Source organism: Microcaecilia unicolor, chromosome 1 (assembly GCF_901765095.1).
Source record: "Microcaecilia unicolor chromosome 1, aMicUni1.1, whole genome shotgun sequence".
Classification (NCBI taxonomy): Eukaryota; Metazoa; Chordata; class Amphibia; order Gymnophiona; family Siphonopidae; genus Microcaecilia; species Microcaecilia unicolor.
This window is the reverse complement of record NC_044031.1, coordinates 730688438-731265153: the sequence shown is the minus strand read 5'-3', so window position 1 is coordinate 731265153 and position 576716 is coordinate 730688438. Positions and strand designations below refer to the sequence as shown.

The window sequence follows — 576716 nt, the reverse complement described above, 5'->3', positions numbered from 1 at the left end:
GCAATAGAAAATGTCTTCTCAGACGATGTGCTGGTAGCAGGAATGTATAGGATCCCCCGTGCAAATTTTGCCAGTTGTGGCCAGCACGCTTGCTTGTTTTTCCAAAAAAGGAAAACATGATCACCTGCATCACTCGAACATAAATAACTGTCCAATTCATTTACAGTCTTCAAAGTAGAGAATGACATGGGGACAAAGTTTGTCCCCATCCCCATGGGATCTGTCCCCATCCCTGCCCCCTCCCCATCCCCATGAGCTCTGTCCCCATCCCCATCCCCGCGGTTACCGCGGGTCCCTATCACCATATCATTCTCTAGTATCTACTATTTGTGGTATATTAAATAAAGATGAAATGTGAAATATACCTCTTAATCTGGCCAGCAGCTCCAAGTGGTGTACATTATATAAAATCAACAAATAGGGAACATAAAGGAAAAGAACTCCAAATTTCAAAAGGAAAGATTACAATCACACTAGAATCACCAACCCAATAAGATAATAAATAAAATACAGTTGGATGTTAGTCACTTACACCGATGACTGCAAACCAAAGGCTGCTTAGAAAAAATGAGTCTTTAACAGTCTTGTAAATATCTGAAATCTCTGCTCCGAATACAAAGATGGTGGTAAACTGTACCAGGGCATGGGGCCCAAAAAATAAAAAGCTGATTGTCTCGTAGACTGAAAACGAACCTTTTTAGGAGCAGGAAGAAAAAGGCGGTGGGCATTAAGGGACCTCAGGTTCTTGGATGATGTATATGGTATTATAGAGACAGAAAGAAAACAAGGGACGTTAAAGTAATAAGCCTTGTGTGTGAAACAAAGGATTTTAAACTGAATATGATACGTGATCAGAAGCCAGTGCAATTTAATGTAAAGTGGAGTCACATGATCGTATTTTCTGGCATTACACAAACGTTTTGCAGTAGTATTATGAAGTGATTGAAGAGGTTTGAACTGGTGACCAGGTATACCTACTGGGAAAACTAAACAAGCCGGATTACTAAAGATCCCCTATATAATGTCTTTGCTAACAGAATACCTGGGCTCAGTCACACACTTAAAAAGGAAAGTCTATAACTGGACACCTGCATTTATATGTCTCTGGCGTGTGTAAATGTACAGCATACTTGCCCTTACACTTGTGTAGAGGATGGCTGAACTGAACCTGCAACTGAATTTTGTCGCTCAGTTTTGGCCATAACTGTAGCTGGCCACCCCTAATTATTTATTTATTTATTTAATTGCTTTTGTATCCCACATTTTCCCACATTTTTGCGGCTCAGTGTGGCTTTCAATATGATATGAATAATGGAAATACAATTTGTTACAACTTGGTTATGGATTACATTGTGCAGAGTTATGCGAGACAATCGAAGTAGCGTTAAGGAATATAACAATGGAACGTAACATTGAAACATTGGAAGGAGACAGTGGGAAGTTTAAAGGGCAATATTAAGGCACGAAGACATATGGTAAACCTATTTCTGTGAGTAGAGGTATGAGTGATGTGGGATTACGGGGGATGAGAGTTCAGAAGTGGGTGTATGAAGCATTAATTAGCACTGTGACCCCCTCTCTTCCCCACAAACATGAGAACCTCCCCTCCCAGCCCTCCCCTACCACAGAAAAACAGTTCCCTTCCTGGCCTCCCACCACCACTCGTAGGTCCTCCCTCGTCCGGGTCCTATCTTACCAACATTGGTGGTCCAGTGGTGCACACGGGGCAGGAGTTGTCAAAACGGTTGCCATGACTTCAAGTAGCAGTATTGTGGGACTTCTGCCACAAGTCACGGCAGCCATTTTAATATTGGAGCCAGCATGGTTAGGCAATCAACTTCTACCCAAGCGGCTCCAATCTGAAAATGGCTACTGCAACTTCTGGTGACACTCTCATGAGACTGCCACTTCAAGTTGTAGCAGCCTTTTTGACAATGGAGCTGAGGAACAGAAGCAGGTGGGGCTTTTTTCTGCCCCGACTGCACCACTGGACCACCATAACTTGTAAGGTATGCCCTGGGGGTGCCTATCCAGCTTATAATCGAAAGACAAAAAGGCCTATATTGCGACCTAAATCGGGAGATAGGCGTTTATCTCCCAAAAACGAATAACGCGGTATAATCGAAAGCCGAACTTGGACGTTTTCAACTGCACTCCATCGCGGAAGCGTACAAAGTTGACGGGGGCGTGTCGGAGGCGTGGTGAAGGCGGGACTGGGGCGTGGTTATCACCCGAACAGAGATGGGCGCCTTTCGCCGATAATTGAAAAAAAGTATGCGTTTGTAGCTAGAATTTAGGGCACTTTTCCTGGACCCTGTTTTTTCACGAATAAGGCCCCAAAAAGTGCCCTAAATGACCAGATTACCACCAGAGGGAATCGGGGATGACCTCCCCTGACTCCCCCAGTGGTCACTAACCCCCTCCCACCACAAAACATGATGTTTCACAACTTTTTATTTTCACCCTCAAATGTCATACCCACCTCCCTGGCAACAGTATGCAGGTCCCTGGAGCAGTTGTTAGGGGGTGCAGTGGACTTCAGGCAGGTGGACCCAGGCCCATCCCCCCCTACCTGTTACAATTGTGCTGCTCAATGCTTAGTCGTCCAACCCCCCCAAACCCACTGTACCCACATGTAGGTGCCCCCCTTCACCCCTTAGGGCTATAGTAATGGTGTAGACTTGTGGGTGGTGGGTTTTGAGGGGGATTTGGGGGCTCAACACCCAATGGAAGGGTGCTATGCACCTGGGAGCTCTTTTACCTTTTTGTTTTTTTTTTGTAAAAGTGCCCCCTAGGGTGCCCAGTTGGTGTCCTGGCATGTGTGGGGGACCAGTGCACTACGACTCCTGGCCCCTCCCACGAACAAATGCCTTGGATTTATTCGTTTTTGAGCTGGGCGCTTTCATTTTCCATTATCACTGAAAAACAAAAACGCCCAGCTCACAAATTGTCGAATAAAACATGGACGTCTATTTTTTTTGAAAATACGGTTCGGTCCGCCCCTTCACGGACCCGTTCTCGGAGATAAACGCCCATGGAGATAGACGTTTTCGTTCGATTATGCCCCTCCACGGGTAGTGGTAGGGGTTGAGGAGAAGGGCTGCCTTTGTTTGGGGGGGGGGAAGGAAAGAGGAAGAAAGCGGGAATGCAACAATTTCAGGGACACTGAATAGTTTCGGTTTAAGAACATAAGAATAGCCATTTTGGGTCAGACCAAAGGTCCATCCAGCCCAGTATCCTGTTTCTAATAGTGGCCAATCCAGGTCACAAGTACTTGGCAGAAACCCAAATAGTAACAACATTCTATGCTACCAAGCAGCAGCTTCATCCATATCTATTTCAGTAGCAGACCATGGACCTTTCCTCCCGGATCTTGTCCAAACCTTTTTTAAATCCTATATGCTAACCGTGGTTACCATGTCCTCTGGCAATGAGTTCCAGAGCTTAACTATTCTTTGAGTGAATAAAATATTTCCTCCTGTTTGTTTTAAAAGCATTTCCATGTAACTTCATTGAGTGTCCTTTAGTCTTTGTATTTTTTTGAAAGAATAAAAAAAAATCGATTCACTTTTACCCGTTCTACACCACTCAGGATTTTGTAGACCTCAGTCATATCCCTACTTAGCCGTCTCTTTTCCAAGCTGAAGAGCCCTAACCTCTTTAGCCTTTCCTCATATGAAAGGAGTTCCATCACCTTTATCATTATGGTCGCCCTTCTTTAAACCTTTTCTAATTCTGCCATATCTTTTTTTGAGATACACTGACCAGAAATGAACACAATGCTCAAGGTGAGGTTGCACTAGGAAGTGATACAGAGACATTATATTATTTTTGGTCTTATTTTTCATGCCTTTCCTAATAATTCCTAGCATCTTATTTGCTTTTTTAGCTGCCACCGCACACTAGGCATAAGATTTCAGCATATTGTCTACAGTGACACCTAGATCTTTTTGTTTTGGGGGGGGGGGGGGTTGTGTTCCTGTTGCCTCTAGTCTGCTTTCAAGCTCCAGCCCTGATTGTCCGCCTTGCCATTTTTTGTTGAGTTCTTTGTCATGTCTGGATCCAGTTCTTGCCCTGCCTAACCTTGTCTTGCTTTGTCTGAACTCAGTTCTAGCTTTGGTTCCTTGTTTTGCCTTGTTGCTGTCTGGGTTCAGTTCTAGCCCTGTTGTCTTGTTCTCCTTGCATTGTCTGGATCCAGTTCCTGTTTTGCCTGTTTGCCTTGTCCTATTGTGCCATGCCTTGTTTTGTTCAGTCCAGTCCTGTCTGGATCCAGTCCTTGCCTTGTCCTTGTCTTGCCTTTTCTGGACCCACTTTTAGCGTATTTCTGTGTCTTGCCTTGTTTTGCCTGGGTTCCAATTCTAGCCCCTTTGCCTTGCTATCCTTGCCTCATCTGGATCTGGTGGTCCTTGTCTTGTCTTTGGTATCTTGCTATTTCTGCCCTGCTTTGTTTAGCCTTGCCTAGCCCTGTCTTGCCCTGCCTAGTCTTGTCTTGCTTTGTCTGAACTCAGTTCTAGCTTTGGTTCCTTGTTTTGCCTTGTTGCTGTCTGGGTTCAGTTCTAGCCCTGTTGTCTTGTTCTCCTTGCATTGTCTGGATCCAGTTCCTGTTTTGCCTGTTTGCCTTGTCCTATTGTGCCATGCCTTGTTTTGTTCAGTCCAGTCCTGTCTGGATCCAGTCCTTGCCTTGTCCTTGTCTTGCCTTTTCTGGACCCACTTTTAGCGTATTTCTGTGTCTTGCCTTGTTCTGCCTGGGTTCCAATTCTAGCCCCTTTGCCTTGCTATCCTTGCCTCATCTGGATCTGGTGGTCCTTGTCTTGTCTTTGGTATCTTGCTATTTCTGCCCTGCTTTGTTTAGCCTTGCCTAGCCCTGTCTTGCCCTGCCTAGTCTTGTCTTGCTTTGTCTGAACTCAGTTCTAGCTTTGGTTCCTTGTTTTGCCTTGTTGCTGTCTGGGTTCAGTTCTAGCCCTGTTGTCTTGTTCTCCTTGCATTGTCTGGATCCAGTTCCTGTTTTGCCTGTTTGCCTTGTCCTATTGTGCCATGCCTTGTTTTGTTCAGTCCAGTCCTGTCTGGATCCAGTCCTTGCCTTGTCCTTGTCTTGCCTTTTCTGGACCCACTTTTAGCGTAGTTCTGTGTCTTGCCTTGTTCTGCCTGGGTTCCAATTCTAGCCCCTTTGCCTTGCTATCCTTGCCTCATCTGGATCTGGTGGTCCTTGTCTTGTCTTTGGTATCTTGCTATTTCTGCCCTGCTTTGTTTAGCCTTGCCTAGCCCTGTCTTGCCCTGCCTAGTCTTGTCTTGCTTTGTCTGAACTCAGTTCTAGCTTTGGTTCCTTGTTTTGCCTTGTTGCTGTCTGGGTTCAGTTCTAGCCCTGTTGTCTTGTTCTCCTTGCATTGTCTGGATCCAGTTCCTGTTTTGCCTGTTTGCCTTGTCCTATTGTGCCATGCCTTGTTTTGTTCAGTCCAGTCCTTGCCTTGTCCTTGTCTTGCCTTTTCTGGACCCACTTTTAGCGTATTTCTGTGTCTTGCCTTGTTCTGCCTGGGTTCCAATTCTAGCCCCTTTGCCTTGCTATCCTTGCCTCATCTGGATCTGGTGGTCCTTGTCTTATCTTTGGTATCTTGCTATTTCTGCCCTGCTTTGTTTAGCCTTGCCTAGCCCTGTCTTGCCCTGCCTAGTCTTGTCTTGCTTTGTCTGAACTCAGTTCTAGCTTTGGTTCCTTGTTTTGCCTTGTTGCTGTCTGGGTTCAGTTCTAGCCCTGTTGTCTTGTTCTCCTTGCATTGTCTGGATCCAGTTCCTGTTTTGCCTGTTTGCCTTGTCCTATTGTGCCATGCCTTGTTTTGTTCAGTCCAGTCCTGTCTGGATCCAGTCCTTGCCTTGTCCTTGTCTTGCCTTTTCTGGACCCACTTTTAGCGTATTTCTGTGTCTTGCCTTGTTCTGCCTGGGTTCCAATTCTAGCCCCTTTGCCTTGCTATCCTTGCCTCATCTGGATCTGGTGGTCCTTGTCTTGTCTTTGGTATCTTGCTATTTCTGCCCTGCTTTGTTTAGCCTTGCCTAGCCCTGTCTTGCCCTGCCTAGTCTTGTCTTGGTTCTTGTTCTGACTCCTACCCTGTGCCAGCCCAGGGGACTTGTCTGCCGCAACTCTGGCTGAGGTCCAAGGGTTCACCTACCTTGAATTTGTGACTGATGCATGCTGAGGCCCCCTTTTACCTCAGCGGGTAAAACGCATGCATGATCATTTGTGTATGCACTCACTATCAGAAAAAGTGCACACTATTAACAACATTTGTTTTAAAACAAACGAACAACATGAAAATTTTCTGGCTGCCCATTTCTATTTTATTTATTTATTTTATTTATTTATTTATAAAGACATTTGTATCTCGCATTATCCCAAACTGACTTCAGGCTCAATGTGATTTAAAATCCTGACAATTTAGTACATACATATTATAGTTAAATCTTCTGATAAAGGAAAAATGTTGAGTAAATCTATATATGGCCATATGAAACTTTACAAAAATTAGTTTATGAATTATTTTACAATGTTGTATTGTGTAACAAACATCAAATTATAAGGAGTTATACAGGATAAAGTTTGAAACAGTATTTTGCATAAAAGTGGTTATTCCTGTCTTCCATTATCTTGTTGCAGGAATGTTTTGAAAAGAAAAATTTGTAATAATTTCTGAAAGCAACTGTAGTCATGTACAGATCTAATAGCCCCTGGAAGAAGTGTCCACCAATTAGCACATTGATAGGAGAAGTCAGCAGACAGGACTGTTTTGTAAACAACATTTTTACAATTAGGATGATGGAGAATTAAAATGTAATGTAATTTAAATTAATTTAAAGTGAACTACCAATGCAAGCAACTAGTATATTCAAGAAAAAGCAGAGAGTAACCAAAAACTGCCCTAGCGTGAAGTGACACATCACAATACATGATTGCGCCTGACAGAAATTGCCAGAGAAGCTTTGCCAAGTGTTAGCAGGGAATCCAGACATAACAGAGTGTGCCAGCCTAGTGTGATAAGAGGAAGAGACACTGGTGGGAGGACTGCCACGAAATAACAGATTTCACAGTGTCATTGTGCCAGGCAGCAGCGGGAATTACTGAGGCAAGTGCCAGGGAGTAATGGGGGGGGGGGGGGGGGGGGGAGCAAGGAGAACTGTTCTTAGAGAGCTGATACAGAAAGCTACCAATGTACATGATTAATGAGTGTTCTGTGTGCATGTTACTGGCCGCATGATGAAGAAAGGGGTTCACCACGGTAAATATGGGTGCATAGTTTATTAAAATGAATGGTAATTAGGGAATTAGGTATTCCTCCACCATGCATGGAAATAAATAGAAGATTTTACTGCATACACAATGTGAGAAATTCATCGCCAGGTCCAAGGCAGCATAGAAGGATCAGTTGAGAGGGTTAATGCCAGCTTTGGGGATTTACTGCTACAATAACTTTAAAAGACAATGCAATGAGATCTAATTACTAGTATCTGGGGTTAACAGTAGAATAACAAGTTTTAACAGTAGCCCACGTTGATAAGTTTCCCCCAGAGTGTCCAAATTAGAAAAGTTCACACGATGAAAGTAGAATTGTGTGGTTCTGTGGGTATCTATTTTCTTGATATTGTTCAAGTGAGAATTGTCATCCTGGTCTATGTTTTAGAATTAGGAGTTAGAGTCCTTCTTTCTAAAGTTTCAGTAGTGTTCACTGGCCCCTTTTCTAGTCCTGCTCTTGAAGCACATGTTGGGCAGGGAAAGCTTTTCCTGTACTGCATCCAAGAGCTTTTCTAAAGGACTTTGCTTTTCCCATTCAGGTTAATGGAAAGTGTAATATGAGTCTCCTGATGATGTCCTGCTTGTAACTGATGATCGCACCTGCAGAAATGGAGCAGATGAGGAGGGTGACTTGGTGCTCAAGTGACAGGCATGTCATGCCTCCTTAGGAAAGACAGGACAGCACCGAGGACTGCCATGTTCATGCTCTGGACCAGGAGTGCTGAAGGACTTCATGAATCTCCCTGCCACCTGAGTAACGGCTAGAAGAGACACTTCTCTGAGAATTGCTGACACTATAAAAAATGGCTCTATTCCTTGTCCTCTTTTGGTTTCTTCTGCTGGTGAAGCCTCTTTCAAACACAGGTAAGAGATTCCGGCAGTGTTTAGCGGTCTGAATAGTGCATGCATTCTACCTTGCACTGTTAAGGAGAGAGTGAGCGTGCAAGAGCAATGAGAGGAAAGAAGAAATTTCCTTCCTATAAAGGATTTTAAGATTGTCCTGAAAGTACTGTTGATATATGATAACTACATTTTATAGCTGGGTACCACAAAATTAGCCACCCTCCTAAAAAGAACATTGGGAAATATAAGTATGTGAAGGATAGGGAGAATCTCAGAGAGAAGGAAAGGAGGAATCACAGGTCATGTGTGAGGAGATTAAACTTCACAACATCTCCATGTGGCATGATCTCAAGAGTGTTTGCTTAGTGACATTGCTTTTATCCTTTTCTGCAGGTTCATTTGAATGTGATTTTATAGTTGATGGTTTTGCTTTATTTATTATTTTTCTGTGTATTGTGCTTGGTTTTGTTGTATTATTTATTTTATATAATATTATTTTGTTAGCCACTTAGATTTGTAGATGGGTGGGATAAAAGATTTTATAAATCAATCAATCCAGACTGTAATGAGCCGTCCAAAACCTGTAAAGAGTTTACTTTCAATAGCACTAGATTGCTTTCCCTGGTATATTTTGTAATCTTTTCTTTTTCTGTGCGAGAGAAGGGTTGGGAAGCACCTGAATTTGCATTCATGTATGTTCTATTCTCTCTCCTGATAGGCTGTCTACTCAGGAGATTAGCATGCAGATAACCAGAGTATAGAACATCACTGTGAAGACTCAGAACTCTTGAACCAAAATCTTTTTTAATGCAAATTCAAACAAAGGGAAATAACTTACAATTAGAAGTGCTGGACAAGAGTCTCTGCCTTGCAGAACTGGGAATCTGTTCTCTACCTGCTCACCCTGCATATCAGGGGAGACTGTAGTAAATATTGTGAATACTTTTAAACTGGTAAGAACTTGGTTATTTACAGTATCTTGAAAGGGGAGTATGCAACAGGTACAGCAAAGTTAGCTTACAGTTCTTAGAAAACCATGCTGCAAACACACTCTCAACTACAAAAAGGAAAGACAAAGGGCAGGCTGCAGCCCACATACACAGGGACAAGGCCAGCCAATAGGAAAAGTCCCACAATGCATAGGGAACAGGTGCTCAGGAAAAGCCTATCACAAGAGAACTACAATTACATCACTTTGTAGTCTTATCCTACTTAAAGAGCACAAGACACATATAACAAACACTCTGCCTCCGTGAACATGGGGGCAGAATAATGTAATTACCACTTAGATTCTGACATGAAATTGCCTCTTCCATATACATTTGCATTCACATAAAAGTTTGTGTTTTTTCACAGGCCACAACACTAAAGTGAACCCGTACAACTTTAAAGAGATAGTTTCTCTCTGGAAATCTAGACTTGGGAGGAACAGCAGTGCCTCTGGTTTATCTAGGTTTCAGAGAGACTTGAAACAGCATGATGATATACAAACTGTGCTGAGGAATGTGGTGGATGGCCTGCAGTCCCTAAGAATTCTATTCAGGAAGAGACCCACAGTTCCTGTTGGCAGGAAGGATAAAGAGAGCAATAACCATCTCTCTGAATTTCTCTACAACATATCCATACATTTACAGAATGAAGAATCCCAGGAGAAGGTAGAGACATCCTGGGAGAACTTTCTAAACCAGTTGTTCCCAGTCCAGGCAGAGAAATCTCTATCCAATTCAGATATGAGGCTCCAGGACGTTTTGGTATCTCTAAGAGGCAGCCAGAACTGGGGCACTATTTTCAGCTCCATCCAACACATCCTAAAAGTCTTCAGCAAGGAGCAAACAGCAGTGCACTTCATGAGGCAAAACTGGGAGATCCTTAGCAGTATGGTGGACACACTGCTTCAAGCTATCCTCAGCAAGACCCTCGGCCAAGCCAGTACCATGCTGCAAGGAGTCTTTTGCGCCTTAATGGGTCACAATAACTGCAGCTTAAATACAGATTGGCCACAGCTGCTGCTGACGCTCATTGAAGGTACCAACTGGAAGCCAGTTTTTCAATTGCAATCTGGTAGGTCTACTGTGTCAGAGGAAAGGCTGAAGCCCTTGAACATACTACCGGTGGCCTATAAGGATAAACGCCACAATTTTACACACCCGAGTTTAGAGCAAAGCCCCACTGACATGCAAAGTCTTTTTCAGATCCTCTATCGGTCCACAGAGAGAGGCCAAGGCATGGCTGCAGTTGGGTCAGCTAGTGGATCAGAAAATACAGTCTGGGAAGCTTTGGATGGACTCCAGCATAGTTTTCTGAGGCGGCTGGGAAGATCTATCTATGACAATTTCAACAAGAAGGTTTCTCACATGAGAAGCTCACTTCTGAACAGAGTCTCCTCAGTTATCGGCATGCCTTATTCTGACCAAGAAGGGAGATGTTCTGAAGGTAAGCTGGTCTTTATGTACTGACTATCTACAAGGTCAGCGCTGCTTTCTTACAGTTTCTTATGATATATGATCTACATGTGAAGTTTGGAATGGTGGCTTGTTTCCTTCAAAATGATCAAGTTTGAATATGCATTTGTTTAATGAAGCCCACAATCAGATGCAATCCTTCTTTTCTGCTTTCTACAGGAAACCTTCAGCAGCTGTTGTTATGGTAAGTTACAAGAATCAAAAAAAGAATAAGTCCCCAGTAGCCAGAGTTTTGGTTTGTTTATTTTGAAGTTCTTTTGTGGTTAGCACATTTCACTTATTAAATGAAAAGCACCAGAATTAAGCATATTCTCTAAATACCCACCTCTTTATTGCCTCAAAACTTCCTCTTATAATCTTATTCCTTTTTCCCTTTCTTTTTGTTTTGTATGTTTTTCCACTTTATTGGAAGGAATAAAAGTTGTGCATCCTTTGGTTCTGGCTCCATTCCTTGGTTTGTTTGTGTTTTTCATTTCCTTCTCTGACTCCACTCTTTGGGTTTTCATGCTATGTTGATATTTTACAGTATCCATGTGATGCCTGCATGTGATTCTGAAGATCAGTAGCTCCCCTGTTCACTAGATTCATCCCTGTGGGGTAGCTATGTCTTGGAACACTAATATCCTCTTAGGTATGAACTGTAAATCCAGGGCTTGGGGAGTGGTGGAATTCACTTATTGGGTAAGTGGTGGAGAAGCTCAATGCAGCAGTCCTCTCTCCTTCCCAGTCTTCAGCTCAATCCTCAGGTGAGTCCTAGCTTCTTTCCTCTTCACCTGGTTCTCTCCTTTCTTTTTCCCCATGCCCCACCTTAATAATACAAAAATATTCAAGGTTGTTAAAACACATGCGGACTGTGAAATATTGCAGGAAGACCTTAGAAAACTGGAAGACTGGGCATCCAAATGGCAGATGAAATTTAATGTGGACAAATGCAAGGTGATCCGAATCATAGTTACCTGATGCTAGGGTCCACCTTGGAAGTCAGCGCTCAAGAAAAAAATCTGGGTGTCGTTGTAGATAATATGCTGAAATCTGCTCAGTGTGCAGCAGTGGCCAAAAAAGCAAACAGGATGCTAGGAATTATTAGGAAAGGGATGGTGAGTAAGACCGAAAATACTATAATGCCTTTGTATCACTCCATGGTGAGTACTGCATTCAGTTGTGGTCTCTGTATTTCAAAAAAGATATAGCGGAATTAGAAAAGGTTCAAAGAAGAGTGACCAAAATGATAAAGGGGATGGAACTCCTCTCGTATGAGGAAAAGCTAAAGAGGTTAGGGCTGTTCAGCTTGGAAAAGAGATGGGAGATATGATTGAGGTCTACAAAATCCTGAGTGGTGTAGAACGAGTAGAAGTAAATCAATGTTTTACTCTTTCCAAGGTACAAAGACTAGGGGACACTTGAGGAAGTTACATGGAAATACTTTTAAAACAAATTGGAGGAAATATTTATTTCAATCAATGAGTAGTTAAGCTCTGGAACTCTTTGCCAGATGATATGGTAACAGCAGTTAGTGTATCTGGGTTTAAAAAAGGTTTGGACAAATTCCTGGAGGAAAAGTTCATAGTCTGCTATTGAGACAGACATGGGAAGTAACTGCTTACCCTGGGATTTGTAGTATGGAGTGTTGCCATGTGTTAAGATTCTGCTAAGACAAGCAGGGGAATGACTGGGACTCGCTTCTTATTGGCCTGTTAGGGATTGAGCTGACATCTGAGGCAGCAGATGTCAGAAGTCAGATCTATTTAAACCTACCTCTCCCTACAGTCTATGCTTTGGCATGGATTCCTGTCAGCTGAAGCCTGTTTCTCTCTCTCTGTTTGTGCTAGTAGCACACTGTGCTTTTGTGGGAGTTTGCTTTCTCTTCTTGTTGCTTGTAGCTTCTCTGTGTGCTGGTTTTTCCCAGTGTATGCTTGTTTGCTTCCCTAGCTTAGCTGCTTTCCTTGATCACCTTGCTTCCATGCACCTGTGGCTGCTCTGTTTGCTCTGTCTCTTTGTGCTGTTAAGTTCTGGTGGGAACATTGTTTGTGTTTTCCCTTTATTAGCTTTGCTGAGATTTTGGAACCTTTTGGGTTTTGTTTGTTTTTGAATACTATGCTGTTGAACTGCTATGCTTCTTGAGAAATGCTGTGGTGGGAACTACCTTTGGAGGAGCAGTTGACACAAAGGGATTACAATAAAGTATAATGATCTGACCTTGTGGATTGCCATGTACTCTTTAGCAGTGGAGTACAGCACACAGCTCAGCTAAAGGGCAGAGGGATTCAGAGTCTCCTGGTGCAGGAGACTTTTCCAAGAGTCTCCCAGTGGTGGAGACCTTTCAAAACACAGCAGACAAAGAGTTAAAGCAGGCTAAAAGGAAGGGCTGCTTTCAACACTCAAGTCAGGAAGAAGCTGGGCTTTCACTGCAGTCAAAGGTTCATATAAAGCAGTTATGCAAAACAATTCTTCAAACAAAGTAGCTCAAAAAGGGCTCAAACTCCCAGCAGTTCATGTATAGCAGGTATGCAAAGTAATTCTCCAAACACGATAGCTCCAGAAAGGGTTCAAACCCTCCCCATCAATTCATGTCAGCAGTTAGGCAAAACAATTCCCCAAACACAGCAGTTCAGAAAGGGTTCAAACTCCCAAAAGTTCATGTATAGCAGTTATGCCCAAAACCAACACTCCTCCTCTCTCCCTTTCAAAAGAAATCAATCTAGGGAGAGTGGCAAGGGTCCCTCCCCAACTAGGCCAGCATTATACCCTGACCACCACCCGCATGACCCTTCCGTGGTAAACCTGTTCTCTCAGCTCCCCTCGTGGGATAGCCACCTTTCCCCTTCTTCTACCAGGCTCTACTCCCAAGCAGCCCTCTCCTGTTTCACCTCCTTTCCTTCCAGTTTAGTCAGAGCAGCAATCTCCATCGGCTCCTCTTGCTCTAGTTCCTCCCCCTTTTCTTCCCCTTGCCAGTCCATAGGTTCCTCCCCACACCCATTGCTCAGCTGCTCTCCATTTGCTTGATTGGGCAGGTTCAGAACTCCTTCCCTCATCCTGGCTCTCTGGGACAGGTTTTTCCAATGCCCTTCTCCTTGCCCTTCTCCTGACCTACTCAGGGGCTGCTGGGAATTGTAGTCTTTACCTTTTCTCCAATCCCCAGGGGAAAAGACTCCTTCCTTTCTCTACCCAGTCTCCCTCCCTCTCGAGCCTCCTCGTTCCTCCATGTGCCTTCATTCTCCCTCTCACCCTCATATTCCTCACAGTTTGTCTCCTGATTCTTTTGTGCTTTGCTCCTTATCTGATTGGTGTATGTAAAGGCAGCTTTCCCTGTTTGCTTGCTTTTCCCTTTGTCTCTAGTGTCTGTTATTTGACTCTGTGGCACAGCCTTGTGTATTCTTGTGAGTGGACTCCTTTGAACCTTGAGTGCTGAGTGGCACAGTCTTGTGTATTCCTATGTGGGTTCCCTTTATCCTTGAGTGCTGTGTAGCACAGCCTTTGTGTATTCCTATAGGTGGCTTCCCTTTTCCCTTGGGTGCTGTGTGGCACAGCCTAATGTATTTGAGTGCTGTATGGTACAGCCTAGAGTGTTCCTGAGGAGCTTCACTCTTGTAGAGTCTGTGTCCCATTCTGTCCTTGGCATTCCCTTCTCCCCTGTGGGCTTTGCCTTTGCTACCTGTGTTTCGGTGTAGCCTTTGTGTGCATTCTCTTCCCCTGGTCGTAGCCTGTACCTGCCAGCTTTTTGTCTGTCGCCCTTCCCTTGTGTCTCTAGCTAGCACTGTGTGCGTTGCATGTGCTCCAATCCCTTTTGGGACCCCTCGTTGTTCTTTTTCCCTTCCCTAGTGTATGACTCGGTTACAGTTCGGCCGTGAGGCCCGTACACTTGGACTCTGTATGAGTGGGCTCCCATTCGGCCGTGAGGCCCGCCTGAGTGGTCTATCTGCCTTTTCTGGTGGTGCTAGTTGATTGTCCTGAGTGTGCGGGGCTTTGTGGCTGGGGTATTGCTTAGCGCCTGTTTAGTCCACCCTAGGCCTTGGCCAAGGTCCTTCCTAAGCCTCGGCCTAGGCACAAGGGCTCACAAACAGTTTAACACCATGATTTGGGTTTCTGCCAGGTACTTGTGACCTGGCTTGGTCATTATTTGGAAAACAGGATACTGGGCTAGATGGACCATTGCTCTGACCCAGTATGGCTACTGTTATGTTCTTATGATCTATGGACCTGCCCTACCCTCTCCAACTTACATAAGAACATGAGAATAGACCAGATCCCTGGTCCTTCCTCTCTCCTTCATTTTTCACTCACTCCATGCATCCATCTTATTCTGATTCTCCCAACAGAGGTAGCATATTTGGCAGTGGTACCTGTGGCTAGCTCTTGGCTAAGTGGTGCCCTGTGTGGAAACTGAATTTGGGAATGACGTCCTCTCAGTGAAAAAATACTGGCTTCACTCTTGGGACTGTCTCTCTCATATTCCATTGCCTCTACCCCCCTTCCTCTCCCTTTGGGGCTGATTCAGCCAGCAGCTAAACAGGGCTGGTGGTCTGGCACTTCTCTCTCTAGCTGCTGCTAGCTCCTCTCCTTCCTGAGTGGTTTAAATCAAATCTTTGACCTATGTGGAAGAGAAAGAGGCAAGTGACACCATGATCAGTTAGAAGCAAGTCAATACTATTCTGTCTTCTGCCGGCCTAACTGCATGGGGAGGAGTAACAGAGAAAACAGAAGCTTGTCATCTGCTAAGGCCATGATGAGTCTGATACTGTGGTGACTATGTGCTTCAGCTTGTGGCAGAGAGGGGGAAGCCTCCTCTGCAGCACTTTGCTTTGGCCCTGCAGGTTCAGAAAGGGTCCAGTCTGAGTGGACACTAAACTCTTCAGGGCAGTAGAACTGTAAGGATTCCTTTAATACAATCCAGAACACAAGTCAGGGAAGCACAGAATATTAACTCTCTGGTCATTACATTCTTCACCATTGTATCCAGTCTTCATGCTGACAAGAGTTTAGACACTTTATTTTCTTGATCACCTGTGGTTTTTAAGCAAATTACAGATCGCCTTTTATGCTTCTCTACACCGCCTCCTTGGGCTGCACTTCTCCCATCTCCACCCACCTAGGTAGCTCTGCTAGCTCCCATCACCTTAGTGACCCCCAGGAGGTCCTCCAACAGCCTGCTCTGTAGCAGAGGCATCAACTTGGGGGTAAATGTCATGTACATAAATCATAATCAAGAAAAGGGAGCCCTTTTTTTTTATACTTATTTTTGTTTCTAGTTTATCATTTTACGTTTGACTCATGTTACATAAGAACATAATATAACATAAGTGTTGCCATACTGGGACAGACCTAAGGTCCATCAAGCCCAGCATCCTGTTACCAACAGTGGCCAATCCAAGTTACAAATGCCTGGCAAGATTCCAAAATGGTACAATTCACTTTCTGCTGCTTAGCCTAGAAATAAGCAGTGAATTTTCCCCAAGTCCATCCTAATAATGTCTTATGGACTTTTCTTTTAGGAAGATATCCAAACCTTTTCTAAACCTTGCTAAGCGAACTGCTTTTACTACATTCTCTGGCAATGAATTCCAGAGTTATCATATCTCCCCTCAGCCATCTTTTCGCCAAGCAGAAGAGCCCTAGCCGCTTTAGCCTTTCCTCATAGGGAAGTCGTCCCATCCCCTTTATCATTTTTGTCCCCCTTCTCTGTACCTTTTCTAATTCCTCTTTATCTTTTTTGAGATGCGGTGACCAGAACTGCACACAGTATTCGAGGTGCAGTCGCACCATGGAATGATACAAAGGCATTATAACATCCTCATTTTTGTTTTCCATTCCGGTCCTAATAATACCTAACATTCTATTTGATTTCTTAGCTGCCGCCAAACACTGAGGAGAGGGAGTCAACGTATCATCAACAATGACACCTAGATCCCTTTCCTGGTCAATGGCTCCTAATGTGGCACCTTGCATCACACAACTATGGTTTGGGTTCCTCTTTCCCACATGCATCACTTTGCACTTGCTCACATTAAATGCCATCTGCTATTTGGACGCCCAGTCTCCCAGTCTCGTAAGGTCCTCTTGTACTTTTTCACAATCCTCTTGCGATTTAACAACTTTGAATAACTTTGTTTGTCAGCAAATTTAATTACCTCACTAGTTACTTCAATCTCTAGATCATTTATAAATATGTTTAAAAGCAGCAGTCCTAGCACAGACCCCTGGAGAACCCCACTATCTACCCTTCTGCATTGAGAATATTGACCATTTAACCCTACTCGCTGTTTTCTATCTTTTAACCAGTTTTTAATCCACAGTAGGACACTACCCGCTATCCCATGACTCGCCAATTTCCTCTGGAGTCTTTCATGAAATACTTTGTCAAATGCCTTTTGAAAATTCAGGTACTCAGTATCAAATGGCTTACCTTTATCCACATGTTTGGGCAAAAGTTATTAACAAAATTACAGATGTCCAGGTGACACATTTAATTTAATATCAGTTCTTATATTCTGCACTTTCAATCAATAAGATAGTACAGTGGTTTACAGTAAAAACAACATACAAATAAAACAAGGCAAATAATGTGAAAATACAGTATAAAATACCCATAACCCCAAAAATAAATACGTGATAGTCTCCCAGCACAATCATTTTACTCTGTCCCACAGTTGCCCATATGGACCTTAAAAGACCACATCTTCAATAAACATTGAATTGAACAGAATCAGAAACAAATTTCAGATCACCAGAATCTATTTCCATTTTTTCAGACTCTCCATCACTAAGGGGCCTTTTTATGAAGTAGTGGAAGCCTTACTGCCCTGTCATCAAGCGTCAAATCGGTCCTAGGCTTCTGGCTTGTGGTGATTATGTATTTTCTAGTGCAGGGTGCATGCCCGGTGGTAATCAGGCAGCGCCGCATGCTGCCTGGTTACCATCAGCCTACCGCCGGTGCCCCTACTGCCTCCTAAACTGAAGGCGGTAAGGGCTCCCACAGGAAATGGCCAAGTGGCAAGTGTTTAACTTACCACACAGCCATTTCCTTTTTAAAAAGAAACAGCCTTTTACTGATGGCAGTAAAAGTAGGCCTTGGTGCATGAAAAACTCACGCACCAACGCTACTGCAGAGTTTCTTTTATTACCATTTGGTAAAAGGGCACCTAAATATTCTGCCTCATCTGGCACTAATTGTTATTCTTGTTGATAGGCCCAGTAGGGAGGGTGAGAACTGAACAGGCATGGAATACAAAGTGCTCTCTCACCACTAGAAGAAGTCCTTCATGAACCAAGTTGGGGCAGACAAGTAAAGAAGTCTGGGGAAGCTGGCACTGCTATGGCCCATGCTGTACCTCTTTCATGGATTATTTGTTAACGTCAGCTTTCTATACTAGAAATCCAGTCTCTTCCTTAGGAGATAAATTTATTAGCTAGCTCTGCCCACCCACCCCATTCTTGTAATCATTTTATTCTTGTTGTTTAAACTTCAAACTGATTCTTTTATTTATTTAAGGGGTCTTTTACTAAAGATTAACGCTTGTTATCTGGTAACTCCTTAAAAAACCGTCATTGGACCCTACCTGTCCTTTTACAATTATCACCCCATCTCCCTCCTCCCTTTCCTATCTAGGATACTTGAACGTGCTGTTCACCGCCGTTACCTTGACTTTCTTTCATCTCAAGCTATTCTTGATCCAATTCGATCTGGCTTTCGCCCCCTTCATTCAACTGAAACAGTGCTTTCTAAAGTCTCCAATGATCTGTTCCTTGCCAGATCCAAAGGTCTCTATTCTATCCTCATCCTTCTCGATCTATCTGCTGCTTTTGACACTGTTGATCACAGCCTACTCCTTGATACGCTGTCCTCGCTTGGATTTCAGGGCTCTGTTCTTTCCTGGTTTTCTTCTTATCTCTCCCAGTGTACCTTTAGTGTATACTCTAGTGGATCCTCCTCTACTTCTTTTTTTTTTTATTTGTAAGAAGTCTTGTATTGAAAATTCTCATTAGACAGCATACAATGTTTATCGCTCTACACTGGCACGTTTACAATGTAGTCCAGACAAAATGAAAACCAGGTAGTGCAATTTACTGCCACAGTACAACAATTAAATATAAACTGTAGAAACTTCAACTTTTTATTGAAAAATTTTCCCCTGTCCCCCATCTTATCAACAGCCCCCTTCTATTGCTAAATCCTGCCCAATCCCTCCCACCCCCATCTATTTCCCCGCCCTACACAACTGTCTCACTACGTGCCACTCACACTTCTCGTATGTGCCTGCTCTAAACATTACCTATTGCATTAACAAAAAACTGCCATATGTCATGCCACTTGTGCATTTGATGTTTGATCTTCCTCTACTTCTATCCCACTGTCAGTTGGTGTACCTCAGGGATCTGTCCTGGGACCTCTTCTTTTCTCCATCTATACTTCTTCCCTTGATAGTCTGCTCTCATCCCTTGGTTTTCAGTATCATCTTTACGCTGATGACTCCCAGATCTACCTTTCCACACCAGAAATCTCAGCCAAAATCCAGGCCAAAGTATCAGCCTGCCTGTCTGACATTGCTGCCTGGATGTCTCAGCGCCGTCTGAAACTAAACATGACCAAGACTGAGTTTCTTATCTTTCTCCTTAAACCAACCTCTCCTCCTCCCCCATTCTCTATTTCTGTGGATAACACTCTCATCCTTCCTGTCTCATCAGCTCGTAACCTTGGGGTCATCTTCGACTCCTCCCTATCCTTCTATGCACATATTCAGCAGACTGCTAAAACCTGCCGTTTCTTTCTCTATAATATCACCAAAATTCGCCCTTTCCTTTCTGAGCACACTACCAGAACCCTCATCCACACTCTTATCACCTCTCGCTTAGACTATTGCAACTTGCTTCTCACAGGTCTCCCACTTAGCCATCTTTCTCCTCTTCAATCTGTTCAAAATTCGGCTGCACGACTAATATTCTGCCAGTGTCGTTATGCTCATATTAACCCTCTCCTCAGGTCACTTCACTGGCTTCCTATCCATTTCCACATACAGTTCAAACTCCTCTTATTGACCTATAAGTGCATTCACTCTGCAGCTCCTCAGTACCTCTCCACTCTCATCTCTCCCTACATTCCTCCCCGGGAACTCCGTTCACTGGGTAAATCTCTCTTATCTGCACCCTTCTCCTCCACTGCTAACTCCAGACTCTGTTCCTTTTATCTTGCTGCACCATATGCCTGGAATAGACTTCCTGAGCCGGCACGTCAAGCCAGTGGCGTTCCTAGGGGGGCTGACACCCGGGGCGGATCGCCGATGCGCCCCGCCCCCCGGGTGCAGTGCCCCCACGGATGCAGTGTGACCCCCCCGGCAAAAGGACACCCCCCCGTGAAAGAACCCCCCCCCCGGGTGCACGCCGCTGGGGGGGTGCACCGCACGCCTGTCCTTCGGGGCAGAGGGAGCATGGAATGAACGAAGGACAGGCGCGCGCGGCACCCCCCAGTGGCGTGCACCCGGGGCAGACCGCACCCACCGCCCCCCCCCTAGGAACGCCACTGCGTCAAGCTCTATCTCTGGCCGTCTTCAAATCTAAGCTAAAAGCCCACCTTTTTGATGCTGCTTTAAACTCCTAACCCTTATTCACTTGTTCAGAACCCTTATTTTATCATCCTCACTTTAATATTATCTCTTGTTTGTCCTGTTTGTCTGTCCTAATTAGATTGTAAGCTCTGTTGAGCAGGGGCTGTCTCTTCATGTTCAAGTGTACTGCGCTGCGTACGTCTAGTAGCGCTTTAGAAATGATAAGTAGTAGTAGTAGTTAAGGACCCATTTTATTCCTATGGGCCCTGCTGCAGATAACATGCACTAATCTTTTGATAACATGCACTAATCTTTAAGTAAAAGACCCCCTTAGTCTTCATGACCATCTTTCTCTGGTTACCACAAGGTGGTTGACATTAAATTATAATTAAATACAAAAACATAAATATTCTAGACATAAAATGAACAGCAATAAAATAGTAAAATATTTTAATGATCTCACAACATGACATCAATCAATTCAAAAGAAAATCAATGCAGGTAATAACCCATAATAAAAAAAATGGGAAATACCCTCCCCCCCCCCCCCAAAAAAAAACCCACCTGAAACAAGATATAAAATCTCCATAACAAATACATCCAAGAAACTTTAGTCACTCAGCAGATCCCACTAATCTCAGTGGCCTGAGAACTAGTGGAACTGGGTTCAATTCCCATTGCAGTTGCTTGTGACTCTGGGCAAGTCATTTAAACCTCCACTGCCCCAAGTGCAAAATAAGTATCTGTATATAGTATGCAAACAGCTTTGATTGTATCTACAGAAAGGCAGTATATCAAATCATATCTCCTAATTGTGTCATATTTGTTTTATTTTCAATTTAGGGGTATAAAACACAACATCAGATGGAATGTTCAGACTTTGGGTTTCAACTCCAAGAGTTTCTCATCTTCCCATCCAATAATGAGCTGTCAGAAGTCTCCTGGTGATATTAACGCAACTGAAGAGAAGCCACATAGTATTACCAAGAAATCAGATGCAGAAATCTGGGAAGACCCTTGGTTCTCAGCTGAAGTTTTAGAGGCTGCATGCAATGACACCATTCCAGGTTTGCCTGGTGTCTCCAACTTTACTATCTACCTGTACTGTAATCTCTTCAACAGCACAGATCACACTAACCAGCCAGTCCCTGACCTCAAAGTTACCTGCTCTGATGCTGCTTGGTACCTCTCATCAGTTGGAGAGGACTCCATCTGGGTACAAGTTTGCAGTGAGTATTTCCCTACAGAGTTCAATGTTGCCGTATGTAGAAACTCATCCTTTATAAGCCATGGTAGTCACAACCAGTTGTTAATGGAGGAACTCTGCAAAAATGTGTCTAAGTACACTGAAGAGTACAAAGATCCTAAGACCATTAGCACTTGTTCGGAGCCACTTGAAGAGGTACACTTCAATCACGATAACTTCTGGAGTTGTTTTCTTGAAAACAGAACACTTTGGATAGAAAGGTTGTGCAGCAATAAGACCATTAAGACATTCTTAAATCAAAGCAAAACTTGGCTTTCCAAACTGTGTCAATACCATGCGCTTAGTGACTATACATCTAATTTAACCGTTCTTAGGACTATTAGCTTTTGCAATTATAAAGCATGGAGCTCAAATGCATTTAGCAACAGCAGTCTGCTTGAGCAGTGCCGTGGAATAGATAAGAATGGATTTAAGAATATGGTATGTAAGAATAGTTCTTTCTATAAGACCCTGATGGCCTTCCAGCCATGGATAGTGGACTACTGCTCAGATACTTCAGAAGATGAGAAATGCATCCTTCAAAGATTTGTAGACATGCTTCCAGTTTCAGTCAACTTTGACTCATCCCAACTCTGCAAAAGTCCTATCTCTTACCTCCTGGGTGTGGTCTCCCAGATCACTCAATGTGATGACGAGTCACCTAGGTGGTTGCTGAATGTCAGCTACCTTTTGAAGTTTATGGACTCTATCCTTACCTTTTCCAGCTTGGATGCTGTAGGAGAAGAGGCCAGGGAGCAGCTAGCTGAGGCCATACTACTTTCTAGTCTTTTAGACAATGCCTCCTTTTGGGCATCATTTAAGGTGAATTCATCACAGAGTATCCTTCGGACTGTGGGTTGGTACTTGGAGCAGGAACACAATAATTCCAAGAAGAAGGACCTGCTCAGCTGTTTTAGTGTGAGTTCTCTTATTTAGAGCAGCTGCCATAAAATGAATATATAGGATGCAGGTTTAATTATATGTGCAATGCATATAAAACAATACAATGAAACATTAAAAAAAAAATAGAAAATGCAGATGTATAGTTGGGGTACTTTGTGGGTGTGATCCAGAGTCACCACCCAAGTTCTATGTGATTCCCAAATATGGGCATGTTCCTGAGATGCAAGCACAACTTAATTGGCTAATGAGCTGTTAGCCTTCAATAATTGGATTCTAACAACCAACTTTTTATGATAATTGGCACCAATTAGGATTTGCGTGTATATGTGGCTGTGGGTGATTCTATATCGCTGGGTGCCTAAATCCCATAGCGTGCAACCCAAATGGTGGCGTGTCAATGGGAGGGACATGGGCGGGTCAGGGGAGTTCCTAAGAGTTGGATGCAGTGTTATAGAATAATGGGTCTCCGTGCCCAGCTTGGCTGACAGGATTTACACTAGGTTTAGGCAGGCGTAAGAGTAGCACCCAGAATTGGGTGCGGGAATTGGCACTAAGTGCTATTTGATAAAGGGTGCATGCTCTTTATAGAATAGCACTTAGTGATGATCTTTTCCAGTGCCAATTTATGAGCGCCACTTATAGAATTCTCCCCTTAGGGCCAGATTCTATATAAGTTGCCTAAAAAATCTTCACGATAAACATTTCAGGCTAAGTGTATTTTATAAGTGGCACCTAGATTTAGGCACAGTAAATACAATATGCTTAGTTGATATCCCAGTGCCTAAAACTGCGCATCTCCATTTACACTATCAAATAAAGTATTTTAGTGATTTATGATCAATCTGTATACCTGTTTTTTTCTGAAGCCATCTCCACCTTCCCACTGTCGTTTGTTGTGCTGTGTTCTACATGGGATTTCTTTCAGTTTTCTTCTTCTCTTTAGGATTTGTTATACAATCCAGAACACATGGAAGGGAAACATGAGACATTAACTCTCTGATCATTACATTTTTCACTGTAAATTTTTCACTCTTTAGAGAAGCTCAGGTACCTCATCTTCTTGGTCACCTCTGGTTTTTTCAGAAAGTTGGTGGCCAGTCATAGATCAAATTCACTAACCTTTCCTCTTCTAGTATGTTTCTCTTCTCCTTAGTTCATGGGCCCTCTCCTCTATTGGTTCCTCAAGCCCTCCTCCAGGATCTGTAGAGATAACAATCCCCTCCTCCATTATCTTTAGCAGTGGACCTCAGAAAGCAGATGGGCTCATAAGGTACAATGATAGACTTCAGGTAGAATAGGAGCCAGCTCTGTGGGTGCTTGAGCACCCCAAATATTGAGCAAACTCTTATGCGTCAATTGAAAACCAGTCTTTTGTAAATTATCATTGATAGTGATTATTTCAAACGTTGGCTGTATCTTTGACATCAATTCAAGTTGGCATATTGATCCACCCCTAAATCATCAGACTACTGAGGCAGGCACCCACAGCACCGAAATGCAGGTCTGTGTTGAGTCATCTTTAGGTTTTTGTATTGTTATGTTTAATCAATAAATATCCCTATATCAGAGATTGCTCCTTTCTATTTTCGTTCTTTTTTTCTTGCATACTATGCCATACCTTGCATTATTTGAATATTTTAACTGCTGTAACTGTCTACTGCCTATATTTGCGTTATTCATGCTGTACCCCGAAGGCGGTAAGTAAATCCTAATAAATAAATAAATATAAATGAGATACAAATTATGGAAATGTAGGCAAAATGCCTTATTATTATATACATCGAATAACACAACTTGCAGTAAACTCTACAAGCTGCTGTATTCCTGGAAAATGGAACATTCTTAAGCAGGTTGGTGGTAAGTGATCACATCCCAACCCCTGAAAGCACTATTTATCCCCTACAAGGACTCCTAGAAAAAAGAGAGAAACAAATGAGAGAGTTCAAGTATCTCTGTTTGCCAAATTGACTTCCCAAAGCAGCTAAAGTCTAAGGCAATACTTCTTAGGAGTTAACAGTATTTTCTGTTTGTCTGTTGGAGAAGCCTTCTCTTGGAATTCCCTCAAACTGTTTTCCTATCAGCTTACTGCCAGTAAGATTATTTTCTGATTTGGGAATCAACGACTGGTATGATAATTTCTACAGAGGGACAGAGACTCGCTAGAAAGACTTTACAGCGTAATCTGTTCCCTTGGGTAAGGACCCAGTTTGAATCTCAAAAGTTTGTGTGACCATCAGGCTCATTTTCAAAAGAGATAGATGTCCAAAAAATGACATAAGTCAACATTTGGATGTTTATCTCACACAAAAGTCCAAATCAGTATTATCAAAACCTCCTTTTGGGTGTCTTTGAAGTTCATCCAAATCTCAAGGGGGCATGTCAGAGGCATGTTCAAGACAGGACTTGGGTGTTCCTAAGACATGGACATCTTTCAGCAGCAATGGAACAAAACAAAGATGAATGTTTTGAGCTAGACCTGTTTTTTTTAGCTAATAACTGCAGTGGGAATTGAAACCACTTCCCCAGGATCAAAGTCTGCTTCACTAAGCACTAGGCTACTCCTCTACATTACACAAGAGGTGTCTCAAATGACCAGATGACCACTGAAGGGAATCGGGGATCACCTCCCTTTACTCCCCCAAATCGCGAAACATTTCTCCAAACAGCATTTTCAAAAGGAAAAGATAGACTTTTTTTTTGTAGAAAATGACCTTTCTTGTTCTGATTTTGGACGTTTTACAAAACAATATCCAAATTCAGACTTAGATGTCATATCCAAAACTGCCCCTTGTGCATTTGACTTGCCCAAAGTGACAAGGAGCAGTAGTGGGAATTGAACCCATGTTACCAGGATCAAAGCCTGCTACACTAACCATTAAGCCACTCCTCCTCTGTTTTGGATGGCTTGCATTTGGACGTCTTTTGTTAAAAAATGGACCAAGCACAAAAGATAGAAGTTCATCTTTTAAAAAAAAATGACCGGAATTTGGACGTCTGGTTTCTTTCCAAAATGCCCCTCCATGTGAGCTGGGTGGTTATTCATGAAACTTTATTTATATTTATATGGGAAGCAAAATCATTTAACTCCAAATAAGTCTTTCCAGTCCTTCACCAACCTGTAGCTTGTTCAAAGCCAAATTCAGCAGCATATTGTGGGGACAAACAGCAGAGGTGTCCCTGTAAGACCCCTAAACCTACCCTAAGAAACAAGGAAAGAGGAGGAGAGAGTAATTCTCAGCCTAGGGGCAGCCCTCAAGAGAAGGGGAGGATCCTGGGAGATAGAGGCATGCACTCCAGCCCACTAGGGGGGCAGAAGTAGAAGTAGGAGGTTGAGCCAGGATGGGGAGGATTCTGAGCCCATGGACTATGAGTAAACCTCTTTTTAAACAAGATGAAAGCTCAGTAGAGATAGAAGGTAGAGGAGACAAACTGCAAGGAGACTAAAAGAGCAGAAGACCTCAATCTCAGTGGACCTATGGAGTTAAGTTTATGAGCATTATCTTGCTATTTTGATAATTGCTCTGATTCTTTCAAGCTTTGCGTTGCCACTAGCTTTTAGCACATGCTTTCCTCTGATACTACTTGGATATGTTTGTTCGAAGAGATTTCCCCTGAAGCAGCTATATTTTAGCGAAACAGGGTTCCCCTGTCGGGACGTTATGAAAGTTGAGAGAATACCTGTGTAAGGCTGGACATTATAAAGATTTATGGAGATATCGTCATCCAAGATAAGTACTTTTTCCGAGTTTTTGTTAGATTGAAATTGAGTCTCCACACAAGTGTTTGTAAGGGTACAATGGCAGTGTTTTTGTAAAGTTGGTACAGTTGAGTTTCTTTTGAAGACGCATGATTGAAGTGGCTCCCTCATTACATAAAAGGCGTGTCCTTTAAGAACGAGGACGTTCTGATGTTTCTGAGATCTTTTTTTCTCCACTTTTTTCATTATTGCCTGCCAAAGTTACCCACAAACACGCTGAGTATAGGGTAGAATTGCATGATAATTTTTGGTAATTGAAATAACCCATTATTATAGCATTGCCCAATTTGCCAGCTTTCCTAATTTCTGTAAATATTTCTTCATCCATCTGTTTGTTCTGTCCCAGCAGACAGGGGCACAGCCCTACAAGGCTACTCCTTCCCTTCTCACATAGGGAAAGGCAAAAGGGACGTTCAAAGCGGTTTACATAGTATATACAGGTACTTATTTGAACCTGGGGCAATGGAGGTTTAAGTGACTTGCCCAGAGTCACAAGGAGCTTCAGTGGCAATTGAACCCAGTTTCCCAGGATCAAAGTTTGCTGCACTAACCAGTGGGCTACTCCTCCACTCCATAATCCATAATGATCCAACGCTGCTATCTGTTTCATGTGGAATGTTTAGTTTGACTCAATTCCCTCTTTAACATTAAGAGCAACCCACTCTCCAATTTGATCCTCTTTATCATTGCGATACAGTTTGTAACTTGTTAACACAGTGTCCCATTGATTGTCTTCTTTCCACCAAGGCTCTGAAATGCCTATTATATCTACCTCATCATTTAGTGCTATGTACTCTTAACTCTCCCATCTTAATTTTTAGGCTTCTAGCATTTGTATACAGGAATTTCAAATCTTGATTTTTCTTTTGATCTACAAGCTGCTTAGAAGTTGAAGGGGATAATGTGCATCTTTATCCTGCTGTCTCATTAAGCACACCTGGCTTACTTTCAGCATTGTTGAAACCTCTCTACTGGGATTCCCTAAATGTCCTGTTTCAATAGTGTCCTTCAAGGATACTCCACACCAAACCATGTGCTCCTGGGCGACTGTCTGCTTCCCCCTAATTCTAGTCTAAAAGCTGCTCTATCTCCTTTTTAAAAGTTAGTGCCAGCAGCCTGGTTCCATCCTGGTTAAGGTGGAGCCTATCCTTTCGGAACAGTCTTCCAGAATGTTGCCCAGTTCCTAACAAATCTAAGTCCCTCATCCCTGCACCATCGTCTCAACCAAGCATTGAGACCGGAGCTCTGCCTGCCTTTTGGGTCCTGTGCATGGAACGGGGAGCATATTTATGAAAATGCTACTCTGCAGGATCTAGACTTCAGCTTTCTACCTAAGAGCCTAAATTTGGCTTCCAGAACCTCCCTCCCACATTTTCCTATGTCATTGGTACCCACATGTACCAAGACAGCCAACTCCTCCCCAGCACTATCTAAGATCCTGTCTATGTAATGTGTGAGGTCCTCCACCTTTGTATCAGGCAGGCAAATGACCAGGTGATCCTCACGTCCACCAGCCACCCATCTATCTACATGCCTAATGATCGAATTGCCAACTACAACAGGTGTCCTAACCCTTCCGCCTGGGCAGAAGTTCTTGGAGACGTATCCTCAGTGCAAGAGGATAGTGTATCCCCTGGTGGGCAAGTCCTGCCTAATGGAATACTTCCTACTTCACCAGGGTGATGCTGTCCTTCTAGGAGACCTCCCTCCTTCTAGGCAGCACAGGGGTTGCCAGACTGGAGGTGAGACTTCTCTACAATGTCCCTGTAGGTCTACTCTATGTACCTCTCTGTCTCCCTCAGCTCCTCCAAGTGTACTACTGTAGCCTCAAGAGAACGGATCCGTTCTCTGAGAGCTAGGAGCTCTTTGCATCGGGCAAACATATAACCTCTCACCAACTGGGAAATAATCATACATGTGACACTCAATGCAAAAGACTGGGTAGCACCCCTCTCGCTGCTGGAATGCAGTCTCCATCTTAGCATTTTTGAGTTTTTCAATAAGTTAAAACTTGCTAAGGAACGATATGACTCTGCCTCTTCTTTCTTTTGCAGCCTGTGCTTTGGGGTCTAATCCAGGATGAAGAGAATGCCACAGCTGTGGAAGTTCTTCTCCAGGTACTGCTGAGTGACCACCTGCACTATGGAATATGTTTACTAAAGTAGTCACTTGCAGCCGGCTTTAATGTGTGGCAATGGTTAATGTACCAATGACTGCTGTGTGGTTAACTACCATACTGTAAAAGTCCCAATTTAAGTGACTAATGCAGGGGGGAGGGGAGGGGGCAGAATCTGCATCGGATCTTGCGGTACCTGGGTGGAGATTGAGCATGTCCAGCAATGACAGATATAGAACTCTAGATAACTGCGTGATAGCTGCCCCAACTGCTGATAGCACAGCTGCACTTAATGTCACTGTCTATCTGGTACAGTGGCGGCTGCCCGTTAATATTAAAAAAAAAATACTCCAGTGGCCACAATCACCCAGCTCCCCATGAAGCACATCCCCCACTTTGATCCTTTTCCCCTGGTTGATCATGTCCCCTCCAAGCAGATTCCCTCAGTGCAGAATCCCCTTGAGCAGGAACCCCTCCCATCCGGATCCACCTCCCTCCTCCTTGACTGCTCCCCCTATACCCAAGACTTACCTAGGTTCTCACCCTATCTGGGTCTCTTGGGTTGAAAATGGTGCGTATACGACCTCTAGAAGTAATCTTGTGGTACTATTGCTAGGGGTCAATCTGCCAAGCCCATGTAGTAGATGCAAGACAGATGCTGGGCATGCACGCTTATTGCACAGGCTTTTCACTTACCACACCTTAAGTTTTGCACCCCTTACCACACTTTATTAAAAGGCCCCTATGTTTTATTTCAAGCAAATAAAAATCTTTTCTACTTAATGTATACATGGGAGTAAGTCAGAAAATGATGTTACCAACTGATGTAGCCCTCTGGCTGTCTGTCCATGGTTATAAAAAGAAAGGGTACCATAAGGTATTATAAGTTGCCTGGAGATTTTTGGGCAAGCGTCTCATAAATGCTAGTAAATAAATAATCCAATTCTAGAGACCTCAAACAGTAACTTGTGTGGGGACTCCGTATATATGAGTTTAGTCCTAATGTCCCAAACACTTGTTCCTTATCAAACACGCATCGTAAATAATTTGCAAAACCACAATCAGCGTTTAACATAACAGAGCTACTTTCCAGTATTAATTTGAGCATATGGTAGGTTTTTTTTTTTTAGGGATCCTCAGAATGTCCTGCAGCACACACCAAGTGATGTAGTATGCATAGAACTACAGCTTTACTTAAAGTGACTTTTGATCAGCTATTTAAAAAAAAAAACTATTTTGAGGATGAAAGATAAATATATAGAAAGTATCTTTAAAAAAACAAGAAAAAAAAAACAGTGGATCAATGACGATTTGCGCCACACCATTAGTGTAAAGAAATGAGGATCTCAAATGGTGTGTGCTGCAGGACATTCTGAGGATCCATAAAAAAAATGACTGCATGCTCAAATTAATACTGGAAAGTAGCTCTGATATGTTAAACGCTGATTGTGGTTTTGCAAATTATTTATGACTAGTAAAAGAGGCCCGTTTCAGAGCAAATGAAACGGGCGCTAGCAAGGTTTTCGTCGCCAACACCCCCCCTCCCTGGCCAACCCCTTCGTTGTTCTGCCATTGCTCCGCCCCCAACGTCATGACGTTTGACGCGAGGGTGGGGCCCGGAGCGATTCCCCCCCGCCTCCCTCCCTGCCAACCCCTTCGTTGTTCTGCCATTGCTCCGCCCTTGAGGGCGGGGCCCGGAATGATTTTGGTGGCTTCACCACCACGAACCTTCAAACCTTTTTGAAGGAAGTCAGGGCTTGGCTTCACTGACGTCAGTGTCCTCAGAACGTTGAGGGTGAGTTTTATTATAGTAGATATGTTTGATGAGCAAGTTTCAGACAAGTGTTTGGCACATTAGGACTAAACTCATATATACGGAGTACCCACACAAGTTACTGTTTGAGGTTTTGCAAATTATTTACGATGTGTGTTTGATAAGGAAGTTTCAGACAAGTGTTTGACACATTAGGACTGAACTAGTAAATAAATAATAACAGATAAACAAGGTGATACAGAACTGCATTTGTTCAGTGTCACACTGGAAAAAATAACGTTCTGTGGCCTGTGTACTAAAAATATTTCTCCCATTTCGGACTAGACTCTGTAAATGTGAGCGCTGGGTGCCATTTATAGAATAGTTTGTAGCGCCGGGATTCGCACCCAACTTTGGGTACGAGGATTTACACCAACTGAAACCTAGTATAAATCCTCGCACATAAATTAGGCGAGAGATCCGCCAAATTCTATAATAGTGTGTTCATCTTTAGTGAACGCCTCTGACCCACCCATGCTCCTTCCATGGCCACGCCTACTTTCAGTTGCACGCTTTATAAAATAGTGCTTAGTAAGATGCTTGTATAAATCGAATTGTTACCAATTAATGCCAATAATTGGTAGCGCCCAATTATTGGCGCTAATTGACTCGTTACTCAATTAAATTGTGCCTGCAAATTGGGCGTGCACCACGTTATCTGTCCTGTTAACAGTTAATATGTGGTGACTCCTTCTGTGTGAACTGTACAGTACAGTTCCTCCAGTCCCACCCATTTCCATGCCTCCTTCTGGGTTAACTGTTACTGCACACTTACTGCCAGGTTACCGGCTAATACAGCTTAATGAACAGGCCCCAAAGTAAATAAGCAGTAGATAGACATCTGACCCATTCAGTTTATCTCTGCCCACTAACATAGGCAGCTGTGACACCCTCCCTCGAGCCCCTTTGCACTCTGACCCCAAATTAATAAATGACAATACGTACACATTAAAACACATGACTGTCTTTAACATAGATGACCAAAACAAGATACTCAAGCCAAAATGTAAGCTAAGTTACAAATAATGCACCCAATCCACCATCATAAGCAAGACTGATCAATGCTCTATAAGCTGTACCCTGGACGCTCCCACCACGCAGCAAGGTGTGTTCAATCCAGGTGCAGTGAACCCATTTGTACCAAGCCATAGCTTGATGAATTAGTGCTACTCCAGTCACTCAGGCTGGGGTATTCCTGCCCTCCAAGCTGCGACATGAGTAGAATAGGTCTGCCAGTGACTGTTTAAAGTATGTTATGTTATCTCTTTGCTTCCTCCACAGGAGTACCTGCACATGCCTCCAGAGAATTTCCAGAAGCTTTTGATGTCGGCTGAGAATGATGCAGTGAAACAGTTTCTTTCGCTGATGCATCGCACCTGGCACCGTCTCAAGGTGTGTTGTGCAAAGTATGGAAGGAGACCAGGCTTAGAAGAATCTACCTTAGTGTACATTTTATACAAGACTCACTGCCAGGGTTGAAATACACTTAATTAATTAATTAATTAATTAATTAATTAATTAAATCTAATTCTAACCTGTGCTGAAACTAGCCTATAACTTTCTAAACAGTTGTGATACTATTATCTAATATATTTGGAGAAAAACCCTCAGAAACCAAAGTAACATTCTTTGGTTTGAACACGGTTACAAAAAAATTTTCTTTTGTGTCAGTGTTTAGTTTCTATCACTGGGCTAAAAACTCCAACAAAAGTTTTATATATTTTTTTTGTTTGCGTTTAAATTACGACAGTGCTTTTTAAAACAATGTCAGTCTCAAAGTGCAACTTCTGTGCAATCTCTTATTGATTTGAAAATTTTCTTTGGCAAAATTCTTTATCGAAATACAGTAATTACGCCAAGTTCAAGAGAATCAAAGTTTGTTCAAAATAATGACTTATTTAAAACTTGTCTGCAGCCCAGAAGTATAGCCAGGTTTAGTCAGTTTGACGGCACAGGGAGAGCGAGAACAGACTTCCGCGGTGCCGGCGCACATTTTCAGTGCTGCACAACAAAAAAAAAATAGGCGCCAGCAGAACTCTGTTTGGGGGAGTGGCCGCTCCCCTGGCGCCCCACCTAGCTACGCCACTGCTGCAGCCTACTATAAAAACCAAAGCAGAAAGGTCACGTGATGCCACGTTGAAAAGCAAACGTGGGTGAGAAGAGCTCCTAGGCCCTGACCGACCAAACAGCTGCTAAAAAGCGGCAAATTTCGACCTTTATAATCCGAAGAAGATATAAGCCCGCACTAGAGACACGGTGATCGGCGGGGCGACCTCAACTTCAATGGCAGCGAAAACAGCGCGGAAACAAGGAGAGAAACAAAAAGCACTGGAAACCTCCAAAATGGCGGAGACAGAGAGCGGAGGCCCTAGTTCGGTGAGCTCAGCATGGGTCGCGGAGATAATAACAGAAGTGACTCAAGCGTTGAACCAAAATCTTGATCATAAATTTGATAAGATAACGGGTAAATTGGAGGCACTGGATGGTAAAATGGAAGGCCTAAAGGGAGAATTCGCAATGTCGTGCCAAAGAGTGTCCGATTTAGAAGATCAAATGCAACAGATTACGGCAGATAAGGACTCGTTAAAAACTAAAGTGGCAGAATTGGAGTCTAAGCTAGACGATATTGAGAATAGATCCCGGAGAGGAAACCTTCGCCTGGTGGGCCTGCCAGAGACAATCTCGGAAGGAGAGTTGAGGACATTTCTAGAAGATTGGCTCACTAACACTCTCAATCTACAATCAACAGCAGGCCCGCTAAGAATTGAGCGGGCACACAGGCTAGGACCCAAACGTCAAGGAGAATCCCGCCCGAGAATTGTCATAATTAAACTCCTCAATTATGTTCACAAAGTGGATATTCTCAGATCAATTAGAGTAAAGGGATCCCTAACATACGAAAATAGGTCGATCCTTTGCTTTCAAGACTTCTCGGTGAGAGTTTCACTACTGCGACGGGCATATTCGCAGATCTGTTCGGCCATGCATAAGAGGCAGATTCAATTTGCATTGCTATACCCCGCTCGTCTGAAGGTATTCTCCGACGGAAAAGCAACGTTCTTCGAAACTCCGGAGGCAGCTAAAGAATACTTGAACCAGCTGCCACAGTTACAATAAGCACACTGAATTAAACAAACAGGGAAAGAGGAGTAAGAAGAGACAAAATAATATGAGGAGACAAGGAGATGACGGTTGTAATTGGGATGGCTTGGTCTTAATTGGATGTTCAAACCCAACAACAAATCCATTATGTTGTCTATGAAAACACGATTACCTGTTAGAGACTGAGATGCCTGTAAAAAGACAGTTCTCCTTTTGGGTTGCTTTCACACGAAATGGCAGTCTGCTCTTCGGGATCGAGGGATGTTGCTTTCTGTGGAACGAAGATCTGACCAATACAACTACAATACACAGACACCTCGACCTGCGCCAGACCTGATCTGACTGGGGTTTTGATGCAATCAGAAAGAGGAGATTGGGTAAGATACTGTCAACATGGATCCCCGCACTTATGTATCTCAGTGGCCATCTCTTGTGATGGCCAATCGGATAATGAGCAGATTAATATTTGGGACATACCAGTTGCAGCTGATTTATCCTGATTCGTCATAAACTCTGAATAATGACTTATTGAGGGTTCATCTTTAATAAAAGGTATACCTCTAGAGGCAATAACGAACTGATAATAAGAGGGGTGGAATGTAATAATTCAGGAGGGCTTGTGGGATGCTGGAGGGAGAGGTTGCGTGTGTAAGAGTAAGTGGTTATTCCCGAAGTTAAGAACTGTTGCTTTCAGTTGCTGGCAAAATAAACAAAACAAGCAGAGAAAGTTGATTGAATGGCTGTTTAAAGGGCTGTCTCTTAGGAAAAGAAAATGGGTTACATTGCTTTAGAGTTAAATATAATTCACGTTGGAATAGTTATTATATGTATGAGTAGCACAGGGGTGATTAAGGAGGTAATAGGAAACATGGGCTACGATGCCTTAGCGTTAAATATAATTCATGCTAGAACTGTTATATGTATGAATAGAAACACGGGGTAATCAAGGGGGTTAATAGGAAAAACATGGGACATGGTGATATGGGGTCAAATATAATTCATGTTGAAGTTGTTATTATGCACAGGAGAGAACCATGGTAATCAAGGAGGTTAACAGAACGGGAATTGAGCTAGGAAGGAGATAGCTTGGCTGCTTTGGAAGGGAGGGGAGGAGTCTCACTCTTGAGGTGATCTACTAGGAGTAGCCCGTCACAGGCAAGCTGTGGATGGGCAGTCCTCGCAAGAGGATGTATAAGATCACATGGGATACTAGAGGGGGAGGGCAGGGGAGGGAGGGGTTGGGAGGGAAGGGGGAGGAGTTAGATAAAGGGCTAGAGGGAGGGTGTCAGTGGGTAGGAAGGGGGGGAGGGTGGAAGATAGGGTTGACTTCGACTCTGTGCGGTCACACACTGAGATACAAGCAAAAACAAGAGGGGGCGGTCTTTCAACCCCCCAGGGCGATGAGATCTATTAATAGGAACTCCGGGGTGGGGTTGGAGGCTGGGCTGACCCCTCCCACAACAGATAAGATGAAATACCTAAAAGAGAAAGGCTCAGAGGAAGAGGGATGAGCCCGCTAAAATTTATATCATGGAATGTGGGAGGGGTTACGTCCCCGATTAAACGGCAAAAAATTTTACAGCTCTTGAATAGACAAAAGGCCGATGTAGTGTTTCTCCAGGAGACCCACCTGTCATCGGTGGAACATGCCAAATTTAAGAGATGGTGGGTGGGGCAGATACTGGAGGCGCCAGCCCAAAACCGGAAAGCAGGAATGTTAATACTTTTTAGGAAAACCTTGGAGATCCAACCACAGGGCTGCTGGCGGGCGGGAGATGGTAGATTTCTCATAGCAAAAATTAAGATCAACCAACAGGAATTGTTACTTGCAAATGTCTATGCCCCGAATGTCTATGACGGGGCCTTTTTTCAGTCGCTGGTCCATGCAATTAGCAAACATGAGGGTGTTCCAGTAGTTATGGGAGGAGACTTTAATACGGTTCACGACCCCAACCTGGATACATCAACAGGCCGTAGAGCTGAGAAAGGAGTGAGAGCAAGAGGTATATCTATGCTCTGTGAATCTCTGGACTTAATTGACGTGTGGAGATTGTTACATTCTGATGAACGAGATTACACACATATATCAAGGCTCACTCATCTCAAGCGAGGATTGACTACTGGTTGTTGTCTAGAGATCTTTTTTCCATGGTCCGGGAGGCGGGCATAGGCTCTTATGGAGTATCCGACCACGCGTATGTGTGGTGGAATATGCAGACCCAGGGAGGTCCTCAATTTGCCTGGCGGTTCCCCACATATTTAATGCATGATAACAAATTTCGGGAACATATTGCCAAGCAATGGTTGGATTATCAAAATAATAACGCAGCACACAGGAGGGACCCAGTGTTATTTTGGGAAACAGCGAAGGCGGTTTTAAGGGGGGTGATTATAGCCTACACGAGTCATAAGAAAATAATGAGGGATAAAGAGATTATTCGGTTAGAACAGCAGATCAGAGAGGCTCGCAGATATTGGGGAACTCAACCCACGATAGAAAATAGAGAACATGTTCTGGCGTTGCAGTCGGCGTTAAACAGCTTGCTGCACACCCGAGCAATGAAATCCTTACAGTACTATAAATACCAACTTTATCTGCATGGCAACAAACAGGGGAAGATGCTAGCTGGCTTGCTTAAACGCAAACAAGGGAAACAAAAGATATTACAACTTAAAAACCCGGAGGGAGATTTGGTGAGATCGGATAAGGAAATAGCAGCCACTTTTCACCATTACTATCGGGAGTTGTATTCCAACTCACAAACAGATGAGCTAGAAGGTAAACTTTACTTGGAGGGGAGGGACCTGCCAGCTTTAACGATCACACAAAAGTCGGGGCTAAACCAAGAAATCACAGAAGATGAAGTACATAGAGTGATACAACAGGGGTCTTTATTCAAGGCTCCAGGACCAGACGGCTTTCGCTATGAATTTTATAAAATACTGGGTCCTCAGGTAGTGCCCGCTCTGACAGCCCTTTACAATAAATTTGTGGAGAGGGGAGAGCTATCAGATACATTAAGAGCAGTTCAGATGGTAGTGCTACTGAAGCCAGGCCGGGATCCACAACACCCGTCGTCCTATAGACCGATCTCTCTACTGAACGTGGAAGCCAAGATGTTTGCTAAAATTCTGGCTAACAGATTGGCGGTGATATTACCGTCCTTGGTGGAAGAGAGCCAGGTAGGTTTTGTGAGAGGTCGGACTATAGCAAAGAATATGAGAAAAATAATTGCTTCTATGATGTGGGTGGAGAGGAACGAAGCGCCTTCTCTCCTCATAAGTTTTGATGCGGAGAAGGCGTTTGACAGGGTCAATTGGGATTTTCTATTTTCGGTTCTAGAGAGCTATGGGTTTGATGGATTCTGGGTCAAAGCAGTGCGGGCCCTGTACGAGGCTCCAAGAGCAACGGTTTGGGTGAATGGAGTAACCTCAGAGCCCATCAATATTCAACGGGGAACGAGGCAAGGCTGTCCATTGTCGCCATTGCTATTTGTCTTAAGCATCGACCCCCTGATAAGAGAAATAATGTCAAACCCGGATATTACGGGGGTGGCGGTGGGTAGACAAGAGTTTAAGATTTCAGCTTTTGCTGATGATCTCCTAGTCCATCTGACAGAGCCAGAGCGATCTTTACCAGCTTTGATGGATAGCATCGCTGAATTTGGGGATTTCTCAGGATTTAAATTAAACCTTGATAAATCTTTGGCACTACCAACGATTCCCTCGATGCGGCGAAGATGGGTGGGACCGTTTCCCTTAAATTGGGCTTCAAGATATTTTAAATATCTGGGCATTAAACTCCCTTATAAGACTTTCCCGATCCACGATCTAAATGTCTCACATTTGCTGGAATACAGCGAGCAGAGCCTGTCTCGGTGGAAGTTACTCCCGATCTCTTTGAGTGGCCGAATTCAGCTATTCCGTATGATATTATTTCCTAAATGGCTGTATACCTTACAAATACAGTGGTGGAAATAAGTATTTGATCCCTTGCTGATTTTGTAAGTTTGCCCACTGACAAAGACATGAGCAGCCCATAATTGAAGGGTAGGTTATTGGTAACAGTGAGAGATAGCACATCACAAATTAAATCCGGAAAATCACATTGTGGAAAGTATATGAATTTATTTGCATTCTGCAGAGGGAAATAAGTATTTGATCCCCCACCAACCAGTAAGAGATCTGGCCCCTACAGACCAGGTAGATGCTCCAAATCAACTCGTTACCTGCATGACAGACAGCTGTCGGCAATGGTCACCTGTATGAAAGACACCTGTCCACAGACTCAGTGAATCAGTCAGACTCTAACCTCTACAAAATGGCCAAGAGCAAGGAGCTGTCTAAGGATGTCAGGGACAAGATCATACACCTGCACAAGGCTGGAATGGGCTACAAAACCATCAGTAAGACGCTGGGCGAGAAGGAGACAACTGTTGGTGCCATAGTAAGAAAATGGAAGAAGTACAAAATGACTGTCAATCGACAAAGATCTGGGGCTCCACGCAAAATCTCACCTCGTGGGGTATCCTTGATCATGAGGAAGGTTAGAAATCAGCCTACAACTACAAGGGGGGAACTTGTCAATGATCTCAAGGCAGCTGGGACCACTGTCACCACGAAAACCATTGGTAACACATTACGACATAACGGATTGCAATCCTGCAGTGCCCGCAAGGTCCCCCTGCTCCGGAAGGCACATGTGACGGCCCGTCTGAAGTTTGCCAGTGAACACCTGGATGATGCCGAGAGTGATTGGGAGAAGGTGCTGTGGTCAGATGAGACAAAAATTGAGCTCTTTGGCATGAACTCAACTCGCCGTGTTTGGAGGAAGAGAAATGCTGCCTATGACCCAAAGAACACCGTCCCCACTGTCAAGCATGGAGGTGGAAATGTTATGTTTTGGGGGTGTTTCTCTGCTAAGGGCACAGGACTACTTCACCGCATCAATGGGAGAATGGATGGGGCCATGTACCGTACAATTCTGAGTGACAACCTCCTTCCCTCCGCCAGGGCCTTAAAAATGGGTCGTGGCTGGGTCTTCCAGCACGACAATGACCCAAACATACAGCCAAGGCAACAAAGGAGTGGCTCAGGAAGAAGCACATTAGGGTCATGGAGTGGCCTAGCCAGTCACCAGACCTTAATCCCATTGAAAACTTATGGAGGGAGCTGAAGCTGCGAGTTGCCAAGCGACAGCCCAGAACTCTTAATGATTTAGAGATGATCTGCAAAGAGGAGTGGACCAAAATTCCTCCTGACATGTGTGCAAACCTCATCATCAACTACAGAAGACGTCTGACCGCTGTGCTTGCCAACAAGGGTTTTGCCACCAAGTATTAGGTCTTGTTTGCCAGAGGGATTAAATACTTATTTCCCTCTGCAGAATGCAAATAAATTCATATACTTTCCACAATGTGATTTCCGGATTTAATTTGTGATGTGCTATCTCTCACTGTTACCAATAACCTACCCTTCAATTATGGGCTGCTCATGTCTTTGTCAGTGGGCAAACTTACAAAATCAGCAAGGGATCAAATACTTATTTCCACCACTGTATTACCAATCAGACTTTTGAAGAAAAATATCAAGGCTTTGCATAGGCTGATCTCCAAATTCTGCTGGCAAGGGAAAAAACCAAGAACTTTGTTCAGACATTTGACAGGGACATGGCGACAAGGAGGTTTGGGTCTACCAGACATACAAGCATATAATTGGGCATGTTTGCTACGACATCTGGGAGACTGGGTATTGGGGGAACAAATTTATACACCTATACATATGGAACAAGCAGTGCTGGGCAAATGGAGTATTTTTTCAGTGATTCATTGCCCTACTGTGAAAATCCCGGCAGAATTGAGAGGGAATGTTCTGGTGCAGACGATCAGGGCAGCATGGATATACCTGGTGACCTTGCTTGGAGGGAATCCACAACAAACAGATCACATTCCTTTGGTTGGAAATAGGGAATTCCTCCCGGGCAATGATAATATATCTTTTAAACGTTGGGAAAAGACTGGGATACGGTATGTTAAGGACCTGTTAGATGCTGAAGGACGATTACAAACCTGGGAGGTATTGTTGGCGTCGGAGAAAGTAGAATATAGAGATCTGTTCGCATGTAGGCAAGTACAACATTATATTAACAACTTTGATACAGGAAATCTGCAATTCGCCATACGACAGAAGATACTAGATTTCTATGAACCCATTCAGGACCGGGGAATATCGGTGTCAAATTTAAAGGCAGCATTAGAAGTGATACAGCCAAGGCAAGATAAAAGTGAACTGCAAACTAGGTGGAGTCGGGAGTTGGGCATACCAGCCGCATCATTGGATATAGCTCGATTGGTGGGACGTATCCCATCAGGCTCGATCAGTGCAGAGCTCCGGGAATGTAATTTCCGGGTGATACACAGAGCATATCTAACACAGGACCGACTCTTTAAAATAGGAGGGGTAGACTCCCCGACCTGTCCAAAATGTAAGATGGGTATAAACTCCTTTCTACATGCATTTTGGGAGTGCATCCACACTCAGGCTTTCTGGAATGAGGTGACAGCATACTTGGAGGGTTTAGGAGGTAGGCCTCTGAATAGATCAGCAACAGGGTTTTTGTTAGATAAATATGAGGATTTTGGGCCCCAGGATAAGCATTTTAAAATGTTGCTTCGAAAGGCAGGAATGCTGGGGAAATGGGTGGTGTTGGGTGTGTGGACCAGCGACCAAGTCCCATCATACTGGCAATGGAGGAACAGGTTGCATGGCCTGCTTTTGCTAGAATTGCAATATGCTCGGTTGACATTTAAGCGACGGAAGTTATTCCTGGAAATATGGGATGGGTACATCCAGTCCCTGCCTCACAGAGCCCGCAGTCTTGTGTTGAATTCCCTTTCGGGATAACGGCGGAGATACAACTGGGGATATGTTATAACTTCGGAAGTCTGGGACTTACACGCCCTGGGGGGGGGGAGTCGAGATTGACCATGCGCCTAGGACGCACTGAGTCGAGGAGGTGGGAGGGGGGAAGAGGGGGAGGAAGGTTTGGGGGGGGGGAGGGGAGCAAAGAAGAGGTTTGATTTGTGATAAAGGATAACGAACAGGTTAGCGACAAACTGATTTGTGTTAACAACCCATTTGATGGACCGAGGAACAAGGAAGGAGAGGACCCCCGGGGGGGGGGGGGTGGGGAAGGGAAGGAGGGTTCAAAAGGGTAGAGATATTCAGGAATAACAGGGGGAAGGAAGGGGGGGAGGGGTGGAAAAGTGGGGGAAAAAAACCTATTGATGACTGTTTAATGTAAGATAATGTATGAACAACACTTGTACCGTTGTATATTTGGATATTGTTTGGATTGTTCGGTTTCATCACCTTCATCAATAAAAATTGTTGAAACATAAAAACCAAAGCAGCACTTGGCTTTCATTATTCAAGACAGCACTCGTCTTTCATTGTTCTACGGGGCCCGTCTGTTTCACCCCTTACTAGGCTTCTTCAGGAACAACATGCTGTACTTTGCTGCAAGAATAATCTAAAAGATGAATAATTCAATTAATGAAACTTGGCCACATTTTGCAAAGTAAATATATACAACAACTTAACCAACTCACTTGTTCACCTGCTTTCACATTTAAGTTCTCATTTTCAAAATGGTGCTGCAACGTCACACGCCAAACTGAGATGTTTATATATCATCACACGGAAATAACAAAAGAAAGGGAACGAAGTACAAACTAAAGTCCAAACAAGGTCCAGTGTCGCTTTCCCTCCCTCTCCCCCTCCACAAAGTCTGGTGTTGCTTTCCCTCCATACCACCCCTCTCCACAAGGTCTTGTGTCGCTTTCCCTCCATCCCCCTCCCAAGTTCGGTGTCGCTCTCTCAATCTTCCTGCCTCCCCCCCCCCTCCCCACAGGGTCGGTGTCACTCTCCCTCCCTCCATTCCCACAAGGTCCAGTGTTACTCGCTCTCCCACCCACCCCCCGCCGCCACCGGGTCCTGTGTCCCTCCCTCCCCCCTCTGCAAGCTCCAGTACCACTCCTCCACCTCTCCGCTATACTTCCCTGCAGCCTTTCCATCTTCTGGGCTGCCGGCAGCATTAGCAATGTAAGCATGCTGCCTTCATGCACCGGGAAGCCTTCTCTCTGCAGCGAGCGACCTGCCTATGCGGAAACATAAAGTCGCAATAGAGAGAAGGCTTCCGGGTCACACAAAGGCAGCATGTTTACATTGCTAACGCTGCTGGCAGCCCGGAAGATGGAAAGACTGCAGCGGAAGCACAGCGGAGAGGTGGAGGAGTGACACCAGAACTTGCAGGGGGGAGGGAGAGTGTGATACAGGACCCGGTGGTGGCGGCAGTGGGGGGAGGGGAGGGAGAGTGAGCGACACCGGACTTGGAAGGAAGGGAGGGAGGATGGGAAAAGGTAGGTGTCTGTTGTACCGCAGGTGCAGGGGTTATTACCGCTCCTGCGGGACGCGGAAATAACCTCTTTTTGCACCCGCGGTAAAACTTTGAAAAATTTTCCGATTCCTGTCGGTTTTACTGCTGTTTACCACGATTACCCGCTCCCACGGCATTCTCTATTTCAAACTATTTTTCACTCTCCTCTCCTAATCAAGACACACAGTAAGCACACACATATGCATGCACAAACACACACCAGCACACAAACACACATGTACATACAGTCACCTACCAACTTCCCTACCCCCAACACGCACATACATACATTTATATGCAGAAGGGTTGGAAAGAATTCCATGAGACATGCTCTACATGCTTTCCCCATTTGTTTAGGCTGATTTTATCATCCTCACTTTAATATTCCCTTATCTTTATTGTCCTGTTTGTCTGTCCTAATTAGATTGTAAGCTCTGTCGAGCAGGGACTGTCTCTTCATGTTCAAGTGTATAGCGCTGCGTACGTCTAGTAGCGCTATAGAAATGATAAGTAGTAGTAGTAATAGTATTTTGCTGCCACTTTTGATTAACTGTCATTGTTGTATTGGTTAGTGTCAAAAGGCCCCTGAAGAAGGAATTTGCAGAAACACGCCTGATATTTTTTTTAATGAATGTATATTGATGTTATATTTAGATTAATTCATTTTCTGGTATTTGTTTTATGCATTAAGTAATAAACATTTTTGTATTAGAAATTCTATGCATCCTTTTAGCTCTTTTAAGGGTTATTTTTAATATTAATTATCTTTATTGCCAGTTTATCTCATTCATTCCTATTCTTGGTTTGAGTAATTGGTTCTCTGTGTCATAGGGAGAGTCACCTCTTTATTTTGTTTTTTTTACTATTTTGTAGAAAAAGCAAGGTCTTGTTACTTAGGATTCTTTTTCGGCCATGAAGTGTTTATGGTTTTAAGACTGCTTTTTATTTTATATGCATTGCTATTCTATTAAAACTAAAACCAACAATCAAGGAATAAATCCATCCAAAAACCCAGACTATAAATCCAAACTCATGTGGATCTCTGTGCACACCATAAACTAATTACTGGCAATCGCCAGTAATTGAAGTGAAGAGTTTATGGTGTGCACAGTCCCTGATTTGAAATATGTTGGGTTGAGCTAGACATGTGGTGATCATTTCTGCATGACAGCTGGATCAGAATTTACGTGGGATGAAAATTATAATCGACGCCTTACGCTTAGGATGTTAAATTTTCCCATTTCACCTGCTTTGACTCCTCGTGATTTCTTTAAAAAATATTTACAGGAGATCTTGAAGTTTTCTGATGCGGATATTCCACCTTGTAATAAAGTTTACTATTTACCTAGAGTGCAAAAGCAAGGAGAAGATCCTCAACTTCCAGTAATAGATATTCAAAATTTAACTGCACTACTAGAAGATTCTATGATTGAAATAACTTCAAGAGGGACTCTTATAATATCAATGGTCTTTGAACAGGACTTAAATATGATTATGAAAAAATATTTCAAATATTCGTCAGCTTTATTTTGTGGACAGAAAATATGGGTATATCCTGACGTTACTAAGATAACGCAACAGCGACGAAAGCAATTTCTTATACTTAGAGATGAAGTAAAAGCGTTAGGCGCAACATTTACCTTAGCATATCTATGTAAATGCATAATTCGAATGACTGGCACTAAATATGTATTTTTTGAGCCTACTCAGTTGAAGGTTTTTCTGGACGCCAAAAAAATTAACTAACTGAATAAGAACAATGATTGATATCAGCAAATAAGAGTTAAGAGATATAATATCAGGACTATGCCAATTTATGTCAAATTTTGTTCCTTTTTTCCTTCTCTTTTTTTAGAGTGATAATTCTCCTTTAATTTGTTTAGACTCTCCCCCCTCCCCCACTAATGATGGTCTAAGGAAGAGAGATAAGATAAATATATGTGACATGTATGCTTGATTGAAATATATTATATATATGTTTTATTTTCCTCTATAACTCTCTGTATTTCCCTACAAACGTGATTTGTTTGTATGAAATTAAAATTAATAAAAATGATAATAAAAAAAAAAGAATTTACGTGGGATGAGCATTAGAGGATTCTGAGTGGATTAAACATTTATGATAATAAGAAACTGGATTTGCAACACAGGGCTTACTGATCATAAGCCATCATATGGATCAGGGGTTTATCTGAATGTGTGTTGAGGGTTTGATTAAGGGAAATAGAATGATCTCTGGTTATGTACACAGGTTTCTCAGTCAGATGAACGAGCGCTGGAGACTTTAACTTCTTTGCTGATCCAGAAGTTTCCTCGTCTAACTCCACAGCTGTTTGTCGACCTTTCCCAGTTCATTCCATTCATGTCCATCTCTGACATTGTTAGCTTTCCACCTTCACTCCTGGCCAACGAGAGCGTGTGAGTACAGAATGCACTCCTCTGAGGTGTTGAAACAAAATATACAGTGTTTTTCATTCTTCCTGTTTCTTATCTGCTGCTCTAGAATGTGAGAAATAAAAGGGAAATTAACCTTTACCAGCTCACAAAGACTGTCATTGTTTATGCATGTACACATCTCTTCATTGCATCAGGATAAGGAAAGATAATTAAACCTACAGAGTGAATAGGCATTTTAAGTTTTTCTCACAGTTACAGTGGGGGAAATAAGTATTTGATCCCTTGCTGATTTTGTAAGTTTGCCCACTGACAAAGACATGAGCAGCCCATAATTGAAGGGTAGGTTATTGGTAACAGTGAGAGATAGCACATCACAAATTAAATCCGGAAAATCACATTGTGGAAAGTATATGAATTTATTTGCATTCTGCAGAGGGAAATAAGTATTTGATCCCCCACCAACCAGTAAGAGATCTGGCCCCTACAGACCAGGTAGATGCTCCAAATCAACTCGTTACCTGCATGACAGACAGCTGTCGGCAATGGTCACCTGTATGAAAGACACCTGTCCACAGACTCAGTGAATCAGTCAGACTCTAACCTCTACAAAATGGCCAAGAGCAAGGAGCTGTCTAAGGATGTCAGGGACAAGATCATACACCTGCACAAGGCTGGAATGGGCTACAAAACCATCAGTAAGACGCTGGGCGAGAAGGAGACAACTGTTGGTGCCATAGTAAGAAAATGGAAGAAGTACAAAATGACTGTCAATCGACAAAGATCTGGGGCTCCACGCAAAATCTCACCTCGTGGGGTATCCTTGATCATGAGGAAGGTTAGAAATCAGCCTACAACTACAAGGGGGGAACTTGTCAATGATCTCAAGGCAGCTGGGACCACTGTCACCACGAAAACCATTGGTAACACATTACGACATAACGGATTGCAATCCTGCAGTGCCCGCAAGGTCCCACTGCTCCGGAAGGCACATGTGACGGCCCGTCTGAAGTTTGCCAGTGAACACCTGGATGATGCCGAGAGTGTTTGGGAGAAGGTGCTGTGGTCAGATGAGACAAAAATTGAGCTCTTTGGCATGAACTCAACTCGCCGTGTTTGGAGGAAGAGAAATGCTGCCTATGACCCAAAGAACACCGTCCCCACTGTCAAGCATGGAGGTGGAAATGTTATGTTTTGGGGGTGTTTCTCTGCTAAGGGCACAGGACTACTTCACCGCATCAATGGGAGAATGGATGGGGCCATGTACCGTACAATTCTGAGTGACAACCTCCTTCCCTCCGCCAGGGCCTTAAAAATGGGTCGTGGCTGGGTCTTCCAGCACGACAATGACCCAAAACATACAGCCAAGGCAACAAAGGAGTGGCTCAGGAAGAAGCACATTAGGGTCATGGAGTGGCCTAGCCAGTCACCAGACCTTAATCCCATTGAAAACTTATGGAGGGAGCTGAAGCTGCGAGTTGCCAAGCGACAGCCCAGAACTCTTAATGATTTAGAGATGATCTGCAAAGAGGAGTGGACCAAAATTCCTCCTGACATGTGTGCAAACCTCATCATCAACTACAGAAGACGTCTGACCGCTGTGCTTGCCAACAAGGGTTTTGCCACCAAGTATTAGGTCTTGTTTGCCAGAGGGATTAAATACTTATTTCCCTCTGCAGAATGCAAATAAATTCATATACTTTCCACAATGTGATTTTCCGGATTTAATTTGTGATGTGCTATCTCTCACTGTTACCAATAACCTACCCTTCAATTATGGGCTGCTCATGTCTTTGTCAGTGGGCAAACTTACAAAATCAGCAAGGGATCAAATACTTATTTCCCCCACTGTACAAGGTAGCACAAGCTTCTCACTAGGAGTGTCCATCCATTAGTCTGCATTTGGTTAATTAGTACATCTTTAAAAATTTAGTGTGCACTAAATTGATTCACATGTACGTTAACTTATGAATTAAGGGGCGTGTTTAGTAAAGTGTGCTAAGCAGTTAGGGGTAGATTCTATATATAGTGCCTGAAAAATCTACGCTGCAAAAAATATGCTTACGCCAGAAGCGTAGCCAGATTGTGATGTCGGGGGGGAGGGGGGGCGGGGAGCGGGGAGCGGAGAGCCAACTGCATAGGTACTTGTGCGTCCATGCAGGCACAACAGACTGCATGAAAAGTAGGCACTGGTGCTGTAGAAGTCTGTTTAGAGGAGTGGTTGCTCCCCTGGTGATCCACCTAGCTACTACGCCATTGACGTAGGCGTATTCTCTAAAGTCCACCTAAATTTTATAGAATTGGCTTATATTTCCGCACGTTATATATGTAATTACACCGAGCTTCTCTTCACATGATCAAATTTGGTTGTGTCCATTTAGGCCATGGTTTAGGTGGCGTAAATCCCAACGCCTAAATTTGGCGCAGAGCGGGTGTATTCTATAATAATGTGCATAGATTGTAGAAATACCCATTACATTCCTATGGGTGTTTTAGCGTTTACTGCCAGCTAATTTTTACAGCGAGCTAAAAACACTAGTGCAGCTTTGTAAAACACCTTCCATTTGTCCACATTAAATTTCATCTGCCATTTCGACTTCCAGTCTTCCAATTTCCTAAGGTCTTCCTGCAATATTTCACAGTCCATATGTGTTTTAACAACCTTGAATAGTTTTGTATTATCTGCAAATTTGATCCTGTTCACCTGCGACACAATGCAACCAAACACTGTAACGAACATTACCTGACTCGCGTTAACAGTTATATGTAAGCCACATTGAGCCTGCAAAAGGTGGGAAAATGTGGGATGCAAATGTAACAAATAATAAAAGACCCCCCCTGTCCATTAAGGTTCTAATATGTATTAAAGAATATTTAAAATTAAGACTGATGTGAAATGAACCAAAGATATACCTGAAAACTGGAGAACTAGTCTGAAAAAAAACAGGAAATGAGTCAAAACATTTTTATTTTCCACTCTGCAGAGCTGCCTCCATTCTGCACTGGAGAAACTACTTCTAAGGATGGAAGGCTATTTAAGTCTCTGTGCTAAACATATAAACCTTCTGCCCATGAAATTTCAGAGGCACTATGTGGATGGTGCCACTGAAAATTTTCACAGAGCACCCCAGCTCTATTCAGATAGTACCAGAGTGGAGTGAGAGTGAAATGTGGGCATTCTGCCCAGGTATACAGACAGCTCCTATCTGCACAGCTAATTGGTTTAAGTTAGGAAAAAGTCTGTTTACACTTTCCAAAAATACTAGGACTAGGGGGCATGCGATGAAGCTACAATGTAGTAAATTTAAAACGAATCAGAGAAACATTTTCTTCACTCAATGTGTAATTAAACTCTGGAATTCGTTGCCAGAGAATGTGGTAAAGGCGGTTAGCTTAGCGGAGTTTTAAAAAGGTTTGGACGGTTTCTTAAAGGAAAAGTCCATATACCATTATTAAATGGACTTGGGAAAATACACTATTTCTGAGATAAGCAGTATAAAATGTTTTGTACTTTTTTTGGGATCTTGCCAGGTATTTGTGACCTGGATTGGCCACTGTTGGAAACAGGATGCTGGGCTTGATGGACCTTTGGTCTTTCCCAGTATGGCAGTACTTATGTACTTATGTAGTAAAGCTCACCACTATCCCTATAGTCACACTATGCCACTATATGGTTTAAATATTGGCCAGCATATTTGTATTTTTGCCTATATATATATATATAGGAGACCACCATCAGCATTTCTGTGATGAGAGGAAGATATAAGGGGGGAAGTTATCAATGTGGGCTACCATTAAGACATGTTATCTTACCACTAACTAGTGCTATTTAAGCACAGCTTCCATTTTATGCAATGAGACCCAATCACAAATAAACCGGGGTAACAGTAAAATAACCCAGCTTAACAGTCATCTACATTAATAACTTCACCCCTAAACTAATCAATAAAGAAATGCATCTAGAAATCAAAATCACTGCTGTATGTAATAAAAATGAGACAAGTATAGAGCAATCAAGCCATTGTGACATCACTGATGAGGCTGGCTCTTAGGCATTGGTGGAATGAGGCATTATGACATCACAATATTAGCCGTGGTTACCAGAAACTGAAACTCTTCACACTAAGAGTGGGAGTTACATATAGCAGTATTTTCAATTTCTAGAAACATTTCTTTTTGTAGTAATTAAGAAGGGAAGTTATTAATGTGGGTTATTGTTAAGACAGGTTATTTTACTGTTAACCCAGATTATTAGTGACTAACCCCCCCTGTTTACTAAACCATGATAGTGCCTGCCGGGTGCTAATGCCGACACAGCCTATTCACTTTGAATGGGCTGTGTAGGTATTGCAGCGCAGCTTTGTAAACAGAGGGGTAAGTCTCAAATGGGACCTGTGCTATAATAGTTAGTAGTTCCTGGTAGCCACAGCTAATATTATGATGTCATAATGCCTCATTCCACCAATGTCTAAGAGCCAATGTCATCGATGATGTCAAAATGGCTTGACTGTCCTATACTTGGATCACTTTTGTTACCATTAAGATGTTTTATTTTACTACTAGCCGTTAAGCCCGTTAAAACGGGCGAGATTTCCAGCTACCCTCCTCGCCGCCACTCCCTCCCCCCTCCGTGCCAGGCCCTCTGCACTGACCTGACAGCGCCTCTCACCTCCGTGTGAAAGCGCTGCAGGCAGCAGCGGATCGCTCTGCTGCTGCCTGCAGCGCTTCCACACGGAGGTGAAAGGCACTGTCAGGTCAGTGCAGGGGGCCCGATACGGAGGGGGGCGGGAGCAGTGGCGGGGATGGGGGGAGGGTGGAGGTTGGTGCATGCGATGTTCGTTTCCAGGCTCCAGCGGCAGCGTCTGACTCCGTTTCCCTCTCTATTCCACCCTCTGACGTCATCACGTCTTGACGCGAGGGCGGGACAGAGAGGGAAGTCTCTACTGCGCATTTGCAGGTGAGTCGGTCACTTGCCATTTATATGTTTGATTAATGCTATTTAGAACAGGTCCCATTTGAGACTTACCCCCCCCCCCCCCCCCGTTTACTAAGCCGCGTGACTATACCGACAAAGCCCATTCAAAGTGAATGGGCTGTGTCGGCATTAGCGCATGGCAGCCGCTATCATGGTTTAGTAAACAGAGGGATTAGTCACTAATAATTTGGGTATGTAATAAAAGTGAGCCAAGTATAGGACAGTCAAGCCATTGTGACATCACTGATGAGATTGATTTTTAGGCGCTGGTGGAATGAGGCATATGATATCACAATATTAACTGTGGTTATCAGAAACTGAAACTTTGCACACTAAGGGGAGGGGGGAAGTTATCAATGTAGGCTACTGTTAAGTTGTGTTATTTTACCACTAACTCATGCTATTTTGGCACCAGTCCCATTTTAAACAGTGAGACCTAGTTACTAATAACTCGTCTTAACAGTAAGAACATTGATAACTTCCCCTCTAAATAATACAATTTCACAAAGTTTATTGTGCAGCTTTCCGATTTTGTTTAAAATAGTTATTACCTGTTCTATCCTGAGTTCTAGGTGGGGTACAATAAAAACATACATAAATTAAACATTATACAGACAGATGACTGTAATTACTTTTGGCTTCTTTTGACCGGAGTTGGAATTGAATTGGTAACTGTAATTCAGTCTGGCTCCATGTACTAATTGTGCTCTATGTTTTTCTGGTGTAGTTTGGCTGCAATCAGGAGCCAGAGTCAAGAAATGAAGTTCACGCAAAAGCGAGTCTTTGCCAAGCGCCTCCTGCAGGCAAACGGATTTGGGGATGTTCCTTCATGGCCATCGTACTTCCTGAAGTCCATACAGCCTCTGCTGCCTCATCTCCCACTCTGCCACTTCATGCAGCTCACACCAGAGCAGGTCTGCCCACGGATCCTCAAAAGGTTCCCATCATCAATGGATAGACCTTCAGAAAAGTGGTGTGAATCAAGAGGGAGTCTGATCGCAAAGTGCTCATTTTAGGATATGAAAGAATTTCAGTGGACCACTTATATTATCTGTAGTTCAAGATTAGTAATATTTGTTAGGATATTAATACTTGATCCTCTTTCCAAATTCCTTTTTATTGTAGTCTATGGTCAGAGAGATGTTTTCAGTTTCACTCCGCTGTCTTTTAAGGAAGTTCAGGTCAGCACGTTTTTGTATGCCCAAATGTTATCCTTATGTCATTTGAGAAGCTCTTCACGTCTCAACATTGTACTGCTAAATAAGAGGTTCCCAGACCTTTCAAGCGAAGGGGCACATAGGATATTTCAAATACTGAGAGAGCTGGATGAAAGTGGGGAGGCGCCTCTTAGAGAATAGTTTGCTGAGTGTGGGGTAGAGGGGACCCTGTCTGGCCCTTTTGATAATTTCAAAAGCTGGGGAAGGAGGGAGGTTTTTCAGGAGTGTGGCAGATTCCCCTATCCCCCCTTTTCCCAGCATCTCACCTTTGGGGGATGGCAGGTTGTGTGTGTGTTTGTGTGGTGCAATTTATCCCTTTTCAATAGAGAAGGATAAGTCGTGGGGTTTTTCAGGGATCGGTACTGGGACTGCTGCTTTTCAGCACATTTACAAAGGACCTGGAAACAGAAATAATGAGGGAGGTGATCAAATTTGCTATGACAGAAAGTTCTTCAAAGTTGTTAAATCACAAAAGGATTGTGACAAATTTCAAGAGGACCTTAAAAGACTTGGCATCCAAATGACAGATAAAGTTTGACGTGAGCAAGTGCAAAGTGATGCATGTAGGGAAGAGGAACCCAAACCATAGCTACATGATGCAAGGGTCCCTATTAGGAGTCACCACCCAGGAATAGGGTTTAAGTGTCATCATTGTTGATATGTTGGAACCCTTTGCTCAGTGTGCAGTGGTGGCTAAGAAAGCAAATAAAATGTTAGGTATTATTAGGAAGGGAATGGATAGTGTTTGAGAGAAGAGACCAAGCTGGTGTGCATAGCAGCAACTTTCAACACTCCGAATAGCAGCTGAGTATTGCCACTACCTGGATAGTGGCAGCCATTCACTGCAGTACCTGGAAATTCAATGTCAGCCTCTATCTGAGTATTGCCACTGAATATCCAGATATTCATACCTATGGCAGCCGGCATGGGTTCCATATATATTTTGGGTTCCTGGCTGTTTATATCGCTTGTGTGAGTCTATCTGAGGATATTTAGTGGCACTTAAACGGATAGTGCCGCTGAATATCCCTTCTAACTACCCTTGCTTAAACTGGCTAGTTTGTGGGCACTCCAGGGGTGGAGTTAAAGTGACAGACGTTTAGCTGGTTAGCAGCCATTTTCAGTTTGCTAACTGGCTGAAAAACCACAAAGTTAGGCTGTGGGAAGTTAACCGAACACCTGTCTGAATATCGTCTGTTGCCTTGTTAACTTCTGGGCCATGCCCAAATGTGCCAGACCCTCCCTCCCTCCCACCCCCTACAAGTACACAGTCCCCTTCCGATCTCCCTCCCTCCCTCTTACTCCCCATAAGTACACATCCCCCTATTCCGATCCTCCTCCCCCTGGAAGTACACAGCCCTCCTCTTCTGATCACTCCTCCCTTCCTCCCACCCCCTGATGAGGCAAGACCCCAACCCTCCTCTCAGGCAAGAAACCCCTCTCTCACCCCCACCCCCCAACTCCTACCCACCTGTTGATACCCACTTGGTCCCCAAACCCGCCCAAAAAGTTCACACCCCTACCCCCATCAACCCCGCCCCGCCGTCATCGGCCTGCTCAAAACAGCTCCACCCAAAACGTCATCTAACCCCGCCCAAAACGTCACTAGCCCAACCCAAAATGTCACTAGCCCCATCCAAACCGTCACTAGCCCCGCCCCCCCGCAGCCCAAAAAAACGCGGAAAAAACCCCAAAAACAAGCCCAAAAAACCGCGACCCGCTGAAAACCGCCCAATTGGGCGGGAAAACCGCCCACCTGGCAACCGTGGTTACCATAATTTGTCCCCCCCCCAAAAGGAGGACACATGCCTCGCCCCTTTCACGCCCTCGCTCTGCCCCCTGTCACATTTCCCCCTCCCCCCTGTGACACACCTCATCACCCCTCCTCCTAGGTTTACCATTTTGTGTCCTCTGAAAAAGAGGACACATGTCACACCCCTACCCCGCCACGCTTCCTGCCCCGCCACGCCTCCTCCAGATCCTTGTTCTGCCCCTATTTCCCTCACCCGTCACATAGTCCCCTCCCCGCCCCCGTCACATACTCCCCCCCCCCCATCACATACCCCCCCTCTCACTATCTAGCCCTGGTGGTCTAGTGAAGTCTTTTCTTCGGGGCAGAAAAGAGCCCCCTCTTTCCTAACCGGAGCGCTGCCTGCCCTTGCCTGCTGCATCCTCCTCGGTCTCGGCTGGGGATTCAAAATGGCCGCCGAGAGTTGAAGCGGCCTCGACCGAGAAGGATGATGGACAAGGGAGGCAGCGCTCCGGGAAGGAAAGAGGGCGCTCTTTCCTGCCCCGAAGAGAAGACGTCACTAGACCACCAGGGAACTGGGAACATGGTAAGGAAGGGAAGGGGAGGGGGTGGGAGACCAGACTCACGGCGCCGATCGCCCACCGCACGCACATGCGCACCCGCTCCCACGTTTGTCCAGAAATCCGGACGTGCGTGCGGGCAAAATCCGCCGGACGCCCTGGACATGCCCTCAAAAAGAGGACATGTCCGGGGAAATCTGGACGAATGGTAACTCTACCTCCTCCCCTTACATTATTACTGCCCTGGTGGTCTAGTGACTGTCTGGCGTGGCTGCCTGTTCAAAATGGCTGACGTGACTGCAAGTGGCAGCTTGATGGTACTATCCGAGTATAAGAAAACAAACTTGTTCAAAGATTCTGCGCTTAGAGATCTGAATATGTTCTGATATTTTTATCACTTCAAAAAGAAGCTGGAAACTACAGGCTAGTAGGCCTCACGTCGGTTATTGGAAAAGTAATGGAAGCGATGCTGAAGGAAAGGATAGTGAATTTCCTGGAAGACAATAAGTTGCAAGATCCGAGACAACATGGTTTTACCAAAGGGAAATCGTGCCAAACGAATCTCATTGAATTCTTTGACTGGGTGACAGGAGAATTGAATCCTGGACGTGCTATAGACGTAATCTACTTAGATTTCAGCAAAGCTTTTGACATGGTTCCTCACAGGAGGCTCTTAAATAAACTTGACACGCTGAAGATAGGACCCGATGTGGTGAACTGGATTAGGAACTGGTTGATGGACAGACGCCAGAGGGTGGTGGTTAATGGAATTTGCTCGGATGAGGGAAAGGTGAGTAGTGGAGTGCCTCAGGGATCGGTGCTGGGGCTGATTCTGTTCAACATATTTGTGAGTGACATTGCCGAAGGGTTAGAAGGTAAAATTTGCCTTTTTGCGGATGATACTAAGATTTGTAACAGAGTGGACACCCAGGAGGGAATGGAAAACATGAAAAAGGATCTGCAGAAGCTAGAAGAATGGTCTAAGGTTTGGCAATTAAAATTCAATGTGAAGAAATGCAAAGTGATGCACATAAGGAGTAGAAATCCACGGGAGATGTATGTGTTAGGAGGTGAGAGTCTGTTATGTACAGACGGGGAGAGGGATCTTGAGGTGATAGTTTCTGAGGATCTGAAGGTGACGAAACAGTGTGACAAGGCGGTGGCTGTAGGTAGAAGGTTGCTAGGTTATATAGAGAGAGGTGTGACCAGCAGAAGAAAGGAGGTGTTGATGCCCCTGAATGTCGTTGGTGAGGCCCCACCTGGAGTATTGTGTTCAGTTTTGGAGGCCGTATCTTGCTAAGGATGTAAAAAGAATTGAAGCGGTGCAAAGAAAAGCAACAAAAATGGTATGGGATTTGCGTTACAAGACGTATGAGGAGAGACCTGCGGACCTGAACATGTATACCCTAGAGGAAAGGAGAAACAGGGGAGAAATGATACAGATGTTCAAATATTTTAAAGGTATTCATCCGCAAACGAACCTTTTCCATAGATGGGAAGGCAGTAGAACTAGAGGACATGAAATGAGTTTGAAGGGGGGCAGACTCAAGAAAAATGTCAGAAAGTATTTTTTCACAGAGAGAGTGGTGGATACTTGGAATGCCCTCCCGTGGGAGGTGGTGGAGATGTAAACAGTATCGGAATTCAAGAATGCGTGAGATAAACATAAAGGAATCCTGTTCAGAAGGAATGGATCATCAGACGTTTAGTGGAGATTGGGTGGCAAAGCCAGTGGTGGGAGGCGTGGCTAGTGGTTGGGAGGCGGGGCTAGTGCTGGGCAGACTTCTACGGTCTGTGCCCTGAAAATGGCAGATACAAATCAAAGTCAGGTATAAAGTAGCCCATATGAGTTTATCTTGTTGGGCAGACTAGATGGACCTTACAGGTCCTTTTCTGCTGTCATCTACTATGTTACTAAAATGAGCTCTACTAATGCCCAATTGCACAGGTTTGCCAGTATATCTACATCCTAGTCTATAATACAGTATTGTGGTAAAAGCTGTTAGTATAGCAGGGTTTTAAAAGGTTGGGCAAGTTCCTGGAAGAAAAATCCACTATCCTGTCAATGCATTTCTGTTATACCCTATCAATAGAAATCAAACAAAATAAAACATGGAAAAGAAAATAAGATGATACCTTTTTTATTGGACATAACTTAATACATTTCTTGATTAGCTTTCGAAGGTTGCCCTTCTTCGTCAGATCGGAAATAAGCAAATGTGCTAGCTGACAGTGTATATAAGTGAAAACATTCAAGCATTACTATGACAGTCTGACAGGGTGGGAGGATGGGAGTGGGTAGGAAGTATGCATGGGGACATCAAAGCATATCATTGATATTCTAACAGGATGGGTGTGGATAGGTGAGGGGTGGGGTGATTAGAGACATACAGCTTTATGGTTTATAATGGGCTAGGAACCCCAGATCCTTGTTATGTCTTAAGATGGAAGATACCGCATACTGTTCTACCCTGTAATACTTCCCACATATCACCTGACATTGCAGCACTGATGCACCACACAACTCAGACACTGTACATAAGAACTTAAGCTTTGCCATAGTGGGACAGACCAAAGGTCCATCAAGCCCAGTATCCTGTTTCCACCAGTAGCCAATCCAGGTCATTGTACTGAGTTTCTTGTCTACTAGTTGAACAAAATTTCTAATAACATCGAACTATGTGGTATATTATTTTAGGGGGTCTTAGAGGATGGTGTGGACAAATGTGAAGATATAATTAAGGCTTTCCAGGCGAGTCTCCAAAATGTGCTGCATTAGTGATCGTCAATTAGTTCCAGGGTGTATTAGACCTAACAGTGCACTGGTAAAGCAATCATGAGTTTTCATGCAGATCACTAATCACTGTTTATTGTGAATCAGATACGATTACTGGCAGATGGGTGGAAAAATGTTCATTTGGGACTGGCACAAGGACGCTATGTGGCACAAAACTTTATGAACAGGAGTGGTGATATCACGGAAGAACAGATTCACAGGTAAGGAGAATCCTGCTTCATATGTCTGATCACAAGCTCTTTAGACCTAGTCTCAAAGCTCATTGTACTGCATTTAAGACTTGACAACTGTATGTGGGGTTAGAAAATAAGAAAAGACAGTTTTGGGACGCTAGATACTTTTATTTATTTATTTATTTGCTGCATTTGTACCCCACATTTTCCCACCTATTTGCAGGCTCAATGATTGCTTACACTATGTTGTACGAGGTATAATCATAAACAGAGTAAGAGGTATGGTCTAATTTAACATATTACTGTGTAAAAAATTAGGTAGATAGGTCAGTAGAATTATTTACATAACACAAAATAAAACAGGTAAGATATAATGACCAATAGTGATAATGTGATTAACATAATCAAATTAGAAGGGATCAGTATTAGTTGGTTTAGATGTAGAATGGAATCAAGTCATACTTGTCTGTTTAGTATAGTAATACAATCTTAGAAGCGGACATTCACAAAACATTTGTGGTAGCCCCAGCATGTGTGTGTGTTAGTATGCACTGCGGTGACAGATTGACATCACTAAATGCATTATGGGGCAATTGGTGTCCACTTTTAGACAACCTGTTATACAAAGAGGGGGGTATATTCATAGATTGAACTTTAAAATCTGTGAAAGAAGCTTAAATGTCTCTTCAGTGTTGGCAGGACCAACTCAAGGGACTATGGCACCCTGAGCCATCTTTTGCATTGGTGTTCCCCTTCCCCCTCCTACCGCTCTCCCCTGCTGGTGCTAAAGGGTGCCAAAATCCTGAATCCCAGTCTGGCATCTTTCCTCACCTCTTCCCCTCCCCAGTCTGTAGGGGGAAGGGAAGAGAGAGGGAGAGATACTGGACTGGGATTTTGGTGCCCCTTATCACCAAACTCCCTGAGTTGGTGCCTCACCTGGTCCATATATAGGCTGAGTCAGACCTGAGTGTTAGGGAGAGTTTTCTTTTACCTGACCCTAAAATATACGGGAACAGATTCAGTGCCTACCACTATGACCATAGGACATGGAAGAAGGGATTTATTGACTGTACTGTAGAAAAAGAGGATGTAACTGATTAATGGGAGTCTCTATGATACAGGTATGGTACAATAACTATTGAAATGCTGTTTTTAAAATCTGGATAGGCTTGGATATCTAACCTGCTTTCTGAGTTATGAAGACCTTGAGAATCTCCTTCCATTGCATGACCCCTTCGGATTGGTGGTGAAGAAACTTTCAGAATGTATTGCAAATGGAACCCTGAATCCACATGGACGAGTGAGTTATAATCTGGTTCAGAAAGGTGAACAGGCCAGGGAAAAGACTGTTGTGATCAGTACCTGAATTTTATAATGTACAACCTGAATTTAGATTCCTCTGCATGTCTGTTCACTGCCAGTTTTTCCTTTCTCTTGCACTCAGTTACAGCAGAAGTCACTTGCACCTTTGCTAGACACAATCTTTTGGGGGTCCTTTTACTAAGCCGCGAAAGTACTTATCTGTGCCCAACACGCGCCAATTCCGAGTTACTGCCTGGCTGCCGCATAGCCCTTGGCGGTAATTTCATTTTTGGTGCACGTTCGATGCGCGTGTCCCAAAAATAATTTTTATTTTCGGATGCGCACCAGTTACGTGCGCCAAGTGACATTTGAAGTGCGTAGGTCATTACCAGCCGGTTACCACGTGAGACTACCGCTAGGTCAATGGCTGGCGGTATGGTCTCAGACTCAAAATGGACACGCGGCAATTTTCATTTTGCCACACATCCATTTTCAGCAAAAAAAAAAAAAAAAAGGCATTTTTTGCAGTTGTGCTGAAAAATGATTCTGCGCGCACCCAAAACATGCATCTACACTACCGCAGGTCATTTTTCAGCGCACCTTAGTAAAAGGACCCCTTGATTTTGTAGCTGCAATACATCCCTTTAGATTTGTCTAGCCTATGAGTCGGGAAACTGCTTCTTGTGAAGCATTTAAATTTGGTACAAGCTTAGATTGTAAGCCTTCCACCAATAGAAAGCTACCTGTTAAGAAAGGCATGAGCTAAATCCAAATCTTCTACTATATAATGTTTCCTCTGCAAAAGAGAGAAGGTGGAGGAAGGACCTTCTTTTGTCCAAAGAACAGCTGCTTGTTGAGCTCATTAGAGGCCCTCTACAAAGAGCAGTGAGGAGAATGAGACCAATGTCTGAGCTATTGAGAACAGTTTAATCTTTGTCAGGTTCTTGTGCGAAATGTCCATTCTATCTTAGCATATCTGGCTGTTCTGCTTTGATTCCAGCTGGCTTATTCATTAGTGGATTTTCTACAAACCACGAATGTTACTGCTTTTGACTCCAGGGAGCTCAGTGCCTGGAAGGGACTTCTTCCTGAGCTGGGTGTCAGGTTCCTACAGAGACTGTCAGATACTCACGTGAGAGCAATCCTTCCAGAGCTCCAGCCTGCTGACTTAACACCTGCCCAGGTGAGCGCAGATTTATTCACATGTATCCATTGCCTGCATCAGACTACCTGAAGCAACTCACAGCAACAAGGATGTTATACAAAATAACTCACTGTAGCCCACCCATCTAATACAATAAAAGAAAATGCTTCCTAGCCCTCCCACATCCATACACCTCAGGAATAAACTACCACGCACAATGTCCATCCACAGCACTCACCCTCACACAGTTCCAAAAGGTTGCTCCCACAGCTGAGCTTGGACCTATTTACAGAATTGCAGATTGTCCAGTCCGAGTTGCTTGTTCTTGGGTAATTAATTCTAGAAAGTTAATGCAATGATTGAAAAGGCTCTAAGGACCCCTTTTACAAAGGTGCGCTAGCAAGTTTAGCACGCGCTAACCAATATAACCCAATATAACACTATCAAACCCACCATGTGTTAAGCACGCCCCAGTCCCGCCTTTGCTATGCTTCTGACACCCCCCCGTGAACTTTGGTCGTCCCCGCGACGGAAAGCAGTTGAGGACGCCCAAAATCGGCTTTCGATTGTGCCGATTTGGGCGACCCTGGGAGAAGGATGCCCATCTCCCAATTTGTGCTGAAACATGGGCGCCCTTCTCTTTCGAAAATAAACCTGATTGTGTGCAAAAAAACTTTTAAAAAAATTTTTCTAAAAAAGCTTCCACTTAGCTTAAGAGTTGAAAAGCGGGTCTCGATATGATTCATGTTTCGCTGAGGCTGTTTCAAGACACTTGCCAGTGAAGCTCGTAAGTAGTTAACAGTGACAGACGCCACTTAAAACCAAAAACAATCTTTAAATTATTTATAATTTCAAACAAAAAAATTACACGGTACAACCTCACCTGCACTCTTAGGCTGTCAGCTCAGAGGTATGGGCGCTCCGGATAACCAGAAGAGCGGTGACATCTTTTAAGCTTGGAGACTCCGCTGCCCCCGGAAGGAGAAAATGACCCAATGAAAAAAGGGTCAAATATAGAATTTAAAAAGACATTTTCAAGTAAGCCCTCCGTTCTACCTCCCTGTTTAAATCCTCTGGTTCAACCCTGTTCCAAGAATAAATCAAGAACTGTTCACGTCTCCATAATTGTTTAACAAATTTCCACCCCGCCCCCTTTCCATGTAGCTGTCCAGTACAACAAATTTCAAGTCAGCTTCGTATGGTGGGAGTCCTGCCAATATTGTACTAAAGGTGCCTGTATCGAGCCATTGCGAATTTTTAAAGAACTTGGTACTCAGTAGATGAGAGGCTGGCGCAGGTGCAGCTTATACTTCCATGGGAACCCCGCAGGAATTGTTTTCATCCCCATGGGAACCCCGCAGGAATTGTTTTCATCCCCATGGGAACCCCACAGGAATTGCTTCCATTCCTGCAGGAACCCCGTGAACTCCATTCCCATGCAGGTCTCTAATTGGAAGGAAGAGAAAAGGGGGGCAGCTCAGTTGCTGGATGGTTGGGGGGTGCTGACTGATATGTTACAGGGGGGTGCAAGAAACCCTTGCACCGGCCCTGTCCATGTCCTTCCCAGGGCCACCTTGCATTTATGCTGTATGCAGTGGCAGCCCTACCATTAGGCCAACTGAGGCGAGGGCCTCAGGCAGCACAATTCTGAGGTGGCATCACCCCCACCCTTCTTTCCCCAACTCTCTTCCTCAAACTTAACTTTTTTTTCTTGTTTTTTAAAAGGTGGCGGTGACAGTGGTAACAGCAGCAGCAATTCCCATAGGCTGCCCTGCCGCTGGTCCCAGCCCCTTCTTTCTACAGTGGCCCGCCTCTCTGACGTAACTTCCTATTTTCTCGGAGGCGGGCCGCAGTAGAGAGAAGGGGCCAGGATAGACTATGAGAATCACTGCCGCTGTTGCTGTCACCTTTTAAAAATAAACAAGAAAAGAAAAGGTAAATTTGGGAAAGGGGGTTGAGGAAGGAAGGGGGAGATATCAGATCAGGACATGGCATGGTGGGGGGGGGTATTGATGAGGAGCCGGGGCGGCAGCTCATTCCTCGCCTCAGGCGGCAGATTGTCTTGGGTTGCCCCTGGTTGTGTGCCACTTGTGTGCATTGTTATAGAATGGCTCTTAATCACTCTGCTTCACTTTCGCAGGAAAGTGTACACTTATGCACATAAGTGAGAGTGTTTGATATATTTGAACACTCAAATGGTACTTAAATGTGGGTGACCTATTACAGAATTGCCCTTTGAATTTGAAGCAGGTGGATTTCAGCCCTTTTGAAGTTTAGCAAAATCCACAGAGATCTGCACATTTTATCTCTTTCCACCAGGGGCTGTGAGGGCTCTTTCAGCAAAAATTGCCCACCCTAGTCAGCTGAAATATCAGGAATCTGGTGAGAATAAAACTGAGCTCTTTCCACAGCCCCTTTATTTCATGGATGTGTGTCTCTTTTTAAGGGAATGAGGATTACAATCTTGCACTGTGAGGATGTAAGAGTTCAATAAACGGCTAGATTTCTTCATCCTGGTTCCAAAGAATTTTTTGAGGTGCCTTCATTTCGTCCTATTAGACTTGAAATAAGTAGGAAAATGATGTTTAGAGTCTCCTTTCTCTCTTTTCTATCCCTCATTCTCCCACCCTTCCCCTTTTCCAAGCCGATGATTTCTTCCACTTCACCTCCCCCACCCTCATTCCAGCATCTCCTCTCATTGAACCCTTCCCCCCCCCCCCCCGTCCAGCATCTCCTTTCATTGAACCCTTACGCCCCCCCCCCCCCCATCCAGCATCTCCCTCACTTGCCCGGTCTAACTTAAAAATCTTTTTTTCTAAGCAGAGGGTTTCCATTGCAGGAGCGATTCAAACATGCTGCCTTCGGCCTCCTCGGCACTCTCCCTCTACTGCTGTCCATCCCACCCCTGACCTGACACAACTTCCTGTTTCTGCCTGGCAGCAGAGGGAGAGTACCGAGGAGGCTGAAGGCAGCATGTTTGAATTGCTCCCACACCAGAAACCCTCTGTTTAGAAAAAAATGTTTGTTTGTTTTTTAATTAGACCGGGCAGGTGAGGGAGATGCCTGATGGGGGGGGGGGGGGGGGGGGGGGCGGGGTAGAGAGAAGGGGAAGATATGCTGGCCCAGAACACACCATTTCTGGCATCCCCCCCCCCGGTCATGCATACGCTGCTTACATGTTCTGTGGGCCCTATTTAGAGTTATGGGACTGAGATTCTGGAATGAATTGCCTGCATTTTTTCATAATATTACCTCTTTTTCCAGTTTAAAAAAGAGCTCAAAACAAGATTATTTCAAGGAACCCTGTGGTCATGAGACTTATTAGCTGCTGTACTTCCTCAGATTAGCAGGTCGTTTTAGAATTCAGGTTTTTATTTTATTTTATGTTCTTACTGTATGTGAACTTTTGTAAATTATTATGTATGTGTTCTGTAACTTGCCCAGGACTGTGGATAGAATGGGATATAAATTTGTAAAATAAATAAATAAATAAACTAACTCAGCTGTACCTGACAGCCTGGCACTGTGTCAAGCAGGGGTGTATGGCAGCCTGTTGATTTTAGCTTGGTGAATAAAGTGTTGAGGTTTCTTTTAAAAATGCAATGCTTTCCCATCTTTGTCTGCAGGCCTTTCTGCTACTGAGACAGATTGCCTCATGGGAAAATGTAAGTGTTGTCTCAAATGTACCTTTCTTAGCATCATATCTTCATAATAGCACTTTACTCCTCTGTTGTGATGGTGTAGTATTCCTATCACTGTCAGTGGGATTAAATCAGTAAGATGAATTTTTCTAAATTCTATGCCCCGGTTTATAATCTCTGTAGATTAAACCATGGCTTTGCACAGTCTGGACCAATAAACCTAGGTAAGGGTGGAATGATTTGGTAGTTGAAACTGTCTACATTTAGCACTCCTGAAGTGGTGAGCTTGCAGGTGTTGATCTGTCTCCTGCTCTTCTCTGACGTTTCTGCTACAGGTCACAGAAACGGTGATCTGCAGTTTTCACAGCCTGCTGTCTGGCCTCAGTCCTGAAATCCTACAGTCACTTCCTGCTTCAGCCCTAACCAAAGTGTGCCGGTGCCTGCCTGCAGTCCGGTCTCGTCTGTCCTCCGCGCAGAAAGCCACGCTCCTGCGCAGACTTAGGGTAGGATTCTTTCTTCTGAGGCAGCCTTTTCATTTTAGTTTGGATTCTTTTCCTGAAAAGATACTAAGACTGATGTTACTTCTGCATGTCACTAATCCTCAAGAGAAGTCATTTGTTCTCTTTCTTCTTTCATTGGTGGCTCACTTCACATGGCACGCTCAATTTTTGAATGACTTTTTTCCTTTATCAGATACTCATTGGTCAGCAAGGTTCCTGGTCTCCCCAGCTGACCTGTCTTCTTCCATTTGTGCCCCTGAAACTCCTCCCCTTGGATGCACAAAATCTATTGGTCAACATCAGCCAATACAGAGAGCTTCCCTGGGCACCGCAGCAGGTAGACCATCTCTGTGCTTCCAGTTTTACTCTGATTTTATGGCACTTTGTCGTGTGATTAACTTACAGAGGATGGCTGGTATACTGTGAGATAAAATAATGATGAGCAAATAGAATGTTAGGTATTATTAGGAAAGGAATGGAAAACAAGAAGGAGGACATTATAATGCCTTTGTATCTCTTCATGGTGCGACTGTACCTCGAATATTGTGTGCAGTTCTGGTCACCACATCTCAAAAAAGATATGGTGGATTTAGAAAAGGTACAGAGAAGGGTGACGAAAATGATAAAGGGGATGGGATGACTTCCCTATGAGGAAAGGCTAAAGTGACTAGGGCTCTTCAGCTTGGAGACGAGATGGCTGAGGGGAGATATGATAGAGGTCTATAAAATAATGAGTGCAATGGAACAGATAGATGTGAATCGATTGTTTACTCTTTCTAAAAATACTAGGACTAGGGGGCACACAATGAAGCTACAAACTAGTAAATTTAAAACAAATCAGAGAAAATATTTCTTTATTCAACGTGTAATTAAACTCTGGATTTTGTTGCCAGAGAATGTAGTAAAAGCGGTTAGCTTAGCAGGGTTTAAAAAAGGTTTGGCTAGCTTCCTAAAAGAAAACTCTATAAGTCATTATTAAGATGGGGAAAATCCACGGCTTATTTCTAGGATAAGCAGCATAAAATGTATTGTACTGTGCTGGGAACTTGCCAGGTACTTGTGACCTGGATTGTCCACTGCTGGAAACAGGATGCTGGGCTTGATGGACCTTCGGCCTGTCCTAGTATTGCAATATTTATGTACTTATGGTTTATTTGCATTAACTCTCATATGTTGTAACAAAATAAAATTTATCAGTTAGGAAGCATGCTAAAAACTTGGCCACAGTACTGCCTGGTTCCTTTTCCTCTTTGTATATTTGCTCAAGCTGGGTGGGAAATTTCAAGTGAGAAGGTTGTGGGGAGCCAATTGTACTATTAAGATTGAGTAGACAAGGGTCGTCAAGCTGGTCACTCCACCTTGTTGGCTCCTCAGGCCTCACTGGGTTGGGAACTTGGGCCTCAGCAGGAAAGAGAAGAAGCAGAAGGGAAGCAATATCTAGGATCTGTCAGAATGAAATGCAGCATGATCCAGAGAAGAAGCAATGTGTCATAATGATTTAAAAATCCTAATTAATTAATGTATTAAAGCTTCAATCACTTTGATATCTTGAATATTGTTTGCACTGTATTGAATTTATTTATTGGTGTGACTAATAAATTACCAAATTTGATTTTTAAATCATCAGTCATTAATAGCTGGAGGGAGGATCTGTAATAATAAACATGGGAAAGGGAAAGATTGGGGAGAGGGAGTTGACAGATGGAATGCAGGACTGGGGAAGCTGGGGCTAGTAGGTGGCATAAGAGGAGGGAAGATCAAAAGAGGGGAGACAGATGTGTTCCCCAGTTCCAGTCCTGTCATTCCAAGAAGGGTTCAAAGAGAAGCAAATGACTGTGGAGTTGTAGTTAAGAACAGAATGAGGCTAAAATGACAAAGAGGTGAATTAGTCACAGAAAAAGAAGCCATTTCTTACAATCCAGCATAACCCTCTCATTCTGGAATGTACTGGCCTTTGTTTGCTGGATAGTGTCTATCTGGTAGACATCAGATAAGACATACACATTAATCTCTGTAAAGAGACCTTGAAGTAAGTGTGGTAATCCTAGAGGTCACAGGAAGTGGACAACAAGCAAAGCTAAGCAAAGTTTTGTTTTCCTTGCTAATAGATGGAAGCATCTCCAAACCTAGGTTCAGCCTGTGGGCAAATGGCCCCAAGTAGGAAAATGAACTGTTATTTCCATTACTCTTTGACTGGTATTGTGTTAGTCATACAGATATGTGGAGGAGTAGCCTAATGGTTAGTACAGTAGCCTAAGAACCAGGTGAGCTGGGTTCACGTCCCACTGTGGCTTCTGAGAACGCTGGGCAAGTCACTTAACCCTTCATTGTCCCAGGTACAAAAACTTAGGTTGTCAGCCTACTAGGGACAGATCTCTACGGTACCTGTATGTAATATGTAAACTGCTTTGGTTGTACAAGAGTAGGGTGGTATCTCCCGAATCAAACAAACAATGGCCAGGCAGTGTAATGAGCCAGGATGGTTCTGCAGGCTAGACGTTCTCTGCACCCAGCTGTGTCAGTAGTAGCAATTGAAGTGGCATTTCATTCAGCATGATGCTAGTTGCTTTCTTTTTTTTTATTTATTAACTAGTAAAAAAGCCCCGTTTCTGATGCAAATGAAACGGGGGCTAGCAAGGTTTTCTTCAGAGTGTGCATGTGGGAGTGCCCTCTCTCCCTCCCCCCTCCGAGTCCAGTCCTTCAGTGTTGTTTCCTGCTGTTCTGTGTTTGTGTTACAGAGAGAGTGAGGGCATCTCTCTCCCCTCCCCCCTCTGAGTCCTTCACTGGGGATTTCGTGCTGTGCTGTTTTCCTTCACTCATGGGGAAACCGGAAATCTCTGGCGCTTCACACTTCCGGCTGGAGGCTTCAGTGGTGCCTTTTATATATATAGATAAGGTTTTATTGGAATATTGCGAATGAACAAACTGCATACAATAATAATGGAAGTATAAACAGAGAACTCCCATCCCCCACCCCTATCCGCTTTCTGAGTGGAAATGTGGATATAATAAGAACTGGTAGCCAATGACTAAAGACACAATTTTTGATGCAGGCTAGTAGCTCAGTAGTAAGAAGACTGTGAGGTAATGCAACAAATATAGAAGAACTCCAGATTCTATAGGTCACTCAGATTTGGACATGCAGCCCAGGTGTGTGTGCAAACTAGTTATTTATTTAGATTTTGCTCACACCTTTTCCAGTAGTAGCTCAAGATGAGTTACAGTCAGGTACACTGGGCATTTCTCTGTCCCTGGAGGGCTCGTAATCTAAGTTTGTACTTGAGGCAATGGAGGGTTAAGTGACTTGCCCAAGATCACAAGGAGCAGCAGTGGGATTTGAACCAGCCACCTCTGGATTGCACGACCAGTGCTCTAACCCCTAGGCCACTCCTCCACTTGTTAGTCCATTGGGTGCTAACAACCAATTTTTGATGTTAATTGGCACTAATTTGAATTTACATGTGCATCTGCCTTCTTGCTATTCTATAATGCTGGGTGCCCAAAGTGTCTCACGTTCAACCCAAAAAGGGGCGTGGCCATGGGAAAGATATGGGTTGATCAGAGGCATTCCAAATATTTAGATGCAGTGTTATAAAATACCAGAGTTACACACCCAGCTTGCACGTCAGGATATGCACCAAGTTTCAGCTGGTGTGAGGAATCTGCTCTAAGCACTGTTCTGTAAAGCGCTCTCAGCCTGGAATGTCCTTTATAGAATTGCGCTTAGCGTGGATTTTTCCTGGTGCCTACATTTCAGCACTTATTACTGAATCTGGCCCTAGATACACAAAATGAAAAAGAAACCAGCATTAACGCCATACTATGTTGTGGAGTGGTCTAGTGGTTTGAGCACCAGTCTTGACACCAAGGTTGAAATCCTGCTGCTGCTCCTTGTGATCTTGGGCAAGTTACTTAACTCTCCACTGCCTCAGGTACAAAACTAGATTGTGAGCCTGACATGGAAATACGCAGTGTACCTGAATGTAACTCACCTTGAGCTACTACTGAAAAAGGTGTAAGCAAAATCCAAATAATTAAAAATCCTCAATCATCTCTGCTGTCCCTGCTTTTCCCCAGACTACATAAGTCAAGTAACCCTTGCTAGTCTCAGGGCTGGAGGAGTAGCTCCTTTGAAGTACACTTTTGGCACTACTAATTGGCTGGTAGAGTTTGTCAGTATAGCAGCTGCCATCTTCTTTCCCTTTTATAAGCCTCTGCATCCTAGCTCTGCACTGTGCACAGTTGATGTGAACTAGTATTCCCCAGGATGCACTGCACAGTACTGCAGTGTTAAACACAGGATCTGTCCTTTTATCAAACTGTAAGGTTTTGATTAGGGTTACCATATTTTGTCCTCTGAAAAAGAGGACACATGCCACGCCCCCTGCCCTGCCCACACCACATCCCTTTCACATCCTCACCCCACCCTTTCTCACTCTCACCCCACCCCCTGTCACATATTCCCCTCCCCCGGGTCACATAATTCCCCTCCCCTCCCCCCATCATCTCCCCTCCCCCGAGTCATATATTCCCCTCCTCTCCCCCCCCCGTCACCTCCCCTCCCCTTATTTACTATCTACTGCCCTGGTGGTCTAGTGACCTCTTCGGGGCAGGAAAGAGCTCCCTCTTTCCTGCCCGGAGCGCTGCCCTTGCCCTGCATCCTGTTGCTGTGATGGTCTCGGGATTCAAAATGGCTGCCGAGAGTTGAAGTCTCATGAGGCCACTTCAACTCTCAGAGGCCATTTTGAATCCCGAGACCATTACACAACAACAGGATGCAGGGCAAGGGCAGCGCTCCGGGCAGGAAAGAGGGGGCTCCTTCCTGTCCCGAAGAGGTCACTAGACCCCAGGGCAGTAGAAAGTAAGCAAGGGAAGGGGAGGGGAGGCTAGGATAGGATAGGTCTGCCGCCCACCCACCCGTTTGTCCAGAAATCCGGACAAACGGGTGGACTGGCAAAACCCGCCCGGATGCCCAGACATGTCCTCAAAAAGAGGACATGTCTGGGTAAATCCGGATGTATGGTAACCCTAGTTTTGATTTACCTACACGCATAGGGAGACCTGCTTGCTTTGGTGATAAAGAGGTCACTGTGAATAATAGTTGCTTCAGGAGTTTTCTTTACCACCCCGCTACCTCTTTTCTGTCCATAGGCCCAGTTCCTCTGGCGGATGATTCAAATTGGTAGAAATGTTACCAAAGACATGGTCCTGTAAGTTCATTTCATTGAATATTTCTCTCTTGACACAAGAAGTCGTAATGACTGATATGTACTTTGAGAAAGTATTTTTAGTCTGTGAAAGGCTGTGGAGTTTGTAGACATGTTCTCTTCTACGTGATTTGTCCACCTGTGTTAAAAGTATGTAACTGCTTTGGTAGTACCACAGAAAAGCGGTATCCTTACCCTTACATGGGGGGAGGGGAGGTTTCTAAATAAAGCAGCTGTTACCCTTTAGTAGATTGCTGATTGCTGAGTGTGTTTGTTGTGCTGTAGCAGTCCTTACACATGTGTGGATATTTAAATATCTTGCTACCTTTGTTTTGAGCAGAGAGCTGGGAACTCTGGCAGCAGGGATAGACTGTGACACCTTACAGCAATGGACTTTGCTTTCAGATGTTCTCAAAGTTATGAAGCAGCTTTATGGGCTCCAAAAGAATTTACCAAGAAGCCTGGTAAGAAGCACTTTAGTGATCAAGACAGCCTGCTAATGAAACATGGAGGTACAGATTTCTAGACTGTGAAGGTTTATTCCAGGTCTTGGTTAGTAATTGAGGGCTAGCATTCCTTTACTTTGTTTAAGGTTGCTCATGTCTTGAACTTAACAACACCCATGTTACCATCTGTAAGTCACTGAGCCAGATGTGGAAGATCTGGTTTTGTTTTCTAGATCCAGCTTTTGCTTTCTGTCTGGCCATTGAAGAAGATGCTGTGGTGGCCACAGTCGCAGCTTCTAGAGGGAGGGAGTCTCAGCCATTGCAAAAACTAGGCCCAAAAAGATGTGGCTTAATTGATATGTACTGGAGGTCTACATCTGTTTCCTAACTGGGCAGGAGTCTACATCACTAGAGTCATAACTTGACTCTGTTATTCATGGTGTCGGCAGGGATGCCAAAGATTGTGTAAACATACTAAATTACCCCCACCCCAGGACAGCTTAATCATTAGGAAAACTAGGTGTTTGCTGTGAACTGTAGTTTCTGAGGAAGGGGAGGGGTACAAAGAGCAGCTGCAGTCAAAGCAAAATAACAAATCCTGACAGTCAGACAAACTCATAGAACCATAAGCCACAAATTTTATCCACAGGAAAAGTGAACAATTTTCAATTAGCCAATTCACCCAGATAAACAGCAGTCTACCCAGGTGTCAGGTCTCTCGGGGAAATGTGAGCCCTTGGGCCGCTGTCACGGAGGTGGCAGCAGCAGGCAAAACCACCCAACAGGAGACAGGCAACCCTAAGATGGGCTGAAGTAGACAGGATTGGGGTGACTGGCTGGAGCTGAAGAGGAAAGCAACAAGGAATCCAGGAACAACGTCCTACAGCAGGGTTCAGGCTTGAGAAGCAGGATACAGGAGCTACATACAAGCTAAGCTCAAGGGAATGGGAATGACAGATACGCTTGCCAGAGGAAGGGTTAGACTGGAGCTACAGTAGCTAACAGATAGAAAGGAGAGAAATGGCTGCAGCATCAGCCGCTAACCAACCTCAGACAGGGAACAGAGCCACTGCACAGGGATAACAGAAAGGCTAGAAGCCCACAGAGAATAAAATACACAGAAAGGCTGAAAGCCTACAGGTCAGAGAGATACACCCAGAAAGGCTAGAAGCCCACAGAAAGGCTGTAAACCCCCAGGCCGCAGTAATACAGCCAGCAGGCCTGGAAGCCCACAGATAAAAGGGATATACACAGATAGACTGGAGGCCCTCAGAGCAATGGGCACAGAAGAGCTGGAAGCCCACAGAACAATAGACACAGAAGAGCTGAAAGCCCACAGAGCAATAATACCCAGAGCAGGAAAGCAAGAAGCCCACAGGTAAGTAATAGACTAGGCAGAACGCCTATGAGCAATAATACCCTGAGCCAGAAGGCAAGGCCCACAGGTGATAGTAACTAGCAAAGCAGAAGAGCTGGAAGCCCACAAGGAAAGCTAACTGTGCAAACAGCACACTAACCTTGGGACCTAAGGCACTGCGTAGGCATTGGCAATGCAAAGGCCCTGAAGACCAGATCACCAGTTCCTTAAGAAGGCCCTGACAGATGAGGTCACAGGCAAGGAGCATACAGAAGCCCAGAGAGACCTAACCCACACAGGTGTAGTCTATTGAGGTAATTAGTGTCAGGCTGGAAGCAGCCAGCCCACCCAGCCTGAGACAGAGCTACCTCAGGAACAGCCCACTGAAGTACAGAGAGGCCCAATACACACAAGTGTAGAGTAGTGAAGCCATTAGAGCAGCCAGCCCACAGAGACAGAGATAGAGCTAACTCAGGAACAGTATACTGAAGCACAGAGAGGTTAAACCCACACAGGTGCAGTATACTGAGGCAATCAGCGCCATGCTGGAAGCGGCCAGCACCCAGAGACAGAAACAGAGCCAACTCAGAAGTAGACAGAAACCAGCACAGACACTGATTCCCAGAAATAGGGTAAGTCTGAGGGTGGTCACGACCACAGACGTGACACCAGATATATGGCTTTGGGAAGCTGCCCTCGTTTTTATATATATTTCTATTTATTTATTTGTTGCATTTGTATCCCACATTTTCCCACCTTTTTGCAGGCTCAATGTGACTTACATATTACCGTAATCGGCTTTAGCTGATTTCGGTCTGAACAAATACATGGTTTGAATGAATACAAAGTGAATTGTGGTAGAATGAGGTACATGTGAAGTATGTACAAATGGGGAACTTACAGAGGGAGAGGGGAGGAACAGTCAGATAATGTCCAATCACTTGTCTATTAGATTGTAAGCTCTTTGAGCAGGGACTGTCTCTCTTTGTTAAATGTACAGCGCTGCGTAACCCTAGTAGCGCTCTAGAAATGTTAAGTAGTAGTAGTAGTAATTACGAACATTGTGTCGCAAGTGTCCGGTGTTGTCTGTTGGGTCGGTGGGGTAAGCCCTACTGAACAGTTCTGTGTTTAGTACTTTCCGGAAATTAAGGTGGCCAGGAGTAGTTTTTACCTCTTTTGAAATGTGTGTTCCTTTAAAAAAGGTTCCAGAGGAGATCCGACGTCGGTGCCGGGCAAAATGGCAGAGACTATTATAAAGAAAAAAACTACAGAGCATATATTTATTTTATTTATGATATTTATATCCCACATTATCTCAAATAGGACTCCAAGTTCAATTTCACTCACAATATAACAAAAATAAAACTGACAAGGCTTTCTGATTACAAAGAACAAAGTGTGTGTATATATATATATATATATATATATATATATATATAAATACAAAATTACTCATAACAGCATAACATGAAATCCTGATCATATGTTTGTAATACATAGGATAGAATGTGAATATGGACAGAGTTGTTATTGCAAGTTTAGTTAAAGGGTTAGTTATTATTTCTGTTGTTAGAGGTCAATCTTATCAAGTGAGTTTTCAATAGTTTACGAAATATGAGATATTCAGTGTATGACATATGAGAAAGTCTTCAGTGTGACAGAGTTGTTTGGGCAAAGATTTCCATCTGGTTGTACTTTGGTATGAAAATCCAGCATTATGGATAGTTTTATATTTGATTTTATTACATTGAGGAAAGTGTAATACAAGAAAGTCTCTGGATGATTTTTTTAGCATTGCGTGTTAATAGCTCTATAAGATTCTGCATGTAAGATGGGGATGAACCATAAATTATTTGGTGGGTGAATTCACATAATTTGAAAGTAATGCGTGAACTTATAGGTAGCCAGTATAGTTTGAGTAGAAGCAGGGTCGCTTTGGAGTATCAGGTAGCTTTAAGTACAAGACGAGCTGCTGTGTTTTGAGCAGTTTATAATTTTCTGATTAGTGAGGTCATAGACCGCATTGCAGTAATCAAATTTTGATAGCACCAAGGATTGAGATAATGATCTGAAAATTGTGTTTTGAAAATATGGTCTTAATCTTTTTAGTAATGATTTGAATACATTAGACATTAATTTGGATACTTGTGGTTCAAATGAGAGATGTTGATCAATTCTATCTATCTATCTATCTATCTTGATCAACCTCACATTATGTGAAAAGAAAGGTCAGTATTTACCAAGTCTGATGTCCAAGTATACATCTTTACAGGATTGTTATCAGAGGAATGATTCTGAGGTGACAATGATTGTTGTGTTTATTTATCAAAATCTCTGGTATGTGCCTAAGGGCTTGAAAGAAACAGGGGGCAGTGGGGGAGGGGAAAGGAGGCAAAGGACAGAAAGTTTACCTATAGTCTCTAAGACGCTTTAACTGATCCTGGCAGTCCTTCTAGAACAGTGGTGAGGCACATATGCAGTATAGTATTGAAGGAGTGGAACGCCGGATACTACTCGAATACTATGAATACTACTGACCACCAGAACAACCTCATGTTTTGTGCCTACTGATGGACTTATACTTATGGACTCTACCTCTGTTTTTGGCTTCTAGCCATACTTTATTACTGTACTGGACCTTTGTGCCTTACCCAGTTTTATTGTTTACTAATGTAAGACAGAATGCAGGGCTATTAGACATATAGCTTGTAACTGTAACTGTAGTAGCAAGGCGTATACGAGATCAGCTTGCACGTAGGTGCCACATGAATAGGTGGCCTTGGAGGGTGCTAACACCCCCGCCCTGCATCTCTGAGCCGACGAGCCTTATCTCCTGTGCTAGAAAGGAGCATTGTGTGTATGTAGAATAAGCTGCTAAGTTTTGTTTCTCTTGCCAGTATCTTTTCAGTATTATGACGTGTGTATGTACTGAGAACTACAATTATGCACTGTAAGAACTACAACTGTTTACTGCGCATGCCAAATGTGACGTGTAAGGGGCCTAGTGCGCAGGCCCAGTAGGGAAGTATAAATGTAAGTGTCAGGTGATTTGCGACACACAGTGTCCTGAGATTACTCGGTACTGTTCACTTGCTAGCAATAAAGTTGCCTTGTTTGGAACCAAATTTGGACTTTTGTCTTCTGATTTACTAGCCTGTTTCATTGGCGAGCCAGCCAGGAGTGTTATCAAAAGGGAAATCGGATTATATTCTTCCCCTCCCCCACTGCGGTCGGATCGGGTCATCGATCCCCTCCCGAGAAGGTGGTGAGTGGCCACCGCTGATTTCAGCGTCCATCTCCCGGAGGAGGGCCGATCAACTCCGCCTGACTGTAGAGGGGGCTGTGTGGTTCCGGCAAGGCACCTTTTTCTATTTCAGAGAGAAGCGTACGACGGCGCGGCCTGCGACCCCGGCGGACAGGCGAGTATACTCTACGTAGTGACCGGCCCAGTAAGGACCGAAGAAGAGGCGTGATCACCCTCTTTTAGCCAGTGACTAATACGGACTATTGGTATAAGACTAGGTCCCGAAACTCACTAGGCTCCGACGACGAAACCGAGTAGCGAACGGGAGGGTTTCTTGTGGCGTATGAAAGTGTGTGAATGGGCTTGCAGTTCCAGGCCGGGCGACCGCGATCTGGTCAGGCCGAGTGTTGAACCTTCTGTGTCCGGTGGAACGAGACCCCTTACTCCTCCACCACCCCTTTCCCCCTTTTGTCCGTCACCTGTCCTTTGGCACTCAGGTTAGGATGGGCGGGGGTTGGTCCACACCGTTAGATTTAATGACGGAACACTTTAGCGAAGTGTTCGATCCAGATAAGTGTAGCAGGGCCGGGATGATACAGCGATGTCAATTTATGTGGCCAGGGCTAGGGATTGCTAAATGGCCCCCGGGAGGGTCATTTGAGTATGAAAAGGTGGCGGCGGTCATGAATATTGTTATAGTTGAAGGGAACCCAGGCTGCCCAGAGGACATTCCGTACATCCAAGCGTGGTTGGATGTAGTCCGGGATCCGCCGGCTTGGGCCCAACGGAAGGTAGAGAAAGCCGCCCTCATGGTGGTAAAGCAGAGAAAGGGCCGGAAAACTAAACTTAAAGCCCTGCCGACCTATGCCTTCGCTCTCCAAAGCCCGGCAACCGCTGCCGTTCAGAAGGCCGCAGGGACCGCCCCCATACGGCCGACCGCCCCTAGCGTAGAAGCCACTGAGGCCACGCCCCCTGCTACCATTGTTAAGGCAGAAGTTACGCCCAGTACTACCAACACACTTTCTAGAATGAAAACCCCGAAGGAAACCCGAGGGAAAGTTCAGGGTTTGCCCGAAAAGAAGCCTCCAAAGGCCCCGATACTTGCTACGGCGGAAGCGTACGAAGACGATATTGCGCCACCGCCATATGCCCCTATATACCCCGACTTCGCAGGCCTAGCAGAGGGCCCGGATGAAGCCTCCGGGTCAGAGTCGGAGGCCGAAGAGATTTCCCGACCAGCCTCACCTGAACCAACTGGACACACGACTACCCGGAAGAGTAAACGGGTTGTGAAGAACATCACCCGGTTTCCCCAATCAAGTCCGCAAAAGGCCCTCCCTCCCGGCCGTAAAGGGGGGCCCATCAATATATACCCAGTCCGACTATCTACCACCTTTACCCCAAACCCGGCAGAAGAGGGGGGTCAGCCCATTGAATCAACAGTTTATAGCCACGTTCCCTTCTCCAGTGCCGACTTGTACAATTGGAAATTGCATGGGCCATCCTACGACCAGAAACCCGAGCAGTTGGTAGAATTAGTGGAAGGAATTATATACAGCTATAATCCTACGTGGGGAGACCTTAGACAATTAAGCGCCCATATTCTAACCACAGAAGAACGCCGCCTCTTACAACAGAATATGGAGCAAGCTGTCCGGGATGCGAACCCAGCCCATGCCAACATACAGAACCTAATAGAAGCGGAGGCACCCCTCGCTGCCCCTGCGTGGGATTACCGAACTGCTGAAGGCCAGACCCTTATCCGCCGGTATCAGCAGGCGTACCTGGCCGCCTTGAAGAAGGGGAAGCAGAAAGTTACAAATATGGGGAAAATCCACAGTGTAGTCCAACTGAAGGACGAGAGCCCGGGGGACTTCCTTGAACGACTTATGGAGGCATTCAGAAGGCACAGTCCAATTAACCCTGAAGATCCCAAGAACCTCCCAACCGTGGTTATGAGTTTTGTTAGTCAGTCAGCACCGGATATACGAAGAAAACTGCAGAGAACGGAGGGGTTTGAAGGAATGAGCATCAGCCAACTGAAAGCTATAGCTGATCGCGTATTCGGATATCGCGACCAAGAGGAGAAGACGGAGGCCCGGAAGGAATCGACTAGACGGATGCGGGAGAAGGCAGATGTGCTGGCCACGGTACTGGAAGAGCGCCTGCGGTCTAGACCAAGGGGAAAGGGCAGAAGAGGAAGAGGAACAAGATCCCCTATAGGACGTAACCAGTGTGCAAATTGTCGGCAAGAAGGGCACTGGTGGGCTGACTGCCCGGAGGAGCTACGGGACTGCCAGAGAGAGGAAGAACCATGGGACCGCATGAGAGAGGAGGAGACTAACGACCGCACAGGGGGCCCCAGGCGAGGCCGGGGCCGAGGCCGAGGAGGTCGAGGACGGGATGACCAAAGGCAATGGCAGATGGCTGTGGACGCCACTCGGGACAGTACCGCATGAAGAGACCGGGAGGGCAGAGTCCCCACTGACCCTCTGGTGGAAATTCGAGTGGGGACACAGTTAATGAGAGCCTTACTAGACACGGGGGCCCAGCGATCTGTAATCACCACTGCCATAGCCCCGGCCACAAAGGAAACCATACCAATTGTGGGGGCCTCCGGGAAATCCCTTGCAGCGCCCCTCCTCAAGGAACGCCAAGTCCAGATTGGAGGGACGATGGTGTCTCATCAGTTCATACATATCCCCGGATGTCCAGTCCCCTTGATTGGTCGAGACCTACTCTGTAAGCTCCAGGCCACCTTGAAGTTCAAGACCACGGGTGAAGTGGAAGCTAGCTTTGAAGATCGGCCAGTAACACTTGTCTGCCCAGTGAGAGAAGAATGGAGACTACACGTTCCCCCAACTGTAGGGCCCGGTGACTGTCGGTATGACCAGAATACCCCTTTTGCCCAGCAGAGGCGAGCCCTAATGGACGAAGTGCCTAACGTATGGGCAGAAGTGAACTCCGGCGGACTGGCCGTTAATGCTATCCCCATATGGATTGAACTCAAACCAAATGCTCAAGTCGTCAACCAAGGACAATACCACATCCCCTATGCGGCCCGGCATAGTATGCAAATTCACTTACACAAACTCCTCCAACAAGGGGTCCTTAAACCGATCAGATCCGCGTGGAACACCCCATTACTGCCCGTTAAGAAGCCAGGAACATCAGAATACAGACCCGTCCAGGACCTGAGAAAGGTCAACAACCAGGTGGCCGACATAGTTGCTCTCGTACCGAACCCTTACTCCATTCTAGCCCAAGTGCCAGCCCACAGCAAGTGGTATAGTGTCATTGATCTGAAGGACGCCTTCTTCTCCATCCCCCTTGCTGTCGAGAGCCAGAAGTTGTTTGCCTTCACGTGGGAAGACTTACAGACGGGAAATAAGCAGCAGTTTACATGGACCCGGCTCCCTCAGGGGTTCAAGAACTCGCCTACCCTTTTTGGTGACCAACTTGCCCAGGACCTGAAAACGTACCAGGACGAGTACGGGCCGGTCGTCCAATACGTGGATGACCTGTTGGTGGCCCGTGAAACGTACACGGACTGTGCAGAAGCTACCCTTTACCTCTTGAAGACCCTGGAAGCCCAGGGGTACCGAGCAAGCCAGAAAAAGGCCCAGATATGTGAGATCGAAGTCGAATACCTGGGTTTCCGCCTCCGAGAAGGAACCCGAAGGCTCGGTATCCCCCGCACCCAAGCCATCCGCAACCAACCTACCCCTGCAAATAAGAAGGAATTGCGGGCACTCCTCGGAGCCGCTGGATACTGCCGGATCTGGGTCATCAACTTCGCTGTCCTGACCCAAGACTTGTACGCCAAACTGAAAGGACCTGAACTCGAGGGCCAAAATCTCCAGTGGGAGAAACACGAACTGAAAGCCCTTCAGGACCTCAAGGAGGCCCTTGTGGCCCCACCAGCGCTCGGACTGCCAGATGTGACTAAGCCGTTCCACTTGTTCATCGACGAAAAGAAGGGATTGGCACTTGGAGTCCTCACCCAACTGGTCGGCACCTGGCAACGCCCTGTAGCATACCTCTCCAAGGGTATGGACAACGTGGCACGAGGATGGCCGGGCTGCCTCCGAAGCATTGCGGCGGCCTGTCTGTTGATACACGAGGCCAATAAACTCACGTTTGGCCAAACACTTTTTGTGACCACACCCCACGCCATCCGTGGCCTACTCGAGAGTCACGGACCCAGATGGATGACCAACTCCCGATTGGTTAAATACCAAGCCCTCCTGTGCGAGAATCCGGAGGTGCGGATCCTGGACACAACTAACCTTAATCCCGCTACCCTCCTTCCGGCCCCTGACCCACCACTCCACGACTGTGAGGAGGTAATGGCCACAGTGCATTCTAGCAGACCTGACCTCAAGGACCAACCCTGGCAAGGGGGCATCACCCTGTTCACCGATGGAAGCAGCCAAGTAATAGAGGGAAGTCGAAGAGCTGGCTATGCTGTTGTATCTGAGGACCACGTGATCGAGGCTATGGCTCTGCCGCCCGGAACGTCAGCCCAGAAGGCGGAACTGATTGCCCTCACCAAAGCCCTCCTGTGGGCTGAAGGAAAAGTTGTTAACATTTACACCGACTCCAAATACGCCTTCCTCACCCTCCAGGTACACGGAGCCTTGTACAAGGAGAGGGGATTTCTAACAGCTGAGGGGAAAGGACTTGCAAATGCCACGGAGATCTACCAACTACTCGAGTCAGTATGGAAACCGAAGAAGGTGGCTGTGATGCACTGCAGGGCCCACACCGGCCGGCCGGACCCTATTGCCCGCGGTAACCAACGGGCGGATGATGCTGCAAAAAGGGCAAGTCAGCTCCCTTACTCCTCTCATCCTTCTAACCCCGTACTCGTCGTCCAGCTCCCCACAGAGACCCCTATCTATGCCCCACAAGAAACTGAGTGGGCCCGGCAAGAGGGTCTGGAGTCACGCAATGGCTGGTGGATACTACAGGACGGGCGCATATGGATACCCGAAGCCCTGGCCTGGGCAGTGACCAAAGAGGCTCACGACCGCACTCACCTGGGCAGGGACGCTCTAGGGCGCCTACTCGAGAAAACCTACTACATCAACAAACTGTCCCTGTGGACCAAAAATGCTTCCAGTCAATGTGCAACTTGTGCTCGGAACAACCCGAGAACCGGACCCGGTCCTGCGCCAGGGCATGTTCTCCGAGGCACTAGGCCTTTTCACGTTTGCCAGATTGACTTCACGCATATGCCCCCGGCTCGGGGCTACAAGGCCATCCTAGTCGCAGCGTGTATGTACACCGGATGGGTTGAGGCCCAGCCCACCAGAACGGAAATGGCTAAAGAAGTCACCTCCCTACTGATTCATCATATCCTACCCAGATACGGTCTCCCCAAGCAGATAAACTCCGACAACGGGCCTGCCTTTGCCAGTGAAGTAACTCAACAGCTCAGTACCAGACTGGGCCTCGATTGGAAGTTGCATTGTGCCTGGAGACCCCAGAGCAGTGGAGTAGTGGAAAGAGCTAATCGATCCCTGAAGAACCAGCTGGCCAAGCTGTGCCAAGAAGCAAAAGCCAAATGGCCCGACCTACTTCCACTGGCCTTGCTACATCTCAGGTGTACCCCTAAGGCTACCGGCCTTACTCCTTACGAAATGATGTACGCTAGGCCACCACCACTGCCCTCCTTTCCCGACTCCCTGCAGATACAGGGCGAGAATTCCTTAGTGAAACAGATGAGAGCCTTACACGAGGTAGTGCAGGACATTCAGCAATACACTGAGAGGGTAGCTCCCCTGGTTTTTACCAGTCCTATACACCGGTTCAGGATAGGAGAGGAGGTATGGGTAAAAGAGTGGGATGACTCTGACTGTCTGAAACCCAAATGGAAAGGGCCCTCCCTTGTGCTCCTAACGTCCCCAACCGCTGTTAAAATTGCAGGAAACCCAGTGTGGATACATTGGACCCGACTGAAGCCTGCTGCGCCTACTAGCAGCTCCCCGAGGCGTTGGACTGCGCATCAACATCCTGACGCTCCACTACGGCTGACTCTCAGGAAGACGTGAACCGACAGATTCATGCCTGCCCAACAACAGGACCCCAGCTTTTGGACCCACTGTGTCTTCGGCTCTGCGTTTATTGTAGCCATAATCGTGGGCCTTATCATCTTCTTGCTGCAGAGGCTCAGGTACCTCCCACCATATATGTGATGATGCTGAGTTTACTCCTCCTCCTTTGCTCAGTCCCAAGCTATCCTACCACCCTGAGCCAGAATTGCACTGAATGTTTGCGCCTGGTGCGCTATCGTATAGAGGGAGGATATCACCTGGTTACCACCCTCATCCACCAGACGCAGCCCCCAGAAGGCGATTGCAAACTCCTCCCGGCGTGTGCCATCATCACCCCGGATGGCCTCCAACAGTTCCACAGATGCCTCCAAGGCAACCTCACCGTCTGCCATAGCCCCACCAAGCCAAGATATTACAACGTCACCCTCAGTGTAGGACTCCCTGCGTATGTGGCCGGGCCCCCGGGGGTCGAAGGAGATGGCATCCTGTATTACGTCAATTCCACTCGCATCCTTGTTGGCGGTATCCAAACTGTGGCTACACTCACCTTCGACGTTTGCGCCGCCATGGACAAACACCCCTGGTCCCGCAAGTGTGGAAGCCAAAGTTGGCGTCAGGAATATGTGAACGACCACAAATATGTCTGCCCCTTCAGTCCAGACATGAGGTGCTGCTCCCCTTGGGTTTGGCTCCCCTGTGCCGGCGACACTCGAGCCTCGGGCTGGGAACGAGTATGCGCTTATACGGGAGGAGGATATGCCGGATGCGCCGGCCTGGGCGAATTCCGTCGAAGTGCTGGTAACTATGTGTCCCTAGATTGGCCCATCCGAGGCCACGACATGCCCTGGTGAGGGACGTGGGGCCTTGGCATTGACGGCGGAGGAATGGATCCGCTGACGTATATTACTATATATCAGAGCCTTGAGGAGAAGGCACCCACACACTACCAGACCACGGTTGTCGGGTACCAAGATGTATTCGACGAAATTGCTCGCGCTGAAGAGGCAGCGACTAAGTTCCCCATATCCACAGAAGCTCGGAATATGTTCCTCAACTTGGCTGAAAACATCGCTTTTACCCTGGGAATTACCAACTGTTTCGTCTGTGGAGGCACTGATATGGGTGAGCAATGGCCTTGGGAAGCGAAGGAGATCCGGCAGCAAACGTGGGATGCGCTCAACACCACTAACCTTACCTTTCCCCAGCGCCCAAAGCCGTACGAATGGGCCCTGAGAACCAATATCATAGGTACCATCTGCGCTAGTCGAGCGCCATCGAAGCGTTATTCTGTACCCGTGGGAGATTCCGCTTGCACAGGGGTCCTTCAGTTTAACGGCAGTTGACATACCTGGTGGCAGACGGACCGCCTGCCCGCCCCGGAGCCCATCTGGACTGAACCCACCTTGAACGCAACGTGGACACACGGAGGGAATACCTCCCTTAAGTGGGTAGCCCCGGAGGGCTACTACTATATTTGCGGGCGCAGGGCCTATGAACAGCTCCCGGCCCGCTGGTTCGGTACCTGTCTCTTGGGCACAGTCCGACCTAGTTTTTTCCTTCTGCCCCTGCGAGTCGGCGAGACATTGGGCATCCCCCTTTACACGGAAAAGGGGCCTGATAACATTGCCAGACGTAAACGTAAAAGTCCAGATTGGAGACTGGAAAGACAACGAGTGGCCGCCAGAACGTATCATTCATTACTATGGACCGGCCACATGGGCTGAAGATGGTACATACGGGTACCGTACTCCTATCTACATGCTGAATCGCATTATCCGCTTGCAGGCAGTGCTCGAGATCCTTACCAATGATTCGGCCTTTGCCCTCAACATTCTAGCCCGACAGAACACTAAGCTCATTACCGCAGTTTACCAAAATCGCTTGGCTCTTGACTACCTCTTGGCCCAGGAAGGCGGGGTGTGCGGCAAGTTTAACCTCAGTAATTGCTGCTTACAGATTGATGACCAGAGCCAAGTCATCAGCGAGATAACTGACCGGATGGTCAAATTGGCCCACGTCCCCGTCCAAACCTGGAACAGCGCTTGGGATTGGACTTCCTCCCTAACCAGCTGGTTGCCGACCTCCGGGAGCCTAAAGGGCCTCCTCGTTATGGGTGGCCTGTTTTTGCTGTCCTGCCTATTAATTCCTTTGTCTCTTCCCTTAGTTTTCAGGTGTCTCCGCTCCACCATGGAAAGTATCGCTGACCGCCGAGCTGCTGCCCAACTTATGGCTCTCCAGATGTACTCCCCCATTCCCCAGGATGACGAAGCAGACGGAGAAGAACCTTGTGGCTGACGCGGACTTTTGTCCTCCCAAATCAATTTATGAGCCAATACCCTTGTGCCAGCATAAGACCGGCTACAAAGGGGGGGGGGGGGATTCCACTAGGGGCCCTCCGTCTCAACCCCGGCGAAGTAACCAGCGGCTGCGCAAGGGACTAGGGCTCCCTTTTTGCCTCCCTGCTCATGCTTCTTGTCTCTCTCTTCCCTTTCAGGGTTCATGGAGGTGATACTCTCCACCAGATGGATGTTCAAGTATCAAAAGGGGGGAATGAAGGAGTGGAACGCCGGATACTACTCGAATACTATGAATACTACTGACCACCAGAACAACCTCATGTTTTGTGCCTACTGATGGACTTATACTTATGGACTCTACCTCTGTTTTTGGCTTCTAGCCATACTTTATTACTGTACTGGACCTTTGTGCCTTACCCAGTTTTATTGTTTACTAATGTAAGACAGAATGCAGGGCTATTAGACATATAGCTTGTAACTGTAGTAGCAAGGCGTATACGAGATCAGCTTGCACGTAGGTGCCACATGAATAGGTGGCCTTGGAGGGTGCTAACACCCCCGCTCTGCATCTCTGAGCCGACGAGCCTTATCTCCTGTGCTAGAAAGGAGCATTGTGTGTATGTAGAATAAGCTGCTAAGTTTCGTTTCTCTTGCCAGTATCTTTTCAGTATTATGACGTGTGTATGTACTGAGAACTACAATTATGCACTGTAAGAACTACAACTGTTTACTGCGCATGCCAAATGTGACGTGTAAGGGGCCTAGTGCGCAGGCCCAGTAGGGAAGTATAAATGTAAGTGTCAGGTGATTTGCGACACACAGTGTCCTGAGATTACTCGGTACTGTTCACTTGCTAGCAATAAAGTTGCCTTGTTTGGAACCAAATTTGGCCTTTTGTCTTCTGATTTACTAGCCTGTTTCAGTATGAGTGATATGTGCATAACTGCAAGACTTTGTTTTAATAGCTGTCAATCTGGCATACAAAAAAGCCCCATCCTACTCTACTCCATCCTACCCCACTCCGTCCTACCCAAGGCCTAAAAATGTGTTAATGCCAGTGGCAAGGTGAGAAGAAGGCAGAGGGCTTGGAAAGAATTTGCTCATTCTATTCAATTCTGCAATTTCTATTCCACCTCTGTCCTTTGGATTCAAGGTGGATCACAAAAAAGAGTCCCCTAATCTATTTATGGAGAACTTACAACCTATTTCAAGATAATTACTCAAATAGAAACATTTAGCCTATCATTGAAAACAAATGTCTTTAGAGCTTTACGAAACAATAAATAAAAAGAAAAGGATTTCACTCTTAATGGTATTTTGTTCCGAAATTTTTACACTGATAATCAAAAGAATGGTCTAGAATAAATTTATATCGAATTGTATATACTGTGGAGTATTTTAATTGTTAAAAAGTAGAAGTATGAGCTAAAGAACAGTTGTTTGAAAGAAGTTGCATCAGAGAGAGAGAGTTAAAGCATTCATACCAAATAGCTACTTGTAGGTTAAACAAGGTGTTTAGAGATTCTAAGATTTATAGGAAGCCAATGGAGATTTCTCAACAGCAGGGATGCTTTCTCAAATTTACCCAAGCCATAAATCAATCTGTCTGCCGTATTCTGTAATATCTGAATTTAGATGATGTGGCATTGTGGAGGGCACTGCAATAATCAATAATCATAAGTGCATGTATAGCAAACCCAATCAATGTAGGAGTGGCCTAGTGGTTAGAGTGCTGGTCTTGCAATCCAGAGGTGACCAGTTCAAATCTCACTGCTGCTCCTTGTGATCTTGGGCAAATCACTTAACCCTCCATTGCCTCAGGTACAAGCTTAGATTGTGAGCCCTCCTGGGACAGAGAAATATCCAGTGTACCTGAATGTAACTCACCCTGAGCTACTACTGAAAAAGGTGTGAGCAAAATCTAAATTAATAATAAATAAATGTATTTTTATTGACTTACTGAGGGGAAAGAAGGTTTATGCACGTGAATAGTCTGTCTACCCCAAATTTTCAGGATGTTTTGAGGTGGGGGGGGCATGAGTACTTTAACAGGGGTAGGGTTTTTCACATCTATGTATATTCATGCATCCCATAAAGCATTCTCTTTTAGTTTTGGCTGGAACATCTTGTATGAATATTTCAAGTACTATTGTTATATACTAGTGTCTTGCTTATTTATCATGTTCTAAAAAATGATGACATTGTGTTCCTCAGAGAAAGTGTATTGTTGAAGACCTCCAGAGAAGATCTGGGCTACTGGGGGAAAACTTGTCTTGGTTCGGACCAGAATTTGTTACTGACTTACCGTAAGTGCGATACAGTTTCTCGAGTGTTCACTAAGGGGCTGATCTTTTAGTAGCCTGTGTCTGCTGAATATGAAATGGATTTTAGTAAAGTGTATTTTAAATAGATAAATATGTATTTATTTACATAAATAACAATGTGGGTAGTTTCCCTTTGAAAATTGTTATAAGGTGGTGACAGGAAGGCAAAGCATATGTACATAAGAACACAAGCATTGCCATCCAGAGACAGACCGAAGGTCCATCAAGCCCAGTATCCTGTTTCCAACAGCGGCCAATCCAGGTTACAAGTACCTGGCAAGATCCCAGAACAGTAAAACAGATTTTATGCTGCTTATTCTAGAAATAAGCAGTGGATTTTCCCAAGTCCATCTTAATACTGGCTTATGAATTTTTCTTTCAGGAAATTATCCAACCCTTTCTTAAACCTTGCTAAGGTAACTGCTTTTACCACATTCTCTGGCAATGAATTACAGAGTTTAATTACACATTAAGTGAAAAAATATTTTCTCTGGTTTGTTTTAAAATTGACTACGTAGTAGCTTCATTGTGTGCCCCCCTAATCCTAGTATTTTAGGAAAGAGTAAACAAGCAATTCACCTCTACCCATTCCACTCTATCATATCTCCCTCAGCCGCCTTTTCTCCAAGCTGAAGAGCCCTAGCCACTTCAGCCTTTCCTCACAGGGAAGTCATCCAATCCCATTTATCATTTTCGTCGCCCTTCTCTGTACCTTTTCTAATTCCACTGCATCTTTTTTGAAATGTGGTTTCCAGAATTGCACAGAGTGTTAGAGGTATGGTTGCACCATGGAGCGATACAAAGGCATTATAACATTCTCATTTTTGTTTTCCATTCCTTTCCTAATAATACCTAACATTCTATTTGCTTTCTTAGCCGCTGCCACACACTGAGCAGAGGGTTTCAACATATCGGGGCCGCCTAGAGACTGAACTGGGCCCGGGGCAGGGCCACTGCTGCCCCCCCCCCTCCAATCATCGTATACTGCCACCTTCTCCAATCGCTGCCGCCCTCCCATTGCTGCCGCAACGGAATTTAAATACCTTGGCTGGCGGGGATCCCGAGGCCCCGCCAGCAGAAGACGTCTTCCTGCAGTGCTGACTGCTCCTGTAGCTGCTTTTCCTCTCAGGGCATGCTCGGTTTGCGCACCTGAGAGGAAAAGCAGCCGCTCAGCAGTAGGCAGAAGAGCAGCACTGGAGGAAGCTCTGGGTCCTCCCCAGCCTCCAAGGGGGGCCCGGCGCCGGAGTTTTCTCTCTCCTGCTCCTGTCAGGACGCGATCACTCGGGTCCCATCAGGAGCAGGAGAGAAAGAGAGAGACCCCGGCGCCGGGCCCCTCTTACAGGCCCGGGCCTAGGGAATTTTGCCCCCCCCATGCCCCCCTCTCGGCGGCCCTTCAACATATAATCAACGATGATAACTAGATTCCTACCTGGGGGGGGGGGGGGGTTGGCGGGGGAGGCTTAAGCTTTCTTTGAATATCTGTTAGTGAATGGTTCTGAGAGTATAAACCCTCCACTGGATATTCAAAGGAAGCTATGTATTGACTACCCTGGTGGGGGGGGGGGGGGGTGATTTTCCTCCTCCCTGGATTTTTTAGCTGCTGCTGCTACTTTCTTCTGCGCAGAGGCATCTTTCCCTCTGCTCCCTCTCCCTGCCCACGTGGTCTGGCATTCCCCTCCCCCACTCAATCCCCTGTCTACCTTAAAGTTTGTCTCTCTCCATCTTTAGTTGTCACTAGCAGCAGCTATGATCAACATGTGCTGCCCGTAGCCTGCTCCAGGGCCTTCCCTTTGACCCGTTCCACCCCAACAGAAATTAGAAATTATGTTAGAAGGGGTGGGATGGATCAGGGGAAGCCTCTGGAGCAGGCCACAGGCAGTGAATGACGATTGCTGGTGCTGCATAGACAAAGGATCAGACCAGTGGCGTAGGAAGGGGGGGGGGGGCAGTGGGGCGGTCCGCCCCGGGTGCACGCCGCTGGGGGGGGGGGTGTCGTCTCCGTTTGGTTCCTTGCTCCCTCTGCCCCAGAACAGGTTACTTCCTGTTCGGGGGCAGAGAGAGCAAGGAACCAATGGAGCCGACGCAGCTCCCAGCGACGTGGCCTCGGGGGCGGATCGGCCCTCCCGCCCGCCCCTTGCTTCTAAACTAGGTAAGATCGCGCTCCGGGGGAGGGTGCGCGCCAGAGGGGGGGTGCGCGCTGAGGGGGGGCGCCGTGCTGCACCCCGGGGGGGTGCGCAGTGGCGACCCGCCCCGGGTGTCAGCCGCCCTCGCTACGGCACTGGATCAGACAGTACACATATAGCTACTCGAGGTAGGGGCAGATGGAAGGCAGAAGCAGGAGGAGAGGTTGAGGGGGCTGAGGTAAAGAGGCAGAGGAAATGATGCTAGTAGAGGAGTGAAGGGGATGGGGCAGATATTTAGGGAGCAGGAGAGGATGCTGAGAGAGAGGGGAAGGACCTCTGAGGAGATGGGGACCCCTATCCCTCCTGCCACTTCTTATTTGCAAATACTGTGTGCCCAACAGGAGGGTCCAGCTGCACATACCTTGGAAGATAGTAGAGGGGATATGGGTTGCTGTTTAATTTTTTTGCTTATTGTTTCAGCATGTTTTTTGTTTTTGTTGTTTTAATTTGCTTCAGGGTGAAACTTATTAACAGACTCTCCAATGAATCAATAAAGCAGTTTTTGGAACATGTGAGCAGGCACCCCCAGAGTTTCCTAGAGCTCCCGTACCACAAGCAAGCCGCTCTGGCTCGCAGTGCCCTGCTTTCTCTGGTAGGAACATACCAGGTTTTTTTTTTTTGGGGGGGGGGGGGTCTTTTCATTTCCTTCAGTAACAATGCTGGGTCATGCCGAGGTAAATGTCTTTTGACAGCATGCCTGTACTGTTGTTTTTCAGGGGTAGTTGAGAGGGTGTGAAATAGTGTGTGTTGGGGTTATCAGAGGAGAGAAGGGACTGTGGGTTGGGCAGTTGCTGAACAAAACAGGGAAGCCCAGGTGAGGGTTCTTTTCAGGGCCACTCCTTACAGGCTTCCATGTTGACAGATTCGAGAGGGTTATGTGGTATTCACCTCCCCTGCTCCCCTCCTCCAGTTTGGCACCCAGGGTGGTCACATTTTTTGCCCACCCCTCACAACAGCCTTGTATGGGTTGAGAGGTACAGAAAGGGTCGGATGGCTTTAGTTTGGGGTCCTTTTTACTAAGCTGGAGTAAGCGCTAGCATGTGCGTACCACAGCTTAAAAGGGCTTACTGCAGGAGGTCCTGTGGTAAGTCTGAGATTAGTGTGTCCAAACTGCATGCTAAATTTTTTTTTATTTTTATGGCACAGGGAGTGTGTTGGGGGCAGACAGTGGGCATGGCATGCCCGCACTAATCGGCGCACCATGTACTAACTAATTAGTGGATGATTAGCATATGAGCCCTTACTGCCTACAAAATAGTTGTTGGTCAGTGTTCACACGCTAATTTCTTTTAATGGCCACGCGCTAATGACAACATTAGCATGTGAGAGTATAGAAGAAGAAGACGAAGGTCCCTACGTGGTAGTGGCAGGAAACAACAAAGCACCAAGCTGAAGACCCAAGATGGAATCTAACAAAACCTTAATTTTATATGCGTGGCACAAGACTCGATACGGCCGTGTTTTGGCAAAACAGATGCCTGCGTCAGGAGTCTTAAAAAACAATAAACACAATTAAATAAACATGCAGATATATGAAACTAAAAATGGTATACAGAAGAATATTTATATAATGAATCATTTATCTTATTTTGATGACTTGTTTTCATTTACCTTATTTTGATGCAAAGGAAATGAGTTTGGATTAATACATTTTTCTGTACTTTTGGGAATTATGGATTCCTTATATAAGTATTCTTCAATATGCCATTTTTGGTTTCGTAAACCTGTATGTTTGTCTAATTGTGTTCATTGTTTTGTTTTTTTAAGACTCCTGACGCAGGCTTCTGTTTTGCCGCAACACGGCTGTATCGAGTTTTGTTGTGCCACGCATATGAAGTAAAGGTTTTGTTGGATCCCATCTTGGTCCTTTGTTGTTCCTTGCCTGACTACCTCAACATTAGTGTGTGTCCATTAATTTAAAAAAAATAAGGAATCGGCCATTTTACTGCTGCAATTGAAAGTGGCCCTTAGTGCGTGGGACGTGGATGCTCTAAAGCCACTTTTCCCCATAACTTTGTAAAAGGACCCTCTTTATCAGCAAAGCAAAATACTGGTACCTCAAGAAATGTTTCTTCTTTTGTCATAGTGTTTACTCCAGGGGGAATAATTTTAATTTTTCCAAAAAATCTTTCAAACAATTTATAACGGACAGCAGGATGAAGTCATAACTCAAGGTTTATAATGACTGAGATTTTTAAACCAGCACCTCTCTATTCTGCTTTAGGTGTTTGTTTGTTTATTTATTTATTTATTTTGCAGGTGAAAACTCCTTTATCTCCAATGAAGTGTTTGGAAATAATTTTTAAATAGGGCACCAAGGTTCATAGGGCAGTAAGGTACCTGTTTTTAGTCTGTTTTGTAAAGACACTTAGGTGCCTGGGTATCTTGACAAAAAATTACCAGCACACATTCTGAAGAACCCACACCTAGACGGAAGACTGGACATCAAACCTGCCTGAAAGCAGGTATAAATTTACAATTTTACAAGGCCTATTCAGGTTTAATACAGCTCATATGTTTATGGTTATGGCTATGGTTTATTAGATTTGATATACCGCCATGGCTGATTTGCAGATCTCGGCAGTTAACAATAGTCCAAAAAAGAAAGGAACTACAAAATTTGACAGGAAAGAGGATCAAACAAGCACATACAGAAAGAGACAAAGGAGAGACCAGGTATAGGAAACAGAGAGAACGGGAGGGGCAGGGGTGGGAAAAACACAGAGATGAGGGTACTCAACCCCAGGACAAAAATCTAAGTCCCTGTTTTACAAAGCCTGGACTATGTACATGTTAGACTCAAGTGTGTGCAAATGGCCTGGGCGTGTTTTTGGGCTCCGCTAACTCCAGACTCCGCCCTTTCTGCCTCGCTTCACCCTTTGCCTGGAATAGACTTCCTGAACTGACACGTCAGCATTCCTACCCATCTTCAAATCCTTGCTCAAAGCCCATCTTTTTGACTCTGCTTTTGGCACTTAACCTAACCATTACTCCTCTATTCAATACCACTACCAATCTGTCTGTATTATGCATTTGCATACCTTAATTGTCTTTAGCTGTTTAGATCTATTACTACTATAAATCATTTCTATAGCGCTACCAGTCGTATGCAGTGCTTTACAATTGAACATGAAGAAGATAGTCCCTGCTCAAAAGAGCTTACAATCTAAATCAATCTAAATCTATTAGTCTGTCCCTATGAACTCTTGTGTGATCAGATGTACTATGCTGTCCTAATTTGATTGTCTCTGTTATTATGTCCTTTAGATTGTAAGCTCTTTTGAGCAGGGACTGTCTCTCTCTTCATGTTTGACTGTACAGCGCTGCGTAAGTCTGGTAGCGCTTTAGAAATGTTGAGTAGTAGTAGAAAGGACGTAGCAAGTTCATAGGTATTTGGTTCCCTTAAATGTTTATGTCCAAAAAAGATCCGCATTGGGAGTTACACCTACTCTCAAGTACATTTAAGACTTAGGGGCATTTTTACTAAGGGAGCAAATCCCCCTCCCTAATCCCTCCAATAGAGTGCTGCTCAATAGCAACGTCTCTTAGAGGCCCCTCTTATTAAAGCTTGGTGTACGCCAACAGACATTAGCACGCACTAAATGCTGCATGTCCACAGGTCAATTAGTGCACACTAAGATTAATAAGGTTAATAACAGACTATCTGCATTTCAGACGCTCAGTTAAAACTTGGTTATTCCAGAAACACTTTGGCTCAACCTCAGGAAAACTAGCCCCACATCTACACAAGACACGGAAGATGAAACACAAAACCACCTGCTAAACCTAACAGAACAACTCCCACGCAGTGTGTTTTCTCTAGTAAAAAAAGGTGCAGGTGCTCAATTGCCAGGCCAGCCTTCAGGGGTGGGGTGATCACTGAGGGACCCACCCCACAACAGCTGGGCCCCCTGCAACCAGTCACAGAATCTATGACAAGACGGAATTGGTGTGTAGAGCCTGAGCTCTTTCATTAAAACTTGGGGACCATGGGTCAATTTTAGCAGACAGTGGAAAAGGTGCCGGTACTCGTTACCCCCGAGTACCCCCTAAAAAAAAAAAGCCCTGCTCCCACGGAACCTAAACATGACCCAATAAAAATGGCAAAGGGTCTATATTATAGACTATGAGTTCCAAAGACTTTCGTTTCATAGTAAATATGATCTTACATAAACAAGTTAATAAGATGTAATGTAATATTGTTTACTGTATCCGGAACAGTTACACTATGTTATTACTAATTAATGTTAGCTAATCTTTTGATAATGTACTGTTAAATGTAAAGCACTTAGAACTTGTCAGTAAAGTGGGTTATAAATGCCAAATTAAATTAAATTAATGAAGGGGGGGCAGACTCAAGAAAAATGTCAGGAAGTATTTTTTCACAGAGAGAGTTGTGGATACTTGGAATGCCCTCCCGAGGGAGGTGGTGGAGATGAAAACGGTAACGGAATTCAAAAAAGTGTGGGATAAACATAAAGGAATCCTGTTCAGAAGGAATGGATTCTCAAAAGCTTAGCGGAGATTGGGTGGCAGCACTGGTGGTTAGGAGGCGGGGCTAGTGCTAGGCAGACTTCTATGGTCTAGTTCAGGGGCGTAGCCAGCCTTCCGTGGGAGAGGGGTCCGAGCCCGGGGGGAGGGGGCACATTTTAGCCCTCCCCCCGGCGCCGCCCCCCCCCTCCCGCCGCGAACCCGCCGCCGCTGCAGCCTACCTTTACTTTTGCTGGCGGGGGATCCCACTCCCCGCCAGCCGACGTCTTCTTCTTAGTCGCTTCCCGCTCTTCAATTTGTTTGCTGACGTCCTGCACGTTGTACGTGCAGGACGTCAGACTCAGAGAACAGAACTGTTCTCTGAGTCTGACGTCCTGCCGTCAGCAAACAAATTGAAGTGCAGGAAGGACTGAGAAGACGTCGGCTGGCGGGGAGTGGGATCCCCCGCCAGCAAAAGTAAAGGTAGGCGGCGGCGGGGGCGGGTTCGCCGGGAGGGGGGGTCCTGGGGTGAATCTGCGGGGGCCCCGGCCCCCTCAGGCCCCACGTAGCTACGCCACTGGTCTAGTTAGGCCCTGAAAATGGCAGATACAAATCAAGGTCAGGTATACATATAAAGTAGCACATATGAATTTATCTTGTTGAGCAGACTGGATGGACCATACAGGTCTTTTTCTGCCGTCACTTACTATTAGGGTTACCATTTTGTGTCCTCTGAAAAAGAGGACACATGTCACGCCCCCTACCCCGCCCCCGCCACGCCTCATACCCCACCCCCTGCCACGCCCCCTTCGGGTCCTCGTTCCGCCCCTCTATTCCCCGCCCCCCGTCACATGGTTCCCCCCCCCCCCACATACTCCCCCCCTCACTTACTATCTAGCCCTGGTGGTCTAGTAGGGTCTTCTCTTCGGGGCAGGAAAGAGCCCCCTCTTTCCTGCCCGGAGCGCTGCCTGTCCTTGCCTGCTGCATCCTCCTCGGTCTGGCTGGAGATTCAAAATGGCCACCGAGAGTTGAAGTGGCCTCGCGAGAGTTCAACTCTCGGCGGCCATTTTGAATCCCCAGCCAGACCGAGGAGGATGATAGACAGGGGAGGCAGCGCTCCAGGCAGGAAAGAGGGGGCTCTTTCCTGCCTCGAAGACGTCACTAGACCACCAGGGAACATGGTAAGGAAGGGGAGGGGACGGGAGTAGGGTTACCACGGCGCCGATCGCCCGCCCACACGCACGCGCCTGCCCGCACCCGCGCCCACGTTTGTCCAGAAATCCGGACAAACGTGGGTGCAGGCAAAATCCGCCGGATGCCCCGGACATGCCCTCAAAAAGAGGACATGTCCGGGGAAATCCGGACGAATGGTAACCCTACTTACTATGTTACTATGTGTTACTATGTTATGTCCATTAGCATGCACTAAGCTTTAATAAGAGGGCTCCTTAGTAACCAGCTGCTATTGAGCTGCACTCCATTGGACGGATTGGGGGGGGGGGGGGGGGAGAAGAGAAGGGATTTGCTCCCTTAATACCTTGGTGATTTTTGGCCCTTCAAATATAAAACTGGCAAGGTTAACAGGTCACTTTTATAGCATCAGGAATATAACCAGTTATGTTTCTAAGATCGCAAAGGTAACCAGTTATATGGCCAAACATAACTGGTGATCTTTGCGATCTTAGGGCCCCTTTTACAAAGTGGTGGTAAGCCCAACGCAGGCATACCATTCGCTAAAAAGGAAGTACCACCGGGCTACCGCAGCAGCCCAGCAGTACTTCCCAGTGTGCCATCATATCCGGTGCTACAAAAATATATTTATTCTTGTAGTGCCGGTGTGTACCTGGTGGTAATTGGGCATTGCCACGTGCTGCTCGGTTACCGCTGGGTTAGCGCTGGAGCCCTTATCACCGCCTCAATGGGTGGCGGTAAGGGCTCCCCCCCGAAATGGCCACGCGGAAAGTGCTTTACTTGCCACATGGCCATTTCCTGCAGAAAATCAAGACTTACCTTTTACCTGCTGCTGTAAAAGGGGGGGCCTCGGCGTGCATCAAAAACAGGTGCTGACACCAGCACAGGCCACCTTTTGCTGCAGCTTGGTAAAAGGGGCCCTTTTACTAAAGGGCGGTAGGGCTACCGCTGTGTTGGCGGGTAACAAATTGGGCGTACTGCTGAGTTACCACAGGAGCCCAGCAGCAGTCCCGGCCTCTGCCACACACCTAACTCCAGCGCTAGAAAATCCATGTGCTGCCTGGTAGCGCAGGAGCCTAAATGGGTGACAGGAAGGGCTCCCCTGGGAAATGGTCGTGTGGAAAGTGGTTCACTTACCTCAGGTCCATTTCCCTTAAAAAAAAATGTAATTTCTCCTGTGTGGTTCTATGTTAGCAAATTCGTTTCTAAACTACAGGTGAAACATGAGACTCACTGACCTGCACGTCTCAATTCCTACTTCTATGACCTGCCTAAAATGGTGCTGCACATGTGTGCAATATGTGCATAAATCACCACTCTGTCTTAAGCATTCAACTCTGCATGTAAATCAACCTTTATGGGTGAAAATTGTTTATAAAATTACTTTTCACTGTATATCAGTAATAAAGACAGATCTAGTTAAAAACTCAGCCCTACGTATGCTCCCTCTTTTACCCAGACTGCGTTTAACCCTATAGCTCCACTGGGAGATTTCTTGATAGCAAATGTGCGTCCTGATGGAATTATATAGCAGCAAAGCATCACAGAGAATTTCTTTGTAGTAAATCTCTAAGGGGGTCCTTTTATTAAGCTGCAGGAAAAAGGGCCCTGTGGTAGCTGCAGGGGCCATTTTCTCACACTCCAGGGCCCTTTTTACTGCAGCGGGTAAAAACCCCTAAAAAAATGGCCATGCTGTAAGATTACTATTATCGCGTGGCCACGAGAGGGGGGGGAGCACTTACCGCCAGCCATTGAGATGGCGGTAAGGGCTCCCGCAGTAACCCGGCAGTAACTGGGCAGCAGGCAGCGATGCCCAATTACCGCCAGGTTAAATGCCGCACTATAAATACATTTTTTAAATGGCACGCTGGAAATGGCGCACACTCGAGGTAGAACTAGTACCAGTGGCCACATTGGGCCAGCGGTAGTTCCGGGTTAGTTTGCAGTAAGCCTGCGTTGGGCTTACCGACGCTTTGTAAAAGGGTCCCTAGGTGAGCAAAGCGCCTCTGTCAAGCAGGATAGAAACATAATCTCTACTATAATAAAAAGCACCTCCAACGTTCTGAAGCTGACTCCGTGGCTTCACTGAAGTGAAGGGTTCATAAGGTTCGTCAGATTCGTCAGTCTGTCACCGTCTCTCTCGGCCCCGCCCTCGCGTCAAAACGTGATGACGTCGAGGGCGGCAGACCTATCAGAGGCGCGAGGGCGGGGCCGAGAGAGATGGTGACAGACTGACGAATATGACGAACCTTACGAACCCTTCACTGCAGTGAAGCCACGGAGTCAGCTTCACAAAGTTGCAGGTGCGTTTTATTACATTACACAGCTCCCTAATTTTGCAGTTAAACATCGCAGGGTGGCTGGAGGGGGGGGGAAGAGGGGGGCAACGACCCTGGAACTGGGAGGGAGAGAGGGGGGGCAACGACCCTGGAACTGGGTGGGTAGGAGGGAGGGAGGGGGGGCGGACCCTGGAACTGGGAGGGAGGGGGAGAGGGCCCACCCTGGAACTGGGAGGGAGGGGGCCCCTGGCACACATTCTCATTCTCATTCTCACACACACACACTCGCACCCAGTCTCACTCTCTCTGTCACACACACTCACACATTCACTCTCTCTCTCTATCACACACTTATTCTCACACACACTCTGTAAAACAAACACATTCCAAGGAAAACCTTGCTAGCGCCCGTTTCATTTGTGTCAGAAACGGGCCCTTTTTCCTAGTTATAAATAAATGGCTTAAAACTCTGTTCCAGCTATTTTAGGTCATCAGTTATTACCTCATCTTGCTTCGTGGCAGGAACTGTTTTAAAGAAAAAACATACCCCTAAGAGGAAGTGCTGTTTTAAGGAAGAAGTTTTTGAGGTTGTTGTCTTTGTTGAGTATTTGCGTTTTAATCTTAGTTGTAGGTTTGGCTTCTTAGATATAAAAATATGAAATATACATAGTCAGAATATATAGCTGGGATATGCACCTGTTGCCAGTATTAAGCAGAATTTCATTTACAAAAAAAAAAATCTTTATGTTGTCAGAGAGTTCCAGCAGCTGCTGAGATAACAGGGGAGGTGCTGGATCTACTGGGCCCACTGGTCGGGTTCCTGGAGGAGGAAAGTGTAGCCCAGTTCAATAAGGAAAGCTTACGGCTACGACTGGAGGAACTCAAAACGTTCTGCTTTCCAGAGAAATTCACAGAACAGCTTGGGAGGCTGTTAACAGAGGACAACATGCTGGGGTACCATGGTCTTCCTTCTACTGGTTTGTGTGTTGATTTCAACGAAAATGCTTATGGGGTAGGCATGTTTATATGAGAAGTGAGTGAGAGTTATCAGGTCCTTCATATTCCAAATGGTTAAACTAGAAATGTCCCTATGGTGGCTTCCCTGACATGTCTCAGTCACATCTGGCTCTTCTGATGTTATGCTTATTATTCAAATGTCTGCATTGACCCTCTGTGAAAGATGCTCAAGGCAATTCATAAATAAAATAATAGAATAAAAACAATATATATTATAAATAGTTCTCATAAACCCCAAACACTCGGGCAATATGCAAGATCCCAAAATTTTACCCTTAAGCAATCGACAGCCTAACATATGGATATTAATCCAAACCCAGAAATAGATGTAAAGCAGGGTCTTGGGGTTGGGGGGTGGGGGATGTTTTAGTGGCACTCTGCATACATTTCCACAATATTTATTTATTTATTTTACTTGTTGCATTTGTATCCCACATTTTCCCACCTATTTGCAGGCTAAATGTGGCTTACACAGTACAGTAGAGGTGATCGCCAATACCAATATGGTTCCTTCCAATGTATCGCCCCTTTTAGTTTCCCGTTGTTTCCTTTCCAATGTTTCAATGATCTTTTCCATTGTTATATTCCTTAATGATACTTGACTTTGTCTCGCATAACTCCTCATAATGTAATCCATAACTGAGTTGTAACAAACTGTATTTCCAGCTTTCATAACGTATTGTAAGCCACACTGAACCCGCAAAAAGGTGGGAAAATGTGGGATACAAATGCAATAAATAAATAAATAAATACAAAGTGAGGTTATGACAGAGTAATGATCAGTGTGATAGACATATTGGGCTTAAGGAGGAGGGAGAGTTGGGTTATGTCCAGAACGAGCTTTTATATTGTTGTGTTGTGGGGATGAGGCATTTAGGTTGGATCGTTGGGATATGCCTTTTCGAACAGGTTAGTCTTTAGGAGTTTCTGGAAGTTTAGGTGATCGTATGTTGTTTTCATGGCGATTGGTAATGCGTTCCATAGTTGCGTGTTATGTATGAGAAGCTGAATGCGTAGGTTGATTTGTATTTGAGTCCTTTGCAGCTCGGGTGGTGGAGATTTAGATATGTTCGTGTTGATCTAGTTGTGTTTCTGGTTGGTAGGTCTATGAGGTCTGTCATGTATCCCGGGGCATTGCCGCAGATGATTTTATGAACCAGGGTGCAGATTTTGAACACAATACATTCTTTGATTGGGAGCCAGTGTAGTTTTTCTCGTAGAGGTTTGGCGCTTTCAAATCTTTTTTTTTTTTTTTTTTCAAATATAAGCCTGGCTGCTGTGTTTTGAGCAGTTTGGAGTTTCTTAATGATTTGTTCTTTACATCCCGCATAGATTCCATTACAGTAATCTAGATGGCTTAATACCATGGATTGTACCAAGTTGCGAAATATTTCCCTCGGGGAAAAAAGGTTTCACTCGTTTGAGCTTCCACATTGAGTGAAACATTTTCTTTGTGGTAGCTTTCACTTAGGCTCTCTAGTGTAAGATTTTGGTCAATTGTAACTCCGAGAATTTTCAGGCTGTCTGAGATAGGGAGGGTGTAGTCCGGGGTGGTTATGTTGGTGGGTTTGATTGTGTTATATTGGGATGAGACGATGAGACAGTGTGTTTTTTCTGTGTTTAGTTTTAGTTGGAATGCGTTCGCCCATGAGTTCATGATGTTCAAGCTGAGTTTGATTTCTTTGGCGATTTCTTTTAGATCATTTTTATAAGGGATGTACAGTGTGACGTCGTCTGCATATATGAAAGGGTTAAGGCCATGATTGGATAGGGACTTGGCTAGTGGGGGTCATCATTAGGTTGAAAAGGAGCGGCAATAGTGGTGATCCTTGAGGTACTCCGCAGTCTGCTTTCCATGGTAGTGATATGGTCGATTTCGGTTTCACTTGATATGTTCTAGTCATTAGGAAGCCCTTGATCCAGTTAAGTACACTTCCACCAATCCCGACGTATTCTAGGATGTTTAGTAGTATGTTGTGGTTCACCATGTCAAACGCACTGGACATTATTATAAATAAATGAGTCCTGGGGGGGGGGGGGGGGGGAGAGGGAGGGACAAAAGAAATCCCCAAAATTTCCTCCACTCCAAAAGCCAAGTGTGGTCAACTGTGTGTTTTCCTAAGCATCACCTTATCTGGTGCTTTTCCCCAAAATACAAAAGACACGCAACATGGAATCAAAGCAGGAATGAATTGGCTAGGAGGGTACTAGGGAGTGGATGGGGGTCATTGGGCTACTTTATATTTTTGTAATTGTATTTTTCTTGGTGGGTAAATAAATGTTTATAATAATAATGATAATACAGAATAAACAGAAAAGCAGGAATTGTGTAGAAGTCAAAATCCTCCTTAGCACACACATTCACTTCACAGGCAGATCTCCTCTGTTATAGCTGTTTTGCTTCCTTCTCCAGCCTCCACACAGGGCTCAACAACTCCATTCATTGCTCCTCTCTCTTGTGTCATGGGATGGACATCCAGACTCTATGGTCTTTCTCTGAGAAATACTCAAACTTATATACAATTCCAGTCAATCTCAAATACCTGGGCAGTTCTTAAGCTAAGTACTTTAGAGTGCAGATGCTCTGAGGCCTCTTCTCAAAATCCCCAAAAATATACTCTTCCTTGGCACTGTATCTTGGAGTAAGGCATAGAAGAAAATTCTGAAACAGCATAGAAATTCTCAAGACCTTCTCTCTCTCTCTGCTTAGGACCTCTCTAGGTATACCAAAACACTTTTGCCGCTTGAAATCTTTAGGCAGATCTTAGCTGGGTTCCTTCAGACTCCCTGCTGCTTTACAAATGCTGAAACAGTGGTTAGTGTAGCGGACTTTGATCCTGGGGACCTGGGTTCGATTCCCACTGCAGTTCCTTGTGACTCTGGGCAAGTCACTTAACCCTCCATTGCCCCAGCTAAAAATAAGTACATGTATGTATTATGTAAACCGCTTTGAATGTAGTTGAAAAAAATCACAGAAAGGCGGTATATCAAGTCTCATTCCCCCCTCCCCCCCCAAATGTCCACCAAAAATCTCTCCATACCCCTCTAAGCTCTTCCTTACAGACCAGGCCAAGCTGGCCTGAGAAACTCCACTCCTTGTTCAGAAACTAGGCCCCGATGCTCAAAGGTAAACACGGGTGCTAGAAGCCATTAACACCATACTAGTGAACACATTTACCGGTGCAGAACGTTCAGAGGCCTGGAGCATGGAAACAAAAGAGCACGCAGACGAACAACACGAGTAGAATGCTAATGTAGTCAAGCTCATGTTAATGAGATAATTTTGTACTTCTTCCCAATGCTTAGAAAAGAGCACCTGAAACAAAACTACCTTACCAATGCAAAAAATAAAGCCAGGTTAGAGCCGGCATTAGGGTGTTGGAAGAGAAGGAAGGAAACAGAAGGAAGCTTTTTGTGAGAAGAAGAGGACTTCAGCTGGCGGGGGTTGGGGTCCCCCGCCGGCAAAGGCAGGCGACAGCGGGAGGGGGGATCGGGCGGGTCGTCGGCAGGGGGGTCCAAGGCCAAATCTACGGGGGCCCAGCCCCCCCAGGCCCCACGTAGCTACGACACTGGTGTCCACAGGCTTCTTTCTGCTTCCAAAAGCAATCAAAACCGGCAGATTTTGCAGAAGGAATCATGAGAGAAGCATGAGAATCATGGGAAATCTACTCTTCCAACACCCTAATGCCTGTTCCAACCTGGCTTTATTTTTTGCAGGCTTCCTTCTGTTTCTGACGTCCTGCACGTGCAGGATGTCAGAAACAGAAGGAAGGAAGCTTTTTGCGAGAAGAAGAGGACGTCGGCTGGCGGGGGTTGGGGTCCCCCGCCAGCAAAGGTAGGCGATGGCGGGTTGGCAGTGGGAGGGGGGCAAAGTCGGCAATGGCGGGGGGGGGGGGGGGCGGCGGCGGGGGGGGGGGGGGAAGTCGGCAATGGCAGGGGGGTCAGCGGCGCCGGGGGGGGGGGGGGAGGGCTAAAATGTGCCCCCTCACCTCGGGCTCTGGACCCCCCTCCCGCCAAAGTCTGGCTACGCCCCTGGTGGACACCCTTAAGCACTGGTTGTGAGAAACAGCAGACCCAAGCAAAAGCACACGTTGGCGTCTGTTTACTGCATCTAAATGTAAGCATCCAAGCTAAAAAAAAAAAAAAGTAAAACACTTATATTTAGGCCATAGAAAACAGACTCCAATGTGTGCTTCTCAGTGGGGTTTTACCAGGTGCAGGCTGCATGTGCACAGGAGCCAAGCTTAACTCTTCTGCACATGCACCAAGCTGCGCTTCTTTCACACGGAGCGAGGTCGAGGTGAGGCGCTATGATTTGAATTCAGGGGGGCCCGGCCCGGTGGTGGATGGAGGGGGGCAGGTGGGGGGGGGGGGGTGACGACGATGACCTTGGGGGGGGGGGGGGGTGGCGGGCCCGGCCCAGTCTCTCGGCGGCTCTGACACCAAGCACAATCATCTTGCACCAAAGGACAATCCTCCTGCCGAATTCCCTGATGTTCAACGCTATAAATGCCTATATTTGTATTTTCTTAGCGTTGAGCATTAGAGCATTGCTATTCTACGCTGTTCCGGTGCTATTTGGAATAGCGCCGGAGTTTTGTGCATTGGGGCCCTAGCCACCTGTGAAAAGGCTGCCACTTCCCAACAGCCCTTGAGTAACTCCAGACTCCACAGCGCTTTCAGTCAAGCACTGGCAACTCCTCACAGAATTCTGTTAGGGCCCCTTTTACTAAGAGCTGTGGTAAAAAGTGGCCTGCGCTGGCGTTAGTGCATGTTTTTGATGCGTGCTGAGGCCCCCTTTTACCGCAGCGGGTAAAAGGCTGTCTTTTTAAAAAAGAAATGGCCGTGTGGTAAGTGAACGCCTTGCAGCCATTTTGGGGTGGGAACACTTATTGCCACCCATTGAGGTGGTGGTAAGGGCTCCAATGTTAACCTGGCAGTAACCGGGCAATGCACGGCACTGCCCGATTACTGCTGGTTAAACACTGGCACAAAAAAAAAAATATGTATTATCGTAGCGCCGAATATGGCACGTGCTGGAGGTGTGAACTACCGCTGGGCTGCTGTGGTAGCTCCGGATTAACGAGCGGCTTGCCCCCTTAGGCAGTTCTTTTTACAGTTCCCTCCAAAAACACATACAGGGAGCACCTGCTCTCTTTGAGGGACACCTAGGCCCATCCTCCCTTTTATCACTTAATTACTCAGCACAGAATAGGAAGCAGGGATCCAGAAATTTCCCCATTCTAAACAAGAGAGGAACCTGTGGCCTTTTACGTATTCAAGAGTAATTTCATCCCCCAACATACAATTAACCTCTAGAGAAAAAAAAATTAGCTCTGATCTTGCTTCCACTTCCTCATTTGTGAACCAAGAGGAAGTATTCGCTCCTTGGACAATGGAGGGATTCAGTAACTATATCTCTGGATCCAGACTCCTCTTCTCAGTCAAACTGTGTATAATACCAGCCTTGGTCGATTTAGTACTGTTGCTTCAATTGTTGGGTGTTTCTTCATTAATCGATCTTGTCTTTGTGAATAAAGTAGGGATTCAGTTCAGGTTATGATGATAACATCTAATTACAATGTTTTCACATCCTATCACTCTATGTATTGTCCCTCCATCCTTAGGCTTTTGGAGGGAGAGGGGTTGGAGGGGTGGTTAATGGTTATCCTGCTGAAGCTGATAAAACAGATTCCTGCAGTAAACAAGTCTTCTTTCACAGGAATCCAGCACACTGGACCTTGAAAGATTTGGAGCAGGCGGGGAGGCTGGTCTTCTATCTAACAACAGAGACTCTTTATACTTTGCCTCAGGTCAGAACTTGCTGTTTTCTTTCTGCTGGACTGCATGAAGACAGTATTTTGTGGAAAGCTGCAGATGCTCACCTCATTCCAGAGGTTCACTTGTTGAATTTAATGTTTGGTCTTAACATGACTCAGGCAGGGCCAGTCCAAGGATATTGGACACCCTAGATGAATCTTCAGCCATGCACACCCTTCTCCCCTTAAGGGGCGGATCAAGGCCCTCTTCCTACATGTCCAGCATCTTTCTCCTTCCCTGCCTCCCCCCCCATGGTATCCAGCATCTATGTGACCTTCTCTAACCCTCCCCCCATAGTGCCTAGCATCTCTCCTTCCTTAATTCCTTCCCCCACCCTGTAGTGTCCAGTCTATCTCCCCCCTCCCCTCTCCTCCTCTCCCCCGCCCATGGTGTTCAGCCTCTCTCTCCTTCTCTGCCTTCTCAACCTCTCCCTCCCTCCTGTGGTATCCAGTAGTTCTCTCTGTTCTTCCCTACATTCCCCTACTCCTGTGGTATCCAGTCGATCCCCTTCCCCTCCCTTCCCCTTGTTGTTCACCAGCTTCCGTTTCCCTCTCTTTCCTACCTAAGGTGTTCAGCATCTCACTTCCACACCCAAGATGTTCAGTTGTTTTCTTCTCTTCCTTACCCTCTTCAGGTGGTGCTGGCATGGCTGTCAATATGTCTGTAGAAGAATAATCATGATCAGCATGAGGCTTTGAGCATCCTGGGCATGCTCAAGACATTCCAGGTCCCGCCCTCCCCTAACTTCCTATTTCAGAGGGGGTGGGAGCTGGCATGCATGGATACTCGAGGCCCCAGACCAGCTAAAATGAGTCTTTTGTATATACCATGTCTGCTGTGTTGCTACCACTCCCTCAAATTGTTCTACCCTAGGCAAGCACCTAGTCCACTTAATGATCAGGCCAGCCCTAGATTTAGGAATTTTGAAATGCAGTTGAAACAGCACAGAGAGTCTGCTGGCTACCATTTTTTTTTTCTGAGTTGGAAAAACAACATTTCCAAAGCTAGGTGCCTAACTTAGGGGCCTGTCTGTAGGCAAATGAAAGCAAGCTTAAATTTAGGAGCTTCAGTTTTAGGCATCGAAAGTAACTTTTCTTCCAAAAAACTGAGGTTCCTAACTTAAGTTCAGCAGAAAATTCACCAAACTTCAGGACTGTAAAACTGATCAAACTATGTCAGTCAGGCATTCAGCTTTCTTTGAATATCAGTTTGTCAGTAAATATTGATCTGAGAGTACTGTTTAGCTAGATTCGTACTCTTATCCTTGCTGTTACTGTAAAATCCCTTAACTCCCATACCTTGAGGGCTACCAACAGATCAGGTTTTCAGCATATTCTTAATGAGTTTGCATACAATGAAGGCAGTAGGCATGCACATCTCTCTCATACGTATTCCGTTAGTGGCTCTTGAGAGCTAGGAATGAAGGCCAAGGGCCTAATCCAGTGGTGGGCAACCACTGTCCTTGAGGTCCACAATCCAGTCAGGTTTTCAAGACTTCACAATCAATACGCAAGTAGTGCTTCCATTGTATTCAAATAGATCTTATGCATATTCATTGTGGAAATCTTGAATACCTGACTGAATTGTGCCCTTGAGAACCACGGTTGCCCACCCTTGATCTAATGTTAAAACTATCATCAATAATTGATGAACAAATGGGGAATTTCTTTTATGTGGTGATTGACCATAGTTTAAAGTGTTGCCATGGTATGTTTTAACATTTTTATTACAAATTTTGAAATTGTGAAACAATACATATAGATAATCAATACAATAAATCTTAACTTATAACAGAAGCAGCTCCCCATCTCTCCCCCCTTAAAATGTTGTCATGGTAAAAGCACCACAATTTTGAAAGTGATTTACTTTGGCAAAAATGGATTTGCATGTACGTGCAAGTATCAGTGTGTATTTTCTACCTGTGACAGTATGTGTCTACTTTGGAAATTGGTGCAAAGGCCTCAGGTAAAAGGTTTAAAAAGTATGCATGGACTTTGCACTAATGTGGGCAGTTTGAAAATGGCCCCCACTGTGGCACATGAATGCTTTAAAATCGGTAGTAGTTTCTCTTGTGGTTTTTTTTTTCCCTTCTGCTTCCATCCTGTGTGGAGCCCCTCCCCTCCCCCATCTGCTTTTGTTGTAAGGTAGTTGCATAGCACAGGTGGAGCTTCTCTCTCCATGTGGTTTTTGTCTCTGCACAGAAGGTGGACGGATTTTTAGAGCTCTCAGATAAGACTATTTTCTGATTACCCCTACCTTACACTTGTGGCTCTGGGCATTTCAGTGCTGTTCTAGAGATAGGTTACAGCAAACACATTCCATAGGTCTTAAGCTTAATACTTCAAGAAAAATGTCAGGAAGTATTTTTTCACGGAGAGAGTGGTGGATGCTTGGAATGCCCTCCCGCGGGAGGTGGTGGAAACGAAAACGGTAACGGAATTCAAACATGCGTGGGATAAACATAAAGGAATCCTGCTCAGAAGGAATGGATCCTAAAGAGCTTAGACGAGATTGGGTGGCAAAGCCGGTGGCGGGAGACGGAGATGGTGCTGGGCAGACTTATACGGTCTGTGCCAGAGCCGGTGGTGGGAGGCGGGACTGGTGGTTTGGAGGCGGGGATAGTGCTGGGCAGACTTATACGGTCTGTGCCCTGAAAAGGACAGGTACAAATCAAGGTAAGGTATACACAAAAAGTAGCACATGTGAGTTTATCTTGTTGGGCAGACTGGATGGACCATGCAGGTCTTTTTCTGCTGTCATCTACTATGTTACTATGTTACTATATTACTATTCTTTCTTTTGTTTTTGATGTAGTCAAATTGCAGCTGTTTTAGAAAGTGCAAAAGAATTTTAAAAAGACAACATGAACTGCCTGTATCAAGCTTAAATCTCATTCAAATATTAGCTCTGGCAAAACTTTGCCATGATAAAAAATACACAGATCCAATTCACTAATCAACAATTATGTGAAAAACCACAAAGAATGACAGTGAATCAAGGTAACAGCACACCCCCCACTTATTGTATAAGGAGGAAAAAGACCTCATCAAAACTGAGGCACACAACGGTAAGTGAAACCAGATCGCAACATAAGCCGATCAGCATGCACAAGGTAAAAAAAGTCATCATTGGTCAAAAAACCTCTGTAACATTCAATTGTAACCATAAACCATTTTATAGTAAAAACAGTCTTCAGTTCTTAAATATAATATACTATTAATCATCAACAAACACTTATCTTCAATTGTGCGGTGTGTCAGTACTTGGACTTGGTCGCTCCGGCTTCTCGGGATAATAAGTGACAGTGTGGCCCTGACAGACCCATTTCACTCCAGTTTCTTCTGGAAACCAACACTGTACTCCGAATCTACAGCCAAAAAATCAAATCCAAACATAAATAATCACGTATAAGTCACTGAAAAAACAAAAAACATGAAACATCAGCGCGCTCAATAATAAGATGACTCAGGCTTACTGTAGGAAAGCTTTATTCTACTACTACTACTACTACTTAACATTTCTAGAGCGCTACTAGGGTTACGCAGCGCTGTACAATTTAACAAAGAGAGACAGTCCCTGCTCAAAGAGCTTACAATCTAATAGACAAGTGAACGGTCGGTCCGATAGGGGCAGTCAAATTGGGGCAGTCTGGATTCACTGAACGGTAAGGGTTAGGTGCCGAACGCAGCATTGAAGAGGTGGGCTTTAAGCAAAGACTTATTCTGCGAGACAGCTGGCAGCAAAGAACAAAATATGGCGCACAAGTTTAAAAGTTTGCAATGAACAACACAGAGTGCACACTGAAAAAAACCCCATAAGTGAGTTTTACAGGCATAGTTTTGAAATAATACATCTTTTAGTCAATTTTCGCATTTCCTGCAGGGGAAAATAATGACTACGACCTAGCTCTTGGCTTACTATCAGGGGCATTTTGAAAAAAGAAGGGCACCCATCTTCCGACACAAATCGGGAGATGGGCGTCCTTCTCTCAGGGTCGCCCAAATTGGCATAATCGAAAGCCGATTTTGGGCGTCCTTAACTGCTTTCCATCGCGGGGACAACCAAAGTTCATGGGGGCGTGTCGGCAGTATACCGAAGGCGGAACGGGGGCATGCTTAACAGATGGGCGTCCTTGGCCGATAATGGAAAAAAGAACGGCGTCCCTGATGAGCATTTGGCTGACTTTACTTGGTCCCTTTTTTTTTCACGACCAAGCCTCGAAAAGGTGCCCGAACTGACCAGATGACCACCGGAGGGAATCAGGTATGACCTACCCTTACTCCCTCAGTGGTCACCAACTCCCTCCCGCCACCCCCCCAAAAAATGTTAAAACATTTTTTGCCAGCCTCAAATGTCATACCCAGCTCCCTGACAGCAGTATGCAGGTCCCTGGAGCAGTTTTTAGTGAGTGTGGTGCACTTCAGGCAGGCGGACCCAGGCCCATCTCCCCCCTACCTGTTACACTTGTAGTGGTAAATGTGAGTCCTCCAAAACCCATCCGAAACCCACTGTACCCACATGTAGGTGCCCCCCTTCACCCATAAGGCTATGGTAGTGTTGTACAGTTGTGGGGAGTGGGTTTTGGGTTTTTTGGGGGGGCTCAGCTCACAAGGGAAGGAAGCTATGGAGTTGGGAGCAATTTAGGAAGTCCACTGCAGTTCCTCCTAGGGTACCCGGTTGGTGTCCTGGTATGTCAGAGGGACCAGTGCAGTACGAATGCTGGCTCCTCCCACAACCAAATGCCTTGGATTTGGTCTTTTTTGAGATGGGTGTCCTCAGTTTCCATTATCGGCGAAAACCGAGGTTGCCGATCTCTAAGGTCAACCTAAATGTTGAGATTTGGGCGTCCCCAACTGTATTATCGAAACGAAAGATGGACACCCATCTTGTTTCAATAATACGGGTTTCCCCACCCCTTCGCGGCGCCGTCCTTAGAGATGTGCGCCCTTAGAGATGGTCGTCCCCATTCGATTATGCCCCTCCACGGGGACCTGTTGGTGTCTCAACCCCACCCAAGTCACAAAGGCCCTGATGCACAAAGGCAGCCGTAAAATACAGCTGCCTCGCTAAAATGTAGCAATTCGCTAATAGCCAGCAATACACAAAGGGAATTGCATGCAAATGAGCTGCACGGATCCCCCTTTGTGCATCCTTGCTGTTTGTGAGTTCAAGCTATCAAATAGATTTGACACTGCTGTCAAATCCACTTGACAGTTCTGATGCACTGGACCTCCATGACCCCTACACTTTTTTTTTAAATTTACCCTGGTGGTCCAGTGGACCTTGACCACTCCGATCTTTTTTTAAGCTTTCCCTGGTGGTCCAGTGGACCACAACCCCCCCATGACCCCAGAACCTTTAAAAAAAAATTTTCCCTGTTGGTCCAGTGGACCAAACCCCTTCTCTTGCGGAGGCACACACGCCCCTCCCCGTACCTTTACAACAATGTGGGAGCAGGAGCAATGGCTCCTCCCTCCTGCCTCGAGCCTGCTCGGAACAAAATGGCTGCACCCAGGCCCTGCCCAGTGCATTCTGGGATGCACTAGGTAGGGCTAAACACCACTGAACCACCAGGGAAAATTTTTAAAAAAGGTTCCATGGTCACGGGGGGGGGGGGGGGGGGGGGGGGGGGGTTTAAAAAATATTGGGGTGGTCAGGGTCCACTTGACCACCAGGGTAATACTACTACTACTACTAACTAACATTTCTAAAGCGCTACTAGGGTTACGCAGCGCTGTACAATTTAAACATAGAAGGACAGTCCCTGCTCAAAGAGCTTACAATCTAAAAGACAAGAGAACAATCTAAAGACAAGTGAACAATCTAGAAAACAAGATGCAGGGGGGTGTTGTGGTCCATTGGACCACCAGGGAAATTTGGTGTCTCATCCCCACCCAAACTCTCCTGAAACATGAGTGCTTCTTGGGAAACAGATTATTTTCCTAAACCTAGCTCAACAGTGAACACGCATGCCCTCTACTGATCTTTCTTGGAATAAACCTGAACTGGTAACGATTGCATTCTTTTTGCGTGCTTGGTGATATCTCAGCATATGCTTGTGAAAGCATTTTTGTTGATGCCAGGAATCCTGTTCCGTTTCTTGGCTGCTGCTGTGCGTTCTGAAGCTGGCATGAAATCAGGCAACAGACAAATACTCCTTTCTGACCACATACCTGTAGTTGTTTTCCATTTATCATATTGTTATCTCTCCCTTCCTTTTAAAGATTCGGTGCAAATCTTAGGCATCCTCTTTCACATCAAGCTCTCCTTTAAGCCACAAATTGACATGGTCATGCGTTCCTGTTTCTTGCCCTGCATTGCATTATCCATTTCTTCATCACTCCCTCTTTTATCCGCTGTTTGCTTCTTATTCTGGATATTTCCCACCTCGATTATTGCAGTTTCCTTTATACTGGTCTTCCTCTCTACTCACTGAAGCATCCTCAGCATGTTCAGTCTAGTGCAGTTAAGCTTCTCCTTTGCACACATCATTTCAACCACGTTACCCCTCTTCTCTGTACCAAGCACTGGTTATCTGTCACAGTTCAAGGTCCTCCTGTTTATGTTCAAAGGCTGTTTTCCTACTGCTCCTGCCTACATCAACAACCTTCTTATTCCTTATGCTCCCATTCACACTTGTTCTGCCCACAGTAATATGCTCTCCCTTCCCTCCGCTTAAATATCTCACATTAATCTGTTTTGAGTTATCTGTGTCCCAAACTTTAAACTCTTCCCTTTCACATTAGGCTGGAATCATCTTTCCCTAAATTCAAATCACTATTCAAACCCTACCTTTTCCAGGAGGCCTTTGGGCTCCCCTCCACTTAATCTATCATTTTCTGTTCTTTCTCCTCTCTCCATTTGTCTATCCTTCTTTTCCTCTTATTCTTTTTTTTTTTTGCTGTTGCTAACCACATAGATGCCATGTCTTGGCCCCCTGTGGTATTATCAAATTCCTGTGAATAAATAGGTAATCGAAAGAAATAAAAGAAAATAAAACACAGAAAAGAAAATAAGATACCTTTTTTATTGGACATAACTTAATACATTTCTTGATTAGCTTTCGAAGGTTGCCCTTCGTCAGATCGGAAATAAGCAAATGTTGGTAGATGACAGTATATAACTATCTAGAATGTTTGAGGAGATCAAAAAATAGTATGTACTCAATTGACATATATTCAAAATATCTTTATCTTATAAAGAGGAAAGGCCTCAGGAAGCCCTCGGCTACATATCACTATAGCTCACGGGGGCTGGGCTGCTTCATCATCGGCCCAAAACCTCTAAACTGTGTTGATTAAAAAACAGTATTTTTTTTACTTCTTTTTCTGTTTCTTTCTTATATATGTAAATAATTTTTAGAACTTCTAAGAATATTCTAAAGGCTCAAAGAACTAAAAGCCACTTAGCTTATTCGGATCTGGTCCTCATTAAAGTGGAGCTTTATCAACGCTGATCGTGACCACGACCAACGGTGGCCAACTTTTCGTCACCTGCTTCAGGGTCGTGAAGTCTGCGTTGATCTGAAAAACAAAAATATCTTAGAGCTCATGTCCAACCAGTCTTCTAATTATTAGAACATTTCTATGTAAATACATAAACACCTCCGTTCAAAGAATTTCAGAATTAAACGGACCGACCCAGCAAGATGGCCCCTCTGCAGTTTATATCCGCCTATGTCAGACGTCAAGAGTAAAACTGACCAATCAGATTAATGTCACTCTTAATCCTTGCCGGGGGCTTCTTGAGGCCTTTCCTCTTTATAAGATAAAGATATTTTGAATATACGTCAATTGAGTACATACTATTTTTTGATCTCCTCAAACATTCTAGATAGTTTGTAATATTGAAATAGGAGGAGATTTCCTTTATGTTATAATCAGTATATATAAGTGAAACATCAAAGCATTCCAGTGACAGTCTAACAGGATGGGGGTGGATAGGTGAGAGACAGGAAGAGTTGGGTGGATGAGGGACAAGGGGATATGCATGGAGACAGGAGGGTGTCAAAGATGTTTCACATATATACTGTCATTTACCAACATTGGCTTATTTCTGATCTGACGAAGAAGGGCAACCTTCGAAAGCTAATTGAGAAATGTATTAGTTATGTCCAATAAAAAAGGTATCATCTTATTTTTTTTCCATGTTTTATTTTGTTTTATTTCTATTGATTACCTTTAAAAGTGGACTAACACGGCTACCACTCCTCTCTACTGTAAATAAATAAAATTAAAATAAATACATTTTTTTCATAATCCCTCATAGAACTTCTGATAATGACATATTTAACTGTGATGATCTGTAATTAGTGCTAATGTCCCAACTCCCCCAGTCCCATATATTCCTGTGGTTGGAATAAAAACATAAGAATAGTCACACTGGGCAGACTGATGGTTCATCCAGTATCCTACTTCCAACAGTGGCCAATCCAGGTCACAAATACCTGGCAGAATTCTGAAGAGCAGCAAGATTCCATGCTACCAATTCCAGGGCAAGCAGTCTCTCTCATGTATCCCATGTCTATCTCAACAGCAGACTATGGACTTTTTCTCCAGGAACTTGTCCAAAACTTTATTAAACCCAAATACACTAACCGCTGTTACCACATCCTCCAGCAATGAGTTCCAGAGCTTAACTATTCTTTGAGTGAAAAACATTTCCTCCTATTTGTTTTAAAAGTATTTTCATGTAATTTCAGTGAGTGTCCCCTGGTCTTTGTACTTTTTGAAAGAGTAAAATATCGATTCACTTCTACTTGTTCTACTTGTAGACCTCAATCATATCTCCTGTCAGCCTTCTCTTTTCCAAGCTGAAGAGCCCTAATCTTTTTAGCCTTTTCTCATATGAGAGGAGTTCCATCCCGTTTATCAATTTGGTCGCTCATCTTTGAACCTTTTCTAATTCCGCTATATCTTTTTTGAAATACAGTGACCAGAGCTGAATGCAATACTCAAGGTGAGGTCGCACCATGGAGCAATACAGAGGCATTATAATATTCTTAGTCTTATTTTGCATCCCTTTTCTAATAATTCCTAGCACCCTATTTGCTTTTTTGGCTGCCGCCGCACACTAAACAGAAGATTTCAGCTTATGGTCCTCGATGATATTTAGATCCTAAGGTAGACCCTAGCATCAGGTAACTATGATTTGGATTATTCTCTCCAATGTTCATCACTTTGCATTTCTCCACATAGAAACTCTGAAACAATTTTATTCTGCCTTCAATACATACCATCCTACAATCAGATTCAAAATTGACTACTCCCTCAGAAAAAGTCAATTTTTTGGACACCACGGTCTCAATCAGTGATGGCTGTATACAAACATCTATATACAAGAAACCCACAGACAGATTCAGCTACGTACCTCCACAATTCCAGCTTCCATCCTTCACATACAAAAAGATCCATCATTTACAGCCAAGCCACAAGATACCACCGTATCTGCTCTGACCCAGGGGACAGAGACAGACACCTTAAAAGCCTGACTGCATCCTTCAAACAGAGAGGCTACAACCCCAAAATAATCTCCAAGAATATTGCCTCCTCCTTCAAAACACCCAGGGAGAATCTGCTACAGTACAAGGAGAAAAAATCCACAGACAGAATCCCCCTTGTAGTGACATACAATCCAGAGCTGGAAAAACTGAGGAAAATCATAAGAGATCTACAACCTATACTCCAGGAGGATGAATTACTGAAAGAGATATTCCCATCCCCATCAGTACTGGCCTTCCGACAGCCACCCAACTTAAAACACAAGCTAATCAGAAGTAAACTTCCATCACAGACTGAAAAGGAACAGAAGGGCACACTTCCCTGTAATTTATCCAGTTGCAAACTATGCCAAAATATTTCACAGGACCCCACAGTCATCCACAAAGGAAAGATATTCAACATAAAGGAATCTTTCACTTGCTCATCTTCCAATGTGGTATATATCATTCAGTATAAAAAATGTAACGAAGGATGCTATATTGGAGAAACAGGCCAGATGCTTAAGACAAGATTCAATTTACATAGACATCACATGAACAATGCTGGTGCCAGTAGGGTTCCCACCCCTGTTGGTCAGCATTTTACAGGACCAGGACACTGTGCCAGTGACTTCACAGTGAGAATCCTGAAAGGTAACTTTAAAACCATACAAGAACGTAAGACCATTGAAGTCAGAATGATTGAATATTTTAACACCCAACAGAAAGGACTTAACAAGGATCTGGGGTTCCTAGCCCATTATAAACCATAAAGCTGTATGTCTCTGATCACCCTCCCCTCACCCATCCTGTTAGAATATCAATGATATGCTTTGATGTCCCCATGCATACCTCTTACCCACCCCCATCCTCCCACCCTGTCAGACTGTCATAGTAATGCTTGAATGTTTTCACTTATATACGCTGTCAGCTAGCACATTTGCTTATTTCCGATCTGACGAAGAAGGGCAACCTTCGAAAGCTAATCAAGAAATGTATTAAGTTATGTCCAATAAAAAAGGTATCATCTTATTTTCTTTTCCATGTTTTATTTTGTTTGATTTCTATTGATAACCTTAAGAGTGGACTAACACGGCTACCACACTCCTCCACATAGAAGAGCTTGTGATGTGAACAAAATGGACTTGCATTCAGAAAGGTTTTCTCCCTAATAAATCAGAGCCAGAGTGCTTTGCAATGTGGTCCCCCTTCCATGGTATGGCATACCCTCTTCAAGCTCCCCCCTTTTTTTTTTTTTGAGGGATAGGTGTCATTGAATGTGGACATTTTTCTAATCAGTGGAAACCATAGAGTCAGTGGGTCAAGTCTACAACAGGGCACCTCGGTAAAGCAGGTTAAGAGCCTTTTCTGTATGGTCACTTGGGGGTCCAGTTGTCCTTATAGAATGCTAGCATAAATCTGATATCAACGTGTCTACATTTAGGTGCTCCCATTTATACCTGCGATAGAGCTGCCATTGGTTACCATATACATTTTGAATATCATTTAAATTGTTAGTTATAGCCCACAAAGTTTTTTTATTCAGGGCAACCCCAATATCTGGCAAATTTACTCATGCCATACTTCCCTTCGCATTGTTTAAGATCTCAAAACCCAAACTGTTTAGTCATACCTTTGCTGTCTGGAGCAAGGTTAGATTCCACACATGAATCAGCAATTTTTTATTTGACTCCAGCCCTTTGAAATTCTCTTGCAACCTATCTTTGGGGGTCTTTTACTAAGGTGTGGTAGTGTTTTTAGCTCGCACTAAAATTCAGCTGGTGCTAAACGCTGAGATGCTCATAGGAATATAAAGGGCATCTCAGCGTTTAGCACCGGCTGATTTGTAGCGCAAGCTAAAAACGTTAGATGTTTATCGAGAATAATTCCTAATGTTTTTAGTTGAGTTTCGATGTGGTATGTTTGATGATTGATTGTGAAATTTTGGTAAGATGCTGAGGTTGTGCGGGTTGGATAATACCAGGAATTTTGTCCAGTGTGTCTGTGATACTGTTGTGAATAGGTATGAAGATGGTGATGTCATCTTCATATATGAATGGGTTGAAGCCCATTAGTTCCAGTTTTTTGCCAAGTGGCACCATCATTACATTGAACAATATTGGTGATACTGGCGATCCCTGTGGTACCCGCTTTCAGGGATCCATGAGGCTGATGTCTGGTTAGACATCTTTACAATGTAGGATCTGGTCCTTAGGAAGCCATTGAACCATGTTGCAACTGCACCGCTGATTCCCATGTTGTTGAGCAGTGTTGTCATTAGTGTAGTGTGGTCTACTAAGTCGAACGCACTTGACATGTCGAATTGTAGTAGTAATATGTTTTGTCCTTGGTTTATTAAGCTTCTGAACTTCGTCATCAGGGTGGTTTTGACTGTCTCAGTTCTGTGTTGTGGTCTGAAACCTGATTGGGAGTTATGAAGCATTGAAAATTGTGTCAGGTGTTCCATTAGTTGCTGTACTACAAGGCCCTCCATAGTTTTGGTCAGTAGTAGTATTGAGGCCACTGGTCAGTACAGTGGCGTACTAAGGGGGGGCGGTGGGGGCGGTCCGCCCTGGGTGCACACCGCTGGGGGGGGGGAGTGCCGCAGCGCGCACCTGTCGGCTCCGAGTTCGTTAACTTCGCTTGTTTGCTGCAGCTCCCTCTGCCCCGGAACAGGTTACTTCCTGTTCCGGGGCAGAGGGAGCTGCAGTGAACGAGCGAAGTTAGCGAACTCGGAGCTGACAGGCGCGCACTGCAGCACCCCCCCCCCAGCGGCGTGCACCCGGGGGGGGGGTCATTTCGCAGGGGGGGAGGTGTCATTTCGCAGGGGGGGGGCGCATCGACGATCCGCCCCCGGTGAATTCCAGGCTAGGAACGCCATTGGGTTAGTAGTTTGTGATTTCATTGACCTTGATAGCTGTGGTTTTAGGGATTGGTATGAGTACTATGTTGCCTTTGTCTGTTGGGAATTGTCCAATTGCAAACATGTAAGTGATGTGTTTAGTGAAGCACTCGATGATAGGGATATGGTAAATAATAATAAAGAAAACATTATAGTAAATATTTTTTGAACAAGTAAGTCTGTAAATCCTTCCGAAAAGAATAATAAGATATATTCAGCTCATTTAACAGAGAGTGCCAGATGTGACCAGCCTGATAAGACAATGTACCTTCTAATATTGTCTTATAACGAATACCCGAAAAAGAGGAAAAGTAAACAAGAATCTGCAGCTCTAGATAATCTGTAAGTAGAGGGCACCATTGACCAAGGTAATGCTGAAACCACATCAGTATTAATCCACAAACGCCACTAGATTGAAGTCTCGTAAGAAGAATGTTAAGATCTCGAGGGCATAAGGAAAGGTGTGATATGTGGGGCAATGTTTGAATCCCAACTTGCTGCAGAGCATGCTTATGGATACCTTATAATCACAAGGCTGCAACTGAATTTTCAAAGAAAAATTCCTTGTGGCATTTCAAATTAAATAAATAACATAAAGTTTGCATATGTGACCCACTAAGCAAAAATATTCCAAAAGTGGGGTATGTTACTTATTTATACCACAAGATAGAGGGATATCAACTACACAATTCTGCAAAATTGCAGCCTCAGGTATGGACTAATTACGTCATTAAAAAAATGAGAAACATTTATCAATAAAAAAGTAATTAACCCCAGAAATCTTATACCCCGGTTTTGGTACCTGCAGTTTTTAGGCTGTAGAACATGAAAAACATCAAAGTAGCAAAAAAATTGCATAGACCCATTCTACTGACCCCATAGTACACAAAACTTTCAAAAATGAGCATTTTCCTGCTTATAATCGAAAGAGAAAAATGTCTATATTGCGACCCAAATCAGGAGATGGGCGTCTTTCTCCCGTGGGCGCCCAAATCGGTATAATCGAAAGCCGATTTTGGGCGTTTCCAGCTGCAATCCGTCGCGGAAACGGGTAAAGTTGACGGGGCGTGTCGGAGGCGTGGTGAAGGCGGAACTGGGGCGTGGTTATCGGCCGAGGAGAGATGGGCATCTTTAGCTGATAATCGAAAAAAAGGCGTTTTCACCGCGATTTTGGGTCACTTTTTTTGGACCCTTTTTTTCACGAACAGGTCCCAAAAAAGTGCCCCAACTGACCAGATGACCACTGGAGGGAATCGGGGATGACCTCCCCGGACTCCCCCAGTGGTCACTAACCCCCTCCCACCAAAAAAATCCCACTTTACAAACTTTTTTTCCAGCCTCTATGCCAGCCTCAAATGCCGTACCCACCTCTATGACAGCAGAATGTGTTCTATCCTGTGACAGCCTTTCCCTGGTTCTGATGTGGTTCTCGGGTGAGTGTGACACCTTTTCTGTTATGTGCACTGCAGAGTCACATCAGCAATGCATTGTGGTGGGTGTAGGGTATTGGGCTCCGTGATTCCACTAGCTTGTGTTAAATGCTCACGATGTTGGTAGTTGGTAGGCTCTACTCCCATGGTGCTTTTCCCCCTGCTTACTGGGTCAGAGTGTGCCCTGTTTTGTTTCTGGTAGTCCATGAGGTAGTGGCCATTTTTGTAAGCCAGTTTTAGATCCCTTTCACGTGTTAGCCACGTTACAGAACTTAGTTCTTACCTTGAATATGGCTGAAAGAGGGTATTGTACAGCATTCTGCCAGCTCTGACCTACTGCTAATCTCAGTACCAGGGAGACTCGTTGCCAGTGGGGCACAACCTCTGATCTGCAGTTAACTGTGAGTAAGCATGCTTATTCCAATAAAGGACGTTTTCGGAGAGATTAGTCTTCAGGTGTCAACTGGTGTGCCAATGTTATATAGCAGCAACAAGTCCTAGAGGCCTGCGTGTATGCAGGTCCCTGGAGCACTTTTAGTGGGTACCGCAGTGCACTTCAGCCAGGTGGACCCAGGCCCATCCCCCCCTACCTGTTACACTTGTACTGGTAAATGGGAGGTTTCCAAAACCCACTGTACCCACATGTAGGTGCCCCCTTCACCCCTAAGAGCTATGGTAGTGTTGTACATTTGTGGGTAGTGGGTTTTGGGGGAGGAGGGTTGGGTGCTCAGCACCCATGGTAAGGGAGCTATGCATGTGGGAGCGTTTTCTGAAGTCCACCGCACTGACCTCTAGGGTGCCCAGTTGGTGTCCTGGCATATCAGGGGGGCGAGTGTACTACGAATCGTGGCCCCTCCCACAACCAAATGGCTCAGATTAGGACGTTTTTGAGCTGGGCGTTTTTAGTTTCCATTATCGCTAAAAAAAACAAACGCCCAGCTGAAAAACGTTATTTTTTCAAAAATATGGTCTGTCCCGCCTCTTCACGTACCCATTTTCGGACATAGATGCCCATGGAGATAGGCATTCGAGTTCGATTATGCCCCTCCACGTCTGTTATTTGTAACCCCATTTTTGGTTCCTTTTTGCTCAGTGGGTCACATATCTCGATAAGTAAACATACATTTTAGTGTTTCATATTCAATATTATATTATCAGACGTTTTTTTAAGCCTTTATGACTGAAGGGTAACACAAGGAGTGATTGTTTTTCCAAGTCCATCTTTCTGAAGCTTTTGTGTATTTTAGATTTCTAAAAATTAACGACTTTTCATTTCTCAGTCTGTGTCAATAGTGTAACCAGTTTAATCAGCTCCAGAACCTTCAGTGTTGCTGAAGATTCATTCTATTGTAGACATGGCTAGATCTGTTGGAAACACATTGGACTTTACTCCGTTTCTTGTTATTCCAAAGGATGTGCTGAGCAGGGACTCCCTGGAACGGCTGCTAGAAAGTCAAAGATCCTGGGAGGAGAGTGAGATGGGTCAGATCTGCAGACAGCGAAAAAGCAGTGGTCAGGAGAAAGGGAAGATCAAGAAGAAAATCCTGGTGTCTTCAGTAGTAAAACGTAAAGGAAAGCAAGGTGAGAGGAGTAGAAGAGCAGCCTAATGGCTAGTGCAGTGGTCTGAGAACCTGGGAAACTGGATTCCAATTCCCACTGCAGCACCTTGTGACTCTGGGTAAGTCACTTAATTCTACATTGCCCCAGGTACAAAATAAGAACCTGTATATAATATGTAAACTACTTTTGACTGTAATCACAGAAAGGCAGTGTATCAAATCCCACCCCACCCCCTTCCTGGACAAATGTTTTTGAGTTGGATGGCAACTGTTTGTTAATTTTTTATATATCATAAAATATAGGCTGAATATAAATTATGCTTTATGAAGACTAACTTTAGGAAGATTGTTTGTGTTTTGAGAGTCGCTTGTAGTTACATCTCCTACCACCAGGTTTGACTTATACCAGTCCTGAGGCTCTTGCTATGAAAAACCCTTTTATGTCTTCTCAGGCTTCCATAGGGGAATATTATCTTTTATTTTTACCATTCCTTCCATCTTAGATTTGGGAGGTATTTTATTTATTGAATTTCTTGCATTCTGCCTGCAAGCTATCAAAATGGTGTACAGTCAATATTTCCCTGTCCCTGGAGGACTCACAATTTGAGTTTGTACCTGGGACATTGGAGGGTTAAGGGGCCCTTTCTACAGAGCGGCGGTAAGCCCACTGCGGGCTTACCGCTCACTCTTCTGGGTCTACCGCCGGCCCAATGTGGCTGCTGGTGGTAGTCCTTCTCCAAGCGCGTGCCATTTTCAGGGGAAAAAGAAAACCCCTGGAAGTGACTTGTATGGCGATAACCCGACCTCGTGCTGCCCGGTCACTGCTAGGTTAGCGCGGGATCCCGTATTGCCACCTCAGGGAGTGGAGGTAAGGGCTCCCTGCCGCATGGCCATGCGGTAAGAGTTCTTTCGCTGCATGGCCATATGTGCTGGGAGCTTTTTTACCCGCTGCAGTAAAAAGGGCCCTGGCATGCGGGAAAAACAGTCTCCATTGCTAGCACAGGGCCTTTTTTTCCCCTTAGCTTGGTAAAAGGACCCCTAATTGAGTTATCAAGGACAGTGGCGTACCAAGGGCGGGGCGGTAGGTGTGGTCCGCCCCGGGTGCATGCTGCTGGGGGAGGGTGCAGAGAGCAGCCGCGCGCCTGTCGGCTCCGTTGGCTCCCTCTGCCCCGGAACAGGTTACTTCCTGTTCCAGGGCAGAGGGAGCCAGCGGTGCCGACAGCCACGCGGCTGCTCTCAGCAGCTAGGAATGCACCCGTTGACGGGGGGTGTCATTGCGTCGGGGGGGGGTGTCATTGTGTCGGGGGGGGGGTTGATGTGCCGGGGGTGTCATTGCATTGGGGGGGTGTCGTGCTGCACCCTGGGGGGACGGACGCCACTGGAGGGGGGGTGCGCAGCGGCGATCCTCCCCGGGTGGCAGCCGACCTAGGAACGCCACTGATCAAGGACCAGCAGTGGGGTTTGAACTGGGCTTCCTTGTTCTCAGCCCACAGCTTTAACCATTAGGCTTTCCCTCAGTTGATGCTTACTCCTTCTTTTTTTTAGAAATCATTCCAAGTTGTGCAGACATTAGAGTGACCTTCCCAGCTGCCTGGAGTGCTGCTCAAGTCATGGGGATGTCACTGGCAGACTTTGAGGATTGTCTTCTTTTAATAAGTCAAGACAGGGATTTGTCCACTGAGCAGGTGAAAGCAGCTTTGACAAAAGCTAAGCAGGTCAGTGAAGCATGCACCTACCATACCACTGTATTAGGGGTATGCATGGCGTTTTAAGGTATTTTTAAATTTCATTTGCTATTTGACCTATTTCTGTGGGCCCGATATTCAGACCGTGGGAGGTAGCCAGGCTGTCTCCCGCAGTCAGCACTGAGCCTGGATATTCATGCCGGGCTGTTTCCAGTGACCGACACTGAATATTTGAGTGTATTTTGGCCGATATTCTGTGCTGGCCTGTTAAGTTTAAACTGGCCAAAGATATACCTGCTATTTAGCTGGTGATGTGCTGAATATTGGGGGACAGCTGATTATACCGCGTGATATAACCAGCTATCTGCTAAGTGCTAACGAGCAATATTCAGTAGGAAATAACCTATCTATCGCTGAATATTACTGGATAGCTGGTTAAGTGCCATTTAACCAGCCAGGAGCAATTCCTGGCCGGTTAAATGGTTTTAAATATCGGGCGGAGTGTGTTTATGTTAAGAATTATCAAAAAGAGAGGAAAAACAAATCCAAACAAAAAAAACATGTTGGATCCTCACTGACTTGACCCTTCACTGTGAAAGCAAACTGGTCGCCGCATCTCAAGAAAGATATAGTAGAATTGGAAAAGGTGCAGCGAAGGGCGACTAAAATGATAGCAGGGATGGGACGACTTCCCTATGAAGAAAGACTAAGGAGGCTAGGGCTATTCAGCTTGGAGAAGAGACGGCTGAGGGGAGACATGATAGAGGTATATAAAATAATGAGTGGAGTGGAACAGGTGGATGTGAAGCGTCTGTTCACGCTTTCCAAAAATACTAGGACTAGGGGGCATGCGATGAAACTACAGTATAGTAAATTTAAAACAAATCGGAGAAAATTTTTCTTCACCCAACGTGTAATTAAACTCTGGAATTCGTTGCCGGAGAAAGTGGTGAAGGCGGTTAGCTTAGCAGAGTTTAAAAAGGGGTTGGACGGATTCCTAAAGGACAAGTCCATAAACCGCTACTAAACGGACTTGGAAAAATCCAAAATTCCAGGAATAACATGTATAGAATGTTTGTACGTTTGGGAAGCTTGCCAGGTGCCCTTGGCCTGGATTGGCCGCTGTCGTGGACAGGATGCTGGGCTCGATGGACCCTTGGTCTTTTCCCAGTATGGCATTACTTATGTACTTATTAAAAAAAAAAAAAAAAAAAAAACCCTTCCAGATCCTCTTACTCTTCCCTCAGACTCCTCAGCCTTTTATCCCATCTGTGGTTTCTTTGGGGGGGCAAAAATAATCCTACCTTTCTCCTACCCTGCTGTGCCATGGCCATGCGTTTCATTCCCTAAGCTGGGTTTCCACCTTCCCCCCCTCTTTTTTAACCTCACTCCCATCTGTTCCAGCCCTTGCAGTGACAGTCTTCAGCTAGGAATTGCAGAGTCTTATACAGGGGCATCATCACCTCTTTTTTTCCTACTGGCCATTCCTCTCCCTATGCATCCTTCTTGCTTTTGCCGTCACCTTTTCTACCTGTTTGGCCACATTAAGATCATCACATACGATCACACCCAAGTCCTGCTCCTCTTTCATGCACAAAAGTTCTTCAACCCTAAACTGTACCGTTCCCTCGGGTTTTTGCAGCTCAAATGCATGACCCAGCGTTTTTTAGCTTGAAACCTAAGCTGCCAATTCCAGACCATTCCTCTAGCTTCGCTAAGTCCTTCCTCATGCTATCCACGCCATTAGGGGTGTCTACCCTATTGCAGATTTTAGTATCATCCACAAAGAGGTAAACCTTACCAGACATTCCTTCAGCAATATCGCTTACAAAATGTTAAAAAGAACCAGTCCAAGGATCGACCCTTGTGGCACACCAGTGGTAACATCCTCTTCCTCAGAATGAGCTCCATTTATCACTACCCTCTGTCGCTTTCCACTCAACCAGTTCCTAACCCAGTCACTTTAGGGCCCATACTGAGGGCACTCAATTTATTTATTAGTCATCTATATGGAACTGTGTCAAAGGATTTGCCAAAATCTAAATTCACCACATCTAGCACTCTCCCTCGATCCAACTCTCTGGTCACCTAGTCAAAGAAATTAATCAGATTTGTTTGATGAGACCTGCTTCTATTGAAACCATGTTGTCTCGGGTCCTGTAATCCATTAGATTCCAAAAACTTTACTATTCTCTGTTTTTAAAAGCGTTTCCATGAATTTACTTACCACAGAAGTCAGATTTACTGGCCTGTAGTTCCCAACCACTTCCTTACTTCCACTTTTGTGGAGAGGGACTGTACTTGGCCAGGCTGATAGTGCACCTAGCCCAGTATCCTGCTTCCAACAATGGCCAATCCAGGTCACAAGTACTTGGCAGAATCCCAGAAAATGCGGTAAAGGCGGTTAGCTTAGCGGAGTTTTAAAAAGTTTGGACGGCTTCCTAAAGGAAAAGTCCATAGACTGTTATTAAATGGACTTGGGGAAAATCCACTATTTCTGGGATAAGCAGTATAAAATGTTTTGTACATTTTTGGGATCTTGCCGAGTATCTGTGACATGGATTGGCCACTGTTGGAAACAGAATGCTGGGCTTGATGGACCTTTGGTCTTTCCCAGTATGGCAATGCTTTTGTACTTATGTGCAAATAATAGCAGGATTTCATGCTACTGATCCCAGGGCAAGCAGTGGCTTCCCTCATGTCTATCTCAATAGCAGACTATGGGCTTTTCCTCCAGGAACTTGTCAAACCTTTTTTAAACCCAGATATGTTAACCACTGCTACCACATCCTCCAGCAATGAGTTCCAGAGCTGAGTGAAAAAATATTTCCTCCTATTTGTTTTAAAAATATTACCCTGTAACTTCATTGAGAAGTCCCCTAGTCTTTTTACTTTTTGAAAAAGTAAAAAATCAATTACTTTTACGGTTTTACCCGATCTACATTACTCAGGTTTTGTAGACCCACGAAGAGTAGTGACTGGGACTATATTATATGTGAGAGAGAGAGAGAGAGAGAGAGAGAGAGAGAGAGAGACTCTATATAAGAGGTCTACTTAAAACAACTAAGCCTGTGACTTGGCAACAACAACAACAACAACCATTTCTAAAGCGCTACTAGGGTTATGCAGCGCTGTACAATTCAAAACATAGAAGGACAGTCCCTGCTCAAAGAGCTTACAATCTAAAAGACAAGAGAACAATCTAAAGACAAGTGAACAATCTAGAGGACGAGTGAACAGTTAATCTGATAGGGTGGATGGATTGGGGTATTTTATATTTCTCGAGCGGTTAGGCGCCGAAGGCAGCATTGAAGAGGTGAGTTTTAAGCAGAGATTTGAAGATGGGTAGGGAGGGGGCATGGCGTATGGGTAAAGGAAGATTATTCCAGGCATAAGGTGAGGCAAGGCAGAATGAGCGGAGCCTGGAGTTGGCAGTGGTGGAGAAGGGTACTGAGAAAAGGGCTTTGTCCTGTGAGCGGAGGTTGCGGGCGGGAACATAGGGGGAGATGAGGGTGGAGAGATAGTGAGGAGCCGCAGACTGAGTGCATTTGTAGGTAAGGAGGAGGAGCTTGAATTGTATGTGATATCTGATCGGAAGCCAATGAAGTGATTTAAGGAGAGGGGTGATATGAGTATATCGGTTTTGGTGGAGTATAAGATGTGCAGCAGCGTTCTGAACGGATTGAAGGGGGGATTGATGGCCGAGTGGGAGGCCGGTGAGGAGTAGGTTGCAGTAATCAAGGCGAGAGGTAATGAGAGCATGGACGAGAGTTCTGGTGGTATGCTCAGAGAGGAAAGGGCGAATTTTGCTGATGTTGAGGAGGAAGAAGCGACAGGTCTTGGCAGTCTGTTGGATATGTGCAGAGAAGGAGAGGGAGGAGTCGAAGATGACTCCGAGGTTGCGGGCAGATGGGACGGGGAAGATGAGGGTATTATCAACAGAGATAGAGAGTGGAGGAAGAGGAGAAGTGGGTTTAGGAGGAAAGACGAGGAGCTCGGTCTTGGACATGTTCAGCTTCAGGTGGCAATTGGACATCCATGCCGCAATGTCGGATAAACAGGCCGATACCTTGGCTTGAGTCTCCGCAGTGATGTCAGGTGTGGAGAGGTATAGCTGGGTGTCATCAGCATAAAGATGATACTGAAAACCATGAGACGAGATCAGCGAGCCCAGGGAAGAGGTGTAGATTGAGAAGAGAAGGGGTCCAAGGACAGATCCCTGGGGAACTCCAACAGATAGTGGGATGGGAGTGGAGGAAGATCCATGGGAGTGTACCCTGAAGGTGCGGTGGGAGAGATAAGAGGAGAACCAGGAGAGGACAGGGCCTTGGAACCCAAAAGAGGACAGCGTGGCAAGAAGTAAATCATGATTGACTGTGTCAAGCGCGGCGGAAAGATCAAGGAGGATGAGGATGGAGTAGTGACCTCTGGATTTGGCCAGGAGCAGGTCATTGCAGACTTTAGAGAGTGCCGTTTCAGTCGAGTGCAGAGGGCGAAAACCGGATTGAAGTGGATCGAGGATGGCGTGAGAGGAGAGAAAATCAAGGCAGCGGCTATGAGATCTCTGTTATTTTAAATGCCTATTTACCCTTTAGGAAGTATTGGAAAACTCAGTTATTTAAACAATTAGACATTTTCTTTGGTTATTAGGTGGGGTCAAATTTTTTTATTGTAATTTCCCAGGTTATGCCTGGCCTTCTTTACTATGTGATCCTAATTGAACTTAACAGGCATATGTAGACTGTAAGGGCCCTGTTTACTAAGCAGAGTTATAGGCGTGTTAACATTTTTAATGTGCGTTAACCATGTATGCTTGCTAACAATGTACATGCCTACAATATCTCTATAGCACCTACATGGTTAGCGTGTACGCTAAGTGTAGGCGCGCTAAAAACACTAATGCACCTTAGTAAACTGGGCCCTAAGTAAATAATGTAATGTAAAGTAACAGAGCTGATTATAGTCTTTTTAGTGTACTAAATAAAGTACTTTTGACTTTTACCTGCAACCTGTGTGTCACATATTCCTGAGGTCCTGCAACCAGCTACTAACCACACTGCCACAGTGGTATAGACAGTTGTCATCAGAAATCATACTAATAATAACGTACACTAACATCTCACTAAATAAAGAAAAAAGGATCTCATGACACCATAAGAATTGCACTAGTAACTTTGGTGTTAGCTACTTCTGAGTTACTGTGAGGAAAAATGGGCTAAACATCACAGAATAAAATAGAGGAAGGCTATGATGTTTGTAAATACTTATTTTTCTGTGCTGTGCAGTTGTTTGGGCCAGTCAGAACCATGACTCAAGTTCAAATCCTGCAGCTGGGCAACCTATCTAGTCAACTAAGTGAAAAGGAACTACAGGAACTGCCCTTCGTGGACTGGGGGATCATTTCCATGCTGGGGAGCATGGAACCATGGACCTCCAAACAGGTGAGGCATTTTTCACATTAGCCTTAATGTGGGTGGAATTGGATTTGGGGATATAAGTAGGATGCTGGGATATATCAAACTGGTACAGGGGAAGACTGTAGGGTTAGTAATTAACTCCGTACAACCTCTTCCTCAGTAATGCTGAGTAAGGTGTAAATTGAACAAGGGGCCCCAAAGACAAGTCATGAATCTCCTTGATCCCCTCTTCAGAATTTGTTCCACCATCTAAGACTAGAGAGCTTTAGAAGTGAGGCTAACTGAAGAGTCTAGACCAGGGGCGTAGCCAGACAACAGATTTTGGGTGGGCCTAGGCAAGAAGTGGGTGGGCACCATAGGCGGTCGGTGGCCCAACTATTTGGGGAGGCTAAAGGGGGCGGGGTTAGGGATGGAGCCAGGGGCGGAGCTTATATCCACAATTCACAACACACAGAAAAAAATAAGTAAAAATAAAATAATCGCAATTAATACCTTTTATTAAATTTAGATATTAGATATGTATCATATGTCAAAGAATAAAGTGGTTGCTCAAAGCATATTCTAAGCACAATCGCTCAACTGCAAAACACTATGCACAAATTTGTGCAAAAACACACTCAGAACCTTACTGTACCATAACACTAGGCAGACCCTAATACACCAATATACCACCCATACGAAAAATGCAGACCGTCAACAATATGAAACAAGGGATCATAATATCACAATTCTCATGTAGAGCCACAAAACACCCTTTTAGGGTGGATAGTGTTCACAATGAGCTCCTTTTATTAACGACTATATGTAGATCCTTCAAGAGGTAGTGTGTCATGATTTAGGCTCTAAAACCCTTTCTGATGTTTTGGTGCCACCTCAGTAAGGCCAATACACAATTTCTGCACTGCAAAACACTATACACAAACTTGTGCAAAACCACACTCATAACCTTACCAAACCATAACAGCACTAATTCCAAGGACAGGACGAGCTACAACCTTATGCGTGGAAAGGCAGCACTGTAATTACACCGGGCTCTAAAACACCAGTACACAACCTAGTGAAACAAAAAAGAACCCCCAAAAAGGGCTGTAAATACTACACACTAGCAGAATACTGCACCTTGATTACACATGAAAAACACAGGACACAATAGATATGAAGGCAAAACTGGAAAATTACCTCAAGAAGTCAGACTCAGCATGCAGCAATACTAGAAAAATTGAAACTTACATGCAAAATATCACAGATGCACATTTCCAAAAGCTGACATATTCCAGTTAATAAATTCTGAATAAAATACTTTTTTCTACCTTTGTCGTCTGCTCATTTAGTTTTTCTATTCGCTTTGATCCCAGTGTCTTCTTTCCATTTGATATATTTTCTCTCATCATGTCCACCATTCTTCTGTCCCCTTATGCGTCCTGTCTACCATCTGTAGCCCTGTCCCTATCCTTCAGTATCCCGATCCAGCTCTTAAATTCAGTAATTTTCCTCTCCATCCATATCCAGCATTTCTCCCTCCACTCCATCCATGTGCATGTACTTCCTGTCTTCCCTCCCCTCCATCCATGTCCAGCATTTCTCCTCTCTCCCTTCCACTCCATCCGTGTGCATCTCCTTCCTTTGTCTTTCCTTCCCTCCATCCTTGTCCAACATTTCTCCTCTCTTCCCTGCCCTCCACTCCATCAATGTCCAGATTTCTCCTCTCTTCCCTCCCCTCCATCCATCCATGACCAGCACCTTCGCTCTTTCTCTCCTACCCTTCCATCCAGTGTCATCCCTCTTTCTCTCTCCATCCTTCTACCCATTACCCTCTTCCAATCCTTCCGTCCATTGTCTCCCTCTATCTCCCCTTCCTTTTAAACAGTTCTCTCTCTCACCCTTTTCCATTCAGCATGTCCTCTCTCTCCCCATCCTTCCAGTGTCTTTCCTCTTTCCCTCCCTACCCTTCTGTCCAGTGTCTTCCCTCTTTCTGCTCCCTCCTTCCAGATTTTCCCTCTTTCTCCCTCCTTTCATTCAGCATTTCTCCGTCTGACAGCTAGGGTCTCCCCCAGTTTCTCCCCAGCAGCTTCTCTCTCTCTTTCCCATGCCCCCTCTTTCTCTCCCCTTCTTTCCACTCATCTGTCTCTCTCTCTGTACCCCTTTGAGATAGATTGCTATATCAAAATGCCATTATCTAAATATGCACAGAAAAGACAAATTCCTTTGAAATCACCAAAGGTCAGGATTTAAATGTATTCAGCACGACAGCACCCCAGTATGAAGCATTCGCAAGCGGGTTGACTAGCGGAGCACAGGAAGGAGCATCGTGTGTTGCCATCCTCCGTACTACTTTAGCTCTGTAGTAACTTAAGCCAGGGCTCGCGGATACAGGGAAGACCGAAAAACATAATTTTTTTTTTTCCTTCTCAGCACACTTGGTTAGGGCTTATTTTAGTGTGGTCACCTCTGTTTGCATTTCACCTCCGGGCCTCTTTACAGTCAAGAACAAAAAGAAGCACGGGGCCGCAGCAGCCTTCAGGCATGCGCTGTCGGCTCTGCCGGTCCTCTGCTCCCGGAACGGGAAATTGACGTCAGTGGGGGCAGAGGACGGCAGAGTCGACAGCGCATGCCTGAAGGCTGCTGCGGCTCTGTACTTCTTTTTGTTCTAATGATGGTTGTTCACAGAAGCGGCGGCGGCCGCTGCTCAACAGAAGCAGCGGCAGAATCTAGCGGGACGTGTCCGGGAGTCTTGGCTTATCGACGGAGGAAGACAGAGGCAGGCGGGGGAAGGTCATGGCTGGGCTGGGGAGGCTTTATTAAAGTTTTACAGCACCACCTTTGACTGCATTGATTTTGTTGAAATCTTTGCTGTGATTGTATTTCTATTTGTGTGACCTGCGAAGATTGTTTCTTCTGTTCTTTTTTGGTAGCTAACAGTAAAATAACACGTCTTAACGTAGCCCACGTTAATAACTTCCCTTCAGTTCTTTTTGTAACTTCTCCATCTCCTTCTGCCCATGGGCTTACACTGCTGTCTCTCTCCCTATCCCTGCACCTTCTATTCTGCTCTCAGTTTCTCTCACTTTCTTCACACTAGGTTTTATTTTTGATACAGGCCTTTTTTTCCTGTTGTGTATGATTACTCTCATTAAAAACCCGTCCGCTCCAGCTCTTGAGTTGAAGCTTTCTCAAATTCATCCTAATTAGTTAATGATGCTGCAAGCTCCAGCTGATGTCCTAGTTTATTCCAGTGGCGTACCAAGGGGGGGGGGGCGGTGGGAGCGGTCCGCCCCAGGTGCACGCCGCTGGGGGGGTGCCGCACGCCTGTTGGCTGAGTCCGCTCGTTCCCTCCCTGCTGTTCCCTCTGCGTGGAACAGGTTACTTTCTGTTCCGGGGCAGAGGGAGCAGCGGGGAACGAGCGGACTTGGAGCCGACAGGCACGCGGCACCCCCCCAGCAGGTAAAAATGCACCCGGGGGGGGGTCACTCTGCACCCGGGGAGGGGTGTAATTTTGCCGGGGAGGGGCGCTACACCCGGGGGGGGGGGGGGCGCATCAGCGATCCGCCCCGGGTGTCAGCAAGCCTAGAAACGCCACTGGTTTATTCCACTCAGATTATTGCAGTTCTCCTCTCCTTGGACTGCCTCTCTTTTACGTGTGCTGAATTCAGCTCATTCTTGGTGCCACAGCAGATCTGCTCCTCTGTACTTCTTGAACCTCTCGTATCACCTCTTTCATCGTCTTCAGTAACTCCTTGTTTCTCCATTTCAAACACTTCCTTCTTATTGTTTCTGTGCTCCATACCTCTGTCCCCTACTTTGCCCACATGTCTTCCAACTGTTACGCAAATGTTCCTCTTCGCAAGATATTATCCTGATCTCACCTTCTCTATGGGGCCCTTTTACTAAGCTGCAGTAAAAACGTCCCTCCGCCAGCAATGGGGGCTGTTTTTTGCCACGTGCTAAGGCCCTTTTTACCTCAGCGGGTAAAAAGGCCAAAAAAAAGACATGGTCCATGCGGTAAGATTGTTCTTACCATGGCCATGTGGGGGGGGGGGGGGGGGGGGGGGGGGGAGCAGTTTCCACCACCCATTGAGGTGGTGCCTGTGGTAACCGGGTAGTGCGCAGTGCTGTCCAATTACCACCGGGTAACCCTCCGTGGAAATATATTTTGAAAAATTCTGAAACCACCGGAAATGCCGCACGCAAGGGGTGGAGCTACCGCTGGTGAACCACATTGGGCCGTGCGGTAGTTCCGGCTTGCCAAGTGATAAGCCTGCGTTGGGCTTACCGCTGCTTAATAAAAGGGCCCTCTATCTGCCTCCTCTAGGTTCAGATCATTCTCCTCCTCTAGCTATATGTGATGAAAATCATTTCCAAAAGCATTTACCTGGGAAAGAGATATTTACTGGGGTAGACTGCCCTGGCTGAAAATCACGCTCCTTATGGGTGGACTTTCATGGTGCATTCATTTTCAGCCTGATTAAAACAGTGTATTCCTCGACGGTGTGCTAAGATCAGGGAAGAAAAGTAGCACATGTAGAATTATACATGCAGGTTTTACCACCAATCAGCTGGCTGCCTGCCATCAGGAACAATAAGGGGGGAAGTGTTTAAATGGTGCACAAAGATCCATGCTAAGCTAGTATTCTATGTAGAGCACCCTTTTTATATTTCAACATTTTTTTTTATTGAAAACAGTACAGAAAAATAAAGTACTTCAATACAATTTTGTTGCAGTGTAGTGAACTCCAAGAATCCAACTTTGTTGTGTTACATAACCTTTTGCTGTCTTCAAATTATTCCCTTATTTCCCCACCCCTCCCCCATCACACAAGACAGCTTGACTTTATCTCCCGCCTCTTCCCGCCATTATCTCTAACAGAGTAATATTATTTAGGGATCAGGATTCTAATATTTCAGATACTTCTTCCCCTCCTCACTTTCCCAATCCTCGGTACCTTTACACCCTCCCCGTCCCTCCCTACTCCCCACCCCTACTCAAGCCCGACAGAATCCCTCTTTCTCTCTTTACTCCAACACATTAAATACCATGTTCTTCCCTCTAGATGACAAAGTAGCTATATTTGCTCTCCAGATTTTTAGAAATAAATTGAATGCAGATCTCATGTCTAACTTGGGGTGCCACACTTATGCCTGCAGAAAACCGGTGTAAATGCTGGCTTGCAACTAATGGCAGTTGAACACGTAGATGACCCTATTCTATAACATTGCAGCTGATTTCTGGGAATGCCCTTAACCTGCCCATGCTCCTCCCATTGACACACCTCCTTATGAGTTGTGCACTATAAACTTTAAGTGCGTATTTTGTAGAATAGTGTACAGGGCAGGTCCATATGTAAACCCAAATAAGTGCCAATTAACACCAATTATTGATTTTGACAGCTCATTAATTAGTTGGAATGCAGATCTGGGATTGTGGTGAAACAGGGGTTTTTCAAGCCCGTGAATTGTAACAATATTTTCATGCTGTGTATTTCTCTTGTTTGGCCAGCAGGTGGTGTTTGTTCTGTGTTATAAAGCTGTTGCGGAGAAAGCTGTTTTCTTTTCAGTTTAGCCCTGTGGAAAGGCAACCTGCAGTGCCATTGGACAGATACTTTCAAAGTTGGTGCTCTGGGCTCTGATTGGCCCTGGAGTTCAAATCCAGCCAGGAGGTACTGGATTTTCCCCAGAGTCTCAGCTAGGGGGTGCAGAGGGTAAACATCTCTTCCTTGAGGCCTTGTTCAGACCTGTGAGCAGTTATTTTCCTGAAACTCCCCAGGTGCTACCCAGGTAGTGACAAAGTGTTTAGATAGTTTTAATATTGATCCTTATTCAGTTACCTGTTATTGCTTGTTGTTTTTCCTTTTATATTGTCCACTGTGATATTTCTGTGATAATAAACCCATTAGTTTATTGGCTGTGATATCTTGGACTAAGAATCCTGGTGGTTTGTGTTTTGGGTCTGTGAGTGCTTTCTAGGAACTGTGGGACCCCTGGGAGTGTGACCCCAGTGTCCTAGAAATCACCGGGGAATAATGTGAGAGTGGGAGACGAGCCCAGAGGCAAGTGGGACCCAGTTGGTGGGAGGAGGGTGCTAGTGTAGAGCACATGCCCAGGTGCAGGCAGGCCTGAGCAGTGCTGGGGACAGACCCTCCAGGTGACCACAAGGTTAATTCCAGGTGGATGCTAGGCATTCCATGACAGGGATTCACACCCAAATTTGGGCGACCTATATAGAGTCTTGCAACGGTGTGGGCAATGTTTGCATCTCATCACCATTCTCCTCCCTAGTTTGCATTCAGAACATATGCATCAGGGTCCGTCCTTTGACCTTCTTGATCTGTCTCTTTGATTATTGGCTTCCTTACCTCCTGCACATTGGCTAATTTTATTTTCTCACCCTATGAGCTTTGGCCAATGAATAAACACTTGGCCATTAGGGGACTATTTTCCTTGGACTGGTGTTATTTATGATTTACATCCACACCGTTTCTTCAGATGAGGGCTGCAGTTAAGAGTATTCTTCGGCAGACCCGGAAGGCTACACCTGATTTGGACCTTGTGGATCTGACATCACTTGGGCACTTTCTGTGTGGGCTCCGAGTTGAAGAGATACAGAGGATAAACAAACAGGAATTCAGGTTGGCAGCTGTGCCTGGGCCGGGGAGTGTCTGTGTGTGTGATGGTGGTGGGGGGAGGGTTTATAGAGGGAGTGAAATGAGTGTAATATAGTGAGTCTCTTTGAATTTAAGGTTAGACAGATATGAGGGGAGATTTGGGAAAGACTTAAATGTAAAGGGCTGTATACTTGCCTCCATGAAAATATATTCAAGCCAAAAATCACAGCAAGTTGTCAAAATGAGTTCAACAGGGTCTCTTTTGAATTAGGAGGAAAAGACTTCAGAAGTTCAGTTAAAGTGCTTGTTTATTGTTCTAGGCACCTCGATGCTGACCATTTTTCCTCACAAAAACATCCTATTTTATTTTTCTCAATATCAATTTTGTTATGAAGTATTTCAAGATTTTTGATAAAATAGTCAACTTATTTAGTAATTAATGTGCTCAACAGAGTGCTGCCGTTTCATAAAATAGCTTAATCAGGAGTGCCACTCATTATCCTCCCTATTAACAAAGCTGCGCAGCAATGCCGACACAGCCCATTCAAAGTGTTGGCATTACCGCATCGGCAGCCGCTAGCCGTGGCTTTATAAACAGGGAGGTATATAATTTAACCGTGCCCTTGAAATTATATTTACGGAGAATCATATAAAGTATCACATACCATGTAAAATGAGTTTATATTGTTAGGCAGACAGGTCTTTATCTGCCGTCATTTACTATGTTACTACTTTAATTTCAAGGGCACAATGAAATTATATAATTGGTGCTACTCCCGATGAAGCTATTTTGTGAAACGGCAGCGCTGTGTTGAGCACACCAATTACAAAATAAATTGCCTATTTTATAAAAAATCTTGAACTAATTCATTAAAAAAAAATTGATAGAAAATAAAACAGGAGGTTCTTAGACATGGGAGGAAACTTCTCAGCACTGACTAGCCTCGAACAATAAACAGACAGTTTAACTAAGCTTCTGAAGTCTTTTCCTCCCAATTCAAAAGAGATACTATTGAACTAGTTTTGACAACTTGCAGTGATTTTTTTGTCTTTAATGTAATTTGGGAAGAAATTCTCAGAGGATTCTACAATAATACAAAATTGGGGAGAAAACGTTACAATTGTCTGTATATTGGAGACAATTCTGCAGTTTCCATAGGATATCATAGTGCACAGTGTCTGTAACAGCTGAATAGGATTACCTGGTGTAAAGTACTATGAATTGCAAATGAAGTACAATATTCATATGATTTTTTTTTCACACAGCCAGGCTGCGGTCTTTCTGGGTTCTCTAAAGCTCAGATGCACTGAGGCACAGATGGAAGCTCTGGCTAATCTACTGACATCTAGCTTGGCCTTTGGTGAAGTTAGTGGCTGGGGCCCAGAAATCTTCACTGAGGTTGGAACTCTGGCAGGTAACATTTTTCCCCGTGTTTAATTTCAATAATTTCATTTCTGGTGCTAATGAAATCAGAAGAGGGTAAAGACTGATTAAAACTAGAAAAGTAGTTGGCAAAACTTGTCTCTAATTGCAATTTTGCTGACTTACCTACAGTGGCGTAGGAAGGGGGGGGCGGTGGGGCGGTCCGCCCCGGGTGCACGCCGCTCGGGGGGGTGACAGCTCCGCTGGTTCCCTGCTCTCTCTGCCCCGGAACAGGTTACTTCCTGTTCCGGGGCAGAGAGAGCAGGGAACCAGCGGAGCCGACGCAGCTCCCAGCGACGTGCACTCCGGGCGGAATGGCCCTCTCGCCTGCCTGCCCCATTTTCTATGGTAGTGGTAAGCGCTCCGGAGGGGGGGGGTGCGCTGTGCTGCACCCGGGAGGGGGGGGGTGCGCAGCGGCGACCTGCCCCGGGTGTCAGCCGCCCTCGCTACGGCACTGCATACCTAACCCAAATGATATAGCCCTGGTTCAGAGCTTTCTGTGGGGATGGCTCATTCCTGGTGCTTCTTGTGACCTTGGGTAAGTCACTTTGCCCGTCATTGTCCCAGGTATCAACTTGGATGGTAAGTCCTTACTGGGGCAGGGATCTGTATACTGTATCTTGCCCCGAGCATGGGTTTGGAAAATCAAAATCAAAAGCTCTGGCTGTTACATGATTAGCTTAATAGGTTGCTTTGCACCAAGATAAATGATGGGGATCAAATTCTGTTGTGAATCCTATTGATACCATCAAAATCATAAAACATTTTTTAGATTTAACCTCTCACCTTTCCCAAATTTGAACTCAAGACAAGTTCCAAATTCAGGTACGCAGGTTATTCTCTCTCTGAGTGACTTTCCAATCTAAGTTGTACTTGAGACAGCAGAAAGTGACATGACTTGTGCAAGGTCACAAGGAAAGTGTATGGCAGAAGTAGGATTTGGAGGAGTAGCCCACTGGTTACTGCAGTGGCCTATGAACCTGGGGAACTAGGTTCAATTCCCCCTGCAATGCCTTGTGACTCTGGGCAAGTCACTTAACCCTCCATTGCCCCAGGTACAAAAGAAATGAATAAATTGTCTTTAAGACTAAAAAAAAGAGTCCCAATTGGTAGCATTTAAGTGGCAGTTAAAGGACGATTTATTGTGCACCTACTGAATAAGGACATTTATTTTATTTGCCTAGTTGTTTTGGACTACTGACCTCTTTTAGTTGATTGGTGACTATAGTTGATTGTTTTGTTGTTTCATTTATGTGCATATCATGTGTGTTTTATTGTTCTCTGCCCTGGACAAGGACGGATTATAAATAATAAATCTAATATAATCTAATATAAAGCACTTTGATTGTGGCCACGGAAAGGCAGTATGTCAAATCCCATCCCCTTTCCCATTTGAACTCTAACTTCCTTGGTAGGCTACTCCTCCAATTGGTTATCCAGGCCAATACTGTCAAAAGCCTGGATAATCAACCCTTTGCATTACTTAACACCTGCAGTTGCAGGGCTAAGATCATGAAATTAGGACATGAGGAAGAGGCTTGGACTTATCTGTTTGACAGAATAGCTTTGACATCTGAAATAAGAGGGAGGGGAGGGAGGGTGAAGGATAGCGGCTTTGTTAGTGGACTATACCAGTGCAAAATGGGAAGAGGAGGCTCTGTTAATCTATTTGCTTGATGGCACATGGTCATATGATCCCTCATCTACCCCGGATTACATTAACACTTAACTCAGTGATCCAGCAGTGGGATAAATTGGTCATTGTGGTGAGCAAGCAAATATGCATTTTAATATACAGATCCTTCTTACTGTAATATTCATACCAATGAAACCTACATGCCACTAACTTCCTAATAAAGAAATGTCTGCATCTGTGCAGCTCACAGAGTTAATCTTGTTGCACAGGAGGTTTTTAAAAAAAAAGAACCCTGGGGAAATAGACAGATGACTCAGTCTTGGATTCCCATTTCAGTACATTCTGGTAAATGCGATTCTGCGTTTCTTTTTAAGAGCACTAAAAGGCAGCTGAACTGGTGTGCAAAAGCATTGCTAAGGAGATATTGTATGTCTCTAGCGTTTTTGTGGTATGTGATAAGCATCATTTAAAAGTTAGGAGAAAGTGGTGAATAATAGAAAATCACAGTGAACTTGCCTGAAGATAGAGTTACTATATTTGCTGTGACAAACAAGAGGACACAAAATAAAATGTAGCCCTACCCTCTGCCATGCCCCCATCCTGACCCCTGTCATGCCCCTACCCTGCCCCTGTCGCACTCCTACCCCACCCCATCACGCCCCCACACCACAAAGTCTTGAAACTGGTTACGGTGATACTGTCACTTCTGTGGCCGTGACCACCCTCAGCCTTACCTTCTTTCTGGGGGTCAGCAGCTCTGCTGGCTTCTGTCTGTCTTTGTGTTAGTCTTGTCTCTGGCTCTGTGTGCTGATTACTTCACTAGACCTCACCTGTGTATGCTATGCCTCTCTGGGGAGCCAGCATCTAAGATGGCTGCCACCGGCTCTGTGCCAGCTTCCAAGATGGCTCCTGCTTGTCTTTCCTGTGGGCTCACTTCCTATGTGTGTCAAGCTTCTCTTTGGGGTCAGTGTACTTCCTGCTTCTGTCCTACTGCTGGTGACTCATCAGTGAGAGCCTTCATAAGGAAGTGCTGTGCTTGCAGTCAGGGCCTTTGCATAAGTGTTATGCTCTTAGGCCAGGTCAGGTTAGTAAGTGTCTGCTGCACTACTGCTTAGCCTCTCTCTGGGTTCCAGCCCAGTTTCTTTCTGTCTCTGTGTCCTTCCGTGGGGGGTCTTCCCTGCCACTGTCTGTCTGTGGACTGCGGGTCCTTCCTGGCTTACCCTGTGTTTGGGGTGAAGCCTCTGTTCCTGGCTTACCCTGTGTTTGGGGTGAAGCTTCTTCAGGCTTATCCTGTGTTGGGGTGAAGCCTCTGTTCCTGGCTTACCCTGGGTTGGGGTGAAGCCTTTGTCCGGGTTTGTTCTCTGTCTGTATGCGAAGCCTCAGCCTTTGTGAGTTCCCCAGTCAGTGTGTGGAACGGCTGTGGCTTCAGACCCTTGGCCTGTTCTTCCTGGTTACTTTGTTTGCCTAGCCTGTGTGCCTACCCTGCTTGTATATCCTGAGGGTATATCCTGAATCCTGTATCTGTCTGGCTAGTGTTTTTCCTGGGTGATTATTCCTGTATCCTGTCTCCACCTAGCTAGAGGGTTTACCCTGTGGGTATTCCCGGATCCCCGTTCTGCCTAGTGTGTTGCTGCCCTAGTCCTTGTTCCTGCTAGCTTCTGTACGCCTTGTGTTCCTTGGTCTGTCTTCTGGGTCTTGCTAGTGGCTGTGCAGCAGCACACTGTCTGAGTCTAGTTCCGTGCCCTGTCGCCCTCGTGTATCCCAGACCCAGGGTGGGTCCTCTGGATCTTCAATTCCTGCTTTATCCTGCAAGTCCTGCCGGCCGCCTGCACTTCGGAGCTCAACTCCGGAGGAACGGTGGCTAGGTGCAGGTGACGCTGTTCCTGTCTCATCTGTTCTAGTTGCCTGACTTGTACTACTCCAGTCCAGAGTTCCAGTACTGCTCTTCTGTGTTTCCAGTCCCAAGGTGGTCTTGCCTGCGGCTGCCGCTCCTCGGCAGTGTCCCAAGGGCTCACGAACTCCAGTCCTGCCTCGAGGACCTGACAGAATGCCAAGGCCCTCGAGAACGCAACAGATACAAAATTTGTGGATGGATTGGATATGGTTTACCACTCAAAGTTTAAATGTATCTGATTGCTATGTTTGTTCTTCCTCAAGGCCTGAACCATCAGCTGTTCCCTTTCCTTTGAATTTCATGAATGTTTATAATGGAACCATGTGTATGTTAAAAATGCTCCAGGGTAATAAGGAGAACACTGACAAAACTTGCCATTCCCTAAGTTTACTGTTTCCTGATTCGCCTAAAGGTGCGAAGTTACCTCCAGTATTTAGGATACCTGCGCAAGGAACAGTATTTGAGATATGATTGTTGAGAAAACACGTTAAAAATCCTTATTTTGTAGGAAACCTGTCCCAATGTAATTCCAGTTTGTCTTCCAGTAACCATCTTAACTTTTCAGATTTCTCTTGTTCGCGAGCAGATGTATGGTGGTACTGCGGGACCAGAACTCTGTACCCAACGTTGCCCTCTAACTGGCGAGGACAACGTGCTTTGATTCTGATAGTAGTTCCAATCACCATAGCATCTCAACACAGCAATGAACCAGCCCCTTATAGGAGAAAAAGGAGCATTCCAGGCTCCTTTGATGAAAGAATTTACGTAGATTCTATAGGTGTACCAAGGGGGGTGCCAGATGAGTTTAAGGCCCGTAATCAGATTGCCGCAGGTTTTGAATCCTCACTGTTTTGGTGGTCTACCATTAATAAAAATGTTGACTGGATTAATTACATTTACTATAACCAACAACGCTTTCTCAATTATCGCTATAATGGTACTTCTTGGCTGCTGTGTGATACCTTGTATTAGAAGCCTAGTGCATCGGCTTATCGAAACTGCCTTAAGTAAAAGAAAGCCTACAGGACAATATGTCTTGCATGAAAAGGTATATGCCAATATGGAAATTGAGGATGTTGAGACCAATGTTTGAAACTTTTTGTTGTGCTTTCCACTGATAAGGTTATCTTTCTCTTTTGTGGGAGTCAAGTCATCATCAGGGTGGACCTAAAATTGATAGTACATTTAAGGCCAAGGGGAGAGTAGAAAGGGGATACCTTGTAGGTCACTAATGATCATTTTGTCTTGTTTCATGGGGTCCTAGGCCTGTACTGGAAATACATGGACTGTGACTCGAGCCTACAATCTCCCTAAGCCTAACATGCGTCTGAAAAAGAACGTATTGCTCCCCTCTGGAATGGATGGGACTACAGCAAAGGTTCAAAACAAGTGAAGCCCTTACTCTTAAAGGCCTTCAAGGGGGGAGATGTAGAATATGGGCACAGCCATGAGCCTTAAGACCAGGGCCTAAAAGAATAAACAGTTAACCAGCCTGTGTGACTTTAGAAACTTATGAGATGCTGAAGACACCCTTTATTCTGGGAAAAGAGAAGTACCAAAAGGGTGCAGGCATTTCAGAGAAAAGAGAAGCTATAAAAACCTCATAAACAAGATAACGTGGTTTAACATCCTCAGGGGAATAACATAAGGGAAATAGATCCTGAGAAAAAGAGAACTGTAAGGACCTCTGTGGAAAGTACCCAGTAAAAGTGGAAAATAACTTGCAGAAGTAAATGAATTGTTAGCTTGTCAATTTTAGTATGTAAGCTCTGTATCAGAGCATTACTTCAGAGAGACAGTTTCAGATAGTACTTATGTATAGTAGAGCTGTTCTTCCATGCAGGGCCGCCGAGAGGGGACAGGGGGGGACAAAATTCCCCGGGCCTCCGGGGGAGGGGGGGGGCAGCGCCGCCACTGCAGTCCGGCCCGCCCGCCCTCCATCGCTCCCTGGTATTGAACTTAAGCGCCTCACCTTCGAAAGCGCAGCTGGCAGCGGCAGACCACTCCTTCCTTCTGTGTCCCGCCCTTGCCTGACGGAACTTCAGTGAGGGCGGGACACGGAAGGAAGGAATGGTCTGCTGCTGCTTGCTGCGCTTTCGAAGGTGAGGCGCTTAAGGTCAGTGCAGAGGGCCCAGGGGTGTAGAGACGGCCCGGTGGCGGGTGGCGGGGTGGTCCGGCGACCTCGGGTGGGGGGGGGGGACCCGGGGCGGCCTTGTCCCGGGCCTGGCCCAGTCTCTCGGCGGCCCTGCTTCCATGAGAAACCATTAATTGTATCTGTGTTTGGTAAGTACTAAAATTGCTTTTCTCATACGTGGCCTTGGTCTTTTATCATTCCAAATTGTGGGTAGCTGGTACATAATAATTTGGGGTGGTGGTAAAAAGACCTAAAAACACCCATCACGCCCCCACACCACACAGTCACCTTGACCCTTCCCAAGAAAGCCAGATTCTATAAGCAGTGAAAATACTGGTAAAATAACAGAAATGCATTTTCTTCCATACTCTGCTAAATATAAAATGAAAAGATGTACATTTCCAAAAACAGAAAACATCCATGAGCATGTCCTCCTTTCCTTTCCCTTCCATTCATGAGCAACATATCCCCCTTTCCTTTCCTCTCCTCCTCTTTCCTCTCCATCCCCTTCTCCATATGCTGTATTTCCACCTTTTCCCTCCTCCCATATATGTCCCCCTCCCCAATCTTTTTTCCAGCCTCCCTCCACCCACTTTTTTTTTTTTACAGCTCCCCACACACCCAAACCCACATGACTTCATCCACTTAGCCGAGATTGGGTGGCAGAGCCGGTGGCGGGAGGCGGGGATAGTGCTGGGCAGACTTATACAGTCTGTGCCAGAGCCGGTGGTGGGAGGCGGGGCTGGTGGTTGGGAGGCGGGGATAGTGCTGGGCAGACTTACAGGTACAAATCAAAGTAGGGTATACACAAAAAGTAGCACATATGAGTTTATCTTGTTGGGCAGACTGGATGGACCATGCAGGTCTTTTTCTGCCATCATTTACTATGTTACAATGTTACTTCCTCCCCCATACCTTATCACACCCTTGAGGTCTAGTGGCCTCTTTGAGTCTTTGCGGCAGGAAAAAAACCCCCACTCTTTCCTGCCCGGCTTCTGCCACAGACCCGCTTGCTGCTGCCGCCGCTTCAAAATGGCTGCTGAGACTTCAAGCGGTGGCCTTGAAAGTCTTCTGGGGAAATCTTGTGAGGCTGTCGCAGTGCTTTAAGTCTCAGCAGCCATTTTGAAGCGGCGTCAGGAGCGAACAGGTCCGTGGCAGCACCAGGCAGAAAAGAGTGGGGTTCTTTCCTGCCCTGAAGACTCGAAGAGGCCAGTAGGCCACCAGGGCGTGATGATAATGTATGTGAGGGGAGGAGGGCAGCCTGAGGTCTGCCCGCCAGCCAGCCTGCCAGCTTGCCCCTAAACCCGGACAAATGGAAAGGCTGGATAAATCCGCCCAGATGCCCCGTTGTGCCTCCAAAAACCTGGACATATGGTAACCCTACCTGAAGATACAGAGACATGGTTTCTCTACAGTTAGGCCATTATGTTCACATATATGTCCAGTAGTGCTAGTGATAAGTTGTAGTGGTAGTTGTGTTTGCCTAACTGGAACCGTCTCTGCTTCTGAACACACAGCTGGTCTTCCGGACATTGTCTTATCTTCACTGGTACCAGCTCAAATTCAGGGACTGACTCCAGCGGCCATTGCTCTTATCACAGCACCAAAATTTGCCGTGAGTAAACATAAATATTGAGTTTTATCTCTTGTGAGATGCTTTGTAAAGGTGAAAGTTTACCTGTGTGCGCCTACAAATGTACAACATAGCAGTGCTTCTATGGCGCCCCCTGGCTGTGCTCTAAATATTGCGCATGTGGAAGGCCTTGAGACTCCACGGAGACCTTGCAGTCCAACTGGTAACCTGCATGCTTGTTTTCAAAGAGAATTTCCTTTTGGCATTTCTCTTTGAAAAAGAGTCTGGTGTACACAACGCAAGTGCAAAGTACGCACGTGAAAGTACATGTGGAGATTTGAAAATGAAACTGCCGGGAGAACTTTCACTCTGCTGACCTTACCCTGGCCCTTTTTTCTGTGGGGACTGGGGAGTAGTATGTTGTCTGTGAAACAGCACATTTTCTTTTATAAAATGGTATGGCTGCTTACGTGTGCACCTTGTTTGAAGCAATCTCTGTGGAGCCATTCCCAGGGGCGGATTTGCAGTGTATGTATCTATTTTATAAAATACACAGGTACACATGTAGAGTACACACACACACATTAACACCAACGCTGAGACAGTCCGTGGGTGGAGTCCTGGTGGATCCGGAAGATGTGCAGGCTCTGGAAGTATTCAGTGCTTTTGCCTGCATCCCTAATCAGAGAACCACACAAAGAACAGTTAGGGGCTGGCATTGAATATTGGCTGGCACTTGTATAACTTCCTAGTAGTAGAGTAGCCACAGGTGGGCCTGGGTGGGCACAGGTCCACTCAACAGTGGCACACCTATAATGTGGCTGGTGAGGATTCCCGCCAACTGAAAACTGCCGCCATTTCTTCCTCTTGCATACCTTTATAAACACCAGTTCTCTGCCAGCAGCATGCAGTGACTGATACACACTGCTCATGCCGGCCCCACAGCCTACCCTCTGATGCAACTTCCTGTTTCCACTTAGGCAGGAGTACCTCAGAGGGAAGGCTGGTGGGCTGGCATCAACAGTGTGTGTTAGTCCCTGCTCGCTGCTGACAAGGAATTGGTGTTTAAAAGGTATGCCAGTGTGTGTGTGTGTTTGTGGGGGGGGAGGGGGGGGAGTTGATAGACCGAATCATCAGCCGGGGGAGGCTGTGGTTCTTGTACCCACCCACTTTGGGCCCAGGCCCACACAAAACTAGGTGTGTAGCTATGCCAATGCTTTCTAGTCTACTGAAGACCTGGATATTTAGTGCTGGTGCCTGGACCTGGTCCAGCATAAAATATCTGAGTCTAATTCATCTCACAACTGTCACAGGCTTTAAAACCTTGACTGCCATGGGCTGAATATTGCCTGGTAAGTTCCTGGGACAGGATAGTAATCTATGCTTAATCTCCAGCTGAGGGTAACTGTAGGAGGGAGAGTGGATGGGACAACAGATGTGCTTAAGTGACCCCTTACAGAATATTAACTCGTTGAAAAATACACACCATGACATGATGATGTGCACAGGGGTACACTTTGGGTGGGGCATGAGTGGGTGCACAAGTACCATGTAGATTATAAAATACCATGATTTATGCACATGCAGGACAAATATTTGTAAAAGACATTTACACCTGCCTTAGGGCTAGTGCAAATTCCAATGGTTCACTTACACTAGTATTTTCTGTTCCTTCGTATCCTCTCATCCTAGGTGCCCTGTGACAAAATTACCCTCCATATGTACAGTGTGACCGAATTGCTTGGAATGACTCACCAGAGGGTGGCGCTTTTATTTCAACCAGTACCCTGAAAGTTCTTTTCATATTAACCAGAAGAAAGCAGACATAATACTCCCTTTGTTTTCTTCCTGTACCAGGTTGTATTTACTCCTGCTCAGCTGGTCACCTTTACCACTGACCAGGCTGCTGCAGTGACCCCTGAGCAATATGAGCGGCTCAGCCCCCAGCAGCGGCATGCAGTCTCCAGCGCTCTGTATGAGGGGGACTTTGGCCAGGATCTCAGAGGTGAACATACTTTTGCTTTATTCTTTCTCCTCTCTCACAGCAGGACCATGCACTAGTTAGAAAAAATAAACACATTTGCAAATGCCCAAAACATGCATTTTTAGCAACTTGTATGTAAATCTCAAACACTGTCTTCTCCAGTATTGTGCTACAGTACTGATGTGTGACATTGTGGCTTCTTCAGCACCCTACTCACAACACTGCTGATTTGTAAATACAGTTTAGCATCTCCAAGCCATGAAAGCAACAACCAGCACAACCTCCCATGAAACCAAGCTGGGATGTCAAGGGGTAGACAAGACTGGTGACCACCTGGGCAGCAGTATATTTCATCGGGGGGGGGGGGGGGGGCAGTGCCTCAGTGCTCCCACTACCGCCAGTATTTGCACCACCTGAGGGTAATTGCCTCTCTCTCTCTCTCTCATGTGACCAGATCTTCAGAGGGGAACACCCCCCTCCTCTCAGATTGCCTGGAACCCCAGTTGGCCAGGCAACAGGCCTAAACAGCGCATTCACTCTGCAGCTCCTCAGTACCTCTCTACTCTCATCTCTCCCTACATTCCTCCCCGGGAACTCCGTTCACTGGGTAAATCTCTCTTATCTGCACCCTTCTCCTCCACTGCTAACTCCAGAGTTCGTTCCTTTTATCTTGCTGCACCATATGCCTGGAATAGACTTCCTGAGCTGGTACGTCAAGCTCCATCTCTGGCCGCCTTCAAATCTAGGCTAAAAGCCCATCTTTTTCATGCTGCTTTTAACTCCTAACCCTTACTCGCTTGTTCAGTACCCATGTTTTATTATTCCCACCTTAGTAATTCCCTTATCTCTTTTTTGTCCTGTTTGTCTGTCCTAATTAGATTGTAAGCTCTGTCGAGCAGGGATTGTCTCTTCATGTTCAAAGTGTACAGCGCTGCGTACGTCTTATAGCGCTATAAAAATGATAAGTAGTAGTAGTAGTAAACAGTGGCATGTGTCTAGATCATGAGTGGCAAGACTGCTAACCTTGTTTCCTTGCCACAGTGTTTGAACATTGTATATGCTTAAGTGCTGAAACGGCCTGTATACTAACCAATGTGGTTATACATGCTATCTGTTAGTTTTAATGCTAGTGGTCTGTTGAGCTGTAACTCCTGATATATGAAATTAACAAGGTATGGAATGTGGCGGCCTGATCGTTTCTACATTAAAGATATTATGGCCGTGTTAATGTTGCTGCATTTGGCCACAATGTTTTTCTAGCGCTAACCGTCTCAAAGTGAAAATGCCTTAAAAGTATTGAAATGCTCCAGTGTGTGTTTTGGAGGAGGAGAGTGGATGTAATCACATGGCTGTGGAGGTCTGTAGTTGAGTTAGACAGAGAAGGGGGTGTGAGTTTTTGGACCTCAGTTTACACATCCTACAAAGGCCACTCAAATTAACTACAGTTCCTGATGTGTAGTCAGTGGCGTATCTATCTTGGTTGCCACCCGGGGAAGGAGCAGCCCTCCCCCTCCTCCAGGCACATCCCTCCTCCATGCAAAGGGGTGCACTGAGCAGTTGCGGCTCTCTGCTGGTCCCCTGCCCCCCCCCCCCCCCCTCTGATGTCAACTTCTTGTCCTGGAGCAGGGGACCGGCAGAGCTGACAGCCACATGACTGCTCAGTGCACCCCCTTGTTACCTGCACTCGGGACGGACCACACCCACCACCCTGCCCTTGGTACATTACTGGGTGGGTGTAGTTATCTTTTTCTGTGTGGGTAGGTTGTGTTAAGCCTCTTAGATTTTAGTGCTGAATCCAGTGTTAATACCTGATGTGCTATTGTAAGTATTCTTGTAAAACAAATTGAGTAATTTGTTTGCACAAAGCATTTCTGCCAGGGAACTAATGGTTCTGATTAATTAATGTTCATGCTAGTGCTGATTAGTATAAGTAACCCCCAAATGCAATGAGCTGTTCTAGTGAATAAGGCTGGTTTTATCTCCAGTAATCCAGTCTGTGCTCTTCTTCTGTGTCCGCAGGTGAGAATGATGCAGGAACGCAGGTTCTCCTGACCCCCTTTGCCTGTCATTTGTTGCTGCTTCTGGGCCTGATTCACTGCCTGATCTGATCTGCATCTACTGTTCTTCCCTTGCTGAACAGTTCATCATCAGAGTTTTGAATGGTTTTGTAAATCACTGGCTTGGATTTCTAATGTATATTTATAATAAAAACTCTAAAGTATTAGCAAATGTTGTACTTTTCCTCAGGATAAAAGTACGCATCTAAATTATAGCATACTATCATGTATGCACATTCTAGCTCACAACTGATGTGGGCATTTATATCAGCTATAGGACTGGTGTGGTTTTGGCCACGTGTGCTAGATATGTGTGAAACCACTGCTTGTCCTGGGATCAGTAGCATGGAATCTTGCTACTTTTGGGGATTCCAAAATCTTGCTACTCTCTGGGATTCTGAAATCTTGCTACTCTTTTGGATGTTGGAATCTTGTTACTCTTTGGGATTCCGGAATCTTGCTTCTCTTTCATATGTTGGAATCTTGCTACTCTTTGGGATTCCGGAATCTTGCTACTATTTGGGATGTTGGAATCTTGCTACTCTGGGATGTCGGAATCTTACTACTCTGGGATGTCAGAATCTTGCTACTATTTTGGATTCTGCCAGATACTTGTGACCTGGATTGGCCACTGTTGGAAGCAGATACTGGGCTAGGTGGACCATCGGTCTGACCCAGTTTGGCTATTCTTATGTTCTTATATAAAAAAGGAGGGTCTAATTTTCTTTTTAGAATATGCTTAAAATAGGCACCATAACTGGTGCCTTTAGTAGGTGCTCACTTGTATAATTACCCTCTTTGGGGGGCAGTTCTATAACTGGGAGCTTATAGTCACCCAGAGTACCTGGTAGAACCCTATTCTATAAAAGAAACTAGGTGCCTACCTCCTTCTATAGAATACTAGTGTAACTGCAAAAATACGCACCTATAAATTTATGAATGAGCACTTATGCCAGCCATAGAGCTGCCCGTGCTCCACGCTGTGTTTAAAATGAATGGGTATTTCCAGAATAGCACTTAGGCAGGATTTGGGCATGTATGCACGTATTGGTGCATAATAACTCATGTGGGTAATCAATGTGTAACTGTGAATGAGTACTTATAGAATGGTCCTGTGCGTACTAAAATGCTCAAACAAAAATGAACTGTTCCACAAAAAGTAGTCAAACTAGAATACAAAAATAGTGGAAACCTTAAGACATCCAGTAATAAATCTTGTGACACTAAATGCTGTCTTCACAACAATCTTTTAATTTCTTAATTTTTCATTCTACAATTAAACCATTTTTTCACTTTATAAAGAAGGGGGAAAAAGCCTCAGCAGTCAAAGGTAATTGCCAAAGGCTGGGTAATATAGACCCACTTTTGCTTCCAAAGCCAAGGCACCAAATGACTAGGACCAATCATCGGCTAAAAACCTCCAAAATATTCCGTTTTAATGCAATTCTTCCATTTTATGTATAACCTGTGCATGCTAAGCAATTCTTCCAGAGACTCAATATGGGGGGAAAACCTTTAGCACATAGGCCCATTAGGGTTTCATCCTCAGGAAGGTGAACAAAAGTTTGTTAACACAGTTAAAATAGAGACTTTCTTGTGTTCCCTCCTCGGAGTGGAGGAGTGGCCTAGTGTAACTAGGTGGTGGACTTTGGTCCTGAGGAACTGAGTTCAATTCCCACCTCAGGCAGCTCCTTGTGACTCTGGGCAAGTCACTTAACCCTCCATTGCCCCATGTAAGCCGCATTGCATTGAGCCTGGCATGAGTGGGAAAGCGTGGGGTACAAATGTAACAAAAATAAAATAGATACTTTTGGAGATTCTACATGGAATGTTGCTACTATTGGAGATTCTACGTGGAATGTTGCTACTATTGGAGATTCTACGTGGAATGTTGCTATTCCACTAGCAACATTCCATGTAGAAGCCTGCGCGGCCACATTGGTGATCTGCAAGGGCCGACCTCTACATGGAATGTTGCTAGTGGAATAGCAACATTCCATGTAGAATCTCAAATAGTAGTGGTGGACTTTGGTCCTGAGGAACTGAGTTCGATTCCCACTTCAGGCACAGGCTGCTCCTTGTGACTCTGGGCAAGTCACTTAACCCTCCATTGCCCCATGTAAGCCACATTGAGCCTGCCATGAGTGGGAAAGCGCGGGGTACAAATGTAACAAAAAAAATAAACAAAATGCTTGCTTATCTGTTTTAATTGCTCTGTTTCTTGTTGTAAAATCTCTAAACACAATGAGCGAAAAATGCTTTTCAAAACATAGATGTGGTTACAAAATACTGTTGTAATAAAGAAACTGCATCTTCTTCGTGTAGCTATCAAAGTAGAGTACCTAGGAGGAAAAAGCTTCTGTACGTCTGCGGTCTGACTTTAATCTTACTTCAAGACCCACAGAACATCCATTCTTCATCAGCTAAAAAAACCTCCAGTGGTTATATTTCTTTGCTTTCCTCTTTATTAATTTTACTTAAATTGTAATTTTTTATCTTTGATGTACATAGGATTATTGGATATAGCACTTATCTTCTGAATCCATCCGATGGGGTCCCGTTTCGCCCATCCATAACTTTAGGCTTTATCAAGGAAATCCATGTGCTGTCCTTCCAAGGTTATTCAAGCATAGCATTCTTCTTTGTCACCAGCTGAATTCAGAAAGAAGAACGAAGCTCTTCGGAGCTGAGAATTGATTGTGAGGAAGTGATTGTTTTGACGCACAGCGCGCCCTGCTTAGATTTTTCATTGGTGAAAGACGTTGCTCTAAGTCAAATTTCTTCGAGAATTTACAGACAACTCAAGAAGACTCCTGAGGCAGGCTTATTATCGGCTGAAACACAGCTGTGTCGAGTCTTGGTTGTTGTACAATAAACTCTCAGAACCTTTGAAGCATTGTCTGTTTATTCTTTGAGTCATCTTCGCTGCTTTCCTGAGTAATTATGTAGAGGTGGAAAAGTGAAGAAAGTAATCAAACAAGAGAGGTCCAATCCAAATGCAAAAGTTTTTAATAAAAGAGAACCCTGCTATGATGCATATAAATTTGTAAACCATCCCCTTTTCTCTCTTTCAAGAATTATCCCCTAAAGGATGACTTGTTAGCTCACCTTTTCTTGGCAGAAGAATCAGTACTATGTTTCCCTTAAGGTCAGGTCATAGCGTCCTGAAAGTTTTGTTGGCCATGGTCTTCCCTCCTCCAACAAAGGAATGTAGTTGTTAACATAGAAGTCAGTTCTGGGGGTGTCAGTAGGTGTTGAGCACCCCAATACTGAATGAATTCCTTCATTGTGTCCAGGAAGGGGTAAATTCTATTGTGTTTGCACCCCCAATCATTTTGAAATATTAGTGTCTATGGTTGGTAAAATCTGTCTGGTGGGGTAAAATCCTACCAAATTCAGGTTTTTGTTTAACCTAAGAAACGTGCTATAGTCAGGATGACTTTTAACAGCAGTGAAAAGCGATATCAGCCTGCAGTTAATGAGAAATTCTATTGGGGTCAGTAGGTCCTGGACAGTAAGATGGTGAACCTAGATTTGATTTACAGTTAGTAGATCAGATAGGTTTGGTAGAACTCACTTAATCCTTAGCAAGGAACTTAAAATGAATCCATAGAAAAACCCTGCATGAGGTAGGAAAAGTAATCTCCGTATTTTCAGGATGTGCTCAGGACTTGCTTCAAGCATAGCAAAGTTTGAGCTATGTTTTTCAAAGCAGGTACTTGAGCTCTGAGATACGGTCAGGAAGGTTACTGCTCGGATAGAAATGAAAACAGGCAGGACAAAGTGGAGCAACAGCAGCACAGAGTTTATTGACGTTGTTGAAGTGCATTATCAGTTTAGCAGAGGACGCTACCACATGCTAGCTTGACCGCATGAAGGGCTCACATACTGAAGGGCTACAAGAAGGAGGGTCATGATAGTCTTTTGGATAGGCCTCCGGTTCTTCATGAGTGTCTGAACTGTTGGACTGGTGAAGGGATACGGATATCCTGTCCTCTCTCCAGCCGCCGTTCACAGTCAATGAGATAGTTTACTCCATCAATAACCAACTGTACCAGCTCCACCTGAAATATTATTGGGGAATGGTGATAAGCGACTGATAGCGACACTTTACCCCTTCCTAATTTACATTCCCTCACTTTCTGTTTTTCAGGTTCATTTTGTTTAGATTTAGATTTTAGATTCGATTTAGATTTATCCTATATAATAATTCTCACCTCCAACGTTCTGTGCTTGAGACCGTGGCTCCCTGGAGGTGGTGGTCTGCTAGGCAGACACGCACTGATGTCACTGACGTCAGGACAGCGTGTTTCCCTATTCCTCCCCCTGCCTCGGAATCATCTGTCACCCCCCGCGCTACAGCCCCCTCGACCCCCCCCAGCACGCCGAAAACCGCCCCCGCCGCCGTTGTGGACTACCTGTGCTGATGGGGGACCCAAACCCCCAAAGTGCTGTTTTGCCCTTCGCGTTGCTGCCTCAATCATCTTCTCTGGAAGTTTCTCTGTGTGCGTCTGACGTCAGACGCACACAGAAGAACTTCCAGAGAAGATGAACAACGCAAAGGGCACAACAGCACTTCGGCTGTCGGGGGTTTGGGTCCCCCATCAGCACAGGTAGTCCACAACGGCGGCGCTGCGGCAGGGAGTGGTTTTCGCCGGCACGGGGGGGGGGGGGGGGTCGAGGGGGCCATAGCGCGGGGGGGGGGGGGGGGGGAGAAATTGCCTGCCTAGGGCCCATTTCCTTGCCTTCAGAAACGGGCCTTTTTTACTAGTTATTTATAATCTGCTCTTGTCCAGGGTGGAGAACAATCAAGGACATAGAGCCATATTCAAGTTAAGGAAAGTGTTCTACAGATGATATACCAAGTTTCGCCTTGAAAATGGACCTGCACAAAAAGCAGGTGCAGATGTGTGTGGATGCTTTTAACATGGGGTAATTTGAAGGAGAAAGTATGTGCATAGGTTATCTTCAATTACTGGTGCAAATCCTGCAGGTAAAAAGTACTGAGGGGTTTGCACCAATGTGGGAAGTTTGATAAATGTGTCCTATGTGTGTGTGTGGATAAAAAGCTTAGGCCATGATGATCAATCCCCCATGCTATTGCAAAACAGTGCCCTAAAAATAGCACTGGAACAGCACGGGGAATTAACTCCCCAGTGATCAACACTAATAACATGCAAATTTAAATGCGTTCTTAGCGTTGATCATCCGAGGAAAGTGCGGGAGGATTGTGCCTGAGCACAGCACTTTCGTTTGACAGGCCTGGGCTGTCTAAAGCCCAGGCATGTCAAATACAGGAGATGGATGTCTGTGGTACCCCCTGGCCCCCCATTGCTTAGGTCCTGGTGGCCAAGTGGCCCCCCCAAGCCCCCCATAGAAGCCAAAGATCTGGAGGACCTCCAGCCCCCATGACCTCTCCCTCATGGCCCAGTGGGCTGCAAACACAACTCCTCCCCACCCTATCTTGGTGGTCCCTCTCCCGTACCTCCGTGTGATGGAGGAGGGAATAGCAATCCCTCCTCTTCCAGCACTGTTCTCTGATCATAGGGGTGGAATACTGCAGAGCTCATTTAAATCTAATTGAAATGAGCTCTGCGTATTGCATGGCGCAGGCACTGTTTGCCACGCCATACGCCTCTAATCATAAGTGCGAAGGTAGATGCGGGCATTACTCCGGAACTAGTGGCCTTTGGCACCCGCATTTAGCTTTGGTCAGGGCCTGAGTGACTTAGGACCTTCAGGCTAATATGTCCAGCCACCAAGTAATATTTAGCTGCTCTGCAAAGGTCACATTTCCAAATAAGGGATGTAGCTGGGATTAGGCATCCAGATGCCTTTTTGAAAACTACCTTCTTGTTAACAACAATAAACATTGTTAAATAGTACAGTCTAATAATGTTTCTGTTACTCTTGTCACAGAGATAATAGTGAGACAATGAAACTTTTTGCTTCATGCCCTCATCAATTTATGTTACTGATTTTCAAAGTACAAGCTCGTTCTGCGTTCTGTGGTGCAGTGCAGATGGCACCGCAGTTTTCTTACTCAATCTTTGCCCTGAACAGTAGCGTGGAAGGTACCTCAGATTTTCCCAGGCGGTCCAGATTTGAGATGTCAAAGATGCTACCAACAGCAGCAGTGTCTACCCCTCCAGTTCCTCTCTTCTGCAGCCGAAGATTCTCCAGGATTTTGGGAAAACGTGCATCCTGAAAAGAAGCGTAAACCCACTGGTGATTTATTTATTAGGATTTATTTATCGCCTTTTTGAAAGAAGGCGGTGTACACTTGTGTGCCAAGTGATGTTGGGTCACTGACTTTTGGGTTCAGCGACCTGCACAGGCTAAAAGGTGGAGAAGAAGGTAGTAGCAGTGACCCATGTGGGTGAAGGGAGGAGGAATTGAATCAGCAACCCATGCAGGCACATGAGAAGGGGCCATTCCCAGTCTTTGTGGCTCAGGATGCTGAAAAGAAGGACACAGAGGGGACCTGGAAGAGGGGGAAAGCTAGTGTTTGCAGCTGCTGGTGGCGGTGGGAGGGGAGAGGGAGGGTTATTTGACTCAGACCCACACCACCAAAGGGAGATGGGGTGAAAAGATATTCAGCTCAAACTCCCCCCCCCCCCCCCCCCCATCCAATGCCTATTAAAAAAAAAAAAGAAAATGACTCCAAGTAAAACCCCCTCTACTTTCCCCAGTTTCATAACAAAACTCAAATAAAGGCAGGATGGGCAGGAATTTAGGACAATGCATTCCTGCTTGAAAAAGGAGATGCACAAGTCCGTGCTTTAGTGTCTGTGTAGGGGAAGGGATGGAAAAAAGAGAATGGGAGGAGAACAGGGTAGCTGCTGCAGCTGCCCTCAGCTGACATTTCTCAGCATATGTTTAGAGAGTGAGCATTAAGTACTATGTATGTAAGGCAGTGTGCTCTTAGACTGAATTCCATGTGGATGTGCTAGAACAGCTGCTAAACCAAGGCCCCATCACACAATTTCATCGTTTGCATTGTTAGAGGTTATATTTTGAGAGAAGCAGTCACAGCCCAAAAATCTTTAAAAAATCATTACCTAAGAGGTTCAAACTGAAGCTGCAGCTAAGCACACCAGTGCTGGGGTTTACGTTAAATGGGCTGTGTCGGCAATGCTGCATGGAAGCCGCTAGCACGGCTTAGTAAACAGACCCCCAGGTTTATTTAGGCATATGGTGCAGCAAGATAAAAGGAGCGGAGTCTGGAGTTAGCGGTGGAGGAGAAGGGTGCAGATAAGAGAGATTTACCCAGTGAACGGAGTTCCCATGGAGGGATGTAGGGAGAGATGAGAGTGGAGAGGTACTGAGGAGCTGCAGAGTGAATGCACTTATAGGTCAATAAGAGGAGTTTGAACTGTATGCGGAAACGGATAGGGAGCCAGTGAAGTGACTTGAGGAGAGAGCTAATATGAGCATAGCGACACTGGCGGAATATTAGTCGTGCAGCAGAATTTTGAACAGATTGTAGAGGAGAGAGAGATGTCTAAGTGGGAGACCTGTGAGAAGCAAGTTGCAATAGTCTAAGCGAGAGGTAATAAGAGTGTGGATGAGGGTTCTGGTAGTGTGCTCAGAAAGGAAAGGGTGAATTTTGGTGATATTATAGAGAAAGGAATGATAGATTTTAGCAGTCTGCTCCATCTCTGGCCGTCTTCAAATCTAGGCTAAAAGCCCACCTTTTTGATGCTGCTTTTAACTCCTAACCCTTGTTCACTTGTTCAGAACCCTTATTTTATCATCCTCACTTTAAAATTCCCTTATCTCTTGTTTGTCCTGTTTGCCTGGCCTAATTAGATTGTAAGCTCTGTCGAGTAGGGACTGTCTCTTCATGTTCAGGTGTACAGCGCTGCGTACTTCTAGTAGCGCTATAGAAATGATAAGTAGTAGTATTTAGGGCCTAGTTTACTAAGGCATGCTAGCATTTTTAGTGCATGCTAAAAATTAGCACACGCTAACGCTAGAGACACCCATAGATTCCTTTGGGTGCCTCTAGTGTTAGCACTTGCAAATTTTTATTGTGCACTAAAAACATTAGTGCATTTACAGGGCTCTTAGTTTGTGTAGGTGCTAACATTTAACTATTGCTTTACCCAGAGCATTTTTAATGGGCAGATTACATATCAAAATAAGAAATAAATTAATGAACAATTGTTTGTAAGTTCCAGTGTACCAGTGGGTGTGTCCTGTCACTGCTCACTGATGTAGACCAGAAGGGCACATCCTCTCTTGTAGCTGTAGTAGATCTTTACAAACAGTGAAGGAAATTCTGGCTCGCCATCTTTAATTTGCCAGTACTAACAAAGGCTTACTGCTGCATAGGTATAGTTTTTTTTTTTGGGGGGGGGGGGAGTAGGGGGTGGTACACCTCAAATGCTCCAGGTACTGGTCCTAAATTGTTTGACAATGTTAGCAACTATTTGGAAAGATAGGCGCATGCAGTAATAGACCACTGTGGCAATAATTTATGGGGTGAAAAGAAATTCGTCTCAAAGTCTCCCCTCCCCCCCCAATCCAACGCCTATTAAAAAAAAAAAAAGAAACTAAAATAACCCCGAGTGAAACCCCCTCTACCGTCCCCAGTTTTATAGCAAGACAGAAGTAAAGGCAGGATGGACAGGAATTTAGGACAATGCATTCCTGCTTTAAAAAGGAGATGCACATGTCTGTGAGATTGACTCATTGTACACCTGTATTCGGAAGTTTAAGTTAAGTAATTTTTCACTTCTTTTTTTTTTTGATTCATTTACTATCTTTCCTGTGAAGTTTTAGCAACCTTTCAATATGAAAGTTAAGGTTTTTTTATGCCGATGAAGATAGCTAACCCACATGATTTCCTTCACCTTTATCTTTGAAAATAATCACAGTAGATGGACGTTGGCTTCAGAGGCTTTTCCCCTTTTCTCATTTCGGTTGCATTTCACAGGTTTATAGTTTTGGTTAAAGTACCTTGCAACTCATAATAACGGAGAGAGATTTGTGTGTGTTAATAATTTATGTTCATTCAGTCATCACTTTGAGTTTTGTTGGCAGTGAATTATATGGTTTTATAGGGGACTAAGCCTTCTTATTGATTATATCCACACTCAGATCTAAACAAGGTTCTAAATAAATATCGTTTGCACACTCTTTTTATGAAAAGGAGAAAAAAGCCTCAAGCAAACTCCTGGACTCAACAAACAGTCTTCAAGGAGTTGGACTTCCTCATCATTGGCAAAAAACCTCCTAGGGCTCTTAATAATTCTCTTATATATTTCAAACTCTCAAACTAGGTATAAATTCAAACTTAGCTTTGTAGTATTGATCTTAGTACATTTCTCCAAGTGTTGACCGTGATCAACGGCAGTCAATGTTTCAAATTGCCCTTTCTGCTTCAGGATCACAGGCCAATAAATCTCCGCTCAATCTAGCCAGCGGAAGCTACTAAGACTTAGTAGCTTCCGCTACATAAAAAGAGTGTGCATACGATATTTATTTAGAACCTTGTTTAGATTTGAGAGTGAATTATATGGCACATTTGTTCATTTTCTGGGTGTGGCCTGGTAGGGATAGTACTGACATTCATATGGCCCTCTGTACGTAAAGGTTGCCCACCCATGTTCTCACCCCTTGCCACAGCCCCTCCCCACCAGAACAAAGTAGATAAACTACCCTTGTGTACTTTTCAGGCTATTTCCTGGTGCAGAACTGTGCCCTGTATGCTACTTTCAACCAGGGGCGTAGCCAGACAACAGATTTTGGGTGGGCCTAGGCAAGAAGTGGGTGGGCACCAAGTGTTCTCCACACCACCACCACCAAAAAAATATCTAAGCTGGCAGGAAAACGCTTCTTTCCACCTTGGCAGTCTGCAGAAGGCATGCGCTGAAAACTGAGCATGCACAGGTTCTGGCATCGTTGAGAGTAGCGTTTTTGTTACCATTAGGCGGAAGTCTTCAGCTGACGGAACTTTGGATCCCCACCAGCTACCGCTAAATGTGTGTTACTGTTGGGTGGGCATGAGTCCTAAGTAGATGGGCCCTGGCCCACCTGTGGCTACGCCACTGCTTTCAACTGCTCGGGTATCATCATGGAACTTATTTTAGTTTTCTGCATCAGAATACAATCTCATGCCTTCGGCACTGACATCTGGTTACCTTGCTCAACAGTGGTAGTTTAATGTGGACTCCGGCTCTCAATCCAGTGCCCAGGTTGGAAGGGCAGGTCAAGATGTACCCTATCCTCTCATTCCACATAAATTCCCAACCCCTCTCCTGGATTAACCGTTCCACCTAGAAGAGAAATAAAATACAATTGCTGGTTTCATTCTGTTTCCAGCTGTTGTCTCTTGTTCTGAAGATACATAATTACTCTGTTCACATTTCCTGCTGGCATAATTAATAATTGAACAGGCAGCAGTAAAGAAAAACCACAGTCTGAATTAACTCAATCCCTCAGTATAGCAAGAATACATTTTTTATTAAAGTCTCATCTCACTTGGTTTTGCTCGGCTGATTACAGTACTCTGTTTTTTCCCTATGCCATACATACAGCTTACTGACTGCATATTAGGTATTGTAATTATGGCCAGAAATTGGGGCCATTCAGTTACAGTTTTAACTGTCACCCTGGTGCACCTCCTCCTCTTCACTTTAAGCAGATAACTTGAATATCTTGAATATGCCAATACTTGAGATATCCAGTGGCGTTCCTAGCCTGGATGGCACCCGGGGTGGATCGCCAATGCGCCCCCCCCCCCCGCCTGCGAAATGACACCTCCCCCCCTGGTGAAATGACACCCCCCCAGGTGCACGCCGCTGGGGGGGGGGGGGTGCCGCGGCACTTGCCTGTGGACTCCGACTTCGCTTGTTCGCTGCAGCTTCCTCTGCCCTGGAACAGGAAGTAACCTGTTCCGGGGCAGAGGGAGCTGCAGCGAACGAGCGAAGTTAGCGAAGTCGGAGCCCACAGGCGCGCGCCGCGGCACCCCCCAGCGGCATGCACCCGGGGCGGACCGTTCCCCCTTGGTACGCCACTGGAGATATCCAAATCAAATTTATCTGTTGTCTGGGAGGCAGCTTGAAAAATGAAGATGTATTTGGTTAACTCCTGCAGTTAACTGGTCAAATCGTTTTGAATAAAGGCACCTTTAGAGTTTACTTAAGTATTGGATGAGCAAGTAGGACTACTCCAGAATTCTTTAGAAATGAAGAGATTGTAGAGCTTATGGCTGAGCAGACTTGATAGGCCATACAGTCTTTATCTGACATCATTTTCTAGTTGCTGATAGCTACAGAGTGCTGGTGGCATTGACTATCATTTCTATATCTAGAAAGGTGGGAAATAGTCTCTATCTTTAAAACAAGTTTTAGGCCATGTAACAGATGAGGTTGGTGGCCACTTTTTAGTTAGCCTTCTAATTCTCTGAGAAATGTCTCTACCACTTTGGACAGCTAGCAAAGGTGGATACGTTTCTAGAATTACCCTGAGGACAAAGCAGGTTACTAACACTAGTGTTGTATAGTAACTAAGTAAATGTAACTAATTACTGTACTTAAATAAAAGTTTTGTTACTTTTACTTGTAAAGAAGTACAGGATAACATTTGTTACTTTTACTTTTACTGAAGTAATAATGTTGCCAATTTTTACTACTTTTACTCAGTTACATCTGATGCTTGCAGTTAAAAGTAAAAAGTAAATGGAAAGACCTTACGGACCAAATCAACCACAGACTCCAAAACGGCGTATTCCCCACGAATAAAGGAAACATCCTACTCACACCTCTGCCAAAAGATGCTAAAAAAAAGTACAATGGACTTAAGTAACTATCGACCAGTTGCTTCTATACCGCTCATTACTAAAATAATGGAGGGTATAGTTATGAAACAACTCACTGAATACCTAAATAAACACTCAATTCTACATGAGTCACAATCAGGATTTCGATCAAATCACAGCACCGAAACCTTACTAGTGGCGGCAATGAACTCATTCAAAAAAACAATTGCAACCGGCAAGAAAATACTAATACTGCAATTTGACATGTCAAGCACCTTCGACATGGTTGATCATGGAATACTACTTCATATTCTAGAATACTTCGGAGTCGGAGGCCCGGTCCTCAAGTGGTTCGAAGGATTCCTCACCACCAGATCCTACCAAGTAATAACAGATGCCGAAAGATCACCTCCATATACACCGGAATGCGGAGTTCCTCAAGGATCCCCCTTATCACCTACCATCTTCAACTTAATGATGATACCACTAGCCAAACTATTAGCCAATCACAACCTTAACCCTTTTATATATGCAGACGATGTTGGGCAGACTAGATGGACCATGCAGGTCTTTTTCTGCCGTCATCTACTATGTTACTATGTTACTATGATGTCACAATCTACATCCCGTTCAAATACAATATAACCGAAATCACCAACAAGATCAACCAAGGCCTCAGAATTATGCACACCTGGGCAGACTCATTCCGTCTAAAACTCAACGCTGGAAAAACTCAATGCCTAGTACTCACTTCTCAATATAACACAAACAACTACTCCACTATTACCACACCCTACTGCACCCTTCCTATTTCAGAAAACCTGAAGATTCTCGGAGTTACCATAGACCGAAACCTCACTCTCGATACCCACGTGAAGAACACGACAAAAAAGATGTTCTACTTGATGTGGAAACTCAAAAGAGTCAAGCCTTACTTCCCGAGAAGCATTTTCCGCACCCTGATACAGTCTATGGTACTAAGTCACTTGGACTACTGTAACGCTCTGTACGCCGGCTGCAAAGAACAGACTATCAAGAAACTCCAGACAGCCCAAAATACCGCAGCCAGACTCATATTTGGTAAAACCAAATACGAAAGTGCGACACCCTTAAGAGAGAACCTTCACTGGCTACCACTCAAAGAATGCATCAAATTCAAGATATGCACGATCGTACACAAGATCATTCACGCAGATGCCCCTCTTTACATGTCTAACCTAGTGGACCTACCGCCCAGAAATGCCAAGAGATCAGCCCACAAAATCCTCAACTTGAACTTCCCTAGCTGTAAAGGGCTTAAATACAAGCAAGCATACGCCACCACCTTCTCGTATAGAAGCACACAGCTATGGAATGCGCTACCCCCAACCTTAAAAACCATGGACAATCTAAGTAACTTTTGCAAATCCTTGAAGACACATCTCTTCAACAGAGCCTACAAAAAGAACCTCTAAAAACACAAATCACTACACAACCCACCCACACAACCAATTACACCTCCTACATCACCCTACTTAACACCCTCTTCTCTTTCTCTAAATATCTTCGTCCTACCACTGACTATATCTACTATTCCCTCATGAATATGTCATAATAACACTCTGTAAGCCACATTGAGCCTGCAAATAGGTGGGATAATGTGGGGTACAAATGTAATAAATAAAAATAAATAAATAAATAAATAAATGACAACTCCTCAGTAAATCATATGAAACAGCAAAACTGGGAACAGGATTTTGCTATCGTAAACCATGTCATGCAAACAGTGGATCATCACATCTTAAATTTTGCTGTTCAGTGAGTATAATCTATAAGAACAGTGGAGGTGCCTGTGTTTTCAACAAACAGAACAGTGATGAGCTGGATCACTTTAACATGGAGATGAAGCTGAAGCTGTTACCAAGTCTTGGTGAACAATTATGTCTCTACCACAACAGACTGCTGAACATCCCATGGGAAATTTTACATTAGGATAACTGTCCACTGGATTGATAAGAGTCATTAGGGAGGAAGTCTGCTTGTCTAGCGTTAAGACTGACATTCTTGCATCAGTTCTCAAGGATATTCAGTTTACCATCATATGAAAAATTATTAGAACAACAACAGACAACGATTCTAACTTTGTTAAAGCCTTCTTTGTAATTGGACAGCATGACGATAAAGAAGATAAAGATGAAGATGCAAGTGATGAATTAGATAGTACTACTTCTAAAGCAGATGATAATGACAATAATGATGATAAAGTACTCTTTGCTATATGGAAAAGTGTTTCAGAGATTCCCTTAATCATAGCCTGCAGATCCGGTCAGAAGACACCTGTAATACTGCAACCTGGCCTGATTTGAAGGACCTTTTTATCAGACTGAACAATCCACTTTCTGCTAGTGTAGTTGTTGAACCTTTTTAGCTGTGCTGGTTTAATAATGACTCACAAGCACAATTGCATGAGTGACAATCATTTTCAAAAATGTAGTTTTACTAAAAGCAAAGTGGATTGAATTGTAGAGCAAGAAAGTTGTTGTTGGGATAAAAACATTAACAATAGTTGCATTCATTGTAGTTGCGGTAATTTTACTTTTTACTCAAAAATTATTATAGTAGGCAACAACTTTTTTACTTTTACTTAAGTAAATTATTTAATGTGTCCTTCACAGTACTTTTTACTTTTACTTAAGTATTAAAACATACATTTATTTTTACTTTTACTTAAGTTCTTTGACCTAGTACTTTGAACAACACTGACTAATAGTGCTGGAGAAAATTACCTCCTTCAGTCCTCGGCAGAATCTCTCAAAGACCCGTTTCATATTTCCTCCTTTCTCCATTGAGATAATACGTGAGTGGTCTTCTTCATTGACCCAAATAAGGAAGGTTTTCTCATTATTATGCCTTGAGAATAAGACAGAAAAGAGTAAATGACTGTGCGAGGAACAGGTAGGACAGACAACAGACCTACTTCTTTGCCAAGACCTACTCCTCACTTTATACCGCTGCTTGATGCACCCTCCCTGGCTCCTACCCTGCTAGTTCACCCTGTTAGATGCTTCTCCCCCTGCATACTCCTTGTATATTCTTCTGTTTTCCTATTCTGTATTTTATTTAATGTTTGTAAGCCACATTGTGCCTTCATGAGTGGGAAAATGTGGGATATAAGTGAACAATAAATAAATAAACAGTAATAATTCTAATGGTGAAAAATCCTTCAAATGATATTGAAGAAGGTGAGTTTAAATTCCCTATTTATCTAAATTATGGAACAGCAGTGTTCAAAAAGGAGAAGGATTTTAAGAAGAACGGTAGCCCCATTAGTCCACTTTTAAAGGTAATAGATAGAAATAAATCAAAACGATGAAAATCAAATAAGATGATACCTTTTTTATTGGCCTAGCTTAATCCATATTTGATTAGCTTTTGAAGGTAACCCTTCTTTTTCAGACTGGAAATCCGAATAGGAGAAAGTGTGAAGGGTCTGATGCAGGCTGAGGAAAAGAACTGGCACCAAAAGCAAGAACTTTGCACGAAAGTGTGGCGGTGGGAACACTGCCTGAGAGAGTGCATAGGTTTGTGTATGTTTCTATGTCATATAACTAGAGCCTCCCTTTGAAAATCTTCCCTTTGAAAGTCCACTGCTATAAAAGTACCGATACACATACTAAATGACAGGAAGTTTTCGGCCCAGGGAATTTACCCAGCTAGCTAGTAAGTTTCCTGTGCAAATTCCTTTGAACACTGTCCTAATACTGTTTTCTCTCTGTCAATATCTTTTCATTAACACCAAAGAAAGTTAAATGTTTTATTTTGCTGCTTCCAATTATGAAGCTTTTTTCACATGTAAAACTTTGTAAATATATATCTCAGAAACACTGTCCCTTGGCACCTCTAGCTGGGCTGTCAAAAGCCAAGACCTGTCAAATACAGGGGCTGGAGGTCCATGGGATCACCAGACCCCAAACAGCAAGGCCCTGGTGGCCTAATGCCCCCACCAAACCCCCACCCTAAGCCAGCGACATGGGGGCTGGAGGTCCAGTGGACTTCCAAACCCTCTGACCCCCTGACACAAGTTCACAGGGGGCCCCTAACCCCCCTCACATCCCCCCCAAAAGCTCTGGTGTCTCAGTGGGCCGCAAACTCCCTTATATGGTGTGAAGCCCCACCCAGCGCATCCTAGAATGCAATGGGCAGGGCTGGGCGCCGCCATTTTTAAGATGGCACTAGAAGAGGAGGGAGTGTACTATTTCCCTCCTTCAACAAAGGACCTCCAGCCTCCATGTTGCTGGCTTGGGGTGGGGGGGAGCTGTTTTGGGGGGAATGGAGGGCCTGCTAGCATGTAAATGCATGCTGGACAGGGCTCACCATTCCTCTAATGGTCTGCAAACCCTAACGCCAGCTTCGAGTTGGCGTAGGGTTTGCCGCAGACTGCACACCAATGTTTGGAACACTGCCCACTGATCATTGTGGGGAATATGTTTAGCATGTATTTGCATGCTAGTTGCAGTCAGAGCCCACCAGCACATTGTTTCATGCACTCAGGGGCTCTGATCATAGGGCAGTAGCACACGCAGGTGTTAGTATGGAGCTAATAGCCTCCAGCACCTGCGTTTGCTTCTGATCATCGGCGGAAAAGTTTTACTTCCAGCATGCCCATAGATAGGAAAAGTGCTTTCCCTCCTAATTCTGGAGAAGTGAAATGTTGGGGGGGGGGGGGGGGAGGGCAAGGGTGAGAATAGAAGTAAATTGGGAGGAGGAGGAGGGGGAAATCCTGGTTGGGGGGGCCCTCAAATATATTTTTGTCTAGGGCCGAATGTAGTGTTAATCTGGCTCTGGTGTTGGCTGTCTTATTAGCTGCTGTGAAGCTTCCAGCTGAGCACCCAGCATTCAGCACCCCTCCCCCATGCCTCAGTACATGTAGAGGGCAAATGTACTTGGGGTGTCACTTTTTTTTTGTTTCTGTAGTTAAAATAGTTTGATACACCTGAACTTGAAAACAAATTCTGCAAAAAGACATAGCTTCAAAAAAAAGGTGGGAATATTTTATCAGCAAATATACCAGATTCCACGAGCATCAGGCCAGTCCCGAGCCATTCCTGCAGCTGTCAGCAAGGGGGACACAGGCTTATCAAAAAGAAAATGATCCTTAGAAAAGAGGGAGGAAAGTTATTAACAGCGGAACTAAGCAATAGCGAGGCAAGTAAGCAAAAATCCCTGAAGACACATATCCTAAATAGTCAGTTGGGACAAAAATACAATGTATTTTATCTTTTTACATGCACCATATTCAGATATCAATTATCTTGAAGCAGGGCCGCCGAGAGGGGGGGACAGGGGGGACAAAATTCCTGGGGCCCGGCACCGCAGTCCCACCCGCCAGCGGGCCCCTTCCACCCAAACCGCCACCAGCAGAAGTGCTGCCTTCTGTTCTGACTTCGGTGTGCGCGGCCCACACAAAAGCGCTCCTCTCAGCTGATCTTCCCTGTACTCTGCAGGGCGTCTGTGCGTCTGACGTGCAGGACATCAGATGCACAGAAATCCTGCAGAGTACAGTGAAGATCAGCTGAGAGGAGCGCGTCTGCGTGGGCCGCGCACACCGGAGTCAGAAGACAGCACTTCTGCTGGCGGGGGTTTGGGTGGAAGGGGCCCGGCCCGGTGGCGGAGGCGGGTGGGACTGTGGCGCCGGGCCCCCCTCAGGGGGGGCGACGACAACCTGGGGAGGTGGCAGTGGGGGCGGGGCCGGGGACCCGGGGGCGGCCTTGTCCCGGGCCCGGCCCAGTCTCTCGGCGGCCCTGTCTTGAAGTAAGATTCCTTCCAAACCTTCATTGCTTCTCCTTTGCTGCTTTTACCTAATCATTTACATATCTTCACAAAACAGCACCACAACATATGAAATTGCAGTGACACAAACACAGAAGATGAACAAGTGGGAAAAGCATGCAGAGCATGGTCCCTCTGCATGTGTGTGTGTCTCTGTTGTGTGTTCTTTGTGTGCTCTGGATGTGTTGTGTTTGTGTGTGTGGAGAGGGGGGGGGGTGGAGGAGATAGCAGGGGTGGTAGGGAAGTTTGCAGGATGATAGTTGCAGGGGAAAAGGGGTAATTTGTGGAATGGTAGTGATGCAGTTGCAGGGGGTTGTTTTGGGGAGTAGGACCAGTGGGGCAGATGCAGAGGGTAGAAATGTGGGTCATTAGAAGAGGTAGATTTTGGCTGTAGTGGTCATTTGCAGGGTGGTGGAGCAGTTGGAGGGGGCTAGTTTTGGGGAGTGGGGCAGTTTGCAAAGTGATGAGGAATGAAGGCATTTTTTGGAGGAGGGCAGTTTGTGGGGTAGTTTTGGTTATGGGGCAATTCGTGAGGGGTGAGACAGTTGCAGGGGTTAGTTTCAGTGGAGACTCACATTCATGGGTCATGGAGGAGATAGTGGTTGCTGTGGATGAGCAGACTGAATGGGCCATTTGGCTCTTATCTGCCATCTTGTTTCTATGTTTCTGTTTCCTGCAGTCAAACTGGGGAACCAAGAAGTCCTGCTCAGCAGTTTCCTTCTCTATCAGCAGTAGGCGATGCATTAATAAAATATGATCTCCTGCTGCCATGGGACCAGTTTTGCGATAAGAGCTGTGTCATGAAATACCCAGCACCCAGATGGGGTTAACCCTGTGGCCACCTGGAGGGTCTGTCCCCAACATTGCTCAGGCCCGCCTGCACCTGGGCATGTGTGCTATACTAGCACCCTCCTCCCACCGACAGGGTCCCGCTTGCCTCTGGGCTAGTCTCCCACTCTCAGGTTATTCCCCAGTAATTTCTAGGATACTGGGGCCACATTCAGGGGTCCCACAGTTCCTAGAAAGCACCCACAGACCCAAAGACACAAACCAGGATTCTTAGTCAGTCCAGGACAGCAGAGTCAATAAACTAATAAGGTTTATTGTCACAGAACTTGATCAGTGAACAGAAAAAGGTGAATTCAGCAAACAATAACAGATAACTGAATAGGGATCAATTATAAAACTATCTAAACATTTGTTTACTACCTGAGTAGTACCTGTGGAGTTCAGGAAATGTAACTGCTCACAAGTTATAAAATATAACTGCTCACAGGGCCTCGGTAAAGAGATATTTCTTGCTCCACTTCCTGGCTGAGACTGGGGAAAATCCAGCACCAACTTTGAAAGTATCTGGCCAGTGATACTGCAAATTGCCTTTTGACAAGCTTAAACTGGAAAAGAGAAAGTCTTTTTCTGCAACAGCTTTAGAACACAAAACAATTGCCATCTGCTGGTCAATTAGGAGAAATACACTTCAGGAAATAATTCAGTTCACAGGCTTAGAAACCCACTGTTTCGCAACAAGCTGCAAAATCTCACAGTTCTTATGATGAGACTGGTCCCACAGCAACAGGAGATGACATCTTATTAAGGCATCTCCTGCTGCCAGGGTGGGGGGGGGGGGGGGGAGAGGAGAGGTAACTTATTGGTGCTATAGCCACAGAACTGAGTGTGCCAGGGGGTGGAGTCAGGAGACAGAGTAGATGAGGCTGGGTGAAGTGGGCTGGGGGCATTTCCTATAATATCCCTCTCAAAAATCAGTTCCCATTGGCAGCTTTGGTTTTTGGGGTGGAGCAGTTTGTGGAGGTAGGGTAGTTTGTGCGCTGATGTAGTAGTTGCAGGGGGAGGGGCAGTGGCAAGGGGTAATTGTTGGGGTTGTTGCAGTTTGCGGAGTGATGGGGAATTGTAATGACGGCAATTGCAATGGGATAAGATTGGGGTGGAGGGGTGCTTGGAGAGTAGTCTTTGGGGGTGGAATAGTTTGTGAAGTGATGGGGCAGTTGCCCAGAGGGGGTAGGGTTTGAGATTGGGGTAATGTGGGGTATGGTGGGGACAGTTTGAGGGATGGTGGGATAGTTATGGGTGGAGTTTTTGGAGTTGGCCAGTTTACCAGGTTCTAATTCAGTTGGGGAGAGGAGCTTTTTGGGGGATGAGGTAGTTTGCTGGGTGATGGGGCAATCAAAGAGGGTAGTTTTGGCTTATGGAGCAAATTGGGGGCAGTTGTATGTGGCTAGTATTTGGGATGGGAGACAGTTTGGAGGTCATAGGGAAGCTGTGGGGGTGTCATTTTTGTGGTGGAGACAGTTTAGGAGTTAGGGAGAGTAGAGAAAGGGACAAGGAAATTTGAAAAAGTGGCATTCCCTAACTGCTACGGTTCACTCTATGTTGTTTCTGTGATATAGAAGCTGAGCCTCTTTTTCCCCTAAAAATGTATTGGGACTTTTTTTTTTTTTCCAGGGGTGAGGATCTGGCCCATTTTTAAATCAGATGTGTCCTTCTTCCAGTTTTTCCTACGTGGTAAATTTTATCCTATTCCATTAAATTTTCTGTGCTACAGAATCTGGAACTTCTTCTCCCACAGAAATACACTGGGCCATTTTATTTGGGAGGTGGCGGTGGTGGCACCTTATTTCTCTGGACACCCCAGGCTGATTCAACCCATTTATATTCAAATGCAAAATATATCATGATGTTCAGTGTGTATCGCAAGAAGACGGTATTTTCTGTTGTTACACATTTACAGTATCCAAGAGATTTCTTACATCAATTAGCTGCTGCTGCTCTTGATCGGTCATCTCACTGAGTCGATAGTATCGACCGGCTAGGTCTCCCTTCAGTCCATTCAAAGCTTCCACCTGCACCTTCTCCACCTCTCTCCTTTCAGCACGAGAACAAGCGGGGGGCAAGCTGAGGCCTCGGATACTCCTTCCAGTACGAACGCGGGAGGACAGAACGTAGCGTTCATCAAAGAACCCAGACTTAACCTTAGAAGGACAAGAATATGAAGTGAAAACATGTGAAGCACTTACCGCATGGCTATTTTGGTGGGAAGCCCTTACCGCCACCCATTGAGATGGCGGTAAAGGCTCCCATTCTAACCCGGTGGTAGCCCTGCCCGATTACCACCGGTTACATTCCGGCACTACAAAAAATCTAAAAAATTACTGTAGTGCCGGATATGGCGGGCGCTGGGGGTGGGAACTATGGCTAGACTCCTGCGGTAGCTCAGTGGTAGTTCCAGATTGGCACATGGCTGTCCTAACATTATGCAGTGAGTCAACCAGGCACCAATCTATATCAGTTAACTCACTGAGTCAGTGGTCATACCAGGATATTCAATGCTGGGGACTGTGCATGCCTGCACTGAATATCTGGAGTCAGTGGAGCCCACGACCAGATTTGGCTTACTAGCTGCTTACCACTGCAAGATGAAAATCGACTCCAAATTTATTACATTTCATAAGAGAGTGGAGACTGTTAAGGGTTAGGGGGGGAGGGGATAAGAAAGTGTCTGTATGTGCATGAACCTTATCTTATCTTATGCATTTCTGTTCCACCTTCTCTCTGACAAGGTCCAAAGTGTATGACAAAGAAAAGAATCAATTAACACTAGGACAAACAAAAAAATGAAAATCTATAACACTGCTTTCGTTTTAGATACCTCAGAAATAAGTACGTCTTAAGCTGCTTACGAGAAGAACTATAAGAAGATAATTGTCTAATATATAGAGTCAGGGAGTTCCAATTAAGAGCTGCTTGATATGGAGATATACTTGTATTTGTATTTCTCTAACAGTAGTGAAGTTAAGCAATGTACAATCTTTAGAAGGATGAGTGAGATCAGAACTGTGAGTGGAGGAGTGGCCTAGTGGTTAGGGTGGTGGACTTTGGTCCTGAGGAACTGAGTTTGATTCCCACTTCAGGCACAGGCAGCTCCTTGTGACTCTGGGCAAGTCACTTAACCCTCCACTGCCCCATGTAAGCCGCATTGAGCCTGCCATGAGTGGGAAAGCACAGGGTACAAATGTAACAAAAAAAAAAATAGATACTATTGGAGATTCTACATGGAATGTTGCTACTATTGGAGATTCTACATGGAATGTTGCTATTCCACTAGCAACATTCCATGTAGAAGGCTGCGCAGGCTTCTGCTTCTGTGAGTCTGACGTCCTGCACGTAAGTGCAGGACGTCAGACTCGCAGAAGCCTGCGTGGCCACTTTGGTGATCTGCAAGGGCCGACCTTCTACATGGAATGTTGCTAGTGGAATAGCAACATTCCATGTAGAATCTCAAATAGTAGCAACAGTGGAGGAGTGGCCTAGTGGTTAGGGTGGTGGACTTTGGTCATGGGGAACTGAGCAGCTCCTTGTGACTCTGGGCAAGTCACTTAACTCTCCATTGCCCCATGTAAGCCGCATTGAGCCTGCCATGAGTGGGAAAGCGCAGGGTACAAATGTAACAAAAAAAACCCCTCTCAATAATATAGTACATTGAGACAAAAGTTCAGAAGGTTTGTCACACAGAATTTTTAAAATTGAACAGCAAACTTTGAAATCAATATGGTCTTTCAAAGGAAGCCAGTGCAAAAAAGGAGTGATACTATCATCTTTTTTTCAAACCAGAAATCAACCCGAAGGCAGTGTTTTGCAGAAGCTGCAACTTCCTGAGGAGCTTAATGGAGACGCCACAATATAGCGTATTGCAGTAATCTAAATAAGAGAGAAACAGGGTTGAACAACTGGAGCAAACCAATCTGTAAAAAATGAAGAGTGAATCGTTCTTAGTTCTTTTCAGCCTGAAAAACACGTTTTTGAAGAGATTGCTTACTTGATCTTCCATAGTAAAGGAGGAAACTAACACAACTCTAGAGTGAGTTTCCACTGATAATGACTCAGAACTCCCCAGAGGTATGGATATAGGTATGTTATTGACGGAGTTACCAAACCGTAAGACTTTTGTTTTGTTCATGTTTAATTTTTTTTTTTAAATGAGAAGATGCCCATCTATTTAGCTGACTTCTACAGTTATTAATACTTGTGCGGGTTGTTGCTAGATTCTTAAGAAAAGGAGCTAATATGAAAATATTATTGGTGTAAGAAAGTAACACTTTGCTGTTACGTGATGTCAGATTTTATCATGCTTTATATATATGTTTATATGCACTGTCATACAATTGTTGCATTACATATACTTCTTTTATATATATATTTTCTTATATATGCTCTTTTATGTACATGTATATATATATATATATTATTATTTATGTTGGACAGTGCGTAGCGATATGTTTATTCATGTATTTATTCTAGTATACTCTCTATGTATACTTAGTAATATTCCATATTTTATTATTTGTTTTTTGTCAATTTATATATTTGATATATTATGCTTGTATGTGTGTTATATTTTATTTATTATGATCTATGATAATTATTATATATTTGTTCATTGTAGCCCCTGACGCAGCCCTAGGTGGGCGAAACGCGGCCTGTGTCGGGCGATTTGTTCATACACGGTATCTTCAATAAAATCTTTTTGTTGTGATATTGATCTGCTGGCTTTCTTTCCCAGAAAGTAACACTTCCCCAGATTGAGAAAACAAAGAGCTTAAAGAGCTCATATAGATGTTAAAAAGGATAGGCAAAAGTATAAAGCATGCACATGCCAAAAAACACATCAAATTTAGTACTTATCTTTGTACCGTATCAAAATAAGCAACAAGTGGTAGCCATTTTTCCCTATATGAAGCAAAACGAGAAGATTTCTTTGCAAGGTGTGATTCGAATTTGTATTCTCCAGCCCCCCCCCCCCCCCCCTCCCCTTTCCCTCTTCTTTTCCTCTTTCTTCCCTCTCTCTTGTTTTCACTTAATTTGATTCTGGATGTAGATTGCCACTTCTTACATGTGAGCTCCGGTTTTGCCTTACTTTGTAAAATGTTACTTGTTGTTATGCTGTGAGCTCTTGATGGTATCGGTATCAAAAATCAATAAAAGAAATTAAACTTTAAAAAGGATAGGCAAAAGCGGGGATCCTTGTGGGGCACAGCAGGGAAGTTGCTATGCAGAGGAATTGACTGAATGTTTGGTGACCATAAAAGATCTATTTGTCAGAAAATCCTTGAACTAGTTAAAGACCTTATTAGAAATTTTGAGCTCACTTAACATAGAGAGCAGCTTTTATGATTCACAATATCAAAAGCAGCAGAAATATCAAATTGTAAGAAAACTATCTGTGGAGGAGTGGCCTAATGGTTAGTGCAGTGGGCGCTGATCCTAGCAACCTGGGTTCAATTCCCACTGCAGCTCCTTGTGACCTTGGTCAAGTCACTTAACCCTCCATTGCCCCAGTTACAAAAAAACTTAGATTGTGAGCCCCCTATGGACAGAGAAAGTACCTGTATATAATGTGTACAGCACTGCATATGTCTAGTAGCACTATAGAAATGATTAGTAATAGTATTCCTTGACATAGTGCACTTTTAATATGAGATTCTGACACTTGTGTGGAGAGCTTCTGTACTGTGTAAGGACCTGAAACCAAACCTGCGCAATAATTCAACTCCTGGATGGTCAGGAAGTAGCACTGAATTTTAGATGATATGAGTTGGTGTTATAGAAGAATTCTGGCTAAGACAGAGGAATATTGTCTCAAACTGAAGGGTTCATGAGATGCATGGAGGGGATGACTCACAGTTTCTGCTGGCAAAAAAAAAGCAGGGAGCTTGGATGAATTAATATTCCATCTACTGAGCATTAAACTTTAATCCAGCAATCACTGATAGAGTCTCCAGGTAATGATGGTGTTTGGGGAGCTGCCATTAAAAAATGGTCAAGAACTGGATACACAGGCAAAGCAGAGGAAAGCTGAGCACAGAAAGAAATGGAGCACTGTAATCACCAAGCATCATTTCAAAGATGGTACTTGATAAATTATGACATGATAGGAAGAAGTTGGAGAGAGTCTGCAGTCTTGGATGCGGGAGCAACAAGTTAAAGACACTTGATGAGGGAGAGAAATGATTCAGAGGAGTGTATTCCTTAATAGGAAAAAGTGAAGATGACATGACATTCCCAATAAAAACTGTCTTCTCAAAGCTCATCACAACCACAGTCCATGCAGCCATCTCCAAGGTGGAATACCTAGCTACTGATTTTGATGGCGTTATCTACCTGACAACCCCCAAACAAATGAGGGCAAGAGAAACAGAGAGGAAAGATGGTTTATGCAGCTGTCCAAAGCCGGATTTGGGGGCTAAACAGAAAGAACCCTGAACTCAAATTTTTCAAATTCTATGTCAGTTCTGCAACTTCTGCAGAGTGAAATGAGGTCACTATCCAGTGGAGCAGCCTCCCTTTAAACATAATCTGAATGTCAGAGTTCTCTGGATAACTTTTGGCCACTCTCCTAGATCGCCTCCCAGCCTGCCTCATCCCAGAGTGCATGCTTTTTGGATTTCACATAAGTTTTCACGGATAAAAGTACCTGCTCAAATACTAGGTGCAGATTGTGTTTATACTTGTCTCAAGGCAATCTTCGAGGAGCAAACAGTATTTGAAGACTTTACAGGTAGGCGTATGGTTTGAAAGTTGCACCCTTGGTGTCTTGCTGCATGTCACTGAGTCTTTGTCAGGGCGGGTTATGAACTCAGAAGTCACAAGAACCCTCCATTAAATAGTTTACCTCTAATTGAATATCCCAAATGTATTCTTTTTTTTTCTTTAAATGAGGGGGGATAGTAATATTATTTTCATTAATAAACAGAAGAATACAGTGCAATCTGCTTAAGTGCAAGGGTCTGGGACCAAAGAAATACATGCAGTTAACCGGACTATGCACTTAACCGTTGTGACCCAAAGAAGCTTGACATCTGATAAACATATGTACAGTACTGTTTATTATACCTACAGTATACAGTCTCCGTTAACTGATGTTATACAGTCTCCGTTAACTGACATTAGGCTTACTTGAAGTAATCAGTGATAGTCCTCTGTACACTATTGTGTCTGTGAGTTCCATAGACTACGTCTGCCAGACGGTAAAAACTGTCATAGCACTGACATCCAGTGGCCTCCAGATAGGCCCGCACGGTGTTGAGACTCTCCAGAGCTCTTGCAAAAGTGACAGGAGGTTGTTGAATTTCGTCAGCATGTGCCTCGCTGCTCATTTCATCATCTGTTTCATCATCAGCCATTGCCTGCGTGTAAGGTTATATCTTGACATCAGTGCTGTCGTCAGCTGTTTGTAGATCGTAATCAACAGTTACGTAGTGATGAAACTCCTCTTCAGTAACATAAGTACATAAGTACATAAGTACATAAGTAGTGCCATACTGGGAAAGACCAAAGGTCCATCTAGCCCAGCATCCTGTCACCGACAGTGGCCAATCCAGGTCAAGGGCACCTGGCACGCTCCCCAAACGTAAAAACATTCCAGACAAGTTATACCTAAAAATGCGGAATTTTTCCAAGTCCATTTAATAGCGGTCTATGGACTTGTCCTTTAGGAATCTATCTAACCCCTTTTTAAACTCCGTCAAGCTAACCGCCCGTACCACGTTCTCCGGCAACGAATTCCAGAGTCTAATTACATGTTGGGTGAAGAAAACGTTTCTCCGATTCGTTTTAAATTTACCACACTGTAGCTTCAACTCATGCCCTCTAGTCCTAGTATTTTTGGATAGCGTGAACAGTCGCTTCACATCCACCTGATCCATTCCACTCATTATTTTATACACTTCTATCATATCTCCCCTCAGCCGTCTCTTCTCCAAGCTGAAAAGCCCTAGCCTTCTCAGCCTCTCTTCATAGGAAAGTCGTCCCATCCTCACTATCATTTTCGTCGCCCTTCGCTGTACCTTTTCCAATTCTACTATATCTTTTTTGAGATACGGAGACCAGTACTGAACACAATACTCCAGGTGCGGTCGCACCATGGAGCGATACAATGGCATTATAACATCCGCACACCTGGACTCCATACCCTTCCTAATAACACCCAACATTCTATTCGCTTTCCTAGCCGCAGCAGCACACTGAGCAGAAGGTTTCAGCGTATCATCGACGACGACACCCAGATCCCTTTCTTGATCCGTAACTCCTAACGCGGAACCTTGCAAGACGTAGCTATAATTCGGGTTCCTCTTACCCACATGCATCACTTTGCACTTGTCAACATTGAACTTCATCTGCCACTTGCACGCCCATTCTCCCAGTCTCGCAAGGTCCTCCTGTAATCGTTCACATTCCTCCTGCGACTTGACGACCCTGAATAATTTTGTGTCATCGGCGAATTTAATTACCTCACTAGTTATTCCCATCTCTAGGTCATTTATAAATACATTAAAAAGCAACGGACCCAGCACAGACCCCTGCGGGACCCCACTAACTACCCTCCTCCACTGAGAATACTGGCCACGCAATCCTACTCTCTGCTTCCTATCTTTCAACCAGTTCTTAATCCATAATAATACCCTACCTCCGATTCCATGGCTCTGCAATTTCTTCAGGAGTCTTTCGTGCGGCACTTTGTCAAACGCCTTCTGAAAATCCAGATATACAATATCAACCGGCTCCCCATTGTCCACATGTTTGCTTACCCCCTCAAAAAAATGCATTAGATTGGTGAGGCAAGACTTCCCTTCACTAAATCCGTGCTGACTTTGTCTCATCAGTCCATGTTTTTGTATATGCTCTGCAATTTTATTCTTAATAATAGCCTCCACCATCTTGCCCGGCACCGACGTCAGACTCACCGGTCTATAATTTCCCGGATCTCCTCTGGAACCCTTCTTAAAAATCGGAGTAACATTGGCTACCCTCCAGTCTTCCGGTACTACACTTGATTTTAGGGACAGATTGCATATTTCTAACAGTAGCTCCGCAAGTTCATTTTTTAGTTCTATTAATACTCTGGGATGAATACCATCAGGTCCCGGTGATTTACTACTCTTCAGCTTGCTGAACTGACCCATTACATCCTCCAAGGTTACAGAGAATTTGTTTAGTTTCTCCGACTCCCCCGCTTCAAATATTCTTTCCGGCACCGGTGTCCCCCCCAAATCCTCCTCGGTGAAGACCGAAGCAAAGAATTCATTTAATTTCTCCGCTACGGCTTTGTCCTCCTTGATCGCCCCTTTAACACCATTTTCGTCCAGCGGCCCAACCGACTCTTTGGCCGGTTTCCTGCTTTTAATGTATCTAAAAATATTTTTACTATGTATTTTTGCTTCCAACGCTAATTTCTTCTCAAAGTCCTTTTTTGCCCTCCTTATCTCCGCTTTGCATTTGGCTTGGCATTCCTTATGATCTATCCTGTTACTTTCAGTTGGTTCTCTTCTCCACTTTCTGAAGGATTGTTTTTTGGCTCTAATGATAACACCAGCTGGGATGTCAATAACCTGTTCATCTGAAGCGTTTGCAACAGCTGCATCTGTTTCATCCCTCTCCACATCCTTAACAAAGCTTGCCCGCTTGTAGCAGTTCACAATGGTTGCCTGTGTAACATGATTCCAGGCTTCTTTCTCCATATGTAGGGAATCCAACAGTGATAGATTACGAGCCAGTTCAATAGCACGTTTATCCTTCCCAGTCTGGTCATCCATAACGCTCATCAGATGACGTAGCACAAGAGCCCGATAATGTTTTTTGAAATTGGCTATTATGCCCTGATCCATAGGTTGCATCAGAGAGGTAGTGTTTGGTGGCAGGAAGACCACCTTGACGTTAGACAGCCTGACATTATCACTGTGTGCAGTACAATTATCACAAAGCAACAAAATCTGACGCTTTTGTGCCCACATTCTAGTGTCTAACTTCTTTAGCCACTGCTTCCAAATTTCCCCAGTCATCCATGAATTTGTGTTAGCCTCATATGATACGGGAAGTCGCTTAACATTCTTGAAGCAACGGGGCTTTTTCCTCTTTCCAATGACGAGTGGTTCCAACTTCTCACTCCCCATCCATATTGCAGCAAAGGAGGATCGTCAGTCGGTCCTTCGACGGTTTACTTCCTGTAGTTTCGGCTTCTTTGAATGCTAGTTCCATCAGGAATCGCTCGCCAGTAGAGACTGTTTTCATCAGCATTGAAAATGTCACGAGGTGCAAACTCGTTCAAGATGGTAGGAAGAACTGAAACAACCCAATTTTCAGCACCAATGTCATCAGCGTCTTGTTTTTCACCAAGCTGTTTCTTGAATTTTATGTTGTTCCTCTCCTTCCATCTTTCCAGCCATCCAACAGTGGCTTTGAATTCAGTTAGTCCAAGACTTTCAGCTAGCCGATTAGCTTTCTCCATAAGCAGTGGACCACTGACAGGAAACTGTCTGCTCCTGACTTGAGAAAACCACTGAAGAAGAGCATCTTCTACATTCTCAGCTTTTCCTGCCCGTTTTCGTTTCCTGTGTGGATTTGTATTGTTTTGCCAGTCTTCCAGAAGCTGATCTTTCTGCTTCAAGATACGTGAAATTTGACTGGGATTTGACACCATATTCTTTAGCAATAGATGCTTGACTTGTTCAGCCAGTGTTAAAGTCTTACACTTGTGCGATGACGACGATGACTCCAGTGTACACTCTAACAACTTTCTTTCACTTATTCTGCCTGTGACAGTTAACCAACGAGATTTCAAATTTACCGCCCCTTTGTCACGTGCCAATCAGCTTCCATATTCCGTGCGCGCTTATGCGGAGTCTTTCCTGCGGAGGAGCGGTCTTAAACTATGCAAATAAGCGAATCTTGCACTTATCAGTGGTGCGCTAAACCGAAGTTTGTCCCCATAGAAATTGATGGCGCCAAAAATGGGACCAAAGTACGGCATGCAGTTAAACAGAGCATGCGCTTATCCAACGTGCACCTAAATGGAGTGCACTGTACTTCCAAATGTGATCTCTTGCAGTAGAAGAAATCTTTAGCGCTTCAATAAGTCTGTTGCATCAATGTGTAACATACATGGGGCAAGATTTTATAAACAGGCTGTTAAAAATCACTGTTCAGTATGTTGGATTACTGCTGCTCTCTATTACTGTTTTTACCAATGACATCCAATGAATCCATCAAGAAGGGGGCCAGTTTATTTTGAATAATCACTAAGGGGTCCTTTTATCAAGCTATGGTATAAAGGGACCTGAGGTAGAGTTGGCGTGTGTTTTTCCTTCGCACTGAGGCCCTCTTTTACTGCAGCATGTAAAAGATCTTTTAAAAAAAGAAAGGAAATGGCCATGCACTAATCACAGGGATTGATGAGCAGTCATGCCTGAGGGGAGCCCTTACCGTCACCTATTTAAGTGATGGTAAGCAGGGGCGTAGCCAGACTTTGGCGGGAGGGGGGTCCAGAGCCCGAGGTGAGGGGGCACATTTTAGCCCCCCTGGCACTGCCGACCCCCCCCCCGCCATAGCCGACCCTCCCCGCCACCATCACCACCAACTTTGACCCCCCCCCACCGACGACCCTCTCGATCCCCCCTTCCTGCCGCCAACCCTCCCCCGCCATCGCCTACCTTTGCTGGCAGGGGACCCCAACCCCCAACAGCCGAGGTCTTCTTCCTTCGTTCTGTTTCTGAGTCTGACGTCCTGCACGTTGTACGTGGAAGAAGAGGACCTCGGCCCTCGGCTGGTGGGGGTTGGGGTACCCCGCCAGCAAAGGTAGCAGACAGCGACGGCGGGTTGGCGGCGGGAGGGGGGGTCGAGAGGGTCATCGGCAGGGGGTTCCAGGGCCAAATCTACGGGGGCCCAGGCCCCTGTGGCCCCATGTAGTTACGCCCCTGATGGTAAGGGCTTCCATGCTAACCCAGAAGTAACTGGGCAGCATTGATTACCACCGGCTAAGCCCTGGCACTACAAAAATAGAAAATATTTTTATAGTGCCAGAAATGGTGCATGCTGGGGGTGGGAACTACTGCCGGGCTCCTGCAGTAGCCTGGCAGTAGTCCCCGTCTGGCGTTTGGCAAATTGGTGGTAGGGCCCCTAAATAAATATGAAAGTGGACAGAAATTAATCCTTAGATGAATAATACAGAGAAAGAGCTGGAGATGAAAAAGGGAGATAACAGTAGTTAATTTCACATGATGGCAGATAGGTACATATGGATGGATAAATATTAATCACCAAATTATCAGAAAGAGAGACAATCATGGTCAGCTCCGATATGGACTGGGGTGCAGGTGATGTTAAATTATATAGCGGTGTTTCACTAGTGTACTCTCACTTTCTACATGTTGTGAACAGAGCTGCTGCTTCATGGATATGCAGTGGTTTTACCACCAGGGGGAGATGGTGAGCATTAACATACCTTGCTGGCATCCAGGTCAGTGGGATGTTTCATGGTTTGAGTGTTGTAGCCATTGTGCCTTTCCTGAATGACAGGGTCAAAAATATCTGCAAACACCTAAAACATGAAAAGGTAAGAATTACACACCTTTGCTATGGTCTTGAAAACCAAAATTCTATTCTGAGAGATTTCAGCTTACCCATGTTAAAAGTGAACATCGGTACTAGATGGAATGGTAAAACGTCTTTCATCAGTCAAAATGCTACATGTGATTTGTGTCCAGACAGGGAGAGTACTGCAGATTGCTCATATTTTTTATAAAGCAGAATCCAACACAAATCAGCTATCCGCAAATGGAAGTCTTTAGACCTTTTTCTATCCAATAAGGACTAATTTTAGGGTTAGAACTCAGCACTCTGTACCATATTGTGTGTTTTGTTCTGTTCTGTTGCATTTTCTGTGGTGTATTGTTATGATTTAATAAACTTATTATTAAAAAAAATGCTACATGTGAGTTAATTATCTATGAAACAGCAATAATGGATATAAAGAAAATGTCATATTCTATTCATTGGCCAGTGGCAAACTATGGGGCCCTTTTACTAAGCTGTGGTAAAGGGGGCCCTGCGCTACTGGCTGTCTCCGTTTTTGCTGTGCGCTGAGGTCCTTTTACTGCAGTGGGCAAAAAGGCCAAAAAAAAAAGATCGAACTTACTGCGTGGCCATGCAGGGGGGAGCATTTACTGCCATCCATTGAGGTGGCGGTAAGGGCATCTGCGCTAACACGGAGGTAAACGGACAGTGCACTGCGCTGCCTGATTACCACCGGGTAACTGCTGCGATATAAAATAGGGACCTATTTTCCCTAGTACATTGGGCCGGCAGTAGTTCTAGACTGCCGTGCGGACCCCTATAGTTCTTTAAGAGGCTCGCCTGAAGATCTTCCTCCAGTGGGACACACACAGTGATCACATTTCCCCCCAATTCTATAAAAAGCGCTAAAAATTGGGCACACAGGGATCATTTATGTGCATAACTAAATGAGATAGTTGGTGGTAAATTGGCATTAAGAACCAATAATTGGCATCAGCAAGCACTGATTGGCACTAATTTGTGTTATGCATGTAAATGACATATGCCTCTATTCTATAAACTTAACGCATAATTTCAATGGTGCAGAACTTTAAGGGGGGCCTGGGCATGGGAGGGACATGGTTGTGCCAAGCAATTAGGTGCTAAGTTATGAATACTGTCAGTAATGCACAGTTTGTTTTTTCTAGCAAAAAAGGTGCTGCTGGTACTCAAATGCTAGGCCACCCTTCAAGGGTGGAGTGATCACTGAGGGACCCACCCCACACTGGCCAGGCCCCCTGCAACCAGTCACAGAATCTATGACAAGGCAGAATTGGTGTGTAGAGCCTGAGCTCTTTCATTAAAACTTGGGGACCATGGGTCAATTTTAGCAGATAATGGAAAAGGTGCCGGTACTCAGTACCCCCAAGTATCCCCTCAAAAAAAAGCCCTGGTTACGCAAACATTTACACCAACTTTTGACATGGCATAAGTGCTGTTGCCTAGAATTAGGCAACAAAATGTACGCTTATGCTAGTATTTTATAACAGCATGATATGCAATATTGCTGTTATAGCATTGGTTCTTACCTCGGGTTTCTATATATGGCACCTTAATTTCCATGTGGAAGTCGAAGCATATTTTATAACAATGTACGTAACGTAATTGGTTAACTAGCTAATCAGCGCTGTTAATTGGATGTTAACAAGCCATTATCATCACTAATTGGCATTAAGATTTATGCGCACAACTCGCTAAGCGTATTCTGTACTGTAGTGCACCTAAATTCCTAAGTCGCATAGTTAAAAAGGGAGTGTGGCCATGGGCAGGGTGTGAGCATTTCTAAAATCTATGCGCGTTGTTATAGGATACACCTGCTCTGCGCCTAATTTAGGTGTCTGGATTTACACCAAGTAAAACATGGTGTAAATGGCCATGGCTACATTTGTTCACATGGAGAGGCGCTCGGTGCTGTTCTATATACCGTATGGAAATTTAAGCCTATTCTATAATATTTAGGCGTACTTTACAGAATACACCTAGTTGTATTTTTTCCGCGTGGAATTTTCAGATGCCATATATAGAATGTAGCCCAAAGCGCCCAAATGTTTGGCATCTAAGTTTTAGTACCCTTTACTGAATCGAGACCTTTCTGTTCCATAGCACTCCTATTCATGCAACGTCATTATTTTTAAAGCAAGAACAGAATTCAAGCATGCTTCAAAATGAAGATGTGAGTTCTGCATTCAATTATCCCATTCATAGGGGTGACTTTCAACTTATTCCTGATCACTGGTGCCACTGTCCTTCACAGCCGTTTGCTGACATCCACAATAAGGGAGCCATATCCGGACAATTTACTCAGATGGACTAGCCTTTTTGAACGCTCTCCAACTCATCAAGGCCACGAGTACATGCAGACTTTCAGAATGTGTGTACTTTGAGCTGAATAGAGGAGAGATGCTCCTGGGGGTGTATTTGAGCAGGACTGGGAAGCAACACACATAGACTGTATTTTTCAAATCTACGCATATTGTTTTCCAGAACAAATTCTGCCCACAGAGTTTGCAAGTGATAAGACTGCAGGCACTTTTTATTCATTGACCCCAGAGGAGTTTCCCTTTGAAAATCAGCTGGAAGGACTACGGGGAAAGCATACCTATAGATTTTGTGCTTGGATGGGCTATTTGAAAATTGCATCCAAAACTGTAATGCAAAGTTGTGTGCCGCTTCGGTTCATATAAAAATGCCAACAACAAGCAGAAGGAGTACATTTCTTAAATTTGGTGAAATTTGATGTCCTTTTTTCTATTGCGCAATTGTTTCAAAAGTTTACTTTCCCTGAATATTGATGGGGGCAACGTTCAACAGCTGGCTATTTATTTTAAAAACAGATGTCCACGATTCCAAAGGTGATTTACTGTATAAAACCCAAAACAAACAGCAAGTAACGTAAAACCTAAAACAGCGCACATTCTTCACAATATCTGCGGTTTGTAACTGATTTCCAGAAAGAAGCTACCCAGAGAGTGTAAAACATGAAAGTTAAATGTGTCCACATACTGTGTGCCTGCTGTTTTTTTGTGAGAACTCGAATGGGGGTAGAATAGTGTGCTGTGCATATTTTGAAAATGGATTGTAAACATCCCTGTCCCCCTTCCAGGGAACAGCTCGTTTCAGCCTGGCTAAAATTAACCACATTATGGAACCCTGTGACTACTTTTAGCCAGAGAGAGAAGGGCAATTTTCAGCCAGGTAAATGGCTTTCAGAAGTGTCCTCTATATCCTTTAGAGATGTTTTGTATACAGAATCCAGACTCCCTCTGCTGTTATTCAGCAATTTCTACAGCTCCACCTCAAAAGATTTGCACAACAACCTCTGGCACCCAACACTTTCTGATTTAGCCCCATTCTCACACATTGTGCTCATTTTCAAAGCACACAGACTTACATAGAGGGGAATTTTTGATATGACGTCCAAGTCGGACTTTGGACATTATGCGCTAAATGTCCTAAATCCAAATAGGAAATATAGCCATTTTCAAAACAGCAAAATGTCTATGGTCATGCCCCCCTTTCAGTTACATGCTAAAATATTTATGTGCGCATCTTTATAGAGTAGCGCAGAGCAAAATGCACGTGCAAATTGAAATGGTTGCAAATAATTGATTTTTAGCCCAATTATTGGTGCTAATAGGCTCGTTACTCAATTAAATTGAACACACAAATTGGGCACGTGCCCAAATTTGCGTAATGCAATTTTAAGCATCATTTATAGAATTTGGGGCCATGTGTGCAACTGCCAGGGAGTCTGAGAGTTGCATTGCTGGGTCACAAGTATGCCTAGCAGTTAGGAACGTAGGTTAAAGAATATTTGCATTTGCATATCTGTCTGTCTACAGACAGGCATGCTAAAACTCAAAACAAAACAAAAAAAAAACCCTACCTCACTAGTAAACAAATGTCATAGAACAAACACAACCAGGAGAATGTACCTAATCATATAATGATAATAAAGAGAGGAGTGCCCTCAGAGATTTAAACACCTATGTGGTAGTCACTGAAGACCACTAACAGGTGAGACATTGCACTTCATTCATTGGGCCGCTCACTCACTGTAATGTTTTTTTATGTTGTATTTGTGCTCGGTGTAATTGTGTGCCTCGCTATTGCTAGCCCTACAAATGCACTGCAAATGATCAACTCAACTCAGCCAGCATAAATAATCTAGAAAACATGAAAAATCTTTACTTGTCTTAGGAGCCCTTCGCCAGTACAACCGAACGCTAAGGGCTCCAATGATAGAATCGCTCAATGGTCACAGAGAAAAGACTGCTGTTCCCTGAAATATATGGGCATATCGTTAGATTTCAGTCTTTGCTCTATGGGCATTGAACGATTCTATCATCGGAGCCCATAGCGTTTGGTTGTACTGGAGTGTGCATAAGGATGAGCCCCACCCACAATCTGACCAGGCTCCACCCTTGTCTTCACCCACCATGCAAAATCATGCTATGTAAGACACATGCCTATTTACAGAATAGCACTTAGGCAGAATATTGGCGTATATGCATATATGTGCACATGTGTGTTTATGTTAGTTTTGTGTGTAGGTAATTGTTAGCACCTATGGTACAGAATCGCTCCCCCTTCCTCCATGACTAACCTCCATAATGAGGCCTTTCCTTGGTGTGATGTTAGGGTTCTTTTTTTCCCCCTGCGGTAAGGTTGGTCCTTACTTTGGTGTGTTGTTTCTTTTGATGTGTGGTTTCTCTCCCATTATTACTCTTTTTAAAGCATTTTGTCAATGAATTTGTGTTTTCATGTTAAATTTCACCTAGCAAGAAATGCTGAAGCATTGCACGGAAAATCACCTGGGAAAATGAACCCGTAAATTAAGGATGGATTGCTTTTCTGAAGTAGGGTGTGCTGTGGTGGTAATGGGAGAGGGGGGACCTGGCTACAGAAATATCATACTCTCACCTCGTAAGTCTCTTCATCACCCGCCACCATGCCTACTGTCTTGATAAACGGGTGTCCAGGGTTGTCTACTCCAGTCTGGATGCACTGATCCAGGGTCCAGCCATTTGGGGTAACCTTATCACAGAGTCTGGCATAGATTGCAGGAGTCAAACTAGTAGCCATACAGTTGTTGTGTTTTCGGAGGTCGGGGTACTCTGCACTACAGGATACAGAGAGGAAAACAAGAGCGTCAAATGCTTTCCACGGTTTACTTAGGTCACATGACACAGGTGGAAGGTCACTGCAAGAACAGGTCCTTCACATGATCCCACAATGTTTGGAGCCCTCATTCATGTTGTCAGGGCCAAGGCATTTTTTTCATGAAGAATTTTGTTCTCTAACAAGAGGTGAAAAGCTGACCTCACATATCTGTAGCCTCACAGTTGCCTTAAGCACTTCTGATCTCTAAAATGAGGAAATAGTAATTTAATGATATTGATTATTGGTAGAACATCCAGTTGTAGAGAATGAAGTGATAGAATTCCACACACCAAATATAATATGTTATTTCTTAACAAAAGGTTAGAATGTTAAGGCTATATTGTTTTATATTGCAAATCCATATTTATCTATATCAATAAAACCATAGTAGTTTTGAGTGGGAATGAGAGGGGCAGCTGTGGGTGCTAATACTGAATTGGTCCCCCTTCCCCCACTGCAAATATAACTGTCTTAACATTACCTCCCCCCCAGTAAAACAGGCAAATTTAACCTGTGCATAAAACCATTGCAAACTTGTACCCCTTTAATAGTATCCAACTGAGGAACATAGATGACAGGAAATGACAGGTTCAAAACTCTGCTGCCCGTCTCATCTTCCGCCAGGGTCGCTTTACTCATACCACCCCTCTCCTCAAGACCCTTCACTGGCTCCCTATCCGTTTTCGCATCCTGTTCAAACTTCTTCTACTAACCTATAAATGTACTCACTCTGCTGCTCCCCAGTATCTCTCCACACTCGTCCTTCCCTACACCCCTTCCCGTGCACTCCGCTCCATGGATAAATCCTTCTTATCTGTTCCCTTCTCTGCTACTGCCAACTCCAGACTTCACGCCTTCTGTCTCGCTGCACCCTACGCCTGGAATAAACTTCCTGAGCCCCTACGTCTTGCCCTATCCTTGGCCACCTTTAAATCTAGACTGAAAGCCCACCTCTTTAACATTGCTTTTGACTCGTAACCACTTGTAACCACTCGCCTCCACCTACCCTCCTCTCTTCCTTCCCGTTCACATTAATTGATTTGATTTGCTTACTTTATTTTTATTTTTTGTCTATTAGATTGTAAGCTCTGAGCAGGGACTGTCTTTCTTCTATGTTTGTGCAGCGCTGCATACGCCTTGTAGCGCTATAGAAATGCTAAATAGTAGTAGTAGTAGTAGTAGGAATAATATATATGTAAGGGTCAGGAATTAGGTTTATTAGAATATCAAGAACATAAGAACACAAACGTTGCCATACTGGGACAGACCATCAAGCCCAGTGGATTTTCCTAAGTCCATCTTAATAATGGCTTTTATGGACTTTTCTTTTAGGAAATATCCAAACTTTTTTAAAACCCTGCGAAGCTAACTGCTTTTACCACATTCTCTGGCAACAAATTCCAGAGTTTAACTGCATATTCAGTGAATAAATATTTTTTCTGATTTGTTTTAAATTTACTACTTAATAGCTCCATTGCATACCCTCTAGTCCTAGTATTATTTGAAAGAGTAAACAAGTGATTGACGTCCACCCATTCCACTCCACTCAGTATTTTATCGACCTCTATCAAATCTCCCCTCAGCCATCTGTTTGCATGAAGAACCCTAGCCACTTTAGCCTTTCCCATTGGCGTAGCAAGGGGGGGGCGGAAGGGGCGGTCCGCCCCGGGTGTCAGCACAAGGGGGTGCTCTGCCGCTCCTGCAGCTTCCAAGCACCCCCCCACACCCAAAATCCCCCCCCATAGGCGCCTTGTATAACCCTCCTCCTCCTCCTCTCCGCCCCCGTGTCATAACCTTTTTACTTCCCATGGTGGCAGCGACGTCAGTTACGTTACGAAGAAGGCACTGCAGGCTCCCCTCCAGCTTCAGCTTCTCCCTTTGCTCTTCACACAGTGAGTGTCCCGCCTTCGCGATGACGCATTTCCTGTTTCCGCGAACGCGGGACACTCACTGTGTGAAGAGCAAAGGGAGAAGCTGAAGCCGGAGGGGAGCCTGCAGTGCCTTCTTCATAACGTAACTGGCGTTGCTGCCACCACGGGAAGTAAAAGGGTTATGACACGGGGGGCAGAGAGGAGGAGGAGGGCTGCCGTGGGTGGGAAGGAAGGACTCAGAGGGACAGGGGCTGTTAAAGTGAGCAGAGCTGCTTCGCTGCAGTGCTAGCCCTGTGTTTGTGGGGGCAGCAGTCAGGTGAAGGAAGGAAGGAATGGAGAGGGCAGGGGAGAGAGGAGAATGCTGGACATGGATGGGAGGGGAGAGCAGGGGGAGAGAACAGATTTCTGGACATGGAGAGAAGGGGAGGACATGGAGAGAAGGGGAGGACATGGAGAGAAGGGGAGGGCATGGGGAGAGAAGAGATCACTGGAGAGGAGGGGAGGGCAAGGGAGAGAGGAGAATTGCTGGACGTGGGTGGATGGATAGAGGGAAGGGCAGGAAGGAACGGAGAGGAGGGCTGTCGGGAAGCTGAGGGAGGGCAGGGAGAATTGCTGGACATGGATGGGAGGGGAGGGCATGGGGAGAGAAGAGATCATTGGAGAGGAGGGGAGGGCAGGGGAGAGAGGAGAATTGCTGGACGTGGATGGATGGTGGCAGCAGGGGAGAGAGGAAATTTGCTGGATATGGATGGATGGAGGAGAGGGGAGAGGAGAGGGGAGAGGAGAGGAGAATTGCTGACATGGATGAATGAATGGGGGCAGGGGAGAGAGGAAATTTGCAGGATATGGGTGGATGGAGGAGACGGCAGGGGAGAATGGAGAATTCCTGGACATAAATGGAGAATTGCTGGATATGGATGGATGAATGGGGACAGGGGAGAGAGGAAATTTGCTTGATATGGGTGGATGGAGGAGAGTGCAGGGGAGAATGGAGAGTTGTTGGACATGGATGGATGGAGGGGAGGAAAGTCAGGAAGGAAATGCACAAGGATGGAAGAGAGAAGAGAAGAGAAATGTTGGACAAGGATGGAGGGAAGGAAAGACAAAGGAAGGAGATGCACATGGAGAGAGGGCAGATCCTAGATGGAAGGGGCAGGGAGAGAGGGCAGACTTTGGATGGAGGGGATAGGAGAGAGAGGGCAGACACTGGGCAGAAAAGGGAGAAGAGCACTGAGAAACTTAAATGCTGAAATAAGATCAGTGAATGGGAAGGATGAGTGAAGAGAAGAAACTGTCTTCTGAAGAAGAGCAGGGGTAGGAGGGTGAAATGAGGTAAGGGAATCAGTAGAAGCAGGAGATGCTAAGCTAGTTAAAAAACGGACGGGAGGGTAAAGGGGCAGCTGCAAGTGATGGGGGAAGTAGGACAATCTCATCATGGTAACCAGAGGCAAAACCATCAGCAGTCAATGAAGATGGAGGTGCAGGGGCTGAGGAATTTGCAAGCTGATTAAGCAAGCAAAAGAGTTGAGAGGTAGTCCAGTCCTGCGAAACAAGTCTGGATATATATGACCTTTTTGCCTGGCATAAACCAAGTGAGTAGGAATGGAAAATGTTCAGAAATGCTACAAGAGCTGCAGCAGAGGGAAATCTGCACCATGTGCGTTCGGCTTTGCGCAGTTGACAACGAAGGAGCAGAAGCCCAGGGTGATACTAGGGTTGGGGAGGAAGGCTGCTTAGGAAAGTAGAGACAAAGGGCAATAAAACCTGAGAGTCCATAGGCAGAGAAGAAAAATCAGAGGGAAAACCCTCTCGAGAGTGAAAAAATGATTCAGGGGTTAGAGAATGAAGCTTCCTACTCAGCAGTGGACAGGAGGGAGCAGAGGGAAGGTAAGCCACAGGCATAGCAAAGAGAAAAAAAATCAAGGCTTGATCAGACCATGGAACAGGGAGAATGGACAAGGTGGAGACATTAGACACAGAAGGCTGATGGGTAATAATCACCTCAAGAGTGTGGCCCATAGAATGAGCAGGAGAGGAAAGCCACTGTGAAAGGGTAATGGCACCAAGAAAAGAAAGGAAGTTCCTGGGGCAGCTGCCTGACTAGTGTTTAGAGCAGGGGTTCTCAAACCAGCCCTCAGGACATACCTAACCAGTCAGGTTTTCAGGATATCCACAATAAATATGCAGATGTTCATAGAATGCAGGTAGTGCATGCAAATCTATCTCCTGCATATTCATTCTAGATATCCTGAAATCCTGGTTGGCTAGGTGTGCCCCTAGGACTGGTTGAGAACCCCTGCTTTAGACCTTCTTGATCAGAGTTTTCAAGGGGCCCTTTCTTTTGGTTGCCTTGCGCGAAGTACAGTGGCATAGTTAGCTTGCTTTCTACCTGGGGTGAGTCACCATTGTGCCCCCCAAGGCACATCATGTGCCCCCCAGGTGCGTCACACTCTCACCCCCACACTGAAGCGCATCACCTCCTAGCAAGGGGGTGCATGGAGCAGTTGCACAGCTGTTGGCTCCGCCAGTCCCCTGCCTCGGAACTGGAAGAAACATTAGAGGGGGCAGGGGACTGGCGGATCCAACAGCCACATGACTGTTCCATGCACCCCCTTGCTGCCTGCACCTGGGGTGGACCGACCCCACTGCCTCACCCACGGTACGCTAATGGGGGAGTGCCACCTTATCCCTCGCTTAGGGGTAAGTGCTGCCTGTAAAGGGTGGGGGGAGGAAAAAGTGCTGCCTGTTGGTGGGGGGGCATTTTAAGGAGGGAGAAAAAGCTGGGATTTGAAGAAGGAGAAACAGGGAGGGTGCTGGTGTCAGGCCTAGGGAAGGGGCAGAGTTAAAATGCAGTGTCCCCTTGTTAATTTGTGTGAATGTGAGAGGGGGCATAATGAGAAAAATTTCCCATGGTGCTGACTCATGTCAGTTAAAATTATATTTATATATATATCTTCATTGTTTTGATATGCTGGCTTCATATTCAGCATTTTAGTCTGGTGCGTGTGTGTGTTTGTCATTTTTAATAACCATAATGAATACGTATGAGATGTATGTATGCAAATGAATATGCTAATGTACCAAGCCACACCCTTTGCCCCCCCCCCCCCCCAAATGAAACAAACTACGTCCATGCCTATAAACCCGCTTGGAGTATTCTGGCGGAAATTGTTCTGGCGCTAATTTTTCAGGCACCATAACCAGAATCTAGTCCTTGGCGCCTAAATTTAGGCACCCCTTATAGAATGGTTCTTATAGATTATAAAACCCACCAGGGGCAGACAAATACCTACTACCTATGTAACATACCCTGAGCTACTACCGAAAAGTGTCGCTCCTTGAGCAGGGACTGTCCTTCTATGTGAAATTGTACAGCGCTGCGTAACCCTAGTAGCGCTTTAGAAATGTTAAGTAACATAGTAGATGATGGCAGAAAAAGACCTGCTTGGTCCATCTAGTCTGCCCAAGATAAACTCATATCTTGAATTTGTACCTGTCTTTTTCAGGGCACAGACCGTATAAGTCTGCCCAGCAGTATTTCCCGCCTCCCAACCACCAGTCCCGCCTCCCATCACCGGCTCTGTTACAGACCGTATAAGTCTGCCCTCCACTATCCTCACCTCCCAACCACCAACCCCTCTTCCCCCCACCTGCGCCGCCACCCAATTTCAGCTAAGCTTCTGAGGATCCATTCCTGCTGCACAGGATTCCTTTATGTTTATCCCACGCATGTTTGAATTCCGTTACCGTTTTCATCTCCACCACCTCCCGCGGGAGGGCATTCCAAGCATCCACCACCCTCTCCGTGAAAAAATACTTCCTGATATCTTTTTTGAGTCTGCCCCCCTTCAATCTCATTTCATGTCCTCTCGTTCTACCGAGTAGTAGTAGTAGTAGTAAATCACATACAGAAAAAGAAGAAAAGAGGTTCCCCACCATGGCAACATGAATTCCGTTTTATACAGAAGCAAATAAGTAGACAGCTCATTTGGAGCAGACGTTCACATGAGAGGCCCTCAAGCAAGACATCAAATGGGGCCCCTACAGCAGGGGGATTCAACTCTGAAGATATAGACGTGGCTACAAGAGGGCCCCCTTCTTTCCTCCCCCCCCCCCCCCCCCCCCCCCGTACTGCAGAAGCTGCTTGTGTGGAATGTATGCCACTGGCTTATTTCACAGAAAATTGCTGCCCACCCACGACATTTTTACTGGTTCGCACTTCTGTTGAATATTTATTGCTGATCTTCTGAAAGCAGACTGATCCGTAGCCCTTGATTTGAATCTGTGGTTACCCTATATTCATATTAGTAATTGGGGTTTGTTTGTCTGTCTTGCCTAGGGACTTTCCCATGTGTATTTCTGTATAGGGCTGTCTATAACTGGTAATGCTGCACAAATTATGCTCCCTTTATTCTGTGGATTCTGTGTTTTTATGATTAATAAACTGCATTTCAATTAATAGATATGCCATAACTTCTGATACAGGCGCAAAGTCTTCATAAGTACGCGGGGAATCTTTGTTGTATTTGCCTGATTTAGGATGTTTTCTCTCATATTGCAAAGTGATCTAACATGGTGTCCTAGATTTCGATAAACATGGCTTCATCCTGGGAATGGTATTTACTGTCACCATGACTGCATATCTGCTCAGTAAATGTAAGCCGTATTATCTCTGAGGATGAATCTTAGGTTACTCAGTATCCGCACAGTTGTACAGTAAAGATGAGATCTGTTCCTTGCTGAGGTTGTACTTTGCACGCCAGGTTTGTTTCGAAAAACCGGTAACTCCTAAATATTGGCCATGGGGAAGGAAATCCTTGAATAAATAAAACTCGGGGGGGGGGGGGGGGTCACAATTGGACGTCTCATTTGTTTGATGAAATAGGAAGGAGAGATTGAATTACAAAAATCGATTTTAACAGGAAAATGGATTGTCCCTAGTGGATGTTATAAAATGGCAAAGGGCCTGATTCACTGACAATTCTGTAAAGTGACACCTAGAGGCCTCAGAGGCACCATCACACTGACAGATGCCTATGTGCACTAGGTACTATTCATAGTAACATAGTGTAGCCAGGGCCAGCCCAAGGCAAGATGCCGCCTAAGACAGAGCTTGCATGCCGCTCGCCCCCCCCCTCCCGGCCAAGATGTCACCCTCCCCGGCGTTTTACCTGGTCACGGTGATTTTCCAAGCCCGGCAGCGATTCCAATATTCTGGCCTGCCTCTTCCCTTTACTGTGGCTGCCTGAACAAAACAGGAAGTGACTTCAGGCAGCCGCTGTCAAGGGAAGAGGCGGGTGCCGGCGGCGGCAGGGCAGTGTATGGGAATCGCTGCTGCTGCAGGGCTTGGAAAGTCACCGTGACCAGGTAAAATGCCGTGAAGCCGCCCCCCCCCCCGAGATGCTGCTCCCAAAGCGTGCCGCCTGAGGTCCCCATCTCAGGTGGCCTAATGGTTGGACCGTCCCTGAGTATGACAGTCTATCCAGTCTGCCCAACTATCACACTCATTATCAATTCATGATTAAATCAACAATGAATGTGGTGTAAAATACTTGATTAGGGTCTTTCTTTGGCCTTTCTGGGACATAAACCATAGAAGTCCGCCTGGTCCTGTCTTTACATTCCAACTGCAGGAGTTACTGAGGAAGCCTACTCCATCCAGCCTATCTGTTTTGTCATTTACAGGCAACAGACTGTAAAAAAAGCTATAGTGGGGTTTGAACCTATGTCCCTACATTTCTTGATTAGCTTTCGAAGGTTGCCCTTCTTCCTCAGATCGGAAATAAACAAATGTGCTAGCTGACAGTGTATATAAGTGAAAACATTCAAGCATTATGGCTACCACACTCCTCTACTAGTCTACTGCACTAACCACTAGGCTACTCCTCTGATCTATAAGGAACCATCTAAGTGCCATGACACCTAACTGCAAGGGGAGCATTCACATGGGAAAAGCATGGGCATGTCTCCCAGTTAATCCAGGGCTGCCAAGAAGGGGGGGCAGGGGGAACAAAATTCCCCGGGCCTGGCCTCCAAGGGGGCCTAGCGCTGGGTCTGTCTCTCTCCTGCTCAAGTAGGGATCCGGGTAATTGTGCTAATGCGATAACCCGGTCCAGGCATACAGGAGCAGGAGAGAGACAGACCCCGGTACCGGGCCCCCCCCCCTTGAAGGCTGGAGAGGAGCAGATGCACTGATGAAGGAAGGTAGGGGGGCGGGGGCAGGAGTGGCCGGAGCGAGTGAGTAAGCAAAGCGCAGCAGCGGCAGCAGCTGTGTCCCCAGTTGGGGGGGGGGGTGATAGCTGCATCCCAAGTGGGGGATGGAGGGTGGCGGTGGCCCTGTTGTGGGCCCAGCTCTGTCTCTCAGCAACCCTGAGTTAAGCAGCATCCTCCCCTGATGTTCAGCCAGTGGCAGGCAGTATGGCTAGCTGTCACCACTGGCTGTGACCCCAAATTTTCAATGCTGGGCTGTTTTCAGTGACCAGCACTGAATGTCCAGTTTTTTTTTTTGGCTGGCTGTAACTTAACCGGCTATGTGAATTTTCAGTGCTAGCCGGTTAAGTTAATAGTGGGCAAAGCGAGGACTGCTATTTATGCAGTCCGATTTGCCCGCTATACTTTGCTGGCCAGTGCTTGAATATTCATTGATAGCTGGCTATGTTGCGTGATATAGAGGGGCATAATCGAACAGAAACGCCTATCTCCATGGGCGTTTATCTCCGAGAACGGGTCCGTGAAGGGACGGACCGAATCGTATTTTCGAAAAAACATGGACGTTTATCTTTTTTTGAGCTGGGCGTTTTTGTTTTTCAGCGATAATGGAAACCGAAAACGCCCAGCTCAAAAACGAATAACTCCAAGACATTTATTCATGGGAGGGGCCAGGATTCGTACTGCACCGGTCCACCTCACATGCCAGGACACCAACCGGGCACCCTAGGGGGCACTTTTACAAAAAAAAAAAAAAAGGTAAAACAGCTCCCAGGTGCATAGCACCCTTCCCTTGGGTGTTGAGCCCCCAAAATCCCCCTCAAAACCCACTGCCCACAAGTCTACACCATTACTATAGCCCTAAGGGGTGAAGGGGGGCACCTACACGTGGGTACAGTGGGTTTGGGGGGCGGTTTGGAGGGCTCCCATTTACCAGCACAAGTGTAACAGGTGGGGGGGGGGGGATGAGCCTGGGTCCACCTGCCTGAAGTCCACTGCTCCAGTGACCTGCATACTGCTGCCAGGGAGGTGGGTATGACATTTGAGGGTGAAAATAAAAAGTTGTGAAACGGCATATTTTGTGGTGGGAGGGGGTTCGTGACCACTGGGGGAGTCAGGGGAGGTCATCCCCGATTCCCTCCAGTGGTCATCTGGTCATTTAGGGCACTTTTTGGGGCCTTATTCGTGGAAAAACAGGGTCCAGGAAAAGTGCCCTAAATTCTCGCTAAAAATGCATATTTTTTTCCCATTATCGGCGAAAGGCGGCCATCTCTGATCGGCAGATAACCACGCCCCAGTTCCGCCTTCACCACGCCTTCGACACGCCCCCATCAACGTTGTCCGCATCCGCGACGGAGTGCAGTTGAAAACGTCCAAATTCGGCTTTTGATTATACCGCGTTATTCGTTTTTGTGAGATAAACGTCCATCTCCCGATTTAGGTCGGAACTTGGGCGTTTTTCTCGTTCGATTATAAGCAGGATAGCCAGTTAGCTGCTATGCACTAAGCACTAATATTCAGTGGAGATAACCAGCTATTTTGCAGTGAACATTAGTGGAGTGAAGGAGTGGCCTAGTGGTTAGAGCACCAGTCTTGAAATCCAGAGGTGGCTGGTTCAAATCCCACTGCTGCTCCTTGTGATCTTGAGCAAGTCACTTAACCCTCCCTTGCCTGAGGTACAAACTTAGATTGTGAGCCCTCCTGGGACAGAGAAATATCCAGAGTACCTGAATGTAACTCACCTTGAGCTACTACTGAAAAAGGTGTGAGCAAAATCTAAATAAATATTGAAGATTCTACATGGAATGTTGCTATTATTGGTGATTCTACATGGAATGTTAATGTTGCTATTCCAACTAGCAACATTCCATGTAGAAGCCTGCCCTTGCAGATCAGCAACGCGGCCGCGCAGGCTTCTGTTTCTGTGAGTCTGACGTCCTGCACGTACGTGCAGGACGTCAGACTCACAGAAACAGAAGCCTGCGTAGCTGTATTGGTACAAACTTAGATTGTGAGCCCTCCTAGGACAGAGAAATATCCAGAGTACCTGAATGTAACTCACCTTGAGCTACTACTGAAAAAGGTGTGAGTGAAATCCAAATTAATAATAATATTAGTGCTAAGCACTAGCCATTCCTGGATGGTTAAATAGCACTGAACATCAGGTCCCTAGTATATAGAACACTATAAGCTATGCATTGGCACTTAGCCGAGTTTAAAAAGGGGTTAGACAGTTTCCTAAAGGACAAGTCCATAAACCACTACTAAATGGACTTGGGAAAATCCACAATTCCAGGAATAACATGTATAGAATGTTTGTATGTTTGGGAAGCTTACCAGGTGCCCTGCCCTTGCTGCTGTCGTGGACAGGATGCTGGGCTCAGTGGAGCCTTGGTCTTTTCCCAGTGTGGCATTACTTATCTAAGATAAGAGGATGCATCTACACATGGGTGTGCCAAAAAGCCAACCTTACACTAGTTTTCTATAATGGAATCATGGCGCCAAGATCCGTTACGGAATTTGCGCTAAGCATACAGCATTGGGGCACCCAGACTGAGGTGCCAATTTATAGAGTTGCCTGTGACCTGGCTTGGCCACTGTTTGGAAAACAGGATACTGGGCTAGATGAACCATTGGTCTGACCCAATGTGGCTACTCTTATGTTCTTTTAAGACTTTTCTCTTTTACTGTTTGTACCTAAGCCTTGGTTCCCAAACCTGGTCCTGGAGGCACCCCAGCCAGTCAGGTTTTCAGGATATCCACAATGAATATTCATGAGATAGATTTGCATGCAGTGGAGGGAAGAAGAGAAAAACCCAGGTTCATGGGTCTGAGTATTCGTCACTAATATATAAATTGCAAAAATTCCTCCTCTAGCGTGCAATTTCCATGAGATCTTTCCTACTGAAATGTCATGAGGTAGGTGATTTCTTGCACATTTATTAGTTGCCTCACTGGAATTTTACTATGAATGTCAGGGCATGGAGTCTTTCATTTCCTGAACGCAATCTGTGTATCTTTCTGCATTTGTTAATGCATTCCACTGACTAACCAAGTCGCTTTCTGTGAAGTAATTCCGTAGGCAAAGGGCTGGTGGTCTCCTCTGCATTTCTGCCCGATTTAATCCTGATTAACAGGTTAATTGCTTTTGCAGACAGTCTATTTTTGAGGGTTCTTTCAAATTTAATTTTGTAAACAACTGGAGTCAGTAGGTAAAAAAAAAATAACTCTGGTCTCGACAGCAAATGTAAATAATAATAAAAAAAAAAGACAAGAAATAGAAATGAAATACCTGCTTAATGCCAAGTGTGCTAAATGCAAGAAATGGATGGCCTGCTGCTAAGAACCTATTTACTCTCTTTCACAGAGCAGTGATGATTAGCTCAGAGCAACTGCTGAGACTGTTTCCTGCCCTAATGAACCAACGATCTTATTAATCATAATCAGCTAGGCTGTCTTGTCAGCCCTAATGTCCTTTGCCTGAAGAAAAACGCCACGATTTATGAGTCTTCCTACCATAAGGAACTACAGTTAAATAGTCCAAACCCAATGAAGGGTTTTTAGAATGGGTGGACTCTCTCCCCCTTCTCCCCAGCCCCGCTCTCCACCTCTCCGTCCCTGCTACAGTAGGGAGGTATTGGTCTGCATTGAATAGTGCAGCATGCTGAAGGTATTTTTTTTTTTTTAAAGCAATGGACGAACACAGGAATATTCAGACACAGAATTCTGCAGTATTCAACGGATCATCCCATCTGGGGGATAGGTTTTGATTATAGCAGCATAGCATTAGAAATATGTGCGTCCATCCTTTGGGATACATTCGCTATAGGGGGAGAGGGGGAACCCTGTAAGAACCTAACAAAAGCTTTCATGTCTTTGTAATGTTAATTGAGCTTCTGAGTACCCGCAATGGTCTCCAATGCAGTCTACGCTGAAGCCTTCATTTCAACCTGCCCATAGCCGGCGCTTAGTCAAGGATGTTGGAAACAGTGTCTTACATAAATGGTTGCCCTTCCATTATCTAGAAAAAAAAGGGGGGGGTGTTCATTGCCCCTCCCCATTGGATTTAAAATACTTGTATTACAGCAGTGCAGTCATGCCTCTTAGAGTAGTAAAGAGGTCATTAATTTAAACGAGACATTTTTTAAATTAACATATTAAGACGCTCATTTTCAAAGAACCTTTGAAAATGAGCCTCCATAATATATGTTTGAAATAAAATAGGCCTTATTCAAATAAATTAATACCGGCAGCAATTTCATGATGGTTCTCATCTCACTATTCATTTTCGTATGTTCGTACGAAGCCTGCTGATACAGAATCGATACATGTCATGGATATGTACCTGGATATAAACTGGCCTTGAACTAAGGCTTGAGCTAAATCCAAATAAAATACTAGATGGTTTACCTTGGTGGGTAGAGTCTTCTCCTCCTGTCGGTGTCGGCGCTGACTCTGTCCCTGGTTGCGAGGTATCCAGCAGCTACTGTCCCAGCTCCGACTATGGCCAAGAGTCTGCTGGATTTCCTGCTCAAGAGAACCCGAGAAAAGGTGCTGGACATCTTCGCTGGGAATCAGGATCCACAATAAAACGCCACCGACACGTAAAAGGGAAAAAGGAGAGTGGAAAAAAAAAATCCAGGAGATCTGCAACAATACCAAAGATAAGAAACGCAGAGAATGAGTCTGTGTGTTAGAGGTGGAAAATCAGAGGCTGGAATGGAGGACGTGATTTGAATGGAAACTACCCAACAAACAGAGGGAGAGATTACAAGACGCAGTGAGGTCGAAGCTGCATTTGCAAGCAGCCAGCCCCCAATTCCTCCGGTGCAGTCCCAAAGCAGCAAACACCCACCAATCTCTCTCTCTCTCTCTCTCTCTCTCTCAGAGGACAAAGCACAGCATTCAATCTGCTTTTCCAGACGGAATATTAGCACAGGGAGAGCTACTTTTGCCAGAAAAACACTCAAGATTTTCCCACTTTAGTGTACACACAGATAATCTACCAGCTCTACAATTGCTATGGCGATTAACATTTACTGATTGATTTATCCTCTCACAAAATGCTGCAGTACACACGGCAAGCCCCTGCGAGTGTTCCGTGTGACAGTGGCATTCCCTTTCCCGCTAGGATGTTGCAGTATATCTGGTTGTTTCATTGAGATTGCGACATCAATCTGATTTAGGAAGGGAAAGATGGATACCAGGATCAAAGTCTTAAATCCCAAATCCCTACACTCTATGAGAAGAGGTAGGGTAGGGTAGGGTGAAGAATGGGGAAGGATTTAAAGGAGGGGGTACAGGAAGAGAAATGAGGAGTAGACCAGGGACATGGAGAAAGCACATCAGTATTTCTTTTCCGATACACAGTTAAATTCAGCCACAGTCCTTTAAAACGGGGATTCGGATATATGTCTAATTAGACAAAGAGTCTAATTTAATTGGATTTCATAACAGAGATCAGTTCAGAAAGAATAAGGTAAGTGCAGGATGTAAGCCAAGTGCAACATCAGCGAAACGGGAGGAAAGGGCCGGAATAGAAGAGCAGGGTGTGGAATAAGACCAGGGAACATGAAGTAGTAAGAACAGGAGAGGAGAAAGGCCACAATCACAGAAAATGAATGCAAAAGGAACAGCTTAGCTTAAAAAGCTTCCTGAGTTTCAAGGCTGGAAAGGAGACTCAGCAGTTGATTGCTTATTTTGTATATCAGCACCTCGCTACCTGGACAGCGACCTTTGCCCGTCGCCTGGAGAGCAGAGATCAGCATTGTACTAAGTAAATTCATTTGAACAGTGTTGGGTTTTATCATTAAATTTAGCTTTATGTTAATTTCACTGCTTTACTATTCATAATGATTTGTGGTCAGTATGAAGTAAAATAGAAAAAGAGCAGGTAATTCACCAGTGTAGAAAAACAAAAAAAAATCCCACAGCTTCCATATTTCAAAGTGAGCGTTTGTTGGTGACTGAAGACTAGCATTTTCAGCACTGGTAGGAGAGCACCGCTGCGTCTTTTAGACTTACAAAGGCCATTTTCAAGATCGATTTTCTACTATCCTCTTGATGTTTATCACTACATCGGAATCTTTGGACATATTACCACCAAATATAGTGTTCAGACTCCTGAGGCAGGCCTTCTCGGCCGAAACACGGTACTGTGTCGAGTCGAGTCTTCAGTCACATCAATAAACGCTCACTTTGAAATATCGAAACTGTCTCCTCTAGTCCTTGCATAGCCGAAGTCCATTTCCCACTGTTTTTGACTGTAAAATATACAGTTGAAAGTCAGATTTTGGCTGCAAAACACCAAACTATAAATCAAGTATATTCCATACTTATATAACGAAAAAACTAAGTATGAAATGTAACTAACTTTAAAATATGTTTAAACTAAACCTTAAAAATGTTTTTCTTTTACTAGAGCACATTAGGCCCTGATCTCAGTGTTGTCATTTTGCATAAACTAATGGATCAGATTACTGCGAATGCCAAAAACCTTAACTACCCTAACGATAGCCTCAGGGCCAGTCTTAGCAAGTGTGGGGCCCTATGCAGACCAATTTGGTGGGGCCCCATCCTAGCCCCGCCCCCCCAGTGATACAAATGCCTTCACAGAGACACCTAGAGAAGAGGTGCTGGAAATGTCCATATACACTCCCTCTGAAGCTACCCAAAATTCTGGTGATTGAAAAAAGTAGAGGGAAGGAATTTTCTGGAGTTTTTCTTCTGAAGGAGTCCGGGGCTCTGTTTAGGTCCACCTGGGACTCTAGAAGAGAGAGTGGAAGCTTGGAGCAGGCATTAGGGGCTCTGAGAAGGATTCAAGGAGACATATTTTGGAAGTGGGAGACCTATCCCAGGTTTTTTGCTCTGGTGGAAGTCAATTAGATTTGTGAGGTTTGTGAAGCAATGGAAGATATAATGTACTTTGTAGTAGTCTAAGCTCTATATAATCAGCAGTGCCTAGCTGAAATGAAAGTCTGTTTGCCACATACACAGCAACTGCAAAATTGGTTGCCTGTAAACTTCAAGACTCTGATGAAGCCATATATTTTTTGGTGACACGGGTCCTGTTAGTATATGCAGAGCAGTGCTGAGAATATCCTGCAACAAATAATAATAATACAGAAGTACAACCTAACACTTAGGTTGATATATTAGCATATTGTGAGAGAGGTTAATATTATTGTTTTCCATTTCTGAACTTTTCGTAATGTATGGTGGTGTGGGATTAGGCAGATCCAGGGGGGAAAGATTTATTGAAAAGATGTGTTTTCAGGTTTTTTCCTGAATTGCAGGTAGTTTTCTGTGAGTTTCAGGTCTTTGGGTACTGAATGGCAAAACTAACAGTAGCACAGCCCACTAATAAGCGCAAAGTGTCTACCAAGTCAAAACACCTTTTCTCCGTTTCATCACTCCCCTTTCTCCCCTCTCTTCCTTTCCCTCTGTGCTTCCAACCTCTTTTACTACCTATTTGGAGGCCGTATCTTGCGAAGGATGTTAAAAAATGGAAGCGGTGCAAAGAAAAGCTACGAGAATGGTGTGGGATTTGCGTTCCAAGACGTATGAGGAGAGACTTGTTGACCTGAACATGTATACCCTGGAGGAAAAGAGAAACGGGTGATATGATACAGACGTTCAAATATTTGAAAGGTATTAATCCACAAACAAACCTTTTCTGGAGAGGGGAAGGCGGTAGAACTAGAGGACATGAAATGAGATTGAAGGGGGGCAGACTCAAGAAAAATGTCAGGAAGTATTTCTTCACGGAGAGAGTGGTGAATGCTTGGAATGCCCTCCCGTGGGAGGTGGTGGAAATGAAAACGGTAACGGAATTCAAACATGCGTGGGATAAACATAAAGGAATCCTGTTCAGAAGGAATGGATCCTCAGGAGCTTAGCCGAGATTGGGTGGCAGAGTCATTGGTGGGAGGCGGGGATAGTGCTGGGCAGACTTATACGGTCTGTGCCATAACCAGTGGTGGGAGGCGGGGCTGGTGGTTGGGAGGCGGGGATAGTGCTGGGTAGACTTATACGGTCTGTGCCCTGAAAAGGACAGGTACAAATCAAGGTAGGGTATACACAAAAAGTAGCACATATGAGTTCATCTTGTTGGGCAGACTGGATGAACCATGCAGGTCTTTTTCTGCCATCATCTACTATGTTACTATGTTACTATTCAGCCCTCCCCTCCCCAAAAGATTCCTTCCCTGTGTCCCTCCCCAAAGGCTCTCTCTATGCCCCAGATTTATTTCTGCATTTGTACCCTACATTTTCCCGCCTATTGGTAGGTTCAGTGTGGCTTACATGTGTCCAGAGTAATTTGCTACAGTTCCAGCTTCCTTCCATCAGTCCCTCAGTCCCTCATATTGATGGAAGGAATCTGCTTTTGAAACGTTAGCACCAGCAGCCCAGTTCCATTCCTGTTAATGTGGAACCATCTTTTCAGAATAGGCTCCTCCTTTCCCAAAATGTTGGTCAGTCCTTATAACAAATATAAGGGGGTCTTTTATGAAGCGGCAGAAAGCCCAACACGGGCTTCCCGCTCGCTAATCCGGAACTACTGCCGGGCTATTGCAACAGCCCGGTGGTAGTTCCCACCCCCAGTGAGTGCCACTACTGGTGTTACAAAAATATTTTTATTTTTGTAGCACCAGTGTTTACCTGGTGGTAATCCGCTTACCAACAGGCTAGTGTGGGAGCCCTTACCGCCACCTCAATGGGTGGTGGTAAGTGCTCCCCCTGCCAAAAATGGCTGGGCAGCAAGTGGTTCATTTGCCACATGGCCATTTCTTTAAAAAAAAAAGACAGCCTTTTACCAGCTGCGGTAAAATGGGCCTCAGTGTGTCAAAAGCATGTGCTGATGCCAACGCAGGCCCCCTTTTACTGCAGCTTGGTAAAAGGACCCTATAAATCTCTTTTCTCTGCATCACTGTCTCGTTCAAGCATTGAGACTGGAGCTCTGCCGTCCTCTTGAGTCCTGCATGTGGAAGAGGGAGCATTTCTGAGAATGCTACCTTGGAGGTTCTAAAAAAAAGGCTTCTAAAGGGCTAGCAAATCACCACGACTTCCCTATGAGGAAAGGCTAAAGTGGCTAGGGCTCTTTAGTTTGGAGAAAAGGCGGCTGAGGGGAGATATGATAGAGATCTATAAAATAATGAGTGCAGTTGAACGGGTAGATGTGAAGCGTCTGTTCACGCTTTCCAAAAATACTAGGACTAGGGGGCATGCGATGAAGCTACAATGTAGTAAATTTAAAACGAATCAGAGAAAATGTTTCTTCACTCAACGTGTAATTAAACTCTGGAATTCGTTGCCAGAGAATGTGGTAAAGGCGGTTAGCTTAGCGGAGTTTAAAAAAGGTTTGGATGGCTTCCTAAAGGAAAAGTCCATAGACCGTTATTAAATGGACTTGGGGAAAATCCACTATTTCTGGGATAAGCAGTATAAAATGTTTTGTACATTTTGGGGATCTTGCCGGGTATCTGTGACCTGGATTGGCCACTGTTGGAAACAGGATGCTGGGCTCGATGGACCTTTGGTCTTTCCCAGTATGGCAATACTTATGTACTTATGCACTGTTTATAATGTTTAAAACTTCTGCTGCTTGTCACAGCCATTTAAAGTAAATATTATAAAAACATTTACGTTGCCAGCCATTCAAAATGGCAGGTGGTCACATGGACCTATGTCAAGAGAACAACCACATTTTTCATAATGGATACCATCACTTGAGGTTGTGATGTCATATACCGGGAAGACAGGGTGAGAATGCTTGAGTATCACTAATTGGTTTCAAATTTAATGAACAGCCTGAGTTGGACAACATCAAATGCGATGATGCAGCTGTTTAACATCGTAGTCTTCCATCCCCACACTCTTTCTCCTGTTTGGTCTTTTCCAATGGCCCTAAATCAAGAAGTCCTGCAGCTGAAAGGCTCTTACCCAGCAGCTTCACCCCTAGTGGTAGTACCAGAGAAACTACCACTAGGGGTTACCTGTGCCATTTTGAACCCGATGCTGGCAAGGGCAGGAACAGCTGGAGATTGCTCCTGCCTGGAGCCCACTAGGCCCAAGGTAGGCTTGAGGGACCTATGGGAGGGTAGGCCACTGGCTAATTAGGGATGGGGGGCTTGGGAAGGAGGGCCTTGAATTGAGTAGGCTTCTAGGTTGGGGGCTTCCATTGGCGGGGTGCTTTTGAGTAGTAGGCTCTTGGAGGGTGTCTTGAACTGGCGGGGGGCAGGGGGTCTTCTGGAGGGGGTTTGATGGGGGATATTGGGGGGGTAGCTTAATGCCTCAGCCTACTCCCTTTAAGATGTACCTGAGATCATTGGGCTGCAGCTTTGCGGCTCAGTGCTCCTAGAGTGGAAAACTAATGGCAGCTTTTTGCCTGCAGTATTATTTTCAGGAATAATGTGGCTTGTGGTATCCACCACAAGTTGAGTTATTGAATTTTCACCTAATGAGTTGTATTACTTGCATCTGATTATTTTGCATCTCATTAGTAAGTATCCCATGGTAAATAAAACTAGTGGGCCCATTTAAATCTCTTGTCTGGGGCTAACCGGACATTTTCAGTGACACGTTAGCAACATCGTGCCACTGAAAATGCCCACTTAGCACCAAAACTGAAACCGGCTATTTTGGGGGTGGTCCAGGGACAGAATTATCACTTAGCTGGTTAAATGTCGATTTTCAGCACTTAAGTGTCTACAGTGGCGTTCCTTGGTCAGCTGCCACCTGTGGCGGATTGCCGCTGTGCACCCTCCCTCCCCCCGGGTGCAATATCGTCCGTCCTCCCCGGCTGCAGCATGACACCCCTCCCTGGATGCAGCATCCTCCCCCCCCCCCCCCCCCGGGTGCATTCTTCTTACCTGCTGCGGTGCTGGGAGCAACTGCACAACTGTCACTGGAATGCTTTGATGTTTTACTTATATATACTGTTATTTATCAACATTTGCTTATTTCTGATCTGATGAAGAAGGGTTACCTTTGAAAGCTAATCAAAAAATGTATTAAGTTAGTCCAATAAAAAAAGGTATCCATTGCCTCAGGTACATACTTAAGATTGTGAGCACTCCTGGGACAGAGAAATATCCAGTGTACCTAAATGTAACTCACCTTGAGCTACTACTGAAAAAAGTGTGAGCAAAATCCAAATACATAAAAATAATAAATCTTATTTTCTTTCCCATGTTTTATTTTCTTTTATTTCTATTCATATCAATGTTTTAGGTTTTATTTACTATTATTATGCTTCATGTTATATGAATGCTCTTGCTGTTTTGTTCTTTATATTAGCTTTTCACTTTAAAATCACATCACATTTGCATAGCATTTAAATTTTAAATTTTATATTTGTTATATATATGTTTTAAGCTTTATTTACTTTCAAGATGTTCATGTTTCATGACATATGAATGTTCTAGCTGTTTTGTCCTTCATTTTCTCATTTGATATTTGCATAGTTTTCAGATTATATATGTATTATCATTTGTTTTTAGTGTTATATTCTTTTATATTTTGTTTATATATTGTTTTTATTTGTAGACTCCTGATGTAGGCCCTTTGGCCGAAACACAATGTTGTGTCGAGTCAATATACTGATTAATAAAGTTTGGTTCATCTTTACTCTGGAACTCCTGGTTTTTTTTACCCACTGTTTTGTTATATTGTGACTATCCGTGGGATTTCGTTGAGTTCGCCACGTTTTGTGGATTCTCTATTTATTGATTACCTGCGACAGCTTTAAAAGTGGGAAACAGGTACCATCTGCTGGCCAAACAAGGGAAATGCACATCATAAAAATAGCTATACAGTTTACAAGCAGGAAAATCCCGTTTCACCACACACCTGTAAATGTTTAGAATATTAATATATATGCACATATGTGCACACCTGTGCACATACATTAGAAAAGTGTGTCTAACACTATTCTGTAACTATGTACATATCTCCAATAGCATGTAATTTGCAGGGGGGGCATACACATGGGTGGAGTCTAGCATATCTCTAGAACATGGGCATACACATTTATGCCCACTCTGTGGCTGGCATACGCACTCATGCCTAATTGTATAGGCATACAAATACCTGGTTACACTAGTAACATAATAGTAACATAGTAGATGACGGCAGATAAAGACCTCAACGGTCCATCCAGTCTGCCCAACAAGGTATACTCATTACATATGGTATGTGATACTTCATATGTATACCTGATCTCGATTTATCCTTGCCATTTTCAGGGCATAGAAGTTTGCACAGCACTGTCCTTGTTCTAAAATTTCTGAACTTAACGTTAACACTCCTGTACTGCTCCACTCCATCCCTTCCAAATCTATTCAGCCACAATCAAGGCACAGACCTTAGAAGACTGCCCAGCAGTGGCGTACCAAGGGGGGGGGTGGGGGCAGTCCGCCCCGGGTGCCAGTGGGTGGGGGGTGCTCCGCTCCTGCCGCCTCCCGTGGCCATTCCCGCGGCGCCGCACATTAAAAAAAACGGCGAAGCAGCGTCGCAGGCAGCGCCTCGTGCCCTGCTTGTAAAACAAAAAAACCAAATCTCCTTCCTTCTCCTCCATGTCTTGACGTCGACTCGGGCCTTCCAATCAATTTGATTGGAAGGCCCGAGTCAACATCAAGACGAGGAGAAGGAAGGAGATTTGATTTTTTTTTTACAAGCAGGGCACGAGGCGCTGCCTGCGACGCTGCTTCGCCGGTTTTAACGGGACTGAGGTGGGGAAGGAGAGGGGCGAAAGGGACGGGTGGGGGTGTTCAGAGGGGAGAAGGGGACTGGGGTGGGGGTCTCAGACAGGGGAGGGGAGAAGGGGACTGGGGCGGTGATCTCAGAGGGGAGAAGGGAAGGGGAGGGGAGAAGGGGACTGGGGTGGGGAGAAGGGGACTGGGGTGGGGGTCTCAGACGGGGGAAGGGGAGGGGAGAAGGGGACTGGGGTGGGGGTGTTCAGAGGGGAGAAGGGGATGGGTGGGGATCTCAGACAGGGGAGGGGAGAAGGGGACTGGGGTGGGGATCTCAGAGGGGAGAAGGGGACTGGGGTGGGGGTGTTCAGGGGGAGGGGAGAAGGGGACTGGGGTGGGGATCTCAGACAGGGGAGGGGAGAAGGGGACTGGGGTGGGGATCTCAGAGGGGAGAAGGGGACTGGGGTGGGGGTGTTCAGAGGGGAAAAGGGGAGGGGAGAAGGGGACGGGTGGGGATCTCAGAGGGGGGAAGGGGAGGGGAGAAGGGGACTGGGGTGGGGATGTTCAAAGGAGAGAAGGGGACTGGGGTGGGGGTCTCAGACAGGGGAGGGGAGAAGGGGACTGTGGTGGGGTCTCAGACAGGAGAAGGGGAGGGGAGAAGGGGACTGGGGTGGGGGTGTTCAGAGGGGTGAAGGGGGCTGGAACTGGGGGCTGAAAAAAGGGGCAGAGAGAAAGAGGGGACAGATCCTAGATGGAAGGGGGAGCGAGAGGGAGGGCAGACCCTGGATGGATGGGAGAGGGAGGGCAAATGGTGGATTGAAGGGGCAGAGAGAAAGGGCAGGCAGTGGATGGAAGGGACGGCAGAGAGGGCAGACACTGGATGGCAGAGAGAGAGAGAGAGAGTGAAGACAGATGCTGGATGGAAGGAAGACGGTGAAAAGAAGATGAGGAAAGCAGAAACCAGAGACAACAAACTGTAAATAAAATATATATTTTTTATTATTTTTGCTTTAGGATAAAGTATTGTAGCTATGTTAAATGTTTATAATAGAACATGTAAATAAGGTAATCTTTTTATTGGACTAATTTTAATACATTTTGACTAACTTTCGGAGAACAAAACCCCCTTCCTCAGGTCAGGATAGGATACTGTAACAGCACTATACTGTACTGACCCGAGGACAGAGGTTTTGGCCTCTGAAAGCTAAATGTATTAGTCCAATAAAATGGTATTATTTTACTTTCTATATTTGTTTTATTTCTATTTGTTAATTTGTAAAGTGGTGATTGGTACTTGTTAGTTTTTTTCAAATTTACATCTGCTGTCTTATATTTTGCACAGTACTAGGGGACATTTTCTGTTTCTTTGGTGTTGCATTGTATACAGAGTCTGGCATCGGGGGTTCAGTTTAATTTTTGTCTAAATAGAAAGTTTATGATTACTTATTCTATAGTGGATTAGGGTGTATCTGTGTTTGTGAAAAAGACATGGCTTTCAGTTGGCATTGACTGTGCAGGATCTACGATCTGTACTATTGTCTGGTTTCGTTTTACAATAGGCGAATTGATGTTCTAGTGCTCACTGTAGTGTTTAAGATGCTTTCCTTTTCCTTGTGTGACTCGTAGAAATGACTGCTTATGGTATGGTAGAATTGCTCTATAGGTCCTGAGTGTTTTGTATTCTTGGCATGCCTAGTACTGGATTTGGGGGGGGGGGGGTGTTAAAAAATGACTGGCCCCGGGTGTCAACTACCCTAGGTACGCCACTGCTGCCCAGTGCTGGCCTTGTTCTCAAACTTCTGAAGCTGAATCTGTCTAACCATGATCAGAGCACAGACCGTAGAAGGCTGCCCAGTACTGGCTTTGCTTCCCAATTACCGGTTTTTCTTGTTGATCTCCACTAAGCTTCTTTGGATCCATTCCTTCTAAACAGGATTCCTATGTTTATCCTACGCTTTTTTGAATTCTGTTTCCGTTTTCATCAAGGGCATTCAGACCCATTGTCATAAAGGAACAAGTAGCAGTAAAGGTTTGAGAACCAGGAGTGCAGTGAATGCTGCTTTAAAGTGACACACACACACACACCAGGCTTCTTATAACTCCAGGTTTTATTGGTTGCCATTTAACATAATCCTCATGGCTTATTTCTTCTTGAACTCAAACATAACAAAAGGCATTTACTCAGAGTCTTCTAATTAAACCCTTTTCAGACTTAGAGCAGTTCCTCAAACTTTCACAGTTCAAACAGCCAAACAAAACATTTACTTTTCCTCCTTCTCAGAGAATAGTGCAGCTGTCACCTTTTCAGCAGAGAGCTTCCCCGGTGCTTACATCTCCACCATCCAGCTTCCCACCAATGTTTTAATAAAGCTGCCTGAAAAACCCCTCACACCTGGTTCAACTTCCCAATTAACTCCTGGCTTCTCACTCTCCTGCCTAGAGTCCTCCCCCTGACTCTGCTTCCCCTGCTGCTGCAGTGCATTCTGGACTTTGTAGTCTCCTGCCTCCTCACAGTGTATAACATGTATAAAAAGTGTTAATTTTTGTGGAGCTTATTTTGTAAACACCAAATGTATGTGTGTAAGAGGGGGGATTTGTTTGTAATAATTGGAGAAAAGAAAAAATGTCTGGAGGACATTTTTGTGATTGACTATAATTGATCGTGCTCTGGTTGAAACTAGTTTATCCCCGTTCAGTGTTAACTTATCAAATTTTAACTGCCAGAACCTTGACCATTCTTCTAATATTTGGTATCCTTTCTCATGGTTTCTAACCCCTTCAGGGTATCCACTCTGTTGGCTATCTTCATGTCATCCGCAAAAAGGCTAACTTTTCCTTCTAATCCTTCAGCAATGTCTCTCACAAATGTATTAAACAGAATTGGCCCCAGCACCAATGCTTGAGGTACTCCACTACCCACCTTCTTTTCCTTCGAGTGAATTCCATTTATCACCACCCTCTGCCACCTGTTGGTCATCTAATATAATAAAACGCACCCTCAACGTTCTGAGGACAACGTTCTGTGAAGCCATCTGACGTCACTCCCAGGCTGAAGGGTTCGTGGATTCGTGGTGTGAAGCCTTCAAGCCAGCCAGCCGTCTCTGCCCCGCCCTCGCATCAAACCAAACAAATCCGGAAGCGAAGCGTCAGGGAAGGAGGCGGCGCTCCCGACGTCTAGCCTTCAAAAGAAGGCGGAACACAGCGAAGGGAAAGCTAGACGTCGGGAGCGCCGCCTCCTTCGCTTCGCTGCACAAACCGCCATGGAGGTAAAGTTAAACAGAAGAAAAAAAAAAAGGGATGCATGGATGCGAAGGGGGGGGCATGGATGCGAAGGGGGGGAGAAGAGGGCGGGCCAGGCTGGGACATGGGAGAGAGAGGAGCATGGATGCGAGGGGGGGGGGGGTCATGGAAGGGAGAGAGGGGACTTGCTGGAAAAGGATGAATGGAGGCGGCAGGGGACAGAGGAGCATGGATGGGCATGGATTGGGAGGGCAGGGCTCAGGGAGAGAGGGGAATTACTGGAAATGGATGAATGGAGGGGGCAGGGGACAGAGGAGCATGGATGGGCATGGATTGGGACGGCAGGACTCAGGGAGAGAGGGAAATTGCTGGATAGGGATGAATAGAGGGGACAGATGGGCATGGATGGATATGGATTGCAGGGCAGGCCTCAGGGAGAGAGGGCAATTGCTGGATAGGGAAAAATGGAGGGGCCAGGTGACAGAGGAGCATGGATGGGCATGGATTGGAAGGGCAGGACTCAGGGAGAGGGGAATTGCTGGATAGGGATGAATGGAGGGGACAGATGGGCATGGATGGATATGGATTGCAGGGCAGGCCTCAGGCAGAGAGGGGAAATGCTGGATAGGGATGAATGGAGGGGGCAGGTGACAGAGAAACATGGATTGGGAGGGCAGGGCTCAGGGAGAGAGGGGAATTACTGGAAATGGATGAATGGAGGGGGCAGGGGACAGAGGAGCATGGATGGGCATGGATTGGGAGGGCAGGACTCAGGGAGAGAGGGAAATTGCTGGATAGGGATGAATAGAGGGGGCAGGGGACAGATGGCCATGGATTGGGAGAGCACGGCTCACACTCTCTCTCTCATATACAATGTCTTTCTGACTCTCACTCTCACACACTCTGTCTCACACTGTATCACATTCACTCTCTATGTGCCACACAGTCACTCACACACTCGCTTGGTCTCATACACTCACTCTCACAGAGAATCTGTGTCTCACACACACTCTCTCTCTCGCCCACACACACACACACACACTCTCTCTCACACTGTGTCTCACATACACACTTGCACACACTCTCATTCTCACACACACACTCTCTCACAAACACACTCACACCCAGACTCACTCTCTCTCTCACACACTCACACTTTCACTCTGACTCTCAAACAGTCACTCTCACATACACTCTCCCAAACATACACACTCTAAGGAAAACCTTGCTAGCGCCCGTTTCATTTGTGTCAGAAACGGGCCTTTTTTACTAGTAAGTACATAAGTATTGCCATACTGGGGCAGACCGAAGGTCCATCAAGCCCAGCATTCTGTTTCCAACAGTGGCCAATCCAGGTTACAAGTACCTGGCAAGATCCCAAAATGGTACAATTCATTTTATGCTGCTTATCCTAGAAATAATCAGTGGATTTTCCCCAAGTCCATTTTAATAATGGCTTATGAACTTTTCTTTTAGGAAGCCATCCAATTTTAAACCCCACTAAGTGAACTGCATTTAGCAAATTCTCTGGCAACGAATTCCAGAGTTTAGTTACACGTTGAGTGAAGAAATATTTTTTCTGTTTCATTTTAAATTTACTACTTTGTAGCTTAATTGCGTGCCCCCTAATCCTAGTATTTTTGGAAAGAGTAAACAAGTGATTCAAGTCTACCTGTCCCACTCCACTCATTATTTTATAGACCGCTATCATATCTCCCCTCAGCCATCTTTTCTCCAAGCTGAACAGCCCTAGCCGCTTTAGCCTTTCCTCATAAGGAAGTCGTCCCATCCCCATTACCATTTTTGTCATCCTTCTCTGTACCTTTTCTAATTCCACTATATCTTTTTTGAGATGCGGTGACCAGAATTGAACACAATATTTGAGGTGTGGTCACACCATGGAGCGATACAAAGGCATTATAACATCATCATTTTTGTTTTTCATTCCTTTCCTATTTATACCTATCATTCTATTTGCTTTCTTAGCCGCCACCGCACACTGAGCAGAGGGTTTCAACGTATCATCAACGATGATGCCTAGATCCCTTTCCTGGTTGGAGACTCCTAATGTTGAACCTTGCATTTCATAACTATAATTCGGATTCCTCTTTGCTCACATTAAACATCTTCTGCCATTTGGATGCCCAGTTTCCCAGTCTCGTAAGGTCCTCTTGTAATTTTTCACAATCCTCTTGTGATTTAAGAACTTTGTGTCGTCAGCAAATTTAATTACCTCACTAGTTACTTCCATCTCTAGATCATTTATAAATATGTTAAAAAGCAGCAGTCCCAACACAGACCCCTAAGGAATCACACTATCTACCCTTCTCCATTGAGAATACTGACCATTTAACCCTACTCTCTGTTTTCTATCTTTTAACCAGTTTTTAATCCACAATAGGACACTACCTCCTATCCCATGACTTTCCAATTTCCTCTGGAGTCTTTCATGAGGTACTTTGACAAATGCCTTTTGAAAATCCAGATGCACAATATCCACTGGCTCACTATCCACATGTTTGTTCACCCCTTCAAAGAAATGTAATAGATTGGTGAGGTAACACTTCCCTTCACTAAATCCATGTTGGCTTTGTCTCATTAATCCATGCTTTTGAATATGCTTTGTCATTTTGTTCTTTATAATAGTCTCTACAATTTTGCCTGACACTGACGTCATGCTCACGGGTCTATAATTTCACGGATCACCTCTGGAACCTTTTAAAAAAATTGGCATTACATTGGCTACCCTCCAATCTCCGATTTTAAAGATAAATTACATATTACTAACAATAGTTCCGCAAATTCATTTTTCAATTCTATCAATACTCTGGAATGAATACCATCCAGTCCAGGCGATTTGCTACTTTTCAATTTGTCAAATTGTGCCATTACATCCTCCAGGTTTATTGAGATTTCATTCAATTTCTCGGACTCGTCAGCTTTGAATACCATTTCTGGCACCGGTTTCTCTCCCAAATCTTCCTCGGTGAAGACCAAAGTAAAGAATTCATTTAATCTTTTTGCTATGGCTTTGTCTTCCCTGAGTGCCCCTTTTACCCCTCGGTCATCTAGTGGTCCAACTGATTCTTTTGCCGGCTTCTTGATTATGTCTTTTTGCCTCCAATGCAATCTTTTTTTCAAAGTCCCTCTTTGCCTTCCTTATCAGCGCTTTGCATTTGACTTGCCATTCCTTATGCTGTTTCTTATTATTTTCAGTCAGGTCCTTCTTCCATTTTCTGAAGGATTTTCCTTTAGCTCTCCTTCACCTCACTTTTAACCATACCGGCTGTCATTTGGTCTTCCTTGCTCCTTTTTTAGTACATGGAATATATTTGGCCTGGGCTTCCAGGATAGTATTTTTGAACAGCATCCACACCTGATGTAAATTTTTGACCTTCACAGCTGCTCCTCCAAGTTTTTTTTTTTCACCGTTCTTCTCATTTTATCATAGTCTCCTTTTTGAAAGTTAAGTGTTAACTTATTGGAGTTCCTGTGTGTACTTACTCCAAAGCCGATATCAAATCTGATCATATTATGATCACTGTTATCAAACAGCCCCACCATTACCTCCTGCACAAGATCATGTGCTCCACTAAGGACTAAGTCTAGAATTTTTCCTCCTCTTGTTAGCTCCTGTACCAGCTGTTCCATAAAGCAGTCTTTCATGTCATCAAGGAATTTTACCTTCCTGCCATGCCCTGATGTTGCATTTACCCAGTCAATATCGGGATAATTAAAATCAGCCATTATTATTGTGTTGCCCAGTTTGTTAGCCTTCCTAATTTCTGATAACATTTCTACATCTGCCCTTTCATCCTGGCTAGGTAGACGATAGTACACTCCTATCACTATCCTTTTCCCCTCTACACATGGAATTTCAATCCATAGGGATTCCAAGATGTGTTTTGTTTCCTGCAGAATTTTCAATCTATTTGATTCAAGGCCCTCCTTAACATACAATGCTACCCCTCCACCAATTTGATCCACCCTATTACTATGATATAGTTTGTACCCTGGTATGACAGTGTCCCACAGATTATCCTCCTTCCACCAGGTCTCAGAGATGCCTATTATTTCTAATTTTTCATTTAGTGCAAAATATTCTCCCATCTTATCAACCAGTTTCCAATCCAGCTCACCACTTTGGGTCCTAAATTCAGTCCTCTCAGCTTATTCATGAGTCTTGTTTGAGGGATTGTATCAAAGGCTTTTCTGAAATCCAAGTAGATCGCATCTAAAGAGCATCCTTCATCCAATTCTTTGATCACCCAGTCAAAGAAGTCAATAAGATTTGTTTGGCATCATTTTCCTTTGGTAAAGCCATGTTGCCTCGGATTCTGTAACCCATTGGCTTCTAGGAAGTTAACTATCCTTTTCTTCAATAGTGACTCCATTATTTTTCCTACCACTGACATGAGGCTTATCAGCCTGTAGTTTCTCACTTCTTCCCTGTCTCCGCTTTTGTGAAGAGGAGCCACATCAGCCTGTCTCCAGTCCCGGGAATTCTATAAAGGAAAATAGATAGGAGCCAACATTTCAAATTAATTGGGTGTGCTAACCCAAATGGAAAGTGCCCCTCTCTGGACACACTCAAGAAGTTCAGTCAATATTGAGGTTGCTCAAGCACCCACAAAGATGGCTCCTATTTTCCTTTATAGAATCAGTGCCAACCAAGCGCCCTCTGGGTGCTGTAGGTACAGTGTTATGGAATTACCCCCAGTATGTTCCCAAACATTCCTACACACGAGTTGCAAAAAGTATGCAACTGATTGTCGCCGTGCATATGTTTACATGGGGTAATTTAATAGGAAGCGTTTTATGTACAACAAATCCTTTAAAAAAAATTACCCCTTTTAGTTACTCAATAAAGAATCAATTGAAGTCACATGTCAGCTTGTCTTTTATTTTGCAAAATTCAGTGAAGGGGTAAAACATCACACCACTGAATAAATCTTTATAAGCTGGAGTCAATTGTTCCCTGAACCATCCTAACTATCTTTTTGTGTAGCACTAGAGAAAATGAAATGGATCAGCATCTTTTGCTATTCATCCATTTATGTGGCTCAGGTTTGCAGAAGTCAAACAACAGTAACTATTTTTTTTTTCCACAGCGCTGGCTGAAACACAGACCAAAGTCTGAAACACGTATTGGCCAGGGACAAATTTCAATAGACACACACCTAGAAAACTAACATTCTTTTGTTCATAAGCGAAAGGAGAAAAGAAGTTATGTTTCAGAGGATTAACACAGCTAGCTTGCTCTTTCAGTGGCGGTAGGAATCTGATGAGTTCATGGGCAGAGCCCACTGAATAGCTGGGGATAAAGAAGGATTTTATTGCATATTTCTTTCAATCACTAGCAGCAGCTAAAATAATGCAACTGAGTGCTTCAAATCTAGGGTGTGTCATTTCTCTGAGAATAAGTAGCTGCTTTCTGCTTGCCACCTGTAGGTAACAGTTAATAGTTAACTAGAATGTGAACCCAGGTGCTTGAACAGCGAGTCCCATTGCAGGAATACAGGCTCTTTTGTTCTAGTGTTAAGGAAACACAGCAAACTATTATGAATAAGGAGAAAACAGTATTGGCATCAGTTTCCAATAAAAAGTCTGTTCTCGGCTGTAGGAAACGTCTGTTGCTGAGCAGGGTTGATGCAACATTTAGGCACTTCAACTCACCCCTTTACTATTAAAGCAAAAGAAGAAGTGGTCTACTTTTTAAAATTTTTGGTATGTTCATCTGATCCATGACATAAATATTTCTGGATCATGTTTTCTAAATTCTCTCAAGAACAAAGCTAGGTTCTTTGATGTGCTTATGAGTGTAGCCATACAGCACATCTTGTCTGGGTTGAAGGACAGTCCTGCATTATCTTTGAATGCTTGGTGGTCTGGAGTTTGTCTTGTGTAAAAGCATGAAGAAATTGCTGCTATCAAACGAGGCTGTGTTCCCAAATTCTGGACAGTTTGGGCTCCGTTAGATGTTGTTTTGGTCACTGTATTCTGCATAGTCTTTAGTTAATGGACTCTCAATATGTGAAGTTGTGCTCTGTGGGTTCTGTGTTGGGGGGTGGGAGGGGGTGTCCTCTTTGTTATTCAAAATGTAATGAATAAATATAAATAAATGCAAAAAACAAATAAGGAGGCAATTCTACACAATGGCAGAACAAAGAAGAGCACTTAGGGTCACATTCAGTAAATGATACCCAAATTTAGGCGTTGTTATGATCTGCCAGGGTTTACTACTTGCTCGTTAATGGCTTGTTAAAGGCTCGTTAAGCTAGTATTCTGTAAAGGGCACTTTTTCTGTGCATGCAGAGAGACCTTTATAGACTACTAACTTAGCTCTTTCAAAGGCGCTGTAGCATTTTTAGCCTGCGCTAAATGCTAGAGACACCCATTGGAATATATAGGCATCTCAATTGTCTAGCACATGCATATTTAATGCACGTGCTAAAAACACTAGTGTGCCTTTGTAAAAGGAACCCTTAGTGCACGTTTCCCCCCGCATTCTATATATAGCACCTGAAAATCCGTGCAGAAACCCGAAGCATGTTCTATAACAATGCGCATAGCTTAACTGGTTAGCTAGCTAGTCAGCGCTGGAAGAAGTATTACAGCAACGTGTTTCAGACCTCTACCCTGATGAAGTTATGGAAACCTGGCCATGTTGGCAGAGGCTCCAAAGTTGACAGCTTGAAAGCTAAGTAGCTTATTATAGAAATAATTCCTGAAAACGTGGATCAAGTGATGAAAGTGCAGTGTGTGCTCTTGAAAAACTTACACGCAGGCAGCTTGCCAAGCTTCTGAGGATCCACAATTTAAAAAAATTTTTAATGTGCTAAAATATTTTTGTATAAGTTTGTGTGTATTGGTGACATGTTCTGAGTGTTTATTTAGTTGCTGGGAGATTGTTTGTATGGTTTATGTTTCCCTGTACATTGAGTTGGTCCTTATAACTGGACACACCCAACCGATGGCAGGCACACAAATACAAGGATTCTATAACATGGCACCTAATTTGGGGAATGCCCCTGACCTGCCCAAGCCCCTCTCATGATCTTGTCCCCTTTAGAGTTGCATGCTATGAAATGTAGGTACATGTGTTATAGAATAGGGCATAGGACAGATCCGCGTATAAGTCGTAATCACTGCCAATTAATTGCTTAATATCAATTATTTATTGTTAGCACTTAATTGGCTAATTAATTTCTGTGTGGATCTCAGATTCAGTCCCAAATTTGGACATCTAACTTTGGGCAACCTATATAGAATCTGGGAGTTAGTACTTATAACAGCATTAAGGCATGCTTAACTCATTATAGATAATAGTGCAAAGCTGCTTTAGCTTGCTAATGCTTAGACATGACCACTTATGCCAGGTCACTGGCAAGTATAAGCTAACATACCTAAGTGTGCCTTGCAATGCATGCATCGTATACTATTCTATAAGGTGCGGGCATTAGTTGGAACACCCATGAGGTACCCATGCTCCACCCACTGCTACAGCCCATTTGTCATTACACACCATCCCCCAGATTCTATATAGCGTGACCAAAATTGCACGTGCAAATCCGGTCGTATTCTGGATTTGCACAGGCAATTTAATTACTTAACAAGCCAATTTGTGCCAATAATTGCTATAATTGCTACTTAGCAAGCAATTATTGATACTAATTGTCATTAATTAGAATTTATGCACACAACTTGTTAGGCGTATTCTGTAAAGTGGTGTGCGTCAATTCTAATGCAAGCTGCCCAAAAGGGTGTGTGGCCATATGCATGGAATGAGCAGTCCGTGGGCATTCTGAAAATCTACGCACACACAGTTATAGAATACATTTGCTCCGCTCCTAAATTAGATGCCGCTATTTACACCAAGTTTTACTTGGTGTAAATGGATGTGCCCAGAGTTAGGTGCAGGCATGGCCACTAGGCGTAGTCTATAAACTGGCTAGACATATTCTATAAACCATGCCTAAATCTAGGTGCAGTCTACAAAATATGCCTAGGTGGAAATATTTTGGGCACTGATTTTTCAGGCCCCGTGTATAGAATCTAGGTCCCATACGACTATTAGTGTGTAAATTTTATAGAATAATTCTCACATTTTCTTTGTGTCAAGGAAAAGATAGTTTACATCATTAATAGATACAGAATATATAATATCTAAGGAAAAGGATATTGCTTCAACCTGAATTCTTACACAGATATACGCTGTTAATACCGCTAGCAAGCAGATTCTTGTTCTCCCCTCTGATTTGATTATTGTTTTTCCTCTATTGTATCATTTCCTAAATCTTGTCTCCAAAAAATTGTGGTCAAATGATTTGAGTTTAAATACCTCAACCCTAATTGGGAATTAGCTTTTGTCTTGTTTTTGATTTTCTAATTCTTTGCATTTGTATAATATGAATGTAATATTGAAAATGCGCAAATAAAAAAAAAAAAGAATAATTCTCAGAAGATATATGAGGACAGTAATCTATAAGTACATAGTACATAAGTAATGCCATACTGGGAAAAGACCAAGGGTCCATCGAGCCCAGCATCCTGTCCACGACAGCGGCCAATCCAGGCCAAGGGCACCTGGCAAGCTTCCCAAACGTACAAACATTCTATACATGTTATTCCTGGAATTTTGGATTTTTCCAAGTCCGTTTAGTAGCGGTTTATGGACTTGTCCTTTAGGAAACCGTCCAACCCCTTTTTAAACTCTGCTAAGCTAACCGCCTTCACCACTTTCTCCGGCAACGAATTCCAGAGTTTAATTACACGTTGGGTGAAGAAAAATTTTCTCCGATTTGTTTTAAATTTACTACACTGTAGTTTCATTGCATGCCCCCTAGTCCTAGTATTTTTGGACAGCGTGAACAGACGCTTCACATCCACCTGTTCCACTCCACTCATTATTTTATATACCTCTATCATGTCTCCCCTCAGCCGTCTCTTCTCCAAGCTGTATAGCCCTAGCCTCCTTAGTCTTTCTTCATAGGGAAGTCGTCCCATCGAAGAAAGACTAAGGAGGCTAGGGCTATACAAGACCAAGCTTGAAGAAAGCCATTTTCACAACGGAAGAAATTAGGACTTTCACAGTTAATTGTGCATTGAGAATTACTCCTAGTATCTTAAGTAGGGGTAGAGACTGGAATCACCCATTGATGTATAGAAAAAGAAGGCAGCAGATCAGATGGTAAAGATCTGTCTAAAATCTAAGCCTCTGTTTGTCTCATGTTCAATAATAACTTTATCCAAGTGTTCAGAGTGTTAATACAAAGTTATTGAATGATCAATTGCTGCAGAAACTGAAGTTTCAGAGGAGCTACAAACTGAATATCATCAGCGTACAACATATATCTGACACTCAAGACAGGAAACAATCAGCAAAAAGGTATGAGGTATATGTTGAAAAGACATCTGTATTGCATACCAACATAAAATATGATTCTGAAAATTGAAGATTACCAGCACATAGTGCACAAAAATATATATACATGTGTAACTAAAGGAATCCTCAGAAATGATCAGCCTTCACTCAATAAGGACTAGATTATATAAATGGTGCTGAAAATTTGGTGCTGAAAAATGTAAACTCTGAGTGCTAGTCTTTAAAGGATCTGTACCCTTTATAGAGCAGCACTAAGGGAGGATTCTATAAATGATGCCTAAAAAATCTGCGCAGTAAACATTTTCGCCTAAGAGTATTCTTGCCTAGATTTCAGTGTAGTATGTAGAATAGGCTTAGTTGATATCCCAGTGCCTAAAACTACGCGCCAAAAACATGCTTTAAATCCTGGTACATAGATTTAGGTGCAGAGGGCCATATTCTATAACTACACGTGTAAATTTTGGAAAGCTCATTTCCCCACCCATAACCACGCTCCTTTTTGTCAGCACATGTAAGAAGTTAGGTGCAGTGCATTACAAAATATGCTTGTTGTGTTGGGTGCACAAATTCTAATTGTTGCCAATTAGTGCTCATTGTTGCTTATTAAGTGCTGCTATCAATGCTAATTAGCTTGTGAAGCCAATTAAGTTAAGTGCATTTTTATAGAAACCACCTGGATTTCAGCATGGATTTCTAGGCATGCTATATAGAATCCGGGGGTAAGTGCATAAACAACTCCTGACTTTAGGTGCCGTTAATTATGTTGATCGAGTTTATTCTACTACTACTACTTATCATTTCTATAGCGCTACAAGGCATATGCAGCGCTGTACACCATACACAAAAGACAGTCCCTGCTCAAAGAGCTTAACATCCCTTGACATGTCCCTGTCCCCTTGAATTTACACTGATTGGAAAGGGAAAGGGAATGGGACTTATATACCACCTTTCTGTGGCTTTTCCAACTACATTCAAAACAGTTTACGTATTATATACAGGTACTTATTTGTACCTAGGACAATAGAGGGTTTCTGTGTGTAAATTTAGGTGGGGCATTTTCACCACATTTTCGTTGGTGCAAATGGACACACCTAAGTTTACACGTGACCCCTGCACCTAAGCACTATTCTATAAATTATGCTTAACTTTAGATGCGGCTTATAGAATAGCACTTAAGTGTTTTTTCCATGTCGATTTTTTAGGCGCAATTTATAGAATTCACCCCTAAGTGCATTCGTGCTTTTGGCCTCTCCTGCCAATCACTCTGAATATTGACCCAGAGTATTTAACACTTGCAGGGAAGTTTAAGAACAAGCATGTTATCTCTGCCGACTGAATCCCCCCTACTATAGCCCTTAATATGAAACTGTGATGTGATATGAAGTGACATGTTTCTTGTATACTGCCAACTCCCACATCAGTTGTTCAAAGCGGTTAACAAAAACTATACTATAAACCTAAAAAAATCATTAAGAAGTAAATCGTTTAAACAAAAAAAGTCTTCAAATTCTTCCGAAACAAAAAATAACCGAAGGAACTTCAAATTTCAATAGGAAGTGAGGGGCTTGATAGCAAAAAGACCTCTCTAGGATCTGTTTATATCTAATGCCAGAAAAGGAAGGCATTAGCAGGCGAAAAAGATCTCTTAATTCTTGACACTCCGTGAAAAGATGGAAACGTAACCAAATTGAGTATATAATCAGGAGTTGACCCGTCAAAGATCTTAAAAACTACATAGGCTAGGTAATTTTCTAGTAGTCTACATGGGCATATTAAACATATTTTCAAAGCAACAGTACCCCCATTGTTTTTCTTTGAAAATCAACAAGTGCACATCCTACTACTACTACTACTACTATTTAGCATTTCTATAGCACTACAAGGCGTACGCAGCGCTGCACAAACATAGAAGAAAGACAGTCCCTGCTCAAAGAGCTTACAATCTAATAGACAAAAAATAAAGTAAGCAAATCAAATCAATTAATGTGTACAGGAAGGAGGAGAAGAGGGTAGGTGGAGGCGAGTGGTTACAAGTGGTTACGAGTCAAAAGCAATGTTAAAGATGTGGGCTTTCAGTCTAGATTTAAAGGTGGCCAAGGATGGGGCAAGACGTAGGGGCTCAGGAAGTTTATTCCAGGCGTAGGGTGCAGCGAGACAGAAGGCGCGAAGTCTGGAGTTGGCAGTAGTGGAGAAGGGAACAGATAAGAAGGATTTATCCATGGAGCGGATAAATGTACATCCTATGTACTGAAATCATCTGCTACTTTCTCCTTGCTATTTGTGCTGGGAGGGACTGAGTATAGAGCATATGCATTTGAAAATTAACCCCCAGATTCTATATAAGGTGCGCTGAGTTGCATGCAGAAAATTGTACGCATGGCCAATTTATGTGTGTAACTCAATTGAGTAACGAACCAATTAGTCTTGATACTTAGCCGATAACGACCAATTATTAACACTATTTGGTAATAATTGGAATTTACCCACAATTCTTTTTAGGTGTGTTCTATAAAGAGGCGCATGTATATTCCAGTGTGTGCAGCCAAAAACGGGGTGCAGTCACTGGAGGAGTGTGGGCGTATAGGGGCCATCAAACAGTTTTACGTGTGTGGTTATAGAATTTGGGGGGAGTTCATCCACTTTTAGGCGCAGACATTTACAAAAGGTTTTTACTGGTGGAAATGGCTGTGCCTAAAGGTAGGCATGTTCCCCCCGGCCCATGCGCTATTCTATAAACCACGTCTTAATGTAGATGCTATTTATAGAGTACCCCTAGGCACGTTATTTAGATGTGCCTACATTTTAGTTGCCATTTACAGAAATACTTCGGTTTTCGTTGACTTCGGTTATCGTCGGTTTCGGTTTTTGTCGATTTTTTCCATGAAAAATTTGTCTCAGATTTCATCGGTTGCTTCGGATTTCATTGGCGTGCCCACTTGAGCTCGCTGCTAATTTTCCGAAAACAAAGGGCGACCCACGCGTTCTCCTGCTCAGAAATAATTGCCTTGGTTTTCATCGGTTTTGGATTTCGCTGATTGTTTTCGGACAGATTATCGACAAAAACCGAGGTATCACGGTATTTATTTATTCACACATTAGCCCAAAATAGACTCAAGATCAATGTGGCTCACAAACAAACAATAAAGTGAATAAAACATAATAATGTACAGAATATAACACAAAGTACAATAAGTTAATAAGTTAATTTAGAATATAGCCCTAAATGTATGTGTCTGTTTTCCTCCCCCAACTTAAACACACCCAGAAAAGTACCTCCAAAGATGGCGATTTTCTACTCATGAAGGATAATTCTATAACAAAGTACCTGCCTCTTTGACCTACTGCAGCTTGCAAACTTTGAAACTGGTGTTTAGAAACATGATTTAAGGGATTAAAGCATCTCATGCAGATTCAGGAGTGTTGGCATATTTTCAGACCTCTCACCATTGGCGTTCAGACTCTGAAAGATTCTTCTAACTGTTGCAGAAGATAAAGGGGGTTTGGACTTCTGGGGCCAGAGGGGTTAAGTCTAGCCCTACATGCCTTTGAAACAATTTGAATTACAAATTTAATGCAACCCTTTGACCTTAGTCAAGCTAGCCTAATGATTAGTGCAGTGGGTTGGGGGAACTGGGTTCAATTTCCTCTGTGGTTCCTTGTGACCCTTTGGAAGTCACTCAGTCCTCCAGTGCCCCTAAGTACAACCCCCCCCCCCCTAAAAAAAAAAACTTAGATTGTGAGCCTACTAGAAGCATAGAAAGTACCTGTATATAATATGTAAAACTGCTTTGGTTTTACAACAGAAAGGTGGTATATCAAATCCCCCTCCATCATTTTATATGCACTATTTACTATATTTATAATTTAACTTATGCAGGACACATTACATGCAGGGCTTAATTACTGGGGGAACGGCCTGGAACACAGTTCCGCCACCTTATTTCAGCCTCCAGGGCCGTTCTGGTGCAGCCCCTCCCTTCCAAGCAACTTGCCGGGAGAGGAGGAGGTGAGTCCACCCATAGGCAAAGCACAGTCGCTCGATTCCCCTATTATCCAGCTCCTCTTTCCCTGTTGCCTCTGGACCACCTGTGTCTTTCCCCACTATTTCATTTCCTTTTGCCTACAATGAAGCCCTGATTTACGTGTATCATGTTCAGGTGGTATTTAACGTAAATAGCAGGTCTAGTCCAGTAAAAAAAAAAAAAGAGTTACATGGGGGAAAAAAAAAAGACCCAAATGCCACAGCTGTAGTTCTGAAAGAACAGCTATGAACGTCCCACCACCCAAACTAACATCGTCTGAAAGAAATTAGTAAGATAAAAATGAGCGGGAGCTAATGAAGAAGTCACCTACAAAAAAAAAAAAAAAAAAGAAAAGCACAGTTTTCTGGTCTCCTGAAAAGTAGCAGAAAGAAGAGAAGGTGGAGCACAGAGTTACCTGCAGATAGACGGTAGATGTCCCGGCTCAGCAAGGACAGATTCCTGGAATTTCTCTGGGCTAATGGAAGACTTTATCCCCTCCTCTGTTGTCTGATGGAGTGCATCGCCTGGAGCTGGAAGACAGCCTATAACTCCAGTGCTGGAGGATTTCCAGCGTAACCTAAACTGTGAATCTGATCCCTCCCATAAGAGGAAACAGCGAGTTCTTATCTTTACGGTCATTTACTACAAATATCATAAGTCTGAACTTTTGACTTTTGATCCGGAATCATGCAGACAGCCAACACAGGCTAATTCCTTTCCTTCCTTTATCTTCCTTCATATACTGAAACAAGAAACGAAAGATATGATTTGAGACGATTGGAGAGTGCCCAGGAGACTTTATTGTGGTTACTTTCTGTGGTGATTACACGTACAAAGACATCAAGGACTAGAACTGTGGAGATTTTTGAAGCTGTTGCTTTCCAAAGAATTCTGTAGATAATTTAAACCAGAGCTTCTCCAAAAGGGGTCCTAACCTAGGTAGGTTCTCCATAGGTGCATCATTATTCTGCATGTCCAGAGGGTCCCACAATTTTATTTTTGCTGTAATTCTAGGGCCACAGCCACAAACAGTTGGGAAAGCACTGATTTAAACAATCCAGTTTGCCATGAAACTATATTTTTCTTCAGGATCTACACTGTCAGTGCTTCTCAACCCATCCTCCAGACACACCCAGCCAGTCAGGTTTTCAGAAGATCCACAATGAATATGAATATGCATGAGATAGATTTGCATGCACCGCCTCCTTGGTCTGCAAATCTGTCTCATGAATAGTCATTGAGGAAGTCTGACAATCTGACTGGCTGAGTTGAGAACCACTGATATAGATTATCAGATTCTTATGTGAGTAGCACCATATTCAAGTAAAAATCATTTTAAGCTGGCATCAAGGAGCTAGTCAGTGATTTGTGCTTTGTAATATGAAATTGTGTTTGTGTAGGATTTTGTTCTCAGCAAAGAAATAAAAAGAACAAAAAAATATTCAAAGCAATTTTTGCACAAAAATTGTTCGCCTCACGTTCCTTTCCACTCTCTGGAGTGCACATGCCCAGGTGTAGTACACCAGCTGGCTTATTTTCGAAAGAGAAGGACGCCCATATTTCAACCCAAATCGGGAGATGGGCGCCCTTCTCTCATGGGCGCCCAAATCGATATAATCGAAAGTCGATTTTGGGCGCCTCCAACTGCAGTCTGTCGTGGGAATGAACAAAGTTGATGGGGGCTTGTTGGAGGCGTGGTGAAGGTGGGACTGGGGCGTGTTTATCAGCTGAGGAGAGATGGGCGACCTCAGCCGATAATGGAAAAAAGAAGGGCGGCAGTAGCGAGAATTCGGGCCGCTTTTTTTGGACCCTTTTTTTTTTCCACGAACAAGTCCCCAAAAAGTGCCCCAACTGCCCAGATGACCACCGGAGGGAATGGGGGATGACCTCCCCTGACTCCCCCAGTGGTCACTAACCCCCTCCCACCAAAAAAAAAGAACTTTAAAAACTTTTTTTGCCAGCCTGTATGCCAGTCTCAAATGTCATACCCAGCTCCATCACAGCAGTATGCAGGTCCCTGGAGCAGTTGTTAGTGGGTGCAGTGCACTTCAGGCAGATGGACCCAGGCCCATCCCCCCCCTACCTGTTACGCTTGTGCTGGTAAATGGGAGCCCTCCAAACCACCCCCAAAACCCACTGTACCCACATCTAGGTGCCCCCCTTCATCCATAAATGCTATGGTAATGGTGTAGAGTTGTGGGGAGTGGGTTTTGGGGGGATTTGGGGGGGCTCAGCATCCAAGGTAAGGTAGCTATGGACTTGGGAGGTATTTTAATTTTTTTTTTTTACTTTTTACAAGTGCCCCCTAGGGTGCCCGGTTGGTGTCCTGGACTGTGAGGGGGACCAGTGCACTACAAATCCTGGCCCCTCCCACGACCAAATGCCTTGGAGTTGTTCATTTTTGAGCTGGGCAGCTTCGGTTTCCATTATCGCTGAAAACCGATACCGCCCATCTCAAATCCGCCCAAATCCGATGCATTTACCCGGCACCAGTGGCATTCCTAGGGAGGGGCGGTGGGTGCGGTCTGCCCCGGGTGCACGCCGCTGGGGGGTGCCGTGCGTGCCTGTCCTTCGTTTGTTCCATGCTCGCTCTGCCCCGGAACAGGTTACTTCCTGTTCCGGGGCAGAGGGAGCATGGAACGAACGAAGGACAGGTGCACGCGGGACCCCTCCAGCGGCGTGCACCCAGGGGGGGTTCTTTCACGGGGGGGTGTCCTTTCGCTGGGGGGTCACGCTGCATCCAGGGGGGCGCTACACCCAGGGGGCGGGGCGCATCGGCAATCCGCCCCGGGTGTCAGCCCCCCTAGGAACGCCACTGCCCGGCACCAACCGTATTATCGAAACAAAAGATGGACACCCATCTTTTTCGAAAATACAGTCTGTCATGCCCCTTCGCGGACCCGTCCTCGGAGATAGTAGCCCATGGAGATGGGCGTCAGCGTTCGATTATGCCCCTCCAGGTATAGTTCAGGAGCCTTGCAAGAAACATGTCTCTGAGAATCACATGTATGGTCAGAGAATGATGAAAAGTAATTTCAGAACAGCGCATCTAAGTTGTCATGGCACATGTCTGCATATCTTACACCTATTTGATAAAAGCACCTTATATATCTACAGCAGGGGTTCCCAAACTTGATCCTGGAGGCATCCCAGCAGGTCAGGTTTTCAGGATATCCACAATGAATATTCATGAGAGAGATTTTTATGCAGTGGAGGCAGTGGGTGCAAATCTCTCTCATGAATATTCATTGTGGATATCCTGAAAACCTGACTGACTGGGGTGCCTCCAGGACCAGGTTTGGGAACCACTGATCTGCAGTATCCACCGGGTTTTATATATAGAGCCCAGATTTTAGCATTGAAATTTGCAAGTGGATCAAAGATCCATATGCAAATTAGTTGACAAGCCAATTAACTGCAATTAATCCATGTTAACAATCAATTATTGGGGTTAATTGGCAATAATGGACATTTGCGCACATATCTCCCTTCGCCCTATTCCATAACCCTGCACTAAATCCTCTAGTGTGCAACTCTAGGGGTGTGACCAGGGGAGTGGCAGGGGTATTCCTAAAAGTTCTGTGCAGGGTTATAGAATAGCCTCATTTTTGCATCAAAATGCCTGGAGTTGGGCACCATCATTTACAGATTTCAGCTGGTGTAAATACCATCACCCAACTTTTGGCACAGAAATGGGCCCTAAGCACTATCCTATAAATGGCACTCAACCCAGAGCAGTATACGACGGAGAGGGTGAAAGTATACAGTAATAGTAAACCAAAAAAGAAGCACAAAGGGTTTTCAAGAATGGTTCAAGTGTGCTTTATTAATGACCCGACACGGGCCCGTGTTTCGGCATGAAAACAATGCCTGCCTCAGGGATCAATTCAATGAAATAAACATTGATCGCTTGAGCTGTTGCTCAATACACAATGCTCAAGGTGTTCACAATTCACTCAGCACCTTTCAAGATAAGACTGTTGAAAGAGCTGAGTGAATTGTGAACACGTTGAACATTGTGTATTGAGCAACAGCTCAAGCGATCAATGTTCATTTCATTGAACTGACCCCTGAGCAGTGGCATACTGAGGGTGGGGTGGTGGTGGTCCACCCTGGGTGCTGCAAGAGGGAGCAGCTTCATAGCTGTCAGCTCCACCAGTTCCCTCTAACTCTAATGTTAGTTCCTGTTCTGAGACAGGGAACCGGCGGAGCTGACAGCCACGCGACTGTTCCCTGCACTCCCAGGAGGTGATGTGCCGGGGAAGGGGGGGAGGGGAATGATGCACCGGGGGCCTGCGCAGCGGTGATCAGCTATGGGTGGCAGCCGACATAGGAATGCCACTGCCCCTGAGGCAGGCGTTGTTTTTATGCCAAAATGCAGCCCGTGTCAGGTTATTAATAAAGCACACTTGAACTATTCTTGAGCCCTTTGTGCTTCTTTTTTGGTTTACTCAGCCTGGAGCACCATTTATAAAATAATGCTCCAAGCTGATTAAATAAAATTACCTCACTGGAAAGTAAGCACAGATATTTACACATGCGGATACGTACATATCTCACAAAGCCACCTTAGCTCTGCCCAGTGTACAGCCTGTTCTAAATTACATGGAGGAATCAAGGTTTATGCTCCAGTCATGTGCAGCCGGAACATCCAGTTTAGAATCATAAATGTCTAAACTATCAACAGGATAAAGCAGGCATGTGTTTCTGTGCCAGTACATAAATGTTTATGTTACCGTTTTAGAAGTGTAAAAGTTTGTTTTTCCTGGACCTATCACAAAGACCAGTAGCCCTTTTCAGTTCCATTTTGAAGGGACATCAAGCACTGGGGGATTAAGGGGTGGGGGAGGGGGGGGACACCTCCCCTAATCCCTCCAGTACAGTGCTGCTCAATAGGAGCACTTTTCCGAAACCTAGATGTCCTGGGTAGCAGGTATAAAATCCCAACATCAATCATTTTGGACATAGATGTGCATTCTCCTTCTGAATGTGGAATTCACATTTATGTTTTAGGCCTGCCCTAATCCCAACCAAAGATGGAAGCACTGGAAAATGCCCCCCGAGTATTCAATTTGAGATTATTAAACTTTTCAGTTACCCATTATTTATCTCCCTTGGAATTGTTTAAGATGTATTTTAGAGATGTCTTGCAACTTGCTTTTGAATCTTTTGAATTTAAACATCCTTATTATCTTCCTAGGAGTAGTTAAAGGGGACTATGATGTTTTGAACTCTCCTGATAGTTTGGACTTGACTAAATTTCTTGAGTCATCTCAAGAAAATGTGGATAAAAGAGCTCTATGTCATTAGGCTTGTTGGAGCAAAAAATGCAGATTTTGAAATCTTATTTTCCTAAGAAATATACCCTTCTGTGGATAGCCTATATATATGTTTCCAGATGTGGCCAGGCCTACTCAGTTGAGGCGTAAGGCCTTCCTGCAGCTAAAGCCTAAAGTTTTGGTGGTGGGAGAGACCTTCTTTTTGAAGTTTCCTTGTAAATGCCTGGTCACATCTGGAAACAATTCCTATATTTTTCTGGACCCAATGCGTCTGGAAAGCTTTCTTGCATCTAGGGTGGAAGTTTCACTTTATTTCCAGAGTTGCTAACAGGTTGAACTTTTGAGTTTAAGTTTAGTATTTTTCAGGCCTGTAGAATTTACTTTTGAGGTTTAATTTCTTTGATATTTTTACTTTTTTGATAATAAGCATAAACAGTACAAAACTAAACTCATAGAGAACTAAGGGCCCTGTTTACTAAGCCGCGTTATAGGTGCATTAGCGCTTTTAACACGCATTAACTATGTACGCACATTAACTGCGTATAGTAAACATAGTAGATGACGGCAGATAAAGACCTGCACGGTCCATCCAGTCTGCCCAAGAAGATAAATTCATATGTGCTACTTTTTTATTTGTACTGTCCTCTTCAGTGCACAGACCATATAAGTCTGGCCAGCCCTATCCCCGCCTCCCAACCACCAGCTCTGGCACAGACCCTATAAGTCTGCCCAGCACTATCCCTGCCTCCCACCACCGGCTCTGGCACAGACCGTATAAGTCTGCCCAGCACTATCCCCGCCACCCAACCACCAGCCCCGGCACAGACCGTATAAGTCTGCCCAGCACTAGCCCCGCCTCCCAACCACCAGCCCCGGCACAGACTGTATAAGTTTGCCCAGCACTAGCCCCGCCTCCCAACCACCAGCTCCGCCACCCATTCTAGGCTAAGCTCCTGAGGATCCCTTTCTTCTGCACAGGATTCCTTTATGTTTATCCCATGCATGTTTGAATTCCGTTACCGTTTTCATCTCCACCACCTCCCGCGGGAGGGCATTCCAAGCATCCACCACCCTCTCCGTGAAAAAATACTTCCTGACATTCTTCTTGAGTATGCCCCCCTTCAATCTCATTTCATGCCCTCTCATTCTACCGCCTTCACATCTCCGGAAAAGGTTTGTTTGCGGATTAATACCTTTCAAATATTTGAACGTCTGTATCATATCACCCCTGTTCCTCCTTTCCTCCAGGGTATACACCTCCAGGGTATGCACCTACGATATCCCTATAGACGCCTACACGGTTAGCGTGCGTGCTAATTGTAGGTGAGTTAAAACTGCTAATGCACCTTAGTAAACAGGGCCTTAAATCAGATCCACTTTATCATTATTAGGGGAAAAGGGGACCTCAGACATCGCAAGATGTTAACCACCAACTTTTTAATATTGGTGACACAGCATATCTTCAGCAACAATTCAATCACAGCTCCAAAAAAAACCCCAAAACAATTTTTTAATTCAAACTTTGCAATGACCAAAATTTCTTCAAAAAACATGAAAATTTACTTTGTATTCATTCATTATTCATTGCTTTCTTTTTTTTATCATTTCAAAAAGACAGTTCACATATCATAAGGACTGAACCAGGGTGACACTTACCTTAAAAGAAAGATCCTGACTGGTGCCCATTTCGCCAATTGCTGTAGCAGAGGATCTTCTTTATTAATTAATTAATTGTAGAAATTCACATAGATTTACACAGTTTGGAGATTACTGCATGGCCGTATTTGTCTGGGGGTTTTTGAACCGCTGTGGGAAAAAGGGCCCTGATGCAAGGGAAAAAAGGCCCTTTTCGCTAATGCAGGGCCCCTTTTCCCGCAGCTTGGTAAAAGGACCCCATAATTCACCTCTTATAAAATTCTGACCAGCAGGAAAGTGCGCATGGTGTTCTCTAGTACTATCCCTTCTCAGAAACACGTAAGAAACAGTCCCTGTTCCATAGAGCTTACAAACAGGACAAATAAGAGATTAGGGACTTTCATTTGTCGCAGAAATAATTATAACAACAAGCAAATAAGCAAAACAGCTTCAAAAAGGCGGGCTTTTTAGCCTGGATTTGAACAGGTCCAGAGACAGAGCATAATGTACTAACTCAGGAAGTCTATTCTGGGCGTACAGCATGGCAAGACAGAAGGAACAGTATCTGGAGCTGGCAGGGAAGGGCACAGATAAGAGATTCTTACCTGATGAATGGAGTTCCCAGGGAGGGGTGTAGTGAGTGATAAGAGGAGAGAGACTGGGAAGCTGCAGAATGAATGCACTTACAAGTCTATAAGAAGTTTGAACTATATGCAGAAACAGATAGGGAGAGAAGAGCATGCACAAAAGGTGGAGGTGCACTCGATCCCTACGAGAGTCAATCAAGCAAAAAAGGAGTAGGGTAGGCTGGCTCTTTCCAAACCACGAGAGAGACATATGTACAATTTTAGGGCCCCTTTTACCAAGCTGTGGCAAAAGGGGGCCGACGCTGGCATTTGCACGTGTTTTACACGCGCGCCTAGGCCACTTTTACAGCAGCTGGTAAAAGGGAAGTCTCACTTTCTGACAGGAAATGGCCGAGCGGCAAGTAAAGCACTTGCCATGCGGCCATTTTGGGGGGGAACCCTTACCGCCACCCATTGAGGTGGCGGAAAGGGCTCCCACATTAACCCAGTGGTAACCGGGCAGCGTGTGGCACTGTCCGATTACCATTGGGTAGACTCCAGCACTACAAAAATAAATAAATTTTTGTAGCACCGGAAATGACAGGGTTCTAGGGGTGAGAAGCACTGCCGGGCTGCTGCGGTAGCCTGGCGGTACTTCCTGTATAGCGAGCGGTAAGCCCGCATTGGGCTTACCACCACTTAGTAAAAGGGGCCCTTAGGTCTTTATTGAAAAGGACCAAACGACTCGACACAGCTGCTGTGTTTCGGTGCCAAAACACCTATCTCAGTAATGAACTAATGTTTCCAAGGTCAAATACAAAGAGAAGGCAAATGTCGTTGTTTTCTGGTTCAAAGTCACAGGATATACTTCTGGGGGCCACCGAAGTGGTCTAAGTGAAGTGTCATTACACCATAAGACTTCTGAGGCAGGTGCTTTGCTGCCAAAACACAGCAGCTGTGTCGAGTCATTTGGTGCTTTTCAATAAAGACTTAAAATTGTACATACGTCTCCCTTGTAGTTTGGAAGACAGACAGCCTACCCTACTCCTCTTTTGCTTGAAACAGATAGGGAGCCAATGAAGTGACATGAGAAGAGGGATTATGTGACAGTAGTGACGCTGGTGAAAGATGTCATCCGGTAGAATTTTGAAAACATTTAAGGGGGGTATACACATGGACAGAGTTTAAGGGCAGCATAGACAGAGGGGCCGATAGTCAGACCACGGGAGTGAGCTTGGCTAATTTCCACGGTCGGCGCCAAATCAGAATATTCAATGCCAGGCCATTTCTGGTGACTGGCATTGAATATCCAGTTTAATTTTGGCCAGCTTGACTTTGACTGGCCAAGCCGATATTCAGTACTGGCTGGTTAAAGTCAAACCAGCCAAAGATAGGACTGCCTTGCACGTGGCCAAATATGGCCAGTAAAGTTAAGCGGCAATGGACCAAAAATCAGCAGATAGCCGGTTATATCGCCCGATATAACCAGCCATCCATTAGCCACTAACTGGCAATATCAGTGAGACATGGCTGGCCATGTTCCACTAAATATTCAATGTGGAAACTTAAACGTATTAAACCTTTCTTTCCACGAGATGTTTTCCGCAATCTAATACAATCAATGATATTAAGCCACTTAGACTACTGCAACAGAATCTATGCAGGCTGCAAAGAATATTTAGTCAAGAAACTTCAGACCACCCAGAACACAGCGGCAAGACTGATCTTTGAAAAATCTAAATTTGAATCTGCTAAGCCCCTTCGTGAAAAATTACATTGGCTTCCCGTTAAAGAACGTATCTCCTTTAAGATCTGTACCTTGATTCATAGGATCATTTATGGAGAAGTTCCCGATTATATGCTAGATCTGGTGGATCTACCACCCAGAAACAGTTTCAATTCCTCCCGATCCTTCCTAAATTTACATTATCCAGATTGCAGTGGCCTGAAGTACAAATCTACCTACGCATCCAACTTCTCCTTCATAAGCACACAAATGTGGAATGCACTGCCTAGAACCCTAAAATCAACCCAGAACTATCTAAATTTCAGAAAACTATTGAAGACCACCAAGTTCAAGAAGGCATACCTTACAGACTCAACCTAATGTACTTCCACCTGTTTTTCAGCATAATCCATGGACTTTTTTACTATTTTTTGTTATCTGTCGTTGTTTTAAATGTTACCAATATGCTATTAACCTACTATTACAATGTTTAATTATACTTTCTGAACCGTAGCCTACCCTACGGTTATGTGTAAGCCACATTGAGCCTACAACTAGTGGGAAAATGGGGGGTATAAATGTATTAAATAAATAAATATTGGCGGATAGCCAGCTATGTGGCACTTAACTAGACAGATGCCATTCCTGGCCATTTAAATGCCTTTTAATATTGGGGGAGACAGTACAAATAGGTGTGTACAGTTATAAAATACTATGATTTACTTGCATGCTTGCTAACATCTAGGCATGTATGTGTATCAACAGTGTGTGCTGTAAACAGGCATTCCCAGGGTCGGAGCTGTGATGTACATGGGTAGAGAAGACACACACACCTGTCTCAGAGCAGGTGAAAGTGTGCGTGCATGCATTTGTGCTGCATTGGAGGTTTTATTTTATGAAGGCACACAGGCCTTTATAAAATACTACCCCAAAATAAACAGGCATAAACAGTAGTGAGATACCAATAAATGTGCAAGTCATAAAAGGACCGTGAATAACTTCCAAATTATTGTACAAAGAATGGTGACAAAAATTCAAACGCCTATTCAAATCAGTGGCACATAGAGGCATTTACAGCCTGGAGACATTCATAAAGCTAAGCAGCACAAAACCGAAAAGGTTCCACAGCTGAAAAGCTAAAGAATCTTTTGGCTGCCCAGCTCAGTATAATGTGTCATTTTCTAACCACAGCGCTCCCTGAAAACGCAGAATGTATGTAAAGATTTCCATCACAGCGCAGTGATCACATCAGCAAAAACACTAGAATTAAAGTGAGCATCTTGGATGATTGCACCACATAGACAATCACAACACCTTCACCAATCAACTTCTCAAAACATTGCATTTTTAGGTGTTAGAGAAGGTGATTAGGTAATGTGGAATGCACTATGTATATTTCTATTTTAAAAAAAAAGGGTGTGAGTGTGGGATGGAGGTTGTTGAATCACATCATATAAAGGGAAAGGGAAATGGGACTTGATATACTGCCTTTCTGAGGTTTTTGCAACTACATCCAAAGTGGTTTACATATATTCAGGTACTTATTTTTGTACCAGGGGCAATGGAGGGTTAAGTGACTTGCCCAGAGTCACAAGGAGCTGCAGTGGGAGTCAAACTCAGTTCCCCAGGATCAAAGTCCGTTCCACTAACCACTAGCCTACTCCTCCACTAGCAACTTTCCATGTAGAAGCCTGCCCTTGCAGATCAGCAACGCGGCCACGCAGGCTTCTGTTTCTTTGAGTCTGACGTCCTGCACGTACGTGCAGGACGTCAGACTCACAGAAAAAGAAGCCTGCGCGGCCGCGTTGCTGCTCTGCAAGGGCAGGCTTCTACATGGAATGTTGCTAGTGGAATAGCAACATTCCATGTAGAATCTCAAATAGGGAAAGGGAAATAGGACTTGATATACTGCCTTTCTGAGGTTTTTGCAACTACACCCAACATATATTCAGGTACTTATTTTTGTACCAGGGGCAATGGAGGGTAAAGTGACTTGCCCAGATTCACAAGGAGCTGCAGTGGGAACTGAACTCAGTTCCCCAGGATCAAAGCCCACTGCACTAACCACTAGGCTACTCCTCCACTCCAAATATAAGGCTGTGTTTCAGTTCTTTTCATTTTTTTCACTATTTTTTGTCTCTGTTTCTGTGGATAACACTGTTATCCTCCCTGTTTCCACAACTCGTAACCTTGGGGGCATCTTTGACCCCTCTCTGTCTCTCTCTGCGCATATCCAAAGCCTGCTAGAACCCTGTCATTTCTTTCTCTATAACATCACCAAAATTCATCCTTTCCTTTCTGAACACACTACCAAAACCCTTATCCACACATTATCACCTCCCACTTAGATTACTGCAACTTTCTCCTCAAAGGTCTCCTACTAAGCCATCTCTCTTCCCTTCAATCTGTTCAAATTTCTGCTGCATGACCTATTTTTCACTAGTGTCACTACACTCACATAAACCCTCTCCTTAAGCCACTTCATTGGCTCCCTATCCGTTTCCTTATTATTTATTTATTTATTTATTTGTAGTATTTGTATCCCGCATTTTCCCACCTATTTGCAGGCTCAATGTGGCTTACAATTGTTCCGTAATGGTAATCACCAATTCCGGAAAAGAGAAATACATAGTTAAAATATGGAGGTGACAGAGTGGAATTGGGTAGTCAAATAAATAAAGTTCATTTTCGCAATAAGAAATAAAAGGTAATTGGATAAAACTTCAATTGTAGTAGATTAGCTTGAACAATCCAATATACTAATTCGCACCGCCAACGTTCTGAAGCTAACTCCGTGGCAGCTTGGAAGTGAAGCCCTGAAGTGTTCGTAGGCTTCGTAATATCTCTGCCCATGGTAACACGACGTCAGAACAATCCCTCCCTCCCTCCGACGTTCAAACTTCTCTTACTGACCAACAAGTGCATTCATTCTGCAGCTCCTCAATATCTCTCCTCTCTTTTCTCTCCCTACACCCCTGCCTGGGAACTCAGGAGCCTTTTAACTAAGGCGCGTTGGCGTCTACGTGCATCCAATGCACATCAAATTAGAACTGTTACGTTCCTCACCTATAGGGCGGCCCACACGACCAGTTCACCTCCAAGCGCTTTCTCGGTAGCGGTGGCCGGCCATATTGTCTGTCGGCATCGGCCATGCTCGGGCCGGTCTCTATGGCCGGCCTTGTGGATGGCGGTAGGCGTCAATTATGCCAGGGCCGGTCGCAATGGCCGGCCATTCTGAAGCAGCCAGGGGGACCGGTCAGGTTGGCTATCGGCATCTGTCAGGCTCGCTTCGATATCTTAGCCGTCCATTTTGGTTCAGTCCTGGAGGCCGGCCATGCGGACTGATGGCGTCCCGGAGGTGGGGCTTCCTTCCGGCACGGGTCTTTCGCCTCGCCTGATTGTGCGGGATTGATCATCTCTCACTGCTGCTCCACCCCTCTCCAACAGCCAACCTACCCAGGATTGTTCTCTCCAGCTGACTGGAGTTACTGCCGATGAGGGGACTATTTAAGAGCAGTCATCATAACTACTGCCCGTTTACCGCGTGCCCCAGGCAGTAATTCTATTTTTGACATGCGTCCAATATTTTCTATTTTTTATCGTGTAGCGCTAACTGGGTGGTAATCAGCACTGTACTGATTTATGCGCTGATAATTACTGCCTGGTTAACGCATGAGACCTTTACCGCTAAGTCAATGGGTGGCGGTAAGGTCTCGGGCCCAAAATGGATGCGTGCTCATTTTAATTTTGATGCATGTCCATTTTCGGCCACAAAAAAGGCCTTTTATGCAGGCACGCTGAAACATGGACCTGCACGCGTCCAATACACGTGCCTACACCAGCACAGGACATTTTTCAACACACCTTAGTAAAAGGGTCCCTCAATTCGTTAGGTAAGTCACGCTCATTTGTGCCCTTCCCCTTCACTGCCAGCTCCAGATTCTTTTCATTCCATCTTGCTGTGCTATATATGCCAGGAATAGACGTCCTGAGTCAGTATATCATGCTCTTTCTCCAGCCCTATTCAAATCTAAACTAAAAGCCCACGTTTTTTGAGGTTGCGTTTAACTCTTAACTCCTTATTTACCTGTTTAATACTCATGTTATTTGAATGATTCCTATAATAAATGGAACTTCCTAATCCCTTATTTGTCCTGTGTGTCCATCATGAATTGATTGCTAGCTCTGTCAAGCAGGAATTGTCTCTTTCATGTTTGTGTACAGCATTGAATTGAGAAGAAAGGGTTGTTGCTATCTAAAGTCCAAAGGAGAACAGGAATGTAACTTCTAAGAGAGTCCAAAGAAAGCAGAGAAATAGAGGATAACACGCTGACTTCCACACAGGGGGTAAAGTCAAAAGCGCTCTTTATTAAGACACCAGAAAAGGCTGTGTTTTGGCAGGAACACCCACCTGCCTCGGGGGGGGGGGGGGGGGGGGGGGGGGAGGGGGTCAACTACAACAGTACTTAAAGCCAGAAGATGTTACAAACAGTGCCTTCATAAAACTACTCTGAGTATGAGCAGAGTTAAGGGTAAGCAAACCAGTTGTGTTCAAACAGATGCTATGGCACCAAAATTGCCACTGCAACAGTATCAGGTCTTTTCTGGTGCCTTAATAAAGAATATTTTTGACGTCTTGACGATACTCTCCGTTTGGAAGTCTGTGTTATCCTCTACTTCTCTGGGGTGGTTTGTTTGTTTGTTTTTTGCTATCTAATGCAGCCAGCATGAGTTAAGGTTAATTATGGTTACTAGAAAAATCACAACCGAGTCTGATCATCAGCAGGTCCAGATATATAGATAGGCAACATAGGAAGTGCCTTCTGGTGCCAAATGCTGAAGGTGCTATGACATCTGACGCCCATATCTGGGACCTCTCTGGCCAATTTTCAAAGCAATTTAAGAGGGCAGGAGAGACTCTAGCCTACCATGGGGCCACCCAAGCACTGATATTCAGCAGCACTTAACCGGGCAGTGCCACTGAATATTGGCTTTCACCAGCCATAAAAATAATTGGCAAATCAGGGGCAGTATTGGGGGGGGGGGAGGGGTATTGAGGAAAAGTCTGCAGTTATACAGGTGCCGGCAATATTCAGTACCGGGACTTGCATTGCTAACCTGGCCAAATTAGGACAGCTGGAAAGACATGGACATGGCCCAGCAATGAATATCTGGGGCTAATTTTTCACACAACTGAGACGCTGACCCCTCTGTGTTTACTGCTGCAGTTGCAGGGAACAGGAGGGGAAGAGATGAAGAAGGGATACGAGCAACTGGATTCTACTCTACAGTGTCTGTTGCAGGAGAATAGTAAGCCCGGAACACGCCCTGTGCGACACAGGCCCAAACGCTGTTGATACACCCCACCCAGCCCACTTTGCAAGGGAAGCCAATGGAAGGGGTGTGATTTTCATGCCCCAGCTTCCCTTGCACTCTGTGCAGCCACATCGCCCTCACATAGCTTGTTATGGCCCTTGTTTGTTGCACTTTTACCCCCTTCCATCTAAACCCTACAGCAGGGGAGAGATTGAGGCTGGAGCAAACATTGCAGCAGCGTATGAGAAAAGCCATGGGGAAAGGGCTGGAAAGCAGGGCACTTATTTTCTGCTGGAAGATATGCACTCCAGCTTCACCTCTTCCCTTCCTATTTTAACAGGCAGCATGTGAAAAGAAACAGGATGGGAAGGGTTGGGGCAACAGCTCAGTCTACAGCTGCCAATGTCTTTGGGCTTAGGACTCAGTTGAAGACATAGGGGCACTTTGCTAACATATGCCTAATGCCAGAAAGTTAGATCAAAGGAAAGTTCTACATATGGTATATTTAGATTTCAGTAAAGCCGATGTGTTCTGGCTGTTATTTGATTTGCTTAGTTGTGTTGCCGAGATCAGTCATTTAGGTTGGATCAGTGGGCATAGGCGCCGACTCCGTGGGTGCTCGAGCACCCCCAATATTTCACCCACCGGAAGTTCGTTCCCTCCCTCCCTCCGCGTTCTGGGGTCGTCCCTCCCTCCCTTCGAGTTCCAGGCCCCCTCCCTCTGAATTGGGTGGCAGAGCCGGTGGTGGGAGGCGGGAATGGTGCTGGGCAGACTTATACGGTCTGTGCCAGTGCTGGTGGTGGGAGGCGGGACTGGTGGCTGGGAGGCGGGGATAGTGCTGGGCAGACTTATACGGTCTGTGCCCTGAAAAGGACAGGTACAAATCAAGGTAAGGTATACACAAAAAGTAGCACATATGAGTTTATCTTGTTGGGCAGACTGGATGGACCGTGCAGGTCTTTTTCTGCCGTCATCTACTGTGTTACTATGTCACGGTTCTACATAGAAGACTAATAAATAATCTGGGTCTTTGGTATAGGCCCTAAAGTGACTGACTGGGTTAGCAACTAGTTGAATGGAAGGCAACAAAGGTTAGTGGTAAATGGAGCTCATTCTGAGGGAAAGGATGTTACCATTGGTGTGCCACAAGGTTCGGTTCTTGGGCCGATTCTTTTAAACATTTTTGTAAGCATAATTGCTGAAGGGCTGTCTGATAAAGTTTGCCTGTTTGTGGATGATACCAAAATCTGCACTAGAATAGACATCCCCCAGGGTGCGGAGGAGGGACCTAGTGATGCTTGAAGAATGGTCTAGAATTTGGCAGCCTAGATTTAATGCTAAAAATACAGGTCTTGCATTTGGACTGCAAAAATCCAAGGGAGGGCTACAGTTTAGGGAGTGATGAACTTTTGTGCATGAACGAGGAGTGGGACTTAAGTGATCATATGCGGCCCAAGGTGGCCAAACAGGTAGAAAAGGTGATAGTGAATGCTAGAAGGATGCTTGCATGCATAGGGAAAGGAATGGCCAGCAGGAAAAAGGAGGTAATAATGCCTATGTATAAGTCTTTGGTGAGACCTCATTTGGAATGCTGTATACAATTCTGGAGACCGCACCTTGAAAAAGATATAAACAGGATGGAGTCGGTCCAGATGGTCTTCATCATAAAGCCTATGGGGACAGACTTAAAGATCTAAATATGCATATTTTTGAAGAAATGCGGGAGAGGGGAAATATGATAGAGATGTTTAAATACCTCTGTGGCATAAATGCACAGGAGGCAAGTCTCTTTCAATTGAAAGGAAGCTCTGGAATGAGCAATCATAGGATGAAGGTCAAAGGGAACAGACTCGGGAGTAGCCTGTGAAAATACTTCTTCATGGAAATGGAGATGAATTTGAGGAACAACCTCCCGGTAGTGGTAGTGGAGACGAAGACTGTACCTGAATTCAAGAAGGCTTGGGACAAGTATATAGCATATATAAGGGAGAGGATGGGATAGTATATGGCATGAATGGGCAGACTGGATAGGCCATATTGTCTTTATCTGCTGTCATTTTTCTCTGTTTCTATACTGTGAATTTTGTGAGTCATTCATTCTGAAATAACAGCTATTAATCCCAAGAATGAATAGATATTTCTTATATTTATATGTTCCTGCATGACCTCAATTGCCATTTTGGTCTGTATATTGCTATAACTTTCTATGTACATCTTAAGCACTCGTTCCTTTTCTTCCCTGAGAAGCTGTTTATGAGCCTGTGTAGGTGAGTCTCCTCACGTAGCTTTATTGACCTTTGGTACTGACTGCATGGCAAGGTGTTTAAAGCTTTTCTGTAGTTACTCAGGTGATAGATAGCAGATAAAAAAAAAATCCAGGATTAAAAAATTCCCCTAGAAAATATTTATTTTTTGTTATCCCTCATTATTCTACCATTCTATGTACTCCCCCCTACTCATAATTTATGCCTTGATCTGCTTAATCAAAAATGAACTTAGCTGGGCACCTACAAGTGTTTCGGACAGAGATTCCTTTGATCGACACCTGCAGATTCTTCCAGAAGACATCAGTAGCTTTTCAGCCTGGTCTGATTTGAAGGAACTTTATATCAGACTGAACACTCCACTTCCTTACAGTGCATTTTAAAATATCTTTTTAGCTGTGCTGGATTAATGACTCACAAGCGTGCTCACATGTGTGACTGTTGTTTTCACATTTAGCTTTACTAAAAGCAAAGTGGATTGAATTGTAGAGCAATAAAATCATTGGGATACAAATGTTAACAATAGTTACATTCATTGTACTTGTGGTACTTTTACTTTTTACTCAATATTAGGCAATAACTTTTTTGTTTTCACTTATCTAAATTTTAATGTGTTCTTCACTATACGTTTTGCTTTTACTTAAGTATTAAAACGTACGTTTATTTTTACTTTTAAGTACTTTGACCTAGTACTTTGAACAACACTGCCAGCCTGCCAAAGTGCACTTTGCAATGTGCATACCTGATACTATCCTATAAGGTGAGTGGGTTGCTAGACAGAATACCCACGGCACGTCTATGCTCTCAGATATGCCATGTCACACACACTTGGTGTGTGGCACACACATCTGGGCCCCTTCTCCATCTCACACACACATAACCACTTGAGACTCACGCATTGCCGCTCTCTCCCTTTTCTGCCTCTACTCCCGCAGCCTGCCCAGCATCTCTCACTTTCCTGGCTCCTGCAGTCTGCCAAACCTGCTTGACACCGCTACATGTAGTGTTGAAGGACGCTGCTTCTGGCTAGTGCAGAGTCCTTCTTCTGCTGCTCCTGCCTCAAGAAACCGGAAGTAGCATTAGAGGAGGCAGGAGCAGCAGAAGAAAGGCCCCTGTTGAAGGACGCTGCTTCTGGCTAGTGCAGAGCCCTTCTTCTGCTGCTCCTGCCTCAAGAAACTGGAAGTAGTCAGTGGAGGAGGCAGGAGCAGCAGAAGAAAGGCCCCTGCATTGGCAGGAAGCAGCGTCTGTTCAGCGCTATCGGTGGCGGCAGCCCCAAGTGAGTTTGGCAGACTGCAGGAGATAGGCAAGAGGGAGATACCGGCTGGGCCACTGGGGAGCAGGGGAATGAAAGGAAGGGAATGACAAGGGGAGGCAGTGGTGTGCTGGAGCAGGCTCTCACAGGCTCGCAAGAGCCGGTTGTTAAGTTTTTTAAAGAATTTTGGGAGCCGGTTGTTAAAGTAGGGCCCTCCATGGCTACTTTAACAACTGGCTCCCAAAATGTGGGCTTGGGCCCCCTGCTGAATTATCTTTTACTTTGCTGGTGGGCATGCTGAGCCCTGCCAGCCAAGTAAATAGACTACTGCTGCTCCCTGCTCCTTGTTTCCAGCTCTGGGCAGCAGGCTGGGACTTCTCGAGCATGTGAGAGAAGTTCCAGCATGCTGCTCAATGCAAGATGTTGGGAGTGGTGGCAGTCCATTTATTGGCTGCCAGCAAAGGTATGCCTAGTGTGCCCACACAAAGGGAGGGAGGAGAGAGAGGCAAGTGTTGCTCCCCCCCCCCCCCCCGGCCCTTCCAACTGCAGAGCTGGCTACGTCCGGAGAAAGAGCCTGTTGTTAAAAATTTACCAGCACACCCCTGAGGGGAGGTGAAAGGAAAGGATGCCAAGAAAGTGATGGGGGGGGGAGGGGAGAGGAAAAGATGCCAGGATGGTGGTGGTGGGAGGGAGAAAGAGATGCCAGGATGGTAGGGGGAGCAAGAGAGAAAGAAATACCAGGATGTGGGGGAAGGGTGAGAGAGGGGAAAAAAAGATGCCATGATGTGGGTGAGGGTGGGAGAAAGAGAAAAAGATGCCAGGATGGTGGGGAAAGAAGGAAGAAGGAAAAGTGCTGGAAGGACCTCCAAAGGGGAGGTGGAAGAGAGAGGAATGCTTGCTGGACCCCTGGGGGGGGGGGGGGAGGAGGAGGGAAGAGAGGGAGAGATGCTAGCATGACAGGGGACAGGAGAGAGAGGTAGATGTATTTTGGGGGGCATAAGGTCACAGAAGAATTAAGTTTGACAGGGCAAGAATAGGGACACAGAGGGGGGAGATGCTCAACATGGCGGCAAGATAGGAGCGAGGACACAGAAGTGATGCTGAGTAGGGTGGATAGGGATACAGAAAGAAGATGGATGGTGGACATGGAGAGAAAAGAAGTGCCAATTGAACAAGGAGACCTTGACAAGACAGATAAGAGAAGACAGAGGAAAGCAGAAATCAGAGACAGGGACCACCAAGATTAGAAAAGTAAAATTACCAGACAACAAAGGTAGAAAACATTTTTTTATTTTCTATTAATTGATTAGAATATGTCTGTTTTTGGAATGTACATATGCTAGAGTTGGTTTAAGACATGGCAGGGGCCCACGGGAGAAATCTTCAGCAGTGCAGTGGTAAATCTCCAGCTTTGGGATGGGGACCCTTGGCGTCTCTGCCTGCCCATAATCCGGATCAGCCTCTTCCTACCACAAACAAGATAGCCTAAAAGATTCAGTATTGCAATGACCAACAGATGTCCGGACCCACACCACAACAGTGCCACTACAGCGGGCTAGCTGCCTATGTCACTTCCTTTCAGCTTCCACAAGGTGAGATAGGCAGTATGGGAAAAGAAAACAAAGACTCGTGGGGATGGGAGTTTGTTCATTCATTCTAGCTTTCTGCAAAGGTGCGGGAGAAGGAACAGAGAGACCACACTGACTCCTTCAAAGGCAAATTAAAAAATTAACTTAAAATACTCTAGCAGAGTGTTTTGTTTTGCTGGATCAACAGCTATACTGCAGCAAGGTTTTTCAAACTTGTCCTGAAATGGCCATGGGATTGAGGTGTGCCAGGGCGGAGCCAAGGTAGAGTGGGGTGGGGCTGGGAGAGTGTACTAAAATCTCCTTTTCAAAAATTGGGACCCCTTGGCAGCTCTGCAGCTATGATCAGGGCATCCACCTTGGGGGAAAAAGTATACAACCGTTCTAAAATCCTGGACCCGCTGAAGGACCCCATTCTGGGGATTCCAACTCTACTAGGATCCCTTGGGAAGAGCTTTGTGAAGTGGAACATGATTTGGGAGCCCTGCTAGAACTTCCAAAATGGGGTTACCCTCAAATGGGTCAGACCCCTGGACCCAGGAGCAACTGAGAGCCTCTGACATTGAATCAATCAGGTAGGAAGACCTTCCTGCCAAAAAAGGAAATGATGGGGAGAACACTCCTCCTCCTCTGACAGGCCCGGAACTAGAACCCTATGGCCTCCCACATCTCCAAAAGTGGAGTCCATCCCCGCTGGAACCTCTGCGAGGATGGGGGCCCCCTTGAGGCTTCCAGAGAGGAGCCCCTCTTAGGTCTGGGAAGCCCCTGGAAGTGGAAGGGAACTAGCCTCAGTGACAAAAGCAGGTTTAAACAGCTAAAAAATATGATGAAATCAACCAGAATTCAATGGTCCTAGGGAGCCTCATCAGGACCCTCCCTCCCTCCTCCCACAGGATGGAACAAGGAGGCAGTAGAAACCAGTCCTGACCCCACATGCCCCATTGGGGCGGCGTAGACTCCTGCTGTAGAGAAGCTGCTGTATGAGAAGCACGGCCTGCACTCAAAATGGCTGCTGTTCCAGCCGAAAACCAAACAGGACCGTGGCTCCACTGTCTCTGAAGTTGTCTCCAGAGACACCTGAGTGCTCCTCCAGACCCCCCTCCCCCCCCTGAGAACTTTACCAAAGCCAGAAATGGCCTGTCACAGGAGGGGCACAGAGAACTGGCAGCTGTATTGAGCTACCAGCTCCCACAGCACTGGGTAGTTGGCATGCCCGGCCACATGGCCGGAGCACTGCGACCTGCCTGTACACATGGGCTGACTGTAGACCTAGGACTCTGATGTTCCCGCTAACCTCAGTGTTCCTGCTGATACCCTGCTTGCTCCTCTGGGTGTGCTGTGCCTCTAAAGACTGTAAAAGCAGTTTCTGGGTTTTTTTTCTTTTTCTTTTAAAGCTGCTTAACTTCCTATACAGGGAAAGCTGAACCAGGCAAACTCATTCTAATTTGAATGCATGCAGCTGCAAGGGAACCCAGGGGAAGCACCAAGCAGGTGAAAGGGCAGGGGGTGGGGGTGGGGTGGAGGGGGAAATGGGGAATCCACACACCATATGTCAGTGCCCTGCTGAAATCCTCACCCAGTGGCTACTATCAAGCAATCCTTAGGGGCAACAGAGCAGCACTCCGCGCTCAGCCAAGTCTGGTCCGTGGATCCAGGAACCTGGGAGCCAGCCGTTAGGCTCCACCAAGCAGTTAGGCAAAGGTCTGGGACCAGGAGCAACAGCCTGAACTATAGCTGTACCGAATAGCATATTTTACCATTTGGCTGATTACGAATAATGAACATTATTTTTCGGCCGAATGCCAAAGACAAATAATGCAGCTTGAAGGGACCTTACAGTCTTGGAGTGGGGACTATTCAACAATATACAAATCTAATGTTTGGGACATAAGATTTGTATAAAGACAAATAATGGGCATTGAGTTTTAACATAACAAATAATACAAGAAGCAATGTGAAATCAGATCGTGTTTATTTCAGTTTGATTTAGCACAATAGAGCCCTGAATTATTCGTATTTGAATTTAAATCACTATTCAGCTCAATATGAATAAGGTATTTGGGGCCGAATTGAATCGAATTACGAATATTCGGTACAGCCCTAACCTGAACAACTTTAGCCTCTGCTGGAGGCAGCTAAAATACTGAGCTATCTACTGAGCATAGCAGGATGTCATTGGGAAAGATCAATTTCTCTATCTCCCTCTGCTGGCAGGAAGGGATAATACACTTGCTTGTTAATGATACAGCCCAGAAGCTAAGGAGAAACTAGTTTGGATGGGGTGGGATGTTGGACCTGGGGCCAGAAGGAAGCAGAAGAAGGGAGAGATGGACCAAAGGGAAGGAGAGAGGGTGAGATACTGGACTACAGGGAGGGAGAAGGGAACTGTAAGACACCCTCTTTGGCAGGGGTCCTTAAACTATTGCTCTAGTGCAGCAATTTTCAATCTTTTAAATCTCACAACACACTTACAAGGTTCTAATATTATCATGGCACTTTGAGTACTGTGTTCAATTCTGCTCGCCGCATCTCAAGAAAGATATATTAGAATTGGAAAAGGTGCAGTGAAGGGCGACTAAAATGATAGACTTCCCTATAAAGAAAGACTAAGGAGGTTAGGGCTTTTCAGCTTGGAGAAGAGACGGCTGAGAGGAGACATGATAGAAGTATATAAAATAATGAGTGGAGTGGAACAGGTGGATGTGAAGCGTCTGTTCACGCTTTCCAAAAATACTAGGACTAGGGGGCATACGATGAAACTACAGTGTAGTAAATTTAAAACAAATTGGAGAAAATGTTTCTTCACCCAACGCATAATTAAACTCTGGAATTCGTTGCCGGAGAACGTGGTGAAGGCGGTTAGCTTAGCAGAGTTTAAAAAGGGGTTAGACGAGTCCATAAACCACTATGGACTTGGGAAAAATCCACAATTCCAGGAATAACATGTATAGAATGTTTGTACGTTTGGGAAGCTCGCCAGGTGCCCTTGGCCTGGATTGGCCGCTGTCGTGGACAGGATGCTGGGCTCGATGGACCCTTGGTCTTTTCCTGGTGTGGCACTACTTATATATAAAGATATTAGAGATTATAGGGTTTTATATCTTATTTTACTCACATAACAAAAATGAATGGTTAAAGGGTGTCTTAGTGAAGCATCAAAACGTCTGCCTGCAGAATCAATGAGAGTGGCTATATAAACAGGAGCTTGACCAGTTTGAAAATCAAGCGAGCTTCTACTGGTAACCAATGGTGCTTTATAAACAAGAGTGTTACCCTGTCAAATTTTGATGCCCCTACATATAAGGTGGGCTGCCATATTTCACACAGTGTTTCTAGCCTCTTTAAAGTGGCTTGTTTGCAACCTACATAAATGATAATGCAATCATTAGGATCATTGATTAGGTGATTATCTGAAAAGATTCTGGATCACAACTAGATTTAAACCTTCCCAAGTTTCCAAATCAATCTAAATACTTCTGTAGTGAGTGACTGAACCTGGTGATCGGAAGTAAGAAATTTGTCAAAAATCATCCCAGTATCTTGGGGATCCAAAGTATTAACTGATACTATTAACTGTGCAATTTTTTTTCTGGAATGAGATTAAACATGTTACTAGAAACTATAAATTTAGTCTTGTCTTTATTAAGTTTTAATTTAAACATTGATGCCCACTTTTTATATCAGGAATTAATCTCTGAAAATCTCCAGTAAACGGGATACATATAGTAATATCACCCACATAAATAAAAGGGTAAAAAGCCCATTTTGGAGAGTTTATAACCTAAGGGGACTAGAAGAATATTAAACAGGATTGGCAATATTGGTGAACCTTGAGAAACTCCACAAGTGAAAATGAGGAAAGAGAACAAACTTTATTCTTTTTAACCTGAAAACGATTCATCAGAAAATGGAACCACTCTCCTCCTAAATCATGTATACCATAATGAGTTAAGTTAAACAGGATTTCGTGATCACCAAATCAAATGCACTTGACATAGCAAAGTGCATTAAAAGAACGCTTTTACCATGACTAATCTCTCCTCTAAACTCCGATAGCAAGGTCCCCAGAACTGTTTCTGTGTTATACCCACGTCTAAAATGGGATTGGGATTCATGTAGGGTATTATAATGATCTAAATATTCCTTCCATCACCTTAGTTAATAGAGGTATATATGCCACCAGTCTATATTTACTTACATCATTGGTCTTTAAAGAGGAATTCTTACTGATAAGTGTTAGTATAATATGACCAATATTACAAGGAAACGAACCGGTGTTAAGCATGTATACCAGACAAAGAACATAGGAATAGCCATACTGGGTCAGACCATTGGTCCATCTAGCCCAGTATCCTGTTTTCCAAACAGTGACCAAGCCAGGTCACAAGTACCTGGCAGAAACCCAAATTGTGGCAACACTCCATACTACAAATCCCAGGGCAAGCAGTTGCTTCCCATGTCTGTCTCAATAGCAGACTATGGACTTTTCCTCCAGGAATTTGTCCAAACCTTTTATAAACCCAGATATGCTAACTGCCATTGTTGAGTGGAAAAATATTTCCTCCTATTTATTTTAAAAGTATTTTCATGTAACTTCCTTGAGTGTACCCTAGTCTTTGTACTTCTGGAACGAGTAAAATTGATTTACCTCTACTTGTTCTACACCAATCAGGATTTTGTACACTTCAATTATATCTCCCCTCATCCATCTCTTTTCCAAGCTATATCTTTTTTGAGATACAGTGACCAGAACTGAACACAATACTCAAGGTGTGGATGCACCATGGAGCGATACAAAGGCATTATAGTATTTTCAGTCTTATTCACCATCCCTTTCCTAATAATTCCTAGCATCCTGTTTGCTTTTTTGGCTGCTGCCGAACACTGAACAGAAGATTTCAGCGTATTATCTATGATACCCAGATCTTTCTCTTGAGAGCTGACCCCCAAGGTGGACCCTAGCATCAGGTAACTACGATTCCGATTATTCTTTCCAATGTGTATCACCTTGCATTTGTCTGCATTAAATTTCATCTGCCAATTGGATGCTCAGTCTTCCAATTTCCTAAGGTCTTCCTGCAATTTTTCACAGTCCACACGTATTTCAACAACCTTGAATAGTTTTGTATCATCTGCAAATTTGATCACCTCACTTGTTCCAATTTCCATATCATTTATAAATATGTTAAATAGTACCAGTCTCAGTACAGATCCCTGTGGCACTCCACTGTTCACCCTTCTCCACTGACAGAGATGACCATTTAACCTTACCCTCTGCTTTCTGTCCAATAACCAATTCCTAATCCACACCAGAACCTTGTCTCATATCCCAAGACTCTTTAATTTTCTCAGGAGTCTGTCACAAGGAACTTTATCAAAAGCTTTCTGAAAATCTAGATACACTACATCAGCCAGCTCACCTTTAATAAAACTTCCTAAGTCATTTCCCATTAGATATACCTGGCAGTTGTCCAAGGAACAGTAGAGGAGCATTTTTTCAAATACATGGTAACTAACTTTGGGAAGGAGGTGTAAAAGAGGTCCAGTTTCTGACACTATACCTTCATTATTTTCAAAAGAGATCATCTAAATCTGTTAAATCTTATAAAATAGTTTATAATGATCAGACCAATTGACTGAGTCCCATTGTTGTCCTGACACAAAAAAATATTCAGTGTTAGTTTTATATGCAAAGAGGTCTATCTGATGACCCTTTGAATATGTGATAGTGGATGGGACTAATAATTTACTGTCTTGACCTTAGGATAAATAATTTTTTCTACATATAGATTCAAGTCCCCTAGTAAGATAATATTGGCATATTCCATATTAACTGCTGATATAAAATCCATGAAATTCTCATGAGCAATTTTCCATTTTCCTGGCAGACAATAAAATACGATACAGCACAGTGATTCTTCTAAACAGTCATCCTGAACAGTATAGGATAACATCTTTAATGAGGAATACATAAAAGTGAGCTTCCTCTGAACACTGAGGAATGTCTATAAATTAATGCTATGCCCTCTCTCTTCTTTGTTTCCCTGGGTTGGTGAATCATCTTACATCCATTTGCAAGATCATCAGAACGTTGTAGCCAGGTTTCTGACATGACCACCATGCCTGGTTGTTCTTCCGCTATCCAGTTCTTAATTGTACTTGCTTTGTTTACTACAGATCTGATGTTAATATAATAAACTGGTATAGGCACATAAGTTGAACTGACCTCTTGAATATGCCCTACTCTAGTCAACTGGCATGCAAAAGAGGCATATTTCAAGTGTGTAAATCCGTCATGTTGATTCTTCTGTGTCAAATGGTGACAGTACTTCAAGTACTGGAATAATTATGTTAACAATACTATGTAAGCCACATTGAGCCTGCAAACAGGTGGGAAAATGTGGGATACAAATGCAATAAATAAATAAAATTAAATCAGGCATAATCAACTCACAGTCAAGTAAAGCATTATGTCTGTGAGATACATGATGTATTTTTGGCTGACGTGAGGTAGAAAACGGTCAATATCTGACAACTAATACTGTAGCAGATATTGCTATTTCCCAGAAGTAAGATAAACAGAAAAATAGGGCAACCACCTCAGCTTAGCGGCCATGATAAAGTCACAAAATTATCTCACAATAAAAACTTAAAATAAAAGGAACCTACCAGCCTGCAGACTTCAGTGAAGTACCCACAATAAATATCTGGTTAGTACAGTCCTACATAACGTTACTAAAACATATTAAAAAAAAATTAAACTTAAAAATTGCACACAAAGTAGCATTTGGAAGCAGTTTCTACAGTTGGATAGCGAGGCTTCTTTTACCAGGAAAGATGATCGTTCAACCAATTTGTTCCAATAAGGAACCCAGTTTCTGAAAAAAAATGCCACATCTAACAAGGTTACCCCTAATGCTACCCACAAATGGGCAAACCATGCCCCCTTCATTGTGCTCCTTTGGTGGCACGTCTGAAGCAGTGTGCTTCATTCAAGGTGCACTTTTCGGCATGAACAGGTAGGAAATGATGACACAGAGTGTGTGGGGCCAAGCCACACTGCCAGAAATTCTACCGTGTATAGTGAAAGTTGGTAAGATAATAGCACTGCTGAAATAAGATGCTACCAACAATCAGGATGAAAAGCGCAGTTCGGAGGGACAGTGGACAGTAAAAAGCAGCTCATTTGCTTTCCCCTTTCTTAGACCCCTCAAAGACTCCCCCACCCCCCTCAACTCCCCTTATATCCCTCCCCCATCCCCCCCTAACAGAGAGAATGCAAAATCTAGCTTGCTATTGTTTTTAATCAAGGAGGTTTAATAAACAGGAGTGGAAGTGAGCCTATCTAGTCTACTGCAAGCAAGGAAGCCAATTAGGCTAATCTCTGTTTCCACTCTCCTGCGCAGCCGTCATCTCTAGTACACTGAAAACAAAGCATGCAAACCTATGAGCTGCTGCATTCATGTTGTTGTTCTTTATTGTTGGTCCATCTGTAACAAGTCTAAAGCTGTTTCAATTGGACAGGCAGTGCTTAAAAGATGGAGGACAAAAGTTTTTTTTTTACTTATTGGACATCTTTTTAATTTATTTGCAAGTTTCCCATGATGCAACAGATTTATTTTCCACTGAACATTATTAAATTTTTTTTTTTTACATTTGTACCCTGTGCTTTCCCACTCATGGCAGGCTCAATGCGGCTTACATGGGGCAATGGAGGGTTAAGTGACTTGCCCAAAGTCACAAGGAGCTGCCTGTGCTGGGAATTGAACTCAGTTCCTCAGGACCAAAGTCCACCACCCTAACCACTAGGCCACTCCTCTGTATGAACCTGGCTGCTAATGTTGTGCTGAACTGGACAATGTTGGCACATTTAGACCGACTCTGGATTTCTGCATGAAGGCAGCTCTCCCCACATATATCCAGAGATGTTTAATAATGCCTTCTGTTATATTACTATCATGTATTCCATTACCATGCAACCCCAAATCCGTCTGTAATACCAAATGTCTATTCTCTTCTTATTTCCACTATCCATTATGTATTGTAAGCCACATTGAGCCTGCAAAGAGGTGGGAAAATGTGGGATACAAATACAAATGCAATAAATAAATAAATATCTTTCATTTAAATAGTAGCAATAAACAATATTAAGTGCATGTTTATAATATACCACTGCAATCCACAAAACAAAAGGAGCAATTTTCCACAAACCATCTTTCTCTTTTGATCTAGGCATAGGAAAATATGTTTTAAATGCTCACAGGTTTCCACCTAATTCATGTTAAATGTGGGATATAACTGCCATAAATAAGTAGACAGAAATTCTGAATGTTGAGCACCTGATTCTCATAACACGGTGTCTGTTTTTGTGGCCCTTTACTAGGAGAAAAAAATTTCTGCACGAATAAACACTTGTTAGGATGTCCTTATAACCAGCCCTTCCAAATGACACACTGATTACAATTTATAATAAATTACTACTCTACTTATGAAAAGTGAATCCGTTATTATACTTCCTCTGTGTATATCCGTATGCTGCACAAGCTGGCATGTTTGAAAATATAAGTGAGATTAAAATAAAAATGCTACCAACACTAAAGAACAACAACATGGATGCAGCAGGTTTGTTGAGTGTACGAAAGATGATGACGGCTGCGCGTGCGCGGATGAGTGGAAACAAAGATGAACCTAATTGGTTTCAACGTGTTGACGTCACTGCGTCTCCTGTAAAAAAAAAGCTTGTTCTCAATGGCGTCTGCTATAGTGTTGGACGAACTAAGATGGCGGTAAGCTCCACCCACTGGCTTCAGCCCATATAATGGAAAGATAGGCTCTTGACAGATGTCATTAAAACCTTTTGCTCCGTCAGTCTGGGCAGAAAGCAAGTGCGGTTGCGCTGATGAAAGGAAGAGGAGGCGGTACCCACTTCCATCTCCGCGGGATTCCCGCAAATCCCGTTCACTGGTGTCCCGGTCTTTTCTGACGCAGTTTCCGGCGGCAAGGAGGGATCGGGATGTCTCAGAGGGAGTGAAGTTGTGTGTGTCATAGGGGACTGGGCGACCACAGGTAATGAGTTTGGGGGAGAGGTGCCGGATCGCAGACAAGGAGAACAGTGGAAACTAGAGGGAGAGATGGCAGATCATTGGGAGGGGAGATCGCTCCCCCGATCCCCAAATGCGGTGAGGAGGGGTGCTTAGCGTGTGAGGGCAGCCGAATGCGTGTGACTACTTGGTATCTTTGAGAAAATAGCCACTCTGCTCCCTAATCTGGCTCCTCTTCTCCTGTAGCCCTTCTGCAGGCTCCACACAGTCCCATTTATGTTTGGTCTGTAAATAAGCTTTAAAGCTGTTAAAGAGCTTGTTTAAGCTAGGGATGTTTCCAAAAGGGCAATTTATTGTACAGGAGAGTTGAGCTTGAGATATGGGAATATTGAAAGAACATGGCTTAGGGATTTATTGATTAGTATTTGTTAATTTGTTTCGTCCTGTCTTAAACGGTACTAAAACATCAACAGTAAACAAAAAATACATCAAAACTAAAATTAATTAAAACTATATATTAATGCAGTGTGTTTAACCTACTGTTTACTAAATGGTAGGGATGTGCATTCTTCTGAAACGAAATAGAAAATGTCAATATTTCTTATAGTTCACCACAGTTCACCTTTATTTCATATGCTGCAAAATCTACCAAAAATCTAATCCCCCATGTCATGTCACAGGCAAATGAAAATGAGCAGAATTTTTTTTTCTGTGTTCCATCAGTAGCATGCACTCTTTTGAAAGAGCTTGCACTTATTTATTCCTGATACTGCATGCGTGCAGTATCAGGAAAGAGCATGTGTTCTTAACAAAATTTCTCCTCTGATGACAAAATGGGAAAAAAAATCCCAAAGAAAATAGACATTTCCAGAAACAACATAAAATAAAATTTTCTGGTGGCGCACTCCTACTAAATGGTATAAAGCTTTAGTAAATAGTATATTTAAGACAGGATTCACCTACATAAGGACAAATCTTGCAGGTTGTCATGGTATATTACTGGCATGTACCTTCACTTATGTGGTGTTCTGACCTCTCACTTGGTGTGATTGGTATTCAGTTTAAACCAGAGTATAGAATATCACTATGAGAGTATTCTTGAACCATAATCTTCTTTATTTTGGTAATCAAAAAAGGAAAAATAACAGTTCAGATGTGCTGGACACGAGTTTTTGCTTTGTAACTTGGAGTCTGTTCTCCACCTGCTCTCTCTCCATGCAAGAGAGAAGTAGAGAGTAATACTGTTTGTAATTTTACACTGATAGAATCTTGATAGCTTCACGGTAGCTTGAAGAGGGTCATACAGCAAAATATAGCATAGGCAGTTTCAACATGTGTTCTGAAAGAGCCTTTTACATGGAACTACAGGATTGCAGGGATTTGTAGTTCAAGGGCCATGACCCATAGACCTATAGAATAGATGTTAAAGAGCACTGCTGAAAGAGTAAACCCTTTCGGAATCCCCATTGTAAATGGATATATTGAAGACATTTCATTCTTCACAGATATCTCCATTATATTTCCATTCAAAAAAGATTTAAATGATGGACCCTGATGGCCTGACTCACCCCAGCTGCAGACGGGCGCCCTGACCGAGGGCAGTCGACGTCCGGAGATCCGGTGGGGAGGCAACGGCCCAAGTCATCTCACAGGCTGAGTCGAGAGGACACGCGGAACAGGTCTTAGCCTGGTTATCTAAGCTAGATGCTCTTAACTTACCTGGCAGCCCCTGGCCACATTGCAGAATGAGGCTGACCAGCAGAGTGGAACTGTCGGCTAGATGTAAACCTGGGCAATACTTGTCGTCGGAGCCAGGGAGAGGAAAGTCAGCGACACTCGCAGCAAGAGAGAGATTCCTCTGACTGCTGCAGATGGCCTAGGTGATCTGTGCGAAGAGGCCGATCAGCTGGAAAGCACTGCTGCCCAGGTGGATACTTGGGTGATACCGGAGAACTCAAAGTCAGGGAGAGGAAAATCACCTCCGCAGCGAGGATAAGTTCGGCAGACAGCTCCGGTGATACAAGCAGTACAAGGTGAGTGCTGTAAGCTCCAAGGCCGAACCCAAGAATGAGTCCCCAACATCGGCTCCTGGGGAGCTGGAACACAGAGTGATGTGATTCCCAGCCACTTTCCACGTGGCTACTGTGTGAGGACACCATTCTCTCGGGAGTAAACGAGGACCACTCAGGGCCCCAAAACACAGTGGGGTGTGACTCCTGGCTGTTCTCCTCATGACTGCTGTGGGCAAACACTGCTCCTTGGGAGTAACATGGGCCACTTGGAGATAGTTCGGGGAGACCCATTCGGCTGAGGTGTGCGAATGCTTCAGCGAAGCAGGTGAGCCACACACGGTGAGTGGAGAGAGTGGGCCGAGTTGCCAATGGACCCAGTTCTGACCTGAGCTACCTGTTTGACTAGTGCACCAGAGAGTTGCACAGGGAGAACGAGTGTTAGGTTAGCGTCTGAAATCAAACCAGTGTAGGACCAAGAAGAGCAGAGGTGCAAGGTGTGCACTACAGGTTCCTGCTGAAGCAGATCTGGAAGAGATCTGACACGACCTGCAGTGGGGAAAAAAGATGGAGAGGATCACGAAGTGGGGAAGAAGAGATGAGACTGAAACACATAAACAGACGAACATTTCTTTTGACTTGTAACCACTCGCCCCCACCTACCCTCCTCTCCTCTTTCCTCTACACAATTGATTTGCTTGCTTTATTTTTGTCTATTAGATTGTAAGCTCTTTGAGCAGGGACTGTCTTTCTTCTATGTTTGTGCAGCGCTGCGTACGCTTTGTAGCGCTATAGAAATGCTAAATAGTAACAGAGGCAGACACTAGCAAAACCTTGACAACTACCACCCCATTGAGCCCATTGGGTAGACTGAGGTGAGCACAGAGGGATGTAAAGGTCGCATAGAACGAGCCTACCCTTTCATAAGTACATAAGTATTGCCATACTGGGAAAGATCAAAGGTCCATCGAGCCCAGCATCCTGTTTCCAATAGTGGTCAATCCAGGTCACAGATACCCGGCAAGATCCCCAAAATGTACAAAACATTTTATACTGCTTATCCCAGAAATAGTGGATTTTCCCCAAGTCCATTTAATAACGGTCTATGGACTTTTTCTTTAGGAAGCCGTCCAAACCTTTTTTAAACTCCGCTAAGCTAACTGCCATTACCACATTCTCTGGTAACGCATTCCAGAGTTTAATTACACGTTGAGTGAAGAAAACGTTTCTCCGATTTGTTTTAAATGTACTACATTGTAGCTTCATCGCATGCCCCCTAGTCCTAGTATTTTTGGAAAGTGTGAACAGACGCTTCACATCTACCCATTCAACTCCACTCATTATTTTATAGACCTCTATCATATCTCCCCTCAGCCGCCTTTTCTCCAAGCTGAACAGCCCTAGCCGCTTTAGCCTTTCCTCATAGGGAAGTTGTCCCATCCCCTTTATCATTTTCGTCGCCCTTCTCTGTACCTTTTCTAATTCCACTATATCTTTTTTGAGATATCGTGACCAGAATTGAACACAATATTCGAGGTGCTGTTGCACTATGGAGCGATACAAAGGCATTATAATATCCTCATTTTTGTTTTCCATTCCTTTCCTAATAATGCCTAACATTCTATTTGCTTTCTTAGGCGCAGCAGCACACTGAGCAGAAGGTTTCAACGTATCATCAACGACGACACCTAGATCCCTTTCTTGGTCCATGACTCCTAACGTGGAACCTTGCATGACATAGCTATACTTCGGGTTCCTCTTTCCCACATGCATCACTTTGCACTTGCTCACATTAAATGTCAGCTGCCATTTAGACGCCCAGTCTCCCAGTCTCGTAAGGTCCGCTTGTAATTTTTCACAATCCTCCCGCGATTTAACGTCTTTGAATAACTTTGTGTCATCAGCAAATTTAATTACCTCACTAGTTACTCCCATTTCTAGGTCATTTATAAATATGTTAAAAAGCAGCGGTCCCAGCACAGAGCCCTGGGTCATGTGGATCCCTTCTCGAGTCCTGGAAGATGCTCGCTTAGGGTTTAGTCTGTTCAACCTGGTCTTGTCCTGGTTTTTTTTTCCATTTTGTCTTTCAAGGGTCTACAGGACTGCATCCACCAGCGTTTGTTTGCCAGGCTGTCCCAGCTGGATGGCTCGTTCTATGCGAGGAAAGTCAACATGAATTTAGTGAAGGGAAATCTTGCCTCAGAAATCTACTACATTTCTTTGAAGGGGTGAACAAACATGTGGATAAAGGCAAACCAGTCGATATTGTGTATCTGGATTTTCAAAAGGCATTTGAAGTACCTCAAGAAAGACTCTAGAGGAAATTGGAGAATCATTGGATAGGAGGTAGTGTTCTATTGTGGATTAAAAACTGGTTAAATGGCCAATATTTTTAATGAAGAAGAGTAGATAGTGGGGTTCCCTAGGGGTCTGTGTTGGGACCGCTTCTTTTTAACATATTTATAAATGATCTAGATGTGGGAATAATTAGTGAAGTAATTAAGGGCATCTTTTACTAAGGCACGCTCACCTTTTTAGCGCGTGCTAAAATTGTGGGTGCTCTAAATGTTAGCGACACCTATACATTCCTATGGGTGTCGCTAACATTTAGTGCACACACAATTTTAGCGCTCGCTAAAAACGTGAGCACGCTTTGTAAAAGCGCCCTAAATTTGCCAACGACACAAAGTTATTCAAAGTTGTTAAATCACAAGAAGATTGTGAAAAATTGCAAGACAACCTTACGAGACTGGGAGTCTGGGCATCCAAATGGCAGATGACGTTTAATGTGAGCAAGTACAAAGTGGAGTGTCAGGTGGACCTTCATGTAATTCACAAGCTTTGATCAATGCTGGTACGTCTCTTCCCAACCAGAGTAAAACCTCAGCATTTGGGTCCAAAGGTTGCAGATACTCCACTGTACGTTGCAGATGAGGGCGGTGTTGCGCAACTTCTGTTGTGGGAATTTCCTGATGTCACTCAATGAGAGCCGGTAGATGTGTCTTGTTGCTGCTGTCCATCGCTTCTGTCGTATCCACTTGCCCTTCTCTCCATCCTCTTTGTCATCCTTGTACAGGTCTTGAGGTTCTAGGGAATTGGTTTCCCTGGATGTCAAATAAGTCAAAGAATTCTGTCCTTGCCAAGGACTGATTGCTCACCTATGATGACATACATCTTTACTGCCTTTTCTGGTTGCTCTTTTGGATATACTTTAGCTACATATATCTTGGTGCATGACCTTCCACTGCAGCCTCCTCCGCACATTTGTGTACAGTTTGGAATAATGTTCGGTGGTCATGCTTGCTCTGCCTCCCCGCTGTAGCTTGATTTTGAGGCTGGGGTTCCTGGAGAAGTAGGCTTACTCTTGTTAGGGTGTAAGGCACTGACATGCTGGTCACTATTGCACTCCATACACATAAAGTAGCACATATGAGTTTATCTTGTTGGGCAGACTGGATGGACCGTGCTACTCCTCCACCCTGTGTTCCAGGTCTTGGTTGATGTTGGATGTTGAAACCTGTTGGGCATAGTTCAGCCAGTGGTAAACCCCCACTTTCATCTAGCCAGGTTTCACTTATTCCTAGGATGTCAAGATTTATTTTATTTTGTTATATTTGTACCCCGTGCTTTCCCACTCATGGCAGGCTCAATGCGGCAGGCACTGGAGGGTTAAGTGACTTGCCCAGAGTCACAAGGAGCTGCCTGTGCCGGGAATCGAACTCAGTTCCTCAGTTCCCCAGGACCAAAGTCCACCACCCTAACCACTAGGCCACTAGTGCTGTTCATTTATGGCATCATGGATCACTGAGGATTTCTTTGCAGCTGATCTGGCATTCACTAGTCCTATAGTTCCCAAGGGTGGTCTAGGGGTGCTGTGGGTAGCTGTGGTGTGACAATGAGGTGATCTTTTAAGTACTGTTATGTAGGTGTTTGACCGCTTGCACTTTGCCTTCTCTTTGGTTGGTTGGGGTTATAGTTTCCTCTCCCACACACCACTGGGATGCTTGCATGACACATTTTTGTGTCAGAAGCTAGTTAGGTAAAATTTCACTGAGTGGCGCTGCAATCCACTCTTTGGAGTACACCCTGTAGATCAGCAGTCTTCCTAGTTGGCAATGCAGGGTTAAGGCTTTAATAGCTGGAAGAACAGACCTTCTTAAACTTGTAAATTCAGATCAGGCCTGTGAGATCAAAGTCTTTCATCAAATAGAGAAACAAATGGCTGCACTTACCACTTCTATGTGAAATTCTTGGAGACAGTGCATAGGTTTTAAGGAATCTAAAAGATTCAGAGTTATAGAAGTAGATTATATAGTTAAAATAAATGTTTTAAGTCACGGATGGGAGGTATGAACTTTAGAGTTTCTGGTTCTGATATCCTTGGATGGTCCAATTGATACAGGTTGCTGTAGGCTTTTTCTTTATTGTCCCAGAGGAAGGATAGATGTAAATAAGGATCCAGCTCCAATCTCAGAGCATGAGGAGAGTTATTTAGGGGAGATAAAATTTCCTTTCTCCAGCCAAAAATAAATGGAAGAAGTTCCGAGCAAAATTGAGGACTGGTGCCTCAACACAGACTTAGTAGAGGTCAGTAAAGGTTTGGGTTGTAAATATGCAGAAAATGTACTTATTTAATCTTAAGTTGCAGAGCCTGATGTGAGCCCAGCCAGCCATTATCTATTGTCATTTGCGGGACCCAAACCATAAAAGTCTACCCAGCACTGTCCTTGGTTCCAGCTACTGAAGTTGCCATTGAAGCCCTTTCCAGCTTATCCTAAACAGGATTGCCATACACAGACCGGTGGGCCTTAGTGCTTTACAGCCAGAGTAGCCGTCCAAGCGTCACTCGCACATGCACCCCAAGCAGCCGTTTAAGTTTTTTTTATTATTTTTATTTTTTCTAGCATCTATTTTGTAAATGGAGTTCCTCTGTGTTCATCTCATGCCTTTTTGAATTCTGTCACTGTTTTTGTCTCTACCACCTCCCTCGGGAGGGCATTCCAGGCATCAGCCACCCTCTCCGTGAAAAATAATTTCCTGACATTACTCCTAAGTCTACCACCCCGCAGCCTCAGCTGTAGTTTTATCATTTCCCCTTCTCTGGAACAGATTTGTTTCTATATTAATAACTTTCAAGCATTTAAACATCTGTATCATGTCTCTTCTGTCCCTTCTTTCCTCTAGGCTATACAGTCTTCCAGTCTCTTATACGTCTTATGGCTCAAGCCCCATATCTTTTTTTTGTTGCCATTCTCTAGACCGCTTCTATCTTTTTACATTTTTAGCAAGACACAGTCTTCAAAACTGAACACAGTACTCCGGGTGGGGCCTCACTAGCGACTTATACAGGGGCATCAATACCTCCTTTCTTCTGCTGGTTACTCTTCTCTCAATGCAGCCTATCATCCTTCTGGCTACAGCCACCACTTTGTCACACTTTGTTCTCTTTTAAGGTCCTCGGACACCATCACCCCAAGGTCCCTCTCCCTGTCTGTTCATATCAGCCTCTCACCACCTAGGACATACAGCTCCCTTGGGTTTCTACTCCCCGTATGCATCAATTTGCACTTTTTGCATTACATTTTAATTGCCAAACATTAGACCATTCTTCAAACTTTTGCAGATCCCTTTTCATGTTTTCATGAGTCGTCCTTTGTATCTTCCTTCTGCATTTACTTTTTACTTTTAACTGAAAGCATTGGATGAAACTGAGTAAAAGTAATATAAATTGGTGAAATTATTACGTTAGTAAAGTAAAAGTGATAAAACTTAAGTACAGTAATTAGTTACATTTACTTAGTTACTATACATCACTGGGTTTAGACCCCCTTTGATAGTTTTTGGGATTGCTAATATTTGGTTTGCCTTAAAACTTAAGTTTTTTTTTTTTGTTTTTGTTTGATGTTAATCACTATTAGATGTATGGTTGTCAGAAAAATGACAGTATTTTGTGGAATGTTTGCTTGAGATTTTTTTAAATTAGCAAACTATCTTTTGAACATTTATGATCAGAATTCTAAGTACAAAATACTCCTTATAAGAAGGCTAATTTTTACCCATGTCTTATATAATCCTAAATTCAGGTATGAACATCAGATGGAATAAACTTATTTTTATTTGGACTAGTTGAGGGCACAGCCTGGGCTAGCAAAGCTAGAAAGCTGGCTGGCACAAAATCCACTTGCACCACGTTCTTTCTCTCAAGCAATGAAATAGTCCACACAGTAAAGGTGGTTTTAAATTTTAGATTGCCGGTTAACTGGGACAAGCTCTTCGAGCAGCTGTTTACACCTCTGGTATACAGTGGTAGCATTAAGCAAATAGTAACCATAGTTCCACTGTTAATAATTCTCCTTGATAATACTCTAGAACAGTGGTTTTCAAACCTGTCTTGGGGGGGCCATTCGGGTTTTCAGGATATTGCTAATAAATATGCATGAGAGAAATTTGCCTATAATGGAGGAGTAGGCATGCAAATCTCTGTTATGCATATTAGCAATATCCTAAAAACCTGATTCGATGGTGGCTCCCCTTGGACAGGTTTGAAAGCCACTGCTCTGGACTGGGCTACAGACCTCGATTCTTTTCTCCCAAGTTCTTCTTTCTGAATTCAAAGCTGAGTCTTCCTCTCCCCATCCCTAAAGTACTACTACTACTAGTTAACATTTCTAGAGCGCTACTAGGGTTACGCAGCGCTGTACAGATTAATAAAAAGACAGTCCCTGCTCCAAGGAGCTTACAATCTAAAGGACGAAATGTCAAGTTGGGGTAGTCTAGATTTCCTGAGTAGAGGTGTAGTGCTGAAGGCGACATTGAAGAGGTGGGCTTTGAGCAATGATTTGAAGATGGGCAGGGAGGGGGCCTGGCGTATGGGATCAGGGAGTTTATTTCAGGCATGGGGTGAGGCGAGGCAGAAAGGGCGGAGCCTGGAGTTGGCAGTGATGGAGAAGGGTACTGAAAGGAGGGATTTGTCTTGAGAATGGAGGTTACGGGTAGGAATGTAAGGGGAGATGAGGGTAGAGAGGTAATGAGGGGCTGCAGATCGAGTGCATTTGTAGGTTAAAAGGAGAAGGTTAAACTGTATGCGGTACCTGATCGGAAGCCAGTGAAGTGATTTGAGGAGAGGGGTGATATGAGTGTACCGGTTCAGGCGGAAGATAAGACGTGCAGCAGAGTTTTGAACGGACTGAAGGAGGGATAGATGGCAAAGTGGAAGGCCAGTGAGGAGTAGGTTGCAGTAGTCAAGGCGAGAGATATATATATGGTGTTGAGAGGCTTTATCTTTGGTGGTATTTTACTCCAGCTTGGTTTAGTAGCAGTTCTGTTCTTTTTCTTGCTCCAGTTCCTTTCAGGCAGTGGTGGGAAACAGGTTTCCTGCTCTGTATTTCCATGAAACAGTCCAGCAGCTTTGCCCTGAGGCTGGTTCCCACTCCTAGCTTCTAGGGGTCAACAACGTGTGTTAGTCAAAGACCTCTCTAAAGATTAGAAGATGTTGCAGTTTAAACTTGTAATTTAGTCCCATTGCATTGATGTTGTTTAAATGGCTAGGGACCCTTGTCAATCCCTGGTCCCCTCGTGTAGATGGTACTCTGGTTAGGGAGCTGAACCAAATACAGTGACCCTCTCCCTGGCCTGAGTATTTATACATGCCCTGTTTTTCTTCCAAGGAATGGATCCTCCTATCCTGTCAGCACATACAATCCTGTTCTAGAAAGTGCAGGGGTTAGGAAAAGGTCAAAACTGCTTCTAGTCTGATAGTGCCGGGTATTCTAGAGTGTTGAAGGTTCTGGTACTGCTGCACAGACAGAACCTTTAGCCATTTCTACAGTTATTTTTCAAAAAAAAATATCTCCAAAAGTAGAAAGTTTTGGAAAGTTCTGGGATTTTCATAAAAAAAGAACTAGATATACAATTTTGGTGAAAATTCTGTTTGCAGTCAGATTACTAATGTTTGAAGTTTAAACTAAACTTAAGAATGTTGAGAAGCTGCTGGAGGTGAAATGGCTGTAATTGGCGTAAAAAAGAAGGTAGGGGAGTATCACTTTGAGAGGTACATTTTTTTATTTGGGGGAGGGAGGCTGGCGTTTTTTTCTCTTCCTGCACATCCTGTCTCAGTTGGAGCTAGGGTCCTGGCTACCTGGGTGTGTGTTCTTTATTTTATGGGCCTAGTCATCTCAGGGGCAGTTGTACACCAGGGCTCTTTTCAGATCCTGCAGGTATGTGCCCTAATCTAGCCACTAGATGTTGCTATTGGTTCAGATGGCCTAACTCCAGCCCTGGGAAATCCAAAGAATGGAAGGCCTGGCCTGATGATTGAACTGTTGACGTCTTATGGTAGTGCACAGTACTGTCACCAGTCTGGTCCCCAAATGTGAGTCATTTAATCCAATCATTGCTACTGAAAGCGTTCCAAAGTGTATAACTACTACTACTACTACTTAACATTTCTAGAGCGCTACTAGGGTTACGCAGCGCTGTACAATTTAACAAAGAGAGACAGTCCCTGCTCAAAGAGCTTACAATCTAATAGACAAGTGAACGGTCGGTCCGATAGGGGCAGTCAAATTGGGGCAGTCTGGATTCACTGAATGGTAAGGGTTAGGTGCCGAACGCAGCATTGAAGAGGTGGGCTTTAAGCAAAGACTTGAAGACGGGCAGGGAGGGGGCTTGGCGTAAGGGTTCAGGAAGGTTGTTCCAAGCATAGGGTGAGGCGAGGCAGAATGAGCGGAGCCTGGAGTTGGCGGTGGTGGAGAAGGGTACTGAGAGGAGGGATTTATCCTGTGAACGGAGGTTACGGGCGGGAACGTAAGGGGAGATGAGGGTAGAAAGATAGTGAGGGGCAGCAGACTGAGTGCATTTGTAGGTAAGAAGGAGAAGCTTGAATTGAATGCGGTATCTGATCGGAAGCCAGTGAAGTGACCTGAGGAGAGGGGTGATATGAGTATATTGGTTCTGGTGGAATATGAGACGTGCAGCAGAGTTGAACAGACTGAAGGGGGGATAGATGGCTAAGTGGGAGGCCGGTGAGGAGTAAGTTGCAGTAGTCCAGGCGAGAGGTAATGAGAGCGTGGACGAGAGAAGTCTTGGAATCATGGACAGAGTTTCTGGCTGCATGTACATTGCCTTGCAAAAGTGTTCACATGTTTTGTTGTGTGACGTATCAACTTAAAATGCATTAAAGTAGGCGTTTGTTTCACTGTACTAGAGAGTGATGCGGGAATGGGGTGGGGACAGGGACAAACTTTGTCCCCATATCATTCTCTACTTTGAAGGCTGTAATGAATTTGACAGTTATTTACGTTCAGATGATTTAAATGACAATTTTTGTTTATTTTTTGAGAAAAACAAACAAAAGTTCTGGTCACAATTGGCAGAATTTGCATGGGGGATCCTATGCATTCCTACCAGCACATCATTTGAGAAGTCATTTTCTCTTGCAGGAAGGACTATGGAAGATGGGAGAGCTAGACTGAATCCTGAGATTGTTGATGACTTAATACTCATCCATGGATTAAGAAATTTTAACAGTGCTTCGTAGGGTATGTTTTTCTCCTCCTAGGGCATCTGGAATGGGTTGTATTTTTGTACCCCTGGACATTTTAATAGGGTGGATTAGGGTTCCTTGGGGTAGTAGAAGTCTGCTACTGTTGGGGTTGGAAAGGGGGGGGGGGTTATTATAGTTGCTTGTTGTTATTATTTTCTATTTGTGACTTGTAAACAACAGTTGCACAGAATATTGTTCCTTTTTATACTTTACTAAAAAGATTTAAATATAAAATCAAAGTGTTTGAGGCTTCTAAAATGGGGACAGAGCCAATGGGGACAATCTTTGTACCTGTGCCATCCTCTAATCTGTACAACAGTATCCACTAATCTCCACTAATACTTTAACTTTATATTATTGATATATTGGACCATATTATTAGAGAAATTTAAGTCACACAAGGCAAATAGTGATGAATAACTTCAGTATAATCATTGGCCTATTTTCTGTCCTTGTATCTTCAATCATTTGTCAAATAGAAAACTGAAGATTTATCTTAAGCTGCATTAGTTCATTCAAAATGAACAGTTGCTGTGACACAGTATCGTGTTTTGAGCTCACTGCTCTGCTTCAGGTAACCTCCCTCCTCTCATAAATTTAGTCATCTGTATTTCAAATGCCCTTACTGTGATATAGGGATCATCTCTCCAATCTCACTGTTAAGTATTTGTAGCACTTTTATTGATGGGAGATTAGTGGATATTGCCGTGTTGCTAATTCTCCTGGGGTTAGTTGGGAGTATTTTGCATTTCGTTATCTGCACAACATACTCTAAATCAGAATAAGAAACCAAAGTGTTCATTACTTAAATCTTCACAGTCTTTTGTCATCGCAAACCCAAATTAGCTTCTGTTCCAAGAATTGCCTTAAGGCCTATGATAAATAGAAAATAAATTTAGCAGAGTCTGTCTGCTAGCAACTGAAAAATCAAGTACTGAAAACAAACTAACAGAAATATGAAGCCTACTAGATGATCTGATTCAAATACTTCTTGATGAAGACTCAAACTTCTAATAGGATGGTTATGGTGTGGCCCACTGGGTGGGTGAGCTGACTTCCCCCACAATCTCACCACCCCACCACATAATTTGAAATTGGATAACCTACATAGGCAGTTATTCTGGGATAAAACTGAGATGGAGGTAAATCATGGATACTCAAATTCAGATAAATGAAATTGGTACAGTAATTAGAAGTGTCAGCTTGAGCTAGAAGTTTCGTATTGGTTGCATATTAAAGTCACAACTTAATATAGATCTTCAGTATGAGGGACAAGTGCTGTGAGCTTTCCCATAAACAGTTTTGCCTTAGATACTAACGTGAATTGTATTGATGCCTCTTCCTTTCTGGTGAAGGTACAGAAAGTCACCATTTCTCATTATTGTGACAGTTGGCAGTAAGAATGTTTTCTCTGGTGTTCAGATAAAATATTAGTATACGTTTAATATTAAATCACCACACTCAAAGGAATAAGAGAAATAGAATTTATTTAAACTAAACTGGCAAGAGGACAGCAAAGTAACTGTTATTAAACCAGGTAAGTAATTGGCACATATATCCATAACATTTATTTCAATGTTTTCAAATTGCAGTGACAAACCAGAATCTATCCTTTTTCTTTCCCCTTAGGAATTTTCTTTTAACAAATTTAATTTTTAGTAAGTATGACCTTTATTTCTTTATTGGAATTTTAAAATGTGAACATTAAGGTATATAACACTCAAATGTTTCTTTCAAAGGCTTTTTACCCCTTTTTAACAATTTTATTACAATTGCTACCCTTTATGGACTTTCCAACTTAACGTTATTATTTTTTGCTTGCTTTTCCTGGAATAGTTCCTAGCATCCAGAATATAGCAGATAAGGACTATTTTCTGTCTTTTAGTCACATATGTTCACAGTTTTTTTTTCCTAAAATTGTTTCACTTTGTTTTTCAGAGGATCAAGAATAATTTCAAAACAGGTAAGTATACTTTACATGTCTGATTCTGTATTTTAATCAGATTAATCTGTTCCAGAGCTTTTGAGTTCAGACCCCCCCCCCCCCCCCCCCAATTTAAACTGTAAGTTGTGTACCATTTATGCCTCATAAGAGGAAGAGAGGTAGGGCCCTTCAGTTGGACAACTCAGGATTTCTATCCTCATACCACTGGCGTGAAGTAAGATGTCTTAATAAAACTGCGTTTATGTCCTTTTGACTTACGATAACATCTGTTCTCCTGACCCTAAAAAGAAGAAAGAGAAAAGCTGACTGTAAAAACATATTCAAACCTCCACAGCCTTTTAGTGAACGTGTTCTCTCAGTGTTCTGAACCTCTTGGTGAGTATTGTTAATCTGAATGGTGTACAATTAAAAAAATACAGAATCCTGTCAAAATATTTATTCAGGCAACTTTCACATACACATTTAGACTCGCATCTGTGTTTTATTAATTCACTTTAAACAGAAAACATGAAGATAGCAATGAGAAAAATAATTTCTTACATAGCTTTTTAAATACAAAATTTTGACCAATTTAACATTTTTCAGTTGTAGTTCTCCTATAGTGAGAATGGAATATTTTTTGATCTTGTGTTTTCAAAGAGCAGTAAATATATGCAAGCTACTCAGTTTAAAATTAACCTGTGCTTTTTTTTTTGTAGGAAAAAAAGGTACTGGTACTCATTATGGGTAATCTTAGGGGCAGGTCACCATCTATGCCTCTGCCCCTATGTTAACCACACCCACAGTAGCCACACCCCTTTTACCAGCCATGGCACATATAAACAGGCATCACTGAAAATATACCAGTATAGGAGAAAAAATAACTTGTGTTATATATATATATATATATATATATATATATATATATATATATATATATATATATATATATATATATATATATTTTTTTTTTTTTTTTTCATTATAAACAATTTCTGTAAGCTGTTACTGCTCCAGTATACCCCCAAATGACACAAAACAAATTAACATTCAGACCAGGAATCAGGAGAACAGTCTTGCCAAATCTGAAACACAATATGTTATCAAAATCTCAGAACATAACAAACAGATCCCTATTCAGACACTTGGCCTTGCAGCCACACATGCAGAACAGAGAATGCCCCTCTTCAAAATCTTCAAAAATTAACCTGAAATCCTAAGAATCTAGACTGTGCATGCAACACAATACTAAAATGAAAATAAAATTATTTTTTCTACCTTTGTTGTCTGGTGACTGTTTTTCTGATCATGTTGGTCCCAGTCTCTGATTCTGCTGCTCTCTATCTGTTCTCTTAACTCCGTTTCCAGGGCTTCCTTTCCATTTATTTCTTTACTTTCCTCGTTTCTTCTTCATTTCTTGCCCTGCCTCCATAAGTAAAAGCTGGGTCCTCCATGGAATTAACTAGAGGAGTTATAACGTGGATCCAGCTTTTGCCTGTTTTCTCCATTCATGAGCAGTTTTTCTCCTCTCTTCCCTTTCCCTCATCTCCATCCATGTGCATCTTTCTTTTCTCTTTTCTCTCCTCCATCCATGTCCAGCATTTCTCCTCTCTTACATCCTTTGCGTCCATCTCCAGCATTCCCCCCCCCTCCATCCATGTCCAGCATTTTCTCTCTTCCCTCCCCTGTATCCATATCCAGCAATTCTCCTCTCTCCCCTGCCCACCACTCCAGCCATCCACGTCCAGCAATTCTCCTTCTATTCTTTCCTGCCCATCCTGCTTCTCCCGCTTCCTGCCTGCCTGCTTTGAGAGTCCTGGCTCTCAGCATCAGCCAGTACAAGGCCCGGCACCAGCGCTGATGAGCCATCGTGCCCAATGCCATGCGCTCGGGAAAGGCCTATTGGTTATGCCCTCTCTGAAATGTCACATATGTGTCGGAGAGGAGGTACTAACAGGGTCTCCACGAGTGGATAGGCTCGAAGGCTGAGTGCGCTGGTGCTGGCTGAGTCTTGTACTTATTGATTGGGGACCCGGACTTTCAAGAAGACAGCGAGGAAATGGGAGCAGTGAGACAGGGACTTGGAAGGTCAAAAAAAGGTGCTGGTATGCCGTACCGGTGCGTACCGGCACAAAAAAATGCACTGAAATTAACAAACTTTTCTCCTTTCACTTCATGCACATATCCAATTCACACTGTTAAAATCTATTCCATCAGATTCTCAAAGTGGCTGTTCTGTGTATATGAAAAAAGACTGGGTGGTCCTCTTACTAAAGTGCAGTAAAGCTTTGAACTGACCACTCAGTATGTGCAAAGTCTGTGCTCTAACAGTTGGAGACTTTCCCAGCATGTCTTCATACAGAAAAACTCTTTACCACGTGGTAAGTATAGATGCCAGTGCACACTACCACCTGCACCCACCACCCCCTACCCCCAGATGCCTTCCCTTACCCTCTCCCAATCTGGCCCCCATACCCCTCTTTTTCCCTCCCTACCTCGTGGCAACACTCCATCCCTCCTTTCCCTTCTCTCTCCCCCTACCCTCCCCTCCCCTTCTGGGGTGGCACATCTCCCTTCTGGGTCCCAGGCAGGTTGTCCTCATGCCCTTCACTCTGGCCAGAGCTCTCTATACTGTCTTCAGGCCTGGCTTTTGGGCAGTTGCTGAAAATGGCAGGCACACCAGGGAGAATTGAGAGACCTCATGCCCTGAAAATAGGTGTTCCCTTTCGGCACAGGCCCTGAGCATGTGATGCTAACATGCCTCTTGGAGGCAATCCTGTTCTTCTGGCACTTCCCAGGAGCCATAGTTTGGGCTGCTGGTATGCTATGTTATATTTCATGACCATGTAACCCAAAATCCTTCTGTAAAACCAAATGTATATTCTTCTCTCATTTCCAGTATCCATGATGTATTGTAAGCCACATTGAGCCTGCAAAGAGGTGGGAAAACGTGGGATACAAATGCAATAAATAAATGTCTGGTTGTCGCAGTGCTGGCTCTAGAGGGTTGTCTCTCCTAGAGTGATGCCATATACTCTAACCCCATAGTGAGTATTTCCATCCTGCAAGTCAGTGTCCGCATGATACCGAGCATCTCTTGGTTCTGCAGCATCTACTTATTGACCTGTGCCATCTGCCACTCCATAAGATCAAAATATACTTAACAATATAATCCTAATGCTGTCTCAAAGTTCAGATACTTATTGATTGTAGCTCAAATGATTCTCGTCACTCATCCAATATGTATCTTAGAAAATTCTTTAATTTTTTCTCATACGTAAATAATTGTTCTTTCATATCATATTCCATATTATTCAGAAGCTTGAATACCACAGTCATGCAGATCACCGACATGGACCGTGTTTTCGTCTACATTGGGGCTGATCTTGCAGTGCAATACATGATTCAAAATTATAAAAATGTTAAAATACCAATTATATGTAAAATAGCTAAAGCCAACGTTTTAAACAAATTCAAAGCGTCAAAACTCACGTCGGTACACATCTCTCTCATGATGTCTCCTGCTCCTTCTTGCTGACACTAACTTAATAGAAACAGCTCATGAACAACGACACTGTGCTTTATAGCTTAAAATGTGATCAGAATTCCCACCCTTCCACCCCATCGTAATTCTGTCAATAATTCTGCACTTTATATTCAATAAAGAATGTTGTTTTTGCTGCCAATGAGCCACTATTGGGGCAATTAACACATTTGTGGGTTTTTTTTAATCCTAGGCTTATGTTCATTCAAATGATTGATTTTTAATGGGATGGCTAGAATCCAGTGTGAATCAAAGGACAAGGACGCTGAATTAAATATATGACATTATCAGAATTACAATCAGTGTTATGTCTAGCGTGTATCACATAACCTGCAGCTGGGTGAGGCCATTTATCGCCAACAAAAGACTGGTCACACCATTGACAATGTTGATACTACTTATGTTAAATTTTGAAGAACTCAACCACAAAACTCAGAAGATTACTTCATAAACACATATGTGTCACTCAATTTGTGGTAACATCTGATTTCCCAAATTTAATTTCTCAATTTTGATTTTTTTTAATTTTTGGAGGAAAAAGCCTCTATGTCCTAGGTCATTAACAGTGTTTTATGACTCGATGGACGTCGACTCTTCACTGGCTAAAAACCTCCATTTTTAATTCAACTTTTATAAATTGTGTTTTTATTTTTACTTTGTATATTTTATTCTTGTTTTGTAGCATATAATTCTTATTTAACCACCTGACGGGGGTCCTCTTTCGCCTAGTAGGCTTTCTCAAGGATGACCTGATGTATATGCTTTGTATCTAAAACAGAACAGAATACCACATCAATTCAAGGCTCTATATCCTGAGACAGCTGTCCTTTTGTAGTTCTGATTATCACATATATAAGTTCTTCTCTTGATAGGGATTACAATGGACTTCCACCAAGTCAAATCTAGAAAGGTTTCTTACCTCTCTCGTCTAATGGCGAGTTCAAACTTTCTTTAAGGATCAACTTTTAAAGATCTTACCTCTGTGCATCAGCATTCTATCTCAACGCTGGTTTGATTTACAGATTTCAATTTACAGAATTCAAATATGGCGCCTACTTTTATAGATGCTCATTAAATCGTAACGTCAGCTGTAGTGTTTGACGTCCACTCGTGTTAAAGGGATATCCCACCTTCGGTTGTGATATGTACGTTTCAAAAAAATCCCCTCTACTACATCATACTATCTGTTTGTCACTTTGTGGAATTAAAAAAAAATGTTGCCCATTATAAGATAGTGTTCAACCCCTTAGGGTCCAAAGTTTGTAACCTGAATATCCAACATTGTTCCAGCTGTAAAAGGTGTTTAGCTCCGTCACCCCCTCTTCTATTTGGTTTAACTTGTTCGATCACAAAACATCAAAAATGAAAAAAAAAACTTCATGCTTAGTCAAGCTACAGTGTGGCGTCAATGGGGATCCAGGCTGCAACCTTTTAATACAAGGCTTATGCTCTAATAGCCTGCTGTGCAGTTTCCACATTGTTTTACCTATGTATAGCTTATTGCAGGGGCATTGCAATGTGTAAACTACGAATTCAGATTCACAGTTTGTGTTGGATCAGATCAGATACTTTTTTTGATCTACTGGGTTGACAAATTTGTCGCACTCAGTAGTGATATCACATGTGCTGCATTTTCCACATTTAAAATATAAACACATCCTTTACTCCAAACAAGTAAATTGAGAGTAGCTTTTTCCATGGAACGAAATCTTAAGGAACTGCTTAGTCCAGCACAGTTGAAATTACATCAGAACAGTGCAACACTTTGGGGTCATTGTAATGTCTTAGAGGCTCATTTTCAAAGCACTTAGCCTCCCAAAGTTCCATAGAAACCTATGGAACTTAGCCTCCCAAAGTGCTTTGAAAATATGCCTCTTAGTGTCTTACCCCCGCTTATGTACTATAATAGGGGCATTCTGAAAACAAAGATGTAACGATAACACAGACCAGTGTTTAAACAAAATGTCCCACTACCTGATTAACATGTCTCGTATAAGGGAATACTGCAACCACTTGATCCTTGTCATGTGGGGCTTTATATTGTAACAAAGCTTCTCTGTTAGCATATTTAGCATGCAAATAAGCCTTCCTTATAACTGATCTAGGAAAGCCCAGTGCCATAAATCTCTGCCAAAGTTCTCTTGCATGCTTTAAAAATTCAGTTTCTGTAGACCATATATGTCTAATACATAAAAATTGAGAAACATGCAAACTGGCTCTAAGATTGAAAAGATGAAAACTTTGGAAATGTAAAAAAGTATTTCAAGCCACTGGTTTCCTGTACAAAGTTTTAACAATTTACCACCTTGCTTATAAATATGTACATCCAAGAAGAAATCAATGTCTTGATAATGAAAAGTCAAAACTGTAAAGGGGGAGTGAGCACAAAAAACCCATTCTTAATTGGATATAAAGTGGAGAGTTATTGACAATTGCGATGGGGTGGGAATTCTGATCAAGTTTTAAATTATAAACAACAGCGTTGGATTTTTACCCTTCAAACTGTGTTTTTTTGTTGTTGTTGTTGTTGTTACATTTGTACCCCGTGCTTTCCCACTCATGGCAGGCTCAATGCGGCTTACATGGGGCAATGGAGGGTTAAGTGACTTGCCCAGAGTCACAAGGAGCTGCCTGTGCCTGAAGTGGGAATCGAACTCAGTTCCCCAGGACCAAAGTCCACCACCCTAACCACTAGGCCACTCCTCCACTCCACATTTAAAATATAAACACATCCTTACTCCAAACAAGTAAATAGCGAGTAGCTTTTTCCAGGGGACGAAATCTTAAAGAACTGCTTAGTCCAGCACAGTTGAAATTACATCAGAACAGTGCAACACTTTGGGGTCATTTTATTGTCTTAGTGTCTCTTTCTGGGCTTAATTTAGAGCTCGATTGGACGTCATTACGATGATGCTTCATTTTCTGATGTTCTAATTGGTCTTTGTTCATGAGCTGTTTCTATTATCATCGGTCACTTCGATACCATCTTTATGAAGGAGCAGATGCCATTAGAAGAGAGATGTATACCGATATGAGTTTTGATGCTTTGAATTTGTTTTAAAAGTTTTTTATTTATTTATTTTTTAATAATTTTGAATCATGTATTGTACTGCAGGACCAACCCTGATGCAGAGACGAAACATGGTCCATGTTGGTGGTCTGCATGATCGACATAAACTTGCTAAATATTGTATAGTGTTCAAACTTCTAAATAACTTGGAATGTGACATGAAAATACAATATTTATATATGAAAGAAATTAGAGTTTTCTGTGATATATATTGGATGAGAGATGAGAATCATTTGAGCTACAGTCAATAAGTATTTCAAATTTGAGACTACGTTGGGATTATATTGTTGAGTATATTTTGATTGTCCCCCACTTGAGATTCACTCCTTTTTGGATTTAATGGGGACTCCCATCAGATCAAGCATTTGTTCTGCAGTGCCAGTGTCCACTCCTTCCACTGCATGAGTTCACAGTTCTGTACCATGAACTGACGGGCACATATCAGCAGTTCCTGCATGCTGCTTGTTCTTGGGCCCCATTGGCAACATTGTCGACTACAGACTCTTCATCAGCTTTGGTATCCCTGAATGGGAATAGTACAGGCAATGTGATATCCTCCATCTTACCTGCTTGGGTACTGTTATCTGCAAGTAACGTGCTGTCAAAATAGCTGCCTGTGAGGTTGGCTCTTCCTCCATGTCTGGGCTGTTAGCTGTAGGTGAGAGCACAGAATGCGACATTTGCAACATGAAAAATTTCCAGGGCCATCATATGCACCTGACATAGCACTACCCCCAATATGTGTGTGCACATGGCATATCGATGGAACCTGTCTGTGCCTCTCTAATGCACAGTATCAGCCTTGCATGACCCCACCCCCTCCTTGCCCAACATGTTTATCACAGGCTAGGGCATGGCAGATGCAGGACTGTAAACAAGGTCTGTGTACAGGCAATAATAGCTTGCTTTTTCTTGGTAGGCTTGTGACTGGGTAGAATAGCACTAGTCCTGACCTGCCTCTGGAAGGTTAGGTTTCACAATGCTTGTTGGTATGATGGCATTGCATGAAATTCTGCGGAGTGATGAAGGCACTTGTTCCAGTAGGGTAACACTTGCTCCGCCCTACACTTGCATCCATTTCCTACAGATTGCCTGGATGCTGGGACTTGGTTCCATGTGCATGACTGCACCCCCCCCACAATTCCCTGCAGGCACTGCTATATTATGGTCATCACTGAAAGGACAAGTAGCTGGATGGTTGTGGAGCACAGTATGCAAGTGACCTTTATTGCCACCACCTGGCTCCAGGTCCCCTATGGACTTGCACCTCCTCATCCAAGTTCTGGAGGACTTGTTTCATGGGGGTTAGTTCTGCACCGCCAGGTTGGGACCTGCTATTGGCCTTTGCCTTAGCATTTCTCTCCTCTTGCGCTTTGGGTTCTTCATGTCCATGCTACAATACACAGCTTTCAGCCAGTGTCAGATACCCAAGTATAGATGACAAACTTTTAGGCAAATGAGTCTTATTGCGGGAGGTGACCACACACTTCCTGTAAATTTATGGGGAGCACTATACAGGTAATGGCAGTATTTGAATGCAGCACTATTAGTGAGTCTAGACTACCCTGAGTAGAATTGGTGTGTTCTACAGGGAAATGGATGCTTTGCCCTCCTGTCTTTCTACAGCCTTTTTGTGTGGGTTTTACCCAGAACTGTGTTCAAAGAAATAAATAAAGCTGTCCAAAATGTAACAGAGATTAAATTAGGCAAAGAGCAATGCACTGAGAGATTAGCATTTGGAGACGCTAAACAATAAGTACAGGGCTCGATATTCAAAGGATTTATGCTCCTAATTTTGAGGTTTTCTCATAAATTGGCTGTTTGGAAAATTAACTGGAGATGAGTGCATAAAGTTTTACTCAAAGATTCACTAACCTCTTAAATTTAGGAACATAAAAAGTAGGTGGCAGCAGTGTCAGATTTAGGGCAGAGAAAAGAAATCGGAGGCTTTGCAGTGATTTTCAGCATTAGGTTCATAAATCTAGGCAAACAAATGGCTGGACTAAATTTGAGTATAACTTTTAAACTTCTGAGTCTAGTTGAAAATAGGTCACCAATTTAGGAGGTTAATTTAGGAGCATAAATTTAAGAATTCAGAATTTTCAGAGTATTTGACCCATAGAGTTTAGAAGGGAAGGCAGGAGGGGTGTAGAATGTTGGATATTTAATAGTAGCTTGTTCCAGAGATAGGGTTGCAAGGAAAAAAAAATCACAGAAGCACAGTGGTGCAGAGAAGAATGTGGACAAGTCTTAACAAATGCAGAGAGTTAGTGAGAAGTTGGACTTTGTTTGTACTTGCAGATTAAAAACTAGAATACCAATATTTTTTATGCCAGCTTCAGTGGCTAAAGCTGGAACTTATCCGGATAGTGGCAATATTCAATATACTATTGGTATGAATTAGAACAGCATTTTATCTGTCCTAAGTTATGTGGAACAGATCAGGGACCACCCATGCTCTGCCCTGACACTATATGGTTAGGTCAGAGGTGGTCAAGGATATTCAGAGGCATTGCTTGAATAGCAGGTGCTGTTATCTGCATTAAGTGCTTTTGAATTTTGACCCCTAGGGATTGAGTTGTGTGAAATTTGACCTGCAATGTTTACAGAGAACAGAGCAGTGCAGTGACTTGATGTAGAGGGATGTGCAGTAGCAGGCAATCTGTAAGGTGACCAAGATTGGATATTGTGGCATTAGAAGAAGCTGTTCTCTTTTCTGTCACAACCTTTCACTGCCCTAGAGAAGCTCCTTAGGGAGCAGTGTGTTCTTTCTGCTCTTTGGGGAAAGCTTAGACTGACAAAGCTCCTTGACATTACAACACACATTTCCAACATAATCCAAACTAGTTATTTTAAGCTTCGCATGATTTACCCTACTCAGCTCCCTTTTTAACATCTCGGTACTTCACATTATTATCTGCTTCTTGGTCATATCCAGACTAGATTATTGCAATGCACTTTTGCAAGGGATTGGAGCTCAAGATAGTCCATCGTCTGCAACTTGTCCAGAATTCGGCTGTATGACTGCTGATGAATTCTCTCACAGGTTTGACCACGCTATACCTTTTCTTTGTAATAAACAATGATTACCAATTTCCAATTGTTTCACTTACTAGCTGATTCTTCTGACATTTAATAACATAGTAACATAGTAGATGACGGCAGAAAAAGACCTGCATGGTCCATCCAGTCTGCCCAACAAGATGTGTATACCTTACCTTGATTTGTACCTGTCTTTTTCAGGGCACAGACCGTATAAGTCTGCCCAGCAGGATTCCCCGCCTCCCAACCACCAGTCCCGCCTCCCATCACCGGCTCTGGCACAGACCATATAAGTCTGCTCTCCACTATCCTCGCCTCCCAACCCCAACCCCTCTTCCCCCCACCTGCTCCGCCACCCAATTTCGGCTAAGCTTCTGAGGATCCATTCCTTCTGCACAGGATTCCTTTGTGTATATCCCACGCATGTTTGAATTCCGTTACCGTTTTCATCTCCACCACCTCCCGCGGGAGGGCATTCCAAGCATCCACCACCCTCTCCGTGAAAAAATACTTCCTGACATCTTTCCTGAGTCTGCCCCCCTTCAATCTCATTTCATGTCCTCTCGTTCTACTGCCTACCCATCTCTGGAAAAGATTCGTTTGTGGATTAATACCTTTCAAATATTTGAACGTCTGTATCGTATCACCCCTGTTCCTCCTTTCCTCCAGGGTATACATGTTCAGGTCCGCAAGTCTCTCTTCATACGTCTTGGAACGCAAATGCCATACCATTCTCGTAGCTTTTCTTTGTACCGCTTCTATTTTTTTAACATCCTTCACAAGGTACGGCCTCCAAACCTGAACACAATACTCCAGGTGGGGCCTCCACTCCTGACAGCCTCTTTACCTCTCTCATTTAGTACCTTTTATATGCCATCTAGAAGCTTGAGATCCTCGGCCAATAATCTGTCATCTGCTCCTTCATTAAGGGACATCTGTATCCTTCATTTCCTTCTGATCTCCTCATGCTCTCCTTATAGATTCTCCAACCCGTCACTCACACCCCACAAAACCTCCGCTTTTCTTACTCATTCTCTTGCCCCATCCTGCACTTGCTCATTTCATATGCCCTCAAGATTCTTAGTGTAAATGGACTGCAACTTTGACATTCTTATTCAAGGATGCCTTTGGATCTGTGGTTGCGCTCTGTTTGCATATCAGGATTTACACCAGGTTTCACTTTGTCTAAGTCCACATGCCCAAAGAAGGTTGCGGGAATTGGCGCTAAGTACTATTTTATAAAGGGCTGTTGGCGCAGAGCGCCCTTTTATGGAATATGATTTCAGTGTCGAACTTTTCAGCACCTGACATTCAGTGCCATTTATTAAATCCAGCCCATGGTGCTTAAATTTAGGTGCCCTGTTACAGAATGAGGGGATAGGAGTGGTCTAGTGGTTAGGGTGGTGGATTTTGGTCCTGAGGAACTGAGTTTGATTCCCACTTCAGGCACAGGCAGCTCCTTGTGACTCTGGGCAAGTCACTTAACCCTCCATTGCCCCATGTAAGTCGCATTGAGCCTGCCATGAGTGGGAAAGCGCGGGGTACAAATGTAAATAAAATAAATTAGAAGCCTATTCTATAAAGGAAAGTAGGTGCCTATTTAAAAAACTTGCCCTAGTTTTTCTTTTTTCACATATTGGTTACATTCTTGGACACAATTTTTCAGAAATTTTTTAATGTTGCAGCGTGATGGGATTGGGTGGGGGTTTTGAGAAAGAGAGGTCTTCTGACGTACAGTTTTCCACCAGTTAAAAATGTTTTTATGGATGGTAGTTTATTTTGGATTCAGAAAATCTAGCAAGCCTTTTAGTTGTCTTTTTGTGTTTTGCTGCTTGCTTTCTGAAGAAGAGGCTAATGAAATATTGAAAACTCATGTACTACCCCCAGCATCATTTTGTTAGTCCTTTTATAAGATTTCACGAGTTGCTGCACCTCCATTTTATTGTGTTTGAATAGTTACAGCTTTTGTTGGCCTATTTGGCATTTGTAATCCTTGTGGAGCAGATGTGGTAGCACACTGACGAGCAGTGGGGTGGTTATCATAGGAACTGAACATCAGAAATTGAACAAAATGTAAACAATTATTAATACTTAATTAAAATTCTCAGTCCTGGACCCAGTTTTGTAGGGGCACTCTGACATTATTGGTGACTATATTCCAAGAAAATGAGCTTGTGATACATGCTTGATCTCCTCCCACCAGGGAGTTCAGCGTATGGTCTCTCTGGGTTTATTTTCTCCTGTGAGCAAACTGATATTCTGTATCCCAGTGCTGAGCCAGCTGTCTGTGGGAGAAGGGGGAATGTTTGGAAAGAGATTTAGAGACATTAACTGCTTTATCTGTGTGATCTGCTGATTTTGTTTCTTCTTATGCATGACTGGTATACACAGGAGCTTCTGTGTATGCAGTTCTCTGTTTGGTTGTCTTGCATGCTCCTTTTTTTTCTATGTCTCTTTCAGAACATCCTGTTTGAAGGGCCAATGATCTCTTCTACCAAAGATAACAAGGCATTGTATCTGACAAAACAGACACTTTTCCCTCAAAAGCTTATGCTCAGTACATCTTGTCTGTAAAGTACCACCAGCTTCTTGTGTCAGTTTGTCTGCTCAGACTTATCCGACTACCCCTCTGGAACTTTTTATTACCATGGAAGCCTCTTGTACCAATAGATGAAGTGAACTGGAAAGACAGCAATTGAAAACATGAATCAAGGAGCTTAAGAGGTGAAGCAGCGCACCTTCTCTGGCTGGTGAGATACAAGACCTCAGATCTGCTCACTTGTTTTATCCTAATGAGAGAGGTATAGCTTCCCAAAGTTAGTCAAGGAATGCATTAAGCTAGCCCAATAAAAAAGGGTCATATTTAGAGCACTGAATTCTGCTGTGGACAGATTGTTTGTTTTAATCCTGCTAGAACGAGTATACCTATCACTTCTTGGCTGTCTTGGGAAGTGTATTTTGGGAACGGCTGCTTTAACATCTGGGGAACTTTTTCTGTTTTGGTCCTTAAATCGCTAAACCTCTGTGTATCTTGCCATTTAAAGGTATTATCTAGTGAGAGTTGATAAGTTATTATAGATACCCTGTTTATTAAAAACTTCTAGCCCACATGATCTGAAAATCTATATACACCTTGTTCATCTCTTTCTGGTCTTGCATTTCTTTGGGTTAGTTGCCATCTTTCTCTCTTTTTTTTTTTTTTTTTTGTCTTCTCTTTAATACTTGTTTTCATTCCCCTCTTGATTTTTTTTATACTGCTAGAAAAGGAAGGTAGCCTATAATTGGGGCAGTAGTCTATTTTATTTCATTGTGCATAGTTGTGATGACACAGTAAAGAGGAGCCTGTAATTGTCTGCCGATAACATTTGCTTTCCACATTACCATGAGCAAGTGCTGTAGCCTTAATGATAGAGCTTGTGCGCTCACGAGTTTCAAAATTGTGCCAATGCAGCTATCCATCGCTATGCTATTGTAAAAGGAGAAGGCATGTAGAGAGGAAATGGGAGAAATATATTTATTTTGGAAGAGAAGAAAAGGATAAAAAGAAGCTAGAATTACTTGAATAATTATTCAGTTCCTGTGCACTGCTGGGTGACTGACACCAGATTTATTAAATAGAATATTGTGCAATTTGCTCTCTAAAGGTTTTTTTTTTAACTAAGCCGCGGTAGCATTTTTAGTGCACGCTAAATGCTAGAGATGCCCATAGGAATGTATGGGCATCTCTAGCATTTAGCGCGTGCTAATTGACGAATGGCAAAAACGCTACCGCGGCTTAGTAAAAGGCCCTATTAATCAAAGGGCTCGTATCTATTATGATGCGAATCACAAACATTTGTTTGGTGTGAGTTAAAATGATAACAGAACTAGGAGTTGGCCACAAGACAATTTTGAGCCATTGGGGAATCTTTTGATGAGTGACAACATGGGGTAAATGTTCAGTCAGCGTCTGCATTATGTTCAGATATTCATTCACTAGCATCGGATATCCGGGTTTGTGCGGCTGGCTATGCCTTAGAAGATAAAGGGAAATGTGAAAGGGGATGGGACTCAATATACTGCATTTCTGTGGTTACAATCAAAGTGGTGTACATACTATATACAGCACCTGGGACAATGGAGGGTTAAGTGCGTCACAAGGAGCTGCAGTGGGAATCAAACCCAGTTCCTCAGGATCAAAGTCCGCTGCACTAATCACTAGGCTACTCCTCCACTCCACATAAAGATAGGTCTGAGTTTTATGCAGTCCGATTTGTCCAGTTAACTTAGGCAGTGAAGTGCTGAATGTCAACACAACAGCATAAGTACTGACTGCGCCCCTGCACCACCTACAAAGTAGCTGGCTACGGCTTTAGTGGTTTGTGCTGATATTCAGTGGACAGCCACACACAAGCGATTTAACCGGCCAGGAGCCTCTCCTGCCCAGTTAAATTGCTTTGAATATTGATCCCATAGAGTTTATTGAATGACCCGACATGGACAGTGATTTGGCCTTGGCCTGTGTTGGAAGTCAAGGGTATGGTGGTCTCAAATGTAGATGATGATTGTGACAATAATAGATGAAAGCAGTTGCCTGAATGCTGGCAAGTAGCTTAGAACTATGAACATAATATTTTTCTTAAGAAGCAAAGTACACAGGCAGCAAACTCAGTAACTGGTTCCTAGGAAGAGATACTGCTGCAACGGTCAGACATCATAATCCTGGGCTGCATAGAAGGAGAGAGGCAGGAACTAAGAGAAGAAGCTGGCGGTGAGGGATAGGAGGGAGAGTGCCTGAGGGAAGCAAATGAGGGAGGGGAGAGTGCCTGAGGGAAGCAAATGAGGGAGAGGAGTGCAGGAAGGCAAAAAAAATAAAAAAAAATAAAATAATTTAAGCAAGATTGTTCACCTGTAAGTGATGATTTTTTTTCTAGATAGCAAGATTGATAGGCACACAAGTGGATGATGTTAGTTGACGGTGTTGGGACAGAACTACTGTCCTGACGTGCATATTTCTGAGCATGCATGGCCATTCCTGCAAACAGCAAGCTCCTCAGTTAATTGCAAATCTCAAAAAGGGATCTTGGGCAAGTGGGGTAGAGGGATAGGGATGGAGGCATAGAAGGGAGTGGAGCTTAGGGAAAAAGGTATAGAGCAGATTGGAATGGTGGGAAGAAAGGATTTTGGGATCAAAATAGGGGAGGACAGTCTACTCACACTCCTCCTCCCATACAGTCATCTTACTCGCATTCCATATTCCATTCCCTTCTGATCGCCTCAGGGCAGATTGTAAATCCTCTGGGGCCAGGAAAGTACCTACGCCACCTACTACTACTACTACTTATCATTTCTATAGCGCTACTAGACTTACACAGCGCTGTACACTTGAACATGAAGAGACAGTCCCTGCTCAACAGAGCTTACAATCTAATTAGGACAAACAAGAGATAAGGGAATATTAAGGTGAGGAAGATAAAATAAGGGTTCTGAACAAGTGAATAAGGGTTAGGAGTTAAAAGCAGCATCAAAAAGGTGGGCTTTTAGCCTAGATTTGAAGACGGCCAGAGATGGAGCTTGACGTACCGGCTCAGGAAGTCTTCCAGGCATGGTGCAGCAAGATAAAAGGAACGGAGTCTGGAGTTAGCAGTGGAGGAGAAGGGTGCAGATAAGAGAGATTTACCCAGTGAACGGAGTTCCCGGGGAGGAATGTAGGGAGAGATGAGAGTGGAGAGGTACTGAGGAGCTGCAGAGTGAATGCAATTATAGGTCAATAAGAGGAGTTTGAACTGTATGTGAAAACGGATAGGAAGCCAGTGAAGTGACTTGAGGAGAGGGCTAATATGAGCATAACAACACTGGCGGAATATTAGTCGTGCAGCAGTCGTGCATATAACTCACTGTGAGCTACTGTTGAAAAGCCATGCACGGAGGCTAAACTCCCATCCTTTGACAGAGAGCAGCCCAGGATCCAGCGGCATGGCACAGCAACAGGAAGCACAGGGGACAGCCTGCCAGGGAGAAGCTGTGTCTTATTTGTGATGTGCTCTTTCAGCTAATGTCATATTTTGCTCAGCTGACTTAAAGCAAATCTTCAGAACACAGCAGTTTTAGCCATAAGGGGAGGAATTCAGTAAAGGTCGTCCAAAGCGCAAATTCTGTAACGGCAGTTCTGCATGGAACAGCCTTTATAGAATACTAACTTAAGTCCACATTCTCGCACCTAACTTTACCAGCAATTATAGCAACCAAAGGCTGACGCAAATGTTGGCGCTGAAGTCCCAGCTGTTAGCCACAGTAATGATAGTATTCTGTAACCCTGCGCCTAATTTCCAGACACACCCCTGCTCTGCCCAACCCCTTCCTATGGCCACTCCCACTTTGGAGTGGAGTGTGATGGATATTAGGCACGGGGGTTATAGAGTAGGGCGCAAGACATTTCTGTGTGCAACTACTAATTGGCTCCAGTTAATGCTTGTTAAGGTCAATTGATCTTTTTTTTTTTTTAATTTTCTTTATTAATCATTTAACAATTCACACAACAATGTGATTATGCAATTCACATTCAAATAACAAGAAAATCACTTTACATGAAAATATGAGGGAACAATGAGAACTATTTTCAGTCCACTATAAAAAGAAAAAGGGATTCCAAGAAAAGGAAAAAGACAAAAATATTAGATTATTATTACACAATTGCTACCTCTAAGTTCAGACTCCAGCCTGCTATGTAGGAGGGCATGTAACAGTCACTTCAACTCTAGCATCTAGGAAATCTTTAAGCTGTTTAGGGTCTACAAATTGAAATTGTTTGCCCTCAAGCAATACAATGCATATACAAGGAAAACGTAAAACAAAATTTGCTTTCAAGGCTTCTACTCTAGGACGCAGTTCCAAAAAGGCCCTGCGTCTAGCTTGTGTCGGCCTGGAAAGATCAGGAAAGATCCTAACCTTGGAGCCCATAAACAGTTCATCTAAATGCCTCAGGGAAAGTCTTAACACTGCGTTCCGATCCGGTTCCAGCACAAAAGTGACTCACATTGTAGTCCTATGGGTAATCACATCCAATGAACTTTCCAGGAAGGAAGTAAGGTTCATTTCTTCACCCATTTCTCGTCTAGGGGGGTCTCCCAATGTCCCCCTGATATTCCAGATGTAATGGGCCCGAGTTATGGGAGGCAATGAATCTTTGTCCATTCCAAGAATGTCAATCATATATTTTTTTCGCCATCTCAATTGGAGGAATTAAAGGAGACTTGGGGAAATTAAGGAACCGAAGGTTAAGTCTCCGAGACTGGTTTTCAAGGTATTCCAATCGTTTATGCAAAAAGTTATTATCCTTGACCAAAACGGATTCCAAAGACCCCATTTCTTGAATTTTGGTGTCCACTTTTTCAATTTTAGAGGACTGCTATGCTGTCACCTGTGCCTGTATCAAAACTGCTTCTGAGAGAGTTTAATATCGTTAGTATTTTCTTTTAACATACTTTGCATGGAGGAGTGGGTGTTATATACCATATCCCACAGTGATTCAAGTGTCACAATAGGGGGCTTATTCCACCTGATGGTAAGAGGAGGTGTGGTGGGTTCTCAGTACGAGAGAGCTTATTTAACAATACCTTGCAACAGTACCTTTAAGGCCAATTCGGCCGAAAACACAGGGTCCGAGGTCCCACTCAAATTCGCCGCTGGCCTCCCCTCTGTCAGCTCCGAATTTACCCCTTCGGTATCGGATACTGGCCGGGCTGTAGTGAATAATTCACTTCCTGGCTGTGGTGGATCCCTGCAGTCTCCGGGGCTCAGAGAAACCCCGTCTCCGCTTCCTATCGACGTCGGCGCGTCAACAGTTGCAGAGGGAGTCGACATGCATAGAGGTCCCGGTGGTGTCCTGGGGAACTGTAAAGTCGATTGCTTCAATGCTGGCAAGGACCCAGGAGCCGAGGGAAGCTCCCTTACCTTCCCCCTCTGTTTTCCCATCGCGAACGACGAGACGAGGGACCCGCAAAAGGCAACAATTCACAGCGTCCCCAGGGAGCTTACTCAGGTGTGTGTGATCAAAGCGCCATCTTGGAATCCGATGTCAGTTGATCTTTTTGATATGCCACACCTTACTTTGGGCACCATGTATAGAATCTGAGGGAAGCTTAATTCTATCATAGAGTGTACAATCTAGCTGCCACAGAGAACTATGGAACGAGCTAGCTCTGTGGCACAGAGATACCGACGCTTTTACTTCTAGTTTGCTCCCTGAAATCCAGATCAGGTTTGTATTGGCCACAGTTATCTGATAACTTACTGTATGTACTCAAATATAAACCCATCTGAATATATGCTGAGATTATATTTTTACCCTTAAAAAAGTGGGAAAAATGTTAACTTGAATGTATGCAGAGGGTTTATATTCAAGTGTTCCTCCCCCATGGTGACCGGCGTCTCTCCCTCTCCTACATCCTTCCCTCCCGCAGTGACTGACACTTTTCTCTTCCTTCCCGTCCCCCTGTGGTTATGGGCACATATGGACCGGCCCTGCTTGGAGTTACTCCTGTGTAGGCGTTGGTGTCCAGTCTTACTAGTAAGGAGATATGACGGTCACCGTGGGGAGAGGGGAGAAGGACAGAATATTGTGTCGACTCAACTATTAAACCGAGAGAGTAATTTTGGGGCTTTTTTTTTGGGCCCAAAAATCTCAGCTTATTGTCGAGTGTATATGATATATGGAAAGAATTTCTAGTCAGCCCATTCCTCAGTGGGGAAAGTGCCTGGAAGCCCTCATTATTCCCTGATAAATTCATGATACTTGGTTCTTTATAGGTTGTGATGCCCACACTACTACTACTTATCATTTCTAAAGCGCTACTAGACGTACGCAGCGCTGTACACTTGAACATGAAGAGACAGTCCCTGCTCGACAGAGCTTACAATCTAATTAGGACAGACAGACAGACAGAACAAACAAGAGATAAGGGAATATTTAAGTGTGGATGATAAAACAAGGGTTCTGAACAAAGTGAATAAGGGTTAGCAGTTAAAAGCAGCATCAAAAAGGTGGGCTTTTAGCTTAGATTTGAAGATGGCCAGAGATGGAGCTTGGCATACCGGCTCAGGAAGTTTATTCCAGGCATATGGTGCAGCAAGATAAAAGGAACGGAGTCTGGAGTTAGCAGTGGAGGAGAAGGGTGCAGATAAGAGAGATTTACCCAGTGAACGGAGTTCCCGGGGAGGAATGTAGGGAGAGTTGAGAGTGGAAAGGTACTGAGGAGCTGCAGAGTGAACTTATAGGTCAATAAGAGGAGTTTGAACTGTATGCGGAAACGGATAGGAAGCCAGTGAAGTGACTTGAGGAGAGGGCTAATATTAACGACACTGGCGGAATATTAGTCGTGCAGCAGAATTTTGAACAGATTGAAGAGGAGAGAGATGGCTAAGTGGGAGACCTGTAAGAAGCAAGTTGCAATAGTCTAAGCGAGAGGTGACGAGTGTGGATGAGGGTTCTGGTAATGTGCTCAGAAAGGAAAGGGCGAATTGTGGTGATATTATAGAGAAAGAAACAACAGGTTTTAGCAGTCTGCTGAATATGTGCAGGGAAGGAGAGGGAGGAGTCGAAGATGACCCCAAGGTTATGAGCTGATGAGACAGGAAGGATGAGAGTGTTTTCCACAGAAATAGAGAATGGGGGAGGAGGAGAGGTTGGTTTAGGGGGGAAAGTTGAGAAGCTCAGTCTTGGTCATGTTTAGTTTCAGATGGCGCTGAGACATCCAGGCAGCAGTGTCAGACAGGCAGGCTGATACTTTGACCTTGATTCCTGCTGAGATTTCTGGTGTGGAGAGGTAGATCTGGGAGTCATCAGCGTAAAGATGATACTGAAAACCAGCGTAAACATTTGCTAAAGTGGCCTTTTATTGGCTCTTTAGTAAGTATCCCAGCCTACTAGAGTTCCAGTTTTCTTCAGTACCAGTGCAACTTGTAAAACTGTTTACTACAATACATGTAAATTGATTTCATATTTTCTTTGTGGCATTATATGTTTGTGCTGGTTTAGTGCGTACCATATAAATCACTACATGGACATTGATATGGGAGAAATTTGATGCTTATTAAAAAGTTGTTCAGAGTTTGTGATGTAATTGGGAGGGTGGAAGGGGGGGGGTTGGGGATATTGTTTGTGGGTTTATTGTGACATGGTTTCATTATGTTTTAATGGATGTGGTTGCAAAGAGATACTGACCACGTAATTAAGAATTTCCATAGGGGTTGAGAAAGGTGGGGTAAGAGAAGGGGACGGAGTTGAAAGTAGAGGGGGGGGGGGGAGCGGTTTTCATTGGAATGTAGAGATGCTGTTTGATCTGTTGATATTTTGATATGTAGTGAAGAAGTGCAAAATTATTAGTTTTGTTTGTTATGTATTAGTCTGTTTCTCAATAAAAATGATTTCAACATAAAGACCTACATGGACTTGAGATTCAGTGGGTGGGAGGTATTGATTTTGCTGGGCACTTCCAGGCCGTAGAGTAGCGAAGTGGATTTTTTTGAGGGTGGGGGCTATTTGGAGTTTCAGAGCGGTTTCCCTGTTTTAGTCTGTTGGCAAGCTTTTATTTCGATAGATGCTAGCAGGAGGAAAATCGGTCAGTGAGCATAGAAATCCACCAGGGAAAACCAAACTTTTTTTTTTTTTTTTTTAATTATCATTTTAAAAAACTAAAAACAAAAAAAAAAGCAAAGGTAAAGAAAATGTGTCTGTGCAAATATACATACTTGGTCCGTTTTAGCACAGCCATTTGAAGCTCCTTATATGGTAACTGATCTTAAGAATGAGCATCTATTTTTAAGGACATCACTTTGTTTCAGTATACTTTCACCCATTTACTCGATAGGCAGTTGAAAATAGAATGTTCCTTAGCAGAAGAAATTTGGATGTTTGTATATGCAGGGATTATAATTACTTGGAATTGCATTCAATTGTAAAGACAAATTGTGGGAATACCTTATGGGGAGATTGTTTCTGTCTCTGACCTTGTGACGGTGAGGTAGATGTTTATTCTTTGTTGTGATTTAGGAGTGTGGTGTTTTAGTTACCGTTTCATGCTAGTTGGTTTGGGAACTCCAGACTGTATTTACTGAGATTTATTAACTGCCTTCATGAAGAGATTCATCTGTAATCCCGTTATATTGGGGATTACTAACCTGATGAGAGACCCCTCCTTCAGAGTACTGGGGAGAGGAAGTGGGTTGGAAAGGGAAGTGTGTATGGGGAATTGCTGTGGGAAATTAGATGGATAGGAGATATCATATAGAGTTAATAAAAGGTCTTTGGTTGCCTTCATCCCTGCCAGGACCTGTGTGGAGAGGGGGTGTCCTGGTTAGGCTCAATAACCTAAGGCTGAATAAAGAGATGGTTTTTGTCAACAAAAGCGTTAACTGTGGATGTGTGAGGAGTGCTCCAGGGGGGGTAAAAGGGTCAACCCAGCCCGGGAACAGAACAGGAAAGAGCCTGTTCGGTACCAGAGGCAGCAGCTTAAAGAAGTGCCCCTTTGGAGAGAGGACAGTCAGGGAGGCCTGGTCCTAAGTGGGTCCAGCAGCTGGATAAAGTCCAGCAGGACCACTTTCTGCAAAAGCTCTGCAAACACAGCCTTGAATTATTCTGCCCAAAAGGATGAGTATTAGACTGGAGGTAAGTACTTTAGGATTTATAAATGGACTATCAAATTACACCAAAAGTCGAACTGGCACTTCACCCTTTTTTGAACAGGTTACCCGGTTTGGATACAAATTGAACTGTTTGATGCTGAGTAAACTGTTACCAGAGAATATAGAGTTTGGATAACTGCCTGTTGCAGCATTAAGTAAAGTTTGTTTCATAAAACCTGGACTGGAGTATTTCTTTGGAGTGAAAGTGAAGTTTATTTGCGCCTGGACAGATAAAGAAGATAAAAAGTGTAGCTTAAAACCGTACAGCCTACCAGAGTAAGTCTGGCCCCGGCCTCTGCCCAGCTCAGTAAAGAAATAAAACTTTTTCTATGTACCTGGTTCGGGTGCTGATGCGAAGAGCTAGCTGGTTCCTTGAACTGTATGATGAGACACGGTTACAACCCAGTTATTTATTTATTTATTTTTATGTCTGTCGAATCACTTGATCAAATTTTGTTGTGATTTACTTTACTGTTTGTTTGCTCTTTCTAAATGCAAATGTATTCAGTATAAAGTTGTTGGATAATTTGCTCGTGGAGGAGTAGCCTAGTGCAGCAGACTGAGAGCCAGGGGAATCGAGGTTCAAATGCCACTGATGGCTGTTTGTAACCTTCGGCATGTCACTTCATCCTTTGCCTTGGATACAAATTTGAGGCAAGATTTCCTATCCCATGCTAATGTGATTTTAACACGCTCTTACCACCATCCATTTAGTCATTGGAATATCCCAATTGGGTAGTCCATGTTTTTTCTTTGGATGACTGTACTAGTTGTTTTATCTTGAAACTGCTACCATATAACAAAAAAGGCAGCATCTGCATACAGTCTGTATAGTTGCAAGTCTTTGGTATGTGTACTTTGCCCAAATATTCAAATGGAAACCAATCATGTTGTTGTTTTATTTGAAAATTTATTTTTAAATACCTAATGTTAAAACTGGTTCATGTAGTTAGCGACTGATATTTTGTGTGCATGACTTAGGTGGAAAGCAGCATTTGTGTTTGAAAGTGTCCATATATGTGTGTTTACCTTCATTAGCTCAAACTCAACCAGTTTTGGAATCAAACTGCTTGTTTTGGAAATGAGCACTGATGATTGTCCCAAGGCCCCACCTGTTTGTAGTATGAAAGCAGGATACTCTTAACACCTCTTGTATACATAATAGTACTGATTGAGCCATTTTACTAAAGCCAACATATGTTGAAGTATTTCTCATGGCCTTGGAGAAGGAAAGGGAGACCTGACGGTTGAAAAGTTGAGCAAAAGGGAAGTTTACCTTCAAGGGAGAAAAGATGTTTTCCATTTCCACAACGTGATGTTGGGAAATGCTGTAAGTCTGTCATAGCATTGAGAAATTCTATATTTTGAAGTTCCAGGCTATGGTATTTATCATTGTCCAATTCTTTTTAGCTGAATAATAAGTGTTGTATCAAAATCAAGTTTTGAACATTATATATGAAGACTACGTACGACCACTTAAACGTTCGGAAAAAACTAACCTGTTTAAAAAGGCATACCCTACCAATCCCAACATAAATGCCTGATCTCTGCAACACAACAAAACTAAAGTACGAAATGCACATAACACAACTCTTCCGTTGTATGATTCCCTAATGTGGCTGTGCCACATGAACTTGATCTTACCATGTAAGCCACGTTGAGCCTACAAATAGGTGAGAAAATGTGGGATACAAATGTAGCAAATAAATAAATATATGATTTTGTGTTCACATTCTGGGAATGCAACTACGTCACTTGTATTCCATTTTTATGCGGTAAAATTTTATAGTATTTAGTCTTAATATAGATTGATTAAATGTGCACCTTAGTGGTTGGTACTAAGATTACACTAGCCCCACTAGCCAGATAATGCACACAGATATATGTTGAGTAGTGTTAAAAAAGAATAGCTTTTCATATCCCTTGTTGTTCTGGTGCGATTTGGAAAATAGAATGCTTGGATTGTAAAGTTTTGCAGTCTACCAATAAGACATAGTTTAATGGTCACTGTAGAATGTGGCTTTAAATTCAGTGGACTTCTTTTACAAAGCGGCGTTACCGATTAGCATGCGCTGAATACGAAGAAGCCCATTTTAGGCCCATGGGCTTCATCGCATTCAACATGCCCTAATTAGTAGCGCAGCTTTGTAAAAGGAGCCCCGTGTATTTGAAAATGTGTTTATTTATAAAATTTGATGTGCTGTCCTTTTTATAACATGAGGTAGCGCAGTTTACAATGCTACTTGAATAATAGACCGTGACGCATGTATAAAAAAAAAAAAAAGATGCAGTGCCTATCCCCTTCAGTACTGATTAGGCATCTAGAAAAGCTAGATTGAAATATTATGCTTTGACACACTTCTTAAATGTAAATATTAGTTACCATTGGCACTAAAGTAGTATCAGCAGTTTGACAAGGCAGCAGTACCCTGAAGCAAAGTCATTAAGGGCTTGGTGATGGAAGTGAGGGTTGGAATGTAGTATAATAAGCTGCAGTCCAATAATATAGAGAGCGCTTTTCAGATGTTTTGCTACAGAACTCTGCTTTTCTTCCTATACCTGAAAGTAATATAATCTTTTCAATCTCTTTTTCTTTCTTCAGCTGTTCCTGATGGATGTGATAAAAATTTCTTTGGTGCTTTTAGAACTCCTGCAAGACCCTTCTGGTGTCCTCAAATGCTACCTGCTTCTATAATTTTAGCCTTTTCAAACCCAAAGCCTCTGGCTCCTGGCAGCTTTGCCATAATTGCACGTTTTCGCTCTCAGACCGTGTTGGCACGCTTACACATGCAGGTTAATCTCCGCCCTCCCCCACACTTAACAAAGTATACGCTTTGCACCAACCTCACTCACCTACAGCTGATCCTACTCATCTTCCTCACCAGAGGGCTTAAAACCAGTTTTCTTTCCCCATCACTGTTGTTTCTAAGTGATGATTTTGGAGCGGGATGGTAGGCCTCCTCGGCTGTGATGTCATCCCTGACTCCCCCCAGTGAGGGCGACAGCTCTGCTCCCAAGTTTTTTGTCGGTGCACGAGATGATGAGACAGACTTTCTGGAATCTAACATGAATCTGGATGAAGTGGACTTTTATGAGGATGAAGAAGAAGAAGAAGATGAGGAAGAAGACTTGGTAAGAAATTACTTGTTTTCTCTGACTTTTCTCTCTCTTTTTTGAAGTTATGTTTGTGCTACTGAGAAAGCTCTCTCCAAAACTAACGTTTAGATTAATTTTAAGCGTAATAGAGCAGCTGTGGTGTTTTTGTTTTTACAAATTTTGAATGGATTAAAGCTGTCACTCAGTAAATTATCTCCATGTACAATCAAGTAGAGAAGTGCTGTACCCATCTATACTCTGCAGCATTTGTGTTTGATGTTACTGTGAATTGGTATATCTTAGACTTCAATTTATGTATGTGAAAAAGGGGCGACTATAATGTATGAAAGATCTTTTGTTTAATGTTATGACTGAGTGTGAACTGGTAAGAAAAAAAAAAGGGTAAGGACATGAGAAATTCTGTAGAATGTCAAGTGTCTTTTTCTTAATATCGGTGTGTTTGCTTTTCACTTCATTTCTCTTCATCTTTTTTACCTTCAAATAATGTAAAATACATTTTGTTTGTTTTAAAATGTTTTGGGGATAAAATATTTGCACCTTTTATGTCAGATCTTGGCTTCTGGTTTTAAAAATCTCTTTCAGAATACCTGTGTAAATTGTTCACACTGTATTCACACTTTATAAGGCAAAGCATAATGCTTACGTGGGGCTTCGCAGTGCACCAATTTTACTTTGAATACGTAATAATCAAAGGTAAATGGGAGAAAGTGTGTTCAGAAGTTTTAAGGTCTAATATCTCTACTGCTATTAAACAAGTAAAAAAAAAAGAGGAGGATTTTAATGTCATTTCAAATTTTAGCTAGATTGACTGTGTTTGTGGTTTTTTTTTTCTTTTTGCTACATTGAGCCTGCAAATAGGTGGGAAAATGTGGGATATAAATGCAGCAAAATAAATTAATGTTCCATCTTTTCTTTTATTTTGCAATACAATATAGCATCATACATTTTCTTTCTTTACTGATATTCACGTTAGCTTTATGAGGCTGTCAAATCAACAGTACCAAAAACTGAAGATTCTTTTCTCTAATATTTCAGTAATACGTGTTCTTATGATAAGTGCTCCATTTTCTCAGTTTCGTCAGTCTCCAGACAGGTACACCGAAATGATTCAAATAGCTGGGTATTAACCCTCATAATAAGGGATGATCACACGACCACTTAATATTGAGTAATTTTAATACATTTGATCTTCTTGGTTTGACTAGACAGTTTTGTTTTCCCACTAGGGTTAGGTGGCAGAATATTAACTCTCCCCCCCCCCCCTTTCTATCAAGCCATATTGTCTTGATTCTCTGTTTTGACTAGAAGGCCAAGCTGGGACCATTCTTAGCTCATGACTCTCTTTACAAAAGAGTTTCACTCGTAATTGATTTTTATTTCTGTCTTAATTTTTAATTTTTTTTTAAATAACAGGTTTATTACTGCTTGATTGTAACATCATTTACTCTGGTTTCCCACTAAAGAAACTTCAGATGCTCCAAACCACAGCCATTCAGCTCCTCTGCTGTGCTCATAAAACAGACCAACTTTCTTCCTTATTGAAAGATCATCATTGGTTACCTATCCCATTTGGGATACAATATAAAGTTCTCTTATTAGCATATAAGGCTTTTCAGCTTGGAGCTCCACTATTTATCCAATCTTACTATCCCCTATAACCCTGCCTGCACACTACTCTCTATCAACAACCACTGAATGGTCCACACCGGACTAGAGAGTTGCACGGGAACGGGGTTCGCGGGATTCCCGCGGAACCCGCGGGATTCCCGCGGGGACGGAGGCAGTTCCTGCGGGGTTCCCACGGGGATGGAAGCAGCTCTGCGGGGTTCCCGTGGGGACGGAGGCAGTTCCTGCGGGGTTCCCGCGGGGATGGAAGCAGTTCTGCGGTCTTCTCGTAGAAGTGTAAGCTGCACCTGCACCAGCCTCTCATCTACCGAATACCAATTTCTTTGAGTGCTGTCTTCTCCTCCTCCTCCTCTTCTTCTTCTTTGCTTTAACAGCACAAATGTGGAAAGTCTTCCATTAAGGAGATGGTAGAGTCACAAATGATGACGGAATTCAAAAAGGCGTGGGATGAACACAGAGGATCTCTAATTAGAAAATGGACGTTATATAAAACCTAACCTTAAATGGCTGCATGTGTGTGGATGTGTCAAGTGACGCTTAGATGGCAACTCTGGCTGTGATGAACTAGGGCTGATACCTGGCAGACTTGTATGGTCTGTGTCTCATACATGGCAATCTGGTTTAGGATGGGCTGGAAAGGGCTTAGACATCAACTTCAGTGGCTGGAACATGAGCACAGTGCTGGACAGACTTTTACGGTCTGTGTCCCACAAATGAGAAGACGAATAGACTGGAGTGGGCTTCAACGGCAACTCCAGTAGTTGGAACATAAGGATAGGGCCAGATAGACTTCTGTGGTCTTTGTTCCAGAAACACGAAGGAAAGACCATAATCAATATCACACTCGTTGATTTAATGATGACTTGATCATGAGTGTGACTATTGGCAGAGTGGATGGACCGTTCAGGTCTATTTGCTGTCACTTACTATGTTACTATTAATCCTCTTTGCTACCAGGCTGGTGCACAGACCTCAGTTCTGACACAGGCACGAGAATCAGATGTCACCTGACCTACTGGCGCGTGCATGTGGCGACCTCTCAGCACACAGTGCAAGTGAATTGGAGACAAGTCTTACATGTGCGCACCAGAGTGTTCCAACTTCCGTTCCTTCCTTGCCTACAGTGCTGTGGCTCAAATCCAGAGAGAGACTGAGGGAGCTAACTGGAATTTTCTTTTATGTACCATTAAAATTCTTACGGGGACGGGTGGGGACGGGTTGGGATGGGTTAAAATTTTGCGGGGATGGGTGGGGATGGGTAAGATTCCAGCGGGGACGGGTGGGGACGGGTAAGATTCCAGCAGGGACGGGCGGGGATGGGTAAGATTTCTGTCCCCGTGCAACTCTCTACACCGGACCCAAAACGGTACAACACGAACATACCAGACACTGTGCTTTTTTCTTCATTGTTCCCTCCCTTTGGAACAGCTTACCTCGCAAAATCTGGAGTAAATTGTCACTCATGCATTTTAAGACAGCCATCAAGACATGGTTGTTCAGCAGGCTTTCGATGTATAGGAGGTTAGGAGTTGTCCGTATTTGCACTTCTTCTTCCCCTTCCTAACCACTCTCTTGCTTCTCCCTCTTCTTGTCTTCTACTGTTGAACCGTTGAGCATGATACTCTTGGTATTTATGTGAATTTTCATATCCCAAATTGTAGTTCTTTTCTCTCCTTCTCCTCTTACTCTGTACACCGCTTTATTTTGCGAGACAGTTAAAGTGGTATAACAAGTACATGTAAAGTACAGTAAGCAACATTTTATTTTCTCAATGGGGTTAGGCTAACAGGTGCTGACCTCCCCATATTGTACAGATTCTCAATTTCTCAGCTAACCTGACTTGTCAGAACGGAGGGTATATCCTTCAGTTCTTTTTGGCTCCTCAGCTCCTTTTTTTTTTTTCTGGCTTTCTGCCTTTTTACTTTGTAGCACTTTAGCATCTCTTTGTGGGGCTGGATGACTTTTTTTAAATGTGAAATCTCACTGCAAACCGTGCAGAGCTTTGAAGACAAGACAGGAAGGAATTTGGAGTTTTGCTGTTCCTGTATGCTGTATCCTTGGTTCCTGGCAACTGAGCTTACACCAAACCTGTATGCAAATAAAAGCTAAGTGATTCTATTTACCTATGCTGAGTGTCTGAGTGTTGTCTGCATGTATCTTTGGGAAAGCAAAAGAATTATAGAAGCCTTGGCTAGCAGTATAGATTGCAAGCTAACAATGAAGAGCTTGCAGTAGTCTGCCTAGTGACCCGGTTGGGTAGGCAGGATAGACTGTGGGCCAGTGTCAAAGAGCTTGTAGTAGAGGCTGTATAGTGATCTCACCGGCCACAGGAGCAGTGGGTTAGTTGCATGCAGAGCTCACAGCATAGGCGGCTGCTTTGCGGCTCATGCCAAATGGTACCAGAAGTGGGGTTTCCCTAAAGATATCCTGCAGATAACACAGCTGTGCATGCAGTTTGTAGTGTTGCTGTGTGTGAATTACTGTTTGTATTTGCATTGCTACTTGTGGAGCACTTGTAGAAATGTTTAAGTTTTAGGTGCAAGGCAACAGAATAGAAAGATACAATGGCTACCCGGTGAGTCAGAGCCAGTAGCTGAATTTGTAGGTCATTGGGCCAGCCCTACGGCTTGGCCAGAGTGTGATGCTGTGGTCACACTTGTGTGCTTGAAACAAGCACTAGAAACGTTTAGATTTCCACAAATGTGGAAAGGCAGAATGCAGTGCAGCTAGAGAAATAAACTGGCTTTTTTTTTTTTTTACTGCACTCCTTAGATTAGACGATGCTTTTGCAGAACAAGCAACTGAGATTGAATCTTGGTTTCGAGCTCCTTAACTATTGAAGAAGTAAATGTACTCTCTAAAGAAACGTTAGAAAAAGCATTGCAGTGTGCACAGGAATTAAAAGATAAATGCACCACCCTAGCTTGCAGAGTTGTAAACACACAATGTAAGTGAAGGAAGAGCGAGAAGTATAAGTAAGTGAGAGCTGAGCTTATTAGAGCTATTGTCCGAATCTCAAAATGGGACCCACATAATTGGAAGGGAGATGTCACAGACTCAGAAAGTGAAGAGGATTTTTTTTTTGTTAAGTGAGGAGTAAGATACAGGTAGACAGAAGTGATAAGGCCATGGCACATGCTGTGCAAATCAAAGGGTGAAGTAGGGAGAAGGGCAGACCAGACACAATAAGGGACTTCATGCAGGCAGAAATGTTAGATATAAACATGCAATTTAGGCAAAGACCTGGAGAAGGAGTTCTGAAATTGACAGTGAGGTTGTGGGATGAGGGAGCAGACTCTGTACAAATCACCAACAGCAGAGATGCAGCTTCTGGGGTCTTGAAGCTCACATCCCACCCCTGAGATAAACACTGAAAGGATTACAAGCACACGGAGCATGGTCTCTGGTTGAATGGATAACTGGGCAGTTCAGCATGCTTGGGCAAATCCTAGGGACATAGAGGAAGATAACACAGCATGCAATACAGTGACAGAGGAGCTGGCAATTAAGAGAAATGGGGATGCAAGCCATGATTTACAATGCCACACCCTTTCAGTGCCCTGACGTGACATTTACTGCAGGGATGCGGACCCTAATAATTAAGCAAACCCCTGCACACTTGAAAGGCACACTCCTAAGTATGCTGGCAGGAACACAGGGAACGTCAGTCTTAGATGTCACCCTCTTACTAGGGCAGTTAGATGACATGGGGGTCCCCTTGCAGCTTAGGCAAACACAGTATTGGTTAGCAGAGAAGACAAAGAAAGAGATAACATGCATAACCAGAAGGCAAATGTTTACTGACCTACTAAAAGCAGGTGTTGATAAGAAAGCATTTGATAAGCAGTCGACCACTGTGGTGTTAAAACTTTGGGAAGAAAAATGTCAGACAGCAGAGAAACAAAAGGGGCAGGAAAAGAAGCCTGCTGCGCTCCCAGCAGAGGGAAACCAGAGACAGAGCAGGACAATGACAGACCCCTTCTCCTACACAGTGACAAAATTGGCAGATTCTCCTGTTTTCAGTGCGAACAGTGGGTACAGGAGATCTATGCCCATACGTCCCACTCACAAGTTATTGGTCATAGGAAAACCACACAAAGTCTTGATTTAATTGATAACAGAAACAGAAAAGATCCTTTTGCATTGTAGTGCAATGAAACTGAAGGGAGAAACTGCTGTTGTAAATGGTTATGAGGTTGCCAGCATACCAGCAAAGTCTTTGAAAGTGAAAATGGCAGTGGGCCCCTCCCTTCCATTTACAGCTGTAGTGTTTGTGTATGACAAAGTGGAGGGCATGCTAAGCGCTGAGATTCTGTCAGGAGGAACAGTGCACACATATTGTGGGACATTGGGCCCTGACAAACACATGCATGAAGTTTGTCCCCTTAAGCAGATTGTGAGATGCTGTGCAAAACAGTATCTCTTGCCTGGGGGACACATAGAAATAAGAGAGAGGGACAGGGAATTATTGCATGGGTGCCAGTTGATCTGCTCTAAATCCCTATCATAACTCAGTGTGGTCTGTGCCTAGCCAGGATATGAAGAAAAAAAGCTGTTTTTCAATGGGAGTCTGAAGAAGAGAGAGACTTTGCTGAGGCAAAAGCAACTATCATGCAGTATCAGACACTAAGCCCCACTGATCTTACGCAGCCTTTTGAAGTAGAAGTCAAGTATTCAACAGATTGTATAACTGGCAACCAAACAATTCAAGTGAAGATAGGCGTACCATTAGCAGGATTGGTATGGGACAGTGGCCTAGAGTCCAAGACAGAGGTTGCCCGGAATGAAACAGTAATGAGGACACAGTTATGAGAAGGTATGCCAGCAATTGTTACCATCACTAAAATCTGCCACATGTGTATGGAGCTACAGAACACGTTCTGCATAGAGGCCCCATCATATGAAGAATTTACCTGCAGAGCTGCAACTACAAGTAGGCTTACAGACAGTTCCGTCACAGCTACCAACAAGAGCCACGTATAGGTAGCTGCAGCTTTTCAACCAGCAGAATAAACTGATCCTTGTCTGCATAGCACTGGGGCTAGCAGGTATGCTGAATTGTAGGCTGTGACGATGATCATCCAGCACACAGTACTGGAAGAGAAAGACTGTCATCTACACCAACAAAGACCTGACACAATGGCTCCCAGACTGGAAAGCCAAGATGTGGGAAATTCATGGCAAACCTCCTTGGAATCCTGTTTGGCAGTTGGGATCTCAGGGATCCATTGCTGTAGGACATGTGGATGTCTACACCCTGCTGATCACCTCCTGAGCCTGTGCTGGTCACCAAGCAGAAATAGCAGAAGTACATTGTGTGACTGCATCACTAACAGATGAAGAACTGTATGCAAAGGCCAAGTGATCATATTAGACAGGCATTTGGGGAAAAGAAAACTCAGTAATGGGCCATTCAAAGAGGCATGCCCCTCACTATAACACAGGTCGAAACAACAGTGCAAGAATGCAATCCCTGTCTCACAGTGAAAGGGTGGCCAATGACTTCTAAACTATATGGCCACATTAAGTGAAGCACACAAGCAAATGAAAACTGGTTGACAAGCTATAGTAGACCTCTGCCATAAGATAACAAAAAGCAATATGTCTTAACAGCTGAGGATACCATTTCTGGGGTCATTGTAATTGATTCCATGGTCAGTTGTGACCAGAAGAGCACCACCATAGAAGCCCTTATGATCTTGATGTATAGGATGCCAAGAGAAGTTTCATTCAGACAATGGAAGTCACTCATCAGGCAAACCGTGCAACAGTGGGCTGCTGAACTTGAAGTCATCTGGATCTTCTGTATTGCCTAGCATCCCAGGGCTTCAGGGTGGAGCGAATGCATAAACAGACTGAGACAAGAAGTCACATGCAGGAATACACCCTCTTGTACACTAAAAGGCTGGGTCAAAACAAACCCACAAGTGGTACCCAATCTGAACAATCACTCATTTGGGGGAGCCACACCTTCTTTGCGATATATGGGTTTGCAGTGATCAGAGCCTGAAGTGAAGGCTCTGGAGATAGAGGTAATGCCTGGTTGAAAAGTACTGACTGGTTGCGTTATGTTGCCAAAGAAACTGTACTAGACCAGGGGTAGGAAGAGATCGTGCCTCAGGGATAGCTGCATACACCTTTCTGGTAGGGAAAGATGAACAAACAGATGCACACCACATTAGAGGCTTGGTACAAGACACTTTATACTGGGCATTCCAAGTGACAGGGGAAACAAGTGTTTAAGATGTAGAACACATCTGTTAAACACTAAAAATCTTGTGCACAGTTGCAGTGAGAGTTTCTATGCCGGAGGAAAGTTGACAGTGTACACTCTAAAGAAACGAGTTCTGTGTGAAAAGGGGATGCTTATTTGGTGATTTGTCAGATACTGCTGTTTGTTTCTTTCCACAGGTCATCACTCTCCTGTGAAAGATGAAGGCCTTCCTTCAAGCCTGCAGTTTGAACCTCCTGATAATCAGTACCAGGACAGCATAGTCTGGCAAAACCCTTAACAAGTGGTACTGTGCCACTGCAAAAGTGATCAGTGACTGAAGTGATAATCAAATGGACTTCCGGTTGTGCTTACACATTCTGCCACTTAAAGCAGGGAGTGGGTCATGGACTGAGTTAAAGACTGACACTGTGACTCTGTATACACGCACACACTGTGTTGGAGCCAAATCTGGCTACTGAATATTACTTGACCTGAAGATTGTATATTAGTACAAATACCATTACATTTATACTTATGCTCCACATTTTTAGGGTAGGTAAGACCTGAATACTGGTAAAGCTAAAAACATACCTGTAACATGAGCTAATTATGTAGTGTTACCTTGAGATGCCCTCAGGGGGCCGGCGATGGTGCAAACCTAACTGGACATGTAGCAGCAGTACTATTGCAGCAGATGTTAACCTACTTTCCGTGGAATGATGGGAACCGCAGTAAACTATGTGGAAGTTAGGCAGTCACCTAAGTAATAATAAGTTACCTGTTATATATATATGTGTGTATGTATATATGTGTATATATATGTGTATGTGTGTATATATATATGTACACTAGCATTGTAGTACTATGTTATTAATGCAGGACTTTAGTAGTTTCCCAGGCAATTGCCTAGGCATATATTCTATGTATTATATTATTTTAGATAACATTAGTATTATAGTATGAAGTGAATTTCCTTTTTAAACTGTATACTTTGTTAAAACCTGAACAGCATTCTGAGTCAAAACACAAATTCCTCACATTCCTTCCCAACTGATGATGAGGGAGAAACCCCAGTACTTGGTAAAATGCTAGAGTACCTGAAGATGGAACTGATGGCATGGGGAGGTGTGGGTGAAGTGGAAGCACAGTGGTCCAAGCTGAAAACTGCTATGGCAACTGATCTTTACGCAAGGAAAGTAAACAAGAGAAAGAGGAAGCCTATTTGGTTCTCCAAACAAGTGTCTGAAAGAATAAGGGCAAAAGAGGCTTCATTCAAGAAAAACAGAAGAGTGCAACAAGAGGATCACAGACAAGATTATTGGAGTAAACTCAAAGAAGCAAAGAGGGAAATACAGCTAGCGAAAGCGCAGGTGGAAGAAAAAAATGGCTGAAGATATTGAGGTGACAATATCTTTTTCAGATATATTGGGGAAAGGAGAAAAGAGAGGAATGGAATTGGTAGACTGAAAGATACTAAGAATGGTTATATGGAGAGTGATGTAGATAAAATGAACATGCTAAACAAATACTTCTTGGTGTTCACGGAAGAAAATCCTGGAGAAGGACCATGGTTGTCTGCCAAGGGAGTATCTGGGAATGGAGAGGATATTGTACAGTTCATGGAAGAAAGCGTTTATAAACAGCTTGAGAAACTGAAAGTGGGCAAAGCTATGGGACTGGATGGGATACATCCCAGGATATTGAGGGAGCTCAGAGAAGTCCTGGTGGGACCTCTTAAGGATTTATTTAATAGATCTTTAGAGAAGGGAGAAGTTCCATGGGACTGGATATGAGCTGATGTGGTTCCTCTTCACAAAAGTGGAGACAGGGAAGAAGTGGGAAACTACAGGCCGGTAAGCCTCATGTCGGTAGTAGGAAAAATAATGGAATTGTTGTTGAAGGAAAGGATAGTTAATTTCCTAGAAGCCAATAGGTTACAGGATCCGAGGCAACATGGTTTTACCAAAGGAAAATCGTGCCAAAGGAATCTTATTGACTTCTTTGACTAGGTGACCACAGAATTGGATGAAGGACACAATCTAGATGTAATCTACTTGGATTTCAGCAAAGCCTTTGCTACAGTTCCTCACAGAAGACTCATGAATTATCTGAGAGGACTGAACTTAGGACCCAAAGTGGTGAGCTGGATTGGAAACTGGTTTACCGACAGGCGGCAGAGGGTGGTGATAAATGGAATCTGCTCTGATGAAAAGAAGGTGAGTAGTGGAGTGCCCCAGGGGTCAGTGCTGTTTAATATATTTGTGAGAGACATTGCTGAAGGATTAAAAGGAAAAGTTTGCCTTTTTGTGGATGATATGAAGATAGCCAATAAAGAGGATACCCTGGAGGGATTAGAAACCATGGATAGGGATCTCCAAACATTTGAAGAATGGTCAAGGATCTGGCTGTTAAAATTTGATGTACATAAAACCCTTAGCTAAGGGTTTTGTTTGTGTACATTAAGCTGAACAGAAAACCCGAAGGATTATTTATACCCCAGTAGTGAGTACTGTTAAAATTTGATGCCAAGAATTGCAGGGTGATGCACTTGGGGTGCAGAAATCCAAAAGATATATACCAAATAGGAAGGGAGAGGTTGGTAAGCTTGGCTCAGGAGAGGGACCTTGGGGTGATGGTGTCCAAGGATCTGAAGGTGGCGAAACAATGTGACAAGGTGGTAGCGTGGCCAGAAGGATGCTAGGCTGCATAGAAGAAAGGAGTTGTTGATGCCCCTCTACAAATCATTGATGAGGCCCCACTTAGAGTATTGTGTTCAGTTTTGGAGGCCGTATCTTACTAAGGATGTAAAAAGACTTGAAGTGGTTAAGAGAAAAGTGACTAAAATGGTATAGAATTTGTGTTGCAGGACATACGAAGAGAGACTTACTGACCTGAACATGTATGCCCTGGAGGAAAGGAGAAACGGGAGTGATATGATACAGATGTTCAAATATTTGAAAAGTATTAATCCACAAACTAACCTTTTCCAGAGATGGGAATGTGCTAGAACGAGAGGACACAAGTTTAGGTTGAAAGAGGGCAGGCTCAGGAATAATGTCAGAAAGTATTTTTTCACTGAGAGTTTGGTATACACCTGGAATGCCTTCCTGTGGGAGGTGGTGGAGATGAAAATGGTAACGGAATTCAAAAAAGCGTAGGATAAACATAAAGGAATCCTGCTTAGAAGGAATGGATCCAAAGAAGTATAGTGGAGATCAGGAAGAAAAAAACGGTAATTGGGAAGCAAAGCTTATACTGGGCAGACTTCTAAGGTCTGTGCTCTGATCGTGGATAGACAGATTCAGCTTCAGAAGTTAGAGAACAAGGCCAGCACTGGACAGACTTCTAAGGTTTGCGCCTTGATTGTGGCTGAATAGATTTGGATGGGATGGAGTGGAGCTGTTCAGGGCTTTTGACATTAACTTCAGAAATTTTAGAACGAGGACAGTACTGTGCAGATTTCTATGCCCTGAAAATAGAAAGGATAAATTGAGACCAGATGTACATATGAAGTATGACATACCATATGTAATGAATTTATCTTGTTGAGCAGACTGAATGGGACCGTTCGTGTCTTTATCTACCGTCATCTACTATGTTACTATTGGGCTCATTTTCAAGAGAAAAACGTCCAAAAAGTGGCATATAAGTCTGCATTTTGACGTTTTTCTCACAAAAACGTCCAAATTGGTATTTTCAAAACCAATTTTTAGACGTTTTTCTATGAAGTCCATCAAGAGTGCATTCAAATCACAAGGGGGGCGTGTTAAGGGTGGTATTTGGACGTTCCTAACACTTGAGTTTTTCAGCCATAATGGAACTGAACAAAACCGTCCAAGACTAACATTAAGAGGTTTTGAGCTAGACCAGTTTTTATAACGAATAAGGCACAAAAAGGTGCCTTAAGTGACCAGATGACCACTGGAGGGAATCAGGGGTGACTTCCTCTCTCTCCCCCAGTGGTCACTAACTCCCTCCCAACCCCCAAAAATGTGATTACAAACATTGCTTGCCAGCCTCAGATGTTATACTCCGGTCCCTGGAATAGTGTAGTGGTGGGTGCAGTGCACTGCAGTCAGGTGGACGCAGGCTCATTCCTCTCCCTACCTGTTACACTTGTGGAGGAAACTGTGAGCCCTCCAAAACTCACCGGAAATCCACTGTACCCACATATAGGTGCGCCCTTCACCCGTAAGGGCTTTGGTAGTGATGTACAGTTGAGGGTAATGGGTTTTGGCGGGCTCAGCAGACAAGATAAGAGAGCATTTTATGAAGTTCACTGCAGTGCTCCTTAGGGTGCCCTGTTTCTTTCCTGGGATGTCAGAGGAACCAGTCTACTAAAAATGTTGGCTCCTCCTACATCCCAATGGCTTAATTTTGTGTGTTTTGCACGTGGACGTTTTTTGTTTGAAAATGGACCAAAAAACAAAATGTCCAAATCACAAAATCTTGTATTTTCGAAAAGAAAAGATAGACGCTTTTCTTTTTTGAAAATGACCTTTCCTAGTCAGATTTTGGACGTTTTCTGTAAAACATCCATCCAAAGTTGGACAGACGTCATATCGAATATGCCCCTCCACATTATGTATGTTACAGGGGTATGGATTTCCCTGTGCCTAAGATGATACCAGCCTATATGGGCACATATTTCTCTACTGGCTGATAGCCAACCTTGGCTGTCAGAATGGAGGGTATTTCCTTCAGTACTTTCCTCTTTTTTTAGCCCCTCAGATCCTTTTTTTTTTTTTTTTTCCCTGGCTTTCTGTCTTTTTACTTTGTAGCACTTTAGCATCTCTTTGTGGGGCCGGATGACTTTTTTTTAATGTGAAATCTCACTGCAAACCGTGCAGAACTAAGACAGGAAGGAATTTGGAGTTTTGCCGTTCCTATATGCTGTATCCTTGGTTCCTGGCAACTGAGCTTACAGTTACACCAAACTTGTTTGCAGAGATACATTGATCTCCAGTATGCAAATAAAAGCTAAGTGGTTCTACTTACTTATGCTGAGAGATTGTTGTTTGCAGACATCTTTGGGAAACCAAAAGAATTGTAGAAGCCTTGGCTAGCAGTATAGACTGCAAGCTAATAATGAAGAGCTTATAGTAGGCACCTAACGACCCAGTAGGGCAGGCAGGATAGGCTGTGAGCCAGTGGCAAAGAGCTTGGAGTTGAGGCTGTCGTGATCTGGCTGGCCGCAGGGGCTGTGGGTTGTGTGCAGCGCTCAGTGTAGGCGGCTCATGTTAGAGTTGATCAGCAGATGTGCAGTCTAGGCAATTAAAGTATGAACATTTAAGTGACATGCTATTGGCGCTATTACATCTTTCTCTTAATCTTTCTCGACATTATCAAGTATGTTTTTGATTAAAAGTTGGCAGTTACGCTACATTATTTCTCTGTATAATCCAGATTTTTTAAATTTATGTTTCCAGATCTTTTTATTTTGACCCAGCAGTTTTCTTCTGCTCCTTTATACATTCAGCTCAATCAGAATCAGAAATGGAATCTCACACTACAAACTTTCATTCACAGTTACTAGGAGACTTTTTTCTATTTATTCCTCTCTGAAATGCACCAAATCTGGTCATTAGAGTGACAGGCCTTGGCTGGGAGCCATATACCAGAAGTCTTTCTGGAACCCTGCAATCATGGGGTTTGAATCCAACCACTAAATATTAACTTTTTTTTTCATGTCATCACCCCAGTCTGCTTTGTTTTCCAGCAATTTTTTTCCTGTGTGCCTGTCTCTTAGTACAAAATTTGCTACTTTGTTACCAGAACCTCTGGGCATCTGACTAGCAGAGTTCAGTTGTTCTTCTGAGGGGAAATATGATTGAGGTCTACAAAAGTCTGAGTAGACTACTCATTCCCAAAGTACAAAGACTAGGGGATACTCAAGGAAGGAGAAACTTTTAAAACAAATAGGAAGAAATGTTTTCACTCAATGAATAGTTAAGCCCTAGAACTCTTTGCCGGAGGATGTAGTAACAGAGGCTAGCGTATCTGGGTTTAAAAAAGGTTTAGACAAGTTCCTGGAGGAAAAGTTCATAGTCTGTTATTGAGACAGACATGGGGAAGCAACTGCCTGCTCTGCAGTTTGTACATGGAGTGTTGCCACGATTTGGGTTTCTGCCAGGTACTTGTGACCTGCCTTGGCCACAGTTGGAAGCAGGATACTGGGCTAGATGGACCATTGGTCTGACCCAGTATGGCTACTCATGTTCTTATGACCAGATCTTCTTTCAGGAAATTTTCACCTCCTGACATCTTAAACACTCTTTTGAGATCATATCCTTCCAGCTAATCTTCCGAATTCTTCAATAGCAGTCTTCAATTACTTCTGCCTTACAATTGGGAACCAGGGAGAGAGTGACCTATGGCTGGATCACAGAGCGGATGGTGATGGAGTCATTGAGTGCCCATTACTGTTGGTGGCTATTGTGGTGCTGCAATGGTGCTGGCAGGGTAACATCATGATGATCCCTTATTTAAACCCATCAGCGCTGTGGTACATGGCCTTTGGTTGCAGGCCTGTTATTGTGTGTTCAAAGGGGTCTGAACCTCTCTATCCCCTTTGGAGCCACTGAAGACTATTTGAGTAGCGACTGAGAATATTGGATCCCTGCTGTTTGTGGTTTATTAGACTTAATATACCATCTCTATTAGTAATAAAACAAGGTGGTGGACATACTAAAATCCAGAAAGAGAAAAGAACTCTTTCATTTCATTTCATTACATTATTCAAGACTTATATTCTGCAGATACCGATCAGTTCACTGCAGATTACAAAACAAGAACCGAATACAATTGTTTGGAAATAATAGAATAACAGCTAAGGCCCAATATGATCAAACTAGCTCAACTATCTTCAGATTTAACACATCTACTATAATAAAACTCACCCTCAACGTTCTGAGGACACTGACGTCAGTGAAGCCAAGCCCTGACTTCCTTCAAAAAGGTTCGAAGGTTCGTGGTGGTGAAGCCACCAAAATCGCTCCGGGCCCCGCCCTTGAGGGCGGAGCAATGGCAGAACAACGAAGGGGTTGGCAGGGAGGGAGGGTGGGGGTGGGAAATAGCTCCGGCCCCCGCCCTCGCGTCAAACGTCATGACGTTGGGGGCGGAGCAATGGCAGAACAACGAAGGGGTTGGCGAGGGAGGGAGGGAGGGGTGTTGGCGACGAAAACCTTGCTAGCACCCGTTTCATTTGCTCTGAAACGGGCCTCTTTTACTAGTTTTTGAAATAAAAAGGTATTTAGCATTCCTCTGAACTCTAGATAATTTTTGTTTGATCTCTGCAATAAGACCGAGAAACAAGAACAGAAAGCAGTTTCTGTCTTAAAAGAATGAGTGAAGACAGAGCACAAACAGCAAAGAGACAAAGCTGCTATTTCCTGCATGCCATATTGTCCTCAACCTGACTGGCGAAGGCTATTGTAAAAAAAAAAAAAAAAAAGCTTTAAGTGCTGACTTAAACTTTTTAAAAGAAAGTTCAAACTGTATGAGTGCTGTTAAGACAGAGAATATATAAATGGCAATCATTTAGTGTGCATAATAGTCTGGCTGGGTCATAGGGGATAATTAAAGAAGAGAAATATGAGGGGATGATACCTATGTGTAATCAGAGTGAGAAACTTTAAATTGTATCCTGTGTCAAATCGGGAGCCAGTGATGATGGATAAGGAGTGAGTAACATGATCAGACTTTTTTGCATAACTGGATTCGAATGGCTGTATTTTGGACTGACTGTAAATAGTGGACAAGAAATTGATTCCAGAATTGATTATATTATGGAAGGCTGAGAATCAAAATGACTTGAGAAGCAGGATCAATAAAATAATGAACTGCACAGAAACATTTTCTTCTAAGGAAGCAGTGTGAGGTTCAAATGTCACCTTGACCTTTGGGTATGCTATGCCAAGATATCTAAACTGAGACACTAATGTAGTTGGGGTATTTCAAAAATTAAATGTAATCCAGGCTGCTGTCTTGGTATGATTGTTATCCTCAGAAATCTTATCTAGAGACAGTTTTGAAAACAGATATGTCAGGTTGAAAGACTTCTGTGTAGTAAATCAACAGACTGTCATTGATACAGTAATAAGCTGAAATACCTAGATCTTGTATGAGTAAGACAATGGGGACTTCGGAGAATCTCTCTATATAATAATTGGTCAATCTGCATCCCTGGATGGCTGGCTGGGTTTGTAACCGTATGCAAATGAGCTACGTTCATCGACTACGTAATCGGTTTGCATCCAACTTTCCCTTCCTTCTGTGTCCCGCCCTTGTGTAAAGAGGAAATTATGTCAGAGGAGGGGCGGGACACAGAGGAAAGAGAAGGCTGGATGCGAGCCAAGCCGAGTCTGCCACCGCTGCAACAAGGTAAAATAAAAGTTTGGAAGGTAGGGCGGCAGGAAAGAAAGAAGGGTTGTTGTAGGAGAAGAGGGCGGGCAGGTGAGGGCTGGGGTTGATCTGGAATTCGGGTGCTTACAAGAGGGGCAGGTGGAGGCTGGGGCGAGCTACTGGACATGGATGGGATGGGAGGGAAAGGCAGAGGAGAATCGTTGGACATGGAGGGCAGGGGAGAGAGGAGAATTGCTGGATATGGATGGAGGAGAAGGCAGGGAAGAGAGAAGAGTTGCTGGACATGGATGGAGGGGGAGGGCAGGGGAGCAAAGAGGAAATAATAGAAAAAGACGCTGATTTGGAAAGGGAGAGAATTTTAAAACATAATGGCGATTAGACGATAGCCTTGCTAGGGCCTGTTTCATTTTTCGCGAAACAGGCTTTTTTTGCTTTCACTAAATAAAAGAGGGGCTGAGACGGAGTCTTGCAGGACTCCACATTGTAATGGTTGTGGAGTTGAAAGGGAAGAGGATATTTGAACCATGAAAGATCTATCTGGCAAGAAAGAAAAAAAACCCATTCAAATACTGTACTTGATATTCTAATTTTTTGCTGGCTGGGAGAGTAAAAGAGTGTGATTTAATTAGATCCAATAACATAACGTAGTAACATAGTAGATGACGGCAGAAAAAGACCTGCACGGTCCATCCAGTCTGCCCAACAAGATAAACTCATATGTGCTACTTTTTGTGTATACTCTACCTTGATTTGTACCTGTCCTCTTCAGGGCACATACCGTATAAGTCTGCCCAGCACTATCCCCGCCTAGGAACCACCAGTCCCGCCTCCCACCACCGGCTCTGGCACAGACCGTATAAGTCTGCCCAGCACTATCCCCGCCTCCCAACCACCAGTCCCGCCTCCCACCACCGGCTCTGGCACAGACCGTATAAGTCTGCCCAGCACAATGCAGTTGTTAATTCAAGCGATACAATTAGAGCTACCTTGGCATTATCTATTGCAGAATGAAAGTCACTAACTGAAGTAGTCATAATTTGTTTCTGTGCTATGTCTTGGTCTGAACCCAGATTGATGTGGGCTCAGAATGTGGTTGTTATCCATAAATTGGAGTAGTTGTCAGAAAACTAGTTTTTCTTCTAATTTCGATTACACAGCAGAGATTGGAAATTGGGCAATAATTGGAGAAGCAAGACCCAGAGTAGGTTTCTTTAATTTTGCGAGGACCAGAGCTTGTTTCTAGAGAAATGGGACAATACCAGTAGAGAGGCTGTTGTTAATTAGTGTCATGGCCAAAGAGTGGAGACTGTGAGACACGAGGCTGATCCAGGAGGAAGGGATAGGATCAAGAGGACGTGTAGTTATGCATTTTACATGGAGTAGCTTGGTGAAACTGGTCAGAGTTGCTGGGGTGTAGGATGACCAGGGCTGTAGATGGTGAATAGGATATCAGATCAGAGGTAGAGGGATCTTGGCTAGAAATGTTTTGGGAACTGTGCTGACAATTTGGGGGCTTCTTGAAGAGCTGTAACTTCTCAAAAATAAATTGTGTGACTGTATGCGAGTGTTTCAAGACAGATCCTGTTTTGTAAATGAATCTGTCTGATAGAATTCCATTGTAAAGGTCTCAAAGTGGCTACATACAGTACTTGCAGCAGCTGTGCAGTACAAGTGTAATATAACCATGGTAGTGAATTAGTAACTTACCTCAGCAGCCTGTTTTGTATTTGTTTGTCAGTGTCAGCTTCTGCAGAGCTAGCCTAGCTACGAATATTTTGTTGCTAATATTTGACATATCAATATAATTATATTATTACGTTTGTTTTTGGCATGTTGCATTTGTATACTGCATTCTTTGAACAAAAGTTCAGTCAAAAGCAGTTTACATCAGGGTAATATAATAATAAAATTCAGTATGTCAAAATACAAACAAACTTTTCAGAGTATATTTTCATGTGTATCTGTTTCATAGGCAAACAGAGAACTTTTGCTGTCTCCATTCCTCTCACTGGGCAGTTGCTATTTTGGCAAAGACTAAATATAAGTTCTGAGTCATGAGCTGAGGACAGTCTCTTCTTGACCTTTTGACTGAGACCAAGAACTTGGGTAATCTAGTAGAGAGGTGGGGGGCTAGGCCCTGCCACTCAACCCCACTGGGCTGCAATACAACTTTGAACTCTGATTAAATTTCGAATTAAACCTTCTCGAAAATAAACAAACAAATGGACATGTGATGAACAGTATTCTTCATCCTGTAAAACAGATATAAACTCTATGCTTGAGTGCTAGAAATAGGTTTTGTTCTCCAGGGAACCAAGTTATACAAATTAACCTGGTTCTCAGATCAAATGTGTAAATGTGTTTGCTAAATATTTATTATGAAAGCTTGGTTGTTGTGACCAGCCAGGACTGGATATGTGTATCTCCACTACCCGAGCAACAAAGGACTCAAATACAAATCCACCTATGCATCCAGTTTTTCATACTTAAGCGCACAACTGTGGAACGCACTGCCAAAAGCAGTAAAAACTACCGTTTACGGTAATATGTAAGCCACATTGAGCCTGCAAAATGGTGGGAAAATGTGGGATACAAATGCTACAAATAATAATATCTTTGATAGGTACTGAAAATTGTGAGCCTTTCATATAACTGTTTTCAGTTTCCATATTAGCAAGTGTAAAGCACATACTGATCACTTGTAGCACTATACATTTTATTTTATTTTAACCATTTATAACTCACTCTAAGCAATTCTAGGCAGCTTACAAAATAACATGCACAATCAGGTGGAGGACAACAGACAATTGAAATGAAATGAATATGAACATAAAAAATAAGCCAAAATAAATAAACTGCACATTACTTAAAAGAATAACTAAAACACTTGAGTGAATAGATACACTTTCAGACATTTCCAAAAATGCAAAAAATAGTAAAGTATTCCACAAAAGAAGACCTGCAACAGAAAGATTGAAGATCTGTAATCATTCCACCTAACCTGGTGGAATGGGTAGTACCGCTAACAACAGTTTCTCCACAGATCTCAAAATGCATGTAAATTGATAAACATGCGGGGAAGAGGCTAACAGGGTTGGAGCTTCATTATACAGCACTTGAAATAAAGGTGAAGATCTTAAACTGATAACAGGCAACCAGTGAAAACCTTTCAAAACTGGAGCAATATGAATAGATCAGGACAGACCCAACAAAACCAACACCACTGCATTCTGAGCTATCTCACAAAAGGAGACACCCAGGTTCAGAACCTTGCAGTAGTCAAGTAAGGTGTAATAAGCAATTTAATCACTGTAGTGGATGAGTAGCCTAATGGTTAGTGCAGTGGACTTTGATCCTGGGGAACTGAGTTCAATTCCCGCTGCAGCTCCTTGTGACTCTGGGCAAGTCACTTAACCCTCCATCGCCCCTGGTACAAAATAAATACCTGAATATATGTAAACCGCTTTGAATGTAGTTCGAAAAACCTCCCTTTCCCTATATATACATGTTATCAGTTGTCTAGCTAAATCATGCAGTCACTCGCTTCCCTTCTTCCCAATACAAACACATTAAATTACAGCTTACCAATCGTATATAAAACCTGCACATGTAAACCACTTTAGTTGTATTCACAGAAAGACAGTATATCAAATCCATGACCCTTTACTCTTTTGACCTTTTACTTAAGAAGCAAACAGAAAAGGCAGAAAAACCACAGAGGGTGACCCAAAATCGGGTCCAGAATAGGAGATCCAAAAGAGGTAACAGTATGGCAAACCAAATGTTTTATTTGTGATTAAACAAAGACAAGGACCTGATGCTACCTTGTTTCAGGGAACACCTGCATCAGTGGTGTAGTGATGTGTAGGATTCAGAACAAATTGTGACACTGCTTATGTTCTTGAATAAAATCAGATCATTGGTGTTGGTGACCTACGCAGGCACAGCCTTCCATATCACAGATGTGCATGCATTGTTTTCTTCCTTATCATCAGCAAATGAATCCAGAGACTTGTGGGTTATCACCATCTGCCAAGAGATAGAGAGTACCAGACTGAACTCTGCCACAGAGGATGGTATGCTCCTTGGTCAGTCAGTCAGTATACTCTTATCTTCAGCAGACTATAAACACTCTCACAAGCTCCTGGTTTCTCCTGCTTCTGTGGCGGTTCCCTGGTTCAGTTGAGGTTGGAGGTGTCTAGGCCACTAGAGGTGCCTGACTTGGGATACACCTCGTGGTGCCAGATCCCTTCCCCCTGTCCTGCCACTTCCTTCCTCCTCCTCCTCACAACTTTGGGAAAAAAGATGCTGGAAGAGAACATATATGGCATTTTGTAGGAGGGGGGTGTCTCTGCGCACTGCAGATGTCTGGATTCAGCCACCTAATTGGAGTCAGAAGGCCTGTGGGTACTGGTATGGCCAGCAAAATTGTGAGATGAACTTTCATTCTTCCCCTTTGTCAGGTTTGTGCTGTTGTTGGCCTTTGGCTCACAGTGACAGCTTCAGTTCAGCGAATGGCTACAGCTGCCTGGCTAGCTCGTAGCTCTAAGGTATTGGCAGAATTCGGCTCTTTCATTGGCTGTCGAGCTTCTTTTGTTGGTACATGTGGAGCTCTGCTCCATCACTGTTGGTATAGCACTGTTTCCCCTTTCTACATGCTGTGCTGCTTGGTATTTGAGTTCTGGCTATCTGGTGTGGTCCACTCGTGCTTCGCTGATCCCAGTCTCAGTTTTGTTCCATCTTGGGATGCCATTCCCAGTTTCCTCTCTGTAGATTGGAATGACTCCATATCTGAATGAGGAGCAAACCCCTCCTTTTTCTGTGTGGAATGCAGCCCTAGTCCTGACTCTGAACATGACTGTCTGTTCCTTTGTGGGGTGCAGTTGCATCTCTTCCTAATGGGTTCAGCTCCTTCACTGTGTTGAGCCCTGCTTCATCTTTATGTGCTGACCCTTCTATGCCTGATGAACACAGCTCCATCTGTGCTGGATGGGTGTGAATCCATTTGTGATTCCGTGTCTGCATGTTGAACACAGTTCCATCACTGAACGTCTCTGTGTCATCTCTGTATGTCTAGTGAAGCTCTCTCTTTCTACATGTAGAGCGTGGCTCCATATCTGAATATAGAGCACGGTGCCATCTATGGCTGTAGGGCATAGCCCCATCTCTGAATGTAGAGCACGGCTCCATCTGGGATAATCAGCAACACGCCATCTGTGAATATGGATCAAAGCGCTACCTCTGATGCAGAGCTTGGCTTCATTTTTGCTTCTTCTGTATTGCTCCACTACAGTTGGCTCCATCTCTGTCTATGAGACACAGCTTCCTCCTGGGTGGGGGGGGGCACGGCTTCTTCTCTGTATATATGCCCAATTCCACCTCTGAACGCAGGAAATGGATTGCCGTATTCCTCTGGTTATGCCTTGGAATTATCCTGGATGTGTAGTTCATTTCCATCTCTGATTACGGAGCACTGCGCCTTGTCTGTAGCTCTGTCTCTGGATCTGGGTGCAGCTGCATCTCTGGATGAGAAGTACTGCACCAGTCATGGAAGTGGACGTGCACTCGTCTCTGATCGTGTACAGCAGGTTCGATGCTGTTCCATAGCTGACTCTGACTGGTCTCGTTCTTGTCATCTGTGACTTTCCCACTTTGTTGAGGAATCTGTTCTAGCTGGGGAGTGCGCCTCTGGTATTCTGCAGTGCACAACTCAGCCCTTTCTGTGTGGAATGTTGGTAGCTGGCGTCATATTTCAGCTCATCCTATGTCTATAGGGTTCTGCTTGGCTCTGAGCCTGTGGCGCAGTCTCGCCTCATTCCCGGCCTCAACCCTATCGTGTGACAGGATCTTTGGAGTACTACTGTGTGCCTTTATGTTTGAACTGGTTCCATCTCTGCATGGTCAACATGACTCTAACTCTGCATTTTTTTGATTGGTTCCATTGCTAATTTGAAATCCTGACGGTGTTCTGTTCAGATCCCTTATTTATGTCTCAGAGTCGAGGATGACTGTCAGCATGGTCCCACCATTGTTGCTTGTGGTGGTATTCACATTTTCGTTTCCATTAATCAGTTGTTGTTGTTTCCTCAATTCTTTGGGAGGAAAATCATCCCGGGAGTTTTCTATTCTTCTGCTTTATATCGCAGTCACTGTGGGCCTTTCTGGTACCTTCAGACCAACAACTCCAATAATAGAGGAGAGAATTACATGAAGACAGAGCAAGAGCAAAAACAAAACAAGTTTAAAACATAAAATTTAAATAAAAAAAATAGACTTATTGTTCAAGCAAATAAGTCTTCAACAGTTTCTTAAACGACAGATAAGAAGGTGCAGATTGCATTTCTAAAGGAAGTGTATTCCATAGTCTGATGCCAGCAAACGGAAAGGAAGTTTCTAAAATAGATTTAAACCTAAAATTCTTCAAGGAAGGAAAACCCAGCTTCAATGTTGGCAAACAGTCCAAGGTCCTCTCTATAGATGGAAAAGTTAGTAACTCAATTAAACCTTCAGAGTTTGAACCTGAGATTGACTGACTTAAAAATCAAAGAAAGAATCTTAAAGTCCATCCGTTTTCTTATCATAAGCTAATAAAAAGCTTGATAGATGAAGCAAACACTGTCAAAGCACCCAATCCTACTAATCAATCTGATAGCTGTGTTCTGCATCAGTTGTAGATGCGTTAAATTCTTTACTGAAACTGAAGAATAAAGTGAATTGCAGTAATTTATCTATGGTAACAGGAGTGGAGGAGTGGTCTAGTGGTTAGGGTGGTGGACTTTGGTCCTGGGGAAACTGAGGAACTGAGTTCAATTCCCACTTCAGGCACAGGCAGCTCCTTGTGACTCTGGGCAAGTCACTTAACCTTCCATTGCCCCATGTAAGCCGCATTGAGCCTCCGAAAACAAGGCAAACGATCTGCAAAATCCAACGTGGAAAACAAACCAGCAGATCAGTATAATATCCAAAAAGACTTTATTGAGGATACCATGTAGGAAACAAATGCCCGACACAGGCCGTGTTTCGCCCAACAATAGGGCTGCGTCAGGGGCTAGTCTGTATCTTTCTTAAATAAGATCGGTATTTATTTATTTATTTATTTATTTATTTATTTGTTACTTATATCCCACATTTTCCCACACATGCAGGCGCAATGTGGCTTACAGAGAATTACATAAGAGTACAATCTTAACAGCTTAGGCAAGCATAAAGAGGTAAATAGGAGGGAAGAAACTAACAAAGTGAACTAAATAGGGTTGGGTACAAGGGATACTTTAATCAACATGGTAAGATGAGGGGTAAGTCTTAGCAAAGAGGAATGTCTTTAATAACTTCTTAAAAAGGGCATGGTCCTCTTGAATTTTAAGGTGACGAGGTAACGTATTCCAGTATTTGGGACTCCAATAACAGAAAGACGAGGCGAAGATTTTCTTATACTTGACTCCCTTACAATTAGGAAAATGGAGGTGGAGATAGGACCTTGCAGCAGGGTTGGCATTTCTGGGCGGAAGGTCAATCAAGGGAACCATGTATTCCGGGGCTGCCCCATAGATGATTTTATGTGTTAGGGAGCAGATCTTAAAAGCAATGCGCTCCTGTACAGGCAGCCAATGAAGTTTAAAGCGCAAGGGGTCTGCGTGTGCAAAACGCCGTTCGTTTAAGATGAGCCTCGCCGCTGTGTTCTGAGCCGTTTGGAAAGTTTTCAATAAGGAGACCTGGCAACCCACATAAATACCGCTACAATAATCCAGGTGGGATAAGACAAGCCAATGGACAAGGGTACGAAACAAGTCTCTGGAAAGGAGGAATCTGATACGTCGAAGCCTCCACATGGCCTGGAACATTTTTTTGGATACCAAGTGTACTTGATCAACCAGCTGGAGATGTGAATCTAGATGAACTCCTAAAAATCTCAGGCTGTTGGCAATCGGGAGGGCGGAGCCCAGAACTGGAAGCATTGTGTCAGTTACATGAGCGTGCATGGACGAGAGGATGAGACAATGAGTTTTTTCTCTGTTTAGCCTGAAGCGGAACACCCTGGCCCATTGTTCTAAAGTGGAGAAACAGGCATCTATGAGGTTGGCAACTTCTGATATTGTTGATTGGAAAGGGATGTAGACTGTAATATCATCCGCATAGATGAAAGGGTTGAGGTCCAGATTTGCAAGTGCTTTGGCTAGAGGCATCATCATTATATTGAATAGGGTAGGTGAGAGGGGAGAGCCCTGAGGGACTCCACAGGAAGCATTCCACGGTTCAGAAGTGTGGGAATTCACCATGACTTGATAGGACCTAGAAGTCAAGAAACCCTTGAACCAACACAAAACTGGTCCTCCTATGCCAAAAGAATCCAGTAGATGGAGCAGGAGTTCATGATCCACCATATCAAAAGCACTAGACATGTCAAATTGTAGCAGGAGAATCTTCTGTCCAACAGATAGTTCTCGACGAAAGTTGGATAAGAGGGTAACCAGGACAGTCTCCGTGCTGTAATGGGCTCGAAAACCTGATTGAGAATAATGGAGAATATCAAAATTATTTAAAAATTCATTGAGTTGAATATTGACCAGGCTCTCCATCAGCTTGATAACTAGAGGTATCGAAGCCACTGGGCGATAGTTAGAGATGACATCTGGTTTGATCTTTAAATTTTTTGGGATTGGAGTGAGAAGGATGTTTCCATGATCTGGTGGGAAAAATCCTGCACTTAACATATTGTTAAGATAACAAGTCAGGTCTTCAATGTAACATTTTGGTGCGACTTTTAGAAGATGAGTCGGACATACATCTAATTTGCAGTTTTTATTTGTGAATTTACGTAGAGCAGTAGTCACTTTGTCAGGTAATAGGCGATTAAATTTGATCCAAAAGCGGTCAGCAGGGCAAGCACCCAAAGGCACATCCAAGGATGCAAGAAAGTCATCCACATCAGAGAGACAGCTGACGGTTGAAGACCGTAGGGTAAGAATTTTCTCCTTGAAGTAAGATCCAAGTTGTGTAGCTGAGGGAGGGTCAACACTGGAGCGTTCTAGCTTGCGAGTATCTAGAAAGGTGTTTAATAGTTGATATATCTGTCGGATGTCCCGGCCAGCCACCTGCATCTTAGATGAAAAGTAGGTGCGCTTTGCATTTCGGATGGCGTTTTTATACTTGCGGTGACTACTTTTCCAGTCCTCCCGAGCCTGATCAGATTTGCCTTTTCGCCAAGTTCTTTCCATGCGTCGTACCTCACGTTTTAAAGCTCTCAGGTCTATTGTGAACCAGGGTGATAATCTACGAATGTACGAGGATTTAGGACGCAGGGGTGCAATTGTATTCAGCACTGCATTACAAGTGTGGTCCCAGTCAGTTAGATAGGTGGGTGAGGATGGTTGCAGATCCGAGCTGTGACTATAAAGAGACCTCCAGAACAAGCTGGGGTCAATAGCACCTCTGGTGTAATGTTGGTGAGACTGACGAGGCCGGAGGGGACCTAAGGTTTGCCAACGTAGTGTGAACTGTAATTTAAAGTGATCCGACCAAGCCGTTTCCAGCCAGCTAATATCATGAACAGAAAAGTTCTGATCGTCTAAGAATTTAAATGAGAGGAGATCAAGTGAATGACCCTTACAGTGAGTTGGACCAGATATAGGACATTCAAGGTCACAAAGGTGGAGAAAATCCAGGAACTGGGATACTTCTGGGGATGTGGGATTGTCCAAATGGAGGTTGAGATCTCCCAAGAAAAGTATGTTCGAGTTGTTCATGCAGGTATTAGATATGAAATCCAGAAGCGCAGAATGACTGCTTGACCAAATAACTGGTGGCCTGTAAAACAGCACACAGGCCAGCTGGCCATGAAGGGAGGGGTGATGAACCGTGACAGCAGCAACTTCCAGCGACGAGGAGATCAGAACCGAACTTGCATCTACTATGAAGTGGGAGCGGTAAATGAGCGCCAACCCGCCCCCTCGCTTGTCTAATCTGTCCCAATGGATGATCTTGTAGCCTGCTGGGCAGAGATCCAGTACAATGGGGTCTTTAGGTGTTCTTATCCAAGTTTCCGTGATGAACAACATATCTAGAGCATCTGAGGAGATCCAGTCAGATATCAGTTCGGGGTTACTCACTACGGATCTCGCATTTATATAGCCCACATGAAATGATTGGAATTGCACTTGGTTCACATGTTCAATGGGAACCAGAGTGTGATGATATTGCTTGCGAGGGTGGGGCGTAGGGGCAACAGAGGCAGATAGATGAGCAGCTTGTGACAAGTTACGAGCTGGCATGCGGGGTGAGAGCCTCCTGTGACCAGAGATGATAGGAATGTAAGCGTAAAAGGGTTCAGTAGCAGTTAGAGCAGAATGCAACAGGGCTGACAGGTAGAGAATTTGAATTGTAGAAGATGAGAACATGATTATTCCAGGGGGTAGCAGGAGGTGAGATGGACAGTGAGAAGGCAGGCTATTCATTGTCTATCTGGCGTCATCCAGGATATTCTATTTTATGCTGCTCATGGTGGTTTTTTATGAAGAAGGTTTCTTATATCCTTGCTTTGACATATAATTTGATACCGATCTTATTTAAGAAAGATACAGACTAGCCCCTGACGCAGCCCTATTGTTGGGCGAAACACGGCCTGTGTCGGGCATTTGTTTCATACACAGTATCCTCAATAAAGTCTTTTTGGATATTATACTGATCTGGTTTGTTTTCCAAGCCGCATTGAGCCTGCCATGAGTGGGAAAGCGCAGGGTACAAATGTAACAAAAAAAAAAAAACTGCCTGAGCTACTGTTCTAAAGTCATCTTTCGTTAATGAAGACATTATTGCCCGAAGCTGACTAAGCTTAAAGAAAAACTTCCTACTAAGGCCAAATCTAAAATCACACCCAACACCCTGGAGTGATCTTTTATATTCAGCACCTCTCTGGAAAATAATGTAATGATTGTATTTGATATTTTGGCTATATCTCCAACCAAAGTACCTTCATCTTCTATTTATTTAATTTCAAAAGGTGAGTCTCCCTTCCTGCTACTGGTGGGCCCTGGTTGGGGCAATGCAGCCATAGCTTGCTGGAATTGGGTGCCTATTGCTTGGGTGTATGTCTTCTTCATGTAGCTCCTCTTCATTCTCTTCTATGAAGGTCCCCTACCTTGTCCTTATGACACGTTTTCAAGACCTTGTCCGGCTGATGGTTTCAGCTCGGTCTAAAGCATCTGGTTCCCACCCTACTTACGGATGGCTTTGATATATCTCACAAGTCTCTGGGTTCATCTGCTGCTGATGACAAGGAAGGAAAATATGTCTTACCTGATCATTTTTGTTTCTTTAGTCACAGGAGATGAATCCAATCTCATCCTTTCACGAGGTTGACACTATCGATTCAGGCTGTTTCTCTGCTTAGGTTTCTTGCAGTGCCTGTGCATAGTTCTGCTAGTTGACAGGTTTATGCCTCATTTCTGTGAGGAGGGAGAGATGTTTGCCTTTATTATTCTATCAGCTTTGTTACGTGAAATAGACTGGTCATGGAGACTAAACATCATTCAGGCCCAGCTGTCTCCAAGATCCTTCTGTAGGAGTGACCAGAGATGGGGCTGTAGTTACGGGGACCAAGGACCCCTCAGAAACTGAAGATGATCTTCGCCTCTTTAGGGAGGAGACCCCCCCCCCATCTCCCCTAGGTCCCCAAGCTGGACTTGAAAGGGGGAGGGTCCGCTTGAGAACATATGCCTGATGCATCATTAAGACAAATTTGGGGGAAAAGAAATCCCCTGAAGTAGCAAAGGCTGCAGGCATTCCCCCAGAAGGGGGAACAGACGTGCCAGTGCTGGAGAGAAGCCGTCCACCACCTGCTGGTGATAGAGAGAGGCTAACAGATAAAGGGGTTGGCTGACTGGTATCACTGCCTTCAGTTCTGTTTATCTCTATCTCCACCTGCTGTTAGACAGGCATAACTCACCAGTTCCTGGATTCATCTACTGCGGCTAAAGGAAAGAAAATTATCAGGTAAGACATAATTTTACCTTTTCCTTTGTTTTGTTCAGTCATCAGTACAGCATTCAGTTTGCAATACTTGTTTGCTGTTACTTCATTTAGATTTGGGTCTCCTGTCCTATCCTGGACTTGATTTATAGCACTTAAGAATACACATGTCTCTTGTCTGTAGACTGTTGTAAAGTCTGGTGTTGTTTGACATCTTTCAGGTCCCAAGGCCACTGATCTGTGATGGGCTGGGGACCTGAAAGATGTCCCTCTTTCTCATTCTTTTCATCCTGCTTCTCAAGCGAGAGGAGAAATATGTTGTGGTGTGGTTTTAAAAGAGAGGAATAATTGTCATCTGAAAAGGGAACTTTAAGAGTTGGCTAGCTAACCAGCAAAGTTTAGAAGTCGGTAAAATTAGCAGTTCAGTCCCAATGACACTCCTTTTATTGAACAGATTTGCTATACCACTCTATCTAAAAAAAAAAAAAAAAGAAAAGTAGGCAATGTGTACTCTCTGGTTGTATATACGCATGCCAGTAGCATCCTTTTATAAAAGCTTAGCATGCCTTTTTTTTGACATAGTTTCAAAATGCCATTTTTGATTCTTTTTGTTTGGAATGCTCAAGTCATCTAAATCCGTTCACTAGTTTTTCGACTGATGTTAGGTCACAGACGGATGGCGACAACCTTCCTATATGGTGGTGGTGGTGGTTTAAAAATTTTTTTTTAATAACTCTTAAACACTGGCAGCTCCAGAGGTGCTCTGTAGTGGGATTATAACTTCGCTGGTTAGTGTTGATCTCAAGCAATGTCTTTATCTAGGTGGCCAACATTGGTCACACAAATAGCAATTCTAAATCTAACCATATACGTTTTAGGTAGTTAAATTTAAGGAGATTTTCAGCAGCTAGGCTGTGCCTGAAAATGAATGTAGTTACTGGCTAAGTTTTAGCTGAGAATCTTAGGTACTCTAGGCCCAATAGAAAATCAGCTCCAGTATAAATAAACTGTTACTTGGATCATCCTTGAACCCTACTTATCACAGTACAGAGGCATGATAAGGATCACAGATTCAGGGAAGGATGGACTGAGGCCCAGATGCATCAACCAAACGTTAAAAAATAAGAATCGTAAAAGTGCTTAACGATTTTAAAAAAACGAGGCATGCACTACAAAAACACTCCAGAAATGTTCGGATCGGTATTGCAAAGTAGGATGTATTACAGAATCGTTAAACCCATCGTTAATCAGCGCCTAAAGCATGCGCAGAACAGCCCAAGCATTATGCTTGCTGCTCTGCGCATGCCACAAAGGCCCAGCTGTCAAAACAAACAAAAAAAAAACAACCCACAAACACATGTGTTTCGGGAGGGGGCAAAGGCACTCGTCATGAGCGTCCTGTATGGATGCCTTCCCCCCCCCCCCTACGTCAGAGGAGGGCGGGCCCAGGAAGAAAGAAGGGACGTCTGAGGAGGCCTTCTGACTCGCCGATCAGCTGTTCTTGCCCGTGCAGCAGAGGTGAGAGACGCTGCACGGGCTGGTAAGGCAAAGGGGGGGGGGTCGTTGGACGGGGAGGAGCGGCAACCATGACCAAAGGGGGGCGGCGGGGGCGGGGCACGGGACTGGAGCATGGCAGGAGGTGGAGCTAGTGTGGGAGAATACAGGAAGGGAGGAGGGCCGGCCCGGGGCTGCTAAAATTGGAGATTTTTTCGTGCGGGGGGGGGGGGGCAAGGCGTCCATACAGGACGCTCATAACGAGTGCCTTTGCCCCCTCCCGATCCTTTTTTTTTTTTTTTTCTTTTTTGGTACTGAGGGAGAGGGGAGCAGTGGCGACCTGGGGCGTCAATAAAGGACGCCCCTGACGCGTTTTCGCCCCCCCCCCCCCCAGTTATTTTTTTTATTGGATTTTGTTAACTTCTAGCAGACAGACAGCCCTAACGAGAGGTACAGATTCTCGTTAGATTTCACGGTGTTCTCCTGCGTTAAACGAATCGGAAAAGGTTAGTGCATGTCATTTCAATGGGATTTGTAGAAGAATTGCTCATCTGCATTCAGCTTTTGTTAGCTGCTACTGTCGTTGGAAAATAGGCTTTAGTGCATGGAAAGGATAGGAAATTCTTCCCTGAGGGCTCATTTAACGATGAAAAACGTTTAGTGCATCTAGGCCTGACTGACTTAGGCAAGGGATAGAGAAAAATAATACAGTTGACCCTTGATTCAATGGACTAAAAGAGAGGGAGGGGAAGGGTGTCTGTAATTGCCAGTTGTCTGTAGTTTCCAGGGGGATGTCTAAATAAAAATATAATAATAATAAGAAAAACTAGTACATTTGTATATAAATGATAATATAATGACTTTGGGTGCTTGAACACCCCCAGTATTGAGCAAACTCTTTGTGTCCAGAGAAGGGCAATATCTATTGGGTTTAAGCCCCCCTAATAATTTTGAAACGTTGGCTGCTATGAGATGGACTCCTTGAGACAGCCAGTATGGTTAAAAGGTGAGGCAAAGGACGCTGTTAGAGACAAAAGAATATCTTTTTCAAAAAATAGAAAAAGAGATCTGAATGAAGAAAAGAGGAAGCAGCATAAGTACTGGCAAGTTAGCTGCAAGGCATTGATAAAGCAAACTAAAAATGAATTTTGAAAAAAAAAAAAAGCTTCGGCAGAGGCAAAAACTCCTAGCAAAAAATATTCAGGTACAGAACAGTGCTACTCAACCCAGTCCTCAGGGCACATCCAGCCAGTTAGGTTTGCAGGATATCCACAATGAATATGCATGAGAGAGATTTGCATGCACTGTCTCCTAACAGCAGAAATCCTGTTAGCTAGTCAGTTCAACTATTAGATCATCAAGGAATAAAAGGAGCACTGTAGGAAGGACAAGGCCCATAGTGGAGATACTAAATGAATTCTTTGCATTGGTCTTTACTGAGGTGGATGTAAAGGCGCTACTTGTGCCAGAAATGGTATTTAAGGGTGATGGTACGAAGAACTGAGGCCCAGATGATCAAACGCAGGTTCTGGAGGACATTAGTGGCGGACTAGTGCCCGTGTTTGCTTGCGTCACAGGATTAGAGCCGGCGAGCATGTGTAACAACGTGCTTGCTGGCTCTGATCGCTAATAGTATGCAAACGCATGCTAAACAGGGACATTAGTATTCCTCCCCAATGCTCAGCGGGCAGCGTGCCAAACTAGCGCACTGCTACTGCTGTAAATCCTACCCCAGTTCAGAGCTGATGTTAGGGTTTACAGAGAATTGGGAAAGGAATAGGGAGTCCTGTCCAGTATGCATCTGCATGGTAGCAGCCCCCCCCCCCCACATTCTCCCTGACAGACACCAATCCCCCCACCCCAAGCCAGCGACACGGGGGCTGGAGTCCCCTGACCCCCCCCCCCCCAATGACACAAGGACACAGGGGGCTGGAGATGTGGTGGATTTCCAGCCCCCCCATATCCCCTCTCATCCCCCCCCCCCCCCCCCAAAAAAAAATAACCTTGGTGGCCTAGTGGGCTGCAAATCCAACCACCTCCTTATACCTTTGCGTTGGAGTAGCATACTCCCACTTCCAACGCTGCTTTCAAAATGATGGTGAGGCTACCCAACCATATAGGAGAAACTTCCTTATATAGTAGGGAAGCCCTGCCCAGTGTGTCCCAGGATGCACTGGGTAGGGCACCACCATTTTGAAGGCGGTGCTGGAGCAGAGGTATGAAGGGGGAGGTGGCCACTAGACCACCAGGTAGGGGGGGGGGGCGGGTTTGCGGCCCACTGGGCTACCTGGGATTTTTTTTTGGGGGGGGGGGGGGGGGGTTGTTAGGGAGCTGGAGATCCACCAGATCTTCAGCCCCCCCTTGCCCTTGTGTTGGGAGGAGGAGGATTGTGCTCAGGCTGTCAAACGCAGGAGATGAAGGTCTGTGGGACCCGCAGATCTCCACCACATCCCTTCAGCCCTGGTGGCCCAGTGCCACCTCAAGCCCCCGTGTCGCTGTTGGGGGGGGGGGGGGCTTGAGGTGGCACTGGGCCACCAGGGCTGAAGGGATATGGCGGAGGTCTGGGGGTCCCATGGACCTTCATCTCCTGTGTTTGACAGCCTGAGCACAATCCTCCTGCATTTTAGCCCTATGATCAGAGAGTTAATAGCATGCCTATATTTGCATGATATTAGCTCTGAACATGGGGGCATTACAATTTAGAGTGCGGATTGAAACAGCACAGGGCTTCTGATCGTCGGCACCTGCGTACTTTGGGCTATGTTCTGTAAATGGCACCCAAAGATAAGGGCTGAAATGATGCACGCTAAGCTAATATTCTGTAAAGATACTCTGCATGGAATGACCTGTACAGAATATTAGCTTAGTGTGCATTTCACACCTAACTGTGGGTGTGAGCATTTACACCTGCCAAAGGCTGGTGTAAATGCTCAAAACCAAATGAAGGCAGTTAGGTATACAAATGCAGGTATTCTATAATATTGTGCCTAATTTCTGGGAATGCCTCTTTTGGAGTTGTGCGCTATGACATTCAGGCGTGCACGTTATAGAGTAGGGCATAAGGCAGATTGCATGTAACTTCTAATTACTGCCAATGAAGTGCTTCATCTATTTAATTTGCTTGCGGATCTGTGCCCAAAATTGTACACCCATTTTTGGGCAGCATATATAGAATCTGGAAGTTTGTATATGATACAGACGTTCAAATATTTGAAAGGTATTAATCCGCAAACGAATCTTTTCCGGAGATGGGAAGGCGGTAGAACGAGAGGACATGAAATGAGATTGAAGGGGGGCAGACTCAGGAAAGATGTCAGGAAGTATTTTTTCACGGAGAAGGTGGTGGACGCTTGGAATGCCCTCCCGCGGGAGGTGGTGAAGATGAAAACGGTAACGGAGTTCAAACATGCTTGGGATATGCATAGAGGAATCCTGTGCAGAAGGAATGGATCCTCAGAAGCTTAGCTGAAATTGGGTGGCGGAGCAGTTGGGGGGAAGAGGGGGTGGTGGTTGGGAGGCGAGGATAGGGGAGGGCAGACTTATACGGTCTGTACCAGAGCCGGTGATGGGAGGCGGGACTGGTGGTTGGGAGGCGGGAAATACTGCTGGGCAGACTTATATGGTCTGTGCCCTGAAAAGGACAGGTACAAATTCAAGGTAAGGTATACACATATGAGTTTGTCTTGGGCAGACTGGATGGACCATGCAGGTCTTTATCTGCTGTCATCTACTATGTTACTATGTAAGAATTATTACATGTGTTCGCTGCAGTTGGCATTTTTTTTTCCTGCTGTGCTGTAGTAATTCTCCTTCGGCCTTCAAGTGAAGGGTTAATTGGACCAGCTGACTGTAGAACAAATAGCTGAGAGGAGCATAAACTGAGGAACTTTACCCTCCTGCTCAGAGTATAAAGGGAAGGGCAGCTGACGGGTAAGATTTCAAAGGATTGCTGGTAAAGGCTGCATCTCTGCTGGAAGCAGAGCTGTGAAAACAAAAGTGGATCCAGTTTCCCTCTGAGAGGGAGGAGGGTGGGGAGAAAACTTCCTTTGTAAAGAAAGCAAAAGCAACAACATATACACACACAAAAGACTTTTGGTTTGTGCTGAAGATGAATCATTTTGCTGTGCCAGATTTTGGGAAAAGGCTGCACCCTGGAGATAAGGTTTCAAATTCCCATATGAATTCATAGGAGAATCACTGAATGGGTCCCTCCATGCTAAACACAGAGTAGTTTCTGTATTGTCATCGACTTTGTCCGTCTCTCTTTTCTGATCTGACAGATCTCGTTTCCTTTATATGTTTTTATTATGTAGTTATTTACTGCAGTAGGTGAAAGTAACGATAGACCGTGACAGCGCATATTTGGCAAACCTGACATATTTTTGTAGGGCCATGCTTCTGTACTGGGAGATACCTATTAACGATGATAGTTGGAGTACTTGAGTCACTCATTTTCATTACATTTAATAAAAGTGTTTGAAAGTATTCCTGAATATTATTTGAGGATTTTAAGGGTAGTTTGTGTGCCTGCTTGATATTTTATGTTTGTGCACAATTGTGAACTGTTGGAATAGGTTGTGATACATGAGCATTACTATGCACATAGGACACTAACATTCAGTTATACAGTATATGTAAAAACATAGTCCTGGGTCTGTCCACAATGAAGTGTTTGTAGTGTTCAGTCAGTGTAACAACATTCCATCAAATCAAAGCACTGTAAAAGTCTTTTGCCACTGTTGAGCATTATGGAAATATATTCAGTAAATACTCAGCTGTCAGATTAGGCTATGGAGCAGCACCCTGAAGTATGACCACTTTCATGAGCACTTTCTGATTCTGAGGATTAGTTGTACAAAGCTCTGGATCCATTACCAGGCTCAGACCCTGAATGAAGAGAGTAGCTTTTCTGGGGTTTTTTTTTTTTTTTTAGTCTGATACTCACTTTCTCTCTTTCTCTTTTGGTTAATTTGATGGAAAATGATAATGCTTTTAGGGTCCTATTTGCTACAGAAAAAAAACCTTGAATGAATCAGGACCTTCTAATGAGATGTCTCTTGTGGCTGAAGGGTTGGAAACATTTTGGGGATTTCCAAAATCCTTTATAAAAGGAATGGCAATGTTCTACATTGTACCCAAGTGTCCAAAAGCCCCTTCTCCTGCTTTTAGCTCAGTAACGTAATAATGGGGAATGCGTGTGCTCTCGAGGTATTAAAGTACTACTCTAATATACTGTGTGCAGCTGCTTTGCTTGTCCAACCCCACCTGCCTTCAAAGGGTAATGGGAAGATGCCATCAGGATTTTGAAGATTAGCTTAAAAGCTTCAAATACTTAGCATCTACCTTCTTGAGGGAGTCTCTGTATTTCTTGGGACCCTACTGTGGCAGAGATCAATTAGAGACTATAAGGCCGCTTTCTTCCCTACAGATGTTAACAGTTGTCTCAGTTGATATTTTCACTGCACAATTCTTTATGTATAGGTGCTGTTAAGAAGGAAGCATTTCTAACTGTTTAATAATTCCCAATCACTGGTTCCTGTTTGCAGGAGGAAGCCAAGGGAACAGGAAAAGATGCTGATGTTAGCCAAGAAAAGTTCAGTGTCTTGAAGTAAACATTTAGATAGAGAATATTGTTTGAGAAAACTACCGTTTCCTCATGGATTTCTTTGCGTCTGTATGTGATTTCTCCCCAAACAGCCTCCAGAGCGACAGATTGTGGTGGGAATCTGTTCCATGACTAAAAAGTCCAAATCTAAACCCATGACCCAAATTCTGGAGCGGCTCTGCAAGTTTGAATACATCACTGTGGTGATCATGAGCGAGGATGTCATCCTGAATGAGCCTGTGGAAAACTGGCCCATCTGTGACTGTCTCATCTCTTTCCATTCCAAAGGCAAGTGTCTCAGTTAACATTACAAATTGCACTGCAAAGATTACAGATTAGTGCTACTTCCAGATGTGAAAAGCTACAATACAAAGACACGATTTGATTACAGCTAACCTATCTGTTTGTATATGTTGTTGAAGCTGAATGCTTCATTTCCACAGGTAATCCACATAAATCAATTGTATTTTCATTTTTTAATTGGAATATTACTGCCATATTTCCTATGGAAAGCACTTAGAATGAATGAATGAATAAATAAATAAATTAATTCAATTTTGACAAATGGAGCCTGTCAGCACATTTTCAAAGGGAAACTCAGCACAGATATTTATTTATTTATCACATTTGTATCCCGCGCTTTCCCACTCATCGCAGGCTCAATGCGGCTTACATAGTAACAAGAGAATACAATCTGTAGTATCAGGATCAACAAAGGAGGTATGTGGTAGGACAAATGAACAAGGGGTAAATGGGATAAAAGAGGTATGAGAGAAAGGATAGGTAAGGACGTAGAGCGATAAAGAAGAGGTAGGGGAAGAGTATGGAGGGTAAGAAGATTGGTAGGAGGTAATTTCTAAGTCATTGTTGTTAACGATAAGATGAACCAGTAAATGGATGGGTTGCTTATTCCCTTTGAAAAGGTAAGGGCTTGTCACAGACTTTTGCAGGACAAATTCTATGGCTAAACCCATATATACGAATTTCAGAATGAAAATTGCCATATGTTATCAGCTAGCTTCTTGCTCTCCCTTTTTAAAAATGTATTACTCACATTTTCCAAATCCAAGCTCAAGATGAACTACACAGACTTCAGGGCACAGACTTATACGGTCTGTGCCCTGAAGAGGACAGGTACAAATCAAAGTAGGGTATACACAAAAAGTAGCACATATGAGTTTGTCTTGTTGGGCAGACTGGATGGACCATGCAGGTCTTTTTCTGCCGTCATTTACTATGTTACTATGTTACTCAGATGCGTGAGTTATTTCCCTGCCAATTGAGCTTACAATTTTAAGTTGTACCAGTGATAATTGAGGGTAAAATGATTTTGCCAGGTGCACAAAGAGCATCAGTGGGAGAAGGAGGATTTGAATCCTGGCTTCCCTGCCTCACAACCTGCTGCTTTAACTGCTAAGCCACTCCTTGGCATGGGTTAAAATAGCTCACCTTAAAAGAGCATGAGCACTTTTATCCATAGTGGGGGAGAGCAAATTTCAGTTTCCATCTGGGTAATTGTTACCAGGGTAAAAGTTTTATCCTTCCTGTGTATCTATCTGGCATAGAGGGAGACAGTTTGATAGCTGTGCCATATATATTTTGAGGGTAGTTTTGAGACTGCAAGTGCGTCCTATTTATTCACAAGTTTTGCACCAGTCCTCAAAATGAAAGGCTTCTGGGCTGAATAGGTTGCCTAATGACTTTTATAGATCTTTTAGAGGAGAACTTGCCCCTCTACTGGTTGAGATATTAAATACTGTCTGTGAGGGGGAATATCTACCCCTATGATGAAGGCTTGGATTGCTGTGATTCCGAAGCCTGGAATGGATAAGACGAGTTGTGCCTCCTATCGCCCTATTTCCATCCTTAACTCTGATGTTAAAATCCTAGCCAAAGTTTTATCTAACCGTCTAGGGAAGGTTCTACCAGATATTCACCCTGACCAGGTGGGTTTTGTGTTTCATAGGCATGCAAAGCATAATATTCGTCGTATGGTCGACTTACTGCATTTTGCTGACAAATCAGCCTTATCTATATGTTAGGGTTGGATGCTGAGAAGGCCTTTGATCGAGTGTATTGGCCTTTCATGTTTAGTGTTTTGGAACGTTTTGGTTTCGGGGGGGGGGGGGGGGGGGGTTTAGAGGCTGGATCCAAGCTTTATATTGGTCCCATAGGGCATGTGTTCGTATCAATGGAGGTAATTCCTCTGCGTTTTCCTTGACTCGAGGCATGCGGCAGGGGTGTCCTCTCTCACCTATGTTATTTGCTTTGGTGATGGAACCGCTTGCTTGTGCTGTTCGTTCCAGCCCTGATATTTCCGGGTATCTTTTCCAGGTTCTTCCTTTACACTTGCCTCATACGTTTCTTTCTGGTTTGCAGAATCGTTTGCTTAGTTTTGTCTGGTCCAATAAACGGCCTCGTTTTTCCTGTTTGCTGCTGTATGGTGATAGGAAAAAGGGTGGTCTTGGAGTCCCGAATGTCCATTGGTACTATAGAGCGGCTCAGGCTTTGGCAGCTATTGAATGGTTTCATGCTGACCCACAGAAACGGTGGATAGCGATAGAGTAGGTTTTGTTGGGCTCATGTCCGTTGCGGTCTTTGATTTGGCTTCCTTGGCGCTGCCGTTCTTTGGATAATACTTTGTCCCTCTATAGCGACTACATTTTATTATTGGGATGGTTTATTTGATAAGCCTGGATTGGTGCTTTCAAGACTATCTCCTGTATTACATAATCCTTTCTTTCCACCAGGACTAGGGCAGGGCACTTTTCTTAATTGGTTTTCTGCGGGATTGGAGACCCTCGGTCAGTTTATTGAGTATGGCAAAATGGTGCCATTTGATTCTCTGGTGGATACTTATTCCATTTCTGTGCGGGATAGTTTTGCTTATTTCGAGGTTCAACATTTTCTTTCATCAAAGGCAATTCTGAAACAGGTGACTAGGGGGGATTCTTTTTTGGAGGATTTGTGTGAGGATTCAAGTTCTTCGTGGGGTCTTACTTCTTGTTTGTATGCGTATCAGCGTAATAAGTTGCGGCCTCCTGTGGATCATCGTTTGCATTGGCAGCGGTAACTGGGGTTCACAATGGGTGATGCTGCATGTGTGCATATGGAAACTGCTTCGTTGAAGGTTTCTGTTTCCACTCCTTTTCTTGAAAATGCTGTTGAAGTCTTATATAGGTGGTATCTAACTCCTGTACGTTTACATCATATGTTTCTGACTTTATCGCCTTTGTGTTGTAGGGGTTGTGGTCAGAGATGGGTCATCTCTGGTGGTCATGTGTTAAGGCGCGCGCTTTTTGGAAAGCGATTCAATATAGGCTACAGAGTTGGCTTTCAAAACCCATTAAGTGGTCACCTGAATATTTCCTATTTCTAGGTAAGTCTCCTGGTCTAACCATGCCTCAGTCATTGTTGGTTCGTCATGTCGACAGCTAGAGTTGCACTGGCTACTTCTTGGAAGTCCCCTCAGGTCCCTTCTTTGATAAAGTGGTTAAATAAGTTGTGGTATATTTGTGAAATGGAGAGACTGAGGGCTGTTAGTGGTCACACTTTGTCTAAGTGGGAGGAGGTTTGGGAACCTTACTTCAAAATGGTAATTTTAATTGCCGTCTGCAGAAGCTTAAGGGGTCATGTGATGGGTTTTTTTTTTTTTTGGGGGGGGGGGGGGGGTTAGTTTCTGTTTTCTAAAAATTATACTACATTATGGAAGTTTCTAGGTTGTGTTTGGATAACTGCTGTTGCGACTTGTTCCCCTTTCTATTGCTGTTTATTTTCAGTTATATGACTTGTTGTATCTGATCTATTTTGGGTTTCAATCTTGTCTCTAACTGTTTTTAATAAAGACTTCTTTAAATTTCAAAAATGAAAGTACCTATATGCTTTCGTTTTAAAACTTGCCTTGGGTACAAAATCTGCACCCTTGCACCTTGCAGGGTTTTTTTTTTTCCCTACAAAAGTAAGTGAAAAGATCTGAAAATGCAAGCTGTGTGTACTTTTCCTTCCCTGATCTAAATAGTTTCCCAGATATGCCTCATCTCAGTTCAGCTAAAAGTTGACATGTCTTCCACGTGCAATTTTCAGATAGCTGATTGATGTGGGTAAAAGACATTGAACGCTGAGCTCTTTATTCTCTAAAAGTAAATTGAATTAACAGTTGCATCAGTTCTTCTCAAATTGTGGGTTGCGACCCCATATGGGATTGCAAAGCGCACATTTGGGATCTTGACCATGACGGGAGAAAACACATAATTTACCCATGCAGAACACTATTAGTAGACCTACACAGGCTCGATAGAAGGCAGGAATTGCAGCAGCTGGCAGGAGAGCTGAGAGGCATGGCACAGGCACAACATAGAACTGGATGTTGAGGGTTTCTGTCTTTGTTAAAATGGGGTTGTGGCCATATAAAATTTGTCAAGCACCAAGTTATAGCTTACCCACACAAAATAGTCAGTGCGGAAGCCTCTAGGAAGTTGCACAGTGAATGGACATGTGTAATTGTCCTTTGAAATTTGGTGTAAAATCCTTGGGTAATGAGTACTTGTGGATTTTGCACCAAAATGGGTAGTTTTTTAAAATTCCCCACTATAGTACATAAGTATTGCCATACTGGGACAGACCAAAGGTCCATCAAGCCCAGCATCCTGTTTCCAACAGTGCCAATCCAGGTCACAAATACCTGGCAAGATCCCAAAAAAGTATTTAAAGCCATGACTAGTCAGAAATGTATAATCATTGCACACTAGTGTCTTTAACCATGTGTTAAATATTTTATCTCAAAAATTTCCTTGAATACGTCACTGTATAAATACATAGTAAAACAGAGGGAGTAAACAACAACAAACAGTATAGTCCGCCACAAGAAGGAGTAAGGGAAGCAAATGTATTGAGGACCCGACATGGCCTGTGTTTCAGCAGAATGCCTGCGTTGGGGGTCATTTAATAGTAACCTATTATTGTTGGAGTACTTCCTAATGCGATATGATTAGAATACCAAAATAGTGTTATGATCTGACACGATATTGATAAGATCAACTATCAATCTAGCAAACAATTTCGAGAACACCATGAGTGCAGTGACAATAAGCGCAGCTGTCAGAGCGGCAGTAACTCATTTTTTTAAACACAAAGGTGAGACACTTCCGTACTTTGCTGTACCCGGTTTGTCCCAAGGAATTAATACTGAGAAAGCAAGTGTTATCATTTCAGGTGTTCTCCACTTGAATTGATTTATATTGATAGACTGAGAAATGGCTAGTGTAAAATCGAGAGTCATTCAAATGAGACTACAAAAAGCAGTTTTCAAAAGTAGTGTATAGGTAAAAACTAACTGGAAATTGCCTCCCTGTATATATTTAAAACTGTGTGTGTTCTTCCCCTAATGGAGTTAGGCTTGAGTTAGGCTGGAAAAGACAATACCACACATAGTTTTATGTTTTGAAAAGTATTCACGGTATTTTGTTGGAAAAAATACCTTCCCCCCACCCCCAACAAGCTGGTTAAAATTTCTTAGGGTACTTTTTCCTGTGAAATTTTTCAAAGGGATTATATGCTCACTCTTTCCCTCTGAGAACTGGTACAAAGTCCATGGGTAAAATATACCTGTGGACTTGCCCCCTACCTGCAGAGTTTTAAAAATGTATCTCCAGTCATGTTCTTTATACTGTGATCCCTCTGCCAGGTTGTTTTCTTGTGCTGTTAAGCTATATTGTCTTTGCGTTTTTAGGATTCCCTCTGGATAAGGCAGTGACATACTCCAAGCTGCGGAACCCAATTTTGATCAATGACTTAAATATGCAATATTATATCCAGGACAGGTAAGCATAAGCCTCTCCTTCTTGTTGTTTCTGCTTTCCTCTCTTTTGTTTTGTCTGAATATAAGAGTAGCCAGTCCAGTATCCAGTTTCTAAACAGTGGCCAAGAGAGGTCACAAGTACCTGACAGAAACCCAATTATTAGCATCATTCCATTCTACCTGTCCCGGGGCAAACAGCTGCCTCCCTATGTCTGTCTCAATAGCAAACTGTGAACTTTTGCCCCATCCAAGAATTGACCAAAAACTTATAGAGCAACTATCAAAAACAAAAAGCTTCTTAGCTGACGGCACAATACAAAATGGCGGAGGGCTTGCTGTAGACACCCAGAATCTAAACCTCTAAGCATCACAAACTCGAACCAGCATCATGATGTATATCATACTGTATCTTGTCACCAATCACAGGAATGCTTTCCACTCGTATCGCCACATTCAAACCTTGAGGAATAACCGTGTTAAATGTAAATATCCATCTTTATTCACGTTGCCGAAGTATTCAGCGCACGTCGTCTCTACGGTCTGTTAATTTCAGTTGTTCCAACACCATACATTTTAAATCTCCAAATGCATGTTGTTTTTCAATAAAATGAGATACCAAAGGTTCATGCATTTTCCATGCTTGAATACAGTGTCTGTGTTCAATTAATCTAGTTTTCAAGTTTTATTTTATGTGTTTTAGGCAAGGTTTAAAATATCAGAACTTTAATGCAATGATAGTTTAAGTAGGAAAGCCTAGTTTGCTACCTTGTTGTTATTTCAGTTATCATCAGACATACTTTATCAGAAGGATCTTCCTCCACCCGCAGGTAACCCATTTCATCAGACAACTGACGATTAATCTCTGACATATAATCTGAAGTATTGTGAATGACAATGGCACCCCCCTTATCTGCCAGTCTAATTATGACTGAGGAGTCTCTGTTTAATTGTTGTAAAGCTTCACATTCTAATTTGGTTAAATTAGGTTTACACCAGGGTAGATGTTCTTCCATATACTTCACGTAATAGCATCTTTCTAAAATTGGATAGTACTGAGTCCAAAGGACCTGACGGAGTCCACGTGGAACCTTCTCTGATGATAGAATGATCATATATGATTTGATGTCCCTCGGAAGAAAAAAATAACTTTAATTGTAATTTACGAATACATTTTTCAATATCCATTCAAAACTGAAAGGGATCATGAAAACTGGTTGGAATAAAAGACAAGCCTTTAGATAACACATTTAACTCTTGAGGTGTAAGAACTTTGTCAGAAATGTTTACCACAGTTGATTGCAGCAGCGTTGTGATAGAGTTTGTGGTCCTTAATTGGTGCCTCTTCTCTGTTTGCCTCGTGATTTCCATGTCTGTTTTGGATGTTTGCCTCCTACATCTTGATTGCTGTATTCAAGCACGGAAAATGCATGAACTTTTGGTTTCCCCCTTTTCTTGAAAAACAACATGTGTTTGGAGATTTAAAATGTATGGTGTTGGAACAATTGAAATTAACAGAACGTAGAGGAGACGTGCAACGAATACTTCGGCAACGTGAACAAAGATGGATATTTACATTAAATACGTTTATTCCTCAAGGTATGAATGTGGCGATAGAGTGGAAAGTGTTCCTGTGATTGGTGACAAGACACAGTATGATATACATCATGGCGCTGGTTTGAGCGTGTGAAACTTAGGGGTTTAAATTCTGGGCATCTGTAGCAATCCCTCCACCATTTTGTATTGTTCCGCCAGCTGAGAAGTTTTTTGTTTTTGATAGTTGCTCTATAAGTTTTTGGTAAATTCTTAAGGTTATCAATAGAAATCAAACAAAATAAAACATGGAAAAGAAATCAAACAAAACAAACATCTTATTTTCTTTCCATGTTTTATTTTGTTTGATTTCTATTGATAACCTTAAGAGTGGACTAACACGGCTACCACACTCCTCTGGTAAATTCTTGGATGGTGTGTTAACCAATTTTCCCCTGAAGCAGCCTACAAAGGTGAAACAGGGAAGCCCACCTCTTTAACATTGCTTTTGACTCGTAACCACTCACCTCCACATACCCTCCTCTCCTCCTTCCTGTACACATTAATTGATTTGCTTACTTTATTTTTGTCTATTAGATTGTAAGCTCTTTGAGCAGGGACTGTCTTCTATGTTTGTGCAGCGCTGTGTACGCTTGTAGCGCTATAAAAATGCTAAATAGTAGTAGAAGTAGTAGTAGAAACAGGGAACCCCTGTTGGGTTTTAAAGATTTGCAATTTACAAAGAGATGTCGGACACAGCACATGGAGAAAATAAAGTGTCGGCAGGATCCAAGATAAGTACAATATATTAGCGTGGGCAACATTTATTTTGTCTTATTCAGCTTATTCTATATCAATGGAAGGTTTTTGTCATTTATAGATATTGATAAAGTTAAAGTGGAGTTTTTTTGTGACTTATGATTGAAAAGAGCCTCCTATTCTGAAGGTGTCTGCCTTATAAATAGGAGTGACTCTGATATTCACTGAAGTCTTTTTTTTTTTCTCCACTTTATACATACATTACTATCTATCTATCTATCTATCTATCTATCTATCTATCTATCTATCTATCTATCTATCTATCTATCTATCTATCTATCTATCTATCTATCTATCTATCTATCTATCTATCTATCTATCTATCTATCTATCTATCTATATCTTGTTAAAGAAATAAATGAGAACCCTAGAGATATAGAATACGTTTTATGGTAGAAATGAAATGTAGGTATATGTTATAGTATTCTACCGATTCCTTTCAATATAAAGGTAATTGAAATCGCCCATTATTAAAGTGTTGCCCAATTTGCCAGTTTTCCTAATCTCTGTAAACATTTCTTTATCCGTCTGTTCGTTCTGTTCTGGCGGACGATAGTACAGCCCTACAAGAATACTCCTTCCCTTCACACAAGGAATTTCTATCCATAATGATTCCACGCTGCTATCTGTTTCATGTGGAATGTTTATTTTATTTGACTCAATTCCCTCTTTAACATATAGCACAACAATTTGATCCTCTCTATCATTGCGATACAATTTGTTCCCTGTTAACACAGTGTCCCAATGATTGTCTTCTTTCCACCAAGTCTCTGAGATGCCTATTATATCTACCTCATCATTTAGTGCTATATATTCTAACTCTCCCATCTTATTTTTTAGACTTCTAGCATTTGCATACAGGCACTTAAAATTGTGTTTTTTCCTTTGATCTATAAGCTGCTTAGAAATTGAAGGGGATAATGTGCATCCTTTATCCTGCTCTTTCATTAATCACACCTGCCTTACTTTAATCACTGTTGAAACCTCTCTACTGGGATTCCCTAAATGTTCTGTTTCAGTAATTTTCTTCAAGGATACTCTACACCGAATTGAGCGCTCCTGGGCGAATGTAGACTTCCCCCCCCCCCCCCCCCCCCCCCCCCCACATTCTAGTTTAAAAGCTGCTGTATCTCCTTTTTAAAAGTTAGTGCCAGCAGCTTTTTTCCATCCCGGTGAAGTTGGAGTCTACTTTCTCATCTCCTTGCCATTGCCTTTCTTTGTTCTTATTTTTCCTTTAAACCCTCATTACTGCTATCAGCCATCATGTTTGTATCCTATGAGAAAACACCCTACATTAATCAATACTAAAGAATCACCAAAGCTGCTGTGATCCCCCCAAAGTTGCTGCAGTATCTTACTGTCATTTTAAAGGGAAGTTTCCCACATTTTGTGTTATTGATAGCTGGGCACTGGAGGTAAAGTTTTCATTTACAAAAGATTATTAGAGCAATCACGGTATTATAAACCTCTATTAAAACTATAATGCTAAAACCTTATTATATTGTAAAATAAAATTGTCTACCTTTAAGGTCAATTTCCAACTAATTACTATGATGACAGGGCCTCAACCCATTCATCTACGCGGACGACGTTACTATATACATCCCTTTCAAACATGATTTGACAGAAATCTCCAACGAAATCAACTTCGGCTTGCATACCATGAACTCATGGGCAAATGCATTCCAACTAAAACTCGATACAGAGAAAACACACTGCCTCATCCTCTCATCCCAGTACAATACGAACATACCCACAAACTTAATCACCCCAGATTACGCCCTCCCTATTTCAGATAACCTGAAAATCCTTGGTGTCACAATCGACAGGAACCTTACACTCGAGAGCCAAGTCAACTCTACAATCAAGAAAATGTTCCACTCTATGTGGAAACTTAAACGCGTGAAACCATTCTTCCCGAGGGCAACATTCTGCAACCTGATACAATCAATGCTTCTAAGCTATGCCAACTACTACAACAGAATTTATACGGGATGCAAAGAACAACTCATAAAGAAGCTATAGACCGCTCAAAACACGGCAGCCAGGCTTATATTTGGAAAATCACGATTCGAAAGCGCCAAACCCCTTCAAGAAAAACTACATTGGCTCCCAATCAAAGAACGTATTACTTTCAAAATCTGCACCCTGGTCCACAAAATTATCTATGGTGATGCCCCGGGATATATGATTGACCTCATAGACCTGCCAACCAGAAACTCAACTAGATCACGAACATACCTAAATCTTCACCACCCTAGCTGCAAAGGACTCAAGTACAAATCAATTTATAGATCCAACTTCTCCTATATAAGCACGCAGCTCTGGAATGCACTACCAAAAACCGTAAAAAACAACGTACGACCAACTCAACTTACGGAAATCACTAAAGACCAACCTGTTCAAAAAGGCATACCCTACTGACCCAACTTAAATGCCTGAACCCAGCAACACAAAGAAACCAAAACTTGTAATGAACACTATACAACTCCTCTTCTCTACGATTTCCTAATGTCTGTAACACATTCATCTCATTGACAATACCATCACTCTGTATTTGTTTCATCACCGGAGGTGGCTAACGCCTCACGGTACTATGTAAGCCACATTGAGCCTGCAAATAGGTGGGAAAATGTGGGGTACAAATGTAACAAATAAATATAATTATTAATTTGAAGGTTGTATATATAATTTGTTTTCTGGCCTAAATTATAATTCAACTTTTATAATTTAAAACTCAGTGAATCTTCCTTTGGCTTCTGTTTCAAAAGCATTAGAACCCAAATTGTACAGATGCTGGTACCAAATTCTGCTTTGCATGACCTAATGGCCCTTATTTTATAGGTCTAGTCATGTTTTAGGTGTCCAGAAACTAGAATTTAGACTTCCATATTGCATAAATGTCCAAATCCTGATTTTATAAAGTCGGAATATGGACGTCTAAAACTTCTGTATGTCCTTATGGCAAAGAGGTGTGGTCCAGGTGTGTTATGTGTGAGACTAAGAAGTGGCCAAAATAGGATGAACAGAAGGGGAGGGGACGTCTATGTCCAAAAAGATGGACGGTTGTATTTTCGTATTTATTGGGATTTATTTCCTTCTTTTATGAAGAGATTCACCCAAGGTGGTCTAGACCTGGTACCCAGCATGTTCAAATTACAGAAATGTACTCTCCTTAATCCCCCCAGTGGTTGCTGTCACCACTGAATGTGAAACTGGCAAGGGATACTGGGATATTCATGGTACTAAAACTTTTTTTATTTTAATTGTTCTTTTTTTACACCAACTGCAAGCCTTCAAAGCGGTGTACATTCAGATACAGTAGGTATTTTTCTGTCCCTGGAGGGCTTACAGTCCAAGTTTGTATCTGAAACAATAGAGGACTAAAGGGTCCTTTTACTAAGCTGTGGTAAAAAGTGGCCCACACATGGGTCTTTCCCACATGCTAAGGCCATTTTTACCATGGCCGTAAAAATGGCTTTTTTTTCTGTGTTTTTTGCATGTGCTAATATTGCCATTAGTGTGCAATCATTTTTGTAAATATCCTTGTGAGCACTTACTGCCCTCCATTTTATAGGTGATAAGGGCTCCAGCGTTATTTATACATTAACCAGTTAGTGAATGGTAATGTAAATAGGCTAACTGGTTGGTGCAGGAATGCCCACTCTCCACCCCTGACATGCCCCCTCCCCCCAAAAATCTGAAAACTATTTTAGCAGGTAGTTAGCACTGCGCCTAACGGAGCTTAGTAAAAGGATTCGTAAGTGGCTTGTCTAAGAACACAATTTGCTGCAGTGGGATTTGAACTGAGGTCCCCTGGTTTTCAGCCCACTGCTCTAGCCATTAGGCTGCTCTTCCTCATGGATGTCTGTGTGGCCATGTTATAACATGGATGCTGTTATGCTGTCACAATGATATCCATGCTCCCTGTTTTGCCCCATTCACAGTTTGGACATTTTTTATTTTAATTAGTTTATTTACAGCATTTCAATCCCACATTTTCCAATTAGTGTTGTTTCAATGTGGCTTATATGGAACTATGCTTAATCATAAGGTATAGAAAATGTGTTTTACATAACACTTTTTCCATTAAATAAATTTAAAGTATATGTTGATAAATATAAAAATATATATAATTTTGAAAAGTACTCAATTCACACGTCAGTCATAATAAACGTGCCTGGCTGAGTAGAGAACCATTATCGCACTTTGGCGTTCTCAAATATAAGGGGACATTCTGTTTAGTCCCATAAGTGTTTAACTGCAGAAAGACTTAACTACACAAGCTGTATGGTAAGTAACAAGGGTACATGCATCAGGTGTTTACATAGAAACATGACGGCAGATAAAGGCCATATGACCCATCCAGTCTGCCCATCCTCTGTAACCCCTAATTCTTCCTGTTCCTAAGTGATCCCACATGCTTATCCCATGCCTTTTAAAATTCTGGAACAGTCCTCGACTCTACCACCTCCACCGGGAGGCCATTCCATACCGCCACCACCCTTTCTGTGAAATACTTCTTCGTTAGGTTACTCCTAAGCCTATTCCCTCTTAACTTTGTCATATGCCCCTTCATTCCTGAGCTCTCCTTCATTTGAAAAAGGCTCTCTTCCTGTACATAAATGCCCTTGAGATATTTAAAAGTTTCTATCATGTCTCCTCTCTCCCTCCTCTCTTCCAGCGTATACATGAAGTTCATAAGCCTGTCCCTATAATTTTTGCATTCAAGACCGCTTACTAATTTCGTAGCCGCCCTCTGGACCGACTCCATCCTGTTTATATCTTTTTGTAGGTGCGGTCTCCAGAACTGCACACACTACTCCAAATGAGACCTCACCAGAGACTTATACAATGGCACTAGCACATCCTTTTTCCTGCTGGTCATGCCTCTTTATGTACCCAAGCATCCTTCTGGCTTTGACTGTCGCTTTTTTCTACCTGTTTGAAAGCTTTAAGGTCGTCAGACACAATCACCCCCAAGCCCCGCTCTTCCTTCGCACACTGAAGCACTACACCCTCTTATACTGTACTGTTCCCTTGGATTTTTGCGACCCAAGTGCATGACCCTGCATTTTTTGGGATTATACCTTAGTTGCCAAATATCAGTCCATTCCTCTAGCTTTGCTAGGTCCTTCCTCATGTCATTCACACCCTCCAGGGTGTCCACCCTGTTGCAGAGTTTAGTATCATCCGCAAAGAGACAAACCTTATCAGATAGCCCTTCCACAATATCGCTCACAAAGACGTTAAAAAGAGCCAGCCCTAGGACCGATCCCTGCGGTACTCAACTGACGACATCCTTTTCTTCAGAGCAAGCTCCATGTACCACCACCCTCTGTCTCCTACCATTCAACCAAATTTTTACCCAATCAGTTACTCTAGGTCCCACACCGAGGGCACTCAATTTATTTATCAGTCACCTGTGCGGAACTGTGTCAAAGGCTTTGCTGAAATCCAAGTATACCACATCAAGCGCCCCTCCCACATCCAACTGTTTGGTCACCCAGTCGAAGAAGACAGTCAGATTCATCTGACACGACCTGCCACTAGTGAAGCCATGCTGCCTCGGGTCCCGCATTCCATGTAGTTCAAGAAATGTCACAATCCTCCTCTTTAGCAGTGTTTCCATTAGCTTACTCACCACCGAGGTCAGACTGACAGGTCTGTAATTCCCAACCTCCTCCTCACTTCCAGTCTTGTGCAAAGGAACCACATCCGCCGGGACCACTCCAGTTTCTAAGGAAGCATTGAAGAGGTCCGTCAGCGGAGCCGACAGAACTTCTCAGAGTTCCTTTAGCACCCTCGGGTGTATCCCATCAGGCCCCATCGCTCTGTCTACTTTTATTTTGGGAAGCTCCTCACGAACACAGTCCTCCTTAAATGGGTCTGGGTCTACCATACATCCATCTCCGTTAGCCTTTGTTTTCTGCAACCCTACCCCCCGGTCTTTCATTCATGAACACAGAGCTAAAATAATCGTTAAGCAGTTTAGCTTTATCCTTAGCATCTTCCACATATTTCTCTCCCTCAGCTTTGAGCCTCACAATGCTATTATGGCACTTCCTCTTGTCACTTACATATCTGAAAAAGGTCTTGTCCCTCAATTTTATAGTATTAGCTGTCTTTTCCTCCATCTGCGGCTTCGCTTTCCTGATAGCTTTTCCAGCTTCTCTTCGCTTATTTAGGTATTCTCTCCTGTCTTCATCTATCTGAGTTGTCTCATAATGTGCACAGGCTAGCCTCTTCCCCTATCTTTTCAGCTACTACATTCGAGTACCAGAGAGGCCTTCTTTTCCTCTTGCTTTTATGTAATTTTCTAACATAAAGGTTAGTTGCCTTTAATATAGCTCCTTTCAGTCTTGTCCATTGCTGCTCTACATCCTTCAGCTGTTCCCATCCTGCTAACTGTTCCTTGAGAAATTCCCCCATCTCGTCAAAGTTAGTTCCTTTGAAATCCAGGACCTTCAATCTCGAGTGAGCCCTCTCTTCTGTTTTAATATTGAACCATACCATACGATGATCACTAGATGCCAAATGGTCCACCACCTTGACGTTAGAAACGTACTCCCCATTCGTTAGCACCAGGTCCAGAACAGTTCCATCCCGCGTCTGTACCGTTACCCACTGCTGGAACAATTCTTCCTGTAGGGAATCTAAGATCTTTGCTTCTAGACGACCCTGCAGCTGGGACACCCCAATCAACATCCGGCATATTGAAGTCACCTATCAGTAGTACTTCCCCTTTCCTAGCTATCTTGCGGATGTCTTCAGTTAAGTCCCCTTAAACTTAAAACCTGTGGAATGTGTATGCTGTAAAACCTATCTCTAGAACTGTATTAAGCCACTTATCTACACAGCTGGTTGGGATTAGGGGAAGACAAGGTTAAGAAATGCCCAAAGCCACAGCTCTAAGATAGGGATAACCAGAAATAATGCCAGAACAAATCTTATCTGTGAGCTTCCTTCAAGCAGAAGTCAAGAAAGAGACCTTGTGGTTGCCTGCAGCTCTCTCAACAGAGGCTTTAGCCACACCTAAGCTTTACAAATTGTCTACAAAAAACCAGGTGAGGGAGGGGGAGGGCTCAGCACACTTTAAGGAAAAATAAAGAGATACTTTCTAGCAGTTTTTAAATCTAGTACTCAGATTAACAGATATCAATAAACAAGTTAGAAACAGAGCAAGCAGATCACAATATTAGCAGATACTTATACTAATTGGAGGTGCTGTAGTTTCAATGTTTCAATGTTTGTGCTCCATTGTTACATTCCTTAACGACACTTCAACTGTTTCGCATAACTCTGCAAAATGTAATCCATAACCAATCTGTAACAAATTGTATTTCCAACATTTAACTCATATTGTAAGCCACACTGAACCCGCAAAAAGGTGGGAAAATGTGGGATACAAATGCAATAAATAAATAAAAATATGACCATATCTCAAAGTATAATGTCCAGAACAAATGCTAGACCCATAGTAAGGCAACACTTTACTGAAATAGTAAATAATTGCCATAAAGTATCTGTTAATAACAATAACACTATCTTCTGTGAACAGAAAAAAGCCTCACAGCGAACCACTAAAAGTAAGTACTTATCTGCAAACTCTTCAAATGTTGTAATGAGTGCCAAAGTCACGAGGTTGGATCCGAACCCAGTCCAGAGTGTAATCCCCCCAAAAGCGTTTTATTTATTTATTGCATTTGTATCCTACGTTTTCCCACCTCTTTGCATTCTCAATGTGGCTTACAATACATCATGGATACTGGAAATAAGAAGAGGATATACATTTGGTTTTACAGAAGGATTTTGGGTTACATGGTCATGAATATAAGATAGTGGTATTGCAGAAGACATTTACAAACATTAGGAATACAAGATAGTGGTATAGCAGAAGACATTATAAGACATTAGACGCGTTACGACATTTCTGGGTATATTTGGAGGTTGTTACATGTTTTGATCTTTGTGGTATATCTTTTCAAAGAGATGAGTCTTTAATAATTTACAGAAATTGGCCAGTTCATTGGTCGCTTTCAAATTGCGTGGTAGCATGTTCCAGAGTTGCGTGCTCATATAGGAGAAGGTAGAGGCATGCATTAATTTGTATTTCAGACCTTTGCAGTTGGGAAAATGAAGATTAAGGAATGTTCGAGAAGATTTTTTTGCGTTCCTGGGTGGCAGGTCTATTAGGTCTGACATGTAGGCTGGGGCAGCTCCATGGATAATTTTATGAACTAGGGTACATACTTTGAACGTGATTCGTTCTTTGAGTGGGAGCTAGTGTAGTTTCTCTCGTAGGGGTGTCGCACTTTCGTATTTTGGCATTCCGATTATTAGTCTGGCTGCCGTGTTCTGGGCTGTTTGGAGATTTTTGAGTATTTGTTCTTTACAGCCGGCGTAGAGTGAGTTGCAGTAGTCCAGATGACTGAGTACCAGTGATTGTACCAAATTGCGGAAGATGGTCCTTGGAAAAAATGGTCTTACTCTTTTTAATTTCCACATTGAGTGAAACATCTTTTTGGTTATGTTTTTCGTATGATTCTCAAGTGTTAGGTGCCAATCAATGGTGACTCCTAGAATTTTTAGAGAGTCCGAGATTGGTAGATTTAATTTTGGTGTGCTGATGGTGGTAAATTTGTCCATGTTGTGTTGCGAGGTGAGTACCAGGCATTGGGTTTTTTCTGCATTAAGTTTCAACTGAAATGCATCTGCTCAGGAATGCATGATATGTAGACTTTGGTTGATTTCGTTGGAGATTTCACTTAGGTCTTGTTTGAATGGTATGAAGATCGTTACATCATCAGCGTAATATGTATGGGTTGAGGTTTTGGTTCGATAGTAGTTTGGCCAAGGGTGTCATCATTAGGTTGAATATGGTCGGTGAGAGGGGGGATCCCTGTGGAACTCCGCATTCAGGTATCCATGTGGCTGATGTAGTCGAATTTGCCGTCACTTGATATGAGCGTGTAGTTAGGAACCCCTTGAACCAATTGAGAACTCTGCTTCCGACGCCGAAGTATTCGAGGATGTGTAATAATATTCCATGATCAACCATGTCAAAGGCGCTTGACAAGTCGAATTGTAGAAGTAGTGTGTTTTTGCCAGTTGCTATCATTTGTTTGAATTTGGTCATAAGCGTAACTAGTACGGTTTCAGTACTGTGATTAGAGCGAAATCCTGACTGGGAGTCGTGTAGTATTGAGAACTTGTATAGATACTCTGTGAGCTGTTTGGTCACCATTCCTTCTGTTATTTTGGTAATTAAGGGAATGGATGCTACTGATCTATAGTTAGTTAATTCATTGGCATTTTTCTTTGCATCTTTAGGTATGGGGGTGAGTAAAATGTTTCCTTTCTCCCTCGGGAAGAGTCCGTTTTGTAGCATATAGTTCACGTGGTTCATTAGATCTGTTATGAATTGTTGAGGGGCCGATTTCATAAGATTATTTGGGCATATATCTAATTTGCAGTGAGATTTGGCGAATCTTTTAAGCGTTTGTGAGATGAGATCTTCTGATAGTATTTCGAATTCAGTCCAAATCCTGTCTGCTGGGTATACTCCGGGGTCTGGGTCTAGGCAGTCTAGGAGTGTAGTGTATTCAATGGGGCTAACAGATATTTTGAGTCGCAGTTGTATGATTTTCTCCTTGAAGTACCTTGCAAGGTCATCAGTTCTTGGTGTGTCGTTGCTGTTATTCGTGACTGGTGTGGTATCTAACAGTTTATTCATGATTTGGTAGAGTTTGTGTATGTCTTTATAATTTGGTCCAATTTCAGTTTTGTAGTATAGTCTTTTGGATTGTCTTATGGTATAATTATATTTCCTTCGGAGTTGTTTCCAAGCGTTGAGTGTGGGATCGTCTTTCTTTTTGTTCCACGCATGTTCTAATTTCCTAACTTGTGTTTTGACTTTTTTCAGTTCGTCATTGAACCATGGAATTGAGTTCTTTCTGTGCGAAGTTCTGGTTTGGATTGGGGCAAAGTTGTCTAGTATTGATTTGCATCTGTTATCCCATTCTGAGAGGAATTGGATTGTGTCTGCCTTTATTGTCCAACCGTCGTGGTAGATCTGTTGCCAGAAATTTACCGGATCTATTTTTCCTCTCGTGGTGTAAGTTTTTCGTGTTTTTGTGTTAGTTGTGTCATTCATTCTCCATAGGAGGGTAATATGTGCTTTATAATGGTCTGACCACAGTACAGGTGTCCATTTAGTATCTGTTAATATAAGGTTTAAATTGTGATCAAATTTGTGTGTGATGATATCTAATGTGTGTCCTTTGGTGTGAGTAGGTTGCGAATTTGGTTCTTGGACATCCCATAGTTGTAGGAACTCTTTGCATTCTTGGGTGCTTGTTATGGTGATATCTTCAAGGTGTAGGTTGATGTCTCCTATTATGATGAGGTTTGAGGAAGAGATACAGGTGTTCGAGATAAAGTCCATGAAGTGTGTTTGGGAGTCTTGCCAGTTGCCTGGTGGTCTATAAAGTATAAGTGCGTTAAGTTGTTTCTGCAGTTTAGGGTTATTGATTCTTATTGAGGCAATTTCGAGTTGTGGCAGTATGGATTCAGCTGTGTTTTGTGAATTCAGATTTGTAAATTATGGCTATTCCTCCTCCTCTTTTACCATTTCTTGTCCAATGGGTAATTTTGTACCCTGGTGGGCATAATTCTAAGATGATAGGGTCTTTAAGGTCGTGTATCCAGGTTTCTGTGATGAATAGGAATAATAAATATCAATAAACCATGAAAAAACAAAAATGTGGTATCAAAAATAATGAAAATTCATGCGTCCTATCCTATTAGTCCTGTAGGCGGATTTCCCAGATAATAAATTACCTGAAACAAGGTTTCCCAACAGAACTATCCGCAAGCAAAATATTCTGTTCTCTGTCTAGGGGAAGGAGGAAAACCTTGGCTATGGCCCTACATGCCACTATTTCGGTCATAGAGAGAGCTGAGAAATCAGGCTGATATATATGTTAGCTTTATTATGAATAATATAAAAAAAAGATAAACAAAATAGAAATTTGGCAAAGCTTTGGCTGAACAAAAATATTGGCAGTAATTCTTACAACTATATTCTCACACTACACACATTTCTTACTGGTTGCTAGGTAAACTTGCACAACTGATTAGAATGCAATAACTATGTTACGAGGTAGTATGGTACTTAGCAGCTTCTTTCCCGACCAAGGTTATGACTAACACCAGCCTTATGCTCAGGTAATCACCACTCGCTAACCCAGACTAATAGGAGATAGATCACTGTGTCTCTCGCCAGGCAACCTCCGGGGACGCCTCTCAGGAGTAGCACAGGTTACTTCCCAGACTCAAGCTGAGAGATCAGCGAGTCTTCGTCAGAGCCACGACAGGCACTCTGCAGCAGTCAGCAAAGGCACAGGTCACACCTTGTAGGTAGCTGAATCACACGGTACTCTTCCAGATACACAGTTCATCAGTTGGTGGACCTTCTTAGGTCACTGGTCTTCTTTCCACCTCCACCTTCTTCCAAGGATTCCGACTCACTAACTCCCCAACTCTTCCCGCTCTTCCAGCGCCTCTCGGTCAGGTGATACCAATTATCCTCTTGTATCATCCTGTGCATGGGCAAGAAGAGTTCTTGTTTTTTTCTTAGTGACCTTGGAAATGGTAACTTCTGGTGCCATGCCTGCCTCCCTTCTCATCATCTCAGAGATAGAAGGGGAATAATTGGAGCACAGAGTGTCCATGGCTTCAGCAAGCCTGTCAGTGATTTTCCACAAACTGAAGCTGACTCTGACACAGAGATGTGCAGGTCAGAGGTTTGCAGCAGCCATCTTCTAGTAACAAGATGTCATAGGCTTGTATAGGTCAAGACCAGCAAGGGAACCACAGGGACATACCCCTACAGTCCTCTACTCAAGCTGCTACACAATCATCTCATTCCTGATGTCAGCTGAGTTTCAATGAATCTTCGTCCAGAGGAAGTAACTATAAGTCACATAACAAAAACTGAAACATATCTACTTTTAAATTGTGGATGGTTGATAAGAGGGTGACACCTCCCTGTCTCATGTAACCCACCCACCCTCTTCCTGTGAGACTGTCAACATTTTGTTATTTCTGATCTGAAGAAGAAGGGTTACCTTCGAAAGCTAATCAAAAAATGTATCAAGTTAGTCCAATAAAAAAAGTATCATTTTTTTCTATGTTTTGTTTTATTTCCATTTATTACCTTTAAAAGTGGACTAACAAGGCTACCACATCACTTTACTAACTGTTTAGGAATATCTCCTCCAATTCTGGCAATTTCAGAAAGCCTCTATTTGTACATGGAGATCTACACCAAACAAAGATTTCAAGGGGTTTAGTTTGGATATGCTCTGGCAAGGACAACCATCTAGAGTTGTATTCTGCATTTTACAAAGGGAATAACACGTATATGGGAAAACAGTTTCTTTAGGTTTTACACCAGCTCAAATTTTTAAAAAGTATTCACTTCAGCCAGAGATTTACACAAGAGTTTAAGGAACCTTATACTAAACCACAGTAAAAAAATTTGTAGTTAACTGTGGCTTAACATGGGACTATACCACACGGTAGCTGCAACTGGTTCACGGCAACCTGTGGGAGTGGAGCTAGCATTTTCTAATTCTGGTCTTGAGTTAGTCCCAGTGAGCGCATGGTACTTGGCTGTAGTTAACACGAGAGCACTTACTGTCTCCTTTTTAGCATTAGCCAGATAATGAATTAGTAGTGCTGGGCAGACTTTTACGGTCCGTGCCAGAGCCGGTGGTTGGGGGGCGGGGATAGTGCTGGGCAGACTTATATGGTCTGTGCCCTGAAAAAGACAGGTACAAATCAAGGTAAGGTATACACAAAAAATGGCACATGTGAGTTTATCTTGTTGGGCAGACTGGATGGACCGTGCAGGTCTTTTTCTGCCGTCATCTACTATGTTACTATATGTGTGTTAAATGCTAAGAAGCCCATAGGTATACAGTGGGCTGTTGACATTTAGTTCACGCTACTCATTAGCACATTCTAGTAAGAGGACCCTTAAGTGCTAGATTCTATGTATCATGCCTACAAAATAGGCGTATTCTATAAACTGCGTAGTTTATAGAATGTGCTTAGCGCCTGTCCACAAACTAAATTTATTCGTGGGCAGCTATGCCAATGGTGTAAATGCGTATGCCTAAATTAGGCACAGAAAGAGTGTATTCTATAACAACTCGCATAGTTTTTAGAAATGCCCATGACCTGCCCGTTCCACGCCCATGGCCATGCCCCTTTTTCAACTAGGCGCCTTAGAATTTACGCATATTACTTTACAGAATATGATTAGAGAGTTGTGTGCATAAATTCTAATTAATACCAGTTGGTATCAATTGCTTAATTGGCAATTATAAGCGCTTGTCTTAAGCTAATTAAGTTGCATGTGCAAATCTGGAACATGATCAGATTTGCGTGGGCAACTAAATCTCACTATATAGAATCTGGGGGGGGGGGGGGGTGGGGGGTGAGTGTTTAATGTGGTTTAGTAAAAAGGCTCCTAAGGAGTAATTCTCTTTAATCCTCCGTTATTTATTTCTGCCTCCAAAATGAAGAAAAATAAAAATCGTGGCCTCTTTACTTAATTTGCAGCACTTACTCTTCCAGTTAAGTAAAGTGAGAGAGCTATGGTAGAAATAGTGAAATTGCCACTTCTACGTAGAAATGCTGACCCTTTTGAGTGAAAGCTACCTGTTTGTGTTTCTCATTTTTTCCATGTGTTTGTAAAATGGCTGCAGTTGCTGAGCATTCTGGCAAATACACATTCACTCCTGCATGTCCTTATAGATAGTTTAAAAAAGCGCCCCGCATTCGGCAGAACCTTTTGTAATATACTACTGGACATCTGAACTGGATATCTGAATTCTAGTTCTGTATAAAACAGTCCTTCCCATTATTTAATATGTGCTATCTTGCATTATTTACCACAGGCCCCAAATATGCAGTAGGAACTGTTTATTAATAATGTGTTAACAGCATTAGTGTACTTTAGTAAATCTTGCCCTGAATTTGTATCTGAGGCAATCAGACCTCGCGGTGGGAGGGGGCCAGAGACCGAGGTTAGGGGGAACATTTTAGTCTCGATCCGCTTCAATCCGGTTTTCGCCCTCTACACTCGACAAAAACGGCACTCTCTAAAGTCTGTAATGACCTGTTCCTTGCCAAATCCAGAGGCCACTACTCCATCCTCATCCTCCTTGATCTATCCGCTGTTTTTGATACTGTCAATCATGATTTACTTCTTGCCACACTGTCCTCATTTGGGTTCCAGGGTTCTGTCCTCTCCTGGTTCTCCTCCTATCTCTCCCACCGCACCTTCAGAGTACACTCTCATGGATCTTCCTCCACCCCCATCCCTCTCTCTGTTGGAGTTCCCCAGGGATCTGTCCTTGGACCCCTTCTTTTTTCAATCTACACCTCTTCCCTGGGCTCACTGATCTCATCTCATGGTTTCCAGTATCATCTTTATGCTGATGACACCCAGCTATATCTCTCCACACCAGACATCACCGCGGAGACCCAGGCCAAGGTATCGGCCTACTTATCCGACATTGCTGCATGGATGTCCAACCGCCACCTGAAACTGAACATGTCCAAGACCGAGCTTATCGTCTTTCCACCAAAACCCACTTCTCCTTTTCCTCCACTCTCTATCTCAGTTGATGGCACCCTCATCCTCCCCGTTTCATCTGTCCGCAACCGCGGAGTCATCTTCGACTCCTCCCTCTCCTTCTCTGCGCATATCCAGCAGATAGCCAAGACTTGTCTCTTCTTTCTCTTTAACATCAGCAAAATTCGCCCTTTCCTCTCTGAGCACACCACCCGTACTCTCGTCCACGCTCTCATTACCTCTCGCCTTGACTACTGCAACCTACTCCTTACTGGCCTCCCACTTAGCCATCTATCCCCCCTTCAATCTGTTCAGAACTCTGCTGCACGTCTTATATTCCGCCTGAACCGATATACTCATATCACCCCTCTTCTCAGGTCACTTCACTGGCTTCCAATCAGATACCGCATACAGTTCAAGCTTCTCCTTCTTACCTACAAATGCACTCAGTCTGCAGCCCCTCATTACCTCTCTACCCTCATTTCCCCTTACGTTCCCGCCCGTAACCTCCGCTCACAGGACAAATCCCTCCTCTCAGTACCCTTCTCCACCACCGCCAACTCCAGGCTCCGCTCATTCTGCCTCGCCTCACCCTATGCTTGGAATAAACTTCCTGAGCCCTTACGCCAAGCCCCCTCCCTACCCATCTTCAAATCCTTGCTCAAAGCCCACCTCTTCAATGTTGCTTTCGGCACCTAACCTTTATACCTTTCAGGAAATCTAGACTGCCCCTATTTGACTGACTGTACATTTGTCCTTTAGATTGTAAGCTCCTTTGAGCAGGGACTGTCCTTCTATGTTAAATTGTACAGCGCTGCGTAACCCTAGTAGTGCTTTAGAAATGTCAAGTAGTAGTAGTAGTAGTCTGCCCCCCCCCCCCCACCGCCTCGCCGTTCTCCCCACAAAAATAAATACCTTTGCTGGCGGGGGGTCCTAATCCCTACCAGCTGAAGCATGCTCAGTTTCACGTAAAGGAGAGTGCACAGGAGGACGTCAATAAGAAGAAAGAGTAGGGCAGAATGCGGCTGTGCTGGAGACCGGCGCTGAAGAAGGCTTTAGCTGGGGGGGGGGGGGGGGGTTGGGGGACCTCCACTAGCCAAACCAGGGGCCAGGATGAAGTTTGCGGGGGCCCAGGCTCCTGTGGCCCCACCTAGCTACGCCCCTGGAGGCAATGAAGAACCTCCGCTACAAATTTGTAACTTGTCCAAGGTTATATGGCGCATCAGTTGGAGAAACAGGATTTGAACCCTGGCTTCCCTGGGTCTCAGTCCACTTCTCTAACCCTAGGCCACCTAGCTTGTGGTTGCATAGAGTGTATAATTCATATTGCCCTGGGTCCTTTTTGCAGGAGGGAGGTGTATCGGATCTTACAGCAGGAAGGAATTGACCTACCACGTTATGCTGTTCTGAATCGAGATCCTGACAAACCCGAAGGTAAGTACAATGTAGAGTACTGCTACATGAATTGTTGAGCTGTGGAAGAGGAAAAGTGTCATGTGTTGGAAGCCATTTCTGAGTTATACATCTGTATGGAATATGATTAAAAGTAGCTTTTCCCATTGTTGACTTGTCTGCTGTTATACCTCTGTACTGCTTGCGTTGAACCTGCTAGATATGGTCTCCCTCCTCTGTGTGCTCTGTGCTTCCCTGAGCTGACTGCAACTGCTATGCTTCCCTTCTCAGAGTGTAACCTGGTGGAGGGGGAGGATCAAGTGGAGGTGAATGGCGAGATCTTCCCAAAGCCCTTTGTAGAAAAGCCGGTCAGCGCAGAAGATCACAATGTATATATTTACTATCCAACCTCAGCTGGTGGAGGCAGTCAGCGGCTCTTCAGGAAGGTAAAAGGGAGAAAAGTAGCACCTCAGGACAGCCCAGGTTCAAGCTGCAGTTGGTCTGTTGACAGAAGCAACTTTTGTGCAAGAAATTGTTCTAACTGCAGTGCTAAACTGCGCTCTTTTTTTGACTCTTCTATCCAAGTTGGATTTTGATTCATCCATTTCAGATTTCTTCTTTAGAGCCTGGCTTTTGCACATTTTCCTCCGGATTCTGTATAGCGCGACTTAAATTACACACGCAAATCCAGTCGTATTCTGTATTTGTGCATGCAACTTAATTAGTTAACAAGCCAATCAGCACTGATTGCCAATTAACAAGTAATTACACTAATTAGCATTAATTAGAATTTACATGCACAACTGTCTAACCGTATTAATATCACGTGATGCATAAAAATTCTAAGCATAGTTGAAAAGGGGGCATGGTCGTGGATGTGGAATGGGTGGGTCATGGGTGTTTCTAAAATGTACGTGCGTTGTTATAGAATACACCCGGTCCGCGCAACATTTACACCAGTTTTTACCTGGTGTAACTGCCCACAACTAAATTTAGTTGCGTGCACGGGTGCTTGGTGTATTCTATGAACCGTGAGGAAATGTAGGCTTATTCTATAGAGTATGCCTAAATTTAGGCGTACTTTATAGAATACGCCTAGGCGTATTTCGTTTTGGCACCGATTTTTTTTTTTTTAGGCGTGCTATATAGAATCTAGTCCTTTAAGCTGCATGCATCCTCAGGACAATCCTTTATTTTTGGGCATGGGTTGTGTATGGCTGCACTGGTTTCAGAGTCCTAGCACTGATCTTTGAATGGATCCTCAGGCTGCTGCATTCTTCAGCAAAATTCTGGTTTGCTTTCTTTATGCATCCTCTTTTGGGACTGTTATCTTGATGGTTTCTCAAATTAGATTGGATTAAATTAAGGGTATGTTGATGTAAAATTGGGGTTGTTGCGTGGTTGCAGTGGTTGTTTCTTACATTTTGTTTTGTTTAATTTGCTATATTTTCATCCATTTGATTTTATTAGTTTTATATTTCTTACATTCTAGTTTTACATTTTTATAGTTTTGCATGTTGATTATCTGTCCTATAAAATTTCAGTGTAGGAGCATTAGGTTTTTGGCATGTGTGAATTTTAGCATACCTTACTGTAAGGGTGACACTGCAGTAAGAAGTCCATCACCCTTCCTAACCAAGTAATTTGCTCTTCATTACCATGTTAAGTATTGAAAATCACCCAGATTTCTTTCATCAGAGCAAGTGCAGGAAAGAAGCACACATTATTCTTGTGGCATTCTTTCACAAAGCATTTTCATGACTTTCTTGATCTTTGTCTCTTTTCCTGCCTCTGCCGCTAAGCATCTTGATTTTATGTGGGTGTGTGTGGATTTTAAGTCTGTGTTTACCTTTACATTCTTTCTTTACCTTTGTTTATTAGATGCTTAAACTTTATACAGTTTATTTTGATCGTTCACCTTGAACTCTCTTCAGATTCTTCTCTGTAGAAAACAATTTCATATGCAGTAGTTTTATATGGAAAATGATACAACATAAACTGAAGGTCCTTGTTTCTCTATCTTGCTTTTATGTGAGGTGCAATATATTACAGTATAACCTTGGCCATTCTTCTTGTCTTTTAGCTGAAAAAACAATATTGTCTGTCTTTTAACATATCTGCATTTCTTTGTTCTTGATTAGTATTTGCAACAGTTATTCTGTTGCCTCTGTTAGCTGGGCTTGCAAGACCTGCAAGTTATGTTTTCTTTCATTGATGGCTTTGTCTATTGGGAGGGAGTAAATGTCTGTAACCGTGAATTCTGCTGTATTCCTGTTGGTTGTGTTGGTGTCTGGTTATTGTAAAATACACTTCTAGTAACTCTATTGGTCCTGGTGTGGAGAAAACTGGAGCCTGTGTAGGCTGCTGTACCTTTTAAAGGGCCAACGAATATGATGTCTTGGAGATAAGTTTTTAACATGAAAAGCTTCCTTTAGATACCATGCTCTGGTGATTATGTGTTAATGATATGTGTATGTCATTGTTATATGTGTGTATGCATTTCAGTGTTGCATGCTCGCATTTACTCGCGTCATTTGCTTTGATTGTATATGTTGGTGTAAAGTGGCTCATGACTATTTTGATGCATTGGGTTGCTGTGACATCTTTGACTCTTGGTTTGTGTATTATTTCATGGTTCGGGTTGCCCTTCAGCCAGATGGCTGTGTTTCGGAATGATATGCTCTTGCATGTGCTGGTTTCCTCGGTTGTTAGGGAATATTTATACTGGCTTGTGTGTGTTTGCATTGTGTATGTGCACTGATGAATATTTTGGAATCCTTGCTTGCTATAGTAGCAGTTGCTGCCCTTAACCTTAATAATAGTGTATACTGACTGTTATATCGTGCATGTAATTTGCAGGCTGTGGTTCAGTTTTCCCTCCTTGCAGTTCTTTGCAAGCATTTTCTTGTGAGCTATGCAGCATTTTGGTCTTTTTTTAAATGGTCTTGCTTCTAGCCTTCTTGCACTGAGATTATTTCACAGTTTTCCTTTAATTGCAAAGTTTGTTGTATTTTGGTCTCTTTGTGCTCTTTCCTGCTCCTGTGATTCTAACACTCCCACACATTTGTTCCATCTAAGTTGGGTATTTCTGTGGGGTTGTATTTCTGTTATAGCTTTTCTGTCATTTTGTGACGTTTTTCTTGTCTCCGTTACTTGGCCTCTATTTGCAGACAGGTTCTTTCCTTTTATTTCAGATTGGTAGTCGCAGCAGTGTCTATTCCCCTGAAAGCAGCGTACGCAAAACTGGCTCTTACATTTATGAGGAATTCATGCCTACGGATGGCACTGATGTGAAGGTACAGAGGTGTAGATACAGAAGAATGTCTTGCTCCATGCAGAGGATTTATACATTAATTTTGACCTCCTGCTCAAATGTTGTCTGTTGGGGCCTTTGCAACTAACCAAGGTTTTTTCATGATTTTTAGACATCCTTTAAGTAAAGGACTGTAGGAAAACTTTTAGGTTCTTGACCACTTGTCTGTCTTTGTGACTGTCACGAAATGCCTAGCACCCACCTGGGGTTACCCAGTGGCCACCTGAAGGGTCTGCCCAGAACTGCCCAGCCTCACCTGCACTTGGACTCATGCTCTATACTAGCACCGTCCACCCACTGACTGGGTCCCGCTTACCTCTGAGCTAGTCTCCCACTCAGCTTATTTCCTGGTGATTTCTAGGATACTGGGACCACACTCCAGGGGTCCCACAGCTCCCAGAAAACACGTACAGACCCAAAAACATGACCCAGGATTCGTAGTCAGTCTAGGACAGCAGAGTCAATAAACTAAATAAGGTTTATTTTCACAGAACTTGAACAGTGAACAGAAAAAGGTGAAATCAGCAAGCAATAACAGGTAACTGAATCAATTATAAAACTAAACGTTTGTTTACTACCTGGGTAGTACCTGGGGAGTTCACAGGGCCTCAGTAAAGATATCTTTCTCTCTCCAATCCCTGGATGAGTCTGGGGAAAATCCAGTATCTTCAGGCTAGATTTGAAATCCGGGGCCATCAGAGCCCAGAGCATCAATTTTGAAAGTAGCTGCCCAATGGTACTGCAGATTGCCTTCCCATAAGCTGAAACTGGAAGAGAGAAAGTCTTTTTCTGCAACAGCTTTAAAATTCAAAACAAGCTGATATGTTAATTTCTAGAATTCCGGAGATGACTGGTAATGCAGGCCTCCGTGAATGCCAATACCGAATTTTGCATAGAGCATACCTCACAAAAGCTCAGATTTTTCGAATGGGAGAGGTGGAAGACCCACTATGTGAAAAATGTGGAAGATTGCCTGGGTCACTGTTTCACTGTTTGTGGGAATGTTTTCGGGTACACCATTTCTGGAGGGAGGTTCTACAGTATCTGTCCTTTTTGTTGGGCTCTGGGGTAGTGGACTCCCCGATGGGTGTGTTACTGGATAAACATGAGGTGTTTGTACTGCAGAGCATATCTGGAAGACACTTGATCCGTAGGGCCTGTTTGGTTGGCAAGAGGTTATTACTTTGTCAATGGGTGGGCAATACTCTCCCGGATTTTGGCACTGGAGGAATAGATTCCATGAACTAATGCTGTGTGAGCGCCGAGGGGTGGGAGGTTCGAAAAGGAGGAGGAAGGCCTTTTTGGACATTTGGGGCCCATATATTCAGACACTACATACCAGGGATAGAAGTCTGGTCCTGAATTCCCTTTGATTTTACAGCAAGATACATTTCTGGAAGATACCTCAGGGTGGGTTAGGAGGGAAAGGGAGGGTAGACGGGAAGAGTATGATATAAAATGAAGGGAGTCTGTGAGATGGGAAAAGGAGGATGACATTTAAAGCCGTGATATGTTCCTCCTGCCCTGTGGGCGTTAACTTGTTGATGAATCACAACTTTGACATACGATGGAGGAGACATGGAAAGTAGTGAAACACAGGAACTACATGTACTGACTACAGAATGTTGACAGCATTCCATATTTATTTTCATTATGAACTTGCTGAACAATGCTATGGTTACTGATTGATACAGTCCAAAGGTTCCTGTAAAGCTTTCTTGACAATAATTCTGTACAGATTTTCTCTTCAACAATGGATACAGTCAATAAACATATTACAAAAAAGGGAGGGGGATGGGGAAGGGAAAGGAGGGGAGGGGGAACAAAAATGTTGATGATAGATGTTCAGATGTATTAGTACAGGTTTGAAATGTTTACTATCGGAGTTCTAAGGATTGGCATGATATTGTATCATTTATGCATTCATCAATAAAAACATTACAAAAAAAAAAAAATTCAAAACAAGCACCATCTGCTGGCCCTTTATGAGAAACACACCATGAAATAATACAGTTCTTAGGCTCAGATTTTGTCACAGTGACTTTTTAAAAAATAAATCTGCACTTATGCAAGTTTTCTGTGCATAAATGGTTTAACAACAGATATATACAGGTAATAGGAAATTCTAAGTTTAAAAATACAGATAAAAGCAGGAAGAGCAGGTGACCTTATGAGCCAAGATATACTCCCTTCACATTCTTCCCCGCTCACATACCAAAGCATCTTGACACACACTGGCAGTCCTCCCAACTACACCACACATGCACAGAATTACAACAATAACAAAATTACTGGGACTAAATAGTACAATGCGCAATATAAAGTACTAAATAAATAAACGTCTTTGGAAATTGTGGGGGTCTTTTACTGAGCAGCAGTAAGCTCAACACAGGCTTACCGTTCGCTAAACCGGAAGTACCGCCGGGCTACCGCAGCAGCCCAGCGGTAGGTCCCACCCCCCAGCGTGCGCCATTTTTTATTTTTGTAGCGCTGATGTTTAGCTGGTGGTAATCGCTGCCCGGTTACTGTGGGAACCCTTATCACCTCCTCAGTGGGTGGTGGTAAGTTCTCCCTCCCCGAAATGGCTGCATAGCAAGTGCTTCACTTGATGCACGGCCATTTCTTTAAAACAAAGCTGTGGTAAAAGGGGTCCTCAGCGCGCTTCAAAAACAGACCCCCTTTTTGCTGTAGCTTAGTAAAAGGACTCCTGTATGTACTCCATGGAATGCACTTTTACACTTTGTCAAAACCGCTCCCCTTTTTCTAGTACCATTCTTGGATCACTGTACATGTGCAGTCGGAGTCCAACTACTAGGTGTTGCAGTTAAGAAATGGCTCAGATTGAGACCCAGATGCAGAGGATAAGAAGCCTAGCTCTGGAGTCCTAGCCAAATTTCTCGCATCTCAGTGTGCCAATGTACTGCTGACACTGAGCTGGATACTGCTCTAATTTTAAACTTTGTTGTCTGCTTTGCCTTGAGTCATTTGTAATTCTCCGAGGATAGAATGTCAGCTGGATGATATATGTATATGTGCTCTCTATTGTGTGTGTATACCCTATCCTCCGGATTCTATATAATGCTCAGTGCTGGGCACTGGAGTTTGCCTGTGATATATGTATATGTGTGCCCTGTTGTGAGTGTATACCATATCCCCCGGATTCTATATATAATGCTGTGTCCTGGAGTTTGCCTGCAAATCTGAGATCCATGTGCAACTTGACAAGATAATAGGCACCAATTGGCCACTTGGTGCTAATTGAAGTTGATCATGGATCTCCCCCGTGTGCTATTCTCTAACATGGTGCTTAACTTTTCTCGACCACAGTTAAAAAGGGGGTGTGGTCATGGGAGGAGCATGGGCGGGTCATGGGTGTTCCCAAAAGTTAGGCAGCACAAAAAAAGCACACAAGGGCCTTCAAGACTGGGACAATAGGAAATGATTTATTCAGAAAATATCCTGATGGGCCGTGCTTTGGCTATATTTCACCTGCGTCAGGGGTCTTTGTTATCTGACCACTTTGTTTTTCCAATTGTGTTGGTCTTGGTCTCTCTATCACTTCCTTTTGTTGGTTTTCTCTTAAATCTTTTTCCAGAATCTCGTTTCACGTTTATTCAGAACTTTCTACTCCACCTCAGCCAGGTCACAGTTAGAACCATTCAGTGAAGGTGTATTCTGGGCTTCAGTTCTTCCTCAAAGGGGGTCCTAGTCTTTCTTCCCTGGGCCTCTGTATCGGGGCCAAGTTATAGAATTTGCCAATCCATGCCTAATTTTGGAGGTTGAACTTACACCAGTTTCTGTCAGGCATAAGTCGGGTGCCTAAAGTTAGGTGCGATCTGCACGCTATGCCGATATTCTGTAAAGGGCGGGCACTCTTTATAGAATACCAGCTGAGCACTGATCATTTGGGTGCTATTTATATATTTTGCCCTATGTGTAGTACTAGGCACCAGATGGCACCCTGAATTCCATAATTTACACACACACCCATTTAATATAAAACACAATAGAGTATATGTTAAATAAATCTTGATACTTTAGCATCTAGGGAATGGATTGAAACTTTGAATTAAGTGATACGATTGAAATCCTTTAACTTATACCCAGAGTATATTATTACATTTCTAAAATGTTCTGCGACCAAGACCCCTAATGAGTTAACGTTTACAATATTAAAGTACATTTTTAATTCTTTTTTTTCTTGTTTTTTCAGCTGCTTTAGGTGAAGTTGAATAGTCGCTAGAACACTTTGTAATGTCAACTGGCATTGTTAAAGCGGGTTAGTGCCTCCTGATGTGCTGGCAGTGCATCAAAGGATTGATGCTCTCAGACCCGTCACAGGGCTAGATTCTTCTTAGCTGTTGTTAATTAAAAATTAACACATGGAAGGCTGTGTGCTAGAGCAGTGCTTCTCAACCCATATCCTTGAGACATATGTAGTCCCATCAGGTTTTCAGAATATCCACAATGAATATGCATGAGATAGATTTATATGTACTGCCTCCTTGGTATGTAAATCTATCTCATGCATATTCATTGTGGATGTCCTGAAAACCTGATGGGATTAGGTGTGCCTCAAGGACCAGGTTGAGAAGCACTGTGCTAGAGTACTTCAACAATGTGTTTGGGCTCATAAGTACATAAGTGTTGCTATACTGGGACAGATCGAAGGTCAATCAAGCCCAGTATCCTATTTCCAACAGTGGCCAATCCAGGTCACAAGTATGTGGCAAGATCCCAAAACAGTACAATACATTTTATGCTGCCTGTCCTAGAAATAAGCAATGGATTTTCCCAAGTCCTTAATAATAGCATATGGACTTTTCTTTTTTAAACCCTTCTAAGCTAACTGCTTTTACCACATTCTGTGGCAACGAATTCCAGAGTTTAATTACACGTTGAGTGAAGAAATATTTTCTCCTATTTGTTTTAAATTTACTACTTTGTAGCTTCATTGCGTGCCCCCTAGTCCAAGTATTTTGGAAGGAGTAACAAGCAATTCATGTCTACCTACTCATTATTTTATATACCTCTATTATATCTCCTCTCGGCCATCTTTTCTCCAAGCTGTAGAGCCCTAGTCGTTTCAGCCTTTCCTCATAGGGAAGTCATCCCATCTCCTTTATCATTTTCGTTGCCCCTCTCTCTACTTTTTCTAATTCCACTACATCTTTTTTGAGATGTGGTGACCAGAATTACACATAGTATTCAAGGAACTAGGTCCTGCTTTGCCTCTTAGAGGCTATCTGTTAATGCTGTGGTACAAAGTTCAAGTTTTAAAACTAGGGGGAAAAGGGTATAGAGACTATTCGATGAAGTCTGCTTTTTCTTTTCTTCTTTTTTTTTTAATCTGCCTATCAATAAACCTACATTTCCTCCTTTAAACCCCAATCTTTAAGTTCCTGAATCACAGAGCAAAATGATGTTCTCTTACCAGAGAAATGTCCTCGTCTCAGAAAGAAAGTTAAGTGAGACTTTTCCTCTCTATATAGTTTTGATTCTAAGGGGACTTCTTAAAACAAACCCTTTGAAGATATAACTCAATAATCAAATTTACCTCAGTAACCTTTGCAAATGTTCTACATCCTCGCACCTTAATTAACACCTAATTCAGGTCAGTAACAGTACTACCTCTCTAGCAGCCAAAGCACTGAAAATAACTGTCTTTTATGACAGAATCTGAGCCTTGCTACAAAGTTATTTGGCTGTCAAGTTTCTACCTCTAGAAAAAGTTTGTTTAAACCTATGGGAAAAGTTTCTACCTCTAGAGAAAGTTTCAGTTTAAAAGTATGAGAAAAGGGTTGTACACTATGGAAACTAGTTAATAATGTTTCTCTCTCTCTCTTTCTCTTTTTTTTTTTTTTTTTTAATTATTATTATTTTAACACCTGGGGGATGCATTGTAATGAGTTGATTTTCATCCCATGTTTGCCTGTGTATCTCTGTGCTTATGTAAAATATTTCTGTATGTGGAAGAGATGACATCCTGTTTTAAATCTTTACTCAGGTATACACAGTGGGACCCGATTATGCTCATGCTGAAGCTCGTAAATCCCCAGCTCTAGATGGAAAAGTGGAGCGTGATAGCGAGGGTAAAGAGATTCGCTATCCAGTTATGTTGACAGCTATGGAGAAATTGGTTGCTCGCAAAGTTTGTGTGGCATTCAAGGTTAGTAACTCCTTTTTGAGGATCTGAAATTTTTCATTGTTCTTCTACATTTTAAGTGGCTATTTCTGAAGTTTTAAAGCCTGTAAAGCACACAGGGATCCTGTTTGAATAAAAGGCTCTAGGCAAATATGAATGATTGTCTAAGGTTAAATCGTAGCTTATCTAGGGATGTAAATGTGATATTGGGACAAGTGTGATTCTCTGTGGGTGTTTGGATAGTTGCTGTCCTGTTATGATTGGAGTTCCTTTTGTTTTGTCATTTTGATTTTTGTTTTTTTATTTTGTAAACCACTGTGACCTCAGATTTGGTGGCATTACAAATTGAAATAAGCAATAAACAATATCTAATGTACTCTCTGTCCTTAACTTTTGTTCCTCTTGTTTTTTGAAATTGCTGACGTGTCACATTGCAACATAACACTTATTCTTAGATTAGTGAAAGGTTGTTTTATGGGAAATCTTGAGTAACTAAAACCAGCTTGCCAGCTTTCTTTCACAAAAGGAGTCTGACATCGTGAAGTCTTGCCAACTAATTATAATTTTGATTCAGTTGCGAAGCAACCAGGCCACCATGTTGCCAATCAGTGGCTCAGATCTTCCGTTTTCTTTCTTTCTTTGATTTATACCCCTCTGGGTGGCCAAACATACAAGTTCAAATAAGAATATAAAATACAATAAATAAAGAAACAAAAATACATACACAAAGTCTGTTGCTCTTCAACTATTACCAGAATTTAGAGGCAAACCATCAAATATAAACCGTTGTAAGCTTACTCAGCCTTATCAGCAAGCGTACAAACTATTATGGGCCTACCAGGAATTTACAACTAAGATTTTGTTTCTCTTTGAGTAGCATAAAAGAGCTTCTCTCCCACACATAAAAGCACATCAGTGCAGAAATAGGAGAACTGTGACTGGAGTGTGGATGCCGAGACAGAGTAGGATAGAACATTTTAGACTAGGAGGAGAAGGGCTTCTGAAGCTAAAGAAGGGAATTGAAGCTGGATTGGGAATTGCTGACCTATTCTACTGACATAGAGTAATAAGCTGCTGAGGGGAAAGAGTTAAAAGTGGGAATGGGAAAAAATTAAAACTGAGGGGGTACGACTGAGGCTGAGAGGTGCTGTTGGGAGGCATTGAAGATGATGCTTGAGGCTTGGAAGCACGTAGAGAACATGAGTGAGGAGGTGAAAAAAGCCTGCGTATTGAACCAGAGAAGTGGAGAAAGGACTGAGGATTGAGCAAGTGCACACAACGCAGATACATACAAATAATGTAAAAGAATGTCTGAAAATTTAGTATACTCCATGGAGAACACATTCCAAGTCTAGAAGGAGAATGTACTGCATGTGTATTCCACTGTGAAATTTTTGATCTCAAATCCTGTCAGTATGATTCAAATTCTTCTATTTATTGCTGAGATTGTGTGTTACATCTTTCCTTTTCATTGAATGGCCCCGGGTTTTCACAGACATTGTTTGAATATCAGGAATGAGACTGCTTTCTCCTTTAACATAGGCAACCGAGACCCCTCGGGCCTGCCATGTACTGAATTCACCACCATAACCCGATAAAGACACCACACACAGTATTTTCTTGAAGTGGCACAACTTGGCCGCAGCTTTATTTTATATACAGAACATCTCTAAACCCTGGGCATACCCAAGCCGCTCACAGCCTCTGGCTCATTACCCGGACCAAGTCCGCCGCCCTAGCAAGACTGACCAATCGTAAACCGAGCTCCCCGCCACACAGCAAGGGGGCCGTACCGTAAGCGCAGCTACTAGCTGCCTATCTAATACCCTCCGGCTTGGGTACCCTGCCTAAAGCTGCGACAAATAATACAAGTATACATCATACTAGTACTGGGGGGGGGGGGTGTTTGGGTGCAGTCTGTTTGCCCGGACGCCGGAAGAGGTCGTCCGGGCTCCCTCCTGGGGCTTTTAACCCTCCCGTCGCTCCTCCCATTTGCCAGCGGGGTGCCCTCGGACTACTGGATCCTGCACCCTGCGCCTCGCTCGCTCCCGTCGGGGCACGGCGCCATGTTATATTCGGCTTCGTGCACCCATGGGGCACTGCGCCTTACTTGTTTCTTCACCTGGTGTAAATGTAAACTAGTTGTTTAAAGATGGTATTTAGTAAGTCTGCTAGAAAGCTCTTATTTATTTTGTTCCAAAGTCAACACACATCCTGCACTGTATGATACTGTCCAGAACCAGCAATTTTTTTCCCTTTTGATATGCTTTAGTATTTTTTTTTTCACAGGGGAAACTACCTCTGGATACCTATGTGAGAAGTTCACAAGGGCATGTGTTAATGTTTCTGTGGTTGGATGCATCTTGATTTGAGTCATAATATTCTAATGATTTTCTGACTTTCTTCCTTTGGATGTGATGATGTTTCTCTGGTTCACCTTATCCAAGCGATGTCCATGTAGTAGCAATTCTTTAGCTAACATGCTGCTCCCAGTATATTTACATTTTATTTTGGGGGGGGGGGGGGGTGGTTGGACCTTCTCCTCAGTAATGTTTTCTTTTGTCATTCACAGCAAACTGTGTGCGGTTTTGATTTGTTACGAGCAAATGGACATTCTTTTGTTTGTGACGTGAACGGGTTTAGCTTTGTGAAGAACTCCATGAAATACTATGATGACTGTGCAAAAATACTTGGGTATGTACACTTCTGGGGTGTGATTTCAGAGGAGGCAGAAGAGAGATCATGGGTCACTTCAGATAGTTCATTTATTTCAAAGGTGCTATGCAATCTTTAAAGAAATGTCAGCATATTAGCAGCAACAAGTAAGAGTAATACAATATAAATTTAAATAGCAGAAATATTTAACTGAAATACTTTCATTACAATCAAATGTGGACATTTTTTCTCTTTCTTTTTGCCTGCACTGAAAAAACTTGGGGGCAGAGTTTCCCATTTATCCAAGATTAAGATTGGGGTTGAAAGGGTAAAGCAGTCAGACCAACACCGAATGAGTAGAGAAAGTATTGAAAGTGCAGGCTATATTGAGAACAATTTTAATTTATTTTCATTACAGGTAAACATGTGTTTACCATATACAAAACATATTTGAAAATTTCCCCTCCCCATCAGTGCAGGTAAAAGTATAAAATATAGCATAGAGTGGAGAGGGTCAAAGTATACAACAAAGCAATCCAGGAAAAAAGCACAGCAGGCTGTCAAGAAAAGGTACAAGTGTGCTTTATTAATGACCTGACATGGGCCGTGTTTCGGCATAAAACCACGCCTGCAGGCATGGTTTTACTCCGAAATACGGCCTATTACGAGTCGTTAATTAAGCACACTTGTACCTTTTCTTGACAGCCTGCTGTGCTTTTTTTCTGGAAAGCATAAAATATATGCAACGTAAATTCAACATACTATACTCCTACCTGTGGGTATTGTGTATCATGGTGCATGGACTATCCACGTTATGAAAGAGAAACCCCGTGGGTGAATTTTCTGCTAGAAATGAGCACATGGGCCTTTGAGCTCTGCAGAGAGTATGAAAATTACCCCTTTTGTGAATCAAATAGTGAGATAAGGTGACCCTCATTTGTGTACACATAGTAGAGATGATGTTTTCTTACACGTATGATCTTAATTTCTAGGAATATTGTCATGAGGGAACTGGCTCCACAGTTCCAAATTCCATGGTCCATCCCGACAGAAGCAGAAGATATTCCCATTGTGCCAACTACATCAGGCACCATGTAAGTAGCTGGTATAAGACAGTTCTATAAAGTGACTGAAATGTGTAAATGAATGAATATCTGAAGTTTTTCAGCTGCTTGTGGTTTCTATGCTGCAAAACAATATTTAGGTTAGCATGAAAGAAATTTACTTTCTTCTATAGATTATCGCTCCTGCCATAATGAAAGGGGCTAGTATGGATAATCTGTCTTCAGCTACAACTCCATTCAACTTTTGTGACTACAAAAAGTAGTCTGCAAAACTCCTGTCAGCTACACAGGTGCTACTCAAATGAATGCACAGAAGTCTAAACTATATGGTTCCATTGAAATAAAAAGGAGCAACACCAGTGCACCTCCAAACTTCTTATACAGTTGCCCATTTTGTACTAGTTTTTTTTTTTTTTTGCACTTTTTTTTTTCATTTCCCCTATTTCATTCCACCTTCTTTTCTTCTTGTTTTCCCCCAGTTTATTTCTAATAGAAAGGCACTTAATTGAGTTATGCACGTGGGCCATGTGATCTGGTCAGAGGATGCATTGAAGAAAATCATCACATGACCCATCTGAGAATTTGTTGAGCAGATGTTAGGAGCACATCAATTACAGGCAATTAGACTTTGTTTTCCTTAATCTTGCTTCCTGAAAATATCCCTCCCCCCCCCCCCCCCCCCACACCTTTCTATATCTCTGAAAGCAATCTTCTAAAGAGACCTTTAAAAGGATTTATACAGTAGTGCTAAGCCTCCTTCTCTTTTATCTAAACAAGTTCAATGAACAATCTTGTAACCTAACAGACACAAGTTCAAAACAAGTGGCTCATTTTCTATTCTAAACCACGTTTCAGTTAGAAATACAAATCCAGGTTGAGCAATCTCCAGCCAATCCCTAAGTATTTCCACCTTATTACAAATAGACCTTGCATTTATATAAAAACAGGGAATGGGCACTATATCTAATGAATTAGTATAAGCACAATGTTTTTGCACTAGTCTAAGACAATTTTGCTTAAATCCATATTTTTTATTTTTTTTGTTACATTTGTACTCTGCGCTTTCCCACTCATGGCAGGCTCAATGCGGCTTACATGGGGCAATAGAGGGTTAAGTGACTTTCCCAGAATCACAAGGAGCAACCTGTGCCTAAAGTGGGAATCGAACTCAGGTCCTCAGTTCCCCAGGACCAAAGTCCACCATCCTAACCACTAGGCCACTTTTCCACTCCGTTGTGTTTTGACATCTGTGTCTAATATTAACTGGGGTAGATCTTGATACTTTGAAACAATCAACCACATATCTATAGTTGGTTGTAAAATAATTTTTTTGGCTTTCTTTCTGAGATCACCACGTGAATAGTTTTAACTCCTCCAAGACCAGACGTGCTATGCTGAGTCTGGAGATTCCTTTTTCCTTCAAGTAATATTTCCTGAGTTTAATAATGCCAAAGAGGAAGGGAAAGATTAGAGGAGGTTCCTTCTTACCCTCTACGGACCCTACTGTTCGTCAGTTACCGATAACAGCATATGCAATGCCAGCTGCACCCAGGGGCGCTCCTTTGACTGGCACAGAGAGGAGTCCCGGTCAGAAAAGTGAGGTTTCACTAGCCCGCGGAGCCCAGAGAAGCAGGCTCTAGAAGCGAAGAGCATGCTGGGAGGAACGCTCGTTGAGCCCTCGGAAGTCGGGGATCTGTGGACGAGCTAAGGAGAGCTCTTCCCATGTCATTGTGACACTTCAAGAGGGAGTTTCTCCTGAAAAACAGAGCCTCTCAGTTACCCCTTTGCAAGCTGTGCAGATTTTATCCGGGCTAGAGGTAACACCTGGAACGCTGATGGGGGCTGAAATGTGGCCTAGCCCTGAGGTAGGCCTGCAGCCGTTGGAGAGACCAGCAAAGGTAACACTAGAGTCCTTATGATCGGCAATGGAATCCCTGCATAAGGTTTGTCTTATTTTTGTCTCCAATACAAAGTTGAATGCCTCAATGATAGAATCGCTTCAATCTAGACTAGTCCTTCAGGAGTCAAATATGAAAAATTATGAAACATCTTTATCCCAAGTTAAAGAGGTGGATTGTAAATTATTACAGAATGCTGCTGTTGTTCACCAAAGGCTGGAGAACTTAGAAAATGGAGCTAGATCATTTCCAAGATAAAGAGGCCTTGATAAGACTTTATCTGAGACAATCGGCTCCAGTTCTCTTTATGGGAGAAAAGATTCAGATATTTCCGGATGTCTCCAGAACGACACAGGAAAGAAGGAAGAAATTTCTATCTATGCAACAGGAAGTTTTGATTTTGGGTGCTAAATTTCAGTTAAGGTTCCCGTGTAAATGTGTGCTTCGGATAGATAATACTACTTACCATTTTTTTGAACCTTTACAACTTTGATGTTTTCTGGATGCAAGAATTCCTAAAACTGACTTATATCGACTTTCTGGTCTCGTAGAAAATAATGAGTCAGTTGAAATGATTGTTTGTGCGCTATTTTCTTTTATTCTATTCTCTCTTGTTTTCTCTTCCTCCTCTCAGGAATGATGTTTATCAGTCCCCCCTTTATTGTGGACTACAGCGTATAACTATTATTGTAGTAGAGGGATTTTCCCTGTGTACTTGTTTCCTTGTACCTTTTTCAGATTGCTTGACAAAGTTCGCTTTGGAATTGATGAAAAATGTTTAATTTAAAAAAAAAAAGAAGAACTCCCCAAAATAAAACCTAACATAGTAGGTGACTGCAGAAAAAGACCTGTACGGTCCATCCAATCTGCCCAACAAGATAAACTCGTATGTGCTACTTTATATTTATGCCTGACCTTGATTTGTATGTACCATTTTCAGGGCACAGGCCCTAGAAGTCTGCCCAGCACTAGCCCCGCCTCCCAACCACCGGTGCTGCCACCCAATCTCTGCAAAGCTTCTGAGGATCCATTCCTTCTGAGCAGGATTTCTTTATGTTTATCTCACGCATTTTTGAATTCCGTTACCGTTTTCATCTCCACCATCTCCCGCGGGAGGGCATTTCAAGTATCTACCACTCACTCTCTCCGTGAAAAAATACTTCCTGACATTTTTCTTGAGTCTGCCCCCCTTCAACCTCATTTCATGTCCTCTAGTTCTACCACCTTCCCGTCTCCAGAACAGGTTTATTTGCGGATTAATACCTTTCAAATATTTGAACGTCTGTATCATATCACCCCTGTTTCTCCTTTCCTCCAGGGTATACATGTTCAGGTCAGCAAGTCTCTCCTCATATGTTTTGTAACGCAAATCCCATACCATGTTTGTAGCTTTTCTTTGCACCGCTTCAAATTTTTTTTTTACATCCTTAGCAAGATACAGCCTCCAAAACTGAACACAGTATTCCAGGTGGGGCCTCACCAACGACTTGTACAGGGGCATCAAAACCTCCTTCTGCTGGTCACACCTCTCTCTATACAGCCTAGCAACCATCTAGCTACAGCCACCGCCTTGTCACACTGTTTCGTCGCCTTCAGATCCTCAGATACTATCACCCCAAGATCCCTGTCCCCGTCTGTACATATCAGACTCTCACCGCCTAACACGTACGTCTTCCGTGGATTTCTACTCCCTAAGTACATCACTTTGCATTTCTTCGCATTGAATTTTAATTGCCAAACATTAGACTATTCTTCTAGCTTCTGCAGATCTTTTTTCATGTTTTCCACTGCCTCCGGGGTGTCCACTCTGTTACAAATCTTGGTGTCATCCGCAGAAAGGCAAACTTTACCTTCTAACCCTTCGGCAGTGTCACTCACAAATATATTGAACAGAATCGGCCCCAGCACCGATCCCTGAGGCACAATTCTGTTCAATATATTTGTGAGTGACATAGCCGAAGGGTTAGAAGGTAAAGTTTGCCTTTTTGCGGATGACACCAAGATTTGTAACAGAGTGGACATCCCGGAGGGAGTGGAAAACATGAAAAAAGATCTGCAGAAGCTAGAAGAATGGTCTAACCTAAATAGAAAATGAAACAAACATCACCACTTCATGATTATAGATGAATCGGTGCAAATCTTTCAGCGTCGCACCTCAGACTGGTCTGACTGAAATACTCCCACCACAGCACGCTGAAGTGCTATGATGTCATAAGTGAGAGGGGCTTAGTGCAGTACCCAGCTGCTGGCCGGTTAAATAGGGCTTACCTGGCTATTTGTGAATATTCAACAGGAGATAGCTGGTTATATCCTGCTAAGTATTCCGGTTCAGTGTTTACCCCCAGATTCTATATAGTGTGCTTAGATTTAGGTGCTGAAATAGGTATAGATTCTATAACACCACACGTAACTTAGTTGACTTAACAAGTTAATGAGCCGCTGATAACAGCACTTAACAAGCAATAATGAGCACAAATTGGCACTGATTAGAATTTAGGCATACAACTCAGTAAGGGTATTCTGTAACGATGTGTGCCGACTTCTAACGCGCAGAGGCAAAAATGGGTGTGGTTATAGGTAGGGAAATGGGTGTTTCATGGACGTTCCAAAATTTAGGCACCTAGTTATAGAATATAGCCTAGTGCATCTACGCGCTGAGATTTACACCAGGTTTTCGTTGGCATAAATGGATATGCTTAGATATTGGGACTGACATATCAACTAAGCATATTCTATAATCGGCGCCTAAATCTAGGTGCCAATTATAGAATACGCTTAGCACTGATTTCAGTGCCAGTTTTTTAGACACTATATATAGAATTTCCTCCTTAGCGGCTAACCGGTTATATTGCACAATATAACCGGCTATTTGCTAATAGTCAGTGCATCGCTAGCTCAGTTTGGCGGCCAATAGCAGTCCTATCTTTGACTGGTTTAAACTTAACCGGCCAGCGCTGTTATTGACTTGACTGGTTAAGTTTAAACTGGCCAAAATTAAGCAGGATATTCAATACCAGTTACTGGAACCAGCACAGTATTGAATATCCAGTCTTACCACCAACCGCTGGAGTTAGCCAGTCTCTTGTGGTCTGAATATCGGCCCCTTATTCAGTTTTTGGTTTTATAATTTCCTTACACATATCTGCTGTATCTTGATTGAATAGATTTTGATGTTTCTTATTAGGTACTGACTTTGAAATCCATAAGTGCTTTTGAACATTGACCACCTTGTGACTCCCTCTCTCTGTAGGATGGAACTGCGATGTGTAATAGCTGTTATTCGTCATGGAGACCGGACTCCAAAACAGAAGATGAAGATGGAAGTTCGCCATCCCAGGTAAAAGACTGAGAAAGTTTGCATAATTGGGATAGTTCTCTAGCAGACAGGCATTTTTGGGTCCGATATTCAAAAAGATTTAATCGGACAGGAGAGGCTCCTGCCCAGTTAAATCACACTGAGCATCTCAGTAGGGGGGATATTCGGCGACATTTAACCTGGCAGTGTCCCTGAGTATCCTCGCTGACTGCTGTGGTACTGTCTGGGTAGAGCTAGGTTGGTCTGGGGGTGCAGTTGGAGCAGTCCTGGAAGTTATGTGGGCAATGTTTAGTGCCTTCATAGCTAAACAGACAAGTAGAATCACTTAAACAGTGGTCTTAACTTTGCCCAGTTGCTATGTGGGTACAGCAGTGAATATCAGCCATACTGTCATAACTTCTTGGTATCACCAACATGGCTATTCAGTGCTAGTGCCCAGACATGGCCTCGCATTGAATATCCAGGTCTAACCTAGTGGGGATGTTATCAACGTGAGCTACTGTTAAGACATGTTATTTAACTGTTAACCCCAGATATTAGTAACTAGGTCTTGTTGCATAAAATGGGACCTATGCGAAAATAGCACAAATTAATGGTAAAAGAACTTGTCTTAATGGTAGCCCACATTGATAACTTCCCCCCTTAGTTGGCAGCAGTCAGTATTTATAAAAAGATGCTCACTGCAGCAGGCTGAATATTGACTCATCTTGCTTTTAGAACCATTCCACGAGTCAAGATATAGGTGAAGTAGTATTTCCATTGTGTAGCTTCCCAGTATTTTCTGTCTTCAGCAAGTAGACAGCCTCTAGTTCTGAATGATTTGCTTCTGGTGCAGTTGGTCAGCTGGTTTCCATTTGAGCTTTGCAAGTGGCTTGAGTATGCAGAGTCATATCTGGAGGTCTTTAGATCCCTGTCTGTGTTGCCTTGCAAATTTACTTCTTTCCTACCTTCACCTCTCCCCTGTTTCCTGTGGAGCTCTCCTTTTCCAGCACAACAATCTTAAAAAAATAAATAAAGGAGAAGGAAAGAGGTTTGCTGGAGAGCGTGGGACAGAGCGTCAGTCCTGAGCCTTTCTTATCTGTGGTAAAACTTGTGGAGACTGTGAGCTTGGGGAGAGCAGTCGGCAGTGCTGACTAAAGTTTGATTCAGAGCTACTTGGAGGGCTGCAAGTTCCACTTGGTGCAGGGGAGGGATCCTGACTCACTGTTTGAGACATGTTGTGCTGCGCGACAGTCGGGGTGAGCTCCCACAGAGACAGTTAAGCGGTGTTCCCGCTGTGGGACCTGTTGTCCGGCGTTGGGGCATTGCAGTGCATGCAAGCTGGCAATCCCACGGGACGTAGAGGAAACAAGCGGAGGTTGGCGGCAGAACATCTTCGGATTCGATGCAGCATCCAAATGTACTGGGGTCTTTGGGCTCTGCAGCAGGTTTGATTTACAGTTTGATGTAGGAGAGTGCAGGAATAGGAACCATTTTGTCAGGTTCGACTGACAGTGAGGAGCAACCTCTGGCTGATCATACACAGAGCACAGCTGCCACTTTATAGACTTAGGGCCCAACAGTGCATTCAGCTGCATCAGGATCTTTTGTTTTCTCCGGAGTTTATATTTCTCTTATACCAGGCCTGTTTACTGAAGCAGGGAAAGTCAGTGTTGCTGCAGGGTGCATCAGTTTCTCGTCCCACTGCCCCTCTGGCTCCTAAGAGATCTCATTTATATCTTCAGGAGTGGGCATATGAGGCTCTTGCTGCTTCTCCTTCTTTATCTGATGTGGTCTCAGCCTATTCAGAAGAGCTATTGTTGAAGGAGTTGGGCAGACTGGATGGACCGTTCAGGTCTTTATCTGCCGTCATTTACTATGCTACTATGTAAGGAGCTGTTAGAGGAGAGAGTGCTCCTTACCGAGGAGGGGGATGATCCAAACGTATTGAGGCTGTTTCATAAAGAGGAGCTCAGTACTCTTATTTCTGAGGCACTGGAAGTGCTTTCTATTGAGGAGCCTTCTGCTTCGGCATCAGGAGTTCTTTGTTGATCATGAGGGGGCTTAGAGGTCTAAACCGCTGCTTCCGAGTGTTCTGCTTTTGAATGGAGACACTAAGAGCAGTCATAGCCTCGGTTCAAGCGGGAGAATTTCTCACCGACCTCAATCCCAAGGAGGTGTTCTTGCATATATCCATATGGTCACCGTATCAGAGGTTTGCATGTTTTACAGTGCTGGGTTGTCACTTCCAGTTAAGGGCTTTGCTCTTTGGTCTCACCACGTCTGCAAGAATGTTTATTTATGTTATTTTGGTGTTAGCTGCCTTCCTTCAGTGCCAGGGAATCAGTTTCCCTGTATCTCGATGACTTGCTCCTATTTGGACAGGGTGACGGCGACGGGCAAAGTTGTCCATCTTCTGCAGTCGTTGAGTTGAGGTCAATGAGAGCAGAGGTGTGTTTTGATTTAGGGTGTATTTATCCCTCCCAATATGGCAGTTCTCCTACCAATACATAGGAATGGTCTACAGTTCCTTGAGAAGTTTCTTGGGGTAGATTTGCATCTTATAAGCACTACTTTCTTAGGCTTAAGGGGGTCTTCTACAAAGCCGCACTACTGTTCTTAGTTCGCGCTAAAAATCAGCTGGCACTAAACACTGAGACGCCCATAGGAATCTAATACGTATTTCAGTGTTTACCATCAGCTATTTTTAGTGCAAACTAAAAACCTTAGTGTGGCTTTGTTAAAGACCCCCTAAGTGACAGTGCAGTCTGTTAAAGTTATAACCCGAGAGTCAGTTAAAGATGTATGTGTGTTGGGTTAGGCAGAGGTGGAAGAAATATTACGTATATTAGGTAGCAAGATTGGAGGGAATGGTGTTGATTATATCCCATTAGTAAAGAGAGACTGAAATCAGTTGCTCCCTATTTAGTTGAACTGACATGAACTGTCTTTTGTTATTAATTTAGGTTCTTTGAATTATTTGAACATCATGATGGCTATAAAACAGGGAAGCTGAAACTAAAGAAACCAGAGCAACTTCAGGTATTTACAAATACTATATTCCATTTGTCTATTTTCTGTATGAAAAGTTTCAAGGTGAAAAGTTTAAAACAAATCTGAGACTGTATTTGTTTACTTAGTGCATAACTGAGCCATAGAATGTGTTGCCAGAGGAAGTAACCAAGGCAGTTAGCATAGCTGTTTTAAAAAAGGGTTTACAAATGTTCTTGGAGGAAAATGCTATAAACCATTATTAGCCATGTAGCCTTGGAAAGGCTGCTGTGTATGAGTAGGAAGGAAGTAGATTTACGCTTTGAGATCCTTGTGACCTGGCTTGACCACTGTCATAGAGAGGATGCTGGGCTGGATTGACTTTTTGTTTTGGTACAGTGTTACACACCACCAAATAGCTGAAACAAGGCTGTCATGTCTTTTTACCAAAGCTTGCATCAGTTTTACCCATAACAGGTGTTGCCTTCAAGATACATCCCCCCCCCCCCCCCCCCCCCCCGATATTCAAAACCATTTAATCTGCCAGGAACGGGCACCTGGCTGGTTAAATGGCACTTAACTGGCTATTCAGCAGTATTCAGCAGGGGATAGCCAGTTATCCCCCACTGAATATTCCCGGTTAGCGCCTAGGAGATAACTGACTATATCGTGTATAGCCAGTTATCCTCGAATATTCCATTCATATCCAGCTATTGTAAGCGGCTACTTTGGGCCGCGTAAATAGCTGGTATATCTTTAGCTGGTTTAAAGTTAACTGGCTAACTTCGACTATTAACTCAGCCAGTTAACTTTAAACCGGCTAAAAATAAACTGTATATTCAATGCCGGTCACTGGAAACGTCCCGGCGTGGAATATCTGGACGCTCCCTTTTATGGTAAATAACCCATGGGTTCAATTTCAAAGAGCCGCTGAGTAGCAAAGATAACTGGCTAAGTTTTAATCAGTTGCCTTTAAGCTTTTTAGTAAGCATAACAAAGGGTTTTGCCTGAAAATTTACCTAAATCTAGCTGATCAAACTATGTTGCCTTTCTAAAAGAGTCAGTACTAATTGGCTAATGGATCTTTTCATCAAAGGGTGGTAAAGTTTTGCTCTTATGCAGTAACTGCAAAGCCTCTGCAGTAAATTTTGGCATTCTCAGCATCTTCCTATGTAGTTACTGCATAGAAAAAAATCCATTCCTACACATTAACCCCCTCATTCTATAACCTTAGTGCCTAAATATAAGTGCTATTTGCGCACTGAGATTATAGAGTACTAAAAAATGTATAGGGCACTCCCTTCTTGCCTCTAAAAGGGGGAGCTGAACAGAAGAGACTGAAAAAAGCAAGCCCTTCTGGCAAAGGAAAAACACTTTAGAGTTCAGTTTTTCTGTTTTATAATAATGCTAAAATTTATTAGAGTAAATAAATGGTTACAATAAAATTTATTTTATCCCAGTATTACAGAAAATTGAATTCTTATTTATATCAGTCCAGATTTCAGTATAAGGAAAATAAAATCAATTTCTCTCTCTCTCTTCCCCCTCCCCCCCTCTCTCTCTCTCTCTCTCTCTCTCTCTTTCTCTCTCTCTCTCTCTTCTCCCCCCCTCTCTCTCTCTCTTCCCCCCCCCTTTGGAAGCTATCAGATTCTAACCTAGTACAAAATGTGCTTAGGCAGAATACTGAAGATTAATTTTGTCCAATCACTTAATGCCTTATATTTTCTCTCTTATCTGGTATTCTTCAACTCTGACCTCTAAGATCACCTTCACATAATTCTGTTTCTTTGGTATTTTTCTCAACTATTCATCATTTGCCCTTTGTAACCTCCTTCCTTCGAATATTTATCACTCATACTTGTCCTTCACTGAAAATGTCCCGTGTTATGTTCAGAGCCTGTTTGAAGCAAACAAACAGACGCTTGTTAAAGTTTATGGCCCATTACTAGGGCTAAGCAAGCCTGTCTACGGTCTGTGAGAAGACCAAGAAGACACAAGCTAACTAATTGCCCTACTAGATCATAGATAAGGGAATAAGTTATATATACAAAGCTGACTTGATTCACAAAACCAGACAGTGTTACATTCACACACAGAAGTACCGGTTGGATGCTAAGTGGTATTCAACAAGCTTAGCACACAGCTGCAAAGGGGGTTATACTCATGGGTGGGTCCCACACATAGGTGCATAACTTACAGAACAAGTGATGCGCTGAACTGCAACATTTCCATGCTTACATTTATACCTGCCTTTTGTATGGCATGAGTGATAGCACCTATATATTGGCTACAAATGCAGACTTACGTTCTGTTCTATAATGGAATCTTAGTACCCAGTGCTCAGTGTTCTGCAGTTTGGCACCTTTATAGAATGGGACCCTGTGTGCATTGACAGCACAGTTGCACCTCCTCAGTCGTCGTTAAATGTATCCACACTTATCTGCAGCCAATGACAATGCACAGTAAGTTTCTGTGCACTATAACTGCAAGATGTGGCCCACACCTATTTCCCTCCCATAACTTGGCCGTTTTCTATGTAGTGTGTGTGAATTAGTATGTGTGTGAATTAGTATGTTCTAACGTGGTAACTGTTATCATGCTCATGCACTAACAGTGTGCTAAGTCACATGCTGACTGTTTACTACACTTTAGTAAAATGGCCCATAAGTCTCGACTGCTTTAGGAGCCCACTTTTGACTATCTAAGTGTCCCTTTTACAAAATCGCGCCAGCGATTCCCGGCACAGCGAATGTGACGCAGCCCGTTCAATTCGAATGGGCTTCATTGCATTTGCCACACAGGAATCGCTAGTGCGGTTTAGTAAAAGGGGCCCTAATTTTGCCAACTTTATGAATTTAGATGGGTAAATTTATTTATTTATAAATATTTGTATACTGCCTTTTTGGACAGTTTGCCATTCAAAGCAGTTTATAATGAAATTACATAAAATCACACTGACCTTAGGTGTATGACAGAAAATCAGTGAGGGGAAATTTGTAGTATTTAAATTTATTATTATCTGATCAACTGTTGTTGAATTTCTGTTTCAATGGGGTTTAAACACTTTTTAAAAATTAATTAGAAAATGAATAATATGAGTTTTACATCTCTGGATACTTCATTAGCTCCTGTTTTAATATGAAACTGCGAAGCATCTTGCTTCCTGGCTTGCAGAGGCAAATGAACTGGTGGTTGAACCTCTTGGCTCATCAAATCATGCCAAACATCTTGTCAGTAAAGACATTTGATTAGACTACAAGCCCATAATGGTTTATAACAGTGTTCCCTCTAAGCTGTGCAAGACTCCTTCACCTATATTCCTGCCAGTGGCAGTTCTGTTTCAATGTCACATTTTCTATAGCAAGGAACAGGCAATTTCAGTAGGACTCCAGAGGATCTGCCTGTCATTAATGATTGCTTCAATATTGTGTTTTCAACCTCCCCACCCACTGACAGCAATGAGGTTGGAGGGGTCATTGTTTATAATTAGTTCTTTTATGTACTGTAACCAGAAGAAGATCTAACGTAAATCTCTTATTGTACATAAAGACTTGAAGCCACTGCTGTTTATTATGGAAACAGGTGTCATGTTATCAGCTGGTAAAATAACTCCTTTAGTCAGTCACCTGTGAAAGGACATCTCTTCCTGTGTGGTGTAAGGTGCTTTCATGTTCTATGGTTGGAACGTGTGGTTTCTAAATATGAGTTTGAGGATGCTGCTGTTCTATCCCACAGGAAGTTCTGGATATTGCTCGCTTGCTGCTAGCAGAACTTGGGACTCACAATGACTGTGAAATAGAGGAGAGGAAATGTAAACTGGAGCAACTTAAAAATGTCTTGGAAATGTGAGTACAGGACCATCAGCCTAATAAACTGCTAATAGTTTACACCAGTGGTTCCCAAACCTGGTCCTGGAGGCACCCCGCCAGTCAGATTTTCAGTATACCCATAATGAATAACCATGAGAGACTGCAAATTTATCTTATGAATATTCATTGTGGATATTCTGAAAACCTGACTGGTTGGGGGTGCCTCCAGGACTAGGTTTGGAAACCACTGGTTTACACTAATACTACCTTTCTAACCAGGTGATCTCCAAGCTACTATTCTAGCATTAAGGAGCTAATATTATGACTGATACCCATGTGACAGGTCATATATAAGGTTAGGCTGGAGCTACTGGAGTTCGTCATAAATTATCCCAAGTCCCATTTCACCCCAGTCCAAAAATTGGAATTCATTGGAGTCCTGTTGAACACTCAAACAGCTCGAGCTTATCTTCCCGAGGCAAGGGCAGACAGCCTTCTGTCCCTGGTGTCCATGGTTTGAGCGTATCAGCAGGTCACGGCTCAGCAGATGTGGAAGCCATGTGCCCCAGAAGTCTCGAGACTTCTGGGGCACATGGCTTCCACAGTTCATGTAACGCCCATGACATGTGTACATATGAGATCAGCTCAATGGACCCTAGCTTCCCAGTGGTTTCAAGCTGCGGGGGATCTAGAGGATGTAGTCCAACTGTTCACCAGCTTTCAAAATTCTCTTCAGTGGTGGACGATTCGATCCAATTTGACCATGGGGGAACCATTCCAAGTTCCTCAGCCAGAGAAAGTGCTGACGACGGATGCATCTCTCCTGGGGTGGGGAACTCATGTAGATGGGCTCCACACTCAGGGAGCCTGGTCCTTTCAGGAAAAAGGTCTGCAGATCAACCTTCTGGAATTAAGAGCGATCTGGAACACTCTAAATGCTTTCAGAGATCGGCTGTCCAACCAAGTAATCTTAATTCAAACAGTCAGGTTGCCATGTGCTACACCAACAAGCAGGGGGGCACCGGATCTCGCCCTCTGTGCCATCACGTAAACAACAGTCTGGCCGACAGGTTGAGCAGGATAATGCAACCTCACGAGTGGACTCTGAACATGGGCATAGTCCGCAAGATCTTCCGAGCATGGGCACCCCCTTGGTGGATCTTTTTGCCACTCAAATCAATCACAAGGCCCCTCAGTTTTGTTCCAGACTTCAGGCCCATGACAGACTAGCGTCAGATGCCTTTCTCCTACATTGGCGGACGGGCCTTCTGTATGCGTATCCTCCCATACCTCTAGTAGGGAAGACTTTGCTAAAACTCAAGTAAGACTGCAGAACCATGATCCTGATTGCACCCTTCTGGCCACGTCAGATTTGGTTCCCTCTTCTTCTGGAGTTGTCCTCCGAAGAACTGTGGAGATTGGACTGTTTTCCAACCTTCATCACTCAGAACGAGGGGTCGCTTCTACATCCCAACCTCTCACGGCATGGATGTTGAGCGCTTAGAATTCGCCTCCTTGGGTCTTTCAGAGGGTGTCTCCCGAGTCTTGCTTGCTTCTAGGAAAGATTCCACAAAGAGATGTTACTCTTTTAAATGGAGGAGGTTTGCCATCTGGTGTGACAGCAAGGCCCTTGATCCTCTTTCTTGTCCTACACAGTGTAAACTTCCCTATTGTCTGGGGTATGTGGAGACGAATCCCTGGCTACTGCCCTCCAATAGTAGCCCTGGTCTTTCAGTACAATCGGCAGCAAAGTAAAAAATAAACTCCTCTTAGGAACCACAGTTTTTAATCCAGAGACTTAATCAACTGGTCTCTTTGAATTTAGAACCAAAATACACAGTCCACTTTATAATCTGTATTCAACATGGCTGTCAGTTTCAGTAGTCCACAGTACATAAAGGAAAGAAACAAAACTGCTTCACAAAAATGTCAGAAAAACAAAAAAGATAGCCTGCTCCTGATCCTTACTCCAATCAGAAAGATACAGGCTGGGCAGCTCACCTCCCACTTCACAGATACTTCACTCCTGTGTCCGCCCGCGCTGCCCTCTTACACTTGCAGACTCTGGTCTCTTGGCTCCTCACAGTCCATGGGTACTTGCTCTCTATCCACCTCCTCCTCCCCTGGGTTACCAAGCCCTTCTTCTAGGACTTCCATCCAATCAGCTCCCTCTCCACCCTGCTCCCTAAATTCCTCAATCTCCACAGCTAGGATACCCTGATCCTCCCCCTCCCCACAGGTGGGTGGAATCCTATACTGATTCTGTACCCATGGAAATGAAGTTTTAACATTGTCACTCCCTCTACTGGCCATTCTCGAGTATTGCTTCTTCCCTACCCAAACCCTTCCCTCCCTTCTCTTAGGTAAACTCCAGGTCTGGATTTTAAGTGGACTGTCTTTCCCTTTTCTCCTAAGGCCTTGTGGATAGGGTAGTTCTATACCATCTGGGCTATCTGTCAGCCTAAGTTGATCTTTCTCATTACAACAGACCCTGCTTGAATACCTTCTACACTTGTCAGAGTCTGGCATCAAGACCAACTCCATAAGGGTTCACCTGAGTGCGATTAGTGCTTATCACCACCGTGTAGAGGGTAAGCCTATCTCTGGACAGCCTTTAGTTGTTCGCTTCATGAGAGGTTTGCTTTTGTCAAAGCCGCCTGTCAAACCTCCACCAGTGTCATGGGATCTCAACGTTGTTCTCACCCAGCTGATGAAAGCTCCTTTTGAGCCACTGAATTCCTGCCATCTGAAGTACTTGACCTGGAAGGTCATTTTCTTGGTGGCTGTTACTTCAGCTCGTAGAGTCGGTGAGCTTCAGGTCTTGGTAGTGCATGCATCTTATATCAAGTTCCATCACAACAGAGTAGTCCTCTGCACACACCCTAAGTTCCTGCCAAAGGTGGTGTCGGAGTTCCATCTGAACCAGTCAATTGTCTTGCCAACATTTTTCCTCGTCCTTGTACCCGCCCTGGCGAAAGCAGTTTGCACACCTTGGATTGCAAGAGAGCATTGGTCTTTTACGTGGAGCGGACAAAGCCCTTTAGACAGTCCGTCCAGTTGTTTGTTTCTTTTGATCCCAACAAGAGGGGAGTCGCCATCGGAAAACGCACAATCTCCAGTTGGCTGGCAGATTGCATTTCCTTCACTTACGCCCAAGCTGGGCTGACTCTGGAGGGCTATGTCACGGCTCACAATGTTAGAGCCATGGCTGCGTCAGTGGCTCACTTAGTCAGCCTCCATTGAAGAGATTTGCAAGGCTGCAACATGGTAATCAGTCCACACATTCACATCTCACTACTGCCTTCAGCAGGATACCCGACGCGACAGTCAGTTTGGGCAGTCGGTGCTGCAGAATCTGTTTGGGGTTTAGAATCCAACTCCACCCCCCTAGACCCATTTTTATTCTGTTCCAGGCTGCACTCTCAGTTAGGTGTTTATGGTTTCAAGTCAATCTATGTTATGTCCTTGCCGTTGCGAGGCCAAATTGACCAGTGTTCATTGTTTTGAGTGAACCTGGTTGCTAGGGATGCCCCACATGTGAGGACAAGCAGCTTGCTTGTCGTTGGAGAAAGTGAAGATGCATACCTGTAGCAGGTATTCTCTGAGGACAGCAGGCTGATTGTTCTCACAAACCTGCCCACTGCCCCTTTGGATTTGCTGTTTGTTTATTATTTGCTTTTTGATTAAACTGAGCGGGAACGCTGACGTGATGGGCAGGAAGTTGTCCGTGCATGCACAGTGCTCGCCAGAAGGTTCTGGCAAACTTTTTAAATTTTTTGCTTGCAAAATTGCCGATTCCCAGGCCGACGCGGATGTCAACCCACATGTGAGGTATGTATCTTTGCTTCATCCAGGGGTGGTGCTCCTGTGCAGAAAGGCACGTGTTCATCTCCAGATCCGATAGTCTCTCTGCTATGGATTCTGAAAGTCAAGGGCTATGCTCTACCTCCCTTCTCACACTCACCACCATTGGAGCTCTCTTAAAGCACTCTAGAAAACTACCAAGAGCCAAATTACAATGGGAATTGAGTTTGCATGGTTTAGCTTTTGTTTTGTGTTACTTTTGTGTTATTTTTGTTTTGAGTTATTGTGCTGGAACAGAGAATGATTATTCTTGTGTGAGTTGGGTCTTATTTAATTGTATGCTTATATATTTTTACAGATTTGTAAACCGCTTAGATCCTGGTATGGCCTGGTGGTATATAAAATGTTAATAAATATAAAACATAAAAATAAACATTTTGTTCCTCTGGAATTCTTCTTAGAAGAGGAATGAGCAGCCTACAAGCATTTCCTGTGATCTTTCTCCTCCTGCTGCTTAAGATTAAACTCCCTGTGAAGACATCTTTCTCAAGATTCATTCAGCACATGCCAACAGCACAGAGGCCCCAATCACCTTTAGCTGTGCCAATCTATGGCCTCCTATTAGAGCAACAGCTTCATATTTGGCAGTCCCCAGTCCTAATTCAGCTTGTATCAAAAAGATGGACTTAAAGTCTAAAGTCCAGTTTTTCCTTTCTAAAATGGTAGTCAAGTTGGCTATGAAGAAGGAGAAAAAATGCAGAGCATTTTCCATTATGCCATGTGGCAAAGATTGTACACTGTTGGACCACTGAGGCAAGAATATGTTTTAGATCACAATGCTATCTGCCCAAATTATGGTTCAACATATGCGTACCATTTTTCAGAGAATGCTTAGTTTCTTGCCCAGTTTGTTTCCACAGTTGGAGTCTGAACTGGTAGCTATCCAGGCTGAAGCAAATGAGTGTGGAGCCCATCTTATTCACTTAGAGTGTGACATCTTCAGTACATGTTCTAGAATCCTCACCTGTCTTTGCTGCCGGATGTCTTGTATGGTTGCATGCATCCATCCTCCTTGTAGATGATAAATAAAATGAGGCAAGCCGACAAAATAAAGGAGACTGTGGACACTATCAAGGACCAATACTGTCACAGAACACCTATCACCCACCTGGGGTTATCCCCAGGGCCACTTATGGGGCCTGCCCCCAGCATTGCTCAGGTCCACCTGCACCAGGGCATGTGCTCTATATTAGCACCCTCCTCCCACCAACTGGATCCCAACCACCTCTGAGTGAGTTTCCCACGCTGAAAGTATTCCTTAGTGATTTCTAGGTTACTGGGGCCACACTCCCAGTGGTCCCACAGTTCCCAGAATGCACTCACAGACCCAACATACAAACCACCAGGATTTGTTATCAGTCCAGACAGGCAAAGGCAATAAACAATTGTTTATTGTCTTAAAAATATATTGAACAATGAACAAAAAATGTGCAATCATCAAACAATAACAGGTAACTGAAATTTGGAGGAATTATAACACTAACTAAACATTTGTTTACTGTCTAAAAAGTACCTGGGAAGATGAGGATATATAATTCACTGAACCTCAGCAAAATGATCTGTCTCTCTTTTCTCCTTGGAGGCAAAACTAGTACACTCTAAAGGAAATGAGCTCCTGGGCCAATCAGAGCCCAGACAACAAGTTCAAAAGCATACTGCTTCTTGCTTCCTGTTTGTGTTAAACTAAAGAGAAAACATTTTTTTTTTCTGTAACAGCTTTACAGCAAAGAAACACCACCTTCTGGCCAAATAGGAGAAATATACTTCAAGATATAATTAATGCAGGAAAATATCCAATACATTTCACAGGCTTAAAACACTGTTTCTTCACAGTGTTCTAGCTTGTTATGATAATAAATCAATTCATTTATTATCTCTGTTTGTCCAGGATTGACTAAGAAGCCTGGTGGCTTGTGTTTTGGGTCTGTGGGTTCTTTCTAAGAACTGGGGGACCCCTGGAAGTGTGGCCTCAGAAGCCACTGAGGAATTAAGTTTATTTATTTAGATTTTGCTCACACCTTTTTCAGTAGTAGCTCAAGGTGAGTTACATTCAGGTACACTGGATATTTCTCTGCCCCAGGAGGGCTCACAATCTAAGTTTGTACCTGAGGCAATGGAGGGTTAAGTGACTTGCCCAAGATCACAAGGAGCAGCAGTGGGATTTGAACCGGCCACCTCTGGATTGCAAGACCGGTGCTCTAACCACTAGGCCACTCCTCCACTCCACAAGTTGTGGGCGGGAGACTCGCCCAGAGGCAAGCGTAACCCAACAGGTGGGAGGAAGGGTATTCCAGCGTAGAGCACATGCACAGGTGGTAGTGGGCCTGAGCAATACTGAGTTAGACCCTCTAGGTGGCCGCAGGGTTAGCCCAAGGTGAGTTCTAGGCTTTCTGTGACAAGGTGAAAGGAAACAAACAGCTGTGTAGATTTCATGACTGATTCAGTTCTTTTAAGGTAGTAAGCAAGCGCCATTTTGCAAACAGTTGTGTAGATTTCATGATTGATTCAGTTCTTTTAAGGTGGTAAACAAGAGCCTTTTTGCAGACCCAAGTGTAAAGAGCCAGGTATAGAGTAAGTACCTGTATATAATATGTAAACCGCTTTGGCTGTACCAAAAAGGTGGCATATCAAATGCATTACCTCATTACCCCATGAGGTTTAGAGCAAAATGTCATAAGCACACTTTTTCTCCTTGACATAAAGCATGACAACCTTTGGTAAAACTTATTATCAGTATGAAGAACTACTTTGTTGGGATGAAATTGAGTATACAGTTTAAAACTGACAAAGGCTTGAAGTTTACTTAGGAGCTCATTTTCAAAAGATAAAAACATCCAAAAAGTTGCATAAGTCTGCACTTGGAAGTTTTTCTCACAAAAATGTACAAATTGGTATTTTCAAAACCAATTTTTAGACGTTTTTCTATGAAGTTCGTCCGAAATGCGTTCAAATCACAAAGGGGCATGTCAGGAGCCTGTTAAGGGCGGGATCTGGGTTCTCTTAACACTTTGGCCGTTTTTCAGCAATAATGGAGCAAAAGAAAACCGTCCAGGACTAAAACTAAGATGTTTTGAGCTAGACCTGTTTTTATAATGAATGAGGCACGAAAAGGTTCCCTGAATGACCAGATGACCACTAGAAGGAATCAGGGGTGACCTCCTCTTACTCTCCCAGAGGTCACTAACTCCCTCCCACTCCCCAAAAATGTAATTAAAAACATTACTTGTCAGCCTTTGTGCCAGCCTCAGATGCTGTACTCAGGTCCCTGGAGTAATTTAGTGGTGGGTGCAGTGCACTGCAGACAGGTGGACCCAGGCACATACCTCCCCCTACCTGTTACACTTATGACTGTGAGCCCTCCAAAACTCACCAGAAACCCACTGTTCCCACATATAAGTGCCCCCTTCACCTTTAAGGGCTATTGTAGTGGTGTACAGTTGAGGGTAGTGGGTTTTGGTGGGGGAGGTGTTTGGTGGGCTCAGCAGACAAGATAAGGGAGCAGTGGTGAGATGTGTACCTGGGAGCATTTTATGAAGTTTACTGCAGTGCCCCCTAGGGTGCTCTGTTGCTTTCCTGGGATGTCTGGGGGACCAGTCTACTAAAAATGTTGGCTCCTCCTACATCCCAGTGGCTTGATTTTTCTGCTTTTTGCGCGTGGACTTTTTTTTTTCCTTTTTTGAAAATGGACCAAAAAAACAAAACATCCAAATCACAAAACCTTGTTCAAAACAGTATTTTTGGGGAAAAAAAAGAAGTTTTTCTTTTTTTGAAAATGACCTTTTTTCCTATTCAGATTTTGGGCGTTTTTTGTAAAACGTTCAAAGTCAGACTTATAGAAGTCAAATCGAAAATGCCCCTCTTATTCTCCTAGCTGAACTAAACATTACAAGGAAAAGCACTTTCCAGATAACAATCTTGAGTAAAGCGGATTCCATTAGTTCAAAAACAGCTTCATGAGAAAAGTAACCACAACATTAGGGTTCGATATTACAGGAGGCTTTTGTGATAGTGGGCTGAATTGAAGAATCCCTGTCATGAATCAAGAAATGATTGGACATTGTGAAGCTGAAAGCCTATCAGTGGGGAAATGATGGTTGAAAGTGTGCTCTGATGGAGGATATTTGTAGACCCAGTCAGGAGAGTAGTATGGTCCTGCATAGAACACCAAATGAAGCCATGACCATCTGTGCAATAGGTCTAAGGTAGGCAAAATTTTAGTTCTAATTGTGTGGAGTAGAAACACAATTAGAACTAAATGCTGAGGCAGCATTGGACCTGACCCTGAAGCAGGTCTCGAAACATGGACCATGTCGGTGTGGGTCAGTCAGGATTCTTTGAGAAACCTAAGTAATGCTTTTTTTTAGTATATGAAGAAGTAAAAAATGTTCTATAAAATATAAAAAGTTTCTAGAGAACATTTATTTGTTGGGTAAGACCGATGATAATTTCAGTGAATCAGTAGGTGATATCCTAGTATGAATCGAATCACTGCTGAGGTCAATTGCCCTACCTGCTATATGTGAGAATTGTTGGTGAACATAAGGGTAGCCATACTGGGTCAGACCAATGGTCCATCTGGCCCAGTATCCCGTTTCCAAACAGTGGCCAATCTAGGTCACAAGTTCCTGGCAGAAACCCAAATAGTAGCAACATTCTATGCTACCAATCCTGGGGCAAGCAGCTGTCTCTCCCGTCTGTCTCAATAGCAAACTATAGACTTTTCCTCCAGGAACTTGTCTAAACCTTTTTTTAAAACCCCGATACGGTAACTGCTGTTACCACATCCTACGGCAAAGAGTTCCAGAACTTAACTATTTGTTGAGTGAAAAAATATTTCCTCCTATTTGTTTTAAAAGTATTCCCATGTAACTTCTTGCGTGTAGGGCTAATCCAAGCAACCTTCAAGAGCTGCTTCTACTATTTGCGACAGCTACGCTGCCTCTGTCCTTACATCGAGAAGGTAAATCTTATCCCAGTTGTGCATGCCATGGTAACATCAAGACTGGATTACTGCAATCCACTATACAATGGTCTGACTACAAAGGGCCTGCACCAGCTCCAGTTGATTCAGAATGCAGCAGCAAGACTCATGGAAGGTTGCAAGTGACGTGACCACATCACACCATTTTTGCAAAAACTTCATTGGCTACCAGTACAATACAGGGCTAAATTTAAAACTCTTTGTCTGATCTTCAAGGTCCTGAAAGGAAATGGCCCCGAGTTTCTGAAGAATAAGATGATCCTCCACACACCGCCAAGGACACTAAGGTCCTCCCAAGGACTTTCACTAAATACACCCTCTCCAAAAGACATTACACGATGTGATACCCACAAGTGAGCCTTCTCCGGAGTAGCCCCCACTCTCTTTAATGCATTGCCTGAAAGGCTCCGCTTAACACAAGACTACTTCTACTTCAGGAAGCAGGTGAAAGCTTGGCTCTTCAACCAAGCCTTTAACGGAAGAAGTAACTAACTTGCTAGTCTCACTCACACACACAAGGATTGACTCGTGCTGCACATACTGCAGCGGGACATGTTTATCCACTTCTACTCTTGCTGAGATAATATTTAACCATCTCTCTGACCTCACGTGCAACTTTCTTCAAAACAATCAATCACCTTACTTTCTAATTCTTCCTACTTTCTTACTCATCTATATGTTACAACTTTGCCTTACCCTTCACTACCAATTATAATGTTCTATTACATATTGTGTTGTCATTGCAAGTAGTATACCATGCGATACTTTGTATTGTTTGAATATTTTTACTGCTGTAATTGCCTATTGCTCATGTTTGATCTATTCTTACTGTACACCGCCTTGAGTGAATTCCTTCAAAAAGGTGGTAAATAAATCCTAATAAATAAATAAGTGTTTATTGTGGATTACATTGCCCCCACCTTGTGAATATAGGCTGCACAATTTGATTCACTATCTGGCTAGTGGCACTGAATATCTGGATATTTTTTGATCGTCGCAGCCAGCATTTAAAACAACAACAATTAAAAAACCCCAAAACAAAACACTGTCCACAGTGGCTGAATATCGACCTGAAAGTTTCTGTTGAGCTATGTGAACCGTCTAGTGGAAAAGGTAGCAGTGCTAGCAATGTCCTGCTGTTCTATTCCATCTCATGTACTTTATATGTAAAATCATCATAGTGATTCAGATGCCACTTGTCCAGGGAAAGCAGAAATATGTGCTCCAGTGATGGAATCACTTTGGAATGGTTTGGAAAATGAAACATCATGGCTAGGAAGAACATGGAGTGGGTATTAATACCAGGGTTAGTACCCTGTCCATGATGTTTCAAAGTTTTATCTACGGTTAATACAGTAACTGTTGAAAGCAATGAAAAATTGTATCACTTTCTCTTACCTCTGTGTCTGCAGTTCTGTGAAATTAAAAAAAAATGTGGTAATGAGATATCAAACCATAAGTATTATGACTAGCTGAACTAGTTCCCATTTGTTGACAGGTATGGGCATTTCTCAGGCATTAATAGGAAGGTACAGCTGACATACCTGCCACATGGGCATCCAAAGTCCTCCAGTGAAGAAGAAGGTAAATGATCTGTTACCCATCTTATCTTTTTTTAAAATTCTGTGTTTGGTTGTGTTATGTAAATTGCACAGACCTTAGGCAGTCCTGCATGTTGGTACTCTGCACCTCTATAACAAGACACAAGTCTAAACTTTTTCAGTGTATTATTCTTGATCATAGCTGACCTTTAGAAATGAACAAAAACAAAAAAAATAATCAAAAACTCTTCCCAGTAATGCTCACATGGGGATAATTTTATCACTTAAAGCATGTGTAAATAGTATGCACATTACTTTCCCTGTGCAAGTACCATCAAATTTTCAAACTGAAAGTATGCATGGATTTCTGTTTTGAAATTTACCCAAGGGCATTTATGTGTATACATAAAAACACGTGTTTTACTATGTACAAATATGGTTTATTTTTTGTGCGTTTATGCATATTTTTGAAAGTACTGCCAAAATAATGTTAGCCAAATTCACTCACAATCGTCTAGAAGTAACTTTAACACCTCCTTCAGCATTCTAGACATTCAAACACAATTATATAAAAGTGTTACTACGGGCCACAGGCACATTGCATGGGGCTAAGCTTTACCACAATGACTGACACTCCACCTCTTAACTGGTCCTCTTTGAAATATCTCTTTCTCTTCTCTTTATTTATCACATAAACTTATATGTAGTAAAAAAAAATACTCATCTGAGTTTTGTCGGCTAGGTGTGCTTCACATCCGACACGTGTTTCGCTTAAATAAGGACCCTGTTTATTAAGGTGCGCTAGCGTTTTTAGCGCATACTAAAATTAGCGCATGCTAATGCTAGAGACACCCATAGGAATATACGGGTGTCTCTAGTGTTAGCGCACGCTAATTTTTAGCAAATGCTAGTACACCCATAGCGCGGCTTAGTAAACAGGGCCCTAAACGTTTTCAAGGATTATCCTGTATAGAAAAAATATATAGTAAAATACTGTTGTGTTTGCAAAACTTAAACACAACAGTTTAATTAGTTTGCAAAATTTACCTTTTACCATATCCGACACATCTTGCCGACTTAGAAACTTAAGCGGCCAAGGTGGTGAAAGCATCTCGCTAGCATTAATTTATATTATCAGCTAATACCTAAGCCAGTCACAAGCTCTGGATTCAAAATACAGTCATCCACTCTATTTCTGCATTGAGCCCAGCTGGATTCACAGTGTTTTTAAGGAAAATATCCAACATTGCTCTTTATAAATTTAGACTCTTGTCATAATAACCACCCTTCTATCACTTGATCAATAATACGCCACTGGATAGTTTGACCTTTTTCAAGCCAATGTTGAACCAGTAGTGCTTATTCGTTCTGAGTAACAAATCTCGATTTATGTTCAGTCAAATTCACAGGCAAATATAAATTAACCTTCAAGGACATTCAATGAGATAGACCACATTGGTGCTCATACATGTCATAACAGTTGTAGCTGTAATTGTATATCCCATTTGCGAATCTGTCCATATAGGTCCTAAAATGGCTAATTGACACCATTGACAGCGTCCACACTGGTCATATCTTCCAACAGTCTCCACCTTATTGTTGCACTCATAGTGCTGTCTCGATAACAATTCTGCTATAGTCTTTTGTCTCTTATAGGTTATTGTAGGAAACTCATCAAAAATTGGATAAAGCTGAAGAATGTGTCAATGGGTTCTTAAAATCTGTACAAATTGTTTATATAAATGAGTATGAGGCATTACAAGTCAATAAATCTTCACTTTGAGGCCACTTATCTTGTAACAGTAACTCCCTCTGAGCAAACCAAGCTCAAAGATATGCTGTGGTCAGTGCCTTCGGGTAACCTCTAGCGCAAAACTGAGTTGTAAGCAGTTGTGCCTGATTCTTAAAATCTTGAAGGGTGGAGCAAATGCATCGCAAACGTAAGTATTGACTTACTGGTAAATTGTATTTAAGATGATAGGAATGATAACTCCCAAAGTGTAGAAATGTATTGCGCTCAACTGGTTTCCAGTAGAGGGTAGTAATCAATTTACCATTGTTTAATCACCCATATATCCAAAAAGTCAATCTTCATATTTCTGTATTTTGCAGTGAACTGTAAACATGGTTCCAATGTATTGATCCACTGTTCAAACTATAGAAGGTCCTGCTGTGACCGTATCAAGATGAAAAGAACGTTGTCTAAAAATCTCTTCCACAATAGAACTTTTCCAAACTGTTCAGTAGAATATAGTTGCTGTTCCTCAAATTTTGCTACATTTAGGGTTACTACAGAGAGGGCAAAAGTTGCTCCCATGGCAACCCCTCGAGTTTGTAAATAATATTCCCCACCATATCAGAAATAATTGCGCTTAATAACCAAAGTTGCTAATTCCATCAAAAAATCTAAAGATATCCGCATAGGTTCTGATCTTTCAGAAAGAGTTTCTCTAATCACTTCTAAAGCTCCATCTTGTTTCCACAGGTATATAAGGACATGATGTCTAACGTCACTAACCAACCCAAATTCAGTACCTTCCCCATTGTTTCCAAAATACTAATAAAATGAACTGAGTCCTTCAAATAAGAAGACATTTTCAATGTTGCTGGATGCAAAAAACTGTCTGAACTTAGAGGTTCTAAGACTGAATTAAGGGTAGAGACAATCGGTCGCCCTGGAGGGTTATAAAGCTGTTTTTGTATTTTCGGCATGAAATAGATTTTAGGAGTACTTGGAAGTTGGTCTTGTAGAAAACTGCTTCCTGTTTAACAGTAAGTTCCAGAATAGATTTTATCTCTGACTTCAGCTCCACCACTGGGTTAACTTTCAACTTTTTGTATGTACCTTCCTCAGACAATTGATTTAATTCTTCCATATAATATTGAATCTTACTCTGAACCACAGTTGCACCACCCTTGTCAGCTCTCATAGCTATCAAGTCTTGAAATAGCCAAAGTTGTCGCAATCCCTTGGCTTCATCCTTAGTGAAATTACAAAAAATTTTTTTAGACTTATCCAGTTGCTCAGCTGCTGCCAAATCCCATATTACTAAAATCTATTTTGTGCTGAAAATACATAAACTGCTTCAGAGACAGAGTTACTTTAAAGAGGACCGGTGAAGAGGTGGCGTGTCATGGTGGTAAAAGTTTAGCCTCATGCAACATGGCTGAGGCCTGTAGTAACACTTGTATATAATTAATTGTGTTTGAATGTCTAGAACACTGAAGGATATATTTTTGAAAGTATGCACATAAATGTAAACCTATCCCTAACACAGCTGTTAGGAACATCTCCACTCAGTCTGAGTAAAATTACACATGTACAAGCTGTATGCACATAACTTTATTTGCTTATCATAAGCACAATTTTATGAGGACCTATTTCAATGCAAAAAAAACACTGCTTTATGGGGACCTTTTTTACAAAGGCGCACTAGCGTTTTTAGTAAATACAGTACACTTAGATTATTTCTGAGTCTAATTCCCTTTTATCGTCATCTGTGTCCCGTTGTTCCACTACTTCCTTTCAGTTGAAAGAGATCTGCCTCCTGTGCACTTTACTTTGAATGTATCTAAGGGGGAAAGTTATCAAGGTGTGGTAAAAGGCGAGCTTTTACTTCACCTTGATTTACTCTGGAATTCAGCAACCTGCTGTATTTCTGTACCTCAGTTTGCTGAATCCCATTGTAAAAGAATAGCCTTAGTTGCGAGCCACCTCATAGGCAGTGTTGTTCTATGTGCTGGGAGCATTGGGTCTAAAATCTCCCCCCCCCCCCCCCCCACCCCCCGCTCTTCAGTGAGGGCCTCATGGCCCTTTACTTGGTTGTCAAGCGGGTGCTGATCAGGAGTGATTCCCCTTTGCTCCCACCTACTTGGCGCTGCCTCCAGAACGGTGCCCTAGTGGTAGTCTCGCGTTACTACTTCTGTGGGTAATATTTCTGTAGAAAAGTGCAAGAAGATGGATTTTAAAAAAATGCTGAGCATCGCCTGTAATTATCAACTGGTAGTTTGGAACTGACTGCTGTTTTGGAATCATGTGAGTAAGGGAAACTAAGCGGGCTACATTGTTTTTGACTTTTGTTTTTCTGCAGGATAGAGATCATGTTCTGCGCTTGTTCTTAATACTATATTGCTGATGGAAGGGTATAGTAGCTGAGCACATTAAGGAAACACAAAATACGTTTCTGTGTGGTTGCATTTTAATCTATTATTAAATAAAAGCAATTTAGGGGGTCTTTTACTAAGGCACGCTTGCGTTTTTAGCACCCGCTAAACGCTAGAGACGCCAATGTATAGCTGTTGTTTCATGTTAATCCAATGGGCAGAAACCAAGTACTGAGAATTCTCAAGTTCCACAAATTTTTGGAAGAATTCTATTCTTTTATTGACTTACATTCCGCTATATTTCCAGAAGGTTTTAATGTGGATTACAAGAAAGAGACTTCTCGGTTAGATGGAAATACAGGAATAATATTTAAATCAAGCTAGTTTAATATCAGAGAACATCGGAGCCTTCAGTGTCTTCCTAAATATTAAATAAGATTTGATAGACCTAACTTGGCACTGTATATTCTTAGTACCAAGTGCTAGTTTTTCTAGTCTTAATTTGATACTACTTTGGTTTATTTGTAAAGCTGCTCGCAAGGATGGCCCATCTTTACTACTGGTGCTGAAGTGGGGTGGTGAATTAACCCCTGCTGGACGAGTGCAGGCAGAAGAATTGGGACGTGCATTTCGTTGTATGTACCCAGGTGGTCAAGGTGAGAACTATGCAAACTAATTTCATGTTTCTTTTTCTTGGTATCTCTGGCTTTCCTCTGCTTGTTTCTTTGGCATTCTCTGCTTATTTCTGTCTCTTTATCTCTTTTTGTCTGTCTTTGCCTCAGAAGCTTAGCCGAAATTGGGTGGCGGAGCAGGTGGGGGGAAGAGGGGTTGGTGGTTGGGAGGCGAGGATAGTGGAGAGCAGACTTATACGGTCTGTGCCAAAGCCGGTGATGGGAGGTGGGACTGGTGGTTGGGAGGCGGGAAGTACTGCTGCGCAGACTTGTACGCTCTGTGCCCTGAATAAGGCAGGTACAAATCAAGGTAAGTTTTACACATATATTTGTCTTGTTGGGCAGACTGGATGGACCGTGCAGGTCTTTTTCTGCCGTCATCTACTATGTTACTATGTTCTTCAGTCTTCTGCGCTTCATTTCTTCTGTAGCCTTTCACTGGTGCTTCTTGCTTCACTCTGATTCTTCTGTGATCTTCTCCCACTTCCCTTCCTCTTACTTTTCCTTCTTTCTTGTCTCTCTTGGCCTCTCCCATTTTCCTCTTCTTTCTTATGACTTTTTCTATTTTCTTATCATATTCTCTCTATTACTCTAATTTTCTCTCTATATCGTTTTTGGTTTCCTTTCTGTTGTTCATTTTTATCCCTTCCCCTCTACCATTCCCACAGACGTATGATTTATTCACTAGTGATAAATGAAGGAGATTTTCCTTTTTCTTGGCTTGTAAGGGGCTAATGTGATAGGATAAGGGCTAAGTGAAGAGTTTAACTCTTTGTCATCTCTTTCCTGCCTTTGACCTGTTTTAGTGGATGGTAACGGCAGGGCTGTGGGCTGTAGCTCTCCTATTGACTGCGGTAAGGGTGCTGAATGCTAGTGTGGTCTGCATATTTCTTGTAACTGTAGAGGAGAATCTGCTTTCATCACATACTTAACAAAATATTACTCTAACATCCTCCATCACATTACTAACTCCTTTCCAACTGTGAGGTTTTCATTTTCTTAACTTCCTTCCTTTAACTATTCAGCACCTTCTATCTACTTTGCTTGAGGCAAGCAAGAGCCAGGGATACCCTTAAGGAATTAGTCATTCATCGTCATGCACGCAATTGTGTCGAAATCCTTTTTTGAAACAGAATGGCAGTCATAGAACTTAATTAATGTACCTGTTATCTTATTCCAGTATGTATGTCACGGAGATCATAAATATGTGACATCCATTATTTTTATTTCAGTTTCTTTTATTGCATTTCAATACAGAGATAAACTAGAGCTCACAACATAGCAACAAGCAACACTCTACAATATATGGCAATACCGGAGCTCATATTCAAGAAACAGCAATTAATTCCTAGAATAAGATTAAAATAAGAAAAGAAAAGAGATAGGAAGGAGAGAGGAGAAAAATAAGGGGGGGGGGGGGCTGGAGGATACATATCAGAGCATGGAGCATGCATAAACCATGAGATATACCTTGTGTATTACTAATCACTGTACAGTGTTAAAATAAGATACAAGTGGTAGCCATTTTTCCCTATACAAAGCAAAACGAGAAGATTTCTTTGCAAGGTATATTTCGTATTTATAAATTTGAAACAATAAGTTCCACCATTCCTGGTAAGTGGCTTGAGATAAGGACTTCCAATGCGAAAAGATTACCTTCAACGCCAAAGATATCATGGTGTTAACAAGAATCCCCTCATTGGGAGTCAGTAAACTTTTGTAGCATTGATCTTTAAGTATCACAAATTTATAAGTGATTGAGCCAGGAAGGTGAAAAATGTCTACCAGTTGTGACCAGATTTCTTTCCAATAATTTTGAATGCATACACAATCAAATATAAGGTGCTTAATATTACCCACTTGAGATTGACAAGACCAACATAAATTAGAGTTAGAGGGAACAACAACATGCAGCTTACGTGTCGTCCACAAAGATCTATGCATAAAGAAGTACATAGACTGTATAGTTGTAGAGGAATTAGAGCATCTAAAGAGGGAGTTCCAAAGTTGCTCCCACAATTTATCTGAGATAGGCTGCTGAATGTCTTCCTCCCAACATCTACGTAAACCTGTACATTTAGTGCGGGATTTGCTTAGATAATATTTGTAAATGTGGGAAGCAGCATGGCCAGAATGTTGGAGCTTCAGATTAAAATCAATAAGCTCTGTGGTTTGAGACAGAAGCTGTATTTGTAAGCTACATTTATTTTTCTTTTTTAACATGGAGCTAATCTGTAGCCATTGATAAAATTGGGCGTCTGATAGCGAAAATTCTGCCCTCAAATCTGAGAAAGATTTCCATGTCTGACTGCTCACATGGATCATATCTTTTAAGGCCCAAATTCCTATACGCAGCCACTGAGACCACGAGACTTGCTTATTATCAATTTTAAAATTGGGATTATTCCATATGGGGACAGATGACATATCAGACCAAGGAATACCCATAGATTTATCCAAGGATACCATTAATTTGTAAGTGGTGTTGATGATCGGATTGGAGACAGTGCTCTTCGGAAGACGCATGCTGATTAAATAGGAGTGCACTAGCAGGTCAATAATGGCTTGTTCAAAGGTTAGCCATCTGGGCAGGGAAGTAACATTCAAAGGAGTGATCCAGTCCATGCCCTGACGCACAATGAAAGCTTTGTGATATAGTAGGAGATCAGGAAAGTTTACTCCACCTTGCTTTTTTGGAAGCTTAAGTTTACTTAGAGAGATTCTGGGCATTTTAAGATTCCATAAAAAAATTTGTGAGCAACTTTTCCAGTCGCCTATAAAAGGAACAAGGGAAGAGAAGAGGGATCATACTCAATGTGATTTTAGGGACTATCATCATTTTGATAGTATCTAGCCTTCCCCACCAAGTGAGATTTAATGGGGACCATGCCGCTAAGGAGGACTCAACCTGCGCAGATACTTTGTCAGAGTTAACTTTAATAGTGGTGACAAGGTCTCTATCAAAGAAGACACCAAGATATTTAATAGAGGAAGATATCCATTTGAAGGGCAGCTGTGGCATGGTAAACGGAGTACAAACATCGTTTAAAGGCATCAATTCTGTTTTGTCCCAATTTACTTTATATCCTGAAATTTTTGAGAATCTAGAGATTAGGTTAAAGAGGGCTTTCAGAGATGGTTGAGGGTTGGTGACATATAACATGATATCATCTGCATATGCTAAGAGCTTGAACTCCTCCTTATCCAGTGAGATACCAGCAATATCTGCTGATTTTCAGATTGCCAGTAGGAGAGGTTCAAGAGCCATGTTGAATAGCAAGGGGAAGATGGGACAGCCTTGTCTGGTGCCTCTATGCAGAACGAATGAATTAGAGATTTCTCCGTTACCTACTGTATGAGCTGAAGGTTGGGAGTATAGCAGCTGCAACATACGAATAAAAGGTTCAGGGAAACCAAACTGTTTAGGAACAATAAACAAGTACTTCCATTTTACCCGGTCAAAGGCCTTTTCCGCATCATGGGAAACAGACAGTATGGGATAGTCCCTTGACCGTGCAAAGTGAATAATATGACAAAGTAATCTGGTATTGTCAGCACCACTTCTGGATTTAACGAAACCAGCTTGATCCCTATGTACAAGAGAATGAACAATGTTTTCAATTCTGCTACACAAAATCTTTGCATAAATTTTATAGTCAGTGTTTAAAAGCGAAATTGGTCTGTAATTCTGTATGAGGGTGCAGTCTCTATTGGGCTTAGGCAGCACTATAATGTTAGCATCCAAAAAGTGGCCTGAAGAAGCAGACTCTAGTAGCGCTTGAAAATAAGTCAGCAGATGAACTCATATAGAAGAAGAAAAGGCCTTATAAAATTCCACTGGTATTTTGATCTTGTTGAAGGATAGCTCAATATAACTCCCTCTCTTTTCAGGGAGTTTCTTGGTGTATACTGAGGTATCTTAGTGAATCTGTATGGGGAAATATAAAGTGCCAAAGCATGAGTCAAGAGAATTCCTGCAAGATGAAATTAAATTTTTTCAGTCATTGATCATGGGCATATTTCTTTAGCTCCTTTTGCCTGTTTGCTCAACCCTAGTTTTCCTTTTCAGGAAGCCCCATGCATTTTTTTGTGCAAAAATGTGATATTAGGCTATTCGGCCAAGAAATGACTGTGACTGTGTTAATTAAGTGCTGTGGAGGTGTATTTTCAAAGCAGTTAGACTTACAAAGTTACGTGGAGAGGCATTTTTGATATGATGTCTAAATCCGACTTTGGATGTTTTGCTGAAAATGTCCAAAAATCAAATAGTGAAAATGACCATTTTCAAACCAGAAAAATGTTTTATCTCAGGTCTGCCTGCACCTGGGCATGTGCTCTACACTAGCACCCTCCTCCCACCAACTGGGTCCCAACCGACTCTGGGCGAATCTCCCACTCTCTGGTTATTCCGGTGATTTCTGGGTTACTGGGGCCACACTCCCAGTGGTTCCATAGTTCTTAGAAAGCACTCACAGACCAAACACACAAACCACCAGGATTCTTAGTCAGTCCAGACAAGCAGAGTCAATAAACTAGAAAAGGTTTATTGTCAGAATAGAACAGTGAACCATATAAACAGGTGGAAAAGAACAGGCAATAACAGATAACTAGATAGTTTTATATTTGTTCCATAATCAAACATTTATCTACTACCTAAAAAGAACCTGGAGAGTTCAAGAACAAGATATAGCTGCCCACAGGCTATAAAGTCTAACTGTTAACATGGTCTCAGGAAAAGAGAACATTCTCTTTCCACTCCCTTATCTGAAACTAAAAAAGAATACTTCGCATCTTAAACTAACAGCTTTTGGTGGGAAGAAGAAACTCCTCCACTCCACTTACGTTTATAATGGGAGTAGTTTTTTTTTTATAAAAGGATGCCAGTGCGAGAAGTCAAAAGAGGTGCCTATTTTATACAGGCAACTTAGGTGTCTGTAAGCCTTTACAAAAGAGGATCCGTGAACCAACTCTAACAGTGCACACAAATTCCTAGCAACAAATGTACAGCTATTCTGAAAAGGTGTAAGAGTGTATGTGTACCCAGAAATCTAATAAAATACGCTTGTACACTGCACATTCTCTTCACCCCACCCAAGCTATGCTTGTGGGAATGCCTACACACTGGCTTTCCCAGGAAAGCTAATGGTATGTTTAGTTGCATTAAGTAGAGTTATTAACATTAGGAAAAAGGAGATAATTAGCTTCATTGTTCAACTCAGGATATTGAGAGGATGGAAATGGTTCAGAAAAAGGCTGCTAAAATGCAAAGCTTGCAACAGAAACTCAACAAAGAGAGGTATAAGATATTCAAGAAATGCTCACTGGAGGAAGAAGGGAGGAGGGGATATGGTAGAATCATTCAAATGATTGACAGGCTTCTATTAAAAAAAAAAGCCCAAAAAAACCCAAGAATGACATTTCTGAACAAGGAGTCATTATAACAGGGCACAAATGATTTGAAGCGGCAGAAAAGAAGGTGGTTTTTTATTCCAGGTATCTACCAACCTGTCAATAATAAGAGGTAGTGCAAACCAGTACTGTGTGACTCTGAGCAAGTCACTTAACTCTCCGCTACCCCAGCTACAAAATAAGTACCTATATATAATATGTAAACTGCTTTGATTGTAACCACAGAAAGGTGGTATATCAAATCCCATCCCCTTTCCCTGTGTGACAATTTAATCATTCTTGGGACAGATACAGAGGGCAGTGGTAGGTGCAAGGTTAGGAAGCTGCAGTTGTCAACAATCTGACCTTCGTTCTCTTGACAGCAGGGAAGTGATAAAGAGAAAACAAGATGTACCTCTAGCAGCACCTCAGACCATGGGATAGCTATGTGGGAGCAAGCAGGCTACAGCTTGCCAGGAACTAACTGGGTCAATGCTAGCAGCTTGGTTGTGGCAAAGACCAGTTCATGGTGGAATAGGTGGCTAAATGTTTGAGCACTCACTAGTTTTCAGCACAGCCTCACTAGCTTTGATTGCTAGTTGTAAGATATGGGAGCTGGGAGGGCCTAGGCATTGGATTAAGTATAGGAACTTGTATGCTCATCTACCCAGTATACTGGGTACTTCCTAGTAACCCAGATTGACCACTTTTAGAGACATAACACTGTGCTTGATGGACCTTTTGATCTGACCTAGCATGACATTTCTTATGTGACAGCAAAAATTGATCTGGATAAACAGCAATATTTGACAAACATTCAGGTTTCACTGGATGGCTTGTATACACCAGAATAATTGGGCAGATTGGATGGGCTAGTTGATGTTTATCTTTCTACTGCAATGTTACTGTGTTCAAGGGGTTGCAATACTCTGCCTGCTGCTTTTAGGATAGCCCCTACATGTTGAAATGTGTTCATCAATGGAAAGAAATAGGACTTTGGTGAACAGACATGAGAAGAAGAAAGAGAAGTTAATAATTTAAAAAAATCATGCTTTGTGGAGGGGCTTGGTGACTCAGAGACAGATGATCTAGTTCACACCTTTTGTTTTTCAGTAGTTGAGGCAAGTTACATTTGGAGAGCTGGAGTTGCTGTGGAGGCATCAAACATATAAATGGCAAGTGACCGACTCACCTGCAAATGCGCAGTAGAGTCGGAACGCTGAGAGTGTAGAAGTCCAAGCCCCGCCTCCACCAGCAGTACAGCCCAATAGGGAGGAGGGCTTGGACTTCTACACTCTCAGCGTTCCGACTCTACTGCGCATTTGCAGGGAGGGAAGGAGGGGGCAGAACTGAGGGAAACAGACCCTGGGGGGAGGGCAGATGAGAGAGCAGGGTTGGTGGTGGGGGGGGGGGGAGGCCATAGGAAAACAAAAAACTAGCCCGTTATTACGGGCTTAACGGCTAGTTATTTATAAACTATAAGGGGAGGGAATCTAGGTCTGTGCTCAATGGCAGCACTTCCTGGTCAAACTCAGAGTTTACATTAGCTGGGTTCTGGAGGAAACTATGGATTGTGACTCTAGTCAAAGCCCGTTGCTGCAATGGCTGGGCTGAAATTGGGTGGAGACATAAAAGGAGAAAAATCCCCAAGCATAATAAAGGCTGATTTGATTGAGGTAGTAGCCCAAAAGAAAGAGGAGGAAACTGCTGGGCTAAAAAAGAAGAGTGAAGTTCTGTTCTCTAATGTTTCAGAATTGCTTAGAAAGGTCTGATGCTCATTCTGTATCGGACAAAAATTGCTATTATGTCATTGGTGAAATTGTCTGCAGTTCCTCTGAAATTTTCAGAGCATTATCAGCACTGCTGCCAAAGAGTCAACTTTTGCCAGTGAATCTTTTTTGTTCGCTATGAAAAGTAACCTTGATTAATCTGGAATTCTCTCCACAACTTTGATAACCCAAGGAAGTCATGGCTTCCTTTCCTCAAGGGTGAAAGACAAAGGGAATGAGACAGAGCAGGGGATGCGGTGAACCCCAGAGAAAGAGAGGTGCATCATGTTGAGACATGCACGCAAAATTCTATCTTTGTATTGTGTTTGAAGATGTACCCTAAGAATGTCAACCTGCCCCTTGTTTAGTGGTGATTTGAGACTCTGTATATAGTAAATATTTGAGATATATTTTTATACTCTTCTGTATATAATCACAGGTGACTATGCTGGTTTTCCTGGTTGTGGATTGCTCCGCCTACACAGCACTTACCGACATGACCTCAAGATCTATGCTTCAGATGAAGGACGTGTGCAAATGACTGCAGCAGCCTTTGCAAAGGTATTTCCCGTTATTTAGTGTGTGCCTTTCACACCACTTGATAGAGCCACAATAAATGTTGACAAAATAAACCAATACAGTCAAGAGTGTTTAGGAACTTTCAAAGCATTAAAATTAGAATTATGTTGTAGTGGAAACAATTTTTCAGCATAAGCGAATAGCTTACTTCAAGTCTGCGAGATGGCAGAGTCATTTGAAGGCCTTGGCTTGTGTTTGGATAGAAGATGGTTAAAGCTCGCAGATGACTGCTCAGAGGGTTTTGGAAGCCTTGAGTATATATTTTGATAGGATTTCAGGAAGGAGCTGGTGATTTTTTTTCACACTCAAGGCACATGTCCTGTGATGGCACTAGGAGTCTCTTCTGCCTTGCCTTCTAGTGTGTTCTCTGTACATTTCAAATAAAAACTACTAATTATAAAGGAAGTTCTATCTCTTGTAATAAACTGCTGTTTGGCTATGTTTATGAAATTTCTTTTGACAGAGAGGCTCGTTTTCATAATTTTGGGTGATTTTTTAAAAAATCTTTACAGGGTCTCCTTGCTCTGGAAGGGGAGCTAACCCCAATCCTGGTGCAGATGGTGAAAAGTGCAAATATGAACGGCCTATTGGACAGCGACAGTGACTCCCTCAGTAACTGTCAGCAGAGGGTAAAAGCACGTCTCCATGAGATCATGCAAACAGATAAAGATTTTGCTGAGGAGGACAATGAGAAGGTAATGTTAATTTCCTTAGCAGCTTTCTTCAGACATTGGAAAACAGTATTGGAAGGCAATACACACGGTCAAAATGTTTTCTAGTGCAGACTGCCTACTGAAAAGATGTGAGCAAAATCTAAATAAATATATTTTCTTGTTGCACCTGCTTTGTTTGTATTCTGTTAAGTTTTGATGTAACACATGAACATCTTCATGCCATAATGAGAATGGGGCAGTAGTATGACTTGTTCGTCTTGTTTTCATTTTGTTGAGTGGTTTTCGTTTGTTGGATGCATTGTTATAATTCAGTCTCAGATTGGAGGTTGTCACTGATTGACAGACCAATAATTCACACAAACTGCCTGCTGTTAGATATCTTATTTTGGGAAAACAGTACCAGATTAGTATCTTAAGAATAGAAAGATTTTTATCAGCCTCATTATAGGGTATGTTTACTAAGGTGTGTTAGTGTTTTTAACACGCCTGTAAATTTAAGGTGCGTTAAACGCTAATGCGCCTATACATTTCTATGGGCGCATTAGCGTTTAACGTGCATTAAAAATGTTAACGCGCCCATAGCGCCGCTTAGAGTGGGGGAGTGGCCTAGTGGTTAGGGCACTGGTCTTGCAATCCAGAGGTGGCTGGTTCAAATCCCACTGCTGCTCCTTGTGATCTTGGGCAAGTCACTTAACCCTCCATTGCCTCAGGTACAAGCTTAGATTGTGAGCCCTCCTGGGACAGAGAAATATCCAGAGTACCTGAATGTAACTCACCTTGAGCTACTACTGAAAAAGGTGTGAGCAAAATCTAAATAAATAAATAAATAATAGTAAACATAGGCGTATGTATGGTATGTTATTTTTATACCGTGATGTATTGTTACTCCCGCGGGACGTGGTGGAAATGAAAACGGTAACGGAATTCAAACATGCGTGGGATAAGCATAAAGGAATCCTGTGCCGAAGGAATGGATCCTCAGGAACTTAGTCAAGATCGGGAGGCGGGGCTGGTGGTTGGGAGGCGGGGATAGTGCTGGGCAGACTTATATGGTCTGTGCCAGAGCCTGTGGTGGAAAGCGGGACTGGTGGTTGGGAGGCAGGGATAGTGCTGGACAGACTTGTACGGTCTGTGCCAGAGCCGGTGGTTGGGAGGCAGGGCTGGTGGTTGGGAGGTGGGGATAGTTCTGGGCAGACTTATACGGTCTGTGCCAGAGCCGGTGGTTGGGAGGCGGGGCTGGTGGTTGGGAGGCGGGGATAGTGCTGGGCAGACTTATACGGTCTGTGCCCTGAAGAGCACAGGTACAAATCAAAGTAGGGTATACACAAAAAGCAGCAAATATGAGTTATCTTGTTGGGCAGACTGGATGGACCGTGCAGGTCTTTTTCTGCCGTCATCTACTATGTTACTATGAATTTTTATGATGTATTTCATTGTGTATTACTTTATATATTACTGTAAACTGCTTTAGGATGTCGTTTGTAGTAGAAAGGCAGTGTAGAAGGTTGAAGTAGAAATACAAGTCCTGGCCAGGTGTTTTGCTGATTAGTGAATATTGCAGGCATAAATTTAAGCATATTTACTCGTAACTCTCTTGCCTTACTATAATTTCTGAAGAAGTAGCTATAATTTACTTTTATTTTTTTGTGAATAGATAGGTCTTTTCCAGCTTACTGCTTAATGCCTAATATTTATGGGCACTTCTTCTATTCCAGGGTGGTAATCACCCTTTACATATATCATGAGGTTCCGATGAAGATCAACCCCGCAGCAGCCTGATTCATTGATATTTATAGTGGCTGAACAGTATAACAATACATATCCTCCCTGCAAATCAAAGGGGAAAAGAGGGTTTGTAATAGTTATAACAGCCAACTGAATTGGATGAGAAATCCTGTTTTACTGGCTCCGCTGTTTTCTTTGCAGCTGGCTCCCACAGGCAGTTCCTCTGTGCTCAATTCCATGACACATACCAAAAATCCAGTCAAGACCTGTGACTTGGTATATTCCCTGATACAGAACCTCACCTCACAAATTCAGAAAAGGCTGGAAGACCCCAAATCAGCAGGTGAGCACTGCCATTTAAATGACTTTCTCAGAAAGGAGAAAGGAGGGAGATGAGATTCTGTACTCCTGTCCTGCCACTGCTGCCATCCTAGGGTGGATGCCTAGTCCACCTAGTGGCAGGTCTGGCCCTGACTGTGAATATAGCATTTACCTAAATACTAAGGGGCCCTTTTAATAAGTTGCTTAGGTGCCTACACACGTCCAACGCACTCCAATTTGGAACTACCGTGTGGCCCGGGTGGTAATTCCATTTTTTATGCGCGTCCAATATGCGCGCCGGAAAATATTTTTCATTTTCCAACATGCGGTGATAACCGGGCGGTAATCGGCAGTGTACGCGCGCTGACGATTGCCGCCTAGTAAATGCGTGAGACCTTACTGTTAAGTCAATGGGTGGTGGTAAGGTCTCAGACCCAAAATGGACGTGCACCAATTTTTATTTTGCCGCATGTCCATTTTCGCCCCCCCCCCCCAAAAAGGCCTTTTATACAGGTGCGCTGAAAAATGGATCTGCGCACGTCCAAAACACGCACCTACACTAGCGCAGGCCATTTTTCAGCGCACCTTAGTAAAAGGACCCCTAAATGTTCTTACTTTACTTGTTTCAGAACTTGGTCTTCAGTCCCTCAGCTGGATCTGTTTAAGGTAATCTAAATGTTTAAATAATGTGGATCAAGTGGTGGGTTAAGCTATAGAAAGTTTTGTGGGGTGATTGGGCACTTCTTTAGCTTCATACTAAAAAATTTTCCTTCCTAGACGCATACTATTTTGCTTCAGATATAATGTGGCTCAGGCTAGAGGTAGGTGGATTGGGAAGGGTTTAAATAAAAATATAGACAATATTTTTTGTTTAAACAAGTTCTTTATTTCAGTTTATAGGATGATTGTTGTAAACTTGTTATTTTGTACTGGCAAGTTTTGATAAAATAAATTTGAAATTAAATTAATATGGGTCTTAATTGTTGTGGATATGCTGAAAATCAAACATAGTTGAAGGTCTCTGCTGCATTTAGGAGTCCCTGCTTTCCTTTCTCCTGACAGGCTTCGTGAGCTGTCTCACTAGATTGGGGGCAGGTCTGCCTTCTCAGTATTGGCTGTGGAGGATCCATGTTTTCGTATAGGAAATGGGAGATCAGTCTTAGGTTTTAACCTTATCTTGTTCCGCTAATGTCTGGATGAGATGTCTTTTGTGTGCTTTCTTTTTAATTCTGCATGAAAAGGCGGCTATAATAACTTCTATGATTAGATCTGGTTTTTTTTTTGCTTGTGGTGTCTATTCCTCAGATCTGCAGCTGTACCACAGTGAGACCCTGGAGCTGATGCTGCAGCGATGGAGCAAACTAGAGCGGGATTTCCGCATGAAGAATGGACACTACGACATCAGCAAGATCCCAGATATCTATGATTGTGTAAAATATGATGTGCAGCACAACAGCTCATTGAAGCTGGAGGGTACAGATGAGCTCTTCAAGCTTTCCAAAGCACTGGCAGATATTATAATCCCCCAGGTAAACCCTGCAGGATATCACAGTGCCTTTACCAAAAATTGAATGAGGGACTTTCAGACGAGATGATCCCATTAGCAGTACAGAATACGCCTGATTTCAGTCATCGGTCCCATATATCAAAAAATGGGGACCTGTTTCTAAACTTCATCTGCGTCAACCATTAGTCATCAAGGTCGCTCCATATATTTGTGCAAAAATTCAATAATTCCAAGCATTCAGTCATTCATACCATTACAGTGATGTTTTTGAAAGTGAATGTTCAATGCTGGAAGCTTGCACGAAAACAAGCTTATTCCTTTCCAGGTTTGACATAAGCATGCTGTGTCACTGTTTCCTGTCCCCAGCTCAGCACCAAATATTAGAAGTCCTGTATCGGGGGGCTTGGTGTAACTGCTGCTTTACTGCTAAAAATATTTTTACTTTCTTTTGTTGTGGATTTTGGAAATATTTGGGAGGATATCACATTGTGGCATGCATTTTTGTCACCCTTCAAGTTAGTTTTCCATACGCTTTCATTTTCTTCCCAGACACTATTCTTCACAAGTGATTGCATACTCAATCCTGTCTGTATAAACACAGTGAAAATTTGTATAAAATGTTGTTGCCAAAATGTAGTAATATTGAAGATTTGGAATGCATGGTTCTAATTTCAGGTTTGTTCAGAGATAATGCTTAGCTAACACATGAAGCAGCATTGTACTGGTAAAAGGCATAAACATTTTAATATCGCCGCATTGAGAGACTTCCAGTTTCAGATATTTTGTTTATTCATCACGCTAGTAGATGCTCTTTGTACAGGGAACGCCAACAGCTATTATGATTTCAATAGGATTATGATTCTAGCTAGCTTTAAGTCATTGCTTAAATTTGGTTTTACAGAGTATTTACCCCTTTCGCTCTTCATCTTATTAATAATCCCAATGCAGGAATATGGAATTAAGAAGGAGGAGAAATTGGAGATTGCTGTGGGATTCTGTCTCCCACTTATCAAGAAGATCCAGTTGGACCTGCAAAGAACTCATGAGGATGAGTCTGTAAACAAGCTTCATCCTCTGTAAGACCTTTGTGTAATGTCATGAGCATGTTAGTCCGGCCTTAGATTTTTTTGCATGCTCCCCTTCCCCCTATGTATTTCTGTCATGGTAGGTAGACGCTGGGCTGGAATTCATTTTAAATTACTACTCTTTGTGTTTAAAATTTTGTATGGTCAGGTCAGCTATCTTGCTGATGCTGATTTAATGTATTCTGCTTCTAGAACTGTTCGTTTTTTGCAAGAGATTAGATTGATAGGGCCTTCTATGTTAGTGTCGTAGGATGACAACTAGAAACAGGTCTATTAATGGCCAAGGCCCAGAGCTTGGAAATAAGTTGCCTAAGGATATTAGAGAGATCACTTGTTACTCTATTTTTAGAAAAGCAGTTAAATCTTTCCCGTTCAAACAATAGTTAGATCTGTTTGATTGATTCATTGTACTTCCTTGGATCTGTCCACTTACTTTTTTCTTGGAATCCTCCTTGAGCCTTTCAGGTAAAGTGGAATAGAAATGACCAGATTAGATTAGATTAAATGGTGCAGCAAAGTAGGTGCAAGGAAAAATGTCTGCTCGGAGTTATTCTATACATTTATTTTATTTATTTTCAAAATTTATATACCCCCTACATCTAAGCGTTTCACAAGCAACCAACATAACTTAAAATCAACAAACAAAAGCATAATATCACAGTAACAGACAAAAATAGTGCTACATTTAAACCATCTCAAATGGTGCTCTGGGCTGAGCGCTCTTTACAGAATAGCGCTTAGCATGTATTCCGGCGCCCAACTTTGGGCACAAAGGCTTACATCGACTGAAACCTGGTGTAAATTCTGATATGCAAGGTCGGTGCACAACCCCCAAGTTCTATAACACTGCATATAATTCTTTGGAATGCCCCTGACCTGCCCATGCCTAGGGCACAGATCTTTATAGAATCATGCACAGCCAGTTCTGCATGCAAATCCAAATTAGAGCCAATTAACGTCAATTGATTAGCAGCAGATTATTGATTGCTAATGGATCATTAACTAATTTATTTGTGTGCAGATCTCAGGATCTTGCCCAAATTTGGGTGCCGTGTATAGAATCCGGGGAATTGTTGTCACACAATCTTAGAATGTATTCTGAAAACCTTCAGATTTTAGCACTGTTTTAGATTGACTTTATTTCTTGCATTGCCCTTATTTTAGTTCAGCACTGACTTATATCATATATATTGTTACATTGTTGCAAATCTCAAATCAGCTTGGAAGACGATACTATTATGTATCCTCCTGGCTACTGTTGCTCATGAAAACAGATACCTAAATTTAGAAAAATTTAGGAACCTAACTTTCAAACTATTGTAAATTGGGCTATACCTACTCACCCTTCATCTAGAAGACTTGTTAAGTACTGACTGACTTATTAAACCACATCCTTTTGTTGTAGTTTAGAACTTTGACAGACAGATGAACAGATTATTCTCCTCATAAGAGCCTGATTTTCCACCCTCTGAGCAACAAACTCTCAAACTATACCTGCAGTGTGAACTGTGGGTCACCTCAGCACTGCAAAACAAACCATGGTCTGTACCAATTTTATGAACCATATTTCACCACAGACTGGTACCCACTGTGTGAAGCATGCTTCACCCCAGTATTAGGAGAGAGACCCACAAACCTTAGTCACTGTATGAATCATGGTTCACTTGAGCAGTGAGAAAGGGTTCCTTGTTTGGGGACGGAGGGAGCCTTGATAAGAGGGGAGAGGCTTTGATTAGAAGGGAAGCCCTTTGCAGCCATTTGGAGCTCAGGGGCCCAAAGAGACCATGAAGCTTGATGGACAGGATATCCCCATACTAAATGGGCCAGGTAGCATGAGACATTTACATCTGCAAAACACAAGGCCGTTTAAGGAGCCATGCTCCATTCTGTATGGCTTTTTAACATGTACATGCTCTCTGTATCATTAGCTTTGGAACTAGGCTGCTAATCAAACTCTGGTATGCACACAAAATTTGTTAACATTGCTTTTAGATTCTCAGTGTTTATATGAGGGGACCAGTCCACAACAGGGAGTCCTTTGTCTTTACTGGTTTTGTGCTGTTGGTAGTGAATGTGTAGCCTGTCTTTTGAATGGTAGAAGTGAGGGCTGTACTAAGTATTCAGCTGCCTTTTCGTGACATTTACATGTCCTCTAGTGCAGTCTCATTGGTGTTGGGGTTCTTGTTTAGGTACTCAAGAGGAGTTCTTTCCCCAGGACGGCACGTAAGGACAAGATTGTACTTCACCAGTGAGAGCCACGTTCACTCACTGCTCAGCATATTCCGCTATGGGGGGCTCCTGGATGTAAGTGTGATCTTCAGTTTCCAAAACTACTATTACTACTTAACTTTTTCTAGAGCGCTACTACATTTATTTCTTCTATTTTTTGTGGTGGCGATTGTGCCAAAGTTGATAAAAGTCTGTAAAGACAAGCAGGGCATCAAATCCTCACAGCATGGGAGATACCATCCAACAGAATCCATATGGAAAAAAAAAAGCCTCTCTAGCTCAGAAAAGATGTGGAAGCTTTAGAGTGGCACTGTTACACACACGCATGATTTTCAATCTCTTGATGTTACGCAGTATCTCCTCTGACTTTGTATTTTCCTGGAGCTGGTAAAAAGTACCTGCTCTTTTCTCCTTTTGTGAGAATTTTTGTCTACTGTAAAGTATCAATTGTCAAAATGCAGGCCTTTTGTTGTTGGGTTTTTTTTTTTTTTTAATCTATTTATATTTTTTTGTTAATGCTTGGAAGTTCCATGCTGTGAGAACTTGGTTCTTATCCTCAGAGAAAGCCAGATTACTTACCTGTAGCAGGTGTTCTCCTTGGACAGCAGAATACAAGTGCTCACTTACTCTTCTCCCTTTCCCCTCCACTTGGAATTATGTTCTGAACTCAACTGTTTAGTGATTACGGAGGTCCTGTGCTTCATTGTGGGACCTGCATATACATGGTCATGCCTCTCAAAAGTTTCCAGATCCTTTCTGATCTAGAGAGGCATTTTCCCATGCGTGCTCCGTGGAATTCCCATGCTGGGAGGACTGCTTCATATTATCCATGGAGAACACCTGGTACAGGTAAATAACTGGGTTTTACGGTGCCTTTTTATGCAGTATTCCGTTTTCCCCAGGGAGCATGTAACTCTCTCTCACATAAAAGCTCTGTCCTTTCTTGATCTGTATGCAGTGTCCAAATTACCATTTCACTATGGTAGTAGTGTTGTAGGAGTGATACAGTCACCACTAGGTGTGATGGAATAGAGACATGCAAACACTATTATGCACTCTGAGGGCCAGATGCACTAAACTTAATGAGCAAGTAGTAAACCCTGGCATGCATTAAACACTTTTTTCTGACGACGGTAGCAGCTAACGAAAACGGAATGCAGATGAGCAAATCGTGTAGAAACCCTATTGTAAAGAGATGCACTAACCTTTTCCGATTGCCTTAACGCTGGAAAATCTAACGAGAGGTCTGTACCTCTTGTTGGGGCTGTGCGGGATTGGAAAAATTATTAAAATGTAAAAAAAAAAAAAAATGGGGGGGGGGGCAAAAACAGCCAAGTGCTCTTCAGGAGCATCCTTTATGGATGTTCTTCACTATATAAAAAAAAAAGTCAAACAGGCTCCGATGCTGCAGGCTCTTATTTAGACATCATTCAACCCCGGAATAATAAAAACGTCCTTTTTGGCCATGCTTCACTTGGCTGAGAGACCTGGAAGTCTCTGAGCCAATCACAGCGCGTTTAGCTTGATGTGTCTTACTGTGTTTCCTAATGCATTGTTAGTGTATGAATCTTTGGAACTCAATAATGTTTGCTTGATGTCATAAGAAGTTTTTGAAATTCTTTCAGCTTTTTGATGATGATCCTGAGTAATTCAGGTATCTTGTAGAACTGTGTGAAAACAGAATGCCATACTTCTCATGCTCAAAATTATATGTGGTAATGTTACTTTAGTGAGGGCTGGATACTTCAATACTCAATTATCATTCCCAATGCTGTATATATATATTTCATCGTTTTGGTGTGACCTTAGATTAAAATATCATTGAACTTCAAATTCAAAATTTTTCCCACAGAGCCTTACTTGGTAACTTTTTTTCATACGGGGAACTCACCTCCGTGGCTTACCAAACTCTTCATCATTTCTTAAAAAAAAAAAAAACCCTCCCATTTATTAATTTAAATTAACTTATCTTTAGAGTTGCTTGCCAGTAGTGCTGACATGGGCCATGTTTCTCAGTGTAAGCTGCTTCAGGGCAAGTCCTAAAAAGCAAAAATGATATTGAATATAATGCTCAGCATCAGTTACCTTAAGGTGAACAGGATTTTGTGCTGGCGAAGGTATCTCCCTTCGTGCTTTGTACACCAGTTCCCCTTCACTGAGAGAATGATGTAATAAGCTGTATTATCCTTTAGCGCGGTGGTTTATTTTTAATTTTTCCGTGTTAACCTTACTCCTGATACAATAAGGATTTTGGTGCAGAAAAATCTACAGTAATAAGGTAGTGCGGTCAGCATGCAAATTGCATGCAAACCCACCAAATTGAGAATTGCGCCCAATGTACAAAACCACGCTGAACTTTAGTGTGTGTGTTTTTTTTTTTTTTTCTCTTTAGCGTATAATATTTGTTTTCACTTGAGGCCAAAGTAAACATCCTATGCAGGAGCAGCAGGATCATCTGAGGTGAAGTGCAACACTTTACGTCAGAGGACTCATGGCCCAAGTGGGCCTGGTAGCAAACCTTCCCCTAAGACAGTCCGGTCCAGGGCATCCTTTGTTTGGCAGGCTGATCTCTAGCAGTGTGTGTTGACACATTGTTAGATGTCAGGCACCATCATTTTCCAAGAGGGCAGCAGGATAAGGATACTGCTGGATACCTCCCTGGACTGGTGCGGGAGGGTGTTTGTGTGGTGGGGAGGGGGTGGGGGGGAGAAAGTGTTCGGCACCCATTGGGCCTCCATGGAATTTTTGCAGGGTGGGAGTAGGTGTCATAGAGACAGGCTTTTTGCTTTAAATGCTTTAAATGTCTCCCCTCCTGTCAATGCATGAGCCAGCCCCAGTTCATGCACTGAGAGATAAAGAAAGATTTTACTCCTGATGCAGTAAAATGCTGAAGATTACCGTGGTGGGCGTGCGCTCTATTTTTTGTTGGCGCATGTTTTATAATGCTGTGATAATTTGCAGTTTACTGCATCAGAAGAAAAATATTTTTTTTTCAGTACACTTAATGCCATGTTCTGACACACAGCTTATTAAATCGGTTCCTGAGGGGATACATCAGAATGTCACAAGGCAGTTTTCCTGTGTAGTTTGATACTCGCCCAGCCTTGGCAGTCAAGTAATCCACAAATTCAATAACCTATAGGCATCAATCTGTTATTACTGAATGACACACATGTCTTTTTTTGCATATGCATATGCCAGGAGTTCAAGGACCAGCAATGGAAGAGAGCCATGGACTACTTAAGTGCAGTTTCAGAGCTGAACTACATGACACAGATTGTCATCATGCTGTATGAGGACAACAACAAGGTAAATTACTACTACTACTACTATTTAGCATTTCTATAGCGCTACAAGGCGTACGCAGCGCTGCACAAACATAGAAGAAAGACAGTCCATGCTCAAAGAGCTTACAATCTAATAGACAAAAAATAAATAAATAAAGTAATCAAATCAATTAATGTGAACGGGAAGGAAGAGAGGAGGGTAGGTGGAGGCGAGTGGTTACGAGTCAAAAGCAATGTTAAAGAGGTGGGCTTTCAGTCTAGATTTAAAGGTGGCCAAGGATGGGGCAAGACGTAGGGGCTCAGGAAGTTTATTCCAGGCGTAGGGTGCAGCGAGACAGAAGGCGCGGAGTTGGCAGTAGTGGAGAAGGGAACAGATAAGAAGGATTTATCCATGGAGCGGAGTGCACGGGAAGGGGTGTAGGGAAGGATGAGTGTAGAGAGATACTGGGGAGCAGCAGAGTGAGTACATTTATAGGTTAGTAGAAGAAGTTTGAATAGGATACGAAAACGGAAAATGATCTAACAATTAGAGCTTTGTTTTTCCTCCTGAATCTAGAACTAACATAAAAATGCAGAGCTCTTAATAGTGTCTTGTTTTGAAATGGTAAAAGATATGGCTAACAACTTCCTGCACTCTTGACAGGACATATTTCTGTTAAATTCCAGGAATCTTTTGGAAATGAGGTGTTATTTGACAGTTGGTTTGGGCAGTCAGTGTTGCAGAATCTGTTTGGGGTCTAGAATGCAACTCCACCCTCCTAGGCCCATTTTATTTTGTTCCAGGCTGCACTCTCATTCAGATTGTATATAGTTTCAGGTTCATCTGTGTTATGTCTTTGCCATTGTGAGGCCCAATTGACCACTGTTTATTATTTTGGGTGAGCCTGGATACTAAGGATTCCCCACACGTGATAATATGCAAGCCTGCTTGTCCTTGGAGAAAGCAAAGATACTTACCTGTAACAGGTATTCTCCGAGGACAGCCTGCTTCATATTGTCACAATCCCGCTGATCTCCCCTTGGAGTTCTCTCCTTCATTATTTTATTTTTATTCCTTTGCTTTGAAATTAAACTGAGACAACTGTGTTCGCGTGGCTGGTGGGAAGGTACTCATGCGTGCACGGTGGGGCGTGGCTCACACTTCACTAAAGCCCCGTTTTATTACTTTGGCATAAATGCTAGACCAGATGATGCGGATTGGCGTCTACCCACATGTGAGAATATGAATCCTGCCGTCCTCGGAGAATACCTGCTATAGGTAAATATCTTCGCTTTTTCCTCAAACGCATCCGCTCAGGAGCCAGGCTGTAAGACCAAAACGATAGGGATCCTCTATCTGAACCGGCCCCTAATGAAGAAGACCGGGGTGGACCAGAAGACGCAGGGCAGCTCCACCAGAAGCCAAACCAAGTCCGCATACAGAGGACGTCAAGGCCAATCTGGAGCCACCAGAATGACCCTTCCTGGGTACTGCCTGATCCTGAGCAGGACCCAGATGATCTACAAATTGAGGCCACCCCTCTTTCCACTGGGAGAGTAGTCTTCTTGTTAACCGCCATTACCAGATCATCCACAGAAGGGACGTTTCCTTTAGGATCTGACCATTGGGAAGAAATAAGCTCCTGGATGGCTTCATGCACTGGAAATGCCTTGGAAGGTTTTCTCGTTCTGGTCATCTTGGGATTGACCAAGGCTCTGGCCTGGGTTTCAGGGTCAGCGATATTCAAGGCTGCTAAAGCGTTAAGAGCCGGCAGTTCATCCCTATGATATGCACGTATGGTCGTAGGGTCATCAGGCTCCTCCTGCACCAACTCATCCTTCTCCAGTTCATCCACTTGAGAGGGACAGATGGAATCCCCAGAATATGTGGCAGCCAAAGGCGAAAGTGTACAGGGACACAATGACGCTACCTCCAAGAGAGAGATGACTCGCCTCCTAGAGTAGGGTCCTCAGAATTCTTGTGAGAAACAGTTTCCAAATACTCCTCAGCACTAGCTGAGGGCATAGATGGAGCCTGAAGCTGGGGCTGAGCAAAAGCCCTCTTTAACGTATATGCCTAATGCAGGAGAAGGACAAACTCTAGAGAGAAACCATCCCTAGACCCCCCCCCCCTCGTGGAGGACCCTGAAGCAGCCACCAAAGAAGAAGAGGGGAGTCCTGCAGGGAGAGCTGTAAAATCCGCCAAATCGCGCACAGGCTCTGAAACTGCCATCAGGTGACAGTTGGGAACCGCGTCGAGAAAAGGAGACAAAATGGCACATGTGCCAGAACTGTCAGTATGGGAAAGGGATGCCTCTAGAGCAGAAGTGCTGTTCCCCTTCGAACAGCCTGCCAAACACAGCCCCTTGGCAGATCTACAGCTCTCGCATCAGGAACACCTTTTACTGCCTCTGCTGCCATAACCGTGACTCCCACCGCGGAAAGAAGGAAGTCAGAAAAAGTCACCGAAGCAAGGCGGCTGGATTAAAATGACACCTCCCAGAGTAGACCTGCTGCCAAACAGACCCTCAGGCTAGCTAGGGCACCTTGCAGGCGAAACTCAGGGAAACTCCCTATGTGTTCCATTCCTGCTCCTCCCCGGTTCTGTACTCTTCTTCTTCTTTTTTTTTTTTTTTTAAATTGGTGAGGAAGGGAACAGCCAGAAAAAACACGCTGGTAGGCTAGGGGTGTGGGGTGAGGCAGGGACCCAGCCTAAGGATGGCCCAAGTGGGCAATCACCCCCAGACTTGACTGGCTAAAAATAGCCAGGGAGTAGCCCCAGTCATGAAGAATCCAGGAGCTGGTGAGAAATCGTCCACCACCTACTGGAGATAGAGATATACTGGCTAATGGAGGGGCTGGTCATCCAGTATCACTCACTTCAGCTTGTAATCTCTGTCTCCACCTGCTGGTAGATGGACGTAACCCACCAGTGACTGCATTCATCTGCTGCAGCTAAAGAAAAGAAAATTACCAGATAAGACATAATTTTACCTTTACATTCTAGGAAGGCACTGCTGATTAGCCCAGCTGGAAGCCTGATGAGTCAGCAGCTTCCCTCTCTGAGCACAGCCTTCCTGGCTTCGCAGTTCATAGCCTTCTGGGAATTGTAGTCAAACCCCTTTTATTTAAAACGTTTTTTTATTGGAACTTCATCAACTTGAACAACAACACATATGCCGCTATGCACTGACTACATCATACAGTCTTTACATACAATACAATACAAACAAGTATCCAGTGTTTTTCATTGTTTTATCCCCGTTTCCCCCCTCCCTCAGCCCCCCTTCCCCCCAAGCTACTTCAATGTCTCAATGCCCACAGATCAATGGCGCATCATTGTGTGTTCACCTGACCCCTCCCCCCCTCCCCCTCCCCCCCTGCATGTCTTCTATATGAACCCGTCCAGTCTTCTCCAGCCCCCATGGCAGTCCATTTAGCACTTAGCTCCGCGCCCGGGGTGAGATCTTTTGTATATATGTTCCCCAGACACTCAAGAATATCAGCTGTCATTTTGGTGTCAGTCGTGCCCCTCGCGCTTCCCAAAGCATGAGTTGGTGCAGCCTGTTCTTCCAATACCAATAAGAGGGAGGCATGTCCATTATCCAGTGATTGAGAATACACTTTTTCCCCACTATGCAGGCTTTACTCAGAAACAAACGTTCCCCTTGAGTACCAACCCCCCAATGCCCAAGGGTACCCAGCAACATTTTCTCAAAGGTGATGGCAATCGGATACCCTAGTACCAAGGAAAAAAAATACCTAAACCTGAACAGAGGATTTTTTTCTGTTTTGTCCACTTTTCTGACTGCATGCACAGTGGCCCCCAGGCTACATACCACATGGAAGGTGGTAGAACTAGAGGACATGAATTGAGGTTGGGCAGACTCAGGACTAATGACAGGAAGTATTTTTTCACGGAGAGGGTGGTGGATATGTGCAATGCCCTCCCGCGGAAGGTGGTGGAGATGAAAACTGTAATGGAATTCAAGCATGCGTGGGATAAACACAAAGGAATCCTGTTTAGAAGGAATGGTTCTGTGGAATCTTAGCGGAGATTGGGTGGCAACGCTGGTAATTGGGAAACAAAATGGGAGCTAGGCAGACGTCTACGATCTATGCCCTAATCGTGACTAAATAGATAGGGATGGGCTGTAGTATAAATTTTAAGGGGCTTCGACGTTAGCTTCAGAACTTAGTACAAGAGCAGTGCTGGGCAGACTTCTACGGTCTGTACCCTGAGAAAGGCAAGGACAAATCAAACTCAGGTATACAAATAAAGTATCACATACCATGTAAATGAGTTTATCTTGTTGGGCAGACTGGATGCTACTATGTTATAATAATAAAATTATTTGAAATTAAAAAAAAAAAAAGAAATTCAGTCATACATATAAATGTTTGAATTTTCTTTCATTCCAGATGGTAAGGATGTGTATTTCTTGTACTCGGCTCCTGTCACACTGGCAAATTTAACGTACAAATGTATTCGGTATAGGGCTGCATTTCAATTAAAATTTGTAATTGTGTTTAATTGCACAATTTAAAAAAATATATTTCCTACTGCAGCTCCTTTATGACTCTGACCAAGTCTCATAACCCACTATTGCCCCAGGTACAAAATAAGTATCTGTATTTAATATGTAAACTGCTTTGATTGTAACTACAGAAAGGCGGTATATCAGATCCCATCCCCCTTCCCTAAAGGACTGATAATCTCCCTCCTTCGCACCCCCAAATCCATCATCTCTCCTGTTCTCAACCTTCCCTCCCTCTCCTCTTCCCCTAGGTCCATTATCTCTTTTTCTTTTCTGGGCCCCATTATCTCTCTCTCCTTCTCTCTTTCCCTTCCCTTGTCCAGCATCTCTCCCTCCCTCCCCTCCACCCTCATAAGCAGTGACACAAACTAGGCAGTGAGCAGCATCAAGCTCTTTTCGTGGTTTCTGGAGCTCAATGCCTCGGTTATAGCTTCCATCAGTGACCCCTCTAGTTCTACTTGCAGCTCACACCTCTCCCCCCACCCAGGGTTCAGCATCTGCCTCCCCCCCAATACCCCTGCTGGTCTACCTTAAAGATGGTCTTTTGCTGGTCCTCAGAGTGGCAGTATTGCACATATGCTGCCTGTGGCCTACTCCAAAGCCATTCCTCTGGCCCATCCCACCTCCTCTGCCGTCACTTCCTGTTTCTGCCTGGACGGAACAGGTCAGAGGGAAAGCTTTGGACCAGGTAACAGGCAGCATATGTGTAACGGTGCCGCTGGCAAGGATCAACAGAAGACCATCTTTTAGGTGGACTGGCATGGGTGATGTTTAATCGCAAATAGGGAGAAAGGTGTTGGATTGCACTGAGGATAAGGGTTGGGAGTGGAAGAGAGCAGAAGAGATGTTTGGAGGATACAGGAGACACTGTAATGGGATTATTTTTTTTAAATCACAATTAATGATTTAATGCATTAGTTGCAGAGTTAACTGCAATTGAAGTGCAGCCCTAATTCCATATCTTGTCATTTTCCCTCTAAATCAATCTCCCTTCTCCTGATGTTTTCGAAGTGGGAAAAAACATAAAAATAATAAAATTATATTACCATCTAACAGTTTATGTGGCAGAACCTGCAAGGTTTTGCACACCTGAGGGGATTTCTGTGAGCATTCAGTTTAATGCTATGGACAAAATCATTGTTTTCACAATTTTCTTTTTCTTTGTGAGGTTTTTTCATCAAGTCTCATTTTAGGTAAAATATTTGAGTTTATAGGTTGCAGAAGGATTAAGAAGTCCTTGATGCAGGGTCTGAATGCCATGTTTTTGGATATCAAAGTTCAGATCCCAAGCTGTGTTCAATTCTTGTAATTTCAGGATCCTTCTTCAGAGGAACGTTTTCATGTGGAGCTGCATTTCAGTCCTGGCGTGAAGGGCTGTGAAGAAGATGAAAATGCACCCACAGGATGTGGATTTCGGCCTGCATCAGCAGAGGTAAGTTATCCAATTTTTGACGTACATTTTGCTGATGTGAGTGTGCTGTACTTACTCTGCTTTCAGAATACATTTATTTTGCAAAAAACACAAAATGGGAGAAGCTTTAGTGAAAGTGCATCTGTCGTGTGATGGCAGATGTGATAGTTGTAAAGATAGTAACACCATGGAGTTTGGTTTTCAGTGGCTGCAGCCTCCAGGTAAAGTAAACCACTTTATCTTAATTGTAAATTCAGTGGTGCTAGCTGTTAAATGGCGCTACTGAATGTATGTCTTATGTAGTAATCACATCACCATTTTTATGCATAGGAAAGGCATAACTTATGTTTAGAAGTTCTGTACAAAATGGCTGAATTTCACCACTATGCATATAATTTTACAGCCTGCTTCTGGCCCACCTCGAACTCCCTCTACCAGTCTGCATGCATATTTTGTAATTTTTCCCCATTCTAAAATGCTCCCATTGCCGCTCACTTTTTATGCTTCTAAATTTAGGAATTTAGTGAACTTGTTAGTATAAATCTAGGTGTTCAGCCCTAGTAAATTTTCAAAGAGACCAATTAAGGAGCATAACCCTCAAAGCTAGGAGTATAAACCCTTCTAATATCAGGCCCTTTCTTACAGTTATCAAAACTAGAGGCCGACTGAACCAGGTCCCCCCCCCCCCTCCCCATGACCAGACAGCCTTCCCTCCCTCTGGATCCACCCATCCGCCCCTTCTCCCTCTTCCTTGGGCCTGCCTTAAACCCTGGTGGTCTAATGGTCTAACTGGTAACTGGACAGGAGTGATCCCCAGTCAGTCAGTCCTACCCCTGCCATCTCCACTGTCAAAATAGTTGCTAAGTCCTTGAGCAGCAGTCTCGCAAGACTGCCACTGAAAGTAGAGATGGCAGGTGCAAGAGCGACTGGGGTTCTTTCCTGCTCCACTGAGGCTACTAGACCACCAGGGCTCCTAATGTAGGCCCAGGGAGGGCCTATGGGTGGTAGGAGGGCATTGGGTGGTTTTGGTTGGGGTGGGGGGAAGAGGCAGAGAGCAGGCAACGATTTTTGTCGTGGGAGTTTTGATTTCAGCCAAAATTGCACCGGCATTTTCAGCCAAAACTAAAACATGGGTAAATTGGAATTTTGTGCTGATTTTGACACCAAAATTGAAATTTGGTTGACCTCTAATTAGAACATTCACTTCCCACAGACCAGTTTCCTTTTTAAATCAATCTATATTCCTCTTTCTTTGTCTTGCTGTCTCTTGCTTATATTCTGTGATTGATCTTTCTTCCTTCACCAGAGGTTTCAGTATATTTACTGTATTTCCTGGAAATATTGCTATTCATTTGATATCAATACAGAATGAAGATAAGAAGCCAAATCAGGGCAGTCTAGAAGATCTCTCCAAAGTGAAGGGGACAGATGAAGTGGACAGATCTTTACTGATGTCACCTCTACCCTCTGAACTAATCAGTGTTCAACGAAAATCCCCGCTGACCCGTGCTAGGAAAACTGGGTCCATGGAGGTAATGCAACAGAAAATGGGATAGAAACAATCATTCAAGCATATCTCAGAATATGTAACATCTCCATTTCACTGATGAGTAAGCAGCTCTCAAAAATATCATTACTTTATTTAACTTTGGCAGATGGTGGGATTTAACACTGACTTCTGCTTTCACAGTGCGATGTCAAGTTCTTTTTAAGGTCTTGCACCATAGAGCACCTATTCAGTTTCTTTGTGTACTGTGAGCTATACACCTCCCAATGCTACTTTGCTATTGGATTGGAAAATTAACAGTGAAGGGGATCCAGTTTTTCTAGATGGGTGATCTGTGGGCATCACAATACAGTAAAATCTGTGATTTTGGAACATACTACTTTATTCTGATCTGACTTGATGCACCTAACTTGTTGAATACATTTAAATCAGCTGATTCTGTGATTGAAACCTATGTGTTTGTAAGCTTTGATTCAAACTTACGTTCAGTTGTAATGAGGTTGCCTGAAACAGAAGATTAAATGGTAGAGGGGAGAACAGCTACAATTTTTTATTTCACCCATTCATTCCTTCAGCCTGAATACTAACTATTGAATTTAACTGGTTTGACTGAGTTGCGGTGGGGGGGGCAAATAGTGTAGTTTGTACCCGAGTGAGCTGATCAGGGATTGACAGTAATCAAACAATATTCTAGAGAGAAAGAATGAGTAAAAGAGTGAACTGGGAACCCCTGTTTGATTCAGCAACCATAAAAGGAAAGAGACCAGCCAAAGAGAATATAAAAGAAGTTATCTGCTTTGGCTTTTGAGCAAAGGACAAAATTGGAAGTGGTATGATAGCTGATAGTCAAAATTTGGGTTAGATCAAAGAAGTGAGTGTAATCTATATAGGGGCATAGATACATAAAATATCTGGTGGGGTTAGTCTGGTAGAAACATAAAAAGAATGAAAACGAGTATCTGTTTATAGAACTTAAAAAAGAATTGGGAGCATAATGAAAGTGGTGAATGCTGCTTGTTTGAAATATGCTGAAGAGTAGAGTCTCTATTTTTGGAAAGTTGTGTGCCCAAATCTCTGACTAGCATGCAAATTTGTAGGCACTACTTTAAGAATAAGGTTAGCTATGCGTAAAACTTAATATAATAATGAGCTGCTGATTGCCCTTAACCAATTTTTCCGTTATGTAGCTTCCCACTATTCCAGAACCTCTGGGATAGTTGTGTCCATAAACCAGCAGGTGGAGATAGGTCTGAGCTCAGTTTTCAGTTCTCTGTCTCTCTTGGCATCTAATCTAGCTCTTCAGTATTTTCTGTCTCCAGCAGGTGGATGGACACACTTTTCAACCTCTGGTTCTGAGTGATTTACTCCTGGTCCAGTTGAAGCTTTGCAGGTGGCTTGAGTCTGCAGAGTCATAGCTGGAGATCTTCAGATCCTTGTCTGTGGTGCCCCACAAATTTACTTCTTCCCTCCCTTTACCCTCTCCCCTGTTTTCAGCGGAGTTCTCCTTTTCCAGGACAACAATCTTAAAAAAATAAAAAAGAAGGAAAGAGGTTTGTTGGAGAGCATGAGACAGAGTATCAGACCTGAGACTTTCTTATCTGGGGTAAGACTTGTGGAGACTGTGAACTTCAGGGCAGCAGCCGGCAGTGGTAAGTCAAACTAAAATTTGACTCAGAACCGCTTGGAGGGCTGAAAGTTCTACTTGTTGCAGGGGAGAAATACTGATTCACTGCTTGGGAAACGTGCTGCGCTTGTGACAGTTGGGGTAAATGGCAACTCCCACGGAGGCAGTTAAGCACTGTTTGTGCTGTGGGACCCGCCGGCATCGGAACATTACAGTGCGTGCAAGCCGGGAATCCCACAGGATGCATTCAGCTGCATCGGTATCTTTGTTTTTTTCCAGCATTTATATTATTCTTACACTAGGCCTATTCACTTAAGCAGGGACAGTCAGAGTTGCTGCAAGGTGCATCAGTTTCTCGCCCCACTGCCCCTTCAGCTCCTAAGAGATCTCATTTAGACCTCCAGGAGTGGGCAGATGAGGCTATCTCTGCTTTTCCCTCCTTATCTGATGTGGCCTTGGTCTATTCAGAGGAGCCATCGTTGAAGGAGCTGTTAAGAAGGGAGAGCATCTGAACATCATGAGGTTGTTTCATAAAGAGGAACTCAGGATTCTTATTTCTGAGGCACTGATGGTGCTTTCCATTGAGGAGCCTTCTGCTTCATGTCAGGAGTTCCATGTTCGTCAATTTTGAGGAGGCTTAGAAGTCCTGAGGCCTTTCCGAAGCAGCCAGTCAGGACCTGATTCCAGCAGAATGGGTCTCACTGGACGCGGAGCTGAGAGTGGGAAGAGTCATAACTCACCTCTACCCATTAGTTCCAGAGGAGAAAGGTAACTAACTTGCAGCACCCCAGGGTGGGCTCCTTGGTTACGACGGTGACTAAGAATACCACCTTGCCGGTGGAATGGGTATTGCCCTAAAAGACCTATAGGATAAGAAGCTAGAAGGCTTGCTGAAACAAGCCTTTGAAGCAGCCTCTTTGGGCCTTCAAGTGACTGTGTGCAGCTTGTTCATGGCTAGAGCATGCCTGAAGTGGCATCAGCAGTCGGCAACACAAGATGGGTGCCATAATGCCCTGCTGGAAGCTGGATTAGCCTACTTGTCGGATGCTGTTTATGACAGGTTGTGACCTGCAGTGTGTCTTTGGCTGTCTCATCATGTTGGTAGCTCTGGTTGTAGCATTGGGCAGCAGGTGCATCGTCTGTCACGTCTAGTTAAACTGCCCTTTCAGGGTAAGTGACTGTTTTGAGAAGATCTCAGTAATTTGATGAAAGAACTGGGGGAAACTAAGCCACAATGGTTGCCGGAGGATAGGCCAAAAAACTCTGGTCGTCCGTCTTCAGGGGTCTCTCGTTCTCGATTTCAAGACAGCAGATGGTACAGGCCTGTTCGTCAGCCATACGGTCAGAAGTCCGACTTTCAGGTACACCAATCTTCCTTTCATGCGGACAGGAAGTCCTCTCAGCCAGATAGAGTGCCCAAAGCCTCCAGAGCTTTGCTGTGGTCCACTCTTCTCTTCCTCTGGTGGGAGTATAGCTTCAGGAGTTCGGGTCAAAATTACATCAGACCAGTGGGTTCTGGATATTCTTACATAAGGTTACAAGTTAGAGTTCTCCCACCTGGTTGCTCCTTTCTTCTTGCAGTCTCCTTGTTGAAAGGGAACCAAGACGGTCAAGGTTCAGGCCACTGTAGATTCCTTGCTGGCACTCCAGACCATTGTTCCAGTTCCCCAGGCTGAACAGGGACAAGGCAGATATTCCGTCTACTTCATTGTCCCAAAGAAGGAAGGCACCTTTCATCCAGTCTTAGATCACAAAAGTCTAAACCACTACCTCCGAGTGTCCCTCTTTTACATGGGGACACTAAGAGCAGCCATAGCCTCGGTTCAAGGGGAGAATTTCTCACCACCCTCGATCTCAAGGAGGCGGACTTTATGGTCGCTGCATCAGAGGTTTCTATGTGTTGTGGTGCAGGGTCATTACTTCCAGTTCAGGGCTTTGCCTTTCAGTCTCACCATGGCTCCAAGAATGTTTGCCAAGGTTATGGTGGTGGTGGGTGGTGACAGCCTTCCTTTGGTGCCAGGGGCTCATTTGTGCATTGTGTGCATTGTCCTATCTGGACTGCGAGGTGGTGATGGACAAAGTTTTTTTTTTTTTTTTAATTTATAGAAGTCTTTATTGAGCATTATAAAACCGGTACAATACTTACTCAGCTCAATACAGTACAATAATCCACACGTATGCTTAATCAAACAATGAGTACTTGACAGAAGAAAGCACCGGCTGAATAGCAATGTTATAACAAATACTAATTCTACTTCAAAATTTTACAGTTTTATTGTAGGATGGACAAAGTTTTAATTGTTTTAATTATTAAGCAGTTCAGCTTTATCCTTATCCTCTTCCACATATTTGTCTCCCTCAACTTTGAGCCTCACAGTGCTATTATGGCACTTCCTCTTGTCAGTTACATATCTGAAAAAGGTCTTATCCCCCAATTTTACCATATTAGCTATCATTTCTTCCATTTGCCGTTTCGCTTTCCTGATAACTTTTCCAGCTTCTCTTTGCTTATTCAGGTATTCTTTCCTGTCTTCATCTTTCTGAGACGACTCAGACGATGTATGGTAGACCAAGACCCGTTTAAGGAGGACTGTGTTCTTGAGGAGCTATTCAAACTAAAAGTAGACAGAACGATGGGGCCTGATGGGATGCACTCGAGGGTGCTCAAGGAACTCGGAGAAGTTCCGCGGCTCAGCTGACTGACTTTTTCAATGCTTCCTTAGAAACTGAAGTGGTCCCGAAGGACTGGAGAAGAGTGAATGTGGTTCTTTTGCATAAGTGTGAAAATAAGGAGGAGGTTGGGAATTACAGACCTGTCATTCTAACCTCTGTGGTGAATAAGCTAATGGAAAAGCTACTAAAGCAGAGGACTGTGAGATTTCTCAAATTGAATGGAAATGCAGGGCCCAAGGCAGCATGGTTTTACTAGTGTTAGGTCGTGTCATACGAATCTGTCTTCTTCGACTGGGTGACCAAACAGTTGGACGTGGGAGGGGCGCTTGATGTGGTATACTTGGATTTCAGCAAATCCTTTGACACGGTTCCGCACAGGCAACTGATAAATAAATTGAGTGCCCTCAGTATGGGACTTAGAGTAACTGATTGGGTTAAAAATTGGTTGAATGGAAGGAGACAGAGGATAGTGGTAAATGCAGTTTGCTCTGAAGAAAAGGATGTTGTCAGTGGAGTACCACAGGGATCGGTCCTTGGGCCAGCTCTTTTTAACATCTTTGTGAGCAATATTGCAGAAGGGCTATCTGGTAAGGTTTGTCTCTGCGAATGATACCAAACTCTGCAACAGGGTGGACACCCTGGAGGGTGTGAATGACATGAGGAAGGACCTAGCGAAGCTGGAGGAATGGGCTGATATTTGGCAACTAAGATTTAATCCCGAAAAAATGCAGGGTCATGCACTTGGATTCAGAAGAATCCAAGGGAACGGTACAGAATAAGGGGTGAAGTCCTTCAGTGTACGAAAGAAGAGCGGGACTTGGGGGTGATTGTGTCTGATGACCTTTAAGCTTCCAAATAGGTAGAAAAAGCGATGGTCAAAACCAGAAGGATGCTTGGGTGCATAAAGAGGGATGACCAGCAGGAAAAAGGAGGTGATAGTGCCATTGTATAAGTCTCTGGTGAGGCCCCATTTGGAGTACTGTGTGCAGTACTGGAGACTGCACCTACGAAAAGATATAAATAGGATGGAGTCTGTCCAGAGAACCACTACAAAATTAGTAAGCGGTCTTGAACACAAAAATTATAGGGACAGGCTTATGAACCTCAATATGTATACACTGGGAGAGAGAGAGGAGTCATGATAGAGACGTTTAAATATCTCAAGGGCATTAATGTACAGGAAGTGAGCCCTTTTCAACTGAAGGAGAACGCGGGAATGAGGGGGCATATGATGAAGTTAAGAGGGAATAGGCTTAGGAGTAATCTGTTATTTCATGGAAAGGGTGGTGGAGGCATGGAATGGCCTCCCGGCGGAGGTTGTGGAATCAAGGACTGTGTCAGAATTTAAAAAGGCATGTGGGATCACTTAGGAAAAGGAAGAGTTAGGGGTTACAGAGGATGAGCAAACTGCATGGGTCATAAGGTCTTTATCTGCCGTCATGTTTCTATGTTTCTAAAGTTGTCCGTCTTCTGTAGTTGTTGAGTTGGGTGATCAATTTCAAGAAGAACAGATTAACATCATAGCAGATGCTGGAGTATCTTGGCATTCTATTCGACACAGCATGGGAGAGGATCTTCCCCACGAAGCACAGGAGGTCAAATCTGGTTCAACATATTTGTGTTCTCACTTAAGGTAGGTCTAGGTTTTGAGGTCAATGACGATGGTGATAGAAATGGTATTGGCAAGTGCTCATATTCCATTCCATTCAAATCATATATTCCGCTGTATCTCCAAATGATTCATGTGGGTAGTGGGCCGCTTGCATAGTTGAACCTTAATTTAGTCTTTCGGGCTCTTCAGAAGCCTCCTTTTGAACCACTCCAGAAGTCTTCCTTGAAAGATATTATGCTAAAGACAGCTGTCTTGGTGGCTGTTGTGTCAGCACGTATGGTTTCAGATCTCCAGGCTCTCTTGTCAGGGATCCTTTCCTTCTCTTTTCGGAGACAGGGAAAAATAATAAAATGGTTCAGAGTTGGTGGCACCAGGATCCCATCCACTCTACGGATTGATTTTGAGAATCCCATAGGTTTCTGGAATAGTGGGAAGTTACATAATGGAAGGAGAAATTAGGTCTTACCTGATAATTCTCTTATCATTTAGGCCTTCCTACTATTCCAGAGGCCCGTCTGAAGTTTCTGAGATGTTTAGTTGGTGCGAGGTAATGGGTCAGATAACGACTGTCACCGTGCATGGTACTTCCTTCATATTTCTTGTTTTCTACAAGTTGTCCATAGAGAAAGAGGTCCAGTTTGCTCATCTGATTAGTATTAGGTTAGTGAGTTGTTTAAGGTTGTTGTGTTCTGAACTTCTCCTCACTGCTTGTCTACGTAACTACTGAGGAGCTGGACTGGACGCCAAGAGAGAGATCTCAGTTCAGTTTTTAGTTCTCTCTCTCTCTGCTTGCTGGTTGATGGACACAACTATCCCACAGGTGAGTCCTAATTTCTCCTTGTCTATAATTGTCGTTAATTGGTACTAATTGACAGTTAATGTGTGTAACTAGAAAGGTACTCTGTATAAGTTGTGCACTGAAATGCCAGAGCACGTTCAATTTGGTCGAGGACCTGAGAGGGGCATGGGGGGGGGTCGGAGGGGGGGTGCCAAGCAGTTAGAATACCAGCATGAGCCAACCACTTATGCCAGCCATTGAGCTAGTATAAGTGCTTGGATCTAACCTTAGGCACATAAATGTAGACGAATGCTAGTATTCTATAACAGATTGCATGCACAATTGCTGTAATAGAATTCGCACTTAGCACGTATCATCCCAGCATCTAACTTTATGTGATCTGTAGAAATTTATCCTAAGTATGTCCATGAGCCATATATGTAGTAGAAATATAGAGAAATTTGATATAGAATGACAAGTGTTTTCTTTGGGAATATTTGTTTTCAAGCAATCAGGTAGTATAAGTTAAGAGAAGGTTTTTACTACATGTGGTACATCGGGCAGTAAGTGTGATGTTTTATATAACATGGTGGTTTCATGGTTTTCCAAAGCCTGTTTCCAGATAGCTGTAACAGGGTTGTACTCTCTGTTCCTGGGTTTGATTACAGGTGATGAACATCCAGTGTACAGGGAATATCGAATTCACGTCCCAAAAGGGGCGGCGGCGACGAAGATCAGGAGACCACCATCACTCCCCATCTTCCATCACTCTACAGCCCCGGGCCATGTCCATCACTAATCTGGCATCATGGCGACAGGTGTCTTTCTTTTTCGTTCAGTTACTCAGATTTTTCCTTGGACGTTATCTTTCTCTAACATTCACCTCCCTTTCTACCCCTTCACTTCCTTTTCTCTGTGTCTCGTGCTGAAAACCCTCACAGCCTGAAAACTGAGGACACAGCTAAAGTCTAGAGCTATAAAAATAGAAATCCAGGGTTTGAGGTGTGTTTCAAATTATTTATTTATTTATTTGTTCATTTTGGTTTTATTATTCACAGAAGCAGAATCTAACTCAGTACTGAAATTACTACACTTGAGTTTCCAGCATTCATCTGGGTCAGGGTCTCTGCTTTCATTGGTAGATGAGACCATTTGAATTTAACCCTTTCTGGGTTCCTTGCACAGTGTATTAATAAGCATAGCTAATTTTGAATTACCATTGAACTCGAGAGCAGAAAAGGCCCCGTTTATTGACCGAATCTCCCTGTTTCATACTGTAATACCAGAGAGTTAAAAAGTTACCTGCCTTAATTCAGTTTGAATTTTACTGTTACGACAACATGAATTCAGTGCTTGCCCTTCTTTGTGTTGAAGAGAGGACAGTGTGATCATGAAGGAGGTACTCTGTTATCTCCTGCTCCATATCTCTTGCCAATGTTGCACCAAAATAATCATACTAAAAAGAGCCATGTACGAATAACAAGCCATAAACAGTACTGCCACTTGGCCTGCATCTAAACCGTAGGCTTCTTGTGTCTACAGTCAGGTCGTTGTATCTACAGATGTGGGGATATCAGAATGTGCAAAGGGATCGCAAAAGACTCTGCTTTCTATCATTTACCTGTTTAACAAATAATACATGCCAACTCATCAAAAATGACTTAACTTCTCAGTTTCTGAAAAAGGATCTAAAGCATTATTAAAGTGTCTGTGAAGAGAGTACACACAAAATCCAGTTCAGAAAATGATAGCTATAATTATACTTTTCTGCAAGGATGAACCAAAACGTTTGATGGAGAAATAACCTGAATATTGGGGATGACAAACACTATTCATCTGCATGTGGTTAAATGATGTTCATGTAAACATTTTCCACTAAAGATGCCCTTAGTTCACAGTCCTATCCTACTAATTTTACAATATTTACAAACATCCACATGCAGACGTAGGGGAGATCAGTGCCTTTGATATAATTGTATTCACAATTGTCTATAACTTCATCATGGTAAGTTCTGACTAGGCCACCGTTTCTGCATAAGAGCCTACATTGAGGGGGGGGGGGGGGGGGAGGAAGTACAGAAATGTCCCTGTTGAATCAGAAAGGTGCTCTGTCACTACAGCAGTGGATCATGGTACACTCTGCTAAACATAGTGACATATGATAATAGAAAGCTGCTTTCCTTTCTTCTTCCCTAGCTGTTCATGTCATACTTTCTACATCTGTTCAGCTACAGCAATACCTAGATCTGGTTTGCAGGAGATTTCCTTTCATCAGCAAATTATGTGTATAAAAGGGTTTTGCTTTTTGATATGCGGTTTTGTTACCCACTGCTGAGCATCAGTACTTAGTGTTCTGCCCTCCACTACAGTTCTTTTTTTTTTTCTTTCTTGATGGAGTTGAACCTTAGCCAAAAACCTATTTGATGGGATCCAGCATATTAAGGTTTAGTGAGACCATAGTTTGTACTGTTATAAAAACATGACCTGTGGATGAAAGGCTGACAGATTTTTCTAATCCGTGTAGTTTAATTTAATAATTTGATATATTGCCATTCACTGATGGTCAAGACATTTTTGTTTTCTCTTCAAGATCTTGGAGGACTTTTGTTTTTGGATAAGGTCATGTTTAATCTGTACAGTTTGCTGCGTTGATGTATGCACAATTGTACAGACACTTTTCAGAGATGCAAAATGTCTCGATTTAAACTTTTCTTGTTTTAATACTATTATTGAGGCATAAGGATCAAAATGAAAAATCAATTCCTCTATGCATCTCTCAGCCCTTTCATCTTAGGTCCTCTTCTTCCTATATATTCCCCCTCTAGAAATCTTCTGCTCAGTATGCAGTGGTGGCCAAAAAAAGCAAATAGAATGCTAAGAATTATTAGAAAAGGAATTGAAAATAAAACAGAATATAATGCTTTTGTGTCGCTGTATGGTGAGACTACATCTTGAGTATTGTGTGCAGTTCTAGTCACTGCATCTCAAAAAAGATGTGATGGAATTGTAAAAGGCTCAAAGAAGAGCAACCAAAATAATTAAGGGGATAGAATGACTCTCATATGAGGAAAGACTAAAGAGGTTAGGGCTCTTCAGCTTGGAGAAGAGATTTCCGAGTGGAGATATGAGAGAGATCTATAAAATCTTGAATTGAGTAGAACAGGTAAATGTGAATTGATTGTTTACTCTATCAAAGTACAAAGACTAGGGGACACTCTGTGATGTTACATTCAAAACAAATAGGAGAAAATATATATATATATATATTTTTTACCCAACGTATAGTTAAGTTCTGGAATTCATTGCTGGAGCAAGTGGTAAAAGCAGTTTACGTAGCTGGGTTTAAAAAATGTTTTCACAGATTTCTGGAGAAAAAGTCCATAAACCATTATTAAGATGACCTCAGGAAGGTACCCTGAGATTAAGTATCATGGAATCTTGCCACTTTTTGGGACTTTGCCAGGTAACATAGTAAATGACGGCAGATAAAAAGACCTGTACGGTCATCCAGTCTGCCCAACATACTTGTGATCTGGACTGGCCACTGGTGGCAACAGGGTACTGGTCTAGATGGACATTTGGACAGCAACTCTTATGTTCTTTCTCTTGGCATTTTGAGCATTTGTTCACTTTCTGGGCTGACTATGGTCTCAGTCTTTGTAGGACTTTATTCTTCAGCTGAAAATTCAGATGCTGTTATAACAGGTGACAGTCAAATAAAACTTGTTTGATGCTGATTTTATGAAGAGCAGCTCTGACATGTTACGAATTGTGTTAAAGCACATTTGAGTTAAGTACATAAACAGGTCTCTTTAAAAATAATGGGGCTTGTGTTATTTAAAGTGCATTAAATTGCATTAACATATGCTATTTTCTGTCCATAAAGGGCTCACAATCCAAGTTTTGGTACCTGGGACAATGGAAGATTAAGTGACTTGCCCAATGTCACAAGGAGCTGCAGTGGGAATCAAACCTAGGTTGCCAGGGGGTAGTAAATGAGGCCCTAAGTTTGTGCCTGAGGCAATGAAGGGTGAATTGACTTGACTGGGGTTACAGGGATTGTCATCAGGATTTAAATCCTGGTTTCCTTGGTTCTGAGCCTGTTGCTTTAAACATAAGGTTAATCCTCCACTCCAGAGGTAAAGGTTAAACTGAATATCTGATCTAAAATAAACGAGACAAACTCTTTCAGTGTTGGCCCCTACATTTCTAACCGCTAAGAAGCATTTTGTGAGGAAAGTAATTACCATATTTACTTGTATTATTTGTACAACCAGTCCAACAACGTGACCTGCTGATACCCAGTGGCTACCAGTGCTGTAATTTCACCCCATCAGATCTTCATTGTTTGAGCACCATAGCTAATTGATTTGCTCAGATCCAAGAAATCCCAAAGCTTGCATGTCACTACAACATTTATGACCTCCCTCCTAGACACCTGTAGTCGAGAAATCCAGACTTGCCATGGTGCAAGAGCTGATTGTCCACAAATACACAAAACTCTGGACCTGTACAAGATCTGGGAAGTGAACAACCTGGTTTCAACCTTCCACATCGATTGTGATCTAAGCTAAACTGATTTTGTCAAGCTGACACCAGTGTGCATTTGACAAATGGCACTGGGGTTTCCACACTGCCAATGAGGGTTAACCAAAACGGAACACATCGTTAATTCATGTTCACTTATCTGCCTGAGGGTTTTGAGGCTTTGAACACTGGATCTGATTCCGTTATTGATTGGCTTATTCAAGGGCTAAGCATGTGCTAAAAAGACCATAGATAGTGTACCTGGCAGAAACCCAAATCGTGGCAACACTCCATGCTACAAATCCCAGGGCAAGCAATTGCTTCCCATGTCCGCCTCAATAGCAGACTATGGGCTTTTAAACCCAGATAGGCTAACTGTTGTTACCACATCCTCCAGCAAACAGTTCCAGAGCTTAACTATTCGTTGAGTGAAAAAATATTTCCCTCCTATTTGTTTTAAAAGTATTTCCATGTGACTTCCTTGAGTGTCTCCTTTTTGATGCTGGTTTTGTTTGTCCTAATCAGATTGTAAGCTCTGTCGAGCAGGGTCATGTTCAAATGTACAGCGCTGCGTACGTCTAGTAGCCCTTTAGAAATGATAAGTAGTAGTAGTAGTACTTTGTACTTTTGGAACGAGTAAAAAATTGATTTAATTCTACTTGTTCTACACCACTCAGGATTTTGTAGACTTCAATCATATCTCCCCTCATCCGTCTCTTTTCCAAGCTGAAGAGCCCTAACCTCTTTAGTCTTTCCTCATACGAGAGGAGTTTTGGTTGCTGCTCTTTGAACCTCTTCTAATTCCACTATATCTTTTTTGAGATACGGCGACCAGAACTGAACGCAATACTCAAGGTGCGGACGCACCATGGAGCAACACAAAGGCATTATAGTGTTTTTGGTCTTATTCATCATCCTTTTCCTAATAATTCCTAGCATTCTATATGCTTTTTTTGGCTGTCACCAGACACTGAGAGGAAGATTTCAGCGTATTATCTATGACAACACCCAGATCTTTTTCTTGAGCACTGACCCCCATGGTGGACCCTAGCATCAGGTAACTATGATTTGGATTATTCTTTCCAATGTGCATCACCTTGCATTTGTCCACATTAAATTTCATCTGCCATTTGGATGCCCAGTCTTCCAATTTCCTAAGGTCTTCCTACAATATTTCACAGTCCGCACGTGTTTTAACAACCTTGAATAGTTTTGAATCATCTGCAAATTTGATCACCTCACTCGTCGTTCCGATTTCCATATCATTTATAAATATGTTAAATAGCACTGGTCCCAGTACAGATCCTTGCGGCACTCCACCCTCCTCCATTAAGAGAAATGACCATTTAACCTACCCTCTGTTTTCTGTCCAATAACTAATTCCTAATCCACATCATAAAATTGCCTCCTATCCCATGACTCTAATTTTCTCAGGAGTCTCTCATGAGGAACTTTTATCAAAGCTTTCTGAAAATCTAGATATACTACATCAACTGGCTCATCTTTATCCACATGTTTATTCACACCTTCAAAGAAATGAAGCAAATTGGTGAGTCAAGACTTCCCTCGGCTCAACCCATGCTGACTCTGTCCCATTAAACCGTGTTTGTCTACGTGTTCTGTAATTTTATTCTTTATAATAGTTTCCACTATTTTGCCCGGCACCGACATCAGGCTTACCATTCTGTAATTTCCCGGATCACCCCTGAAACCCTTTTTAAAAATTAGTGTCACATTGGCCACCTTCCAATCTTCAGGTGCTATGGACAATTTTACTGACAGGTTACATATTACTACAGCAGATCAGCAATTTCATGCTGGAGTTCTTTGAATACCCTTGGATGTATGCCATCCGGTCCAGGTGATTTACTACTCTTTCATTTTGTCAATTTGGCTAAGAACATCTTCAAGGTTCACTGAGATTTCATTCATTTCCTCTGCATCATTACCCTTGAAAACCAATTCTGGTACAGGTAAAGACAGAAGCAAAGATTTCATTCAGTTTCTCCGCTATGGCCTTGTCCTCCCTGAGCGCCCCTTTTGCTCCTTCATGATCTAACGGTCCCATGGATTCCCTGCTTCTGATGTACCTGAAAAAGTTGTTACTGTGAGTTTTATCCTCTGCGGCAAGTTTCTCTTCATATTCTCTTTTAGCCTTCTTTATTAGTGCTTTGCATCTGACTTGCTAGTGCTTATGTTGCTTCTTTTTTGGGGTCCTTTTTCCATTCTTTGAAGGACTATCTTTTAGCTGTAATGGCCTCTTTTACTTCACCTTTTAACCATGCTGGCTAACATTTTCTCTTCTTTCCATCTGTGATAAAGGGTTTTTTTGTTTTGAGACAGTTAGTCTATTAGGGTTTTTTTTTTTTTAATGAACCTGTGCTACGTACCTTACGTGCGCCGTTCTTATTTCTAGATTAAACTATGGGAATATTGTATATATATATATGTTTACCAAGTACGCAACTTAAGTGCCTACAAACACTGCAAAATATAGCAATCAGAATGTTAGGACAGGTTAGGAAATTTGACCGTGCTGCTCCATTGTATATTAGATATCATTGGTTGCCGGTGGGCTACAGGGTGAAATAAAAAATTTTTTTTTGTTTGTTTTAACACACAGATCCCTGCAGGAACAACAGCCACTGTATTTAAATTGCTTGAATATTCCTTACACTTCAGCGAGATAACGTAGATCATTGCAAGACCATTGATTAGCAGTTCTGCACTTTTCTAGAGTTCATTGGGGAGGGGGGGGGGGAAGGAACGTGGGAGAGGGCATTTTTCTGGCTGGCACCATTACTCTGGAATGACCTGCAAAAAGAAATTTGGACAGAACCAAACTTTAAGAAATTCAAGGTTCAGTTAAAAACATATTTTTTCCAACAAGTTTTTTTGGATACAGTCGACTGGATAGGGGGAGGTGTAATGAACAATCCTTGGTAAATTGTTTGTGATATTGATGTTTAATTCTGAAGTGAGTGCCTGAGTTCTTTCCTGTGATTTCATGGAGTTCTTTTCAATTTTCTGGTTTTAATTATATACATTTTTATTGTAAATCACTAGTGCTATAGAAATGATAAGTAGTAGTAGTAGTCTTACAAAAAGTAAGCGGTATATAAAGTTTTAAGTAAATATAAACAGACTTGTGAAAGCAACCTATGATTCCTATTCTTAAAGAATGTACTTTTAGGAATCAGGTCTTGCCATTTTGAAGATTGGCAGCATTAGGGCAGGAGCAACTGGGGATCACTCCTGCTTTTCACTACACGCAGAGCTTAAGTTAAGCTTTTTGGGAGCAGGGGATAGGAGGGTCAAGGTGACAGGGGAGAACCTCTGAATAAGGGGTGGGACTATGTGTTCAACACATTACCCTGGTTAGGACTTGCTGCTGGAGGATATCTAAATTGAAATGGTCTTTGGAACCCTAATTTTGATAGCCTTAGTAGACGCAACAGATTTAAGACCAGAGGTCCCTTCCCATGGTCACTAGGCCACCAGAGACTTTGTTTACACACAGGGTAAAGTAGTACCTTTTATTTGCATTTTCTGGCCTCTCCTACCTTGTTGTGACTGGGAACGTGATATTCCCAGCCGCTGTAATGCACAGTACAGTGTTTACTAACCTGTGGTACTCAGATACTGCAGTATGCACTGTGCACTGAAGTTGCACTGTTTTATTGCAGTTTGGTAAATAGTCCCCGTAGTATTTTTCTTTGTAATTCCGACCTTGTATAGACCATGGTGAATGCTATTGGATATTTTCATGACCTAGACTAGTCTGATCTCTTGTCTGGCAGCCCAGGTGATGTAATGACTTAAGTCAGGTCCATCAAACAAAGTAACTTTTGAAATTTATTTCCATCTTTTGGGAACAGCAGCAGTAAGAATATCAAGCCACTCATCTTACAAGGCTCTAAAATTCAAGGATGAAAACCTCTAAAGTATGCACAGAGAAAATAAGTGGCTGGAAACTTGAAGGTAGAAATGTCTTGCTTTATGAAGGATGGGTTTCTGGCAAAACAGATCTACTATTTAAAAATGTTATCGTTCTTGCTGTTTGAATCTTGGTCGTCTTTGTAAGACCATGTCAAACAGCAGAAAAACAAGTTCACACAGATTCTAGTGTGTTCTCATGATAGATCTCCTGCTGGAACAATTCCAACCATTCCTTAGAGTCTGAAGGAAAATACTCAACAGTGCAACTTCTGCCATGTGCCTCCATAACCAGAAAAGGTGTACAGCATACGTTCTACCTGTAGCAGTCAAGCCTGTTGCTGCCATACTCTATCCTTTGCAGACAAAGTGACAGGAAATTAAATTTAGATTTTTGCTTGATAGTACTTCTTAGCTTCTGCCGTGCCTTTTTTCAGAGGACCAGTTTTCTCCTACTTTTCATCTGTGGTAATGAACAGGGTAGGTGGAAGTGGCAAATGTGCTGTAATCTTTCTAGAATTAATAACAAAAGCGTGATTTACCAGATCTCAATAAGCAACCCAATATATCAATAATAGCACCAAAAGAAGTGTCCTTTATAATATTTTTTAAAGATTTTTGTGGACCATCAGAAAGCATCAGGGTAGAATGTGTATAGAGAGGCAATGGTATAGTGTCCAGGGTAAGCAAGGGTACATGATGGATGTGTAGGGGGGGGGTATCTGGGACAGTAAGGGTGTGTGAGAGGTATCTGCTGTGGGTGAGATTCTGAGGTTGGAGCTTGTGTATGTTGATGGCTACATGGGGATGTCAATTGTAGGTGGAGCATCTGGGGCATCGATACAGCAGGGATATCTGAGGTGGGATGGGTGTATGTGTCATGGGCTAAGGAGATGAGTTTCAGGTGCACAATGAAGGTATGAGTGGGGCGTCTGGGGCAGGGGTGCAGAGGATGGTGTCAGGTGTGCAGTGAAGGGTTAAGGGCAGTGGCACAGAGGAGGATTGTCTGAAACGGGTGTCTGGGGAAGTTGTCAGTGATGCAGTGAAGAATTTAGAGCAGGGTCAGCAAATAATGGCCTGCTAGTTTGAAACAGCTTATTGTCGCAGAAAGTTTGGCTTGCTACCTAGCATCAATTAAAAATTGTAAACAGTCCAGAAAGACCCTCCCATGGCCAATCATCACCTATCCATCGCCTGCCACTGATGCATCACATGGTTCACAATTACCTCTGGATTCTCTGTATGGCACCCAGAACTGCATGCCAAAGTTGCATGTTCTTTGCTAATTGAGTAATGAGCCAATAACTAGCAATAATTGGGTGCCAACAACCAATTATGGCAGTTAATTGATTCCAATTAGGATTTGCGTGTGCATCTTGCTAAGTGCTATTCTATAAAGATCAGCGCACAAATCTTTTAGCGTGCAGCTCAAATTGGGGCGTGGCTATGGGAAGGGCATGGGTGGGTCAGGGGCATTTAGTAAAGATGCATGCAGTGTTATAGAATTTGGGGGATCCCTGCCTAACTTACGCGCCAGGATTTACACCAGGTTTCAGTTGGGGTAAATCCTTATGCCCAAAAGTTCAAGCAGAAATTGGCTCTATGCGCTATTCTATAAACAACGCCCAACTCGAAGCACCTTTTATAGAATAGCGCTCGGTGTAGATTTTTTTCGGCACCCAAATCTGGGCACCATTTACTGAATCTAATCCTTAATGATTCAAAAAAATTTGCTGTTTCAGTATGATAGATTGAAGGTGGGATCTGCATGGGAGGAGCTTTGCAAGTATGAGGGCTGAATTGGGACTCACGACTGAGTCAAGGGGACATTCCTCTCAAAACTACAGACTGCACCGGCCTCTCAACCCAGTCAGAACTCCAATCTAAACTAAAATATATATATATCCCATAACAACCTTGTGGGATCTGTGCAGTTTACATATAAAAAGGACAGGCAATACAATAAAAAGCAGTACCATCACAACAGAAAATCTAATTATTGCAGGGAGATCATTCCAAGGCTTAAGTCCTGTAAAAGAGAGCGAAAATTGAAACAGCCTTTTGCATCTAACAGCCTTAAAAGAAGATAACGCCAGACTATTTCTCAATCGTATAGTAACATCATAACAGGGAAAAGATAGTAGTGATAACACATATCCTAGTGCAAGGCCATGTAATGTTTTAAATATGATAGTGCAGCCTTTAAAATACACCTTAGCTCAAATTGGAAGCCAGTGAGCTCTAATCAATAATGGCATAGCCCTAACAAATTTTTTTGCAGAAAAAAAACAAACTGCTACTTTCTGTAAGGTTTGCAGTTTCTTTCGGAACAACTGCGAACAGCTTGCAAAAAGAACATTACAATAGTCTAATTGGCTCAAAATTAACAACCAGTTTAAATTGCAAAGAATCAAAACAATGTCTTAATCCAAAACATTTGCCCTGCCTTGGTTTAGAGCAGGGGTTCTCAACCCAGTCCTCAGGACACACCTAGCCTCTATCCTCTGTAAATCCTTCCACCTCTCTCCTTCTTTCTCCCTTGCTCTATCATCAGAAAGAGCCAGTTTGATACACTTCTTGACTGGGAATGATGTCATGCTGCCTCATACCCTCTCCTCCCTTCCTTAATCCTTCCTTCTCTCCCCTCCCCCACAGGGAGTTGGCTTGCAGCAGCACTGGAATCAGTCCTCTCTTCCCCTCTCACTGCTGTGTGAAACTACTATTCGTGGTAGGAGCTAAGAGATCTTATGGATCTTATTGCAAGACTTAGTTCTGTGCAGCATTGAGAAAGAGAGGATGCATTTCAGCGTTGCTGCATCTCCATTGGAGGAGAAAGAAAGGTTAAGGAAAGGAGAGGATAGGAGCCAAGGTGGCAACAGTTGCAGAAATTTGTTATGCTGATGTCCCAGTGGACAGCCACTGTACCTTAACTTTGATATCCAAGTTCCTGTATGTGAAAATGTGGTCTCCACCACTGGGTATCCCTTGGTTTTAGCCAAGCTTGCTCAGTGGTGGCTCTGGTGAGATCTTTATTAACTTTTTAAGTGTTGAGCAGTGGGTTCTGAGATGCCTTTGCTGGGTGTGCTAGGTATGCACCTTACTGCATGTTATGTTGGATGTGGCTCTTGTTTAATTTCTCTTTTTTCTTTATTGACTACTAATGTGGTTTGGGCCCTTCTAAGTACTAGATGTTTAGTTTCTTTTCTGTGACTCTTCCCTGCTTGGCACTGGCAGATCTCTTTCGGAACTTTTGGTTTATTAGGCTGCTTGAAGGGCATTAATGTGCCCAAGTAATGTGCTAAGTGTTGGGGTATGCATGGTTCTTTCTGCTGATAATCTTGCAAAGCAAGTTTCTTACTAAGTATTGAGTATCTCAATTCTATACTGAAAATCATGGACACGGATGTAGGTACTGAAGTATAAAGTGTACTTGCTAAGCATGGGAATACAGGTTGATTATTTAATATTGTGAAGCTTATTCTTTATTGATCATTATTTTGTAGATTCGCTGCTGAGCTTTAGGCTTCCAGTTCATTTTCCATGGAAGATTAAGATTAAGCAATTGATTTGTTTTCTACAGGTTCTTTCTGAGACCTCTTCAAAATCTGGAGGGTATCGCCTCTTTACATCTTATTCCAGGCAGCCCATAGATATGAAGCAAAGCGGCCTAGGTATGAGTCTCTATTTGATTGGTCCATTCATAGTTAATATGTTTAGGTCATTTTATTCATCCATTCATATGCAACACATGAGAGGCATTTTCGATATGATGTCTAAATCTGATTTTGGATGCTTCGCAGAAAACGTCCAAAAATCCTGTAGTGAACATGGCCATTTTCGAATTAGAAAAATGTCCAACTTTTGATTTTGAAAATAGCCATTTGCTAGATGTTTTTGTGATCTGTGCATCTATATTTTTGGACCATTTTTGGGAATAAAAATGTCCAAGGGAAAAATGCACAAAAAAACAAGCCATTTGAATGTACGGAGTGCCAGCATTCTTAGACCAGCCACCCAGACATCTCAGCAGAGCAGTGGGGCACCCTAGGGGGCACTGCAGTGGACTTCAAATAAAAGGTCCCAGGTACACTTCTCACCATTACCCCCTTTTTATGGTGAGGCCTCCAAAACCCACCAAAATTCTACTGTACCCTCTGTACACCACTACAGTAACCCTTATGTCTACAGGTGTCACCTATATGTGGGTCTAGTAGTTTTTGGGTGGATTGTGAAGGGCTCACACTTTCCACCACAAGTGTACCAGTGGGTTATGGGCTTGGGTCCCCTTCTGTACAGTGCAGTGCACCAACCACTAGGCTACTCCAGAGACCTGCTTGCTGCTCTATTAAGACTGGCCATAACATCTGAAGCTGTCATAGAGGCTGATATGTACTGTTTCTTTCACATCTTTTGGGGGGGGGGGGGTAATTGACCACTGTGGTGGGGTGGGTGTAGATAAGAGTGGAGGGGGTTATACCTTAATCCCTCCAGTGATCATTTTGTCATTTAGGATACCCTTTTGCGATTAGTTGTGATTGAAACAGATCTAGATCAAATCGTCTTATTTTAGCCCAGTACATTTTTGCTTTGTTTCATTCTGGCAGATAAACGTCCAAGTTTTGGGAACACCCAAATCTCTCCCCCAACACGCCCCCTTGTGATTTGGATGCACTGCATAGAAAAACATCTTAAAATGGGTTTTGAAATAGCGATTTGGACATTTTGACAAAACACTGTCTATCTGCCACTTTGTGCCGTTTTTTGAATGCTGTTATTTTTTGAACATGGGCCCCATAGTGGTGATATTTTCTGCCTGTGTATTATATAGACTGTGTAAATATTTCATGGAAGGCACGAGTTTCTGTGATATTTACTTGTTTGTATGTAGGGTTTTTTTCTCATGTGCTGTCCTTGTAAATTTGAGAGCCTATTAACTTTCCTATTGAATTTTGATGTTTCTTTCCTCTTCCCCCCCCCCCCCCCCCCCCCCCAAGTCCATCTTAATAATGACTTATGGACTTTTCTGTGAGGAATGTAGCCAAACCTTTTTTAAACCCTGCTAAGCTAACTGCTATTACCCCATTCTCTGGCAATGAATTCCAGAGTTTAATTATGTATTGAGTGAAGAAATACTTTCTCCGATTTGTTCTAAATTTACTACTTAATACTTTCATTGTGTGCCCCCTAGTCCTAGTATTTTTGGAAAAAGTAAACAAGTGATTCATGTCTACCATTTCCACTCCACTCAGCATTTTATAGACTTCTGTCGTATTTCCCCTCAGCCGACTCTTCTCCAAGCTGAAGAGCCCTAGCTGCTTTAACCTTTCCTTGTAATTTTATGGGAGCCCATTTATGTGTTTAAAACAGCATCTTCCTCTGAATTCTATATATGGCGCTTTGAGTTGCGCACGGCCAATTTGCACACGCAACTTAATTGAATAACGAGCCAATTATTAACGCTAATTGGATTTAAGTAGCAGTTATATGCGTAAATTTAGGTGCTGGATCCGCGCCTAAATTGTGTGAGCCAAAAAGGGGGAGCAGAAATGGGAGGGTCATGGGCGGGTTGGGGTCATTCCTAGAATTTACGTGCGTAGTTATAGAATAAGGGCGATCCGTGCCTAATTTAGATGTGAGGATTTGCACTGTGTTTTAGTTGGTCAAATGGCTGCACCTAAAGTTGGGCACGATTCCTGGGCATAGGCACAGTTTATAGAAAGGAGCTTAACTTTAAGTGTGGCTTATAGAATAGTGCTGAAAGTTATTTTTTTCAACAACGATTTTTTAGGCGCAGTATATAGAAACTGGCCCCTTAAGTGCAAAAATGGTTTAAGAAATTACCGCTATGAGAGAAATTGTATAAGAAGATGCCCAACTTAAGCCCATTTTCAGGTGCCTTTTTTTTTTTTTTTTAATAAAGACAAGTAGGATCCTTTCTGTTTTTATAAAAAAGCATAAGCTGGAGCAGCTATAAATGTCCATGCCTATAATTTTTAAGTATATGCCTAGATTAGCATATTTTATAATCTACATATGTGCATGTGCACACCACCCAAATTCCACCCCATACACATGTACTGGCAAAGTACGAACCATAATATCATAGCACATACTTTTACACAAGAAGCCCTTTATGTGTGTACGTGGCCACATCAGCCTGAAAAGAGCACTAATTGGCACTAATTAGAATTTATACACAACTTGATAATGAAGTGCACCGAACTTCTTAACACGTGCAAGCAAAAAGAGGCATGGTTATGGACGGGGAAATGGGCGTTCTGAAATTTACGCTGATAGTTATAGAATATGGCCCAGTGTGCTTAAATCTATGTGCTGGGATTTACGCCACATTTTCGTTGTTGCAAATCGATGTGCATAGTTTTAGGCACTGTGATATCAATTAAGCGTATTCTAAATCTAAGCGCCACTTATAGAATACACTTAGTCGGCACTAATTTCCGCGCCTATTTTTTTTAGGCCCCATATATAGAATCTTCCCCATAGAGCAGCCTTTTAGAAAGGACCTACAAATCGAAATTGAGGCATCCAATTTGGACTGTCTCGAGTTCTACTAGTATTTTAGAACAGGACCTGCCAGAGTAGAGGAATGGACGATTATGCACCAGTTATGAGCATCCATTTAGAATCATAAATGTCTAAAATATCAATGGAGTCAACACGGGTGCATAAAATGTGTATGTGCCAGAACAAGCATGTTTATGTCGGTCATTTTAGAAATATATGCGTGTATTTTTCTAATATACTTTCCAGTTTGGCTTGGGGAGGGGTGGGAGACATAAACCACTGCAGGATTAGTGGGGGCAGCCTCTACTAATTCTTCCATTTGCGTGCTGCTCTATATAAGCACCTTTCTGAAATGACCTCCTAGTAGGTAGTAGGTGCAAATCCAGACATCGATCTGTTTTGACATAAATGTACTTTCCTCCCATTCTGCCTAAAACACACCCAGATCATGCCCCCTTTCCATATGCGTGTGTTTGCGTTTTAGATGTGTATATCCCAGCTTGGTAAAATTGCGATTTGGTAGGGGGGGGGGGAAGTGATCGAGCTGAATTAGGGCAATAATCCACATTATTAGTTCCTTAATATGACAGGTTGTCTTGCTGGTACTGAGATACTGCAGGTTGCTGACTACTGAGGTAAATTAAGGTATGGTAAAAGCAGTCCTTTAACTGTACCTTGATAACTCCCCCCCCCCCCCCCCCCCCCCCAGTGTGTATGCAATATACTTGTCTAAATGCCAGTTTATTCACATCAAAACTATGAATAATGCTTCTCAAATAAGCTCAAATACTTTGTCTCTCATAGTTATCCCTTTTTAATATTTTTTTCAATTTGGTTAAGTAGTAGTGATGGTCTTGTAATGTTTTTGGTTCAATACACCGTATAAATCTGCTTTTGATTTTTAATCATTCCTCCGCTAAACCATAGTCTTTGTGGTACTAGGGCTCTGTTTTTTTGTCTTTTTTTTTTTTTATTTATGTCTTGTAATTAGTCACCTAACATCCCATTGTTCTAGTTGTGCCATTTTTTGTTTTTAGTCTCTCAGCATTGACCATTAAATTTGAGCATAACAGATATTTGTGGCTTGGACATGACGTTCTTTCTAAATGTAAGCAGATGTACTATTACTTGACATTCTTAAGGTTCTTTCCAGATATAGCAAAAACAACAGCAGCAACTTTGCTGGCTATCTCTCTGCACTTGAAATATGTTGGGAACACCCTTCTTAGAGTCAGACTTATGCTATGATGACTCGGGTGTTCATATTCAAAAATTCTGGGTGTCAATATTCAGCCGGTGGCGGTCAGCAGTTTTTTGGTCGCTCCTGACAATATCCCCAGATATTCAATTCAAGGCCATGACTGGGCACCAGCATTGAATATCCGGTCATACATAGGCAAAAAACACTTAATCCGGTTAGTGCGATATTTAACATTTAACTGGATAAGTTAAACCAGCTAAAGATAAGACTGCATTTTGTGTGGTCCTGGTTATCTGGTTAACTTATTCATTTAAGTGTTGAATATTGGGACTTAACTGGACAATTGTCCACTCCACCCCAGGACCACCCACAAAATAGTCGGAGTGGAGGAGTGGCCTAGTGGTTAGAGCATGGTCTTGACATCCAGAGATGCCCAGTTCAAATCCCACCGCTGCTCCTTGTGATCTTGGGCAAGTCACATAAACCTCCATTGCCTCAGGTACAGATTTAGATTTTGAGCCCTCCAGGGACAGGGAAATACCCAATGTACCTGAATGTAACTCACCTTGAGCTACTATTTGAAAAAAGTGTGAGCAAAATCTTCTAAATAAATAAATACAGTTTCTACTTAGGCACTAACTGGGTATATTCAGCAGCACTATCTCACTGAATATACCTGCTTAGCCTCAGACAAGCATTTAAATTGCTTTGAATATCAGTTCCCTTGTTTGTAATATTCCTTCTTCTTTTCTTTTATCCTGCTTGATTAGTAGAGTCAAGTAAACTATCAGGGGGTGATGGGGCTGCGTCAAGGAAGGTTGGATGGTGGAATAGTCTGAGTCTGATATACATGTCAAAGTTCCTTCTTGTGACAGCAACAAGATTTCAGTTATCTTTTAGTGTGTGTGTTTGAGAAAAATGTACAACATTCATTTATGGAATCAAACTGTGTTCATGTTCATGCATCATTAATATTTCACATCTTCTCATGGATGGTGTCTGCTTCCATTTTATTCTTTTGCTTATGTGTGTACCAGTTATGACATGCATTCAGGCTTCTCCCATAGCCTCAGATGTAGTTCTGTCGCCATTTGCAGTTTGACATCCACTTTTTAATCCCAGTTCTGTTGTTTTGTTGAAATTCGGTACTGATATTCTGGTTCCAGTTTTGCTGTTCTTTTGTTGTCCATTATTATCAACTCTAGTAACAGTACCTGTGTTTTTGGTTTCATTTGTCTGCCATCCTGTTTCAGTGAATGAAGAGCTGGACAGTTCTTCTGTTCTGTTTAGAGGTAGCTGGTGCTGCTGGCGTTTCTTCATGTGGAGCTCTGTCAACTCTCACAGATATTCAGAGACATTGCTGAGGGTGTTGAAAAGATTGATAATATGTTCTTCTTCTAGGTGTCTGAGCTTCCTTTGACAGAACCACTGCTTTTACCTGGAAAAGAAGTGAAAGATTCTCTAAATGAGGGAGCTATATCTTGGATAAGACCAAATATCCAAGCATATCATGCTGCTGGTAGAGAATCAGCTGTGACAAAAGGAAGATGGTATTTCCAGAGAAAACACCTTTCTCATATCATGATAGATCCTTCAAGAAGTCACAATCTATGATATCGAGAAGGATGATGATTATAACTGTGGTGATAATAGCAATGAGCACTGCAAAAGTATGCAAAAAATTGTGTACATTGGTTTAACATTCTGTTTGAATAATCAGAGAATCACCATCCATGCCCTTAATCTCTGTTAGTTGAATCTTTGAATGTGTTATAAAACAGAATCTCTTCAGCCTTTTGGTACAGTTCTGCGTATATACTATGGAATGGAAAGAATTGATACTGTAAGCAGGGGAGATCTCTGTATGCCCTAACGTTGACCTACCTAGGCCAGGCCTTTCTTATAAACTGCAAATAAGACTGGTGGTTATAGCTATAAATTGTGTATAGAGGTTAGGAAAGTTTGGTATGGGTAAGTCAAGTTCATCATCTTTATAATTCGGGGGGGGGGGGGAGGAGGAAGGGTGGAATTTTCTTTCCTGTTGCATCTTTACATATTCTGGTTCATTCCACTTAACTGTATTGAAGTGGATGGACAGGGCAGGGGTAAAATGTGATAATTTCTTTACTTTTCCAAATTCGGAATAGCTTATCCAACTGCTTGAAAAGGCTACATTTGTCTTAAAAAAAAAAAAAAAAAAAAAGTCAGTGACATACAGAAATCTCCCTTTCGTCTTTACACATTTGGGATGGTGCTTTACTTCTCTGTGCTGTTTTGGGCATGTCTAATTCATAAAATTAGGAAGCAACAGGGTTTGCCTCCAGCAGGAGCAATGAAGGCTGTTCGCTTCTTGTATGGGAAAGAAAGCCCAAGACTAATCCTAGTGATGTGTCTTTAATGGCATGCTGTGGAGATGCGTGATTACTAACCCACTCCCCGCCTTTCTAGGGTCGCAGTGTACTGGGCTGTTTAGCACCACAGTGCTTGGAGGCTCATCCAGTGCCCCAAATCTTCAGGACTACGCACGCGGCCACCGCAAAAAAATCAGCGCCGCTGCCAGCCTGACTTACAAAGACGGTATGTGTGTAAGAAAGCAGCTGTGTTCTGTCTTCCACACTCTGGTGTACATTAATGCTCAACCATTTAAAAGACAAGGGGTTCCCTAAACATTGGAAATCATAAGTACCCAGATATGCTTCACAGAGCATGTTTGGAAAAAGACAATGTTGAGGTGGCCAGGAGAAAGTTGAGCACTAGGGAAGAATCAGTTAAGAAACAGGTGAGAGTGAATGGTGAGGGAGGTGGTAACAAATACATAAGTGAGAGATTTAATGTTCTCCTTTAAGGGAGATGAGAGGGAACAAGCAGTACTCTTTCGAGTTAATTAACGGGGAAGGGAGCTTCTATTCCTGTAAAAGTGAATAGAATGAGACATTTATTTCAAGTGAGGCAAAGGGGCAGAATATTTCCATCGAGGGCTTTTGAAAGACCTGGATGACTTTTGTAAGTAGCACTGAGCGAGATTGAAAATTTTTCATAGGACAGATTATCAATAGAAATCAAACAAAATAAAACATGGAAAAGAAAATAAGATGATACCTTTTTTATTGGACATAACTTAATACATTTCTTGATTAGCTTTCAAAGGTTGCCTTTCTTCGTCAGATCGGAAATAAGCAAATGTGCTAGCTGACAGTGTATATAAGTGAAAACATTCAAGCATTACTATGACAGTCTGACAGGGTGGGAGGATGGGGGTGGGCCGGAGGTATGCATGGGGACATCAAAGCATATCATTGATATTCTAACAGGATGGGTGTGGATAGGTGAGGGGTGGGGTGATCAACAGAGACATACAGCTTTATGGTTTATAATGGGCTAGGAACCCCACATCATACCATGCATACCTCCGACCCACCCCCATCCTCCCACCCTGTCAGACTGTCATAGTAATGCTTGAATGTTTTCACTTATATACACTGTCAGCTAGCACATTTGCTTATTTCCGATCTGAGGAAGAAGGGCAACCTTCGAAAGCTAATCAAGAAATGTATTAAGTTATGTCCAATAAAAAAGGTATCATCTTATTTTCTTTTCCATGTTTTATTTTGTTTGATTTCTATTGATAACCTTAAGAGTGGACTAACACGGCTACCACACTCCTCTACTCATAGGACAGATAAGAGATATAGGAAGTTCCCTTCTACAAGTGGTGAGAGCAGTGGCGTACCTACCGTAGTTGCCACCTGGGGTGGAGCATCCCCTCCTCTGAGCAAGGGGGTTTCGCTGAGCAGTCGCGCAGCTGTTGGATCTTTCGGTCCCCTGCACCTGGAACAGGAAGATGACATGAGAAGGGGCAGGGGACCTGCAGAGCCAACAGCCACATGACTGCTCAGCGAAACCCCCCTTGCTGCCGGTACCCGAGGTGGACCACCTATTCTAGAGCTTGAGAGACATGGGAATTTCCTTTCTAGACCAAACAGAACAAATAGATGACTTTACAGTTCTAACAATAAAAGTCAACAAGATAATTAGTTCAGCAAAATTAATATACAGTGGACGCCATCAGCCATGACATAGCAATGATTGCCAGAGAGTACACAATTCAGAAACAGCTAAGTATATCTTAATGAGCCAAACATAAGGTAAATAATCATTTATGTACCTGAATGCCATCATTTGGCTCAGGGTTTATCCAGAACAGAAGTATTGATATTCAGATATCTAATTATTAAGCTTATGTTTTGCTTGTAAATGTATGCTTGGTTGATTTATGAATTGGGATTAATTTAAAACTGCCTGCACAAGTGAAAAATACATGCTCTGTGGACTTTGTCAGGTTTTCAAAGTAAAAATACGCACATATTTTCATAATTATCCTCCCAAAAAGTACCTTCTCACACTACCCACACATTAACACCTACTAACTTGGATGAATATTTTTTCTGAGTTAAAATATGTACATTTAAAAATACGAGTTTGCCTATAGAGCATGATTTTGTAACAGGACCCCTAGGTAAGAAGTCCAAAATGGTGAATATTTTAAACCCATTTTACACTTAAAAACCTTTGTAAAATAAGCTCTCAGAACTACTTCCGCCAGTGTGCAAAAGCTGATGTGCACACTTATACCATCTCCAAATTTGGTGTAAATGAACACACATACTCTGTGCATGTACCCATAAAATGTATATATAATGTATATATCGCAAATCCAATCTGCATTGCCAAACTACGTTTGTGGGAATGCCTACACAAAGATTAGGTGAAAGTAAGTGCACACTTCTTGTGCACATATTCTTATGCATGGTATGCAGTTGAACAATTTTTAAAATCCCTTTCTTAGAGGACCAGCAGGCCTTCCTATTCTCACATGTGAATGACATCATCCCGATGGAGCCTGGTGCGGTCACTAACTAGCTTAAATAGAATTTTCTGGCAGCTTCCACTGCACATGTGCTGGTGCCTTCCTGCCCGGCGCGTGAGCATGGATCCTCCAGTCTTCTTTTTTTTTTCTGCGGAGGTGAGAGGATGCGCTTTGTGTTCTCTCCCTCATGCTGTGCTGTAGTTTTCAGTGAGTGCCATCCTGAGTGGGTATTTTTTGTTTCTTCTCTTAAGTTTCCAGTTTTACCTTCCTGTTACTTTTTAAAGTTTTTTTCAGCATTTAAAGTTGCCTTTCTTTTTTGTGAGTAGCTGCACTGTTAGGCCGCAACCCCGTCCTCAATTTGAATACTCTCCCTTTTTCTCGGTTCAAGATTGAGGAGTTTAATTTAGCCAAGATTCTTTTTTTCAATGTCCAGAAAGACTTCAAGTGGTTCGCCAAGTATAGACTTGTGATTTCTGTCATGGACCCACAGATTTCGGGCATCAGGTGCCTTGGGCCCAATCATGACTCCCTGTTTACGATCTCTGTGTGCATATGCAGGTGAGAACCCAGAGGGTGCAACTGGCTCAAATGGAGCATCTTTTTGGCTATTCGAAGGCTGGACCATTGTCTTCGGCACCGGCAGCATCAACCTCCATGACTGCTCAGACATTGGCATTCACTGGGATTACATCAGCATCAAGTGGGTCTCCACCTGCCTCGACATGGGGCACTATTAGCAAGCCCTGGAATCGGTCAGCATTGGATCTGACACTAAGGAAACACTCTGATTCAGCGGCATCTTCATTGGCACGGGGGAACGACAGTGCCGGGAGCACCGAGGCATCGGACTCTCCGATACCTGAGAAGCGTCGGCATGGGGAGGACCACTCCCCTTCCTTGGAAGTGGTGCCGGTGCGCCTGTCATCAAGTGACTACATTCCTGCCACTAGTTTGGCACCGACACCTTCTCAGACTGCCTCTGCCCTGGATCCTGTGCCTTTGCCAATGCCAGCCTTCATTGAGCAGTTCTGGAGCATGCTCCAAGAGCAGCTGGTGCAGTTGCTGCAGGGAGCTCCTGCTTTGACATAGAGGGCGCATATGCCCCAAGTGGAACAGCCCCAGGCCCTCCCTGATGCTCCATTGTTGCTGGCGCCCGGATCCTCGATGCCGGTGCCTCACAAGGTGTAAGAGTCAAGGTCCGGGCATGCAGTGCCCCCTCCTATATCTGGGGAGGAAGCTTCCCTGGAGTCCGAGGGAAGAACTGCACCTCAAGGCACTTCGGAGCATGGACATTGTTTCACTAGATCGAGGCCTTTTCAAGAGAGACAAAAATCTCCTCCAGAGGCGCTCTCATTCACAAGGTTTGTGAAGAAGATGACTGCAGCTATCCTATTTAAGTTGGAGATGGAGGAGAAGCCCAGGACTCTCTTGGCTGCTTTTCTCTGACCTCAAACAAGTTGTTCAAGAGAGACTAGCGAATGTGTCATGCTGAGGGGACAACTTCTTTGGAGAGAAAGTGGAGGAGGTCGCTGACTCACTGTAACTTTTCCTTCAATAAAAATATTTTTAAAAAAAAGAAGCATGCAGACACAATCCACACTCTCTCTTGGCATCTTCCATCTGCATCCTCTTCAACAAGAAGATTTTTGACCAGGCAGAGGTATCAGTCCTACTACTTTCAAAGGCGTAGGTACCAGCATCCTGCTCACTCAGCTCAGGCAACTCAGGCCCATTGTCCCAGGCCTTGCCAGCCCCATCCCCAGAAATCTTAGCCAGTTCCCCAGTCGAAGCAGGGCATGGGCTTTTGACAGGCTCCAGTAGAGCATAGCCACTCAAAATGTATCCGTCCCAGATGGCTTACAGATCAGAAAGAAGCTTACATTTTTCCAACACAGATGGCCCCTTGTAACCTCCGACCAGTGGGTTCTTCAAATAGTCCGTCAAGGGGATGCTCTGAATTTGCGCCGATGACCTCCATGTTGCCCACCAAGAGTGTCTTACATCAGCTCTCAACACAAGCAGGTACTTGTAGAGGAAATCTCCACACTTCTACAGGCCTGAGTGGTTGAACTCGTAACACCAGGGGAAGAATGGAAGGAATTTTATTCCAGCGACTTCCTTGTGATCAAGAAAACGGGGGAATTCTGCCCCGTTCTAGATCTAAGGGCCCTAAACAAATTTTTGGTAAAGGATAAGTTCAGTCTGATTTCCCTGGTCACCCTATAATTCAGGAAAACCATTGGCTATGCTCTCTGGACTCAAAGGATGCCTATACCCACATTTCAATACTTCCAAGTCACAGGATTTATCTCCGATTTCAAGTGGAGAAATGCCACTACCAGTATTGTGTTCTGCCACTGGCCTGGTGTCTGCCCCCAGAGTTTTCGCCAAGTGTCCAGCGGTAGTTGCAGTGTATGTACACATACTGGGAATGTATGTGTTTCCTTACCTGGACAATTGGTCAAGAGCACATCTCGGGGGGGGGGGGGGGGGGAGGTAGAGGAGTCAATGCGGAAGACTATTCAGGTGCTAGAGCTGCTGGGGTTTGTCATAAATTATCCCAAGTCCCATCTTCAATCAGTTTGCCAGTTGGAGTACATAGGAACCATGCTAGATGAGAACAGGCTCAGGCCTTCCTTCGTCATGCGAGAGCGGATACCTTGGTTACGCTTGGCTTGCAGATCCGCAACAACCAGCAGGTTTCAGCTTGCCAAATGTTGAAATTGTTGGGCCACATGGAGGTGCATAATTGAACGTCGCCGGCCATCTATATGGCTGGCACCGCAAAAGGCGGCCCCGAACCGTATTATTGAAAAAGATGGCCGGCTATCTTTCGTTTTGATAATATGGTTGGGGCGATTTGAGATGGCCGGCATTGGTTTTCGTTGATAATGAAAACCAATGCCGGCCATCTCATCCGGCCAAATCCAAGGCATTTGGTCGTGGGAGGGGCCAACATTTGTAGTGCACTGGATACCAACCGGGCACCCTAGGGGACACTGCAGTGGACTTCAGAAATTGCTCCCAGGTGCATACCTCCCTTACCTTGTGTGCTGAGACCCCAAATCCCCCCCAAAACCCTCTCCCCACAACACCATTACCATAGCCCTTATGGGTAAAGGGGGGCACCTAGATGTGGGTTTTGGGGGGGGGGGGGGAAGGGCTCCCATTTACCACCACAAGTGTAACAGGTGGGGGGAGGATGGGCCTGGGTCCGCCTGCCTGAAGTGCACTGCACCCATAAAAAACTGCTCCAGGGACCTGCATACTGCTGTCATAGAGCTGGGTATGACATTTCAGGCTGGCATAGGGGCTGGCAAAAAAGATTTTTTTTTTTTTTTTTGGGTGGGAGGGGGTTGGTGGCCACTGGGGCCAGTAAGGGGAGGTGATCCCCGATTCCCTCCGGTGGTCATCTGGTCAATTGGGGCACTTTTTTTTGAGACTTGGTCCTAAAAATAAATGGACCAAGTGAAGCCGGCAAAATGCTTCTCAGAGCCGGCCTTCTTTTTTCCATTATCGTCGAAGCCGGCCATGTCTTAACAACGCCCCCGTCCTGCCTTCCATACCCTGCGGAAGCGCCCACTTTAACTTTGGCCGGCTCTGCGACGGAAAGCAGTTGGAGCCAGCCAAAATCGGCTTTCGATTATACCGATTTGGCCGGGTTCAGGAGATGGCCGGCCAAGCAGGATGGCCTCCATAGTGCATGTCACATCCATGGCATGGCTCCATTTGAGAGCAGACTAGTGGGCCCTAGCTTCCCAGTAGTCTCAGGCAACAGGGAACCTAACGGATGTCATTTGCATTCCACTGGAGCTGGTGGCCACTCCGTTCAATTTGACTCTGGGACTTCAATTCAAATTCCACTGCCTCAGAAGGTGTTGACTTTGGATGCTTCCAACTTGGGGTTGGGAAGCTCATGTGGATGGGCTTCTCGATCAGGAGGTTCGCTCAGGAGGTTCAGTTCCACATCAATCTCCTTGAGCTCTGGGTAATTTGGAATGCTCTAAAAGCTTTCGGAGATCAACTCCAGAACCAAATTGATCAAATTCAAACAGATAACTAGGTTGCGATGTTCTATGTCAACAAGCAAGGGGGTACGGGATCCTACTCCTTGTGTCAGGAAGCAGTAGGCATGTGGCAGTCGGCTTCATGGGATGGACCTCTGTGCCACTTAACTTGCCTGGCAAGAGCACCTATCTGGTGAACAGACTGAGCAGGATATTGCAACCTCACGAGTGGTCTCTCAACATGGGCATAGCTCGGAAGATCTTCCAAGAGTGGGGCACACTTTTTTGGTGGTTCTTTTCGCCACTCATCTCAACAACAAGATCCCTCAGTTCTTCTCCAGGCTTGGGTCACACGGCCGACTAGCGTCTGATGCCTTTCTCCTGCATTGAGGACAGGGACTTCTGTATGCATATCCTCCCATTCCTCTCATAGAGAAGACTTTGCTGAAACTCAGGTAAGATCAGGGCACACTACTGGCCACTGCAGATTTGGTTCCCTCTTCTTCTGGAGTTGTCTTCTGAAGATCCATAGAGATTGGACTATTTTCGACCCTCATCACATAGAACAAAGGGTCCCTTCTGCATCCCAACCTCCAATCTCTGGTCCTCGCAGCTTGGATGTTGAGAGCGTAGAATTTGGGTCTCTCGGATTGCCTGAGGGTGTCTCCTGTATCTTGCTGGCTTCCAGGAAACCTTCAACTAAGAGATGTTGCTCTTTTAAATGGAGAAGGTTTACCATCTGGTGTGAGGACAATGCCTTAGATCCCTTTTTTTTACCCTACTCAAGTTCTTCTTGAGTACCTCCTGCACTTTTCTGAATCTGGTTTAAAAATCAACTCTGTAAGGGTCTGTCTTAGTGCAGTTGGCGCTTATCATTGTGTAGGAGGTGAGTCCATCTCTGTACAGGCTTTAGTTGTTTGTTTCATGAGAGGATTGTTGCTGACAAAGCACTCTACCAAACCTTCTGTTGTGTCTTGGGATCTCAACGTTGTCCTCACCCAGCTGTTGAAAGCTCTGTTTGAGCCTCTGGATACCTGCCATGTGAAGTTTTTGACCTGGAAAGTCGTGTTTCTGGTGACGGTCACTTCAGCTCGCAGGTTCAGTGAGCTCCAGTTCATCCACCATATATTAAGTTCCATTACAACAGAGCAGTCCTTCACACGCACCGTAAGTTCCTTCCTAAGGTAGTTTTGGAGCTCCATCTTAACCAGGCGTTCTTCCAACATTTTTCCCAAGACCTAATACCCAACCTGGTGAAAGTGTAGTGCATACCGTAGACTGCAAGTGAGACTTAGCTTTCTATCTGGACTGGATTAAAGCCCATACACAGTCCACCCAGCTTTTCGTTTCTTTTGACCCCAACAGGATGGGGGTTGTCATCGGCAAACACACATTTTCAAATTGGATAGCAGATTGCATCTCCTTTGCTGATACCCAGGCAGGGCTGACTCTTGAGGGACATGTCTCAGCTCACAATGTTAGAGCAATGTTGGCGTTGGTAGACCACTTGAGATCAGCCTCTATAGAGGAGATTTTCATGAATGTGACGTGGTCTTCAGTCCACACATTTACATCCCACTATTTTCTGGATCAGGATACATGATGCGACAGTTGGTTCGGATAGACAATTCTGCAGAATCTGTTCAGTGACTGGAATCCAACTCCATCCTCCTAGCTCTTGCTTTATTTTGTTCAGGCTGCACCTCCACAGATATACATAAGTATTGCCATAATGGGACAGACAGAAGGTCCATCAAGCCCAGCATCCTGTTTCCAACAGTGGCCAATCCAGGTCACAAGTACCTGGCAAAATCCCAAAACAGTACAATACATTTTATGCTTTTATTTGAGAAATAAGCAGTGGATTTTCCCCACGTTCATTTTAATAATGGTCTATAAACTTTCCTTTAGGGAGCCATCCAAGCCTTTTTTAAACCCCACTAAGCTAACCGCTTCTACTACATTCTCTGGCAATGAATTCCAGAGTTTAATTACACGTTGAGTGAAGAAATATTTTCTCTTGTGTGTTCTAAATTTACTACTTTCTAGCTTCATTGTATGCCCCCTAGTCCTAGTATGTATATAGTTTCAGGTTGATTGAAGTTTTCATCTTGACGTTTCGAGACTCAATTATCCTAGCTTTATTGTTTTCGCTGAGCCTGGTAGCTAAGGATTCCCACGTGTGAGAATAGGAAGGCCTGCTTGTCCTTGGAAAAAGCAAAGGTGCGTACTCAGAAATTACACATGACTAAATTATTTGTGAATCATCACATCTGCCACTCACTGTTATCTATCATTGCACATCAAAAGTCCACCCTTATCATGACATTCTCAAAATCCATTATCAGTGATGAATAAATCAAAAAGAACACGAGGACTTATCTGTAAAGCAGAATGGTATTTTCTTCGCTATTCACTCATTGAAACAGCTCCTTGTTATTTATTTATTTATTTATTTGGATTTATTTACCACCCTTTTGAAGGAATTCACTCAAGGCGGTGTACAGGAAGAATAAATCAAATATGAGCAACAGGCAATTACAGCAGTAAAAATAACAATGAAAGTATGGCATAGTACACTACTTACATTGTCAACACAATACATAGTAGAACATTTTAATTGATAGTGTAGTGTATAAGCAAAGATGGAACATATAGATAGGTAAGAGAGTATGAGGAGTTGGAAAATAAGGTGACTAAAGAAAGTTGTACATGAGGTCAGAGAGATGGTTAACATAGATAGGTAAGAGAGTAAGAGGAATTAGAAAGTAAGGTGACTAGTTTAAAGAAAGGTGCACATGATATATGTGCATCATTTGATATAACCAGCTGTCCGCTAAATGGCAATATTCAGGGGGAGATAACCAGCTATCTCCTGTTGAATATCACTGGATAGCCAGTTAAGTACCATTTAACCGGCCAGGTGCCGTTCCTGGTCAGTTAAATGGTTAAATTTTGGCCGGATTAGGTCTGCTGTTGATAGGTGCAGGACCGCAAACGATCATATAAGTGCACATTGTCCCAACTCGAATACAGTTTTCACCACATCATTGTGGCTTCTTCAGGGAATAAAGCCGGTCGCATGCGTAAACTGGCACATGCCATCTTGAAGAAGTGTTTGCGTGTGTGACTGGCTTTATCCCCTGAAGAAGCCACAATGTTGTGGTGAAACTTGGATCCGAGTTGGGACAATGTACACTTATATTATCGTTTGCGGTCCTGCACCTGTCTACATGGAGCTGTTTCAATGACTGAATATTGAAGAAAATACCATTCTGCTTTGTGGATAAGTCATCCTGTTCTTTTTGATTTATTTCATTATTGATAATAGATTTTGAGAATGTCATGATAAGGATGGGCTTTTGATATGCAATGATAGATGACAGTGATTGATGATGTTATAACTTGTTCCAAGGTTTTTTGCAATAAATAATTTTTGAAGTGACGATTCCCTGATTTGGTTATAGAATGCTAGTATAAGTTTGCATTTTCATGCTGAACTTTAGGTGCATGCATTTAGCTCAAGGTACTGGCAGTTAGGCGCATAAATGACAGTATTCTATAACATTGCACCCTACTTGCTTGGCTTGCCCCCTTCGGCGTTGCACGCCATTTAAATTAAATGTTCCAATTTATAGAATAGGGGCATAAGTCAATTACGCACATAACTACAAACTGTTGCCAATTAGTGCTTGTTAAGGCCAATTAAGAGCCAATTTAGTGCTAATTAGCAAATAAGTTATGCATGTAACTGACCCTATTCTATAACTATGTGCCCAGATGCTCACATAACTTTGGGTGACATTTATAGAATTTGGGGGTTTGCACATGCAACTACTTGCCATCTTGTCGTGTTCTTTTTTACATGTATCCAACCATGCAGCTGTCCAAGAGCCCTTTCTTACATATGAACATTGTTACACCTAGAAAATGCTTTATAAAATTACCTTAGTAAAAGAATAATTTTATAACAGGATTAACCTTTATAAAATTATCCTGAGAAAAGTAGGCACCCACATTCACACCATGTAATTGTCTTTATGTATGTGCCGGTATGAATTGAGCATATGTGTGTAGTTGATAAAATATGACCTTGCTTTACCCATTCTCCATGACAGGGAATACCTACGCACATTTCACGAGTTGGATGCTGTTTTTAGAATAGCGCATAACACCAAGATCCATGCTGGCATTGACCCCTTAAATTCTATAATACTGCGTGCATCTTTAGCAAACATCCCTGACCCGCCCATGCTCCACCTGTGCTAAAAGATCTACATGCACATCTTTATAGAATAGTACTTAGCAAGATGCACACATATATCCAAATTGATGCCAATTGACACCAATAATTGCTTGTTAGTGCCCAGTCGTTGGTGCTAATTGACTTGTTACTCAAATTGTACACACTTTTGAGCGCCATATATATGATCTGGGGGATAACATTTAGGTGGAATGTTGAGATTTATGTGCATATGTGTGCACATGCCTGTAGAAATATCAGCATTTTGTACATTTACACTATGTCGCATATCTGTATGTAAGTAACCAGCCCATAGACTTGCCCTTCACATTTCTATGCATGCATACACCCTTTGATAAATTCATCAGAGCCTTCTTTAGCTTGTAACATCTTATTCTACTTTCTTGAGTCCCTTTAAAATTACTCCTGGTAGTTCTAAACTTCACCTTCAGGAATGCCTCTTCCTACACAGGGCAAAGTACACATGCAATAACACTGCTAGAATGCAGAGGTACCAGGATCCAAGATGACACCTTGAAATTCATGGCACTTAAGGCACCATCTTGGATTCTGGCACCTCTGCCAAATACTCCTTAATAGTTATAATGTAAAATATTGGTAAAATACAATAATATATTTCAAAAATCTAGGCTACATCACTAAAATCTATGTACATTAGTTTAAAATTGTAATGTGGCAATCCGAAAGTCCGTTTCAAAACTGGCTAAATGTATCGCTGGTAGTTAGATAAAACAAGAAAAGTAAAATAATCGCAAAATCATGTTTATTGGTAGGTTGTGTGTGGTATTTTGTAAATCTCTGCCTGTACTTTCCAGCTTGTACTTTGTGCCTATTTCAGTACTTGTGCACAGCAGTGAGAAAATGTCTGCAAAGCAAATTTACCTTTGAAAATGATCTTACAATGTGTGAGTGTAATCTCTGCAGGGGGCTACCATTTATGCTCTAATTATATATTATTTTCTATGATAGATGAGAGGATGAAAAATTCCCTTCATGGGCAGGTGATAAAGAAGGGAGTTACTGAGTTGGTGACAGATGAAAGTTTCTCACAGAAGTGGCAGGACGGACAGGAAATTTGTCATGAGTTCAGTAGAAGTGATAGGAAGTTTTTTTTGAAGTACTAGCAGGAGGGTTGGTAAGCTTTATAAAGATAGGAGAATCAAATAGTTGCTTTTCACGGGTCTGTTTACAACAGAGCTTCTCAAACTGTGGGTCAGAACCCCAAACAGGTTCACAAAAACTGTTTTTGGGATCATGACCTAGGTTGGCGTTCCATAGGTATGTCATTATTCTGCACCTCCAGGGGGTCACAGTTTTCTTTGACCTCAATTATGGGGTCACAGGCACAAAAAGCTTGGGAAGCACTGGTTTGCAAGAATATAATGCTCTCCCTAGAGGGCAGGTAATAAAAAGAGTAGGGAATCTAAGCTCTGGTGAGATTAATTACTAGTCAGATGTAGCAAACTCAAAATGTGCAATTGTAAATACTCTTTTTTTTTTTTTTTTTTCTTCTTTTGCCTGGTTCATCTGTCTTTGAAAAAAGCATTGCTTATCTTTTTGCAGCCTCATGCAAAATGGTAAAAGGCCAAAACATGATTTGTTTGTGTAGTGTGTAAAACTGCATAATTCACTAGAACATACTCTTCCATTTTGTTTTTCTAATGAGGTGTGGGTGAAAAAGGAAGATTAATGACCTGGCAATAGTTTAGAAGATGCAACCAGTTAAGTGCATTACTGTGCCATGATAACCTTTCAGTTCTGCTGTGTGCTTCTGATTCATATTTCTTCCACCCTTTCTTTTGCTCTTGGGATTATGTAGGTTACTAGCCAATGTGCTGGAGCTTTACAACCACTCAGACTTCCAGAAAACTTAAAAGAGGACTCTGTATAGGGACTTAATGTGCCCTGACAAGGGAGGTTGATGAATAATTTTGTCTCATTTGTAATTTTAAAGTCATTAAATTACAAGCAAACTATAAGGAATTGTAGGAGGACCTATTTGTTTTAAATTCACTACTTTTTAACCTGTTCCACTCCACTCAAGATTTTCCTTTCAGCTGTCTTCTCCAGTCTGAAGAGCCCTCGATGGCCTTTCCTCATATGAGGGTTGTTCCATACTTTTTGTCATTTTCATCAGTATAACTTTTTTAATTCTCCTATATCTTTTTTTGAGATGTAGTGACCAGAATTGCACACAGTACTCAAGGTGTGGTCACACCATGGAGCAATACAGAGGCTTTTTAACATTCTTTTATTTATTTACTATTCCTTTCCTTATACTTCCTAACATTCTGTTTGCTTTTTTGGCTACTGCCACACACTGAGCGGAATATAATATAAAACACTAGTAAAACATGCCCGTTTCTTGCGTTAATGAAACGGGCGCTAGCACAGTTTCCTTCCGAACCTCCCCCCCTCCCTACTCACCCCTTTCGGCGTTCTGATGGCACTGGCCGCCATTGTTGCGGACCTCGGCACGCCACCTTCAATCTGCTGCGTCGTTGGTTGTGAAGCCACTGACGCCATTGCTCCGCCCTTGACATCACGTTTGACGCGAGGGCGGGGCTCCAACACAGTGTTTTCGGTGGCTTCACCACCATGAAGGCTTCGAACCGGAAGGAAGTGCCCGGAGGACCTGACAGTGACGTCAGTGTCCTCAGAACATTGAGGGTGAGTTTTATTATATATGATATTGTTAGAAATAAAAACATTAATTCCCTTGAGATACTTCAAAGAAAGCCCCTCTTGCTAAGGCCGATTCATCTTTCGAGGAGAAACTTTGGAGGCACGTAGCAGAAGTGGTTGCTCAGCACATGAAAGCAAAGGGTAGAATGCTTTAACTCGGCAGAAATCCACTGAGGCGGAGAACTCTGAAATCCCATGGGATATAGTAACAGAAGAAGACAAGTGGGAAATCAACCACAGACTCCAGAAGTGAGAGGGACAACCTTGATACTTAAAGAAGATTTATTGATAAAAGACTCTACACAGTACTGTGTTTTGGCCTATGGCCTGCTTCAGGAGTCTGTTGATGACAACTGGGTGACAAAATCTCCAATGTCATATCTTTTCAATGTAAAAAATACAAAGGAAAGGTCAACAAATGATACAGACAATCGCAAAATGTTTAATAAGGCTTGATATTCCGCCTTTCTTAAAAGAAAACGAAAGCGGTGTACAATCAATAACAAATCAGAAAAGAAAGGAACTACAAAAAATGATAGGACAGAACAGAAGATGTAAGAAAAGGGAGCAAGAAGAAGAAGGGGTTCAAGGGACCATACTCCAACAGAACTGGGTGTCTGACCAATGGCCTATGAATGGGCAGGGAAAGCAGTGGAGAACAGGTAGTTCTTAAGTAAAGATCTAAACTTAAGGTAGGATTGCTCAGACCTAACTTCCAAGGGCAGCACATTCAGAAAAAGGCAGAATGCCTAGTGGACTGTAGACAGGAGTAATGAAGGAGGGGACGGACAGCAAGTTGTCTAGAGAAAGCAGACTTTAGTAACCGTGAAGGAGTGTACAGAGTAATAACCGGTGAGCTGCGTTCGGCACCTAACCCTTACCGTTCAGTGAATCCAGACTGCCCCAATTTGACTGCCCCTATCGGACCGACCGTTCACTTGTCTATTAGATTGTAAGCTCTTTGAGCAGGGACTGTCTCTCTTTGTTAAATTGTACAGCGCTATGTAACCCTAGTAGCGCTCTAGAAATGTTAAGTAGTAGTAGTAGAGTTACGCTGGAGTAGAACGATACAAAACTTTGTGGGCCATAGTCAGGGTCTTTTGCTGTATACGGAAAACGATTGGCAGCCAGTGGTACCAAGCAAAGAGGGGTGTTACATGATCATAACAGCATGTGCTAGGAGATGAATGGCGGTGTTCTGAACTGTTTGCAACCGTTTTATGGAAGAGAGTAGGAGGCCAGAGAAAAGATATTACAATAATCAAGGCAGGAAGTGACTAGAATGTAGATAAGCGTGGCACAAGAAGAATCATCTAAGTAATTATGCAAAGAATAAATAACCTGAAGAGAGAAAAAGCAAGATTTCACCACAGAAGAAATATGAGTAGAGAGAGAGAGAAGGGGGTCGAGAAATACCAAGAAAAACACCAAGGTATCAACTAGAGAAACAGGGACTCCATGCAAATGTGGGGCCAACAGGGGGGGGGGGGGGGGATGGACGATGACTGGAAACCCAGAGGGCTGTATATTTAGAAGGATTCAAAATCAGATTTTGAGAGGAAAGTCAGGCGTCAGTAGCATCAAGACGCTTTTGTAATGGAGAAAGATCAGGGAAAGGAGAAGTCTGGGGAAAATCAAGGAGGATATCATTGGTGTACATGTAGAAACAAATGGAGAAAGACTGGATAAGGGAGGCCAGGGGGCTAAGAAAAAGATTAATAACAGAACTGAGGTATGTTCCACGAGTGCTTGTGTGTCCAAAGGAATCTTTATTGTTTTTCTTAGAACGTGGATGGTATCCCCTAGTTGTGTGACTGATAATTATTCTATCTTCATAGGATACCTATTACAGGTAAGCAACCTCATTTCCAGGAACCTGACATACCTTTTAGAGTTCTTGTTCGTACTAGTAGCATTTAAGTGATGCCTGTAGCAGACAAAATATGTTTTTACTTTTTATAACGGACCACAATTTAAATGTAGTATCTGTGAAGCTCAATTTTGTATAGCTTGCTTAGGTCAGAAAAGAGACATCCAGGGTAAAATTGTCAAAATTTGCAAAACATTTTACAAAGAAGCTCACGGAATGCAGAGCCTTTTGTAAAATACGTATCAGGCCTTGGAAAAATATGTTTATTAGGAGGCACATGCAGTGGGAGCAGCATTACTTGCAAATCACTTAACCTTCCATTGCCCCAGGTACAAAATAAGTACTTGTATATAATATGTAAACTGCTTCGATTGTAACCACAGAAAGATAGTATTATGACTTCCCTCCCCTTTCCCTTTGGCATTTGGGGTGCCAGGAACCACTGAGGTATTAAGGGAGGCTACCCCCCCCAATCCCTCCAGTGGAGTGCTGCTCAATAGCAGCTGTAAACTAAATCTTAAATGTACTTGGTAGAAGGTGTAACTCCTGACATTGATGTTTTAGGACATAAACGTTAGTCCCCTTCTGAAATAGAGACTAAACATCTCTGAATTTGCTGTGCCTTTGTTTCACCCAAAACATGCCCAGACCCCAACCCCTTGCCAGTTGTTTGCACTTGGGTCTATGTGCATATCCCAGGCTTCGTAAAATGGGGACTTAGGCCCAGATGCACAAAACTTTAACGACCCTTTAATGAAGAAATTTTCAACCGTAGCATGCATTAAAGGCCATTTTCCGTCGACGCTAGCAGCTAACGAAAACGGAATGCAAACGAGTCACTTCCAATTGAAATGTGAACAATTCGCAATGCACTAACCATACCGACGATTGCAGTGAATCATTTACCTTGATATATTTAACGTGAGGTCAGAGCTGTCGTTAAGGCCTGAGCTGTCATACAGACACTGCTCCCCGCTTCTCCCTGCAGCATAAAAATCCAAGCTGGCATGTTTGAAAATAAAAAAAAACCCACACAAAAACGTGGCTCCCCGCTTCCCCCTGCATAAAATTGAAAAAAAAAACCCCAAAAGCAAAAAAGGGGATCGGGAGGGGGCAAAGGCGCTCGTCAGGAGCGTCCTGTATGGACGCCCTTGCCCCCCCTCCCCCGACGCTGCTCCCCGCTTCCCCCTGTATTAAATAAAAAATCAAAACAAAACTCCAAACTGTAGCAGCCACGGCCCCCCTCCCTTCCTCTCTCTCTATTTCTCCTTCTCCCACAGCTCCGCCTCCAGCCATCCTCAGGCCCCGTGAGGTCGTCGCCGCCGCCCCCCCCCCCCCCTCCGCCTTACCGGGCCCGCGCAGCGCCTCTCACCTCTGTGTGAAGGCGCTGCACGGGCAAGAACAGCTGATCGGCGATCAGTGATGCCGCCTCCGACTCCCTCCGTTCTTCCTGGGCCCAACCTCCTCTGACGTAAGTTACCTACGTAGGTTACTCACGTCAGAGGAGGACGGGCCCAGGAAGAACGGAGGGACGTTGGAGGAGGCATCACTGATCGCCAATCAGCTGTTCTTGCCCGTGCAGCGCCTTCACACAGAGGTGAGAGGCGCTGCGCGGGCCCGGTAAGGCGGCGGAGAGGTCCAGTGGAGGGGGGAGTGGCGGCGACGGCCTCACGGGGATGGAGGATGGCGGGAGGCGGAGCTGTGGGAGAAGGAGAAACAGAGAGGAAGGGAGGGGGGCCGTGGCTACTACAGTTTGGAGTTTTGTTTTGATTTTTTATTTAATACAGGGGGAAGCGGGGAGCAGCGTCGACCTCGGGCGGGGGGGGGGGGGGCAAGGGCGTCCATACAGGACGCTCCTGACGAGCGCCTTTGCCCCCTCCCGATCCTCAGCTTCTTTGACGTTTTTTGGCATGCGCAGAGCAGCCAGCATGACGCTTGGCTGCTCTGTGCATGTTTTACGGGCACATTAACGACGGGGATTACACTTCTTTAATGCATTCGACTTTCTTTTACCGAACCGAACATGTGGGACTTTTTTTTTTTTTATTGCATTCTTCGTTTTTTCAACTTCGGTAAGGACTTTTATGTTTTTGATTTTTTTACGTATGGTTGATGCATCTGGGCCTTAGTGTTTATGCAAGATAAGCATTTACTTGCAGGTTTGCACACATATTAAACCTGAATAGGGCTTTTAAAATGAGGGCCATAATTTTTAGATCTGTCCAAGCCTTGTCTTGAACATACCCACTTCAAATCTGTGCGTGCCACAAGAATACAGCTTAAGTAGCAGCATTTATAAAATTGCTACTTGTATGCTTTTTATACATGTGCATGGTGCCCAACCCTTCTAAAATTGCTTCCAGTACATTCAACCTTAGAAGTCCTCTCTAATGCTGTTTCACAATTATAGTTTAAAATAATAATATCATTGTTGGGATTGAATTGTGCATCTCTTAAATTACAGTAGCTCTAAGTACTTGTTTTATAGTGGGGGGAAAAACCCCCAAAGATAAAATAGTACTGCCATCTGCCCAGGCCAAGATTTAGGCCTAGGCATTGGCATTGTAGGCCTAGGGTGGACTATTTTAACACTTGTTGGAGTCATCCACATTTTAATGAAATATTAATAAATATTGTTTGTTTTGAAATTATAAAATTGTGTTGGTTCCAGTTCTTTGGTTAAGCCTGGTTTACATTCCCACTTTTTGTTGTTGTTTTCTGTTTCGTGGGATCTATGAGTTCTCCACGCACGTGGATTCTCCTTAGGGTCATCCACATTGCCATTCTTGATCTGGGCCTGGGTTTTGCTATTCAAGCTGACATACCTTATCTCCAAATAGTAGCATCTGCCCTAGTTATGACTCCTCCTCTCCTGTGGGACCAAAGCTTTCCTCCTGCTCTGATTTTACTGTTCAAGCTGAGGTAAGCTAAACTCCTAACCAGATATCCTATTACCAGTTTCCCATATCTTCTCACCTCCAGCTATTCTTCATTGTTATATTATTTTATGTTGCTCACTGCTGAGTTGTTTTACTGGTATTATACTCTTGCTGCTTTACTCTTTTATGTTGCTGATTGCTAAGCTGTTCTCCTTTTACTACACCGTTTTTCTCTTGCGTATGTGCTTCTGCTTCTGTATCTTGTTTGTGCTCTGTTTTACTGTTACTTTTGACCTTACGCTATTTTCTATGCTTTATTTTAGAGACTTTATCTCCGGATAGTCTGGGCATCTGGCCCAGTTTTATTTATTCAAGCTGATGTAAGCTAGGCTTCTAACTGGATATCCTGTCACCAGTTGCCTATTTCTTCTCACCTCCAGCTAATTTTTGTTGCTGGGGGCAGGCACGTGCCAAAATATTTTTGTATCCTACTTATTTTCCACTCTTAGTATCCTCCCTTCTCTCCTAGCCCTTAGCCATTTTGTTTGTGGGTTTTCTGCTGGTTCACCCCCTCTCTGCCTGCTTCTTTCGGCACCAACATTGTGCAGATGCATTACCCCATTCCTGTGTTGACTGGAAACCGGCTACACGACGCATCGAAATGCCACCCACCACTTATATTCAACCTATTTCACGCATTTCTTATACTACAGATTCCATCAACATTGACTTATTGAACTGCAGCTCGCTCTGTACCAAAACTCCTCAGATTTGTGATCTCATTGCCCCCTCTGGCTTTGATATCCTCTGCCTCATGGAAACCTGGATATGAAATGGCAAGGAAAGCTACTTATATGAATACTTTCCTGAAGGCTATGATATTTTCTCACAGGGTAGGACATCCAAAACTGGTGGTGGTCTTGCAAGTCTCTACTGTACTAAGTTTCAAAACTGCCAGATGCTCTCAGAAGCATCAGTTTGTTACCCCAAGATCCTTATTCTTGGAGATTTCAACATACATGTAGGCAATCTGCTGGATTCTCGTTCGAGAGGTTTTCTTTCTCTGCTGTCTGAGCTACAACTGTCTCAGAAGGTTGTGTTTCTGACCCATCACACATTGGATCTTATCATACTCCCCTCCTCCTCTGCTTTTCAACCCTGGACACTCCTATCCACCCTTGTGCCCTGATCTGATCACTTGTTGCTTCAATTCTCTTTTCTTATTCCTCATCAGATTCCCTTTCCTCCCCCCTCCCACCTGCGTTACTCTAGGCACCTTTCTCAACTTGAGCCAGGGTCCATTCCCCCCATCTCTATTTTCTTTCCCTTAATACTTTAATTCCTTGAAGATTGACAAACAGGCGAATTGTTTCCATACTGTCCTGTCCACTGTTCATGACCGAGTGGCTCCATCCACACTAATCCAACCCTCCCAATCTCATTGTAGGCAGGTATGGTATCGTAGTGGACTATGTCTCCTTGAGAAACAACTACGTAGATATGAATGTATTTGGAGGTATGACCAAACAGTGGGTTTTAAGCTTGTAAACTGTGTTGATTATTTCTTGAAGTGTATTTCTCTAGTTTGGCCAGCAGGTGGTGCATGTTTATTTTTAAAGCTGTTACAGAGAAATGGCTGTTACCTCTTTAGTTAACATAGATAAGAGGTAACCTGCAGTGATGTGGCCAGCTATTTTTAAAACTTGTTGTTCTGGGCTCTGATTGGCCTAGGAGCTCAAATTCATCTAGGAAATACTGGATTTTTCTCCAGTCTCAGTTTGGCACTATTCAGGTAGTGAACAAATGTTTATATCATTTTATAATTGATCCATATTCAGTTACCTGTTATTATATGCTGTTTTGTTCCATCTGTTTTTATGGTTCACTGTTCGATATTTTTATGACAATAAACATTTTTAGTTTATTGCCTCTGCTTGTCTAGACTGACTAAGAATCCTGGTGGTTTGTATGTTGGGTTTGTGAGTGCTTTCTAGCAACTGGGGGACCACTGGGAGTGTGGCCCTAGTAAACTAGAAATCACTGGGGAACACCTGGGGAGCGGGAGACTCGCCCAGAGGCGGTTGGGACCCGGTCGGTGGTTAGGAGGGTGCTAGTATAGAGCACAAGCGGCAGGTGCAGGCAGACCTGAGCTGTGCTGGGGATAGACCCTCTAAATGACCGCAAGGTAACCCCAGGTGGGTGGCTAGGTGTTTCATGACAGACCTTGTCCTTCTTTTTTGGTGACAGCATGGTGGGATTGTCAGGCTCAATGTGTGGCGTGAGGGTCACCATCCACTGAGTGGTTGAGTCTTTTTTTTTATTTTTTATCTTTAACGTCCAGACACAGAGCACAGTGAACGAGTGCAGCAGTAACAAGGTCCCTACCCTGTTTAGAGTTGTTTTTTTTTTTTTTTTTTTTTGGTAGTGTTAGGAGATTAGCAGTGTGCTGACAGCGACTTAAAGTGGCCAGCAGACACTGGAGATGCCTGACCTAACACAAGAGCAACCGGATGGCCTCAGCGAGGAGGAGATGCAGGACCAGCCTACACAGAGTTCTCCTGAGGGGCACAGCGACTTAAAGCGGCCAGCAGACACTGGAGATGCCTGACCTAACACAAGAGCAACCGGATGGCCTCAGCGAGGAGGAGACGCAGGACCAGCCTACGCAGAGTTCTCCTGAGAGGCGATCAGATTCCTTGTCGACAACGGCCTGTGCGTTAGGGCCGAATGCCACACCAGCTGAAAAATGGCAGATCTACATGATAGAGCAACAGTAGCTAGACTAGCTGCAGAGAGAGGAACAGGAAGAGCAACAGCGGCTAGACCAGCTGCAGCAAGAGGAATGGGATTGGGAAGAGCGACAGCAGCAAGAGGAATTCCAGCTGCAGCATGAAAAGCATGCGTGGGAATTCCAAGTACAGCAAATGAAGTTGGAGATGGAAATGGCTTGTATCCAAAGCTCAAGCCCAACCCCAGCGCCAAGGCCAAAAGCAGGATCCATAACCCGGATCGGGCCCAACATATTTGCGCAGTTTGATACCCAAGGTGACATAGATGGATATCTAACTTCCTTAAAAAAAAAAAAAGGGTGTCCCTGACGAAGACTTGGACGACTTTACCTGGTCCTTTTTTTTCTTATGACCAAGCCACATAAAGGTGCCCGAACTGACCAGATGACCACCGAGGGGAATCGGGGATGACCTCCCCTTACTCCCCCAGTGGTCACTAACCCCCTCCCACCCTCAAAAATGTTTTTTTAAATATTTTTGCCAGCCTCTATGCCAGCCTCAAATGTCATACCCAGCTCCATGACAGCAGTATGCAGGTCCCTGGAGCAGTTCTAGTGGGTGCAGTGCACTTCAGGCAGGCGGAGCCCATCCCCCCTACCTATTACACTTGTGGTGGTAAATGTGAGCCCTTCAAAACCCACCAGAAACCCACTGTACCCACATCTAGGTGCCCCCTTCACCCGTAAGGGCTATGGTAGTGGTGTACAGTTGTGGGTAGTGGGTTTTGGGGGCTCAGCACAAAAGGTAAGGGAGCTATGTAGCTGGGAGCTTTTTCTGAAGTCCGGTTGGTGTCCTGGCATGTGAGGGGGACCAGTGCACTATGAATGCTGGCTCCTCCCACGACCAAAGGGCTTGCATTTGGTCATTTCTGAGATGGGCGTCCTTAGTTTCCATTATCGCAGAAAATCAGAAACGACCAAGTTTAAGGACGACCATCTCTAGGGACGACCGTATTATCGAAACAAAAGATGGACGCCCTCAGGAAAACTTGGGCGCCCCTTTCGATTATGCCCATCTAGGTGCACTATCTGGGAGGAAAGCTTACTGGTAGAGCACTTGAGGCATTCCAAGGACTGTCCATGGAGATGTGCTCCAGGTTTGAGGAGGTGCACAAAGCTTTGTTGAACCATTATGCCATTACCCCTGAGACCTACAGACTAAAGTTCCATACTTTGCAGGGGGCGGATGATACAGTGAGTTTGTGATCCTGCTAAGATACCAGCATCAGTGGTGGCTCAGTGGAGCTGAGGTTAAAACCCTGGAGGACTGCCAAAACCTGATGGTTCTGGAGCAGTTTCTTCAGCATTGTCGTCCAGAGGTAAGGGAACATGTTCACCAGCCCTGTACTCCAAGCTGAGCTGGCTGACATCTTTATGGCTAACCGTCCCAGACTGGCAAAGAGAAGCAGTCCTTATCCGCAGCAGCCGGAATCTAAGTACAGCCAGGGCCCTAAGTCAGATATACTTGCAACCTCAGAGACTGTCAGAAAATCCTCCAGTGTTCTCCAAAAACCTAAAGACTTCAGGCATGAATGTCCTTGTTGCCAGTGTGGGCGTACAGGATATTTCAAAGCAGATTGCCCAGATAATCACAAGCCTGCGCTAAAAAGCATTTTAGTTCCTGCACCAAAGCTAACGGGTTTTGTGGGTGGCTCCAGTCCCACGAAAGAGGCCCACGCAGTTGCTGCAGCACAGAAAATTACTGGTTATTCATCAAGCAAGGAAGCAGATGGGTTTCCACAACACTATAGCACCCCAATAACTGTGAATCAGACGCAGGTAGCTAGGCTTGTGGACACTGGCTCTAGCATGACTTTATTACGACCAGAGCTAGTACCAGAAGATGCAATTCTTCCAGTGCACACTGCAGAGGTAGTGTTAGCTAATGGATCCAGAGAAACTGTACCCATTGCTCGAGTATTTCTGGATTGGGGTACCAAGACTGGATACAGAGAAGTAGGTATAATGAAAAGCATGCCGGTACCAGTGCTGTGTGGGACCAACATGATGAACATTACCCTTGATAGCGGAGTCAGCATTTCCACTATGGTGACCCCGTAGTCAGGCCTGGGCCGCCCAAAAAGCAGAAGTAGCAAAGATCACCTCTCCAGTTCCAGATCTTGAGCCAGTCCAGGTGGAACCAGCTGATCAAGCAGCAAGAGGATGCGCTCCAGTGCTTTCAGCAGCACCAGTTCCTGAGGTGATCGGGGCCGTGAATATGGAACGGCCTGACTTAACTGACACACCTGTTGATCAGACTGTTGACCTTGATTTGTTAGAGTCAACAGTAGAGACCTTTCCAGATATGGATACTGATACAGGACAGAGATATGCTTTTCAGGAAGCAGAACACTCTGACCCGGACCTGGAGCCCTGAGGCAGAGGGCTGGTCAGCCAACCAATGAGACTTGTAAAGAACATATCCAATGGAAAGGGGGCTTGCTGTACAGAGAGACTAATCCCGTTGATCCTAACAGCCCTGGACAGCAGGAAAACAGCTTATAGTGCCTAAAGCATTCAGAGAACAGCTTCTACAGATTGCACATGACGTTCCACTAGCAAGACATCGGGGGGACATTCCACTAGCAAGACATTGGGGGGGGGGGGGGGGGGTTGGACACACTCAAGCACTAGATTGACACAGAATTTCTATTGGTCAGGAGTATTTTGAGCCGTAGCTGACTATTGTCGAATCTGTGATGTGTGTCAGAGAGTGGGCAAGCCCCGAGATCACCCCTGAGCTCCCTTGAAACCTTTACCCATTATCAGTGAGCCCTTGAGAGAATAGTGGGGCCTCTAGCTGTCCCTAGCCAGACTGGGAAAAGATATATATTGACAGTGGTGGACTTTGCTACCAGATATCCTGAAGCGGTATCCCTATCCTCAATAGAAGCAGAGAAAATTGCCACTGCCCTGCTAGAAGGGTAGGATATTCACGAGAAATATTCCCAAACCAGGGGGCACAGTTTGTCTGAGCTGATTCAAAATCTGTGGACACACTGGCGTGAAATCTGTACCACCCCATTTCACCCGTTTACTGCACCTGTGGGAGCTGTCCATTAGGGTACTGATCTGGCTGGGGGGGGGGAGGGCGTTTTCTCTAACCTTAACCCTTTTTATATAGAATCAGTGAATTCACTTATGTTCCAACATTAGATCCCTGGCTCTCACAGATTAGATGTTTAGATGGTAATATTCAATTTATGGAATTTACCGTATAACATCTCTCAAATGCTTTTGGCCTCTAAGAGAGTCCCCGTCAGATGGTCTTATGATTTTAAGTGGAAGCGATTTCTCATTTGATGTGACCTTGACACCTTTTCCTGTTCCACATATAAACTGCTTTAAATGCCTTGTACATCTATCAGAGCCAAGTTTGAAAACCTGTTCCACTGAAGTGAACCATATCACCACAATATAGAAGGTAAACCCATCTCTCTACAGCCTTTAGTTTTAATTTTTTTTTTAATTTTGTTTTGTTTTGTTTTGTTTTTTTAATGGGGTTAGCTTCTTTTGAAGCCTTTCATTCAGCCCCCCACTGTTTTCTTGGGACCTCATTGTGATACCTAGCTGATGAAATTTCCTTTAGAGTCACTAGACTCCTGTGAATTGAAGTACCTGACCTGGAAAATCTTATCTTTGGTGGATGTCATTTTAGTACATAGTGAGTTCCAAGCCTTTATGACTGATCCACTCTAACCTTGTTTTTCAATAATAAAATAGTTCTGTGCATTCATCCTAAGTTCATGCCTGACCTATTAGATTTTTACCTTAACTAGTCAGTTTTCCTCCCGATGTTTATTTCATTCTCACTGCAGTTCGTTGTGACTCTCGGCAAGTCACTTAACCCTCCATTGCCCCAGGTACAAAATTAGTACCTATATATAATATGTAAAACTGCTTTGATTGTAACCACAGAACGGCGGCATATCAAGTTCCATCTCCTATCCCCTTTCTCTTTTTCCCATGAAGGTGAATGTGTCTTGCGTACCTTGAACTACAAAGAACCTTGGCTTTTTACTTGGAGGGGGCTAAAACGTTTAGAAAGCTCTCCCAGCTTTTTGTTTCTTTTGACTCAAACTGATCTGCTATAGCCAAGCCTATTCTTTCTAATAAGATAACAGATACATCTCTTTACTTATATCCAAGCGGGTTGACCTTGGAAGGATACATCAAGGCTCTTAATATCTGAGCCAAGGCTCGCGATATCCGAGCCAAGGCAGTATCTGTGATCCACCTGAAGTCAGATCTTCAAAGCTTCAACATGGACTTCTGTGCACACGTTCGTATCTGATTATTGTTTGCAAAAGGATTCCCCATGTGATAGTAAGGTTTGATCAATCTCTTTCATTTTGAAAATCCAGTTCCATCCCCCTTAAAGCTCGTTGTTATTAATTCCAGGTTGCCAATAAATCACAAAAACATGCCAAACCACAATGTGTTCATTGTTACCCAGTAGCATTCTGTTTTTTATTTTTGTCCTTTTTTTTGTTTGTTAAAGGCAACCTGTAGCTATGGATTCCCAGTTGTGAGAACTACATATTCAGCAAATTTGCTTATCTGTAACTGGTGTTCTCCGAGGACAGCAGGATATTAGTCCTCACAAATAAATAAAAAAGAAAAACTTATCGCAGAACTGAGGCGACCCAATGAGATGATGCCAGCACAGGAGGACACACACATACATGGTTCACCTCACTAGAAACTTGCAACCTTGCTAGAAAGCTGTATGAGCTTGAGGTGCTTTGTTACCATTTTTTCCCCCTTCTAGCCTGGGCTCTCTCAGATGACATTAACCTGTCATGAGGGCTAATATCTTACAATCCTGAGAGACCACTTGTTACAGGTAACCAGCTATGGTTTAGCAGGTCACATAGAATCAAAAGATCAATACAGATGATCTAGATTTGTGTAGAGAACCCATTATTTACCCACAATGATCTGGAGCATTTACCAAATAGAAGAATAAACCAGCACTAAACAGGAGCTGTGTATGAGAAGGATTTCCAATGGTCATCACTAGGAGAGAAATGGATATCAGTAGTCATGGAAAACAAAAGGATTACTGCCAGCACTGACCAGGTTATGCAGGCTGAACTATTTCCAGTAGTGATCTAGGGGAAGCTGTACATAATGGAAGGATCATCACTATAATGGAACTGATGGTGTATATGAACAAGATGTACATAAGAGAAGAGCGACAGACAAAACTCTGGTGCCGTGTTTGGACAGTTCAATATGGAGACATTTCCAGAAGAAAGCCCAGTCTCTATACGGACAGATCAATAACATAAGCAGAACAGAAGTATTTGTAGCAGCAAGTTAAGACTAGATATTTCTTATTTGTGAGCTGGGGTTTTGTGAACTCAGGGTGACTGGACTAACCAAAAAAGACATATCTTGCATCAAACTGGAACGATATCCAGAACAGGGTAACAGCAAGTGCCATGCTGCAAATTGTTAAAAAAAATTTTTTAGGTATATGTATGTGCGCTTGTGTTTGCTGAAGCAGAATGTTAATGCCAATGCCTCTTTTTTATTTCCTCAGAGCTGTTGTCTATGCCTGCCGTAAAACGATTTTCTGTGTCGTTTGCAAAGCATCCGACTAATGGTATGTTTGCTCCCTTGATTTGAAGTGTTACCTCACACTATTAACCCCATTTCACCTTTTTTTTTATTTTTTGTCGTTTGAACAGCTCTTTTTCCATTTCAGTATTGCAATGTGGCCCTGCTCTTCTGTTTTCTCTCATCTTTTCCTGTTTCAAGTCAGTGTTTGATGTCTGGTCGTTATCTCTACTTTCTGACCATCATCTTGTCACGGGAGACTAAACCGCCCTTTCATCTTTCATCCTGCCATGTCTCTGACAGAGAACGAGTACTGCAGCCCATGGCATGGTGAGTGTATAGCAATATACACACAAACCCGATGAGAAAAGTATAGATCCTGGACTCTTGCCCCATCTCGTCCACAAGAATTCTAACTCATTAAATCTTTTAGGCAGTGGTTAAGATGTTAGATGGCAAAAGAAGTATATGATTAAATCAGAGGGAGCTGCTTCAGGCTGATCCTTTACATGAAGGAAGGCTGAGAGATTTAATAACTTTCAAAGACATTATTCCAATTGTTTTGCGCAGTTTTCCTATAAAAAGGGATTGTAGATCGCAATGTGGAGACACATATCTCATAATGGCACTTGCCCTAAACATTTTAAATGGTCAGGAAAAAGATGTCAATGAACCAAATTCTTTGTAGGTTGTGACATTGTTATTGAGCTAATACCTGAGGAAGGGGGGCTGATGTGGTCATGACAGCTCATGTATAAAATGTGGAGATTGAATTCAGATGTCTAGGTCAGGATATGCTCAATTCTGTCTGTATTTTAATAAGTTTCCAAGTTTATTTAAAATTCGATATACCGCCCAACCCTTATAAAATAACTATAAGGAAGTGCAGGAGTACATGTGCAGCAGGAGCAGCCATTTTACAGATTTACATATGCACAAAAAGAACATCATCAATTTAGCATTTTCATTCTAAGTACTAATTTTACAACCTGCATTTGTAATTGCTGACACTTTTAAAGCCCTGTATACTAAGCCGTGCTAGAGGTGTGCTAGTGTTTTTAGTGTGCAGTAAGCATTAGCACGCACTAACCCTGTAGATGCCCATACATCTGCATGGTTAGCACGTGCTAAGCATTAGCTAGTGCACCTTAGTAAACAAGGCCCTTAGTGTGTAGCTGGTCTCATTTTACAAACCTGTATGTCTGTGTCACCAATTAAAAAGGCTGCATTTTTTATGGATTTTTTTTTTTTTGGATAGAGGAGGAGACAGAAATAAACTATAGGGAATTAAGGAGACTTTCTCCCTTAATCCATTATGTAAAGCCCTGGGTGAAATGATCAGTTTTTTTGAACATGTGTTTCCCTTTGAGCTGCTGCTCAACATGGAATTTTTGTAACATAGATGGGCAATATGGGGAATGCAGATATAGATGTGTGGCTTGTCCAAGCCACACCCAAAGTATTCCCAGGTCACGCCCCCTTGAAATGTCTGCATCCTGGTGATCTCCACCTGTAAATAGTGGCTTTCTGAAATCACCATCTGCATGCATATGTGATCTGTATGTGTAAATATCACTACTTATCTGAGAAAGGTATCACAACTAAAAAGTTTCATTTTCTTCAGGATCATAATAACTACTGGAAATAAGACAAAAAAAATTATATGTAGTTCTAGACAAGAAAGTGAAAACAATTCAGGAACAGAGTACAGTGATTTTAATCTTTTGGTATGCAGCATCCTTTATGAATTTCTTTCCTTAGGCGCTGTTAGCCGCAGTCTTGCTAAGAATTTGATTACAGCTACATTTTCTATAGAGCATTCATATTAACAGATTCTGTAGCATTTCTTAGCAGTTCGTTTTGCTTAATTTAATGTTTTTTTAATATGCCAGACAAGTAGTTTAAATTAATATTTCAATTAAAATGTTAGAACTGAATTGATTAAACAAGGCTTTTTTTCTTTTGTTTTGTATGAAAAGCTGTTTAAATATTTTGCTTCTTACGTGTTCCCTAGGAATACATGCAGTGTCTTTAGGATCCCATTTGATTTTCTTTACAAACGAGATACATTGACTTCAGATCTGTGGATGCATGTGATATAGGCATGCTGTTCTAATTCAGAACCTTTTTATACATTTATTTTAATTTCTTCACATATCATCTCTGTATCTTTTCTTCCACAGAAGTATAGAATTTAACAGCAGGAAAAGACCATACTATCCATCCAACCTTTTCTTTTTGTGCTTATTTTCCTAACATTTCTTTCCCCTTCCTTCTTTACATCCCTTCCTCTGTGCCTCTGTTTCACTTTTTGTTCCTTCATTCCTTCTTCAGATTTGAGCATGCGTGAGACAGGTATAAAGAACTGTGGTACAAAGGTTGCAGTAGTACAGACAATTCAGACTCCACTTTCTTTAGAGGAGAAGGAAGGGAAGATGTGATAAGGAGACTTTTTTCAGCAAGGGTAAAGGAAGCACTAGTTAATGACAGAGCAGTCTAAGAGGAAGCCATATGAGAGTCAGCTGGTTGGAGATTTAAGCAGCTGGATGACAGGGCAACTGCTTCAGCAATTTTGGTAGCTGTTTAGATTATTACAAAGGCTGGATGCCAGACACAGATGGGCAGAAGGGCCTGGGTATTGCATTAAATATGGGGCAGAAAATCAAAGAGGAAGACCTAAAATTGAGTTAGAATAATAAAGAAAAAGAAGGCAAGCTTTCACAGGTGGCAGCTGGATTAACACTAGGCAGAAATGATGGACCAATTGGCCTTTATCTGCTGTCTTTTACTGTCTTCTTTTTATACTTCGTTCTCAAAATACTCAACTTCACAACACATTCATCCCTTATATCACAAAGGTCCAGGTGATCAGAGAATCATAATTGGATCCGTAAGATCAGCGTACCCACCTCCATATTGGCCAAATGATTTTTATGAGCCAAGCATACTAGGCAGTACCACAATCCTCATCAATCCAATTTTGAGATTTTTACTTATTTTTTCTTCAACAGTCATTTATTGTATTTATATTATTTTTTGCTTTTTCACAAACATTCTTATCCTCAATCTTCAAATTAGTACTTAGCTTTTCTGCTACAATTGACGTTACATGGTGGAGACCAGTTGTCACCATATTGGCTAAAAATCATTTAGCCAGTATGGAGGCGGGTACACTGATCTGACAGATCCTATTATAAGTACATAAGTATTGCCATACTGGGAAAGACCAAAGGTCCATTGAGCCCAGCATCCTGTTAACAGTGGCCAATCCAGGTCACAAATACCTGGCAAGATCCCAAAAATGTACAAAACATTTTATATTGCTTATCCCAGAAATAGTGGATTTCCCCCAAGTCCATTTAATAACGGTCTATGGACTTTTCCTTTAGGAAGCCGTCCAAACCTTTTTAAAACTCCGCTAAGCTAACCACCTTTACCACATTCTCTGGCAACGAATTCCAGAGTTTAATTACATGTTGAGTGAAGAAACCTTTTCTCTGATTCGTTTTAAATTTACTACATTGTAGCTTCATCGCAGGCCCCCTAGTCCTAGTATTTTTGGAAAGCGTGAACAGACGCTTCACATCTACCCGTTCAGCTGGACCTTTGTGATATAAGGGATGAATGTGTTGTGAAGTTGAGTATATTGAGAACGGATTGATTGTGAACTCCCTTCACCGCTTAAAGTTGTATGTGTGCCTAGTTATTGTTCTTTTTATACTTGGCATTTTCTTTCTTGTTGCAGCCTCCCATTTTGTTTGTCTGAACCCTTTGTTCTACTAGTAGAATGTTTTGTCTTTTCTTTACCAGCTATTCTGCTATTTATTTTCTTCTTTTCTTCCCCTTTTCTTTGTGTGTCTGTTTTTTTTTTTTAGTTCTTTGTCCTTTCTTTCTTGTTTAGCTGTTCTGCACTGTTTTGTGGCTCTCTCTCATCTTTTTCTCAGCCGCCCACTTTATCTCTTCGGTTTTCCCATTTTCTTAGTTTATATTCCTCTCAATCCTTTTTGCTTCCCTTTATTGATGTTGCTGAAATCCAGGCTGTTCATGCTGGATCTTACACTCGCAGCAGTATAAAATAGACTGGCCATTCTACTGCATTCTACATCTAAATGGCTTCAGAACAGTAAGAACTCTTGAGGATCCAGATGGAGTGTCTTAGGTCTGTTATATTCTTGTGGGACGGCACAATTGTAAGCCAAATGGTCACAGTACTGAGTACTCCAATGGAATGCTTTTAGTCAATTATTTTATTTTGTGCTTAAATGAATAGGTAGTTGTTTATGCGGTAAAATATTCAGTTAACTGTATAAAGTTAGAATAAATAGTATTAAAAGACTTTTGCCCATTTTTGTCATTCCCAAACCCTAGGTATTCATACAGCTCAGTGAGGATCTTTTGTTAAGCTTTTAAAATGATCCATTCCATCAAATTGCCAAAAACCAACAAAATCTGTTTTCCCATTAATACTATTGTATTAATGTGTCCCATTAATACTGTAGTATTAATGCATCCCATCATCTCTGTTATGCTCATTCATTTTTCTAGCTATATTGTACATTTCTTTGGGCCCTGTTAGCCCATTGTCCTGCATTTGTGAGGGTGAGTTTCAGCAATATTTCACCTCTTCAGTCTTCTGTATCCTCAACAGTGCCAGTAGAAAGTGTTAAATGCTGTAAGTGCCTGTGTGCTCTGTGTCTCTGTTTCTGGATGTGGTGGTTATGTCCGTGTATTTCATTGTGTAGATACTGTGTTTGAATGAATCAGTCTGGTATTGTGATCATTACAAAGTCTTACCTATGCTTTAATGTTGCTACTAACATAATAACCAAGGCTGTGGGTGTGTAATCATGAAAGCAATGTGTATGCTGCCTATTAAACTTTTAAAATTAAAGGAGGTAACAAGATAACTGATATATAAACTCTGTATTTCAGTGTTGGGTTTGCAGCCTGTACCGCTTTACTATTACCTGTGGAGAAGGATTTTTGCTTGGAAAAGATCTGATTAGAGGAGTCGTGGGCTCACTCAAATTTATTTATTCAGATTTATTTACTGCCTTTTTGAAGAAATTCATCCAAGAAGGTGTACAGCAAGAATAAGTTGAACATAGGTGATAGACAATTACAGCAGTAAAGATATTCAATAGTTCATTGTATGGCAAAGAATATGCTACTTAAATTAGCATTTCTATACTTTTCTCTGTTCCATTAATTTATCTTAGGAGCCCTTTTACTAAGCCGCGTAAGCGTCTACACGCGCCAAAATGGAGTTACTGCCCGACTACCGCGTGGCTCTTGCGGTAATTTCATTTTTGGCACGCGTCCGATACGTGCATCTGAAAAATATTTTTTATTTTCGGACGTGCGTAACGGACGCATGCAGGCTATTACTGCCCAGATTCTTTACTGCTAGGTCAGAGGCTGGTGGTAAGGTCTCAGACCCAAAATGGACGCATGGCAATTTTGATTTTGCCACACGTCCATTTTCGGCAAAAAAAATAAAAAAGGCTTTTTTCACACCCCCTGCTGCTGCTTCTCTGCAGTGAGAATTACACAGGACTCTGTGGGACTTTTAAAATGTATTTATAGTATAATGGGGGGTCTCTAAAAGGGTTAATCTTGCCCTGTGCATAGATCTTTCTAGGGGTGTAGGATGGTGCAGGAGGAGTGGAGTTACAGTGGGAGTACAGGCACAGAGGGCATCCACATACAGTGGTGGAAATAAGTATTTGATCCCTTGCTGATTTTGTAAGTTTGCCCACTGACAAAGACATGAGCAGCCCATAATTGAAGGGTAGGTTATTGGTAACAGTGAGAGATAGCACATCACAAATTAAATCCGGAAAATCACATTGTGGAAAGTATATGAATTTATTTGCATTCTGCAGAGGGAAATAAGTATTTAATCCCTCTGGCAAACAAGACCTAATACTTGGTGGCAAAACCCTTGTTGGCAAGCACAGCGGTCAGACGTCTTCTGTAGTTGATGATGAGGTTTGCACACATGTCAGGAGGAATTTTGGTCCACTCCTCTTTGCAGATCATCTCTAAATCATTAAGAGTTCTGGGCTGTCGCTTGGCAACTCGCAGCTTCAGCTCCCTCCATAAGTTTTCAATGGGATTAAGGTCTGGTGACTGGCTAGGCCACTCCATGACCCTAATGTGCTTCTTCCTGAGCCACTCCTTTGTTGCCTTGGCTGTATGTTTTGGGTCATTGTCGTGCTGGAAGACCCAGCCACGACCCATTTTTAAGGCCCTGGCGGAGGGAAGGAGGTTGTCACTCAGAATTGTACGGTACATGGCCCCATCCATTCTCCCATTGATGCGGTGAAGTAGTCCTGTGCCCTTAGCAGAGAAACACCCCCAAAACATAACATTTCCACCTCCATGCTTGACAGTGGGGACGGTGTTCTTTGGGTCATAGGCAGCATTTCTCTTCCTCCAAACACGGCGAGTTGAGTTCATGCCAAAGAGCTCAATTTTTGTCTCATCTGACCACAGCACCTTCTCCCAATCACTCTCGGCATCATCCAGGTGTTCACTGGCAAACTTCAGACGGGCCGTCAAATGTGCCTTCCGGAGCAGGGGGACCTTGCGGGCACTGCAGGATTGCAATCCGTTATGTCGTAATGTGTTACCAATGGTTTTCGTGGTGACAGTGGTCCCAGCTGCCTTGAGATCATTGACAAGTTCCCCCCTTGTAGTTGTAGGCTGATTTCTAACCTTCCTCATGATCAAGGATACCCCACGAGGTGAGATTTTGCGTGGAGCCCCAGATCTTTGTCGATTGACAGTCATTTTGTACTTCTTCCATTTTCTTACTATGGCACCAACAGTTGTCTCCTTCTCGCCCAGCGTCTTACTGATGGTTTTGTAGCCCATTCCAGCCTTGTGCAGGTGTATGATCTTGTCCCTGACATCCTTAGACAGCTCCTTGCTCTTGGCCATTTTGTAGAGGTTAGAGTCTGACTGATTCACTGAGTCTGTGGACAGGTGTCTTTCATACAGGTGACCATTGCCGACAGCTGTCTGTCATGCAGGTAACGAGTTGATTTGGAGCATCTACCTGGTCTGTAGGGGCCAGATCTCTTACTGGTTGGTGGGGGATCAAATACTTATTTCCCTCTGCAGAATGCAAATAAATTCATATACTTTCCACAATGTGATTTTCCGGATTTAATTTGTGATGTGCTATCTCTCACTGTTACCAATAACCTACCCTTCAATTATGGGCTGCTCATGTCTTTGTCAGTGGGCAAACTTACAAAATCAGCAAGGGATCAAATACTTATTTCCACCACTGTATATAGCCATCCACTTAAAAGACTGGAGGTGTCCACTCCTGTAGTAAGAAATGGTTCAGAGCTCACATAGCATATAGTGAGAGAATGCATGCAAGTACATGTCATGCATATTCATTGGGAATTTATGGCTCATTGGCTGAAATGGCCACTGCTTCCTAGTATAATGTCAGGACTGTTCTCTTACAGTAATTTCTTCAGCAATTCCCTTATGGGAAGAGACCAACTGTGACATAATATTAAAAGGCATTTATGAGTTCTTTTGTTTTATATGAGATTATCCGTTCTAGCCCCAGTAGATCATTCTGTTTTAGTTTCACAAATCCACTTTGCTTGGGGGGGGGGGGGGGAGGGAGGGAGAGTTTCATGGCAGTTTGTACCGCATCAAGTTGATGGATCACCACTCCGAGGTAAGGTTTATGAATTTCATCTCGCTTTTGCGCGATGCTTAACACTGGGTGGGTCCTTCAGTGATCACCCCACCCCTGAAGGGTGGCCTGGCATTTGAGTACCGGCACCATTTTTGCTACAAAAAAACACACTGGTATGATGTTTGCAGTACGCTGCTCAGCCACCGTCCATTAATTGGTGACTGTTCAGACATTTGTTTTCCTTCTTCTTTATTATTGATCAGGATATAGTTAAGCAGTGAGGTAGGTTTCTGCACTCCATGTCTACATCTGTAGTTGTTATGCTTTTTTTATTTGAACGCAACAATCATTGATTATTAATTTATTCTTTTTAAAGGGTGGATTGGTTACTCTCTGAGTATTATTAGTTGTGCTGTCCTATTGTTAAGGATTTGTTTTTTCACATCAGCCCATTTACTTCATCAGTTAGTCACCAGTTTGTGGTCTCCATTCCGTCACTTAGTCACTAGTCATTTACAAACATTCCACTTCTTCACACATGCGCATATTGTCTCCACTATATATGTCATATTCCATCATGGTGCATTTCAGTTATCATTTTCTAGATTTGATGTTTTTTTGGTGCACACTTTTCATTTTCATTCACATATTATATTTTACTTATTTTGGTATGTGGTCATAGTACAGTATTAATGTCATTATCGTTATCTTTTTTATGGTTGTGTGTGTGTGTGTATATATATATATATATATATATATTATATATATCTGTTGTATGTTTAAATTTGTTTGTTAATATTTTAGAATCAACCCCTGAGGCAGGCGTTGTTTTATGCCGAAACACAGCCTGTGTCAGGTCATTAATAAAGCACACTTGTACCTTTTCTTGAGAGCCTGCTGTGCTTTTTTTCTGGACTGGTTCTCAATACAGAATCTATAGTTAAAGAATCCAGTGTTGCCAATAAATATTCTAAATAATGTATTCAAAAATATAAACAATAAAACCACTACACTGTTTCATCCTCAGGAAAAATGTATTTTATTCTAGGGGAATTATGGCCCAGATGCATGTGGGAAAGAGGAACCCAAACTATAGCTACGTCATGCAAGGTTCAGCGTTAGGAGTTACGGAACAAGAAAGGGACATGGGAGTTGTTATTGATGATACGTTGAAATCTTCTGCTCAGTGTGCTGCTGCGGCTAAGAAAGCAAATAGAATGTTAGGTATTATTAGGAAAGGGATGGAAAACAAAAATGAGGATATTATAATGCCACTGTATCGATCCATGGTGCGACTTCACCTAGAGTATTGTGTTCAATTCTGGTCGCCGCACCTCAAAAAAGATATAGTGGAATTGGAAAAGGTGCAGAGAAGGGCGACGAAGATGATTAAGGGGATGAGACGACTTTCCTATGAGGAAAGGCTAAAGCGGCTTGGGCTCTTCAGCTTGGAGAAAAGGCGGCTGAGGGGTGATATGATAGAGGTATATAAAATAATGAGTGGAGTGGAACAGATAGATGTGGAGTGTCTGTTTACGCTTTCCAAAAATACTAGGACAAGGGGGCATGCGATGAAGCTGGAGTGCATTAAGTTTAAAACAAATAAGAGGAAATTTTTCTTTACTCAGCGCGTAATTCAACTCTGGAATTCGTTGCCAGAGAATGTTGTTAAAGCGGTTAGCTTAGCAGAGTTTAAGAAAGGTTTGGATGGCTTCCTGAAGGAAAAGGCCATATAATGTTATAAATGGACCTAGGGAAAAATCCACTATTCCTGGGACAAGCAGTACAAAATGCTTTGCTCCGTGGATCTTGTCGGGTGATTGTGACCTGGATGGGCCACTGTCAGAGACAGAGTGCTGGGCTAGATGGACCTTTGGTCTGTCCCAATGTGGCAATGCTTATGTCTTATGTCTTCTAGTTCAATTGGAACTGGTCTTTTTTGGTCATGGCACCATTCTCAAGTTCTTAGGTTTTTTTTTCCTCCTCTTCCCTGGCTATTTAGTCAAACTGTTGCAGTGACAGTTATTAGCCAGGGATCATAAATCACAGCTTCCTCTAGTACATATGAACCATGAGTCTAACTGTTGCATGATAGCTGATATTCCCTTCTCCACAGGGATGTGAATGCAACCTCTGCAGCATCTTAGCTCAAGCTAACCCTAGGAGGAAAAATGAAGCTCGAGAATCAAAAACAGATCTCTTAATTGGCAACACCACAGTTTGCTGATTTTTTTTCAGAGCACTTTATTCTTAAAATATCCAAGTAAACCTGAGTGTTGCTTTGGTAGTGTTGATCAGAAAGCTATTCTAGTACCACCCTAATACATTTTCAAAAGTCTGTTTGTCTGCAATACCCGTGGAAATATCTACCTTGGAAAGAGAAAACAAAAAAAAAAACCTGTATTTTCTAATAACTGTGGTAGCCACCGCACTGTTTAGAAAATATTTGTATCTTCAGCTTGTAAACTATGCCTGTATTGACCATACATAGTGTGTAAGTTGTGCTCTTTTTCCTGCTCTGAGTACGTGTGTGGAGTCTTTGCAAAAATGGTATCAAAGGCTAGGAAACCCGGTTTCACCCCCAAGGATCCTGCTGGAAGAGGGATTTGCCTCTTCTCTATTCATGGCAGATGGAGGAACTGAGAATGATGGACTGGGTCTGGCCTCGCTGCCTTCTGGCCCTCTAACAACCAGGCATCCCACCCTACTAAAGTAGAAGATTATTTTTTTAAGGCTGCCAGCTTCACTTACATGAGGGTGAATGGCTTTAGAAAGTTGGTGGCAACATGGAGTAAGCAAGAGAAGAGGTAAACACCCGCAAAAATCATATCTAAAGGTTTCACATTTCTTTCTCTCTGTTAAGTTTTATGCTGCTGACCATCTATACTTCATACCTCTGTGGAAGGCTGTGTCTTTGTTCTCATTCTAGACATTGCTTATTGTACTGACACCAGATCAAAGGCTAGGCCTTTAGGAGTATTAATGTAAATTAATTCTTTTGGCCAGAAAGCCTGTTGTTGCTGCACAAAGCCATACTAGTTCTCTTTTTAGAGCCAAGGGTTAAGATGCAATATCCCAACTGCATTATAAGTACAGTATATCTAACAAAGAGATCCACCATACATTATTAAGGGTAACTTCAACGTGAGAAACACATAGGTACCAGTTATATCTAAATGAGACAGACCATAACTGTGACATTACTTACTTATTCTTATGATAAATGCTAAATAGTAGTAGTAGATGTTTAGGAAGAGAAAGAAAGGAATTAAAGGACGAGGAAGATGACTTTGGCCAAAAATCCACCAGTCCTCACTTCTTCACAAGCCGCCCAACATTCAGCCATCACGTTTCACTTCTTTCCCTGGTATATGTCCCTTTGGTGAGTTTAATGGATGAGAAGAGGGAGCAAATTCCTCAGCCATATACCTCACCCCTTCAGCATTTGTGCATGGCCTGTGGTGTCCTGGTTTGCTCTGTTGGAGGAATTGAAAGTCTTTCATCAGACTGGGCAATGGAATCATTTGTTGCCTCTGTTGTGGGGCAAATGCTTCAGGAGATGAGGGGAAGAGGATGGAGATTAGAGGGCTGGAAAGAGCATGTTTTCCCTGGCAACTACTGAAGAAAATAGATCCACCACTTCCAGGCCTAGGCAGTGGTCCTCAACACCATCAGAGTAGTTGCCTCCTAGCCAAGACCACTAGTGAGTTGTTACTGTGGTGAACTAATGAAGGTTCATCGCTTCAACACAGATTTGATGCAAAGCAACTGTCAAGCCCCTTTGTCAAGTTCAATATCTAGGCCTGTTATGCTTGCCATAATCTGCTATACAGATTGACCTGTGATCAGTATTTCCCAATTTTATGTCCCAATATAATTTACAAAATCTGTTTTTCAAAAATGACCTTCCTTATTTCTCTGTGTTTAATACAATTTACATATAATCTTTGCAAACGCTTGAGTAAATTTTTGTAACGGGTGTTGAGATACAAAGGTTTATGTGCGTACTGTGAAACAGTGTGCACCTCATTATTGGTAAGCAGGAAGTATGTAATACTTAAAGAGTAACTGTTGAAAGGGGAGGCAGGTGACCATATGCAAATTGGTTATTTTGGCCATCCCTGGAAAAGGGTTAACTACATTCATGAGGATATATATTTATTCGTATATGAATTATAGAGGCATTTTGGATGTTAAAGGGACAGCACTGAGACTCGCTTGTTATAATTGCTTGATATTTTTATTCAGGGCATTTTTGATGGTCATGTTTTTGTTGTGTTATTTTTTTTTTATATATATCTGCTGCATTTGATACAATCAACCATTCAATTTTGTTACATACATTGTGAGAATTGGACCTGGCCTCAAAAGTGTTACTGTGGCTCCAATTTTATGTAAAATCTTTAAGACCCGTTATTTTTCACTATCATCATAGAGATGGTGTTAACGGTTTATATTACATTTTATGAATTTCCACTGTCATTAACGTGATGTCAGAGTAGCTAGTGTGCAATAAAGTTGTCTTACATTCTGGAAGAACAGAGGCTCTAACTGTCTGTAAACTTCCATGATCTGAAAAACTGAAGGTGTGGTTGGTGTTAAGATCTCTGTCTTAAAGAAAATGCATTAATTATTATTTTCAATGAGTGTTTAAGTTATAGTTCTCAAGTGAGGAGTGTCAGTGAAGGGTGTTTGTATAAGCTGCAACTGTATATCAGTGGCCAGTTTTGAGTGAGCTTCATCCCCATGCGGGTGAGCACCAAGTTTTCTCTCCCTCTTCCCACCCATTGATGATCTGGCATCTCTCTCCGTCTTTCAGTGCCCCCCCCCCCCCCAACTTAAGAATATAAGAGTAGCCATACTGGGTCAGACCAATGGTCCATCTAGCCCACTATCCTTTTTTCCAAACAGTGGCCAAGCCAGGACACAAGTACCTGGCAGAAACCCAAATCGCTAATGACACTTTTTGCTGCAGCTCTGTAAAAAGGCCTCGAAAGTCACTGACAGTGTTGGTGCTGTCCCCAGAGCCTTCCCTATGACGTAGTCCCGCCTATGCAGAAATAGGAGGTTGTATCAGAGGGGATGGCTCTGGGACTGGTGCCAGCATTGTGTGTGAATCGCTGATGATGACCTCTAGAAGTGAAGCAAAATTTTAAAAGGAACCCGGGGGGGGGGGGGGATTCAGATTGAGAGACAGAGAGAGAGATGCAGGATCACTGGAGAGGGGGAGAGGGCAGGACAGAGAGAGAGGTGCTTGGAATCTTCAGCTGGTGGGGCTTGGGGATCCCTGCCAGCCACAGCAAGGGTGCACCACCCAGCCGTGTCTACACTACAGGTGTATATTAAAACCTTTACTTGATGTGTTAGGCATTAATTTCTCCGGAACTGGATTATTGTAGTTCATTATGTGTTTGGTCTTCTAGTCATCATGTTAATGGCGATGTAGTTGGCTGAAAATGATGTAGCCTGGCTTGTGAGTAGGAGTACAAAAAGATAACATATTACTCCCCATCTTTCATCTTTGCATTGATTAGATATCTTGTGCAGGTTAAAGTGCTACCAACTATTCTGAAGGCTCTGCAGTTTATAATACCATCTTTTTGCAAGTAGCAATTTCTTGTTATCGTCCAGGGTGATCTTTGAGGTCATCAGGCTTAGTTCTTTTAGCTGCGCCTACTGGTAAAGCTGCCATTCAGACTTTATCTAAAGCCAGGGTTTTTTTAACTTAGTGGTCCAGTATCATAGAATGCCTTTTCAAGTGAATTGCAATTTGATTGATCTTTTAACTTTCCAAAAGAAGGTTGAAAATATCCAATTTGTATTGGCATTTACAAAAAAAATTGAAAGTAGTTTTGGGTCTGCTTGGAGATCTTATTATTTAACTAGTAAAAAAGGCCTGTTTCTGACACACATGAAACGAACGCTAGCAAGGTTTTCCTTGGAGTGTGTATGTTTGAGAAAGTGTGTGTGTGAGTGACTCTGTGAGAGAGTGAATGTGCGAGTGTGTGTGTGTGACAGAGAGAGAAAGACTGGGTGCGAGTTTGTCTATGAGAGAGAGTGTGTGTGAGAATGAGAGTGTGTTCCAGGGGCCCCCCTCCCTCCCTCCCAATTCCAGAGTCGTCCCCACTCCCTCCCTCCCTCCGAGTGTCAGGGTCATCCCCCTCCCTCCCTCCGAGTGACAGGGTCATCCCCCTCCCTCCCTCCGAGTGCCAGGGTCATCCCCTCCCCTCCCTCCCTCCCTCTGAGTTTCAGGGTTGTCCCCTCCCTCCCTCTGAGTTTCAAGGTCCCTCCCTCCTTCCGAGTTTCAAGGTCCCCCCTCCCTCCCTCCCTCGCTACTACTACTCCTCCTTGGGTGTGCAGTGAAAAGAGCCAGATCAGTTCCGGAGGAGCAGTGAAACTGTGCCTCTCTGTGTCAACTGGACCCTCAAGTGCTGTTTAGTCGCTGTGTTTCCTGGAAGATCTTGATTGGGGATTTCTCCGAGTGTTTCAGCTGCCGCCTGATCGGGACTACTGCTAAACCCGTCCCTTGTGTGATCTCATCCTTGGGCATGTGGTAAAAAGAGCCAGGTCAGCACTGGGGGGCGGTAAGCGCCTCTTTAGTTGCACTGATGAAGGAACAAAGACTAAGGAGCTCCTTTGAGTGGATTTGGGATGGATGGGGGAAGGAATAAGATGCGGTTTAAAGTTTTATGTGTGGTGATATGAGGGAGGGGGAGGTATAGGCAGTTGGCGTGGGGTTCATCTTGTAAACGTCATAATCCTGGGGCTGCTAAATGTTTGATGAGTATAGATTGTTCCCCGTTGCTGAATGTGTTGTTGAGTGAACTTTTTACTTGTGATAATGTTTGTTTTATGGGTGATTTTAATATTCATTTTGCTCTAGCAGCAGATGCGTTTATTCGGTGGGAGCATGTATTTCTTCAGGCATTGGCAATTGATCTTGGAAGCAACTCATAATGCAGGGCATGCGTTAGGTCTAGCTGGTCACTCAGCGGCCCCTGCAGGCAACGTCTGGCCGGTCAGACCCCCCCCCCCCCCCAGGCCAGTGCCACAGCTTCAGCACTCTCCGGGGCGATCGGACCGGCCTGCAACACCCGCAGGCTGCACAGAGCACCGAGCTGGCTGGACCTGGGACGCCACATGCCCCGCCCACTCCCAGGTCACGTTTGCTGACGTCAGCCTGTGTTACGGAGGCTAGCAGACCAACTCCGAAGAAGTCACGAACACAGGCAGCAAGACCAATAGAACATTGGAGGAGAGAATTATTATATAGGATATTTTATGTGGTATTATTTGTAGGTTTATTTTATTACTGTTTTATTATGCTTGGTATTCTTTGTACACCCATTAGAATGTGTGATAGACTGGTATAAAATATTTCAAATAAACATTCTGCTAAATTATTTTCTGTTCTAAAATCTAGTTTCTATCATATCATTCTGCAAAAGCCTCATGTGACGTGCATGTCATGGAAAGCATGGGGGAAATTACAAAGCTCCATAATGCTCACAGCAAACATATGCATTACATACGTGGGCCTATATCAGACAAATCAGAACACTCTTGATGCATTCAAGTGCTCTATCTGCGACGTTAGCAAGCAAACACATTAAGGGGCCTTTTTACAAAGCTGCAGCAAAAAGTGTTCTTAGCGCATCCTTACGCGAATCTTTCCTGTACACTAAGGTCACTTTTTGCTATGACCGGAAAATAGCTGATTTTCCTTTTTCTGATTTAATGGCCATGTGCTAATGTTGCGATTAGCGTACGGCCATTAACAAAAATTAGTGTGTGAATCCTTACTGCCACCTAATTTGTAGTCTGTAAGGGCTCACGTGCTGATGCTGCACTAATCAGCACAGCTACATTACCACGTGCTAACATTACTGCAGGAACGCTCACTCTCCACCCCCAGACTTGCCCCCTCAGCTTAAAAATTTTTTTTTTATATTTTTGGTTACAGACTTCGGTGTGAACAAATACAGTATAGGGGTACTATTACAATGACAAGTGCAGTAAAGAAGTATCGGTAAATAGGTTGGGGTGATTCAGACAAAATGTTAGGGTGTGATCATGCGTCAAGGTTCAAAACTGTCCGTTTCATGATTAAAATGCCATATTTCATTATTCGGTGTTTGTCAGATACTGTGAGGTATGCCTTCTTGAACAGGTGAGGTTTTAGGGTTTTTTTTTCGGAATTCTAGATGATTATTCGTAGATTTCAGGTGTTTTGGTAGAGAATTCCAGAGCTGTGTGCATATGTAAGAGAAACTTGACGCGTATATTGATTTACACTTCAGGCTTTTACAACTTGGGAAGTTCTGACTGATTCAATTGTGTTTCTAATTGGTAAGTCGATTAGTTCAGACATATAGCTCGGAGCTAGACCATGTATTATTCTGTGAACAAAGGTACAAATCTTGAAAGTGATACGTTCCTTGATTGGTAGCCAGTGTAGTTTTTCCCGGAGAGGTTTTGCGCTTTCAAATTTAGATTTTCCATAGATAAGCCTAGCTGCCGTATTCTGAGCAGTCTGTAGTTTCCTTAGGATTTGTTCCCTGCAACCTGCATATACTCCATTGCAGTAATCGACATGTGTTAATATCATTGATTGAATCATGTTGCGAAAATTTTCCCTCGGGAAGAATTGTTTTACCTGTTTGTATAGATATTTAATATACATTAAATATCTATACTGAGAAGGCCAAAGGTGTCTCAGAGAAAAGTGAATATTATCACTTCCTCGATTCATGCTTTTTATTTGGCTTGATTTATTTGTAAACTGTTTTTGTAATTATTTTCTGGATTAATTAGTTTTTTATTGATTGTAAAACGTTTATGGGACAGTTCTATAAATTGGTGCCTCAGTTTAGTTGCTCCACTGCCATCTTGGCACCAAGATTCCATTATAGAATACTAGCGCTCATGTTTAGGCGTAACGTCTTATGCCATTAATGCTTCTGCACCAGACTCTTTACTCCAATGCATAGATATTTTTACTCTAAACAAGTTTTGAATGTGTACCATCCTGGAAGGACATTAAGATCTGAAAATGCAGTGAGCTTAGCTTTAGATTTGATGGTAAAAGCACATTATGTTGAGAGAAGAGTGTCTGCTTTTTCTGTGGCGGGGTATCTTTATGGAATACACTCTCTGGGCAGCTGCGTTTGTGTGGCAGTATTTTATCATTTAAAAAACTTTTTAAAACACAGCTCTTTGTGGCAGCATTTTTCTAAGATTTAAGTTGCTTTGTTGTTATTGCAGTTGTTGGGCAGCTATATCCTTGAGGGTGGACTTTGGGAAACTGCCTAGGTTGTAGGCAGTGTATACATTTTTAAAATAAATAATGTCAATGGCAGCTGTAAGCTGGCATGGATAATTATGCTAAGCAATGTGCAGAATTTATAGTACACTAGTAGAAAAAGCCCGTTTCTCATTGCTGTGCAAATGAATAAATGGTCACAGATCTATTTCCATTTTCCGCCTCTTACTTTTATACACTCATCTGAAAAGTCTTCATTAAAGTAACAGAGATAATGCCCACTACTGTTTTTAATATTACAGAGCACATGTACTATATTTTGCAAGCTTTAAGGAAAGAAAGCTAAACAAGCAGTATAATGAAAAAAAACTATGAGAACACAACTTTTCTAAAATGTTATTGTCATGAAAAGCCTGGCACCCACCTGGGATTACCCTGCGGCCACCTGAAGGGTCTGCCCAGCACAGCCCAGACTCGTTTGCACCTCGGTTCATGCTCTATACTAGCATCGTCCTCTCACTGGCTGGGTCCCAGTCGCCTCTGGACTAGTCTCCCACTCTCAAGTTATTCCCTGTGATTTCTAGGACACTGGGGCCACACACCAGGGCTCCCACAGTTTCTAGAAAGCACCCACAGACCCAAAAAAACAAACAAACCAGGATTCTTAGTCCAGGACAGCAGAGCTAATAAACTATAGGTTTATTATCATGAATAAGATGAACAGTGAATGTTTGAAAAAATAGATGGAAAAGTACAGCAAGCAATAACAGATAACCAAAACAAGGATTCACATTAAAACTATCTAACACTTGTTAGCACATGGGGAGTTTAGGAACTTAACTGTTCACAAGCCTTCAACAGGATCTCAGGACAGAGATGTTTCTCCTCTATACCCCCACACTAAGATTAAAGAAATACCTTCTGGCTAGATTTGAAGTCCATGACCAATCAAAGCCCCAGGTCATCGACTTTGAAAGTATCTGGCCAATGGTACTGCAGATTGCCATTCCATAAGCTTAAACTGGAAAAGAGAAAGTCTTTTTCTGCAACAGCTTTAAAACTCAAGCACCATCTGCTGGCCAATTAGGAGAAATACACTGCATGAACTAATACAGTTTTCAGGCTTAGAAACCCACTGTTTCGTCACAGTTATCTCTTCAAAAGAATTTTAAGGCTAAAATTATCAAAATGTCCTATAGAAGGCTCAATGCTGCAATATTCGCACATTAGATAAATGTTAAGTGGATACAGGTAAAACGCACACATTTTACACAACATTTCTAAATTGAGATATATTAAAACCCTGCATTTAACAATGTGGATTCATTAAAGTGTCCAAAGTGGTCAACAGGATGGACAAAAATGTCTCCCAAATATGAAAGGTCCTTAATTCCAAACTCAGGGTTAAATTCTCAATAATTAGCCATTCTACATCAATTTTACCACTGTCACTGACTAATATAATATTTATACCAAATCCAAATAAAACATTCCAAACCCATTCATACATTGTTTAAAATTACAATCCTTATTAGTCGTGTTCTAACAAAATATGTTTGGGCTGGTCTCTAATAAAGTTAGTTGATCACAAGAAGAAATTGTGGTAGAGGATATGCAATAAGATGACTGTCGCGTAAGATCATAACCAATGATACTGAGGACCTAGGCAACAAATGAAGAGACTTAAGAAAAAAGTCCAGACTAAATAAACCTCTTTCATTCACAAGACTTTTTTTAAGCTAGGTATGCCTTTGAAGTATAAAATGGCAGATCCTGACAACAATGGATGGTGTCCATCTGATACCCCCTACTCTACAATTACAGAAGTAAGTAAACTTATCACCATTATTGTCTTCTTGCTTTCCATATATAGCATTCTTATGTATGTACCCTGATAGGCTAACCTCCAATGGCTGTACAGAGTGACTCGTATTCCATTCAAGGCACATTGTTAAATATAATGGGGCTTAGGGCAGAAATTTGGAAGGGGGACCCATCACTTTCTGGCAAATAGTACCTCCTTTACCTTTGGCCAGGATTGGAACCTCGTATGCATGTTGGCCCTGGCAGTTATGCTGGTTGCTTTCCCCATGCCAGACCTGCTTCCAATATCTATCTGTCCCTATAGAAAAAAGTTCATATAGTTAGCATAACTGTGTCAGCAACTTTTATTTTCCCATGGTCACAAAGAGTTTCTTGGCTCACATCCCACTTTCTAACTACTAAGATACTTCTCCATATCTTCTATGTGAAAGGGATGATCCTAGTTAAACAGCATTCTTAGTATGTTAAAGATAGTTGACTCATTACTAAAGGCCATCTATCCTGTCATGCTCCTGTGCTGAAGCTTAGGCCTTGCATATACTAAGAGTTCCAAGCTGCATGAGAAATAATAACAAGACTATTGTATAATTTTTCTACTTGCAGGAGAGAATGCTGTCTGATATAAACTACAGTGCTGCAGTAGTAATGTTGTTTGGCAGGACTGTCGGTAAGAGCTGCCATTTAATCACAGCAGTAGTCAAGCTCAATGAAGGGAAGACCACGTGGAAGAAGATGTAGGCAGCAAACAAATTGATGGAGGAGAAAGGAGGTCATGCCTGACGATGAGCCAGAGTGCAGTGATGAGTACCCATCTTCTCTAAATCTTTTTAACATATTTTGGAAGAGGCCTGAAGACAGTCCTATATTACTGTGCTATTGCCCAGTTTCTGTGATGAAATTTAGCTGAGCTTGTGTGAAAAACAACTCATTGCCCAGAATGACCATCTGCTGCAGAAAATTAAGGGTAAACTCTACAAAACTGGGGATATAATGGAGAAAATATTGGAGTGTATAGGTCTGGCCAAGCTAGATCTTCCACTTTCTATCCTCCTCCCAGTGGAGGTGGTGGAAACAAAAACAGTTTTTGAATTCAGAAAGACATGGGACAAGTACAGACAAGGATTCCATTACATAGCTTCCCACTATTCCAGAATCTGTGGGATAGTTGTGTTCTTCAACCAGCAGGTGGAGATAGAGGACTCAAAACTGAGCTGAGACATCGCTCTCTTGGCATCCAGTCCAGCTCCTCAGTGTTTTCTATCTCCAGCAGGCTGAAGGACACACTTTTCAGCCTCTGGTTCTAAGTGATTTGCTCCTGGTCACCCTATCTACCCTTCTCCATTGAGAATACTGACCATTTAACCCTACTCTCTGTTTTCTATCCTTTAACCAATTTTTAATTCACAATAGGACACTACCTCCTATCCCATGACTTTCCAGTTTTCTCTGGAGTCTTTCATGAGGTACTTTGTCAAATGCCTTTTGTATATCCAGATACACAATATTGACCAGCTCAACTTTATCCACATGTTCGTTCACCCTTTTATAGAAATGTAGTAGATTGGTGAGGCAAGATTTCCCTTCACTAAATCCATGTTAGCTTTGTCTCATTAATCCATGATTTTGAATATGCTCTGTAATTTTTGTTCTTTATAATAGTCTGTACCATTTTGCCCAGCACCAACGTCAGGCTCACCGGTCTGTAATTTCCCGGATCACCTCTGGAATCCTTTTTAAAAATCACCATTACGTTGGCCACCCTCCAATCTTCCAGTACCATGCTTGATTTAAAGATAAATTACATATTACTAACAATTGTTCTGCAAGTTCATTTTTCAATTCTATCAATACTCTGGGATGTATACCATGCAGTCCTGGCGATTTGCTACTCTTCAGTTTGTCAAATTGCCCCATTACGTCCTCCAGGTTTACAGAGATTTGATACAGTTTCTCTGACTCGTCAGCATTGAATACCAGATCTTTCCCACATCTTCCTCGGTAAAGACCGAAGCAGAGAATTTGTTGCCAGAGAATGTGGTAAAAGCAGTTAGCTTAGTGGGGTTTAAAAAAGGAGAAAGGGAAATGGGACTTGATATACCGCCTTTCTGAGGTCTTTTGCAACTACATTCAAAGCGGTTTACATATATTCGGGTACTTATTTTGTACCAGGGGCAATGGAGGGTTAAGTGACTTGCCCAGAGTCAAAAGAAGCTGCAGTGGGAATCAAACTCAGTTCCCCAGGATCAAAGTCCACTGCACTAACCACTAGGTTACTCCTCCACTTGAATAGCTTCCTAAAAGAAAGTCTATAAGCCATTATTAAAATGGACTTGGGAAAATCCAATTTTTTTTCTCTTGTTTTCCCTGAGTGCCGTTTTTACTCCTCTCTCATCTAGCAGTCCAACCGATTCTTTTGCCTCCAATGCAATCTTCTTTCCAAAGTATCTCTTTGCCTTCCTTATCAGCGCTTTACATTTGCTTTGCCATTGTTTATGTAGGTTCCTATTATTTTCAGTCGGATCCTTCTTTCATGTTCTGAAGGATTTTCTTTTAGCTCTAATAGCTTCCTTCACCTCACTTTTTAACCATCCCGGCTGGCGTTTGGTCTTCTTTCCTCCTTTTTTAATAGACAGAATATATTAGCTCTGGGCTTCCAGGATGGTATTTTTGAACAGCATCCACGCCTGATGTAAATTTTTGACCTTCACAGCTGCTCCTCTAGTTATTAGTTTTCCCGCTGTGGGACCCACCGGCTGACATTGGGGCATTGTAGTTCAAGCAAGCTGGGAATACCACGGGATGTGGGGAAGCGGTTGCTGGCAGCACATCTTCTGATTTGGTGCAGCATCTGAATATCAAGAAAAAGAAATGGAGAAAATATCCCCAAGGTCCAAGAAACAGCGGTGGTGGGCCAGGAAATGAGGAACAAAACAAGGGTTCACATAAACTTTTATTGAAGAATGACCCTATTCTGCAGAGTTCGTCATTCTTTAATAAAAGTTTATATGTACCCTTGGTTTACTCCTCCTTTCCTGGACCACCACCGCTGTTTCTTGGACCTGCAGGATCTGAATATGCCAGGGATTTCGGGCTGTCTGGCAGGGCCAGTTTGCAGTTTGATGCCGGGTGCCATTTTGTTGGGTCCGACTAGCAATGAGGAATAGCCTTTGATTATGTGCAGAGCACAGTCATTTTACTACCTCAGGGCCCTACAGAGCATTCAGCTGCATTGGGATGTTTGTTTTCTGCAGAGGTAAAATTCCTTGATGAAATGGAGTGGCTGGTTCAGGAATCACCAAAAGGGTGAACAATTCTAGACGTAGTCTTTAGTGGAGCGATTGATCTGATTGAGGAGGTAATGGTACTGGGGCCCCTTGATGACAGTGATCATAATATGCAAACAAAAAAACAGCACCACGGGCCTTTAAAATGGAACAAAGTTCTTTAATGAATGAGCCTTGACCCGACACGGGCCGTGTTTCGGTGACTAGCACCTGCGTCAGGGGTCACAGTGATGACGTGGAAAACTTGGGGAATAACTCGAATATTTTCATCTACAATATTCCTTACCCCACGTCTCATGTAGTAAAAGCTACAAAGCACCAAGGCACTTTCACTTTCTGTATCAAAATGCTAGTCACCGAAACACGGCCCGTGTCGGGTCAAGGCTCATTCATTAAAGAACTTTGTTCCATTTTAAAGGCCCGTGGTGCTGTTTTTTTTGTTTGGACTTTAGTTTGTACTTTGTTCCCTCTCTTTTGTTATGCCCAAGTGATCATAATATGATCAGATTTGATGTAATATCTGGAGTAAGTACACACAGGAAATCCAATGTTAGCATTTAACTTTCAAAAAGGAGACTATGATAAAATGAGAATGGTCAAAAAAACAAAAACCAGAGGAGCAGCTACAAAGGTCAAAAATGTACACCAGTATTGATGAATGCCTAGTACACTGCACATCCCTATTGTTTTTCCCCTCCCCACTTTCCTATCATATATTGTAGTTCACCCATGTTTTCCTTTACTATCACTTACCTGTACTCTTCTTTCATTTTCTGATTTTAGAATGTCAGCCACTCAGACATGTTCGATTGATTGAGCGGGATATAAAATTCTTAAGTAAACTTGAAACTTATTTTAAAATACCATCCTGGAAGCACAGATCAGATATTTCCATGTATTTAAAAAGGAGGAAGGGGGAGTCACGTGATGCTAGGCGAGGGATAGGACGCCGCAGGGGAGAGCTCTGAAACCCCGGTGTAACATCAACCCCTCTAACGGCCGAAATCGACAAGAGAACAACCCATACGGAGTATAAATAGAAATAGAACATTACCAGGGGAAAAAGCTGAGAAGATCCGCCGAAAATATCAATAGTATGGCATCCAAATCGCAGCGGAAAGATGGAGCACGAGGGCGGACTGGAGAAGGCAAAATGGCGGACGCGGGTCCCTCGGGAGAAACTGTAAGCTCTATCTGGGCGGCAGAAATAGCGGCGGAGGTCTCACAACTGCTGGAGTCATCAGTAGATGTTAAACTGCAGAGAATCTCCGAAAAGCTTGATAATATGGATGGCAAGCTAGAAGGACTAAAGAATGATATGGCGGGATTCCAGCAAAGACTGTCAGAGTTAGAAGATCGGAGTGCACAGCAGGAGGGCCGTGATAAGGACTGGCAGAAGAGGATTACCCAACTAGAAACGAAATTGGAAGACTTAGAAAACAGAGCAAGAAGAAACAATCTCAGACTAGTGGGGATCCCGGAAGCTATAAGAGAAGTGGATCTGCGCGAAGTTTTAGAGTCCTGGCTACCAAAGGTCTTGCAAGTTAAAGCCCTGGAGAATAACCTAAAGATAGAGCGTGCACACCGCTTGGGACAGTTGAGATCGGGAGAGATGCGTCCGCGAGTTGTAATTTGCAAAATCTTAAATTACACTCATAAACAGGAGATCTTGAGAGCGTGGCGATCCCTGGGAAAAGTATGTTATGAAGAGCAGAGGGTGTTGTGTTTTCAGGATTTCTCGGCTGCAGTGGCGGCGCAACGCAAGCAATTTGTGGGGCCCTGCACGGAGCTTCATCAACGCCGAGTTCGCTTTGCCTTGTTGTACCCGGCACGCCTGAGAGTTCACTATGATGGTCAGACACGACTATTTACGGCCCCAGCGGAGGCGATGCAGTTCGCCAAGGAGATCAAAGGAGGCATGGTGCAGGATGCGGAGGAGACAGTGCGCTGACAGAAGTAGAGACACCCGTACAGGAGTTTGGATGGTGGGGATCAATCGGAATAGATGCAGGAGAAATGAACCCACTTTGACAGAGCTGGAGCAGAAACTGGAGACGGCGGTCGAGTAAGACCTCACATGCAACAGCAATAGAGTCCCATGTTTGGGGATTTAAAAGTTTGGAATGTGTTTTTACAGTTTAATAAACCAATTATCTGAAAGAGACTTGGGGTTTGAAAGGGACTTATAGGCTAAGAGGAACTACATTAGCCTAAATATGGGAAGAGGGTTTAAGCAATTTACGAGGTCATGTTGAAAAGGGTTGTTTGTGTTAATTTAGAGTTAAGGGTAGAGGGGGAGGGGTAGAGCAAACACGTGACCAGTTCTCAGATGAGAACACTATCTGGTGGTATGGGGAGAGGGGAAGGGAAGGGGGAGGGGAGGGGGGGGAGGGGGGAATTCGGGGTTTTTTTCTTTGGGAATGCATTTGCTGTGATTGATATTATTTGCCCGCTGACTGTATACATTAGAGGGGATCTATGGAAGACACAATGGTCAAGAGGGGAGGCACTTAAGGGCTGGGAGGTGCGGTCCCCACATGATAGGAAAGAAATCACACGGAGTTATGTGCTATTTTGGAGTGATGGGGCAGGTTAAGTTGCTATCGTGGAATGTGGGGGGGGTCTCATCGCCCGTAAAGCGGAAGAAAATTTTACAGGCTTTGCAGCGTCATGCAGCGGACGTCGTGTTTCTTCAAGAAACGCACCTGACTTCAGTAGAGCACAATAAATTCCGGCAGGGGTGGGTAGAAACAGTAGTCGGAGCCCCAGCTCACAATAAGAAGGCAGGTGTGCTGATTTTGTTTCGAAAGGGGCTGCGGCTGGTCATAAAGTCAGTTAAGAGGAGTGCAGTGGGCAGGTTCGTATTGGTAGAAGTAGAGATGGGGGGGATGCCCTATATCTTTTGTAATATATATGCACCAAATGTATATGATAAGAAATTTCACAAAGAAATCATAACATTGCTGACACCATACCAGAGGGGGAATGTGGTGCTTGGGGGAGATTTTAATATGGTGTATGACCCATTAATGGATAAGACAGGTCGGGGGGGCTTGGGCCCTAGTCATTACTCTAGGGGACTACCGTTTTTGTGTTCCACATTAGATTTGATAGATGTGTGGAGAGTGCTACATCCAGGGTGCAGAGATTACACGCACTTATCTCGGGCTCACTCTTCCCTATCCCGAATTGATTACATCTTTGTTTCAAGCCCCCTTTTTTCTAAAACAGTGGAGGCAGAGATTGGGCCCAGCGAAGTATCGGACCACTCCCCCATATGGGTGACTTTAGAAGGCACAGGAGATAAGAGAGGGCATGGGGGGTGGACGTTTCCATTTGAGCTTTATCAGGACACAAAATTCCAAGAACTTTTACAAGAAAAGTGGAGGGACTATGAGTATCATAATGAAGGGCACGTAGAACAACCTGGGTTGTATTGGGAAACAGCAAAAGCGGTCCTAAGAGGTGAGATAATCGCATATAGGGCATGGAAGAGGAAACGGAGAGATAAAGAGATACTGAGGTTGGAACGGGAGGTGAGAGTGCACCGGAAGAAATATGGGGCAGCTCAGACAGAAGAACAGAAGTTAATATATTTGGAGGCCCAGAGGGAATTGAATGAACTCATACAGGAGAGAGCACAGAAATCTATTCTGTATTATAAACATCAGATGTTCATGCACGGGAATAAGGCAGGTACTTTGCTGGGACGATTGGCAAAGGGGAAAAGAGATACATCTAGGATCTTGCAAGTGAAGAATCAAGAGGGCAGGCTACTTAGACTGGAACAGGACATAGTAGATAGTTTTAGGCAATACTATGAAAACCTGTATAAGGAGAACACAGACATAATACCTGACAGTGCATTGTTTTTGGATAATATTGACCTCCCACTGTTGACAGACTCCCAGAAACAAAATCTTAATGCCCCCATTGAAGAGGGAGAGCTGATTTTAGCGCTACAACAGAGCGATATTCACAAAGCGCCAGGGCCCGATGGATATAGCATAGCTTTTTATAAATTACTACAAGAACAGGTGACCCCGCCTTTATTAAAGCTTTTTAATTCCATGGCGGCCTCCGGGTCGACCCCAGAGACTTTAAGTATGGCCAAAATGATTGTGTTGCTAAAACCGGGTAAAGACCCGGAGGATATGGGTTCATATAGGCCAATATCCCTATTAAATTGCGATGTTAAACTCTACGCAAAAATTCTGGCAAATCGGTTGGCACGGGTGCTGCCGGGTCTGGTAGCAACCCCGCAGGTGGGGTTTGTAAAGGGTAGGTCAGTGGTAAGTAATGTGCGGGCTCTGTTAGCCTCGTTGGAACAGGTGGAGGAACAAGGACAGCCCTCTCTGCTAGTAAGTTTTGATGCAGAGAAGGCTTTTGACCGAGTGGTTTGGCAGTTTATGTTCGCAGTTCTGCAGAAAGTAGGTATAGAAGGTTTTTTTAGGACGGCGGTAGAGGCTCTGTACTCGAACCCTCAAGCGTTTTTGTGGATCAATGGCGAACGGTCGCAGACGTTCTCAATTAGGAGAGGGGTGAGGCAGGGATGCCCTCTCTCCCCATTACTTTTTGTGTTGACACTGGATCCCATGATTAGAGAGATTGAGTCCCACCCGGAAATTGCTGGGGTAGAATGGGGAAAGGTCAGATTTAAGATATCCGCATTCGCGGACGATATTCTGGTACATCTCACAGACCCCAGGAAATCTCTAGACAATTTGCTGGAATTATTCAGGGAGTATGGGGACTTTGCTGGATTTAGGGTCAACTTCTCAAAATCTTTGGCACTAACAACATCGGATAAAGTGCGGGGGGAGTGGGGAGAGGGGTTCCCATTAAAGTGGGCTAACGAAAGTTTGACATACTTAGGGGTGCAGGTAGCCATGAAAACTACGGCCTTCTATGGTCTTAATCTTACTAGGTTGCTGGACAACATGAGGCATAGGTTGCAAAAATGGGCAGTCTTACCGCTCTCGTTACATGGAAGAATTCAGCTGTTTCGCATGGCGGAATTCCCCAGGTGGCTGTATGTTTTGCAAGTTTTACCGTTACGTTTGAGCAACAAGGATCTTAGACAATTTCACAAGCATATACGACAGTTTATTTGGGGGGGAAAAAAGCCCAAGCTATCATTGGAACTGTTAATGGGATCTTGGAGGGTGGGAGGTATGGGGATCCCAGATATTAAAAAATACAATCAAGCATGTTTGCTACGACACCTGAGAGACTGGTTGTTAGATAAGCAGGATTTCACCCCAAGGGAGTTGGAACAGGCTTTTTTTGCACCATTTCACATACATTACCTACTGCATGGCCCACAGAGCTCGGTGCCCCATAAATTTAAGGATAGTTTACTATTAGGTCCTATGAGGGCGGTTTGGAAGGATTTGAATAGGTACTGGGGATTGGCAGCGGATACATCTGATATGTTGCCACTGCAAGGTAATCCTACGTTCACACCTGGAACCGAGAATAAGGTATTTAGAAGGTGGGCTTCTATGGGTATAACAAGATTAGAACATGTATTGGGGACTAGAGGGGGACTGATGAATCTGGGGGCGCTGGGGGTCGGCATAGACGTTAGCCATGAGTTTGCGCATCAGCAATTAGCCCACTATGTCAGAACCCTAAATGTGGAACAGTTGAATAGTGGGCATGGGAGGAAGGTAAGGGAATTCTTTAAAGAAATCCCGGGGTCACGGATCTCGATCTCAAGTTTGCATAAGCGACTGTGGGAGTTGAGACCCCAGAGAGATACAGCAGTAATCACAGCCCGTTGGGCTCGAGACATGCAGAGACCTAGCTTGAATTTGGATTATATAAAGCTGGTGTCCCGTATACCAGGGATCTCGGTACATGCAAATCTGAGGGAATGCCAATTTCGTATCCTATACAGAGCATACATGACTAAACCACAGGTGTTCAAGATGGGAGGGGTACCAGATCCATTATGCTCTAAGTGTCAACAGCGGGAAGGTACACTGTATCACTGCCTGTGGGAGTGCCCGGGTACACAAAGATATTGGCAATTGATTATAAAGTATTTGGAAGGCTTGGTAAAATCTAGAATAAGCTGCACTCCTCTGGGGATTTTATTCGACAAATATGAACTCTTTGCCTTACAGCGGGGGGGGCCAACAGCAATTGATTCGTAAGGCCTGCCTGATAGGGAAGAAGGTGATCCTGAATGGATGGCTGACTGTGGACCCACCAGATTTTTGGCATTGGAGAAACAGATTTCATGACTTGCTGCTGCATGAACGCCGGGCGGTGGGACCCTCGCAAAAGAAAAGAACACGTTTTTTGGAGGTCTGGGGGCCTTATGTTCAGTCCCTGTCTCCAAGGGCACGAAGTTTAGTACTGAATGGATTCTAGTTTTTATTTAATTTTTTATTGGGGGGGGGGGCTTCGTGGCTTGGGAATGGGGCTCAAAGAAGAATGGGAGGTGATAAGACAAAACCCTCCCATTTGCTCTACATTTCTCATACGGGCCCTCTACCAGTTTTTTTGTGATGGGGGTAGGCGGTCTTATAGAGTATAGGGTCAGGAGATTAGGTTATAGATCATAATCTGTGTGCTCCTTGAGCTATTGAAGTATTGGGTGGGGGAGGGGGGAGGGACTGTTCATGCACGTCACAAGTTTATCAATGTGGTAAATGTCAGCTTTTGCTTAGTCTGATTTGTTTAAGATTTTCGATCCATTGTATATTGAACTTGAGGGAGGCATTCTTTGTTACATGATCAATAACATTTGTTGGAATTTAATTAGGGGGGGGAGGGGTGGGTGGGGGGAGGGAGGGAGGAGGGGAGAGGGGGGGATAAACATGGGGGGGGGGGGAAAAATTTGTATAGTGACTGGAGTTATGACATGGATAATTTGTAAGGGTCTCTTTTCATAGCATACTCTGTATTAGCTCTGTTACTATTAATAAAAAGATTTAAATATTAAAAAGGAGGAAGGAATGCCAAACGACAGCCAGCATGGTTAAACACCTTTTTAGGTATATTAGAGGCAAAAAGCCAGTGGAAGAATCAGTTGGACCACTAGATGACTGAAAGGTAAAAGAGGGCACTCGTGGAAGACAAGGCCATAGGGAAAGACTAAATGAATTGTTTATTTCGGTCTTCACCAAGTAAGCTGTGGGAGATATACCAATGCCAAAAATGGTATTCAATGCTGATGAGTCAGAAAAACTGAAACAAATCTCTGTAAACTTGGAAGATATAATGGGGCAATTTGACAAATTGTAGAGTAGCAAATCACCTGGACCAGATGGTATTAAAAAATGAACTTGCTGAGCTATTGTTAGTAATATGTAATTTATCTTTTAAATCAAACGTGGTACTGGAAGATTGCAAGGTGGCCTATGTAATGCCAATTTTTAAAAAGGGTTCCAAAGGTGATCTGGGAAATTATAGACCCATGAGCCTGACGTCAGTGCCACACAAAATGGTAGAGACTATTACAAAGAACAAAATTACAGAGCATATTCATAAGCATGGATTAATGAGACAAAGCCAACATGGATTTAGTTAAAGTAAATCTTTCCTCACCAATCTATTACATTTCTTTGAAGGTGTGAATAAACGTGGATAAAGATGAGCTGGTCGATATTGTGTGTCTGAATTTTCAAAAGGTATTTGACAGTGTACCTCATAAAAGACTCCTGAGGAAATTAGAAAGTTAAGGAAAAGGAGGTAATGTCCTATTGTGGATTGAGAACTAGTTAAAGCATAAGAGTATGGTTAAGTGGTCAGTATTTTCAAAATGCTAGTGGGATTCCCCAGGGGTCTGTGCTGGGACTGCTGCTTTTAACTTGTTTATAAATTATCTAGACATGGGAATAACTAGTGATTAATTAAATTTGCTGATGACACAGTGATTACATCACAAGAGGATGATGAAAAATTACAAGAGGACCTTATGAGACTGAGAGACTAGTCATCCAAATGGTTTGGATAATTTTCTTTAAAACATCCATAAGCCATGGTTAAGGTGAATTTGGGAAAATCTACTGCTTTTTTCTAGTATTAAGCAACATAAAAACTATTTTGGCATCTTACCACATACATGTGGCCTGGAAATAAGATACTGGGCTTGATGGACCTTCGGTCTGTCCCAGTATGGCAATTCTTATGTTCTTATGTTCTAGTTTATATTGTTCTTACACCAGGCATATGTACTGAAGCAGGGACAGTCAAAGTTGCTGCAGAGTGCTTCAGTTTCTCGTCCCGCTGCTCCTCCAGTTCGTAAGAGATCTTATTTAGCTTCATCTGTGTACTCCTGGAGGTCTGTCTCTGCTTCTCCCTCCTTATCTGATGTGGCATCAGTTTATTCGGAGGAGCCATCATTGAAGAAACTGTTAGAGAAGGGATGACCCGAAACTACCGAGGTTGTTTCATAAAAAGGAGCTGAGTACTTATATTTATGAGGCATTGGTGATGCTTTCCATTGTGGAGCCTTCTGAACTATGGTCTGAGTGGTATAGAATGAGTAGAAGTAAATCGATATTTTACTCATTCCAAAAGTACAAAGACTAGGGGACACTTGAGGAAGTTACATGGAAATATTTTTAAAACAAATAGGAGGAAATATTTTTTCACTCAATGAATAAGCTCTGGAACTCTTTGCCGGAGGATGTGGTTACAGCAGTTAGCATATCTGGGTTTAAAAAAGGTTTGGACAAATTTCCTGGAGGAAAAATCCAGAGTCTGCTATTGCCCCAGGATTGGTAGCATGGAATGTTGCTTCTAATTGGGTTTCTGCCAGGTACTTGTGACCTGGCTTGGCCACTGTTTGGAAAACAGGATACTGCTACATGGCCCATTGGTCTGACCCAGTATGGCTACTCTTATGTTATGTTCTTATGTTCTGCTTCATAAAATGCCTTACATGACTGCACATTTCTTGTGGGTGCCCTGGTCCGAGTGTTCTCCGACAGTGCACTGGGGGTGGCTTATTTCAACAAGGAAGATGGGACCTGCAGCCTGGTGGTGGAGGTGGCCTCCGTCCATGAGTTGGGCAGAGAAAATCTTCTCTGCTTGTTGTTAGCTCGCATCGCAGGGTCTTTGAATGGAGAGGTGAACTTTCTCAGCAGGCAGTCCTTGTTCCCAAGAGAATGGGAACTATCCAGCCAGATTTTCACTTGATAATGGATTGATAGGGTTCTCTGCTTCTGAACATGATGGCGATGAAAAGGAATGCCAGAAAAGAACCAGGCTAAGCAGGGATTAATGCCCTACTGCAGCCCTTGCTTGAAGACACATCTACTGTATGTCTTCCCTCCTTGTCCCATGGTAGGCCATGTATTGAAAAGGATTGCTTTGCACCAGGGTCGAACAGTTTTTGTAGGTCTGAATTGGTTGCAGAGGCCATGGTATGTGGACCTGATTCAGCTGCCGGATGGGGATCCTCTCAGTTTTCCACAGGTACACGACCTACTGAAGCAAGGTCCGGTACTCATGGAGGATTCGTGCCCCCTTTGGTCGTACTGCTTGACCATTGAAAGGGCTCAGTTGAGATGAAAAGGTTATTCTGATTGAGGTGTTTCTTCCTTGCTTCAGGCTTGGAAATACTTTTCATCCACAGCATATGAGAGGGTGTGGAGGATGTTCAAGGGCTGGTGTTCTGAGTGTGGAATTTCTCCTTTGCTCAGATTGCACACATCCTAGCATTTCTCCAGGCAGGTCTTCAGAAAGGATTGGCATTGGGCTTGCTAAAAGTTCAGGTTGCAGCTTTGGCCTGTTTCAGAAGCCGTCTCTTTCAGCTCACCCAGATATTGGTCTAGTGAGATAGCTCAGACTATGTTATGTTTATCCAATTGGGTGTAGATTTTGTTCAGAACTGTGGTAATAACAGTTTCGATAGTGTGATGTGTCCTAAAGCCTGACTGTTTGGGATGAAGGGCTAAGAATTTTTCAACGAATGATGTCAACTTTAGAAAGGATGCACAAATTTGAGACTGGGCGATAGTGAGCCAGGATTTGAGGATTTCTTAAGAATAGGTCTGACAATTGCCGCTTTCCAGTGTTTAGAGACCTACCCCAAAGACAGACTAGAATTAATTAGAGATAAGATCCGGGGTAGGAGAACCGATTCTTGAACTTTCAACCTAGAAGAGGGGAAAGGAGCAAAATCTAAATACGTGGTTTGGTGCCCGAAAAAACTATGGAGAGAGAATAAAGGGTCTGCGGTTATAATGAGGACAGGCTGAAGAACCAGAAATGGGGAGGGACAGAGGTTGGGTTGAGGAAGAAGGAGGTGAAAGAGTATTCACCAAGTCCTGAACCTTAGTAGAGAAGAATTGGGAGATCCGCTCAGCAGTAGGAATGAGGGGGGATCCCTACTTGACAGAAGTCAAACTGTGGAAGATGGAAAGCACCTCTTTAGTCAAATTTGGAGTCTTCGTAACGCGATCTGTAAAGTGTTGGGCCATAGCTTTGCGAAACTAAAAATTATAGTCTTTCAGTTTGGAGATCTGACTCTGATTTAGTTTTCTTCCAAGTGTGTTCCTTAATATAGTCCTTCGGGCTCTTCAGAAGCCTTCTTTTGAACCACTCTGGAAGGCCTCTTTGAAAGATCTTATGCTAAAGACAGCGTTCTTGGTGACTGTTGCATTGGCACATAGGATTTCGGAGCTTCAGGCTCTCTTGTCGCTTTTCAGACGCAGAGGTCTCCCTGTGCACGGTTCATCCCTTTCTTCCAAAAGTGGTATAAGCATTTCATCTCAGCCAATCTGTGGAGCTTCCATCCTTTTGCAGAGAGGACACAGAGGCTCAGTATTCTTCTTTGAAGCGTCTTGATGTGTGTAGAGTCTTCATTAGATATCTGGAAGTCATGAATGAATTTCACAAATTGGACAGATTGTGCTTTTGGGTAATTAGAGGTTTTTTTCCTCATGGCTTCTAAGCCCACAATTGCTAGATTCCTGAAGGGAGACTATCATGTCTATTTGCTTGTGGGTAAGCAGGCTCAGACCTTTAGGTCTCATTCTACGAGGCGTATAGCGACATCCTGGGTGGAGACTACCTTACTGTCTCCAGCAAATACCTGCAAGGCAGGTTGCATCATGGTCGACGCTGCATACAGGGTGGATATTGTGGTACATTCGGAAGCTAGTTCTCGTGTTTCGGTCCTCAGGGCTGTGGCTCCTGGATCCCACCTACTCTAGGGATTGCTTTTAAACATCTCACAGCGGGAAGATACGTAATGGAAGGAGAAATTAAGTCTTCTGATAATTTTCTTTCCATTAGCCCATCCCACTGTTCCAGAGACGCACCTGAGGTTTCTGAGATGTTTAGTTGGTGTGAAGTAACGAGTCAAATAACGACTGTTATCTTGCATGATGCTTCTCTACAAGTTGTCCAGAGACGAGAGAGGTCCACATATGTTTGCTCATCTGGTTAGTGTTAGGTTATCAAGTTATTAAAGGTTGTTGTGTTTATTGTGAGTTTCTCCTTGTTGCTTGTCTGCATAAATACTAAGGAGCTGGACTGGATGCCAAGAGAGATTTGTCTTAGTTCAATTTTGAGTTCTCTATCTCCACCTGCTGGTATATGGCACAACTATTCCACAGGCTCTGGAAGAGTGGGAAGGACTAATGGAAAGAAAATTATCAGGTAAGACCTAATTTTTCCTTATAGATCTGAATGGTAGGTGTGAATTGGCAAACTGGAGAGGCTGGAGGGTCTTGTTCTGTGTCCTTCTCTGCTTTCTCCTTGATCCCTTGTAATGCTAGTACCAGAGGGTTTTTTTACATGCTAGAAAGCTTGCACATCCCTCCCATCCTTTTATGTCAGAGCGCTGGAGTGGGCCAGATCAGGAAGCCAGTAGCAGGAATCAGAAACTACTACTACTACTACTAACAAACATTTCTAAAGCGCTACTAGGGTTACGCAGCGCTGTACAATTTAAACATAGAAGGACAGTCCCTGCTCAAAGAGCTTACAATCTAAAAGACAAGAGAACAATCTAAAGACAAGTGAACAATCTAGAGGACGAGTGAACAGTTAATCAGAACTGCTCTGTCAACCAAATCTTGCCAAATGACAATGTATGTATTGTAAATAAATATGGAATTACCAATTGAAAAATGTTTCTGTTTCAATATACTTGTGTAGATAACCTGCTTGTAGGCATTTCTTCTCCCTCCTCTTCTGTCTACACTGTTTGGGGGCTCTAGCATATCCCCTGAGGAGACTGACAGTGGATCATAGCTAATTAATAAAAAATGTAGCATGCTAAAGATATAGAGTCTTTGTGGGATGTGTTAGAAGATCCTTCTGATATGTCCAGACATCTAAATCAGGTTTGCAGCAGATCAGAAGTTCTCTGTATTACAGCCTGGTCTCCTGTGCACCTTCTTATAGTACTTCTCCTGTACAGGACTCTAGCAATATGATATGGAAAACATGAGCCAGTTTTGAGGCAATAGCATATATTGTTGAGGAGAAGGCAAAGAAGATGAGCATTAATGAGGCAAACATGATGTTCAGTGTTGCTGGCCATTGCTGAGATTTTGATGGTCCTCCTCCAAAGCTGCAAAAATATCAGGGGCATTCTCCGAGAATGGAGCAATACTTAAGTAGAGAGTGGTTTTCAGAGCGCTTTACTTACCTAAATGCCATCCCCATATGATTTTGTTATTCTCAAAGCTGCATCCTAGACCTTGATAGAATATGAGTACCGTGGCACGAATTTGGAACCTTTGAAATGCATCAGCGATGAGAGCTATGGCCTTACACCCCACCTGCATATAAAGGGAATTAGTACAAAAAACAGAAGAAACCAGTCTTCGCAAAAAAAAAAAACCCCACAAAAAAGCAAAACAGCGAAGATGACTAACAAAACAAAAATAATCAAAAAAATTAAAAAGACTTTACAGAGACGAGACGCTGCTCTGATGATTTATGCTTTACTCTGTTTTCAAGGATTATTTAAGGCTATAGTTTAAAAAGAGACACATTCCTTTTACAATTGGATAGAGTTAAACATCAGCACACGGTGAGAAGACTCCTGACGCAGGCCTGTCTGGCCGAAACACAGCTGTGTCGAGTCCCTTTCTCCCTGCTATCCTTTGGCTAATAAAGTGTTTTAATTTTTTATGAACAAGTGTCGTCCTTTTCATTTTTTTTACTTTTTTATGTATTTGTATTTTTAAATACAATTTTGATATTTTCTTTTTAATTTTTTTGATTATTTTTGTTTTGTTAGTCATCTTCGCTGTTTTGTTTTTTTATAAAGGGAATTAAACATCTTGCAGTTTCTGTAGTTGCATCCATATGATGGCCTGATTGCTAGCCCCCAAATTCTATAAATAGTGCTCAAAACTGCGCACCTAGATTTGGGTGCAAGCCCAATTTACACATGCAATTTAATTAAGAGCCAGTTAGTGAAAACAATTGGCACTAATGATCAATTATTGGTGCAAATTGGCTAATTATTGGCTAATTGCCCTCAAACTGCTGGAAACTGAGCAATGTTAAAAAAAAAAATTCTGTCATGATGTATATTTTCAGGGTTCTCCTGAAAGTGTGCAGAAACTGTTTGATACATGTGTATTCTAGTCAATACCCCCAGAATGATCTGGAAACTGCCAGCTCCTAAAAGCTTTGAGGTGAAATGGCAAAGTAAGACCTCTGTGTTGAGAGGCTTACAATCTGCTGGCAGAGATGGACAGTGATTTCTTTTTTAAACCTAAAACTGTGTATGATTTGCTTCTCAGACAACTTGAAAAATTGGACTCTGGATCTATAGATCCTCTCTAGACATCTGCTTCTCTTCCTCCTCTCTCTCATCTTTCTCTCCTCAGGATCTACACATTCATAGTACTTATTATAGCAGCTAAGGGGGTCTTTTACAAAGGTGTGCTAGCGTTTTTAGCACGCGCTAAATGCTAGAGACGCCTATAGGATTATATGTGCATCTCTAGTGTTTAGCGCACGCTTATTTTTAACACCTTTGTAAAAGAACCCCTAAGTGACTCACTGCTAATTCCCTGAGGTTCACCACTCAAACAGAAGGCACAGAGCACTTAAATAATAAAATGAAGAGCAGGCTAACAAAACGCAAAGTACAAGCAGTGATAATGATTCTTTAAAAAACAAAACAAATTCCAGTGGTAATCACAGTCCATTCACCAAGTTCCAAAAGACAAGTGAGATTTAATTTGTGTGATAAATAGCAGATACAAATGCATGCATGCAGGTGTGATGATGTATCTATTTATTATGCTTTTAAAATACATAAAAAGGGGCAATTCTGTAAGTGGGCACCTCCCATTTAGGTGCCCACATGCTACACAGTGTGAGCTATTTCAGTGCCTTACATTTATACACCCACAGATACCCCCGGATTCTATATAAGGTGCAGCGAGTAGCATGTGTTAAATTGTGCGTGCAGCCAATTTACGCACACTACTCAACTGAGTAACGAGCCGATTAGTCATAATTTGCCACGAACCAGTTATCACTAATTGTCAATAATTGGAATTTACGTACACTTCTGTTCAGGCATATTCTAAAAAGAGGAGCGTGTAGTTGAAAAGGGGGCACGGGTAGGGGAGGAGTGTGGGCGTGTCGGGGCCTACTTAAATTTACACTTCTGAGTATATATATTCGTTTGAACTTCAGCATTGGCATTTAAAATAATGCAATTCTGCCGCCGCTGAATATCGATCCCTTAGAGCAGTGTTTCCCAAGTCCAGTCCTGAAGTACCCCTTGCCAGTCAGGTTTTCTGGATATTCACAATGAATATGCATGAACTTGATTTGCATACACTGCCCCCATTATATGCAAATCTTTTTCATGCATATTCCTTGTGGATATCCTGAAAACCTGACTGGCAAGGGATACTCCATGACTAGACTTGGAAACACTGCCTTAGAGAACAATTCTATAACGGGCCACCTGGTAAGAGTACACTCTATAAGGGAACATAGGCACTCACTTTCTTTCTTAGAATACTAGCATAAGTGCTTAACTACACACTGAGAAGTTAGGCATCAGTCAGCTGCTGTAAGCATACGTGTCTAAATGCAACAGATGCACAAGGAATCTATAGTATTCTGCAAGTTGCCTATATAAGTGCGAGTACAGCCATGCACCTAAGCTTTACCTATGTGTACACCCTCCTCTTGCAAATGCATATTATATAAGTAAAGCAAAAACTTACAGGAGAACACTTAGACAGAATATTGGCACTTACATGCATATGTCCACACATACACATGTAAATGCCATTATTCTAAACATTTACATGCATAAGTAGTATGTAATTATTACTGCCTATGCTAAACTTTCGCTTCGGATTTTCAGCAGCACTTCTTAAAATGGATAGCACCACCAGAGATCTGTTTGAAGTTAAATGTATAAGATATCCATTTAACCTTATGCAGTTGGCCTGTGGCTGAAATTACTGACCTCAAGAATTTTATATGGTCATTTTGTTTAATATATTTCTATTATGCTGAACATTGCTCTGATGCTTCATTTGTGCGGATATGTGTTTCACAAATGGTCACATCACTTAGGAAATGTTTCTGTTCTTTTTTTTAAAAATGTTTTAATAATATTATTGCATTACAGTATCAAGCATCAACTTAAAAGAAAAAGGAGAAGGGAAACACAAATAGAATAAAAAGAAATAGCACAGAGCAGAGGTTTTCAACCCAGTCCTCGGGGCACACTTAGCCAGTCGGGGTTTTCAGGATTTCTCATTGAATTCAATGGGGATATCCTGAAAACTGTGATTGGCTGGGGTGTACCTTGAGGACTGGTTTGAAAACCCCTGGCATAGAGGAAACCATTTCCATTCCCCTTAAAGCCCACAAAGAAGAGAGGACGAAATGCTAGAAAAGCCCATAAGTGAGGGTAATACAAAGATTTTTTTAAAAAGGAAAAAAAGAAAAGGAGATTAACTAAGGGAAACTATATGCCCACATTATACTATATCCCAATAACAGAAAAGCATGGATCCCTCCCCCCCAGCACAGATCAATCTATTTGGCTGTTTACTATCCAGAAATGCTTACAAAAAAAGTCGTATTTAACAAACATTTTTAAAAAATATTTAACACCTGGAAATCGGATTATGGGCCCTCTTAGCTAAGCCGCATTATAGGTGTGTTAGCATCTTTAATGCGCATTAACCGTGTGCATGCCTACAGTATCCCTATAGGTGCATACATGGATAGCATGCAAACTATTTGTAGGCACGTTAAAAACATTTCTGCGTCTTAGTAAACAGGGACCTATGTGTTTACAGAGAGAACAAACCAAAAATGCAACTCCTATTGCCAAAGCTTGAGTGCATCTATAAGAACTACTTTCTACAAGCTTGTGACTCTTGAAATAATTCAGGAAAAATTTGAACAACTCCAAACAATTCCTAAAGTAGAATCTCGGGACAGATTCTCTATTCTGTGGGGAAAACAAAAGGTGATTAATAAGGTCGCCCTGCTAATATTTGCTATCTGATAATGCAACTTGGATTTTTGATTTCCCTTTCTTTCTGATTCTCACTGTTTTCCAATGGTTTTCATTCTCTTTTTCTCTTGCATGTATTTCCATTTGAACTGTCTTATTCTCTTATTTCCTTTCCCTTTCTTCTTATCATGTCCACTGTTTAAAAAGAAAGTCACAATAAAGACATCAAGGGGCAAAACACTTCCAAGTCAGAATTGGGACATTTAGCTCATTACGACCCCCCAAAAAAGGCCATCTTAGAGCCATTTTCTAACATAGCTCTAAGAGCCATTTTCCAAATTATAAATGCCAAAAAAATAGGCACAAGAACCTCTGGCATTTTGAGAGAAGTGGCCACACAGACGTCTCTGCAGATCAGAGGGGCAGCCTAGTGGTCAATTCAGTGGACTTTAAACAATGGCACCCAGGTACAATTCCCACCATTACTCCTTTATTTCGTAGTGTGAGCCCTCATAGTAACATAGTAACATAGTAGATGACGGCAGAAAAAGACCTGCATGGTCCATCTAGTCTGCCCAAGACAAACTCGTATGTGTATACCTTACCTTGAATTTGTACCTGTCCTTTTCAGGGCACAGACCATATAAGTCTGCCCAGCAGTATTTCCCACCTCCCAACCACCAGTCCCGCCTCCCATCAGCGGCTCTGGTACAGACCGTATAAGTCCGCCCTCCCCTATCCTCGCCTCCCAACCACCACCCCCTCTTCCCCCCAACTGCTCCGCCACCCAATTTCAGCTAAGCTTCTGAGGATCCATTTCTTCTGCACAGGATTCCTCTATGCATATCCCACGCATGTTTGAACTCCGTTACCGTTTTCATCTCCACCACCTCCCGCGGGAGGGCATTCCAAGCGTCCACCACCCACTCCGTGAAAAAATACTTCCTGACATCTTTCCTGAGTCTGCCCCCCTTCAATCTCATTTCATGTCCTCTCGTTCTACCGCCTTCCCATCTCCGGAAAAGATTCGTTTGCGGATTCAAATATTTGAACGTCTGTATCATATCACCCCTGTCCTCCTTTCCTCCAGGGTGTACATGTTCAGGTCAGCAAGCCTCTCTTCATACGTCTTGGAACGTAAATCCCATACCATCCTCGTAGCTTTTCTTTGCACCGCTTCCATTTTTTAACATCCTTCGCAAGATACGGCCTCCAAAACTGTACACAATACTCCAGGTGGGGCCTCACCAACGTCTTATACAGGGGCATTAAAACCTCCTTTCTTCTGCTGGTCACTCCTCTCTCTATACAGCCTAGCAATCTTCTAGCTACTGCCACCGCCTTCAGGTCCTCAGGTACTATCACCCAAGATCCCTCTCCCCGTCCGTGCCTATCAGACTCTCCCCGCCTAACACATACGTCTCCCTTGGATTTCTACTCCCTAAGTGCATCACTTTGCATTTCTTCGCATTGAATTTTAATTGCCAAACGTTAGACCATTCTTCTAGCTTCTTCAGATCCTTTTTCATGTTTTCCACACCCTCCGGGGTGTCCACTCTGTTGGAAATCTTGGTGTCATCTGCAAAAAGGCAAACTTTACCTTGTAACCCTTCGGCAATGTCACTCACAAATATATTGAACAGAATTGGCCCCAGCACCGATCCCTGAGGCACTCCACTACTCACCTTTCCCTCCGAGCGAACTCCATTCACCACTACCCTCTGGCGTCTGTCCGTCAACCAGTTCCTAATCCAGTTCACCACTTCGGGTCCTATCTTCAGGCCGTCTAGTTTATTTAAGAGCCTCCTGTGGGGAACCGTGTCGAAAGCCTTGCTGAAATCTAAGTAGATGACGTCCATAGCGCGTCCTTGATTTAATTCTCCTGTCACCCAGTCAAAGAATTCAATGAGATTCGTTTGGCACGATTTCCCTTTGGTGAATCCATGTTGTCTCGGATCTTGCAACTTATTGGCTTCCAGGAAATTCACTATCCTTTCCTTCAGCATGGCTTCCATTACTTTTCCAATAACCGAAGTGAGGCTTACCGGCCTGTAGTTTCCAGCTTCTTCCCTATCCCCACTTTTGTGAAGAGGGACCACCTCCGCCGTTCTCCAATCCCTCGGAACCTCTCCCGTCTCCAAGGATTTATTAAACAAGTCTTTAAGAGGACCCGCCAGAACCTCTCTGAGCTCCCTCAGTATTCTGGGGTGGATCCCGTCCGGCCCCATGGCTTTGTCCCTCAACGAACAGAATAAAACCTTCCGTACCTAGTGGTACACCATTACAGTTGCCTTTAACCCTATTAGTGTCTCCTATATTTACATTCAATAGGTAATTTGGTTGCTTTGGAGGGCTCACAATTTCCACCACAAATGTAGTAGGTAGAGTCTGATTTGGACCAGGATCCCCTTGTTCACAGTCTACTGCTCTGACCACTAGGCTACTCCTGGGACCTGTTTGCTGCTGTGTCAAGTATGCATATAATACCTGCAGCTGTCATACAGCCTAGTATCCCCTTTCAGTTTCACTTCTTATGGGGGGGTGCAAGGAAGACAGCATCCACTGAGGGATTAAGGACGTGTCAAGTCTTAATCCCTCCAGTGGTCAGTTAGAACACTTATTAAAAAAAAAAAAAACTTAGATATGATTGAAAGGTCTAGATAAACACGTTGTCCTTTTTTGCCTTGGTCTTTTCTTTCCTGTTCCATTATCACTGGGAAGATATCTAACTTTTGGGCCCACTGTAGGCCCGCCCAAAACACACCTCCAACCCCCCCCCCCCCCCCCCCCCCCACACACACACACACTATTTGGATGAACTGCAATGAAACGTCCTAATTTTGCATTTTGAAAATCACCAGGTAGACGTTTTCGGCAGATGGACATTGTTTTGGCCGTTTTGAGACGTCTATGTGCCTCAAAAAGGAGCACCATCCGTGCATAACCTATAAATGAAATCTCATCAAAACATTTACCTCTTAAACAGTGCTTTAAAGGATTGTTTTTTAAATATTTTAGCAACATTTTATATGCTGACACACAACGGTCATTTTATAAAGGATTTTTTTGTGTATAAAACCATTTGATAAATTACCCTAGGGGTTAGATGTGTAAAAAGAACACCTAGTACCAAGAAGGTGGGTATTTTAATGCGAGCCATGTGTTGTGTAGACATAGTCATGGGTGAAGTGTGGAAAGAGCGCAAGCCAAGTAACAGTTTATGGAGATAGGGGGAGGTTGTATAACAGTGAGCCTATATCTAGCCACCTAATTCATTTTATAAAATACTAACATAACTGGGTGATGTGCGCTTAGGCATAAGCCCTTATACTAGCCGTAGAGCTGGTGGAAGCGCTTGCACCCAGTTGCCGGAGATATGCCCGTAAATTATCATGTAAGTTTGTGGCCCGCCCAAGTGTAGGCTCACTTGTAAAATACCACTGTAGAAGATATTCACGGTATGTACAGTATAGCGCTTAGGTGCATATCTGCCAATATTCTAATCATTCTTAATGGAATTGGTGCATAAATGGCAGTACCATTCTTTCTACATTCCCCAGTAGTAGGTACACACATACTTTTACATGCTCGTGTTTAAATCTGCTCCTGAGCAAACATAAATATCCTTTGCTTCAAATCTAGGTGCAGTTTCTGCTGCTTTGCCCGTACTATTGCCTTTTAAAAATAGGTCTGGTTGTCCCCGTCTAAGAATATCTCCCATCAGCATTCACTTGAATGCCTGCAGGAGATCACTCCTTATCTAAGTCAGTGTTATGGCCTCCCTTTTAGTCCTGTTTTTCTGGGTAAATAAATATAATGTTTCCATGCTTAGAGCCAGTACCCAGGACCACCATTTCTTTAATCCCACCTCTCCCCACTCCTTTTCTGATCTGTCATAAGCATGTTTCAATTTTGTCACAGCACTGGTTTCTGTCACCTCTGTGGATAGGCTATTTATGGCATTTACCATCCTCTTCATAAAGAAGATTTTATTATATTTTTTTTCTGAGTCTTCTCTCTCCAACTTTATATTCTTAGACCTGCTTTTTACACTTTTTTTTTTAGGTAGAATTATAATTTCTTGTACTTGGAATTTGCTGAATATTTGAAAGTTTCTATCATATTCTTCCTTTCCCTTCTTTCCTCCAACGAGTACACTTTGAGAACTGTGAATCTTGCTCTTTAGGATTTGTTTAGCAGGCTTCATACCATTTTGGTAATGGTTCTCTGAACTACGTCTTTTCTCTCAATGTCCTTACAAAGGTTATGGCCTCCGAAACTGAACACAGTATTTGAAGTAGGGGACTTGCTGTTGACCTATGCAAGGGAATGTTAACTTTTGTTTTGTTGCTGTATATACAGTATTGATTTCTGAGTTCATAGTGGTAGAAATGTGCCAGAATCATCCTGTGTTGGTGGATGCATGGATCAGCCTCCTACTGGAGGAAAAAAGTGAAGTAGTGATTAGAGCAGCTGGCTGAGAACCAGAGGAATCAAGGTTCAAATCCTACCTGCTTCTTCTAGAGACACCATTGTACCCCGTTCTGAATTAAGGCATAGGCAGCTGCTTCTGGTGTCAAATGTTGGTAGACATCAGAGTGTTTCTGACACCACAGCCATGCCTCCGTCTCTGCCATTTGCCCTCCAGAGTGATACTGTCCTCTGGAGCACAGCAGCAGCAACTTGGAGAAGAAAATTCAGCATGGAGTGTGCACTGCTTGAATGGATTTGAATAGTAACATGAAACCCACGCACGAGGTGGGGTGGAGTGTTGCTGGGTTTGTAACAGTGTGAAGGTTAGCAGATACTACACTGAATTTTCTTTCCAAAGTTGCTTTTGCAGGGCTGGTGACACTGTGCATAGAGGATATGAAGGGGAACTGCTGGAAGAAAGGAGGATCTTGGCAGGGACAGTTGGGGAGGTGGGATTCCCCCCTCCCCCCCCCACACACACACTAAATGCCCATGGGTGCCTACAATTTAAATCAGGATTTGCTTTTGACCTTGGCAAGTCCTCTGTTGCCTTCAGGTACATACTTATTACTAACATTTGTTAACTCATGAAATACTTGCATTAATATGAGTTAACGCATGTTAATTTTAATATGAACCCATTATTCCCATTGGGGCCTATTTACTAATTTGGCACATAATAGGACCTTATATTTTAAAGTCCTTTTGGGTATAGAAATTACTTAGTGTATCTGAATGTAACTCTCTTCGAGCTTATGTTTGGAAAGTAAGCTAAATCTATCCATCCAAATCTAAAAATAGTCACAGAATTAAAAAAAAAAAATAAAACAAAAAACAAACAAAAAAAACCCTAGAGATCTTGTGGGCTCTATGTAATTGCAACAGAAAATGGAAGGCTTGGGTGGACCTTGTGATCTTTATCTCCATTATATCCTTACCTTGAGCAACAGTATTATGCTTGTGAATCATGTAAACGTCCCAGAAAGTGGAAACCAACAATTTTGCATGGTAATTGTGTACTGTTGGGTTTTATTGCATGAATAATGGCTTAGTGCTGTAAACATGAACTGGGATGTGCCTCTCCCAAGTTTCATTTTAAAGAAATATGATCTTTTTAAATTGTATATAACATAGTAAGTGATGGCAGAAAAAGACCTGTACGGTCCATCCAGTCTGCCCAACAAGATAAACTCATATGTGCTACTTTACATGTATACCTGACCTTGATTATGTTCAGGGACATATGGTAATAATATTAATCTGACTTGGTTTGGATATTATTGTTAAATCTCTGCACAGGATTTGCTTTCATAGACACAGTAAATAGTATTATGTTTTATATACCTCACTAGTTGATCTGTGGACTGCTATTTCTCTGGCTTTCTTATGCACTTTTATGAAAGTCTGCTAAAACCTTCTAGAGGATAGTGGGTCCACCAGCCATAAATGCCATGCTGCCTCTTGGTGGTTTATAGAGCTTTTATGGTAATTCTAGCGATTCATTTTATTTTTTACAGGACTGAGTATACCACAAGATGAGCTGAACACCTGGATAGTTTCTTAAATGCTAGATTTGACAGCGGCCAAGATTATAGCACTTGATGTGTTTGATAAATAAACACAGTAATTGAGAAGCCTGGGAAAAGTTTCATAGGCAGTTTATATCCATGAAGAGCAGTACAGAGACGCTTCAGATAATTCTGTTCACTTCTCTTAATTAGAATGAGTATTAGGTCTTTTATTTTGATGTGAGGAAAGGAGAGCTAGTTTACACTGCTGATACGTGAATATCCCCACAAACGCGATCTGTCTTTACATTGTCTCTGTCGCTTCCCTGCCTCTTCTTCCGCCTCATGCCTTCTTTCTCTCCTTGTTGCTTGCTTGGCCCACTCTTCTCCAGAATGCCTTGAAGACCATGAGGTTGCCCAGCTGCTGCGTCGCTTTTTCCACAGACAGTTCTTTGGGTCGGAAACATCTACCTGGATGGGGCTTTGGCCCATCACCTACACCAGTGCTCCTACCACCTGCGGCTCTTCAGGAACTGGCTGGTCTCGGGCCAGGACGATTTGGACTGCCTCTACGGTACTGCACGCTTGCAGTTGCACCCTCTGCTGTGGTGACCTAAGCATTATGCTGTCTGCTTTGGAATGCAAAGTGCGCTAAAGAAAATTCCAAAAACGAACCGACAACAACACAAAAAGACATTTCATTTTTACTCTGATCATTAACCTTTCCATCCCTTCAAACTCCCTGAAGATATGCTGAGCTGCAGTTATCAGTTTGATGTTGTACTGAGTCATGTATGGCTATTGTTGAAAAGGCTACTATTGTTCTTGGACAGCTTTGCCTGGTTGTTGTTGCTGTGGTTGTGGTGGATCACAATGCAGAAAACTAGGGGCTGCTGTATTTATACGTTGCTTCAGTGTCTCCTGTGCATTTTCCACATTCATAGTAATGTTCTTTACATCCTCTTTCTGCTTCCTTTCATCCTGCATCTCTATTGTAACTGGAAGGAAAAGATAGGTGGGGCAGGAGGTTCTCTTCAGGTTACCCCATGCCATAGAATATGCAGGAAAGCACGGAGCAAGCTTCTGCTTTGACATGAGTGAGCTCAAGGAGAGGGCAGGGAAACAAAACTTAATGAAGACACCTCTTTTGTCTTCTTGAGTTACCCTGTTTACGAGTAAGTGGAAGAGGTAAAGCTGCTTTCATATTCAGATCTGTGGTTCAAAAAAACGCATTTCTGGATGATAACAGTTTTATAAACACTGAAACAGATCGAACTAAAATTGATTAGCATTCAGTGAAAAATTAGTAATAAACTGTACTCCTAATCAAGGAAGCTCAATTCTTGGCAGCAGCACAGTAGAGTATATGCCAATTTGAGGGCAGTCTTTGGAACTTGGTCTTCTAGTGTTGAACCAGCAGGTGTTCAGCATGCAGGGGGATGATGATAGAATTTGGCATATCACATGGTCATTTATTGGGGGTATTTATTTAAATTCTTGTTTTAGGGACTAATGGCAAAAAAGTTTTGCTAAGCCTTCCCGAAAGTCTGTTCAGCTTTTAAGTTAAAATCTCAGCATTTTAGCCTTCAGCTCTATTCAAAGATAGGCTTGTAAGGAAAGGCATCTAGGGCTACAGTCCTCTCTCAGTAATCAGGCTTAGCTGTTGGTAGAAAGCAAACAGATTTACAGAGTTCAATGCATGTGGCTTGTTGAAATGCCTGTGTTTGTGGATTTGCATGGATCATATATTCATCTTTCAGCTGAAGAAGGGCAAAGGGTGTTTGCAATGTCAGCAGACAGTTAATGTTTGGTTACACAATGCACTATCCAGCTGGAATCTGGAAGAAAAGACTTCGGTTTCAGAAAATGCAGAATGTGGTATAGTATTTTCACAAACTTTAATTCATGTAACGTCTCTCCTGTTGTTCATCTACTAACTGAAATTGTAGTATTAATTACTGCTGATTTACTGTGCTATATGGGATCACTGCACTTTTAATCTCCTGGTAACATAGGGAAGGAAAACATTGCAAGTGTAAATGTATAAAGGTAGAAAAGAACCAACTATAAAAAGGAAAGATGGGCATTTCTATTTGGTGTTACTGTTCTATGCATCTCTCAATATTAGGAATGAGTGCCACAGCTACATTAGTCCTTCAAAGATCTTCATGGTTGCTTCATGGCTACATAGTAACATACACCTTGAAGAGGGAACACTAGCCCCTCAGCCTGTAACATTAGACATCAAACATTATAGAATAAGTGCTACGTGCTATTGTATAATGTACACACCATAATTGTTTGTTGCGGAACTGTGAGGGGGTATACATGTGCGCGGACCATAGTTACGTTGCCAAGTGGCACGTTCAACTTGTGGAATAGTGTCAGTTGCGTGTGTTGCCGTTGACCTGTTGTAAGTATGCCGTCTAAATTTTGGTGCAGCAACGCAGCTTTGCGCTAATATTTTATAATGTCTTAGGTGTGCTGTGAAGCCGTTATTGAATTGGCACTAAGTGTGTCCCATTGTGGCATCTGTACCTTGGCACCAAGTTGTGCAATTGCTCCCTATCTTAATAAAATTCAGGCTTATTTAAGAGCAACGCTCTTGGTTACCTACTTAGGACTGTACCAAATATTTGCCCCCTCCCCCAGTTCTGTGAATGCATTACTCGTATGTAGACGAATTCAAATAACGTATTCAGGGTACTAGGGGGCTGAATATAAACCTCTCCAAAGATTTTCATGGATCTACTCAGAACCTAAGGACCATTTTACTGAGGTGCACTAGCTTTTTTAGCACATTCTAACCATGTTGATGCCCATAGGAATATTATAGACATGTACATGGTTAGTACATGTGCTAATAACGCTAATGCACCTGTAGCGCAGTTTAATAAAAAGGGCTCCTAATATGTAACATTCCGCAACCCAAAAAGACTGAAGTTTGTTACAGGTAAAACAATATAGGATACATAAAATAGCAAATACAGTATATCCCCTCCCTTCCTTCCAACACACATTATGATAAAATAGCTATCCTCTCCCTAACTCTTGTCCCAACAATGAACCTTCGTGAATTGCCACACAGTCCTCTACCTCTCAGCTACCGAAGGTCTTACGAAAGAACACTGAAATTATAAATTAATGATAAAGTAACTTCTCTACTAAAATATTTTTCTTTCTTCAGATTTGTAGCTCTGTACTCCCTTTTATGTTAGCTAGGCTGAAGTATGTTTATTTACTAAATGGCTCACTCCCATTGTCACAGACACTTAGGTGAGGTACTTTTAATGGGCAATAAAGTTACTACATGCAGCTTTAAATTTTAAGTTCCTCATATAGCGTGTAAAATATGTCTTTTTTTTTGTCTCAGTTTTTCTTATTATGCTACTCTATTTCAAAACTGTCATCATTGCCTAAACTCATTCTTGTGTACTTAACTGATCAAGCTCTTAACTAACCCATTTGGTGAAAATTTCCCATGTGAGAATCCATTATTAGAAAATGACTCAATATGATGAGGTGACAGTGTAGTGATTTCCAGCCCGGTTGTAAAGAGATCCAGTCATTCGCTTTCAAGATATCCCGAATGAATATGCTTGGGGCCAGTTGAGGGTTGCTGGTACCTGCTAGTTATAAGTAATAATAAGTTAGTATTATCATGCCGGCACTTAAATATTTGTTATAGAACAGCAACATAACTTTTTATGTGCCATATTGTAAACTTTTATGTTAGCCGTTTTACAAACATAAACGTTTATTTCTTCTGAAAGTTTCTTCCCTTGCCAGTTTCACTTTTTGTGGAACGGGGCATCAACCACTGGAATGTTAAGGAGCGACCTTCCCTAATCCCTCCAATGGAGTGCCGTGCAACCTAAACATCTACATGCATATCTGAAACTTGAATACGCTTTTAAAACAAGCACCATCCCCCTAATTCTGTGTATGGTGCTCAAAATTGCATGCACAAATTTGGGTGCATGCACAATTTGCACACCACAGTTTAATAAACAATTACCTAATTCGCGCCAGTATTGGGCACCAAGAAATCAATTATTGGCACAGATTGGCAATAATAATAATTTATGCAGACATCTTATAGTCACTATTTATACATAGATCCAAAAAAGGGACAGGTCATGGGAGGGGCATGGGTGGATTATGGGCATTCTAAAAATTTGCACACGTTGTTTACAGAATGTGCCCGGTTGGTGGCCTAATTTAGGCACAGGGATTTACAACCAGGTTTCAGTTGGTATACTTCTTCGCACCTAAGAGTTGGGCATGAATGCTGGCAGTAGGCACTATTCTGTAAATGGCGTGCAGCTTGGAGCGCTGTTTATCCGCACCCAAAGTTGGGCGCCATTTGCAGCATTTGGTCCCATATTCAGTGGTGCCATTTAAATGGCTGATGCCACTGAAAATGTTAGGGTCCATAACTTTATAACTGTGGTCATGGGGGAAGGGTGAAGTGACCTGCCCAAGGCCACACAGTATCGTATGGGATTTGAACCCTGGCTTCCTTACTACAAGACCTGCTGCTCTAACCATTAGGCTGCACCTCCACTCCATGCCAGCCATTAGTGATCCTGACCACTGGAAACATGCATCTTTTGGTTTTTCCTCATTTGATCTACAGATAAAGGGTGATACTCAGGGATCTTTACCTGGGAATGACTAAAATCCCATGATTCAGAAGAGAAATAGTGAATCATGGTGATTTTTGGCAAGAGTGGGGCCAGAGAATCCTTATCAAGAAAATGAAGCATCGTCCATCGGATTTGGAGACGAGAAATGGCTACTTCTTTGATTTACATTTTATATAAGGGAATATGGAAGAGGCCTTTTGAGCATATTTATGGAGGAGAGGTTTGTACTTGGTGTTAGTTATCTGATAGCTATAAAGTCATCCTAGTGTATCTGTTCAGGCATGTTCAACAAACGTATTAATTTTGAGTTATGTAGATGTTCATAATTTCAGATTTGATGTTTTGCCTGAATTAGTGCGTAATAGATAGTTGGATATTGTTGACCTTTACATTCTGTTGTATGCAGAGTAAACTTGTGCAGTTTTCCTATTTTAATTCTTGGTTTCTGGTGACCAAGAAACTTGGGAAGTAACTCTATAGATGGGTGCACTGTAGGTGCTTATTCTATAAAAGACAAAGGGGAGTGCTTTCCTTTGTAGATTTAGCATGCTTGCGCCAGCCATAGAGCTGGCATAAGTGTGCCTAAATGCCAGAATATTTACAGTATTCTATAAGTTATGTGCTTTAATAGGAGTTCCACCTAGATTCCACCTATGAGTAAACCTATCTGTAAAATATGTGTATTTAAAATATGGGTGTTTTGTGGATTTTTAAGTGGATTTTTGGCATTTATGCATGTATATGGTATTATTCTAGTGATAACAGCAAAAAAGTAGAGGACGACACAAATTCCAGCCTGTGAATCTACTTTTTTGCCGTTTCCTTGGATCGCCGTAGAGGACCTTCCTGTTTTGTTCCTTTGGATATTATTCTAGTGATATACATATGGAAGCAGCACGTAACTGTAAGCGTGTACTTTATAGAACTGCCCTGTTAATAGATAAACTTAATGGGTAGACCTTTCTCTCAAAAAAAAAATCTGCAATCAAGCGGAGAACTCGAACGCCCCACGGGAAAACACAGAAATAGGTAAAAAGTGGGATGTTTGACCACGGAAATAAAAATCCTGGAGACAATATCATAAAAGCTTCTTTATTCAATAAAGAAGCTTTCATGATATTGTCTCCAGGATTTGTATTTCCGTGGTCAAACATCCCACTTTTTACCTATTTCTAGACCTTTCTCTCACCACTATCTCAGCCTTTTCCAAAAAATCTCAAATTGGTTGGGGTTAATAGTTCCTTATAAAGGATCTACGTAGCGTGGACAATAAAAACACACCTTTGAATTAGTTGCAAAGGCAGGTCGTTTATGAAATAGTGGCAATGTTTAGGTTTATGCTAATACTATTGCATGACTCAGTAATTACTGGTGATATAATATGGCTGCGTTATAAATAGTAGGATATTGATGCCCCAGTGATCAATTCCCTGTGCTGTTCCAAAACAGCGCCCTAAAAATAGCACCAGAACCGTGCGGGGAATTAACGTCCCCAATGATCAGTGCTAACAACATTCAAATTTAAGCACGTTATTAGCATTGATTATCCTGGATAGTACATCTAGCACATATCTAACAAGTCCATTAGAATACATTTTAAAAAATGTTTCATTTGCTTGCATATTAGTGATCATTTCAGGGAACTTACAGTATTGCTAATGTGCTTGCAATTAGTGCATATTACCATGCTTCATGCATGAGCATTAGCTAACAGTTGCATTAATGGGCATTAGTTCTAACACCAATTAGAACACAGGTTCCTCAATGTTGAAATATTTCTTTGAAGAACATGCTATGAGACTCTTGAAACGTGATGGCATTTGTTCATTTACTTTGTCTTTTGTTTTTGCCAGGTTTTGAGGGTTGTTCCATGGTGCCTAACCATTTACCCACTAGAGACACTTCATAATGCCCTGTCTCTGAGACAGGTCAATGAGTTCCTGACTGCTGTGTGCAAGAGTTTTGTTGACTCTCATTCAAGAGGATCCACAGGTAACTGTAGAAATACATGTAATTTGAATTTTATGTAACATAAATACAAATCAAATTGTCCAATCAGTATAGTTTACAATATATAAAAACTGGACTATTGGAATATGTTGTAATATCATATAAGAATCTAGAAGGATATTAGGTTCCCATATGAGAAAAACACTTAGCATAAAATACTGGATGTCTGTTTCTCATGGTCTGAACATCTGTTTCAAGTAAAGCAGGTCCACTATATCATTCCTAGCATTTAGAGAAATATTCCTCTACCCTAGTCACTTGTCTTTCATTGCGGCACTGTTGCGGTTACTAACCATGGAAATGATTTGTAGTCCATAGAAATTTTGGTTTCATTGGTGACAGTTGAAATCTTTATCGTAGACACTGAGAATATTTTTCCTGCATATCTTTAAAACAAATGTCTAATTATAGTATGATACAGAGAGCCCAGTTTTAGAAAGGACAAAGAGTTGGACATTTTACAAAGGCTCTGTCAAATTCTCCTGTAGGAGCAGCGATTGAAAAACTTGCACATGGGGAGGAGGGGGGGACTACTTTACCCCACATGTGTGCTACTTTTCTCCATACACACTCTGATCCCCTCCCACTAGCTACAGAGGTACACCAACCCCCAATCCTCCTGTGGCTTCAAATCTCCCCCATAACCCTTCCTCTTGCTGTCCGTCACCCCTCTTCCCTAGCATAAAGGTTGTTCCACTTGATTTATTTTATTTTAGTACATTTGTACCTGCGCTTTCCCACTCGTGGTAGGCTCAATGCGGCAGGCATGGAGGGTTAAGTGACTTGCCCAGAGTCACAAGGAGCTGCCTGTGCCGGGAATTGAACTCAGTTCCTCAGGACCAAAGTCCACCACCCTAACCACTAGGCCACTCCCTCCCAAACCTGCCCTCTCCCAATAGTTAGTACTCCACTTACCCACTTAACAGCTCTCCTTCTGACACTAATGTCCTCCTTTAACAACACCCCCAAAACTCAATGCCACTCTTAACAGTCCTCCCTAAAAACCAATAACCTCGTTGATAGTTCTTCCCCCAAAATTAGTATTCCCCCTGGTAGCCTCTCACTCCAGCAGGCACCCTTACTCCCATCCCCCATCCCCAATCCCCTCCCGGGCCTTAATGGGGTTCTTGGTGTCTAGAAGGAGCAGGAGCAATCTGTGCTCATTCCTTCTCCTTTGGCTCCAGGTTACAAAGTGGCCCCTGTGACCCTAGTAGTAATCTTGTGGAACTACCACTAGGGGGCATTTTGCCATTTTTGATGGCCTGTCCTCTAGTGGTAGTACCATAAGATTACTGCTAGGAGTCAGGGATGTCATTTGGAACTTGGATCCAAAAGAGGAGGAGCAAGTGGAAAGACTGGTAAGGCTGTGGATGACATTGGGAGGGGGGGTATTGATTTATGAGGAGCAAATGTAAAGGGGCATATTAATTTTCATGGGGCTTTTAAAGTAGGTTGTTGGGAAGGGGGTGTGTTGGGGGAGTATGTTTAGAGGTGGTCTTGGCCTCTTCGGGCAGGTGCTTATGCTCGCCTTAGGGCATGTGTAAATTTTGATGTCCAAAATTTTTGCAAAATGAGGAATAAATGTAATTATTATAGGTCACTCTTCGCAATCGCTCTCTGTGCCCTTACCACACCCACTTGCCATCCAAATGTAGTGTGGATTCCCATGTGTAAATGACAACTTTAAAATTACTTTTACACTTGTAGAAACTGCTTTTTACCCATGGGGATCCTTCTAAAATAAAGGCCTTAATTTTCTCACACAAGCCCATGGAGTACACTGAAAAGATGCAGTGTAATGGCTGCAGTTGTTTAGGACATAGGTCATTGAAAGGACAACGTTCACTACCCTCGACTAGTGGACCCACTGGCTGAGGCATTTACTTCAAACCCTTCCCTCCCTTCACATGCATAAATGAGTAGGAGACAGATTTGTGGGTTGCTTGGCTATAGAAACGGGTGCATTTTCCCTAAGGTCAGGGTTCATCCAGGATCTGATCTTGCCCCTGCTACTAGGATGGTAGTCAGCAAAGTTACTGTCTTGTTGCTGGGGAGGTGCCTTCCAACCTATCGTGGAGTGAGGAATGGTGCCCACCTTCTATAACTTTCCTCAGTTGATCAGTGTTGACTCCTTGGGTAAGGAGGCCCCCATGCAACCATTCAAGCTGTGATTGGCCCAACATCCTCCCACTCAAGCTTGTTCCTAAGTGTGAAGGCCCCACCCATAGAATGAATGGTAGTCCAACCCCTCAGCCTCCTAGACTCAAAATATGTACTTTGTTTACCTTAGCAGTGCATGGGGAAGGGGGGGGGGGATGTGTTTTTTGCCATACAAGTACTTGAGCATGCTGCCCCAGCCACATATCATTATAAGCAAATGGACAGGCTTTAACAGGAAATAGCATTATTTTGTGTATAAGACTACAAATGAACCTGGATGATTCCTAATTTATCACCAATGGTTCTGACAGTGAATCCTCATGCGTCAGACCCTTCCCCCCCCCCCCCCCCCCCCCCCCCACCAGTTCTCCTAGTAGTTGTGGCCATATCCTCCAGCACTCATTAGATCACCTCACAGATGTTATCTAGGTATATATCTAGGCATATGCCTTCATTAGATAGCTGTAACCTGGGAGAAGAGCAGGTTTCTATAGACCTGGTGGCAGAAGATGATGATGATTTCCAGGTAACATAGTAACACAGTAGATGACGGCAGAAAAAGACCTGCACGGTCCATCCAGTCTGCCCAACAGATAACTCATATTTGCTGCTTTTTGTGTATACCCTACTTTGATTTGTACCTGTGCTCTTCAGGGCACAGACCGTATAAGTCTGCCCAGCACTATCCCCGCCTCCCAACCACCAGCCCCACCTCCCAACCATCGGCTCTGGCACAGGCACAGACCGTATAAGTCTGCCCAGCACTATCCTCACCTCCCAACCACCAGCCCTGCCTCCCAACCACCGGCTCTGGCACAGACCGTACAAGTCTGTCCAGCACTATCCCCGCCTCCCAACCACCAGTCCCGCTTCCCACCACCGGCTCTGGCACAGACCGTATAAGTCTGCCCAGCACTATCTTCACCTCCCAACCACCAGCCCCGCCTCCCGATCTTGACTAAGCTCCTGAGGATCCATTCCTTCGGCACAGGATTCCTTTATGCTTATCCCACGCATGTTTGAATTCCGTTACCATTTTCATTTCCACCACCTCCCCGCGGGAGGGCATTCCAAGCATCCACTACTCTCTCCGTGAAAAAATACTTCCTGACATTTTTCTTGAGTCTGCCCCCCTTCAATCTCATTTCATGTCCTCTCGTTCTACCACCTTCCCATCTCCGGAGAAGATTTGTTTGCGGATTAATACCTTTCAATATTTGAACGTCTGTATCATATCACCCCTGTTTCTCCTTTCCTCCAGAGTATACATGTTAGTTCAGCAAGTCTCCTCAGGTGAAAGAGGTCATCTGTGTAATTCACCCATGTTTGGACTGGAGCATCATGGGATCTGGCATCAGCTCTGGGTGCCTTTTGCTGCTATAAAATCTTGCACACACTGCAGTAAGTTGGAGAAGAGCAGGTTTTGATAAACCTGGTGGCCACATAGTGGTGAGTTCTGGGTGTGAGATCTATGTGAGTAATTCCCTTATGATTGGATTGGAACATTGTGGCATCTGATGTCATCTCTGGTCTCCCTTTGCTGCTATAAAACCTTGCAAGTGCTGCAGTAAATTGGAGACAAGTGGGGTTTGATAGACCTTGTGGTGACATGATGGTGATTTGCCACAGCTGTCTTTAAAGCTCACTGCCAGCTCTGATCCAGCTGTTCCCTCTTCCTGTTTCCTTCCCTCCCCCCCCCCCCCCAACAACTTAACCAGGGAGGCCCAGAAGCAATGCAGCCTGCAGCCACATTGTGCCCTTAGCCATAGGGGAGGGCAGCCTTGGAAGTTAAAGGGTAAATGGCAGCCTTTCAACAGGCAAATGAATTTGGGGAACCAATAGCATCCTTATTTTACCCACAAAATAAAAGAAGGTAGGCTGCAAGTGGGATAAGATTAGGTGAGGCAATAATTTAGAGTTTGCATTTTCAGAATTATGCACATTATTTTTCACTGAAAAAGTATCTTGGAAAAAAAATGCAGATTTCTGCATAAGGAAATGTACCTTTGGACTTCACACCTGATCAAAGAGTTTTACACATTGCCCCTTAGCAGGTCATGAATGAGACTGGTAAACTCAGGAAAAATGAGGCATTGAAAGATAGCATAGGAGGAGAGAAAAGTGAAAAGGCGAGGAGATTTCCAGTTTACATATCCCGAGACGCAACCAGGAGCATATCGGGGAAGGATTTATAGAAAGAGTTTAAGACGTAAATGCCAAAGAGCCGTACATTCATGTTAGGTGAGATGCAGTAAGGTCTAGACTGTATTTATGAGCCTACAAGTAGATGCATGTTTCTTTGCTAAGTAGCCTTGACCGACTTCGTGAATACAGGTTTGTGAATCTATAATATGTGCTGGCTCATATGCAGGTCTGTGAGTCTGGTTTTACAAGTTTGCAATTCCATAAGATAAAATGTGAAGAGATTGGTTGGTAACTAGCTGTCTCTTTATGAGATAGAACTCTGAAAATATACAGGGTAGAGCTGGATTTCATTTTTCCACTTTGGGGTCGATATTCAAAGCGATTTAACTGACCAAAAATGGCTCCTGGCCAATTAAATCACATGTGTCGGGGCCAACTGGTCATATTCAGCGGCACTTAAGATGTGCACTGAAAGTTATCCAACATATAAACTATTCCAGCTTATATGTTGGATTACCTTCAGTTCACATCTTCATTTTGATCCCTAAGAGCCATAAACAATTGTCCTTTTAGCTTTCCTTCAGCCAAAGGTTGTAGGAGATTGAAAATTCATAAAATATTGTTAGTTAGTTTATCAAGCCTCTAAATTTTGGCAAGAATTCTCACTAAGTTTCACTCCGTCTGATTCCTATGCTTTATCTTTTCAAGAAGTTTGTTTTGTCTACTAATTAGAGTTATTTGTTTTTTATGATTTGAGTGTTGTAATTCCTGGGAGATTGTCCAGGTTTTTTAGTGGATGCTGTGAACTGCTTAGAACTTTGCAGTTCTAGCAGTATACAAATACCACTGTTATGTTAACTGATTAGCACTGCTGAAAAGGTCCGGTTAGCACCTATCTCAAAACTGGCTGTTTTGGGGGCGTTTCCGGGGGTGGAGTCAGCACTTGGCCAGGTAAGTGCCGGTATTCAGCACGTAACCGTCCTAAGTAACCGCATAAATAGGATTGCATAAAAGTCAATCAGCTATGGTGTACCGCATAAAGACAGGACTAAGTACTGAATATTGCACTTAACTGGCTTGGTTTCGCCGGCTCTGTGAACCTGGAAATTCAGTGCTAGAGCCTGAACGTGGTCCAGCATTGAATTTCTGGGCAGGCAGTAAAACTCTGAACACTGCCAGCTGACTATCTTAACCATCATTGCATAAATTTCAAGTTCATCTGTGTGTTCAATTGTTCTAAGTATACTTTTAAGCCCTGCCTTCTCTCTCTTTTCTGTAAACAGTTGAAGTGCCTGTCTATAAACGCAAATTGTAGAGACCCTCTGTTGAGAATTTTGAACTTGTTTGATCTGCCGCTTGTATGCTTACACATTTCTTGATTTCTCTTGGCTTCTTCTGTTTGTCTTGCATATGAAAGCCATGACATCGGGTGAAAACTACATACCCCAGAGAATCCTCTCTTCCTCTTTACCATTGCGTCAGCGCTCAGAAAGGCCACCATGGTGTAAGTTTTACACCTTCCCTTTTTGTTCCTCTTAAAATATGCAGCATTGTTATGTTATGTTACATCATGTCTTTTATTCCGCCACTACCTACTTGGTTCTAGGCAGATCACATGTAAAAGAAACCAGACCAAAATGCCTGGGAATTTCAGTGCAAACACAGTAGTTGGGGCAATACAGACATCACTTACAATTCAGTTCTCCAGTATCCAAAGACGTAAGACCAGCTCTATGAAAAAGAAAAATCTTCAATATTCAACCACCCATGGTCAGCGTTGCTTTAAAACGATGGCCTCAGCAGCTAAATAAAATAATAATATTTATCACCATTATCCCAATTGCAGCCGATGCTGAATATTTTAGCAGTAACAGTGCTATCCAGAGAGTGGCAGTATTCAAAGCACTATACGGATAAACTGAGGACGGTAATTTTTCCGCCATAGCATTATCTGATTAGTTATCTGGCTCGAATAGTGGTCTACATGTTGCCATTGTTGGCTTTTGTCCTCGCCCCCACCCCTGCACTGCCCCAGCACTGTCCAGATAATGCTAAGACAGTCTGTAAAGATATTCAACAGCATTATCTGGATAGCAGAGCCAGAACCAGCTAAGCCATTGATCTGGATCACGATGGCCATTATTTGGATAAATGGCTTTGAATATTGACTCATGTGTTCCTTGTTTTAAATTATTTTTCTAGTATTTGATGATTTATTTTTAAATTATCCGATTCATTAAATATATTTTTGTTTCACATATACATATGTATTATTATTACTTGATTTTAGAGTTTTGGACATCAACAAATCCTCATTTGTTGAAATTGACAAGTTAAGAAATGTTACATAAGAACATAAGAATAACCATACTGGGTCAGACCAGTGGTCCATCTAGCCCAGTATCCTGTTTCCAACAGTAGCCAAGCCAAGTCACAAGTACCTGGCAGAAACCCAATTAGTAGCGAGATTACATGCTACCAATCCTAGGGCAAGCAGTGGTTTCCCCTTGTCTGTCTCAATAACAGACTATGGACTTTTCCTCCAGGAACTTGTCCAAACCTTTTTTTTTTTTAAACCCAGATACGGCTAACCACCGTTTATCCTCTGGCAGCGATTTCAGAGCTTAACTATTTGTTGAGTGAAAAAATGTTTCCTCCTATTTGTTTTAAATGTATTTCCATGTAACTTCATTGAGTGTTCTGGTCTTTGTACTTTTTGAAACGGTAAAACATCAATTCACTTTTATTTGTTCTACACCACTCAAGATTTTGTAGAGCTTAGTCATATTTCCCCGTAGTCTTTTCCTAGATATTAATTCTATTATCATTTTTCAGAGGAAGTCTGAAGTTTCCCTTCTTGAATAAATGATCATAAATACATCTGTGTTGTTGTGATACATGACATATCATGTTGCATGCCCTGGAAGGCCTACATGGAAATGTAGAACTGCCTTTTGATTTGGTACAGAATCTGATAGCAAGAAATTTGATGTCACTGTAAGCGTTAATATATATCACTTTAGCTTCAAGCTTCTTTTATATGGTTTATGTTGTTTTAGGTTTATTTGGTATTTGTCTGCTGTAAAACATAAGTACATAAGCGGTTCCATAATGGGGCTGACCAGAGGTCCATCAAGCCCAGTATCCTGTTTCCAACAATGGCCAATCCAGATCACAAGTACCTGACAAGATCCCAAAACAGTACATTTTATGCTGCTTATCCTAGAAATAAGCAGTGGATTTTTCCAAGTCCATCTTAATAATAGCTTATGGACTTTTCTTTTAGGAAGATATCCAGACCTTTTTTAAACCCTGCTAAGCTAACTTTTTTTACCACATTCTCTGGCAGTGAATTCCAGAGTTTTTAATTACATGTTGAGTGAAGAAACACTTTTTCCGATTTGTTTTAAATTTACTACTTTGTAGCTTCATTGCGTGCCCCCTAGTCATACTATTTTTGGAAAGAGTAAACAAGCGATTCACATCTACCCATTCCACTCCACTTCAGAGGGATGCAGGAACAAAACATTTTACCACCACGCTGGAACGGTAAAAAGTTTTGTTCCCGCAGTAAAGAAATCCTTTCCTTGCTTCTCGTCTTCCTCTCTGTAGTTCTCACGGGATTCTTCAGCCAGCAGTGATTCACAGTAAGAGACCGTCTCTGTGGCTTTTCTTCTGCTGCGTCCTGCCCTCTACTGTAACATCCTGTTTAAAATCAAAACAGGAAGTTGCAGTAGAGAGGGCAGGACGTGGCAGCAGGAAAACCACGGAGACAGCCTCCGATTGTGAATCGCTTCACCAGCTGCAGGAACCCAAGGAGGTTGAATAAAAACAGGAGATGGGCTGCTGCATCCATGTTGTAATTCTTTATTGTTGGTAGCATTTTTATTTAATCTCGCTTATATTACATGCTGGCTTGTACAGCATACGGATGTATAGAGAGGAAGTATAGTACTGGAATAACTTTTCATAGGTGGAGTACTAATACTTTGTTATAAATCGCAATCGGTGTGTCATTTAGAGAGACTGGTTATAGGGACAATGAATTAGGTTGAAATCAGAGAGTATTTAAAATCTTTATTTTCCTGTGCCTAGATCAAAATAGAAAGATGGTTTGTGGGAACTTCCTCACTGAGCAGAAGGTTTCAACGTATCATCAATGACGACACCTAGATGCCTTTCTTGGTCGGTGACTCTTAACGTGGTACCTTGCATTACGTAGCTATAATTCGGGTTCCTCTTTCCCACATGCATCACTTTGCACTTGCTCACATTAAACATCATCTGCCATTTAGACGCCCAGTCTCGTAATGTCCTCTTGTAATTTTTCAAAATCATCTTGTGATTTAATAACTTTGTATCGTCAGCAAATTTAATTAGCTCACTAGTTATTCCCATGTCTAGGTCATTTATAAATATGTTAAAAAGTAGCGGTCCCAGCACAGACCCCTGGGGAACCCCACTAACTACCCTTCTCCATTGAGAATACTGACCATTTAACTCTACTCTCTGTTTTCTATTTTTTTAACCAGTTTTTAATCCACACTAGGACACTACCTCCTATCCCATGACTCTCCAATTTCCTCTGGAGTCTTTCATGAGGTACTTTGTCAAACGCCTTTTGAAAATCCAGATACATAATGTCAACCAGCTCACCTTTATCCACTTGTTTGTTCACCCCTTGAAAGAAATATAATAGATTGGTGAGACAGGATTTCCCTTCACTAAATCCATGTTGGCTTTGTTTCATTAATCCATGATTTTGAATATGCTCTGTAATTTTGTTCTTTATAATAGTCTCTACCATTTTGCCTGGCACTGACGTCAGGCTCGCCGGTCTATAATTTTCCGGTACCACGCTCGATTTTAAAGATAAATTGCATATTCCTTACCTATCCCTATCCTTTCTCTCATACCTCTTTTATCCCATTTACCCTTGTTCATTTGTCCTACCACATGCCTCCTTTGTTGATTCAGATACTACAGATTGTATTCTCTTGTTACTATGTAAGCCGCGTTGAGCCTGCGATGAGCGGGAAAGCGCGGGATACAAATGTAATAAATAAATAAATAAATTACTAACAATAGTTCTGCAAGTTGGGCAGACTAGATGAACCGTGCAGGTCTTTTTCTGCCGTCATCTACTATGTAATGTAAGTTCATGTTTCAATTCTATCAGTACTCTGAAGAGTAGCAAATCCCCTGGATGGTATTCATCCCAGTTTGTCAAACTGCCCCATTACATCCTCCAGGTTTATAGAGATTTCATTCCGTTTCTCCCACTTGTCAGCTTTGAATACCATTTCTGGCACTGGTATCTCACCCAAATCTTCCTCGGTGAAGACTGAAGCAAAGAATTCATTTAATCTCTCCGCTATGGCTTTGTGTTCCCTGATTGCCCCTTTTACCCAGGCTCTGTCATCTAGTGGGCCAACCGTTTCTTTTGCTGGCTTTCTGCTTTTAATATACCTAAAAAAAAAATGTACTATGTATTTTTGCCTCTAACGCAATCTTTTTTCAAAGTCCCCCTTTGCTTTTCTTATTAGCGCTTTGCATTTGACTTGACATTCCTTATGCTGTTTCTTATTATTTTCAGTCGGTTCCTTCTTCCATTTTCTGAAGGATTTTCTTTTAGCTCTAATAGCTTCCTTCACCTCACTTTTTAACCATGCCGGCTGTCATTTGGTCTTCCGTCCTCCTTTTTTATACGCTGAATATATTTGGCCTGGGCTTCCAGGATGGTGTTTTTGAACAGCATCTACGCCTGATGTAAATTTTTGACCCTCGCAGCTGCTCCTTTAAATTTTCTTTTCACCTCATTTTATCATAGTCTCCTTTTTGAAAGTTAACAGGATGCCGGGCTTGATGGACCTTTTTTGGGACCAGTGTGGCAATACTTATGTACTTATGTAACTGAATACAGATCACCAGAGCCTGCACTCCAACAACACATTCCCTCAAGCTTAAAATCTGGTATGCAATCCTGGAGGTGGATATGAGGTAAGAACATCTGAGCAAGGAGGAACTGAAGCTGCCAGATAAGTGACCACTAGAAATTAAAGGGTAGTGTCCCTCAAGTTTGTATATTTGGACAAGCTGATTCATCACATGGACTCCCATAAATGGTCCTTGGATCAGTCCACGTTGAACATTGAGCCACTGAATTCCAGCTGTCTGTAGTACTTGACCTGGAAGGTCATTTTCTTGGTGGCTGTTACTTCAGCTTTTAGAGTCAATGAGCTTCAGGCCTTAGTAGTAGATGCACCTTATACTATGTAAAACACCTTATATTATGTAAAGCACCCCTTTGCCTCTGAGGGGAGCTAAACACTTCGTAGGGGTCAGAAAACCCTTCCAGCAAAGGAAACACACTCCAGGATATATTTTTTCTCTTTTATAAATTTATTAGACTAAATAAATGATTACAATAAAATTCTTGTATCCCAGTGTTGTAGAAAATTGAATTCTTATTTATATAAATCTAAGTTTCTGCTAAAGCAAAATAAAATGTCTTTCTGGTGGCTTCTCTATGTGTTTCTCTGGAAGCTATCAGGTCTGACTGCTACAAGATGTGCTTAGTCACATACTGAAGCTTCCCTTTGTCTAATCTCTTAATGCCTTTTATATTTTTTCTCTTTCTTACCTGGTATTCTTCAACCCTGACCTCTAAGGTCACCTTATCATACCTCTGGGTTTTTTTGTATTTTTTTCCATTATTCAACATTTGCCCTTTGTAACCTCAAATTCTCCTGAATATTTACCACTCATATCTGTCCTTCACTGATAGAGTTTCTCTGCGTTATGTCCAGAGCTTGTTTGAGAACAAGCAGACGTTTGTTATCATTTCCAGATTTTATAGCTCATGACTTGGGCTAAACCTGCCTACTTACTTATCCCTGAAAAGGCCAAGAAGACAAAGGCTAGCTGTTTGCCCTGCTAGATCATAGATAAGGGAATAAGTTACATACACAAAGCTGGCTGATCTCTGCAAAATTAGACACCAGACGCACTATACTAAACAACTAAGTTTCATCACAACAGAGTAGTCCTCTGCATTCACCCTAAGTTCCTGCTGAATGTGGTGTTGGAGTTCCATCTGAACCAGTCGATTGTCTTTCCAACATTCTTTCCCCAGCCTAGTGGCCATCCTGGCGAAAGCAGCTTGCACACCTTGGATTGCAAGAGAGCATTGACCTACTACATGGAGCAGACAAGGCCCACAGACAGTTCGCCCAGCTTTTTGTTTCTTTTGATCCCAACAGGATGGGGGTTGTCATCAGGAAACGCAACATTTCTAATTGGCTGGCATATTGCATTTCCTTCACTAGCTGGGCTGGCCTTGGAGGGTTATATCACATCTCATAATGTCAGAGCCATGGCTGTGTCAGTAGCCCACTTGAGGTCAGCCTCCATTGAAGACATTTGCAAGGCTGCAACGTGGTCTTTAGTCCACATATTCACATCACAGTACTGCCTTAAGAAGGATACCCAACACGACAGTCGCTTTGGGCAGACGGTGTTGCAGAATCTGTTCAGGGTCTAGCATCCAACTCCACCCTCCTAGGTCCATTTTATTCTGTTCCAGGCTGCACTCTCATTCAGATTGTATATAGTTTCAGGTTAATCTGTGTTATGTCCTCACTGTTGCGAGGCCCAATTGACTAATGTTTGTTGTTTTTGGTGAGCCTGGATGCTAGGTGTCATGAAATGCCTAGCTACCTGCCTGGGGTTTCCCCATGGCCACTTAGAGAGTCTATCTCCAGCACAGCTCAGGTCAGCATGCATCTGCTGCTTGTGCACTACACTAGCACCCTACTCCCAACGACTGGGTCACACTGCCTCTGGGTGAGTCTCCTGCTCTCAAATTATCCCCAGTGATTTCTAGGTTACTGGGGGGCCACACTCCCAGTGGTCCCACAGTTCCCAGAAAGCACTCACAGACCCAACACACAAACCACTAGGATTCTTTATCAGTCCAGACAGAGAGGCAGTAAACTAAATATTGTTTGTTGTCTTTTAAAAGTTGAACAGTAGAACAAAATAATGCAATTAGCAAACAATAACAGGTAACTGAAATATGAATCAATTATAACACTAACTAAACATTTACATACTTCCTAGACAATATCTGGGAAGATCAGGACATATATAGCTGTCAAATATAAATGTTTTTTATAGGGTTTCAGCAAAGAGCTCTCTCTCTTCTCCCGGGCTGAAACTGAACCAACAGCCAGCAGCTGCTAGGTAATTTCAAACTCCAAGCCAATCAGAGCCCAGTCAACAAGTTTTGAAAGTGTACTGCTCACAGTACTGTAGATTCACTTCTTCATTGAGTAAAACTAAAAGAGGGCATGCGCTTTTCTATAACGGCTTTAAGATAAAACATGCACCATCTGTTGGCCAAACTAGAGAATTGCACTTCAAGAGTTAATAAAGGCAGTTTTACAGGTTTAAAACACACTGTTCGTTCACACTAGGGATTCCCCACTTGTGAGAATTATAAGACTGTTTGTCCTTTGGAGAAAACGCAGGTACTTCCTGTAGCAGGTGTTCTCCTAGGACAGCAGTCTTTATATTCTCACAATCCCTCCCACCTCCCCTTGGAGTTGTCTCCTTTGTAGTTTTTTACTTTATTTTTTGCTGTGGTATTAAACTGAGGAGACTGCATTCTTGCGGCGGGTGGGAAGGCACTCGCGCATGCGCAGTAGAGCATGTCTCCCACTCCACAAAGCTCTCGTTAGACTTTGGTAAATTCCAGACCAGGGCAATGCGGGTAGGCGTCACCCACTTGTGAGAATATAAATCCTGCTGTCCTCGGAGAACACCTGCTGCAGGTAAGTACCTGCGCTTTACTTGTTTGTTGATTTGTATGGTTATGGTTTTTATTTGTTTTGTATATTTGTTTTAATAATATATGGTTATCTGGAAACCGCTTAATGTATAAATTTTTAAATAAATTAGTTCCTGGAGGAAATGTCCATAGTCTGCTATTGAAATAGACATGGGGAAAGCCACTTCTTGTCTCTAGGATCAGTAGAATGAATCTTGCTACTATTTGAGATTCTGTCAGGTACTTGTGATCTGAATTGGCCACTGTTGGAAGCAGGATATTGGGTTAGATGGACCTTGGTCTGACCCAGTAGGCTGTTCTTATGTAAAAGATATTCAAAGCTATGACATGAAGTTACGTTCACACATTTACATTACATACTGTTTAGACAGTAACTTCCAGTGTGACAATAGGAGCTGCCTGTGCCTGAAGTGAGAATCAAACTCAGTTCCCCAGGACCAAAGTCCACCACCCTAACCACTAGGCCACTCCTCCACTCAATTCAGTATTCCAGCTGTTCTGCTTTTCCTCCTAACTCAGGCCATAGCAAAGAGATTCTCTGTTCAATTGCAAGCAGTATTCTTGTTAAGTAAAAACATATTTAGTACAGTGCTGTTGTAGCTCCCATTTTCTTTAGAAATTTCCCATTGTATCTCGTATTACTTGAAACATCTGTGGATATATTTGGACTGTCTTTCACTTGGGTTCATGAGGTCTTGCTAGCGCAGGGGTAACCTTTATACACAGAGGGCCACAATAATGTCCTTCAGAGTTTTGAGGGTTAGGATCCAACTCAAGTCCCCACCCCCAGCACTCTTCTTATTGTTTGGTTTGTTCTCATAAGAAACTTTTAGCATTTCCCTTCTTGTTTGGTAGGGCTTGTTGTTACAGGATGTTTCTCCCTTTTAGAGGATAGCACTTAGCTAGGGATCCCCCATGTGTGTGCCTGACATGCTTGGCTTCAGAAAATTTAAGGTTTATTAACTAAAATAAGTATTCTCTGAGGACAGCAGATCACCACTCAAACATACCCATCTTTTTTCTCTCTGAAGTTGAACTCATTAGTGTAAATGACAGTAGGGCACACTACAAGTACACAACTGTGCAGGAGTTAGCATAGGCTTAGAAGGCATGCAAAAGCTTCTCTAAAAAGATCTGGAAGGGCATCTGTTTAGTGATCTCATGGATAACATCACCCACAAGTGTGATTGGTGAACTGCTGTCCTCTGAGAACACCTATTACTGGCAAGTAACCTCATTTTCTTTCTCCAAGCTACCTATTTCTTTCCTTCCATTAGCTTTTAATTATCTCAAATCATTATGTTTAATACATTTCTAAGCTTCCAGACTACAGATATTGTTAATTGCTGTTTACTTTTTCCTTACAGACAGCAGTGGTCCATCAAGTACTGTATCTAGTGCTGGTCCATCTTCACCCACCTCCACTGATAATTCAAATCGATTCAACTACAGTGAGAAAACATCCTTTAGCCCCCAAATGAGTGAGGATCATTCAAATAAATTATCCATAGAAGAAGATTTTCTGGATCAGCAACAGTCAGAGGCAACTTATCACGAGAAACAGCCAGCCAAGGAGTCAGAACTTTCAAGCCAGCAGTTTCCCAGCAAGGCAGCTCATTACAGCTTGCGTTCAACTGAAGAAGTAATTCTTCAGGGTCATGATATGCCCAGTGGAGCCACTGTGCAGCTTTCTGATGAGGCCGCAATACTAGAAAAGCAATCTACCAATGAAGCAGCTTTTCTGAATGAGCAAACATCTAGCATAGCTACTCTGCCAGACCAGAATCTTACAGATGAAATTATTCCAAATGGTAGGCAAGTTGGGACAGTGATTCTGAACCAGAACCAGTACAGTGAGTGCGATATTAAAGATCAGCAATCATCTGAAGAGGCGGCACTTTCAAGCGAACAGCTGTGTAGTGAAGCTGCTCTTGGAGACCAACATTTGCCTAATGAGCTAATTCTTCAAGACCATCAGGCATCTATGGAAGCGACTCTTGTGAACCAGCAAAGTCCCAGTGAGGCAACTGTGCAGGAGCTAACTCTTCAGGAGCTAACACTGCAATTATCTAATGAGCAGACTGTGTAGACATTATCAGCCTCCTAGCCTCCAAATTACTTAAGGATTTTTTGCGGCTAGTGCAGTGAGCAAAGTCTCCAGAACCAATACTCTGCCATCCAGAAGAGGCTGTAGAAATAGCACACCTCCAGTTGCCAGATGCAATAGAACTCATAGCTTTTTAATCAGTGGACTCTGTGGTGAATGTAACCTTCCAGTTAATAGATTACAAGACATGACATTTTTAACTAAGAAAATGCCACCAGCATTCAACTGAACAAATGCTGCGGAGTCAGCAGCCTTGTTCCACTCCACAGATATTACAGAACTAGCAGTCCTTCAATCAGGCATCCAGTAAAGAAACAAAGCAGCATCTGACCCCTGTGTTGGCTGTTTTGAGTAAGCAGCTGTTTATTATACTGGTTCTGCAGAGTTAGCAGTCAGGAAGGGGGTAGTAGTAGTCAATAAGAAATTTGAAATACACTATATACTCCAATAAGTGATCTTTGAGATGGTATCAAGAAAATTGCTCTCCTACTGCCTGATTTACATGCTCCCAGAATCTGTGGAGCAATTTTTACAAAGGGAGCTGATCAGTAACAGTCAAGGCAAATTTTCTCTGTAGTCCAACTCGGTGAAAACAGCACATTTCTGAAAAAAATAACGTGCTTTGTTTTTTAAGCAATTCATAAAGGAAGGTGAGTTTCTAAAATAAAGTTGTCTCCTGTAAGAGAGGGTTAAAGATGGTGGCCAAGAAGAGGACTTGGTTTTAAATATAGATTGCCAACTCTTAATCCTTCCAATCACTAATGCTGAGAAAGAACAATGAGCTACCAATTATTAGTAATACAAAGTGGAATGTATTGGTGAATGTCTTGTTTTCTTTGTGGGAGTGAATTGTTCATTATACCAAGGTTTTATTTATACAAACTGTTCATATTGCCATCCTTTTATTGGTTTAAAAGGGAAAGGGGAAACTAGGCCTAACAATCAGCAATACTGTCTCCTAAAACTGTGAAAATAATGAAATATAACCCCTAGGATGCATTTGAAATATTTACCTGCTCAGGAATGAACATTTCGTTAAGGATTACCTGCTGAGCTTTATTTTAACATAGGAAACTTTTAGCTGGATTTAGATTTGGATTTTTTTTTTAGGTCTAATTAGTCATCCTTTTCCAAATCTGAGCTTAAGGTGTTACATTCATGTACACAAGTTATTTCCATGCCTAAGTGGACTTACAATGTAAGTTGTACCTGAGGAAGCGGAGGGTGAAGTGACTTGCTGAATGTCACAAGGAATGTCCCTTAACGCATAAATCTATATGACTTTCTTGTAATATTGATAATGTAAAAAAAATGTCCAGATTAAAGAAGAGACTAAAATCATTCAGGGCCCCTTTTATTAAACTTTGTAAGGGCCTACGCATGTACAGTGCGTGACAAATTAGCACTACTGCTCTGCTAGTGAATAAGCCTGGACAGTAATTCCAATTTGGCGCTGCGCTGAATCCCACGGTAGAAAATAATTTTCTATCACGGGCCGCTTACCCGGTGGTCAACAGCAGTTGACGCAAACTGCATGCTTACCGCGTGGGTAGCGCATGAGACCTTACCACTAGGTCAGTTGGTGGCGGTAAGGTCTCCGGCCAAAAATGGATGCGTGCTGGTTTTAGTTTTAGCGCACATCCATTTTCCGGCCCCTTAAAAAAGGCCCTTTTTCCTAGACACGGTACAAAATGGCCCAGCATGCGCCCAAAAGACGCGCTCGCACTACCGCAGGCCACTTTTTACTGCAGCTTAGTAAAAGGACCCCTCACTTATTACTCTCCTCAAATACCAGCTTAATAATATCTTACTTATTCAGTACCACTCTTGCATAAGTATTATTAAGCTGCTATTTGAGAAGAGTAATAAGTGAAAAAGTTTTTTGTAATATTGAACAACTGAACAACAAAAGTAGCTGAATAAGCTTACTATGCTTTGCTACGGTCAAGTCAATACTATCCTAGTATAATGTGTTTAAAAATAAAAAATCTCCTAATGTGATTACATTAGAATGCAAAACAAATGACTCTGTGTTCTGAAACTGCAGAATTCTCAAGCATTTTGGTCTGTATGTGGCATTGGAAGCGAAAGAACTTTGGAAGTAAGACACTTGTGTGTATTTTTTTTTTTTTTATTACTCGTGCTTTCCTTGCACTCACCTCCAGCTACAGTTTGGAAATGTCTGAGCAGATCAAGCCCATAGTCTTTTTTTTGTTGTTGTTGTTACATTTGTACCCTGCGCTTTCCCACTCATGGCAGGCTCGATGTGGCTTACATGGGGCAATGGAGGGTTAAGTGACTTGCCCAGAGTCACAAGGAGCTGCCTGTGCCTGAAGTGGGAATCGAACTCAGTTCCCCAGGACCAAAGTCCACCACCCTAACCACTAGGCCACTCCTCCACTGTTGCTACTATTGGAGATTCTACATGGAATGTTGCTATTCCACTAGCAACATTCCATGTAGAAGTCGGCCCCTTGCAGATCACCAATGTGGCCGCACAGGCTTCTGCTTCTGTGAGTCTGACGTCCTGCACGTACGTGCAGGACGTCAGACTCACAGAAACAGAAGCCTGCGCAGCCTTCTACATGGAATGTTGCTAGTGGAATAGCAACATTCCATGTAGAATCTCCAATAGTATCTATTTTATTTTTGTTACATTTGTACCCTGCGCTTTCCCACTCATGGCAGGCTCAATGCGGCTTACATGGGGCAATGGAGGGTTAAGTGACTTGCCCAGAGTCACAAGGAGCTGCCTGTGCCTGAAGTGGGAATCGAACTTAGTTCCTCAGTTCCCCAGGACCAAAGTCCACCACCCTAACCACTAGGCCACTCCTCCACTCAATTCAGTATTCCAGCTGTTCTGCTTTTCCTCCTAACTCAGGCCATAGCAAAGAGATTCTCTGTTCAATTGCAAGCAGTATTCTTGTTAAGTAAAAACAGTGCTGTTGTAGCTCCCATTTTCTTTAGAAAATTCCCATTGTATCTTGTATTACTTGAAACATCTGTGGATATATTTGGACTGTCTTTCACTTGGGTTCATGAGGTCTTGCTAGCGCAGGGGTAACCTTTATACATAGAGGGCCACAATAATGTCAGTGCTATTTCTATTGGGCTGTAACATTAATGTAATGTTGGAACCGAAAATGCACGGAGCTCCATAGATTTTCTTTGATAAATAAAATAAGTAAAAAGTTAAATAAAAACGATGGCAACAAACTGCTTTAGCGGCTGTTCTAAAAATATTGGTGAAATACAGTATTTAAAACCTCCAAAATTCTGCTTAATAATGTTTCCTGTTTATACTTCCCATAATCTCACGGGTCACATAAAATTCATTGGCGGGCCTTAGGTTGTCCACCCCTGAGCTAGCGAGATCTCCTACTGGGTTTCTAGGATCAGCATATGTGCTGATTTTTTAAATTGATTAGGCAGCTGCAAGCTAATTTTGGAAGGGTAATGCCCTGAGGAGTTTACTGTTGAATACTCATGGCCAATAAAGTCTTATGGAGGACTTGCAGACAAATTTTCAAATTGATATACCCACACATGCTTTCTCTTCACCTATGGGAATATACCTTAGGAACCTCTCAATCATTCAGGCAACCTGATATAGCTTATATTCTTGAGCAAAAAGTCATTAATATTTTTGTAATACATGTAGATAATTATGAAGCTAAAAACTGTAAGAATTATTAAAAGGTTGGTGGCAGAAGATAGAGCCTGTAGTTTATCTACCACTAACATCAGAGGAAGACGTTGCTTAGAGTTTCAGACCTTAAATCTTGTACAGTAAAGGTGAAAGTGTAAAGGGTCATGGATATGATATACTGCCTTTCTGTAGTACAACCAAAGCAGGTCTACATGTATTATCTGCAGGTACTTTCTGTGTCCCTAGTGGGCTCACAATTTAAGTTTTGTACCTGGGGCAATGGAGAGTTAAGTTACTTGCCTAGAGTCACAAGGAGCTGCAGTGGGAATCAAGCCCAGTTCCCCAGGTCCTCAACCCACTGCACTAAGCTACTCCTGCACTCTTCTGAGACGAATCGAATTCATTGTAACTGCTTTTATGTGCACTGATACAGAAACACAACACTGCCAATAGAACAAAGCTTTAGGACAGGAACAGTAAAGATTTTTATTTATTGAAGCAGAGATAATGAAAACTGCTATATATATTTTCCTAAAATCTTGAAACTCAGTTGCAGCTGTTGCAATGACTTGAACAACATTTTAATATTCTTATATAGGAATTGCACAGGGATAGGGTTTAGAGTTATTGGAAATGTGGGTACTCAAAGGAAATTAGGGCTCCTTTACTAACCACGCCAGTGATACCCACATGGCAATTGCAAAGAAGCCCTTCGAATTGAATGGCCCACATCAATTTGCCATACCGAAAATCACTAACGTGGCTAGTAAAAGGGGCCCTTAGGATGGTGAATGATAGAATATAATTGTGAGTGGTCAAATTTTTCTGTAGAAAGAAAGGGAAAATTGCTTTGGTTTATAAAAATAAGAATTTTTACAAATCAAGTGTTATTTGTAATAAATCAATAATCTATTTATATGATTATGTATATATACAGATACATAAAATATGTAATTAATATATTTAAATGCCTTTCCCTCCCTAAACGGACTCTGTTTAATGTTTAATCTACCACTCCAGAATTTGTAGATAGAAACCGTAAGAAAATACATGGAACTGCTTGAATGTTTATAAGCTCAGTTGCTCTTTAATCCCGTGAGGTGTTTGCTTTCAAGGATTGTGTATCATTGTACAGTGCACACGTGGATGTTCTCAGTGCACACATTTCTACAGCTGGTAGTTTTTGGCTTTTATGGTGATAATCTGTGCCCAAAGATCTCTGCATAAAATGTTGTGATCAGTATATCTGTACGTGTGTTTGCAAAAAGTGTACTTTGTGCATCTGTGCACTGCATTTTTGATAAGTGCTTTTATGTACAGTACTTACAAATAGCTATTTCTGTAAATAATGTCAACTGAACTCTACTTTTGGCGTGTGCTAAGAAAATAATAAAGCAATTGAAGTGGAGGGAAAGTTACTATGAGCTTGTTGTCCAGAAGGCTATGAAAGGTTTTGTATTTTGCAGGCAGTCTTTCCTGACGCAAACAGAATAAACTGACCTGTACTGGTTCCATTCTTGTAAACAGTTCCACACACATCCTCACCCCCCACCCACCCAACTCCTGTAGCTCAGCAGTTTGCATCAGTTGAAATTTGTACTTTTATGAAGTCTTATAAATGCTGCAATGTTATCACACAGTGGTGAAAATATATCTTTTAATAGGTTTTGTGAGTGTGATTTATTTTTCTTGGGTCATGCATTTTCTGGGGGGGTTCCCAAAAGTGTATTTTATTGAAAAGCAGCCAGAATACAATATATGATAGAAATGATCCAGACTGAAGTCACAATCAACCAACAATTTTTGTTTTTATTTTATTGTAAGCCTGTCTCAGGTAAACACTGAAGCCAGATAACGTGATCAGTGTACCACTGACACAGCGAAGCCTGCAATTTTGCATTTCCCTTTATTTCTTATTCTTTGAAATCTCACTGACTAAGCTGTTTCTCTTCTGTTTAATGGCCATCTTTATATAAGGAGACTGGTGACGGTTCATCAGTGGCTGAAAGAGGGCATACATATAAAAGTTTTATTTGCATGCCTCTTAGCCACTATGAAGAGTGGTACAATAAAAACAGATGACCCAATAATTAAAATCATTTAAACGTCCCGGAGAGGCTCCTGGCTCCTGTCCACGGCTAACCAAGCCTATTCAGGGCCACTTAACCAGATAGTGCTGCTGAAACTGTGCTTAACGCCCAACCTGAAACGGGATATGTTGGGGGGCGTTCTGGGGGCAGAGCCAGCGCTTGACTGGTTACGTGCCGATATCAGCACTTAACAAGCCAAGGTAACAGCATAAATAGGACTGACTTTTATGCGGTCCTATCTTTATGCAGATCACCATAGCCCATTAAATGCTGAGTATTGCACTTAACCGGCTATGTTTTTGCTGCTCCCATCTACCCAAAATTTAAATGCTAGAACCCGGACATAGCCCAGCATTGAATTTCTGGGGATGAGGCCAGTGGTGGTCAGCATAACGCTGATTGCCACCGGCCCAGTGTCGGGTCCAGATTGTCAGCCTATACATATAACTAGAACTACCCAACTCCTCATTCTTCCAAAATACCTACTCATAGTAAGCATTAGCCTATCTCAACCCGTACCCGTCAAAAGTCCCAGTACCTAATAAGCAAGCAAAACCTTGCTGTTTCTACAAAAAAAAAAAAAAAAGAAACCCTGTACATTTGCCCATAAAATCTGTTATAAGAATCTCACAAGGTAGTGCTGGGGTCTGCTTACGATCATCACACATTGGATAATCACCCCCATAAGAGCTTACCCCAACTGGCTATTGCTGGAACACTCACGTCCTTGGGTTTTTCTTACCCTAACAAAACAAATAATACTCAGAAGTGAAATAAAAAGAAAAGTTTATTCTGGAAACGAGTAAATAGTGGCTCAAGCTGAGGCTGATAGCAAGTCTGAAATACAGAAAAGAAATGATTAGACTCCCTTGTCTCCAAGCCAGTTCACTGCCTTGGGAACAAAGAAGCCCCCTGAACACCAGTCTGTTACTCATATTTATACAATACGTATTATACAACAATCTGGAAACTAATTACCATCTTAGCACATCCCGCTAACCAATCATTACCTTCCTATTCCAACACATCTGATTTTTATCCTATCAATTTTCAGTCCATACCCTAATTCTTAGAATAGCAGTTACACCTCCCCACCTGATCCTGAGTCACAAAGTCATGCTATCTTCACCCACCTACTAGAAACTTCTCTCCCCCACAGTACCTGTGTGACAAATTCCATGTCCCCCTCCTCATGCTACTTCATCTGTTCTTTTATATCACATAAGTTATTTTTTTCTGTACCAGATGACCTTTGGTTGGCTAGCAGACTGTTCACAACTTCCCCTTTTCACTATCTAGATATAATGTGGTTTCAACTGTATAGAACACAGGAACTCTTGACCCAAAGATTAATATAAATCTAAATATCCATTAAAGTTATCTAAATTACATTGGACTATTCTATATGCATATACTTATCTTCTAAAAGCTTGTGTCAGAGTTCACAATCAATAAATTCTTAAGCTGTCTTATATAGTATCTGGCCCTAGACATGACCTTAACATTGGTCAGCAAAGATACTGAACCCCCCCCCCCCCCCCCAGGCTTTTTCCATTCTCATGATGCAACTCCCTCCCCAAGATCTTCTATACCTGCCTCCATACCCACACACATCTGTCTCAGTGAGGGGTCCACTTCCCCTTCTCCCATCACTTGCCCATCAAATCATGCTAAATGTGTAAACATGTTTTTGGGTCCAGTGTAGTCAGGAGGAGTTGTATTAAAGTTTAGGTCTTTTTACTATCATCCCAATATTCCTACATATCCCGGGAAAAGATTGGAATGATAAAAAACCAAGGCCACGTATGAGAAAAGCAATTTATTAACTCACCAATAGAGTATACAGAATTAAAATAAGTTCTCTCATAGGAGTACAGTTCTGCTTATACAAAAGTATTGGCTGAGAACTGTCTCAAACATTCACTAATGCAGCTACTTATATACTGTTTTTATACAAAGCCCTTTCATAAGAGATTACTTCATTCCCTTCACTCATCATCTATTTCTCTTGTGTTGTACAGCCAGAACCTCCCTGGTATTCTGACTATTACCTCATATTCTGTTTCCTAAACTCCTGAGCACATACCATTCTAACTACAGTCTTGTCTGTCGGTTTGGTCAGCCTTCACCTTTAACAACATCCCTTGATCCATAACTGTGTTGCTGCTACTTCAGAGTGTGGGTCACATAGCTGTCCTTGCACAATTTCAGAAAGACCACCTTGCAGCCTGATCTAGTTATCAAGGATTGAAAACAGCACACAGAATAATTAGGTTGGGGGGGGGGGAATGAAATAAATCTTACAGGTAACTCTCGTTTCATTATTCAGAGGGGTGCTTTGAAAATACAAACATTATGGGTCTGCCCCCCCCCCCCCAAGTTCCCTACAGTAGCCAAATAGCCATACAGAAATATTAACAGACTCAATGTATCAGAAACTTTTAAGGAAACTTTGCATACATAGCCAACCCATAGAAATGTGAAACCAGAGGATACCTATTTCTCCATCTACCAAACTGCAGAAATACCAGATACAAAACTATCTACATGGCCGGGTTTTGCTACCTAGGCTCCAAATGGTGGAACTCAAAACCCAAAGCTATAAGAAGCATCACCAATTATTTACAGCTCAGAAAAGAACCGAAAACCACCCCTTTCAAAAAATTCAACCAGCAACAAGAAGCATTACCAATTATCAACAGTCCAGAAAGAAACTGAAAACTCACCTTTCAAAAATTCCTTAACTAAATACAAAACCCACAAATGCTCTAAGCCAATTATGAACTGAAAAACACTAATGTAACCTAACCAAACTGTAAAATTGTAAGCCACCTTGTGCCAAACTTGTATGTATTTATAAATAAATAAACCCTTATTTTTTCTTCAAAAAGACAAATAGCTTTTCTCCTAACATAACCAAAAGGAGAGGGTTCTGCATGGACGGATCATAAAGGCAAAGGCAGAATGTCTTAGTCATTGCAAACCAACTTTATCAAGTACTTGTTAACAGTTACAACTGTGAGGAGTAAAGGATTCTCTATGGCTCATAAGATAGTTGCTCTAATAGATATCTTAGATCCCTTCCCATTCCAAGACTTCAAAACAAGATGAAACCTCAAATTAGATTCTGAATTCTAGTGGTAACCAATGCAAAGACATCAATACAATAAGGGTGTAGTATAATCACATGTTTTCCTTAACAACACTGCCATAACTCTAAGGGGTTCATTTGCAAAGACAAAGTTCCATAGGATACTATGGAACTCATTTTCAAAAGAGAAAACATCCAAAAAGTGGCATAAATCTGCATTTGGACATTTTTCTCACAAAAATGTCCAAATTTGTATTTTTGAAACCAATTTTTAGACATTTTTCTATGAAGTCCATTGGACGTATGTTCAAATCACAAGGGTAGGATCTGGGTATTCCCAACACTTAGATGTTTTTCTGCCATAATGGAACAAAACAAAAACATCCAGGGCTAGAAGTAGGATGTTTTGGTCTAGATGACCAGTACTATTAGAGCAGCAAGCAGGTTCCCGGAATAGCCTAGTGGTGGGTGCAGTACACTATAGAGAAGGTGACCCAGGCCCATAATCCACTCTAACTATTACACTTGTGGTGGAAAGTGTTAGCCCCATAAAACTCCCCCAAAACTTACTGTACCCACATATAAGTAACACCTGCAGCCATAAGGTCTATTGTAGTGATGTAAAGTTGGGTACTGTAGGTTTTTCATGGGTTTTGAAGGACTCACCATACAATATAAGGGGGTAATGGTGAGATGTGTACCTAGGACCTTTTATGTGAAGTCCACTGTAGTGCTCTGCTGATATGCCTGTATGGCCAGTCTGCTAGGAAAGCTGGATTCTCCTGTGCCCCAATTTTGAGCGTTTTTCACGTGAACATGTTTTTTTTGTTGTTGTTGTTTTTATTTTTGAAAATGATCCAAAAAGATAGATGAATAAGCACAACATCTATGAAATGGTCATTTTCAAAGAAAAAAAGATAGATATTTTCCTGGTTTGAAAATGGTCATTTTCACTTGATTTTTGAACATTTTCTGCAAAGGTCCAATGTTGGATTTAGACATCATATCAAAAATACCCCTCTTTGTAACTTTGTAAGTCTAAGTGCTTTGAAAATACACCTCTAAGTGTCCTAGCAGTTTCTGAGGGCATCCACAGTACAAACTGTTGCAATGGTCCACTTTAAAGTGTCAGTAAAAGCCATTCTCATGCTTTATTATGCACGTACCTCTTTCCAGCATATGCAAGAGGCCATAGCAGTTTGCACAACAGAGAGACAGAGATCGTACTCCACGTACCTTAGCTTAGGAGTGAGGTTCATTACTGTAATGGTATACTCAAAAATAATATAGATATTATTAGGGAACTGGTTTCCTACTATTACTATGCATATAAATATAGAAACACAATCACAAGTGTGTAAGCATGAGTATAACTTTTCTGGAGGAAAACGCCTCTAGGAGCACCTCTCCTTATTAATAACAAGGTGAGGGCTAGGGCTTCATAATCATCGGCGGCTAAAAACCTCCTTATTTTTAAATTATTTTTTCAATTTATAAATACATTGTACACAGTCCTAGAGAATTACTTAACTTAGGCAGACGAGCAGCCTTCTTCAACCAAGACCATGATTGGACCGTGGTCAACAGGTTCCTTTTCGCATTAGCTGCTTTAGGACCAACAGTCTTCAATAGATCAATTCACCGGTCTTCAATGTTAAGCCCGTTCATTTTGCCGGGCTTAACATTGCCAGAAAAGTTATACTCATGCTTACACACTTGTGACTGTGTTTCTATATTTATATGCATACTTAAAAATAACCCATTTGGAGACCTTGCCCTTGAGTAAATTTGCATTTCAAAAGATGCAGGGAACCTAAAGTGCTGTAAGTGTTTGCACTTACTGTGTGCATGAACTGCCAACATCAACACAAAGTAAGTGCAAAAGTTATGCAGTCACTTTTTGGGCATGCCCAGCATTGGCCCTGCAGAGACAGGTTCCTTACCATGCGTTACTGTCAAGCCCACTTAGTGCAGATGCATCGGACACCACCTCTTGAGTTAGTTACTGTTCATTTACTGCAATGTGCAGTCTACCCCACTCCCTGACCCATTCTGTGCTAAGCAGAAGATATTTACTCCACTGGCTGTTTTAACATGGGCCTGCATAGTAACATAGTAAATGACGGCAGAAAAAGACCTGCATGGTCCATCCAGTCTGCCCTACAAGATAAACTCATATGTGCTACTTTTTGTGTATACCTTACCTTGATTTGTACCTGTCCTTTTCAGGGCACAGACCGTGTAAGTCTGCCCAGCACTATCCCCGCCTTCCAACCACCAGCCCCGCCTCCCACCACCAGCTCTGGCACAGACCGTATAAGTCTGCCCAGCACTATCCCCACCTCCCGCCACCGGCTCTGCCACCCAATCTCGGCTAAGCTCCTTAGGATCCATTCCTTCTGAACAGGATTCCTTTATGTTTATCCCACGCGTGTTTTGAATTCTGTTACCGTTTCATTTCCACCACTTCCCGCGGGAGGGCATTCCAAGCATCCACTACTCTCTAAGTGAAAAAATACTTCCTGACATTTTTCTTGAGTCTGCCCCCCTTCAATCTCATTCATGTCCTCTCGTTCTACCGCCTTCGCACCTCCGGAAAAGGTTCGTTTGCGGATTAATACTTTTCAAATATTTGAACGTTTGTATCATATCACCCCTGTTTCTCCTTTCTTCCAGAGTATACATGTTCAGGTCATCAAGTCTCTGCTCATACGTCTTGTAACGCAAATCCCATACCATTCTCGTATGCACATATGGTTAGTGAGCTAAGACCCACACTAACTGCGTAGCACAGGCCCCAAAGAGTCCATACCACTCCTAAATTTTTTTATTTTTCTTCTGCCCACCCCAATGCATTTATTGATCATTACTGCTCCCAAGTGGCAGTAAAAGGGGCCCTCTGGTGACGCAGGCACATGGGTTTGCTGTGCGCCAAGGCCCCCTTTTACCGCCACCTGGAAAAAAGGCAATTGCAGGGGAGGGATAAAAATGGCCGTGCAGTAAGTGAAACATTTGCTGTGGGGCCGTTTCCCAGGGGAGCCTTACCACCACCTATTTAAGAGGAGGTAAAGGCTCCTGCTCTACCCTGGCACAAAAAAAAAAAATCCAATGTGTTGGAAATTGCCCACAAGAAAGCCAACTGGCAAACAATCTGCAAGATCCAAGATAGGTAACATAACAGCAGACAGTATGGAAAGTCTAAGATCAAACTTTGTTCACCATAACAGGGCATAAAACCAATATCTAAAAGCTCAGCACAGCTGTATTTCACCCTCTCAAGGGCTGTGTCAGGGACTATTAAAAACCAAAAAAGTGTTGTTCCAAAATATAACCTATTGGTTAAAAGCATTCTTCTCTTCAGTAACAACTTGTGTGAGCGGTGAGCTCTGGTGAATGAATATTTGATTCTGAGTTTTCTCATTGGTCTGGTGTTTTGTTGCCTACCTTTAATTGCTCACAGCAATCACTATTTTCTTTTAAACTCTATTGGGGAGGGAGAGTTTGTGGCCACATTACGTGCAAATCTGCATAACACACAAAATTAGTGCATACTCTGATCAGAGAAAGAGTAGTCATGAAATACCTCACCCCTCTTCCGAGGGGCCTGATTGCAGCTGGGAGCATGTGGAAGCCTGCAAGAGAATAACATAACAATACAAGTTATATTCCACAGTTGACCTTGTGGTTCTACGTGAATTATCATATTAAGAAGCTGGACAATCACCAGGAATTACAATATCCAAAGTAAAATAATGCAAACAATATTTGCTAATAAATGTAATACATCATACAAAACCAAATCTAAACAATATAAAAACCTTATAAAAATAAATATAAGTGCTAAAATCAGATCACATAAATTGGCCTAAACCTCTCTGGGGTTGATAATATCTAGAATTCAGAATATATTTCTTAAATAAGTATGTTTTTTAGTCCAATAAAAAAGGTATCATTTTATTTTATTTTCTATGTTTTATTTTATTCTATTTCTCTTGATTGGCTTTAGAAGTGGACTAACACGGCTACCACATCTCTCTACTCAAGCTGATTTCTGAAATGCATCTAATGAACGGCAGATAACAACAAGGTCAATACATCTTTATCTAGTCTTCTTGCTTGAAATAAAAGTAAAGTATCAACTAGCTTTTAATCTGTTCTTATTTTTTAAAGACAGATAAGTAAACAAATTTACATCTCTTGTGGATTTAGTGGACACCAAAAATTCAACACGTTTAATAGATATAATAGAACAAAACCAAACAATATCTTATAAAGCAAACAACAGAATTTAAAAAAGACCCTCACCTGAACGGGGAGCCAATGAACTTTTAAATAAAAAAAAGTGATATGCTATCAAATTTCTTCAAAGATAAAATTAAGAGCCACCTATCAAGCCACACTAGCAGCTCCTAGTGCGGTAATGCTGACAAAGCTCATTCACTTGCACAGCTTGATAAAAAAAAGGCCCTAAGCATAAAACAGTATTTTGGATAGGCTAAAGCTTTTTCAATACTTGCTTTGAGCATCCTAGATAACTGGTATTACAGTAATGTCTGCCACACATGGAATCTCTGCAGACCTACCTTATATGGTAGTTAAACTCCACCTAGCACATCCCAGGATGCACTGGGCAGGGCGGGGCACCACCATTTTGAGGTGGCTCCTGCAGATGAGGGAGGGAGGGAGGGAGGGCTAGTCCCTCCTCCAACTTTAAGGAATGAGGGGAGGGGGTTGTGTTGGGGAAGGATCCCACTACTAGACCACCAGGGCTAGCCTTTGGGAGGGGGGGGGGTCACTTTGGGCCTGTTGAGGTCCCATTGGACCACCAGGGCATTTTTGCTGGGGGAGGCTATGGCTATGCATGTAGGGCTGAGGGGTCTGGGAGTCCACATGACCTCCAAGTCTCCTTGTGTTTGGCAGGGCGGGTTATGTGTTTGGAGGTGAGGGGTCCACTGGACCTCCAGGCCCTTGTGATTGGTAGAATGGGGGGGGGGGGGGGGTCTGGAGGTCCACCGGACCATCAGGGATTTTACGTAGGACAGGTTTGGGAGAAAAGCCTGGGTCTGTCAAACCTCTTCTGCAGGAGGATTGTGCCTCAAGCGCATACCCAGGCACAATTCTGTAGAACTGGAAACAGCTCCCTAATGTTCAGCACTGACATTGGGGGAGATTCTATATGTGGTACCTACAAAATCAGCGCTGAAATCAGTGCCGACTAAGGGTATTCTATAATCAGTTCCTAGATGTAGGCGCCAATTATAGAATATGCATAGTTGATATTTCAGCGCCTAAATCTGCGTGCATCCATATACACCAATGAAAATGTGGTGTAAATCCCACCGCAGCTGTTCCTGATGCCTTCAAACACGTGGCTGAAACCTACCTGCTTTACAAACTATTATCAAAGTCTGTCTCTTCCCTTTATCAAAGCTACTTGCAGTGCTGTTCATTGCCATTCTTGGCTCTCACCTCAATCTATTTTCTTGATACACTACAATCTGGCTTTCACCCTTTACATTCAACAGAAACAGCCTTACAAGGTGATCAAGGAGAGGGGCTGGTTCCATATGCAAGATGCCTGCAGGTGGAGTCCCTCATGAAAGAGGTGGGAGAACAGAAGGTAGCAAGGTTGAGAAGCATCCGTGAGAATGAGAAATACATCAGTGAAATGCTTAATGAGACATCAAAGACCTCCAGCAGGTTTAGATGCACTGGGCCATACTCTATAACTAGGCATGTAAATTTCAGAATGTCCACAAAACTCTCATTTCCCTGCCCATAACCACGCCCCTTTTTGCCTGCGCACCTTAGAAGTTCAGTACACATCATTACAAAATATGCTTAGCAACTTCTGTGCCTATATTCTAATCGGTGCCAATTAGTGTTCATTATTGCTTGTTAAGTGCTATCAACGCTCAGTAGCTTGCTAAGCTTGTTAGGTTAGCTGCATTATTATAGAATCTGTGCCAAATCTCTAGGCGCGCTGTATAGAAATTGGGGAATTGCACCTAAATTTGCATGTCATTAGTGCAGAACTTTAGGAAGCTGTTTTGCATTCAGAGTTTTTGAGCATATGCCCATAAGAGCTTTGTGTGAGAAATCCCCACAACCAATTGTGAACCTGACCATCAATTCCTCTACTCTCCAAGGTGTTCAATAAGATCTCGTGATCCACTAGGTCAAAAGCCCTTGATAAATCAAGTTGCAAAATTAAAGCTTTTTCTTCTTTCACACAATAACTGATGGGTGTTATCCAACCGTGAGCAAATAACTGTTTTCGTACTAAAAGATGACCTGAAACCAGCTTCACAAAAGAAAAGGATAGATGCTATTGGCCTATAACTGGAAATAGACTGTCTTGACTCTTTACAATTTTTCATAATTGCAGCGGTGATTATGATTTCATCCAGCTATAAAGGAAAAAATCCTGCTGCTAACAGTGATTTCAACCAGCAAACAAAAAGTATGCCCTTAAAATGACAGGAGGCTGACTTTGAAACATATGGAGTACGAGTGTCCAGAACACAATAAGAAGTGATGTATATTTTTATAAAAAGAGTAAACAGTAGACCAAGTTATTGCAGAAAATTTCATCCAGGTTTTATCTATAGCAATCTGAGATGTAGAAGTACAGAACAATTCACAATCAAAATCATCATTATCAAATTAATCCCTGATGGATGAAGCCATAGTATGAAAGTGCCAGCATCCCTCTGCATTGTTGGTTGTCATGCCTGTCACAGTCCTTCACAGAAGACATCTCTGCCCCCAAATAATGATGAGAAGCAAATAGGCTGAATACAAACCTGGTTTTAGGTCAAATAAACTGATCCACATGCTTTTAGCTGTATCAAGTGGGAGGATAAGGTGCCATTCACAGGACATGCCCAAAATATCAGAAATTTGTGTGTTGTGCTTATCACACATGGGTGAAAATATATCTTTTAATAGGTGATATGAGTGTGATTATTTTCCTACCAAATATATTACTAGTAAAAAAGGCCCGTTTCTGACAGAAATGAAACGGGCGCTAGCAAGGTTTTCCTCGGCGTGTGTATGTTTGAGAGAGATGGAGTGTGTGTGTCAGAGAGAAAATGAGAGAGAGAGAGAGACAGTGTGTGTGAGACAGAGAGTCTGTGTGTGTGAGACTGTGTGTGTGTGACAGATAGAGTGTGATAGAGAGTGTGTCAGAGAGAGTGTATGTGAGAGACAGTGAGTGTGTGCCCCCCCTCTCGCAGGGCCCCCCTCTCCACCCCCACCTCTCTGGTCTCAGGACCCCTTCCCCACCTCCCTCTCCCCTGCCCTCCCCCCTCCAGCCATCCATGTCCAGCGACCCTCCTCTCCCCCTGCCCCCCCTGCAGCCACCCATGTCCAACAACCCTCCTCTCCTCCCCCTGCCCCCCTGCAGCCACCCATGTCCAGTGATCCCCCCCCCTTACACACATCAAACCCCCTCGCCACCTGCAGCTGCCACTGGTAACGCTGTCCGGCTGCTGCTGCTGCTTCTCCTGTTGAGCAGCAGCAGACGCTACAAAAAGAAAAAAAACATAAATGTTTTTAAACATCAAGTACAGCACCGCAGACAGCCATCAGGCATTGGCTGTCGGCACTGCAGCTGCTTCTCACGTCGCTGCGCTCCTCCGGGGTCTTACTCCAGGGGCAGTGACGTGGAGGCGAGAGGAGGAGTGGCTGCAGAGCCGACAGCCAATGCCTGATGGCTGTGTGCGGTGCTGTGCTTGATGTTTAAAAAGATTTATGGCTTTTTTTCTTTTTGTAGCGGCTCCTGCTGCTCAACAGGAGGAGCAGCAGCGGCCAGACAGCGTTACCAGTGGCAGCTACGGGTGGCGAGGGGGTTGATGTGCTTGGAGGGGGGTGTTTGATGTGCCGGGGGGGGGGGCTTGGGTGATGCACTGAGGGGGTGTTTGAGCGAGGCACTCACAGCTGATTCCCAGGCAGGGGGAGGAGTAGGGAAACACGCGGAGCAAGTTGCTCCACGTGTTTCCCTACTCCTCCCCCTGCCTGGGAATCAGCTGTGAGTGACATCAGCCTGGCTACGGAGCCTAGCTCAGCAACTCCAGGATCCACGGACACAGGCAGCTACTTTAGAAAGTTGGTGGTGAGAATTATTATATAGGATAAGGATCAGATAATTTATTTTTTTTTTTTTAATGGAGAAAAAGACCTTTAGTCAAAAAGGAGCTCAGTCATATGTAATCTAAGCCACCTATCTAGGTTCCCTATAAGTTTTGGTCAGAAAAAGAAAAAACCTTCACTCTGGCAATTATATGGAAAAATTTGCAAAAACATAAGAATTCAATTCAATAAATATCCCAGATCCATCTTATGATGTGTCCATGTAACATGAAAACTATATTGTAGTCTTTCCTTCTGCTTTCATACTTAGGTACAGTTTGAATGACTAAGTTTATCTATAAAGAGACCAACAAAGTTCACAAAACAGGCAAACATCTTGCCAGAATCTTCCCTACAGAGGATCCCTATTGCACTTGGATGCTGCTGGGGGGGGGGGGGGGGGGGGGGGGGAGGAGACACTGGATCTTCACTTATAACAGCTTTCAAGATGGCTGTGGAAAAAGAAAGACACCAACATTTTAAAAGCTCATCCTGATGATGTCAAATGCCCCAGTAATGGGACAAATTCTATATATGGTGCTGAAAAAAATGTGCAAGTCTCCAAAGTTGGATGTTGTTTATAGAACAGCGTGTAGCGCTAGGATCCACTCTGAACCTTTAGGTGCAAGGATTTACACCAACTGAAACTTATTGTAAATCTTCGCCCATAAATTAGGCACAGAATCCCTGAATTATATAATAGTCCATGCATCTTTAGTGAATGTCCCAGACCCGCCCATGCTCCTTTCAGCTGTACACTTTTAGAGTTATATGCGCGACTAGCGCCTAGCAAGATGCTCCTTAAGGTTGCTTGGATTTGGAGGATCAGCATAAATGTTGAGTTTAGTTGTATGCCAAGGTTCCTGACTTGTGACTTAAGAGGGAATTCATTTCATATCTCCCAAAAGAGATTTGATGTCAGATATGTGCTTACATGCTACAGGAGCTCAGTTTTACTTGGGTTCTGGCAATGTTTATTGATTTTAGCCCATTTTTGAATTGCTGTTAATCATGTAGTCAGTCTATGTATTCAGGACTATAGGTAAGTTTAGTTCAATGGATATGAGTATCTGCATATCATCCACTTAGATATAGAACTGGGCATCCATTGACCAAATCAACTTGGCTAGTGGATTGAGGTAAATATTAAACAGACTAAGTGACAATATAGATTCTTGTGGTACCCTGCAAGTCAGCGCCCATGGTGGTGATGAGATGCTGCTGAACAGTATGGACTGTTGCCTATCTGTCTCCATTCCATAACTGGATCTGAATCCAGATTGTCATGGATCTAGTCAACCAGTGAGCTGAACAAAGGTTGTTAGTTCTATACATTTTCCTATAAATGGGATGTTAGATACTGGATGACAACTTTTGAGCTTGTCCTGGTCAAGGTTGTTCTTTAGCAGAGGACAACCACTGCCCTTTGTAATTAGAAAAAGAGGAGTTCACAATACAATGAAATATCTTAATAGATAGACAAGGGGGACAAGTGCAGTTGAGATATATAGACAGGACAAACTGAAGTCAATGTAGAGTTGAATTAGATATGAGGAACTAATCTTAAGCTATTTGCTACAGTACTACCACAATAATAACTTGCTCTTTCATGATATTACTTAGCTTACATGACCATGCTATCATGCAACTGGAAAAATGAACCAGTGTAATAGGGATGTCAAGGCCAAAAAGTTAAATTTTTCATTTCATTCAGGGTTTTTTTTTAATTTTTTTTTGTTTTGGGGCAACATCATTAATAATGTGCAATAATGCACGCTGTTACTTAGTACACCCTTTTGTGCAGGAAAGTGCATATTGATAAAACCACTTGCATTCTTGTGGAATAGCTTATGCTATTAATAACACAGGAACAACAACATAACATTTTTTTTATATTTTCCTGACATTCTGGCTTGAATTCAATATGAGATAATACGGGAAATGTCGTTAACATTTTGTATGCTGTTTCAAATGAATGCACAACTCTGCTATGAAATGCATGAAAATAGTGTAATTTCTAGTTGAAATCTGAGTTCAGATATTGCCTTCCTGCTGGGCTGTCCCAGGGTCTCCTCTAAATGTATTGGGGGTTGGTTCAGAGGAAACAAGATTTTGCTGATGCCAGTTTGGGCAAGTGTTTGATCATTTTCCAGACCAGAACAATGATCTCACATGATCTCTAATGTGGAGGAGTAGCCTAGTGGTTAAGTACTAGCCAGTCTTGACATCCAGAGGTGGCCAGTTCAAGTCCCATTGCTGCTCCTTGTGATCTTGGGCAAGTCACCTAACCCTCCATTGCCTCAGGTACAAAGTTAGATTGTGAGCCCTCCAGGGACAGAGAAATACCCAGTGTACCTGAATGTAAGTCACCCTGAGCTACTACTGAAAAAGGTGTGAGCAAAATCCAAATAAATAATAATCAAAGCAATCATGGTGAAACACTTTTAGTGCAACAGCTATTTAAAGCTTGAGACATGATGGAGAAGCTGTTTCAAAAGGTTTTTTCCTTCTATCTAAATCTCAGTTTCTGCTGAAACTCATTAAAATAGTGCTCAGTGTTGCCAGGATACTAGCAGGTTGCTATGGAAGTGACATCATCCTCTAGTCTACAGTGGCTGTAAAGCCACAAAATGTTGTTTTAGCCTCCCTTGTCAGCATAGTATCTTTCCTCCTCTCGGCTTCTAAACTGCATCGTTCAGAGGCACAGTGTCTTTAAATTTCTGCCTCAATAGGCACACCTAGGGAATGCATAAGATATGACCTTGCAAGTTTTTTTTTTATGCTTATGTTTAATATGCGCATCTGTGGAATGGAGAAAACTTTCAGTTCCATTGATGGACACTAGAGGGGGTTTAACACTGACATTTCACTGATCATCTGCACCAGGAAGTCACCCTGGGGGATGGAAAAGATCTGGAATTTTCCTGCCTTAGCAAAATGTTGTCAGACTATTAACAGCTCGCTGACCAGATGAAGAGCCCTTTAGGCTTTAATAACAAATACATAATTAAGATCGCCCTGGTAAAGTGAGGGAAATTGGCACAAAATGATTTATTTTTGTTGTAATGACTTCTGGCTTGTTTTTACAACTGTGCAACCAGACGGGTGGTATACACATGACCTTGTCACATCACAATTTTTCAGCTCCGAAATTGAAGTTATACAGGGCTCAGTGACTGAAATATGGAGCATGCATGATGCAGATCTTTTGGACATACAGATATTAATTTAAATTATTCAAAGTCCATGTGTATTGGAAAGGGAATGGGGGTGAAATTTCTGTGGTTACACTCAAAGTGGTTTATATATTACTAGTAAAAAAGGCCCGTTTCTGGAACTAATGAAACGGGCGCTAGCAAGGTTTTCTTGGGAGTGTGTATGTTTGAGAGAGAGATCCAGAGTGAATGTGTGGGTGTGTGACAGAGTGAGACTGTCTGTGTGACAGTGTGTGTGTGAGAATGAGAGTGTGTGACAGGGCCCCCTCCCCTGTTCCTAATGCCCCTCACCCCGTTCCCTCCCCTCCTTTTCCTCCTCCTTCCCACACTTTGGGTTCCTTAAGGCTTTCAAAAGTCTATGTACCCCCGTGGCCCTAACGCCCAGTATCCGGACACCCCACCGCTTTCCTCCTCACCCCCCCCCCCAAGATGTAATACTTTCACGTCCTTCATTTTTTAAAAAAAAGTGTCCTATGTACCCTGTGTACAAATGCCCGGCATTCAGATTGTGTTCCTCTCGTAAATTTTCATTTCTTTCATTCATTCAGAACTTGCCCCCCCCCCCCCCCCCCGAACACTTTTGGTTCCTTCAGTCTTTTAAAACTCTCCTATGTACCCTGTGTGCTAATGGCCAGCATTGAGATTGTTTTCCTGTCCCAATTTTGCATGTCTTTCAGTCATTCACAAATCCCCCCCCCCCCCTTCTCCAGTTTAACACTTTCGTTTCCTTCAGTCTTTTAAAACTCTCCTATGTACCCTGTGTCCTAATGGCCAGCATTCAGATTGTTTTCCTTTCCCAAATGTTCATGTCTTTCAGTAGTTCAGAACTCCCCCCTCCCCCCATTTAACACTTTCGGTTCCTTCAGTCTTTTAAAACTCTCCTATCAACCCTGTGTCCTAATGGCCAGCACTCAGATTGTTTTGCTTTGCCAAATTGTCTGTCACTGATGTCACTTCCGGCAGGCACGGTCCCAGGCACATCCTGTTGGAGGTGAGAATTATTATATAGGATATGCAGGTATTGTACATGGGGCAATGGAGGGTTAAGTAGGGTTACCATATGGCTCCAGAAAAAGGAGGACAGGTTGAGCCAGGCTAGGTTTTACTTCCATTGCTTTCAATGGAAGCAAAACCCAAACTGGATCAGTGTGTCCTCCTTTTTCTGGAGCTATATGGTAACAGTAGGGTTAAGTGACTTGCTTAGAGTCGCAAGGAGTTGCAGTGGGAATTGAGCCCAATTCTTCTGGTTCTCAGGCTGCGGCACTAACTATTAGGCTACTCCTTCACCATATAAGTTCCCGTATATGGCAGACCCGGTCCATCCAGTATATCCCAGAATGCACCAGGCAGAACATGGCCCCAACCATTTTGAAAATGACGGTGCCTGAGGCAAGAGAGAATGGGCATTGCTCTTGCCCCAACAATAGGTACCAAGTGGTGGGTGGGGGCTTGGGTGAGGGTCGAGGAGGTGGGTGCCACTAGACACTAGAGACGTCTTAATTTTTTTAAATTCTGGGCTGGCGGGGGAGGTTGGAGTGCCACTAGAAACCAGGGAAACAGTTTAGAGGGAGGGAAGGGGCTGGCCATGTTGGGAGAGGGTGCCATGGCAGTGTGTGGTGGGAGGGAAAGGGATCTGGTGATTTGTGTGGGGGGGGGGGGGTGGAGGGAAGGAGATGGGGTCGATGCTGACCGTGGAGCTCTACACTAGCCTCAGACCTAATGGTAGAACATAAGAATAGCCATAATGGGTCAGACCAATGGCTCATCTAGTCTAGTATCCTGTTTCCAACAGTGACCAAGCTAGGTCACAAGCATTGAGCCCCCTGCGTTAGAGATCAGCACACAGCTCTGCATTAGAGAGTTGTAAGGGGACAGAAATCAACCCCCCCCCCCCCCCCATGGAAGTCTCGCAAGGCCACCACTTGAAATCTCGCCAGCCATTTTAAAGAAATGGCGGCAGCAAGAGGATCACTGGCAGCGGGCTGGAAAGAGGGGGGATCTTTCCTGCCCATAAGAGGCCACTAGAAAACCATGATGTGTATGTTCGGGAAGGGCACCCAGGGCTGGAGGGAAGGGGAGGCAAGGCTTGACCCACCTACACTTCCATGGGAAACTCGCAGGACCAGGGAAATCCCTCTGGGATTCCCGCTAATCCTGTTCCCTTGCAGCTCTTTACTCTGTATGCTACGGAGTAGCTTAATCATGTATTTTAATATGCTGTACACTGATGTCTACCGCGGCAGTGCAGAAGCTCTTTCAGGATACAGTAGCCATTAACAAGCAGGTAAACTGCTCGTTAAGGGTGCACTGTAGTCCACGGTAGCTTTCTGCATCAGACCCCGGGTTTTGGAGATAGAAACTTGGAAAAGTTGGTTTGGCTGGCCAGGTACCAAGATACATCTCCCAGAATGTACTTGACAAGTAGGAGAGACATTGGGAGTTTCAGGGAGATGGTCTTTTCTTTTGGAGCATTGAGGTTCTCTTGAACCCTGTTAATTAAGGATTATTTGCATTCTGATGTCCCTTATCAGCTTTTAATGATCTTTCTTTGTATTAACTCTGCCTGCTTTTGTTAGGCAGTGGTTGAGCACTCACATCCTTTTGTCTTCAGCCCACAATGTCTGAAAAAGGAGGAGGATAGATCTGCTTTCTGGGCAAGATTCAGAGCAAGCCATTTTTATATTTCTGTGTCCAGCAAAATTAACAATTCTGTAAACTCATCACATCATGCTAGGTGTACATGCTCATCAGTGTGTTTTTTTTTTTTTTTTTAGCAAAAAAGGTGCCGGTACTCAAATGATAGGCCACCCTTCAGGGGTGGGGTGATCACTGAGAGACCCATCCCACAATAGCCAGGTCCCCTGCAACCAGTCACAGAATCTATGGAAAGGCAGAATTAGTGTCTAGAGCCTGAGCTTTTTCATTAAACCTTGGGGACCATGGGTCAATTTTAGCAGACAATGGAAAAGGTGCCGGTACTCAGTACCCCCTCAAAAAAAGCCCTGATGCTCATACCTAAATGTATATGTATATATCTCCAGGTTATAATTCTGTAAAGGAAAATAGGTGCCTATGATCCTTTATAGCATATATTCTTACCAGATGTCTAATTATAGAATTACCTCTTCTGAGGGCAATTCTATGAAAGTTGCTTATTTTTAGATGACAAGAAGGAACAATGAGCGAGGTGATTAAATTTGTAGATCACACAAAACTATTCAAAGTTGTCAAAACACATGTGGATTGTGAAAAAATGCAGGAAGACCTTAAGAAATTGGAAGACTGGGCATCCAAATGGCAGATGAAATATATGTAAAGTCATGCACATTGTGAAGAATAATCCGAATCATAGTTATTTGATGCTAGGGTCCACCTTAGCAATCATGAAAAAGAGATAGGTGTCATTGTAGACAATACACTGAAATCTTCTACCCAGTGAGCGTGGCGGTGGCCTAAAAAGCAAATAGGATAATAGGAATTATCAGAAAAGGTATAGTAAATTAGAGCAAGAATACTATAATGCCTCTGTATCACTCCTTGGTGTGACCTCACCTTTAGTATTGCATTCAATTTTGGTCGCCGCCTGATGTAAATTTTTGACCCTCGCAGCCACTCCTCTAAGTTTTTTTCACAGTTCTTCTCATTTTATCATAGTCTCTTTTTTGAAACTTAAACACTAATGTATTGGATTTCCTGCGTATACTTACTCCAAAACTAATATCAAATCTGATCATATTATGATCACTGTTATCAAGCGGCCCCAGCACCATTACCTCCCGCACCAGATCATGCGCTGCACTAAGGATTAGGTCTAGAATTTTTCCTTCTCTTGTCGGCTCCTGTACCAGCTGCTCCATAAAGCAGTTCTTGATTACATCAAGGAATTTTACCTCCCTAGCATGCCCTGATGTTACATTTACCCAGTCATTATCGGGGTAATTGAAATCACCCATTCTTATTGTGTTTACCCAGTTTGTTAGCATCCCTAATTTCCTTTAACATTTGTTTGTGTTTCAGGTACTTGTGACCTGGATTGGGCACTGCTGGAAGCAGGATACTGGGCTAGATGGACAATTGGCTGTTCTTATGTTCTTATGTTAACTTATTTGCAGTGGTGTACCAAGGGGGGGGGGGGCAGTGGGGGCGGTCCGCCCTGAGTGCATGCCGCTGGGGGGGGGGGGTGCCGCGTGCCTGTTGGCTGAGTCCACTCGTTCCCGCCCTGCTGCTCTCTCTGCGCGAAACAGGTTACTTCCTGTTCCGGGGTTGAGGGAGCAGCAGGAAGGGAACGAGCGGACTCGGCCAACAGGCGCGCGGCACCCCCCCAGCGGCGTGCACTCAGGGCAGACCCTGGGGGGGGGTGTAATTTCACCGGTGGGGGGAGGCTGCGCTGCACCTGGGGGGGGGCGCATCAGCGATCCGTCCCGGGTGTCAGGCAGCCTAGGAACGCCACTGCTTATTTGGAGTTTATCCTATAAAGAATAGTAGGCACCTATTTTTCTTTATAGAATACTAGTATAACCAGGTAAATACGTGCACATGTTTTTATATGCGAGCCTTTGTGCTAGCCATGTTGCTGGTGTAAATACGTGCAGCTTGATTGAGGATATATGCAAATAGCATATAGTATTCTATAATTTAAGTGTATTAGTGGGGAGGAAGTGACGTCACTGACCAGGATGGCAGCATAAACACGAAGCTCCGTCGGGGCTCTTATTTAATCGATTATATCCTGTTGATTTGCCGACTCCCCGAAGTCCCAGATAAAAGGGGAAGGCTCCTTGTGGTATGCCGCCGAAAAAGAGCTTGGAGAAGTTCTGTTATATGACAGCGCAGAGCGAGAAGACGAAGGTGAGCATGGCGGGGACTGAGCCTAGGGAGAGCAAGATGGCGCAGAGTCCCTCAGAGGCAGAGGAAGAACGCTCCGCGGGTGGTGTGGCAGAGAACAGCGAGATTACTAAATCGGATGTTGTGGGGTGGTTCCAGGACCTGAAGGCGGATTTGGCAGGGGTCCAGAAAGATGTGCAGAACACCTTGAAAGATATTAGAGCGGAGATTCGGGAACTTGGTGCACGCGACGGCGAGGTGGAGGAGGGGATGGTGACTATCAAATTGGACATGGGAACCCTTCGTCAGAAAGTGGATAAGGACAATTCCGAATTGCAGGAACTTAAGGAACAGCTAGAGGACCTGGAAAACAGGTTGCGCCGTAATAACCTGAGATTTAAAGGAATTCCGGACTTGGACATATTTAGCAATTGTGTGGTTATATATTGACTCTAGAGGATAACAATCAGTCCGTGGACCTTCACATATGGAAAGCGCATCGAGTTGCGGGTCTGCAACAAGAGTCAAACACGAGGGACATTGGGGCTTGTTTTGCGGACTTTCCCATGAAGGAGAAGATCCTGAGTAAAGCAAGGCAGCAAAAGGAGATCCTGTGGAAAAACTATAAGATTGGCGTGTATCAGGATCTGGCAGGGTCAACTTTGCAAAAACGTAGATCTTTTCGGGAAGTTACAGAGTTTATGAGATCAAAGGGGATCTGCTACAGGTGGCTTTTCCCATTTGCAGTGTGGCTGATGGTGGAAGGGAAATCACGCAAAGTCAGGACTCCAGAAGAGGCATGGTCAGCATTGCGCGCATTGGGATGTAGTGGAGTTCCGGCCCAGGCAAAGCAACAAGTTGCCGCTATAGAACCTAGGGCGGATTCAGCCTGGCAGTTGGTGGTGGATCGTGGGAAGAAGTCCAACAAGCATGCTTCATGAAGAGAGAAGATTTAAGAGGACTGCTGGACAATTCTTTAATTAACTGAGCACAGTTTGCAGATAAGGGGGAATTCAGGGTGTGAGCCGTGTAGGGAGTTTGATGGGGAGAGGGGAGGAGGGGTAAGAGTCTCTGAAGAGAATGGGGGTAGTGGGAGCATGTTGAATGACTGTGAAGGGGGGAGGAGGTGAGGATAAGATGGATGGGACGACGGGTGTCATGTCTGTAATTTGTGGTTTGGGGGGGAGGAGTGGACGGAAGTCTAGTAGGAGTGCAGAGATGAATTAGTGCGGTGGTAAGTGCAAGAGAGGAGCTGGAGGGCAGTTGGGGGATGAATCTAGTGGGGTTTGTGCCTCCAGAGCAGCAGTGAGGTTGTTCCTCGAGGGATGGCTGATCAAATGGTCAGCACAAGGGAGGGGGAGGGATGAGGTGGACAGGGGGGGAGGGCGGGGAGAGGGGAAGGGAGAGACATTGTTGGTGGGTTCTTGGAATGTAAATGGGCTCAATAATCAAGGGAAGCGGAGTAGAATCTTTAACGAACTGAATAGATTGAAGTGGGATGTAACGTTATTGCAAGAAACGCATTTGAGACCGAGAGACGCACATATGTTGCGTCGTAGGCCCTTTCGGGAGGTGGTAGTTCACCAAGGAGGAGGACCCAAAAGGATGGGGTGTGTGGCCATTTTGATAAGATAGGACTGTGGGTTTGTAATTAAACAGGAGTTTCGGGATTCTAGCGGTCGCTGTGTGGCCATTAGAGGGTTGATGCAGGGTAAGGAGAAGACACTGATTAATATTTATGCCCCAAATGTGGGTCAAAGGGGATTTTTCCAGACATTAAAGGAAGAGCTTCAGGGATTTGTTGGAGGGCAAGTGGTGGTAGGAGGGGACTTTAATGTTGCCCCGGATGCACGATTAGATCATTCTGTGGGAGGGGGACACCAGGGTGGGCCCGGGAGGAAAGCATTGTTACAGTTTATGAAAGAACTGGAAGTAGTGGATTGTTGGAGGTTGTGGAGGAGTGGAGGAGTGGCCTAGTGGTTAGAGTGGTGGACTTTGGTCCTGGGGAACTGGGTTCGATTCCCACTGCAGGCACAGGCAGCTCCTTGTGACTCTGGGCAAGTACCTCCATTGCCCCAGGTACAAATAAGTACCTAAGCTGCATTGAGCCTGCCATGAGTGGGAAAGTGTGGGGTACAAAAAAAAATTGTTCCATGGAGTGCAGCAGAATTACACCTTCTACTCCCATGCAGCACAGTCATACACCCGCTTGGACAGGTTGTTAGCAAGGTATTTGAGGGCCAGAAGAGTTAAATCCCTTATTCAAAAGATGAGGGACGACAGGGGAGGATGGCACTATGCTGATTCTGAGATAGCAAGCTGTTTTATGAAGTATTATCAAGATTTGTATAAGGCCCCAGAGGAGGAAACGGAGGTAGCCATAGGTAGATATTTAGATCAGGTGCAATTACAACGATTGAGTGAATCAGAAAGAGCGCAGCTTGGGGAATCCATTAGGTTGGGTGAAGTGCGGGGGGTGATTAAAAGGCTTCCAAATGGGAAGGCCCCCGGGTTGGATGGGTATTCAGCGTGGTTTTACAAATGTTTTGTGGGTAAACGAGGGGATCTTTTGGTTCGGGTGGGGAATGGTGTGTTGGAAGGTAATGAGTTTCCCAAATCTATGTTAGAGGCAGGGGTGACTGTCTTGCCTAAACTGGGAAAGGATCCAGCGGTGTGTGGCTCTTATAGGCCTATTTCTTTGTTGAATATTGATGCAAAGATAATGGCCAAAATTTTGGCTAATAGGTTGGGAAGGGTTCTACCAAAGCAGATTCATAGGGACCAGTCGGGGTTTGTGCCTGTGAGACAATATTAGGCGCACCCTCCACTTGATCTGGGAAGCGTAAAGAAGTGTACCTGGTAAGGCCATGTTGGCCATAGATGCAGAAAAGGCTTTTGACTGGGTAAACTGGGGGTTTTTGAGGGAAGTGCTGAACCGGATGGGGGTGGGAGAAAATTTTAGCACCTGGTTGGCAGCCTTATATAGGGACCCGAGGGCCTGACTCAATATTAATGGAAGTTACACCTCCTTCTTCCCCATTTGTAGAGGAACTAGGCAGGGGTGCCCTTGGTCACCTCTGCTATTTGCGATATATGTTGAACCTCTAGCTGAATTGATGCGTCACCATCCAGATTTACGGGGTATAAAGGTGGGGGAGGGGGAGCATCGTATTGCTTTGTTTGCCGATGGTGTATTACTTTATGTGGTGGATCCGGGACGGACGTTGCCTACGATATTGAAGATCCTTTGGGAATTTGAAAAATATGCAGGCTTGAGGGTTAATATGGATAAGAGCGAGATACTGGGGGTCTCAGGCTCATGGAGTGGAACAAAGCTTGAGAGCCAAGTTTGCTTTTAAATGGGCTAAGAATAGCATCCGATACTTGGGGATTCAGATACCCAGGGATTTGGGTAGAGTGTATGGTTTGAATTATGGGAAAATCGTGGATCAAATTAGGTCCCAAAAAGTGCCCCAACTGACCAGATGACCACTGGGGGGAATCGGGGATGACCTCCCCGGACTCCCACAGTGGTCACTAACCCCCTCCCACCCAAAAAACCCCACTTTAAAAACTTTTTTTCCAGCCTCTATGCCAGCCTCAAATGCCATACCCACCTCCATGACAGCAGAATGTGTTCTATCCTGTGACAGCCTTTCCCTGGTTCTGATGTGGCTCTCAGGTGAGTGTGACACTTTTGCTGTTATGCGCACTGCAGAGTCACATCAGCAATGCATTGTGGTGGGTGTAGGGTATTGGGCTCCGTGATTCCACTAGCTTGTGGCAAATGCTCACGATGTTGGTAGTTGGTAGGCTGTACTCCCATGGTGCTTTTCCCTCTGCTTACTGGGTCAGAGTGTGCCCTGTTTTGTTTCCGGTAGTCCATGAGGTAGTGGCCATTTTTGTAAGCCAGTTTTAGATCCCTTTCACGTGTTAGCCACCTTACAGAACTTAGTTCTTACCTTGAATGTGACTGAAAGAGGGCATTGTACACCATTCTGCCAGCTCTGACCTACTGCTAATCTCAGTACCAGGGAGACTCTTTGCCAGTGGGGCACAACCTCTGATCTGCAGTTAACTGTGAGTAAGCGTGCTTATTTCAATAAAGGACGTTTTCGGAGAGATTAGTCTTCAGGTGTCAACTGGTGTGCCAATGTTATAAAGCAGCAACAAGTCCTAGATGCCTGTGTGTATGCAGGTCCCTGGAGCAATTTTAGTGGGTACCGCAGTGCACTTCAGCCAGGTGGACCCAGGCCCATCCCCCCCTACCTGTAACACTTGTGCTGGTAAATGGGAGGTCTCCAAAACCCACTGTACCCACATGTAGGTGCCACCTTCACTCCTAAGAGCTATGGTAGTGTTGTACATTTGTGGGTAGTGGGTTTTGGGGGAGGGGGTTGGGTGCTCAGCACCCGTGGTAAGGGAGCTATGCATGTGGGAGCATTGTCTGAAGTCCACCGCACTGACCTCTAGGGTGCCCAGTTGGTGTCCTGGCATGTCATGGGGCGAGTGTACTATGAATCGTGGCCCCTCCCATGACCAAATGGCTCGGATTAGGACGTTTTTGAGCTGGGCGTTTTTACTTTCCATTATCGCTAAAAAAAACAAACGCCCAGCTGAAAAACGTCCATTTTTTCGAAAATACGGTCTGTCCCGCCTCTTCACGTACCCGTTTTTGGACATAGACGCCCATGGAGATAGGCGTTCATGTTCGATTATGCCCCATCTTTTTTGAGGTGCAACCAGAATTCCACATAGTGCTCTTGGTGTGGTCACACCGTGGAATCATACAGAGGCATCATGATATTCTCCATTCCTTTCTGAATAATTCATATCATTCTGTTTGCTTTTACAGCTGTTGATACACAGTGAGCAGAGAATGTTAATGTATTGTCCTTGAAGACACCTCAGTCCGTTTCCTGGGTGGTGACTCCTAATGTACAACCTAGCATCATACAGCTGTAGTTAGGGTTATTCTTCCCTATGCATATTACTTTGCATTTGTCCACATTAAATTTCATCCGCCAATTGGATGCCCAGTCTCCCAGTTCTGCAAGGTCCTCCTGCATGTTCTCACAATCATCTTGTGATATACCAACTTTGAATAATTTTTGTGTTATCTATAAATTAAATGACCTCACTCATTCCCATTTTCAGATCATTTATAAATAAATATGTTTAAAAGCAATGATCCCAGTACGGATCCCTGGGGCACTTCACTGTTTACCCATCATGTCCAAGAGATCAATACTTTATTATTTCCAGACTTGATTATTGTAATATTGTATATGCTGGTTTGTCCCGGTTCTCTTTGTAAAAGCGTCAAACAATTCAGAACACTGCTATCAGACTCCTTTGTCAGGCCTGTGTAAATACTCCTATAATTCTGATCACAAAACTCATCTGCTCAAAAGTCACCCATTGGTTGCCTATAGATCAAAGGACTGATTACAAAATTGCTCTACTCATCTTTAAAACTTACTGGACTGGTATTCCTGATTATTTGTCTAGCCTTACGATACCTTGCTGTCCTAAGAGAGTTTTACGATCTCTATCAACGTCTTGTTGTACCAAGTCCGAAAACTGCGCACTATGATTCCACCCGACGTACGGCTTTTTAGTTTTTGGCCCCTTATACTTGGAACAACTTATGACTCTTTTTCAAGCAAATTCATCAATTAAAAGTTTCAAGGTCGACCTCAAAACATGGCTATTCAAAGAAGCGTTTGGCGCCCCTGGTTAACGTCTAGCACTGCCTGACACTGGCCCATTAGATCCGTTCTTCTTTTTTGTCTCCTTTTTTTTTTTCGTCCTTTCTCTGTACTATATCCTGTTTTTATTTCTTTGGTAGTGCTTGTGTTTCTTTCCTATGATTAATGGAGTTCCTTTCCTGCTGTATTTTACATTTGTAAACCACTTTGTTCTGATTTCAGTTTCAGCCGTACAGTAAATTTTAATAAACTGTAAACTACTTTTCACTAGAAATGGACTCTGGCTTTTCTTAGAGGCTTTATTACCTTATATAGGTGCAAAGCAATCATGTTTTCATCCCCACCAACCCTTTATTCATTCTGAACTGCAGATGCACAATTAATATCCCTAAGAACGCAGCAGAGATAATCCCTGTATATTCAGCTATGAGTCCAGGCCTCGCGTTAAAAGAAATAGAAATGAGTGGCTCTTGGATGTTTGGCTGACATTTCCATTTTAAGGAGACAGGAGTAATATTCCAGTGGCTTTGCTTCGTTACCTTCTCTGCATTTTCCACAGTATCTCTACATTGTCTGAGCATTTGTTCAAAGCTGCCACCTCATTTCCAGCATATTCTTTCCTTTGCTGTTTTATCCCATTTCTCTCTCCTTGCCTCCTCTCTGTGACTGTGTCATGGGAGATAAAACTAGAGAAAATATTATTTGTTTCATATTCGTTAAAACAAAATATGAAAGTGCTAAGCCGCTACGAGAAAAGCTACACTGGCTCCCACTTAAAGAGCGCATCACATCAAAATATGCTCCCTAGTTCACAAAATCATTCACGGAGACGCCCCAGCCTACATGTCAGACCTGATAGACTTACCACCCAGGAATGCTAAAAAAATCATCCCGCACATTCCTTAACCTTCACTTCCCCAACTGTAAAGGTCTAAAATACAAACTTTCACATGCGTCAACCTTTTCATACCTATGCACACGATTCTGGAACGCGCTGGCGCGCAACTCAAAAACGGTTCTCGAACTAACTAACTTCCGCAAACTACTGAAGACCCATCTCTTTAACAAGGTACACCAAAAAGATCAACAAATATGAACTCCTCCGCATACATCCAGCATTGCCTTAGAATAACTGCTTGTCATGCTATTATCATGTTTTATCATTATAATGTGAACCAAGATCCTTCTGTAATACTAAATGTCTATTTTCTTATATATTTCCACCACTCCTGACGTATTGTAAGCCACATTGAGCCTGCAAAGAGGTGGGAAAATGTGGGATGCAAATGCAACAAATAAATAAATAAATAAATAAATAAATAAATAAATAAATAAAATAAAATAAAAGTGGTAATAAAACACATTTCATTCTTAAGTTACTTTAAAGGAAAAAACTTTTTTTAACTGTATCATAGGAAAGAAGTAATTCTAGTGATTGTGCTGTTCTCTCATCCATGTCCTCACTGGTTGGATCACTTATTCCCTTCTCCACCTTACCACTGCTCCTGCTTTTTCCTTTCCTAGCTTGAGTACATTCAAAGTCAGGCATGAATCACCTAATGGTTTTGTTCCTGTTGCCATGGTTACCAGCTTCTCTTCTATGGGTACATTTTGATAATTGTTTTCAAGTGTTTACTGTATGAGGGACTCTTCTGAATTTTGCTTTCTTTTGAAATTTTACTTAACCTGCTTATTGCAAATGGGAATTGGGTGTAAGTGGGTGCTGAGTAGGTTCTATCCATCCAGTCTCTTTCTCTGGGGAGTTGAGATCGCCGAGCTTATAATGTTTGCCACGCTGAGGGGAGATATGATTGGGGTCTACAAAATCCTGAGTGGTGTAGAACGAGTACAAGTGAATCAATTTTTACACTCTTTCAGTAGAGGAGTGTGGTAGCCGTGTTAGTCCACTCTTAAGGTTATCAATAGAAATCAAACAAAATAAAACGATACCTTTTTTATTGGACATAACTTAATACATTTCTTGATTAGCTTTCGAAGGTTGCCCTTCTTCGTCAGATCGGAAATAAGCAAATGTTTATTTCCGATCTGACGAAGAAGGGCAACCTTCGAAAGCTAATCAAGAAATGTATTAAGTTATGTCCAATAAAAAAGGTATCATCTTATTTTCTTTTCCATGTTTTATTTTGTTTGATTTCTATTGATACACTCTTTCAAAAAGTACAAAGACTAGAGGACACTCAATGAAGTTACATGGAAATACTTTTAAAACAAAAAGGAGGAAATATTTTTCCACTAAATAAATAGTTAAGCTTTAGAACAGCAGTAAACGTATCTGGGTTTAAAAAAAGGTTTGGACAAGTTCCTGGAGGAAAAGTCCATAGTCTGCTATTGAGAGAGACATGGGGAAGCCACTGCTTGCCCTGGGATTAGTAGCATGGAATGTTGCTATTATTTAGGTTTCTGCTAGGTACTTGTGAGCTGGATTTGCCACTGTTGGAAACAGGATACTGGGCTAGATGGACCATTGGTCTGACCTAGTATGGCTACTCTTCCGTTCTTATGTTTTAGTCCTATTATGAGTAGAATGCTCCCAGGGTCTGTTTTCTTCTTTCCATTGTCCATCTTCTCTAACTTAGAGAGAAGTTTGATTGGGAATGTTGTACTGATGTGAATATCCCCTTCTGACTCTTTTACTAAGGGGTGTTAAACCCTTAACACATAGTGCATAAAACACCGCAGAAACATTTTAATGTACTTTGCAATATTTTGCCTGTTTGTGAATACTACTGATTTTTCAAAAATATTTTTCAGAGGGGCATGTCTTGGGCAGAGAGTGGGTGTCCCAGGTTATCCAAGTTTCCAGTTTATAAAATTTGTATACTGCTCAATGAAAATTCTAGGCGTTCACAATACTAAAACAATAAAACTATAAAATCAGAAAAGAACGCCATAAGTAATAAGAAAGTGAAAAAGAAATCTCCACAAATATTCAAATCAAATATATATGTACACAAATCTCAAAGATTCCTGAGAAACAATCCCCAAGAATGCAACACAGGGGAATAATACCAAAATCAGGAATCAAAAGCAGATGCAAATAAAACAGCCTTTAACTGTCTCTTAAAAATAGAAGAGGTCAGCTCCTGCCGAATATCTGCAGGTAAATTATTCCAAAACCAAGGGCCTGAAACAGAAAACAGTCTATTTCTGAAAGATTGTAGAGCTATCTCCCATATAGAAGGAGCCAATAAAAGGTTTTAGGTGGACAACTGAACCATCCGAGTAGGAACCAAAAAATTCAAAAGATATTGAGGATTACTTTTAGTTAAAACCTTGTAAACCATATAAAGAGGCCTTTTACTAAGCTGAGTAGGGCAGCTACGTATGCCCAACGTGCGTCAGTTTTGAGTTAACACCCAGCTTTCACGTGGCCCTTGCGGTAATTTCATTATTGACGTATGTCTGCTAGGCACGCTGGAAAATATTTTTATTTTCTGGCGCACAGGTGGTAATCAGCATTTTACGTGCATAGACCATTACCACCGAGTTACCATGTGAGACCTTACCGCTAGGTCAATGGCTGGCAGTAAGGTCTCAGACCCAAAATGGATGCAAGGCAATTTTCATTTTGCCACACGTCCATTTTCAGCAAAAATTATTATTATTATTATTAGCATTTGTATAGCGCTACCAGACGCACGCAGCGCTGAACACCTGATACAAAGAGACAGTCCCTGCTCAAAAGAACTTACAATCTAAATAATACAGACAGACAGACAAGACAGTTATGGGTGAGGGAAGTAATGGGAGCTAAAAAGCAGCAGTGAAAAGGTAGGTTTTCAGCATAGATTTGAAAACAGGTAGAGATGGAGGTCCAGGAAGTCTATTCCAGGCATAAGGTGCTGCAAGCAAAAAAGGAGTGAAGCCTGGAGTTAGCAGTGGAGGAGAAGGGGGACGACAAGAGAGATTTGTCCAGTGAGTGGAATTCACGGGGAGGAATGTAGGGAGAGATGAGAGTGGAGAGGTAATGGGGGGCTGCAGAGTGGATGCATTTAAAGGTCAGTACGAGAAGTTTAAACTGAATGTGGAAGCGGACAGGGAACCAGTGAAGTGACTTGAGGAGTGGGCTAGTGTGGGTATAACGATTCTGGTGGAAAATAAGTCGTGCCGCAGAATTTTGGACAGATTGGAGAGGAGAGAGATGGCTGAGCGGAAGACCAGTGAGAAGTAAATTGCAATAGTCCAAAAAAGGCATTTTTTTACAGGTGCAATGAAAAATGGTTCTGCATGCGCCCAAAACACGTGTCTACACTACCGTGGGCTATTTTTCAGCACGCCTTTGTAAAAAGGCCCCAAAGGATCTTAAAAGTTATCTGAGTGCTAATAAGGAGTCAATGCTCCTCTCGCAGCAATGGAGTCGCATGTTCAAATCTCTTGGAACCAGTCAGTAACTTGATAGCCAAATTTTGGACTGTTTATAGGCGTCTATAATCTGAGTGGCACAATAAAACATTACAATGGTCTAACTGACTGATTCCAAGAGAGTGAATCAGGACCTGAAGAGCCAAAACAGAAAAAAACCACAGACAGAATATAACACATGTACCTTAAAAAAAAAAAGTTTGATCATACCACCTTTTTTAAATGACATTGATTTCAAACCACCCTCATTTCACAGAAGTAAATGCCAAATCTCAACTCTGTGTGCTTAAACAGCCCTTTATCAAGAAACCGCACTGTAGATGTACTCTATTACACATTTTACACAGGGGCGTAGCTAGGTGGGGCCATGGGGACATGGGCCCCCACAGATTTAACCCTGGCCCCCTCTACTTTCGACCCCACCGCCACTTTTGACCCCCACCGCCGCCAGGTACCGTTGCTGGCGGGGGTCCCGAACCCCCACCAGCCTTAGTCTTCTTCAGCACCAGTCTCCGGCACATTCGCTGATCTGTGCTGTGAGTCCCGACTGACGTCCTTCCGTCAGTCAGGACTCACAGCACAGATCAGTGAACGCGCCGGAGACCGGCGCTGAAGAAGACTAAGCTTGGCAGGGGTTGGGGACCCCCGCCAGTAAAGGTACCTGATGGCGGCGGGGAGGTCAAAGGTGGCGGGGGAGGGTCGGCGGTGGTGGAGGGTCCGAAAGTGGTGGGGGAGGGTCAGCAGCGGGGGGGGGGGGAGGGTCAGTGGCTGGGGGAGGTGGTCTAAAATGTGCCCCCCCACCTTGGGCACTGGATCCCCCTCTCGTCGAGGTCTAGCTATGCCCCTGATTTTACAGAGGTTAGTTGATTATTTATCTGTGACTCAGCCTGCTTATAACAACATGTGGTTTATTTATTTATTTAACACATTTATACCCCACATTTTCCCACATAGTTGCAGGCTCAATGTGGCTTACACAAATACAAATACAGTGTAAAGTAGGAGCATAAAGTAACAGAAGTATAAAGCAACAGTGAAATAAGGAGGGGTGGTGATAAAAGGGTTAAAATGTCTGACCATAATATCCCAAAATAATAATAATAATAATAAATTCCACACTTGAAGGATAATTTTATAACAGAGCTCCTATGTTAAATGAGCAGGAAGGTGCCCATTTGGCATTCTTTCCTAAAGAGTCATTGGTGTCGATGTGACTTTATAAAATATTCACTGCTGTATGAAAACAAGGCTAACAGCAATATAGATCAAAGAGACTTTTGTATACTCGTAATATCATACTAATGCTATTTCTTTGTATATCTCATTAATCTTATTCTTAAAGAGTGCCCTCAGAAATTACCACTCATTTAAAGGTAGCATCATTTCTTTGACAGGTGGCACAGCACATCTTTCATAGGGTCACTCTTATACAGTGGTGGAAATAAGTATTTGATCCCTTGCTGATTTTGTAAGTTTGCCCACTGACAAAGACATGAGCAGCCCATAATTGAAGGGTAGGTTATTGGTAACAGTGAGAGATAGCACATCACAAATTAAATCCGGAAAATCACATTGTGGAAAGTATATGAATTTATTTGCATTCTGCAGAGGGAAATAAGTATTTGATCCCCCACCAACCAGTAAGAGATCTGGCCCCTACAGACCAGGTAGATGCTCCAAATCAACTCGTTACCTGCATGACAGACAGCTGTCGGCAATGGTCACCTGTATGAAAGACACCTGTCCACAGACTCAGTGAATCAGTCAGACTCTAACCTCTACAAAATGGCCAAGAGCAAGGAGCTGTCTAAGGATGTCAGGGACAAGATCATACACCTGCACAAGGCTGGAATGGGCTACAAAACCATCAGTAAGACGCTGGGCGAGAAGGAGACAACTGTTGGTGCCATAGTAAGAAAATGGAAGAAGTACAAAATGACTGTCAATCGACAAAGATCTGGGGCTCCACGCAAAATCTCACCTCGTGGGGTATCCTTGATCATGAGGAAGGTTAGAAATCAGCCTAAAACTACAAGGGGGGAACTTGTCAATGATCTCAAGGCAGCTGGGACCACTGTCACCACTGAAAACCATTGGTAACACATTACGACATAACGGATTGCAATCCTGCAGTGCCCGCAAGGTCCCCCTGCTCCGGAAGGCACATGTGACGGCCCGTCTGAAGTTTGCCAGTGAACACCTGGATGATGCCGAGAGTGATTGGGAGAAGGTGCTGTGGTCAGATGAGACAAAAATTGAGCTCTTTGGCATGAACTCAACTCGCCGTGTTTGGAGGAAGAGAAATGCTGCCTATGACCCAAAGAACACCGTCCCCACTGTCAAGCATGGAGGTGGAAATGTTATGTTTTGGGGGTGTTTCTCTGCTAAGGGCACAGGACTACTTCACCGCATCAATGGGAGAATGGATGGGGCCATGTACCGTACAATTCTGAGTGACAACCTCCTTCCCTCCGCCAGGGCCTTAAAAATGGGTCGTGGCTGGGTCTTCCAGCACGACAATGACCCAAAACATAAAGCCAAGGCAACAAAGGAGTGGCTCAGGAAGAAGCACATTAGGGTCATGGAGTGGCCTAGCCAGTCACCAGACCTTAATCCCATTGAAAACTTATGGAGGGAGCTGAAGCTGCGAGTTGCCAAGCGACAGCCCAGAACTCTTAATGATTTAGAGATGATCTGCAAAGAGGAGTGGACCAAAATTCCTCCTGACATGTGTGCAAACCTCATCATCAACTACAGAAGACGTCTGACCGCTGTGCTTGCCAACAAGGGTTTTGCCACCAAGTATTAGGTCTTGTTTGCCAGAGGGATTAAATACTTATTTCCCTCTGCAGAATGCAAATAAATTCATATACTTTCCACAATGTAATTTTCCGGATTTAATTTGTGATGTGCTATCTCTCACTGTTACCAATAACCTACCCTTCAATTATGGGCTGCTCATGTCTTTGTCAGTGGGCAAACTTACAAAATCAGCAAGGGATCAAATACTTATTTCCACCACTGTATATAAGTGTAAGTGCTATTGCCTTAATCAAAATATGCTATAACATAATATAGTGCACAAAAGTCAGAAAAAAACGTGAACTTATCTTTAAACGTTTTTTAAAATTTTTTCAAATACTCAGCTTGCTTGCCCAGCTTGCTTGTTGTACCATACGGCTTCCCCTGGTCACGCCCGACTCCGCGGGTTTCAAAAATTTCCTCTGGGACTTGGGTTAAAGCCATCCAACACTTCTGAATACGATTTTCAATGAATGCACAGTGCATCTACTTGTGTTGACATTGTAGGTAGCATACTATGCCATACTTTGTACTGTTATTTGAATATTTTTACTGCTGTAATTGTCTATTTCTTATGTATGATTTATTCTTACTGTACACCATCTTCAGTGAATTCCTTCAAAAAGGCGGTAAATAAATCCTAATAAATAATAAATAAAAATGCTCCCAAACCTGCTTTGCTCTGCTGTGCTGAGTATCTCACAAGGACAGCATATAGTGTACCCTCCCGGGCAGTCACGTGTCTCTCGTTTGTATCCTGTATTGCATATTCTTGTGGGATAAAGCTCCCTAGAATATTTATTATCCTAGCTCTGTCTCATTACCAGACACCTTTCTGCAATAAATTACACCAGCCCCTTATCTGTTCCCAAGCCTCATTTATCCTAGTCATTCTCCATTTACATTCTCTTATCCTCTGCTTTTGCGATCTCTTTTCATTGTACCAGCACTTAAAAAAAACATAATTTTGCATTGCAACTGTTTTATATCCAAACTGGTATTTCTTTATTTTGATACTACTTTCATTGCCCATACCTACTACTACTACTACTATTTAGCATTTCTATAGCGCTACAAAGCGTACGCAGCGCTGCACAAACATAGAAGAAAGACAGTCCCTGCTCAAAGAGCTTACAATCTAATAGACAATAATAAAGCAAGCAAATCAATTAATATGTAGAGGAAAGAGGAGAGGAGGGTAGGTGGGGCGAGTGGTTACAAGTCAAAAGCAATGTTAAAGAGGTGGGCTTTCAATCTAGATTTAAAGATGGTCAAGGATGGGGCAAGACGTAGGGGCTCAGGAAGTCTATTCCAGGCGTAGGGTGCAGTGAGACAGAAGGAGCGAAGTCTGGAGTTGGCAGTAGTGGAGAAGGGAACAGATAACAACTTCTACTACTTAACATTTCTAGAGCGCTACTAGGGTTACGCAGCGCTGTACAGTTTAACAAAGAAGGACAGTCCCTGCTCAAAGGAGCTTAAGGATTTATCCATGGAATGGAGTGCACGGGAAGGGGTGTATGGGAGGACGAGTGTGGAGAGATACTGGGGAGCAGCAGAGTGAGTACATTTATAGGTCAGTAGAAGAAGTTTGAATATGGTGTGAAAACGGATAGGGAGCCAGTGAAGCGACTTGAGGAGAGGGGTAGTATGAGTAAAGCGACCCTGGCGGAAGACGAGACGGGCAGCAGAGTTTTGAACCGACTGGAGAGGGGAGAGGTGACTAAGTGGGAGGCCAGCAAGAAGCAGATTGCAGTAGTCTAAACGAGAGGTGACAAGGGTGTGGATGAGGGTTTTGGTAGAGTGCTCGGAAAGAAAGGGGCAGATTTTACGGATGTTGTAAAGAAAGAAACAACAGGTCTTGGCAATCTGCTGGATATGAGTAGAGAAGGAGAGAGAAGAGTCAAAGATGACCGCAAGGTTTTGAGCTGAGGAGACAGGGAGAATGAGAGAGCCATCAACAGAAATAGAAAACGGGGGGAGCGGGGAGGTGGGTTTAGGGAGGAAAATGAGAAGCTCGGTTTTGGTCATATTTAATTTCAGGTGGCGTTGAGACATCCAGACAGCAATGTCAGACAAGCACGCTGAAACTTTGGTCTGGATGGAAGGTGAGATATCAGGGGTAGAAAGGTAGATTTGGGAGTCATCAGCATAGAGATGGTAGAAAAAGCCATGGGATGAGATTAATGAACCAAGGGAAGAAGTGTAGATAGAAAATACCAATGAACTGCATCCTTTTTTAGACAGGGTGACATTGTTTTGCTGGTTCTGTAAGATTTCTCTGCTGCATTTGATTTGATCGATCATTCTCTACTGCTCACTTGGTTACAGTCTATTGGTATCTCAGGTTCAGTGCTTGCATGGTTCTCGTCATATTTGTCCGATCATTCATTTGTAGTTTCCACTTCTGTATCATTTTCATCCACTTTTTCATTTCAATGTGGTGTCCCACGAGGCTCCATTTTGACTCCTCTTTTGTTTAATATTTGTATGAGTCCCCTGGCCACCTTGATCCAAGATTATAACAAAAAATTGTTTTTCTATGCTGATGGTATACTTTTCAACACCTACAGTTTCTCAAGATTTGATGATTTTACAATCAGGACTTATAGACCTACCAAACTGGTCTTGAATCCACAAAAAATGACTGCCTGCTGGATCACAGGTTTCATCTAAACTTTCCATTCCACCAATCCTTTTTTTTTATTTATTGCAGTTGTGGATTATTGTCATTATATGGGTATAATGATTGACTAAATTTCGACAAGCAGGTTGCTCAGGTTCTTAAATTAGGTTTTTACTGGTTTATGTTCTGTTAGCAAACTCTTAGATTTTTCTTCATTATACACACTTGTTCATGCTTATATAATATTCTGGATTTGTGTGCAACTAATTAATTAACAAGCCAATCAGTACCAATAATTGCCAATTAACAAGCAATTATTGACATCAATTGGTATTAATTAGAATTTACATGCCCAACTGTCTAAGCGTATTCTGTAATGTGATGCGCATAAATTCTAAGTCACTTAGTTGACAAGGGGGCACGGAATGGGTGGGTCGTGGGTATTTCTAAAATCTATGTTGTAGAATTCACATGGTCTGTGCCTAATTTAGGTGTTGGCTGTAGCAAATATCATAACTGTGGCAAATATCATTAATGAGATACCTGTATTTGTATACTGTTTACCTTTTTTTTTGCTACACAAAAACTCTCAAATATACAGTGATGGCAAGAGATTATAATTTTTCAAATGACTATAATTCTATGGAGTGTATTAAGCCATGGAAACGTCCTTTTTAGACAAACGTCCACGAGGAAGAGGTGCCCAGAACTGGAGAGGCAGATCACAACGCAGGTCTCACACCAGGGTCAACAACCAGCGTTCAAATTCGCAGACCAGAACTTACAACCAAAGCCCGAACACCCGATCAAAAAAAGTTTAATTCAAGACCCAATAAATTCAGTCATTATTAATATCTCTGAATATCCTTTAAGTGATATGGAGAAGCAACTCCTTAATAAAGGGTTCTCTTTTATATTCATAATTTTTATTAGTTTATATTAAACTTAAACAGAAATACACTGTTAAGTGAAAAACAGCCAAAAAAAGAAAACATTTTACATATTCCATTTACATTATACGTCAATGGCTTCCTTAGACCTCAAAAATTGGGGGGATTAGAATAAGTGAAGATACCTTTACTTTAACAATTTCAATAAATTTAAAGGAAAATAGTGACACCGCAATCTCAATCCTATTTATTATCTCTATCGTTGTTTTGAATCTAGGAACAACTTAAGCTGATCTGGAACATAAAAAACATATTTAGTACTATTAAACCTCACAATACATTTACATGGATACACTAACAAAAAGGAACCTCCCAATTCCGTTGTTTTTAACCTCATTGAAAGAAACTGCTTTCGCTTTTGTTGAGTCACTTTTGTTACATCTGGATACAGCCATATTTTTTCTCCACCAAAATTGTGGTCTGTTGTTTTAAAGTAAAGTCTCATTACTGCATTTAAATCCTGTTGAAAAAGAAAAGTTACCAACAAAGTCGCTCTTTCAGTGGCAGTTTCTATTGACTGTTCCAAAATCGCTGTTATATTTCCAGCATCCAGTTCATGTCCAGATTGAACCTTTGTTACCTCTTCTATTTTTCTTATCGTATTAGGTATAAAGTAAATTTTTTCTAATGGTGGAATCGCTTCTTGAGGATATTTTAAATTTTCTTTAAGGAATCTAGCAAATAAATCTTGGGGAGACATCCCATATAATTTGGGGAAATTAAGCAAACGCAGGTTCAATCTTCTATTATGATTTTCAATATTTTCAAGTTTTCTCCAAATATCTGCATTGTCTTTTATCACAGCAACTTTAAATTCATTAGTTTGTTCCACTTCTTTTTGTAAACTCTCAATTTTCTGTGAGAAATCTTGTTTAGTAATTTCAACAGAGTCTTTCAATTCCTGAATCTTATTGTCCCCAGATTAACCTCCGTTTCTTTCCCAGCAGATTTAGCTGTTATTGTTGAGTCAGTCACCCCACTAGGACCGCCAACTTCCACCCTTCCGGTGTCCGTCGGTTTCTCCTGCCGACTCACTCCAATCGCTGGGCCTGGAGGGATCTTCGAGAACGGCGGGGGGGAAAGAGATGTTTCGCATTCCGGCGAGAGTCCCGCTCCACCCGATTCTCCCGCCAAGGAATCCACCCCGCTTACTGTGTGAGAAAGAGCGGGGAAGAAGCGCTCCAGACCAGTTCTCGCTGGCGTGGACGTCCCGGTAGGTGGGGGAACTACCCGGACTGTTCCTTTTCTTTTTGAGTGAGGCATTTTTCTCAATGAAAAAACAAAAACTAGCAGGACTGGCTGGAGCGATCTCACTACACGTCCGCTCTCGGCGCCATCTTGACACGCCCCCAAAGGGGTTCTCTTTTGTTCCTGTACAATCTGTGAACCCCTTGCTTAAGAGTAGATCTAGAACGATTTTTTAGAAAATTACATTTGAAGGAATTTTTCTCAGAGCATCAAGCTTCTACTGTAACTGAACCTAGGGTTCGTAATAAATCCATTTGAACACCCCCCCCCCCCCACTCTCATGAGTCCCCATTTATCTGTTTTCAAAGATCTAGTTGTCAAGGAGGTGGATAAATATACCACACGATCGATACATCAACAACAAAATCTAACTTCAAATGAAAAGAAAGTTCTTTATGAACTTAAAAATAATCCAGATATCAGGATTTGTCAAGCCGACAAGGGTGGGGCAGTGGTTATTATGAACACTAGGGATTATGACAAAGAAGTCTATCGTCAGCTTTCAGTCTGTACAGATTACATTAAACTTGCTGAAGATCCAACACTGATTTTGAAGTCCTTAATCAGGAATATTACAGATGAAAGACTACAGCGGGGCTACATCAGTAAGCTCGAATATGAGCTCTTAAACAAAGAGAACCCGAGGACCCCATGCTTCTACATACTCCCTAAAATTCATAAAACCCTCCTTCAGCCACCTGGCTGTCCTATTATATCTACAGTCGGCTCTGTGCTGGAACCACTATCTGTATATATGGATACTTTTTTGCGACCAATGTTGCTTAAGGGTTTTTCTTATATCAGGGACTCCTCTGATTTTCTCATCAAATTGCGGCAAATTACAGATGTATAGAGGATTACATTTTTGGTAACTCTAGATGTTAAGGCACTTTACACCTCGATCCCTCAGACAGAAGCACTACACATTCTTTACACCAGATTGTTACAAGAAAATCCTAACCATCAAATATCTACTTCTTTTCTCATATCACTTATAGATTTAGCTTTGAAAAGAAATTTCTTCAAATATTGGGGGGATATTTTCCAACAAACTTCGGGTGTGGTATTGGGGGCTACCTTTGCCCCCTCAATAGTGAATCTATTCATGCAAGAATTTGAACTACAATGGGTTCTTCAAAATCCATTTCATAAGTCGATCATCATGTGAGTACGTTTTATAGATGATGTTTTTGTCCTGTGGACAGACACTAAAGAACAGCTGCTTTGATTTTTTGATTGGCTTAATAACTGCCATCCAAATATTCAATTCACTTTGAATTATCATCCCACTCAAATATCTTTCCTGGATATCTTGATTTTGAAACATGAAGATCAGGTAATGACAACTGTACATAAAAAAGAAACAGACTGGAATACCTTTCTTCATTTTTCTAGTGACCATTCCTCCTTGCTGAAGCGAAGCCTTCCATTCTCTCAAATTTTAAGATTTCGTTGCATCTGTACTAATATTTCTGATTTCAAGTCGGAATCCAAAATATTCAAAGCACATCTCAGGGACCGAGGCTATCCCAAACAAGTTATCCATAGAGCCTACACAAGGGCCCGGTTTTCAGATCGTGACTCACTGTTTGCTTCAAAACCGACAGTGAACATACCATAGGATTATATTACCTGTATTTTGAAACATACTCCGGGTATAACCAAGGTCGTGAAAATTATTAAGAAACACTGGGAGATCTTGAATATATCTCCTACTTTCTCCCAAACACATCTACATTTTGTATTACAAGGAATTCCAATTTAAAAGAACTTATGAGTCCATCAGACATCTCCAAGACAGCTTTAAGGTCTATACCTAGGGGCAAACATTTGAAATGCTCACATTGTTTTTTTGTGTCAGAATACCCTTGAATTTAATGAACATTTCATTCACCCTGCTACTCGTTAAAAAATTATTTTTGAATTTTACAACTACTTGTGCATCGGACTATATAGTTATTTAATCATCTGTCCATGTCCCAAGATTTATGTTGGGGAAACCACGCGTCCTTTAAGAAGGTGTATCTCTGAACACAAAAGTTGCTTAAAACACCAAAGGGTAGAAGCCCCTATAGTATCCCACTGTCTTAGTTTGGGGCATGATTTTTCTTCATTACAGTTTTGCGCGATAGATCACATTCCTGTGGGCTATCCTGACAAATTGAGGAAACTGCTGCAAAGGGAGCAGTTTTGGATTTTCACACTTAGAACAGAGGAACCTACAGGTTTAAACCTAATTTTGGAATGGAGGAGCTTCCTTTAAAGAACTGGTGGTGTTGCATATAATATAGGTCTCCTCTAAAGAATTGGTGGTGTAACACATAACACACGCACACATAATTAATACATCTTTTTGACTCTATTGCCTAAAACAAAGAGATTTGGACTTTCCCTATGTGGACATGCTATAATGAATAATTCCTTCTTCACCATCTATCTATAATCAAGGAAGTGATATTACAGTACCTTTAGAAGAGTGTAATTTTGAGAGGAACATTCCACCCATTAGGATCTAACGTCACAGGAAGTAACGTTATAGATCGCAGATAGTCAACCCATAAAGACAAGACATCGCGGCCATTTTAGTAGGGACTATGGAGCAGGAAGCACGTCTGTGCTGGAACGTTTTGGCAAGTACTTATATTTGAACTATATTTTAAATGTTTGAATGCTTGGATTCAATATCCACATAATTTTGCACTGTTTTATTTTCATCTCAAGTCTTATTTTTAGATTTTATATAAATTCATAGTATTTGAGTTATTTTTGTTTTCAAATCACTTTGAAGGTTACCCACGCCTTGAGACAGCATTTTTCCAGCGAAACTCTGGCCAAAGTTGGTGTGTTGGACCATTGATTCATACGTTGTTTGCACCTGCACCTGCATTGGAAAGTTAAGTTTTCAAGCTCTTAAAAAATCTTTTTTCGATCCCTAGTTCATTCTGTGGAGTTTTAGCGTTTTGTAGAATCTGGTAATTTGGGGTTTTTTTTCTGCCAATGAAGATAAGACACCCAGAAAAATTCTTTCAACCTGTGTTATTTACACTTAACTACTTGGGTTGGAGGCTGGGCTAGACTCAGAGGCTTTTTCCCCATTTACTTTTTCCATGGCTTAATGCACTCCACAGAATTATAGTCATTTGAAGAATTATAGTCTCTTGCCATCACTGTATATTTGAGAGTTTTTGTGTAGCAATATTATTGAGTACTCTCATTTCCTCTTTTTTGGGACATGTATACTGTTTACCAAAACAGCATATTGAGGGCCACAATGGAGGACTTTGGGGGCCATACGTTGGAGACTACTGACACAATGGAGAATAAATGTCATTTTTTGGCGAACCCTAGTCCTGCCCAAAACACGACCAAACCACCCCCTTGCCAGTTATTCATTCTTCAGTTTTAGATGCTTGATAAAATCGGGACTTAGGGGCATAGTTATCACCGTGGGCTACCATTAAGATAATTGTGATAAGCATAAACAACATAAATCGAATTCACCTTCTGGCACTCTTGTGTTCTGGAATGTTCCATGCACATTTTTCTGGGAACTGGGTTTGATTCCGGCTGCTGCCTGGTGGTCAGCAGTGGGTTAAGATCCTGGGTATACAGGTTCAATACCCTCTGCAGCTCCTTGTGACCCTGGGCAAGTCACTTAACCCTCTATTGCTACAGGTATAACAGTAGTACAATGTACTACTTAGATTGTGAGCCCATTAGGGACAGACCCAGTACTTGTAAAATGAAACTGTAAACCGCTTAGGTCTAAGCAGTATATAAATAATGAAATGAAATTATTTTACCACAGATCCAATTTTAAGCAATGAGACCTAGTAACTAATAATTGGACTCACCCCCTAGCTCTCTAGTTGCTGTGATGCTGTGTTGGGCAGATATTGGTAGGTCCATGGACCCAGTAGCCTACCCTACTCTCTAGTAGTCTTGTGCAATATATACTGTAATCTTCAGGCTGCCCATATGCCTTGTAGGTTCACAATTCGTGTATGCTAGGTTCAGCAGCCTCTAAATGTTGATGGATGTGTTTATTCATGTGCTAGTTGTGCATCTAAATAACATAGAGGGGCATAATTGAACAAAAACGCCTATCTCCATGGGCGTTTATCTCCGAGAACGGGTCCGTGAAGGGGCGGACCGAACCGTATTTTGGGAAAAAATAGACGCCCATGTTTTATTCAACAATGTGTGAGCTGGGCGTTTTTGTTTTTCAGCGATAATGGAAAATGAAAGCGCCCAGCTCAAAAACGAATAAATCCAAGACATTTATTCGTGGGAGGGGCCAGGATTCGTAGTGCACTGGTCCCCGTCACATGCCAGGACACCAACCGGGCACCCTAGGGGGCACTTTTACAAAACCAAAAAAACAGGTAAAAGAGCTCCCAGGTGCATAGCACCCTTCCCTTGTGTGTTGAGCCCCCCAAATCCCCCTCAAAACCCACTGCCCACAAGTCTACACCATTACTATAGCCCTAAGGGGTGAAGGGGGGCACCTACATGTGGGTACAGTGGGTTTGGGGGGGTTGGACGACTAATAAGCATTAAGCAGCACAATTGTAACAGGTAGGGGGGATGGGCCTGGGTCCACCTGCCTGAAGTCCACTGCACCCCCTAACAACTCCTCCAGTGACCTGCATACTGCTGCCAGGGAGCTGGGTATGACATTTGAGGGTGAAAATAAAAAGTTGTGAAACATCATTTTTTTGTGGTGGGAGGGGGTTAGTGACCACTGGGGGAGTCAGGGGAGGTCATCCCCGATTCCCTCCAGTGGTCATCTGGTCATTTAGGGCACTTTTTGGGGCCTTATTCGTGAAAAAACAGGGTCCAGGAAAAGTGTCCTAAATTCTAGCTAAAAACGCATACTTTTTTCCCATTATCAGTGAAATGCGCCCATCTTTGTTCGGCAGATAACCACGCCCCAGTTCCGCCTTCGCCACACCTCTGACACGCCCTCATCAACTTTGTCCGCATCCGCGACGGAGTGCAGTTGAAAACGTCCAAAAATCGGCTTTCGATTATACCGCTTTATTCGTTTTTGTGAGATAAACGTCCATCTCCCGATTTAGGTCGGAACTTGGGCGTTTTTCTCGTTCGATTATAAGCAGGATAGTAACATAGTAGATGACGGCAGAAAAAGACCTGCACGGTCCATCTAGTTTGCCCAACAGTGATTTGTCGCTGGTGGTAGAGGGCACTCAGAACCTGAGTGCCCTCTACCACCAGCGACAAATCATCCAGCAAGCAAATCTGGGGAGTGGTACCCCAATTTCTATTATAAAACATGCTCGAGTATTGCCCAGAGCACACTGATGCAGGAAATACTGTAAATAAGGCCAAACGCAAAAGGCAGCAGAGATGATGAATTTCCAAAGCATCCAGGTCTCCCTGTTCTTTCGTGAAGCATTTCTGGTGCATAAACAAGAAGGAAATTGAGTTCCAGTGAGGAAGGAACACAATCGGTTCATTAGAATTACAGGCATGCTGCTGGCTGCAAGCTGCCATTGTTTGTTGAAGTGATAATTTGTTTTGCTGTGTGGGTGCTGTTCCACGCAGCCGGCTGCTTTTCACAGAGCCTGCGCAGGGAACTAGCCAGAACAGTGTGGCTTTCATGAAGGGCTTTGTTTAAAGGAGGAAAAGGAACAAGGAGCAGAAAACATTTCATGCCGGAGCATCTGTCACCTTCCCAGCAGCTCGTGACTCAAGTGATGTCATTGCATCATGCAGATCTTGCCAAGCTGGTCCATTTGGCAAGGGCAGGACATGTCCTGAAAAAGAAGGTTAGGGGAAAATATAAACTAGACAGGGAGAAGGTCACACAGAGATTAGAGAAAGAAAAATGCTGGAGGAAGGAGAAAGAATGATGAGACACATGCAGGGTTTGGATTAACTTCCTTTCATCTTAGTCCTGTGCAGTCCTGGTCACTCCCCATGTCTCTCTTCCTCTCGGCTTCCTCCCCTACCCTCACTCCTGTGAGCCCTATTGTGTGAGCTGCAGCTGAACAGTACAAAGCTGCCTTCATAGCAGGGTGCTGGACTGAATAAAGGATTTTACAAATAAACAATAGCTTTCAGGACTAGTCATCTTTTTTTTTCAGCTCTGAACAAACAAAATTGTTTTTTGTTGGGCTTCATTTCTATCTATCCTGTTCCTTCCCTCACTCTCACTTTTTCCCCCGGTTCTTTTAAATTCTGATCAGGCTACATAAGAATCTGAGCAATCACCCAAAGAATTTGAATACTGAACCCTGTAATGGAGGCATGAATACACATTGGAACAGGGGGATCTTACTTCTGGTCAAAAGCTTCTGAGCCAAGGTCAGAGTTCCATCATAGTTCAATTTGACCTTGCCTTGTTTTTGACTTAGTCGACCACGGAATCCTACTTTTTCTCCTTGATTCATTAGGGATCCATGGACCTGTTCTATCATGGTTCCAGAGATTCCTGACAAGATCATATAGGGTAAAACTGCAAGATGATCTTTGGACCCATGGGACTTGGTTTGCGGAGTGCTGCAGGGGTCTCTTTTACCCTTATTGCTCAATAGCCTGATGCAACCCCTGGCAAATTATTTGGGTTCACTTCACCTGCAGTTTTATTTATATGCAGATGATATCACAGTGCTGATACCTTTTACCCCAGGTAACCTGAGTTACGAGTCCAATTTGTTACAGTTGAAGGCTGGGTGCATTCATTTAAATTAAAGTTAAATAAAGAAAAATACTAATTTCCTATGGATTGGCCCACTGACATTTCTAAAAGATAATTCCATCATCAAGATTCAGTTGATTCAGTTTCCTAATAATACCCAACATTAGATTTGCTTCCTTAGCAGCCGCAGCACACTGAGCAAAAGGTTTCAACGTATCATCAATGACGACACCTAGATCCCTGTCTTGGTCGGTGACTCCTAACGTGGAACCTTGCATTCGTTTTATGCCCCTTTACTGCATAATACATTTCTAAGAACCATGTGGAGTGTCATTGGGATGAGGAAGACTCCAACTCACATCTCATTATCTTGCAGGGGCACCCTTTCTTATAGCATGTCCTATTCGGAGGTTTGGGTTCCATGATATGTTGCATACTGTGTATAAAGCTAAAACTCCATTATACAATAGTCCCGGGGAAACACATTTAAAAAACTAGCTGGATTATTCTATCTTTACTCCTTAATTACACAAGAAGACACATAACACATTTCAAACTCTGTCATTACTTATTTCTTTACTTAAATGTATAAACAGCCTCCTTGGTTAAAGATCAGTTTAAGCACTTTATAAAGTTTAAAGAGTATTCAGGGCCATACACTGTGCTTTCCTTTATGGGAAGGTTGTACCAATTAACTGTGGGTTCCTTTTACAAAGGCGTGCTGAAAAATGGCTTGCGCTAGTGTAGGCGTGGGTTTTGGGTGTGTGCCGATCCATTTTCTAGTGTGCCTGTAAAAAAGGCCTTTTGAAACATTTCTGCTGAAAATGGACGTGCTACTTGGCGCACGTCCATTACGCGTGCCTGAAAATAAAAAAATATTTTCAGATGCGCATATCGGACACACGCCAAAAATGAAATTACCGCAAGAGCCACGTGGTAGTCGGGCGGTAACTCTATTTTAGCGTGAGTTGGGCGCGTGTAGATGCTTACGCGGCTTAGTAAAAGGACCCCTGTATTTCTGATGCCATCTCATAGGTGTGGAGAAAGAGACGGGTGGTCACAATGCAAAGGCAGCACCCAGTAGCATGCTAGTAATCAGGTCAGCCATTTTTTTTTTCTTTCTCTCTCTCTCTCTCTACTTTCTTTGGACATGTTCTTCTAGGCAATTTAAAAAAACATCTGTAGTATAAATCATTATTTTGGTTTGACATGCAGATATTCCTTTCTAAAAAAAAAATTCCAGCTTTTAAATTTTGGTGACAATGGATTAGTCACTAAGAGCAGTAACCCTTCCCTACTGTCTTAAAAAGGAGCTAATTTAATTCTGGAAGTATGAAAACCTTCCACTAAAAACAAACCAATTAACAAGAAATAGAGGGGTTTAGGGATGGATGGCTGCATAAGAAGGAATGTGAATTGCTTCCCCACAATTAAAGAATGGAACATAGCAGTGATGGTGAGTCTACTAAATCAAAGGGTCCCCCTTCCTATCTCTTGGGCTGTCCTAAACATCAGTCCTCCATGCCAACAACATGGAGGTAATTCTATGACTGGGCATCCATGGGGTCCCTGGTAGGAAATACTAGTGTAAAAATATGTGCCAATAATTTGGGCTTGAGCACCTACGCTAGCCAA

At 43.2% G+C, this 576716-nt stretch overlaps 2 protein-coding genes and 1 long non-coding RNA gene across 4 annotated transcripts; 1 reads left to right on the top strand and 2 right to left on the bottom strand.

Annotated features, from left to right (window-relative positions):
* Nucleotides 1-145395: 145395 nt before the first annotated feature.
* CKMT1A (creatine kinase, mitochondrial 1A) lies at nt 145396-215816 on the bottom strand. Of its 2 annotated transcripts, XM_030189640.1 has the most exons (10): nt 215578-215649; nt 190234-190470; nt 177506-177704; nt 172473-172568; nt 161950-162171; nt 158424-158509; nt 156142-156265; nt 151758-151892; nt 147688-147813; nt 145396-145673 (listed from the first exon to the last, which is right to left on the bottom strand). In XM_030189640.1, exons 2-10 carry the CDS (start codon nt 190383-190385, stop codon nt 145554-145556), a joined length of 1260 nt encoding a protein of 419 aa, XP_030045500.1. In that variant the 5' UTR covers nt 190386-190470; nt 215578-215649; the 3' UTR covers nt 145396-145553. The 2 variants fall into 2 exon arrangements, with proteins under 2 accessions (XP_030045500.1, XP_030045499.1); XM_030189639.1 differs by lacking the exon at nt 190234-190470 and having other exon boundaries at nt 215578-215816.
* A 27966-nt stretch (nt 215817-243782) lies between these two features.
* On the top strand, nt 243783-527295 carry PPIP5K1 (diphosphoinositol pentakisphosphate kinase 1). The gene is given in 33 exon segments (XM_030189638.1): nt 243783-243852; nt 255277-255375; nt 281224-281753; nt 317098-317293; nt 322734-322824; nt 341150-341235; nt 341485-341639; nt 344388-344489; nt 350514-350675; nt 353224-353345; nt 354299-354400; nt 359519-359605; nt 362530-362605; nt 366290-366399; nt 376707-376792; nt 381384-381509; nt 389121-389242; nt 389773-389955; nt 391861-392002; nt 393286-393509; nt 394436-394563; nt 396762-396876; nt 400003-400110; nt 405921-406037; nt 407384-407548; nt 414879-415028; nt 426254-426344; nt 432848-432976; nt 459308-459370; nt 510279-510304; nt 510306-510417; nt 516158-516244; nt 524959-527295. Coding segments are annotated over 31 exon segments (4347 nt in total). The 5' UTR covers nt 243783-243852; nt 255277-255375; nt 281224-281591; the 3' UTR covers nt 525681-527295.
* Nucleotides 421801-442244, bottom strand: LOC115459841. Its single transcript, XR_003940338.1, has 3 exons — nt 442052-442244; nt 441701-441702; nt 421801-421834 (listed from the first exon to the last, which is right to left on the bottom strand). It is a non-coding gene; the product is annotated as an uncharacterized LOC115459841 (long non-coding RNA).
* Nucleotides 527296-576716: the final 49421 nt, after the last annotated feature.

Coding starts and splice junctions, on each gene's coding strand:
- CKMT1A (XM_030189639.1), bottom strand. CDS start 215,801: ATGACCGTAAAGATAAGAACTCGCTGTTTCCTCTTATGGGAGGGATCA. Junction 177,705..215,577: donor CATCTACCGTCTATCTGCAG/GTAACTCTGTGC, acceptor TGTATCCTGTAG/TGCAGAGTACCCCGACCTCC. Junction 145,674..147,687: donor ACCGCCTGGGAAAATCTGAG/GTACCTTCCACG, acceptor ATAATATTTCAG/GTGGAGCTGGTACAGTTGGT.